At 47.6% G+C, this 576,716-nt stretch overlaps 1 protein-coding gene, 1 non-coding gene and 1 pseudogene across 15 annotated transcripts; all 3 read left to right on the top strand.

Annotated features, from left to right (window-relative positions):
• The first annotated feature begins 123,771 nt into the window (after window positions 1-123,771).
• LEMD1 (LEM domain containing 1) lies at window positions 123,772-461,863 on the top strand. 14 transcript variants are annotated; one of them, XM_063955124.1, is made up of 11 exons: window positions 164,451-164,675; window positions 314,498-314,618; window positions 315,291-315,401; window positions 315,836-315,933; window positions 371,389-371,475; window positions 378,830-378,913; window positions 379,563-379,643; window positions 399,764-399,856; window positions 400,627-400,688; window positions 418,383-418,473; window positions 460,563-460,652. In XM_063955124.1, the coding sequence occupies exons 1-10, from the start codon at window positions 164,475-164,477 to the stop codon at window positions 418,465-418,467; spliced, it is 1,023 nt and encodes a 340-aa protein (XP_063811194.1). In that variant the 5' UTR covers window positions 164,451-164,474; the 3' UTR covers window positions 418,468-418,473; window positions 460,563-460,652. The 14 variants fall into 14 exon arrangements, with proteins under 14 accessions (XP_063811199.1, XP_063811201.1, XP_063811200.1 ...); XM_063955129.1 differs by lacking the exons at window positions 164,451-164,675; window positions 418,383-418,473 and adding an exon at window positions 123,772-123,801 and having other exon boundaries at window positions 460,563-461,863; XM_063955131.1 differs by lacking the exons at window positions 164,451-164,675; window positions 418,383-418,473 and adding an exon at window positions 123,943-124,037 and having other exon boundaries at window positions 460,563-461,863.
• TRNAW-CCA (transfer RNA tryptophan (anticodon CCA)) lies at window positions 124,200-124,271 on the top strand. The gene has a single exon. It is a non-coding gene; the product is annotated as a tRNA-Trp (tRNA).
• A 46,305-nt stretch (window positions 461,864-508,168) lies between the features above and the next one.
• LOC135051429 (5S ribosomal RNA) lies at window positions 508,169-508,287 on the top strand (annotated as a pseudogene).
• The last annotated feature ends 68,429 nt before the right edge of the window (window positions 508,288-576,716 follow it).

Here is a 576,716-nt window from a genome sequence, read left to right as displayed (position 1 = left end):
GCAAGATCTTTAGCACTGGGAAGCAAGATCTTTAGCACTGGAATGAAGAAGGCCATTTTGCTGAAGCGATCCACCACTATCCAGATGGTGTCACAACCGGAGGAAAATCCCAATGAAAAACTATTAAAATATGTGACCAAGGTTTGGTGAGAATGGACAGAGGAAGAAGGTGCAGTTGGTAACTTTCAAGGAACTTTATTCTTAGCACAGATTATTTGACATCCAGAGAGATAGTGGGCCACATGACTGAATTAGAAAGCAATTCTAGCATCTTAGATACTCCAGGATGTCCAGCAGCTTTGTTGGAATGAAATTACGATTAGATAGAACCCCTTAGCCACTCAGAAATGAACCAAAGTTTATTTGGGGTCTCTGGAGGAGCTTGAGTATGCATGGACTGCAGCTGTGTGGAGAGGTCTAATGCTAATTTGGAGAGATGATGCGGTAGTGGTTTAATGTTCCTGAAGGAAGCTGCGTGGTAGGGCATCCACCATGATATTTTTTGACCCTGCTTCATAGGTAATCACAAAATTAAATCTGGTAAAGAATAAAGCAAACATGCCTGTCTGGAATTAAGTCTCTTGGCTGATTCAATATAGAGTACATTTTTGTGGTCTGCAATTACTTTAATGATGTCCTTAGCTCCTTCCAACCAATGTCTCCAATCCTCAAAGGCCCATTTGATTGCTAGAAGTTCATGACTCCTAACATCATAGATTACTACTGTGGCCAAAAAAAGGCACAGAAGTGTAACTTATTATCTCTGGGGATTCTTTGGAATTTGAATCCACGATAAAGGGGAGTTCTGGTTTCTGATGTTGGAGGACTGGAGAAGAGACAAAAGCCTGTCTTCAGGCTTTAAAAGCTTGGATGGCTTGAGAGGACCAGTTGGAGAATATGGAGAATGAGCGGATAACTTGTCTATAATAATTTGCGAAGCTCAAAAACCTTTGAACGGTTTTCAGGTAAGTAGACCGTACCCAGTTGAGAACAGAAAATCCCAATTGGTGTAATGATGTAGCCCAGGATGTACACCTCCTTGACGTCGAAATCACAATTCTCCAGCTTGGCATATAAATGGTGCTCTCTGAGCTTTAAGAGGAGTTGCTGGACATGGCTCTGGTGTTGCTCTAAAGACTGTGAATTGATTAAAATATCATCTAGGTAGACCATGACAAACTTTCCCAAGAACTCTTGCAGGACGTCATTGATTAAATCTTGAAAAACTGTTGGTGAGTTGAGAGACTGAAGGGCATAACCAAATACTCACAATGCCCAGACTGGGTATTGAATGGCTTCTTCCACTCGTTGCCCTCTCTGATGCAAATTAGGTTGCATGCACCCAACAAATCAATTTTAGAAAAGATGGTAGCTTCACGAAGATGGTAATAAAGAACAGAGATCAGTGGGAGTTATTCTTGATTGTGATCTTGTTCTGACCTTTGAAATCAGTGCAGGTACTCAGACTAGCATCTTTTCTTGGTGATGAATTAGAATCCTGCACCCACCGGAAACTTAGAGAGCCTTATAAATCCCTTACTACAGTTCTCTTGAATATATTAATCCCCTTAGTTTCTGGGATAGATAAGGCATATAGCCTTCCCTTTGGAAACCGGCTTCTGGTATTGAATCAATGGTACAATTATAACTATGATGAGGAAGCTGGGTGTCTGCATTTTTCTTGGAAAATCCATCAGTAAAGTCATGATATTGTGGGGGCAGGCCTTCAGAAACTAATCGCAGGGTCCGGACCGGCAAGGAAAAATATCTTACAGCAATCTTTGCCCCCATTGAGTGATTTCTCTATTATCCCAGCTGATGAAAGGATTGTGACACCTTAGCCAGGGATGACCCAATATTACAGGAACCATGGGACAATGTGTAATTTAAACAATGATGGTTTCTGTGTACAGGGCACCTGTGATCAAATGAATCGGAGGGGTCTGCAGATTAATCTTATCATTAGGTAGAAGACTGCCATCAAGTCCACAAATGGTTATTGCCAGGGTGAGTTCGCAAGGTGGTATGCTGAGAGACCATGTGAAAGGTTACATTAAGTCCCCAGTGGCACCGGTGTCCAAGTATGTTGACACTTTGGTAGTCTGTCCATTGAAGGAGATACTGAATTCTTGGAAGAGACTAGATGAAAGCCAAAGTGAACCTCCCCCAAATTCATTCCCGATTTATTGGGACAATCTCGAGTGAAATGACCCTTAGAACTTCAATAAAGGCACAACCCTTGGGTTTGCCTTCTGGGCTTCTCTTCGGCAGATAGCCTATAGGCCCGAGCTGCATAGGCTCTTCCAGATAAACTTCTGGAGATGGAATTACTGACCAGGATGAGAGTAATAGTGATTTTTTTTTTCTCCAGCTTCAGCTCCTTGATATGTTTAGCGATTCTTATGGCGAGCTGCATGAGCAGTCAGGAACTGGGTATTGGATAAGGCAATTGTAAGGGATGGAGTGGGTATATCGGAGTGGGCATGATTAAAAATTGTATTGTTCGCATTGGGTGATTTATCAATGTATATTGTGTGGAACATGTATTAGGCTGACAACTGGTTGAAACCTAATTACTCTGCTGGGACACAGCTTGTTTACCCTACAGACCAGAGGTGTCATATCTCCTTTGATGCAAGGGACCAGAGTTTGCTTGGAGAATGTGAGTTTGCTTGGAGAATGCATTAAGTTCCCTCAGAGACGCTATGGCCAGCAGGGCGTGAACTGCCCTTCCTGGGCTCTATTGTAAAAACCAGTCTCAGCTGATTACCAGACCAGGTCCAGAGATCATGCAAAGCCATAAAGTTAAGGCCATCCGCCCCTGCCAGAATGGCTGGGAAACCCCAGTGTAAGATGAGACTTAATCCACTTTAGTTTTGGGTGGGTTAAAATGCTTTTGGGAGGGCAAGTGGGTTTAAGTATGATAAACACTGGCTGCAGGTCATTCAGCGTAGTGAAGGGATCTAGATGATCCTGATGAAACATACCTGCAAGAGGATACTTCACCTCAATCAGCGTTCAGCCCTGCATAGGTGTCCCTTTTTTCCTTTATTTTATTTCTTGAAATTGTAATTACTTATGTGACTATATAAACTATTATATTCTTGTAATCTTTCTATGTAACTATAAATTTTGAAGTTTTGACTTGGATTAAAAATCTTAATCTTAGTTCTGGACTCTGTGTTTCACACCCAAGTCCCGACAGGCTCATGTTACCTAATCTTTACATATAAATAATTGTGTTTGGGGGTGAGAGCAGGAGCTCACCCTGGGCTTGACCTAAGAGGTACTTCTGCTGATGGCAGTTACCGTGTTGATTTACCACATGCGCTGAGGTATCAGTAAGGCATGAATGGGCAGCATTCTCAAATTGGCATATCTGGAGAATCACCATGCCTGGAATAGTGACAGCAGTCTTTAATCTGTTCTGGCAGTCCAAGGCGGAACTGGCTGCATACCTCCAGATCATTCCACACACTGGCCCATCATCAGAACTCAGGCCCTCATTCCGAGTTGTTCGCTCGGTATTTTTCATCGCATCGCAGTGAGAATTCTCTTAGTGCGCATGCGTAATGTTCGCACTGCGCATGCGTCAAGTAACTTTACTAAGAAGAAAGTAATTTTACTCACGGCTTTTTCGTCGCTCCGGAGAACGCATTGTGATTGACAGGAAATGGGTGTTACTGGGCGGATGTACGGCGTTTTAGGGGCGTGTGGCAGGAAACGCTACCGTTTCCGGAAAAAACGCAGGCGTGTCTGGAGAAACGGTGGGAGTGCTTGGGCGAACGCTGGGTGTGTTTATGACGTCAGCCGGGACCGAAAAGCACTGAATTGATCGCACAGGCAGAGTAAGTCTGGAGTTACTCAGAAACTGCTAACTCGGTTTTGATCGCAATATTGCGAATACATCGGTCGCACATTTAAGATGTTTAGATTCACTCCCAGTAGGCGGCGGCTTAGCGTGTGTAACTCTGCTATAATCGCCTTGCGAGCGAACAACTCGGAATGAGGGCCTCAGTACAGTAATCTGCTGCAGTGTTCATACCTTTTTTAAGAGCCCATAGGTGCAATTCTGCAGGACAGACCCTATCCAGGTCATCATACAAGAGGCCCAGAGCTTCGAATAAAGCATTTACTGAACGCTATTGGGCTTTACCCCAAAGGCCCAGGTCTGAGGGTTTCCTCACACAGGAGTGTGGCCTAAGTTGGAAATAAAATTTACAGCACTCCTGAAAAAATTATCAGGCAGGTTCATCTTAGGCTCATTTACGGTCACCTGTACTGGCAGAGCCATATGGACAGATCTTGCACCACCTGAGTCAGGTTTTCGTCCTGATTAGCTAGAACCTAGGCTAGACTGTGCGCTGCTTGATCCATCTTGACACCAATCTACTCCTGTATTGGCTGGTGATAATGTTATGAAACACCCAAGTGATTATATAAGCCCCCTAGAGTCACACAAACTAGGTCTTTTGCCAATTACAGTCATCCATTGTTCCCTTAGAGTACGACACACTCACCAGTACTTAGGATGATGCCTGGACATATGCTCACAACAGTGGTGGCTTATAAAGTCATCAGGTGATCACTAGGTAACAGCAGGAGCAGACAGAGGTGGAAATAGATGCTAGGATAGGGTGGGGTTTAACCCTGCAGGTTACTGATACCTAAGCCACAGGTGGTAAAAATTACGAGAGCAGAGTATAGTATATACACAGAGAAACTAGAGCCAACTGATGGAAGCTGGAGGGTATGCAGGAATTACTGGCATATTGTCACGATCCGGGTATCTGGACGCCATTACTTACCCTTCAGATGCCTCCTAAGGCTGGCTCAGCGTTCCAGGACCGGATCCCGTTGTTCCTGAGTTTCCACATGCAGAATGTCAGAGTGGTGATTTCATCAGCCGCGGCCTCCGCTGTGCCCGCGTGGTTAAATGTGCGCTTGTCAGTCTGGCGTCTCCTGTCTCCTGTGGCCGGCGTCGCCATTACTGTTTCAATTCTCACATGGATTACAAACCAAACTTCCCTCCAAGTGTCTGCATGGGCGCAGCCATCTTGGATTTTGTCATCTGATTATTTCCACCAATCTGCTGTCTGTATTGTTGATTTGCATAATTGCCTAGCCAACCCCTTCCTTGCTGCAGGTATAAGTATGCTGTGCCTGAGCAAGGAAGGCGTCAGTGCTTTGGTTGTCTAACCTAGTTCCAGTTTGTCTCTCTCCTGTGGTTGTCTTCCAGGTTCCAGCTCCTGTCTCCAGACTTCTGCTATAGAGACCCGCACCAGCATTCCATCTGCGGTGTAGCCTGACTCTCCGATCCATTCTGGACTCACCTGTTTCCAGCTATAACAATCACCTGCTTCCAGCTCAGCTTCCAGCAGTTTACAGCTTCTCTTAAAGGGCCGGTGTCCTTTCTGCAGTTTACCACTCTCCACCGGTATTATTATTTCACCGCTCTCAAACAATCACCTGCTTCCAGCCCAGCTTCCAGCAGTGTATAGCTTCTCTTAAAGGGCCGGTGTCCTTTTCTGCAGTTTACCACTCTCCACCGGTATTATTATTTCACCGCTCTCAAACTCCAAACTTCATTATTATTTCATCGCTCTCAAGTTCGTTTATTATTTAACTGGTTCCAGCCAGTATCCACTCCGTACCAACAACAGTCTGGTTCCAGCCAGTATCCACAGCAGCCGTTTTACCTTCAGCAGCCCAGCCTTTCCTGGAACATCAGCTGGTACGATCCTGGGTTCTCTCCATTGCTACAGTCAGGCCTGGTAAGGACTTTCCAACTAGAAGATTATTAGAACTGTCTCACACTACCAGTGCCTGTGGCCCTTGCCACCCTGTAGTACCCAGGAATTGTATTTATCCTCTGTTGACTTTTATGTTTCCTTTTACTGCTGCTGTGTTACGGAGTTTGTCATAATAAACATCATTGACTTTTATCCTGGTTGTCGTGGTCACGCCTTCGGGCAGTTATTCTACATGTTACTTACATGTCTAGGGGTCTGATACAACCTCCCAGGTTCCGTTACATCTCAGCCCCTACAACTGAGGCTGCCTCCCGTCAGCTCAGGCCCTCAGTTGTGACAGTAAGCACTGACCTAATGAATCCAGCCGGAGACCAGGATCAAGCGGCCAGGCCGATGCAAGAACTGGCAGCTCGACTTGAACATCAGGAGGCTGCACAGGGCCACATCATCCGCTGTCTCCAGGATCTCTCTACACGGCTGGATGGGATTCAAACGACCCTCCGTGGACCTGGCACGTCCGGTGCGTCCACTACAGTAACACCAGCTGTAACCCCACCCACCTTACCCATTTCCAGTCCACATCTTCATCTTCCAACGCCAGCAAAATTTGATGGATCTCCAAGGTTCTGCAGGGGATTTCTCAATCAATGTGAAATCCACTTTGAGCTTCTACCTGGCAATTTCTTCAGTGACCGTACCAATATCATCTCCCTTCTCAGTGGCTCAGCCCTTGACTGGGCATCACCTTTATGGGAGAAGTCTGATCCCCTGCTATCCTCCTATACTGACTTTGTAGCTACATTCAGGCGCATCTTCGACGAGCCAGGCCGGATAACATCTGCTTCATCTGAGATTCTCCGTTTACGCCAGGGAACACGTACTGTGGGACAGTATCTTATACAGTTTAAAATCCTGGCATCCGAACTGGCATGGAACGACGAGGCCCTGTATGCTGCATTCTGGCATGGCTTATCAGAACGCATCAAGGATGAGTTAGCTACCAGAGACTTGCCCTCTAAGTTGGATGAGCTAATTTCTCTTTGCACGAAGGTTGATCTACGTTTCAGAGAGAGAGCAACCGAGCGAGGAAGATCATCTACTCCTAAATCTTCTGCTCCTCCTCCTCGTCAACCATCTCCATCCAAGGATGAGCCTATGCAAATTAGTCGTTCCCGTCTATCTCCCGCTGAGCGCCGAAGACGTCTCTCTGAGTCTCTCTGTCTCTACTGTGCAGCTCCGTCGCACACTATCAATGCCTGTCCCAAACGTCCGGGAAACTCCAGATCCTAGCTCGCCAAGGAGAGGGCCGGCTAGGAGTAATGATCTCCTCTCCATCTCCTCATGACTGTAACCTCCCAGTGTCGCTCCAAATTGCTCAACGTTACAGGAACGTCATTGCCCTCCTTGATTCCGGAGCAGCTGGGAATTTCATAACCGAAGCTTATGTTAAACGGTGGTCCCTACCCACCGAGAAACTGTTCTCGTCCATCTCTTTGACTGCCATGGATGGCAGCAAGATTTTTGACGCAGTCATTTCCTTAAGGACTCTTCCAGTTCGTCTGAGAGTGGGAGTTCTTCATTCTGAGTATATTTCTTTTTTAGTGATTCCAAGAGCCACACATCCAGTGGTTTTAGGCCTTCCATGGCTCCGTCTCCACAACCCATCAATTGACTGGACGACTACGCAAATACTGGCATGGGGTCCCTCCTGTGCTGAGACTTGTTTAGCCAAAGTTCTTCCTGTTTGTTCTTCCTTCCCCAGGTCATCTGAAGTTCCGCCTCCTCCATATCAAGACTTCACGGACGTGTTCAGTAAAGCCTCTGCTGATATCCTTCCTCCTCATAGAGAATGGGACTGCCCAATCGACCTCATTCCAGGGAAGGTTCCACCGCGAGGCCGAACTTATCCGTTGTCTTTGCCTGAGACACACTCCATGGAAGAGTACATCAAAGAGAACCTGGCGAAGGGTTTCATCCGACCATCTTCTTCTCCAGCCGGCGCAGGCTTCTTCTTCGTTAAGAAGAAAGACGGTGGTCTGCGTCCGTGCATCGACTACAGAGGTCTGAACGACATTACCGTCAAGAACCGATACCCTTTACCCCTGATTACCGAGCTCTTTGATAGAGTTAGTGGTGCAACTATTTTCACAAAGCTGGACTTGAGGGGTGCATACAATCTCATCCGAATCCGTGAGGGTGACGAGTGGAAGACCGCCTTTAACACCCGTGACGGACATTATGAGTACCTCGTCATGCCCTTCGGATTGAGCAACGCTCCAGCAGTCTTCCAGCACTTCGTGAATGAGATTTTCAGGGACATCTTGTACCGCCATGTCGTGGTTTATCTAGACGACATCCTCATCTTTGCTAATAATCTCGAAGATCATCGTTTCTGGGTAAAAGAGGTTCTTTCCCGTCTCCGTGTCAATCACCTCTATTGTAAATTGGAGAAGTGTGTGTTTGAAGTTAAAACCATTCCGTTTCTAGGTTACATTGTGTCCGGTTCCGGACTAGAGATGGATCCTGAGAAACTCCAAGCAATCCAGAATTGGCCTATACCCTTAAGCCTCAAAGGGGTCCAGAGGTTCTTAGGGTTCGCCAATTATTATAGAAAATTTATACGAGACTTTTCCACCATCGTGGCGCCTATCACTGCATTAACCAAGAAAGGTGCTAATCCGTCCAAGTGGTCCGAGGAAGCTACACAGGCCTTTCACCTTCTGAAGCAACGGTTCATCTCTGCACCAGTTCTGAAACAGCCCGACACCGACTCTCCTTTTATCTTAGAGGTAGATGCCTCCTCCGTTGGAGTAGGAGCAGTGTTATCCCAGAGGGCCAAAGATGGACATCTACATCCTTGCAGTTTCTTCTCCCGGAAGTTCTCCCCAGCTGAGCGCAACTATGCCATTGGCGATCAGGAGTTGCTAGCCATCAAGCTCGCTCTGGAGGAGTGGAGATACCTGTTGGAGGGAGCTTCCCACTCAATCACCATACTTACCGACCACAAAAATCTTTTATATCTCAAAGGCGCACAATGTCTGAATCCTCGTCAGGCCAGATGGGCACTTTTCTTCTCTAGGTTTGACTTTAAACTCCAGTTCTGTCCGGGTTCTCAGAATCGTAAGGCCGATGCCCTTTCCCGCTCATGGGAGCAAGAAAATGAGTCCGAGTCTGCAGACAAGCATCCTATTATTAATCCGTTGGCATTCTCCACGGTAGGGATGGACTCTACGCCTCCACCAGGGAAAAGTTTTGTTAAGCCAGTTCTAAGGAAGAAGCTCATGCATTGGGCCCATGCTTCCCGTTTTGCTGGACATACAGGCATTCAGAAAACCCTTGAATTTATTTCTAGGTCCTACTGGTGGCCAACTCTGAAGAAGGACGTTATGGAATTTATTGCCTCCTGCCCAAAGTGTGCCCAACACAAAGTCTCACACCAGTCGCCTGCGGGGCAACTGGTTCCATTATCTGTTCCCCGTCGACCTTGGACCCATTTGTCGATGGACTTTGTTTCCGATCTACCTATCTGCAACAAGTTTAATACCATCTGGGTGGTAGTTGACCGGTTCACCAAGATGGCACATTTCATCCCTCTCACCGGTCTTCCGTCAGCTTCCAAGTTGGCTCAAGTGTTTATACAAGAGATCTTCCGACTTCACGGTCTTCCTGAAGAGATCATCTCGGATCGTGGAGTACAATTTGTAGCCAAATTTTGGCGAAGTTTGTGTCAAGCCCTCCAAGTCAAGTTAAAGTTTTCCACGGCTTACCATCCTCAGACCAATGGTCAAACCGAGAGGGTGAATCAGGACTTGGAGGCCTTCCTCCGTATATATGTGTCTTCCTCTCAAGATGACTGGGTTCAACTCCTTCCTTGGGCCGAGTTCAGCCACAACAATCAATACCATTCCTCATCTTCTTCTACACCATTCTTCATTAATTATGGATTCCACCCTAAAGTCCCAGAATTCCAACCGCTTCCCGCAACTTCTGTTCCAGCAGTGGATGTCACCTTGCGTCAGTTTTCAAATAACTGGTGAACGTCCGCGCAGCCCTGCTTAAAGCCTCATTCAGGTATAAGAAGTTTGCCGATAGGAAGCGTAGAGCGGTTCCTGCTCTCAAGGTGGGTGATCGTGTGTGGCTGTCCACGAAGAATTTGAGGTTGAGAGTTCCCAGCATGAAATTTGCACCTCGCTACATCGGACCCTTCAAGATTGAACAAGTCATCAATCCTGTTGCCTACAGGTTACAGTTACCATCCTTCTTGAAAATACCCAGGACATTTCATGTTTCTTTGTTGAAACCGCTGATCCTGAATCGGTTTCATTCCGCACTTCCTCCAGCTCCCAAAGTTCAGACTCAACGGGGAGTCGAGTACGAGGTGGCCAAGATTTTGGACTCACGTTTCCGTTACGGTCAGTTACAATACCTCATTGACTGGAAGGGCTATGGTCCTGAAGAACGCTCTTGGACCAATGCCTCAGACGTCCATGCTCCTGCCTTGGTCCGAAATTTCCACGCAAAGTTTCCTTTAAAGCCTAAGAAGTGTCCTGGGGCCACTCCTAAAGGGGGGGGTGCTGTCACGATCCGGGTATCTGGACGCCATTACTTACCCTTCAGATGCCTCCTAAGGCTGGCTCAGCGTTCCAGGACCGGATCCCGTTGTTCCTAAGTTTCCACATGCAGAATGTCAGAGTGGTGATTTCATCAGCCGTGGCCTCCGCTGTGCCCGCGTGGTTAAATGTGCGCTTGTCAGTCTGGCGTCTCCTGTCTCCTGTGGCCGGCGTCGCCATTACTGTTTCAATTCTCACATGGATTACAAACCAAACTTCCCTCCAAGTGTCTGCATGGGCGCAGCCATCTTGGATTTTGTCATCTGATTATTTCCACCAATCTGCTGTCTGTATTGTTGATTTGCATAATTGCCTAGCCAACCCCTTCCTTGCTGCAGGTATAAGTATGCTGTGCCTGAGCAAGGAAGGCGTCAGTGCTTTGGTTGTCTAACCTAGTTCCAGTTTGTCTCTCTCCTGTGGTTGTCTTCCAGGTTCCAGCTCCTGTCTCCAGACTTCTGCTATAGAGACCCGCACCAGCATTCCATCTGCGGTGTAGCCTGACTCTCCGATCCATTCTGGACTCACCTGTTTCCAGCTACAACAATCACCTGCTTCCAGCCCAGCTTCCAGCAGTGTACAGCTTCTCTTAAAGGGCCGGTGTCCTTTCTGCAGTTTACCACTCTCCACCGGTATTATTATTTCACCGCTCTCAAACAATCACCTGCTTCCAGCCCAGCTTCCAGCAGTGTATAGCTTCTCTTAAAGGGCCGGTGTCCTTTTCTGCAGTTTACCACTCTCCACCGGTATTATTATTTCACCGCTCTCAAACTCCAAACTTCATTATTATTTCATCGCTCTCAAGTTCGTTTATTATTTAACTGGTTCCAGCCAGTATCCACTCCGTACCAACAACAGTCTGGTTCCAGCCAGTATCCACAGCAGCCGTTTTACCTTCAGCAGCCCAGCCTTTCCTGGAACATCAGCTGGTACGATCCTGGGTTCTCTCCATTGCTACAGTCAGGCCTGGTAAGGACTTTCCAACTAGAAGATTATTAGAACTGTCTCACACTACCAGTGCCTGTGGCCCTTGCCACCCTGTAGTACCCAGGAATTGTATTTATCCTCTGTTGACTTTTAGGTTTCCTTTTACTGCTGCTGTGTTACGGAGTTTGTCATAATAAACATCATTGACTTTTATCCTGGTTGTCGTGGTCACGCCTTCGGGCAGTTATTCTACATGTTACTTACATGTCTAGGGGTCTGATACAACCTCCCAGGTTCCGTTACATCTCAGCCCCTACAACTGAGGCTGCCTCCCGTCAGCTCAGGCCCTCAGTTGTGACACATATCCAATAGCACTCAGTGCACAAAGACAAGGCTGTCAAGGCGGGTTGTTTTTGTGAATCCGTTGGACTCAGACCAACCGAAGGAGTAGATGCTCCCGTGTACAGGAAACAAGGAGGACGAAGATAATTCCTTTACATATATTTATTAACGACTACAGATCTTACTATGGTTGAAAGAAAGTCTGAGACAAACAAGTTCAGGGTTAGAACAACTGTAGTAACTGAAGTTGCTGGACTCCTGAAGAATGAAGTTGGTGAACGCAGAGAGGGTTGATTTGTTGGATGATGAGGAGGCGTAGCTGAGGAACTGTGAAGAGGTGCTCTGGATGATACGAAGTTAAATGAGAGTTGTGAAGATTCTGTTTACTGGATGATGCGAAGACGTGACTGAAGAACTGTGAAGATTAGTTTGCTGAATGATGTGAAGTCGTGACTGAAGAACTGTAAAGATTTGTTTGCTGAATGATGCAAAGACGTAACTGAAGAACTGTGAAAATTTGTTTGCTGAATGATGCGAAGATGTGACTGAAGAACTGTGAAGATTTGTTTGCTGATTGATGCGAAGATATGAATGAAGAACTGTGAAGAATTGTTTGCTGAATGATGCAAAGACGTGACTAAAGAGACGCAGGCAAAGGCTGGCGAACCACCACGGGACTCCGGAGAATCCGAAGGTGTCGGCAGCAGAGCGGTTAACCATGAGCGCGCTCGGGGAAGCTGACGGGTACCATGCAGCAAGAGCTGGTTGACAACTCGGAGAACAGGAATGGGACCTGAATACCTGGAGACAGTCACACAGAGCAATCTGCGGGAGCACAGAGCTAGGGTACAGAGTAACTACAACAAAGTACTGGCACATAATGCAAAAATTCCAGCCTATTTATAGGCAGCGAGGGAACAGGATTGGCTGACACTCACCCATGTTGCTCATTGGTGCTGCACTTGGTCTCCAACATGGCCGCCACCTATGCTGCATACACAAAGGAGCGCTGCAGGCCACTAGGTCCACACCCTGACTCCTGGAAGCCACTTCACTTCCACCGCTGACCGCGCCGCATCCCCATGCAGCTACACAGCACTGTGATAAGCAGCGCCGGCAGAGTACGGATCCCAGAACCCGCGACGGCGAGAGCTCGCCTCATGACAGTAGCCCCCCCTCTGAGGGTGGTCTCCGAACACCTTCGAGCTTTGTTAGGATTTTTGGAGAGGAAATTTTGAATCAATCTTGGAGCATGGATATCCTCAGCGAAAACCCAAGACCTCTCCTCGGGTCCATACCCCTTCCAATCAAGAAGATATTGGAGACGTCCATTACGATGACGAGAGTCTAAAATTTCTTTAACCTAAAATTCTTCACCCTGCAAAGTGCGAATTTTAGGAGGTTTGGGCAACGCTGCACGAAATTTGTTGAGGATTAAAGGTTTAAGAAGAGATATGTGAAAAGCATTAGGTATCTTAAAGGAAGACGGCAGTTTGACTTTAAAAGCTACAGGATTGAGCACTCTTTCTATAGGAAAAGGACCAATGTCCCTTGGCGAAAAATTTCTTGGAAAGAAATCTGAACTTGAGGTTACAAGTAGATATCCACACTTGGTCCCTCACCTTGTAACTGGGTACTGCTTTTCGTCTTCTATCCGCAAAAGATTTATATCATATGGATGTTTTAACCAAGAACTTGCGCACTTGTCTCCAAATCTTAGAAAGTTGCTTGAGAACTAAGCCTGCTACTGGCACCTCCTGGGCTGGAAGAGGTTGAAATTCAGGTACTCGCAGATGGAACCCAAAATTGATGAAGAAAGGTGTGGATTCAGAAGATGAATGAAAAAGATTATTATGGGTGGACTCTGCCAGCGGAAGAAAGTCCAACCAATCATCTTGTGAAGAGGATATGTATAGATGAAGGAAGGTTTCAAGATCTTGATTTACCCTTCAATTTGTCCATCTGACTGGGGATGATATGCAGAGAAATGATTCAATTTGATATTTAGAGAAGAACAAAGTGATTTCCAAAATTGGCCACAAACTGCGTGCCCCAATCCGAAACAATTTCAAGTGGGCGGCCATGTAGCTCCTTTTTATCTGTTTTTCATGCACCTGAATTGAGGAGCCAGATAAGGAGTCACATAAGGTGGGAACGACTTGCTACAACAAGGAGGATACCAGATGAACAACAGACTTTTGTCTTAGACTTTGAGTATATTTGATTTTATTTTTAAATCACGAGACTTTTTCCCATTGTTTCATTGTTTTATCGCAAGAAACGAGACATATGGTATATATCCCTTTGTGAGGACAGTGACACAAGGGGTATATATATATAAAAATAATTTTTATGTGAATATTTCCTGTGGACAAGGAAATCAATTCACCTCCTTAGTTTTTTAATCACCATTCTTCGAGATTGCCAACACTCTAAAAAAAGTGTTTCATATACCCTTTCTAGTGCGCAGGAATTTTTTATCTTTTTTCTGTATGTAGCTTGAAGATCTCGGATACAAACAATCTGGCAAGCAATGGAGCCGAGGGCAGTCCCGTTAGAGTAATAAAATGCACCATTTTTGAAAATCGATCCACCACCATCCAGATGGTATTTTGTCCCTTCGACGGAGGTAAATCAGTTATGAAATCCTTCGAGATATTTGTCCAAGGTCTTTTAGGTATGGCTAATGGATGTAGTAAACCGGGTGGTGGGCCCTTGGGATTTTTGTGTTGGGCGCATTTAAAACAAGCGGCTATAAATTCTTGAACATCAGTTCTAAGACGTGGCCAACAGTAGGACTGTTGAATGAATTTAAGAGTCTTGAGGACCTAAGGATGACCCATGAAAGATGAAGCATGAGCCCAAGTTAGTAATCGTTTTCAGAGATTTGAGGCGACAAACGTTTTTCCAGGCGAGGGTATTGGAGCTGTAGAAATTAGAGTCGTTAAAAAAAAGTTGGCCTTACAATGGCTTGCTTGCTTGTTAGATCATTAGATTCTGAAGAATTGAAGGACCGAGAGAGAGCATCTGCTTTCTTATTCAAGGACCCTGGGCGATAAGTGAGCTTGAAATTAAATCGGGTGAAGAAAAGAGCCCATCTTGCTTGCCGCGGATTGAGACATTGTGCCGTCTGAAGATAAAATTTTTTTTTATGATCGGTGTATACTATGATGGGATGTTGAGCTCCCTCTAAAAGGTATCTCCATTCTTCAAATACCAACTTAATGGCAAGCAATTCCTGCTCCCCGATGGCATAGTTTCATTCAGCAGGCAGGAATCGCCGAGTAAAATATCCGCATGGATGGACCTTCTTATCCTCGTAAACCTGTGACAACACTGCTCCAACTGCCTCAGTGGAAGTATCCACCTCCACAAGAAATGGACAATTAAGATCTGGTTGATGAAGAATGGGAGCAGACATAAAGGCTTGTTTCAAATTGAGGAAGGCCTTAGCAGCTTCAGGAGTCCAATTCGAAGGATCCGCTCCTTTACGCTGTGATGGGAGCGGCCAACGTGGAGTAACTCTTAATAAGTTTCCTATAGAAATTAGCAAAGCCAAGGAAGCATTGAATACCTCTGAGAGTCAGGGGAGCAGACCAGTCGCAAATAGCCTGGATTTTGGCGGGGTCCATACATAGTTCTGATCTGGAAATGATGAAACCCAGGAATGGAATAGATGCTAACTCGAAGGTACATTTCTCCAATTTGCAGAATAATCAATTCTTTCTCAGACGAGTCAACACTTCCATAACTTGGAGACGATGAGACTCAAGATCTTTAGAAAATATTAAAATATCATCCAAGTACACCACCAAGCATTTACAGAGAAGATCCCAAAAGAGTTTGTTCACATAACTTTGTAAAACTGCACGAGCATTACAGAGGCCAAATGGCATTACGAGATACTCGTAATGCCCATCCCATGTATTAAAGGCTGTGTTCCATTCATCCCCTGCACGGATTCTAATTAAATTATAAGCACCTCGAAGATCAAGTTTAGAGAAAACCGTGGCCCTCTTTATTCGGTCGAACAATTCAGGTATTAGTGGAAATGGATACCAGTTTTTAATAGTGATTTCATTGAGTCCGTGGTAGTCAATGCATGGTCGCAGGCCACCATCTTTCTTCTTTACGAAAAAAAACCCGGCCCCTGCTGGGGAGGAAGACGGTCTAATGAAACCTTTGGCTAAATTCTCTTGTACTGTATGTAGTCCGACTTAGCCTGAGTCTCTGGAATAGATAGCGGGTAAATTCAGCCTCTGGGAGGAGTTTTACCCGGCACCAAATTAATCGGGCAATTCCATATGCGGTGAGGTGGTAAAGAATCTAACCCTTGCTTACTGAAGACGTCTATGAAAGGCTGGTAAACTGTGGGCAATTCGGAGATATGAACTGAATGAAGAGGTTTAACTGATGCCAAACAACCGTTGATACAGGATTCTCGCACCCCAGGATTGGATCTTCATAGTTCGCCAACAGATCTTTGGATTGTGTTTTTGTAACCAAGGTAATCCAAGAATCACATGATGAGAGGCTTTGGGAATCACAAGAAAAGAGATATATTCGGAGTGTAATACGCCCACTTTCATTCTGAGAAAAATGGTTTGAAGGGTGATTATGCCTTTAGGAATTCGACTTCCATCAACCGGCATAATGGAAACTGCTTGTTTCAAGGGCACAGTCCAAATCCTAAATTGCTGAACAATGGTGAAAGAAAGGAAGTTCCCAGCTGCATCGGAATCTAACAAAGCTGTGATAGAGAGAGCAGAGAGACGGAACTTTTAAACAAATGTTCAAAGTTGGCTCCTTTCCAGTATGGCATTCTAAATTAACTCCTAGCTTAACCTCTCTGGAGTAAGCTAGGAGCGGGAGTTTTCCATACGGAGTTTACAAGACTTCACAAAATGTTCTGAATAACCGCAATACATACAGAGGTTCCCCTGGCGGTGATGCTCCTCATCCGAAAGCCAAGAGCGACCAATTTGCATCGGCTCTTTAGTTGCTGAAGGAAGCTGTGATGGAGAGGGATCCAGCCGAGGTCGTGATCGAAGATGAAAACTTGGACGTTCAAACTTAGTTTTTTCTAAACAGCGTTCTCTATATCGTAAATCCAGTTTATTGCAAATGGAAATCAGTTCATCCAATTTCGTGGGCACATCCCGAACTGTCGAGTCATCTTTAATCCTGTCAGAAAGTCCATTCCAGAAAGCAGCAATTAATGCCTCCTCATTCCAATTCGATTCTGAGGACAGAGTACAGAACTGGATCACATACTGACTGACAGTACGCGAGCCTTGCCAAAGATGAAGCATCTCTAGAGATGCTGAGATGGTTCTGCCCGGCTCATCGAAGATCTTCCGGAATGATGAGACAAATTCAGCATAATTGGAGAGGATTGGCTCTCCTCTCTCCAAAAGCGGAGATACCCACTACAACGCTTGACCAGTGAGAAGAGAAATTATATACTGTATGCGATCTTTGTATGAGCAGATGGAAAACTGGCAGACTGATGCTCAAACTGGATTTCACACTGGTTGAGAAATCCCCTACAGAGTTTCGGAGATCCATCAAACTTGCAAGGTGGGGGTAGTTGCAGTCGAGATATCGGGACTGTCGCCGGAGGAACCACTGCAGAAGAAGAGGCTACCGGAGCCAGAGACTGTGAGGACCTAATGGCCACATGAAGAGCATCTAGACGGTCAGACATGGTTTGCATAAATTGAACTATATGCGTTTGTGTGGACTCTTGATAATCCAGGCGCGAGAGAATGTTATCCAATATCCATAGCATCGCCTCCAGAGGCCTGGTCGCCTGACGGATCCATGAGGCCAGTGCTTACTGTCAAGGTGGGTTGTTTTTGTGAATCCATTGGACTTAGACCAACCGAAGGAGTAGATGCTCCCGAGTGGAGGAAACAAGGAGGACGAAGATAATTCCTTTTCATATATTTATTAACGACTACAGATCTTAATATGGTTGAAAGAAAGTCTGAGACAAACAAGTTCAGGGTTAGAACAACTGTAGTAACTGAAGTCGCTGGACTCCTGAAGAATGAAGTTGGTGAACGCAGAGAGGGTTGATTTGTTGGATGATGAGGAGGCATAGCTGAGGAACTGTGAAGAGGTGCTCTGGATGATACGAAGTTAAATGAGAGTTGTGAAGATTCTGTTTACTGGATGATGCGAAGACGTGACTGAAGAACTGTGAAGATTAGTTTGCTGAATGATGTGAAGTCGTGACTGAAGAACTGTGAAGATTTGTTTGCTGAATGATGCAGAGACGTGACTGAAAAACTGTGAAGATTTATTTGCTGAATGATGCGGAGACATGACTGAAGAACTGTGAAGATTTGTTTGCTGAATAATGCGAAGACGTGACTGAAGAACTGTGTAGATTTATTTGCTGAATGATGCAAAGAAGTGACTGAAGAGACGCAGGCAGAGGCTGGCGAACCACCACGGGACTCCGGAGAATCCGAAGGTGCTGGCGAGAGAGCGGTTAACCATGACCGCGCTTGGGGAAACTGACGGGTACCATGCAGTAAGAGGCGGCTGACAAATCGGAGAACAGGAATGGGACATGAATACCTAGAGACAGGGTACAGAGTAACTACAACAAAGCACTGGCACAGAATGCAAAAATCCCAGCCTATTTATAGCAGCGAGGGAACAGGATTGGTTGACACTCACCCATGACACTCATTGGTGCTGCACTTGGTCTCCAACAAGGCCGCCCCCTATGCTACAGACACACAGGAGGGCTGCAGGCCACTAAGTCCACACCCTGACTCCCGGTAGCCATATCACTTCTGCCACTGACCACGCCGCATCCCCATGCCGCTACACTGCACCGCGATCAGCCACGCCAGCAGAGGACAGATCCCCGGACCGGCAACTGTGAGAGCTCGCCTCATGACAAAGGCTCAGGCAGGAAGAAATAGGAAGAGTCTGGGGCTTTCACCCAAGCCAGGACCAGGGCTTCAGGACACAGAACTGAGCCAGGAAGTATACACCACAGCAACAAGTGCAGAATTAAACTATCACCAGCTTTGAGGTACTGGGTTGGCAGATTAATAAATGGAACAGGAACCAATTAGTGAGTTCCCTCCAGCCCAACCTTCTATTAACAACCCTAGTGCAGCTGAGTGGCTGCACGTACACATGAAAAGCGTCCTGGCTGCTAAGGAATAGCTAGGACCATTGAGCAGTGCGGCTCCCATAGCCAGGCAACCAACTGAAGCCACCATAGCCATCATGATGCAGCGTCTTGGTTGCCAGGCAACAGCCAAGGCCCACTGCAGGAACGAGTTGCACTTGTGGCTTGTAACATCTAGATTGGAACAATCTATCTCAACCCATACCTAGGTATAAAGCTATTTCCCTCCATTATAATTTTTATGTGATGCCCTAGCTGACTCTTGTTGTTTTATCCCTGCTAGCTCTTATAAGGAGCTATTTTTAAATATCTATTATAGGACATACATTAGCTTGCATGGTGGATTTCTGATGGGATCCTCATTTTCACATAGATGTAATGATGACAATGCAGATTACTATTACAGCTTATAGTTATACCCTCTAGTGCAGCGATGGCCAACCCGCGGCTCTCGAGCCACATGCGGCTCTTTCTATATTACACTGCGGCTCCTGCCACCCGCTCCCTGATACTGAGCATGCGTCCGGCAACAGAACCCCCCTGATAGAGACGGAGATTGCTTTATCTCCATCACTACACTTACAGAGGATGGCTGCCATGGCCATCCATGAGCAGGGCAGCCTCCCTGCTCCCCCTTCTCTCCACCTCTGCCTGTCACTCCCAGCTGCTCCCAGCCCACCCACAGTGCCCTGCACTGTGAAGAGCTGCAGCATAGGGCGGGAAGCGGGATGGAAGAGGACAGCTGGCTGCTGGATGCTGCTGCAAACGTAAGTATAACACAGAGAAGTTTGTATCTGGCGCCCTGCCTGTCTGGATATCTTTTGTGGCAGCAAGGTTGTGAAAGAGGTAAACCCACACCTCTAAGGGTATACACAATAGAAATAAACAACCGCGCCTGACTAAGTTACGAGATGCATACCCAAATACTTGTCATAAATATATTGTCAATTCTGAATATTTAGTATATAGCCCAGTTGTCGATGAAAATTATATCTTACACAATGTGTTCTTTTTGGGAATTTTAATCAGAAAAATTATGTAATAAAATCTTTTTGGTTATTGCATACATATAAAAGTATGATGCAAAGTATAAGAGAGAGGAAGGGGGGGGGGAAGAAATCAATCCCATATCAATCACTATTCACAGACAGAGCCGTGGAGAAGGAGAGGAAGCAGAGAACGAGCGAGGGGACAGCATACCGAGAGAGCCGCTGCTGTGGTCACGTGACCGGACCGACCCGGAAGGAAGAGAGGTTACCAAGGAGAAGCGAGACGCTGCGGGCAAGAAGAGGACAGACGGAGCTGAGGGAACGAGGTAAGGGACCCCGTAGGAGAGGAGAAGGCAAGGCGGACAGACCAACAGGACTGGAAGCATTTCCCTTCTCTCTCTCTCCAAGACGGTGACTGCATCCCAGCTGCCCTGAGAACCACGGTGCGCTTTTCAGAGCGCCGCCGCGGCTGATCGGGGCGCAAGGGATAACGGTGCGTCCGGAGTCCTAATTACCACAGTACCAGCCCCAATCTTATCCTAAATTGCCAGCAGGTCACCAGGGGTACCCCATATTCTGCAACCTCAAAAGGACACTTGTACACACTACCTCATCGACACTGAGCTCACAAGACATCCAGAAGGACATTAGTACTACAGAGGTGGGACACCACCGTTCTGAGTGCATCACAGACTGATGACTGCAGTGTTTATAATTTTCCCAAACAAATCAGAACATCTAGATTTCTCTCCCCCTGAACACTGCAGCAACTGTTTTCATCCTCTCATTTATTCGTTTCCCGTGTTTGTCTCCCTCCTCCATTCCCCCCCCCCCCCCCCTTCTTCTCTCTTATACTTTGCATCATACTTTTATATGTATGCAATAACCAAAAAGATTTTAATACATAATTTTTCTGATTAAAATTCCCAAAAAGAACACATTGGGGTAAATTTACTAACATTCGTAATTTTCGGAAAAAGGTCAAAGTTCAATCACGAATGACATCGAAAGTGTAAAACTGCAACTTTTTGAATTGATTACGACTAATTTACTAAGCTGTCGTATTCGGGTTTTTCTTTTGTTCCGATGTCGATGTCATTCGTGTTTTTTTTTCTATTTTTACGGCAGTGATTAGCAAAACACTGCCGACTTTTTAAAAATGAATCTCGGCCGGATCTGTGTGATCCGTGCTGGGGTTCATTTTTTTTTTTTTTTTTTAAATTAAACAGTGTAAAATTAAAAAAAAAATTGCGTGGGGTCCCCCCTCCTAAGCATAACCAGCCTCGGGCTCTTTGAGCCGATCCTGGTTGCAGAAATATGGGGGAAAAAATGACAGGGGTTCCCCCATATTTAAGCAACCAGCATCGGGCTCTGCGCCTGGTCCTGGTTCCAAAAATACGGGGGACAAAAAGAGTAGGGGTCCCCCGTATTTTTAAAACCAGCACCGGGCTCCACTAGCTGGACAGATAATGCCACAGCCGGGGGTCACTTTTATATAGTGCCCTGCGGCCGTGGCATCAAAAATCCAACTAGTCACCCCTGGCCGGGGTACCCTGGGGGAGTGGGGACCCCTTCAATCAAGGGGTCCCCCCCCCAGCCACCCAAGGGCCAGGGGTGAAGCCCGAGGCTGTCCCCCCCCCATCCAATGGGCTGCGGATGGGGGGGCTGATAGCCTTTGTTGTAAATGAAAAGATATTGGCCCTCATTCCGAGTTGTTCGCTCGGTATTTTTCATCGCATCGCAGTGAAAATCCGCTTAGTACGCATGCGCAATGTTCGCACTGCGACTGCGCCAAGTAACTTTACTATGAAGAAAGTAATTTTACTCACGGCTTTTTCTTCGCTCCGGCGATCGTAATGTGATTGACAGGAAATGGGTGTTACTGGGCGGAAACACGGCGTTTCAGGGGCGTGTGGCTGAAAACGCTACCGTTTCCGGAAAAAACGCAGGAGTGGCCGGGGAAACGGTGGGAGTGCCTGGGCGAACGCTGGGTGTGTTTGTGACGTCAACCAGGAACGACAAGCACTGAAATGATCGCACAGGCAGAGTAAGTCTGGAGCTACTCAGAAACTGCTAAGTAGTTAGTAATCGCAATATTGCGAATACATCGGTCGCAATTTTAAGAAGCTAAGATTCACTCCCAGTAGGCGGCGGCTTAGCGTGTGTAACTCTGCTAAATTCGCCTTGCGACCGATCAACTCGGAATGAGGGCCATTGTTTTTAGTAGCAGTACTACAAGTCCCAGCAAGCCTCCCCCGCATGCTGGTACTTGGAGAACCACAAGTACCAGCATGCGGCGGAAAAACGGGCCCGCTGGTACCTGTAGTACTATTACTAAAAAAATACCCAAATAAACACAAGACACACACACACCTTGAAAGTAAAGATTTATTACATACATGCACACAAACATACATACATACTTACCTTATGTTCACACGCAGGTCGGTCCTCTTGTCCAGTAGAATCCATGGGGTACCTGTAGAAAAAATTATACTCACAAAATCCAGTGTAGATCGGTCCTCTTCAAATCCATTTGTAATCCAGGTACTTGATTAAAATAAAAAAACGGACACACGAGCCACGAACTGAAAGGGGCCCCATGTTTTCACATGGGACTCCTTTCCCCGAATGCCAGAAACCCACTCTGACTTCTGTCTAAGTGGGTTTCCTCAGCCAATCAGGGAGCGCCACGTTGTAGCACTCTCCTGATCGGCTGTGTGCTCCTGTACTGAGTGACAGGCGGCACACGGCAGTGTTACAATGTAGCGCCTATGCGCTCCATTGTAACCAATGCTGGGAACTTTCTGCCCTGCGGTTGACCTAAAGTGACGTCACCGCTGAGCAGAAAGTTCCCAGCATTGGTTACAATGGAGCGCATAGGCGCTACATTGTAACACTGTCAATTTTTTCCCCATATTTCTGCAACCAGGATCGGCTCAAAGAGCCCGAGGCTGGTTATGCTTAGGAGGGGGGACCCCACGCAATTTTTTTTGGGGAAAAAAACCACTTTCCCACCCCTTCCCACTGATAGACATGCACGGATCTCATGGATCCCTGCATGCCTATGCAATCACGAATATAAAAAGCAGGTCTGCTTTTTTTTTAGCACTTTTTTGCGAATTTGTAATTTTTCACGGCAGTGTTTTCCTCTTTGGAGATTTGCACTTTTTAGTAAATTACCGAGTTCTACTAATTTGCTGGCGTATTTTGACCGATGGTGTATTCATTCGTATTTTTTTACAACTACTTCCAAAAAAATACGAATGCCCTCATCTCTGCCGTGATTTGAGTTTAGTAAATTACCGAGATGACACTTTGAAGAAAAAACGGCATCTCGGTCAAAATCGGGACCTTAGTAAATTTACCCCATTGTGTAAGATATTTTCATCGACAACTGGGCTATATACTAAATATTCAGAATTGACAATATATTTATGGCAAGTATTTGGGTATGCATCTCGTAACTTAGTCAGGCGCGGTTGTTTATTTCTATTCTAGTAAGTATAACACACTCTCTCTCTTTGTAGAAGGGGACTCTGCCTGCTATAATGTGTAAAATAGGGACTCTTGCCTGCCGTAATGTGTAAAATAGGGACTCTTGCCTGCCGTAATGTATAAAATGGGGACTCTTGCCTGCCGTATTGTGTAAAATGAGGCTATTGCCTGCCACAATATGTTAAATGGGGACTCTTGCTTGCCATAATGTGTATAATGAGGACTCTTGCCTGCCGTAAAGTGTAAAATCGTGACTCTTGCCTGCCATTATGTGTAAAATGTGGACTCTGCCTGCCGTAATGTATAAAATAGGGACTCTTGCCTGCCGTAATGTGTAAAATGTGGACTCTGCCTGCCGTAATGTGAAAAATAGGGACTTTTGCCTGCCACAATGTGTTAAATGGGGACTCTTGCTTGCCATAATGTGTATAATGAGGACTCTTGCCTGCCGTAATGGGTAAAATCGGGACTCTTGCCTGCCATAATGTGTAAAATGTGGACTCTGCATGCCGTAATGTGTAAAATAGGGACTTTTGCCTGCTGTAATGTGTAAAATGGGAACTCTTGCCTGCCGTAATGTGTAAAATGTGGACTCTTGCCTGCTGTAATGTGTAAAATGGGGACTCTTGCCTGCTGTAATGTTTAAAATGGGGACTCTTGCCTGCCGTAATGAGTAAAATGGGGACTCTTGCCTGCCGTAATGTGTAAAATGCGGACTCTTGCCTGCCGTAATGTGTAAAATGTGGACTCTGCCTGCCTTAATGTGTAAAATAGGGACTCTTGCCTGCAGTGATGTGTAAAATAGGGACTCTTGCCTGCCGTAATGTGTAAAATGGGGACTCTTGCCTGCAATAATATGTAAAATAGGGACTTTTGCCTGCTGTAATGTGTAAAATGGGAACTCTTGCCTGCCATAATGTGTCAAATGGGAACTCTTGCCTGCTGCAATGTGTAAAATGGAGACTCTTGCCTGCTGTAATGTGTAAAATAGGGACTCATGCCTGCCGTAATGTGTAAAATGGGGACTGTCTGCCGTAATGTGTAAAATGCGGACTCTTGCCTGCCGTTATGTGTAAAATGGGGACTCTTGCTTACTGTAATGTGTAAAATGGGGACTCTGCCTTCCGCAATGTGTAAAATGTTTCAGTGTTTCTCGCCCCCAGTGTTACTAAAAATGGGGGTGTGACACATGGTCAAACTCCTACGAATGTCATACTGAAGCCGGGCGCACAAAAATGGGGCATGGCCATGTGCCAGTTAGGCCATGCCCCATTTTTGGGCGCGCGCGCCTTCGGTGCACGCATGATACTGGCTCTTTGGCTTGACTACACATATTTTTCGCCGCTTTCCCTCTGACTGGTTGGCCACCCCTGCTCTAGTGAGAGCTTTCTGGCGTAGTCTGTCAATTTGCTCTAGAACATTTGATTAATCTTCTAAACATCCTAACGGCTGATGGATAACTCTGTGCATTCATTAAACCCTTAACACTTAACTTAACTCTAAAATAAAGACTCAGAGACTTAGACTTGGCAGAAATTGTTAGCTGATTTATTCGATAACTTATAACTAAAAATGTCTGAATAAAGGTTAACTTCTACTCCCAACCCGTACAACTGTACCAACTTAAAAACTCAGCCTAAAACAACAAAACGGTATCCACTCAACCTTATACCTTGACTACCCACCCGTCCGGGTGTTGTGGCTGTCCCCGACCGGGTGATCCAGCAGATGCATATAGTCAACAAAGGTGAGCGCACCAACCAAACCTGAAATAATCATTAAGAACATCTAGATAAAACCTAAAAACAATTAACCTGCCGTTCTTTCCCACCAAAGCGAAGTTCCTGACCTAGCAACTTCGCCCCGCCACCACAACACCTAACAAACCGAAGTCACTCCAACAAAAAGATCCTCCAAAAAAATACACAAACCTTCCTTATCCAAGTGCACTCCATCAGTGAGGAAAAATAGGATTTTGGTTACCGACCGGAAAATCCTTTTCTCGTAGTCCGTAGAGGATGCTGGGGTCCACATTAGTACCATGGGGTATAGATGGGTCCACCAGGAGCCATTGGCACTTTAAGAGTTTGAGAGTGTGGGCTGGCTCCTCCCTCTATACCCCTCCTACCAGACTCAGTCTAGAAATTGTGCCCGAGGAGATGGACATCTTCGAGAGAAGGATTTAACACAGATAGTGGCGAGATTCATACCAGCTCACACATACAAGGCACATCAAGTTAACTAGCTTGAAAAACTCAGCAACTGCTGAAACATTACTTACCAAGTAACAATGCAGTACATAACTAAACAAAGTTGTACTGAACCAGATAATGATCGCAGGAAAACGAAGCACTGGGCGGGCGCCCAGCATCCTCTACGGACTACGAGAAAGGATTTACCGGAAGGTAACCAAAATCCTCTTTTCTCTTACGTCCTAGACGCTGCTGGGGTCCACATTAGTACCATGGGGATGTACCAAAGCTCCCAGAACGGGAGGGAGAGCGCGGAGGCTCCTGCAAAACTGATTTACTGAACTTCAGATCATCAGAGGCCAAAGTATTGAACTTGTAGAACTTAGCAAACATGTTCGACCCAGACCAAGTTGCCGCTCGGCAAAGTTGTAATGCTGAGACACCCTGGGCAGCCGCCCAAGAAGACCCCAACTTACGAGTAGAGTGGGCCTTAACAGATTTAGGACACAGCAATCCTGCCGTAGAATAAGCATGCTGGATAGTGAACCTAATCCAGCGAGATATAGTCTGCTTTGAAGCAGGACACCCAATTTTCTTGGAATCATACTGTACAAACAAAGAGTCCGATTTCCTGTGACGTGCAGTGCTCTTCACATAGATTTTCAAATCCCTCACAACATCCAAGGACTTTGACGAAATTGAGGCGTCAGTAGCCACTGGCACGACAATAGGTTGGTTGATATGAAATGCCGACACAACCTTTGGAAGAAACTGCTGACGTGTCCGGAGCTCAGCTCTTTCTTCGTGGGAGATCAAGTAAGGGCTTAGGTTGGTTGATATAAAATGCTGACACAACCTTTGGAAAAACCTGCTGACGTGTACAGAGCTCAGCTCTATCTTCGTGGAAGATCAAGTAAAGGCTTTTACAGGACAAAGCCCAATTCTGACACACGTCTAGCAGAAGCTAAGGCCAACAACGTGACAGCCTTCCATGTAAGAAATTTGACCTCAACCTCCTGTAGAGGCTCAAACCAGTCCGACTGGAGAAACTGCAACACCACGTTAAGGTCCCAAGGCACTGTAGGCGGTACAAAGGGAGGGTGGATGTGCAGAACTCCCTTCAAAAAGGTCTGAACCTCAGGGAGGGCAGCCAATTGTTTCTGGAAGAAAATGGACAGGGCCAAAATCTGGACCTTCGCAGATCCCAACCTCAAGCCCATATCCACACCTGCTTGCAGGAAGAGGAGAAAACGTCCCAGTTGAAACGCCACCACAGGAAACTTCTTGGACTCGCACCAAGAGAGATATTTCTTCCAAAAACGATGGTAATGTGTAGACGTTACCCCTTTCCTAGCCTGTATCAGGGCAGGAATGACCTTCTTCAGAATGCCCTTCCGAGCTAGTATCAGGCGTTCAACCTCCATGCCGTCAAACATACCCGCGGTAAGTCTTGATAGGCGAACGGCCCCTGCTGCAGCATGTCCTCCCGAAGAGGAAGAGGCCTCAGCTCTTCCTGCAAGAGATTCAGAAGGTCTGCGTACCAAGCCCGCCTTGGCCAGTCTGGAGCAATGAGGATCGTTTGAACTCTTGTTCTCCTTACAAGCTTTAGAACTCTTGGAATGAGTGGGAGTGGTGGAAACATGTATACCGACTGGAACACCCACGGAGACACCGGGGCGTCCACTGCTTGTGGGTCCCTCGATCTGGAACAATAGCGTCAAAGCTTCTTGTTGAGACGAGTGGCCATCATGTCTATTTGGGGTAACCCCAAAAGGTCTGTTATTTCCTTGAACACCTCCGGATGGAGACCCCACTCCCCCAGATCGTGTCTGCTGAGGAAGTCTGCTTCCGAGTTGTCCACTCCAGGAATGAAGATCGCAGAGAGCGCCAACGCCTGTTTTTCTGCCCAGAGGATGATTCTTGTCACTTCTGACATTGCAGCTATGCTTTTCATTCCGCCCTGTCAGTTTATGTAAGCCACTGTCGTTACATTGTCCGACTGTATTTGAATGGCCCGATTTTTTAGAAGATGGGCCACCTGAAGAAGACCGTTGTAGACGGCTCTTAGTTCCAGGATGTTGATCGGCAGGCCAGCTTACAGACTTGACCACCTTCCTTGGAAGGTTTCCCCTTGAGTGGCTGCGCCCCAGCCCCGGAGGCTTGCATCCGTGGTTAGAAGGACCCAGTCCTGAATCCCGAACCTGCGGCCCTCCAGAGGGTGAGGCAATTGGAGCCACCAGAGGCGTGAAATCCTGGCCTTTGGCGACAGACGAATTCTCTGGTACATGTGTAGATGAGATCCTGACCATTTGTCCAGGAGATCCAGTTGGAAGGCCTGAGCATGGAACCTCCCGTACTGGAGAGCCTCGAAAGAGGCCACCATCTTCCCCAAAAGGCAAATGCATTGATGAACCGACACCCGGGCCGACTTCAGGACATCCCGGACCATTGTTTGTATCACCAATGCCTTTTCCTGTGGAAGAAACACCATCTGCACTTCCGTGTCAAGGCTCATACCCAGAAAAGACAACCTCCAACCGTGGACTCTGAGTAGGCGGGTCGTGAGTACAATGGACTGCAACAGCTCCTCCTTGGACGATGCTTTTATCAGTACATCGTCTAGATACGGAATGGTGTTCACCCCCTGTTTTCGGAGTAGATCATCATCTCCGCCATCACCTTGGTGAACACCCTTGGTGCTGTAGAGAGGACAAATAGCAGGGCCTGGAACTGGAAATGACAGTCCAGTAGTGCAAAACCGAGATAAGCCTGATGCGGTAGCCAAATCGGAAAGTGGAGGTAGCATCCTTGATATCCAGGGATACTAGGAATTCCCACTCTTCCAGACCTGATATCACCGCCCTGAGAGACCCCATTTTGAACTTGAACTCCTTCAGAAAGGGGTTCAGTGATTTTAGGTTCAGAATGGGCCTGACCGAACCATCCGGTTTTGGTAAAACGAAAAGGTTTGAATAGTAACCCGTGGTTTGCGAATGAGGAGGCACTGGCACAATGACCTGTGCCTCCACCAACTTCTGAACCGCTGCTTGTAGGACAGTCCTGTCAGCCAATAGAGCTGGCAAGCCTGATTTGAAAAATCGGTGAGAAGGGAGATTTTTAAATTCCAACCTGTATCCTTGGGACACAATATCTATCATCCAGGGATCCAGGCTGGACGATACCCTGACGTGACTGAACTGTCTGAGCCTCGCTCCCACTGGCCCCATCTCCAGGCCATGCTCGACCTTCCCTAAAGAAGGTATTGGACGGCTTGGCTTTTCTAGGCTTGTTAGGCCGAAAGGACTGCGATGCTGATGAAGAGAAGGATTTCTTTGGAGCAGGTGCAGCTGAGGGAAGGAACGGAGACTTACCCGCTGTAGCCGTGGATATCCATGCATCCAAAGCTTCCCCAAAGAGAGTCTGACCTGTGTAGGGTAGGGACTCCACACTTTTCCTGGATTCCGCGTCAGCTGCCCACTGGCGCAGCCACAGTTCCCGGCGAGCTGAAACAGACATGGAAGACATCCCCACAGCCATGGAACCCAGGTCTTTCATGGATTCTACCATAAAACTAGTGATGTGCACCGGACATTTTTCGGGTTTTGTGTTTTGGTTTTGGATTCGGTTCCGTGGCCGTGTTTTGGATTCGGACGCGTTTTGGCAAAACCTCACCGAAAAATTTTTGTCGGATTCGGGTGTGTTTTGGATTCGGGTGTTTTTTACAAAAAACCCTAAAAAACAGCTTAAATCATAGAATTTGGGGGTCATTTTGATCCCATAGTTTTATTAACCTCAATAACCATAATTTCCACTCATTTCCAGTCTATTCTGAACACCTCACACCTCACAATATTATTTTTAGTCCTAAAATTTGCACCGAGGTCGCTGGATGGCTAAGCTAAGCGACACAAGTGGCCGACACAAACACCTGGCCCATCTAGGAGTGGCTCTGCAGTGTCAGGCAGGATGGCACTTCAAAAAAATAGTCCCCAAACAGCACATGATGCAAAGAAAAAAAGAGGCGCACCAAGGTCGCTGTGTGACTAAGCTAAGCGACACAAGTGGCCGACACAAACACCTGGCCCATCTAGGAGTGGCACTGCAGTGTCAGGCAGGATGGCACTTCAAAAAAATAGTCCCCAAACAGCACATGATGCAAAGAAAAAAAGAGGCGCACCAAGGTCGCTGTGTGACTAAGCTAAGCGACACAAGTGGCCGACACAAACACCTGGCCCATCTAGGAGTGGCACTGCAGTGTCAGGCAGGATGGCACTTCAAAAAAATAGTCCCCAAACAGCACATGATGCAAAGAAAAAAAGAGGCGCAAGGTCGCTGTGTGACTAAGCTAAGCGACACAAGTGGCCGATACAAACACCTGGCCCATCTAGGAGTGGCACTGCAGTGTCAGGCAGGATGGCACTTCAAAAAAATAGTCCCCAAACAGCACATGATGCAAAGAAAAAAAGAGGCGCACCAAGGTCGCTGTGTGACTAAGCTAAGCGACACAAGTGGCCGACACAAACACCTGGCCCATCTAGGAGTGGCTCTGCAGTGTCAGGCAGGATGGCACTTCAAAAAAATAGTCCCCAAACAGCACATGATGCAAAGAAAAAAAAGAGGCGCACCAAGGTCGCTGTGTGACTAAGCTAAGCGACACAAGTGGCCGACACAAACACCTGGCCCATCTAGGAGTGGCACTGCAGTGTCAGGCAGGATGGCACTTCAAAAAAATAGTCCCCAAACAGCACATGATGCAAAGAAAAAAGGAGGCGCACCACAGGTATAGAATGTAGATGGATAGTATACTTAATGACGACACAGAGGTAGGTACAGCAGTGGCCTTCCGTACCGTACTGCTATTATATATAGTATACTGCTGGTCACTGTGTCAGCAAACTGCAAAACTAAAATGCACCACAGGTATAGAATGTAGATGGATAGTATACATAATGACGACACAGAGGTAGGTACAGCAGTGGCCTTCCGTACTGCTATTATATATAGTATACTGGTGGTCACTGTGTCAGCAAACTGCAAAACTAAAATGCACCACAGGTATAGAATGTAGATGGATAGTATACTTAATGACGACACAGAGGTAGGTACAGCAGTGGCCTTCCTTACCGTACTGCTATTATATATAGTACAGGTTGAGTATCCCTTATCCAAAATGCTTGGGACCAGAGGTATTTTGGATATGGGATTTTTCCGTATTTTGGAATAATTGCATACCATAATGAGATATCATGGTGATGGGACCTAAATCTAAGCACAGAATGCATTTATGTTACATATACACCTTATACACACAGCCTGAAGGTAATTTTAGCCAATATTTTTTGTAACTTTGTGCATTGAACAAAGTGTATGTACATTCACACAATTCATTTATGTTTCATATACACCTTACACACACAGCCTGAAGGTCATTTAATACAATATTTTTAATAACTGTGTGTATTAAACAAAGTTTGTGTACATTGAGCCATCAAAAAACAAAGGTTTCACTATCTCACTCTCACGCAAAAAAGTCTGTATTTCGGAATATTCCGTATTTCGGAATATTTGGATATGGGATACTCAACCTGTATACTGGTGGTCACTGTGTCCGCAAACTGCAAAACTAAAATGCACCACAGGTATAGAATGTAGATGGATAGTATACTTAATGACGACACAGAGGTAGGTACAGCAGTGGCCTTCCGTACTGCTATTATATATAGTATACTGGTGGTCACTGTGTCAGCAAACTGCAAAACTAAAATGCACCACAGGTATAGAATGTAGATGGATAGTATACTTAATGAATGACGACACAGAGGTAGGTACAGCAGTGGCCTTCCGTACTGCTATATATAGTATACTGGTGGTCACTGTGTCAGCAAACTGCAAAACTAAAATGCACCACAGGTATAGAATGTAGATGGATAGTATACTTAATGACGACACAGAGGTAGGTACAACAGTGGCCTTCCGTACCGTACTGCTATTATATATAGTATACTGGTGGTCACTGTGTCAGCAAACTGCAAAACTAAAATGCACCACAGGTATAGAATGTAGATGGATAGTATACTTAATGAATGATGACACAGAGGTAGGTACAGCAGTGGCCTTCCGTACTGCTATATATAGTATACTGGTGGTCACTGTGTCAGCAAACTGCAAAACTAAAATGCACCACAGGTATAGAATGTAGATGGATAGTATACTTAATGAATGACGACACAGAGGTAGGTACAGCAGTGGCCTTCCGTACTGCTATATATAGTATACTGGTGGTCACTGTGTCAGCAAACTGCAAAACTAAAATGCACCACAGGTATAGAATGTAGATGGATAGTATACTTAATGAATGACGACACAGAGGTAGGTACAGCAGTGGCCTTCCGTACTGCTATATATAGTATACTGGTGGTCACTGTGTCAGCAAACTGCAAAACTAAAATGCACCACAGGTATAGAATGTAGATGGATAGTATACTTAATGAATGACGACACAGAGGTAGGTACAGCAGTGGCCTTCCGTACTGCTATATATAGTATACTGGTGGTCACTGTGTCAGCAAACTGCAAAACTAAAATGCACCACAGGTATAGAATGTAGATGGATAGTATACTTAATGACGACACAGAGGTTGGTACAGCAGTGGCCTACTGTACCGTAATGCTATATATTATATACTGGTGGTCACTGGTCAGCAAAACTCTGCACTGTACTCCTATATAATATTATACTGGTGGTCCCCAGTCCCCACAATAAAGCAGCACACTGAGCACAGATATGGAGTGTTTTTCAGGCAGACAACGTATACTGGTGGTCACTGTCAGCAAAACTCTGCACTGTACTCCTGCTATATAATACAGCTGCTCCCCAGTCCCCACAATTAAGCAGTGTGAGCACAGATATATGCAGCACACAGCACAGATATGGAGCGTTTTTTTCAGGCAGAGAACGGATAACTGGTGGTCACTGATCAGCAAAACTCTGCACTGTACTCCTCCTATTATACAGCTGCTCCCCAGCCCTCCCCACAATTAAGCAATAGTGCACAGCACAATCAAGTTCAACAATAACGGAGAGGACGCCAGCCACGTCCTCTCCCTAACATTTCCAATGCACGAGTGAAAATGGCGGCGACGCGCGGCTGCTTATATAGAATCCAAATCTCGCGAGAATCCGACAGCGGGATGATGACGTTCGGGCGCGCTCGGGTTACCCGAGCCATACGGGAGAATCCGAGTATGGCTCGGACCCGTGTAAAAAGGGTGAAGTTCGGGGGGGTTCGGTTTCCGAGAAACCGAACCCGCTCATCACTACATAAAACCTGCTGAATCATGAATATTACGCAAAAACAATTCAACATCACCCTTATCCATTGTATCCAAATCCTCAAGTAAGGTGCCTGACCATTTTACTATAGCTTTTGCAATCCATGCACTAGCAATAGTGGGACGTAATATGGCCCCCGAAGCAGTGTACATTGATTTAAGTGTATTATCAATCTTTCAGTCAGCCGGCTCCTTTAAGACGGTAGATCCCGGAACAGATAAAACCACCTTTTTTGAGAGTCTGGACACAGATGCGTCAACAATTGGCGGGTTTTCACATTTTTTCCTATCCCCCTCAGGGAAAGGAAAAGCCACCTGGACCCTATTAGGGATCTGGAATTTTTTCTTAGGGTTTTCCCATGTTTTCTCAAATATAGCATTCAATTCCTTTGACGCAGGGAAGGTTAGCGAGGCTTTCTTATTTTCAGTGAAAAAAAGCCTCCTCAACCTGCTCAGGTGTGGTATCATTAATATTCAACACATCCCTGATAGCCTCTATCATCAATTGCACCCCCTTCGCAAGAGAGGCAGACCCCCGCAACACATCCCCATTACTGTCTGTGGTATCAGAATCGGTATCCGTGTCATCTTGCATGACATGAACAAGCGCACGTTTGTGGGGATATATAGCGGAGTGTCCTGAAATAACAGAATCGGGCCATACTGCCATAGAGTTCTGTAATACCTGGGTTGCGGATTCATTACTTGCAACCCTGTCTGAAATCTGAGAAATCCAAGATTTGATAGAGGAAAACCACTCAGGTTCCCTTGCTGGAATCTGTGCTAAACCAGTGCTATCCTGATTACATGGAATGGGATCATCCTGGGAGGACATATCCTCCACAGCATATGACACAGTGTCCCTGGACATAGCTAAAGGAGACCACAAAACACTCCACACACACACAAGGGAGGGCAGACAGAGTTTCCCCCCAACGAATGGCAAGAGAGACACAGAGATTGGAGCCAACCCACACACAGCGCTTATAACCAAAGGGAGACCCCTTGTCAGCGCTGACTGTGCACCTTAATTAGATACACAGGTGTATTGCAGCCTCCCCCCCCCCCCCTTCTACAACCCCCTGGTACCGTGAGAGATAGCTGGAGTTGCTGTGGAGGGACCTTCTTTCTCCTGATCAGTGCTGTGCAGGCAGGAAAATTGCGCTGAACGCTGCTGGGTCCGCTCTGAGGAGAAGCTCCACCCCCAAAATGACGCTGTCTTCCCTCTCTTCATCTAATTATACTGGCCTGAGGATTGATGCTGACTGAGATCCTGGGACCCTGACAGGCTTTGTGACCAGTGTGGGGTGTAAGCGCTGGCTCAGGGCGCCCCTTTAGCGCGCTGCACTATGTACCACTGAGCCAACCCGGAGCGCAATTAATACTGCGCTCCTACCCTGCTGACGCCATCTTCACACCGGCCCCCCGCTTGCTAGGGTGGTCGGTGACTTGCCACAATCTTCAGCTCTGTAAGGGGTTGGCGGCATGCTGCTGGGGTGAGCGATCCCTTGTGGCGGGAAACGATCAATCCCCTCAGGAGCTCAGTGTCCTGTCAGCGGAGTAAGTGGCTCAGACCCGCAGGGCGGACACTACTCCCCCCCTTAGTCCCACGCTGCAGGGAGGGTGTTGCCAGCAGCCTCCCTGTAAAATAAAAAACTCTAAAATAAAATTTTTCTAGAAAAGCTCTGGAGAGCTCCCCTAGCTGTGACCGGCTCCTCCAGGCACATTTCTAAACTGAGTCTGGTAGGAGGGGTATAGAGGGAGGAGCCAGCCCACACTCTCAAACTCTTAAAGTGCCAATGGCTCCTGGTGGACCCGTCTATACCCCATGGTACTAATGTGGACCCCAGCATCCTATAGGATGTAAGAGAAAGATAGTGATACCTAAACCTGATTCTCTCATACGGCACCATCACACCACCAGCAGCCAGCACCCACTAGGCCACAGCCGAATTAAGCTTTGTTCTGGACTCATCAATCGTGCGACAGTCATTGGTACCCCGCCAACACAACCTGGGCACTATAAAAGACAAAATCAAAACACAAGAAGTCCAGGCCTTCGTAATGAGAGCCAAATCCTCTGATTTGTCATTTATCTACCTTTTAACATTAGCTATATACTAATACCGTGTAGCCGTAATGGCTGCTAAACCACGTGCACATGCTACGCACTCCGTACGCTATTTACGTATGAAGACCTTGCACGTGGTACGTAAATTAAGTACACACGTTGTGCTGGGTGTACGGAATACACACAGCGAGCGTACACACAGTTAATATACCTTTATAAACTTTAAACACAGAATATGCTTACACTGTAAACCTTAATACCGTGGTACTGTAATACTGTAATAATGTACTGCTTATAGACCTTCTTAACCTTGTTAATATGAAAGCTGCTTGAGCGATTGAGACGCTCTGATTACCCTTTGCAATGTAATAAACACACAATACCTTGCTAAGGCTCCAAAACCTTTACTAACGAGATTTAGTTATATCAAAAGGGGAAACACAGTTAACATCTTATACTCTACAGGCTAACATCAATATCTAACAGAATAACTACACATAAATATACAATAGCGGCACAATCACTAATAATAACATACAATGAGAGAGAGAGAGAGAGAGAACGTGGCCTAATACAGTCAGAGAATAAGGTTGGTCGCAGAGAGTACTTACACACTGGGAATGAATCGCAGGCGCAATCTGGTTACCAGCTCCTGGTTAGTCAATGATGAAAACCGTTGTGGGGAGAGACCTGAGCTGCTCCAGGCTGGCTGTTTATATATACACTACATACAGTACACTACAAAGGGCCCTACCATCTCATTGTTCATTGGACACAGGAATCTGTCTTCATATTACAACAAAAGGTCATAGGTTTGTTTGAACAGGTGGGCTGTGACTATTTCAGACTGCTCAGGTGGGAGGGAATCTCAGGATTTCCAACACATGGACAATGAATAAATGTCCAGAAACTACTTATAGACATAACTATACGCAGGAGCGATTAATCTTTACCTAACCAGCACCGGATTGTTCCTAATAAAATGTTCTTTAGTTAGGTACCAAACACCACTGCTCAAACCCTGTCTGACCCTTCGTATCATGCAAAGAGGAATTCCTCTGTCCAGCGACCAGTTACAATAAACAGACTTACAGTTATTATTAAGGGGAACATTATCTATAAAACATACTATTTGGATTTATTATTTAACGATTGAGTCGCCCGCTAGACGCACACAAACTCTACCGTAAATGCACATACCATGCGCTCGAGCGCATGGCCGAGGAGGCGCCGTCACGCAACTGCGAATATGCGCACGCACGGGAGAGAATGTGTACGTGCAGCGGCACGCGCATGGGGTGGATATATGGCAACGTGTAGCATGATATTTTTCCGACTTTGACACCTCCAAGATCACACCACGCAACTCCAATTGCGACATCTACTCCAGATCGTTGCCACCTAAATGAAGAACTAACACCTCGGGCAACCCATGACACCGGACGTTTTCCAGTAAAAATGCCTTCAAGGCACTCCACCGCATACCTATGACACCCTATCACCTTACTGCATCAGAGCCAGGAAAGACAGGCGCCTCACCAGAAGCAACAAACCTAGCCGCCCAGTACACAAAGGAGTGGCCTACCACCCAGACCTTACACCTATCACCGAACAAACCTATAGGGAAGAGAAAAAAGAATAACAATAGGTTAGTATGGACATGTAATAGGAGACCATACCGGTAGACTATGTGGAGGATCTCCCAAAAGAAAGATTTTGAAGGACACCACGATGACATAGGTAACCAGCTTCCAGCCAATATGAAGCAACAAAAACACGCAAAGGGGAGAGAGCACGAACCAAAAAAGAAAAAAGAAAAGGGGGGGGGGAGCTGGAGGGAGGGAGGAGGAACCAATTAGCCGAATCAAGGAAGAAGCCGAATTAAGTCCGTCAGTCCAGGTAAAAAAATCGTTAAAAACTCCAGACACACTGCTGCCAGCAGCAGTGTGTAGCTAATCCTCCAGTAGGATGGACAGGGGAAGACAAACACAAACAACAACAACCAAAACATGACATAAACCAGAAAACCACAGCAAAAACATTAACACAACAGATCGGGCCGTATATAACGCTTATAACTGGCAGAGCTCCAACGACCCATAACTTTGATATCGCTAACGGGCCAACCGGCCACGGCCATAGCCGCACCTATACGAAAGGAGTGAGTACCGAAGTCGCGAGGGGATAGGCCAACACTAGAAAGGCAGCGACGCAGCATCCAACTAAACTGATATTTAGTTAGAGGCGAGCCGTCATAGTGCAACAACCAAGAACCCTCCCCATGGAAACCCATTTCCCACGAGACATCTGATCCATCTTAGACCACCGAATCCTACACCAGAGGGACTCACCGTCAAGGCGGATATCCGAATGAAGCAAAACCGCATGCAACTTTTTGGAGGGCGCGGCCAGCCCCAAAACTTGAAAAGCACCATGGTAAGCCATGGAAAAAGCAATGACTCAAAGGCCGAGTCGGCCATGCTCTCAACTGCACCCAGCACAGCGGGGAGAAGCGACACGTCAATGGGACGACTGCCATCCGGGGGAACACGAACTGCCCGCGCCCAACCTTTCATGGCCTTAGCAATCAAAAAACTCTTAGTAAAATTCGGGAGCACACTTAATCTTCGCAAAAAAGGAGATGCCAGCCAGGTAACGGGAGGCCACCGCTCTGGACCTCCCAGAGACATAGAGCTGCCAAATAAAGGAGAGCATCCGACGACGCCCACTCTTACCTGAAAACCCACGACCTCCAGAGAAAGCTTCCCATTCCATCCAAGCCTGGCGATACGCCCGAAGGGTAGCCGGTGCAATGGAATGCTCCGCTAACCCCTCCAAGCTGGCTCAATGACCTGCCAAACATAAAGGGGGCAGAGAACCCTGACAACATCAGCAAGAGGCACAAGCGCACGGAATATATCCCATTGGCCCTGAGATAATGCATCGGCCACGCCGTTATCCACACCCGGGACATGCTGCGCTCAAAAGAGCACATTGAAACGCAAGCATTGCAGCGTCAACTGGACCAAGATTTGCAACACCAGCAAGGATTTGGCCCGCTGATTATTGATCGCGTGCACCACGCACAGGTTATCGCACCTGAACAGGATGCTGCGATTGCGCAATTGTCCACCCCAAACTTCCATAGCCACCATAACAGGAAAGAGCTACAACAGCAAAAGATCCTTAGTTAAACCTCTCTCAAACCAGCACTGTGGCCACAGCAGCGCAAGAAGAACCCGCCAGAAAACATCCACAACCAACCGAACCTGCTGTGTCCGTAAACAACTGCAAGCTAGAATTATCGACCGCGGGAGCCAACCAGATCCGAACACCATTACAGTCGTCCAGAAATGAAGACCAAACGGCCAGGTCTCGCCGAATCTCGGATGACAACCTAATCAAGTGATGCGACCTGGTGACACCCACGGTGGCTCGTTCCAATTTACGGCAAAAAAGCCTGCCTATAGGGATGACTCTGCAGGCAAAATTCAACAGGTCCAAAAGTGATTGGGCCTGCCGAAGAGTAACCTTACGCGCTGCAACACACAGCAGAATGCACTTGTGCAACTTCTCCACCTTATCCCCAAGGAGGCTGCAACAGCCTGCCACAGTGTAAATTTGGATCCCCAAAAGAGACAAACAAGAACGGGGCCCTCCATCTTCTCCGACGCGATAGGAACACCAAAATGATAAAACAACGCCCGTAACCTAAAAAGGAGCTCGGAGCAATGACCGGAATCCGCCGGACCAACGCAAAGGAAATCGTCCAAGTAATGAGCGAGACCCCGACCACCCAACGAAAACTCCACACACCAATGCAAAAAGGAACTGAACTGCTCAAAAAAAGCACAGGAAACAGAACATCCCATCAGAAAGCACTTGTCAATTAAATATTCGTCCCCGATGCGGAAGCCCATAAACCGAAAAGAATCAGGATGAAGCGGGAAAAGCTGAAAAGCCGATTCAACATCAATCTTAGCCATGAGCGCCCCGGGCCCATAGGACCGAAAAATATCAAGAGCATCCTCAAACGACTGATAACCCGCCGAGCAATACTCGGAGGGAATGGCGTCGTTGATGGAGCGCCCATACGGGTAAGAAAGATGCTGAATGAGCCGAATCTTACCAGGGGCCTTTTTCGGAACAACACCCACAGGAGAAATAATCAAGTCCTCCAACGGGGGCTGAGAAAAAGAACCCACCATGCGACCAAGCTGGACCTCCTTATCCACCTTGCCACGCAGTACGTTGGGAAAGGACCGGGCCAACCGCAGGTTCCGATAGGAGCCAACACGAACCTCCCCCTGCATGGGCAACCGAAAGCTGAAACTAAAACCATCAAAAAGGAAACTTGCAATCTCCTGATCCACATACCAGGACACAGTGGCGGAACTAGCGAGCGGTGTGCCCAGGTGCGACAAATTGCTTTGGGACCCCCCATCTCATCCAAGTCCACCCCCTCACCCCTGGAGAAGATCTGGTGAGGGGGACCTGCTAGGGCCAAAAAAATGGATACCTAGCAACAGTGCCGTAACTAGACATTTTAGCACTGTGTGCAAGAAACGGCATCGGAGCCCCACCCCTGCATGCAAAACAGGGGCAGTGCGCGCCATAGGCGCGTACATAAATACATAGTGGCGTGGCTTCGTGGGGAAGGGGTGTGGCCACAAAATAATACCAATTCATAAAACGGTGCACAGTAGTCTCCATTATTCAAATTACGCCGCACAGTAGCACCAGTACACCAGGTAGAGACCCTTTTACACCTTACGGAGGACAGATTCCTCTTTTTACACATTACAGCAGACAGCGTCCCTTTTTTACACATTACGGCAGACAGCGTCCCCCTTTTTACACATAACGGCAGACAGCGTGCCCTTTTTACACATAGCGGCAGACAGCGTGCCCTTTTTACACAACGGCAGACAGCGTGCACTTTTTACACATAACTAACGGCAGACAGCGTGCACTTTTTACACATAACGGCAGACAGCGTGCCCTTTTTACATATAACGGCAGACAGCGTCCCCTTTTTACACATAACGGCAGACAACGTGCCCTTGTTACACATAGCAGCAGACAGCGTACACTTTTTAAACATAACGGCAGACAGCGTGCCCTTTTTACACATAACGTCAGACAGCGTCCCCTTTTTACACATAACGGCAGACAGCGTGTCCTTGTTACACATTACGGCAGACAGCGTCCCCCTTTTTACACATTACGGCAGGCAGATTCCCCCTTTTTACACATTGCGGCAGACAGCGTCCCCTTTTTACACATTACGTCAGGCAGATTCCCCCTTTGTACACATTACGTCAGGCAGATTCCCCCTTTTTACACATTACGTCAGGCAGATTCCCCCTTTTTACACATCACGTCAGGCAGATTCCCCCTTTTTACACATTGCAGCAGGCAGATTCCCCCTTTTTACACATTGCGGCAGGCAGATTCCCCCTTTTTACACATCACGGCAGACAGTCCCCCTTTTTGCACATGAAGAAAGAGAAAGAAAGACAGAAAGAAAGACAGAAAGAAAGAAAGAAAGAATTATACTTACCCTCTCCGCTGGCGCAGGCTCCTCGGTGCAGCTTCTGGCAGAGATGGATCACGATTCCCGGGCAGGAGAGAAGGAGGAGGAGGGAGGTGCAGGAGGGAGCCGCAGCAGCGCTGTGTTATTGGTGGAGGCACTGCTGCTGCTGTCCCTCTGCTTCACTATAGGCTGTTCGCCGCTGTGAATGCTGGGATGCGTTCACAGCGGCGGAAGACAGCCTATAGTGAAGCAGAGGGACAGCAGCAACAGCACCTCAACCAGTAACAAAGCGCTGCTGCGGCTCCCTCCTCCACCTCCCTCCTCCTCCTTACCCCCGTGACCGCTGCGCTCCTCTCCTGTGTCCTGCGGGCGGCTGTGTGCTGCGGGCGGCGGTTGCCCGCAGCACACAGTGGCATGTAATGAGTCAGTTTGACTCATTACATGCTTTGGGCCCCTGGACAGTGGTGGGCCCCAGTGCAAAGCACTGGTTGCACTGGTGGTAGTTCCGCCTCTGCCAGGACAACCACTTTCCCATAGCCTCCAGCTGAATCAAGGTGGGAGCCCTACCTAGATGAAGCCACGGCAGCGGGCTTGGCAGGAACGGGATTGTCCGCTCTCGGGGCAGAGCGCCCACCATGAAAGCAGCTGGAGGACGGGTGGGCACCGCCACAACGCAAGCAGAGGTGTCGAAAACGAGACTGTTGTCCAACAGGACACATGGAGTTATTGAAGGCAAAGCATTCGCTGTTAGCCTGTCCCGGCCCCGGTGCCCGACTAGGCGCCCCGAACTGCCACGCTTGCTGAGCCTCCCCGAAGGTCCGAGACCCCCCGGGGACAACCGGAACAGGGTCCGCAGAAACCTCCATCCACACCTCAACATCTTTACACCCGAAGTCCATGATCCGTAAACAATCCTGCTTGCGCCTAAACTGGTCGTCATAGACCCGCCAGGCTACGCCCAGATACCTGTGATGCATGTTGTGAATCAAGTGTATGTAGCGGATTATGTTATGTTCATCAGGATGATCCTCCAAATAACAGGCTGCGAAGACGCAGAACCTGGCCAACCAAGCATCATACAATTTAAAATCCTCAACACCAACACCCCCTCGTGCCTTTGTGGCTTTGAACTCTTTCTTAGCCTCATCCGTCAACGTGAACATATCAACAACGTCGCCCTTATGGCAGCTCTCGTGCAACCCTCGCAACACGGCCGTATAGTTACAATGGACGACACCATGCAGGATGCGCCGTTTCCTTTCCCTGTGGGAAAGCTCAGCCGCTCTCTTGCGCTTAGCGCTGTGTTCACGCTTGCCTGCCTCCTTCTTTGCATACTTAGCCGCACGCTTATAGGCTCGCGCTGTTCTGCTGATAGAAGAACCGAGAGAAGAGGAGGACGAGGAAGAGGAGCCGGCCCGAGAGCAGGAAGAGGAAGAAGCGCACGACAGAACCAGAATGGACTCCCCGGACCCCTCACCTGATCCTTCCGGCTGACCGACCCAAGACGCCAAGTCACTCCCGCTGTCCGGCCTCACACTCGAAACCTCCTCCGGATCTGTAAAACAAAGGAAATCCGACCCTGGAGCCCCGGGGCCGGGAGACAAGGACACGTTCGCCAAAACCAGCGGAGCTCGAGCACCTGCACCTGCACCACCAACCAAAGGGGCCATGGCCAACCTTGTGCCCCTACCAGTCCTCCGAAAGTGGGAGACCCTAGGAGCAGCACCCCCCGCAGCATCCCCAGTACCCCGCCCCCTACGGACAGGGCCATCAAAGCTAGGCGACATGACCGACATGAAAGGAGCCAGGGCAGCCGCCATAAAAGAAAAGACAGCGGAAGAATGGGAGGGGTCAAAAGCTGCAGGAGACTGACCCGCCAAAGCACCCGCCAGGTCACTTGGCCAGAGGAAGAGGGTGCAGCGACCGGTGTGGACAACACGGCCCCAGCGTCACAGGAGCCATGGGAGGAACTGCGTACAGCAACGCCGGCAGTTCCAGGCCACCGCCCACCAACATGGCTGCCGTCACTCGCGGCCCCAACACCCCCCTGGACAGCTCTGACAGCCGCAGCAGGAGCCCTAGCATGTCCACTGACACTGCCCATTCTACCGCCACGCCCTTCAAGTCCCGCAGTCCTACAGGGACCCGAGGAGACGCGGCCTCCCAGCACCATGCAGTGAGGTGATAGCCAGACGTCCCCAGCCGCAGTATGCCTGCGCCAAGCCCTTCCGCCCGCTGCAGCCACAGCCAGGGCCTGATCAGTGGCAGTCGCCCGCCTGGACGCCACCCCCGCAAGTCCAGCCCCCGCCGCCAGTCTCTCCAGCCGCACCCCGCTCCCCCCAGCAAGGCCGGGAGCGGGTGCAGAGGCTGGGGAAGCCGCAGCCGCAACCACAACGCCTGCCTGAGACAATGCGGTCGTGGGAGCGGCGAACAGAGCGGGGGAGGACAGCAGGGAGGAATCACGGAGCGCAGCCAGGCCAGAAGCAGAGGCGGCGCTGTAGCAAGCCGGGACACGGAGGGAACGCCGGGGCGAGGAGGCGCCATAGAGCAGGAGGGAGCAGTAGCAGCAGAAGACAAGCTATCTAAAACAAACAAGGGGCGCTGAACTGCAATACAGAACAGATAAGAGCAATATCTGTACCCAGAGCTGGACTTAGGCATAGGCAAACTAGGCAAATGCCTAGGGCATTTGGTATGCTTAGGGGCACCAGCAGCTTCTGCTGATTAAAATGATATGCGGCATGCCTATATTTTGTGTGTGACTCCGGCTGTACCTGCATACGAAATGCTACGTTGCAGTGTATTCCTGGAAATCACTGTAATGTAGCATTTTGTATGCAGATACAGCCGCAGTCAAATACAGAATATAGGCATGCTGCATATCATTTTAATCAGCAGAAGCTGCTTGTGCACCCTAGCCACATAGTAATGCACATAAGTAACATTTTCATAAACAAAGGTGCCCGACGTTAGCAGAGCTGCCAGCTGACTCATGACAGGCATCTCCTGCAGAACTAATGGCGGTTCTAGGGGGAACCAGCCAAAATCTTGCCTAGGGCATCATATTGGTTAGGGCCGGCTCTGCCTGTACCTAATGCTTTTGAATCCACATAAACCAGCAGAAATGACAGGGGAACAGCATAGGACTCACCCCTGCCAAAGCACCAGAAAAAGAGGAAGCTCCTCCTTTTCCCCAGCAGTATCAACCAGCTAGATCCTGCCAACCTGTACCCCTATTGGATGTCTAATCACATGTCCTCAGAGTGTCATCCCCAGCCTATGGATGTTTAACCCTCTCCATTCCTATCTCAGTCATTCCGTTCTTCTACCCTTTAAATCTCTCTGGGTTATACAGGGAATCCTGCTGAAGCGGCCAGCGGGTGTCTAAAGGCTGTTACAAACTTTTACGCTAAAAGACCACATTGCAGGTCTGGATACAGCCAGAGACACCTCCTTTCTCTCTTTTAAAGGAAAAACTATTTTATTTGTTTTGGATGAATTGGCGTGAGGCTTCTTTGGCCAAAGGGGGTCATTCTGACCTGATCGCTCGCTGCATTTCTTCGCAGTGTAGCGATCAGGTCAGAACTGCGCATGCGCCTGCGCCGCAGTGTGCCGGCGCATGGCTGACAGCCGACGGCTGTCGTTGCCTAGCGATTGCCTCTGCCCGACTGACGGTTGCTCTGTGGGAGAGGGTGGCATGGCGGTGTTTGGCGGCCATTTTGTGGGTGTGGCCGGACCGTGGGGGGGCCGCAGCGGCTGCGCAACGTCACACGCAGTCTCTGCGAGCCGTGCAGCAACAAGTAGCTCCCGGCCAGCACGCAAAAGCTGTCCTGGCCGGGAGCTATTCCTGAAGTGCAAAAGCATAGCCGCTGTGCGATACTTTTGCACTTCTGTGACGGGGCAGGGACTGACATGCGGGGCGGGTTAGCCCTGTGCTGGGCATTACACCGCATGTCTGTGTTCCTGATCGTAGCTGTGATAAATTTAGCACAGCTACGATCAAGTCAGAATCACCCCCAAAGAGTCTAGAGTTAATAACTTTTGTAATGTCTGTGAAAGCTATATTGCCATACTGCCACTGCAAACACAACAGCTGTTCACACAAGGTAACATTATGAATTATAGATAATGATCTCCCTGTGCCTTTAAGAGGGAACCTTTATCCTTCTTAACTTTTCTTCATTGTAGTCTATTATATAGTTATTATGGGCTCTCACCATAATATTTATATTTGCACATGCTGTCTTTGTATTACATTACTTCCATGTGATTCTTCTTCATGTTCTATTTACTATTTACTTCTCAATCTTTTCTCAGACATTGGGCCCAATTCAGACCTGATCGCTGCTGTACGTTTTCACACTGGGCGATTATCAAACTACTGCGAATGCGTATGCACCGCAATGCGCATGCGCATTGCCAAACAGCGACAGAATGGTGCGAAAATTCAATTGCACAGCTGTTCGCAAGGTGATTGACAGGAAAGAGAACGTTTGTGGGTGGTAACTGCCCTTTTTCAGGGAGTGTCCGGAAAAATGCAGGCGCGCCCAAGTGTTTTCAGGGAGGTTGTGTGACGTCAGCTCCGCACCTAATCACCCTGTTTGCATCACGCTGTAGGAGTAAGTCCTAGGCTAGGCACACACTGAACAGTATGGAAAAATAATTTGATGGTGAGTGTAATGCGAACGGACTTGCAGCTGTCCGCTGACTGAGGGACAATTTCGCACGGCGTACACATGCGATCACACACTTGCACAGGGCGAATTTACACTCCCCTTGGACGGTGACTATCTGATCGCAGGACAGCAAAAATAGCAGCACAGTGATCAGGTCTGAATCACCCACATTGGTTCTATGTTTTGTTATGATTCACATTCAATAAATATAAACATTAGTCTTCTTTCTAATGAGATGTGGACTGGAATTTACTTGCAATGTTGATATTTTACAGTTAAAAGAAGATTGTGCTATTGCAAAGACTCCAGTGTTCCTGTTATCCAGAAAGGCTTCACGCCCTATCCAAGGTGGACACCAAGATCTCTACATGTCCAGGGGCAATCTTGTATTGCCTATGTGAAACTATGTAGAGAGATATGGGGGTATATTTACTAAGGTCACAATTTTGTCTGAGTTTGTTTTGTTTTTTCTAAGTGTCTTCTCGGGAATTTAATAAGCACAAATCTCTGCAGTGTTGGGGCTATTCGTAATGATTTTCACGGCAGAGGGCAGAAATACGAATGAATAGACCATCGGTCAAACGCGGCTGTTTGTTCATACAACACGGTGATTTACTATTCATTTGTATTTTGGTGTTTGTCCGTGAATGTTCAATTGTGGTTGTTGTTTTTTGCGACTCGTTAAAAAAAGCAGCAAAAAAAATAGACCTGCTTTTTCCTGGCATGTTTGGATAGTCATGCACGCATCAGTGAGATCCGGGCATGATTATCTGTGAGAAAGGGTCTGTTTAGCTTAAAAATGTCAACAACAAAAAATTGCATGGGGTCCCCCCTCCTCAGCATAACCAGTCTCGGGCTCTTTGAGCCAGCCCTGGTTCTAAACTAGCTTGCGGGGGGAGGCTTGCTGGGACTTGTAGTTCTACAACAAAAAACAATATTCTTATTTTTACACAAAGGCTATCAGCCTCCCATCCACCGCCCACGGATGGGGAGGACAGCCTCGGGCTTCACCCCTGGCCGGGGTTCCCTGGAGGAGTGGGGACCCCTTAAATCAAAGGGTCCCCCCCTCCAGCCACCCAAGGACCAGGGGTGAAGCCCGAGGCTGTCCTCCCCATCCGTGGGCGGTGGATGGGAGGCTGATAGCCTTTGTGTAAAAATAAGAATATTGTTTTTTGTTGTAGAACTACAAGTCCCAGCAAGCCTCCCCCCCCCCCCCCCCGCAAGCTGGTACTTGGAGAACCACAAGTACCATCATGCAGGGAAATAACGGGCCTGCTGGTACCTGTAGTTCTACAACAACAAAAAATATCCCCCCCAAAAAAACAGAACACACACCGTGAAAGTAAAGCTTTATTTTACATACATGCACACTTACACACTCACATACTTACCTATTGTCCCACGGAGCCCTTCGGTCCCCTTGTCAAGTAGAATCCACGGGGTACCTGTCAAATAAAAATTATACTTACAACCAATCCAGTGCAGATCTGTCCTCTACTTATCCGTCGTAATACAGAGATTTGAATAAAATAACAAACCGGAAACCCGATCCACGCACTTAAAGGGGTTCCATGTTTACTCATGGAACCCATTTCCCCGAATGCTGGGAACCCCCCGTGACTTCTGTCACTGAAGGTCCCGGCAGCCAATCAGGGAGCGCCACATCATGGCACTCTCCTGATTGGCTGTGCGCTCCTAACCTGTCAATCGGGAGGAGCGCACTGGCTAGAATGGAGGAGAGCGCTCCTACATTCTACTCAATGACGGGAACTTTGCGGTCTGCGGTAAACCGCGAGGTTAATTGGGGTCACTCTTGTGTGTATTTTTAAAACCAGCCCGAGGCTGCTTATGCTTAGGAAGGGGGACCCCACGCAATTTATTTTTCTACTTTTAACTCTTTAAACACTACTCATAATGTACATAATGAAGCCCTGCATGGATTTCAATGATCCGGCCGGGCTTCATTGTGTTAAGTCTGGCAGGGTTTTACTAATCACTCCTGTAAAACACTACCCGACAATACGAATCACATCGACTTCGGAAAATACGAAATAAGAAAACTCGGCAGCTTAGTAAATTATCGAAAATGGATTCAAAAAGTTGCAGTAAAATACGTCCGATAAAAATCGAGATTAAAATCCCATCAAATCGACACAAACACGAATATTAGTAAATAAACCTCATGGTAGGAGACAGACATTTCCTGCATAGCTTCTATGAGAAACCTGATTATTACCTGCTATAACCGCTACCCATTTGCAGTATACACTCACCCAGTGGTGAGCTGTATGAAACGCCACTCTTCTCAAACTCCGCTCCATCACCAGTCTACATGTAACAGTTAAGTATGGCTGTACCTGATATCTATTAATATACCAACACCCCACTGGTTAAGGAACTGGGCTGTTCATAGTAGAGCTGCATCTAGGGCGGACAGGCGGCGGACATGCGCTGGGTGCCATGGCAGGCAGTACACATTGTGACTGGAGCGTCTGCTGCACGACATAGTGCTGGAGTACATCCTGTCTGCGCCCCCTCAAGGTTTTACTGTGACTCCTCTTGCACTAGGGGCCTAATTCAATAAGCATTGCATTTGCAAAGCTGCTCGCAGCTGTTTTGCAAATACAATCCTTAGCAATGCAGAAGGAGATGCATACCACCTCCTTCCTGCATTTGCGATCTATAAATTACGATGCAATTGCAGTTCTGGATGAACATCGTGACCATCAGCCACGATGTTCATCTGCGATTGCAGACTGAGTAACCCTGACCTTACTCATTCTAGCAGTCACAGTGTGGTGTCATGACTAAGGTTTTGTGAACCCGGTGCTAGCGAAGTCTGCGCGGGCGACTGGAGGACTACACGAATACCACCAATGACCTGGTTTGGAAGTGTTGTGGACTCGGGGTCTCTTCCGGTGACTGGGAAGAGGAACCGCGGCAGAGATGGCCGAATCCAGGTTCTCCTCATGCAGGATGAGGTCGGCAGACAGGAAGCACGTGTGGGCGCTGAAGGTCTCCTGAAAGACAGAACTGGAAAGGCGCTGATGAATCAGTGAAGAGTACAGGTACAACTGTGCTAAAGGGCACAGGGGTGCTTGGGGGCACTGAGATGCTTGGAGACACTGAGGTGCTTGGAGACACTGAGGTACTTGGAGACACTGAGGTACTTGGAGACACTGAGGTACTTGGAGACACTGAGGTACTTGGAGACACTGAGGTACTTGGAGACACTGAGGTGCGTAGAGGCACTGAGGTGCGTAGAGGCACTGAGGTGCTGGAAGCACGGAGGTGCTGAGGCACGGAGGTGCTGAGGCACGGAGGCACGGAGGTGCTGGAAGCACGGAGGTGCTGAAGCACGGAGGCACGGAGGTGCTGGAAGCACGGAGGTACTGAGGCACGGAGGTGCTGAAAGCACGGAGATGCTGAGGCACGGAGGTGCTGAGATACTGAGGCACGGAGGTGCTGGAAGCACGGAGGTACTGAGGCACGGAGGTACCGAGGTACGGAGGTGCTGAGGCACGGAAGCACGGAGGTGCTGAGGCACGGAGGTACGGAGGTGCTGGAAGCACGGAGGTGCTGAGGCACGGAGGTGCAGAGGCACGGAGGTGCTGAGGCACGGAGGCACGGAGGTGCTGGAAGCACGGAGGTGCTGAAGCACGGAGGCACGGAGGTGCTGGAAGCACGGAGGTACTGAGGCACGGAGGTGCTGAAAGCACGGAGATGCTGAGGCACGGAGGTGCTGAGATACTGAGGCACGGAGGTGCTGGAAGCACGGAGGTACTGAGGTACGGAGGTGCTGAGGCACGGAAGCACGGAGGTGCTGGAAGCACGGAGGTGCTGAGGCACGGAGGTACTGAGGCACGGAGGTACTGAGGTACTGAGGCACGGAGGTACTGAGGCACGGAGGTGCTGAAAGCACGGAGGTACTGAGGCACGGAGGTACTGGGATACGGGAGCTCTGGAGATCACAACCTTAGGGAGCTCAGCTAGAATGCTCACACATAGCTGTGTGTGACACAAGGAACTGGCGCCGTTTCTAATTCAGCCTCCTGATTTATACTTCCTGGTCCTTGGTGATTGGTGAGCAGGATTAGGTGATGCAGAGAGTCTCAGGCTGGCAGAGGATTGAACAACTCTGGGTCAGGTGAACAGTCACTGTCATGTGACTACTCTAGCCAAGGCTGTGATGTAGAATGAGGCCTAGCAGGCCGAGAGAACACTGAAGCCTGGACTTCTGCAAAACACAGGATGCTGGCTTTTAGACCTAAAGTTCAGATTACTGAATTCAGCCTCACACAGGAGATCACCACAGGTGGAGCTAATTAACTATTACCTCTCAGGCAGAGAATTCAGGAAAACTCAGTGCTGACAAGCTGTTTAACTCCGTGAGTGAAAAGACACAGGATCCAGGACAGATGGCAGGGGTAAGTCACCAAATATAAAACCTACAGTCAGGATTGTGACAGTATCCCCCTCTTCAAGGGTGTACTCCGGACACCCATCTTGAATCTTAGAGGAACTTGAGAAATTCATAAAGAAGAATTTAGGACCTTCGTTGATGCAGATTCCAAAGGTTTAGGACTAAATTCTTTAACTACAGCGTTACTAAAAGTCTGTAAGTCATGGAACACAGGATCATTACTCTCAAAGAGCATGTTGGCCCACTCCAAAGCTCTTCCTCTGAATGCCAGGAACAGATATCGAGTAATGTTGGAAGGAGTTACTGCACCTGAAGGATCAGACTCCATCCGAAAGAGAAATTGTTCAACCAGAGCGGCATATTGCAGTAAATCTCCATCAAAGTAAATAGGTGGAAAACCATCAGACGAAAGCTTAGAGGATGAAACTGAAGAAAGCTTTGGCTGGACGAGTAGGACTGGATTGGATCCGAGGATACTTGAATTGGCTGGAGCCAAAGGAGACTGACCAGGCTGGTCCTGGAGTATTGCTGGACCGGCTGGAACCGGGACGGACTGACCAGGCGGAGCCTGGAGTATTGCTGGACCGGCTGGAACCGTGACGGACTGACCAGGCAGGGCCTGGAGTATTGCTGGACCGGCTGGAACCGGGACGGACTGACCAGGCAGGGCCTGGAATATTGCTGGACCGGCTGGAACCGGGACGGACTGACCAGGCAGGACCTGGAGTATTGCTGGACCGACTGGAACCGGGACGGACTGACCAGGCTGGGCCTGGAGTATTGCTGGACCGGCTGGAACCGGGACGGACTGACCAGGCTGGGCCTGGAGTATGGCTGGAGCGGCTGGAACCGGGATGGACTGAGCCCTTTCTTCACGGGGCTGAACTAAAGCAGGAGCCCCCTCTTCACGGGGCTGGGCTGAGGCAAGAGCCCCCACTTCACGGGGCTGGGCTGAGGCAAGAGCCGCCTCTTCACGGGACTGGGCAGCACTCTGTAGAATCTCTGGCTGGGCAGCACTCTGTAGAATCTCTGGCTGGGCAGCACTCTGTAGAATCTCTGGCTGGGCAGCACTCTGTAGAATCTCTGGCTGGGCAGCACTCTGTAGAATCTCTGGCTGGGCAGCACTCTGTAGAATCTCTGGCTGGGCAGCACTCTGTAGAATCTCTGGCTGGGCAGCACTCTGTAGACTCTCTGGCTGGGCAGCACTCTGAAGACTCTCTGGCTGGGCTGGACGCTCTGAACCCCTCACTGGGGCTGGACGCTCTGAAGACGCCCCTCCTGGGGCTGGACACTCTGAAGACGCCCCTCCCGGGGCTGTGGACACGGACTCCTCTGTGACTGTAAATGGCTTGAACATTCTTCTCTGGACACCCAACTTGGGATAAGGTCTTTTAACCACCGGACCCCAGTCATAAATTTGAGTCTCTCTCAGAAGAGTAGCCTTCTTGATACCCCCGTCAGCAGCAGAAGGATCGGATACTGTGGATGACTTGTAGACATGAGCACTATGATACTGAGATTTGTCACTATTACCTGGCTTGCGAAGAATGCAGTCTTTAACAAAATGACCAGAATTTCCACAGTAAAGACAGAGATGTAGCTCCTTACGCCGCTGACGTTCAGCTTCAGAGAGCTTGGGCCGTGGATAGCTCTGATGAAAAACTTTCCCTTGCGCAGAGGAAGAGACTCTATTAACTAGATGGGACAAAACAGGATCAACAACGTTGGTAGTATTCCTGAGGAGATCAGGCAACACAGAGAGAATACTAGGCAAAAGTTCTTGTAACTGTAGTAACATCTGGTAGAAAATCTGCAGTTGGTCAGGAGTCTTAGAGCAGAAGGTCAGAGAATCTCTGGAGAAAGAATTCCGCTGCAGACACTGTGCCAATTGATGCTGAGTCGACTCCAGACCTTCCAAGCGTCCTGCAATATTGCTTAGGAGGTCCTGCGTCAGACAAACACTTTCGGCCGGGTCCATGTGGCCAGTTCCTACTGTCATGACTAAGGTTTTGTGAACCCGGTGCTAGCGAAGTCTGCGCGGGCGACTGGAGGACTACACGAATACCACCACTGACCTGGTTTGGAAGTGTTGTGGATTTGGGGTCTCTTCCGTTGACTGGGAAGAGGAACCGCGGCAGAGATGGCCAAATCCAGGTTCTCCTCATGCAGGATGAGGTCGGCAGACAGGAAGCACGTGTGGGCGCTGAAGGTCTCCTGAAAGACAGAACTGGAAAGGCGCTGATGAATCAGTGAAGAGTAACAGGTACAACTGTGCTAAAGGGCACAGGGGTGCTTGGGGGCACTGAGATGCTTGGAGACACTGAGGTGCTTGGAGACACTGAGGTACTTGGAGACACTGAGGTGCTTGGGGACACTGAGGTGCTTGGAGACACTGAGGTACTTGGAGACACTGAGGTACTTGGAGACACTGAGGTACTTGGAGACACTGAGGTGCGTAGAGGCACTGAGGTGCGTAGAGGCACTGAGGTGCTGAAAGCACGGAGATGCTGAGGCACGGAGGTGCTGAGGCACAGAGGCACGGAGGTGCTGGAAGCACGGAGGTGCTGAGGCACGGAGGTGCTGAGGCACGGAGGCACAGAGGTGCTGGAAGCACGGAGGTGCTGAAGCACGGAGGCACGGAGGTGCTGGAAGCACGGAGGTACTGAGGCACGGAGGTGCTGAAAGCACGGAGATGCTGAGGCACGGAGGTGCTGGAAGCACGGAGGTACTGAGGCACGGAGGTACTGAGGTACGGAGGTGCTGAGGCACGGAGGTACTGAGGTACTGAGGCACGGAGGTGCTGAAAGCACGGAGGTACTGAGGCACGGAGGTACTGGGATACGGGAGCTCTGGAGATCACAACCTTAGGGAGCTCAGCTAGAATGCTCACACATAGCTGTGTGTGACACAAGGAACTGGCGCCGTTTCTAATTCAGCCTCCTGATTTATACTTCCTGGTCCTTGGTGATTGGTGAGCAGGATTAGGTGATGCAGAGAGTCTCAGGCTGGCAGAGGATTGAACAACTCTGGGTCAGGTGAACAGTCACTGTCATGTGACTACTCTAGCCAAGGCTGTGATGTAGAATGAGGCCTAGCAGGCCGAGAGAACACTGAAGCCTGGACTTCTGCAAAACACAGGATGCTGGCTTTTAGACCTAAAGTTCAGATTACTGAATTCAGCCTCACACAGGAGATCACCACAGGTGGAGCTAATTAACTATTACCTCTCAGGCAGAGAATTCAGGAAAACTCAGTGCTGACAAGCTGTTTAACTCCGTGAGTGAAAAGACACAGGATCCAGGACAGATGGCAGGGGTAAGTCACCAAATATAAAACCTACAGTCAGGATTGTGACATGCGGCTTGCGAGGCCAAGGAAACTGCATCTGGGATGCAGTCCTTGGCCTCGCCCCTCCCCGCAAATGTCTCTACTCGTCAGTCATGCAGGGGTGATCGCATTACTGCAATGCAATCACAGGACCCGTTCTACGCATGCGCAGTTTCCTGACCATCGGGAAAATGCAGGTTGGATTGCTTATGTGATGAAACCTGAATCAGGCCACATATCTGTAATAAAAGACAACATGTTTCAATCTGTGAATTGCCTCTAGTATAAAGGCTTTGGAACAGTAGATTAATTAGATTAATTACACTTCATTAGAGAAGATATTTTATCCTAAAAATTACTTTCTTTTCAGCTAGTACTGCTCATCATGCGCATACTGTACTGTATGTCCCACTTTTTGTCTCTCCATTGCTGATTTCATGGCTGACTAAGTTGACACATGAAATAGGTCAACACAGTCATCAGGTCGACATGAAAAAAGGTCGACATGAGTTTTTTAAAATTATTTTTGGTGTCATTTTCTTCGTAAAGTGACCGGGAACCCCAATTGGTGCACCGTGTCCCCTCGCTTGGCATGCTTCGCTCTCCATGGTTCGGGGAAGGTTACTATTCCCAATCGCAGTCCACGTGGATCATAAAGTACGAAAAAGTTACAAAAAAATATTTTTTGTTGAAAAACTCATGTCGACCTACTGACCATGTCGACCTAAAGCATGTTGACCAATAGTGGTCGACCTAATGACTGTCGACCTAAGTGTTGTCAACCTAAAGACCGGATACCAGTAAAGTTTGGGCAAAAATTATTCTGTTAGAAGATTTCTATAAATGATTTAAGGGTCTATTTACTAAGCCTTGGGTGGAGATAAAGTCACTGGAGATAAAGGGGGTCATTCCGAGTTGTTCGCTCGCAAGCTGCTTTTAGCAGCTTTGCACACGCTAAGCCGCCGCCTACTGGGAGTGAACCTTAGCATATCAAAATTGCGAACGAAAGATTAGCAGAATTGCGAATAGACACTTCTTAGCAGTTTCTGAGTAGCTCCAGACTTACTCGGCATCTGCGATCAGTTCAGTGCTTGTCGTTCCTGGTTTGACGTCACAAACACACCCAGCGTTCGCCCAGACACTCCCCCGTTTCTCCAGCCACTCCCGCGTTTTTCCCGGAAACGGTAGCGTTTTTTCGCACACTCCCATAAAACGGCCTGTTTCCACACAGAAACACCCACTTCCTGTCAATCACATTACGATAACCAGAACGAAGAAAAAACCTCGTAATGCCGTGAGTAAAATTCCTAACTGCATAGCAAATTTACTTGGCGCAGTCGCACTGCGGACATTGCGCATGCGCATTAGCGACTAATCGCTCCGTTGCGAGAAAAAAATACAGAGCGAACAACTCGGAATGACCCCCAAAATACCAGCCAATCACTTCCTAACTGTAATTTTTCAAACACAGCCTGTGGCGTAGCAGTTAGGAGCTGATTGGCTGGTACTTTATCTCCATCGGATTTATCTCCATCCAAGGCTTAGTAAATAGACTCCTTAGTGAAGAAAATGTCTTTGTAATATGGATGGTATCTGACACCTTCCAGTTTAACCATTTCAATATGGCTCTCGCTGACCTTTATGTAATTTCACAAAAGTATTTCCACTTTTACATAAAATCCTGAATTTCCTACAAAACAAGACCAGAGTCAGACCTACTTACCCTGTGCGATGGATCCAGCGACGAAAGTCCCGGGATTGACGTCAGACATCTGCCCTCCAAACGCCTGGGCACGCCTGCGTTCGGATCCCCACACCCGGAAAACGGTGAGTAGACGCCCCGGAACGCCTCCCTGCCGTTAATCTTCTTTCGATCACCGCTGCGATCACTTTCAGTGCTGGTGGCGTCGCTGCCCAGCGATGACTGTCGCCAGGCAACGACACTCGTGTGCATTGCGGGCGCTGCGCAGCCGCAGTCCCGCCCTGTTTGCACTGCAACGAAGAACCGCTGTGTGCGAATGGGTTGGAATGACCCCCATGGTTTTGTCCATTAGCTAATAAATTTGCTGCTGCGATCTGGTCTGAATTAGGACGATTGTCCTTTTCTTTTACCCTAGTGATGCGGGCAGGATGGAGACATACTCTCCCGTATTCGCGGGTCCGTGGGGAGGGGAAGAAGTTCAAATAATGCGAATCGCGTCATTTTAGCCCCGTCCCCTTCCTGCATTTTCCAATATGGGGAGTGGGGCTTGATGATGTCACAGTCTGGCTCCGCCCCCTGAAGTCTCCTGCTTCGTTTCCTCTCTGGGCTTCTCCCAGAGAGGAGAAATTGAAAGTAGGCAAGTATGTAGTGAGGTCAATGGAAGAGATCAATATATGTTATGTGAAATCTACTTGTAGTATTGACTGCTTGTTTTTTGTTTTTAATTTAGCCACTGTGCAAAAGTGCAAAGCTCAATGAGCAGGATTGTATATAGGTAATGAAACAAATAATCAGAAGAAGAACAAAAACACAACAGTAGTTAACAAAGCACAAAAGAATGACTTTGATCAGCGACTGACTCACGGAAACTGAATAGGATGCTAAGAACAATGGAGGTAATTCAGAGATGCACACAGTGGATCTGCGAAAATATGATAATAATGCTATCACGGAGATTTGTACAGACGCGCCTGCTGATGGTGTCGCTGATCCATTGCTTCCACTGCTTGCGTACAAAAATGCAGCTCAGAATGTCCATGGCAAGTAAGTCCCCAGCGCCTTTACAGCTACATATGAAGACGCAGGCCCCTGCTCAGACACGATCCTGAAGTGGTCGCAACATGCTTGTGTTTGATTTTGAAACCCCCATGACCTCTCACAAACGCTCACTACCTGTACCTAAATTTTGCAAATAAATTCTCACTGCATCTGCCATCGCTAATCAATCACTGTGTATGTGCAGTGTGACTCTAACATATATATACAGTTCAAAGAACATCTGCGTCGCGTCCACCTCTGAATCTGGCCCAATATCATTGCAAACATTTTAGAGCACAACTGTTCTTTCTTATGGAAACATCCAACATTTTTAATACTGAACCTTAACTCCCCTAAGTTTTATTTGTACAACTTTGTAATGCAGCATTTTGTATGCAGATACAGCCACAGACGCATAGAGAATATAGACATGCTGCATATAATTTTAATCAGGAGAGTCTGCTTGGACGTAGGGAAGCCAATCCCGGGCCATTTTTTCAATCCCGGGTATCAGGATTGAAAAATGGCCAATCCCGGGATTCCCGGGATTGGCTTTTACCTAGGTGGCCGCCCCACCCCGCCCCGCACATATAACTCACCATATACCGGGGCGGGCGGGTGGGAAACATTGTGTGAATGCTGCTGGTGTCTCCCAGCAGCAGCTAACAGCGCAGCGTGACCTCTCACGCTGCGCTGGGGACCCGGAAGCAGGAAGCCGAGCAACGTTTGAGCATCCTGTGGACGCTAAATCCCGGGATCCCGCCGATCCCGATCCCGGGAATGGCCACCATACTTGGACGCCTGATGTTAGCAGAGTTGCACGGGAACGGCTGACTCCCTCATGCCAGGCATCTCGCGGTGCATGGCATATTGAGGCTAGATGTACAGTATTATTTATTATTATTTATTACCAGTTATTTATATAGCGCACACATATTCCGCAGCGCTTTACAGAGAATATTTGGCCATTCACATCTTTCCCTGCCTCAGTGGAGCTTACAATCTCATTCCCTATCACATGCACACACAGACACATTCACGCTAGGGTTAATTTTGTTAGGAGCTAATTAACCTACCAGTATATTCTTGGATTGTGGGAGGAAACCGGAGAACCCGGAGAAAACCCACGCAAGTACGGGGAGAATATACGAACTCCACACAGTTACGGCCATGGTGGGAATTGAACCCATGAGCTCAGTGCTGTGAGGCAGTAATGCTAACCATTACACCATCCGTACTGCCCAGTATGAGGACACATCTGTAATCCTTTAGTGGGCCAATGTGTTGAAGAAGCAAGGCTGACAGAATAAATATTGTGATACTCCTGCGATAACCCGGTCTTTCTGTCCCAGGCTTGTTTCTAATGCCAACCCAAGAGAATAAGCTCTTCGCTTATTGGCAGGGGCCCTATGAGGTGGTAGAGGCGGCTGGCCCTGTGAACTATATGGTCCAGCAGGCTGGAAGAAGGAAGAAAGAACAGATATATCATGTAAATTAATTGAAACCATGGCATGATGAGGATTCATTGCAAGAGTTGAATACAGTAGTGGAAAAATCCTTGATTACCATAGAACCTACCTTGTCCACAGGGCAAAAGCGGCAAAAGCGAGATGGTACAATGGAACAAGCCCTGAGACTAGGTGAAATGCGGTTAGTAGTGAAATGAAGAGTATGGTCCAAATGAGTGGTGTAGTCTGATTGTGATGGTTACAAAACCCAATGGTAGGTTACAGTTCTGCAATGACTTTAGCAAGTTAAACAGCATGTCCCAATTCAATGCCTATCCGATGTCACAGGTGCACAAACTGGTGGAAAGTTTGGCCGGCAGCAAAGATTTAAAAACCCTTGATCTCACAAAGGGCTACTGGCAGATTCCTCTTATGCATGCAGCCAGGGAAAATACAGCTTTTTCTACCTCTGAAGGCCTTTTCCAGTAAAAGGTTATACCCTTTGGTTTGCATGGAGCTCTGGTCACTTTCCAAAGGGTGACAAACAAAATACTAAAACCCCATACTGCCTATGCGGCTGCCTATCTAGGTGTCATAGTTATACCCTCATAAGACTAGGAATTGCATCTTCCTAACATTGAGGCAGTACTGGCCTCACTGAGATCCACAGGCTTCACAGCAAACCCTGAGAAATGTGTAGTAGCCAGGGCCGGCACCACCATTAGGCAGCTTTAGGCAGCTGCCTATGGGCGGCAGCGCTGGAAGGGCGGCAGTGAGTGCAACTAAAAAAAAAATAATGAAGTGACCACGTTCCTCCTCACTTCCTCCCTCCCATCCCGATGACCATCCTCAACCCATGCAAAGAGGCCACGGAGCTGCTGGAGCCAGAGTAGGAGGCCTGGGGCGGGACCTTCACCCGGGGCGGAGATATTTCACCAACCATTGGCGGAAATGCTTGAGCTGCTTCCCGCAGCTCCTTCCATGCGTGTCCCCACCTCGGATCTCAGCCCAGCAGAGAGAAGAGGTGAGTAGGTGCGCAGGGACCTATGTGTATGTGCGCCTTTGGTCTTTCTGTTGTATGTATATATATATATATATATATATATATATATATATATATTATACACATCTTCCTAATAATAACCCCTAACCTTAACCCACACTGATAAATCAAAACTTATAGCCTATCCCTAATACCATAACCCCAATACCCTAACCCAAACCGATAAATTGTGAGGTGGTTACCTGAGGGTTCGGTGTTTTGCCGGGGGGGTGGGGAAGGGGGGGCTGCTGACTATTTGCCTGGGGTGCAGAGAAATCTTGCACCGGCCCTGGTAGTAGCCCTAAGAGAAGCAAAGTATTTGGGTTACATAGTTGGACAGGGTCAGGCAAAACCTCAGATAGGAAAAGTTGAGGCTGTTAAAAATTGGTTGAAGACCAAGTCAAAGTTGATAATCTTCCTGGGCTTGGTAGATTATTATAAGCAGCTTGTCAGTCACTTTGCAACTAAAGCGGCTCCATTAACTTGACTTGCTATAAAAATAAAATGCTGTTCCGATTGGCTGAAGTGGACCAGTCTTGATTAAATAGCATGAGCAGATCTCTGTCTGGCACATTGTACCTCTCCGGCCCACAGATTTTTCCTCAAGATAGATGCCTTTGATGTTGGTCAGTCCTGTCCAAGGAAAGCAAGGGAGTAGAACACCCCGTTTTGTACTTGAGCAGGACGTTGTTGTCGAGGAAACAAAAATATGCTATGGTGGAGTAGGAGTGCCTGTCCATAAAGTGGGCCATAGAGTCACTTTGGTACTACAGTATTTGCTGGGGAGATTGTTCTCCTTAATCACGGGCCATTTTCCATTACAATGGATGCAGAGAAACCGAGAGGTGGATGCCAAGGTTACCAGGAGGTTCCTGGCACTACAACCTTTTTGGTTCACAGTGGAGTATAGCCAAAGATTAAGGTTTGCTGGCACTGTGTAGGCAAGTGTAGAATCACCCCTGTGGAACAGCAGTCACCTGGTGAAGAGGTAGTTAGCCTCTTCCGTATAGCTAACACTAAGAAATTGTAGATTTTACCACATGATTATGTGTGCAACTTGATTATGATTATGTGTTCGACTTTGCAATTGATTGTGTGAATTTGCTCATCATTTGAGATTTAGTGGCTTTTTTGTTTTTTAGTGTCATTTTATTGTGATATATGTATTTGTATTGTGATATATGTATTAAAAAAATTACATTTTTATTAAGATCGCTTCTGTGGTTTGGAGCACCTACCTGGTAAAATCTACAGGACTATTGACCTGGGATCCTACACAATAAAATAGGATTTTAATTACCTACCGGTAAATCCTTTTCTCGTAGTCCGTAGAAGATGCTGGGGTTCCATTTAGTACCATGGGGTATAGGGGGTTATTCCGAGTTGATCGCTCGCTAGCAGTTTTTAGCAGCCATGCAAACGCTATGCCGCCGCCCACTGATGAGTGTATTTTAGCTTAGCAGAAGTGCGAACGCACGTGTAGCCGAGCTGTGCAAAAAACAGTTTGTGCAGTTTCAGAGTAGCTCTGAACCTACTCAGCGCTTGAGATCACTTCAGCCTATTCGTGTCTGGATTTGACATCATACACCCGCCCAGCGAACGCCCAGCCACGCCTGCGCTTTTATGGACACGCCTGCATTTTTGCAAAAATCCCTGAAAACAGTCAGTTGACACCCAGTAATGCCCCCTTCCTGTCAATCTTCTAGCGCCCGCCAGAGCGAAGAAAACTTCGCTAGAACTTGAGCACAACCACAAAGGGCTTTGTACCCGTACATCGCGCGTGTGCATTGCGGGCCATACGCATGCGCAGAAATGCTGTTTTGTTACCTGACCGCTGCGCTGCGAAAATCGGCATCGAGCGATCCACTCGGGATGACCCCCACAGACGGGTACTTTGGGAGCCACTGGCACTTTAAGAGTTTAACAGTGTGGGCTGGCTCCTACCTCTATGCCCCTCCTACCAGACTCAGTCTAGAAACTGTGCCGAGGAGACGGACATACTTCAAGAGAAGGAAATACAGATAGTGGTGAGCTTCACACCAGCTCACACCGAAACGAAAAAACCATGCTGACCAGCATGCAACATGGAGTAACCATGCTAACCAGCATGCACCATGAAGAAATCATGCAAAACCGCATGAAACATGAAGAAAACATGTCAACCAGGTAACATGAAGAAACCATGCTAAAAAGCATCCAACATGAAGAAATCATGCCAACGAGGATGAAACATGAAGAAATCATGCCAACCATCATGCAACACGAAGAAACCATGTTATCTAGCATGAAACAGGAAGCAACCATGCCAATCCGCATGTAACCTGAAGAAACCATGCTAACCATGCATGAAATAGGAACAGCAACAGCTGAACTAATACTTAACCAAGTAGCAATGCAGGAAAACGAAGCACTGGGCGGGAGCCCAGTATCCTCTACGGACTACGAGAAAAGGATTTACCGGTAGGTAATTAAAATCCTATTTTCTCTTACATCCTAGAGGATGCTGGGGTTCCATTTAGTACCATGGGGATGTACCAAAGCTCCCAGTATGGGAGGGAGAGTGCTGAGGATCCTGCAGAGAGGAGTGACCAAACTTTAGATCCTCAGATGCCCAAGTATCGTACTTGTAGAACTTCAGCAAACGTGTTCGACCCCGACCAAGCAGCTGGTCGGCAAAGCTGTAAAGCCGAGACACCCCGGACAGCTGCCCAGGAACAACCCACTGTACGAGTAGAGTGGGCCTGAACAGATCTTGGACACGGCAGGCCTGCCGTAGAATAAACATGATGGATTGTAAACCCGATCCAGCGGTCAAATGTCTGCTTAGAAGCAGGAGACTCAACCGTGTTGGGACCATAAAGGACAAACAGAGCATCCGACTACCTGTGACGAGAAGTCCTCTTCACAGAAACTTTCAAAGCCCTCACAACATCCAAGGACAAAGAGGTAATCAGTAGCCACTGGCACCACAATAGGTTGGTGATATTAAAAACTGACCCAACCCTTGGAAGAGATTTCTGACGCGTTCTGAGCTCAGCTCCATCTTCATGGAAAAACAAGTAGGGCTCTTGCATTACAATGCCCCCAATTTTGACACCCATCGAGCAGATGCTAATGCCAACAGTGTAACCACATTCCAAGTTAGAAACTTGATGTCCACCTCCTGTAAAGGCTCGAACCAATCCGACTGCAGCACCACATTAAGATCCCAAGGTGCCGTAGGAGGCACAAAGGGTGGCTGGATGTGCAGAATCCCTATCAAGAAAGTCTGAATCTCAGGGAGAGCAGCCAATTGTTTCTGGAAGAAAATGGACCAGGCCAAAATCTGGACCTTTATGGAGCCCAAGCATAGGCCCACAACCACACCTGCTTGCAGAAAGAGGAGAAACCGTCCTAATTGAAACTCCACCGTAGGAAACTTCTTGGACTCACATCAAGACATATACGTTTTCCAAATGCGATGGTAATGTTTAGACGTTACCACCTTCCTAGTCTGTATCAGGGTAGGAATTACTTTTTTCAGAATGCCCTTCCGAGCTAAGATCTGGCGTTCAACCTCCATGCCGTCAAACGTAGCCACGGTAAGTCTTGATAAGCGAACGGCCCCTGTTGCAGAAGGTCCTCGCGAAGAGGAAGAGGCCTCGGATCCTCCAGCAGTAACTCCAGAAGATCCGCATACCAAACACTTCTTGGCCAGTCCAGAGCAATGAGGATTGCCTAAACTTTCTTTTTATTAGCTTGAGAATCCATGGGATGAGTGGAAGTGGAGGGAACACATACCCTGACTGGGACACCCAAGCAGTTACCATGGCGTCTACCGCAACTGCTTGTGGGTCTCGTGACCTGGAACAGTATCTCTGAAACTTCTCGTTGAGGCGAGAGGCCATCATGTCTATCTGAGGAACACCCCATCGGCTTGTTACCTCTGCGAATACCTCCGTGTGGAGGCCCCATTCTCCTGGATGGAGATCGTGTCTGCTGAGGAAGTCTGCTTCCCAGTTGTCCACTCCCGGAATGAAGACTGCTGACAGCGCCCGCGCATGTTTCTCTGCCCAGAGGAGGATTATTGGTGTTCATTCCGAGTTGTTCGCTCACTAGCAGTTTTTAGCAGCCGTGCAAACGCTATGCTGCCTCCCACTGGGAATGTATTTTAGCTTAGCAGAAGTGCGAACGAAAATATCGCAGATCGGCTACAAAGTTCTTTGTGCGGTTTTAGAGTAGCTCAATACCTACTCAGCGCTTGCGATGACTTCAGACTATTCAGTTCCTGTTTTGACGTCACAAACACGCCCTGCGTTTGCCAAACCACGTGTGTGCTTTTTTCGAACACTCCCTGAAAATGGTCAGTTGACACCCAGAAACACCCACTTCATGTCAATCACTCTGCAGTCAGCAGTGCGACTGAAATGCTTCGCTAGACCCTGTGTGAAACTACATCGTTCATTGTAATAGTACGTCGCACGTGCGCATTGCGCTGCATACGCATGCGCAGAAGTACTGCTTTTTTGCCTCATCACTGCACAGCGAATGAATGCAGCTAACGATCAACTCGGAATGACCACCATTGTCACCTCTGACATTGCAGCCCTGCTCTTCGTTCCGCCCTGCCTGTTTATGTAGGACACCGCTGTGACGTTGTCCGACTGAACCTGAACGGCTTGATCTCGCAGAAGATGTGCCGCTAGTAGAAGGTCGTTGTACATGGCCTTCAGATCCAGACTGTTTATTGGAAGGAAAGATACCTGAACTGACCGCTGTCCTTGAAAGTTTTCCCCCTGAGCCACTGCTTCCCAACCCCTGAGACTTACATCTGTGGTTAGATGAATCCAATTCTGAATCCCGAACCTGCAGCCCTCAAGTAGGTGAGAAGTTTGCAGCTTTCTGCAATTCTGGCTTTCGGCAACAGGCGTATCCGCTGGTGCATGTGAAGATGAGATCCTGACCATAAGACCAGGAGATTCAGTGGGAAAGACCGTGCAAGGAATCTTCCGTACTATCGAGCCTCTTAGTAGGCAACCATCATCCCCAGAAGGCGAATGCACTGATGAACCGATACCCGGGCTGGCATCAGGACATCCCGGACCATTGATTGGATCACCAACGCTTTCTTCACCGGTAGAAACACCCTCTGCACTTCCGTGTTGAAAATCATCCCCAGGAAGGAACACCTCCTTATCGGCTTCTATTGCGAAATTGGAGGCTTCAGGATCCACCCGAGATCCCGGGACAGTTGATTTGAGAGAGCAACACTCCGTAACACCATCTCCCTGGAGGATGGTAAGCTCGCCCAGATATGGAATTATGTCCCCTCCTGGTTTTTGGAGCAGGAGTATAAAGGCTGCCATGGCCCTGATGAACACCCCTGGTGTTGCGTCGAAGCCAAGTTCAGTGTTTGGAACTGTAAAGTGACATAGTTGTAGTGCAACCTTAGTTAGGCCTAGAGAGGCGGCCAGATTGGAATGTGAAGTACATACCCCTGATATCCCGGGATACCAGGAATTCCTCTACATCTCGAGCAGAGGTCACCACTCCCAGACTTCATCATGAATTGAACACCCACCAGTATGGAATCAATGACCCCAGGTTTGAATAGTAGCCCCTGTTACGTAATTGAGGTGGAACTGGAATAATGACATTAGTTTGACAAATATGATAGCTTCCAGCAGTAGTACACTTTCTGCCTGAGAAGCTAGTAAGCCTGATTTAAAAATCTGTGAGGCGGGAATACTAGATATTCTAGTCTGCACCCCTGGTCAACCCAACTGTTTCCAGGGGTCTAGGCAGGATATCGCCCAGATGTGTTACTGAATCTCTTTAGTCTCACTCCCACCTGCCTGATCCCCAAACAGTGAGGTCCAGTAGCGGATCTTGCCACGGGCAAGCAGGACTTTTGCCCGGGGCGCCGCCTTCCGGAGGGCGCCGCACCATGGCAAGATCCGCCACTGCTGTGCCCTCCGCTGCCCGCTGTGTCCCCCGGCTGTGCCTCCTGTGAAGGTAACTAGACGCGTAGCGTCTAGTTTCCCTTCGTGGAGAGGACCTTTGCTGAGCGGTGCGCGATGACGTCATCGCGCACCGCACAGCAAAGGTCCTCTCCACGAAGGGAACTAGACGCTACGTGGACCACCGCACAGCAAAAGTCCTCTCCACGAAGGCAACTAGACGCTACGCGTCTAGTTTCCCTTCGTGGAGAGGACCTATTGCTGTGCGGTGCGCGATGACGTTATCGCGCACCGCTCAGCAGTTAAGCGGCGCTACTACTGTACAGGGGGCGTAATTGACCACGCCCCCTGTATTAAGCCACGCCCCCGTTTCCTGCCCGGGGCGCAGAGCGGACTTGAACCGGCCCTGGTGAGGTCCACCGACAAACCGAAGGGTTTGAAAAAGGCAGAATTTGAAATCCGTCCCCGGGAACCTGGCGGCGCAGGTTTTCTGGATTTCCCCAATGTCCTCTAAAGGAAGTGGAGGAATATGTGGAATAACGTTCGAAGGAATTGCAGTGTAGGTGTAGGATATAATTTCCTGGTCTGTGCAGCTGCGGAAGGAAGACATACCGACTTACCCGCAGTTGACATGGATAATCACGTATCTCGTGCGTCCCAACAGGGTCTTACCTGTGAAGGGCGGACCTGTCATACATTACTCGGATTCTGTATCCGCAGTCCATTGGTATAGCCACCGTCCCCTGCGTGTCTAAACTGCCAGAGCAGTGGTCCCTGCGTTATGCAGGTCCATCTCCTTCATGGCGTCTAGCCATGAAGCCTGTAGAATTCTGTATGTGACATAGAAACTAGTACAAGTCACTTCTACACATAGAATCTAAATCATCACGTAAGGAGCCTGACCACGTTACAATAGCCCCAGAGATGTACGCAAAAGTGGGTCTCCGAGTCACACCTGCAGCAGTGCACAGTATTAGAGATTAGTCTTAATAGGTGATCAGGCTTTATGGAGGTTGTACCAGGGACAGGTAAGACAACCATATTTGACAATTTAGACACTCTATAGGGATGTGGATAATATCTCTGGGTGTACTCAGGTTTTCCCAAATAAGGATTCAACGCCCTACACAGTGGGAAGGCATTCATTATATACATATAATAATATTCCCCATCCCTAATAGCCTCAACAGGGGCGTATCTAGGGTGGGGCGAGCAGGGTACTTGCCCTGGGCGCCGTGACAGGCCAGCCAGAAGGGGGCGCAGCCGGCCAGGGGAGTCTACCCTCCCTGTGGAGTGTCCGCGCTGGGCTTGGCACTGGATTTCTGAATAAAGAGCTCGCCTCCACTGCTCCGCGACATCTCCGATCTCTGCTGTACAGGGGGGGCGGGCGGGGAATGGGGGACTGGGAAGCCACGCCCGCTGTGTCTTTGCTTGGCCAATAGGAGAAGGTAAGGGCGGGGATGGGAAGGTAGCCACCGGAGCCAGCAACAGTTGGTGGGCGGGATGTCCGCAGGCACTGCATCATTCTACATTATCAGCACCAGTTCGCGCTGCCGCCGCCGCCGCGGGACCCGGCTGGAGAGGGGGGGAAGGCAGTGGTCTTGTGGGTGATATCTCCAAGTGTGTGTGTGTGTGAGCGAGTCCGTGGCAGCGCTAACTGGTCTTTGCTAATTGGACGTGCAGCAGCAGCTGACAGGTCACACCTCCCAGCACACGGCCCTTTCCTTTCGTCTCCTTATTGTTGGCTCCAGAAGTATGCTGCCACGGATCCCGACTCCCGCTCCTCCTCTGCAGCGCCCACCATGCAAGCCTGCACTGTCTGGGAGACTTGAGCAAGCAGCGGTACCCTAAATTCGGTAATGTTACAGTACATGCTGTCTCTCTGACCCTGTTGTCTCTCTCTCTCTCTCTGTTCCATCTGTCTCTCTCTCTGTCCCCGCTCTCTGTCTCTCTCTCTCTGTCCCCGCTCTGTCTCTCTCTCTCTGTCCCCGCTCTGTCTCTCTCTCTCTCTCTGTCCCCGCTCTCTGTCTCTCTCTCTCTCTCTCTGTCCCCGCTCTCTGTCTCTCTCTCTCTGTCCCCGCTCTCTGTCTCTCTCTCTCTGTCCCCGCTCTCTGTCTCTCTCTGTCTCCGCTCTCTGTCTCTCTCTGTCCCCGCTCTCTGTCTCTCTCTCTGTCTGTCCCCGCTCTCTGTCTCTCTCTCTCTCTGTCCCCGCTCTCTGTCTGTCTCTCTCTGTCCCCTCTCTCTGTCTGTCTCTCTCTGTCCCCTCTCTCTGTCTCTCTCTCTCTGTCCCCGCTCTCTGTCTCTCTCTCTCTCTGTCCCCGCTCTCTGTCTGTCTCTCTCTGTCCCCGCTCTCTGTCTCTTTCTCTTTGTCCCCGCTCTCTGTCTCTCTCTCTCTGTCCCCGCTCTCTGTCTCTCTCTCTTTCCCCGCTCTGTCTCTTTCTCTGTCCCCACTCTCTGTCTCTCTCTCTGTCCCCGCTCTCTGTCTGTCTGTCTCTGTCCCCGCTCTCTGTCTCTTTGTCCCCACTCTCTCTCTCTCTCTCTCTCTCTGTCCCCACTGTCTCTCTCTCTGTGTCCCCGCTGTCTCTCTCTCTCTCTGTCCCCGCTCTCTGTGTGTGTGTGTGTGTGTCTCTCTCTCTGTGACCGCTCTCTGTCTCTCTCTCTGTCCCCGCTCTCTGTCTCTCTCTCTTTCCCCGCTCTGTCTCTTTCTCTGTCCCCACTCTCTGTCTCTCTCTCTGTCCCCGCTCTCTGTCTCTCTCTCTTTCCCCGCTCTGTCTCTTTCTCTGTCCCCACTCTCTGTCTCTCTCTCTGTCCCCGCTCTCTGTCTGTCTGTCTCTGTCCCCACTCTCTCTCTCTCTGTCCCCGCTCTCTGTGTGTGTGTGTCTCTCTCTCTGTCCACGCTCTCTGTGTCTCACCCGTCACCCGTGCACACCCTGCAGTGTCAAGGGAAGAAGAACCTCGGTGGAGCTGCGGATCCACGCCAGAGAACAGAGGTCACCACACAGTCAGAGGGACTGCTGACAGCTTCCTGTTCCTGGCGGAGGAGAGTGATCCAGTCACAGAAGACTTACATTTCAGGTGAGTATATTTTTCATCCTGCTTTTTCAATGTATTTTTCCTCTGCTCTGTTCCAGGTCACCCCACAGCCTGTCACCCCACTATCACTGACCCCCTCACATCTGCTACTTACACCCTGTCACCCCACACCCGCTACTTCCCCTTCTCACTCACAGCCTGTCACCCCACTACCGCTACACCTTCTCACTTACAGCTCGCCACCCCACACCCATTGTCACCACTAAACAGCCTGTCACCCCACACCTGCTACCCCCACTCACATCCTGTCCCCCCACAACCATTGCCACCACTAACAGCCTGTCATCCCACACCTGCTACTCCCACCCACAGCTTGTCACCCCACACGAGTGATCTAGCTATAGAAGGTGCAAGGGATGTAAATGCTCTGGCAGTGCCACAGTGGGGCAATGTGTATCTGGCAGCGGCATTGTGGGGCAATGTGTATATGGCAGTGCCACAGTGGGGCAATGTGTATCTGGCAGCGGCATTGTGGGGCAATGTGTATATGGCAGTGGCACTGGGGGGCAATGTGTATCTGGCACTGTGGGGGCAATGTGTATCTGGCACTGTAGGGGCAATGTGTATCTGGCACTGTAGGGGCAATGTGTATCTGGCACTGTAGGGGCAATGTGTATCTGGCACTGTAGGGCAATGTGTATCTGGCACTGTGGGGGCAATGTGTATCTGGCACAGTAGGGGCAATGTGTATCTGGCACTGTGGGGGCAATGTGTATCTGGCACTGTAGGGGCAATGTGTATCTGGCACTGTAGGGGCAATGTGTATCTGGCACTGTAGGGGCAATGTGTATCTGGCACTGTGGGGCAATGTGTATCTGGCACTGTAGGGGCAATGTGTATCTGGCACTGTGGGGGCAATGTATATCTGGCACTGTAAGGGCAATGTATATCTGGCACTGTAGGGGCAATGTGTATCTGGCACTGTGTACTGTGTAAAAAGGGGACTCTGCCTGCATACTGTGTAAAAAGGGGACTCTGCCTGCGTACTGTGTAAAAAGGGGACTCTGCCTGCGTACTGTGTAAAAAGGGGACTCTGCCTGCGTACTGTGTAAAAAGGGGACTCTGCCTGCGTACTGTGTAAAAAGGGGACTCTGCCTGCGTACTGTGTAAAAAGGGGACTCTGCCTGCGTACTGTGTAAATAGGGGACTCTGCCTGCGTACTGTGTAAATAGGGGACTCTGCCTGCGTACTGTGTAAATAGGGGACTCTGCCTGCGTACTGTGTAAATAGGGGACTCTGCCTGCGTACTGTGTAAATAGGGGACTCTGCCTGCATACTGTGTAAATAGGGGACTCTACTGCCGTACTGTGCAAAAATTGAATGAAGGTGTGCTGAGAGACGACACAAGGGGGAGGTGATAGTGTGCTGAGAGACGACACAAGGGGGAGGTGATAGTGTGCTGAGAGACGATACAAGGGGGAGGTGATAGTGTGCTGAGAGACGACACAAGGGGGAGGTGATAGTGTGCTGAGAGACGACACAAGGGGGAGGTGATAGTGTGCTGAGAGACGACACAAGGGGGAGGTGATAGTGTGCTGAGAGATGACACAAGGGGTAAGTGATAGTGTGCTGAGAGATGACACAAGGGGGAGGTGATAGTGTGCTGAGAGACGACACAAGGGGGAGGTGATAGTGTGCTGAGAGGCGACACAGCGGGTAGGTGATAGTCATGTTGGCACGCCCCATTTTCAGTAGTCACCCCCCTTCTGGTATGTGACCATGCCCCTTCTGGTGCGTGACCACGCCCATTTTCTGGCGTGCGCACATACTTTACTGTCGTTTTGTTTTTGTTTTGTTTTTGTTTTTTGGGGGGCGCCACTCTTCATCTTGCCCTGGGCTCCGAAAACCCTAGTTACGCCTCTGAGCCTCAAACATATGTTGGACCCCTCATATATATGCATTATATGGGCAAGTGTACGTGTACGCTTTCTAGGGTACGGGGTTGGGGTGAGAGGCACAGCAGTGGGATTTGAAACCCCACTTTTCTCAAAACTGTGGCTTCTACCCAGTGTGGGATATACTGGAAGCGATATATTCTTAAAGTACACCTTATGGAGGCCACCCCAGGGGGATCTGCTACCGAAGCCTGAGATGTGTACAGTTTTGAGCATGGTATAGACTTCCCAGGAGAAGATATACATTCTACAGTACAGGACAAAGGGGGTCATTCCGAGTTGTTCGCTCGTTGCCGATTTTCGCTATGCTGCGATTTGTTGCTTACTGTGCATGCGCATGGTACGCAGAGCGCATGCGCTGATTTATTTTACACAAAACTTAGTAGATTTGCTGGTGTTCAAATGACGATTTTCAGTCGCACTGCTGATCGGTGAATGATTGACAGGAAAGGGCGTTTCTGGGTGGTAACTGAGCGTTTTCCGGGAGTGTGCTAAAAAACGCAGGCGTGTCAGGGAAAAACGCGGGAGTGTCTGGAGAAACGGGGGAATGGCTGGCCGAACGCAGGGCGTGTTTGTGACGTCAAACCAGGAACTAAACGGACTGATCGCAATCTAGTAGGTCTGGAGCTACTCAGAAACTGCAAGGAATTATGTAGCAGCAATTCTGCTAATCTTTCGTTCGCTATTCTGCTAAACTAAGATATACTCCCAGAGGGCGGCGGCCTAGCGTGTGCAATGCTGCTAAAAGAAGCTAGCGAGCGAACAACTCGGAATGAGGGCCCAAGTTCCTTAAACATGGTAACATGGATTACACATACACAGGAAAATGTCAACACAGTTTTCCCTGCCAGAATATCTTCAGAGAGTTACAGAGCACAAGAAGCAAGTAACAGTGCGCCCTTTTAGGCTTTTATAAAGATAAAGACCCCGCTGACTAGCGTAACCTTAACAGGGTAGCTAGTACATAATGGTGGTCATTCCGAGTTGTTCGCTCGTTGCCGATTTTCTCTATATTGCGATTAGTCGCTTACTGTGCATGCGCAAGGTTCGCAGAGCGCATGCGCTTAGTTATTTTACACATAAGTAAGGTATTTTACTCACGGAATAACGAGGATTTTTCATCGTTCTGGTGATCGGAGTGTGATTGACAGGAAGTGGGTGTTTCTGGGCGGAAACTGTCCGTTTTCTGGGCGTGTGCGAAAAAACGCTGGCGTTTCTGGGAAAAACGCGCGAGTGTCTGCAGAAACGGGGGAGTGTCTCGGCGAACGCTGGGTGTGTTTGTGACGTCAAACAAGGAACGAAAAGGACTGAACTGATCGCAATGGCTGAGTAAGTCTGGAGCTACTCAGAAACTGCTAAGAAATTTCTATTCGCAATTCTGCTAATCTTTCGTTCGCAATTCTGCTAAGCTAAGATACACTCCCAGAGGGCGGCGGCTTAGCGTGTGCAATGCTGCTAAAAGCAGCTAGCGAGCGAACAACTCGGAATGAGGGCCAATATCACTCCCCCCTTTTATAACACCTTTTACCTCAGTGTAGTTATGTGGAGGACAGCGTGCCAGCGTGTGTCTGCAGGGAGAAAATGGCGCTGGTTAGTGCTGGATCCACTCTGAGGAGAAGCTCCGCCCCCTGTAATGGCGCGTCTTCCCGCACTTAGAGATTATACTGGCCTGAGGTAATTTTTGCAGCAAACAGTGGGTTAGACCTTGAAAGCTATGTTTGACCAGTGTAGGGTATCGCGCTGGCTCAGGACGCCCCTCACAGCGCCGTACACAGTGTGCCGCTGAGCCTTTCAGAGCGCTGCCTGTCAGATCTGCGCTACCACACTTGTGCCGCCATTCCCGCCAGGGACCCGCTTACCAGGACTCCGGCATCAGATTCACCACTCTTCTTTCTTCTGGCTCTGTTAGGGGGTGGCGGCATGCTGCTGGAGTGAGCGGTTGCCTCGGGCGGCTAACGATCATCACCCTCAGGAGCTCAGTGTCCTGTCAGCAGATATAGGGGCCATTAACCTCAAGGGTTGGATCCTACTCCCCCACTAAGTTCCACGAAGCAGGGAGGCTATTGCCAGCAGCCTGCCTGTAAAATAACAAACTCTATAAAACAATAAAACTAAGAAAACTCCTAGGAGCTCCCCTAGCTGTGACCGGCTCCTCCGGGCACATTTTCTAAACTGAGTCTGGTAGGAGGGGCATAGAGGGAGGAGCCAGCCCACGCTGTTAAACTTTTAAAGTGCCAGTGGCTCCCAAAGGACTCGTCTATACCCCATGGTACTAAATGGAACCCCAGCATCCTATAGGACGTAAGAGAAAAGAAAATGCCCTGCCCCGGAAATTTGCACTCCTTACGAAGTGGCAATGGGAACATTGTGCTGCAGAGGGAAAAATGTGTCTTACCTGTTTGTTGATTTCAGTGTTTCTCTCTGTAGCCTAACACAGCTGAAGGCATGTGACTGATCAAGAAGTGGCGTCCTGTATGCAGAATTCATCAATGAGGGAAAAGAGTTGGACTTTTGTATGTATATGCCATAATTCAAATTTACCAGTAGCTCCTTCCCCAGTTTCTCTTTGTCTCTTTCCTTTTACTCTTTTCCCTCCTCAACTTTTGGGCTCCTGAAAGATATATAAAGATATTAAAATTAGAATCAATCATATAGATTTAAATGGTATGGATTTGACACTATGGGGTTTATGGGGGTAATTCATACCTGATCGCAGATGTGCGAAAAATCTAGAGATGTGCGGCTGGCACTTTTCGTGTTTTGTGTTTTGGTTTTGGTTCTAATTCCACTTTTGTGTTTTGGTTTTGGCTTGGTTTTGCCAAAACAACCCTTTCGTGTTTTGGTTTTGGTTTTGGATCTGGATGATTTTTTTAAAAACCATAAAAAACAGCTAATATCACAGAATTTGGGGGTAATTTTGCTTCTACGGTATTATCAACCTCAATAACAATCATTTCCACTCATTTCCAGTCTATTCTGAACACCTCACAATATTGTTTTTAGGCCTAAAAGTTGCACCAAGGTGGCTGTATGACTAAGCTAAGCGACACAAGTGTGCGGCACAAACACCTGGCCCATCTAGGAGTGGCAATGCACTTGCAGACAAGATGGCACTATTCAAAAACTAGTCCCCAAACAGCACATGATGCAAAAAAGAAAAAGAGGTGCAATTTGGTAGCTGGATGGCCAAGCTAAGCGACACAAGTGTGCGGCACAAACACCTGGCCCATCTAGGAGTGGCACTGCAGTGTCAGACCGGATGGCACTTTTCAAAAACTAGGCCCCAAACAGCACCTCATGCAAATATGTAGAAGAGGTGCAATGAGGTAGCTGTATGACTAAGCTAAGCGACACAACCACCTGGCCCATCTAGTAGTGTCACGCAGTGGCTGAATCTCGAGAGTGGGCCGCAATTGTTCGGTCCACTGACAGCATCTCCAGCACGCCACTGTCATTTAAAAAAAATTCTGCAATTGGTGGACGTATACGGCAGTACCCCAGGACTAATACAGCAGTACCCCTGGACTCATACGCCAATGTCAGACAGGATGGCACTTTTCAAAAACTAGGCCCCAAACAGCACCTTATGCAAAGACGTCAAAGAGGTGCAATGAGGTAGCTGTATGACTAAGCCAAGCGACACAAACAATTCCCACTGAAATTATACGTCCAAATAACTGCAATTAAATGGGAAAATCACTGGAATTATACGTCCAAATCACTGGAATTAAATGGCAGTACCACTGGACATATACGGAAGTGTCAGACAGGATGGCACTTTAAAAAAATAGTCCCCAAACAGCACATGATGATAAGAAGAAAAAGAGGCGCAAGATGGAATTGTCCTTGGGCCCTCCCACCCACCCTTATGTTGTATAAACAGGACATGCACACTTTAACAAACCCATCATTTCAGGGTCTGCCACATGACTGTGGCTAAAATGACTGGTTGGTTTGGGCCCCCACCAATAAAGAAGCAATCAATCTCTCCTTGCACAAACTGGCTCTACAGAGGCAAGATGTCGACCTCATCCTCCGATCCTTCACCCTTTTCACTGTGTACATCCTCCTCCTCCTCACAGAGTATTAAATCGTCCCCACTGGAATCCACCATCACAGGTCCCTGTGTACTTTCCGGAGGCAATTGCTGGTAAAGGTCTTCCCGGAGGAATGTATAATTAATTTTAATGAACATCATCTTCTCCACATTTTCTGGAAGTAACCTCCTATGCCGATCGCTGACAAGGTTACCGGCTGCACTAAACACTCTTTTGGAGTACACACTGGAGGGGGGGGGGGGGGGGGGCAACTTAGGTAAAATAAAGCCAGTTTTTGCAAGTGCATCCAAATTGCCTCTTTTTCCTGCCAATATACATACGGACTGTCTGACATGCCTACTTAGATGCTGTCACTCATAATCCTCCACCATTCTTTCAATGGTGACAGAATCATATGCAATGACAGAAGACATGTCAGTAGTCATTGGCAGGTCCTTCAGTCCGGACCAGATGTCCGCTTTCGCTCCCGACTGCCCTGCATCACTGCCAGCGGGTGGGCTAGGAAATCTTAGCCTTTTCCTTGTGGTGGGAGAAATTAAAGGAGGAGCTGTTGGCGGGTCACGTTCCGCTTGAGTTGACAATTAACTCACCAGCAGGTCTTTGCACCTCTGCAGACTTGTGTCTGCAGGAAAGAGAGATACAACATAGGCTTTAAACCTAGGATCGAGCACGGTGGGCAAAATGTAGTGCTCTGATTTTAACAGATTGACCACTCTTGAATCCTGGCAAAGCGAAGGAAGGGCTCCATCCACAAGTCCCACATACTTTGCGGAATCGCTCCGTCTTAGCGACTCCTTCAATTTCTCCAGCTGCAAAAGCCTGATGAGGTGAATGACCTGACTCAAGCTGGCAGTGTCTGAACTGACTTCACGTGTGGCAAGTTCGAAGGGTTGGAGAACCTTGCACAAAACAGAAATCATTCTCCACTGCGCTTGAGTCAGGTGCATTCCCCCTCCTTTGCCTATATCGTAGGTGGATGTATAGGCTTTAATGGCCTTTTGCTGCTCCTCCATCCTCTGAAGCATATAGAGTGTTGAGTTCCACCTCGTTACCACCTCATCAGTTGATGGCAGGGCAGGTTCAGGAGTGTTTGCTGTCGCTCCAGTCTTCGGCACGCGGTGGCAGAATGTCGAAAGTGGCCCGCAAGTTTTCGGGCCACCAACAGCATCTCCTGTACACCCGTCATTTTTAAAAAAAATTCTGCACCATTAAATTAATTGTATATGCAAAACATGGGACGTGCTGAAATTTGCCAGATGTCCTGCACGCACAATATTGGTGGCGTTGTCCGATATCACAAATGCCCAGGAGAGTCCAATTGGGGTAAGCCATTCTGCGATGATGTCCCTCAGTTTCCATAAGAGGTTGTCAGCTGTGTGCCTCTTACAGAAAGCTGTGATACATAGCATAGCCTGCCTAGGAACGAGTTGGCGTTTGCGAGATGCTGCTACTGTTGCCACTGCTGTTGTTGCTGCGGGAGGCCATACATCTACCCAGTGGGCTGTTACAGTCATATAGTCCTTAGTCTGCCCTGTTCCACTTGTCCACATGTCCGTGGTTAAGTGGACACTGGATACAACCGCATTTTGTAGACACTGGTGACTCTTTTTCTAACGTCTTTGTACATTCTCGGTATCGCCTGCCTAGAGAAGTGGAACCTAGATAGGATTTGATACCGGGACACACTATCTCCATCAATTCTCTAAGTCCCACTGAACTAATGGCGGATACCGGACGCACGTCTAACACCAACATAAGTGTCAAGGCCTCAGTTATCCGCTTTGCAAAAGGATGACTGCTGTCATATTTCATCTTCCTCACAAAGGACTGTTGGACAGTCAATTGCTTACTGGAAGTAGCACAAGTGGTCTTCCGACTTCCCCTCTGGGATGACGATCGACTCCCAGCAGCAACAAAAGCAGAGGCAGCAACAGCAGGCGTACCACTCAAGGATCCTCCGGAGGAATCCCGGTTAGGAGAGGACTCCTCAGTCTTGACAATGACATGGCCTGCAGTACTACTGACGTTCCTGACTGAGGAGGAAGTCGATGTTGAGGGAGTTGGTGGTGTGGCTTGCAGGAGCTTGGGTACAAGAGGAAGAAGGGATTTAGGTGCCAGTGGACTGCTTACGCTCTTACCCAAAGTTTCACAACTTGACACTGACTTCTGATGAATGCGCAGCAGGTAACGTATAAGGGAGGATGTTCTTAGGTGGTTAACGTCCTTACCCCTACTTATTACAGATTGACAAAGGCAACACACAGCTTGACACCTGTTGTCCGGATTTGTGAAGTAATAATTCCACACCGAAGAGGAGGCTTTTTTGGTAGTTTGCCCATGCATCACAATGGACTTATTCATCCCACGAACAACAGGTGTTTTCCCCGGTGCCTGACTTAAACAAACCACATCACCCTCAGAATCCTCATCGTCAACTTCCTCCTCAGCGCCAGCAACACCCATATCCTCATCCTGGTGTACTTCAATAGTGACATCTTCAATTTCAATATCAGGAACTGGACTGAGGGTGCCCATTCCAGCACTTGCAGGGGGCGTGCAAATGGTGAAGGAGCCACCTCTGTGTTGTCCAGTGTTGGGAAGGTCAGGCATCGCAACCGCCGACACACTTGGACTCTCCTTGGGGATTTGTGATACCATCTCAGAACGCACAGTTCATTTCTGTGCTCTTTCCAGCTTAACTCTTTTAATTTTTCTAGGGGGAGAATCGTCATGTGAAGCTGAACCACTAGTCATGAACATAGGCCAGGGCCTCAGTCGTTCCTTGCCACTCCGTGTCATAAAAAGCATATTGGCAAGTTTACGTTTCTCCTCAGACCATTTAAATTTCCTTTTTTGGGTCTTTTTACTGAACTTTGGCTTTTTGGATTTTACATGCCCTCTACTATCACAATGGGCATCAGCCTTGGCAGACGACATTGATGGCATTTCATCGTCTATGTCATGGCTAGTGGCAGCAGCTTCAGCACTAGGAGGAAGTAGTTCTTGATCTTTCCCTATTTTATCCTCCAAATGTTAGTTCTCCATTATTTTTCTGGAGTTATATAACACAATGGTGGTCATTCCGAGTTGTTAGCTCGCTAGCTGCTTTTAGCAGCATCGCAAATGCTAGGCCGCTGCCCTCTGGTAGTGTATCTTAGCTTAGCAGAATAGCGAACGAAAGATTAGCAGAACTGCTACTAAATATTTTCTTGCAGTTTCTGAGTAGCTCTAGACCTACTCCTAGATTGCGATCAGCTCGGTCCGTTTGGTTCCTGGTTTGACGTCACAAACACGCCCTGCGTTCGGCCAGCCACTCCCCCATTTATCCAGACACTCCCGCGTTTTTCCCTGACACGCCTGCGTTTTTTAGCACACTCCCGGAAAACGCTCAGTTACCACCCAGAAACGCCCCTTTCCTGTCAATCATTCACCGATCAGCAGTGCGACTGAAAAGCGCCGCACGAATACCAGCAAATCTACTAAGTTTTGTGTAAAATAACTTAGCGCATGCGCTTTGCGTACCATGCGCATGCGCATTTAGCAACAAATTGCAGCATAGCGAAAATCGTCAACGAGTGAACAACTCGGAATGACCACCTATATGCGGTACAAGAGAGCGTATCCCTACACCTCACAGGGCAAACCCAGTAAAAATTATTTGGATTAAATATTAATAACCCCTTTATTTGGAGTAAATAATATACAGCACAGGACAGCACCACTGAACTTATATGGCAGCACCACTGGACTGGATTTATACGGAATTATATGGGAGGATAACTGGAATTTTACAGCAGTATCACGGGAATTATATGGCAGCATCACAGGAATTATTCGACAGTATTCCGAGAATTATATGGCAATATCACAGGAATTATACACCAGTATCACGGGAATTATATGGCAGTATCACAGGAATTATACACCAGTATTCCGAGAATTATACGGCAATATCACAGGAATTATACGCCAGTATCACGGGAATTATATGGCAGTGTCACAGGAATTATACGGCAATTCCGAGAATTATACGGCAATATCACAGGAATTATAGGGCAATATCATAGGAATTATACGCCAGTATTCCGAGAATTATATGGCAATGTCACAGGATTTATACGCCAGTATTCCGAGAATTATACGGCAATATCACAGGAATTATATGGCAATATCATAGGAATTATATGCCAGTATTCCGAGAATTATACAGCAATGTCACAGGAATTATACGCCAGTATTCCGAGAATTATACGGCAATATCGCAGGAATTATACGCCAGTATTATGAGAATTATACGGCAATATCATAGGAATTATACGGCAATGTCACAGGAATTATACGCCAGTATTATGAGAATTATACGGCAATGTCACAGGAATTATACGCCAGTATCATAGGAATTATATGGCAGTATCACAGGAATTATACGCCAGTATTCCGAAAATTATACGGCAATATAACAAGAATTATACGGCAATATAATAGGAATTATACGTCAGTATTCCGAGAACTATACGGCAATGTCACAGGAATTATACACCAGTATTTCGAGAATTATACGGCAATATCACAGGAATTATATGCCAGTATTCCGAGAATTATACGGCAATATAACAAGAATTATATGGCAATGTCACAGGAATTATACGCCAGTATCGTGGGATTTATATGGCAGTATCACAGGAATTATATGACAGTATTCCGAGAATTATACGGCAATATCATAGGAATTATACGCCAGTATTCTGAGAATTATACGGCAATGTCACAGGAATTATACACCAGTATTCCGAGAATTATACAGCAATATCACAGGAATTATACGCCAGTATTCAGAGAATTATACGGCAATATCACAGGAATTATACGGCAGTATCACGGGAATTATACGCCAGTATTCCGAAAATTATATGGCAATATCACAGGAATTATACGGAAATGTCACAGGAATTATACGCCAGTATCATGGGAATTATATGGCAGTATCACAGGAATTATACGGCAGTATTCCGAGAATTATACGGCAATATCACAGGAATTATATGCCAGTATTCTGAGAATTATACGGCAATATAACAGAAATTATATGCCAGTATCACGGGAATTATATGGCAGTATCACAGGAATTATACGCCAGTATTCAGAGAATTATACGGCAATATCACAGGAATTATACGGCAATATCATAGGAATTATACGACAGTATTCCGAGAATTATACGCCAGTATTCTGAGAATTATATACGGCAATATCACAGGAATTATACGGCAATGTCACAGGAATTATACGGCAGTATCACGGGAATTATACGCCAGTATCACGGGAATTATATGGCAGTATCACAGGAATTATACGCCAGTATTCCGAAAATTATACGGCAATATAACAAGAATTATACGGCAATATAATAGGAATTATACGCCAGTATTCCGAGAATTATACGGCAATATCACAGGAATTATATGGCAATATCATAGGAATTATACGCCAGTATTCTGAGAATTATACGGCAATGTCACAGGAATTGTACGCCAGTATTCCAAGAATTATATGGCAATATCACAGGAATTATACGCCAGTATTCCAAGAATTATACGGCAATATCACAGGAATTATACACCAGTATCACAGGAATTATATGGCAATATTACTGGAATTATAAAGCAATATCACAGGAATTATACGCGAGTATCACAGGAATTATACGACAATATCACGGGAATTATACGCCAGTATCACTGGAATTATATGGCAGTAACACTGGATATATGGCAGCAGAGGACACCACCACTGTGACTGGTCACTGGACTGATGCTGCACAAGACACTACCCCTGGTCTAATGTAGGACAACACAGCACCACTGAAAGGGACTTATACAGCTACACTGGATATATGGCAGCAGAGGACACCACCACTGTGACTGGTCACTGGACTGATGCTGCACAAGACACTAACTACACTGGACTGGACTGAGCAGCACAACACAGCACTAGACTCGCCACCCCACTTTCCCGCCCCAACACAGACACTGAGGACGGAGACACGTCCTCTCACTACACTCTCCGAGACTGGAGTGAAAATGGCCGCGACGTGCGGCTCCTTATGTAAAATCCAAATCCCGCGAGAATCCGACAGCGGGATGATGATGTTTTGCCTCGTTCGGGTTTCCGAGTCAGGCGGGAAAGCCCGAGCCTGGCTCGGAACCGGACTCGAATGGTGAAGTTCGGTTCGGTTCATCTCTAGAAAAAACGCACATCTACAATCAAATTCTTAGACATGTGGGAGACGCCCAGCACAGGGCAAGTCTGCCCCGCATGATGATTCAGCCCCCCCCCCCCTTCAAGACATGCGAAAGGCGGTGATGGTGATGCTTTTGCTTGTTTCGAGTAGCCATCTACCTACGCAGCCTAGCTGCGAAGGCAGATGGCTACCTGCCATGTTTTAGGTCACAGCAGCTGCGTATGATGTCACGCAGGTGCCGCGGCCTGCAAATAGTCCAGACACGCCTGCATTGTCCGGACCGCGCTCCCCCCAGTACCGAATCGATGCCTTTTTTACACTGCTGCGACGCCTCCCTCCCGCCGGCTAACGACTCTGCTTGTCAATCAGGCAGAGGCATTCGCACAAGTGAGATGCCGTGCATCTCAAAGTGTGCATATGCGCACACTTCACCAGCCTTCAGCCTGCGACTGCTGACGTAGCAGCGTTCCAGGTCTGAATCGGCCCCTATGTAGTAAGTCTTGGAGAGAGATAAAGTGGACAGAGATAAAGCACCAGCCAATCAGCTCTGTTACAGGCTGTATTTGAACATGATGGTTGGTTCGGAGCTGGTTGGCTGGTACCTGTCTCTGTGTCCACTTTATTTCTCTCCAAGGCTTAGTAAATAGACCTGTATATTATTAATATTAATAATATAGTTTACTGTGATTAGAGATGAGCTCCAAACATTGGGCCTAATTCAGACCTGATCGCTGCTGCAAATTTGTTAGCAGTTGGAATTAATTAATACTTAGTTGAATTAATTTGAATCCATTCATGTTGCTTTTTTTTTTCTAAGTGGCATCCCGATAATTTTTAAATATGTGTGAGTGTGTAAGTGTGTTTTAATACATTTTTATTGTCACGGTGTGTTGTGTTTTCATTTGGGTATTTTGTTGTTGTTGTGGAACTACAGGTACCAGCGGGCCCGTTATTTTCCCGCATGCTGGTACTTGTGGTTCTCCAAGTACCAGCAAGCGGGGAGGCCTGGCACCCACTGCCCAGGGTTGCTGGGGACAGCCTCGGGCTTCACCCCTGGCCCATGGGTGCCTGGAGGGGGGGACCCCTTAATTTAAGTGGTCACCACTCCTCCAGGGAACCCTGGCCAGGGGTGACTAGTTGGGGTGGTGGTAATGCCACGGCCGCAGGGACCTACATAAATGTGTTCCCCGGCTGTGACATTATCTTCCTGGCTAGTGGAGCTCGGTGCTGGTTTGAAAAATACAGGGGACCCCTATGTCTTTTGTCCCCCGTATTTTTGGAACCAGGACCGGCCCAGGAGCCCGGTGCTGGTTGTCTAAATACTGGGGAACCCCTGTCCAATTTCCCCCTGGTATTTAAACAACCAGGGCCGGCTCAAAGAAGCCCGAGGCTGGTTATGCTTGGAAGGGGGGACCACACGCAATATACTATACACAATGATGCCCTGCACGGATCTCACTGATCCGGCCGGGCTTCATTGTGTTATGTCTGGCAGTGTTTTACTAATCACTCCCGTAAAACACTGCCCGACGATACGAATGGCATCGACATTGGAAAATCCGAATTTGAGAAACACGGTAGCTTAGTTAATTACCGAACACAAATTCTAAAAGTTGCAATTTTGCACGGCCGATGTCAAATTCGACTGAAATCGGAAGAAACAGGAATCTTAGTAAATATACCCTCTGATCGCTGCTGTACATTTTCGCACATCAGCTGGTCAAGTCTGAACTGCGCATGCCAGACAGCTGATGGCCGTCTCCGTCCTGCGATCACCTCTGCCTGACTGACAGGCAGAGGCGGTCGCTGGGCGGACCGACGGACATTTTAAGGGTGCTGTCTGGACAACGCAGGTGTCCCCGGGCCGTGTGGGGGCGGCGGGCCGTGGCGCAACACGGACAGTGATGACTAGCCAGTGCGCAGGAGCTGTGCTGGTAGGGAGCTACTCTTCAAGTACAAAGTCATCGCCGCTGTGCGATGCTGTTGTACTTGTGCGGCGGGGTAGGGCCTGACATGCAGGGTGGACTAGCCCTTTGCTGGACGTCCACCCGCATGTCAGGGAAGCTGATCATAGATGTGCTAAATTTAGCACATCTACGATCAGGTCTGAATTAGGTCCATTGAGTGATATATCGGAGTGACTGTATCAGGGGCATTTTAAGAGAGGAGAGGGATTTTCTCCTAGGGGGCGTGGCCATGACGGGCATGGAGTAGCACACATGCTGTGCAGCTCTCCGGCCATTATATCCTGCACCTACATTCTGCTTCTCCCCCTGGGGCTGCTTTATGGACCACAACTGATTTAAAGCTGGGTGCCCCCCCTGGACTCACTTTGGGCTGCCCTGAGGCCAAAATCGCTGCGCTGTGAGCCATTTGCTGTGAGGGCTCCGAGGCGCGCTGGGCTCACGTGGGACACTGCCACCTCGCGCTCCCCTCATCTCCGGATGTCCGCGTCTCTCCACTGCCTGCTGCAACCTGCCGGGACACGCTGAGCCGGGTGAGCTAATCGGGTGGCCGCTGCTGCTCTCCGCTGTGTGGGCGCCTGGTGCTGCTCCTGTGTGGTCCTTCCCCTCATCCCGCTGCCTGTACTCTCGCCTGCCCGCTGCCTGCTCCCTTACCCCCCTGTCTCTGCGTTATTATGCCTGCTTAACCCTTCCAGGGCACATCTAGAGTGAGAGGAGAGCTGAGCTGCTGCTGCGGGAATTGGAGCTGGTGGGGGCTGTGCGGCGGGCCTGTGCCGGGTGCTCTCTCTGATATATGAACCCCCTATATCCCTCCTTGTCTATTGGGGTGCCTCCTGACAACTACCTTCCCTTGGGAGTTGGTGTCCCTATTCCTGACCTGGACTCCATACAGTGGGGATTGGCCCTGTGTGCCTTGTTAAAGTGACAGCGGCCATTTTGTGGGACATACACGTGGGATACTGCTTAGTCCACTGCACCTTGCTTACTGTTATACGGACCACTACATCAGCACCGAGTGATACAGCTGGAAGCTTCTGTCCCTATATATATATATATATATTTATATATTCCGCACCTATTGTGACTTTAATATTGTGTTATTTTTTTAACTTCTGCTGTAATTGCACCCTCCGTATTTTTGGACCACTCCTTATTTGCCTGCATTTGCTTTGATACATGTTACTGGTCTGGTGCTGAGACATCGTGTTATCCAAAATGGTGAAGGGCTGCCAGCAAACTGCTGCGGCGGGTACGATGGAGAGGTATGACCAAAATCCTGCTCCTCAACAGCAGCGGGGGGAGGATGAGCGGTCTGAGGCCTCGCCCCCATCTCCAGCAAGCAGTTCTGATTCCTCTGAGCCACCGGATGCTGCTCTACAAAGAGTCTTGGATGCCAAGTCTTGGAGTCTCACTGCTAGTGAGGCTCGCCTGGCTGATAAAATTGGGCAGGTGCAGGCTGATCTTTCTATTATTCATCAAGACCTTCAGCGGGTAAGAGAGAGAGTAGGAGAGGTTGAGACTCGTATCTCCACTGTCGAGGATACTATCACTCCGCTAGGGAGCCGAACCAATGCTTTGGAATCTCAGATGACTGATGTTCGTAAAAAACCAACGGATTTGGAGGGTTGCTTACGGCGCAATAATATTAGCTTCATAGGCCTGCCTGAAAAAGAGGAGGGCTCATCTCCTGAAGAGTTTCTTGAAAAATGGCTCAGGGATGCGTTTGGATCTGAGGAGTTTTCGCCCTACTTCACAGTGGAACGAGCCCATAGGGTGCCGATGCGCCTAATGCCACCGGGGGCCCCGCCCCGTACCTTCATTGACAAATTCCTCCATTTACGGGACACGGGCCCTCATTCCGAGTTGTTCGCTCGCTAGCTGCTTTTAGCAGCATTACGCACGCTAGGCCGCCGCCCTCTGGGAGTGTATCTTAGCTTAGCAGAATTGCGAATGAAAGATTAGCAGAATTGCTACTAAATAAATCTTTGCAGTTTCTGAGTAGCTCTAGACCTACTCACGAATTGCGATCAGTTCAGTCCATTTAGTTCCTGGTTTGACGTCACAAACACGCCCTGCGTTCGGCCAGCCACTCCCCCGTTTCTCCAGACACTCCTGCGTTTTTCCCTGACACGCCTGCATTTTTTTGCAAACGCCGGGAAAACGCTGAGTTGCCGCCCAGAAACGCCCCTTTCCTGTCAATCATTTACCGAACACCAGTGCGACTGAAAAGCGCCGCAGAAGCCACAGCAAAACAGCTAAGTTTTGTGTTAAATAACTAAGCGCATGCACCCTGCATGTCTTGCGCATGCGCAATTTGCAACTAATCGCAGCATAGCGAAAATCGGCAACAAGCGAACTCGGAATGACCCCCACTGTTCTGAAACTTGCTTGCACAAAAGGTCCTCTCAATTGGAACGGGTCACCAATATCGGTCTTTCCGGACTTTGCGGTGGATGTACAGAAGGACAGGGCTCAACTTATACCTATTAAATGGAGGCTCCATGAGCTTAATTTGCCATATGCCATGCTCTTCCCTTCGAAGCTGCGGGTGGTGGCTGATGGAGAGACTAAATTCTTTGCATCTCCCCGTAAAGCCTCAGTGTGGCTGGATAGACGCTTTCCGGCGAGACGTACTCTTGTAGATCCTTGATCATTTTCTGAGGTTCCGGATGCAAGAATTATTCTACGTATGCTGTACTTATATGCCTTCGCTATGTCCCTTTGCTTTGTGGCTGTGAAAGTTTTACTCTTGTTACTTTAGTTGATCGTTTAGACCTGTCACATTCTTTCTGTCTGTACATGCTTATATGGTGTTGCGGTTTGGTGGCTTGGAGCTTTTCTCTTTTCTCAGTGCCATTATATTCTTGGCTCCACCTAGATTAAGGGGTATATTCAATTAAAGTCGGATCCATTCCGACATGTATTTGTCGGAATGGATCCGACAACCCCTATTCAAATCTCATCTTAATTCGACTTTTTCAAGTCGAATTAAGATGAGGGACGCAGAGGAGGAGGAGGAGGGGGGAGCCGCGGGGAGACCAGTGGGGGACAGCCGCCGGCAGCCAGAGGAGATCAGCGCTACAGTAGCACTACAGATGGATGTCACACAGCTCCCCGACCTCACAGCAGTGTCCACCCGGCTCCAGCAAGCTTGCTGGAGCCAGGTGGACGCTGCCGTGAGCTGTGTGGGTGTGTGTCATCCTGCTGCAGCGCTGGGCTGTAGCGCTGATCTCCTCTGGCTGCCCGCGGCTGTCCCCCGTCTCCCTGCGGCTCTCCCCCCTCTCCTCCTCTGGGTCCGCATCTCAGTCCGACATCTTTTGATGTCGGACTGAGATGGTCGAAAAGGGGGGCCAAAACCTGTCGGTTTTGGCCCCGTTTTCGACACAAGTACGTTGATCGGCAGCTATTCCGCCGATCCACGTGCTTTTCGACAAGTCGAATTTTTCAACTTGTCGAAACTATTGATTAGGTTGGAACCCCTTCCGACCTAAAAAAAAGTCGAAAACTGCCGTCTTTTCGACAGACGGCAGTTTTCAACTTCAATTGAATATACCCCTATAGCTTAATGTAACTTTTGGTGTTGTTTTCGCCAGTTAATGGTGTGACAATTTTTTCTTGTTAGGGATTTGTAATCTGTTTCGAGATCCAAGTATGCTGCAGGTTGGGAGAAGTATACAGGGGGGGGGGGGGTTGTTTCAGACTGCTGCTGTTTTATGTGTGGATGTTCTGGGTTTGATTGGGTGTGGATTGCTGTTCTACTTACCGAGCACTGGTGTTATGCGATTGCGAACCTGGGTGGTGGGTGTGGCTGGCTGCAGGCTATAGGTCTTGATATGACTACAATCTCCTTTGGCTGGACTTAGAGTGTTATCGTGGAATGTTAGAGGGCTTAATGACAAAATTAAGAGATCCCTGGTTCTTAGACAGATCAGACAGTATGCCTCTGACATCATATGTCTTATGGAAACTCATTTAGTGTGCAGCAAGATTCTTTCCCTTAAGAGACCCTGGGTGGGATGGGTGTTCCGTTCTATGGACACCTCTGCCTCCCGTGGGGTTTCTATCCTTATTAAAAAGACTGTTCCCTTTGTGTTGGAGTCTTTACAAACAGACCCTTGGGGGAGATACGTATTCTTGAAGTGTAAAATACATTTTGTCCCTTTACTTTTACTAGCTGTGTATGTGCCCCCTACTTACTCTCCCGATGTCCTCAAAAAAGTTGCAGGGTTCATGGCCTCGTCGCCAGGGATATCCATTATTTGTCTGGGGGATTTCAATAATGTATTGGATTTGGCGCTTGATAGGTCTTCTATAACTCCCTCTACTCTGCATTCTGGGAGATCTGGTTTTGCTGATGTTGTATCGGGGTTGGGCTTGGTTGATCCCTGGAGAGTGAGACATCCGTCTCTCAAACAGTATTCCTGTTTCTCCCATTCTCATTCCTCTTTCTCTAGGATCGACCAGGCCCTCCTCTCGAATTATATGGTCCCCCGGGTTCACAATATTAGATATAAGACTAGAGGCATATCGGACCACTCCCCCTTGACATTTGTTTTAGATCTCCACTGTCTCAGAGGCCAGGCCGTATGGAAGTTTAATCCATTCTGGCTCGTACACATGGGTGAAGGTTCTGAGTTGGCGGCTGCCTGGCGGGAATTTTTTGAGTTGAACAAGGCTGAACACTCTCTCTCTATTTTGTGGGATACGTTTAAAGAATTTTTGAGGAGAGCCTTAATTAAAAGGGTGTCCAACTTAAAGTCCTTTTTTAAGCGTCGGGAATCCGAGTCAGAGGCCCAGAGTGTTGCTGCGGAAGCACGGTATTAACAGGATTGTTTAGATAGTTCCAAATTGGCCTGGCTGTCGGCCCAAAAGGAATGGAAAGATTATTTAATGGAAAAGACTCAGCATAGACTCCTTTTTTCCTCCCATACTTTTTATGCTACTGGTGATAGGCCGGGGTCATATTTGGCCACCCTGGCGCAGAGTGAGAGGTCTTCTAATATTGTGGTTGAGCTTGAAGGCTCTATTACAGACTCCACAGATTGCGTCAGAGTTTATGTACTATTATAGGCGTTTGCATAGCTCCAAATTAGACTGTACCCCGATGCAATTAGATAACTATTTACGGACTGTACAATTTTCCTCATTGTCATGTGAAGCACAAGATTTTCTTGAGGTGCCTATCTCGCCGGTACAAATTGTGGCCGCTATTAAGGCCTTTGCCGGTGGTAAGGCTTCGGGACTGGAAGGTATACCGTCTGAGCTATATAAACAGCATTTGGATTTTTTTGTCCCTCAGCTACTTGAGTTGTTTAATCTGATTATTGAACAAGAGTCTCTTCCCCCATCCATGGTAGAAGCATTGATTGTGGTCCTTCCTAAACCTGATAAAGATCATAGGAAGGTTGATTCTTATCGCCCTATCTCCCTTTTGCCCACTGACATCACAATTTTGGCCAAAGTCCTGGCGTGTAGACTGAACCAGGTTATTACACATATTATACACCCTGATCAAACGGGATTTATGCCTAGTAAATCGATATCCATTAATCTAATACGATTGTTTACCCATTGACAAATTTCCCGTGAGGGGTCCTCCTCCTCCATTGTTGTTTCATTGGATGCCGCTAAGGCCTTTGATTCCATGGAGTGGGATTACCTATGGGAGACAATGCGTAGGTTCGGTATTGGTCCCAACTTTATTAAATATGTTAGGTTGATGTATTCTTCTCCCTCGGCCAGAGTGGTGGTGAATGGCTTTGTGTAACAATCCTTTCCATTGTCTAGAGGCACACTTCAGGGGTGCCCATTGTCCCCTACCCTGTTTGCTATGGCTACTGAACCCCTTGCATGCCTTCTGAGGGTTAACAATGAGATTTCTGGCCTTAAAGTGGGTACCAAGGAGGATAAAATAGCTTTTGTATGCTGACGATATTTTATTATTTGTGGATCACTATGCTGAGTCTATGCCCAGAATATTGGATATTATTAATGTGTTCGGGCACTACTTTGGGCTTCTGATTAATTGGGATAAATCCTCCATCATTCCGCTTCAGGGTGGGATCCCTACTTCTCCACTAGTTTCTCTTCCGCTACGGTGGGTGGACTCTTTGAAATATTTGGGTATGTGGGTGTCCAATGAGCCTCATAAATTTTCCTCCCTCAATATCATGCCACAAATAGCTTATCTTCGTAGCAGAGTAAGGATATGGGGGAATTACCCTTAACTGTTACGGGGAGGATTAATATGATAAAAATGGTTTTTCAGCCCAAGCTCCTATATGTTCTGCAGCAGTTCCCTGTTTACATCCCTCAAAAAATCTTTAAACAGATAGATGGTTTGCTTTCCTCATTGATATGGGCTAATAAACGGGCACGATTGAAACTTGACACTCTGACCAGAACGAAAGTTTTGGGTGGATTGGCTCTTCCCAATTTCCATGTTATTATTATGCAGCACAATTGGCACATCTTTGGGAATGGGTTAATGACCTTGACAACTCGGCCTTGTACTCGCAATTGATACTACAGTAATACCCAGGTGGTACCCCACTGCGATTGCTACTTTGTGGAAGTGTCAAAATGTCCACAGTGTTGCTTGTAAAACAGTCTATTATTATTTGCAAGTTGGCGCACTCTGTACTGCAAGGGCATGGTATTGACCCTGACACCCCGCTAGATAATAGATATGGACGAAACGAGTTATCTCAGCTTCAAGTCGGGGAAGTGTTGTGGACATGGGGAGTATTCTCTTTAGGACATCTATACACTGGCGGGATGTTTAAATCCTTTCAACAACTTCAACAGGAGTTTAATGTCCCATCGGTGTTCTTTTCTCGTTCCCTTCAATTGAGACATGCTATCGCTGCCCAATTCCCTAACGGTCCTCCAACTCTTCCTGACTCCCCGGTTAAACTACTATTGCAAACGTTGGGATCGGGATACTTAGTTTCTAAAATATATGGCCGTATACTCCAGACGCATCATATAGAACCCCTTGCCTCTCTTAAGACTAAGTGGGAGTCTGATTTAGGTCCATTATTGGATGACATATGGGAGGGTGCTCTGGGGTCCCTTCGGCTTTCAACTTCCTCCATCAGATACCAGCAAATACAATTATTTATACTACATAGGGTATATATGACCCAGCTGAAACTGTCGCACATTGGGGGATCCCATCGCTCGAAATGCCCTAAGTGTGGAAGTCTGGGAGCAGATTTTTGGCATATGCTCTGGTTATGTCCCATGGTGTCGGCATTTTGGAAAGAGGTCATGCACGCTGTAGTTAATACGGGTATTCCCTCTCCTATTCTTACACCTGTGACGTGTGTACTGGCGGCTATAGATGAGGAAGTTCTAGATCCATCCAGTAGATGCTATGTTATAAACTTATGTGCACTGGCCAAGGATTGCATAGCCAGACTTTGGCTGGCTAATGAAGCCCCGATCCTGAAGTCCTGGATTTCTCTGGTTAATTAATCTATTGCGCATTGGAAATTTGTGTTTCTAGCCAGGAATGCAGAGAAAAAGTTTCTTACGGTTTGGGGAAAATGGTTGAACTCTCACTATTTCATGGATCGGTAATGTCAAGCCTTAGAGGTACTTGGAAAAGTGTTGCTTGGGTTTTTTGCAAGAGATTTGTGCGGTGGGTAGCCCGTGGCCAGCCACGTTCATGTTCAGTTTTGTTTTATTTATTTGATTTCATTCCTTAATATGTATTTTTCTGTGCTGTTCTGTCTGGTGAATTGATTCTTTATGTGGTCCATGTCCTATTGCTACATGCGTTCTATGGATCATTGCATGTGAGACTGCGCGCTCTGGCATTCCAGTGATGTGTTAATATGATGTGATATTCTACGGATGTTATATTGCTATGTCACCAGTGTTATGACGTTCCCTGATTTTGATGAGAATCTACATTTACATGATCTGCTATGTCTTTCTAATTATATGAAGCTGAATGTCTTGATGTGTTTTATGTTTTTTTTTTTTTCTGTTAACTTTGTAAAAATTTCTAAAATCCAATAAAAAATAAGAATTTACTTACCGATAATTCTATTTCTCGTAGTCCGTAGTGGATGCTGGGGACTCCGTAAGGACCATAGGGAATAGCGGCTCCGCAGGAGACTGGGCACATCTAAAGAAAGCTTTAGGACTATCTGGTGTGCACTGGCTCCTCCCCCTATGACCCTCCTCCAAGCCTCAGTTAGGATACTGTGCCCGGACGAGCGTACACAATAAGGAAGGATTTTGAATCCCGGGTAAGACTCATACCAGCCACACCAATCACACTGTACAACTTGTGATCTGAACCCTGTTAACAGCATGATAACAGAGGAGCCTCTAGAAAAGATGGCTCACTACAGCAATAACCCGATTTTTTGGTAACAATAACTATGTACCAGTATTGCAGACAATCCGCACTTGGGATGGGCGCCCAGCATCCACTACGGACTACGAGAAATAGAATTATCGGTAAGTAAATTCTTATTTTCTCTAACGTCCTAAGTGGATGCTGGGGACTCCGTAAGGACCATGGGGATTATACCAAAGCTCCCAAACGGGCGGGAGAGTGCGGATGACTCTGCAGCACCAATTGAGAGAACTCCAGGTCCTCCTCAGCCAGGGTATCAATTTTGTAGAATTTTACAAACGTATTTGCTCCTGAGCAAGTAGCTGCTCGGCAAAGTTGTAAAGCCGAGACCCCTCGGGCAGCCGCCCAAGATGAGCCCACCTTCCTTGTGGAGTGGGCATTTACAGATTTTTGGCTGTGGCAGGCCTGCCACAGAATGTGCAAGCTGAATTGTACTACAAATCCAACGAGCAATAGTCTGCTTAGAAGCAGGAGCACCCAGCTTGTTGGGTGCATACAGGATAAACAGCGAGTCAGATTTTCTGACTCCAGCCGTCCTGGAAACATATATTTTCAGGGCCCTGACAACGTCTAGCAACTTGGAGTCCTCCAAGTCCCTAGTAGCCGCAGGCACCACAATAGGTTGGTTCAGGTGAAACGCTGAAACCACCTTAGGGAGAAACTGCGGACGAGTCCTCAATTCCGCCCTGTCCGAATGGAAAATCAGATAAGGGCTTTTACAGGATAAAGCCGCCAATTCTGACACGCGCCTGGCCCAGGCCAGGGCCAACAGCATGACCACTTTCCATGTGAGATATTTTAACTCCACAGATTTAAGTGGTTCAAACCAATGTGACTTTTGGAACCCAAAAAACTACATTGAGATCCCAAAGTGCCACTGGAGGCACAAAAGGAGGCTGTATATGCAGTACCCCTTTTACAAACGTCTGAACTTCAGGGACTGAAGCTAGTTCTTTTTGGAAGAAAATTGACAGGGCCGAAATTTGAACCTTAATGGACCCCAATTTCAGGCCCATAGACACTCCTGTTTGCAGGAAATGTAGGAATCGACCCAGTTGAATTTCCTCCGTCGGGCCTTACTGGCCTCGCACCACGCAACATATTTTCGCCAAATGCGGTGATAATGTTTTGCGGTTACATCCTTCCTGGCTTTGATCAGGATAGGGATGACTTCATCCGGAATGCCTTTTTTCCTTCAGGATCCGGCGTTCAACCGCCATGCCGCCAAACGCAGCCGCGGTAAGTCTTGGAACAGACAGGGTCCTTGTTGGAGCAGGTCCCTTCTTAGAGGTAGAGGCCACGGATCCTCCGTGAGCATCTCTTGAAGTTCCGGTTACCAAGTCCTTCTTGGCCAATCCGGAGCCACGAATATAGTGCTTACTCCTCTCCATCTTATCAATCTCAGTACCTTGGGTATGAGAGGCAGAGGAGGGAACACATACACTGACTGGTACACCCACGGTGTTACCAGAGCGTCTACAGCTATTGCCTGAGGGTCCCTTGACCTGGCGCAATACCTGTCGAGTTTTTCCCAACGGTTTATAATCATGTGGAAGACTTCTGGGTGAAGTCCCCACTCTCCCGGGTGGAGGTCGTGCTGAGGAAGTCTGCTTCCCAGTTGTCCACTCCCGGAATGAATACTGCTGACAGTGCTATCACATGATTTTCCGCCCAGCGAAGAATCCTTGCAGCTTCTGCCATTGCCCTCCTGCTTCTTGTGCCACCATGTCTGTTTACGTGGGTGACTGCCGTGATGTTGTCCGACTGGATCAACACCGGCTGACCTTGAAGCAGAGGTCTTGCTAAGCTTAGAGCATTGTAAATGGCCCTTAGCTTCAGGATATTTATGTGAAGTGATGTCTCCAGGCTTGACCATAAGCCCTGGATATTCCTTCCCTGTGTGACTGCTCCCCAGCCTCGCAGGCTGGCATCCGTGGTCACCAGGACCCAGTCCTGAATGCCGAAACTGCGGCCCTCTAGAAGATGAGCACTCTGCAACCACCACAGGAGGGACACCCTTGTCCTTGGTGACAGGGTTATCCGCTGATGCATCTGAAGATGCGACCCGGACCATTTGTCCAGCAGGTCCCACTGGAAAGTTCTTGCGTGGAATCTGCCGAATGGGATTGCTTCGTAGGAAGCCACCATTTTACCCAGAACCCTTGTGCATTGATGCACTGAGACTTGGCTCGGTTTTAGGAGGTTCCTGACTAGCTCGGATAACTCCCTGTCTTTCCCCTCCGGGAGAAACACCTTTTTCTGGACTGTGTCCAGGATCATCCCTAGGAACCGAAGACAAGTCGTCGGAACCAGCTGCGATTTTGGAATATTGAGAATCCAATCGTGCTGCCGCAACACTACCTGAGATAGTGCTACACCGACCTCCAACTGTTCCCTGGATCTTACCCTTATCAGGGAATCGTCCAAGTAAGGGATAACTAAAATTCCCTTCCTTCGAAGGAATATCATCATTTCGGCCATTACCTTGGTAGACCCGGGGTGCCGTGGACCATCCATACGGCAGCGTCTGAACTGATAGTGACAGTTCTGTACCATAAACCTGAGGTACCCTTGGTGAGAAGGGTAAATTTTGACATGAAGGTAAGCATCCTTGATGTCCCGAGACATCATGTAGTCCCCTTCTTCCAGGTTCGCAATCACTGCTCTGAGTGACTCAATCTTGAATTTGAACCTCTGTATGTAAGTGTTCAAAGATTTTAGATTTAGAATCGGTCTCACCGAGCCGTCCGGCTTCGGTACCACAACAGTGTGGAATAATACCCCGTTCCCTGTTGCAGGAGGGGTACCTTGATTATCACCTGCTGGGAATACAGCTTGTGAATGGCTTCCAAAACTGTCTCCCTGTCAGAAGGAGACATCGGTAAAGCCGACTTTAGGAAAACGGCGAGGGGGAGACGTCTCGAATTCTAATTTGTACCCCTGAGATATCACCTGAAGGATCCAGGGGTCTACTTGCGAGTGAGCCCACTGCGCGCTGAAATTCATTGAGACGGGCCCCCCACCGTGCCTGATTCTGCTTGTAAAGCCCCAGCGTCATACTGAGGGCTTGGCAGAGGCGGGAGAGGGTTTCTGTTCCTGGGGACTGGCTGATTTCTGCAGCCTTTTTCCTCTCCCTCTGTCACGGGGCAGAAATGAGGAACATTTTGCCCGCTTGTCCACGAAAAGACTGCGCCTGATAATAAGGCGTCTTCTCATGTTGAGAGGCGACCTGGGGTACAAACGTGGATTTCCCAGCTGTTGCCGTGGCCACCAGGTCTGAAAGACCGACCCCAAATAACTCCTCCCCTTATTAATGCAATACTTCCAAATGCCGTTTGGAATACGCATCACCTGACCACTGACGTGTCCATAACCCTCTACTGGTAGAAATGGACAACGCACTTAGACTTGATGCCAGTCGGCAAATATTCCGCTGTGCATCACGCATATATAGAAATGCATCTTTTAAATGCTCTATAGGCAAAAATATACTGTCCCTATCTAGGGTATCAATATTTTCAGTCAGGGAATCCGACCACGCCAACCCAGCACTGCACATCCAGGCTGAGGCGATTGCTGGTCGCAGTATAACACCAGTATGTGTGTAAATACATTTTAGGATACCCTCCTGCTTTCTATCAGCAGGATCCTTAAGGGCGGCCATCTCAGGAGAGGGTAGAGCCCTTACAAGCGTGTGAGCGCTTTATCCACCCTAGGGGGTGTTTCCCAACGCACCCTAACCTCTGGCGGGAAAGGATATAATGCCAATAACATTTTAGAAATTATCAGTTGTTATCGGGGGAAAACCACGCATCATCACACACCTCATTTAATTTCTCAGATTCAGGAAAACTACAGGTAGTTTTTCCTCACCGAACATAATACCCCTTTTTGGTGGTACTCGTATTATCAGAAATGTGTAAAACATTTTTCATTGCCTCAATCATGTAACGTGTGGCCCTACTGGAAGTCACATTTGTCTCTTCACCGTCGACACTTGAGTCAGTATCCGTGTCGGCGTCTATATCTGCCATCTGAGGTAACGGGCGCTTTAGAGCCCCTGACGGCCTATGAGACGTCTGGACAGGCACAAGCTGAGTAGCCGGCTGTCTCATGTCAACCACTGTCTTTTATACAGAGCTGACACTGTCACGTAATTCCTTCCAACAGTTCATCCACTCAGGTGTCGACCCCCTAGGGGGTGACATCACTATTACAGGCAATCTGCTCCGTCTCCACATCATTTTTCTCCTCATACATGTCGACACAAACGTACCGACATACAGCACACACACAGGGAATGCTCTGATAGAGGACAGGACCCCACTAGCCCTTTAGGGAGACAGAGGGAGAGTTTGCCAGCACACACCAAAGCGCTATATATATACACAGGGATAACCTTATATAAGTGTTTTTCCCCTTATAGCTGCTGTATTGTTAATACTGCGCCTAATTAGTGCCCCCCTCTCTTTTTTAACCCTTTCTGTAGTGTAGTGACTGCAGGGGAGAGCCAGGGGAGCTTCCCTCCAACTGAGCTGTGAGGGAAAATGGCGCCAGTGTGCTGAGGAGATAGGCTCCGCCCCTTTTTCTCCTGCTTTTTTATGGATTCTGGCAGGGGTTAAAATTCATCCATATAGCCCTGGGGGCTATATGTGATGTATTTTCGCCAGCCAAGGTGTTTTTATTGCTGCTCAGGGCGCCCCCCCCTAGCGCCCTGCACCCTCAGTGACCGAAGTGTGAAGTGTGCTGAGGAGCAATGGCGCACAGCTGCAGTGCTGTGCGCTACCTTGGTGAAGACAGGATGTCTTCTGCCGCCGATTTTCCGGACCTCTTCTGTCTTCTGGCTCTGTAAGGGGGCCGGCGGCGCGGCTCTGGGACCCATCCATGGCTGGGCCTGTGATCGTCCCTCTGGAGCTAATGTCCAGTAGCCTAAGAAGCCCAATCCACTCTGCACGCAGGTGAGTTCGCTTCTTCTCCCCTTAGTCCCTCGATGCAGTGAGCCTGTTGCCAGCAGGTCTCACTGAAAATAAAAAACCTAAACTAAAACTTTCACTAAGAAGCTCAGGAGAGCCCCTAGTGTGCACCCTTCTCGTTCGGGCACAGAGATCTAACTGAGGCTTGGAGGAGGGTCATAGGGGGAGGAGCCAGTGCACACCAGATAGTCCTAAAGCTTTCTTTAGATGTGCCCAGTCTCCTGCGGAGCCGCTATTCCCCATGGTCCTTACGGAGTCCCCAGCATCCACTTAGGACGTTAGAGAAAGTTATTGAATTTTTTTTAAAAAAGAGAAGAGGGGACCCACGTGCAGCCTCTGTTGCGGACCCCTCCTCTTCAGCAGCTAGTAGACTCTGGCATAATGCCAGAGTCTACTGTGCATGCGCAGGTCTCCGGGGACATCTCTACTGTGCATGTGCAAATCACTTGGAAATGGCCGCTGTGGCCATTTTCCAACTGATTTGTGCCTGCACTGCAGGGCTGCGGGACTCCGGAGGGGTAAGTATACTATATGGGTGCACCCAGTATGGAAACACCTATGGACTGTATATGTCCTGTTAGTAATATTTTGATGCTCAATAGCTCATATTTGTATATGTTAGTTTGAATTATTATGCATCATCTAGCATTTAATAATATTGACTGACTAGATCCAGTCACCCGTTGTCAATACAGGTATATACATATGCTTTTATGCAATGTTTGGCTGCAGTCAGAATTATTTTATTTTATTTCTACAGGTTTTTTTAAAAAAGTGTTAATGCATTACAAGTTTCTGTTATATTGCTTTAATCAGTGCAGCAATATTCTTTTTCTTTGCCAATTGTCTTTTTGTGCATTTGAAGTTCCCACACAGGTGTCAGCTGCAGATTGTCAGCTATTAAAAAGCCCAATTACAATAAGGCGCAATTTCCTTTTCTTGTATGTATTTTTCCCTATAGGGAATATGACTGCAATTGGAGGGACTACAAATATTGTTTTACCAGTTATGTACGGCAAGTCACTGCACATTTGTTAGTTTTCACTGTGACCTTTTCTGTGCTTTTTGTGTTGACATCTTTGGCTTATAGTTCTGAAATCAGTCATTAATCAGTTGCAGCTTTTACCTATGGGTGGCATGCCATGGGAATTCCGGCTGTCGGGATGCAGGCGGTTATGTGACTGACGCTGGAATCCCGACACAACACTGGCATCTGATCACCAACAGCCGACATCCCGAAGGTATCGGGGTGGGGGTTAGGGCTCTGGGGGAGGGGGCTGTTTAGGGTTAGGCACTATGGGGAGTTAGCCCTAGCTGCCACCCCCATAAGGTTAGCTTTAGCTGACACCCCTCCCCGGGAAGGGCGTAAAAATACCTACAGCCTCCAATGTCGGGATCTTCAATGTCAGGATTACACAGTCAGTCATGTGACCGCCGGCATCCCGACAACCGGGATATAGTATGTATTCTAGCTACAGCACTACAGCCCTTCCCTGGTAAAATCTGGCACCACATTCAGTGTCAGTGAGCCAGATGCAGTCCGTGACACTGGCTTCACTGTGACTGGCAGTGACTTCCTATTGGAAGTCCGACCTGTAAGCCACAGACACTAAAGGCAGTTCCATTGGGAGGTGTTTCCTCCCTCTGGGACTGCCAGTCCGGGCTGCGTAAAGCAGTGAGCTGGCTTCCTGTAGAAAGGCACTTCCTCCCTTTGCGCAGCCCAATTCAACTTCTATGGGCTGCAGCTGACTGTATGCTTGCGACCTTTAGTAAGACTTAAATGCCACTTGGACAAACCGTTTGCTAGTGAACTCTGTTTTGTATTGAACACTATCTAGTTCTAGTCCATACTCCTCTTTCTGCAACCACTCACCCTGAACTAGCCACAATGATTCCATTGCTGCACTTGTTGTCATACACTGTACCACCAGACATTAGTATTACTCTGCTATTGCCTATGTCATGGCTATTACCAGCTTTTTCTACCTGTTGCTCAAACCTTATCATAGACTTTCTGCTCTTTACTGTGATACTGGCTATTTTTTCCTTGCACTCCAGAGTAATGCGTTCAGACATTGTGGTGATTTAGAGATGAGCGCCGGAAATTTTTCGGGTTTTGGGTTTTGGTTTTGGGTTCGGTTCCGCGGCCGTGTTTTGGGTTCGACCGCGTTTTGGCAAAACCTCACCGAATTTTTTTTGTCGGATTCGGGTGTGTTTTGGATTCGGGTGTTTTTTTCAAAAAACCCTAAAAAACAGCTTAAATCATAGAATTTGGGGGTCATTTTGATCCCAAAGTATTATTAACCTCAAAAACCATAATTTCCACTCATTTTCAGTCTATTCTGAATACCTCACACCTCACAATATTATTTTTAGTCCTAAAATTTGCACCGAGGTCGCTGTGTGAGTAAGATAAGCGACCCTAGTGGCCGACACAAACACCGGGCCCATCTAGGAGTGGCACTGCAGTGTCACGCAGGATGTCCCTTCCAAAAAACCCTCCCCAAACAGCACATGACGCAAAGAAAAAAAGAGGCGCAATGAGGTAGCTGTGTGAGTAAGATAAGCGACCCTAGTGGCCGACACAAACACCGGGCCCATCTAGGAGTGGCACTGCAGTGTCACGCAGGATGTCCCTTCCAAAAAACCCTCCCCAAACAGCACATGACGCAAAGAAAAAAAGAGGCGCAATGAGGTAGCTGACTGTGTGAGTAAGATAAGCGACCCTAGTGGCCGACACAAACACCGGGCCCATCTAGGAGTGGCACTGCAGTGTCACGCAGGATGTCCCTTCCAAAAAACCCTCCCCAAACAGCACATGACGCAAAGAAAAAAAGAGGCGCAATGAGGTAGCTGACTGTGTGAGTAAGATAAGCGACCCTAGTGGCCGACACAAACACCGGGCCCATCTAGGAGTGGCACTGCAGTGTCACGCAGGATGGCCCTTCCAAAAAACCCTCCCCAAACAGCACATGACGCAAAGAAAAATAAAAGAAAAAAGAGGTGCGAGATGGAATTGTCCTTGGGCCCTCCCACCCACCCTTATGTTGTATAAACAAAACAGGACATGCACACTTTAACCAACCCATCATTTCAGTGACAGGGTCTGCCACACGACTGTGACTGATATGACGGGTTGGTTTGGACCCCCCCCAAAAAAGAAGCAATTAATCTCTCCTTGCACAAACTGGCTCTACAGAGGCAAGATGTCCACCTCATCATCATCCTCCGATATATCACCGTGTACATCCCCCTCCTCACAGATTATCAATTCGTCCCCACTGGAATCCACCATCTCAGCTCCCTGTGTACTTTGTGGAGGCAATTGCTGCTGGTCAATGTCTCCGCGGAGGAATTGATTATAATTCATTTTAATGAACATCATCTTCTCCACATTTTCTGGATGTAACCTCGTACGCCGATTGCTGACAAGGTGAGCGGCGGCACTAAACACTCTTTCGGAGTACACACTTGTGGGAGGGCAACTTAGGTAGAATAAAGCCAGTTTGTGCAAGGGCCTCCAAATTGCCTCTTTTTCCTGCCAGTATAAGTACGGACTGTGTGACGTGCCTACTTGGATGCGGTCACTCATATAATCCTCCACCATTCTTTCAATGTTGAGAGAATCATATGCAGTGACAGTAGACGACATGTCCGTAATCGTTGTCAGGTCCTTCAGTCCGGACCAGATGTCAGCATCAGCAGTCGCTCCAGACTGCCCTGCATCACCGCCAGCGGGTGGGCTCGGAATTCTGAGCCTTTTCCTCGCACCCCCAGTTGCGGGAGAATGTGAAGGAGGAGATGTTGACAGGTCGCGTTCCGCTTGACTTGACAATTTTCTCACCAGCAGGTCTTTCAACCCCAGCAGACTTGTGTCTGCCGGAAAGAGAGATCCAAGGTAGGCTTTAAATCTAGGATCGAGCATGGTGGCCAAAATGTAGTGCTCTGATTTCAACAGATTGACCACCCGTGAATCCTTGTTAAGCGAATTAAGGGCTCCATCCACAAGTCCCACATGCCTAGCGGAATCGCTCCGTGTTAGCTCCTCCTTCAATGTCTCCAGCTTCTTCTGCAAAAGCCTGATGAGGGGAATGACCTGACTCAGGCTGGCAGTGTCTGAACTGACTTCACGTGTGGCAAGTTCAAAGGGCATCAGAACCTTGCACAACGTTGAAATCATTCTCCACTGCGCTTGAGACAGGTGCATTCCACCTCCTATATCGTGCTCAATTGTATAGGCTTGAATGGCCTTTTGCTGCTCCTCCAACCTCTGAAGCATATAGAGGGTTGAATTCCACCTCGTTACCACTTCTTGCTTCAGATGATGGCAGGGCAGGTTCAGTAGTTTTTGGTGGTGCTCCAGTCTTCTGTACGTGGTGCCTGTACGCCGAAAGTGTCCCGCAATTCTTCTGGCCACCGACAGCATCTCTTGCACGCCCCTGTCGTTTTTTAAAAAATTCTGCACCACCAAATTCAAGGTATGTGCAAAACATGGGACGTGCTGGAATTTGCCGATATTTAATGCACACACAATATTGCTGGCGTTGTCCGATGCCACAAATCCACAGGAGAGTCCAATTGGGGTAAGCCATTCCGCGATGATCTTCCTCAGTTGCCGTAAGAGGTTTTCAGCTGTGTGCGTATTCTGGAAACCGGTGATACAAAGCGTAGCCTGCCTAGGAAAGAGTTGGCGTTTGCGAGATGCTGCTACTGGTGCCGCCGCTGCTGTTCTTGCGGCGGGAGTCCATACATCTACCCAGTGGGCTGTCACAGTCATATAGTCCTGACCCTGCCCTGCTCCACTTGTCCACATGTCCGTGGTTAAGTGGACATTGGGTACAGCTGCATTTTTTAGGACACTGGTGACTCTTTTTCTGAGGTCTGTGTACATTTTCGGTATCGCCTGCCTAGAGAAATGGAACCTAGATGGTATTTGGTACCGGGGACACAGTACCTCCAACAAGTCTCTAGTTGGCTCTGCAGTAATGATGGATACCGGAACCACGTTTCTCACCACCCAGGATGCCAAGGCCTCAGTTATCCGCTTTGCAGTAGGATGACTGCTGTGATATTTCATCTTCCTCGCAAAGGACTGTTGAACAGTCAATTGCTTACTGGAAGTAGTACAAGTGGGCTTACGACTTCCCCTCTGGGATGACCATCGACTCCCAGCAGCAACAACAGCAGCGCCAGCAGCAGTAGGCGTTACACGCAAGGATGCATCGGAGGAATCCCAGGCAGGAGAGGAATCATCAGAATTGCCAGTGACATGGCCTGCAGGACTATTGGCATTCCTGGGGAAGGAGGAAATTGACACTGAGGGAGTTGGTGGGGTGGTTTGCGTGAGCTTGGTTACAAGAGGAAGGGATTTACTGGTCAGTGGACTGCTTCCGCTGTCGGCCAAAGTTTTTGAACTTGTCACTGACTTATTATGAATGCGCTGCAGGTGACGTATAAGGGAGGATGTTCCGAGGTGGTTAACGTCCTTACCCCTACTTATTACAGCTTGACAAAGGGAACACACGGCTTGACAAATGTTGTCCGCATTTCTGGTGAAATACTTCCACACCGAAGAGCTGATTTTTTTGGTATTTTCACCAGGCATGTCAACGGCCATATTCCTCCCACGGACAACAGGTGTCTCCCCGGGTGCCTGACTTAAACAAACCACCTCACCATCAGAATCCTCCTGGTCAATTTCCTCCCCAGCGCCAGCAACACCCATATCCTCCTCATCCTGGTGTACTTCAACACTGACATCTTCAATCTGACTATCAGGAACTGGACTGCGGGTGCTCCTTCCAGCACTTGCAGGGGGCGTGCAAATGGTGGAAGGCGCATGCTCTTCACGTCCAGTGTTGGGAAGGTCAGGCATCGCAACCGACACAATTGGACTCTCCTTGTGGATTTGGGATTTCGAAGAACGCACAGTTCTTTGCTGTGCTTTTTCCAGCTTGAGTCTTTTCATTTTTCTAGCGAGAGGCTGAGTGCTTCCATCCTCATGTGAAGCTGAACCACTAGCCATAAACATAGGCCAGGGCCTCAGCCGTTCCTTGCCACTCCGTGTGGTAAATGGCATATTGGCAAGTTTACGCTTCTCCTCCGACAATTTTATTTTAGGTTTTGGAGTCCTTTTTTTACTGATATTTGGTGTTTTGGATTTGACATGCTCTGTACTATGACATTGGGCATCGGCCTTGGCAGACGACGTTGCTGGCATTTCATCGTCTCGGCCATGACTAGTGGCAGCAGCTTCAGCACGAGGTGGAAGTGGATCTTGATCTTTCCCTAATTTTGGAACCTCAACATTTTTGTTCTCCATATTTTAATAGGCACAACTAAAAGGCACCTCAGGTAAACAATGGAGATGGATGGATACTAGTATACAATTATGGATGGACTGCCGAGTGCCGACACAGAGGTAGCTACAGCCGTGGACTACCGTACTGTACTGTGTCTGCTGCTAATATAGACTGGTTGATAAAGAGATGTAGTATGTATGTATAAAGAAGAAAGAAAAAAAAAACACGGGTAGGTGGTATACAATTATGGATGGACTGCCGAGTGCCGACACAGAGGTAGCTACAGCCGTGGACTACCGTACTGTACTGTGTCTGCTGCTAATATAGACTGGATGATAATGAGATGTAGTATGTATAAAGAAGAAAAAAAAAAACCACGGGTAGGTGGTATACAATTATGGATGGACTGCCGAGTGCCGACACAGAGGTAGCTACAGCCGTGGACTACCGTACTGTACTGTGTCTGCTGCTAATATAGACTGGTTGATAATGAGATGTAGTATGTATAAAGAAGAAAAAAAAACCACGGGTAGGTGGTATACAATTATGGATGGACTGCCGAGTGCCGACACAGAGGTAGCTACAGCCGTGGACTACCATACTGTACTGTGTCTGCTGCTAATATAGACTGGATGATAATGAGATGTAGTATGTATAAAGAAGAAAAAAAAAACCACGGGTAGGTGGTATACAATTATGGATGGACTGCCGAGTGCCGACACAGAGGTAGCTACAGCCGTGGACTACCGTACTGTACTGTGTCTGCTGCTAATATAGACTGGATGATAATGAGATGTAGTATGTATAAAGAAGAAAGAAAAAAAAAACTACGGGTAGGTGGTATACAATTATGGATGGACTGCCGAGTGCCGACACAAAGGTAGCTACAGCCGTGAACTACCGTACTGTGTCTGCTGCGACTGGATGATAAATAATGATATAAAAAATATATATATATCACTACTGCAGCCGGACAGGTATATATTATATAATGACGGACCTGCTGGACACTGTCTGTCAGCAGAATGAGTTTTTTATAGAATAAAAAAACACCACACAAGTCACACGACGAGTGTTTAACTTTTTCAGGCAATCACAATATAGTATACTATACTGGTGGTCAGTGTGGTCAGGTCACTGGTCAGTCACACTGGCAGTGGCACTCCTGCAGCAAAAGTGTGCACTGTTTAATTTTAATAATATGTACTCCTGGCTCCTGCTATAACCTATAACTGCTCCCCAGTCTCCCCCACAATTAAGCTGTGTGAGCACAGTCAGATATTATACATAGATGATGCAGCAGCACACTGGGCTGAGCACAGATATGGTATGTGACTGAGTCACTGTGTATCGTTTTTTTCAGGCAGAGAACGGATTATATTAAATAAAACTGCACTGGTGGTCACTGGTCAGTGGTCAGTCACTAGTAAACTCTGCACTCTCTAGTACTCCTAAGCTCCAGTAAATCAAGTGTCTCTGTCTCAATCTCACTCTCTCTCTTCTAATCTAAATGGAGAGGACGGCAGCCACGTCCTCTCCCTATCAATCTCAATGCACGTGTGAAAATGGCGGCGACGCGCGGCTCCTTATATAGAATCCGAGTCTCGCGATAGAATCCGAGCCTCGCGAGAATCCGACAGCGTCATGATGACGTTCGGGCGCGCTCGGGTTAACCGAGCAAGGCGGGAAGATCCGAGTCGCTCGGATCCGTGTAAAAAAAGCTGAAGTTCGGGCGGGTTCGGATTCCGAGGAACCGAACCCGCTCATCTCTAGGTGATATTCAGTAGTACATGTATAGTAACTGTATTGCCCTGTTGAATTGTTATTACCGTGGTTTGATTATCTCCTGTATGTCACCTCACATCTCAGCTTATACCCCTGTCACACCGCCAAACAAAAATCCAGGTCGCGGCTCAGTGTGAAAGGATCCGGGCTATAGGGCAGTGTGAACAGGTAACCTGGATTCCCCAGCCCAAGTCTCATTCAAACTCTATAGAGAGCTTGGAAATATTGTCAAAGAAGCCCAGGCAATATCCCGGGTCCAGTATGCTGTGTGAACGGGGCTCAAGTCGCTGTGACACGGCTTGAAACCTGTGTTCGGTGACCCAGGCTGGACCCAGGATTGTAGTGTGAAAGGGGTATTACAGTGTCTGCTGAATTCCATTGGTGATTTATCTGCCTAAACTTCAATGGTACTATGGAGAGGTATACACAGGTAAGTCATTTACACTAGTATTCCATTAAGTAAAACAACACCTGATAAAAAATTTAAAGTGGGAAAAAATAGGAATTTAATACCTACCGGTAATTCCTTTTCTCGGAGTCCGTAGTGGATACTGGGGATCTGTACTTTAGTACCATGGGGTATAGATCAGGTCCTCTGGAGCATGGCACTTTAAAACCTTTAGTGTGTGTATGTGAGTGCTGGCTCCTCCCCTCTATGCCCCTCCTACCAGACTCAGTCTAGGAAAACTGTGCCCGAGGAGACGGACATAACATGAGAGAAGAAACATTACAACAACGGTGAGGCAACAAGCCAATACACACCATGAACGAAAGGAGGGCGCTAACCAGAACAGAGGATAGCAACACCAAAGTAATCAGGGTAGCACAGCTATCTCATCAACGTAACTGGACTGCAATGCCGGTCCAACCAAATACTTACACAGGTAAGCAGGAACGAAGCACTGAGGCGAGCGCCCAGTATCCACTATGGACGAGGAGAAAAGGATTTACCGGTAGGTATTAAATTCCTATTTTCTCTTACGTCCTAGTGGATACTGGGGTCTTGTACTTTAGTACCATGGGGAAGTCCCAAAGCTCCCAAATGGGTGGGAGAGTGCTGAGACCCCTGTAAAACCGCCTGACAAAACTGAAGGTCTTCCTTGGCCAAGGTGTTGAACCTATAGAATTTAACAAACATGTTTCGAACCAGACCAAGTAGCAGCTCGGCACAACTGAAGGGGCGATACACCCCGGGCAGCCGCCCAGGAAGATCCCACCGACCTCGTTGAGTGGGCCTGAATAGACGTCAGCAAGGGCAGAGCCACCGAAGTATAGGCCTGTTGAATGGTTAACCTGAGCCAGCAAGCAATAGATTGCTTAGAAGCAGGCCGACGAATCTTGGATGCATCATAAAGGACAAACAGCGAGTCAGATTTCCTATGACTGGCCGTCTGTTTGGCATAAATCCTCAGAGCCCTGACCACATCCATGGACTCAGGACCAACGGAAGCATCAGACAACACTGGAACCACAATAGGTTGATTCACATGAAAGCCTGATGGGTCCTAAGTTCCACTTTGTCTTCATGAAATATCAAATAAGGGCTCTTACAGGATAATGCCCCCAATTCAGACACACGTCTGGCAGACGCCAATGCCAATAAAATCACCATCTTCCAGGTGAGAAATTTAAACTCCACACTATATAACGGTTCAAAACAGTCCGATTGGAGAAAGGACAGAACCACATTGAGGTCCCACGGAGCCATGGGAGGTACAAAGGGCAGTTGCAAATGAAGAACTCCCTTCAGGAAAGTTTGAACTTCAGGCAACACGGCAAGTTGTTTCTGGAAGAAAATAGAGAGCGCCTAAATCTGAACCTTGATGGAGCCTAACTGTATCCACTCCCGCTTGCAGGAAAAGTAGAAAACGACCGATTCTAAATGCCACTGGAGACACCTTTCTACCTTCACACCAGGAAACATACCTTTTCCAGATACGATGATAATGTTTTGACGTCACCATCTTCCTGGCTTGGACCATGGTGGAAATAACCCGGGAAGGAAGACCTTGTCTTGCTAGAATCTCCCTCTCAACTTCCAAGCCGTCAAACATAGCCGCTGTAAGTCTGGATAGACGAACAGGCCTTGCTGAAGAAGATCGTTTCGGAGCGGCAGGGGCCAGGGATCCTCCAGAGCCATGGCTAGGAGATCCGAGTACCACGTCAGTCGAGGCCAATCCAGGGCAATTAGAATTGCGTGAACGCTTTACCTTTTTAGTCTTTTCAGAACTCTTGGGATCAGCAATAGAGGAGGGAACAGGTACAAACTGGTACGGCCAAGGCGTCGTCAGCGCATCCACTGCTACAGCCTGCGGTTCCCTCGTTCTGGAACAGTAATGGCAAAGCTTCTTGTTGACATGAGAAGCTATCAGGTCTATCTGCAGACAGCCCCACCGGTGAATTAATTGTTGAAACACCTGGGGATGTAGACCCCATTCCCCCGGATGGAGGTCGTGTCTGCTGAGGAAGTCTGCTTCCCAGTTGTCCACTCCTGGAATGAATATGACTGAGATGACCCTTGCGTTGGCCTCTGCTCAGAGGAGGATTTTTGACTCTTCTCTCATCGCTGCTCTGCTTCTTGTTCCACCTTGTCGGCTTATATACGCCACCGCCATGGCATTGTCCGATTGAACCTGGATCACTCAATCCCTCAGGAGATGGGAAGCTTGCAGAAGGGCATTGTAAATTGCCCTGAGTTCCAGGACATTTATCGGTAGAGTAGATTCCCGAACCGACCAGATCCCCTGAAACTGGGCCCCTTGGGTCACAGCCCCCAACCCTAGAGGCTGGCATCTGTTGTCAATAGAGTCCACGAGTGGATATTGAAATTCCTGCCTTCTACCAGGTGAGGAACTTGTAGCCACCATAACAGAGAAATCCAGGCTTTCAGAGATAAGGTCACTTCCTGATGCATGTGAAGTTGAGACCCTGACCATTTGTCCAGCAGATCCAGCTGAAAAGGCCGGGCATGAAATCTGCCATATGGGATTGCCTTGTAAGCAGCAACTATCTTGTCCAGCAAACGTATGCAAAGATGTATGAACACCTTGCGAGGACGGAGCACAGAGCAAACCAAAGCCTGGATGACCAAGGCCTTGTCCAACGGGAGAAATACCTTTTGAGATACTGTATCATTCCCAGGAATTGGAGATGTAGGGTCGGTTCCAGGAGAGATTTCTGGAAGTTTAAAATCCACCCATGATCCATAAGAAGGCGAATCGTCAGATCGATGCTGTGCAGTAGACGTTCCCTGGACATAGCCTTTATCAGGAGATTGTCCAAGTAGGCGACTATGTTGACTCAGATCCTGCGCAGTTGCAGCATCATCTCTGCCATGACTTTGGTGAAAACCCTCAGAGCTGTGGACAGGCCAAAGGGCAAGGCCTGAAACTGGAAGTGGTCGTCCAAGATGGCGAACCTGAGGTAAGCATGTGAGGTGGCCACATGGGAATATGTAGGTAAGCATCCTTGACATCCAGGGATACTAAGAATTCCCCCTCCTCCAGACTGGACACCACTGCTTGCAGGGATTCCATCTTGAATTTGAACACCCGCAGATATGGGTTTTGAGACTTCAGGTATAAGATGGGCCGCACCGAACCGTCCGGTATTGGAACGACAAAAAGACTGGAGTAAAAACTCCTGTTGCATAACGGAGGAGGTACAGGTACCACCACCCCTGTCCGCAAAAGTTTTTAAATTGCTTCTTGCAAGGTAACTTTTACTGCGGGTAAATCTGGCAAGCCCGATTTGAAAAATCTTTGAGGAGGAAGTGTTTGAAATTCCAGCCGGTATCCCTGGGAAATGAGATCCCTCACCCAAGAATCCCGGCAGGACTCCGTCCACACGTGGGCGAAGTGTTGAAGGCGAGCACCCACCTGAAAGTCGCCTTGCTGCTGGGGCCAACCGTCATGCGGAAGGCTTAGCGGCAGGGAAACCGTAGGTCTGGTCCAGGGAGACAGCAGTTGCAGGTTTACGGGACTTACCATGAGACCCTCTGGAAGTAGTGGAGACCCCTTGGCCCCTGTTTCTGAACCTTGCCACACGAAAGGACTGCAAGGAGGGACCTGTGTAAGAACGTCGAGCAGGTGGTGTGGCCGATGGCAGATAGGTAGATTTACCCGCCGTTACCTGGGAGATCCATTTATTCAATTCGTCCCCAAACAAGGCATCACCTGTAAAGCAAACAAAAACACAATATACTTGGCGCCTGATCAAATTACCACTGACAAACGTATACCTAAAACTGGGCTGCAGCCTCCTGAAAAAAGGGCTATTGCATAAACCCTAATTAATGAACACAAAAACAGAAACATTTTTAAAACAAAAAGTTTTAACAGGAGGCGCTGTCCAGTCGTGATAAATAGTTAAAATATATTTATTTTACAAACAACACATATCTGGCCATTTAGAATAAAAGATAAAATGAACAGTATAATAAAATTGTGATACAATGATCACCAATATATAGCATCCGATGTTAATGCATCAATAAAGGCATGCAATCTCTCTTACTGCCGGCATTAGTCATTCATAATTGTTAGTATGTTAATATATTAATACAGCTGTTCACTTGAACTTGGGTCCAATACAGTCAATACATTGCCTCAGATGTTGCTATTGGTTTCACTCCTACCTCCCTTATATAGCAAAATTATGGGGGCTTTTACAAGTTGGAGTCCATAAGTAACTGGCGCAATGAAGGATCCAAATGAAGATTTTGTATAAGCTAAAAGGGAGCGCTCCCTGAGTATACTTGCTTTCAGCAACTGTTGATCCAGCAAGACAGTGTCCACAGGTAGATAAAAGTGCAAGTGTGCGGTGTCCAGCAAGTATACTCAGGGAGCGCTCCCTTTTAGCTTATATACTGATGTCAGAAAATATATCTGGATTTCATCTACTTTAATACTAACTAACTTTGTTTCCATTTTTTATGTGAATTCGTTGTGCTGTTATGGAGATATAATGAAACAGAGAAACACTGGATCTCACATTAAGAAATATGGCTTCCGGTATTTGCGTTCCACATACATGGACGAAGTGACCCGCACTTCCGGGAGAAACGGAAGTCACGTGATATGCGGCTCACAGACACGCTGCGTCTCACCTAACAGGAAGGAGAACTCCGCAGCGCATCCAGCAAGGAATCCATGTGCGGACCAGAAAGATACAAATAAAGCTTGTTGAACTCCGCATTGACCTATGGGTAACGGAAGTGGGGCGGAAAGAGTCCATTTGAAAAGAAGGACATTAAATCCGGATTCGAACTATGGACAATATATGGAATAATGTCCAATTACTGATCCAGTTCTAGTTTTTGTTTTTATCAATTAATATGTAAAGTCATTTTAAGTATTGTTTTCTTCATTAAGGAGGATGATAAATGTATATGAACCCATCTAGTGAAGGCGTATGTTAGATATGTGGAAAATATTTTAGACTTTGAGGCCAGGGTGTAAGTGTATGCACCAAAATAAGGGGATTGGCCAATACAGCGGGGAGTGGCAAGCAGGGGGTATAAATATCTGACTGCTGAGCCTTGTAGAACACCTTGAGGAAGGATCTAGAATCCGAAACGCGTCGGTGTGGTATTAGGATATCCCAGGTCGCAAGGGCTCCTCCATTTACCTCCTACTGCCAAAGAGGACCAACACTTGGTTTCATTTAAAACCTTTTTTTTTGCACAGAGCGGAAGTGTTTGGGACCTTGAGGTACCTGGAGGTGTGAGTAATTCCCAGCAGACCTAGGGAACCTTTTATTGTTTTTAGTATTTTTTCTGTTTTGTTTTGTATTTTATCTTTTTTAACGCTGTATGGATATATCTATATATGATACAATAAATTTGTGTACTTTTTGGATATCCACTGCTTTTATTTTCCACATATCTGCATAATACTGGTGTTTACCAGTGGAAATCTGTGGTCCCACCAACAGCAAAGAAACCTTTCGAGGAACATAGGGCGTTTTTGGAAGGTGAGTGCCCTTTCTGAGGGACGGGGGTGTGATGTATCTCGATCCTGTGAAATAAATGCATACGAGGAGAATATTTAAAGAAACCTTTTGATGAACATACCCCGCCCTAAGGAGGTTAGTCAAAAGGTGCGAACCTTTGAATAACCGTGTGGCGGGAGAAGTCGGGTAACCGTTGCGACCTGAGAAGTCTGAATATAACCATTACGATCGGGATAAATTAATGGTTATTGATTGGTGACTTGTAGCGCTTGTGAACCACCCCACTTTTCTGTGTTGTATATTGTCTCAAGGAGTGGTGCTCTTGGGGGTTGGTACCGAGCTGCAACAAGGGCGCAAGTTATTGTTTTCTGTTTGTTGAGAATTGCCTAACATATAACTAATAACATATTGGCAATTGGTGAAGTCCATGTGTAGGACCAGGGCTAGGAAAGTAACGTGTCTTTTACCACTGTGCGACACGACGCTCCGGCTGTGTCATCATGTGTCGTCACATTACCTTCCCCTACTTTCTTGCCCAGTGTCCTAAGTAGCTTAAGCTTGCTGAGCGCAGTGATGCTCTTCTACATCAGACAGTCTGTGCCCCATCATAACAATGATAAGTCTCTTGTGGGTCTGGTGGTTTTGTGAATAGCATTTTACAGTTTGTACGGAGCCCACCAGCATCCCATGTCCAAAGTCTGTGGTAATTGTCATGAGGCTGGTGTGGGAATTTCTTTCCCCGGTCTGGTGGGTGCGTGGCCCACAGTACATAAATCAATACAGTCTTACCAGGGTCTGGTGGAAACGTGATCAGCAGTCCATAGGTCTTGTTTTTCCCCCCCGGTGTCCAATCCAAATACATTAACCAAAGTCCCCTTTGTAGACAGCCGCTGGGTTGGGGTAACAGCATGTGCAACAGTGTAATTCAATAAGTCCAATAACTGCACCTGGGGGCTTAATAATTCCCCTACACCCAACTGGGTAACCTCAAATTTCACATAGTCACAGTTTTCCTCCATAAACAAAATCTGATCTCTGGGGCCCTCACTCTCCCTCCCCAACAATGTATTCCCTGGGAACCCCACTTCCATCACCTCTGGTGCATCAGGACAGTGGCTTCCCTCCCCCAAACATGAATCACGGGTATCGTAATTGTCAGGGCACAATGGGGATTCCTCCATGCCAGAAGTTTCTTCTGTGCTATACTGGGTAAATGCTTCCTCCAGCCTGGCTGGCTGGGTAACTTGTGGGATCCTACTCTGAGTCTTGTATGCTTTGGCCTGGAGTACAATCTGCTCAGCTTCCTTGTGTGTACCCACCAACTCGACCATGGTTGTACTGGAACATGGATGTAGGTTCACAGGGACAGTGGCATTACCTTCTCCATTCACTGCATTCACTGTTACATGTCCTGGCTGAACACCATTGTCCTAGTTAGAGTCAGTTATTTCACCTTGCACACAATGCCAGTTCAAAACACATTCAGGTGCCCTAGAGTAGAGCAACATGTTCCCTTCCAGTTCCTGAGCTGATGCTATTTTCACCATGTCTGATACCTGGATTTTCTCTGAGTCACAGGGAAGATTCTGGCATTCAGACTGCAGCTCCTTACCATCAAGTTCACTGAATGGGAACAGACCTCCAGAATCTTCTGGGGGAGATACAGTAGCTGGGGATACACTGGGCCCTTCCTGAACATCCTTTTCTGATAAAATAACTGGGGCAGCCATGAACATAGCTTCACAATAGGCCTCCCTCAGCCGAATATGCTGATCAGCCTGAAGTGAGACACTGTCTGCACAAGCCATGCTTATAGTTGGGACATTACCACCTACTGCTGCCCTCGCAGAGATCTCCTCTTCCACCTCTGCAAATGGGAAGGCATAGTGCATCTTCTCCTGGGGTGTTTGAATGACAGACCCCACTTCCTTCTCATTTTCAGTAGCCTCCCCCAAACACAACAATGTAAATGGCTCAGTAGCCAGGACTGGTTGGTGCTCACCTGAAGGATTCCCTTGGAGGCTCTGTTGCTCGAGTGGTGGTCGGGTGATAGTAGCGACTTCTTCCTCAATGTCTCGCCATGCTGGGGTATCTAGAGGCCCCCGATCCAATGCCACTTCCTCTGGCTCTGTCCAGGAAGAGAATTTACTCTGCACTTGCCCTTCCGTCTCTGTATATTGTATACTTTGTGTCATTTGGGCCACTGTTTCGATCACTTCCTCCCTGAATTCCTCAAACTCTGGCTCCCCTAGCAGATTCCATGTGGCTGCTTCACTTCTGCAGTGCATGAACGCATTCCCCAGATGACACAACCCTTCCTGTATGCTGGATACTCTCCACCTGCTGATTACCCGCTGAGCTTCATTCCAGCACTCCATTTTGCAGTACTGCATTTTGGTAACTATAAATAACAGATCCGGCTTCCCAGCTTGCCGATATGCTGACGAACTTCCAACCACAAGCTCCACTGCCCTGGTTCCATTACTAGTCTCCTCCGCTGAGGCCTGGACCATATCCTCCTCTTCCTCATCACAAGGGTGCTCAAAGTCCCATTGAGCCAGTTTTCCAATTAGGAATTCCTTGGTATCCACTGTATTGATTACAATTTTGTTTCCATGACACAGTCCTTGCAGGACTCCCTTCTTGATGTCTTTGTAATATTGTGCTGCTGCCTCCAATCTGCTGTAATATCTTGCATCCATGCTTGTAACCTGAGTGATCCCTCTGCTTGCCACCAAATGTTAGGATACCGGGTTCCAAATCACTCAGTCATGGTGGTAGATGAAAAACCAACAGTGGTTTATTGAACAGAATGGGTTATAAACAGCTCAGCACACTTCTGTGATCCAATTCTACGCGACAATCCCTCCTGGAACGGGTGTGGTATTGAAAGTCGACAGTAACTAGGTCGACAATGTCTAGGTCGACCACTATTGGTCGACACTAACTAGGTCGACAGGGTGTCTAGGTCGACAGGGTCTTTAGGTCGACATGTTCTAGGTCGACAGGTCAAAAGGTCGACATGAGTTTTTAATGTTATTTTGGTGTCGTTTTCTTCGTAGAGTGACCGGGAACCCCAATTAGTGCACCGCGTCCCCTTGCATGGCTCGCTTCGCTCGCCATGCTTCGGGCATGGTGCCTTCGCTCCGCTACCGCTGCGCTCGGCACAGATTACCGTTCCAATCGTAGTCCACGTGGATCGTTAAGTATGAAAAGGTTCGAAAAAAGAAAAAAATTGTGAAAAACTCATGTCGACCTTTTGACCTGTCGACCTAGAAAATGTCAACCTAAAGACCCTGTCGACCTAGACATTGTCGACCTAGTTACTGTCGACTTTCAGTCCGGATCCCCCTGGAACTCCTGACAGAACATTACTTCTTAGCCAGTCTCCTGCCACTCTCTCTCTCTGTGTCAGATCTCTCTCCCTCCAGCAGAGCTCACTCCTCTCATTATACCCTCCCCTATCTATTCATCACACAAGCTGGTCAGTCAGGAGTGGAGACGAGGTGTCTGGACTCTTGTACACAATGGCGTGCACAGGATCAGATTACCTGCATCTCCATACAGAACCTGTTTACTACTCATCCTAATCACATCTGAGTGTACAGCTAGGGGACTTACATTACAATGAACTGATTTAACTATGTTACTAACACTCTGGCCTAGACTTATTCAGTTAACAATTACATTGAATATATAATAACCAAATAAACTACATATACCAAATATAACAGATAAAATATAACTGTACAATATAATAACCACACAATACAATACAATATTGCCTAACATACAGGGGTGTATCTAGGGGTCTGAGCACCCCTGGCAAAGTAGGGCACTGGCGCCCCCCCCCCCCCCCCCCCACACACACACACACATTTTTTAAATAGGGGCGTAGCCACGCAATACTTACAGTCGTCAGATATATATTTCTAAAGGCAAAGATGAAAGGAGAATGCGCTCATAGTGGAAATTATTTTTATTATTATAAAAGCAATATTACAATATTTCATGACAGGCCAACAGTATTAGCATTATAGCATTAGTATTAGTATTATATGCTATATCAGCTGGATGGCACCGGAGGCATCATGTGAATAGGTGGAGTGCCGGTAACTGCTCGTTTTATATATATATATATATGTACAGTGGTCGAAGTGGAAATTTTGAAGTGGGGGTATGGAAAAGTCAAGGACGTATCACCCAAAAGGGGGCGTGTCTAGTGTAGTAGAACCTCTTATACTATCTAGTACTGGTGCCCCTTTCGCCTTATAGCACACGGTACGAGCTGAAATTCACATTATAGCACACTGAATGAGCCGAAACTCACATTGTAGCACACTGAATGAGCCAAAATTCACATTGTAGCACACTGAATGAGCCGAAACTCACATTGTAGCACACTGAATGAGCCGAAATTCACATTGTAGCACACTGAATGAGCCGAAATTCACATTGTAGCACACTGAATGAGCCAAAATTCACATTATAGCACACTGAATGAGCCAAAATTCACATTGTAGCACAGTGAATGAGCCGAAACTCACATTGTAGCACACTGAATGAGCCAAAACTCACATTGTGGCACACTGAATGAGCCGAAATTCACATTGTAGCACACTGAATGAGCCGACATTCAAATTGTAGCACACTGAATAAGCAGACATTCACATTGTAGCACACTGAATGAGCCGACATTCACATTGTAGCACACTGAGTGAGCCGAAATTCACATTGTAGCACACTGAATGAGCCGAAATGTACATTATAGCACACTGAATGAGACGAAATGCACATTATAGCACACTGAATGAGACGAAATTCACATTGTAGCACACTGAATGAGCCGAAATGCACATTATAGCACACTGAATGAGCCGAAATTCACATTATAGCACACTGAATGAGCTGAAATTCACATTGTAGCACACTGAATGAGCCGAAATTCACATTATAGCACACTGAATGAGCTGAAATTCACATTGTAGCACACTGAATGAGCCGAAATTCACATTGTAGCACACTGAATGAGCCAAAATTCACATTATAGCACACTGAATGAGCCAAAATTCACATTGTAGCACAGTGAATGAGCCGAAACTCACATTGTAGCACACTGAATGAGCCAAAACTCACATTGTGACACACTGAATGAGCCGAAATTCACATTGTAGCACACTGAATGAGCCGACATTCACATTGTAGCACACTGAATAAGCCGACATTCACATTGTAGCACACTGAATAAGCCGACATTCACATTGTAGCACACTGAGTGAGCCGAAATTAACATTGTAGCACACTGAATGAGCCGAAATGCACATTGTAGCACACTGAATGAGACGAAATTCACATTGTAGCACACTGAATGATCCGAAATTGTGACAGCAGGGATAGCCAGAGTGACAGCAGGGACAGGGAGAGAGAGTGACGATAGGGAGAGAGAGTGATGACAGGGAGAGAGAGAGTGAGGACAGTGACAGCATGGAGAGAGTGACGAGAGTGACAGCAGGGAGAGAGAGAGTGACGACAGTGACAGCAGGGAGAGCGAGAGTGACAGTGGGGACAGGGAGAGAGGGTGACAGCAGGGGACCATTACCTGACTGTGGTCGACGGAGGCACCCATGGGCAGCGGCGGTGAAGTCCCTCTGACCATCATTTGTTGCAGGTGGCGGCAGGTGGCTGGCGGCGGTGAGCGGCTGGCACCGGTGAGCGGCTGGCACCGGTGAGCGGCTGTGAGCTAGAACAGCGCTCTACACAGCCACCGAGCAGGGACGGGAGTACCATGTGCAGCAGGATGGCCACTTCCCTAGCCTCCTGCTGCACTTTAATTTCCGGGTCAGTGGAAGAAGTGGCGGTATACCGCACCACTTCGACCACTGTTTATATATATATATATATATATATATATATATATATATATATATATATATATATAATATATATATATATATATATATATATATATACACATAATGTATACATATATATATATTTGTTGTTGTTTTTTTATTATTTTTTCTCCTGTCTTATCCCCCTCCAGGCAGTTGCTCATCAGCAGCGGCGGCGGCATCCACTGTTCCTGATGCCGGTGTCCGTCCAACACTGCACCGCACTACAATCAAAAAACTCTGCAAAAACTACAGCTCCCAGCAGCCTTTGCGGCCGGGAGCTCTCAGCAATAAGGGCTGCTGCTGGGAGCTGTCGTTTCTACACATATTCTTGATTGTAGTGCGGTGCAAGTGACGGACACCAGCATCAAGAACAGTGGCTGCTGCTGCCGTGGTCACTTACTTCACTGCGGGTGAGGAGAGGATGAAGAGCGGAAGGGGAGGGGAGGGGAGGGAGGGGAGGGGAGGGGGGGGGGGGCGCGGCGGCAGCAGGCAGGTGATCACGCAGCCTCTGCACAGTGAATCTACCCAATGTGTTATATGCTGCCGTGGTCACTTACTTCACTGCGGGTGAGGAGAAGATGGAGAGCGGGAGGGGGGGGGGGAGGGCGCGGCGGCAGCAGGCAGGTGATCACGCAGCCTCTGCACAGTGAATCTACCCAATGGCCGCGGATGGAACAGCTGGGCGGCGCCCCTCCTTGGCTGGCGCCCCTGGCGAGTGCCATCCCGGCCAATGGGTAGATACGCCCCTGCTAACATATAACTAATAACATATTGGCAATTGGTGAAGTCCATGACTACTTCCCACTGCTCCGCATGTCGTAAACAAAAGGGCGGCCAGGGAGTGCCCGGGAAGTGGCTCTAATGACATATCGATACGAACTAGATTCACAGTCTATTTTTTCCTGTGATACAGACCACACGGGAGTGAGCATCGGCATCGCAAGCTATTTACACGTGGTGCGATATGTACTATGTTTTCTATATAGTCCATATTGCACCGTCTGTATGCCCCTTAAAACATAACATGCCTGACTCAGAGATGTACGCAACTGAATTAGATCTTGTGGCTGTTACCAGAGTCGCGACTGTGATAATACGCAAATGCTAGTATCAGTACTGCCCCATGCGTATTAGCCTACATCTGTAGATGCTAGGAGTAGGTCTGTTTGAGTGTGCAAGGACGGCTGGAGGCGCCTTGGTCAGCTGCTCCTCTGCCCACTACCACCGGCTGCTGTATAGCAGTGCAGCGGCACAACAGGCAGTGAGAGAGAGAGAAGATTGCTGCTGCTCAGCGACAGGAGACTCCCTCCCAAGCACAGCACAACACACGCTGCAGAGGATCTAGGGAGGCTGTGGCCGCTGAGCAGAAGCCGTCTTCTCTCTCTCCTTCACTGCCTGTTGTGTCACTGTGATGCTATACAGCGGCAGTGGGCAGAGGAGAAGTGTTACAAGGTGAGGTGTTTGCACTGATTGAAACCCGCCTCCACCGTCCACCCCCCGAAGCTCACCATGCTACAGTGGTATTGTTTTATACCATTTTTTGGGAGAAGGTTGATTTGGCCATACCCCCGTACCCCGGACCATCTTCGCTCTTGGAAGCCCTGCTGCTCCACTTAACTATCCAACCCCTGCACTCCACATCTATGCTCCCCAGCCCCCCTTTGTGCCCACCTACAGCCCTGTTAGAATATAAGCTCTGGCAAGCTGGGCCACCTTTCCTTTTGTGGACTCTATGTAAGTTCTCCATTGTATATGTAGGTTTGTGAATTTGTCAGTAAAGCTGCTTTCTGACATGTGACCTGGAAATTTGCTGGGTCTAGCAGCTAGAAAATTCCTGGGTCTTAAGGGCCCCATACACTTACGCGACATGTCCGTCTGACATGTCGCAGGCGATCACCCCGGCAGCCTCTCTGTGGGCAGGATCGCCCAAGATACATCGTATCCTGTACTTTTGCATACAATGTATCTTGGGCGATCCCAGCAATGCCTGCGGGGTCGGACATGATTGAATGTGCAGCACATTCAATCTGGAGGATCCGATCCATGCTCACGGGAATGCTCATTGGATCGGAAACACCTCCGAAATAGAAATGGAAAAATCGTCCTAGTGTATGGGGCCCTTTAGCTCCCTGACCCTGGCTTGCTACACCTGGCAAATTCCTAGGTCACATGTCTGAAAGCAGCATTCCTGTATTATGTGTGTATGTTATATTTGGTCTAACCCCCATGTAGTGTGATGGAACATTTGCTAGATACTGTAGGTGTGCATGTGTCGTGATAATAAATGTTTCATTTTTCATTTACAACACACTGAATAAAAACGAGATTTATGGTAAGAACTTACCTTTGTTAAATCTCTTTCTGCGAGGTACACTAGGCTCCACAAGGGTAGACATTGGGTGTAGAGTAGGATCTTGATCCGAGGCACCAACAGGCTCAAAGCTTTGACTGTTCCCAGAATGCACTAACCCCACCTCCCTGCACAGGAGCTCAGTTTTTAGTTAACCAGCCCAATGCAGTAGCAGGAAAAGAGACGACAACGGTTAGTAGCCACATACACCACACTCTCACGACAGGAGAAGTGTCAGCGGCTAATGCCATACCAACCCCAAGAAGCTAAGTGCGTCAGGGTGGGTGCCTTGTGGAGCCCAGTGTACCTCGCAGAAAGAGATTTAACAAAGGTAAGTTCTTACCATAAATCTCGTTTTCTGCTGCGGGGTACACTGGGCTCCACAAGGATAGACATTGGGGATGTCCTAAAGCAGTTCCTTATAGGAGGGGACGCACTGTAGCGGGCACAAGAACCCGGCGTCCAAAGGAAGCATCCTGGGAAGCGGCAGTATCGAAGGTATAGAACCTTATGAACGTGTTCACTGAGGACCACGTAGCAACCTTGCACAATTGTTCAAGGGTCGCACCACGGCGGGCCGCCCAAGAAGGTCCAACAGACTGAGTAGAATGGGCCGTAATGTGAGCAGGAGCCGACCGACCAGCCCTCACATAAGCATGTGCAATCACCATTCTAATCCATCTGGCCAAAGTCTGCTTGTGAGCAGGCCAGCCTCGTTTGTGAAATCCAAACAGTACAAAGAGAGAATCAGATTTCCTAATGGAAGCAGTTCTCTTCACATAGATACGGAGAGCCCATACCACATCCAAAGACTGCTCTTTGGGAGGCAGATCAGGAGAAACAAGTGCCGGAACTATAATCTTCTGGTTAAGGTGGAACAAGGAAACCACCTTAGGTAAATATCCGGGATGAGTCCTAAGAACCGCCCGGTCGCGGTGAAATATCAGATATGGGGAACTACAGTACAAGGCACCCAAATCCGACACTTTTCTAACTGAAGCAATAGCCAGCAGAGACACCACCTTAAGGGAAAGCCACTTAAGATCAACTGAACCAAGAGGTTCAAACGGAGACTCTTGTAACACCTCCAAAACCACGACAAATCCCAAGGAGCCACAGGCGGGACATACGGAGGTTGGATACGCAACACACCCTGAGTAAAGGTATGCACATCAGGTAAGGTCGCAATTTTTCTCTGAAACCACACCGACAAGGCAGAAATATGAACCTTGAGGGAGGCCAGATGCAGGCCTAAGTCCAGGCCCTGCTGAAGAAAAGCTAACAACTTGGCTATACTAAACTTGGAAGCGTCATAATCGTTAGATGCGCACCAAACAAAGTAAGAATGCCAGACCCTATAGTAAATCCGAGCAGAAGCCGGTTTCCGTGCCCGCAACATAGTTTGAATGACCGCCTCAAAAAACTCTTTAGCCCTTAAGACGGAAGCTTCAAGAGCCACGCTGTCAAAGACAGCCGGGCTAGGTCCTGGTAGACACAGGGGTCCTGAACGAGGAGGTCTGGGCGTTATGGAAGTAGAATTGGACGCTCTGACGATAGGCCTTGCAGGTCTGAGAACCAGTGCCGTCTGGGCCACGCTGGAGCTATGAGAAGCAGAATTCCTTTTTCTTGCTTGAACTTCCGAATTACCCTGGGCCGGAGTGACACCGGAGGGAACACGTACGGCAGCCGAAACCTCCACGGCACCGCCAGCGCATCCACGAATGCTGCTTGAGGATCCCTTGTCCTTGCTCTGAAGACCGGAACCTTGTGATTGTGTCGAGACGCCATCAGATCTACGTCTGGAAGGCCCCACTTTTCCACTAGGAGTTGAAACACTTCTGGATGGAGGCCCCACTCGCTGGCATGTACGTCCTGACGACTGAGAAAGTCCGCTTCCCAATTCAGGACTCCCGGAATGAAGATTGCCGATATGGCCGGTAGATGGCGTTCCGCCCAATGTAGAATCCGTGAGACTTCCTTCATTGCCAGACGGCTTCGAGTGCCGCCTTGATGATTTATGTAAGCCACTGTGGTGGCGTTGTCCGACTGCACTTGAACAGGACGGTTCTGAATTAAATGCTGGGCTAGGTTCAATGCATTGAAGAACGCCCACAATTCCAGAATGTTGATCGAGAGGAGGGACTCCTCCTTGGTTCACCGACCCTGAAGGGAGTGTTGCTCCAGCACCACGCCCCATCCTCTTAGACTGGCATCTGTCGTCAACAGGACCCAGTTGGATATCCAGAAGGGACGGCCCCTGCACAATTGTTGGTCCTGGAGCGACAGACAGACCTCAGGAGTCAATGAGATCATTTGAGACCTGATCAGGTGAGGCAGGCCATCCCACTTGGCTAGAATCAGCCTCTGGAGGGGGAGAGAATGGAATTGAGCATACTCCACCATGTCAAATGCTGATACCATGAGGCCCAGCACCTGCATCGCCGAATGTATCGACACTTCCGGACGAGAAAGGAAGCAATGAATCCTGTCCTGAAGCTTCAGGACTTTCTCCTGACACAACAACAACCTCTGGTTGTGAGTGTCCAATAGCGCTCCCAGATGCACCATGCTCTGAGCAGGGATCAGGGAGGATTTCTTCCAGTTGATGAGCCACTCGCGGGCTTGTAGAAACCGGACCATCATATCCAGATGACGTAGGAGAAGTTCTGAGGAATTTGCCAGGATTAACAAATCGTCCAGATACGGCAGTATCCTGACCCCTTGACGGCAGAGTACCACCGTCATCATCGCCATGACTTTGGTGAAGACTCGCGGAGCCGTTGTTAAACCAAAAGGTAATGCCCGAAACTGGTAATGGAGGTTGCCAATAGCAAACCTCAGGTATTGCTGATGTGACGCTGCTATAGGAATATGCAGGTAAGCATCCTGTATGTCCAGGGAGACCATGTAGTCCCCAGGTTCCAAGGCCAGAACTATAGAGCAAAGGGTTTCCATACGGAACTTGGAAATCTTCACAAACCTGTTCAATGCCTTGAGGTTGAGAATGGGCCGGGAGGACCCATTCGGTTTCGGGACTAGAAACAGCGGAGAATAGTACCCCCGGCCCCTCTGCGCAAGAGGCACCTGTACTACGACTCCTGTATCCAGGAGGGTCTGTACCACCGAATGCAGAGCGTTTGCCTTTGTCTGGTCCAACGGGACGTCTGTCTGGCAAAATCGATGAGGGGGTCGGTTTTTGAAGGCTATGGCGTAACCTCGAGTGACGACTTCCCGTACCCAGGCATCTAAAGTGGTCTTCAACCCTTCTTGGGTATACCCTAGAAGCCGGCCCCCCACCCTGGGGTCCCCCAGGGGGAGGCCCACCCCATCATACAGCAGGCTTATTGGCCTTGGAAGCTGGCTGACGGGCCGCCCAGGCTCTTTTGGGCTTTGGCTTACCAGGTTTGGAAGTGCGGGCCTGCTTGTTGTACGCCTGACCTTTTGCTTTACCTGAAGGACGAAAGGGGCGAAAGAAAGTACCTTTAGCCTTCGACACAGAAGGAGCGGTACTTGGCAGACAGGCAGTTTTGGCAGTAGCCAAGTCAGCCACTATTTTATTTAAGTCCTCCCCAAACAGAATATCTCCCTTGAAAGGGAGTACCTCCAGGGTTTTTCTAGAGTCCAGATCCACAGACCAGGATCTCAGCCACAATATCCGGCGAGCCAGGACTGATGCAGGAGAGGCCTTGGCTGCTAGGATACCGGCATCAGAAGCCGCCTCTTTAATATAGCGAGAAGCTGTGACAATATATGACAAGCATTGTCTAGCATGGGGGGTCATTCCGAGTTGTTCGCTCGCAAGCGGATTTTAGCAGATTTGCTCATGCTAAGCCGCCGCCTACTGGGAGTGAATCTTAGCATCTTAAAATTGCGAACGATGTATTCGCAATATTGCGATTACACACCTCGTAGCAGTTTCTGAGTAGCTTCAGACTTACTCGGCATCTGCGAACATTTCACTGCTTGTCGTTCCTGGTTTGACGTCACAAACACACCCAGCGTTCGCCCAGACACTCCCCCGTTTCTCCAGCCACTCCTGCGTTTTTTCCGGAAACGGTAGCGTTTTTCCACACACGCCCATAAAACGGCCTGTTTCCGCCCAGTAACACCCATTTCCTGTCAATCACATTACGATCGCCAGAACGATGAAAATGCCGTGAGTAAAATTCCTAAGTGCATAGCAAATTTACTTGGCGCAGTCGCAGTGCGGACATTGCGCATGCGCATTAAGCGGAAAATCGCTGCGATGCGAAGATTTTTACCGAGCGAACAACTCGGAATGACCCCCATGGTCAGAAGAGATTTCAGCTTCTAACTCCAAGGCCCATGCTTCAATAGCCTCTGCAGCCCATGTTGCTGCAATAGTGGGCCTTTGTGCAGCACCCGTGAGGGTGTAAATCGCTTTCAGACAACCATCCACACGTTTATCCGTAGGCTCCTTTAGAGACGTGACGGTAGTGACAGGTAGCGCTGAGGAAACCACCATCCTAGCCACATGTGAGTCTACTGGAGGAGGCGTTTCCCAATTTTTAGACAGCTCTGGTGCAAGAGGATAGCGAGCCAGCATCTTCTTTTGAGGCACAAACTTCGTACCCGGGTTTTCCCAGGGTTCCTGACGTATATCCACTAGGTGGTCAGAGTGAGGTAAAACTTGTTTAACCACCTTCTGACGCTTGAACCTATCTGGTTTCTTAGGAGGGACGGATGGCTCGGGATCATCCGTAATCTGTAGAATTAACTTAATAGCCTCAAAAAGATCAGGAACATTCACATGTGAACTACCCTCCCCATCAGCCGTCTCTGAGTCAGAACCTGTGGGGTCAGTGTAAGTGCCGTCTTCATCAGACGAGGTGTCAGTGACAGCAGTGGATTGTGAGGAGACAAGCGCTCGCTTAGAGGACCCCTTGGACTTAGGCGAGCGAGGGTCAGACTTTTTAGTAGTCAGGGACTGGTTCAACTTCTTCAATTGGGCAGATAAATCGTCTGCCCACGGCGGGTTAGCTGCAGGAACCACATACGGTTGTACCGGCATAGGGGAGCCCATAGGGGGTGTTAGTTTATTAACTAGCGTATGTAGAAGCGTGGAAAAAGCGGCCCACGATGGGTCATTATGTACCTCCGTTGCCACAGTCCCACTGGGAGGCAAGGAGCCCCCAGAACCAGAGCCCACAGCTGCTATATTCTCCTCATAGGGATATGTGCTTTCAGCAACACCGGCAGTATGTTCAGCCCCAGAACCGTTACCCTCAGAAGCAGACATGATATAACTTGCAGTATCAGGTAACACAGTACAATTGGCAGCAGCACAATACCTCTTACCCAAACCCCTGCGCAGTGTAGTCAGCACTAGCAGAGATAAAGGAGACATATGGTGACTAAAATCACAGAGAAAAATACGTATTAAAGTATATCTTTGTGAAAATCCTATATCAATATAAAACCTGACGCACCAAGCCCCCTCAGGTTATAGAATATAGGGATAGCAAGTTGAGTGAGACACGAAATGGACATCACTCAGCTATCTAATGCACACACAGATAGTCACAGTTTGTACAATGCAGAGGTTATTACTAACAATAATACTGCACTGGACTAGCTTATATATATAGCTATATAGTCAATAGATATAACACTACACAGTAAGAACTGGATGTATATCACAGGGTAATTGTACTAGAAACCCCTGACTAAATGCACTCTTTCTTAACTAGCACTGTCTAAAAAGGTAGGTAGAATACTTAAGTGTCATGTAAAGTCACAGCACTGACAACCAGGCGGCTTTACACAGGAGGATTTGCCCAAGCAGTCCCAGGAACTGTGAAGCTGAGAGATAATGATTCCCAGACACTGACAGGGAGAGACAGATATACAGCTCCAGGGCGGGAACATTTGCGAGAAATGGCGCCCTGGGGATGGGGGAGGGGATTCAGGTCTAAGCCTTATCCCCCTGCTGGCAAAACCACCGGGTACTGTGGGCTACTGAAAATGGTTTAGAGAGAAAACCTGACCTGCACCCATGCCCTGGTGATCTAGTGTGATCGCCTGTACTGCCACAGTGTCCACCGCCAGCACGCGCGGCCCGCCTCCTACTGACCGCGCCGGATCGCGATAAAGACCGGGTCCCGCAAGCGGGACCCACTTACCACCTCCCGAAGCGCGGCCACGCGATCCCGGAGAGCCCCCGTTGTGTGTGCCTGACGTGAAGAAAACCGGAGCCTCCTGCTGTAGTTACCCGGCAACCAGGGCGCGGGAGTGTACAGCGCCGCTGGGGAGAGCTGGAGCAGTGAATGTCACAAGACATTTACACACCGCTGCTGCCCTTGAAGTCTTCACTTTTTTCTTCAAAAAAAGCTCTTCTTAGGGCTGCCTGGAGCAGCCCCTCTGTTATGTGCCTGCTTACTGCAGCACCAACTACAAAACTGAGCTCCTGTGCAGGGAGGCGGGGTTATAGAGGAGGCAGCGCTGTGCATTCTGGGAACAGTCAAAGCTTTGAGCCTGTTGGTGCCTCGGATCAAGATCCTACTCTACACCCCAATGTCTATCCTTGTGGAGCCCAGTGTACCCCGCAGCAGAAAACATGTGACAGACTAGGGGGTATAATAAATAATTGTAAAATAAATAATAAATTATAAAAAAAAAAAATGCTATTTCATAGCGAGTCTGCACACACCACAGTGTAATAGTAACCTATTTTACAGACTAGTTGTTTCCAATCACCATTACATACAATATAACCCTCTCCTCGTCCATGCTATGTGACCCTAGCACAAGAGCAAGAGCAAGGGCAAGAGCAGCACAGCCACAGCCGCAGCCGCAGCAGCAGCACTACTACATATAGCATTCGGAATGACGTGACACTCGTTGGGCGCATCCATTTGACATTGTGTGGAGGGGGAGGGGGGTAACTATGAGCGCCATGATTGTAAGTAATGCTCTCACCTTTCTCCGCTATCTCTCTGGGCGCAAGGGGGTCTCTTGTACTAATGCGCTCAGGGCCAGGGTAGGAGACCCTCTACTCTTAGGCATCTTAGAGATCAGGGACGCAATAGCCAGCGCGGCCCCCTCTCTGTGCTCGGATAGTTTACTCAGCGGGAAGTTTTAAAAGCCTGCTGGGTGGGCGTGCCGGGAAAGTAGTGACAGCAGCACCGGCGCCTGCAGGTGAGCGGGGAGATGTGCACCGGGGACTCCAGCCCGCTCCGCGCAGGTCATTACTTGTATACGGCGGCGAGCACAACTAGGTACAGCCGGTGCTGTGGGAACGGGCGGCGGGGATCAGGCCGTGCGTGGTAATACAGGAGTGGAGGCACGGCTTCTGCGGAGGACCTCGTGGCGCAACGGTAGCGCGTCTGACTCCAGATCAGAAGGCTGCGTGTTCGAATCACGTCGGGGTCACATTTGCTTTTTACAACGTGGCTCTGGCTGTCATTTTATCTGCGTGTTCCCCTCTCCCTGCTGGCCTCCTGCCGCTGCGGAGGTGTGGGAATGGGTTTCCCATCCGTAGCTAGTGGCTGCCCTTTCCCCGTGCACGGGTGTGACAGTAATGCGGGTGTGGAGCTTTCCCTTGGCACACGGGCGGGTCTGTACGATACCGGGTGTCACTAGTACACGCACGAAGGTGTGTCGTGTTATTGCCAAGCGGCGCCACACTGCGCCCACTCCATAGCAGCGGCTGCACTGATTAGCCTGCTGCTGCTGCTATGTTACACTGCTACAGCCGGAACCCTGTGGCTGAGCTCCGCAATGTCTGCCTCATCTGAGCAGGAGTCGGGGATGCTGCTGCCTAGTACAGAGGTGGCACGTGAGGGTAGCCATGGATGTCGTGGTCTAACGGTAACGCGTCTGACTACAGAGCAGAAGCTTGGGTGTTCGAATCGTCTCTTGTTTTTTTTAAATTTTTTTTTGCGTTCTTTTGCATCTTTTCAGCTTTTTCATACCGATTCCATGCATTGTGGTGAGGTAGCTAGAACTGTTCTGGATGCACTGTATCGTTTCACTGCTGGAGACTGCTCTCTTTACATGTGAGGATAAACTCGCATCATTTGTTTGTATTGGCTGTTCTGCAGTTTTTATTGTGACATTCAAAGTAAAAGTGACCGTTTAGGCTTCTGCACACCCCTTTTGAAAGTGTCATGCTTTCACAGATTGAAAAAAAGTTTGTTAAAGTAACCATGTGCTGTAATGTATAGCAACCAGAATGGCGTGCTATGGTTACAGCGCACATGTGCTCATTCATTGCTCCTTGTGTTGAGGTGTGATTTAGGTGCTCCTCCCTGTCATCTGAGGCATGAGCTACACTACTCATCAGGTTGGGCATCAGACATCTCTATAGTGTTTGGGTTGGTTAATGAAATATAGAAATATTTATTAATATAGAAAATCAGAATTTGTAATATTGTGCTTCCTTGAGGACAAATCTGGTTACTTGTTAAAACTGGATCTGCTCAACGGTCATTCTAGAGAAATTCAGGTGACACGTGTTGCTGGACATAATCTTCTTTCCAAAAAATTATTGAACGTGATTCCCTAGTAATCCTTGACCCACTCTTGCATGCACAACACTTTGGGAATGCACAAAATAAATAGGAAAAAGTCCTTCCAGTTGGTGCGAAGCTTCACATGTTAACACCAGTGCAGTGTCTTATATAACTGTCAAGTTTGCCTGGACTGCCTGGTTATTTTTAAATGTTAAGTTTATGAATTATTATTGGTATTTGGAAGAAATAGCAAGTTTTAAGTTAATGTCATATGGGCACTTTTGAAATAAATAGGAAATATTAGCTCTATGAACACTTACACCGTGTATTTTCAAGGACAAAGCAAGTATTGTCTGGCAGATCATAGTTGGAAGAATCTTGGGCTTACATTAGTGAGAAGAAACGTATAGAACCAATGTGTATAGTGGCACATAAGGAGGTGTACATCACAGGAAGGTCCTTCCTCTGCGTGTGTAGCACATGCACCTGGTTTGCTGAAAGTCCTTATGGGTGAGCGCTGTAACCTGCCTGATACTATACATGCACCTCCTAACACATCTAGGTCTGAATAAGATACAATTTTGCAGAAGTGTTCTTCCTGAACCTTTCTGAGAATGAACCTTCACACTCTAGTTTTGTGCTCTGTTAAGTGTATTTGTGAACAATGTGTATGACTTTGCACTCCCGTACTTGCTTGAGACCATTTATTGAGCATATGCATAGATGCAAGACATGCTTAGAAAACCGCTATACATTGAACCCTGCATCAGCATTCCAGTCACACAAGCACTGATACGTTAAATAAGTTTTCTCTTACGTCCTAGAGGATGCTAGGGACTCCGTAAGGACCATGGGGAATAGACTGGCTCTGCAGGAGACATGGGCACTAAAAAGAACTTTAGATATGGGTGTGCACTGGCTCTCCCTCTATGCCCCTCCTCCAGACCTCAGTTTGATACTGTGCCCAGAGGAGACTGGGTGCACTACAGGGAGCTCTCCTGAGTTTCCTGAAAGAGAATTTTGTTTTTATTTTATTTTCAGGGAGCCTGCTGGCAACAGGCTCCCTGCATCGAGGGACTGAGGAGAGAGAAGCAGACCTACTTTAATGCTAGGCTCTGCTTCTTAGGCTACTGGACACCATTAGCTCCAGAGGGAGTCGGAACGCAGGTCTCTCCTAGCTGTTCGTCCCGGAGCCGCGCCGCCGTCATCCTCACAGAGCCGGAAGATAGAAACCGGGTGAGTATAAGAAGATAAGACTTCAGAGGCGGCAGAAGACTTCAGATCTTCACTGAGGTAACGCTGCGTGCCATTGCTCCCACACAGAACACACACGGCAGGCACTGATGGGGGCGGGGGGCGCCCTGGTCAGCAATTTACACCTCTAGGACTGGTAAAAATAGATATATTGGCTCTGTGGGCTGTATATGGGTATCCCCCGCCAGTTTTTGAATGGATTCAAGCGGGACCGAAGCCCACTGCTGAGGGGGCGGAGCTTGATCCCTCAGCACTAACTAGCGCCATTTTCTCCACAGCACACGCTGAGAAGCTGGCTCCCCGGACACTCCCCTGCTGAACACGGTGACAGAGGGTTTTAAAGAAGGGGGGGGGGGGGGGGAAAGCACATAATTTGGCGCGCTATATATATATATATATATATATATATATATATATATATATATAATTTCTCTAACGTCCTAGTGGATGCTGGGGACTCCGTCAGGACCATGGGGATTAGCGGCTCCGCAGGAGACAGGGCACAAAAATAAAGCTTTAGGGTCAGGTGGTGTGCACTGGCTCCTCCCCCTATGACCCTCCTCCAAGCCTCAGTTAGGTTTTTGTGCCCGTCCGAGCAGGGTGCAATCTAGGTGGCTCTCCTAAAGAGCTGCTTAGAAAAAGTTTTTAGGTTTTTTATTTTCAGTGAGTCCTGCTGGCAACAGGCTCACTGCATCGAGGGACTTAGGGGAGAGAAGTCAACTCACCTGCGTGCAGGATGGATTGGCTTCTTAGGCTACTGGACACCATTAGCTCCAGAGGGATCGAACACAGGCCCAGCCATGGAGTCCGGTCCCGGAGCCGCGCCGCCGACCCCCCTTGCAGATGCCGAAGATGGAAGAGGTCCAGAAGCAGGCGGCAGAAGACTTTTCAGTCTTCCTGAGGTAGCGCACAGCACTGCAGCTGTGCGCCATTGTTGTCAGCACACTTCACACAGCGGTCACGGAGGGTGCAGGGCGCTGGGGGGGCGCCCTGGGCAGCAATGTATAATACCTTTTCTCTAACGTCCTAAGTGGATGCTGGGGACTCCGTCAGGACCATGGGGAATAGCGGCTCCGCAGGAGACAGGGCACAAAAGTAAAAGCTTTAGGATCAGGTGGTGTGCACTGGCTCCTCCCCCTATGAACCTCCTCCAAGCCTCAGTTAGATTTTTGTGCCCGGCCGAGAAGGGTGCAATCTAGGTGGCTCTCCTAAAGAGCTGCTTAGAGTAAAAGTTTGTTAGGTTTTTTATTTTCAGTGAGTCCTGCTGGCAACAGGCTCACTGCTACGAGGGACTTAGGGGAGAGAAGTGAACTCACCTGCGTGCAGGATGGATTGGCTTCTTAGGCTACTGGACACCATTAGCTCCAGAGGGAGTCGGAACACAGGTCTCACCCTGGGGTTCGTCCCGGAGCCGCGCCGCCGACCCCCCTTGCAGATGCCGAAAAGTGAAGGTCCAGAAACAGCGGCAGAAGACTCTTCAGTCTTCATAAGGTAGCGCACAGCACTGCAGCTGTGCGCCATTGTTGTCAGCACACTTCATAGCAGCGGTCACTGAGGGTGCAGGGCGCTGGGGGGGGGCGCCCTGGGCAGCAATGATAGTACCTTATTCTGGCTAAAAATACATCACATATAGCCCCTGGGGGCTATATGGATGTATTTAACCCCTGCCAGGTCTCAGAAAAACGGGAGAAGAAGCCCGCCGAAAAGGGGGCGGGGCCTATTCTCCTCAGCACACAGCGCCATTTTCCCTCACAGAAATGCTGGTGGGAAGGCTCCCAGGCTCTCCCCTGCACTGCACTACAGAAACAGGGTTAAAACAGAGAGGGGGGGCACTTATTTGGCGATATGTATATATATATATTAAAATGCTATAAGGGAAAAACACTTATATAAAGGTTGTCCCTGTATAATTATAGCGTTTTTGGTGTGTGCTGGCAAACTCTCCCTCTGTCTCCCCAAAGGGCTAGTGGGGTCCTGTCCTCTATCAGAGCATTCCCTGTGTGTGTGCTGTGTGTCGGTACGTGTGTGTCGACATGTATGAGGACGATGTTGGTGAGGAGGCGGAGCAATTGCCTGAAATGGTGATGTCACTCTCTAGGGAGTCGACACCGGAATGGATGGCTTATTTAAGGAATTACGTGATAATGTCAACACGCTGCAAGGTCGGTTGACGACATGAGACGGCCGGCAAACAAATTAGTACCTGTCCAGGCGTCTCAAACACCGTCAGGGGCTGTAAAACGCTCATTTACCTCAGTCGGTCGACACAGACACGGACACTGACTCCAGTGTCGACGGTGAAGAAACAAATGTATTTTCCTTTAGGGCCACACGTTACATGTTAAGGGCAATGAAGGAGGTGTTACATATTTCTGATACTACAAGTACCACAAGAAGGGTATTATGTGGGGTGTGAAAAAACTACCTGTAGTTTTTCCTGAATCAGATAAATTAAATGAAGTGTGTGATGATGCGTGGGTTTCCCCCCATAGAAAATTATTGGCGGTATACCCTTTCCCGCCAGAAGTTAGGGCGCGTTGGAAAACACCCTTTAGGGTGGATAAGGCGCTCACACGCTTATCAAAACAAGTGGCGGTACCGTCTCCAGATAGGGCCGCCCTCAAGGAGCCAGCTGAGAGGCTGGAAAATATCCTAAAAAGGTATATACACACATACTGGTGTTATACTGCGACCAGCGATCGCCTCAGCCTGGATGTGCAGCGCTGGGGTGGCTTGGTCGGATTCCCTGACTGAAAATATTGATACCCTTGACAGGGACAGTATTTTATTGACTATAGAGCATTTAAAGAATGCATTTCTATATATGCGAGATGCACAGAGGGATATTTGCACTCTGGCATCAAGAGTAAGTGCGATGTCCATATCTGCCAGAAGATGTTTATGGACACGACAGTGGTCAGGTGATGCAGATTCCAAACGGCACATGGAAGTATTGCCATATAAAGGGGAGGAGTTATTTGGGGTCGGTCCATCGGACCTGGTGGCCTCGGCAACAGCTGGAAAATCCACCTTTTTTACCCCAAATCACATCTCAGTAGAAAAAGACACCGTCTTTTCAGCCTCAGTCCTTTCGTCCCCATAAGGGCAAGCGGGCAAAAGGCCAGTCATATCTGCCCAGGGATAGAGGAAAGGGAAGAAGACTGCAGCAGGCAGCCAATTCCCAGGAACAGAAGCCCTCCACAGCTTCTGCCAAGTCCTCAGCATGACGCTGGGGCCGTACAAGCGGACTCAAGTGCGGTGGGGGGTCGTCTCAAGAGTTTCAGCGCGTAGTGGGCTCACTCGCAAGTGGACCCCTGGATCCTACAAGTAGTATCCCAGGGGTACAGACTGGAAATTCGAGACGTCTCCCCCTCGCAGGCTCCTGATGTCTGCTTTACCAACGTCTTCCTCCGACAGGGAGGCAGTATTGGAAACAATTCACAAGCTGCATTCCAAGCAGGTGATAATGAAAGTACCCCTCCTACAACAAGGAAAGGGGTATTATTCCACACTATATTGTGGTACTGAAGCCAGACGGCTCGGTGAGACCTATTCTAAATGGGAAATCTTTGAACACTTACATACAAAGGTTCAAATCAAGATGGAGTCACTCAGAGCAGTGATAGCGAACCAGGAAGAAGGGGACTATATGGTGTCCCTGGACATCAAGGATGCTTACCTCCATGTCCCAAATTGCCCTTCTCACCAAGGGTACCTCAGGTTCGTGGTACGGAACTGTCACTATCAGTTTCAGACGCTGCCGTTTGGATTGTCCACGGCACCCCGGGTCTTTACCAAAGTAATGGCCAAAATGATGATTCTTCTTCAAAGAAAAGGCGTCTTAATTATCCCTTACTTGGACGATCTCCTGATAAGGGCAAGGTCCAGAGAACAGTTGGAAGTCGGAGTAGCACTATCTCAAGTAGTTCTACGACAGCACGGGTGGATTCTAAATATCCAAAATCACAGCCGTTTCCGACGACACGTCTGCTGTTCCTAGGGATGGTTCTGGACACAGTCCAGAAAAAGGTGTTTCTCCCGGAGGAGAAAGCCAGGGAGTTATCCGAGCTAGTCAGGAACCTCCTAAAACCAGGAAAAGTGTCAGTGCACAAGAGTCCTGGGAAAAATGGTGGCTTATTACGAAGCGATTCCATTCGGCAGATTCCGCGCAAGAACTTTTCAGAGGGATCTGCTGGACAAATGGTCCGGATCGCATTTTCAGATGCATCAGCGGATAACCCTATCTCCAAGGACAAGGGTGTCTCTCCTGTGGTGGTTACAGAGTGCTCATCTTCTAGAGGGCCGCAGATTCGGCATTCAGGATTGGATGCTGGTGACCACGGAGGCCAGCCTGAGAGGCTGGGGAGCAGTCACACAGGAAAAAAAAAAAAAATTCCAGGGAGTGTGATCAAGTCTGGAGATTTCTCTATCGTCCTTGTGGATGCTGGGGTTCCTGAAAGGACCATGGGGAATAGCGGCTCCGCAGGAGACAGGGCACAAAAAGTAAAGCTTTCCGATCAGGTGGTGTGCACTGGCTCCTCCCCCTATGACCCTCCTCCAGACTCCAGTTAGATTTTTGTGCCTGGCCGAGAAGGGTGCAATCTAGGTGGCTCTCCTAAAGAGCTGCTTAGAGAAAGTTTAGCTTAGGTTTTTTATTTTACAGTGAGTCCTGCTGGCAACAGGATCACTGCAACGAGGGACTTAGGGGAGAAGGAGTGAACTCACCTGCGTGCAGGATGGATTGGCTTCTTGGCTACTGGACATCAGCTCCAGAGGGACGATCACAGGTACAGCCTGGATGGTCACCGGAGCCGCGCCGCCGGCCCCCTTGCAGATGCTGAAGTAAGAAGAGGTCCAGAATCGGCGGCTGAAGACTCCTGCAGTCTTCTAAAGGTAGCGCACAGCACTGCAGCTGTGCGCCATTTTCCTCTCAGCACACTTCACACGGCAGTCACTGAGGGTGCAGGGCGCTGGGAGGGGGGCGCCCTGGGAGGCAAATGAAAACCTTTTTTGGCGAAAAATACCTCACATATAGCCCCCAGAGGCTATATGGAGATATTTAACCCCTGCCAAGATTCACTAAATAGCGGGAGACGAGCCCGCCGAAAAAGGGGCGGGGCCTATCTCCTCAGCACACAGCGCCATTTTCTCTCACAGAAAGCCTGGAGAGAAGGCTCCCAGGCTCTCCCCTGCACTGCACTACAGAAACAGGGTTAAAACAGAGAGGGGGGGCACTGATTTTGGCGATATTGAGATATATATAAAGATGCTATAAGGGAAAACACTTATATAAGGTTGTCCCTATATAATTATAGCGTTTTTGGTGTGTGCTGGCAAACTCTCCCTCTGTCTCCCCAAAGGGCTAGTGTGGGTCCTGTCCTCTGTCAGAGCATTCCCGGTGTGTGTGCTGTGTGTCGGTACGTGTGTGTCGACATGTATGAGGACGATGTTGGTGAGGAGGCGGAGAAATTGCCTGTAATGGTGATGTCACTCTCTAGGGAGTCGACACCGGAATGGATGGCTTATTTAGGGAATTACGTGAGAATGTCAACACGCTGCAAGGTCGGTTGACGACGTGAGACGGCCGACAAACTATTAGTACCGGTCCAGGCGTCTCAGAAACACCGTCAGGGGCGTTAAAAACGCCCATTTACCTCAGTCGGTCGACACAGACACGGACACTGAATCCAGTGTCGACGGTGAATAAACAAACGTATTTCTCATTAGGGCCACACGTTAAGGGCAATGAAGGAGGTGTTGCATATTTCTGATACTACAAGTACCACAAAAAAGGGTATTATGTGGGAGTGAAAAAACTACCTGTAGTTTTTCCTGAATCAGATAAAATAAAATGAAGTGTGTGATGATGCGTGGGGTTACCCCGATAGCAAATATTGGCGTTATACCCTTTCCGCCAGAAATTAGGGCGCGTTGGGAAACACCCCTTAGGGTGATAAGGCGCTCACACGCTTATCAAGTGGCGTTACCGTCTCCAGATACGGCCGCCCTCAAGGAGCCAGCTGATAGGAAGCTGGAAAGATATCCTAAAAAGTATATACACACATACGGTGGTTATACTGCGACCAGCGATCGCCATCAGCCTGGAGATGCAGTGCTGGGTTGGCTTGGTCGGATTCCCTGACTGAAAATATTTTATTCATATAGAGCATTTAATAGGATGCATTCTATATATATGTACGTGAGATGCACAGAGGGATATTTGCTCTCTGGCATCAAGATAAGTACGTTGTCCATATCACCCAGAAGATGTCATGGACACGACAGTGGTCAGGTGATACAGATCCCATACGGCACATGGATATTGCCGTATAAAGGGAAGGAGTTAGTTGGGGTCGGTCCATCGGACCTGGGGACCACGGCAACAGCTGGGAAATCCAACCTTTTTACCCCAAGTTACATCTCAGCTGAAAAAGACACCGTCTTTTCAGCCTCAATCCTTCCTTTCCCATGAGGGCATGCAGGCAAAAGGCCAGTCATATCTGCCCAGACATAGAGGTAAGGGAAGTAGACTGCAGCAGGCAGCCCCTTCCCAGGAAAAGAAGCCCTCCACCGCGTCTGCCAAGTCCTCAGCATGACGCTGGGGCCATGCAAGCGGACTCAAGGTGGGGGGGTAGTCTCAAGAGTCTCAGCGCGCAGTGGGATCACTCGCAGGTTGACCCCTAGATAGTACAAGTATTATCCCAGGGGTACAGATTGGAGAGTCGAGACATCTTCTCCTCGCAGGTTTCTGAAGTCTGCTTTACCAACGGCTCCCTCCGACAGGGAGGCAGCATTGGAAACAATTCACAAGCTGTATATCCAGCAGGTGATAATCAAAGTACCCCTCCTACAACAAGGAAAAGGGTATTATTTTTCCACACTATATTGTGGTACTGAAGCCAGACGGCTTGGTGAGACATAGTCTAAACTGAAATCTTTGAACACTTACATAAAAGGTTCAAATCGAGATGGAGTCACTCAGAGCAGTGATAGCGAACCGGAAAAAAGGGGACTATATGGTGTCCCTGGACATCAAGGATTACCTCCATGTCCAAATTTGCCCTTCTCAACAAGGGTACCTCTGGTTCGTGGTACAGAACTGTCAATATCAGTTTCAGACGATGCCGTTTGAATTATCCACGGCACCCCGGGCCTTTTACCAAGGTAATGGCCGAAAAGATGTTTCTTCAAAGAAAAAAGGCATCTAAATTATCCCTTACTTGGACGATATCCTGAAAAGGGCAAGTTCCAGAGAACAGTTGGAGGTCGGAAGAGCACTATCTAAAGTAGTTCTACGACAGCACGACTGGATTCTAAATATTCCAAGAATCGCAGCTGTTTTCCGACGATACGTCTGCTGTTCCTAGGAATGATTCTGGGCATAGTCCAGAAAAAGGTGTTCCTCCGGGAGGAAAAAGCCAAGGAGTTATTCGACCTAGTCAGAAACCTCCTAAAACCAGGCCAAGTATCAGTGCATCAATGCACAGGAGTCCTGGGAAAAATGGTGGCTTCTTACGAAGCGATTCCATTCGGCAGATCTCAGGGGATTTGCTGGACGAATGGTCCGGATCGCATTTTCAGATGCATCAGCGGATAATCCTGTCTCCAAGGACAAGGGTGTCTCTTCTGTGGGGGCTGCAGAGTGCTCATCTTTTAGAGGGCAGCACACTCAGCATTCAGGACTGTGTTCTGGGGACCACGGATACCAGCCTGAGAGGCTGGGGAGTAGTCACACAGGGAAAAAATTTCCAAGGAAGTGTGGTCAAGTCTGGAGACTTCTCTCCACATGAATATACTGGAGCTAAGGGCAATTTACAAATCTCTGAGCCTAGGAAGACTCCTGCTTCAAAGTCAACCGGTGCTGATCCAGTAGGACATCATCATGGCGGTCGCCCACGTTATCAGACGGGGCGACACAAGAAGCAGGAGGGCAATGACAGCAAGGATTCTTCGCTGGGCGGAAAATCATGTGATAACACTGTCAGCAGTGTTCATTCCGGGAGTGGGCAACTGGGAAGATTTCCTCAGCATAAATGAATTCCACCCGGAAAAGTGGAAACTTAATCTGGAAGTTTCCACATGATTGTAAACCGTTGGGAAAGACCAAAGCTGGTTATGATGGCGTCCCACCTGAAGCGCCAGGTCAAGAGACACTCAGGCAATAGCTGGGACGCTCTGGTAACACCGTCGGTGTACCAGTCGGTGTATGTGTTCCATCCTCTGCTTTTCATACCCAATGTATTGAAAATGATAGGAAGGAGAGGAGTAAAAACTATACTCGTGGCTCCGGTTTGGCCAAGAAGGACTTGGTTCCCGGAACTTCAAGAGATACTAAGAAGGGTCTTGATTCGGCAAGCACCGTGTCTGTTCCGGGACTTACCGCAGCTGCGTTGACGCCAAGGCGGGTGAACGCCGGATCCTAAGGGAAAGAGGCATTCCGGAAGAGGTCATCCCTACCCTGGTCAGAGCCAGGAAGGAGGTGACCGCACAACATTATCACCACTTAGGTGAAAATATGTGCCAGGGTGTGAGTCCAGGAAGGCTCCACGGAAGAATTTCAACTAGGTTAATTTCTACATTTCCTGCAAACAGGAGTGTCTATGGGTCTCAAATTGGGTCCATTAAGGTTCAAATTTCGGCCTGTTGATTTTCTTCCAGAAAGAAATTGGCTTCAGTTCCTGAAGTCCAGAAGTTGTTAAGGGAGTACTGCATATACAGCCCCTTTGATGTCTCCAGTGGCACTGGGCGATCTCAACGTAGTTTTGGGATTCCTAAAAAATCACATTGGTTTAAACAACTCAAATCTGTGGATTTGATATATCTCACATGGAAAATGACCATGCTGTTGGTCCTGGCCTCGGCCAGGCGAGTGTCAGAATTGGCGGCTTTATCTCACAAAGCCATATCTGATTGTCCATTCGGACAGAGCAAAGCTGCGGACTCGTCCCCAGTTTCTCCTTAAGGTGGTGTCAGCGTTTCACCTGAACCAGCTTATTGTGGTACCTGCGGCTACTAGGGACTTGGAGGACTCCAAGTTGCTGGATGTTATCAGGGCCCTGAAAATATAGTTTCCAGGTTGGCTGGAGTCAGGAAATCTGACTTGCTGTTTATCCTGTATGCACCCAACAATGCTGGGTGCTTCTGCTTCTAAGCAGTCGATTGCTCGTGGGATTGGTAGCACAATTCAACTTGCACATTCTGTGGCAGGCCTGCCACAGTCTAAATCTGTTAAGGCCCATTCCACAAGGAAGGTGGGCTCATCTTGGGCGGCTGCCCGAGGGGTCTCGGCATTACAACTTTGCCGAGCAGCTACGTGGTCGGGGGAGAACACGTTTGTAAAATTCTACAAATTTGATACCCTGGCAAAAGAGGACCTGGAGTTCTCTCATTCGGTGCTGCAGAGTCATCCGCACTCTCCCGCCCGTTTGGGAGCTTTGGTATAATCCCCATGGTCCTTTCAGGAACCCCAGCATCCACAAGGACGATAGAGAAAATAAGAATTTACTTACCGATAATTCTATTTCTCGGAGTCCGTAGTGGATGCTGGGCGCCCATCCCAAGTGCGGATTATCTGCAATACTTGTACATAGTTATTGCTAACTAAATCGGGTTATTGTTGTTGTGAGCCATCTTTTCAGAGGCTCCGCTGTTATCATACTGTTAACTGGGTTCAGATCACAGGTTGTACAGTGTGATTGGTGTGGCTGGTATGAGTCTTACCCGGGATTCAAAATTCCTCCCTTATTGTGTACGCTCGTCCGGGCACAGTACCTAACTGGAGTCTGGAGGAGGGTCATAGGGGGAGGAGCCAGTGCACACCACCTGATCGGAAAGCTTTACTTTTTGTGCCCTGTCTCCTGCGGAGCCGCTATTCCCCATGGTCCTTTCAGGAACCCCAGCATCCACTACGGACTCCGAGAAATAGAATTATCGGTAAGTAAATTCTTATTTTTTCTCCACATAAATATACTGGAGCTAAGGGCAATTTACAATGCTCTAAGCTTAGCAAGACCTCTGCTTCAAGGTCAGCCGGTATTGATCCAGTGGGACAACATCACGGCAGTCGCCCACGTAAACAGACAGGGCGGCACAAGAAGCAGGAGGGCAATGGCAGAAACTGCAAGGATTTTTCGCTGGGCGGAAAATCATGTGATAGCACTGTCAGCAGTGTTCATTCCGGGAGTGGACAACTGGGAAGCAGACTTCCTCAGCAGGCACAACCTCCACCCGGGAGAGTGGGGACTTCATCGGGAAGTCTTCCACATGATTGTGAACCGTTGGAAAAGACCAAAGGTGGACATGATGGCGTCCCGCCTGAACAAAAAACTGGACAAGTATTGCGCCAGGTCAAAAGACCCTCAGGCAAAAGCTGTGGACGTTTCTGGTAACACCGTGGGTGTACCAGTCGGTGTATGTCTTCCCTCCTCTGCTTCTCATACCCAAGGTATTGAGAATTATAAGACGTAGAGGAGTAAGAACTATACTCGTGGCTCCGGATTGGCCAAGAAGGACTTGGTACCCGGAACTTCAAGAGATGCTCACAGAGGACTCATGGCCTCTGCCGCTAAGAAGGGACTTGCTTCAGCAAGTACCATGTCTGTTCCAAGACTTACCGCGGCTGCGTTTGACGGCATGGCGGTTGAACGCCGGATCCTAAGGGAAAAAGGCATTCCGGAAGAGGTCATTCCTACCCTGGTCAAAGCCAGGAAGGAGGTGACCGCACAACATTATCACCACATGTGGCGAAAATATGTTGCGTGGTGTGAGGCCAGGAAGGCCCCATGAAGAAATTTCAACTCGGTCGTTTCCTGCATTTCCTGCAAACAGGAGTGTCTATGGGCCTCAAATTGGGGTCCATTAAGGTTCAAATTTCGGCCCTGTCGATTTTCTTCCAGAAAGAATTGGCTTCAGTTCCTGAAGTCCAGAAGTTTGTCAAGGGAGTACTGCATATACAACCCCCTTTTGTGCCTCCAGTGGCACTGTGGGATCTCAACGTAGTTCTGGGATTCCTAAAATCACATTGGTTTAAACCGCTCAAATCTGTGGATTTGAAATATCTCACAGGAAAAGTGACCATGCTGTTGGCCCTGGCCTCGGCCAGGCGAGTGTCAGAATTGGCGGCGTTTGTCTCAAAAAAGCCCATATCTGATTGTCCATTCGGACAGGGCAGAGCTGCGGACTCATCCCCAGTTTCTCCCTAAGGTGGTGTCAGTGTTTCACCTGAACCAGCTTCTTCTGGTACCTGCGGCTACTAGGGACTTGGAGGACTCCAAGTTGCTAGATGTTGTCAGGGCCCTGAAAATATAGTTTCCAGGACGGCTGGAGTCCGGAAAACTGACTTGCTGTTATCCTGTATGCACCCAACAAACTGGATGCTCTTGCTTCTAAGCAGACGATTGCTAGTTGGATGTGTAGTACAATTCAGCTTGCACATTCTGTGGCAGGCCTGCCACAGCCAAAATATGTAAATGCCCATTCCACAAGGAAGGTGGGCTCATCTTGGGCGGCTGCCCGAGGGGTCTCGGCTTTACAACTTTGCCGAGCTGATACTTGGTCAGGGGCACATCCTGACTGAGGAGGACCTGGAGTTCTCTCATTCGGTGCTGCAGAGTCATCCGCACTCTCCCGCCCGTTTGGGAGCTTTGGTATAATCCCCATGGTCCTGACGGAGTCCCCAGCATCCACTTAGGACGTTAGAGAAAATAAGAATTTACTTACCGATAATTCTATTTCTCGTAGTCCGTAGTGGATGCTGGGCGCCCATCCCTAGTGCGGATTGTCTGCAATATTTGTACATAGTTATTGTTACAAAAATCGGGTTATTATTGTTGTGAGCCATCTTTTCAGAGGCTCCGCTGTTATCATGCTGTTAACTGGGTTCAGATCACAGGTTGTACAGTGTGATTGGTGTGGCTGGTATGAGTCTTACCCGGGATTCAAAATCCTTCCTTATTGTGTACGCTCGTCCGGGCACAGTATCCTAACTGAGGCTTGGAGGAGGGTCATAGGGGGAGGAGCCAGTGCACACTAGTGATGAGCGAGGTTCGGTTTTACTCGGTTCTCAAAACGGCATCTTATTGGCTATCCAAAACACGTGACATCCGAGAGCCAATAAGATGCTGTTTTGAGAACCGAGTAAAACCGAGTAAAACCGAATCCGCTCATCACTAGTGCACACCACCTGATCCTAAAGCTTTTACTTTTGTGCCCTGTCTCCTGCGGAGCCGCTATTCCCCATGGTCCTGACGGAGTCCCCAGCATCCACTACGGACTACGAGAAATAGAATTATCGGTAAGTAAATTCTTATTTTTATGGCTAAAAAATACATCACATATAGCCCTTGAGGCTATATGGATGTATTTAACCCCTGCCAGATCTCACAAACTCCGGAGAAGAGCCCGCCGAAATAGGGGGCGGGGCTTATTCTCCTCAGCACACAGCGCCATTTTCCTGCTCGGCTCCGCTGTGAGGAAGGCTCCCAGGACTCTCCCCTGCACTGCACTACAGAAACAGGGTAAAACAGAGAGGGGGGGCACTTTTTTTGGCGATATTACTATATTTAAGCTGCTATAAGGATACAACACTTATATAGGGTTGTTCCCATATATATTATAGCGCTTGGGTGTGTGCTGGCAAACTCTCCCTCTGTCTCCCCAAAGGGCTAGTGGGGTCCTGTCTTCAATAGAGCATTCCCTGTGTGTCTGCTGTGTCGGTACGTGTGTGTCGACATGTATGAGGACGATGTTGGTGTGGAGGCAGAGCAATTGCCGGTAATGGTGATGTCACCCCCCAGGGAGTCGACACCGGAATGGATGGCTTTGTTTATGGAATTACGTGATAATGTCAGCACATTACAAAAATCAGTTGACGACATGAGACGGCCGGAAAACCAGTTAGTACCTGCCCAGGCGTCTTAGACACCGTCAGGGGCTGTAAAACGCCCTTTACCTCGGTCGGTCGACACAGACCCAGACACGGACACTGAATCTAGTGTCGACGGTGAAGAAACAAACGTATTTTCCAGTAGGGCCACACGTTATATGATCACGGCAATGAAGGAGGCTTTGCATATCTCTGATACTACAAGTACCACAAAAAGGGGTATTATGTGGGGGGTGAAAAAACTACCTGTAGTTTTTCCTGAATCAGAGGAATTGAATGATGTATGTGATGAAGCGTGGGTTAACCCAGATAGAAAAGTGCTAATTTCAAAAAAGTTATTGGCATTATACCCTTTCCCGCCAGAGGTTAGGGCGCGCTGGGAAACACCCCCTAAGGTGGATAAGGCGCTCACACGCTTATCAAAACAAGTGGCGTTACCGTCTCCTGATACGGCCGCCCTCAAGGATCCAGCTGATAGGAGGCTGGAAACTACCCTAAAAAGTATATACACACATACTGGTGTTATACTGCGACCAGCCATCGCCTCAGCCTGGATGTGCAGTGCTGGGGTGGTCTGGTCGGATTCCCTGACTGAAAATATTGATACCCTGGACAGGGACAGTATTTTACAGACTTTAGAGCAATTAAAGGATGCTTTTCTTTATATGCGAGATGCTCAGAGGGATATTTGCACTCTGGCATCGAGAGTAAGTGCGATGTCCATATCTGCCAGAAGAAGTTTATGGACACGACAGTGGTCAGGTGATGCGGATTCCAAATGGCATATGGAAGTATTGCCGTATAAAGGGGAGGAATTATTTGGCGTCGGTCTATCGGATTTGGTGGCCACGGCAACTGCCGGGAAATCCACCTTTTTACCTCAGACCCCCTCCCAACAGAAAAAGACACCGTCTTTTCAGCCGCAGTCCTTTCGGTCCTATAAGAAGCGGGCAAAAGGACAGTCATATCTGCCCCGAGGCAGAGGAAAGGGTAAGAGAGGGCAGCAAGCAGCTCCTTCCCAGGAACAGAAGCCCTCCGCGGGTTCTGCAAAGCCCTCAGCATGACGCTGGGGCTTTACAAGCGGACTCAGGAACGGTGGGGGGTCGACTCAAGAATTTCAGCGCGCAGTGGGATTGCTCACAGGTGGACCCCTGGATCCTGCAGGTAGTATCTCAGGGTTACAGGTTGGAATTCGAGAAGTCTCCCCCTCGCCGGTTCCTAAAGTCTGCTTTGCCAACGTCTCCCTCAGACAGGGCGACGGTATTGGAAGCCATTCACAAGCTGTTTTCTCAGCAGGTGATAGTCAAGGTACCCCTCCTACAACAGGAAAAGGGGTATTACTCCATGCTATTTGTGGTACCGAAGCCGGACGGCTCGGTAAGACCTATTCTAAATCTGAAATCTTTGAACCTGTACATACAAAAATTCAAGTTCAAGATGGAATCACTCAGAGCAGTGATAGCGAATCTGGAAGAAGGGGACTTTATGGTGTCCCTGGACATAAAAGATGCTTACCTGCATGTCCCAATTTGCCCTTCACATCAAGGGTACCTCAGGTTCGTGGTGCAAAACTGTCATTATCAGTTTCAGACGCTGCCGTTTGGATTGTCCACGGCACCTCGGGTCTTTACCAAGGTAATGGCCGAAATGATGATTCTTCTGCGAAGAAGAGGCGTATTAATTATCCCTTACTTGGACGATCTCCTGATAAGGGCAAGGTCCAGAGAACAGCTGGAGGACGGAGTAGCACTAACCCAAGTAGTGCTGCAACAACACGGGTGGATTCTGAATTTTCCAAAATCTCAGTTGACCCCGACAACACGTCTGCTGTTCCTGGGAATGATTCTGGACACGGTTCAGAAAAAGGTGTTTCTTCCGGAGGAGAAAGCCAAGGAGTTATCCGAACTTGTCAGGAACCTCCTAAAACCAGGAAAAGTGTCTGTGCATCAATGCACAAGAGTCCTGGGAAAGATGGTGGCTTCTTACGAAGCAATCCCATTCGGCAGATTCCACGCACGAACTTTTCAGTGGGATCTGCTGGACAAATGGTCCGGATCGCATCTGCAGATGCATCAGCGGATAACCTTATCGCCACGGACAAGGGTGTCTCTTCTGTGGTGGTTGCAGAGTGCTCATCTGTTAGAAGGCCGCAGATTCGGCATACAGGACTGGGTCCTGGTGACCACGGATGCCAGTCTGAGAGGCTGGGGAGCGGTCACACAGGGAAGAAACTTCCAGGGAGTATGGTCAAGCCTGGAGATGTCTCTTCACATAAATATACTGGAGCTAAGAGCGATTTACAATGCTCTAAGCCTGGCAAAACCCCTGCTTCAGGGTCAGCCGGTGTTGATCCAGTCGGACAACATCACGGCAGTCGCCCACGTAAACAGACAGGGCGGCACAAGAAGCAGGAGAGCAATGGCAGAAGCTGCAAGGATTCTTCTCTGGGCGGAAGATCATGTGATAGCACTGTCAGCAGTGTTCATTCCGGGAGTGGACAACTGGGAAGCAGACTTCCTCAGCAGACACGATCTACACCCGGGAGAGTGGGGACTTCATCCAGAAGTCTTCCACATGATTGTGAACCGTTGGGAAAAACCAAAGGTGGATATGATGGCGTCTCGCCTCAACAAAAAACTGGACAGGTATTGCGCCAGGTCAAGAGACCCTCAGGCAATAGCTGTGGACGCTCTGGTAACACCGTGGGTGTTCCAGTCAGTGTATGTGTTTCCTCCTCTGCCTCTCATACCCAAAGTACTGAGAATTATACGGCAAAGGGGAGTAAGAACGATACTCGTGGCTCCGGATTGGCCAAGAAGAACTTGGTACCCGGAACTTCAGGAGATGCTCACGGAAAATCCGTGGCCTCTACCTCTAAGACGGGACCTGATTCAGCAGGGACCGTGTCTATTCCAAGACTTACCGCGGCTGCGTTTGACGGCATGGCGGTTGAACGCCGAATCCTAAGGGAAAAAGGCATTCCGGAAGAGGTCATCCCTACCCTGGTAAAAGCCAGGAAGGAGGTGACTGCACAACATTATCACCGCATTTGGAGAAAATATGTTGCGTGGTGTGAGGCCAGGAAGGCCCAGACGGAGGAATTTCAACTGGGTCGATTCCTACATTTCCTGCAAACAGGATTGTCTATGGGCCTCAAATTAGGGTCCATTAAGGTTCAAATTTCGGCCCTGTCGATTTTCTTCCAGAAAGAATTGGCTTCAGTTCCTGAAGTCCAGACTTTTGTAAAAGGAGTACTACATATACAGCCCCCGGTTGTGCCCCCAGTGGCACCGTGGGATCTTAATGCAGTTTTGGATTTTCTCAAATCCCATTGGTTTGAGCCACTCAAATCGGTGTATTTGAAATATCTTACATGGAAAGTAACCATGCTACTGGCCCTGGCTTCAGCCAGGAGAGTGTCAGAATTGGCGGCTTTATCGTATAAAAGCCCATATCTGATTTTCCATTCGGACAGGGCAGAACTGCGGACGCGTCCTCACTTTCTGCCTAAGGTGGTTTCAGCGTTTCACCTGAACCAGCCTATTGTGGTGCCTGCGGCTACTAGCGATTTGGAGGATTCCAAGTTGCTGGACGTTGTCAGAGCATTGAAAATATATATTTCAAGGACGGCTGGAGTCAGAAAATCTGACTCGCTGTTTATACTGTATGCACCCAACAAGCTGGGTGCTCCTGCTTCTAAGCAGACGATTGCTCGTTGGATTTGTAGCACAATTCAACTTGCACATTCTGTGGCAGGCCTGCCACAGGCTAAATCTGTCAAGGCCCATTCCACAAGGAAGGTGGGCTCATCTTGGGCGGCTGCCCGAGGGGTCTCGGCATTACAACTCTGCCGAGCAGCTACGTGGTCAGGGGAGAACACGTTTGTAAAATTCTACAAATTTGATACCCTGGCTAAGGAGGACCTGGAGTTCTCTCATTCGGTGCTGCAGAGTCATCCGCACTCTCCCGCCCGTTTGGGAGCTTTGGTATAATCCCCATGGTCCTGACGGAGTCCCAGCATCCACTAGGACGTCAGAGAAAATAAGATTTTACTTACCGATAAATCTATTTCTCGTAGTCCGTAGTGGATGCTGGGCGCCCATCCCAAGTGCGGATTGTCTGCAATACTTGTACATAGTTATTGTTACAAAAAAATCGGGTTGTTATTGTTGTGAGCTGTCTGTTCAGAGGCTCCTACGTTTGTCATACTGTTAACTGGGTTCAGATCACAAGTTGTACGGTGTGATTGGTGTGGCTGGTATGAGTCTTACCCGGGATTCAAAATCCTTCCTTATTGTGTACGCTCGTCCGGGCACAGTATCCTAACTGAGGCTTGGAGGAGGGTCATAGGGGGAGGAGCCAGTACACACCACCTAGTGGTCAAACTTTTAAATTTTGTGCCCTGTCTCCTGCGGAGCCGCTATTCCCCATGGTCTGACGGAGTCCCAGCATCCACTACGGACTACGAGAAATAGATTTATCGGTAAGTAAAATCTTATTTTCTCCTAGTCCGTAGAGGATGCTGGGCACCCGACCCAGTGCGTACTTTACCTGCAGTTTGTTCTTTATAGTTACACAAGTTGTGTTTCATTTGTTTTCAGCATGTTGCTGTAAATGGTTCATGCCTGTTGGCATGTGTCCTGTTGAATGCCATGTTGTGCGGCATGGTTGAGGTGTGAGCAGGTATGAATCTCACCATTAGTATAAAAGTAAATGCTTTCCTCGAAATGTCTGTCTCCCTGGGCACACCCTTGAAAAGTCTTAAAGTGCCCATGGCTCCTGCGGAACCGTTTATACCCCTTGGTACTGAAGTGGATCCCAGCATCTTCTACGGACTAGGAGAAAAGGATTTACCGGTAGGTATTAAAATCCTCTTTTTCTCTCAAAATTCTACACACAATACCCCATAATGACAATGCGAAAAAAGTTTTTTGAGATTTTTGTGCTCAGGTGCATCCTGTTTCCACTGATCATCCTTGAGATGTTTCTACAGCTTGATTGGATGCACCTTTTCAACTCAGTAATGCAGTACATATCTTTAAAACCTATTCTAGCTGTACTTGTTCCTATTTATAGTAATAATGGCACTTTCCAATTTACACAAGGTGGTGGATTAGGCATTTTTAAATATTAAGCACATTTTTGTCCAGGGTATCTCTCTTCGTTTTATCATTGGGACCACTGGCTTTGTATCTTTACAAAATATTGTTCTACAAAGGAAATGCAGCCTGTGTTTACATTAGAACTGGTTCAATGATTATGGTAATAAACTACAATTCCCACAATCCATTGCAAAACTGCATCCAATAGAATCAGTGAACAGTATCGGTCGCTTCTCTCTGACAGCATCAGCATGCTCCCTGGTTGCATCAGCTAGTGTTGGATTCATACATAGGGGTATATGCAATTGCGGTCGAATTCGCGGCAATTTTCGCCGTTTTTTAATTCGACTCAATTCGACAGGTGAATACCGGAAGGTGGCTTCCGGAATTCACCATATTCAATGAAAAACGGATTCGCCAGAGTCGCGGGCGAAAATCGGCCGATTTGGCGGATTTTGCCGCGATTTTAAAAAACGGTAAAAAAACGTGAAAAACCCGAAAAAAAAATGGCGTGGGGTCCCCCCTCCAAAGCATAACCAGCCTCGGGCTCATCGAGCTGGTCCTGGTTCTAAAAATGCAGGGGAAAAATTGGCCAGGGATCCCCCGTATTTTTAAAACCAGCACCGGGCTCTGCGCCTGGTGCTGGTGCCAAAAATACGGGGGACAAAAAGAGTAGGGGTCCCCCGTATTTTTAACACCAGCATCGGGCTCCACTAGCTGGACCGATAATGCCACAGCCGGGGGTCACTTTTATGCCGTGCCCTGCGGCCGTGGCATTAAATATCCAACTAGTCACCCCTGGCCGGGGTACCCTGGGGGAGTGGGGACCCCTTCAATCAAGGGGTCCCCCCCCCAGCCACCCAAGGGCCAGGGGGGTGAAGCCCGAGGCTGTCCCCCCCCATCCAATGGGCTGCGGATGGGGGGGCTGATAGCCTTTTGTGATAATAAAAAGATATTGTTTTTTCCAGCAGTACTACAAGTCCCAGCAAGCCTCCCCCGCAAGCTGGTACTTGGAGAACCACAAGTACCAGCATGCGGGAGAAAAACGGGTCCGCTGGTACCTGTAGTACTACTGGGAAAAAAATACCCAAATAAAAACAGGACACACACACCTTGATAGTAAAACTTTATTACACACTACCGACACACACATACTTACCTATGTTGACACGCCGACTGCCACGGTCTCCGACGATCCGAGGGTACCTGTGAAAAAATTATACTCACCTTCCAGCGTCCAGAGATAAATCCACGTCCAGAGAGTAAAATCCACGTACTTGTTTAAAAAAAAAAACACGCAAAAACCCGCTCCATACCGTACTAGAAAGGGGTCCAATGCTTTCACATCATACCCCTTTCTCCCGAATGCCGGGACATCACGTGACTCCTGTCACTGACGTCCCTTCAGCCAATCAGGAAGCGCTACTTCCGTGGCGCTCACCTGATTGGCTGTGCGCTGTCTGTACTGTGACAGCACATCGCAAAGCCGCTCCATTACTTTCAATGGTGGGAACTTTGCGGGTAGCGGTGGGGTCACCCGCCGGTCAGCCGCTGACCGGCGGGTGACCTTACCGCTAGCCGCTAAGTTCCCACCATTGAAAGTAATGGAGCGGCTTTGCGATGTGCTGTCACAGTACAGACAGCGCACAGCCAATCAGGTGAGCGCAACGAAGTTGCGCTTCCTGATTGGCTTAGAGACCTTTCTGTGACAGCTGTCACTGACAGGTCCCATTCGTGGAAAGGTGTCCCATGTGTCAGCATGGGACCCCTTTCAGTCCGGCATGGAGCGGGTGTTCGGTTTGTTTTTTTGCCAAGTACGTGGATTTATCTCTGGACCATGGCTGAGGTGAGTATATTGGTCTTTTCTTTTCAGGTATCCGTGGATTCTACATGGAGAAGAGGACCGATGTCGGCGTGTGAACATAGGTAAGTATGTGTGTGTCGACGTATGAAATAAAGTTTTACTGTCGACGGTGTGTGTGTCCTGTTTTTATTTGGGTATTTTTTTCCCAGTAGTACTACAGGTACCAGCGGGCCCGTTTTTCTCCCGCATGCTGGTACTTGTGGTTCTCCAAGTACCAGCTTGCGGGGGAGGCTTGCTGGGACTTGTAGTACTGCTGGAAAAAACAATATCTTTTTATTATCACAAAAGGCTATCTGCCCCCCCATCCGCAGCCCATTGGATGGGGGGGGGACAGCCTCGGGCTTCACCCCTGGCCCTTGGGTGGCTGGGGGGGGGACCCCTTGATTGAAGGGGTCCCCACTCCCCCAGGGTACCCCGGCCAGGGGTGACTAGTTGGATATTTAATGCCACGGCCGCAGGGCACGGCATAAAAGTGACCCCCGGCTGTGGCATTATCTCTCCAGCTAGTGGAGCCCGATGCTGGTGTTAAAAATACGGGGGACCCCTACTCTTTTTGTCCCCCGTATTTTTGGCACCAGCACCAGGTGCAGAGCCCGGTGCTGGTTTTAAAAATACGGGGTATCCCCTGTCAATTTTTTCCCCGCATTTTTAGAACCAGGACCAGCTCGAAGAGCCCGAGGCTGGTTATGCTTTGGAGGGGGGACCCCACGCCATTTTTTTTTATGATTTCACCGTTCCAGCATAAAAAAAAATAATAATAATAATATTTAAAAAAATATATAAATAATATTTGTGCCTCCAAAAAAAAAAAAAAAAGTACCTAATCCCTTCTAATATAAATAGATCTGCTATTCCCCCCCAAAAAAACACAAAAAAAAACATGTTTAAATTTTTTTTATTTGTTTTCACCCTCCAAAGTGTGGCGGATTGAAAATGACGAATTTGCTGTCTAAAAGCACTGCTGTCGAATTTCCAAACTTGAATTGAATATGCTTTGGTCGAATTGCAGCACTTGTATCATTGCAGAAAAGTCGAATTTGCAAAAAGTCGAATTTCAAAAAGTCGAATTTTGAAAGTCCGTTTTTTGGTCGGAAAGCACTGAATTGCATAGGCGATTTTTTTTTTTTGGTCGAAAATGACCCGAAATTCGACAATTTCGGGAATTCGACCGCAATTGCATATACCCCATAGCCTGCACAGAGCTAACAGCTGCAGACTAGGTAATACGAATTTGAAGTGGGGATGGGCAGGCCAGTCCCTGAGTTGCATAGTAGTGTTTGTTACCCAGAGCTACCAGACCAAAGAAAGTTACTCAACAGGTGGCCAGATACTACTATAACTTGCAAAGTAAAGCTTACTGGTACTGTGATGTATTGACAAATGTGTTTAGCATACCTCCCAACAGAATGCTCTTCTCCTGGACTTCTCGCTCAAGTTTTGATTGCCCTCACCTGTGCTGAATCACCTTTCTTATCCATTAACCTGTTCAAAATAGGTGCCAGCAGTCATGTATTAAGAGAAGTCCAGAAACAGAGCATTTTGTCCCTCTTGGGAGGGTCATATTGGGAGGTATGTGTTTAGGCTGTGACGTGGAAATATCCTTTAAGGCCCCCCATCAAATTCAGCACTCAAATCTGTCAATTTTGGCCAGTCATAGGTGGTAGCATATCTGAAAGTTCTGGTGGTTCAGTGCACTGACCCATATCAAATACATTAAGGCATAGTTACTGCAGTCTTTCAGTGACAAAGGCCTGGTCAGGTGCACTCCTCATCCAACCAGAAGGCAACACCAGAATATTCCAGTGAAATGTACAGTAGTTGGATCTGTGTTTTACTCTAAAGGGCCCCATACACTTATCTGACCGCATGTCGGAAGCGATCGCAGGCGATCACCCCAGCAGCCTCCCGGGGGGGCAGGATCGGCCAAGATGCATCGTATGCTGACCTTTTGCATCCAATGTTTCCTGGGCGATCCCAGCCATGCCCCCAGGTCGGACCTGATTGAATGTGCAGCACATTCAATCTGGAGGATCCAATCTGATGCTCACGGGAACGCGGATCGGAGCAGAGACACCTAAAAAAAATTGGGCTGAAATCGGGCATAATCGCTCTAGTGTATGGGGCCCTTCACACAGTGTAGTGACATTGGCCACAAGAATGGCAGCTTGTAAGGGAACCTTTTAGAACACTGGCGATACTGCACTTATTATAGAGGACTAGAAACAAGGCAGTTGTGTAAGGTGAGTTTCCAGCAACAGCTGAAGGCTGCATAAATTTGGCTATTCTACTTCAGTTTTCCACCTGTGACAGATGTCAACATAATGTTAAATTCATCTCTATGCTGAATGCGGTGTCTGTCTTCACAGGCGCTACTTGCCCCATACAGCTCAATGAAGCTCCATACCCAGACCTGTCCAGGTGCCAAATGAAAGCACATTGTCGAGGAGAGGAAGAGAAGTATAGTTCTAGAGATGTTTGGTAGATATATTCAAATGGGTTTTAGTAAAGGTGTAATGTGGTAAAAGATTGCATGAACATGGGAAAATAAAAGGAACAATTTGTGTTGCTTTATTTAAAGCTTTAATTTTATAGGAGAAGCTTAGTGTTTTGGGTTAGACAATAGATTATATATGTAAACACCAGGTTTTACCTACAAAAAAAACCCAAAATATTCCCGTTGAATTACTGCTGTAAAAAGAGTTGACTTTTGACAAATTGCTCTTCATTAGATTTCCACCATAGGGGGTGATTCAAATGTTTGTGTGCCCCATTGCAGCATATCCCTATTCCCTTTAGACAGGGTGATGTGCAAATATTTGTTTTGTCTCCGGACGCCAATTGTTTTTTGCGCTTGTCGCACAAAAGCATCGGGTTTAGTGGCGTGAAGTGCCTCAAGTGTTGGGCACGACAAAAAAAGTATGAAAAGCAGGACACTTTTTGCACATTTCTACTCGCCAGCTCAGGAATGGGCCAGCAGAAAGAATGGGTGACCACAGTATGCGTGTGTGATCAGAACAGTTGTGCATTTGGAAGAAACTTGTAGATGAGTTTACTTTAAAATTGTGATTGTTACTGTGGTTTGTGGAATTGTACACTGAAATACAGGTCCAATTTTAGTTAGCTGTGACCTCAGCGGGGTATTGTCTGATTTCTGTTCCTAACCCAGGGTTGTATGAGTAGAGATCACCTCTACCATAATTGGTGATTTTATATCTGAATCCTGGCCTCCGTGTGGGACAGAGGTTTTCTTAGCTGTCAGCCTTCAGTGAACAGATGAATGCACAGATTGTAGAGGGCAATGGCACTTGCCAGATCTCCATTTGCTGGGACATGGTGATCTTGGCATTGTGTTTAAGAGATGCACATAGTTTACAACTAGTAAGCAGGCAATTCAGTTTACCTTAGTTGTCTACTTCCAAATGAGCAGCTTTTAGGCAAACGTTTTGGATGTTTGGGTTGAGAGGCCTGAATCCATTATCTCTAGGCAACGAGAATTGAATTTGGATGATTTTGAAGTTACAGAACTTGTGTTTTCTCTAACGTCCTAGTGGATGCTGGGGACTCCGTCAGGACCATGGGGAATAGCGGCTCCGCAGGAGACAGGGCACAAAAGCAAGCATTTAGGATCACATGGTGTGTACTGGCTCCTCCCCCTATGACCCTCCTCCAAGCCTCAGTTAGGTTTTTGTGCCCGGCCGAGAAGGGTGCAATCTAGGTGGCTCTCTTAAAGAGTTACTTAGAAAAAGTTTTTAGGTTCTTTATTTTCAGTGAGTCCTGCTGGCAACAGGCTCACTGCATCGAGGGACTTAGGGGAGAGATTTTCAACTCACCTGCGTGCAGGATGGATTGGATTCTTAGGCTACTGGACATAGCTCCAGAGGGAGTCGGAACACAGGGCTCGCCCTGGGGTTCGTCTCGGAGCCGCGCCGCCGACCCCCCTTGCAGACGCTGAAGATGAAGAGGTCCGGAACCAGGCGGCAGAAGACTCTCAGTCTTCATCAGGTAGCGCACAGCACTGCAGCTGTGCGCCATTGTTGTCGGCACACTTCACACAGCGGTCACGGAGGGTGCAGGGCGCTGGGGGGGGGGCGCCCTGGGCAGCAATGTATAATACCTGTATGGCGAAAAATACATCACATATAGCCCTTGAGGCTATATGGATGTATTTAACCCCTGCCAGATATCTAAAACTCCGGAGAAGAAGCCCGCCGAAAAGGGGGCGGGGCCTATTCTCCTCGGCACACAGCGCCATTTTCCCTCACAGAAAGGCTGGTGGGAAGGCTCCCATGCTCTCCCCTGCACTGCACTACAGAAACAGGGTTAAAACAGAGAGGGGGGGCACTGATTTGGCGATATGTATATATATATATATATTAAAATGCTATAAGGGAGGAACACTTATATAAAGGTTGTCCCTGGATAATTATAGCGTTTTGGTGTGTGCTGGCAAACTCTCCCTCTGTCTCCCCAAAGGGCTAGTGGGTCCTGTCCTCTATCAGAGCATTCCCTATGTGTGTGCTGTATGTCGGTACGTGTGTGTCGACATGTATGAGGAAAATATTGGTGAGGAGGCGGAGCAAATTGCCTGTAATGGTGATGTCACTCTCTAGGGAGTCGACACCGGAATGGATGGCTTATTTATGGAAATTACGTGACAATGTCAACACGCTGCAAGCCGGTTGACGACATGAGAGGGCCGGCGAACAAATTAGTATCTGTCCAGGCGTCTCAAACACCGTCAGGGGCTGTAAAATGCCCATTTACCTCAGTCGGTCGACACAGACCCAGACACGGACACTGATTTCAGTGTCGACGGTGAAGAAACAAACGTATTTTCTTTTAGGGCCACACGTTAAGGGCAATGAAGGAGGTGTTACATATTTCTGATACTCCAAGTACCACAAAAAAGGGTATTATGTGTGAGGTGAAAAAACTACCTGTAGTTTTTCCTGAATCAGATAAATTAAATGAAGTGTGTGATGATGCGTGGGTTTCCCCCGATAGAAAATTATTGGCGGTATACCCTTTCCCGCCAGAAGTTAAGGCGCGGTGGGAAACACCCCTCAGGGTGGATAAGGCGCTCACACGCTTATCAGAACAAGTGGCGGTACCATCTACGGATAGGGCCGTACTTAAGGAGCCAGCTGATAGGAGGCTGAAAAATATCCAAAAAAGTATACACACACATGCTGGTGTTATACTGCGACCAGCGATCGCCTCAGCCTGGATGTGCAGAGCTGAGGTGGCTTGGTCGGATTCCCTGACTAAAAATATTGATACCTTTGACAGGGACAGTATTTTATTGACTATAGAGCATTTAAAGGATGCATTTCTATATATGCGAGATGCGCAGAGGGATATTTGCACTCTGGCATCAAGAGTAAATGCGATGTCCATATCTGCAAGAAGATGTTTATGGACACGACAGTGGTCAGGTGATGCAGATTCCAAACGGCACAAAGATGTATTGTCATATAAAGGGGAGGAGTTATTTGGGGTCGGTCCATGGGACCTGGTGGCCAGGGCAACTGCTGGAAAATCCACCGTTTTTTTACCCTAAGTCACATCTCTGCAGAAAAAGACACCGTCTTTTCAGCCTCAGTCCTTTCGTCCCTATAAGAGTCTTATCTGCCCAGGGATAGAGGAAAGGGAAGAAGACTGCAGCAGGCAGCCCATTCCCAGGAACAGAAGCCCTCCACCGCTTCTACCAAGTTCTCAGCATGACGCTGGGACCGTACAGGACCCCTGGATCCTACAAGTAGTATCCAAGGGGTACAGATTGGAATGTCGAGAGGTTTCCCCCCTCGCAGGTTCCTGTAGTCTGCTGTACCAATGTCTCCCTCCGACAGGGAGGCAGTATTGAAAACAATTCACAAGCTGTATTCCCAGCAGGTGATAATAAATTTACCCCTCCGACAACAAGGAAAGGGGTATTACTCCACACTATATGGTGGTACTGAAGGCTAGGTGAGACCTATTCTAAATCTGAAAAATTTGAACACTTACAAGGGTTCAAATCCAGATGGAGTCACTCAGAGCAGTGATAGCAAAGAACAAGGGGACTATATGGTGTCCCGGGACATCAGGGATGCTTACCTCCATGTCCCAAAATTTGCCTTTTCTCACCAAGGGTACCTCAGGTTCGTGGTACAGAACTGTCACTATCAGTTTCAAGACGATGCCGTTGGATTGTCCAAGGCACCCCGGGTCCTTACCAAGGTAATGACCGAAAGGAGGATTCGTCTTCAAAGAAAATGGACGACCTCCTGATAAGAACAAGGTCCAGAGAACAGTTGGAGGTCGGAGTAGCACTATCTCAAGTAGTTCTACGACAGCACGGGTGGATTCTAAATATTCCAAAACCGCAGTTGTTCCGACGACACGTCTGCTGGTCCTAGGGATGATTCTGGACACAGTCCAGGAAAAGGTGTTTCTCCCAGAGGAGAAAGCCAGGGAGTTATCCGAGCTAATCGGGATCCTCCTAAAACCAGGAAAAGTGTCAGTGCATCATTGCACAAGAGTCCTGGTAAAAATGGTGGCTTATTACGAAGCGCTTCCATTCGGCAGATTTCACGCAAGAACTCTTCAGTGGGATCTGCTGGACAAATGGTCCGGATCGCATCTTCAGATGCATCAGCGGATAACCCTATATCCAAGGACAAGGGTGTCTCTCCTGTGGTGATTACAGAGTGCTCATCTTCTAGAGGGCCGCAGATTCGGCATTCAGGATTGGATGCTCGTGACCACGGAGGCCAGCCTGAGAGGCTGGGGAGCAGTCACACAAGGAGTGTGATCAAGTCTGGAGAATTCTCTCCACATAAATATACTGGAGCTAAGAGCAAATTTATAATGCTCTAAGCTTAGCAAGACCTCTGCTTCAAGGTCAGCCGGTATTGATCCAGTGGGATAACATCACGGCAGTCGCCCACGTAAACAGAAAGGGCGGCACAAGAAGCAGGAGGGCAGTGGCAAAACTGCAAGGATTTTTCGCTAGGCGGAAAATCATGTGATAGCACTGTCAGCAGTGTTCATTCCGGGAGTGGACGACTGGGAAGCAGACTTCCTCAGCACGACCTCCACCCGGGAGAGTGGGAACTTCATCGGGAAGTTTTCCGCATGATTGTGAACCGTTGGGAAAGACCAAAGGTGGACATGATGGCGTCCCGCCCGAACAAAAAAAAAATGGGACAGGTATTGCGCCAGGTCACGAGACCTTCAGGCGATAGCTGTGGACGTCCTGGTAACACCGTGGGTGTAACAGTCGGTGTATGTGTTCCCTTCTCTGCTTCTCATAACCAAGGTATTGAGAATTATAAGACATAGAGGAGTAAGAACTATACTCGTGGCTCCGGATTGGCCCAGAGGGACTTGGTAACCGGAACTTCAAGAGATGCTCACAGAGGACTAATGGCCTCGGGAGCTAAGAAGGGATTTGCTTTCAGCAAGTACCATGTCTGTTCCAAGAGGAACCGTGGCATCGGCCTTTAAGAAAGGACCTGCTCCAGCAGGGACCTTGTCTGTTCCAAGACTTACCGCGACTGCGTTTGACGGCATGGCGGTTTGAACGCCGGATCCTAAGGGAAAAGGCATTCCGGAAGAGGTCATACCTACCCTGGTCAAAGCCAGGAAGGAGGTGACCGCACAACGTTATCACCACATGTGGTAAAAATATGTTGCGTGGGTGAGGCCAGGAGGGCCCCACGAAAAAATTTCAACTAGGTCGATTTCTGCACTTCCTGCAAACAGGAGTGTCTATGAGCCTCAAATTGGGGTCCATTAAGGTTCAAGTTTCGGCCCTATAGATTTTCTTCCAGAAAGAATTGGCTTCAGTTCCTGAAGTCCAGACGTTTGTCAAGGGAGTATTGCATATACAGCCCTTGTGTGCCTCCAGTGGCACCGTGGGATCTCAACGTAGTGTTGGGATTCCTCAAATCATATTGGTTTGAACCACTCAAATCTGTGGATTTGAAATATCTCACATGGAAAGTGACCATGCTGTTGGCCCTGGCCTCGGCCAGGCGATTGTCAAAATTGGCGGCTTTGTCTTACAAAAGCCCATATTTGATTTTCCATTCGGACAGGGCAGAACTGCGGACTCGTCCCCAGTTTCTTCCTAAGGTGGTGTCAGCGTTTCACCTGAAACAACCTATTATGGTGCCTGCGGCTACTAGGGACTTGGAGGACTCCAAGTTGCTAGACGTTGTCAGGGCCCTGAAAATATATATATATATATAATTCCAGGACGGCTGGAGTCAGAAAGTCTGACTTGCTGTTTATATTGTAGGCACCCAAAAAGCTGGGTGCTCCTGCTTCTAAGCAGACTATTGCTCGTTGGATTTGTAGTACAATTCAGCTTGCACATTCTGTGGCAGGCCTGCCACAGCCAAAATCTGTAAATGCCCATTCCACAAGGAAGGTGGGCTCATCTTGGGCGGCTGCCCGAGGGGTCTCGGCTTTACAACTTTGCCGAGCAGCTACTTGGTCAGGGGAAAACACGTTTGCTAAATTCTACAAATTTGATACCCTGGCTGAGGAGGACCTGGAGTTCTCTCATTCGGTGCTGCAGAGTCATCCGCACTCTCCCGCCCGTTTGGGAGCTTTGGTATAATCCCCATGGTCCTGACGGAGTCCCCAGCATCCACTAGGACGTTAGAGAAAATAAGATTTTACTTACCGATAAATCTATTTCTCATAGTCCGTAGTGGATGCTGGGCGCCCATCCCAAGTGCGGATTGTCTGCATTACTTGTACATAGTTATTGTTGCAAAAAAAATCGGGTTATTATTGTTGTGAGCCATCTTTTTTAGAGGCTACTTCATTGTTATCATACTGTTAACTGGGTTCAAATCACAAGTTGTACGGTGTGATTGGTGTGGCTGGTATGAGTCTTACCCGGGATTCAAGATCCTTCCTTATTGTGTACGCTCGTCCGGGCACAGTACCTAACTGAGGCTTGGAGGAGGGTCATAGGGGGAGGAGCCAGTACACACCATGTGATCCTAAAAGCTTGCTTTTGTGCCCTGTCTCCTGCGGAGCCGCTATTCCCCATGGTCCTGACGGAGTCCCCAGCATCCACTACGGACTATGAGAAATAGATTTATCGGTAAGTAAAATCTTATTATGTACATTAACAATTTTAGATTGAGAAAGGATAGACATCTGAACATATGCAAAATCATAGGGCTAGATGCATCATCGCTTGGAAAGTGATAAAATGGAGAGTGAAAAAGTACCAGCCAATCAGCTCCTAACTAACATTTCTCAAACACAGCCTGTGACATGGCAGTTAGGACCTGATTGGCTGGTACTTTTTTACTCTCCATTTTATCACTTTCCAATCGATGATGCATCTAGCCCATATAGAGGTCATTTATATACAGATGTGTCCTTATTTATTTTTGCTTCAGTCGCGCTTGGCTCACTACATACAAAATAGTACTGAGCCAGGGGATGAGGAGGGTCACATCACTACTATTCTCTCAACAAGAATATAGTTACCTTCGTTTGAAAGAGGAGTCTTTCAGACTACGGATGGTATTCAATTACCCACGAGGAAACATTGGGATTGGAATTTTAAATTTTTTAAATTTTTTCCCCCCAATGTAAAAAAATAAAAATTTTTTTGCGTCCTAGAGGATGCTGGGGACTCCGTAAGGACCATGGGGTATAGACTGGCTCCGCAGGAGACATGGGCACTATAAAGAACTTTTAGTATGGGTGTGCACTGGCTCCTCCCTCTATGCCCCTCCTCCAGACCTCAGATTTTGTGCCCAAAGGAGATAGGGTGCATTACAGAGGAGCTCTCCAGAGTTTCTCTAAAGAATTTTGTTAGGTTTTTTAGGTTTTTTATTTTCAGGGAGCACTGCTGGCAACAGGCTCCCTGCATCGTGGGACTGAGAAGAGAGAAGCAGACCTACTTAAATGATAGGCTCTGCTTCTTAGGCTACTGGACACCATTAGCTCCAGAGGGTCAGAACGCAGGTCTCACCCCGCCGTTCGTCCCAGAGCCGCGCCGCCGTCCTCCTCGCAGAGCCGGAAGATAGAAGCCGGGTGAGTATAAGAAGAAGTGAAGACTTCAAGGCGGCAGAAGACTTCAGATCTTCACTGAGGTAAGCCGCTGCGCGCCATTGCTCCCACACACTACACACACGGAACAGGCACTGATGGGTGCAGGGCGTAGGGGGGGCGCCCTGGGCAGCAATAAACCTCTGGACTGGCATTTAAGGGCACATTAGGCTGCGGAGGCAGTAAATGGAGAGATCCCCCGCCATTTTTTGAATATTGAAGCGGGACCGAAGCCCGCCGCTGGAGGGGGCGGAGCTTGATCCCTCAGCACTAACAGCGCCATTTTCTCCACAGAAGCTGCAGAGAAGCTGGCTCCCCGGACTCTCCCCTGCTGAACTCTGTGAGGGCTGAAAACGGGGGGGGGGTTTAGGCGCAGTGAGTGTATACACATTATATATATATATATATATATATATATATATATATATATATATATATATATATATATATATATATATATATATATATATATTGTTAAGAAAGTGGAGAGCGCACTCATAAGTGTATAAAAAGTAACAACTTTACTTATAACATATGCTCACATTGAGGTTAAAATTCATCGGCAATAGTATTGCATTAGACTTAGCCACTCCGATATTCAAGTCCGCGGCTCGTCTCTGCACCGGCTCTGTTTCCGGAGGATGACGTCACAACGTCCACGTCAAGATTAGCCACGCCCAACGCGTTTCGTACTGAAGGTACTTCGTCAGGGGGTGTGGTTTACCCAGTTCATATCACCTATATATACCCAATCTGGGTGTAGATCTTCATTAAAGTGCAATTAGCCATAAACCTAAACAATTTCAGGATATCATCATCTAAATAGTTAAAACATCGTAGAAATAACATAAAATAAGTGGGAGCCATAAAATCACTATAAGTTATACACTCGTAACATTATATTCATTACTCTATTAAGATCTCTCTATTTTATTACAATTACAGATCCAGCTGATCCACATGATATGCTTAAAATTTAATTGTCGTCACCAGGATATTAACTCCAAGTTAATTACACACGTATAGTATGGAATGAGTCACATCAGATACAAGGCCGAACACATTCACTCCTGCACGCCGCCCCTTCATCGTCACCTGCCATATGTATGCACCAAGAGTTTGCCGGTCGGGACGTAGCCGCTGCCACCGGCAGTTCTGCAACACATACAGACAGGGTTATCGATTCAGGAACGGCACGATATCACATCCTTCATTCAGGCCATGTGGTGTGAATGTGTTCAGCGTGTAGATCCAAAATGTTTCTCTCTTTGAGAGTAGATTCAATAAATCTCCTTTTCTTTCATCGAGTTGTACCCGTTCTATTGCTTTAAAGGAAAAGCCCTGAAGTTTTGACTCACAACAGCTAGCAAAATGTCGTGGTACGCTATGATTTTCCACCTTATTGGTGATATTTCGTATATGTTCCAATATTCTTAGTTTTAGAACCCGTTTAGTTTTACCCACATAGCGTTTCCCACATTTACATTCTAGTAGATATATAACATATGTACTTAAACAACTCATTTTCCCTTTAATTTTCCATGATTTTTCATTATTATAGTTATAGAATTGTTTATGATTTTTGTTAACATATTGGCACACTTTACACTTCGTGCAGGCATAAAAACCTTCAATGCCACCTGAATGTAGAGTGTTTTCTTTCTTCAAGTTACTTGGAGCCAGTCTATTTTTTAATGAACATGATTTTCTAAATACCACTTGTGGATATTTTGGAATGACTTTATGCAATATCGGATCTAAACATAAAATGTCCCAATGTTTCTGTAAAATATTTTTAATTGCTCCGCCTTTGGTATTATACCTAGTAATAAACGGAACAGAGTAGTTGCCATTATCCAGTTCTTTTTGTTTGTATACCATTAATTCAGATCTGGATCTTTCCCTCGCTTTATTATAAGATTCTTCAATCACTCGCTTAGGGTATTTTTTATTTGTAAAGCGTTGTTTATAAATATAAATATATATATATCTGGGTTTGTTCCAGTGTCAGGTGGCGCTGGGTGTGTGCTGGCATCCTATCTCTGTCTCTCCAAAGGGCCTTGTTGGGGAATTGTCCCCTTATAGATATATCCCTGTGGGGGTGTTGGTACGTGCGTGTCGGCATATCTGAAGCGGAAGGCTCGTCCAAGGAGGAGGTGGAGCAGATGAGTGGTGTGTCTCCGTCGGCAACGCCGACTCATGATTGGATGGACATGTGGCATATGTTGAATGCAAGTGTGGCCTCATTACATAAGAGACTGGACAAAGAGTCCAGGGAGAAAGCAGGGAGTCAATCCACGGATTGGACTGGGTAACAGGGACCTTCTGGGTCTCAAAAACGTCCCCTATCCCAAATAGTAGACACTGATACCGACACGGATTCTGATTCGTGTCGACTACGATGATGCAAGATTGCACCCAAGGGTGGCAAAGTATTCAGTATGATTATTGCAATAAAAGAAGTTTTGCATATCACAGATGACCACTCTGTCCCTGACACGAGGGTGTGCATGTATAAGGAAAAGAAACCTGAGGTAACCTTTCCCCCATCCCATGAGCTTAACGAGTTATTTGAAAAAGCTTGGGAAACTCCAGATAAAAAACTGCAGATTCCCAAAAGGGTTCTTATGGCGTATCCTTTCCCTGCACAGGACAGGGTACGTTGGGAATCCTCTCCCAGGGTGTACAAGGCTTTAACACGCCTGTCCAAGAAGGTGGCGCTACCGTCTCCGGACACGGCAGCCCTCAAGGATCCTGATGATCGCAGACAGACTACTTTAAAGTCTATCTATGCGCATACAGGTGCTTTGCTCAGGCCGGCAATAGCATCGGCATGGGTATGTAGCGCAGTTGCAGCATGGACAGATACCTTGTCAGCTGACCTTGATACCCTAGACAGGGATACCATTTTATTAGCCTTAGCCCACATTAAAGACGCAGTCTTATATGTGAGGGACGCTCAGAGACGTTGGGCTGCTGGGTTCCAGAGCCAATGCCATGGCTATTTCTGCGAGACGAGCTCTATGGACCCGCCAATGGACGGGTGATGCAGATTCGAAGAAGCATATGGAGGTTTTACCTTACAAGGGTGAAGTGTTTGGGGAGGGGCTCACGGACTTGGTTGCCACAGCTACCGCGGGTAAATCTACCTTTTTACCTTTTGTTCCCCAACAGCAAAAGAAATCTCCACAGTTCAGATGCAGTCCTTTTGGTGGCATAAGTCCAGAAGAGGTCGGGGCCCCTCCTTCCTTGCCAGAGGTAAGGGTAGAGGAAAGAACACCTGCTTCGGCTAGTTCCCAGGAGCAGAAGTCCTCCCCGGCTTCTACAAAATCCACCGCATGACGCTGGGGCTCCCCTAAGGGAGTCCGCACCAGTGGGGGCACGCCTTCGACTTTTCAGCCAGATCTGGATTCTTTCAGACGTGGATCCTTGGGCGAAGGAAATTGTTTCATAAGGCTACAAGCTGGAATTTGAAGAGGTGCCCCCTCGCCGATTTTTCAAGTCTGCCTTGCCAGCTTCACCCCCGGAGAGGGAAGTGGTGTTAGCTGCAATTCAAAAGCTGTCAACAGCAAGTGGTGGTCAAGGTTCCCTTGGTCCAACAGGGAAAAGGGTATTATTCAACCCTGTTTGTGGTCCCGAAGCCGGATGGTTCGGTCAGACCCATTTTAAATCTAAAATCCCTAAACCTGTACTTGAAAGTTCAAATTCAAGATGGAATCTCTCCGAGCTGTAATATCCAACCTGGAAGGGGGGAATTTGATGGTGTCACTAGACATAAAGGATGCATACCTTCATGTCCCCATTTACCCCCCTCATCAGGAGTACCTGAGATTCGCTGTACAGGACTGTCATTACCAGTTTCAGACGTTGCCGTTTGGGCTTTCCACGGCCCCGAGGATTTTCACCAAGGTATTGGCGGAGATGATGGTGCTCCTGCGCAAGCAGGGAGTCACAATTATCCCATACTTGGACGATCTCCTGATAAAGGCGAGATCGAGAGACCAATTGTTGAAGAGCGTGTTGCTCTCCCTGAAAGTGCTGCAACAGCACGGTTGGATTCTCAATCTGCCAAAGTCACACTTGGTTCCAACGACTCGGCTATCATTCCTAGGCATGATTCTGGACACGGAACAAAAGAGGGTTTTTCTCCCATTGGAAAAAGCCTAGGATCTCCAGAACATGGTCAGAGACCTGCTAAAACCAAAAAGTGTCTGTTCATCAATGCACTCGAGTTCTGGGAAAAATGGTGGCAGCCTACGAGGCCATCCCCTTCGGCAGGTTTCATGCAAGGACTTTTCAGTGGGACCTTCTGGACAAGTGGTCCTGGTCCCATCTACATATACGTCAGAAAATAACCCTGTCCGCCAGGGTGTCTCTCCTGTGGTGGCTGCAGAGTGCTCACCTTCTAGAGGGTCGCAGGTTCGGCATTCAAGACTGGGTTCTGGTGACCACGGACGCGAGCCTCCGAGGATGGGAAGCGGTCACACAAGGAAGAAATTTTCAGGGACTATGGTCAAGCCAGGAGGCTTGTCCCCACATCAACGTACTGGAATTGAGGGCCATATACAACGGCCTACGACAAGCGGAGAATCTTCTTCGCGACCTACCGGTTCTGATTCAATCAGACGTCACAGCCGTGGCTCATGTAAACCGCCAAGGCGGGACAAGGAGCAAAGTGGCGATGGTGGAAGCTACCAGGATTCTTCGCTGGGCGGAAAATCACGTAAGCGCTCTGTCAGCGGTCTTCATTCCGGGAGTGGACAACTGGGAAGCAGACTTCCTCAGCAGACACGATCTCGATCCAGGAGAGTGGGGACTTCATCAAGAAGTTTTTGCAGAGATAACAAGTCTTTGGGGAATTCCTCAAATAGACATGATGGCGTCACGCCTCAACAAGCTTCGGAGGTATTGTGCCAGGTCACGGGACCCTCAGGCAGTAGCGTTAAACGCCCTAGTGACACCATGGGTGTTTCAGTCGTTCTATGTATTTACTCCTCTTCCTCTCATCTCAAAAATATTGAGAATCATAAGACAAAGAAGAGTGCAGACAATACTAATTGTTCCGGATTGGCCTCGGAGGGCCTGGTACTCAGATCTTTAGGAAATGCTCTCAGAAGATCTGTGGCCTCTTCCTCTCAGGGAGGACCTGTTACAGCAGGGGCCATGTGTGTTCCAAGACTTACCGCGGTTACGTTTGACGGCATGGCGGTTGAACACCGAATCCTAGCTGGGAAAGGTATTCCGGAGGAAGTCATCCCTACTCTGATAAAGGCTAGGAAGGAGGTGATGGCAAAGCATTATCACCGTATCTGGAGGAAGTATGTATCTTGGTGTGAAGCCAAGAATGCTCCTACGGAAGATTTCCATCTGGGCCGGTTTCTTCACTTTCTACAGACAGGAGTGGATATGGGCCTAAAGTTAGGCTCCATTAAGGTACAGATTTCGGCCCTATCTATAGTTTTTCAGAGGGAATTGGCTTCTCTCCCAGAAGTCCAGACGTCTGTGAAGGGAGTGCTGCACATCCAGCCCCCCTTTGTGCCTCCAGTGGCACCGTGGGACCTTAACATGTTAAGTTTCCTGAAATCTCACTGGTTTGAACCTCTTCAAACAGTTGAATTAAAATTTCTCACGTGGAAGGTGGTCATGTTATTGGCCTTGGCATCTGCAAGGCGGGTGTCCGAATTGGCGGCCTTGTCCCACAAGAGCCCATATTTGAATTTCCATGTGGATAGAGCAGAGTTGAGGACGCGTCCTCAATTTTTGCCTAAGGTGGTTTCTTCATTTCATATGAACCAACCTATTGTGGTGCCTGTGGCTATGGTAGACTGGGAGGACTCCAAGTCCCTGGATGCAGTCAGGGCCTTAAGGATTTATGTAGCCAGGACGGCTAGGGTTAGGAAAACAGAGGATCTGTTTGTCCTGTATGCAGCCAACAAGGTTGGTGCTCCTGCTTCTAAGCAGACTATTGCTCGCTGGATCTGTAACACGATTCAGCAGGCTCATTCTACGGCTGGATTGCCGTTACCAAATGCAGTAAAGGCCCATTCCACTAGGAAGGTGGGTTCTTCTTGGGCGGCTGCCCGAGGCGTCTCGGCATTACAGCTTTGCCGAGCAGCTACTTGGTCGAGTTCAAACACTTTTGCAAAATTCTACAAGTTTGATACCCTGGCTGATGAGGACCTTGCGTTTGCTCAGTCGGTGCTGCAGAGTCATCCGCACTCTCCCGCCCGGTTGGGAGCTTTGGTATAAACCCCATGGTCCTTACGGAGTCCCCAGCATCCTCTAGGACGTAAGAGAAAATAAGATGCTGGGCGCCCGTCCCAGTGCGGAATACATCTGCAAGACTTGTATATAGTTGTTGCTTTCATAAGGGTTATGTTAGTTAGGATCGGTCTGTGACTGATACTGTTTTTTGTTCATACTGTTAACTGGTTGCGTATATTCCAGGTTATACGGTGTGATTGGTGTGGGCTGGTATGAATCTTGCCCTTAGATTAACAAAATCCTTTCCTCATATTGTCCATCTCCTCTGGGCACAGTTCTCTAACTGAGGTCTGGAGGAGGGGCATAGAGGGAGGAGCCAGTGCACACCCATACTAAAAGTTCTTTATAGTGCCCATGTCTCCTGCGGAGCCCGTCTATACCCCATGGTCCTTACGGAGTCCCCAGCATCCTCTACGGACTAGGAGAAAAAGATTTACCGGTAGGTTTAAAATCTTATTTTCTCCTGAAAACACAGGTTCAGTGAAACCTTTGTGTGTTTGCTAGAAACCGCTCCATTTTCGACGAAAACGGGGATGTTTTCTGGGATTTTACTTCACCTGAGGCTTATGAGGACTACTTGAAAAGCAATCTATGCCTAGTTTGGCTACTATATACACCAATATATGCTATGGGGGGAATTCAATTGACATTGCTGCATGATCTCCTGTTTAAAGTGATGGGAGATCGCAGGTGCGATATTACATTTTGATGCTGTTTATCGCACCCATTAGTGTCTGGTTTAACTGCGTGAAGCAGCTAAGGCTGCTCGTTTGGAGGCCCAGACGGGTCACTTTCAACACATTTCAGCTTGCCAGCATGGGGGGTTGCAAGCTGAAATGTCTCCCTGTGGCTCAGCGCGCCCAAACAGAGCAACAATTTAATTGCCCCATTGGGCACCATCTAGTGGCGGCCACGAGGAGAAACAACTGAATTTCCCCCCTCTGCTTTCATTCAAACTAGTAAAAGAACAAAAAATGCAGTCGAATTTTTAAGTGCAGATTTTATTGTGAAAACCTACAGTATGCAGACACAAGAACAGTGTTTTGCTTGGTGTTTAAAAAAGCAAAGTACATTTGCTTTCAGTCTCGGTTCACCTGCAATATCAATAAATGTGTTTTTATTTTATCTTTACACTTTGGGTAGATTTCAGATGACTAAGAAATTTAATGGTGTTCCTGACAATGTAGTTTTTCTCTTAATGTAGCTGTCAATCTGGGCCCTTAACTATTTTGTTTTAAAAATGAACAGTGCTGTGTTATGGTGAATAATAAAAGCAGATACTTTGGTTTTGTGCACAGAGCAAACAGTAAATCCGTTCTCTGTACTGTATGGATGTTAGCCTGGAGGTAAGACCAAAAATGTATGCTTACATTTTGTCACACCCTGTATGCAGCCACCCCAGTCAGCCGTTGTGATCAATGTACACTTACAAGGGCATTTATATTTCTAACGAACTCCTCTGTTAGCTGCCTGAATGATATTATTTAAGTGATCGATTGGCTATAGATGTGCAGTTTGTCCTTGTGCTTACTATTATATAGTATTGCATTTACGTTTGGATGACCAACAACCATCCCAGAGCTTGTAATGCTTCTTTAAATAAAGTGGTGCTGCCAGTAAGCAGTTTGAGTTACACATCTAGCAGCTGTCTGACATTTCACTGTAGGTTCATTCTGACCAGTAGCAGTCATGCCGGGCCATGCAGGCGATCCATCTCAATTCTCCAAAGATCAATTGAAAAGTGTGTTAATTTCACATAATGTGCTATTGCCTCAGGGCGATCACAGGAAAGCAGTCTATTTGCAGCTCTACCTTAAGCACATTCTCCCCAAAGACAAAGAAGCTGCTGACTTTTCAAGCGATGATGAGGATATGTTGTCGGAGAATGATGTAAGTGCTGTGTGAGTTTTGGGATGTGTGAGGAGCTTTGCGGCATAGAGTTGTAAAAATACTGTTGTGAGAACACTAGTGAGGGCAGATGAAAGCTAAGGAGATGACAGGCGTACAGACTTCTGAGGCTTTGCACCTGTTCTGACTTTCTGTGGATTGTTACATTGCAGTTTGAGCATGATGTGTAAATTACCTCTGTAGCGTAAACTGCACTGGCAAGACAGAAATAAAAGATCACTGATACATGCAGAGCATGAAGTTATTGGTAAAAATGAATCATGAATGCCAGTTGCATACTTTTGTCTGCTACTAAATGTGTTCACAGGATGGCAGTAGGGATCAATGTTTGTTGCTGCTGACCAATCCAGTTTACTTGTCAGTTACCTCTGTGTTATGACATGCTTCATTAACATGAGAGAAAGTTTATAGGGGTCTGTCAATCGGTGGGTACCCAGTGGGGGACCTATGCTTGTTTAAAACCTCCCTAAATGGTGAGCATCCCTTTTAGGAATCCAAAATGTCTGCTGTTCTACCATGTGCACAATAGAGCTCTGTGCTATTTATGAGTATGTTAATAAATATTTTTACAGTTATGTATTTAGAACTTCTTTCTAAATATTTATTCTGTCATATTAACTTTTACTCATGTCAATATTTACCTGAAAATAAAGTTTTTATGTTACTTAAAAGGTAAAACTGTTTTTCTAACTTTCATTTATTAACCGTAAACCTATTTCTATTACTTTTGTACCTGTAACAGTGTAAATGGTTTTGGTGGTCTTGCTGGTTGGACAAGACAGCCAGCAAAAAGCATTTGACAGTGAAGTGACTTATCCTCTAACAAGCCATAGGAAGTAAAATAGCTTACTGCGTCAGGCATATGTCATTACCTGTACAGTTTTAGTGGAGTGGGAGATACTGTACTAAGAGTAAATGGTCATTGGCATTTAAAGAAAACATACACATCTAAAGAGTTTATACTGGTTTGTGTCCCATGAGATAAAATAAAAATGAGTTATATTTTGTATGCACCATCCTGATGTTTAGAGCAGCAAAATGTTTGTATTTGTGGGAATAGAAGGAGTTCTCTTTTGAACTTTGTATGCATAGATGCATGTACTTAGGTTTGTACAGTATAGCCTGCATAACTTGAAAGCAACCAGAGAGGAGTGATTATGATCTCAGAATTAAGCAGAGCTGGCATGTCAAATTGCAGCGCCTAAAATAAAATGCAGGATTTGTATTTTGCTCTGCATTATGGTGGAAAATGTTTTATGGTTTTTATTTCTTAAACAATTTATGCTTAACAGTTATGCTTAAGGGGATTTGCTTTATTAAATACAGGTTGTGGTTTAGGGATTAAAGCAAATTAGTAGAGAACAATATAATGTTTAATTCCACTTTTTAGGGTTTGAAGGAGTGTAAGGAATAAAAGAAAAGCAAATGTATTTGCGAGTACCCTAAAAGTATTTTGCAACCATAGCTCTAAGAGAATTATCCAGTAAATATACAGTAATATATATTGAAATGCTGGTGAAGATATGGGTACTGAGATGGAATTTGGGGCTGTAGTATCCGTGTGTGACTTTTGCTGGTCTTGTCTATGTGACCTTATGCTAATACACTACAAGCTCTTCCCTGCTGTACACCAATGCGTCTGAATGTGCCCGGACTGTGACGTCCGCTTTAAGCGTCCTTAGATGCTGAAATTCAGCTTGGTGTTTTTAGGCACAAACTTTGGTGGCACCAATGAAACTTGTACCCTGTCCTCTGTCTGAGTATGGCCTCCAATGTGAATTAAGTGACCAATTCAGTGTCATGCCTCAAACACTCCCATAGCATACCCATAAGACAGCACTAACTGTGCATCTGAATAGCCACCTCCCAGTCACAGTCTAGGAAAGCCCAGCACATTTATAATATGTCGGATACCAACCATCTCAATCGCTATTGTGCCCCTGTGTGTGTATATGCCGCGGGACACAAGTACGGTACAAGGTTTTTGCCCAGTTGAAAACATTGTTCATTTGGGTGAATATTAGCATTGCATGTGGTCCTGAATCAGGCCCCTTTGTCTAAATTGATAGGGAGAAAGTTGCTTAAATAGGTGCATGTTTTGTTTGTAGTGCTGGCTATGGCAAAATGTGTGCTGCTTGTCAATGGTAGTATATAACCTTGGGGCCTTAGTTCAGAGTTTTACGCAATGTCTGTTTTGGGGTGTGGTGACTCGGACGTTTGTGTGTTGCAACAGTATTTGGGGCAGGTTTCAGCCTTCCACTGCGATCTTGTATGCAGTAGAAAGGCCTTGAGCATATCGCTTCCTGTGGCCATGCTGCGTGACAGTCTAATTTGCCATCAAATTCTGTTTTTTGTGGGATAGACATGAATATCCTTACAAAGAACTAATGATCAAAAAAGATTGAGGTTACCTAAATAATAAAAAAGGGGCAGACTAGATGGTTCTTATCTGCAGTCAAATTCTATGTTTACTCAAAGTCAATATTCGTCCGATGGGTGCATCTTTGTATGCAAATGGCGGGTCAGAGATGCAGATTACGGGCATCTGTACAATACCTTGTGTTTTCAACATTTGCATATTTTCGCATGGCTGCTGCATACAAATTGTCGGCTACGAATGCGTTTGCGTACATCTCTGAATCACTTGTAGCAAATACATGTGTGGTGGTAAATGCTAAAGTTTTACAGTACATAGATCTGTGAAAATAGTTTGAAGTAAACACTTCTGCCATGTAAAAGGAAATTAAAATAAAATTGGTACAGAATATAGATTGTAAGCTTCACTGAGGCAGTGACTGAATGGCCAAATATTCACTGTAAAGCGCTGCAGAATATGTGTGCACTAGATAAATAGCTGGTAATGATGATTAAGTTCCAATCAATAAAAAAAAATCTGTTGCCTTCCCCTTTAATAGATCAAATTATAATCTTGGTGTCATATATCAAGGACTGTTTTATCTGGAAATCTTGGTGTTGGGCAAGGTAAAGGTGTAGGAGTCCTTTTACCCTGGCTGTGTCATATCCCCTGAGTTCTCTCCATTCTTGAAGCTGCCTCTTCCACACTATTAATCTTTTGCATAGTAGTCTTGTACCGTGCGTCTAGTCCTGCTTCCTAGATATCTCCACCACTTTGCTTCCCCTCTTTCCCTGCACTGACCTTCTATTCCTTACTGTAATGCCCTGCTTAATAATCTCACTAAAAGCATAGGTCTGCAAACCCCTTCCTCATTACCCCACACAGTGCATGTTTTGCAGGTAACCCAGCAGGTGCACAGGTGTGTTAATTACTCACACATTTTAAAAGGTCTGCAGGTGGAGTTAGTTATTTCACTTGATATTGTATGAGGAGACCAGCAAAACATGCACTGTGTGGGGCAACGAGGACCGAGTTTGCAGACCTATGCACTAAAGCTTCTTCTTCCAAACTACTCTAACTATTTGACCTTAATCAGTGGACTTCTTCCAACTCCCATTCAGACAGTCGTATCCAGGATTCTAGTCTTCTCCAACTGCTGCACCATCTCTGACTACACAAACTACTTGGAGGAACTACATGGGATTTGCAGGGTGGTAGAATGAGCACTACATTCATCTCTAATTAAAATTCTCCTTTAGCCTTTCCCAAGGATAGTCTTATCAAGTGCATCCTTGAAACAGAGTTTTTCTCCGGCTGGGTCCACCGGTTATCCACAGGATAACAATGAGATATGATGGAGCGATAGCGGATTGGCACCAAACGATCACAAGCTTTCAGTCCTCCAAGGATGCAACGGGCCCGTCCATATATATCCGCCCACTGGCTCAGGCAAATCAGTTTTTTGTTTGGTGCAGCAGGAGCCGGACTGTGGTCAGATGGCTGCTGTTTTTGGCAGCCATAAGCTTTATTTTATTTTTGATAGTCTTACTATGTTTTTGAGTGATCTTTCCTAACAGCGTCTTATACGCATATTGGAAAGAGTCGCTCCAACAACTCTCCGCCGGGTCGCAACATCGCTTATCCACAGTACAGTGCTGTCTCGGCGGGTGTCTGTGTCAGATATACTAGCAGGTTCAGCAGACGTTACCAGGCTGTGGCCGGATCACGGGGAGAAGGTAAGGCATCGGTTCCACTTAGAAGGGGAATACAGACACAGCCGCACTGTTTTGGGAGGAGACTACCAAACTGTAGCTGACGCGTCGCCACCACGGGTGCTCCAGCGCTAGGCCTTAGGGATCATAAGGCACCAGGAATAGTATGAGGCTGCGATCCCTAGGGTTGATGTCAGTGGTGGGGAGTCACACTCTCATGGTCGCCCCTCCACCCAGTTCATGAACAGTTTCCGTCGGTCTCCCGCCATGAACTGTTGCCTCACTTCTGTCTCAGAAGCTACCACGAGGGGTCTTGGTCGCAGCATAGGCCGCTGCGTCTCTGTTCACTAAAAAGCTACCGCTAGGAGACCCGGTCGCAGTACAGGCATCTGTGTGCACAGTGCGTCTGTGTTCACTAAAAGTTCCCGGAGCGACAGTGTACACTAGTAGCGTCTGGATCCACTCAACGTTCGCTATCGTATTGATCGATCTTGGAAGTGAGGCGAGTCTCCCTGTATCCCACTATGAGTACGGGTTATACAGCACTAAATTTCTATCTACTTTGGTTAGAATGAAAAGTTACGTTTAGTGCCCATTGCATATGAGTCTGTGTACATTACTGTGGTTTTCTTTGCATTGCGTCTGAATACGTTAAGATCTGTATAGAACAGAATTCAGTAATATGTACTCCTACATACTTTGAAATGTTTGTAGTTGATAATATGCTCATATGACTAAAATAACGTGACTGCTAGTGTGATTGCTGACTTTATATATGTTTGTCAGTGGTTTCTTCTGAGCCTCAATGCTGGTGCTTGGGTAGGGTCAGATTGATATCACTTTAAAAAGTAAAGTGATTACAGTCACAAATTGTGTAGTACACTGTGGAAGTGCTGATTATTTATCATGTCTAAGAGTGGCAAAAGTGATGAGGTTTCACTGACAGTAACACCAACACTCATATCATCATGTTTGTCCTGCAAAACGGTATTATCCTCTCAGGATCTGGTACAGGATGGTTTATGTGCAAATTGTTTTGCTTTTCAGCAGATTACAAGGCAGATCTCTGCTCAGCATCGGGTAGATCCACCTTGGGCAATGTTTACACAGACCTTGTCCAGTATAGCTGAAACGGGTAATTCCTACAGCTTCAATACCAGGAGTAGGATACACTATTAACCCATACATGCAGCTCCCTTCCTACGGTATATCCCCAACAGCTTCCCCAATGAAACAAGCTGATAAACAGTGTAAATAAATCATCAAATTCACAGGCTACACAGGATGATACATCAGATGATGATAGCTCTATTTACTCTGCTTCAGCATACGAAGAACAGGTAGAAGGTATCAGCTCAGTGGATGTAGCTGAATTAATTAGAGCAATGAAGGCTATTCTGTCCTTAGAGGATTCAGCAGAGCCGGTGTTAAAAACTAAGGCACCTGTGCTTAAACGTCCCAAAACAGTTAGGATAGAGTTTCCAGGATCAGATCAGCTGACTGAAATCATGGAAGAAGCCTGGGCTACACCCAGTAAATACAGAATTCCCAGAAAATGGGATTCAAATTATCCCTTTCCAACTGGGGACTGTTTAAAAAGGGAAGTGCCTCCTAAAGTAGATACGCATGTCATTCGATTAGTGCGAAAATCTATTTCTCTATCGTCCTAAGTGGATGCTGGGGTTCCTGAAAGGACCATGGGGAATAGCGGCTCCGCAGGAGACAGGGCACAAAAGTAAAGCTTTTACAGGTCAGGTGGTGTGTACTGGCTCCTCCCCCCATGACCCTCCTCCAGACTCCAGTTAGATTTTTGTGCCCGGCCGAGAAGGGTGCAATTCTAGGTGGCTCTCATAAAGAGCTGCTTAGAGAGTTTAGCTTAGGTTTTTTATTTTACAGTGATTCCTGCTGGCAACAGGATCACTGCAACGAGGGACAGAGGGGAGAAGAAGTGAACTCACCTGCGTGCAGGATGGATTGGCTTCTTGGCTACTGGACATGAAGCTCCAGAGGGACGATCACAGGTACAGCCTGGATGGTCACCGGAGCCACGCCGCCGGCCCCCTCACAGATGCTGAAGCAAGAAGAGGTCCAGAATCGGCGGCTGAAGACTCCTGCAGTCTTCTTAAGGTAGCGCACAGCACTGCAGCTGTGCGCCATTTTCCTCTCAGCACACTTCACACGGCAGTCACTGAGGGTGCAGGGCGCTGGGGGGGGGGCGCCCTGGGAGGCAAATGAAAACCTTTAAAAAGGCTAAAAATACCTCACATATAGCCCCAGAGGCTATATGGAGATATTTACCCCTGCCTAAATGTACTAAATAGCGGGAGACGAGCCCGCCGAAAAAGGGGCGGGGCCTATCTCCTCAGCACACGGCGCCATTTTCTGTCACAGCTCCGCTGGTCAGGAAGGCTCCCAGGTCTCTCCCCTGCACTGCACTACAGAAACAGGGTATAACAGAGAGGGGGGGCAAAATAAATGGCAATATATTAATATAAAAGCAGCTATAAGGGAGCACTTAATCATAAGGCTATCCCTGTCATATATAGCGTTTTTTGGTGTGTGCTGGCAGACTCTCCCTCTGTCTCCCCAAAGGGCTAGTGGGTCCTGTCTTCGTATAGAGCATTCCCTGTGTGTCTGCTGTGTGTCGGTACGTGTGTGTCGACATGTATGAGGATGTTATTGGTGTGGAGGCGGAGCAATTGCCAAATATGAGGATGTCACCTCCTAGGGGGTCGACACCAGAATGGATGCCTTTATTGTGGAATTACGGGATAGCGTCAACTCGCTTAAGCAGTCGTTTGCCGACATGAGGCGGCCGGACACTCAATTAGTGCCTGTCCAGGCGCCTCAAACACCGTCAGGGGCTGTAAAACGCCCCTTGCCTCAGTCGGTCGACACAGACCCAGACACAGGCACTGATTCCGGTGGTGAAGGTGACGAATCAACCGTATTTTCCAGTAGGGCCACACGTTATATGATTTTGGCAATAAAGGAGATGTTACATTTAGCTGATACTACAGGTACCACTAAACAGGGTATTATGTGGGGTGTGAAAAAACTACCAGTAGTTTTTACCGAATCAGAAGAATTAAATGACGTGTGTGATGAAGCGTGGGGTGCCCCGATAAAAAACTGCTAATTTCAAAGAAGTTATTGGCTTTATACCCTTTCCCGCCAGAGGTTAGGGAGCGCTGGGAAACACCTCCTAGGGTGGACAAAGCGCTAACACGCTTATCAAAACAAGTGGCGTTACCCTCTCCTGAGACGGCCGCACTTAAAGATCCATCAGATAGGAGGATGGAAAATATCCAAAAAGGTATATACACACATGCAGGTGTTATACTACGACCAGCTATTGCGACTGCCTGGATGTGCAGTGCTGGGGTAGTTTGGTCAGAGTCCCTGATCGAAAATATTGATACCCTGGACAGGGACAATATTTTACTGTCGTTAGAACAAATAAAGGATGCATTTCTTTATATGCGTGATGCACAGAGAGATATCTGCACACTGGCATCACGGGTAAGTGCTATGTCCATTTCGGCCAGAAGAGCTTTATGGACACGACAGTGGACAGGCGATGCGTAGAGGAGTTATTTGGGGTAGGTCTATCGGATTTGGTGGCCACGGCTACGGCCGGGAAATCCACCTTTCTACCTCAAGTCACTCCCCAACAGAAAAAGGCACCGACCTTTCAACCGCAGCCCTTTCGTTCCTTTAAAAATAAGAGAGCAAAGGGCTATTCATATCTGCCACGAGGCAGAGGACGAGGGAAGAGACAGCAACAGGCAGCTCCTTCCCAGGAACAGAAGCCCGCCCCGGCTTCTACAAAAGCCTCAGCATGACGCTGGGGCTTCGCAAGCGGACTCGGGGGCGGTAGGCGGTCGTCTCAAGAATTACAGCGCGCAGTGGGCTCACTCGCAGGTAAATCCCTGGATCCTGCAGATAATATCTCAGGGGTACAGGTTGAAATTAGAGACAGAGCCACCTCGCCGTTTCCTGAAGTCTGCTTTACCAACGTCCCCCTCAGAAAGGGAGACGGTTTTGGAAGCCATTCACAAGCTGTATTCTCAGCAGGTGATAGTCAAGGTACCTCTTCTACAACAAGGGAAGGGGTATTATTCCACTCTTTTTGTGGTACCGAAGCCGGATGGCTCGGTAAGGCCTATTCTAAATCTGAAGTCCTTGAACCTGTACATAAAGAAGTTCAAGTTCAAGATGGAGTCACTCAGAGCAGTGATAGCGAACCTGGAAGAAGGGGACTTTATGGTATCCTTGGACATCAAGGATGCGTATCTCCACGTTCCAATTACCCCTCACACCAGGGGTACCTCAGGTTCGTTGTACAAAACTGTCACTATCAGTTTCAGACGCTGCCGTTTGGTTTGTCCACGGCACCTCGGGTCTTTACAAAGGTAATGGCCGAGATAATATTTCTTCTTCGAAGAAAAGGCGTATTAATTATCCCATACTTGGACGATCTCCTAATAAGGGCAAGGTCCAGAGAACAGCTAGAGATGGGTTTAGCACTATCTCAAGAGGTGCTAAAGCAGCACGGATGGATTCTGAATATTCCAAAATCCCAATTAATGCCGACAACTCGTCTGCTGTTCCTGGGGATGATTCTGGACACAGTTCAGAAAAAGGTTTTTCTTCCCGAAGAAAAAGCCAAGGAGTTATCTGACCTGGTCAGGAACCTCCTAAAACCAGGAAAGGTGTCTGTACATCAATGCACAAGAGTCCTGGGAAAAAATGGTAGCTTCTTACGAAGCAATCCCTTTCGGCAGATTCCATGCAAAGGGATCTGTTGGACAAATGGTCAGGGTCGCATCTTCAGATGCACCTGCGGATAACCCTGTCGCCGAGGACAAGGGTATCCCTTCTGTGGTAGTTGCAGGAGGCTCATCTATTGGAGGGCCGCAGATTCGGCATGCAGGATTGGATCCTGGTGACCACGGATGCCAGCCTGAGAGGCTGGGGAGCAGTCACACAGGGAAGAAATTTCCAGGGAGTGTGGTCGAGCCTGAAAAAGTCTCTTCACATAAGCATTCTGGAACTAAGAGCAATCTACAATGCTCTAAGCCAGGCGGAACCTCTGCTTCAAGGAAGACCGGTGTTGATCCAGTCGGACAACATCACGGCAGTCGCCCATGTAAACAGACAGGGCGGCACAAGAAGCAGGAGGGCAATGGCAGAAGCTGCCAGGATCCTTCGCTGGGCGGAGAATCACGTGATAGCACTGTCAGCAGTATTCATCCCGGGCGTGGACAACTGGGAAGCAGACTTCCTCAGCAGACACGACCTTCACCCGGGAGAGTGGGGACTTCATCCAGAAGTTTTCCACATGCTATTAAACCGTTGGGTAAAACCAATGGTGGACATGATGGCGTCTCGCCTCAACAAAACACTGGACAGGTATTGCGCCAGGTCAAGAGATCTGCAGGCAATAGCTGTGGACGCGCTGGTAACACCTTGGGTGTACCAGTCGGTATATGTGTTTCCTCCTCTGCCTCTCATACCAAAGGTATTGAGGATTATACGGCAAAGAGGAGTAAGACTAGTGGCTCCGGATTGGCCAAGAAGGACTTGGTACCCGGAACTTCAAGAGATGGTCACGGACGATCCGTGGCCTCTACTTCTGAGAAGGGACCTGCTTCAGCAGGGTCCTTGTCTTTTTCAAGACTTACCGCGGCTGCGTTTGACGGCATGGCGTTTGAATGCCAGATCCTAAAAGGAAAAGGCATTCCAGAAGAAGTCATTCCTACCTTGATAAAGGCAAGGAAGGAAGTCACCGCGAAGCATTATCGTCTTATTTGGCGAAAATATGTTGCGTGGTGCGAGCAGCGGAGTGCTCCGATGGAGGAATTTCAACTGGGTCGTTTTCCTACATTTCCTGCAATCAGGATTGTCTATGGGTCTCAAATTGGGATCTATTAAGGTTCAAATTTCGGCCCTATCAATATTCTTCCAAAAAGAATTGGCCTCAGTCCCTGAGGTCCAGATTTTTATCAAAGGAGTACTGCATATACAGCCTCCTGTGGTGCCTAAGGTGGCACCGTGGGATCTAAATGTAGTTTAGATTTCCTCAAATCCAATTGGTTTGAACCACTAAAGAATGTGGATTTGAAATATCTCACATGGAAAGTGACTATGTTACTGGCCCTGGCTTCGGCCGGGAGAGTATCTGAACTGGCGGCTTTGTTTTATAAAAGCCCTTATTTAATTTTCCATTCGACATAGGGCAGAGCTGCGGACGCGTCCGCATTTTCTCCCTAAGGTGGTATCAGCGTTTCACCTGAACCAGCCTATTGTAGTGCCTGCGGCTACAGACGACTTGAAGGACTCCAAGTTGTTGGACGTTGTCAGAGCCTTAAAAATATACATTTAAAGGACGGCTGGAGTCAGAAAATCTGACTCGCTGTTTATACTGTATGCACCCAACAAGTTGGGTGCACCTGCTTCTAAGCAGTCGATTGCTCGTTGGATTTGTAACAAAATTCAACTTGTACATTCTGTGGCAGGCCTGCCACAGCCTAAATCTGTTAAGGCCCATTCCGCAAGGAAGGTGGGCTCATCTTGGGCGGCTGCCCGAGGGGTCTCGGCATTACAACTCTGCCGAGCAGCTACGTGGTCAGGGGAGAACACGTTTGTAAATTTTTACAAATTTGATACCCTGGCAAAGGAGGACCTGGAGTTCTCTCATTCGGTGCTGCAGAGTCATCCGCACTCTCCCGCCCGTTTGGGAGCTTTGGTATAATCCCCATGGTCCTTTCAGGAACCCCAGCATCCACTTAGGACGATAGAGAAAATAAGAATTTACTTACCGATAATTCTATTTCTCGGAGTCCGTAGTGGATGCTGGGCGCCCATCCCAAGTGCGGATTATCTGCAATACTTGTACATAGTTATTGTTAACTAATTCGGGTTATTGTTTAGGAAGCCATCTTTCAGAGGCTCCTCTGTTATCATACTGTTAACTGGGTTTAGATCACAAGTTGTACGGTGTGATTGGTGTGGCTGGTATGAGTCTTACCCGGGATTCAAAATCCTCCCTTATTGTGTACGCTCGTCCGGGCACAGTACCTAACTGGAGTCTGGAGGAGGGTCATGGGGGGAGGAGCCAGTACACACCACCTGACCTGTAAAAGCTTTACTTTTGTGCCCTGTCTCCTGCGGAGCCGCTATTCCCCATGGTCCTTTCAGGAACCCCAGCATCCACTACGGACTCCGAGAAATAGAATTATCGGTAAGTAAATTCTTATTATTGCCTTTGCGGTCAATGTCATTAGATGTCACGGACAGGAGAGTGGATGGGTTTTTGAAAACCATATTTTCTCTGGCTGGGTCCACAGGTTATCCACAGGATAACGTTTGGATATGCCGGAGTGACAGCGGAATTGGCACCAAACGGTCACAAGCTTTCTGGCCTCCCAGGAGGCATTGGGGCTTCACCATATAATCCCACCCACTGACTCAGTCAAATCAGTTTTTTGTTTGGTGCGGCAGGAGCTGGACCATGGTCACAGGGCTACTGTTAAAGCAGCCTGAAGCTTTTATTATTTTATTTCTCATACGTCCTAGAGGATGCTGGGGTCCACTTCATGACCATGAGGTATAGACTGTTCCGCAGGAGCCATGGGCACTCTTAAGACTTTTCAATGGGTGTGAACTGGCTCCTCCCTCTATGCCCCTCCTCCAGACCTCCGTTTTAGAAATGTGCCCAGGCAGACTGGATGCACTCCAGAGGCGCTCTACTGAGTTTCTCTGAAAAGACTTGTTAGGTTTTTTATTTTCAGGGAGAACTGCTGGCAACAGTCTCCCTGCTTCGTGGGACTGAGGGGGCAGAAGTGGGAACCAACTTCCTGAAGAGTTTCATGGCTCTGCTACTGGCTGACATTACACCATTAGCTCGTGAAGGGTACTGAACGCTAGCCGTATCTAGATGTTCACTCCCACAGCACGCCGTCACCCCTCTCACAGAGTCAGAAGACAGGTGAGTAGAAGACAGATCCTTCTATCAAGTAAAGTGACGGCTGAGGTACAGCGCCGCTGGCGAGAGTGCAGTGCGCCATGTTGCCCACACATACACAGGCACTGCAGGGTGCAGGGCGCTGGGGGGGGTGCCCTGGGCAACATGAAACCTATGGAAACTGGCATACATAAGGGGCATAAGTTGCTGAGGCACAGTCCTACCCCCGCCAGTATAAAAAATTACCTCATAAAAGCTGAGGAGAAACACACCATTGAAGAGTGGAGTTTCCTCCTCGGTCAGCCAACACACTGCTCAGTGCCATTTTCTCTCTCTCCTCAGGCTGCAGAGACGATGCTGGTCCTCCTCCACTACTGAACAAGTATCGGTGCAAAACAGGGGGGGCCACAGTGAATTTGGTGCTATATAATTGTGTGATTAGCATTATAAAAGCGCTGCATGTCAGTGGGCATTTTGTGTTCACAGACATTGTGTTACTGGCGCTGGGTTGTGAACTGGCAAATCCTATCTGTGTCCCTCTGACAGATTTTACCGTGGGTCTGTCCCCTATAAGTCCCAGAGTGTCTGTGGTGTGGTTGAGCACGTGTGTGACATGTCTGTGGCAGGGAATCTCTTCCTCTGTGGAAGACATGTTCGAGACACAGAGGGGTAATATGACGCCAAGAGCCTGACTGGGTGAAAGGTTACATGATAGTGTGAATCACTACTGAATCTCATACAGAAAACTGAATATAACCTGTTGAAGATGTGATTTTTAATAGTTCTGCCTTTCATCCACAGGGACCCCTCTGGGTCACATACAAATTTGCAAGTACAAACTGATACCGACACGGACTCTGTTTCCTGTGTCGACACTAGTGATTCCAGGGGAATAGGTCCTAAATTAGCAAAAAGCATTCAAAACATGTTTTAGCTATAAAGGTGGTGGTAGAAGTTACGAAGCACCTCTTTTACCACAAGGAGAGGGTTTACTTTAGTAAAGAAGTAATGTAATTTCTCTAACGTCCTTGAGGATGCTGGGACTCCGTAAGGACCATGGGGAATAAACGGGCTCCGCAGGAGATGGGGCACTTTAAGAAAGCTTTGGACTCTGGGTGTGCACTGGCTCCTCCCTCTATGCCCCTCCTCCAGACCTCAGTTTTACACTGTGCCCAGAGCAGGATGGGTGCACTGCAGAGAGCTCTCCTGAGTTCTCTGCCTAAAAGCATTTTTGTTTGGATTTTTTCTCTTCTTTTTCTACTTTTTCACAGGGAGCACTGCTGGCAACAGGCTCCCTACATCGAGGGACTGAGGAGAGAGGAGCAGACCTTGTCTAAGATAGGCTCTGCTTCCTCGGCTACTGGACACCATTAGCTTCAGAGGGGGTGAACGCAGGTTCTTACTGGGCGTCCACCCCCGGAGCCGCGCCGCCGTTCTCCTCACAGAGCTAAAAGAACAGAAGACAGAAGTCGTCAGGCGGCAGAAGCCTTCAGCTTCACGGAGGTAACGCACAGCACTGCAGCTGTGCGTCATTGCTCCCATACACCTCACACACTCCGGTCACTGTAAGGGGGCAGGGTGCAGGGGGGGGGGGGCGCCCTGTGCAGGGGGGGGGGGGGGGGGGCGGGCGCCCTGGGCAGCAATATAAACACCTCTTATTGCAAAAGACAATATACATATACAGGTGGGCACTATACATGTATATAAAAGAGCCCCCGCCATAGTTTTGTAAGTTTGAGCGGGACAGAAGCCCGCCGCCGAGGGGACGGGGCTTCTCCCTCAGCACTCCCCAGCGCCATTTTCTCTCTACAGCACCGCTGAGAGGAAGCTCCCCGGACTCTCCCCTGCTTACACACGGTGAAGGGGTGTTTAAAAGAGGGGGGGGGTATATAATTGGCGGATAACATAATATACAGCGCTGCTGGGGAAAAACATTGTGTTGGTCTCCAGGATCATTGCGCTGGGGTGTGTGCTGGCATACTCTCTCTCTGTCTCTCCAAAGGGCCTTGACAGGGAAACTGTCTTTAGGAAAGGGGTTCCCTGTGTGTGTGTGTGAAGTGTCGGTACGCGTATGTCGACATGTTTGACGAGGAAGGCTCGCTTAATGTGGAGGGGGAGTGCTTGAATGTCATGTCGCCGTCAGCAACGCCGACACCGGAATGGGTGGATATGCTGAATGTCTTGAATGCAAATGTTAATCTATTGCATAAAAGGTTAGACAAGGCAGAAGCTAGGGATCAGTCAGGTAGCCAGTCCATGCCTGTCACTGTGGCGCCAGGCCCTTCGGGGTCTCAGAAGTGCACCATATCCCAGATCGATGACAGATACCGACACAGATACTGACTCTAGGGTCGACTATGAAGATGCAAAATTACAGCCGAAGGTGGCAAAAGGTATTCGGTACATGATTATTGCCATTAAAGAGGTTTTGCATATTACTGAAGAACCCCCGGTCCCTGACACGAGAGTACACATGTATAAAGGGAAAAGCGTGAAAGTCACCTTTCCATCCTCATTTGAACTAAGTGAATTGTGCGAAAAGGCTTGAGAATCTCCGGATAGGAGACCACAAGTTCCCAAAAGGATTCTTATGGCGTATCCTTTTCCACAAACTGATAGGATACGCTGGGAATCTTCGCCTAAAGTAGACAAGGCGCTGACATGCTTGTCCAAAAAAATGGCACTGCCTTCTCAGGATACGGCTTCCCTCAAGGAACCTGCTGACCGCAGGCAGGAAATTACCTTGAAGCACATTTACACTCATTCAGGTACTATTGCTAGACCGGCTATGGCGTCGGCCTGGGTTTGTAGTGCGGTTGTGGCATGGGCAGATTCCTTATCTACGGAGATTGACACCTTAGATAGGGATGCTATTCAAATGACCATAGAGCATATCAGAGATGCTGCCTTGTATATGAGAGATGCTCAGAGAGACATTTGTTTATTAAGCTCCAGAATAAATGCTATGTCTATTTCTGCTAGGAGGCTCTTGTGGACCTGACAGTGGACGGGAGATGCCGATTCAAAGCGGCATATGGAGTCCTTGCCTTACAAAGGGGAGGAGTTGTTTGGAGACCGCCTCTCGGACCTCGTCTCTACGGCTACGGCTGGTAAGTCGAATTTCTTACCTTATGTCCCCCCGCAGCATACAAAAAAGGCACCTCATTATCAAATGCAGTCCTTTCGTTCCAATAAAAACAAAAAGGTACAGGGATCGTCCTTTGTTGCCAGAGGGAAAGGTAGGGGAAAGAAGCTGCACACAGCTAGTTCCCAAGAGCAAAAGTCCTCCCCTGCCTCTGCAAAGTCCACCGCATGACGCTGGGGCTTCCCGGGGGGAGGCAGATCTAGTGGGGGCTCGTCTTCCGTTTTTTTTAGCCAGGTCTGGGTTCACTTGCAGGTGGAACCCTGGGCATTAGAGATTGTTTCTCAGGGATACAGGCTGGAATTCGAAGACTTGCCTCCTCGCCGGTTTTTCGAATCGGCTCTGCCGGCTTCCCCGTCAGAGAGGGAGCTAGTGTTGGCCGCAATCCAAAAATTGTATATTCAACAGGTGATTGTCACAGTTCCTCATCTCCAGCAAGGAGAGGGATATTACTCGACCCTGTTTGTGGTTCCGAAACCGGATGGTTCGGTCAGACCCATTTTAAACCTAAAATCTCTGAACCTGTACTTTGAAGAGGTTCAAGTTCAAGATGAAATCACTCAGGGCGGTCATCCCCAGCCTGGAGTGGGGGGATTGGATGGTGTCCCTGGACATAAAGGATGCATACCTTCATGTTCCGATATTACCCCCTCATCAGGCGTTCCTGAGATTTGCAGTGCAGGACTGTCACTACCAATTTCAGACGTTGCCGTTTGGGCTTTCCACGGCCCGAGGATTTTCACTAAGGTAATGGTGGAAATGATGGTGCTCCTGCGCAGGCAGGGGGTCACAATTAGCCCATACTTGGACGATCTCATAAAGGCGAGATCTCGGGAGAAGTTGCTGGACAGTGTGTCTCTGTCCATGAAGACGTTGCAGATATACGGCTGGATTCTCAATATACCGAAGTCCCAGCTAGTCCCTACAACGCGTCTGACCTTTTTGGGCCTGATTCTAGACACAGACCAGAAAAAGGTTTTTCTTCCGATCGAAAAGGTTCAGGAGCTCATAGCCATGGTCAGGAACCTCTTAAAACCAAAAAAGGTTTCAATGCATCATTGCACGCGGGTCCTATGGAAGATGGTGGCTTCATACGAGGCCATCCCTTTCGGCAGGTTCCATGCGAGGACCTTTCAATGGGACCTCTTGGACAAGTGGTCCGGGTCCCATTTACGAATGCATCAAAAGATCACCCTGTCTCCCAGGACCAGGGTATCTCCTGTGGTGGCTGAACAGTGCTCACCTGCTAGAGGGTCGCAGGTTCGGCATTCAGGACTGGGTCCTGGTGACCACGGACGCAAGCCTCCAAGGCTGGGGAGCAGTAACACTGGGAAGAAATTTCCAAGGTTTCTGGTCAAACCTAGAGACTTGTCTCCACATCAACGTCCTGGAGTTGAGGGCCATATACAACGCCCTGTGTCAAGCGGAGGAATTGCTTCGGAGAAAACCGGTTCTGATTCAGTCGGACAACGTCACGGCAGTGGCTCATATAAACCGGCAAGGCGGAACAAGGAGCAGAGAGTGGCCATGGCAGAAGTGACCAGGATTCTACGCTGTGCGGAAAGCCATGTAAGCGCACTATGAGCAGTGTTCATCCCGGGGGTGGACAACTGGGTGGCGGACTTCCTCAGCAGGCACGACCTGCATCCGGGAGAGTGGGGACTTCATAAAGAAGTCTTCGCACAGTTCACGGATCGTTGGGGACTGCCTCAAATCGACATGATGGCATCCCGTCTCAACAAAAAGCTAAAGCGGTATTGCGCCAGGTCAAGGGACCCTCAGGCGGTAGCGGTAGACGCTCTGGTGACGCTTTGGGTGTTCAGATCGGTCTGTGTTTCCTCCTCTTCCTCTCATACCCAAAGTGTTGAGAATAATAAGAATGAGCAAGGTCAGAACAATCCTCATTGTTCCAGATTGGCCACGGAGGACTTGGTATCCGGAGCTGCAAGAGTCCGTGGCCTCTTCCTCTAAGGCAGGACCTACTGCGGCAGGGGCCCTGTCTGTTCCAAGACTTACTGCAGCTGCGTTTGACGGCATGGCGGTTGAACGCCGGATCCTAGCGGAAAAAGGAATTCCGGAGGAAGTCATTCCTACCCTGATCAAGGCTACGAAAGACGTGACGTTAAAACATTATCACCGTATATGGCGGAAATATGTTTCTTGGTGAGGCCAGAGCTGCTCCTACGGAGGAGTTCCATTTGGGCCGTCTGCTTCACTTCCTTCAAACAGGAGTGACTATGGGCCTAAAATTAGGGTCCATAAAGGTCCAAATTTTAGCCTTATCCATTTTCTTTCAAAGAGAATTAGCCTCTCTTCCTGAAGTACAGACTTTTGTGAAGGGGGTGCTGCATATTCAGCCTCCCTTTATGCCTTCGGTGGCGCCTTGGGATCTTAACGTGGTGTTACGTTTCCTCAAGTCACCTTGGTTTGAACCACTCAAAACTGTGGAGTTGAAATACCTCACGTGGAAAGTGGTCATGTTGTTGGCATTAGCTTCGGCTAGACGTGTTTCAGAATTGGCGGCTTTATCACATAAAAGCCCATACTTGGTTTTTCACGTGGATAGGGCAGAGTTGAGGACTCGTCCTCAATTTCTGCCAAAGGTGGTCTCATCTTTTCATATGAACCAACCTATTGTGCCTGTGGCTACACGGGACTTGGAGGATTCCGAGTCCCTGGATGTGGTCAGGGCTTTGAAGATTTATGTGACCAGAACGGCTATAATCAGGAAGACTGAAGCTCTGTTTGTTCTGTATGCGGCCAACAAGGTTGGCGCTCCTGCTTCAAAGCAGACTATTGCTCGCTGGATCTGTAACACGATTCAGCAGGCGCATTCTACGGCAGGATTGCCGTTACCGAAATCGGTCAAGGCCCATTCCACTAGGAAAGTGGGCTCTTCTTGGGCGTCTGCCCGAGGGGTCTCGGCATTACAGTTGTGCCGAGCAGCTACTTGGTCGGGGTCTAACACCTTTGCAAAGTTCTAGAAGTTTGATACCCTGGCTGAGGAGGACCTCCTGTTTGCTCAATCGGTGCTGCAGAGTCATCCGCACTCTCCCGCCCGTTTGGGAGCTTTGGTATAATCCCCATGGTCCTTACGGAGTCCCAGCATCCTCAAGGACGTTAGAGAAAATAAGATTTTACTTACCGGTAAATCTATTTTTCGTAGTCCGTAGAGGATGCTGGGCACCCGTCCCAAGTGCGTACTTCTTCTGCAAGACTTGTATATAGTTATTGCTTACATAAGGGTTATGTTATAGTTGATCGGTTGAACCGTGGCTATGTTGTTGTTCATACTGTTAACTGGGTAGTTTATCACAAGTTATATGGTGTGATTGGTGTGGCTGGTATTGATCTCGCCCTTAGATTTACAAAAATCCTTCCTCGTACTGTCCATCTCCTCTGGGCACAGTGTCCCTAACTGAGGTCTGGAGGAGGGGCATAGAGGGAGGAGTCCAAAGCTATCTCCTGCGGAGCCCGTCTATTCCCCATGGTCCTTACGGAGTCCCAGCATCCTCTACGGACTACGAGAAATAGAGAAAATAAGATTTTTACTTACCGGTAAATCTATTTCTCGTAGTACGTAGAGGATGCTGGGACTCCGTAAGGACCATGGGGAATAGACGGGCTCCGCAGGAGACTGGACACTCTAAAGAAATATTTAGTACTACCTGGTGTGCACTGGCTCCTCCCTCTATGCCCCTCCTCCAGACCTCAGTTAGAATCTGTGCCCGGCCAGAGCTGGGTGCTTTTAGTGAGCTCTCCTGAGCTTGCTAATAAAGTATTTTAGTTAGGTTTTTTATTTTCAGAGAGCTTCTGCTGGCAACAGACTCTCTGCTACGAGGGACTGAGGGGAGAGAAGCAAACCTACTAACTGCGGCTAGGTTGCGCTTCTTAGGCTACTGGACACCATTAGCTCCAGAGGGTTCGAACACAGGATCTTAACCTTGGTCGTCCGTTCCCAGAGCCGCGCCGCCGTCCCCCTCGCAAAGCCAGAAGACAGAAGCCGGCGGAAGCAAGAAGACATCGAAATCGGTGGCAGAAGACTCCTGTCTTCACATGAGGTAGCGCACAGCACTGCAGCTGTGCGCCATTGCGCCCACACTACCCACACACTCTGGACACTGTAGGGTGCAGGGGGGGGCGCCCTGGGCAGCAATTAGGATACCTCTTGGCAAAAAGACACACACATACAGCTGGGCACTGTATATATGTACGAGCCCCCGCCATTTTATTTACACAGACCCGGGACAGAAGCCCGCCGCTGAGGAGGCGGGGCCTTCTTCCTCAGCACTAATCGGCGCCATTTTCTCTCCACAGCTCCGCTGAGAGGAAGCTCCCCAGGCTCTCCCCTGCACGGTATCAAGGTAAAAAAAGGGTAAAAAGAGGGGGGGGGCACATAAATTTAGGCGCAAATTATCATAAACAGCAGCTACTGGGTAAACACTAAGTTACTGTGTAATCCCTGGGTTATATAGCGCTGGGGTGTGTGCTGGCATACTCTCTCTCTGTCTCCCCAAAAGGCCTTGTGGGGTCCTGTCCTCAATTAGAGCATTCCCTGTGTGTGTGCGATGTCGGTACGTTTGTGTCGACATGTTTGATGAGGACGGTTACGTGGAGGCAGAACAAGTGCAAGTGAATGTGGTGTCGCCGCCGACACCTGATTAGATGGATATGTGGAAGGTGTTAAATGATAACGTAAGCTCCTTGCATAAAAGGTTGGATAATCAGTCAGGGTCTCAACCCATGTCTGATTCTACAGCTCAGGGGCTGTCAGGGTCTCAAAAGCGCCCACTATCCCAGTTGGTTGACACAGATGTCGACACGGATTCTGACTCCAGTGTCTATGACGATGATGCAAAGTTGCAGCCTAAAATGACTAAAGCCATCAGATACATGATTATAGCAATGAAGGATGTATTGCACATATCGGAGGAAAACCCTGTCCCTGACAAGAGGGTTTATATGTTTGGGGAGAAAAAGCAAGAAGTGACTTTTCCCCCTTCACATGAGTTAAATGAGTTATGTGAAAAAGCGTGGGATTCCCCTGATAGGAAAGTACTGGTTTCCAAAAGATTACTTATGGCGTATCCTTTCCCGCCAACGGATAGGTTACGCTGGGAATCTTCCCCTAGGGTAGACAAAGCGTTGACACGCTTATCTAAGAAGGTGGCCCTGCCGTCACAGGATACGGCCGCCCTAAAGGATCCTGCGGATAGGAAGCAGGAAGGTATCCTGAAGTCTGTTTATACACATTCTGGTACTCTTCTGAGGCCAGCAATTGCTTCGGCCTGGATGTGTAGTGCTGTAGCAGCATGGACAGATACTCTGTCTGAGGAGATAGATACCCTGGACAGGGAGACTATTTTACTGGCCCTAGGGCATATCAAAGACGCTGTCCTATATATGCGGGATGCCCAGAGGGACATTTGCCTGCTGGGCTCTAGAATAAACGCAATGTCGATTTCTGCCAGAAGGGTCCTATGGACTCTGCAATGGACAGGTGATGCCGACTCTAAAAAACACATGGAACTGTTACCTTATAAGGGTGAGGAATTGTTTGGGGACGGTCTCTCGGACCTAGTTTCCACAGCTACGGCTGGGAAGTCAAATTTCTTGCCATATATTCCCTCACAGCCAAAGAAAGCACCGTATTACCAAATGCAGTCCTTTCGTTCACAAAAAAGCAAGAAAGTCAGAGGTGCATCCTTTCTTGCCAGAGGCAGGGGTAGAGGAAAAAAACTGCACCATGCAGCTAGTTCCCAGGAACAAAAGTCCTCCCCTGCTTCCACTAAATCCACCGCATGACGCTGGGGCTCCACATCCGGAGCCAGGAGCGGTGGGGGCGCGTCTCCGAAATTTCAGCCACCAGTGGGTTCGCTCACGGGTGGATCCTTGGGCTATACAAATTGTCTCAGGGATACAAGCTGGAATTCGAGGTGACGCCCCCTCACCGTTACCTAAAATCGGCCTTGCCAGCTTCCTCCATGGAAAGGGAGGTAGTGTTGGCAGCAATTCACAAATTATATCTCCAGCAGGTGGTAGTGAAGGTTCCCCTCCAACAGGGAAGGGGTTACTATTCCACTATGTTTGTGGTACCGAAACCGGACGGTTCGGTTAGACCCATATTGAATTTAAAATCCCTGAACATTTATCTGAAGAAATTCAAGTTCAAGATGGAATCGCTCAGAGCGGTCATTGCAAGCCTGGAGGAAGGGGATTTTATGGTGTCTCTGGACATCAAGGATGCGTACTTGCATGTCCCCATTTAGCCACCTCATCAGGAGTACCTCAGGTTTGTGGTACAGGACGGTCATTACCAATTCCAGACGTTGCCGTTTGGCCGGTCCACGGCACCGAGAATATTTACCAAGGTGATGGCGGAAATGATGGTGCTCCTTCGGAAGCAAGGGGTTACAATTATCCCATACTTGGACGATCTCCTCATAAAGGCGAGGTCCAGGGAGCGGTTGCTGATCAGCGTAGCACACTCTCAGGAAGTGTTGCGACAGCACGGCTGGATTCTGAATATTCCAAAGTCGCAGCTGATTCCTGGGCATGCCCTTCCTGGGCATGATTCTGGACACAAGCCAGGAAAAGGCGTTTCTCCCGGAGGAAAAGGCGTTTCTCCCGGAGGAAAAGGCGTTTCTCCCGGAGGAAAAGGCGTTTCTCCCGGAGAAAAAGGCTCAGGAGCTCGTGACTCTGGTCAGAGTCCTCCTAAAACCAAAACAGGTATCGGTGCATCACTGCACGCGAGTCCTGGGAAAGATGGTGGCGTCATACGAAGCCATTCCCTTCGGCAGGTTCCATGCGAGGATCTTTCAGTGGGATCTGTTGGACAAGTGGTCTGGATCGCATCTTCAGATGCATCGGCTGATCACCCTGTCCCCCAGGGCCAGGGTGTCTCTTCTGTGGTGGCTGCAAAGTGCTCACCTCCTCGAGGACCGCAGGTTCGGCATACAGGACTGGGTCCTGGTGACCACGGATGCAAGCTTCCGAGGATGGGGGGCAGTCACTCAGGGGAGAAACTTCCAGGGGCTGTGGTCAAGTCAGGAGACTTGTCTGCACATCCATATCCTGGAACTAAGGGCCGTATACAACGCCCTGAGTCAAGCGGAGCCTCTGCTTCGAAACCAACCAGTGTTGATTCAGTCAGACAACATCACTGCAGTGGCCCATGTAAACCGCCAGGGCGGCACAAGAAGCAGGGTGGCAATGGCAGAAGCCACCAGGATTCTTCGTTGGGCGGAGAATCACGTACTAGCACTGTCAGCAGTGTTCATTCCGGGAGTGGACAACTGGGAAGCAGACTTCCTCAGCAGGCACGACCTCCACCTGGCAGAGTGGGGACTTGATCAAGTAGTCTTCACGCAGATTGCAAATCGATGGGAACTGCCACAGGTGGACATGATGGCGTCCCGTCTCAACAAAAAGCTAAAAAGGTATTGCGCCAGGTCAAGAGACCCTCAGGCGATACCTGTGGACGCACTTGTAACACCGTGGGTGTTCCAGTCGGTCTATGTGTTTCCTCCTCTTCCTCTCATACCAAAGGTGCTGAGAATTGTGAGAAAAAGAGGAGTGAGAACAATACTCATCGTTCCGTATTGGCCAAGAAGGACTTGGTACCCGGAATTGCAAGAAATGCTCACAGAGGACCCATGGCCTCTGCCTCTCAGACAGGACCTGTTGCAACAAGGGCCCTGTCTGTTCCTAGACTTACCGCGGCTGCGTTTGACGGCATGGCGGTTGAACGCCAGATCCTAGTGGAAAAAGGCATTCCGGATGAAGTTATTCCTACGCTGATAAAGGCTAGGAAGGACGTGACAGCAAAGCATTATCACCGTGTATGGCAAAAATATGTTGCTTGGTGTGAGGCCAGTAAGGCTCCTACAGAGGAATTCCAGCTGGGCCGGTTCCTGCACTTCCTACAGTCAGGAGTGACTATGGGCTTAAAATTAGGATCCATAAAGGTCCAGATTTCGGCCCTATCCATTTTCTTTAAAAAGGAACTGGCTTCGCTTCCTGAAGTTTAGACGTTTGTAAAGGGAGTGCTGCATATTCAGCCCCCTTTTGTGCCACCAGTGGCACCTTGGGATCTTAACGTGGTGTTGAGTTTCCTGAAATCTCACTGGTTTGAGCCACTTAAAACCGTGGAGCTAAAGTATCTCACGTGGAAAGTGGTCATGCTATTGGCCTTAGCTTCGGCTAGGCGTGTGTCAGAATTGGCGGCTTTGTCATGTAAAAGCCCCTATCTGGTTTTCCATATGGACAGGGCAGAATTACCGACTTGTCCGCAATTTCTGCCGAAGGTGGTGTCCTTTTTCAATTTGAACCAACCTATTGTGGTGCCTGCGGCTACTCGTGACTTGGAGGACTCCATGTTGCTTGATGTAGTCAGGGCTTTGAAGATTTATGTAGCCAGGACGGCTGGAGTCAGGAAAACTGACTCGCTGTTTATCCTGTATGCATCCAACAAGCTGGGTGCTCCTGCTTCAAAGCAAACTATTGCTCGCTAGATCTGTAACACGATTCAGCAGGCTCATTCTGCGGCTGGTTTGCCGCATCCAAAATCGGTGAAAGCCCATTCCACAAGGAAAGTGGGCTCTTCTTTGCCGAGCAGCTACTTGGTCGGGTTCAAACACCTTTACAAAGTTCTATAAGTTTGATACCCTGGCTGAGGAGGACCTTGTGTTTGCCCATTCGGTGCTGCAGAGTCATCCGCACTCTCCCGCCCGTTTGGGAGCTTTGGTATAATCCCCATGGTCCTTACGGAGTCCCCAGCATCCACTAGGACGTTAGATTTACCGGTGAGTAAAATCTTATTTTCTCTATTTCTCGTAGTCCGTAGTGGATGTTGGGCGCCCGTCCCAAGTGCGGACTTTCTGCAATACGTGTATATAGTTATTGCTTAATAAAAGGGTTAGGTTATGTTGGCATCTGTTGTTTGATGCTCTGTTGTTCATACTGTTAACTGGGTACGTTTATCACGAGTTATACGGTGTGATTGGTGTGGCTGGTATGAGTCTTACCCTGGATTCCAAAATCCTTTCCTTGTAATGTCAGCTCTTCCGGGCACAGTTTCCTTAACTGAGGTCTGGAGGAGGGGCATAGAGGGAGGAGTCAGTGCACACCAGGTAGTACTAAATCTTTCTTTAGAGTGCCCAGTCTCCTGCGGAGCCCGTCTATTCCCCATGGTCCTTACGGAGTCCCCAGCATCCACTACGGACTACGAGAAATAGATTTACCGGTGAGTAAATTCTTATTTTTCCCTCCACCTCAGGAACAGTTTCTTGGAGGGAGTCTGATTTAACCTGAAAAGAAATTTCAGATTCCCAAAAGGAATTCAGGCAGCTTACCTTTTTCCAAAAGGTGGGAGTCACACACCCACCCCACATTTTAGACAGGGCCCTGTCATAAAAGAGAAAATGTGTTTCTCCCTGCGCCTGGAATGGCTTCACTTAAGGAGCCGACAGGCGCAAGTGAGTGAGGTGATCTATTGATGTGGCCAATAGGACACTACTCAGGCCTACCATTGTCTGTGCGTGGGTGAGTAGTGCTATTGAGAAGTGGTCAGAAAACTTGTCATTAGACATTGACACAATAGATGGAGATGAGATACTCCTAACGTTAGGTCATATCAAAGACGCTGCTGCGTACGTACTAGAAACCATGAAATATATTGGTCTCTTGGGAGTAAGAACTGCTACCATGGCAGTATCGGCTCGGAGGGCGTTGTGGATTCGCCAGTGGAATGCTGATGCAGATTCCAAAAGAAATATGGAGGCTCTCCCGTATAAAGGTGAGCCTTGTTTGGTGATGGGCTGGATGCGTTAGACTCGGCGGCTACCGCAGGTAAGTCGACATTCTTGCCTTATGCTCCTACAGCGGCGAAAAAGACACATCACTCTCACATGCAGTCCTTTCGGCCAACAAATACAAAAAGGCCAAAGGTTCCCTTTTTTTTTGCAGGAAGGGGAAAAGGAAAGAGATCCGCAGTGTCTACCGGATCTCAGGAGCAGAAGTCCACCTCTGCTTCTGCCAAATCTGCAGCATGATGCTGGGGCTCCCTTGCGGGAGTCCGCTCGGGTGGGAGCACGTCTGAAACTTTTCAGTCAAATCTGGATTCAATCTGGCCTGGACCCATGGGTCGTACAAATAGTGTCCCAAAGGTACAAACTGGAGTTTCAAGACATTCCCCCATGCCGATTTTTAAAATCGACCTTGCCAGCTTCTCTTCCAGAAAGAGGCAGTAACAACGGCAATTCAAAAATTGTCAGGATCAGGTCATTGTCCTGGTACCCTTGTTACAGCAAGGAGAATGTTTTTATTCAAGCCTCTTTGTAGTTCCGAAGCCGGACTGCTCTGTCAGACCGATTTTAAACCTGAAAAATCTGAATCTCTACCTGAAAAGGTTCAAGTTCAAGATGTAATCCCTGAGGGTAGTGATTTCCAGTCTGGAGGAGGTGGACTTCATGGTGTCAGTAGACAAAAAGGATGCTTACTTGCATGTTCCCATTTATCCTCCTCACCAAGCTTATCTGAGATTCGCAGTACAGGATTGCCTTTACCAGTTCCAGACGTTGCCGTTCGGACTCTCCACGGCACCGAGGGTATTCACCAAGGTGATGGAGGAGATGATGGTCCTCCTTCGTCAAAAAGGAGTCAATATAATCCTTATCTGGACGATCTCCTGATAAAAGCGAGATCCAGGGAACAGTTGTTACAAAACATCACACTCTCCCTGTCAATACTCTAACAACATGGTTGGATCATAAATTATCCAAAGTCACAGTTGGAACCGACGACAAGATTGTCTTTTCTCTGGATGATTGTGGACACAGAAGTTTAGAGAGTATTTCTTCCGGTGGAAAAGACTCTGGAAATCCAGAAAATGGTAAAACAGATATTGAAACCATCAAGTGTCGATCCATCAGTGCATTCGATTGTTGGGGAAGATGGTGGCGACCTACGAGGCCATATAGTTTGGCAGGTTCCATGCCAGAGTATTCCAGTGGGACCTGTTGGACAAGTGGTCGGGATCCCACCTACACATGCACCGGAAGATAATCCTGTCGTCAAAAGCCAGGATTTCGCTCCTGTTGTGGCTACACAGTTCTCACCTACTAGAGGGACGCAGGTTCGGGATTCAGGACTGGGTCCTGGTAACCACGGATGCAAGTCTCCGAGGCTGGGGAGCTTGCCACTCGGGGGGAAAGCTTCCAAGGAAAATGGTCAAGTCAGGAAGCCTGCCTTTACATAAACATGCTGGAATTGAGAGCCATTTAAAACGGCCTTCAACAAGCGGTACATCTTCTTCCAGATCATCCCGTGCAGATCCAGTCGGACAATGTAACAGCATTCGCGTACATAAACCGTCAAGGCGGAACGAAAAGCAGAGCGGCAATGGCAGAGGTGACGAAGATCCTCCTGGGCAGAAAAACATGTAAAGGCTCTGTCTGCAGTTTTTTTTTCATTCTGGGAGTAGACAACTGGGAAGCAGACTTCCTCAGCAGACACGATCTCCATCCAGGAGAGTGGGGCCTCCACCAAGAAGTCTTCGCAGAGGTGACGAGTCTTTGGGGAGTTCCTCAAGTAGACATGATGGCATCTCGTCTCAACAAGAAGCTTCAGAAATATTGTTCCAGGTCGAGCGACCCTCAAGCAATAGCAGTGGATGCGCTGGTGACCCAGTGGGTATTCCGGTCAGTGTATGTCTTCCCTCCACTTCCGCTGATCTCAAAAGTTCTCAGGATCATAAGAAGAACAAGGGTTCGAGCAATCTTCATTTGCCCCAGACTGGCCAAGGTGGGCTTGGTACCCAGATCTTCAGGAGTTGCTCATAGAAGATCCTCGGCCTCTTCCTCTTCGCGAGGACCTGCTGCAGCAGGGGCCGTGCGTGTATCAAGACTTACCGCGGCTACGTTTGACGGCATGGCTGTTTAGCGCCGGATCCTAGCCCGAAAGGGTATTCCAAAGGTAGTCCTCCCCACCCTTATTCAGGCCAGGAAAGGAGTAACGTCGAAACATTACCACCGTATTTGGAGCAAATGTGTCTTGGTGTGAATCCAAGAAGGCTCCTATGGAAGTTTCAGTTGGGACATTTTCTCCATTTTCTGCAGGCGGGTGTGGAGGCGGGCCTCCGATTGGGGTCAATCAAGGTCCAGATTTCGGCCTTGTCAGTGTTCTTCCAAAAACAATTGGCCTCTCTTCCAGAGGTTCAGACTTTCGTGAAAGGGGTTCTGCACATCCAGCCTTCATTTGTGCCTCCAGTGGCATCATGGGACCTAAACGTGGTGTTGCAGTTCCTTCAATCGGGATGGTTTGAACCTCTACAAGAGATAGAGTTGAAGTTTCTCACTTGGAAAGTGGTGATGCTTTTGGCATTGGCATCCGCGCAGCAGGTGTCTGAATTGGGGGCCTTGTCTCAGAAGAGCCCTTACCTGATCTTCCATGAAGATAGGGCAGAGTTGAGAACTTGTCAACATTTTCTTCCAAAGGTAGTTTCATATTTCTACATAAACTATCCTATTGTGGTGCCAGTGGCTACTGACACGTTCACTGAGTCAGTCTTTAGATGTGGTTAGGGTTTTGAAGATTTATGTCGCTAGAACAGCTCGAATACGGACAACAGAGTCTTTGTTTGTCCTGTATGCTCCCAACAAGATTGGGTGTCCTGCTTCCAAGCAGACTATTGCGCGTTGGATCAGAGGTACGATTCAGCACGCTCATACGGCTGGATTGCCCTTGCCGACATCGGAGATGTCGGCGTCAAACACATTTGCAAAATTCTACAAGTTTGACACCTTGGCTGATGAAGACCTTAAGTTCGGTCAATCGGTGCTGCAGGGTCACCTGCACTCTCCCGCCCGTACTGGAGCTTTGGTATAAACCCCATGGTCATGAAGTGGACCCCAGCATCCTCTAAAACATATGAGAAAACAGGATTTTGATACCTACCGATAAATCCTTTTCCCCTAGTCCGTAGAGGATGCTGGGCGCCCGTCCCAGTGCGTACTTTACCTGCAGTTTTGTTATTAGTTACACAAGTTGTTATATTAGTTTCAGCATGTTGCTGTCATTGGTTCATGCCTTTTGGCGTGTGTTCTGTTGAATGCTATGTGTGGCATGGTTGAGGTGTGAGCTGGTATGTATCTCACCACTAGTATTAAAGTAAATCCTTTCCTCGAAATGTCCGTCTCCCTGGGCACAGTTCCTATAACTGAGGTCTGGAGGAGGGGCATAGAGGGAGGAGCCAGTTCACACCCATTGAAAAGTCTTAAGAGTGCCCATGGCTCCTGCAGAACCGTCTATACCCCATGGTCATGAAGTGGACCCCAGCATCCTCTACGGACTAGGAGAAAAGGATTTACTGGTAGGTATCAAAATCCTGTTTTTTTTATTGTCTTACTATGTGTTTTTTTTTTTTTCTCGAGCGACTTTTTCTTAATAGCGTCTTAATATACTAGAAAGAGTCGCTCCAACAACTCCCCACCGGGTCGCAACAACGCTTACCTTCGCGGTACAGTGCTGTCTCAGCGTGCGTCTGTCGAATGATTCTAGCAGGTCCAGCAGACGTTACCAGGCTGTGTCCGGAGCATGGGGAAAAGGTAAGGCATCGGTTTCTTCTTACTAGGGGGTCCGGACACAGCTACACTGCATTGGAAGAGACTACAAACAGTGTGATGCGCCGCCACTCAAGTGTTACAGCGCTATGCTTTAGGGATCATAGGCGCCAGGACTAGGTTGAGGCCGCGATCCTTAAAGTTTTAAGTCAACGTGGGGAGTTAGACGCTCTCCTGGTCACCCCTCCCCCAAGTTCATGACCAGTTTCCGCGCGTCTCCCGTCCATGAACTAAATGATCTCGCTTTCCTCTCAGACGCTACCACGAGGGTACTCAGTCGCAGCTTAGACGCTGCGGTTGTGTACACTAGAGCTGCCGCCTAGACCGAGTCGCAGGCCGTCGCGTCTGCATATACGTAGCATTCACTGAGCGTCTGTGTCCGTTAGTCAGCGGTAGTGTACACCAGTAGCGTCTGAATCCACTCAGCGTCTTGCGAGCGTATTGATGGATATGGAAGTGTGGTGAGTCTCCCTGTATCCCGCTCTATGGAGAAAGGGTTATACAGTACTAAAAATGATCTCTACTTGTTAGTATGAATTGTTAATTTTGGTACATATTGCATATGAGACCTGTATATTACTGTTTCTGCATGTTATGTTTGAAACAAAAAAACAGTTAAAAAACAGAAATACAATTGTCCCACTTGTAAGTTATATAATGGTGATTGTATTCTCATATGACAATGGGGGTAATTCCAAGTTGATTGCAGCAGGAATTTAGTCAGCAATTGGGCAAAACCATGTGCAGTGCAGGGGAGGCAGATTTAACATGTGCAGAGAGAGTTAGATTTGGGTGGGTTATTTTATTTCTGTGCAGGGTAAATACTGGCTGCTTTATTTTTACACTGCAAATTAGATTGCAGATTGAACACACCACACCCAAATCTAACTCTCTGCACATGTTAAATCTGCCTCCCCTGCAGTGCACATGGTTTTGCCCATTTGCTAACTAAATTCCTGCTGCGATCAACTTGGAATTACCCCCAATGTCTAATATTTTAACATGTGACTGACTGCTAGTATGTATGCTGACTTTTATATGTATTCAGTTCTGTTCTGAACCTCAAATCAGGTGCACGGTTGTGTTCAGATTGATCTCACGTCTATATATTTATATATAGGTGATTTTCAGTCACAAATTGTGTATTTGTAAAAACAGAATATTTCACTGTCTGTGAGCGGCAAAAGTGACTATGACTTATCAGGCACTCCTTCATCCCTAACATGTTTATATTGTAAAACAGGGCTAATTGGAATAGGCCAGTTAGTCACTTATGAGGGGTTATGTGAAAACTGTTTTGCTTATTGGCAAAGTAAAAAGCAGGAGTTGGTTCAGCAACCAGTAGATCCGCCATGGAGTATGTTCGCACAGACTTTGTCTTCAATAGCGGACAGATTATCTCCAGCAGTTCCACCCCAGGGAATAGGTTATACTATTAACCCATACATGCAGCTCCCTCCTTATGGCTTGGTTCCAGTAGCCTCTACAAGTAACCAGGTTAACCAAGGTACAGGTAAGACTAATATAGATACGTCTATGTTGCAGACTACACAAGATGATACGGATGATACAATATATTCAAATACTCCGTATGATGATCAGTCGCAGAATTTCAGCTCAGAGGATATAGCTGAGCTTATTGATGCAATAAATGCTATTCTCTCTTTGGAGGAAGCAGCCTAAACAGTGTCAATATCTAAAGCACCTGTGTTTAAACGAACAAAATCAGTTAAGACTGAATTCCCAGGGTCAGAGGATCTGACGGAAATGATGGAAGAATCTTGGGCTTCGCCCAGTAAAAAATAAGATTCCGAAAAGGTGGGATTCTTATCCATTTCCAGCTGCGGGTTGTTCAAGAAGAGAAGTTCCTCCTAAAGTAGATGCACATGTACTGCGACTTGTGCATAAATCTGCTTTACCATTGTCATCTACCTCATTAAATGATGTCACAGACAGAAGGGTAGATAGAGAAAAAATATTTTTCAAGAAGCTATCAGGAGCAGTGGCTAGGCCTGCTATGGCTTCAGCCTGGATGGCAAGGGTAGAATGGGTGGAGGAACTAGAGAATGACCTCTCTCCTCCTAGTAGGGAGCAGGAGTCTCATCTAGGTCGTATAAGACAAGCTGCCCAATATTTGGAAGAAGCAGCGATTGATATGGGTACGATTGCTTCTACAGCATCAGCCTTGACAGTAGCTACTCGTAGAGCAGTTTGGCTACGCACTTGGAAAGCAGATGCAGAATCCAAGAAAGAGTTGGAAGCATTGCCTTTCACTGGTAATATATTATTTGGAAAACAATTGTCAGATATTCTAGAATCGGAAGCTGAATCCAAATAGGTCAGATTTCCGGCTAGTTATAACCCTAAGACTAGGGGTTCAAAATTTCGACCATTTCGATGGCAAAGCAAAAGCTAAAGAGGAGCCTAAGCAACCCCAGTTCAGTAGATCAACTAGGTGTAGGAAGCAATGGGCTAGTAGAAGGCTAGCTTCCAAGCCTTAACAGAAGCCATCGGCCTGAATATACGGGCCTCCGCCTGGAGGATTCCAGGGTTGGGGGCCGACTCATTCAGTTTGCACACATATGGCAACAGTCGTCGACAGATGCTTGGGTGCAGAAGGTGGTATCTCTCGGTTATGGTTTCCCATTCAGGAGGCAGCCTCCTCAAAGGTTCTTTTGCACCAGCCCGTCTCGAATAGAATTGAAAGCCAGGGCCTTGCAAGAAGCAGTTCAGAAATTGCTTCAGTCTGGTGTAATTATCCCAGTACCCCCGTTGCAACGGGGGCAGGGTTTTTACTCCAATCTTTTCTTGATTCAGAAACCAAATGGGTCGTTCTGACCAATCCTCAATCTCAAAATGTTAAACAAATACATTTGGATTCCAAGGTTCCACATGGAAACATTGCGCTCCATAGTTTTGGCCATGGATCCGGGAGATTACATTGTATCTCTGGATATACAGGATGCTTACCTACATGTGCCTATAGCACGGTCTCATCAGTGTTACCTCAGGTTTGCCATTCTCCAGCAACGTTTTCAGTTCCAAGCTTTGCCCTTCGGGCTAGCAACAGCACCCAGGGTGTTTACCAAAATTATGGTGGTTATGGCAGCTTATCTCCGCAAGCAGGGGATAAGAATATTTCCATACCTCGACGACCTGTTAATCCTAGCACATTCGAAGGAATTACTTTTGAGCCATCTTCAACAGACAGTAGTTTGTCTACAAAGACACGGGTGGCTCATAAACTGGGAAAAGTCGTCTCTGAATCCGTCACAACGGATGATTCATTTGGGGGCCATATTGGACTCTGGTCTACAGAGAATTTTCTTGCCAGAGAAAAAGATATCCAAGGTGCAGGTCATGACTCAGGAGTCATTGCACACTCAGACAGTGTCAGTCCATGCAGCAATGTGACTGTTGGGTCTGATGGTGTCAACCTTCGACATGGTGGAATATGCACAATTCCACTCTCTAGACCTCTACAGCACCTTATTCTGACCAAATGGAACGGAAATCATCAGACAATAAAAAAGCAGATGATAAAGTTTCCGGTGAACGTAAAAAGGTCTCTAGCATGGTGGCTACAGACAGACCATTGAAACAAGGGGAGACCCTTTTGGATAAAAGAATGGCAAGTCCTGACAACAGATGCCAGTCTTCAAGGCTGGGGAGCGGTGCTCAAAAGCCTTTGGTTCCAGGTAAAATGGACCATAAAGGAAACTCGCCTGCCAATAAATCTGTTAGAAATAAGGGCCATATATATGGCTCTAGTTCAGGCAAAGGACAGTCTGCAAGGAAGACCAGTCCAGATCCGCTCAGACAATGTAACAGTGGTAGCGTACCTCAATCATCAGGGAGAAACTCACAGCAAGAGACTGATGGAGGAATTGTCTCTCATACTAAAGTGCACAGAGCTCCATCTTCCAGCATTGTCAGCAGTGTTTGTTCCAGGAGTACTGAACTGGGAAGCAGATTTTCTCAGTCGACACACCATTCAGGAAACCGAATGGGCATTACACCCAGAAGTGTTTCAGACTCTAGTAAACAGATGGTGTCTACCAGAGAGCGTTCTCATGGCATCGCGTCTAAACAACAAGGTTCCAAGGTACGGATCAAGAACATAGGATCCAGGAGCGATCCTTGTAGACGCACTGTCAGTGAATTGGAAATTTCATCTGGCATATCTGTTCCCTCCAATATCCCTGTTACCCAGGGTAGTGAGAAAAATAAAGCAAGCAGGAGGAGTCATAATTCTAATAGCACCAGCTTGGCTCAGAAGGCATTGGTACACAGATCTACTAAGGATGTCCATGGAAGCACCAATACTGCTCCCTCAACGTCCAGATCTGCTAATGCAGGGACCTTGTTATCACAGCCATCTGGATCGTCTGTCTTTGACGGCGTGGCTGTTGAAACCTCTATCCTAGAAGCTAGAGGATTTTCAAAACAAGTAATTCAAACTATGCTTAGAGCAAGAAAGCTTTAAGCTCGTATTTATTCATTAGTATAGTGAAAGAAGTTTGAATCCAAGATCTTTTAAAGTATCCAGGATTTGAGATTTTCTTCAAGCAGTATTGTAGAAGGGGTTGAAAGTAGCTTCCTTGAGAGTTCAAGTATCAGCATTAACTGTATGGTTTCAGAGAAAGATTGCTGACTTACAGGATGTGCGTACTTTCTTTCAGGGAGTTGTACACATTCAACCTCCGTTTGTTCTTCCTGCAGCTCCCTGGGATTTGAATGTAGTTCTTAAAATCCTTCAGGGACCTCCGTTTGAACCATTTAAGAGAGCACATATTAAATGGTTAACGGCTAAAGTGCTCTTTCTACTGGCAATGGCGCCAGCTAGCAGAGCGTCCGATTTAGGAGCACTGTTGTGTAAGTCTCCTTTTCTAATATTTTTTTCCAGATAACCAGATCTAGTTCTAAGAACTACCTTATCTTCTGAAGGTGGTTTTAAAGTTTCACCTTAACAAAGAGATTGTAGTCCCAGCTTTTCAGGTATCGGGACTTTCTGCGGGAGAAGCGTTGCTGGACATGGTCCGAGCATTAAAAATCTACGTAGATCGTACTAGTGCCATCAGAAAAACTGTTTCTCTTTTCATCATCTACGGATTTCATAGAAGAGGATGGCCTGCTAGTAAAAAGACGCTGGCAAGATGGCTCCGAATGGTAATTTCAGCATCTAATTCTCATGCTCATCTCCCTACTCCGGCTAATTTCTCTGCACACTCTACACGTAAGGTAGGTTCGTCATGGGCAGCACAACATGGTGCTTCAGCAGAACAGATTGGTAAGGCAGACACATGGTCTTTCATTAACACTTTCATTAGACATTATGCCATGGATACTTTTGCCTCTCATGATGCTGAATTCGGGCGAAAGGTTCTCCTGTCTAATCAGGACCACTAAACTGGCTTTGGGAATCCCAGTGTTATCCTGTGGATAACCTGTGGACCCAGCCAGAGAAATATACGTTATGTTAAGAACTTACCATTGATAACGTGATTTCTCATGTCCACAGGTATCCACAGGGGTCCCACCCTGACGCACCTGATCTGAGGATCTTTACAATCACTAAACCTATTCCCTCTTGCATGGAAGGGTGTGCATGTGTTCTTATCGCCTAAATAAGTTTCTACCTGATGCTCCTGCTTAAATTGCTGTGGAAAGAACTGATTTGACTGAGTGGGCGGGATTATATGGAGAAGCCCTGATGCATCCTGGGAGGCCAGAAAGCTCGTGACCGTTTGGTGCCAATTCCGCTGTCGCTCTGGCATATCCCAATGTTATCCTGTGGATACCTGTGGACATAAGAGAAATCACGTTATCAACGGTAAGTTCTTACCATAACGCATATTTCTCTGTCGGGGGCAGTCAATAAGGCCAGCTATGGCTTCAGCTTGGATGGCAAAAGCAGTAGCTGAATGGGCTGAGGTACTGGAAGACGGGCTTTCAGCACCTTCTAAGGAGCAAGAATCCCATATAGGTCACATGAAACAGGCTGCAGTATTCTTGGAAGAAGCGACAATAGATATGGGTACTATTGTTTCTAAAGCATCAGCCTTAACAGTAGCTGCTCGTAGAGCAGTTTGGTTATGTACATGGAAAGCTGAGTCAGAATCAAAAAAGGTTCTGGAATCTTTGCCTTTTGCTGGGAATATTCCGTTTGGTAAGGAATTGACAGATTTTCTAGAACCAAGAAGGTCAGGTTTCCAGCCTCATATAACCCCAGGCCTAAGGGTCCGGTATTTCGGTTGCAAGGAAAGCAAAAGGAAAAAGTGATCGTAAGCAGCCCCAATACAGTAAGTTTGGTAAGGCAAAGAAGCGTTGGGCCATCAGAGGGCCAGCTTCCAAACCAGAAGATATGCCATCAGCCTGATGGTGCGGGCCTCCGCCTGGGGGCTGACTTCTTCATTTTGCACAGATATAGCATCAGTCTACAACAGATGACTGGGTGCAAGAAGCGGTATCTCTGGGTTATGTTTTTCCTTTCAAGAAGCAGCCTCCTCGAAGGTTCTTCTGTACCAGCCCATCTCGGGTAGAGGCGAAGGCCAGAGCCCTGCAAGAAGTGGTTTGGAAATTGCTTCAGTCAGGAGTAATTCCAATATCCCCTGCACAACGGGGACCGGGTTTTTACTCCAACCTGTTTTTGGTTCAGAAGCCAAATGGGTCGTTTCGGCCCATTCTCAATCTCAAAATGCTAAACAAATACATTTGGGTACCGCGGTTCCACATGGAGACGTTATGCTCCATAGTTTTGGCCATGGAACCAGGGGATTATATGGTATCCCTGGATATACAGGATGCTTACCTACAAGTTCCTATAGCACTGTCTCATCAGTGTTATCTCAGGTTCGCTATCCTCCAGCAGTATTTTCAGTTCCAGGCTTTACCCTTTGGGTTAGCCACAGCCCCAAGTATATTTACCAAGATTATGGTGGTTATGGCAGCTTATCTCCGCAAGCAGGGAATAAGAATTTTTCCATACCTCGACGACCTTTTAATCCTGGCACAATCCCAGGAATTGCTCCTGGGCCATCTCCAACAGACAACTTGTCTACAGGAGCACGAGTGGCTCATAAATTGGGCAACGTCATCTCTGATTCCATCACGGATGGTTCACTTAGGGGCTGTATTGGATTCAAGTTTGCAGAGAATTTTTTACCTCAGAACAAGATATCTAAGGTGCAGTTAAGGACTCAGGAGTTGTATCACAGTCAAACAATATCAATTCACGCAGCAATGCGAGTGATGGGTTTGATGGTGTCAACATTCAACATGGTGGAGTATGCACAATTCCACTCAAGACCTCTGCAGCGTCTGATTCTGGCCAGATGGAATGGAGTACATTAGACAAAGAAACAGACCATAGTACTTTCAGAAAAGGTAAGAGAGTCATTAGCTTGGTGGCTGCAGACATCCCATCTAGACAAAGGGACTTTTTGGATATCAGATTGGGAGGTCCCGACAACAGGTGCCAGTTTTCAGGGCTGGGGAGCAGTGTCCGGAAAATTATGGTTCCAGGGACAATGGACCTCAGAAGAAAGTTGCCTGCCAATAAACCTGTTGGAACTTCGGGCCATATACATGGCACTGATTCAGGCAAAGGACGCTCAGCAAGGAAAACCAGTCCAGATCTGCTCAGACAATGCCACGGCAGTAGCGTACCTCAACCATCAGGGAGGAACTCACAGCCAGAAAGCAATGGAGGAAGTAAGTCACATACTAGAGTGGGCAGAACTCCATCTTCCAGCATTATCCGCAGTATTCGTTCCGGGAGTCCTAAACTGGGAAGCGGATTTTCTCAGTCGACACGCCATTCAGGCAAGCGAATGGGCTCTACACCCGGAAGTCTTTCAGACTCTGGTAGACAAGTGGGGTTTGACGTACAAGGAAAATAAAGTAGACTTCTTTGTGGGCGCACTCTTAAAGAACAATTTCAATGTAAGATCTATGTTAGATTTATAAGTTTAAAACTTAACTTTTAATATATAACCTTAAAAAATAGTATCCTGAGACAAAACAACATAAGACGTCCCTAAGATGTCTAGACAAAACAACATAAAGAATATGGAAAGTTAAGGACAGTTACAAACAATTAACACATTAAAACAGCAGTTGGCGGTAAATGCATGTCCTAAATATGATTAGGACGTAAAATTTGTCCTTCAGAATACATGCAAGTTAGATCCGGCGGAAAAATCCTTTGTTTTGAATTAAATCTGATAATATATCGGGGATATTCTCTGACTGTAATGAGTGGGTGCTGCTGGTAGTTACTAGGTCACAGCCCTTGGAAATTACTTAGGAATACCTGAGAAGAAGGTGGAAAGTACAGTAAATAGTGAATCTGCTGTCAATGTTAGACAGGAGGTTTCCTCGTTTTGAACCTACTACACCAGGTATTCCCGGGTGGTCACCCATTAGGTACTAGCCTAGCCCTCAGCTGTTTGGCTTCCAAGATCGTACGGTATTGGGCATGGGCAGTGAGGTATGATAGTAGATTTGATGATGTTAGTAGTTGCCCTTCTCCTGAATCATTGATGAGAGTTCAGAAATAACTCAAGTATCCAAACTGCTTTTGGTGTTAGGTGATGAACAGGTATCCCACCAGCTGGAAAGCCGCCGTGGGTGAATGAGTCCCTCAAATCACCAATGAGAGTCCTGAAAAGAGGAAGAGCAAGTAGAATGTAGGAAAGGCAAATCCCTAGTTTTAGTTTATGTTCTAACGTAAAGCTGGTTTTCTATCAAAGGCACCGGCCTTATTAGAGTTAATAAAGCCAATAGTAAGGTTTTTACATAGGCTACAAGTGAAAATAAATCGGATAAATTGCTGATGTCAAATAGCCTTACTTATAGAATAGTGATAACCACCAAATATTGCAATTATAGCTGTTTAGTATGCTCAGAAGATTTAAACAGTTTCAAGTGTATAAGTTTGCCACAATAATAATGGCTTGATATGCTTAAAAGAGATACCAATTAGAACACAGAAGCAGCAAGAGTAACTAATATTTGTTACAATTGTAGCTGCTTGGTCTGTTCCATAGGTTGGAACAGGTGAAATGAGTCTTGTGCTTATAATAGGAACAGTGTATGGCAAAACTAAACAAAAGTAAATGATCTGTGATGGCAGACCCAGTTCAAAGCATATGAGTTTTGTGACAATTGTAGCAGCTTGATGTGCCTGAAGGGAACATACTTTTCAGCATATAACTATCATTTGTTACATTTGTAACCAGTTAGTCTGTTCCACAGGCTGGGATAAATAGTTAATCCTGTGCTGCAGCAGCAATCTACACATGTAAGATAAATAGTCCACAACAGCATATTATCATAAATCAACATTAAAGCAATTATCCGCTGTGATTATGAATACTTTGTCTTATAAATGGGGTTTGCCAGAGATAGATCTCATTGCGTCTCGTCTGAACAACAAAGTGCCAGTATACGGGTCAAGAACAAGGGATCCCGGAGCGATCTTTGTGGATGCCTTGTCAGTGAAATGGGACTTTCATCTGGCATATCTGTTTCCTCCGATCATCCTGCTACCCATGGTGGTGAGGAAAATAAAACAAGCAAAGGCTGCCGTGCCCAGAAGGCATTGGTACATAGATCTGCAGAGGATATCGATGGATGCTGCAATTCTGCTCCCTCACAGTCCAGATCTACTGATGCAAGGTACTTGTTATCACAGGCATCTGGATCGACTGTCATTGACGGCGTGGCTCTTGAAATCTCTATCCTGAAGTCAAGAGGATTCTCACAACAGGTAATTCAAACTATGCTCAGAGCAAGGAAACCCTCCTCAGCTCGCATTTATCACCGAATATGGCAGGCCTATATTCATTGGTGCAGTGAAAGAAATATAGACCCAGAATCTTTACAAGTTTCCAGGGTCTTAGATTTCCTTCAGGTGGGAATGGATAAGGGTTTGAAGGTGGCTTCCTTGAGAGTGCAAGTATCAGCATTAACTGTATGGTTCCAAAAGAAAATTGCCAATTTACAGGATGTGCATACTTTTTTCCAGGGAATGCTGCGCATTCAACCTTCTTTTGTTCTTCTTATAGTGCCTTGGGATTTAAGTCTGGTTCTCAAAGCACTTCAAGTTGCTCCGTTTGAGCCACTTAATAAAGTGGGTCTTAAATGGTTGACAGCTAAAATTCTCTTTCTACTGAATATGGCATCAGCTAGAAGAGTCAGATTTAGGAGCGCTGTCATGTAAATCTCCTTTTCTGACTGTTTATCCAGATAAAGCAGTTCTCAGAACTAGGTCTGGGTATCTTCCTAAGGTGGTATCTAAATTCCACCTTAATGAAGAAATTGTAGTCCCGGCTTTTCAGGCATCGGGACTTTCTACGGGAGAGACGTTGCTGGACGTAGTCCGTGCCTTAAGGATCTACGTGGATCGTACCAGTGCCATCAGAAAGACAGATTCTCTCTTCATTCTCTACGGATTTCACCAGAGGATGGCCTGCTACTAAACAGACGCTAGCAAGATGGCTTCGAATTACTATTTCAGAAGCATATTCTCGAGCTGATCTCCCTGTTCCGGCTAATGTCTCTGCTCACTCTACACGTAAGGTAGGTCCTTCATGGGCAGCACAACATGGTGCGTCAGCAGAACAGATATGTAAGGCAGCCACATGGTCTTCCATTAACACATTCATTAGACATTATGCCTTGGATACTTTTGCCTCTCATGAGGCTGAATTCGGACGTAAGGTTTTTTTGTCCAATCAGGAGCGTCCCCACCACTAAAAATTGCTTTGGGAAATCCCATTGTTATCCTGTGGATAACCTGTGGACCCAGCTGGAGAAATATACGTTATGGTAAGAACTTACCATTGATAACGGTATTTCTCCTAAGTTCATTTCTCCGGCAGGGTCCACAGGATAACAGTGGGATATGATGGAGCGACAACGGATTGGCACCAAACAAAGCTTTCCGGCCTCCCAGGATTCAACGGGCCCATCCATATATCCCGCCCCCTGGCTCAGGCAAATCAGTTTTTTGTTTGGTGCGGCAGGAGCCAGACCATGGTCAGAGTTCTGCTGTTTCACGAGCAGCCCAAGCTTTCTTATTTTATTTTTATAGTCTTACATTTTTTTTGAGGGATCTTTCCAAACAGCGTCTTATACGCATATTGGAAAGAGTCGCTCCATCAACTCTCCGCCGCGACAGCGCTTACCCACGAGTACAGTGCTGTTTCGGCGGGTGTTTGTGTCGGATATACTAGCAGGTACATTAGACGTTACCATGCTGTAGCCGGAGCACGGAGGGAAGGTAAGGCATCGATTCCGCTTAGTAGATGGAATACAGACACAGCCGCGCTGTTTTGGGAGGAGACTACCAAACAGTAGCTGACGCACCGCCACCGCGGGTGCTCCAGCGCTAGGCCTTAGGGATCAGAGGTACAAGGAATAGCGTGAGGCCACGATCCCTAGGGTTGATGTCAGTGGTGGGGAGTCGGACGCTCTCCTGGTCGCCCCTCCCCCCGGTTCATGACCAGTTTCCGGCGAGTCTCCCGCCATGAACTGTTTCCTCGCTTCCGCCTCAGACGCTACCAGAGGGGACTCGGACGCAGCATAGGCCGCTGCGTCAGTGTTCACTAAGCGATACCACTCGAGATCCGGTCGCATCATAGGCGGTTGTGTGATCACTGCGTCTGTGTTCACTGAAAGTTACCATAAGACCGGTGCATCTGTGTTCATTGAGCGTCTGTGTCCGCTATAGGTTCCTGGAGCGACAGTGTACACTAGTGTAGCGTCTGGATCCAGTCAGCATTCGCTAACGTATTGATTGATCACTGGAAGCGAAGTGAGTCTCCCTGTACGGGCTATACAGCACTAAATTTCTATCTACTTTGTCAAGTACGAATAGTTAAGTGCCTATTGCATATGAGTCTGTGTTCATTTACTGTGGTTTTCTTTGCATTGCGTCTGAATACGTTAGGTCTGTTTATACAGGAATCGGTAAATGTTCGCCTACATACTTTAAAAAGTGTTTGTAGTTGATGATATGCTCATATGACTAATATAAAACATGTGACTGACTGCTAGTGTTATTGCAGACTTTAATATATGTTTTGTCGGGATCAGTACTAAATGCCGCCGGTCAGAATCCCGGCGGTCGAAATACAGACGCCGGAATCCCGACCACACAATCCCGACAGGGGTGGCGAGCGGAACGCAGCCCCTTGCGGGCTCGCTTCGCTCGCCACGCTGCGGGCACGGTGCCTCGCTACGCTCGGCACACTTATATTCTCCCTCTATGGGTGTCGTGGACACCCACGGAGGGAGAATATGTCGGGATTGTGGCGGTCGGGATTCCGGCGTCGGTATTTCGACCGCCGGGATTCCGGCCGGCGGCATCTTGACCGCATCCCGTTTTGTCAGTTGGTTTCTTCTGATCCTCAATGCTGGTGCATGGGTAGGGTCAGATTGATATAACTTTAGAAGGTTTAAAGTGATTACAGTCACAAATTGTGTAGTACACTGTGAAGGTGCTGATTATTTATCATGTCTAAGAGTTTCAAAGGTGACGAAGGTACACTCACAGCAACACTCATATGTTTGTCTTGCAAAACTGTATTATCCTCTCAGAATCTGGTTCAGGATAGTTTATGTGCAAATTGTTTTGCTTTGCAGCAGAACACAAGGCAGATCCCTGTACAACATCAGGTACAGATGGATCCACAATGTTTGCACAGACTTTGTCCAGTATAGCTGAACGGATAATTCCTATAGCTTCGGTACCAGGTATAGGGTACCCATACATGCAGCTCCCTACCTACGGTATATCATTTCGCCTTCCCCCAGCAGCTTCTCAAATGAAACAAGCTGATAAACCGAGGGTAAGTAAATCTTCACCTTCACAGGCTACACATGATTAATCGGATGATGAAAGCTCTATTTACTCTACTTCAGTATACGAAGAGGAGGAAGAAGCTCTCAGCTCAGTGGATGTAGCTGAATGAATTAGAGCAATGAAGGTCATTCTGCCCTTAGAAGATTCAGCAGAGCCTGTGTTAAAAACCAAGGCACCTGTGTTTAAACGTCCCAAGACAGTTAAGACTGATACCCCTTTTCCACTGTAGCATGGGTCGCAGCCGTGTCGCCTGACACGGATGCGACCCGTGCTACAGCCCCCTTTCCCACAGCGCTCACCAACCCGGCATATTGCCGGGTTGGTGACGCTGCTAGTGACGCGGCAGGGGCGGTGCTGGGAGATAACAGATCTCCCAGCGCCGCCCTCCCATACACTGTGAACAGGAGTCGTGTTGCCTCGACACGGCTCCCGTTCACACTACACAGCTTACCGGGTTGAACACGTGTTCAACCCGGCAAGCTACCCGGGTAGGATTCCCGGATCACTTGATCCGGGAATTTGCAGGGGGACCCTTTTCCACTAGGAAAGAACACTGGTAAATTCGTGCCCCGCGCATTTACCCGTGTTTTAAAAGCTAGTGGAACAGGGTTTTGAGTTTCCAGGGTCAGACCAACTGACTGATTATGGAAGAGGCTGGGGCAACACCCAACAAAAAATATAGAATTCCCCAAATAACAGGATTTAAATACCTACCGTTAAATCCTTTTCTCCTAGTCCGTAGAGGATGCTGGGGTCCACTTCAGTACCATGGGGGTATAGACTGTTCCGCAGGAGCCATGGGCACTTTAAGACTTTTTCAGTGTGTACTGGCTCCTCCCTCTATGCCCCTCCTCCAGACCTCAGTATAGGAACTGTGCCCAGGGAGATGGACATTTCAAGAAAAGAATTTACTTTTTAAGTTAATGGTGAGATTCATACCAGCTCACACTTCAACCATGCCGCACACATAGCATTTAACAAAACACACGCCAACAGGCATGAACCTTACAGCAACTTGCTGAAACATTTTTAACAAACTAACAACTGCAGGTAAAGTACGCACTGGGCTGGGTGCCCAGCATCCTCTACGGACTAGGAGAAAAAGATTTACCGGTAGGTATTAAAATCCTGTTTTCTCATACGTCCTAGAGGATGCTGGGGTCCACTTCAGTACCATGGGGTTATACCAAAGCTCCAGTACGGGCGGGACAGTGCGGATGACCCTGCAGCACCGATTGACCAAACTGTAGGTCCTCATCGGCCAAGGTGTCAAACTTGTAAAACTTAGCAAACATGTTTGCCCCTGACCAGGTAGCTGCTCGGCAAAGTTGTAATGCCGAGACCTCCTGGGCAGCCGCCCAGGATGAGCCCACCTTTCTAGTAGAATGGGCATTCACCGAATTCGGTATCGGCAATCCTGCCGTGGAATGAGCGTGCTGAATCGTACCTCTGATCCAGCGCGCAATAGTTTGCTTAGAAGCAGGACACCCAATCTTGTTGGGAGCATACAGGACAAACAGAGCCTCTGTTTTCTGTATCCGAGCCGTTCTTGCGACATAGATTTTCAAAGCCCTGACCACATCCAGAGACTTTGAAGCAGCAAAGGTGTCAGTAGCCACTGGCACCACAATAGGTTGGTTTATAGAAAGAAGAAACCACATTTGGAAGAAATTACTGACGAGTTCTTAACTCTGTCCTATCTTCATGGAAAACCAAGTAAGGGCTCTTGTGAGACAAGGCCCCTAACTCTCACCCTTCTTGCGGATGCCAAGGCCAACAGCATGACCACTTTCCAAGTGAGAAATTTCAACTCTATCTCCTGGAGAGGTTCAAACCATTCCGATTGAAGGAATCGCAACACCACGTTAAGATCCCATGGTGCCACAGGAGGCACAAAAGGAGGTTGGATGTGTAACACCCCTTTCACGAATGTCTAAACTTCTGGAAGGGAGGCCAATTGTTTCTGAAAGAAAACAGACAAGGCCGAAATCTGGACCTTGATTGAACCCAGTCGTAGGCCCGCATCCACACCCGCCTGGAGAAAACGTCCCAACTGAAACTCTTCCGCTGGAGTCTTCTTGGTTTCACACCAAGACACATTTTCTCCAAATACGGTGGTAATGTTTAGACGTTACTCCTTTCCTGGCCTGAATAAGAGTGGGAATGACTTCTTTGGAATTCTTTTTCGGGCTAGGATTCGGCGCTCAACAGCCATGCCGTCAAACGTAGCTGCGGTAAGTCTTGATACACGCATGGCCCCTGCTGCAGCAGGTCCTCGCGAAGAGGAAGAGGCCGAGGATCTTCTATGAGCAACTCCCGAAGATCTGGATACCAAGCCCTCCTTGGCCAGTCTGGGGCAATGAGGATCGCTCGAACTCCCGTTCTTCTTATGATTTTGAGAACTTTTGGAATCAGTGGAAGTGGAGGGAAAACATATATACCGACCGAAACACCCACTGGGTCACCAGTGCATCCACTGCTATTGCTTGAGGGTCTCTTGACCTGGAACAATATCTCTGAAGCTTCTTGTTGCGATGAGACGCCATCATGTCTATTTGAGGAATTCTCCAAAGACCTGTCAACTCTGCGAAGACTTCTTGGTGGAGGCCCAATTGTCCTGGATGGAGATCGTGTATGCTGAGGAAGTCTGCTTCCCAGTTGTCCACTCCCAGAATGAGAATTGCTGACAGCTTTTGCATGTCTTTCTGCCCAGAGGAGGATCTTTGACACCTCTGCCATTGCCGCTCTGCTTTTCATCCGCCCTTACGGTTTATGTACACGACTGCTGTTACATTGTCGGACTGGATCTGTACGGGTTGATCTTGAAGAAGATGCACCGCTTGTAGAAGGCCGTTGTAAATGGCTCTCCACTCCAGAACGTTTATGTGAAGACAAGTTTCTTGACTTGACCATCTTCCTTAGAAGCTCTCCCCCTGTGTGACTGCTACCCAGCCTCGGAGACTTGCATCTGTGGTCACCAGGATCCAGTCCTGAATCCCGAACCTGTGTCCTTCTAGGAGGTGAGAACTGTGTAGCCACCACAGCAGCGAAATTCTGGCTTTGGATGACAGGACTATCCTCTGCATGTATAGATGGCATCCGGACCACTTGTCCAATAGGTCCCACTGGAATACTCTGGCATGGAATCGGCCAAACTGTATGGCCTCGTAGGCCGCTACCATCTTTCCCAACAACCAAATGCATTGATGAATCAACACTCTTGTTGGTTTCAGAATCTGTTTGACCATTCTCTGGATTTCCAGAGCCTTTTCTACTGGAAGAAATACCCTCTGTACCTCTGTGTCCAGTATCATCCCTAGAAACGATAATCTTGTCGTCGGTTCCAATTGTGACTTTGGAGAATTTATGATCCAACCGTGATGAAGTACTGTCGGGGAGAGTGCAATGTTCTGCACCAACTTTTCCCTGGACCTCGCTTTTATCAGGAGATCGTCCAGGTAAGGAATTATATTGACTCCTTGCTGTCGAAGGAGGACCATCATCTCCGCCATTACCTTGGTGAACACCCTCGGTGCTGTGGAGAGTCCGAACGGCAACGTCTGAAATTGGTAATGACAATTCTGCACTGCGAATCTCAGATAAGCTTGATGTGGAGGATAAATGGGAACATGTAAGTAGGCATCTTTTTATGTCCACTGACACCATGAATTCCCCCTCCTCCAGACTGGAAATCACTGCCCTCATAGATTCCATCTTGAACTTGAATCTTTGCAGGTAGAGATTCAGATTTTTCAGGTTTAGAATTGGTCTGACCGAGCCGTCTGGCTTCGGAACTACAAATAGGCTTGAATAAAACCCTTCTTGTTGTAACAAGGGAACCAGGACAATGACTTGTTCCTGACACAATTTTTGTATTGCTGCTGCTACCACTTCCCTGTCCGGGACAGAAGCTGGTAAGCCCGATTTGAAAAATCGGCATGGGGAATGTCTTGAAACTCCAGTTTGTACCCTTGGGACAGTATTTGTACGACCCACGGGTCTAGGCCAGATTGAACCCATAAGTGACTGAAAAGTTTCAGACGTGCCACCACCTGAGCTGACTCCCGCAAGGGAGCCCCAGCGTCATGCTGCAGGTTTGGCAGAAGCAGAGGTTGATTTCTGCTCCTGAGATCCCGGAGACACTGGTCTTTTTTCCTTTTCCCCTTCCTTTACCCGCAAAGAAAGGGGAACCTTTACCCTTTTTGTATCTATTGGGCCGAAAGGACTGCATCTGAGAGTGATGTCTTTTTCACTGGTGCAGGAGAATAAGGCAAGAATGTCAACTTACCTGAGGTAGCCGCAGAAACTAAAGCATCCAGCCCATCTCCAAACAAGGCCTCACTTTTGTACGGGAAAGCCTCCATATTCCTTTTGGAATCTGCATCGGCATTCCATTGGCGAATCCACAACGCCCTCCGTGCGGAGATTGCCATGGTAGCGGCTTTTGATCCCAAGAGACCAATATCTTTCATGGTTTCTAGCAAATACGCAGCAGCGTCTTTGATATGACCTAAAGTTAGGAGTATCTCGTCTCTATCGTGTCAATTTCTGATGACAAGTTTTCTGACCACTTTTCAATAGCATTACTCACCCACGCACAGGCAATGGTAGGCCTGAGTAATGTCCCATTAGCCACATAAATAGATTTCAACGTATTCTCTAACTTGCGGTCTGCCGGCTCTTCTAGTGAAGCCGTCCCAGGCGCAGGGAGAATCACCTTTTTTTTTAACCGTGACAAGGCACTGTCTAAAACGGGGTGACTCGCACCTTTTTTCTGTCCTCTGCAGGAAAAGGGTATGCTACCTGAATTCTTTTTGGAATCTGAAATTTCATTTCAGGATTTGTCCAGACTCCCTCAAAGAGACTGTTCAGCTCATGAGATGGAGGAAAAAAAGTAAGCCTTCTCCTCCTGTGGTAAAGGAGGGGCCTCCGTAACTTCTAACACCTCCTTTATAGCAACAATCATGTACTGAATGTTTTTCGCTAACTTTGTATCTATTCCCCTGGAATCACTAGTGTCGACACAGGAATCAGAGTCCGTGTCAGTTTGTACTATTTGTGCAAATGACCTTTTATGTGACCCAGAGGGGTCCCCTGTGGATGAAAAAGCAGAACTTAAAAATCACATCTTCAACAGATTTTCTCCAGTTTTCTGCATGAGACTCAGACTTATCCAATCTCTTACTGATATGATTCACACTATCATGTAATTCTATCACCCATTCAGGCTCATGGAGTGCCGGCAGCACCACCACCACATTACAACTGTCCCTAAAATGGCTCCCTCAGGGGAAGAGCCCCCTTCCTCAGACATGTCACACACATGCACAATCACACCACAGACACTTCGGGGCTTATAGGGGACAGACCCACAGTAAATCTGTCAGAAGGACACAGAAGGGACTTGCCAGCTCACGACTCGGCGCCAATGTAAAAAATCGCTGTGTATCTAGAGACCTTTAGCGCTTTTATATGCCAATTTAAGCACCACTTTTCACTCTGCCCCCCTTAATATACACCCTGATACTTGATTCAGACGTGGAGGAGGGCCAGCGCGTCTTCTCCCTGCAGCTTGCCTGGAGAAAATGGCGCTGAGCATAGCTGACTGAGGAGAAGCCCCACCCCCTGCAATGGCGCGTTTCCCCTCAGAAAACATGAGGTAATATTTAAACTGGCGGGGGTGTAGGATTGTGCCACGGCCCAATATGCTACCTTTTTGCCAATCAGAGTAGGTTTTCATGCTGCCCAGGGCGCCCGCACCCTGCTGTGCGCTGTGTATGGATAGCATGTCCGCGCAGCATTCCCGCTTGCCTGTGCGGTACCTTGAGCCGTCACGATGACCGGAGGTCCCTTTGCAGATCTCCGGTAGTAATACTCACGCGTCTTCTGGCTCTGTTAGGGGGGTGACGGCGTGCTGTGGGAGTGAGCGCATAGCCGCAGCTAGTGTTCAGTACCCTTCAGGAGCTAATAGTATCCAGTCAGCAAGAAGTAGAGACATGAAACCCCTAAGTCACACGAAGCAGGGAGACTGTTGCCAGCAGTCTCCCTGAAAATAAAAAACCTAACATTAAAGTCTTTTAGTGAAACTCGGTAGAGCTCCACTATAGTGCGACCAGTTTGCCTGGGCACATTTTCTAAACTGAGGTCTGGAGGAGGGGCATAGAGGGAGGAGCCAGTTCACACTCTGAAAAAGTCTTAAAATGCCCATGACGCCTGCGGAACCGTCTATACCCCATGGTACTGAAGTTGACCCCAGCATCCTCTAGGACAGGCATTCCCAACCACGGTCCTCAAGGCACACCAGCAGTGCAGGTTTTAGTGATATCCAGGCTTCAGCACAGATGGTTAAATCAAAATAGTTAAGGTACTAATTAAGTCACCTGTGTTCAAGCCTGGATATCACTAAAACCTGCACTGTTGGTGTGCCTTGAGGACCGCGGTTGGAAATGCCTGCTCTAGGACGTATGTGAAATGGGATTCTAATTATCCTTTTCCAGCCGGGGACTGTTTAAAAAGGGAGGGTAGCTCCTAAGGTTGATTCGCTCGTGATTCGATTAGTGCGAAAATCTATATTGCCTTTGCCATCAACATCTTTAAATGATGTCACAGATAGGAGAGTGGATGGTTTTCTAAAAAGAAAAAGGCAGCCACTGCTTGGATAGCAAAGGCAGTGGCTGCCTGGGCTGAGGCATTGCAAGATGATTTTTCATCAGCTTCTAGAGAGCAAAAATCTTTTATAGCCCATATTAAACAAGCAGCAGTATTCTTGGAAGAAGCTGCACTAGATATGGGTACTATTGCTTCGAGGGGAATCAGCCTCAACGATAGCTGCTCGCAGAGCAGTTTGGTTCCATACTTGGAAAGCTGATTCAGAATCCAAGAAAGTTTTGGAATCTGGCATTTTCAGGAAATATTCTGTTTGGTAAAGAATTGACAGATATTCTGGAGTCAGAAGCAGACTCCAAGAAGGTCAAGTTTCCTTCCACATATAACCCCAGACCTAGGGGTCCGAGCTTCCGGCCTTTTCAGTCTCCAGGAAAACCAAAGGGAAAAAGTGATTGCAAACAGCCCCAATACAATAAGTTTGGGAAATCAAAAAAGCATTGGGCTACCAGAGGGCCAGCTTCCAAACCAGATGATAAGCCATCAGGCTGATGGTGCGGGTCTCCACCTATCTGGCGACAATCTACAACAGATGCCTGGGTGCAGGAAGCGGTATCTCTAGGTTGTTTTCTCTAACGTCCTAGTGGATGCTGGGAACTCCGTAAGGACCATGGGGAATAGCGGGCTCCGAAGGAGGCTGGGCACTCTAGAAAGATCTTAGACTACCTGGTGTGCACTGGCTCCTCCCACTATGACCCTCCTCCAAGCCTCAGTTAGATTTCGTGCCCGGCCGAGGTTGGATGCACACTAGGGGCTCTCCTGAGCTCTTAGAAAGTTATAGTCTTAGAATTTGTTATTTTCAGTGAGACCTGCTGGCAACAGGCTCACTGCAGCGAGGGACTAAGGGGAGAAGAAGCGAACTCGCCTGCTTGCAGCCGGATTGGGCTTCTTAGGCTACTGGGCACCATTAGCTCCAGAGGGATCGACCGCAGGCCCAGCCTTGATGTTCGGTCCCGGAGCCGCGCCGCCGTCCCCCTTACAAAGCCAGAAGCAAGAAGATGGTCCGGAAAATCGGCGGCATGAAGACTCTGTCTTCACCAAGGTAGCGCACAGCACTGCAGCTGTGCGCCATTGCTCCTCTCACACACTTCACACTCCGGTCACTGAGGGTGCAGGGCGCTGGGGGGGGCGCCCTGAGGCAGCAATAAAAACACCTTGGCTGGCTAAAATACCTCAATATATGGCCCCAGGGGCTATATATGAGGTAAATACCCCTGCCAGAATTCCATAAAAAACGGGAGAATAGGCCGCGAAAAAGGGGCGGAGCCTATCTCCTCAGCACACTGGCGCCATTTTTCCCTCACAGCTCGGCTGGAGGGAAGCTCCCTGGCTCTTCCCTGCAATTCTACAGTACAGTAAGAGGGAAAAGAGAGGGGGGGCATTAAAATTGGCACTGTATACAGTATATTATATAAAAGCTATTAGGGACATAACTCAGTTAGTCCCTGTATATATATATATAGCGCTCTGGTGTGTGCTGGCATACTCTTACTCTGTCCCCCCAAAGGGCTTTTGTGGGTCCTGTCCTCGTTTAGAGCATTCCCTGTGTGTCTGCGGTGTGTCGGTACGGCTGTGTCGACATGTTGAATGAGGAGGCTTATATGGTGACAGAACAGAGGCCGATATATGTGATGTCGCCCCCTGTGGGGCCGACACCAGAGTGGATGGATAGGTGAAAGGTATTAACCGACAGTGTCAACTCCTTACATAAAAGGGTGGATGACGTAATAGCTGTGGGACAGCCGGCTTCGCAGCCCGCGCTTGCCCAGGCGTCTCAAAGGCCATCAGGGGCTCAAAAACGCCCGCTCTCTCAGATGGCAGACACAGATGTCGACACGGAGTCTGACTCCAGTATCGACAAGGTGGAGACATATACACAATCCACTAGGAACATCCGTGACGTGATCCTGGCAATAAAAAATGTGTTATACATTTCTGACTTTAACCCAAGCACCTCTAAAAATGGGTTTTAGGTTTGGGGAGAAAAAACAGGCAGTGTTTTGTTCCCCCATCAGATGAATAAATGAAGTGTGTGAAAGCGTGGGTTCCCCCGTTAAGAAACTGGTAATTTATAAAAAGTTACTGATGGCGTACCCTTTCCCGCCAGGTGGATAAGTTACGCTGGGAGATATCCCCTAGGGTGGATAAGGCGCTCACACGTTTGTCAAAAAAGGTGGCACTGCCGTCTTAGGATACGGCCACTTTAATAGGTACCTGTTGATAAACAGGAGGCTATCCTGAAGTCTGTATTTACACACTCAGGTACTAGACTGAGACCTGCAGATAGTGCTGCTGCAGCGTGGTCGGTGACCCTGTCAAACAGGGATACTAGTTGGAAAACATAAAAACATATTAAAGACGTCGTCTTATATATGGGGGATGCACAGAGGGATATTTTGCCGGCTGGCATCCAAAATAAATGTAATGTCCATTCTGTCAGGATGGTATTAGAGACCTGTCACTGGACAGGTGATGCTGACTTAAAAAGCGCATAGAGAGCCTTATAAGGGTGAGGAATTATTTGGGGATGGTCTCTGGGACCTCGTATCCACAGCAACTGCTGGGAAGAAATAATTTTACCTCAGGTTTCCTCACAGACAAAGGTACAGTCCTTTCGGCTTCAGAAAAGCAAGCTGGTCAAATGGCGCTTCCTTTCTGTACAGAGACAAGGGTAGAGGGAAAAAAGCTGCACCAGTCAGCCTGTTCCCAGAATCAAGATTCTTCCCCCGCCTCCTGTGAGGCCACACCATGACGCGGGTGCTCCACAGGTGTAGCCAGGTACGGTGGGGGGCCATCTCAAAAATTTCAGCAATTAGTGGGCTCGCTCACAGGTGGATCCCTGTTTCTTTCATTAGGCAGGTTCCATACAAGAACTTTTCAGAGGGACCTGTTGGACAAGTGGTCCGGATCGCATCTTCCGATGCATAGGCTGATAACCCTGTCTCCAAGGACCAGGGTATCTCTACGGTGGTGGCTGCAGAGTGCCCATCTTCAAGAGGGCCGCAGGTTCGGCATACAGGACTAGGTCCTAGTGACCATGGATTCCAGCCTTTGAGGCTGGGAGGCAGTCACACAGGGAAGAAATTTCCAGGGACTTTGGTCAAGTCAGGTTATTTCCCTACACATAAATATTCTGGACCTGAGGGCCATTTACAATGCCCTGAGGCCGGCAAGGCCTCTGCTTCAAAACCAGCCGGTACTGATCCAATCAGACAACATCACGGCAGTCGCCCATGTAAACCAACAGGGCGGCACAAGAAGCAGGATGGCGATGGCAGAAGCCACAAGGATTCTCCGATAGGCGGAAAATCATGTGTTAGCACTGTCAGCAGTGTTCATTCCCGGAGTGGACAACTGGGAAGCAGATCTTCTCAACAGACACGACCTCCACCCGGGAGAATGGGGACTTCCTCCAGAAGTCTTCCAATAGGATTGTACACCATTGGGAAAGGCCACAGGTGGACATGATGGCGTCCCGCCTCAACAAAAAGCTATAAAAGATATTGCACCGGGTCAAGGGACCCTCAGGCGATAGCTATGGACGCTCTGGTAACACCGTGGGTGTACCAGTCGGTTTATGTGTTCTCCCCTCTGCCTCTCATACCAAAGGTACTGAGAATAATAAGAAGGCGAGGAGTAAGAACGATACTCGTGGATGGCCAAGAAGAGCTTGGTACCCAGAACTTCAAGAATTTATATCAGAGGACCCATGGCCTCTGCCACTCAGACAGGACCTGCGGCAGCAGGGGCCCTGTCTGTTCCAAGACTTACCGCGGCTGCGTTTGTCGGCATGGCGGTTGAACGCCGGATCCTGAAGGAAAAGGGCATTCCGGAGGAAGTCATTCCTACGCTTACTAAAGCCAGGAAAGAGGTTACAGCAACTCATTATCACCGCATATGGCGAAAATATGTTGCATGGTGTGAGGCCGAAAGGGCCCCAACAGAGGAATTTCAACTAGGTCGATTTCTGCATTTCCTGCAAGCAGGAGTGACTATGGGCCTTAAATTGGGTTCCATTAAGGTACAGATCTCGGCTCTGTCGATTTTCTTTCAAAAAGAACTAGCTTCAGTACCTGAAGTTCAGACATTTATAAAAGGAGTGCTGCAGAGTCAGCCCCCGTTTGTGCCTCCTGTGGCACCTTGGGATCTCAACGTGGTGTTGAGTTTCTTAAAATCACATTGGTTTGAACCACTAAAAACCGTGGATCTGAAATATCTCACGTGGAATGTGGTTATGTTATTGGCCTTGGCTTCTGCCAGGCGAGTATCAAAGTTGGCGGCTTTGTCTTGTAAAAGCCCTTATTTGATTTTCCATATGGATAGGGCAGAATTGAGGACTCGTCCCCAGTTTCTCCCAAAGGTGGTGTCAGCGTTTCACCTGAACCAGCCTATTGTGGTGCCTAGGCTACTAGGGACTTGGAGGACTCCAAGTTGCTAGACGTTGTCAGGGCACTGAAAATATATGTTTCCAGAACGGCTAGAGTCAGAAAATCTGACTCGCTGTTTATCCTATATGCACCTAACAAGCTGGGTGCTCCTGCTTCTAAGCAGACTATTGCTCGTTGGATTTGTAGTACAATTCAGCTTGCACATACTGTGGCAGGCCTGCCACAGCCAAAATCTGTCAATGCCCATTCCACAAGGAAGGTGGGCTCATCTTGGGCGGCTGCCCGAGAGGTCTCGGCTTTACAATTTTGCCGAGCAGCTACTTGGTCAGGGGCAAACACGTTTGCAAAAATTCTACAAATTTGATACCCTGGCTGAGGGGGACCTGGAGTTCTCTCATTCAGTGCTGCAGAGTCATCCGCACTCTCCCGCCCGTTTGGGAGCTTTGGTATAATCCCCATGGTCCTTACGGAGTTCCCAGCATCCACTAGGACGTTAGAGAAAATAAGAATTTACTCACCGGTAATTCTATTTCTCGTAGTCCGTAGTGGATGCTGGGCGCCCATCCCAAGTGCGGTTTATCTGCAATACTTGTACATAGTTATGGTTAACTAAATCGGGTTATTGTTGAGCCATCTGTTGAGAGGCTCTATTGTTTCATACTGTTAACTGTGTTTCATATCACGAGTTGTACGGTGTGATTGGTGTGGCTGGTATGAGTCTTACCCGGGATTCAAAATCCTTCCTTATTGTGTACGCTCGTCCGGGCACAGTACCTAACTGAGGCTTGGAGGAGGGTCATAGTGGGAGGAGCCAGTGCACACCAGGTAGTCTAAGATCTTTCTAGAGTGCCCAGCCTCCTTCGGAGCCCGCTATTCCCCATGGTCCTTACGGAGTTCCCAGCATCCACTACGGACTACGAGAAATAGAATTACCGGTGAGTAAATTCTTATTTTTCCCTTCAAGAAGCTTCCTCCTCGAAGGCCAGGGCTTTGCAAGAAGCAGTTCAGAAATTGCTTCAGTCAGGAGTAATCATTCCAGTACCCCTGGCACAACGGGGGCAGGGTTTTTACTCCAACCTATTTTTGGTCCAGAAGCCAAATGGGTCATTTCGGCCCATTCTCAATCTCAAAATGCTAAACAAATATATTTGGGTGCCAAAGTTCCACATGGAGACCTTACGCTCAATGGTTTTGGCCATGGAGCCAGGGGATTATATGGTATCCCTGGATATCCAGGATGCTTACCTACATGTTCCTATAGCACTGTCTCATCAGTGTTAACTCAGGTTCGCTATACTCCAGCAGCATTTTCAGTTCCAGGCCCTACCTTTTGTGTTAGCCACAGCCCCAAGAGTATTTACCAAGATTATGGTGGTCATGGCACCTTATCTCCGCAAGCAGGGGATACAAATTTTTTCCATACCTCGATGACCTTTTAATCCTGGCACAATCACAGGAATTGCTTCTGTGCCATCTCCAACAGTCAATAACATGTCTGCAGAGGCACGGGTGGCTCATAAATTGGGCAAAGTCGTCTCTGGTTCCGTCACAACATATGACCCACTTGCGGGCTGTACTGGATTCTAGTCTGCAGAAGGTAATTTTACCTCTGAACAAGATATCCAAGGTACAGTCAAAGATTCAGGAGTTGTTACACAGTCAAACAGTATCAATTCACGCAGCAATGCGAGTGATGGGTTTGATGGTGTCAACATTCGACATGGTGGAGTATGCGCAATTCCACTCGAGGCTTCTGCAGCGTCTGATTCTGGCCAGATGGAATGGAGTACATCAGACAAAGACTGGGACATCCTGACAACAGATGCCAGTGCTGGGGAGCAGTGTCCGGATAATTATGGTTCCAGGGACAATGGACCACAGAAGAAAGTTGCCTGCCAATAAACCTGTTAGAACTCCGGGCCATATATATGGCACTGATTCAGGCAAAGGACACTCTTCAAGGAAAACCAGTCCAGATCCGCTCGGACAATGCGACGGCAGTAGCGTACTTCAACCATCAGGGAGGAACTCGCAGCCAAAAAGCAATGAAGGAGGTAAGTCGCATTCTAAAGTGGGCAGAACTCTATCTTCCAGCATTGTCCGCAGTATTCGTTCCGGGAGTCCTAAACTGGGAAGCGGACTTTCTCAGTCATGCCATTCAGGCAAGCGAATGGGCTCTACACCCGGAGGTCTTTCAGACTCTAGTAGACAAGTGGGGATTGCCAGAGATAGATCTCATGGCATCTGGTCTGAACAACAAAGTGCCCGCATACGGGTCAAGAACAAAGGATCCCAAAGCAATCTTTGTGGACGCCTTGTCAGTGAAATGGGACTTTCATCTGGCATATCTGTTTCCCCCGATCACCGTGTTACCCAGGGTGGTGAGGAAAATAAAACAAGCAAAGGGTGCCGTGATTCTAATAGCTCCGGCTTGGCCCAGAAGGCATTGGTACACAGATCTGCAGAGATTGTCGATGGATGCTCCAATTCTGCTCCCTCAATGTCCAGATCTACTAATGCAGGGTCCTTGTTATCACAGGCATCTGGATCGACTGTCATTGACGGTGTGGCTCTTGAAACCTCTATCCTGAAGTCAAGAGTATTCTCACAACAGGTAATTCTACAATGCTCAGAGCAATGAAACCCTCCTCAGCTCGTATTTATCACAGAAAATGGCAGGCCTATATTCATTGGTGCAGTGAGAGAAGTATGGACCCGAAATCCTTAAGAGTTTACAGGGTCTTGGCTTTCCTTCAAGCAGGAATGGATAAAGGTTTGAAGGTTGTTTCCTTGAGAGTTAAAGTATCGGCATTGACTGTATGGTTCCAAAAGAAAATTGCCAATTTACAGGATATGCGTACTTTTTTCCAGGGAATGCTGCGCATTCAGCCTCCTTTTGTTTCTCCTACAGCATCTTGGGACTTAAGTCTAGTCCTCAAAGCTTTGCAAGTTGCTCCGTTTGAACCACTTAATAAAGTGGATCTTAAATGGTTGACAGCTAAAGTTCTCTTTCTACTGACTATGGCATCAGCTAGAAGAGTGTCCGATTTAGGAGCGCTGTCATGTTGTTCTCCTTTTCTGATTTTTTTTAATCCAGATAAAGCAGTTCTTAGAACTAGGTCTGGGTATCTTCCTAAGGTGGTGTCTAAATTCCACCTTAATGAAGAAATTGTAGTCCCGGCTTTTCATGTATTGGGACTTTCTGCGGGAGATGCGCTACTGGACGTGGTCCGGGCATTAATGATCTACGTGGATCGTACCAGTGCCATCAGAGACGGATTCTGTCTTCATCCTCTACGGATTTCACAAGAGAGGATGGCCTGCTACTAAACAGACGCTGGCAAGATGGCTTCGAATGACGATTTCAGAAGCATACTCTCAAGCTGATCTCCCTGTTCCGGCTAATGTCTCTGCTCACTCTACTCGTAAGGTAGATCCTTCATGGGTAGCACAACATGGTCTTCCATTAACACATTCATTAGTCATTATGCCTTGGAAACTTTTGCCTCTCATGATGCTGAATTCGGGCGCAAAGTTCTCCTATCCAATCAGGAGCGTCCCCACCACTAAATTGCTTAGGGAAATTCCATTGTTATCCTGTGGTTAACCTGTGGACCCTGCCGGAGAAATATACGTTATGGTAAGAACTTACCGTTGATAACTGTATTTCTCCTAAGTCCACAGGGATCCCACTCCTGATTTGAGGATCCTTCTACTCACTAACCTCTTCCTTCTTGTATGGGAGGGTGTGCATGTGTGTTCCTCTTGCCTGATTAGGGCTCTACATGATGCTCCTGCCTTGTGCTTTGGAAACAACTGATTTGCCTGAGCCAGGGGGCGGGATATATGGACCTGCCCGTTGCATCCTGGGAGGCCGTAAAGCTTTGATTGTTTGGTGCCAATCTGCTGTCGCTCCATCATATCCCATTGTTATCCTGTGGACGTAGGATAAATACCATTATCAACGGTAAGTTCTTACCATAACGTATATTTCTCCTCACTGTTCTATCTCCACCATCTTCTGCCCAGACTAAGCTGTCTACCTTTACAACACCACCCTCACCTCCACCTGTTCTACCCTAGCTCTCACGTTGATTTCCTCCATTTTTAATTTATATTATCTGTTAGCATCTCCGCTCTAATCCACACTAAAACAGTCTTAATTTAATTTTCTCACCTACTTCCGATTCTTTAGTTCTTTGCCCTGCCTTGCTCTTTGCCCTGCCTTGCTCTTTGCCTTCTCTGCCCTTGATTTTGCCACTCGCTTCACATTCACGATTGACATCTCCCTCCAACAGTCTGCTATACCTCCCCCATTTTCCTTCCCAACCACTCAGTTATGCTAATCTCTTCAACCTATTCCTCTCATCCAACACTGCCTCTTCCTGTCAGTGCGCCCTTGTATTGTCTACCCGCATTTAACACACTGATTCAGAGTTGGGAGAAAAGCAGATAGATAGTGAAGTCATACCTGGAAAAACCATGTTGCAGAACAATGGAGATATATATATATATATATATATATATATATATAAAAATTCCCCTCTTGCAGTGTAAACATATCTTCCTTTTGCATGTAAACTTGAACACCTTCATTTTCTTACATCCTAGGGGATACTGGGAATCCATTTAGTACCGTGGGGTAAAGACAGGTCCACTAGGAGCCATGGCCACTTTAAAAAATTGATTGTGTGCGCTGGCTGCTCCCTCTATGCCCCTCCTACCAGACTTGGTTTAGATCAGAGGTTCTCAAACTCGGTTCTCGGGGGCACACACACTGCATGTTTTGCAGAAAACCCAGCAGGTGCACAGGTGTATTAATTACTCACTGACTCATTTTAAAAGGTCCACAGGTGGAGCTAATTATTTCACTTGCGATTCTGTGAGGAGACCTGCAAAACATGCACTGTGTGTGCCTCCGAGGACCGAGTTTGAGAACCTCTGGTTTAGATAATGTGCCCGGAGGAAGCTCCTGAAGAGTTTTCTGCATTTATTTTTTTGTTTGTTGTTTTGAGGCAGGACTGGATGGCACTGGCCTGCCTGCTTCGTGGGACTTAGGGGGGGAAACTGCCCAACCTCTCTCAGGGTTAATGGTCCCATTTTCCGCTGACAGGACACTAGCTCCTGAGGGAACTATTCGCAAGCCATACCACAGCGAGCGTACATTCCCGCAGCACGCCGCCACCCCTAACCGAGCCAGAAAAAAGTAGAGTGGTGAGTACTAAGGCGGCGTCCCGGTTAGCGGGTTGCTGGCCATTATGGCGGCATGAGGGTACGAAGACGTACGGCTTCTAAACGGGGTGGACTGCGTCTCCCGCTGTGTAAGGACAGAGACGCTGAACAGCGGACACAGTACCCAGACTGGCAATAAAGCCATAAAAGGATTCTGTCTCCCATTTTATGCACGTAGACACATACAGCCAGTATAAAAAAGAAGACCGCGGGGCTTCACTATGAGCGGATCCAGCAGCTCACCAGCGCCATTTTCCCTTTGCAGCTGACAGACGCTGACTGACAGGGAGGCGCAGCTCCTCCGGAGAGACTCCAGATTACCTCAGCGGTACCAGGGGATCATAGCAGGGGGGAGCGATTATTAGTGTACTAAATCCCTAATCTAGGTACTTAATCTGAGACCCGTATAAGCTTGGCATTAACGTTAAGGCTGTGTGCTGGTTCCTTACTCCCTCTACCTGGAAGGGCTCTTTGTAGGTTAATTGTGCATTTAACCTTTCCCTGTGTGTGTGCGCGCTGTCACTATTACAGTATGTCAGGCAAAGAGTGTGTTTCATGTAAGGCACAGTGTTTCTCTTCCCCAGGGGGTTCACTAGTGTGTACTCAATCTAGTGTCCCTTCCCAGGCTAGTGGAGCAGAACCAGCATGGCTGGACTCAGTTAGGGGAATGATTTCCACAATCTCTACTAAGTTATCTCGGACCGAGAAAGAGACTCAATACTTAACTCAATCTATGACTGAGTTTATGAAAAGAGACTTGGTACCCAAACCAGTGTCTCAGTCCCCTGCCATTTGTCCGCAATAACGCACTTTGGCTCATATCCTGCAGTCTGACTCTGATGAGGGGTCGGATGCAGGAGGGTGAGGTGGGGCGAGGGTACTCTGTCGCAGGGAATAGGGGCTCTCAGAAGCTATCAGTGAAGTAGTAAATATCCCTGATAAGGTGACAGAGGGGAGTGAGGAATCTTATTTTATAAAAAATAAATCCTCAGCCACTTTTCCTGTGTCAAAGGAACTAAATACCCTGTTTGAAGAACCGTGGGTTAATCTAGATAAGAAATCTCAAATTCCGAGGCGATTATCATCTTTTCCTCCTGAGGATAGGATAAAATGGGGAATATACACCGATAGTGGATACATCGGTATCCAGGCTTTCACGAAAAATTGTATTGCCTGTCCCGGGTGCAACCTCCCTAAAAGACGCGGCTGATCGTAAAATTAACACAACGCTGGGGTGGCTCAGAGACCCTTTATAGCATGTGGGTGTATTACAAGAACCATTGCCAAATGGTTAGACACCTTGCCTCAGGAGGAGGTTATCTTGTTTCGACAGCATATACAGGACTCTGCAAATGTTATGGTGGAAGCCATAAAAGAAATAGGTTTGCTTAATGTATGCACTACAGCTATGGCAGTGTCTGCATGCAGTGGTCTATGGCTATGATAGTGGACTGCGGATGCGGACTCCAGGAAGGGCGTGGAATGCCTCCCTTTCACAGGCGAGGCCTTATTTGGAGATGAACTAGACAAATGGATCTCCAAAGCTACTGCGGGTAAGTCCACATACTTTCCTTCTGCAGCTCCCCCAGATAGGAAGGCCTACTCAGGTCCCAATTTACAGTCCTTTCGGACTGCCATTTTTAGGGGCAAACCCAGAGGTTCTTCTACAGCCACCAGAGGCGCTAGAGGTAATACACGCAAACCAGCAACTGCCGGTTCACAGGAACAGGGCTCAAGCAATGCTTCCCCAAAACCTTCAGCATGACTGTGGACCGCGATGCCTGGAAGACTGACAGGTGGGTGCCCGGCTAAAATTCTTCAGTCACATCTAGACAAGTTCATGCCAGGATCCCTGGGTCATAGATCTTATTTCCCAGGGCTACAGGCTGGAGTTTCGGGAGCTCCCACCTCAAATCAGGCTTACCAGTTTCACAAGAGGCAAGTATAACTTTACAGGACGCCATTCAAAAACTGGTACAGACTCAGGTCATTGTTCCAGTTCCACCTCATCTGCAAAACAAGGGGTACTATTCCAACTTGTTTGTAGTACTGAAACCGGACGGTTTGGCAAGACCGATTCTGAACCTCAAGTCGTTGAACCTGTACTTACGAGTGTTCAAATTCAAGATGGAGTCTCTGAGCGCGGTGATCTCGGGTCTAGGGGAATTGCTAGGGTCTCTGGATATCAAGGATGCGTACCTTCACATTCTGATCTGGCCACCTCATCAGGCTTATCTACGGTTTGCACTGCAGGACTGTCCCTACCTTTTCCAGGCCCTGCCATTTGGTCTTTCCACGGTACCGAGGGTGTTCACCAAAGTGTGGTCAGAGATGATGTTTCTACTCCGCAAACAGGGAGTGAACATAATTCTGTACCTGGACAATCTTTTGATAAAGGCACCGTCCAGGGAGCGGTTGTTGGACACCATTGGCTTCTCAACCATACTACTCCTGGATCACGGGTGGATTCCGAACCTACCAAAATATCACCTAGAACCAACACAGAGGCTTCCTTTCCTGGGAATGATACTGGACACAGTCTCAAAGTATTCCTTCCCTTGGAAAAGGCAATAGTAATCCAGTCGATAGTTCGGGCTGTCCTGAAGCCAAACCGGATATCGGTGCGTCTGTGCATTTGCCTTCTGGGAATAATGGTGGCCTGTTACGAGGCGCTTCAGTACGGAAAGTTTCATGCAAGGTCCTTCCAGCTATTTTGGTTCCGGTTGTTACGGACACCTCTGCTACTTCAAAGTCTTTGGCTGTTGTGAGGGCTTTGAAGGTGTATGTAAAGAGAACAGCTCATCACAGGAAATCGGACTCCGTTAGTTCTCTATAATACCAATAATATTGGGTGTCCTGCTTCAAAGCAGTCAATTGTACGCTTGATCAGGCTCACTATCCAGCATGCTTATTCCACGGCAGGCTTGCCAGTTCCAAATTCTGTACAGGCCCACTCTACTAGGTCGGTGGGTTCTTCTTGGGCGGCTACCCGGGGTGTCTCGGCTTTACAGCTCTGCAGAGCAGCTACTTGGTCAGGTTCGAACACGTTTGCTAATTTATTACAAGTTCGATACTTTGGCCTCTGAGGACCTTCAGTTTGGTCAGTCAGTTCTGCAGGAACCTCAGCGCACTCCCACCCGGTTTGGGAGCTTTGGTACATCCCCATAGTACTAAATGTATTCCCAGTATCCCTTAGGACGTAAGAGAAAATAGGATTTGAATTACCTACCGGTTAATCCTTTTCTCGTCCGTAGGGAATACTGGGCGCCCGCCCGGTGCTTCATTCTTCCTGCACTGTTACTTGGTTAAGTATTCAGGTTTACTCAGCTGATGCTGTTCATGTTTCAAGTTTGGTTAGCATGGCTTTCTTCTTGTTTTGCTTGTGCTGGTTCATAATCTCACCACTTTCCTTATCTATCCTTCTCTCAAAGTATGTCTGTCTCCTCGGCACAGTTTCCTAGACTGAGTCTGGTAGGAGGGGCATAGAGCGAGGAGCTAGCGCACACTATCAATTTCTTAAAGTGCCCATGGCTCCTAGTGGACCCGTCTATACCCCATGGTACTAAATGGATTCCCGGTATCACCTACGGACTACGAGAAAAGGATTTACCGGTAGGTAATTAAAATCCTATTTTTACACTGCAATTTAAAGTTCATCTAAGAACTCTCTTCCCAAAACAAAATCTTTGCACATTTTAAATCTGTGTCACCAGTGCACCATAGTTTGTCAACGTGAAAATGTGCTACTTTGTTTTCCCCTGTTCTTAACTGGTTTCCGTCCACTCCATAGAAAAAGCCTAGGTCAGCAGTGACCTTACCACCAAAGCCAATGGTCAATCATAGTTTTTGATTTATTTATTTTTTTACTTTTAACACCTTCAAACAATGTAAGGTAGCCATGAATCTCTCCTTTCATCGTTTACTTCTTACCTCACTAAATGTTCCTATTCTGTCTTTTCCACTTCTGCTTCTCTACTGGTCAGTGTCCCAAGGTTCTGTACTTGGCCCCTTCCACCTCTTCGTTTAAACATTGTTGAATCGTATGTTCTCAAATACCACCTTTACCTCTGAGATTAACGCATAGAACAAATAAAAGAATTGGAGATAAAATATACGTTATGGTAAGAACTTACCGTTGATAACGGTATTTCTCCTAAGTTCACAGGTTTCCACAGTATAACACTGGGATATGATGGAGCAACAGCGGATTGGCACCAAACGATCACAAGCTTTCTGGCCTCCCAGAATGCACCGGGCTCGTCCATATAATCCCACCCACTAACTCAGTCAAATCAGTTGTTTCCAAAGCATTTAGGCAGGAGCATTATGTAGGACCCTATTCAGACGAAAAACACACATGCACACCCTTCCATGCAAGAGGGAAGAATTTAGTGAGTATAAATATTCTCAAATCAGGGTGGGATCCCTGTGGAAACCTGTGGACTTAGGAGAAATACCGTTATCAACTGTAAGTTCTTACCATAACGTATATTTCTCCGGCAGGATCCACAGGTTATCCACTGGATAACATTGGGACTTCCCAAAGCAATTTTTAGTGGTGGGGACGCTCCTGATTAATAGAAGAACCTTACGCCCGAATTGAGCATCATGAGAGGCAAAGATATTCCAGGCATAATGTCTGATTGAATGTGTTTATTGGAAGCCATGTGGCTACCGTACATATCTGTTCTACTCAAGCACAATATTGTGCTACCCATGAAAGACCTTCCTTGCATGTAAAGTGAGCAGAGACATTAGCCGGGACAGGGAGATCAGCTTTAGAATATGCTTCTGAAATAGTCATTCAAAGCCATCTTGCTAGCGTCTGTTTAGTAGCAGGCCATCTCCTCTTGTGAAAACCGTAGAGGATAAAAAGAGAATTTGTCTTTCTAATGGCACTGGTACAATCCATGTAAATACTTAATGCCCGGACTACGTCCAGAAACGCATCTCCCGCAGAAAATCACGATTCCTGAAAAACCAGGACCATAATATCTTCATTAAGGTGGAATATAGATCACCCCTTAGTAAGATACCCAGACCTAGTTCTGAGAACTACTTGATCTGGATAACATCAGAAATGGAGATTAGCATGAAAATTCTCCTAAATCTGACACTCTTCTAGCTGATGCCATAGTCAGCCGAACAAGAACTTTAGCTGTCAACCATTTAAAATCCACTTCACTTAGTGGTTTAAACAGAGCACCTTGACAGGCTTTTGAGGACTAGATTTATGCTGCTTTCACATCGCAAAACCTGCTTTTGAAACGGTTCTTTAAACGGTTCTTAAAACGGGTCCGAGCAGTTAAACCCTCTTCACATCGCATGTTGTAACCAGTATATTACCATTTCATTACCGTTTTGGTACCTTTCACACTGAACCCGTTTCACCCATAGAAAACAGTGGTTGTCATTATAATTGGACTTTTCTGGCCCACACATTATTAATAATAATAATTAATTAATTATTAATAATTTGGATAGTCGTACGATGGAACCCAGCAGCTTGAAGCATTTTAACCATGTTTTTATATGAGTGCATCCTTCACTGTCCCAGTTATTTGTCTGCAGATTTCCTCATCCCCTCTGATTCTTAGCAGCTTCCTCACCTCTTCATCACTCCAAGTTGCCATTGTATAATGTATTTGCAGTAAGAAAACGCTTCTAAACCCACTCATGTGTCTCGTGTTTTTCCTCCAGCTTCCTGCTTCTGCCTGGTGACATCACACATGGAGACAGCCTATCACCTCCTGTGGCTTGGAAATACAGTTTCAGAGCCTTTCACACTGCACAGTGAAACGGTTCTGAACCGGGTAGGACCCTGCTTTTTAACCGTTTCAAAATACCAGTATTTTGAAAACTGTAAATCCAAGGTGGCCCTTTCACATCGCAGCTAGAACCGTTTAGGAAGGCTGAAAAATCTGCAATTTACTGGGTTATAGCTGCGGTGTGAAAGGGGTATTAGATTCCCTGACACTGTAGTAGGAAAAGGGGAAGGTTGAATGCGCAGCATTCCCTGGGAAAAAATGCACACATCCTATAATTTGGCATAGTTCTTTCGGAACCATACAGTCAAATACTGACACTTGTATTTCCAAGGAAGCCACTGCTAAACCTTTATTCCTGTTTGAAGGAATGGTAAAACCCTCGAAACTCTGCAAGATTTCGGGTTCATACCTCTTTTATTGCACCAGTGCATATAAGCTTGTCATATTTGGTGATAAATACGAGTCAAGGAAGTTTTTCCTTGCTCTGAGCATTTGTGAGAATCCTCTGGACCTCAGTATATAGATTTCAAAAGCCACGCCATCAAAACAGTTGATCCAGATATCTGTGATAATCAAGGTCCCTGTCTTTAGTTTGGGCATAGAGGAAACAGAAAAAGGTATTCAACATTTTCTGCGGATCTGTGTACCAACACCTTCTGGGCCAAGCCGGGGCTTATTAGGATCCCGGCATCTTTGTTGTATTTTCCTCACTATCCTGAGTAGCAGGATGATTTGAGAAACGCATAAGAGAAATAAAATTCCCATTTAAAAGATATCCACAAAGATCACTTCCTTTGTTCCTGACCCGATTATGGCTTTTGTTGTTCAGATGGGACACCATGAGAATTCTCTGGCCAAGCCCATTTGTCTACCCGAGTCTGAAATGACTTTAGGGTGCAAAGCCCATTCATTTACCTGAATGGCGTGTCGACTGAGAAATTAGTTCTTCAGTTTAGGACTCCCGGAACAAACCCTGAGGACAAGGCTGGAAGATAGAGTACTGCACATTTTAGTATGTGATTTACCTCCTTCCTTGCTATTTATCTGCGTGTTCCTCTCTGAAAATTGAGGCACACTACTGCCCTTTCCTTGTCCTTGCGGATCTGGACTGCTCTTCCTTTAGGAATGTCTCGTGCCTGAATCAGGACCCAGTATATGGGCTGAAGTGCTAACAGATTTATTAGCAGGCACCTTTCTTCTGTGGTCCATAATCCCCGGAACCCTTATTTTCCGGAAAATGGCCTCCATAGCCGTGAAGACTTGTGTTTGTTGTCAGGATTTCCCCACCTGATATCCAAAAAGAAAAAGGTATCCTCTGATCTAGATGGAATGTCTGTAGCCCCCAGGCTACTACTTACCTTTTTTTTGCCAGTACCACGTACTTGTTTGTGTACTGTCCATCTTGCCCGTCTACACCACCTGGTATTCACAGATGGTCTTGCACTCGGAGAATTTAACCAAGTACAACACTGCTTAACTTCCAACATTATTGAGATTGGACATATCCTGTGTGATGCGGCCTTAGATGGAGGAGATGCTAAAAAAAAGTCTTGAGTGGAATTATGCTCACTCCACCATGTGTATTGTTAACACCGTCAAACCCATCATTCGCATTGCTGCGTGAATCGATATGGTTTGACATTGTAACCACTTTCCTAGATTTGCCTTGGATATCTTGTTCCGAGGTAACTACTTTCTGCAAACTCAAATTCAGTATAACCCCATCGTGAGTTATGTTATGGAATCAGAGATTATCCTATTTACGAACCACCCGTGCCTCTGCAGACAAGTTATTTGTATGTTGTAGATGACACAGACCCTTTCCTGTATTTGTGTCAGGATAGGAAGGTGGTCAAGGTAGGGCAATTTTTCTTAACCTCTACTAATGGAGATAAATTGCCATAATCATTTTGGTACTCTGGGGCTGTGGCTAACCCAAAGGGTAAGGCCTAACTTAATTTTTGCTGAATGATGGTAACCTTGAGATAACACTGATGGACAGTGTTATAGGAGCCTGAAGGTAAAATTTCTGACTTATCCAGAAATACCATGTATTATATTGGCTCCTCACCCAACTATGGAGTTGCCTCCACGTGAACCGTGTTACCCAAATTTCTCTGTTTTTGAAATTGATAATGGGGCGAGGGAATGTTTTTGACCCAGGTGGGAATAAACCCTCCATTGTGCATGGGTTACTGGAATCACTATTCTTGACCAAACATTTTCTGAATTGCTTCATGCAAATACCTCGCCTACGCCTCTACCCGAGATGGGCTGAAACCGAATACCTTTTAGGAGAATGGTTCCAGAAGGGAAAGTATAACCCTAGACATACCGCTTCTTCCACCCAGGCATCTATTTTGTAGACTGCTATCAAATCTGTGCAAACTGAAGAAGTCGGACCCTTATCCTTCTGGAATCCGCCAGAAGAGACCCACACCATCATACTGATGGCCTCTGGTTTGGAAGCTGGCCTCTGGTTGCCTTTGCTTCTTTGCCTTACCAAACTTATTGTATTAAGGCTGTTACATTCCTTTATGACCGACAAGGCCGAACCAGACCCCTATATTTGGGGTTATATGTGGAATAGAACGTGACCTTCTTGGAGTCTGTTTCTGACTCCGGAATAACCGTTAATTCAAACAGAAACTTCCAGCCAAGGCAAAAATTTCCAGAACCTTCTTAGATTCTGATTCAGCTTCCCTTGTACAGATGAAGGGTTTATGCTATTAGCCATGTTAGGCACAGAAACTAGTCAAGATCACCATGGACCCATCTGTACGTGAACCAAGCTGTTCTTGAACCGCAATTGTTATGCTGATGCCCTAGAACATTAGTGTCCATATGAGCTATATGGGATTCTTATTCCCTTGCAGGCGCTGAAACCTGTTTTCCAGTACCTCAGCCTAATGTACCTACAGCACCTGGTATTTCAAGGTGGTCTCCCCTCCAAGAACTAACCAGGCCGAACACTGCTTAGCTTCCAAAATCTGAGATTGGGCCTATCCAGTGTGGTGTAGCCGTAGACTACAAGGTGAAGTCCTGGCTGGCCTTATGACTGCCCCAGACAAAGACAATTATTCTTTTGATGGCAGTGGCTCTATAGATTTTTGCATTATCAAATTATATGCATATCTAGTTTGGGAGGCACTTCCCTATCTAAAACCGTCCCCATCTTGAAAAAGATATTGGAATCCCATTTACTGGGCATTCTACTTTATTGGGTGTAACCCAAACCTTTTTCCTGAATTCTGCCCTCGTGCAGAGACCCTTCTGGGACGTCTAAACCGAAGTGCCTAATTTTTACCCCAGGCACTGCTGCCTCTATTGACAGCCTATTTTTGCTCTCATTTATTCAGCTTATTTATTTAGCCGATATCTTTTACCTGTTCTTCGTATGCTGAAGTAGAGTATATGGAGCTTTCATAGTCTGATGATTATCATGTGTAGCCTGTGAAGTCGATTATTTATTTATATTTGGTTCATCAGCTTGTCTTATTGAAGATGCTGTTAGGGATATACCACAATCAGTGAGCAGCATGTGTTAATAATGTAAGAATTAACATTTCAGCTAAACTACAAGGTCTGTGCAAACATCGCCCTCAATGGGTCTACCATACCTGATATAATCAGGAATGTATTATACTAAACAGCAAATCATTCTTACACATAACCATCCTGTACCAAATCATAGAGGATAATAGTTTCTTCCAAACAATAACATATAAGTGTTTACTGCCCTTAGACATGATAAATACTCAGCACTTTCACAGTGTACTACACAATTTTGTGACTGTAATCACTTTTCTCTAAAGTGATATGTGACCCTTCCCATGCACCTGCATTAAGGATCAAAAGACAATCATTAAGGGGTATATGCAATTCCGGGCAAATTGCGCCACTTTTTCGCCCGTTTTTAAATTCGACACAATTAGACCGTCGAATTCCGGCAGGTGGGTGCCTCAATTCGACATATTCAATAAAAGACGGATTCGACCGTCCCGCTGTCGAGAAACGGGCCAATTGACGGATTTTGATTCGATTTTTAAAAATGTAAAAAACCCGAAATTTTTTTGTGTGGGGTCCCCCCCCTAAGCATAACCAGCCTCGGGCTCTTTGAGCCGGTCCTGGTTGCCAAAATACGGGGGGAAAAATGACAGGGGATCCCCCCGTATTTTAACAACCAGCACCGGGCTCTGCGCCTGGTCCTGGTGCAAAAAATACGGGGGACAAAGAGTAGGGGTCCCCCGTATTTTTTGTACCAGCACCGGGCTCCACTAGCTGGACAGATAATGCCACAGCCGGGGGACACTTTTATACCGCTCCCTGCGGCCGTGGCATTAAATACCCAACTAGTCACCCCTGGCCGGGGTACCCTGGAGGAGTGGGGACTCCTTCAATCAAGGGGTCCCCCCCCAGCCACCCAAGGGCCAGGGGTGAAGCCCGAGGCTGCCTCCCCCCCCCCCCCCCCCATCCAAGGGCTGCGGATGGGGGGCTGATAGCCATGTGTAAAAATGAAAGAATGTTTTTTTGCAGAAGAACTACAAGTCCCAGCAAGCCTCCCCCGCAAGCTGGTACTTGGAGAACCACAAGTACCAGCATGCGGGGGGAAACGGGCTCGCTGGTACCTGTAGTTCTTCTGCAAAAAAAATACCCAACTAAAAACAGGACACGCACACCGTGAAAATACAACTTTCTCTAACGTCCTAGTGGATGCTGGGGACTCCGTCAGGACCATGGGGGATAGCGGGCTCCGCAGGAGACAGGGCACATCTAAAAAGCTCTTTAGGTCACATGGTGTGTACTGGCTCCTCCCCCTATGACCCTCCTCCAGGCTTCAGTTAGGTTTCTGTGCCCGGCCGAGTAGGGTGCAACCTGGATGGCTCTCTTATAGAGCTGTTTAGAAAAGTCTTTTTTAGGTTTAAACTAATCAGTGATACCTGCTGGCGACAGGATCACTGCAACGTGGGACTTAGGGGAGAGACTTGCAACTCACCTGCGTGCAGGAGGATTGAAGTCTTAGGCTACTGGACACTGAGCTCCAGAGGGAGTCGGAACACAGGTCAGCCTGGGGTTCGTCCCGGAGCCGCGCCGCCGATCCCCCTTACAGACGCTGAAGACGGCAGAGACGGAGGTCCGGTGACAGGCGGCAGAAGGCTTCTCAGTCTTCATAGAGGTAGCGCACAGCACTGCAGCTGTGCGCCATTGTTGTCTCACAGGCTCACTGACACGGTCACGGAGGGTGCAGGGCGCTGCTGGGGGCGCCCTGGGCAGCAATATAAATACCTAATTTGGCAAAAGAAATACACCACATATAGCCATTAAGGCTATATGTATGTATTTTAACCCAGGCCAGTATTAAAAAACCGGGAGGAAAAGCCCACCGAGAAAGGGGCGGAGCTTATTCTCCTCAGCACACAGGCGCCATTTTCCCTCACAGAAAGGCTGAGGGGAAGGCTCCCATGCTCTCCCCTGCACTGCACTACAGAAACAGGGTTATAACAGAGAGGGGGGGCAATGATTTGGCGATATAAATATATATTAAATGCTATAAGGGAGGAACACTTATATAAAGGTTGTCCCTGTATAATTATAGCATTTTGGTGTGTGCTGGAAAACTCTCCCTCTGTCTCCCCAAAGGGCTAGTGGGTCCTGTCCTCTATCAGAGCATTCCCTGTGTGTGTGCTATAGGTCGGTACGTGTGTGTCGACATGTATGAGGAAAATGTTGGTGAGGAGACGGAGCAAATTGCCTGTAATAGTGATGTCACTCTCTAGGGAGTCGACACATGAATGGATGGCTTACTTATGGAATTACGTGATAATGTCAACACGCTGCAAGCCGGTTGACGACATGAGACAGCCGGCGGACAAATTAGTATTGGTCCAGGCGTCTCAGACACCGTCAGGGGCTTGTAAAAACGCCCATTTACCTCAGTCGGTCGACAGACACTGACACGGACACTGACCCCAGTGTCGACGGTGAAGAAACAAACGTATTTTTCCTTTAGGGCCACAAGTTACATGTTAAGGGCAATGAAGGAGGTGTTACATATTTCTGATACCACAAGTACCACAAATAAGGGTATTTTGTTGGGTGGGAATAAACTACTTGTAGTTTTGCCTGAATCAGATAAATTAAATGAAGTGTGTGATGATACGTGGGGTTCCTCCGATAGAAAGTTATGGGCGGTATACCCTTTCCCGCCAGAAGTAAGGGCGAGTTGGAAAACACACCTTAGGGTGGATAAGGCACTCACACGCTTGTAAAAAACATGGCGTTACCGTCTCCAGATACGGCCGCCTCAAGGAGCCAGCTGATAGGATGCTGGAAAATATCATAACAGTATATACACACATACTGGTGTTATACTACGACCAGCAATCGCCTCAGCATGGATGTGCAGCGCTGAGGGGGCTTGGTCGGATTTCCTGACTGAAAATTTTGATACCCTTGACAGGGACAAGATTTTATTTACTATAGAGCATTTTAAGGATGCATTTCTATATATGCGTGATGCGCAGAGGCATATATTGTATTCTGGCATCAAGAGTAAATGTGATGTACATATCTGCCAGACGAAGACACGACAGTGGTCAGGTGAGGCAGATTACAGACGGCATATGGAAGTATTGCTGTATAAAGGGGCGGTCCATTGGACCTGGTGGCCATGGCAACAGCTGAAAAATCCACCTTTTGTTACCCCGAGTCACATATCGGCAAGAAAGGACACAGTCTTTTCAGTCTCAGTCCTTTCGTCCCCATACGGGCAGGCGGGCAAAGGCCAGTCATATCTGCCCAGGGGTAGAGGAAAGGGAAGAAGACTGCAGCAAGCAGCCCATTCCCAGGAACAGAAGCCCCTCACAGCTTCTGCCAAGTCCGCAGCATAACTCTGGGGCCGTACAAGCGGACTCAGGTGCGGTAGGGGGTCATCTCAAGAGTTTCAGCACGCAGTGGGCTCACTCGCAAGGGAACTCCGGGATCCTACATGTAGTATCCCAGGTGTACATTAGAAATTCGAGACGTCTCCCCCTCACACAATTCACAGGCTGTATTCCCAGCAGGTGATAATCAAAGTACCCCTTTTACAGAAGGGGGTAGTATTCCACACTATATTGTGGTACTGAAGCCAACCGGCTCGGTGAGATCTGAAATATTTGAACACTTACATACAAGCGTTCAAATCAAGATGGAGTCACTCGGAGCAGTGATAGCGAACCAGGAAGAAGGGGACGATATGGTGTCACTGGATATCAGGGACGCTTACCTACAGGTCCAAATTTGCCCTTCTCACCAAGGGTACTTCAGGTTCCTGGTACAGAACTGTCACTATCAGTTCAGACGCTGCCGTTTGGATTGTCCACGGCGCCCCGGGTCTTTACCAAGGTAATGGCCGGAATGATGAATTTTCTTAAAAGAAACATGGACGCTTTCCTGATAAGGGCAAGGTCCAGAGAACAGTTGGAGGTCGGAGTAGCACTATCTTAAGTAGTGCTACGACAGCACGAGTGGATTCTAAATATTCCAAAATCGCAGCTTTTTCCGACGACACGTCTACTGTTCCTAGGGATGATTCTGGACACAGTCCAGAAAAACGTGTTTCTCCCAGTGGAGAAAGCCAGGGAGTTATCCGAGATAATCGGGATCCTCCTAAAACCAGGAAAAGTGTCAGTGCATCATTGCACAAGAGTCCTGGTAAAAATGGTGGCTTATTACGAAGCAATTCCATTCGGCAGATTTCCCGCAAGAACTCTTCAATGGGATCTGCTGGACAAATGGTCCGGATCGCATCCTCAGATGCATCAGCGGATAACCCTATATCCAAGGACAAGGGTGTCTCTCCTGTGGTGATTACAGAGTGCTCATCTTCTAGAGGGCCGCAGATTCGGCATTCAGGATTGGATGCCGGTGACCACGGAGGCCAGCCTGAGAGGCTGGGGAACAGTCACACAAGGAAAAAATTTCCAGGGAAGTGTGATTAAGTCTGGAGAATTCTCTCCGCATAAATAAGCTTAGAGCAAATATATAATGCTCCAAACTTAGCAAGACCTCTGCTTCAAGGTCAGCCGGTATTGATCCAGTGGGATAACATCACGGCAGTCGCCCACGTAAACAGAAAGGGCGGCACAAGAAGCAGGAGGGCAGTGTCAAAACTGCAAGGATTTTTCGCTAGGCGGAAAATCATGTGATAGCACTGTCAGCAGTGTTCTTTCCGGGAGTGGACGACTGGGAAGCAGACTTCCTCAGCAGGCATTACCTCCACCCGGGAGAGTGGAAACTTCATAGGGAAGTTTTTCAACATGATTGTGGACCGTTGGCAAAGACCAAAGGTGGACATGATGGCGTCCCGCCCGAACAAAAAACGGGACAGGTATTCCGCCAGGTCTTGAGACCTTCAGGCGATAGCTGTGGATGTTCTGGTAACACCGTGGGTGTACCAGTCAGTGTATGTGTTCCCTCCTCTGTTTCTCATAACCAAGGTATTGAGAATTATAAGACATAGAGGAGTATGAACTATACTAGTGGCTCCGGATTGGCCAAGAGGGACTTGGTACCCGGAACTTCAAGAGATGCTCACAGAGGACTAAGGGCCTGGGGAGCTAAGATGGGACTTGCTTCAGCAAGTACCATGTATATTCCAAGATTTACCGCGGCTGCGTGTGACGGCATGGCGGTTGAATGCCGGATCCTGAAGGGAAAAGACATTCCATGAGAGGTCATACCTACCTTGGTTAAAGCCAGGAAGGAGGTGACCGCACAACGTCATCACCACATGTGGTGAAAATATGTTGCGTGGGTAAGGCCAGGAAGGCTCCACGAAGGAAATTCAACTAGGTCGATTTCTGCACTTCCTGAAAACAGGAGTGTTTTGAGCCTCAAATTGGGGTTCATTAAGATTTAAATTTCGGCCCTGTAGATTTTCTTCCAGAAAAAAATTGACTTCAGTTCCTGAAGTCCAGATTATAAAGGGTGTATTGCATATACAGTTTTTTTGTGCCTCTAGGGGCACCGTGAGATCTCAACATAGTGTTGGGATTCCTTAAAATCATATTGGTTTGAACCGCTCAAATCTGTGGATTTGAAATATCTCACATGGAAAGTGACCATGCTGTTGACCAATATCTCACATGGAAAGTGACCATGTTGTTAGCCCTGGCCTCGGCCAGGCGATTGTCAGAATGGGCGGCTGTGTCTTACAAAAGCCCATATTATAATTTTCCATTTGAACAGGGCAGAACTGGGACTCGTCTCCAGTTTCTTCCTAAAGGGGTGTCAGCGTTTTCACCTGAAACAACCTATTGTGGTGCCTGAGGCTACTGGGGACTTGGAGGACTCCAAGTTACTAGACGTTGTCAGGGCCCTAAAAATAAATATATATATATATATATATATATATATATATATATATATATATATATATATATATATATATATATATAGTTAGGACGGCTTGCTGTTTATATTGTATGCACCCAACAAGCTGGGTGCGTCTGCTTCTAAGCAGTCTATTGCACGCTGGATTTGTAGTACAATTCAGCTTGCACATTCTGTGGCAGGCCTGTCACAGTCGAAATATGTAGATGCCATTCCACAAGGAAGGTGGCATTCATCCTGGGCGGCTGCCCGAGGAGTCTCGGCATTATAACTTTGTCGAGCAGTTACGTAGTCAAGGGAGAACACGTTTGTAAAATTTTACAAATTTGATACTCTGGCTAAAGAGGACCTGGAGTTCTCTCATTCGGTGCTGCAGAGTCATCCGCACTCTCCCGCCCGTTTGGGAGCTTTGGTATAATCCCCATGGTCCTGACGGAGTCCCCAGCATCCACTAGGACGTTAGAGAAAATAAGATTTTACTTACCGATAAATCTATTTCTCGTAGTCCGTAGTGGATGCTGGGCGCCCATCCCAAGTGCGGATTGTCTGCAATGTTTGTACATAGTTATTGTTACAAAAAAATCGGGTTATTACTATTGTTGTGAGCCATCTTCTTAGAGGCTACTTCGTTTTGTTATCATACTGTTAACTGGGTTCAGATCACAAGTTGTACGGTGTGATTGGTGTGGCTGGTATGAGTCTTACCCGGGATTCAAGATCCTTCCTTATTGTGTACGCTCGTCCGGGCACAGTACCTAACTGAAGCCTGGAGGAGGGTCATAGGGGGAGGAGCCAGTACACACCATGTGACCTAAAGAGCTTTTTAGATGTGCCCTGTCTCCTGCGGAGCCCGCTATCCCCCATGGTCCTGACGGAGTCCCCAGCATCCACTACGGACTACGAGAAATAGATTTATCGGTAAGTAAAATCTTATTTTATTTCACACATGCCGACACATACATACTTACCTATGTTGACACGCCGACTGCCACTTCTCCAATGTCGACAAATCCAGGGTACCTGAAAATAAACTTAATACTCACCTAAATCCAGTGTCCTATGATATTTGTTATCCACGTACTTGGCAAAACAAAAAAAAAGCATTTACCCTATCCACACAGACTGAAAGTGGTCCCATGTTTACACATGGGACCCCTTTCCCCGAATGCAGAGACCCCCCCGTGACTGCTGTCACAGAAGGTCCCTTCAGCCAATCAGGGAGCGCCACGTCGTGGCACTCTCCTGATTGGCTGTATGCGCGTCGGAGCTGTCAGACGCGCATCGCACAGCCCCCTCCATTATCTTCAATGGTGGGAACTTTGCGGTCAGCGGTGGGGTTACCCGCGACCGCAAAGTTCCCACCATTGAAACTAATGGAGGTGCTGTTTGATGCGCTGTCTGCCAGCTCAGACGCGCATAGGGAATCAGGAGAGTGCCAAGACGTGGCGCTCCCTGATTGCCTTAAGGGACCTTCTGCGACAGCAGTCACGGGGGGGTCTCTGCATTCGGGGAAAGGGGTCCCATGTGTAAACATGGGACCCCTTTCAGTCCGTGTGGATCGGGTAAATGCGTCTCTTTGTTTTGCCAAGTACGTGGATTACAAATATCACTGGACACTGGATTTAGGGGAGTTTAATTTTATTTTCCAGTACACTCCGTGGATTCTACTTGGACAAGTGGATCGAACGTCGTGTCAACATAGGTAAGTGTGTGTGTGTCGACATGTATGTAATAAAGTTGTACTTTCAAGGTGTGCGTGTCCTGTTTTTATTTGGGTATTTTTTTTGCAGTAGAACTAAAAGTACCAGCGTGCGCCCCCCCCCCCCCCCCCCCGCATGCTAGTACTTGTGGTTCTCCAAGTACCAGCTTGCGGGGGAGGCTTGCTGGGACTTGTAGTTCTTCTGCAAAAAACCAATATTCTTTCATTTTACTCAAGGCTATCAGCCCCCCATCCGCAGCCTTTGGATGGGGGGGGGCAGCCTCGGGCTTCACCCCTGGCCCTTGGGTGGCTGGGGGGGGACCCCTTGATTGAAGGGGTCCCCACTCCTCCAGGGTACCCCAGCCAGGGGTGACTAGTTGGGTATTTAATGCCACGGCCGTAGGGAGCGGTATAAAAGTGTCCCCCGGCTGTGGCATTATCTGTCCAGCTAGTAGAGCCCGGTGCTGGTACAAAAAATACGGGGGACCCCTACTCTTTTTGTCCCCCGTATTTTTTGCACCAGGACCAGGCGCAGAGCCCAGTGCTGGTTGTTAAAATACGGGGGATCCCCTGTCATTTCCCCCCCCCCCCGTATTTTGGCAACCAGGACCGGCTCAAAGAGCCCGAGGCTGGTTATGCTTAGGAGGGGGGACCCCACGCAATTTTTTTGGATTTTTTTAACCCATTCCATAAAAAAAAAAATATATATTTTAAAAAATATATAAATAATACTTGTGCCTCCTAAATAGACAAACCAAGTACTTAATCCCTTCTAATATAAATAGATATGCTATTAGCAATAAAAAAAACACAAAAAAAACATGTTTTTAAAATTTTTTATTACATTCCGCCAGCAAAGTGAGGCGGATTGAAAATGACGAATTTACTGTTAAAAAGCACTGTTGTCGAATTTCCATTCTTCAATTGAATATACTTTTGTCGAAAAGCCGCATTTGTACCATTGCAGAAATGTCGAATTTGAAAAGTCAGTTTTTTTGACAAAGTACTGAATTGCATTGTCGATTTTTTTTTTTTTTTTTTTGGCGAAAATGTCCAGTTTTTCGACATTTTCGGGAATTCGACCGCAATTGCATATACCTCTAAGTCAGCATCACACTAGCAGTCAGCCACATATTATACGTACACACACACACACATATATATATATATATATATATATATATATATATATGTGTGTGTGTGTATATGTATGTGTGTATATATATATATATATATATATATATATATATATATATATATTATTATTATTCCAATCTCTATTTAGAATGAAGAAACGTGAAATTGATTACACTCTGCATGGCCTGACCCTATCTGATTACTATCGGGATAAATTTATCCCACGAGGGTTCAGGGTCCAAAACACCCCCACTATCGGCCGGCACAGTCCAGAGTTCTGCCGTAAGTGGGTGGCAATACTTAATAAGTGTTCCTTCGACCTCATGATATTGGTGGTTGAAGAGGCGTCTAAAGAACTGACTTCTGTTAAATCCAAGATTGCAGAGTTTGAGAGAAACAATCTCAATACATTACAAACAGATTCTTCACATGATTGGCTCACGCAATTACGTAATCAGTGTGACAAATTTCAACAGGATCTTATCAAATTTAAAAAGGTTAAACGTCTGAAGGTAGTACAGGACTACGAGGACAACCGTGTGTACCGATGGGTCAACGGGGGTACCCCCAGATACCCGAGACAGTTCAATAGAAATCAGCGAACACAACGTTCAGTGAGACAATTATGTGATGTCATGACTTCACAAAGTGACAGCAACTTTGCAATTTCAGATGGAGAGGAAGTGGGGAATGCTCAAGCTATCCCTTTAGGGGCACGTTCACGCATAACAAACCAAAAAACAAACGTGTCCGCACAAGAAGAGGTGGTCAAAAGAAGAGGGGTAGGAAGACCCCCGTGGAAGAGGAACAAGTGATCTTCAATTTGTCCAACAGGGTGCTGTCCGCAGATGAACAGTCTGTCCTCAACAAGGGGCTGGCGTTTGTCCCCACAAATAAACACTCCCCCTTTGAGTGGAGTTGGGATTTGCATAAATTCAGCAGAAGGATGAGACTCTGAACATTTCGCCAACTCTGCACCTGTGGACATGAGCACCGAACAAGATCCTGCTGATAAATTTTGCAGGCAGAAGAACAGATCTTCTTTTGATCCACCTGTGACAAACCCATCTATCAAATGCTTTACCAGACTTCTTGATTCCATCCAGAAATACAACACTGAAAACAGAACCGTGCGCCACAATCTCACGGCTGGAGAGAGGACGGCACTCACAAACTTGGGACGGTGTGAGGACATTGTTATCCGCCCCGCGGATAAGGGCGGGGCGATAGTCATTATGAACACCCATGACTATCGCAATGAAATGCTACAACAACTCAACGACCAACAAGTGTATAGGAAGTTGCCAAGGGATCTAACTGTGGTGTTTAAGAAAGAACTGGATCAAGTCCTCCTTTCCTCAAAACAGAATAAAATCATATCGGAAAAAGTTTTCAAAGCATTCTCAAGATTTCCCCATCACCCCAATTCTGTACTCTATTCCCAAAATTCATAAAAACCCCACGTCTCCACCCGGACGTCCCATTGTATCAGCGAGAGACTCTCTGTATCAGCCTATATCTCAATATCTGGACACCCTACTACAACCATGCATTGTGCATGAGAAAACCTACCTCAAGGATACATCTGCATTTCTAACTGCGATGGGCGAATTCACCAAGGGCTCGTTTGATCTACTGATGTGCACACTGGATGTGCACAGTCTGTATACTTCAATTCCGCACGTTGAAGGTCTTGCAGCAGCAGCACAATTTCTGCGGGGAAACCGTAGTTATAGGGGACCTGATTTAGAGTTTGTGTTACAATTGCTTTCACTAGTATTACATCGCAATTATTTCCTGTTTGACTCTCAGTATTATGTACAAACTGCCGGGTGTGCAATGGGATCGAATGTCACACCGACCTATGCTAACATATTTATGTTTATTCAAGAGAACAGTTTGTTTCTTAGTCAGCCAGAATTCATGCATCATACTAAATTGTTTTTACGCTATATTGATGATTTGATTGTATTTTGGTCAGGCCCACAGGAAGTTTTTTGTTCCTTTATTGATAGCATCAACAATGCTCAGGGCCCCATCAAATTCACTTATAGAACAAGTTACCAGGAAATTGAATTTCTGGATGTCAAACTGACCAATCAGGGGGGTCATTTGGTGACATCAGTCTACACTAAACCAACTGACCGTAACACCCTGCTTAGATTTTCTAGCCACCATCCATCAGCATTGAGAGCAGGGTTGCCTTATTCGCAAATGTTGCGTGTTGCCCGAATTAATAGTGATAGAGCCGTGCTAGAACTGCAACTTGAGGACATGGTTTCAAAATTTGTATGTCGTGGATATCCTGAGAAACTATTGTTAGAACAGAAACAGAAAGTGCTCAATATTCCCCGGGAAACCCCATTTCTTCCCAGTAACCGTAAAAAACATCAGTCTAATAGAATTATGTGGCCTTCCCTGTTTACAACAAGTAGTAATATTACAGCTCAAGCCACTAAAGCATTATGGCCCATTATCAGTACGGATACTGAGCTAAGTGTGTTGAGAAATAAGTCCCCTATGGCATGTTACCGCCGTGGGAGAAATATTCGTGACATGGTTGTGCGTACCGACATTTCGAAGTTTAAAAACGATTCTACCAGAATGTTGTCCAGACGCAAGGCCGGGTGTTATAGACGCATTAATTGTGCAACCTGTAATCATCTAGATGTTGGTAGTTCATTTAGACACCCACATAGTGGTAAATACATTCCAATTAGACATGTGGTCACATGCACAACCACGTTTGTCATCTACATAATCCGATGCCCCTGCGGGTATTATTATGTGGGAAAAACCATCCGCCAATTTAAAGAACGGGCCAATCAACACCGTTCTGCCATTCGTGCAGCATTAATCTCTGGTAAAAGTGAACAACCGGTAGCTCAGCATTTTGCTGATAGAAAGCACAGCCTGGCTAGCCTCAAGTACATGATCATAGATCATCTCCCTGAGCTGAAACGTGGTGGTGATAGATAGAAACAAACAGTTACTTATCATGGAGGCAAGATGGACACTGTTGCCCCACGGGGCTTAAATTAAAAGATTTGTTGGAATAGTCTTACATAAAAGTATGTGCATTTGTTGTGTTCTCATATTTCTATTCTCGTGATTTATGCAAAACAAGATCAGCCTTTAGAGTTATCTATTTGGGTAATTATAAATAGGTTACATAATATTTAATTTCTGTACACTGGGACCTTAATGTTGTCTTTGCAGTCCTGTATTTACGATGGGATACATGATTCTCCGTTTTTACACACTGGTGCTCCAGTGTTGTTTTTAATCTTTTTTTGTTAATGTTTTTATTGGGTGACGCACGGGGGCCACACCGATCGCTCTGACGACGGGTGACGTGGGCTGTACAACTCAAAGATGCGGCCACATCTTGAGATGTTATGGTAACCACGACCGTTGCCAGGAATGCGTCGTGACGTGGCTCAGCCATGCCCCCTGCTTTGTTGACTACGTGGTGCGGGCCGTCTAGCTCAATGACGCGGCTGCGTCTTGGGCTTCCATGGTAACCGCTATCGTCATGACGGCGGCGGGACGCGGTGGAGACGTACATGCGGATGACGTCTTTCACATTCGTCCGGCTGCTCTGGCGGGCGTGTGCGGCGGCGCAGGTGTCAGTGGTATTGTCATTTACTGGTCTTTATAAGGGTGGTAAGTTGCTGTTTTATGTATGTTCACCATTTCTCCTATATGTGATTTCTGTACATCCTGATGACGGTGTTCTACACCGAAACGTTGATGTAATCTTTGGAACTTTCTTTTATTGGAATACAATATACGTGTTGCAAAATCCTATGAGTGCCGTCCCTCTGTCTGGAACTAATATATATATATATATATATATATATATATATATATATATATATATGTGTTCTCAAAAAAATAAAGGGAACACTAAAATAACATCCTAGATCTGAATGAATGAAATATTCTTATTAAATACTTTGTTCTTTACATAGTTGAATGTGCTGACAACAAAATCACACAAAAATTATCAATGGAAATCAAATTTATTAACCCATGGAGGTCTGGATTTGGAGTCACCCTCAAAATTAAAGTGGAAAAACACACTACAGGCTGATCCAACTTTGATGTAATGACCTTAAAACAAGTCAAAATGAGGCTCAGCAGTGTGTGTGGCCTCCACGTGCCTGTATGACCTCCCTACAACCCACACAAGTGGCTCAGGTAGTGCAGCTCATCCAGGATGGCACATCAATGCGAGCTGTGGCAAGAAGGTTTGCTATGTCTGTCAGCGTAGTGTCCAGAGCATGGAGGCGCTACCAGGAGACAGGCCAGTACATCTGGAGATGTGGAGGAGGCAGTAGGAGGGCAACAACCCAGCAGCAGGACTGCTATCTCCGCCTTTGTGCAAGGAGGAACAGGAGGAGCCCTGCAAAATGACCTCCAGCAAGCCACAAATGTGCATGTGTCTACTCAAACGATCAGAAACAGACTCCATGAGGGTGGTATGAGGGCCCGACGTCCACAGGTGGGGGTTGTGCTTACAGCCCAACACCGTGCAGGACATTTGGCATTTGCCAGAGAACGCCAAGATTGACAATTTCGCCACTGGCACCCTGTGCTCTTCACAGATGAAAGCCGGTTCTCACTGAGCACATGTGACAGACGTGACAGAGTCTGGAGACGCCAAGGAGAACGTTCTGCTGCCTTCAACATCCTCCAGCATGACCGGTTTGGCAGTGGGTCAGTAATGGTGTGGGGTGGCATTTCTCTGGGGGTCCGCACAGCCCTCCATGTGCTCGCCAGAGGTAGCCTGAATGCCATTAGATACCGAGATGAGAACCTCAGACCCCTTGTGAGACCATATGCTGGTGCGGTTGGCCCTGGGTTCCTCATAATGCAAGACAATGCTAGACCTCATGTGGCTGGAGTGTCAGCAGTTCCTGCAAGACGAAGGCATTGATGCTATGGACTGGTCCGCCCGATCCCCAGACCTGAATCCAATTGAGCACATCTGGAACATCATGTCTCGCTCCATCCACCAACGCTACGTTGCACCACAGACTGTCCAGGAGTTGGCGGATGCTTTAGTCCAGGTCTGGGAGGAGTTCCCTCAGTAGACCATCCGCCACCTCATCAGGAGCATGCCCAGGCATTGTAGGGAGGTCATACAGGCACATGGAGGCCACACACTACTGTGCTTCATTTTTACTTGTTTTAAGGACATTACATCAAAGTTGGATCAGCCTGTAGTGTGTTTTTCCACTTTAATTTTGAGTGTGACTACAAATCCAGACCTCCATGGGTTAATAAATTTGATTTCCAATGATAATTTTTGTGTGATTTTGTTGTCAGCACATTCAACTATGTAAAGAACAAAGTATTAAGAATATTTCATTCATTCAGATCTAGGATGTGTTATTTTAGTGTTCCCTTTATTTTTTGTGAGCAGTGTGTGTGTGTATATATATCATATGAGCAGATTATCAACTACGAACACATCTCAAAGCATGTAGGAGTACATATTACTGAACGGTCTTATACAGATCTTTAAAGTATTCAGACGCATTGCGAAGAAAACCACAGTATTGTGCATAAAACTCATATGCAATAGGCACTAAAGTTAACTATTCATACTACAAAGGTAGATAGAAATTTAGTGCTGTGTAACCCGTACTCAGGGTGGGATACAGGGAGACTTACCCCACTTCCAGGATCGATCAATACGTTAGCGAACGCTGAGTGGATCCAGACGCTACTAGTGTACACTGCCGCTACGGTCATTTTTTGTGGACACAGACGCTCAGTGAACGTTAGTGCATGCAGACGCTCCTGTCTGCGACCCAGTCTCTTAGCGGTAATCCTTAGTGTATACAGACTCAGCGGCCTGTGCTGCGACCGAGTCCCCTCGTGGTAGCGTCTGAGACGGAAGTGAGGCAATCGGTTCATGGCGGGAGTCGCACGGTAACTGGTCATGAACTGGGGGGAGGGACGACCTGGAGAGCGTCTGACTCCCCACTGCTGACATCAACCCTAGGGATCGCTGCCTCAACTAATCCTGGTGCCTTATGATCCCTAAAGCCTAGCGCTAGAGCACCCGTGGTGGTGGCGCGCCAGCTACTGTTTGGTAGTTTCCTCCCAAAACAGTGCGGCTGTGTCCGTATTCCCCTTCTTAGTGGAACCGATGCCTTACCTTCTCCCCGTGCTCCGGCCACAGCCTGGTAACGTCTGCTGGACCTGCTAGTAACATCCGACACAGACGACCGTCGAGACATCACTTGTACCATGGGTAAGCGTTGTCGCGACCCATCGGAGAGTTGTTGGAGCGACTCTTTCCAATATGCGTGTAAGACGCTGTTAGGAAAGATCACTCAAAAAACATAGACTAAAAATAAATGAAATAAAGATTAGGGCTGCCAAACACAGCAGCCATGTGACCATGGTACGGCTCCTGCCGCACCAAACAAAAACTGATTTGACTGAGTCAGTGGGTGGGATTACATGGACGAGTCCGGTGCATTCTGGGAGGCCAGAAAGCTTGTGATCATTTGGTGCCAATCCGCTGTCGCTCCATCATATCCCAATGTTATCCTGTGGATAACCTGTGGACCCTGCCGGAGAAAGAAAACATAACCCATATAATCATTGTTTAACAACATGCAATCTACATTTGTCTTACAGTAAGCAGCCTTTTGCAGTTCTAACTGCAGAGCACACTTGTGGTGATCTTTCTACAATGGAAATCCTATATTTTTCAGTCAGTTTTTCCCAACACAGTTGGAAAAGTTTAAACAAATGTGTTGCGCAGGGTCGGCCTGACCATTACACGGAGTACGCTGAACGCTACACTGTGCAGGGCGCTGCAACTGCATTCTCCGTACACACCTCTGCTAGAGTGCCAGGACACTGCCGTGCACCCCGCTCCCTGGGCACCATGGGCAGAGTGGACACAGGGCACTCCCCACATGCGCGGCTGAGGAGCACTGTAGGAGGTCCCACAGCAGTGCAGTATCCATTCACTGGGTGGGATCCAATGAGGTGAGGACACCTGAACATAGACAATGGGTTTAATGCTGCTAACTTAAGTGGCACTGAATCACCCACTATCTCCCTGTCACTCCTGCCTCAGTCACCCATTATCTCCCTGTCACTGCTTCCTCACCAGTCACCCACTTTCTCCGTCACCCCTGCCTCCCCAGTCACCCACTATCTGTCACCCCTGCCTCACCAGTAACCCTATACCCTTGTGTGGCTGCGCCCCTTTCTTGTGAGACCACACACCTTGCGTACACTGTCCCTTTAACAATTTATCCCATCAAGGTGCGCCAAAATGTATCCTTGCTTACCAATGAAAAAAACAACTACTTGGTCTGGCCCTGGAGTTGTGCATGTGGTTTGCTTTTACTCTTCTGTCCAGTACAGTGGTCTGCAGTATGTTTTGAATATTCCCTTATTTGAAGTCTATCGTTTTGTTTTCCTAAAAGATAGTTCTAGCATAGGGTGGTGTTCAGAAATGGACGCTGATCTTCCGCAGCAAGATCTGCGTCCATCTACTCAAAAGCCGAAGGCTGGCCAGCATGTGTGGTGCTGCCTTGTATTGCCGTAACAAGTTAATTGCGAACAGATCGCAGCCGCACCAAAAAAGTTCCGGACACACCTGCACTGTCTGGACCGCACCCATTAAACACCGCGTTGACCATCCCCCCCCCCTCTCTGCATCCGGGTCAGTATAAAACCCATAGCCTGGAGGAATGTTTTGTTATCTTGCTGTGTAGTATGACCTCTTAACCAACTCTGTACAAACCAGAGGATATTACATGGTGTTGCAAAATGCTGCGGTATTCCACTTGGATCTGGGTGCCAGGCACACCAGCAAAAGCTCCTAAGACCATCATGGTTTCTCCTACAGTTTGAAAGTGGGGTGAGTGGGGATTCAATTACTACTTAACCTGCCAAAACCGGTCCCAATGTCTTTCATGTGTGACTACAGAAGGCAGTCTCTACTTGCAACCTATTGAGCTGCAAGCAGAATCCGCTGCCGCAATAGGTAGCTAAATGCACTGCTTCAATCCGCCTCTTGGTGTTACATGGGGTTAGGTATTAAATGGCGGCTACTTGTAAGCCAGATTTAAAAAAGAAAAAAACTTTTAGTAAAATGGGTTGTTTTGTAGATTGTTTGCTTTCTGTTGTATCGGTAAGGTATGTGAGTGGTTAAGTCTGTATTGTGAAAAGTCTAATGTTGCTGACCTTTGCGTATTGAGGTGCAGCGTATCCTGTCTGCTGTTCACATGCTTGGTGTTTATCTTTGAAATTATGCCTTTAGTTTTAACCCTAAAATTCACTTTCAGTCCTTTTGACAAATATTAATACAAATGTCAGAATTCCCTGTAAGGAAAATTAGCTTTCAATAGACTCATTAAATCTGGCTTTACACTTGGGAGCAATTTCTTGGGCTGACAGGCAGGGCAGTAGGTCACAGAGTGCAGGATTGTTACCAAGCAACAAACCCCTTTGTGGGGAGTGCTGACAGATTACTCAGAATACAGGAAGACAGGTGTCACCATCTACTGAATGTTCTCTGCAATTACCTGTTTACCATTTGCTTGTTGAACCCATTTAAACTTTCAGGGATTTTATTTTAAATACAACCTGAATTATTAGAAAAAAGCAACCTCTAGCAGTTTGGAAGCTTTGTTTACCAAGATGGTCTATGACCAGTTGACAGTTTACATAAATGTTTCTTTCTGTAGTTATGCGTGTGGCAAGTCCTTTGAGAGGCTTTTACTGCTCTTTATTTTAAATAAAGTTGCAGCACAATTCAGGGATGCACAGCTGAAACATTTACTTTTTAGATGTGTGTGTGTGTGTGTGTGTGTGTGTGTGTGTGTATGTATGTGTGTATATATATATATATATGTATGTATATATATATATATATATATATATATTTCTCCTTCATCCACTAGGGGCCACTGGAGCGTAGTTACAATGGGGAAATAGTAGGCAGTAATTGGGAGCTGGCACTTTAAAATTCTCACACTGTGGCTAGCTCCTCCCCTACTATCTCCCCTCCAAGCCAGTCTTAGTGCCCGATGTGAGCTGGTTCACTTGGGTTTAGCTGAAGAAAATTTTCTTTTTTCTTATTTTATTTTTCTTTCACACACGCACAGACTGGCAGCTCTGCCACTGCCAGTCTGCACCGCGGGAGCTGCCGGCGGGGTCCCATAGCAGCTGCGTGCGGCTCGGGATGGGCCCCGGCTGAGGGAGACACTGAGTTGGCCGGACACCGCTGCGTGCGGCGCGTGTCGGGGCCACTCCATCCAGCAGAAGATTCCGGCAGCGGTGAGTATCAAAAGTGGCCGGACACCGCTGCGTGCGGCGCGTGTCGGGGTCGAGCAGAGTACGCCTAAAGTGTGGCGAGTACAAACATCCCCCCCTCCAAACAGTTTGTTTTCAACATATGTATGGACCCCTATACTCTCCAGTCATAGAAGGTTGGAGTGCATCAAAGGCTCTTACTAATTTGAACTTGGCGCCATTATATAGGGGGCGGAGCTTCAGCCCACTCTGTAAACGGGCTCAGCGCTCTTCACTACCTGGCTGCAGCAGAAGGCAGCCGGGGGATACAGAACAGTGAGATGTAAGTTCCAAGGCTGGTTGCCTTTTTATAGATGCCGCCTTTATCTTATGTCAGTGTTGTGTAAAAAACTGTTCAGGGATGAAAGCTTTGTAAATGACATTTCAGCACATTAACCATGTCTAATGAAATGCCGTGTAACTTGCAGCTGTCCGCTCCCCGGCCGCAGCATACAAGCGGCCGGGGAGATACAGGGCGCTTCCCGCTTACTGTAGAGCAGGTTTGAATTTGGCGCCGAAGCGGGGGGGCGGAGCTAACTCCCGCTCTGTTCGGCGGGCTAAGCGCTCTCCGTCCCCCGGCCGCTACAGGACCGCCGCTTCACTGTCATACCGCTCCCCGGCCGCTGCAAGCTCCCTTCCCTCTCCGGGCTGTTCAGGGAGGATAAAGGTAGGATGTGGGGGTGAAGGCTATTCCCGCTTTGCTCAGCAGGCTCCCGGCGGCGGATCGCAGCGTTCACTGCCTGTAGGCACAAATCCTGTCTCAGGGGGGTTTTTAGTTTTTCTGTTTTGGAGTTGCTGACATATTTGTAATATCTGACTTTGGCAGCCATTCCTCCCTGCAGGAGAGTCCTCTGCCTGGCATTTCATACAGAAGCCTGCTCTATTACAGGAGCTGGGGCTCATCTCATTACTGATAAAAATCTACTGTGCTTTACCCTACAAATACTATTAGGTTCAAATAGACAGTATTCATCTACCCTATTAGGTTCACAGGCACAGTATTTATCTACCCTAGTGGGTTCAGATACACGGTTGCATTCACTGTGGGTGTGTATATATATCTATATCTATATATATATATATATATATATATATATATCTATATCTATATCTATATCTATATATATATATATCTATATCTATATATCTATATCTATATATCTATATCTATATCTATATATCTATATCTATATCTATATGTGTGTGGAAGTATGTATATAGATATATGCATACAATACCGTATATAGGGCAGTACGGATGGTGTAATGGTTAGCATTACTGCCTCACGGCATGGAGGTCATGGGTTTGGTTCCCACCATGACCCTAACTGTGTGTAGTTTGTATAGATGTGTCCACATACATCTTTAGGATAAAACAAACCACTTCTGCAATGTTTTCTAATAACAAAATACCTCCTTGCCACATAACATTTTCCCCCATCTTTTCTCGCAGTCTGGTCACCATTTTGAAAAGCCAGCAGAACCTCCGAGAAACATCTGGTGCACCTAAATTAGCGGTACACTACATACAGGGTGGGGTGTTGCCTTCCCTTTATTATTCCTTGGTGTCACTAGTTACTAATGCTATTTGTAATTTGAAAAATGTGTGTAGGGCATCAGACAAATAGCGCTGCGGCTCAGTATGCTAGCAGCGGGAATCTGAACAGGGGGACCAGGGTTTGAAAAAAAGACTTTAAGGGGAGCTCCTATAGCCTAGGGCTAAGACTCCTTTCCCACAGCGCAGCGCTACTGGTTCAGGTCTCCGCTGCTCCAGAAAGTTTATTTGAATCGTGTCTGTCACTACACATTATAGTGCAGACCTTACATAGGGCTGTGTTTACTTAACCCACCTTTTCTCCTTTCGTTGGTCTCACCTGGGATAGTCAAAGAATTCCCTCTTAGGTGTGAAGTATGCGGTGGAGCCATCTGCTTAGCCCTCCACGCACCTGCAGAACACTCCTGTTTGAACAGCTCAGATTATGCAGGTAATGTCACTATTAACCAGAGACCTTGTACGTCATTTTACCTCTCCAGGTTTCTAAAGGAACCTTGCTAACCTTCCAGGTTACAATACTGATGATGTCTGTTTTCTGTGGAGTCTGAACCAGTGTCTCAGAATATCCAGGTGCATTATACAGCAGTTCGTCTGGTACTGCAGGTAAAGGAGGCGGACATGTCAAGTCCATCAGGGTTCGACGCCAATGACGAAATGACAGCGACTGGTCCAGTCTCGGATGAGCTGGGCAGGCTCCGGTAGGCGGCCGGCAGACACCCGAATACACAATATCAGGTATCAAACAATGTTTGTTTTTCCTATCCTTTCCCCGCAGACGGCAGGAGATGGTATCAGAACCTCTCTAGGGTATACCCCTCGATGTATCGCCGGTCCAACAAGCTGCCGTTTTCCTGAGGCAGCCTTGCTCAGGGATCCATCAAAGACATATACGGCAGCGCGGTTCTACCTTGTCCGGAGCAGGTAGGTTGTGAAACAATTGTCCTCTAGGTTACAGGATGTTTCGCATCAGGATCAATTGATACTTTGGTACAGGTCCGAATCAGGATTCTGCTTTATGATCTTTGGAGGTCTCCACGTCTGCAGACTCGGACCCTGCATTTTCGCTTGGGCTGTCTTAACCCGACGACCTCTGGGTCTGCGACAGTGACAGGTGAACATCTAATCCTACGGGGCAGATGGTTCAGGGGAAGGAACTTTCTGCAGGATTTCTTGAACCATGGGAGGTAAGTCCACTTTGCTTTCTCCTAATACTGCCCCAGCTCCAAGACAGACCTTTACCGGTCTTTCCTTTAGATTTTTCCGTGCCCCTTCAAACTTTCGACTCCACACGGGCGATATCTCAGTCGCCAGGGGATCTAAAAAAAAAAAAAAAAAAAAAAAAGCTGAAGCGGAGGTTCAGCATCCTCGGTCCAGTCTGATTTTAGGTCATCCTATAAACCCACTACAGGTCAGACTTTCCTACCACCTGGAGGGTCCCAGGGTAGGCGCATGTCTGTGGTCCTACGGGAAGAACTGAGAAGGCTTGGGCGGTTACAAACTAGATTTTGGAGTACAACCATCTCAGGAGTCCCTCGGCAGGGGTCGGCCGATTTACGATGACAAGAGTCATACTGCAGGCGGCGCTCCATATGCTTCTAACCGCAAAGGGTGTTGATCCCTGTTTTTCACATCATGAATCGGGACAGTTCTCAGGCCTTTTGTTTTCTTCTCACGTTCCGAAGCCAGTTGGCTCGGCCAGGCCTATTCTGGCCTTAGAATCCTTTCAGTCTGTGATTGCTAGTTTGAACAAGAAAGGGAGTTTTACGTGTCCCTTGTCTTCAGAGATGCCTGTTTACTCATTTCCGCTGGACGGGCTTTTCTCAGATTCGCATTACAGAATTCTCATTTTCACTGTCAGTCCTTTCCTTTCGGTCTCTCTTCCGCTCCCACAGAGTTCAGGAAGATCACAGAATAACTCTTTTTCAAGGGCAGTAGGTGACGTTGGTTCCCTAATGGGACAATCTACTGCTACTTTCCCACTCTGTACATTAGGTGGCTTCTGAATATCTGGAGGATCCAGGAGCTTCTGGTTCAACACAGATCCAATTTATGCTCCTCGTAGACTATTCCTTCAGTCAAGTTGCGACGCAATGAGTGGTCGCTTACATTCCTCTCTGAGCGGGGGACAACATTCCTCTCTGAGCGGGGGACAACATTCCTCTCTGAGCGGGGGACATCAATCTTCTTTCCAGGTCAAGCCCACCAGGTCAGACTCCCGGGTGAGGAAACATTCCCCGGAGTTTTGTCAGCTAGTCCGCTGTGGGCGGAGATTTCGGATCGACCTCAGGGCGTTCTGACTGACTCTTTAACCCTTTACTACTCTCGGACGTGAGCTCGGGCGGCAGTAGCCGAGGAGGCCTTCAGGGCTCCGGGGAGTTTTCTGGTTATTCTATCCTGCCTCCCTTTTTGATTTCTACCTCATGTTCGGTAACACAGGAGGGGATTATGCGTGCTAGTCCTCTCGGTGGCTCTGGTTGGGCCACGCATGACTTGAAGATACAGATACACCTGTTGTCAGTAGAGGAGCCTTGGCTCCTACCTCGACTGGACTGTCCACTTCAACAGGGTCCTTTTCTTTGTTCAATCTTACACTGGTTCCGTTTAACCGTGTGACTGTTCAGGAGACCTCAGAAGGGAGGGGTTCCATAGTTCGGTTAGGCCTACTGGGCCCCGATTTCAGAAGTCTGTTACCTCTTCTCGCTTTTGCCACTTTTGGAAAACTGTATGGGACATAATTAGCATAAAAGGGGTTTTTCCCCTTCTTTCAGTTACCATTCAGCCGTCATCTTTGGTTTCTCTGGGAGGTCTTGCTCCGCTGCGCTTCAAACCACACTGACCTGAATTTTCGGTCTCTGCCTTTTTCGGTTTTCTTCCAAAAGAGATCGGCCTAGCGGCCGTAAGTTCGGCCTCTTTTTCAGGGAGTACTCTATTGGCAACTCCCCCGGCTGAGCTTCGGTCTCAGCGGTCGTTTCTTCCAGAGGGGATGTACATTTTTCAGATAAATCTGACACTAGTGTTTTTTGGTCCTCTTTGAATGTTGTCAGGGCTCGCCGACTCTCTCTACAGAGGTCTTCGGCTTTTCGACGAAGTGTTTTTCTTCTTTGTGCTGTACGATGCTCCCGTGCTAAATAGCCGGGGTCCCAGCATACGCTGGGCCATTGGATACATCTGACCATCAGACAGTCTTCTTGGCGGTTGCTAGGGAGCCTCCGTTTTCCATTTCAGCGCACTTTATGCGCGTTGTAAGACCTTCGTAGGCGGCTGCCCGTGGGGTCTCCATAAATGGTTTGTCGGGCGGCTACTTGGTCGGACCGACATTCGTTTTGTCAAATTCTACAATTTTGACAATTTTGCGGCCTCTGCATCACAGTTTGGCCGAGCAGTTTTTACAGGACTCTCAGCGCTCTCCCACCTGTTTTTAAGAGCTCTGGGACGTCCCCATTGTAACTACGCACCAGTGGCCCCTAGTGTATGAAGGAGAAATCATGATTTTGGTACTTACCGATAAATCCCTTCCTCCGATTCCACAGGGGCCACTGGACGCCCGCCCAGCGCTGTTTCTCCTTGTTTTTTGCTTAAAGGTTTGCAGATCAATATATGACTGCTTGTTAAGTTCAGGCTAGCCTGGTTTTTGTCAGGTTCTGTTCCAGGTTTAGTTTGGTTTATCCTGGTTTACAGGGCATCATTAACCTCCTCTACCTTAAGGTTTGTTTATTCCATCTCTCATCGGGCACAGTTTTACGTAGACTGGCTTGGAGGGGAGATAGTAGGGGAGGAGCTAGCCACAGTGTGAGAATTTTAAAGTGCCAGCTCCCAATTACTGCCTACTATTTCCCCATTGTAACTACGCTCCAGTGGCCCCTGTGGAATCGGAGAAAGGGATTTATCGGTAAGTACCAAAATCCTGATTTTAACCCATTGTTTAACGTTTCGGTTTATAACACATAGAAGACTGGACATATACAGTATGTTTCTCAGTACAGATGTTAGGTGTCTTATGTATGCATTGGTATATGATTTACTAAGGGCAAAATGTAAAACTATAAACATATGCGCTATGCTTTGTGCGCAAAGCGTCACATCAAAAATGTGCCCTTCAAAATAAATTGTGCCCTCTTCAATGCTCAGCACCCTGCCCTAAAAAAATCCTAGAGTGAACACATTATATATATATATATATATATATATATATATATATAGAATAGCAGAGACCTAGGCGCTTCAGTACAGGTGTATAGTGTTAGATTATTGTGAGTGACACTCCTTAGCTCTTTTAAGAGTAGCTGCTCATAATACAAAATTAGTGTAAGGTGTACACATAGAAACAAAGATAAGTAGTGGAGAAAATAAGCGCTTGGGAGTGCAACAGCAAGTTTTAAAAGGGAAATGGTCAGGTGGGTATGATTAAAACCAAGTACACTTATCTGGTTTTACAAGGATTTCCAACGGTTGTTGATCATTTGAGATTCACATGTAAAGAAAAACATAACAAAACATAGTGTGTACCGTTCTCGCAAAAAAATTTAATTTAGCTTTAAAGGGCAATGAATTAGGGAACGTGCTTATTCCCAGTTGTACATATTTGATAGCCCGGACATTTTATAGGTAAACAAATTAACAATTTAATATAAAAGACATACAAATGGCTACACTAAACACGTACAAGATAAGAGTATACCGAGGCTTATCTGTCCATCTAAAAGGGACTCAGCAGCAGCCTGGACTACTTCAAGGGGATCCCCTTGAAGTCCAGGCTATTGAACGGACGAAACGCGTTGGAACGGTTTTGCTGCTGAATTCCTCTAATGGACAGATAAGCGATTGAACTTTTTAATTCCTGTACGCATGTATTCTGGCTATTTTATATGTATCGGGACAGCCTGCTGCTGAGTCCCTTTTAGATGGACAGATAAGCCTCGGTATACTCTTTTATCTTGTACGTGTTTAGTGTAGCCATTTGTATGTCTTTTATATTAAATTGTTAATTTGTTTACCTATAAAATGTCCGGGCTATCAAATATGTACAACTGGGAATAAGCACGTTCCCTAATTCATTGCCCTTTAAAGCTAAATTACATTTCTCTGACGTCCTAGTGGATGCTGGGGACTCCATAAGGACCATGGGGAATAGACAGCTCCGCAGGAGACTGGGCACATCTAAAGAAAGATTTAGGACTATCTGGTGTGCACTGGCTCCTCCCCCTATGACCCTCCTCCAAGCCTCAGTTAGATTTCTGTGCCCGGCTGAGCTGGATGCACACTAGGGGCTCTCCTGAGCTCCTAGAAGAAAGTATAGTTTAGGTTTTTTATTTTCAGTGAGACCTGCTGGCAACAGGCTCACTGCAACGAGGGACTAAGGGGAGAAGAAGCGAACCTACCTAAGTGGTGGTAGCTTGGGCTTCTTAGGCTACTGGACACCATTAGCTCCAGAGGGATCGAACACAGGACCCGACCTCGTCGTCCGTTCCCGGAGCCGCGCCGCCGTCCCCCTTTCAGAGCCAGAAACAAGAAGGTGGTCCGGAAAATCGGCGGCTGAAGACTTCTGTCTTCTCCAAGGTAGCGCACAGCACTGCAGCTGTGCGCCATTGCTCCTCATGCACACCACACACTGCGGTCACTGATGGGTGCAGGGCGCTGGGGGGGGGGGGGGGCGCCCTGAGCAGCAATAATAACACCTTGGCTGGCAAAACTAACACCATATATAGCCCCAGAGGCTATATAGGTGTATATAAACCCCTGCCAGAAACGATAAAATAGCGGGAGAAAGCCCGCCGAAAAAGGGGCGGAGCCAACTCCCTCAGCACACTGGCGCCATTATTCCCTCACAGCTTCGCTGGAAGGAAGCTCCCTGGCTCTCCCCTGCAGTCCTGCACTACAGAAAGGGTAAAAAAGAGAGGGGGGGGGGGGCACAATTTAGGCGCAGTATATATGTGTATGTGTATATATATATATATATATATATATATATATATATATATATATATATATATATATATATATAATATATATTATATAGGCAGCTATAGGGGAAAACACTCTGTATAGTGATATCCCTGTGTTATATAGCGCCCTGGTGTGTGCTGGCATACTCTCCCTCTGTCTCCCCAAAGGGCTTTGTGGGGTCCTGTCCTCTGTAAGAGCATTCCCTGTGTGTCTGCTGTGTGTCGGTACTGCTGTGTCGACATGTATGATGAGGATAATGATGTGGAGGCGGAGCAAATGCCTGTGAATGTGATGTCACCCCCTGCGGGGTCGACACCAGTGTGGATGGACTTATGGAAGGAATTACGTGACAGTGTCAGCTCCTTACATAAAAGGTTTGACGACATAGGACAGCCGGCTACTCAGCTTGTGCCTGTCCAAGCGTCTCAAATGTCATCAGGGGCTATAAAACGCCCGCTACCTCAGATGACAGTTACAGATGTCGACACGGATACCGACTCCAGTGTCGACGATGATGAGACGAGTGTACCCTCCAATAGATCCACCCGTTATATGATTGAGGCTATGAAAAATGTATCACACATTTCTGATGATACCCCAGGTACCACAAAAAAGGGTATTATGTTTGGTGAGAAAAAACTACCAGTAGTTTTTCCTGCATCTGACGAATTAAATGAGGTGTGTGAGGAAGCGTGGTCTTCCCCAGATAAGAAATTGATCATTTCTAAACGGTTAATGGCTGCGTACCCTTTCCCGCCAGAGGATAGGTCACGCTGGGAAACACCCCCTAGGGTAGATAAAGCGCTGACACGCTTATCAAAGAAGGTGGCACTACCGTCTCCGGATACGGCCGCCCTAAAAGAACCTGCTGATAGAAAGCAGGAGAGTACCCTAAAAGCTATACACTCACACACGGGCATTATATTGAGACCCGCTATTGCATCAGCTTGGATGTGCAGTGCTGCTGCTGCGTGGTCCGACTCCCTGCCGGAAAACATTGATACCATGGATAGGGACAAAATTTTGCTAACGATTGACCATATTAAAGACGCAGTCTTATACATGCGTGATGCACAGAGGGATATTTGCCGGCTGGCATCAAAAATAAGCGCTATGTCCATTGCCGCCAGACGGGGGTTATGGACTAGGCAATGGTCAGGTGATGCCGACTCCAAGCGGCACATGGAAGTTTTACCCTATAAAGGGGTGGAACTTTTTGGGGAAGGTCTTTCAGACCTCATTTCCACAGCTACTGCTGGGAAATCGACTTTTTTGCCACAGGCTACCCCACAGCAAAAGAAAGCACCGTATTATCAGGTACAGTCCTTTCGGCCCCAGAAAAATAAGCGGGCTAGAGGCTCATCCTTTCTGCCGAGGGGCAGAGGAAGGGGGAAAAAGCTGCAGCGCACAGCTAGTTCCCGGGAGCAGAAGTCCTCCCCTGCGTCCGGTAAGTCCACAGCATGACGCTGGGGCTGCTCAGGCGGAATCGGGAACGGTGGGGGCGCGTCTCAGGTTTTTCAGCACACAGTGGGCTCTCTCACAAGTGGATCCCTGGGTCCTTCAAGTAGTATCTCAGGGGTACAGGCTGGAATTCGAGACGTCTCCCCCCCCCGCCGTTTCCTAAAATCTGACTTGTCGGCAACTCCCTCTGCCAGGGAGGCAGTGTTGGTGGCTATTCAAAAACTGTATTCACAGAAAGTGATCGTCAAGGTACCCCTCCTTCAACAAGGAAAGGGTTACTACTCCACAATGTTTGTGGTACCGAAACCGGACGGTTCAGTGAGACCCATCTTAAATTTAAAAGCCTTGAACACTTATATCAAAAGGTTCAAGTTCAAGATGGAATCGCTCAGGGCGGTTATTGCGAGCCTGGAGGAGGGGGATTACATGGTATCCCTGGACATCAAGGATGCGTACCTGCATGTCCCCATTTACCCTCCGCACCAGGAGTACCTCAGATTTGTGGTACAGGACTGTCACTATCAGTTCCAGACGCTGCTGTTTGGGTTATCCACGGCACCGAGGGTCTTTACCAAGGTAATGGCCGAAATGATGATACTCCTTCGCAAGAAGGGAGTTTTAATTATCCGTACTTGGACGATCTCCTGATAAAGGCGAGGTCCAAAGAACAGTTGATAGAAGGGGTGGCACTTTCTCAGGAAGTGCTACAACAGCACGGCTGGATTCTAAACATTCCAAAGTCACAGCTGGTCCCGACGACACGTCTTCTGTTCCTGGGAATGATTCTGGACACAGACCAGAAAAGAGTGTTTCTTCCACTGGAAAAAGCAGAGGAATTGTCATCTCTGGTCAGAGACGTCCTAAAACCAGGAAAAGTGTCGGTACATCAATGCACACGAGTCCTGGGAAAAATGGTAGCTTCGTACGAAGCAATTCCATTCGGAAGGTTCCACGCAAGGACGTTCCAGTGGGACCTGTTGGACAAATGGTCCGGGTCCCATCTCCAGATGCAACAGCGGATAACCCTATCGGCCAGAACCAGGGTGTCGCTGCTGTGGTGGCTGCAGAGGGCTCATCTACTAGAGGGCCGCAGATTCGGAATACAGGACTGGGTCCTGGTGACCACGGATGCCTGCCTTCGGGGCTGGGGGGCAGTCACAAAGGGAAGAAATTTCCAAGGACTGTTGTCAAATCAGGAGATTTCTCTTCACATAAATATCCTGGAGCTAAGGGCCATTTACAATGCCCTAAGCCAGGCAAGACCCCTGCTTCAAAACCAGCCGGTACTGATCCAGTCAGACAACATCACGGCGGTCGCCCATGTAAACAGACAGGGCGGCACGAGAAGCAGGATGGCGATGGCAGAAGCCACAAGGATTCTCAGATGGGCAGAGAATCATGTGTTAGCACTGACTGCAGTGTTCATTCCTGGAGTGGACAACTGGGAAGCAGACTTCCTCAGCAGGCACGACCTCCACCCGGGAGAATGGGGACTTCATCCAGAAGTTTTCCAAATGCTGGTCAACCGGTGGGAAAAACCACAGGTAGACATGATGGCGTCCCGCCTCAACAAGAAGTTGAAAAGATATTGCGCCCGGTCAAGAGACCCTCAGGCGATAGCGGTGGACGCTCTAGTGACACCATGGGTGTACCAGTCGGTTTATGTGTTTCCTCCTCTACCTCTCATACCCAAGGTACTGAGAATAATAAGAAGGCGAGGAGTGAAAACCATACTCGTGGTTCCGGATTGGCCAAGAAGAGCTTGGTACCCGGAACTTCAAGAGATGCTTACAGAGGACCCTTGGCCTCTGCCACTCAGACAAGACCTGCTGCAGCAGGGACCCTGTCTGTTCCAAGACTTACCGCGGCTGCGTTTGACGGCATGGCGGTTGAACACCGGATCCTGAAGGAAAAGGGTATTCCGGAGGAAGTCATCCCTACCCTGATCAAAGCCAGGAAGGATGTCACCGCAAAACATTATCACCGCATTTGGCGAAAATATGTTGCTTGGTGTGAGGCCATGAAGGCCCCGACGGAGGAATTTCAACTGGGTCGATTCCTGCACTTCCTGCAAGCAGGGGTGATGTTGGGCCTCAAATTGGGGTCCATAAAGGTCCAGATTTCGGCTCTGTCGATTTTCTTCCAAAAAGAACTGGCTTCACTGCCCGAAGTTCAGACTTTTGTCAAAGGAGTTCTGCATATTCAGCCTCCTTTTGTGCCCCCAGTGGCACCTTGGGATCTCAATGTGGTTTTGGCATTCCTGAAATCACATTGGTTCGAACCACTTAAGACTGTGGATTTAAAATATCTCACGTGGAAAGTGGTCATGCTGTTGGCCTTGGCGTCGGCCAGGTGGGTTTCAGAATTGGCGGCTTTGTCTTGTAAAAGCCCTTATCTGATTTTCCATATGGATAGGGCAGAATTGAGGACTCGTCCTCAGTTTCTCCCAAAGGTGGTCTCAGCTTTTTACTTGAACCAACCTATTGTGGTGCCTGCGGCTACTAGAGACTTGGAGGATTCCAAGTTGCTGGACGTAGTCAGGGCCCTAAAAATTTATATTTCCAGGATGGCTGGAGTCAGAAAGACTGACTCGCTGTTTATCCTGTATGCACCCACCAAGCTGGGTGCTCCTGCTTCTAAGTAGTCTATTGCGCGCTGGATTTGTAGCACTATTCAGCTGGCGCATTCTGCGGTAGGCTTACCGCAGCCTAAATCTGTAAAAGCCCATTCCACACGGAAGGTGGGCTCATCTTGGGCGGCTGCCCGAGGGGTCTCGGCTTTACAACTTTGCCGAGCAGCTACTTAGTCGGGGGCAAACACGTTTGCAAAATTATACAAATTTGATACCCTGGCTGAGGAGGACCTGGAATTCTCTCATTCGGTGCTGCAGAGTCATCCGCACTCTCCCGCCCGTTTGGGAGCTTTGGTATAATCCCCATGGTCCTTACGGAGTCCCCAGCATCCACTAGGACGTCAGAGAAATTAAGAATTTCATTCACCGGTAATTCTATTTCTCGTAGTCCGTAGTGGATGCTGGGCGCCCATCCCAAGTGCGGATTGTCTGCAATACCTGTACATAGTTATTGTTACAAAAATCGGGTTTTGTTGTGAGCCATCTCTTCAGAGGCTCCAGTTGTTATCATACTGTTAACCGGGGTTCCTATCACGTGTGATTGGTGTGGCTGGTATGAGTCTTACCCGGGATTCAAAAAATCCTTCCTTATTGTGTCAGCTCTTCCGGGCACAGTTCCTAACTGAGGCTTGGAGGAGGGTTATAGGGGGAGGAGCCAGTGCACACCAGATAGTCCTAAATCTTTCTTTAGATGTGCCCAGTCTCCTGCGGAGCCGTCTATTCCCCATGGTCCTTACGGAGTCCTCAGCATCCACTACGGACTACGAGAAATAGAATTACCGGTGAGTAAATTCTTATTTCTCTATCGTCCTAAGTGGATGCTGGGGTTCCTGAAAGGACCATGGGGAATAGCGGCTCCGCAGGAGACAGGGCACAAAAGTAAAGCTTTTACAGGTCAGGTGGTGTGTACTGGCTCCTCCCCCTATGACCCTCCTCCAGACTCCAGTTAGATTTTTGTGCCCGGCCGAGAAGGGTGCAATTCTAGGTGGCTCTCATAAAGAGCTGCTTAGAGAGTTTAGCTTAGGTTTTTTATTTTACAGTGATTCCTGCTGGCAACAGGATCACTGCAACGAGGGACAGAGGGGAGAAGAAGTGAACTCACCTGCGTGCAGGATGGATTGGCTTCTTGGCTACTGGACATGAAGCTCCAGAGGGACGATCACAGGTACAGCCTGGATGGTCACCGGAGCCACGCCGCCGGCCCCCTCACAGATGCTGAAGCAAGAAGAGGTCCAGAATCGGCGGCTGAAGACTCCTGCAGTCTTCTTAAGGTAGCGCACAGCACTGCAGCTGTGCGCCATTTTCCTCTCAGCACACTTCACACGGCAGTCACTGAGGGTGCAGGGCGCTGGGGGGGGGGCGCCCTGGGAGGCAAATGAAAACCTTTAAAAAGGCTAAAAATACCTCACATATAGCCCCAGAGGCTATATGGAGATATTTACCCCTGCCTAAATGTACTAAATAGCGGGAGACGAGCCCGCCGAAAAAGGGGCGGGGCCTATCTCCTCAGCACACGGCGCCATTTTCTGTCACAGCTCCGCTGGTCAGGAAGGCTCCCAGGTCTCTCCCCTGCACTGCACTACAGAAACAGGGTATAACAGAGAGGGGGGGCAAAATAAATGGCAATATATTAATATAAAAGCAGCTATAAGGGAGCACTTAATCATAAGGCTATCCCTGTCATATATAGCGCTTTTTGGTGTGTGCTGGCAGACTCTCCCTCTGTCTCCCCAAAGGGGAGGGCTAGTGGGTCCTGTCTTCGTATAGAGCATTCCCTGTGTGTCTGCTGTGTGTCGGTACGTGTGTGTCGACATGTATGAGGACGTTATTGGTGTGGAGGCGGAGCAATTGCCAAATATGAGGATGTCACCTCCTAGGGGGTCGACACCAGAATGGATGCCTTTATTTGTGGAATTACGGGATAGCGTCAACTCGCTTAAGCAGTCGTTTGCCGACATGAGGCGGCCGGACACTCAATTAGTGCCTGTCCAGGCGCCTCAAACACCGTCAGGGGCTGTAAAACGTCCCTTGCCTCAGTCGGTCGACACAGACCCAGACACAGGCACTGATTCCGGTGGTGAAGGTGACGAATCAACCGTATTTTCCAGAAGGGCCACACGTTATATGATTTTGGCAATAAAGGAGATGTTACATTTAGCTGATACTACAGGTACCACTAAACAGGGTATTATGTGGGGTGTGAAAAAACTACCAGTAGTTTTTACCGAATCAGAAGAATTAAATGACGTGTGTGATGAAGCGTGGGGTGCCCCGATAAAAAACTGCTAATTTAAAAGAAGTTATTGGCTTTATACCCTTTCCCGCCAGAGGTTAGGGAGCGCTGGGAAACACCTCCTAGGGTGGACAAAGCGCTAACACGCTTATCAAAACAAGTGGCGTTACCCTCTCCTGAGACGGCCGCACTTAAAGATCCATCAGATAGGAGGATGGAAAATATCCAAAAAGGTATACACACATGCAGGTGTTATACTACGACCAGCTATTGCGACTGCCTGGATGTGCAGTGCTGGGGTAGTTTGGTCAGAGTCCCTGATCGAAAATATTGATACCCTGGACAGGGACAATATTTTACTGTCGTTAGAACAAATAAAGGATGCATTTCTTTATATGCGTGATGCACAGAGAGATATCTGCACACTGGCATCACGGGTAAGTGCTATGTCCATTTCGGCCAGAAGAGCTTTATGGACACGACAGTGGACAGGCGATGCGTAGAGGAGTTATTTGGGGTCGGTCTATCGGATTTGGTGGCCACGGCTACGGCCGGGAAATCCACCTTTCTACCTCAAGTCACTCCCCAACAGAAAAAGGCACCGACCTTTCAACCGCAGCCCTTTCGTTCCTTTAAAAATAAGAGAGCAAAGGGCTATTCATATCTGCCACGAGGCAGAGGACGAGGGAAGAGACAGCAACAGGCAGCTCCTTCCCAGGAACAGAAGCCCTCCCCGGCTTCTACAAAAGCCTCAGCATGACGCTGGGGCTTCGCAAGCGGACTCGGGGGCGGTAGGCGGTCGTCTCAAGAATTACAGCGCGCAGTGGGCTCACTCGCAGGTAAATCCCTGGATCCTGCAGATAATATCTCAGGGGTACAGGTTGAAATTAGAGACAGAGCCACCTCGCCGTTTCCTGAAGTCTGCTTTACCAACGTCCCCCTCAGAAAGGGAGACGGTTTTGGAAGCCATTCACAAGCTGTATTCTCAGCAGGTGATAGTCAAGGTACCTCTTCTACAACAAGGGAAGGGGTATTATTCCACTCTTTTTGTGGTACCGAAGCCGGATGGCTCGGTAAGGCCTATTCTAAATCTGAAGTCCTTGAACCTGTACATAAAGAAGTTCAGGTTCAAGATGGAGTCACTCAGAGCAGTGATAGCGAACCTGGAAGAAGGGGACTTTATGGTATCCTTGGACATCAAGGATGCGTATCTCCACGTTCCAATTACCCCTCACACCAGGGGTACCTCAGGTTCGTTGTACAAAACTGTCACTATCAGTTTCAGACGCTGCCGTTTGGTTTGTCCACGGCACCTCGGGTCTTTACAAAGGTAATGGCCGAGATAATATTTCTTCTTCGAAGAAAAGGCGTATTAATTATCCCATACTTGGACGATCTCCTAATAAGGGCAAGGTCCAGAGAACAGCTAGAGATGGGTTTAGCACTATCTCAAGAGGTGCTAAAGCAGCACGGATGGATTCTGAATATTCCAAAATCCAAATTAATGCCGACAACTCGTCTGCTGTTCCTGGGGATGATTCTGGACACAGTTCAGAAAAAGGTTTTTCTTCCCGAAGAAAAAGCCAAGGAGTTATCTGACCTGGTCAGGAACCTCCTAAAACCAGGAAAGGTGTCTGTACATCAATGCACAAGAGTCCTGGGAAAAAATGGTAGCTTCTTACGAAGCAATCCCTTTCGGCAGATTCCATGCAAAGGGATCTGTTGGACAAATGGTCAGGGTCGCATCTTCAGATGCACCTGCGGATAACCCTGTCGCCGAGGACAAGGGTATCCCTTCTGTGGTGGTTGCAGGAGGCTCATCTATTGGAGGGCCGCAGATTCGGCATGCAGGATTGGATCCTGGTGACCACGGATGCCAGCCTGAGAGGCTGGGGAGCAGTCACACAGGGAAGAAATTTCCAGGGAGTGTGGTCGAGCCTGAAAGTCTCTTCACATAAGCATTCTGGAACTAAGAGCAATCTACAATGCTCTAAGCCAGGCGGAACCTCTGCTTCAAGGAAGACCGGTGTTGATCCAGTCGGACAACATCACGGCAGTCGCCCATGTAAACAGACAGGGCGGCACAAGAAGCAGGAGGGCAATGGCAGAAGCTGCCAGGATCCTTCGCTGGGCGGAGAATCACGTGATAGCACTGTCAGCAGTATTCATCCCGGGCGTGGACAACTGGGAAGCAGACTTCCTCAGCAGACACGACCTTCACCCGGGAGAGTGGGGACTTCATCCAGAAGTTTTCCACATGCTATTAAACCGTTGGGTAAAACCAATGGTGGACATGATGGCGTCTCGCCTCAACAAAACACTGGACAGGTATTGCGCCAGGTCAAGAGATCTGCAGGCAATAGCTGTGGACGCGCTGGTAACACCTTGGGTGTACCAGTCGGTATATGTGTTTCCTCCTCTGCCTCTCATACCAAAGGTATTGAGGATTATACGGCAAAGAGGAGTAAGACTAGTGGCTCCGGATTGGCCAAGAAGGACTTGGTACCCGGAACTTCAAGAGATGGTCACGGACGATCCGTGGCCTCTACTTCTGAGAAGGGACCTGCTTCAGCAGGGTCCTTGTCTTTTTCAAGACTTACCGCGGCTGCGTTTGACGGCATGGCGTTTGAATGCCAGATCCTAAAAGGAAAAGGCATTCCAGAAGAAGTCATTCCTACCTTGATAAAGGCAAGGAAGGAAGTCACCGCGAAGCATTATCGTCTTATTTGGCGAAAATATGTTGCGTGGTGCGAGCAGCGGAGTGCTCCGATGGAGGAATTTCAACTGGGTCGTTTTCCTACATTTCCTGCAATCAGGATTGTCTATGGGTCTCAAATTGGGATCTATTAAGGTTCAAATTTCGGCCCTATCAATATTCTTCCAAAAAGAATTGGCCTCAGTCCCTGAGGTCCAGATTTTTATCAAAGGAGTACTGCATATACAGCCTCCTGTGGTGCCTAAGGTGGCACCGTGGGATCTAAATGTAGTTTAGATTTCCTCAAATCCAATTGGTTTGAACCACTAAAGAATGTGGATTTGAAATATCTCACATGGAAAGTGACTATGTTACTGGCCCTGGCTTCGGCCGGGAGAGTATCTGAACTGGCGGCTTTGTTTTATAAAAGCCCTTATTTAATTTTCCATTCGACATAGGGCAGAGCTGCGGACGCGTCCGCATTTTCTCCCTAAGGTGGTATCAGCGTTTCACCTGAACCAGCCTATTGTAGTGCCTGCGGCTACAGACGACTTGAAGGACTCCAAGTTGTTGGACGTTGTCAGAGCCTTAAAAATATACATTTAAAGGACGGCTGGAGTCAGAAAATCTGACTCGCTGTTTATACTGTATGCACCCAACAAGTTGGGTGCACCTGCTTCTAAGCAGTCGATTGCTCGTTGGATTTGTAACAAAATTCAACTTGTACATTCTGTGGCAGGCCTGCCACAGCCTAAATCTGTTAAGGCCCATTCCGCAAGGAAGGTGGGCTCATCTTGGGCGGCTGCCCGAGGGGTCTCGGCATTACAACTCTGCCGAGCAGCTACGTGGTCAGGGGAGAACACGTTTGTAAATTTTTACAAATTTGATACCCTGGCAAAGGAGGACCTGGAGTTCTCTCATTCGGTGCTGCAGAGTCATCCGCACTCTCCCGCCCGTTTGGGAGCTTTGGTATAATCCCCATGGTCCTTTCAGGAACCCCAGCATCCACTTAGGACGATAGAGAAAATAAGAATTTACTTACCGATAATTCTATTTCTCGGAGTCCGTAGTGGATGCTGGGCGCCCATCCCAAGTGCGGATTATCTGCAATACTTGTACATAGTTATTGTTAACTAATTCGGGTTATTGTTTAGGAAGCCATCTTTCAGAGGCTCCTCTGTTATCATACTGTTAACTGGGTTTAGATCACAAGTTGTACGGTGTGATTGGTGTGGCTGGTATGAGTCTTACCCGGGATTCAAAATCCTCCCTTATTGTGTACGCTCGTCCGGGCACAGTACCTAACTGGAGTCTGGAGGAGGGTCATAGGGGGAGGAGCCAGTACACACCACCTGACCTGTAAAAGCTTTACTTTTGTGCCCTGTCTCCTGCGGAGCCGCTATTCCCCATGGTCCTTTCAGGAACCCCAGCATCCACTACGGACTCCGAGAAATAGAATTATCGGTAAGTAAATTCTTATTTTTTTTTGCGAGAACGGTACACACTATGTTTTGTTATGTTTTTCTTTACATGTGAATCTCAAATGATCAACAACCGTTGGAAATCCTTGTAAAACCAGATAAGTGTACTTGGTTTTAATCATACCCACCTGACCATTTCCCTTTTAAAACTTGCTGTTGCACTCCCAAGCGCTTATTTTCTCCACTACTATATATATATATATATATATATATATATATATATATATATATATATATATATATATATATATATATATATATATATATATATATATATATATATATATAGCCAAAAGAAAGAGGCGGCACTCCCAGCGATTTTCAATAGTGCAAATACTTTATGGTCATAACATATATATATGTGTGTGTGTTCCGATCAAGTATATTATTTTTGCATCTGCTGATATTATATAATGTAATGCTGGGTATATACTGATATGTCGTTCGTTCAGCCAACGAACGACATAGTGCATCTATCTACAGTATGTGTACAGAATGTCTGTGAACAACGTTGTTCAGACAGATCACGTCGGCCCTGCAGCACAGCAGCAGTATATCTTGTAGCCATATCTTTACACTTGGCTGTGTGTACGGCCGATACACCTACAGACACATGTGGACGCAGGAACCGCCGACAATGGGGGTGATTCAGAGTTGATCATAGCTGTGCTAAATTTAGCACAGCTACGATCAGGCACACTGACATGCGGGGGATACCCAGCACAGGGCTAGCCCGCCCCGCATGTCAGTCGCTGCCCCGTCGCAGAAGTACAAAAGCATCGCACAGCGGCGATGCTTTTGTACTTCAGGAGTAGCTCCTCGCCAGCGCAGCTCCTGTGTGCTGGCCAGGAGCTTCTCGTCTCAGCCCGGGTCGCAGCCGCTGCGTGTGATGTCACGCAGCCTGCCCCTGGCACAGTCCGGCCACACCTGCGTTGGCCAGACTATGCCCCTTAAACGGCGGCTTAACGCTGCCGTCCCGCCCCCTCCCGCCCAGTGACCGCCTCTGCATGTCCATCAGACAGAGGCGATCGCTAGCTAAAGACAGTTGCGGGCACAGGTCGGGCCTGATCGCTACTGTGCGAACACGCAGATTAATAAGTGTGTATAGCTTTGCCAATGAACTGCTCTGTTGGCAGATCTGTGAGTAGCGGCTAACTTTCCAGCATAACTCGTCTGTAACTACATCCCATATAGACCTCAAAGTGAGAAAGTCTAGACCAGTGGTTCACTCAAGGAGCACTAACAGTCCACGTTTTAAAGATAAATCCATGGCTCAGCACAGATGGTTAAATGATATTGTATTGAGGTACTAATAGTCACCTGTGGCCAAGCATGGATATAGTTAACTAGAGATGAGTGGTTTGGAGTTTAAGAAATTTGAACCCGCCCAAACTTTAGGAATCTCCCTGTCTGCCCTGGATAGCTATCCGAGGCAATACCTCGATATCCCGCTGTCGGATCTTGCAGTTTTTGCTGGAGACCAATTTCAAAAGTCCATTGAAATCAATGGGCTAACCACTGATTTTCAGTCTGTCACGGCTCTCGGCCAATAAGCGCTTCCTCATAGACTTCTATGAGGCAGACACACGGAAGAAGGCGGACACTGCCACACACCCGGCCTGCACCCTCAGCTCTGCCGCCCCTGCACTGAGGACATCGCCACCACTCCCACACTGCCGCCATCCCCGCACTGAGGACATTGCCGCCACTCCAGCAATACCAACACCCCCGCACTGAGGACACTGTCGACCAGTGACGTAACTATAAATTTTGTGTACATCTGTTAAAACATTTTGAGCCCCCCCCCCCAATATACATTAATTAGCATCTTGTTAGCAGTACCTACACTGTTTATGATTGTGGAGATTTGGGGGAACTGCTCAACAAGGCTGATTGATCCGGGTTTTACATGGGCACTGAGTGTCAGTCATCAGTGGCCTAGGTCCCCCAAGTGGGATTGGGCACTGAGAATAGACATGTGTTGGGTGCATGTACACTTGTGTAGGGAACATCCTTGTCTGCTGTTGCTGTTTTACACATGGTTTATGGGTTTTATTCTTTGCTGTTTAACTACTTCTACTTCTGAGCAATCATATTCCACATACAATTCTTAGTAAATTTCTATCTTGGATTGTTTTCTACTAAAAGTATTTGAGTTGATTCAATTGGTTATTGCTAATTACTATTTTGCAAAACATTTTTATACAATAACTGCAGTGTGTTTGTGCTGCTGCTCTGTTGCTTAGTTTAGGCAGCCAGCCTTTGGCCTATGATGGTGAACCATATTTTTAAGTGGTCAAAATTGACTGGAAATATAAGGTTAATACTCTAGGAAGAAAAAAAAGGCCCAAATTACTGTATGTAATTCTAGTTTGTTTGATTATCAAAACCCGATAACAAATTAGAACCAACACCAGCAAAACTAGTCCAGTGCGCATCTCTACTTAAAACCTGGACTCTTGGTATTCCTTTAGGACCGAGTTTGGGAACCACTTGTCTAGACCACACATGGTCCTAATTTGGTCCTACCTGATATGCTTTCCCCCCCACTTGCTTCATTCCAGAAGTACTTCAGAGAGGAAGTAGAAGTCCTGATTTCAACTAATTGATTTGCTGAAGTGCTTACAGGGAACTCCAAAAGATGCTTCAACACAGCCTCAATAACTTATGCTTTTTGATCCTTTCATAAATGTCATTAACTGTTGTTTTTTTAAATTTATTTTTCTGCTGCGGGGTACACTGGGCTCCACAAGGATTAACATCTGGGTGTAGAGTAGGATCTTGATCCGAGTCACCAACAGGCTCAAAGCTTTTGACTGTTCCCAAGATGCACAGCGCCACCTCCTCTATAACCCCGCTTCCGTGCACAGGAGCTCAGTTTGTAAGTTGGTGCCATGCAGTAAGCAGGCACTTAACAGGAGGGCTGCCTTTTGCAGCCTATTGATAGCTTTATTTGAAGATATCTGAAGAATACTTTTACAAGACCTCAGGGCTGCAGTGTGTAAAGTCACATAGACATTTCTGACTGCAGCTCCATCACCCCCAGCAGCGCTGTATACTCCCGTGCCCTGGTTGCCGGGTCACTGCAGCGGAGGCTCCGGTTCTTTCCAGCAGTCAGTCACACACCGATGTCCTCCTGGATCGCGTGGCCGCAGGTACGGGGGAGGTAAGGGGTCTCTTTGGCCACACTTTACCGCGATCCAGCGCGGCCGTGGGAGGCGGGCCGCGCGCACTGGCAGTTGGGGCAAATCCTCCTCTGTAAAGCCGCTTGATCGCCAGCGCTGTGCATGTTACAGGACACTTAAGTATTCTACCTGTCACTGGGACAGTTTAAGAAAGAGTGCATACATTCAGGGTTGTGTGGTACAAACACCCTGTGATATACATCCAGTATCTACTGTGCTTTGTTATATCTATTGTTGACACACATAGCTTTACTGAATAGAACTTTGTATTGCTAGTCCAGTGCAGTTTTATGGTGCATAATTTCTGCATGGTACATTTGTGGCTATATATGTGTGTGTGCATGTAGCTGCTGCGTGGCTGCCTTATTGGGGTATTTCACTCAGCGTGCTACTCCTATATTCCATAACCTGAGGGGGCTAAGTGTATCAGGTTTTCTGTATAATATGGGTTTTTCACAAGTTATACTTGCTGTGTATTTTTCCTTGTGATTTATAGTCGCCATATATCCCTTGGATTCCCAGTTTATGCTGACAGTCACACTTCACTGGGAGTTCTTGCTGGATATATCGCTGCTAAGTATTGTACCAGGTCGCCCAATATTGTGCTTACTGTTATGTCGGCTACATGAGGCGACGGAGCTGGGGCTTCTCCCACATTGCGTGGTGGTGATGCCACAGACATTTTGGAGGATAATATGGCAGCAGAGAGTTCAGGTTCAGGGTGTTCCTTACCCCCCAGTGGGTCTGTAGCACCGGGAGCAACTAAAGACCCACCTTGAGCTACCTTTTCCACGCTGTTAAACACGCTTGTAACTAAACTGGTGCCCCCTGTGGGACTACCTGTGCCAATGCAGCAGTTTATGGTCCCTGCCATGGGCAGATCAAATCTCCACTCAGTTACAGCATTTGAACCGGTCACTGACTAAATCTAAGTGTCACACTCGCCCGCCTAAGACTAAGTCGTCTTCTAAACGGGCCATTACATCCTCCCAATCCACTGCTATCCCAGACACTTCCTCTGAGGAGGATGGTGCATATACTAATCCCACAGACACTGACACAGATGTTTCTGATGGGGAAGGGAAGTCATTGGTGGATGTCCCGGATTTGATTGAAGCAATTAGGCTCATTCTTCAGGTGTCTGAGCCTGAGGCTGTCTCTAAGAACCCGGATAGGTTTAAATGTAAGAAGGTGGTTAAACAAGTTTTACCTCATTCTGAACACCTGGTTGACATACGTCCAGAATCCTGGGAAGATCCGGGGACAAAATTCACACTGAATAAGAGACTGTTGTCTCGCTATCATCTCCGCAGATATGTTAGAATTGGGAAACTCCTCCGCCTGTAGATTCTCATGTGGCGTGTATGGTTGTTTCCTCTGCTCTGCCAGTAACTAACGTCCCCTCTATGAAGGAACCGACGGATAGACGTGTGGAGGGTTGTTTGAAAGCTGTTTATACCCTATCGGGGGCTGTGCATAGGCCAACCATTGCAGCATCATGGGCTGCTGAAGCTGTTGAGGCGTAGGCTCAGGAGATTGAGGCGGAACTGCCACGCATCTGAGCATGCTCGACAATGTGTCTCGTATATTACCATGGCTTCTCTGTACCTTAAGGAGGCGGCCTTCAATGCCGGGGTGCTCGTGGCCAAGGCTGCTACTACGTCCGTCTTGGCCAGACGTATTCTTTGGTTGAGATCCTGGTCGGTGGATATGGATTCCAAGAAAACCCTGGAGGTGCTTCCTTTCAAGGGAGACATTCTCTTTAGAGGAGACCTCAATAAGATTGGATGATCTGGCTACTGCTAAAACAGCTTGCCTACCTAGTACGGCTCCTTCAGCACAGAAGGCTAAAAGTACTTTCCCTCGGCCCTTTCATCCTCCAGGAAAAGCAAAAGTTCAGGCATACCTAAAGCAAGCTCGTGCTTCCAGACCTGCCAAACCCAGACTGAAGCATGCCTGGGCTGCCCGTCAGCCAGCTTCCAAAACTGACCAGCCTTCCGCATGACGGGGCGGGGATCCCAGGGTAGGAGGCTGACTTCTTGGTTTTGCCCAGGAATGGCTGAAGACCACTTCAGATACCTGGGTGAGGGAAATCGTTGCTCGATGTTACGCCATACCCATCAAGAATCGTCCCCCTCATTGATTTTGCATGACAGATGTGCCTATGGATCCGGCAAAAGTAAACACTTTGCACTCGGTGGTACATTCCCACCTGACCACAGGAGTGGTAGTACAGGTGCCTCTGGCTCAGAGAGGCAAGGGGTACTATTCACCGCTGTTCCTAGTCCCGAAACCGAACGGGTTCTCGCGGCCCATTCTCAATCTGAAGTCCTTGAACAAACATGTGCGGGTCTACAAGTTTCGTATGGAAACGCTGCGCTCTATTGTTCTTGCCTTGGAGCTTGGGGACTATATGGTCTCCCTGGACATACAGGATGCCTACCTACATATTCCCATTGCTGTATCTCATCAGCAGTACCTGAGGTTTGCGGTGGGCAACCTTAATTACCAATTTCGGGCGTTACCCTTTGGTTTGACAACGTCTCCCCGAGTTTTCACCAAAGTTATGGCGGTCATGACGGCTACACTCCGCCGTCAAGGGGTCAGGATCCTACCGTACTTGGACGATTTGTTGATCCTGGCAAATTCCCCAGAACTTCTCCTGTTTCATCTCGATCTGACGGTCCAGTGCGTGAAAGCCCATGGGTGGCTGATCAACTGGAAGAAATCCTCCCTATGTGTTCCCTCCGGTGTCACTCCTGCCCAGAGTAATACGGAAGTTCAAGCAAGAAGGAAAAAAACCTGCTTCTGGTTGCTCCAGTGTGGCCCAGACCGCACTGGTTCTCCGATCTCCTGGGTCTCTCTTGGGATCGTCCCCTTCTACTTCCACAACGACCAGACCTCCTCGTTCAGGGCCCTTGTGTTTACCAGGATTTGGCCCGTCTGGCTTTGACAGCATGGCTCTTGAAGCTTCCGTCCTGAGGGCCAAGGGTTTTTCTGAGGCGGTCGTTCAAACTATGTTGAAGGCCCGTTAGCCGGCTTCTGCTCGGATCTACCATAGGGTTTGGAATGCTTACTTTACTTGGTGTGCGTCTCACAATCATGACATTTTCAAGTTTAGTATGGTCAATCTATTGGCCTTTCTTCAACAGGGCCTGGACTTGGGCCTGCGTCTGGCCTCCCTCATGGTTCACTTCTCTGCCTTGTCGGTTTGGTTTCAGAGAAAAATTGCTACCCTACCTGATGTCCATACACTCACTCAGGGTGTGTTGCGGATTCAGCCTCCTTATGTGCCACCTGTGGCCCCTTGGGACTTGTCGGTGGTTTTGGAGGCCTTGCAAGAGTCTCCGTTTGAGCCTCTTGCCTCTGCTGACCTTAAGTGGCTTTCCCTTAAGGTGCTATTTTTGCTGGCTATTGCTTCAGCTAGAAGCATCTCGGACTTGCGTGCCTTATCCTGTAAGTCTCCGTATTTGATTTTTCACCGTGACCGGGCGGTTCTTAGAACGCGGCCAGGTTTTTTACCTAAGGTGGTGTCTTCCTTCCACTTTTAACCAGGAGATTGTGGTTCCGGCCTTTACTTCTCCAGAGTTGTCTACCAAAGAGCGGTCTTTGGATGTGGTACGGGCAGCGGTACCAGGGGGTCATAGCAGGGGGGGAGCTGTTACTAGTGTACTAAGTGCCCTATCAGGGTACTTAGTCTGCGACCCAGCTATGCTTGGCATTAGCGGTAAAGGTGCGTTGGGGGCTGGCTCCAAACAAGTCTTCCTGAAGGGCTCTTTGTGGGTTAATTGTGCTGAACCTTTTCCTGTGTATGTGTGCTGTCACATTTACATTGTCAGGCAAAGAGTGTTTGTTGTACAGCAGGAGTGTTCCTTTTCACCAGGGGGCTCACTACTGGGTACTCGGGACTAGCGGGGCTGAACCAGAGTGGGTTAATTCTCTGAAAGGAATGATCTCCACTTTTTCTACAAAATTGTCCCTCAATGAGAAAGACGCAATACTTAAATCAGACTGTGGATGAGTTTGAGCAGAGACTCTGTCCCCAAAACAGCGTCTCAATCCCCTCCCATTTGTCCGCAAAAGCGATCTCTGGCCCATATCCTGTGGTCTGACGCTGAAGGGTCAGACTTGGAGGAGGGTGAGGTAGACTTGGAGGGGGGGGGGGGAAATGTGGCTCTGTCAGTTATAGAAGCTATCAGAGATGTTCTGCATATTCCTGATAAGGTGTCAGAAGAGTGAGGAATCTTATTTTAATGTAAAAAAAAGTCATCGGTCACTTTTCCTGTGTCAAAGGAATTGAATAACCTGTTTGAAGAACCGTGGGTTAATCCTGATAAGAAATTTCAGATCCCTAAAAGGTTGCTCTCATCTTTTCCCTTTTCTCTGGAGGATAGGAAAATCCACCGATAGTGGACGCATCAGTCTCTAGGCTGTCACGAAAAATTGTATTGCTTGTTCCTGGTGCAGCCTCCCTTAAAGATACGGCTGATCGTAAAATTGAGACTACACTCAAATCTTTGTTGCTGGGGTGGCCCAAAGACCCACTATTGCATGTCCGTGGATCACAAAAGCCATTGCAAAATGGTCAGGTAACTTAATTGAGGGGTTAGATTCCTTGTCTAGGGGAGATGTTTTACTCCTGCAGCATATACAGGACTCTGCAAACTTTATGGTCTAAGCCATAAAAGAGAGAGGCTTGCTTAACGCACGCACCACCGCTATGGCAGTGTCTGCACGCAAGGGCCTGTGGCTACGCGGTGTACTGCTGACGCGGACTCAAGGAAAGGCGTAGAAGGCCTACCATTCACAGGAAAGGCCTTGTTTGGAGATGAACTAGACAAATGGATCTCCACAGCTACTGTGGGTAAGTCTGTGTATTTTCCTTCCGCAGCTCTCCCAACCAAGAAGACTTATTCCGCTTCTCAGTCCTTTTGGACGCCCAAGTTCAAGGGCAAATCCAGAGGTGCTTCTACATCCTCCAGTGGTGCAAGAGGTAAACCACGCAAGCCAGCAACTGCATGTGTTCAGGAACAGAGCCCAGGCTCTGATTCCTCAAAGACTTCAGCATGACGGTGGACCGCAATGCCTGGAAGGCTGTCAGGTAGGAGCCCAACTACAATTCTTCAGTCAGATCTGGTCAAGTTCGTGACAGGATTCCTGGGTCATAGATCTTATTTCCCAGAGCAACAGACTGGAGTTCCAAAAGCTCCCACCTCACAGATTCTTCAAATCAGGCAGCCAGTTTCACAAAAGGCAAGTAAAACTTTACAGTATGCCATCCAAAAACTGGTACAGATTTTGGTAATTGTTCCAGTTCCACCTCATCTGCTCGATAAGGGGTACTATTCCAACTTGTTCGTAGTACCGAAACCAGATGGTTCGGTAAGACCGATTCTGAACCTCAAGTCTTTGAACCCATACTTAAGAGTGTCCAAATTCAAGATGGAGTCTCTGAGAGCGGGAATCTCAGGTCTGGAGGAGGGGGAATTCCTAGTGTCTCTGGATATCAAGGATGCGTACCTTCCGATCTGACTGCCTCATCAGGCCTATCTACAGTTTGCACTGCAGGACTGTTATTACCAATTCCAGGCCCTGCCCTTTGGTTTTTCCATGGCACCGAGGGTGTTCACCAAGGTGATGGCAGAGATGATGTTTCTACTCTGCAAGCAGGGAGTGAACATAATTCTGTACCTGGACGATCTCCTGACAAAAGCACCGTCCACGGAAAGGTGCTGGACAGCATTGGTCTCTCTGCCAAACTTCTCCAGGATCACTGGTGGATTCTGAACCTTCTGAAATCTCACCTAGAGCCAACAAGGAGGCTCCCATTCCTGGGAATGATACTGGACACGGAGTCGCAGAAAGTGTTCCTTCCGTTGGAAAAGGTATTGGTGATCCAGTCGATGGTTTGGGACGTCCTGAAGCCAAGCCGGGTATCGGTGCATCTGTCTTTTGGGGAACATGGTGGCCTCTTACAGGGCTCTTCAATACGGAAGGTTGCACGCAAGACCCTTCCAGCTTCATCTGTTGGACAAATGGTCTGCATCGCATCTTCACATGCACCAGAGGATCCGTCTGTTGCCAAAAGCCAGTATCTCCCTTCTGTGGGGACTACAGGCTACAGTCTTCTCACCTTGTCGAGTGTCGGAGGTTCGGAATTCAGAACTAGATTCTGTTAACCACAGATGCAAGCCTCAGAGGTTGGGGAGCAGTCACTCGGGGGGTGCAGTTTCAAAGAAGTTTGTCAAGTCAGGAAGTTGTCCTTCTAATCAACATTCTTGAACTCAGGGCCATATACAATGCCCTTCTGCAGGCCTCACATCATCTTCAAGATCGGTCCATTCAGGTCCAGTCGGACAATGTAACGGCAGTGACGTACATAAACCGATGGGGCAGAACGAAGAGCAGAGCAGCGATGTCAGTGGTGTCAAGGATTCTCCTCTGGGCAGAAAAACGCTATGGCATTTTCAGCGGTCTTCATTCTGGGAGTAGACAACTGGGAAGCAGACTTCCTCAGCAGTCACAAGCTGCACTCGGGGGAGTGGGCCCTTCACCCGGAGGTGTTCAGGTGCTGGACAAGTAGATGGGGGATGTCCACAGATCGACATGATGGCCTCTCGGCTCAACAAGAAGCTCAATCCCGACTATTATCCAAGCCGAGAAGGGGGTAACGTCTAAGCATTACCATCGTATTTGGAAGAAATACATCTCTTGGTGTGAGAGAAGAAATGATTCTGCGGTGGATTTCATCTGGGACGATTCCTGCTTTTTCTGCAGGCAGCTGTGGATGTGGGCCTGCGTCTGGGTTCCTTTTTAAAGTCCAGATTCGGCCTTTTTCTTTCAGAAACAATTGGCTTCTCTCCCTGAGGTCCAGACGTTCTTGAAAGGTGTTCTGCACATCCAACCTCCCTTTGTGCCTCCTATGGCACCTTGGGATCTCAACATGGTGCTGCAGTTCCTCCAATCGGACTGGTTTGAACCGTTACAGGAGGTGGACTTAACATATCTTACATGGAAGACCGTCACACTGTTGGTCTTGGCTTAAGCAAGATGTGTGTCGGAATTGGGGGCTTTCTCATAAATGTCCCTTTTTAATTTTCCATGAGGACAGAGCTGAACTCGTCAGCAATTTCTTCCTAAAGGGGTGTCTGCGTTGCACATCAACCAACCTATTGTGGTTTCGGTTGTCACCGACACTTCTGCTACTTCAAAGTCTTTGGTTGTTGTGAGGGCTTTGAAGGTGTATATGAAGAGAACAGCTCGTTTGTTCTTTATGATCCCAATAAGATTGGGTGTCCTGCTTCAAAGCAGTTTATTACACGCTGGATCAGGCTTACTATCCAGCATGCTTATTTCACGGCAGGTTTGCCATGTCCAAAATCTGTACAGGCCCACTCTTCTAGGTCGGTGTGTTTTTCCTGTGCGGCTGCCTGGGGTTTCTTTGCTTTATAGCTCTGCCGAGCAGCTACTTGGTCAGGTTCGAACAAGTTTGCGAAGTTCTACAACAGGGATGGGGAACCTTCGGTCCTCCAGCTGTTGTTGAACTACACATCCCAGCATGCCATGCAACCGTTTCAGCATGGCCAAATAGCAAAACTGTAGCAAAGCATGCTGGTATGTGTAGTTCAACAACAGCTGGAGGACCGAAGGTTCCCCATCCCTGTTCTACAAGTTCGATACTTTGACCAAACTGAAGGTCCTCCGAGGCCAATCAGTTCTGCAGGAACCTCAGCACTCTCCCACCTGGTTTGGGAGCTTTGGTACGTCCTCATGGTACTAAATGGACCCCAGTATCCTCTAGGACACAAGAGAAAAAAGGATTTTAATTATCTACCAGTAAATCCTTTTCTCGTAGTCTGTAGAGGATACTGGGCGCCCGCCCAGTGCTTTGTTTTTCCTGCAATGTTACTTGGTTAAGTAATGTTGATTCGGCCGTTGCTGTTCGTGTTTAAAGTTTAGTTAGCTTGGCTTTCCTCTTGTGTGTGCTGGCACAGATTCTCGCCACTACCCTTATCTATCCTTTTCTCAAAGTAAGTCCGTCTCCTCGGGCACAGTTTCCTAGACTGAGTCCGGTAGGAGGGGCATAGAGGGAGGAGCCAGCCCATACTATCAAATTCTTAAAGTGCCCATAGCTCCTAGTGGACCAGTCTATACCCCATGGTACTAAATGGACCCCTGTATCCTCTACGGACTACGCGAAAAGGATTTACCGGTAGGTAATTAGGATCCTATTTTTTTTTTTTTTTTTTTATGTATACCATGTGTAGGAAAAATACTATATAGTCTAGAAAGTATGTAATTCACTTAAGATATTCCTAAGATAACAATGCTCTTCATTTTGTTTGTCAGAAGTTCCTGAAGAAAACCTCTAGAGACCCCCTAATATTCAGATAGACTTCAAGAGTGTTTTCAAGAGGCTCATTTGTTTTTGTTTTTTTCCCCCCTAAGGTAGTATTGCCTGAAAGTCTCTATTGCTGCTCATTATTTTTGTTTGTAAGGTTACACAAATGACTTCTTAATTACTTTGCATATCATAAACATTAGGGTGCATCAAATGCCCCTACATTCGGAATGCTTGCTGTCCCTATTCTTAAAATGTACCTTTTTAGCATAGAAACAACTGTGCAAATTTTTTTTGATGTACGATTTGACTTAGGTTGTCCACCTCCACACCCAAAAATTGTCTGTATTGTACTGTACTGTATTGTATTATACAAAACAACTAACTTTAGCAAAACGAAGCCAACTTTTGTATGTGTGCCATGAATGCGTGTCTTACATTGATTTTAAGAACATAAAGAAAGGGAACAGCATGAAGCCTCATGGTCCTATCGTGGCTGTTCCCATCCAAATCATTAATTATTAATCAAATCATTATTTTTTTCAGATAAAATAAATAGATATTTATAGAAATAAAATAAATAGAAAAATAGAAATTAATAGCAATCTTTAATCTTCAGGGGCGCATGGTGGGCCACATAAATATCATCTCAGATTCTTCAAAATTGGTATGCAATATATCCTTAACAATTAAAAAAAAAAATGTTGCATGGGGACAAATCATTTTTCTTACTTTTAAAAATTCATGGGGCGTTTTATGCAACCTAATAAACATGGTCTACATCTCATTAGATGCCCCGGTTTATCTAGATCATTTTTATGTCCAAGTAATTTTGATTTCTGTTTGACTTTAACCTCCTCACTAATCTTCCATCCACATTATTGGATCTGGCTTTGCTACTGGAGGAGTAGATCTCTTGCCTAAAGCTGGGCACATACCTATACAATCCATTGCCCCAATATCAGATGAATAACCAACGTTTGTATAGGCACCGTAGTGTATCCAGTACCGCTGCAGGAGCGTTAGCCAATAAATGTATTATAATGACCTGCAATGGTTGGCCTTGGGAGGTCACATCTTATGTACTGTTTAATATTTGCTGGCTCGACTTCCCGATCCCATAGAAGCTCGAACACACTGAGCTATTTCTAGCACAGTGTGTACTGGGATTGCATGAGGCAGAGAGCATGTCAAGCAAGGGCCACACTGCTTTGATGATCGAGTGGTAACCCTATCAGCAGCGTGTTCATAAGTGTGTACCCAGCTTTAGAAGGAGATTCTATAGGCAAGAAGCAAGTTTTGTGCTATGCTCGGAGCATCTCTTGCAATTCAGATAAAATGCACACCTTGTACATATTGTGGGCTAAGCTTTGTAATGTGTAAGATGTGTGAAGTTCATTTGTGGTAGTTTGAGATGTAAAGAAAATGCCATCAACAAATCTGGGCAACTGTAGCAAGTTGCCATAAGAAATACAGGACCTGTCATCAAGGATCTGTAGGTGTCTGTGGCTTGCTTCCACTCCTGCTGAATGATGCTTGAATTACAAACACTTGCATGCTTTAGTTTTCGATTTGATGTAATAGCACGGCCGTGGATTTTTAGGCTCTAAAAAACTAATTTAGTTTTTATCAATCCATGTTTTAGGATTTTATAGGTTTTAAAAATGTCAGTTTAGGGATTTATACTTTGTATGAAAATGAAACAAAACTACGAAACATATTACATTTGATACCCTGTGCCTTTATTATTGTCTTGCTACTTCCTTGCAGCATTTGCTCTCGCAATGCGATATGTCGAGGGGTGCTGCGATCCATTCATGCTCGCAGCTTTCCCTTAGAAGCAAATGGATCGAAGGCGTGTGTGTACGCACTCGCAAATCTCTGGAGCCAGCAGTCACGCTGCTTTACGCTACGCAGCAAGGCTGTAACAGAAAACATCTGTATATGAAATACACATGAAAACTACTCATTCCATACATTTGCACAGTAAATTTATATAGTTTCAATTTAAGTGATTGAATTAGGTCTCTCTAGGTTCTAATAATTAAAATAGGTAATTTTTGTTACGAAGACCCAGATTAGGGGATTTTATCTCTTGTAGAAATTAAGTATGATACAGATGTAGTCATGCTTATCATGGCTACATCTTGCCATGACCGCGTGCACATACGCGCCCCATTCGCATGAATGGAAGCGGCAAATGCCGCAGCTAGGCGCAGGCACGTCCAGCTGCACAGAGTGCTCATCCGTCACAGATGTAGCTACTCGTACCCCAACCTGTGTGTGTGGAGTGTTTGGTGGTCACCTGCAGCAATGTCCAGGGATACAGTGTTAGTGTTCATGGTAGGCTGTTTTACCAGGGCGCCGCGCCCTGCCCGATTTTTTTTTTTTTTTTTTAAGGGCAAAACCCGACCTGCCCTTTCTGCGGCGCCCTGCTAAAACAGCCACCCGCTTTCTGCCCTCCCAGCGTGTAAAGTTGCCGTGCGCATGCGCTCGGCATCCATTGCCATGCCGTCAAACGTAGCCGCGGTGAGTCTTTATAGGCGAACGGTCCTTGCTGTAGCAGGTCCTCCCGAAGAGGAAGAGGCCTCGGATCTTCTTGCAGTAGATTCAGAAGGTCCGCGTACCAAGCCCTTCTTGGCCAGTCCGGGGCAATGAGAATCGCTTGAACCCTTGTTCTCCTTACGAGCTTTAGGATTCTTGGGAGGAGTGGGAGTGGAGGAAACAAGTACACTGACTGGAACACCCATGGAGACAGCAGGGCGTCCACTGCCACTGCCTGTGGGTCCCTCGACCTGGAACAATAACACAGAAGCTTCTTGTTGAGACGAGAGGCCATCATGTCTATTTGGGGCAAACCCTAAAGATCAGTTATGTCTTTGAACACGTCTGGATGGAGTCCCCACTCTCCTGGATGAAGATAGTGTCTGCAGAGGAAGTCTGCTTCCCAGTTGTCTACTCCCAGAATGAAGATGGCTGATAGCGCCAACTCGTGCTTTTCTGTCCAGAGGAGTATTCTTGTCACCTCTGACAACGCCGCTCTGCTCTTCGTTCCGCCCTGTCGGTTTATGTAAGCCACTGCTGTTACGTTGTACGACTGCACTTGAATGCCCCGATTTCTTAGAAGTGGGGGCGCCTGAAGAAGACCGCTGTATACGGCTCTTAGTTCCAGAATGTTGATGGGCAGGCCGGCTTCCAGGCAACCAGACAACCTCTGGGTCGGTTCCAAATGTGACTCTTGAAGGTTCAGAATCCAACCGTGACTCTGGAGCAGTCGTTTTGTGAGAACAATGAACTGCAGCAGCTTCTCCTTGGACGACGCCTTTATCAGGAGATCGTCCAGGTATGGAATGATGTTCACACCCTGTTTGCGGTGCAGTATCATCATCATATCCGCCATCACCTTGGTAAATACCCGTGGTGCTGTGGAGAGGCCGAATGGCAGGGCCTGGAACTGATAATGACAGTCCAGCAATGTGAAACGGAGATAAGCCTGATGTGGCAGCCAGATCGGAATGTGAAGGTACGCATCCTTGATATCCAATGATACCAGGAATTCCCCCTCTCCCAGACCTGATATCACCGGCCTGAGAGACTTCATCTTGAACTTCTTTAGAAAGGGGTTCAATGATTTTAGGTTCAGAATGGGCCTGACCGAACCATCTGGTTTCGGTACCACGAAAAGGTTCGAATAGTAACCTTTGGTCAGCATGTGAGGTGGTACTGGCACAATGACATGTGCCTCCACCAGCTTTTGGACAGCGTCCTGAAGAACTGTGCCGTCTTCCAACAGAGTTGGTAAACCTGACTTGAAAAAGCGGTGCGGAGGGAGACTTTGAAATTCCAGTCTGTATCCCTGAGACACAATATTTAGTACCCAGAGATCCAGGCCGGACGACACCCAGACATGACTGAAATATCTGAGTCTCTCTCCTACCGGCCCCACCACCGGGGCTAGCAGTCCACCGTCATGCGGAGGACTTAGGGGTACTTGACGCAGGCTTTTGTTCCTGGGAACCTGCAGCAGCAGGTTTCTTGGACTTAACTCATCCTCCCCTAAAGAAGGTATTGGAAGTCCTGGCCTTTCTAGGCTTGTTAGGCCAAAAGGACTGCTGCGCAGCCGAGGAGAATGATTTCTTCGGAGCAGGTGCTGCTGAGGGAAGAAACGGAGACTTACCCGCTGTGGCAGTAGAAATCCAGAGCTTCCCCAAAGAGAGCCTGACCTGTATAGGGCAGCGATTCCACACTTCTTCTGGATTCCGCGTCGGCCGACCACTGGTGCAGCCAAAGTCCCAGACGAGCTTAAACAGACATAGAAGAAATTCCAGCAGCCAGGTCTTTCAAGAAGTCAACCATAAAACCCGCAGAATCATGGATGTTGCGTAAAAATAAAGCAACGTCATCCCTATCCATTGTATCCAAATCCTCAAGCAAGGTAGCCGACCACTTCATTATTGCTTTTGCAATCCATGCATTAGCAATAGTGGGACGTAATATGGCCCCAGAAGCAGTGTACATTGATTTAAGCGTGTTATCGATGTTTCTATCTGCCGGCTCCTTCAAGGCGGTAGAGCCAGGAACATGCAAAAGCACCTTTTTTGAGAGTCTGGACACAGAAGCGTCAATTGGAGGGTTTTCCCATTTTTTCCTGTCCTCGTCAGGGAAAGGAAAAGCTACCAGAACCCTTTTTGGGATCTGAAATTTCTTTTCAGGGTTTACCCATGCTTCTTCAAAAATAGCGTTCAATTCCTTTGACGCAGGGAAGGTCAGCGAGGCTTTTTTATTTTTTGTGAAAAAAGGCCTCAACCTGATCAGGTGTGGTATCATTAATATTTAACACCTCTCTGATAGCCTCTATCAACAATTGCACCCCCTTTGCAAGAGATGCAGACCCCCGTAACACATCCCCATCTGTAGTGTCAGTATCGGTATCCGTGTCGTCTTGTGTTACCTGCACTAGCGCACGTTTGTGGGGGTATATAGCGGGGTGTCCTGAGGTACCAGACAAGGGCCATACAGCCATAGAGGTCTGCAATACCTGGGTCGCTGATTCATTACTAGTAACCCTGGTTCCCTTGCTGGAATCTGTGCTAACCTGATTACATGGAATGGGATCATCCTGGAGGATAAATCCTCTGCAGCGTATGACACACTAGTGATGGCCACTAGTGATTACACCCTCGGGTTGCCAAGAGTATTCAGTACATTATTGTAGCGATTAGGGATGTTATTACATATCACAGAGGACCCTTCTGTCCCTGACACGAGGGTCTGTATGTTTATAGAGAAGAAGCGTGAGGTAACGTTTCCCCCCATCTCATGAACTGAACGCTCTATTTGAAAAGGCTTGGGAAACTCCAGACAAGAGGCTGCAGGTTCCCAAGAGAATTATTATGGTGTATCCTTTCCCCTCACAAGACAGGTTACAGTGGGAATAGTCTCCCTCGGTGGATAAAGCCTTGATGCGGTTATCCAATAAAGTGGCCCTACCGTCCCCGGACATGGCGACACTTAAGGATCCTGCGGACCGCAAGCAGGAAACCACTTTAAAATCCATTTATGTGACTACGGGAGCCCTCCTCAGACCGGCAGTTGCGTCGGCATGGGTGAGTAGCGCTATTGCAGCTTGGGCAGATAACTTGTCATCTGACATGGACACCCTCGACAGGGATACTGTTCTGTTAACTTTGGGTCACATCAAAGACGCAGCATTATACCTAAGGGAGGCTGCGAGTGATATTGGCCTCTTGGGATCAAGGGCCAAGGCCATGGCAATTTCAGCTAGGAGGTTGCTGTGGACCCGTCAATGGACTGGTGATGCTGACTCCAAGAGACTTATGGAGGCTCTGCCTTACAAAGGTGAAGTTTTGTTTGGGGATGGCCTCGCAGACCTGGTTTCCACAGCTATTGCGGGTAAGTCTTCTTTTTTGCCTTTTGTTTCCCCACAGCAAAAGAAAACGCCTCAGTACCAGATGCAGTCCTTTCGGTCTCATAAATTCAAAAAGGGGCGTGGATCGTCTTTCCTCGCCAGAGGTAGAGTAAGAGGGAAAAGAACACCAGCTACGGCTAGTTCTTAGGAGCAAAAGTCCTCGCCGGCTTCTGCCAAATCCTCCGCATGACGCTGGGGCTCCCATGTGGGAGTCTGCACCGGTGTGGGCACGTTTTCGGCTCTTCAGCCAGGTCTGGGTTCAGTCGGACCTGGATCCTTGGATGCTAGGAATTGTGACCCAAGGGTACAAGCTGGAGTTCGAAGACGTACCTCCACACCGATTTTTCAAATCGGCCTTACCAGCTTCTCTCCCAGAGAGAACAATTGTTGCAGCGGCAATACAAAAGCTGGGTCAACAGCAAGTGATTATCATGGTTCCCCGGTTACAACAGGGGAAGGGGTTTTATTCAACTCTATTTGTGGTCCCGAAGCCGGACGGCTCTGTCAGACCGATTCTAAACCTTAAATCCCTAAACCTGTAATTGAGGAGATTCAAATTAAAGATGGAATCTCTCCGTACGATGATCTCCAGTCTGGACGGGGGTGGGGGGGAGTTTATGGTCTCACTGGACATAAAGAATGCATACCTGCATGTCCCTATATACCCTCCTCATCAGGCGTTCCTGAGATTCGCTGTGCAGGATTGTCATTACCAATTTCAGATGTTGCCGTTTGGGCTTTCCACGCCCCGAGGATTTTCACCAAGGTAATGGCAGAAATGATGGTGCTCCTGCGCAAGCAGGGGGTCACAATTATCCCATACTTGGACGATCTCCTGATTGTAAGCTCTCACGAGTAGGGCCCTCTTCCCTCATGTGCTTATCCTTTTCTTACTTTAATAATCCTCAACTGCCCAAATCAAGCAGTTTTTTGGCCACCTGGAACTTCTGTCATTTACTGGTGTAGTTATGCTTAGTTACCCTGTACTTGTCCTAAATTGTCATCAACTGTAAGTCACTGTTTTCCTGTTTCGATTATGTGCATATGTACTCTGTAATTGGGCGCTGCGGAACCCTTGTGGCGCCATATAAATAAAGGATGATAATAATAATAAAAGCGAGATCAAGAGAACAATTACTGAAAAATGTGGAGCTCTGTCTGAGGGTGCTACAACAACACGGCTGGCTACCAAATTTGCAAAAGTCGTAGTTGGTTCCGACAACTCGGCTGTCGTTCTTGGGCATGATTCTGGATACAGAAAGACGGAGGGTTTTTCTTCCAGTGGAAAAAGCTCAGGAAATCCAGAACATGGTCAAGGCTCTGCTAAAACCAAAAAGAGTATCGATTCATCAATGCACTTGAGTGTTGGGAAAGATGGTGGCGGCCATTCCATTTGGCAGGTTTCATGCAAGAGTTTTCAGTGGGACCTACTGAACAAGTGGTCAGGGTCCCATCTCCAAATGCATCGGTTGATATGCCTGTCCCCCAGGGCCAGGATCTCTCTCCTGTGGTGGCTCCAGGGGGCTCACCTTCTAGAGGGTCGCAGGTTCGGAATTCAGGATTGGGTTCTCGTGACCACGAATGCAAGCCTCCGAGGATGGGGAGCAGTCACACAAGGGAGACATTTTCAGGGAATATGGTCAAGCCAGGAGGCTTGTCTACACATCAATGTGCTGGAATTAAGGGCCATATACAACGGCCTACAACAAGCGGAGAGTCTTCTTCACAACCTGCCCGTTCTGATTCAGTCAGACAACGTCACAGCAGTGGCGCATGTAAACCGCCAAGGCAGGACAAGGAGCAGAGCAGCAATGGCAGAAGCCTCCAGGATTCTTCGCTGGGCGTAAAATCATGTAAGCGCTCTGTCAGCAGTCTTCATTCCGGGAGTAGACAACTGGGAAGCAGACTTCCTCAGCAGACACGATCTCCATCCAGGAGAGTGGGGACTTCATCAAGAAGTATTTGCAGAAATAAGTCGTTGGGGACTTCCTCAAATAGACATGATGGCGTCACGCCTCAACAAGAAGCTTCGGACGTATTGTTCCAGGTCGAGGGACCCTCAGGCAGTGGCGGTGGATGCACTAGTGACACCGTGGGTGTTTCAGTCGGTCTATGTGTTTCCTCCACTGCCACTCATCTCAAAAATATTGAGAATCCTAAGACGAACAAGAGTGCAGACAATACTCATTGTTCCAGATTGGCCTCGAAGGGCCTGGTATTCAGATCTTCAGGAATTGCTCACAGAAGATCCGTGGCCTCTTCCTCCCAGGGAGGGCCTGTTACAACAGGGGCCCTGTGTGTTTCAAGACTTACCGCGGTTACGTTTGACGGCATGGCGGTTGAACACCAAATCCTAGCTAGGAAAGTTATTCCGGGGGAAGTCATCCCTACTCTAATCAGAGCTAGGAAGGATGTAACGGCGAAGCATTATCACCATATCTGGAGGAAATATGTATCTTAGTGTGAAGCCAAGAATGCTCCTACGGAAGATTTTCAGCTGGGTCGTTTTCTCCACTTTCTACAGACCGGAGTGGATATGGGCCTTAAGTTAGGCTCCATTAAGGTGCAGATTTCGGCCTTATCTATATTCTTTCAGAAGGAATTGGCTTCTCTCCCAGAAGTCCAGACTTTTGTAAAGGGAGTGCTGCACATCCAACCTCCTTTTGTGCCCCCAGTGGGACCTTAACGTTGTGTTACAGTTCCTTAAATCACACTGGTTTGAACCTCTTCAAACGGTTGAATTAAAATTTCTCACTTGGAAAGTGGTCATGTTGTTGGCCTTGCCATCTGCGTGGAGGGTGTCTGAATTGGCGGCTTTGTCTCACAAGAGCCCCTATCTGATTTTCCATGAGGATCGAGCAGAGTTGAGGACTCATCCTCAATTTCTACCTAAGCTGGTGTCGTCGTTTCATAAGAACCAACCTATTGTGGTGCCTGTGGCTACGGGTGACTTGGAGGATTCCAAGTCCCTTGATGTAGTCAGGGCATTAAAAATTTATGTAGCCAGGACGGCTCCGGTTAGGAAAACAGAGGCACTGTTTGTCCTGTATGCAGCCACCAAAGTTGGCGCTCCTGCTTCTATGCAGACTATTGCTCGCTGGATCTGTAACACGATTCAGCAGGCTCATTCTACGGCTGGATTGCCGTTACCAAATTCTGTAAAGGCCCATTCCACTAGGAAGGTGGGCTCTTCTTGGGCGGCTGCCCGAGGCGTCTCAGCATTATAGCTTTGCAGAGCAGCCACTTGGTCGGGTTCAAACACTTTTGCAAAATTCTACAAGTTTGATACCCTGGCTGATGAGGACCTCATGTTTGCTCAATCGGTGCTGCAGAGTCATCCGCACTCTCCCGCCCGGTCTGGAGCTTTGGTATAATCCCCATGGTCCTTACGGAGTCCCCAGCATCCTCTAGGACGTAAGAGAAAATAAGATTTTAAACCTACCAGTAAATCTTTTTCTCCTAGTCCGTAGAGGATGCTGGGTGCCCGTCCCAGTGCGGACTATTTCTGCAAGGCTTGTATATAGTTGTTGCTTACATAAGGGTTATGTTACAGTTGAGATCAGTCTCTGGCTGATGCTGTTCTGTTCATGCTGTTAACTGGTTTGGTTTATACCAGGTTGTACGATGTGTATGGTGTGGGCTGGTATGTATCTCGCCCTTAGATTAACAAAAATCCCTTCCTCGTACTGTCCGTCTCCTCTGGGCACAGTTCTCTAACTGAAGTCTGGAGGAGGGGCATAGAGGGAGGAGCCAGTTCACACTCATCTAAAGTCTTAGAGCGCCCATGTCTCCTGCGGAGCCCGTCTATACCCCATGGTCCTTACGGAGTCCCCAGCATCCTCTACGGACTAGGAGAAAAAGATTTACCGGTAGGTTTAAAATCTTATTTTTAAACCTACCAGTAAATCTTTTTCTCCTAGTCCGTAGAGGATGCTGGGCGCCCGTCCCAGTGCGGACTGAAATCTGCAATAATTGTACATAGTTATTGATAAGGTTACACACAGGTTGTGTTACTGTTGAAATCAGGCTGTTGCTGTTTTCTGTTGTTCCTGCTGTTAACTGGTTTGTACAGTGTTTGTGGTGTGAGCTTGTTTGTGTCTCACCCTTGATTAACAAAATCCTTTTCCTCAAAATGTCTGTCTCATCTGGGCACAGTTCCTATAACTGGAGTCTGAAGGAGGGGCATAGAGGGAGGAGCCAGTTCACGCCCATTAAAGGTCTGCGGAGCCCGTCTATACCCCCATGGTCCTTACGGAGTCCCCAGCATCCTCTACGGACTAGGAGAAAAAGATTTACCCGGTAGGTTTCAAATCTTATTTTTCGTTACCTACCGGTAAATCCTTTTCTCATAGTCCGTAGAGGATGCTGGTGTCCACATTAGTACCATGGGTATAGACGGGTCCACCAGGAGCCATTGGCGCTTTAAGAGTTTGAGTGGGCTGGCTCCTCCCTCTATGCCCCTCCTACCAGACTCAGTCTAGAAACTGTGCCCGAGGAGATGACATACTTCGAGAGAAGGATTACACACAGGTAGTGGTGAGATTAATACCAGCTCACACATACAAGGCACGTCAAGACAACCAGCTTGAACTACTCAGCAACAGCTGAATCATTACTTACCAAGTAACAATGCAGTACTCAACTAAAACGAAGTGGTACTGAACCAAATAAATCTGCAGGAAAACGAAGCTCTGGGCGGGCGCTCAGCATCCTCTACGGATGGGCTGGCTCCTCCCTCTATGCCCCTCCTACCAGACTCTGTTTAGGAAATGTGCCCGGAGGAGCCGGTCACAGCTAGGGGAGCTCCATAGGAGTTTTTAGTTTTATTATTTTGAATAGAGTTTAGGCACAGGGAGGCTGCTAGCAACAGCCTTCCTGCTTCGAGGGGGGAAGGGGGGGGAGTGGAGTAGTGTCCGCCCTGCGGGGTCTGAGCCACTATCTCCACTGACAGGACACGGAGCTCCTGAGGGGATTGAACGTTTGCCGCCACAGGATCGCTTACCACAGCAGCATGCCGCCACCCCCTTACAGAGCCAGAAGATCAGTGGCGAGTTAGTCACCGGAGCCGGTGTGAAGATGGCGGCAACAGGGTATGGAGCGCTCGGTTAGCGGTGCTGTGAGGGGTGCCCTGAGCCAGCGCCTACACTGACCATCAAGCCTGTCAGGGTCCCAGGGTCGCTGCCAGCACTTTTCCTCAGGCCAGTATAATCTTCAGATGAGCGGGAAGCAGCGCCATAAATGGGGGCGGAGCTTCTCAGAGCAGACCCAGCAGCGTTCAGCGCCATTTTCCTGCCTGCAGAAGCGCTGTCAGTGAGAGTTGTTCCTCCATATCAACTCCAGCTATCTTATACGGTACCAGGGGGTTGTAGAAGCGTGGGGGGGGGAGAGGGGAGGCTGTATAACTGTACTGTGCAACCTATTAAGGTGCACAGTAAGCGCTGAGTAGGGTTTTTCCTATCTTGAAGCACTGTGTGGGGGTTGGCTCCAATCTCTGTGTCTCTCTTGGCTTTCTTAGTGGGAAAACTCTCTGTCTGCCCTTCCCTGTGTGTGTGTGTGTGGAGTGTTTGTGATCTCCATTAAGCTACAGTATGTCCAGGGACTCTGTGTCGTATGCTGTAGAGGATAATTCCTCTCAGGGTGATCCCATTTCATGTAATCAGGATTGCACTGTATTAGCGCAGGTCCCTGCAAGGGAGCCAGAGTGGTTAGCCTCTTTTAAAAGTATGATTTCTCAGATTTCTACTAGAGTTACACAAAATGAGTCTGCAACTCAGGTTTTACAGAACTCTATGGCAGTTTGGTCCGGTTCTGTTACCTCAGGGCCCCCTAACGTACGCTCCCAAAAACGTGCTCTTGCCCAGATTATGCAAGATGACACTGCAAACGGTGATGGGGATGTGCGGTGGGAGGTGGCATCTCTTGCAAAAGGAGTGCAGTTGATGATAAAGGCCATTAGAGATGTGTTGAATATTGCTGATACAACACCTGAGCAGGTTGTGGAGGCTTACTTCACTGACAATAAGAAAGCCTCGCTAACCTTCCTTGCGTCTAAGGAATTAAATGCTATATTTGACAAATCCTGTGAAAACCCGGAGAAAAAATTTCAGATCCTTAGAAAGGTTCTGGATGCTCTCCCTTTCTCTGAGGAGGATAGGAAAAAATGGGAAAACCCACCCATGTATCCAGACTCTCAAAAAAAAGGTGGTTTTACCTGTTCCAGGATCTACCGCGTTAAAAGATCCGGCTGACCGCAACATTTACACTATGCTCAAATCCATATACACGGCTTCAGGGGCGATACTATGTCCTACTATTGCTTGTGCATGGATTTCCAAAGCTATAGTAAAGTGGTCAGGTACGTTACTTGAAGATTTGGATACAATGGATAAAAGTGACGTTGAACTATTTTTACGTAACATTCAGAATTCTGCAGGATTTATGGTGGAATCCGTGAAAGACCTGGGTTCCATGGCTGCAGGGATATCTTCCATGTCTGCTCAGCTCGTAGAGGACTTTGGCTGCGCCATTTGTCTGCCGACGCGGAATCCAGGAGAGGTGTGGAGAACCTACCCTACACAGGTCAGGCTCTCTTTTGGGTAGCGTTGGAGGCATGGATTTCCACGGCTACTGCGGGTAAGTCATCTTTTCTTCCCCCAGTTGCACCTGCTACGAAGAAACCTTTCTTCATCTGCATCAGAGTCCTTTCGGGCTGCTAAAACGAGAAAGGCCAAGCCGTCTAACACCTTCTTTAGGGGAGGTCGGACAAAATCCAAGAAACCTGCTGCTGCGGGTTCCCAGGAACAGAAGCCTGCTTCAGGTACGTCAAAGTCCTCAGCATGACGGTGGACCGCGCAGCCTGGAGGTAGGACCGGTGGGGGCGAGGCTCAGGCATTTCTGCCATGTCTGGGTGTCGTCCGGCCTGGATTCCTGGGTGCAGGATATTGTGTCCCAGGAGTACAGGCTGGAATTTCAAGATCTCCCACCTCAGATTCTTCAAATCAGGCTTGCCAGCTTTGCTGGCAGACAGGGCTATCCTACAGGAAGCCATCCAGAAGTTGGTGGAGTCACAGGTCATTCTACCAGTTCCACCTCATTTGCAAAACAAAGGTTACTATTTGAACCTTTTTGTGGTACCGAAACCGGATGGTTCGATCAGGCCTATTTTGAACTTGAAATCGCTAAACCCATTTCTGAGGGAGTTCAAGTTCAAAATGGATTCTCTGTGGGCGGTGATATTAGGTCTGGAGGAAGGGGAATTCTTGGTATCCCTCCACATTCCGATTTGGCCGCCGCATCAGGCTTTTCTACGATTCGCACTGTTAGTCATTTTCAGTTCCAGGCCCTACCATTCGGCCTCTCCACAGCACCGAGGGTGTTCACCAAGGTGATGGCGGACATGCTGGTTCTCCGCAGACAAGGGGTGAATATAATCCCGTATCTGGACGATCTGCTAATAAAGGTATCGTCCAAAGAGAAGCTGTTACAGTCCATTGTTCTCACGACTCATCTACTCAGAGAACACAGTTGGATCCTGAATCTTCCAAAATCACATTTGGAGCCGACCAGGAGGTTGTCTTTTCTGGGGATGATCCTCGACACAGAAGTGCAGAGTGTTTCTTCCGGAGGAGAAAGCTTTGGTGATACAAACAATGGTCCGGGATGTCCTGAAGCCAGACCGGGTTTCGGTTCATCAGTGCATTTGCCTTTTGGGGAAGATGGTGGCCTCTTATGAGGCTCTGCAATATGGGAGGTTCCATGCTCGGCCCTTCCAACTGGATCTCCTGGACAAGTGGTCGGGATATCATCTACACATGCCCCAGACAATAAGTCTGTCGCCAAAGGCCAGGATTTCACTCCTCTGGTGGCTACAATTACCTCACCTTCTGGATGGACGCAGGTTTGGGATTCAGGACTGGATCCTTCTAACCAAGGGTGCAAGTCTCCGGGGCTGGGGCGCAGTCACTCAGAGGGAAGCTTTCCAAGGAAGGTGGTCAAGTCTGGAAGCTGGCCTACCAATAAACATTCTGGAACTAAGAGCCGTCTACAACGGTCTTCTCCAAGCGGCCCATCTTCTGCGAGTTCGAGCCATTCAAGTGCAGTTGGGCAGTGTGTAACGACAGTGGCTTACATAAACAGACAGGGCGGAACGAAGAGCAGAGCTGCAATGTCAGAGGTAACCAGAATCATACTCGGGGCAGAAAAACACGCGTTGGAGCGGTCAGCAATCTTCATTCCGGGAGTAGACAACTGGGAAGCAGACTTCCTCAGCAGACACTATCTCCATCCAGGGGAGTGAGGACTCCATCAGGAGGTGTTCAAGGAGGTAATAGATTTTTGGGATGTACCTCAAATAGACATGATGACCTCTCGTCTCAACAAGAAACTTCGGCGGTATTGTTCCAGGTCGAGGGACCCGCAAGCCGTGGCGGTGGACGCCCTATTGTCTCCGTGGGTGTTCCAGTCGGTGTACGTGTTTCCTCCACTTCAACTCATTCCAAGAGTTCTTAAAATCATAAGGAGAACAAGAGTTCAGGCGATCCTCTTTGCTCCAGACTGGCCAAGAAGGGCTTGGTACGCGGATCTTCTGGGTCTACTGCTAGAAGAGCCGAGGCCTCTTCCTCTTCGGGAGGACCTGCTGCAGCAGGGGTCGTTCGCTTATCAAGACTTACCGTGGCTGCGTTTGACGGCATGGAGGTTGAACGCCAGATATTAGCTCGGAAGGGCTTTCCGAACAAGGTTATTCCTACCCTGGTACAGGCTAGGAAAGGAGTAACGTCTAAACATCACCATCGTATTTGGAAAAAATGTGTCTTGGTGCGAGTCCAAGAAGTTTCCTATGGTGGAGTTTCAACTGGGACGGTTTCTCCTCTTCCTGCAAGCAGGTGTGGATATGGGCCTGAGGTTGGGATCCGTAATGTCCAGATTTCGGCCCTGTCCATTTTCTTCCAGAAACAGTTTGCTTCCCTCCCGGAGGTTCAGACTTTTCTGAAAGGGGTTCTGCACATCCAGCCTCCCTTTGTGCCGCCTACGGCTCCCTGGGATCTTAACGTGGTGTTACAGTTCCTCCAATCGGATTGGTTCGAACCTCTACCGGAGGTTGAAGTCAAATTTCTCACGTGGAAGGCTGTCACTTTGTTGGCCTTAGCTTCTGCTAGACGTGTGTCGGAGTTGGGGGCTTTGCTTGTAAGAGCCCCTACTTGATCTTCCATGAAAGAGCTGAGCTCCGGACACGTCAGCAGTTCCTTCCGAAGGTTGTGTCGGCATTTCATATCAACCAACCTATTGTGGTGCCAGTGTCTACTGACTCCTCAATTTCATCAAAGTCCTTGGATGTTGTAAGGGCTCTGAAAATCTATGTGAAGGGAACTGATCGTCACAGAAAATCGGACTCTGTCCTGTATGATCCCAAGAATCTTGGGTGTCCTGCTTCTAAGCAGACGATCTCTCGCTGGATCAGGTTCACTATCCAGCATGCGCATTCTACGGCAGGATTGCAGTGTCCTACGTCTGTTAAGGCCCACTCTACTCGTAAGGTGGGTTCTTCCTGGGTGGCTGCCCGGGTTGTGTCTCAGCTTTACAGCTTTGCCGAGCGGCTACTTGGTCTGGGTCGAACACGTTTGCAAAGTTCTACAGGTTCGATACTTTGGCCTCTGAGGACCTGAAGGTTTGGTCAATCAGTTCTGCAGGAGCCTCTGCGTGCTTTCTCCCGTTCTGAAAGTTTTGGTACATCCCCATGGTACTAATGTGGACCCCAGCATCCTCTAGGACGTAAGAGAAAATAGGATTTTAATTATCTACCGGTAAATTCTTTTCTCGTAGTCCGTAGAGGATGCTGGGCGCCCGCCCAGCGCTTCGTGATCCTGCAGTGGTTACTTAGTTCAGTAATGCTTAGTTCTTGGTTAAGTACTGTTTTGATACTTGGTTAATTAATCTTGTTTAGCAGTTACTGAGTTTTCAAGCTGGTTAGCTTGTTTTGTCTTGTATGTGTGAGCTGGTGGGAATCTCTCCACTATCTGTGTAAAATCCTTCTCTCGAAGTGGTCAGTCTCCTCGGGCACAGTTTCTAGACTGAGTCTGGTAGGAGGGGCATAGAGGGAGGAGCCAGCCCCCACACTTAAACTCTTAAAGTGCCAGTGGCTCCTTGTGGACCCGTCTATACCCTATGGTACTAATGTGGATCCCAGCATCCTCTCAGTGGCGTAAGTTCGTCCCAGTTGCCCGGAGGCAAGATAAATATTGGTGCCCCCCTATTTCCTATATCAAGATAACTGTGTGTGTGTGTGTGTGTGTGTGTGTGTGTGTGTAAAAATGTATATACTATATTTATACATTTAATTGTCTTTTATTTTAAATCACACATTTCTTAGCGGTCATACCCAGGATTAGAACCCATGACTTGTTACACTAACAGCAGACACTTTACTGATGCAGCTATTTGCTCCTGTAGAGAAAGCATGAGAATTCTAACTATATGAAGTTATGTGTAATTGTCAGAGAAGTATCTTCATATAGTTAAAATTATCATATTTCCTATACAGGAGCTAATCGCTTCATCAGTAAGGTGTCTGCTTCCAGTGTAATAGGTTGTGGTTTCTAATCCTGGGTGTGACACTTGTAAAATGTGTATATTCAGTATAATAAAGAGGGTGTGATTTGTGAGGTGCAGGGACCAGTGAGGAAGTCTGCCACTGAAAAGACAGCGGCAGCTATCAATTAACTTAATTCATTGGTGTCACAGAATGGGAGGAGAGGTGCCCCCTTCAGAGCAGGAGCCCGGCGGCAGATGACTCCGTTGCCTCCCAGAGTTCTGCCTCTGCATCCTCTACGTACTACGAGAAAAGGATTTACCGGTAGGTAATTAAAGTCCTATTATTTTTATTATTGCGTGACATTAGGGAAGAGAAATGGAGAAAGCGTATCATACAGTGGCCCTCATTTATCATGCTGAAAAATTTGAACTGCAAAATACCGTTTTCCCCTGCCGTGGTATAGTGGCATCGCGCTCTTCTATTTAAGAAGAGCCTATGCCACAGCAAGCGAATGCGGTATTTGCCGCGTCAGTGCTGATGTTTACCTTACATCAGCGCTGACTAATGATCTGTGTAGGGAGAGTCTGCGCATGTGCTGGAATATGGTAATTTCCCACACATGCGTAGTAGTGATACAGCAGCCACTGACATACGCCGGTCAAAGCTGCCACTACACTGTACAGCCTGAGAGAACTCCGGCTTCCTGTCTCTATAGCAACCCGGCAGGCGTGATGCATGCCGGGATTGCTGCGGGAGGGAGGAGCCGGAGCGCAGGACGGACTCCGCTGCAGCGGTGTCCTAACGTCTGCCCGGTGCAGACTAGGCCATTACAGGTAAGCGAGTGCTATTTCAGAAATAGCGCTTGTTCTTAAATACAGACTTGTTATATAGCGATTGGACCAATTTAACTCCAAAAACAAGTTTCCAGCACTTGTTGATAAATGGGGGCCAATATCAGATAGATTTATTAGAAAAAAAAATAACATTAAAAACATAAGTGTGTGACAAAAGTAACGCTACAAAAATATATGTATCTAAAATAGGTAGCAGTAAAGTCAATCTGGTTGGATCAGCGTTAAAGTGAAACGAAAAGTGCTTTTTAGATAAGCTCATAAGCATCATTAGGTGTATAACAAATCACAAGTGGCAGTAGTCGCATCAAATTGCAGTAGAACAGTAAGTACTGTAGAGGTATATGGTGATGAATCATAACCAATCTGGAGAGAAGGAGCTGCAGGTGATTATTTGCAGATTATTCCAGATATACCCTGCATGGGCTCCAATGCTTTTATCCAGTTGGTATTAATCTTCATAAATCTGTAGGTAAGTATGTCACCGGGGGAGTTCGCTGACAAAAAAAAAAAAAAAAAAATATATATATATATATATATATATATATATATATATATATTCATTTGTAGTTTCTTTTGTCATACTGTTATGTTTTTAATGTTATTTTATTCTAATAAATTTATCTTATCATTTCTCCATTTTATTTACAGTAACATTGTTTACCACCACACCACTCCCCACAGAATTCATTACTGACCTATCCCCTACGTTTCTTTGGTTTCCTGGGAAAGCACTCATGTGTAAATCACACTATTCCTGCCTCATTTCCATATTGGGTTCATTTAGGAGAACCCTGTTGTCACTCCAGGCTTGCTAACACCCAGAGAAGCGCACAACTACGTCCTCTTCCAAATTGAAAACCTATTAACCAACTGTTTACTTGGTGGCTTTACTTATGTCCTTTAACAAATTAGTAGTTTGCAAAACACTACGTTTGTTACATCTATTTGAGTTTGTGGAGCTTAACTTTACTCCTATAGTCTCATATTAAGGCATTATCTATATTTCAGAAACGTGCCAGTTAAATCTCGCCCTCTGCTGGAGATAGGGCATTGAAGTTGCAGTTGAAAAAATGTATTTGTTTTTGTTTTATAACCACAAATACTGTAGCAGCAAATTGGCTTTTATTTCCCTATGTGATGTTGCTGCAAAAAGTTACACAATTTGCTTGGGTACTGATGTGTTTTTGGAATGAGAATTGACACTACTGCATGCAATTTGATGGCCTTATTTACTCTTGTAGAAATAGCACCTTACTGTATTTGTCCCTGCTGCTTTTTCTGTTTTGCTCTGTAATAGCTTACTTGTGAGTTAGAGATGTTGCTGCCAAGGTTGTGGTATGTTTTCTTTCTTCTTGCTGTGCAGGTGCCACTGCAGATGGCATGGTACAGAGATTAGGTTTTAATGATGCCATTCTATATTGTCTCTTGCAATTCACTTCTGGAAATGTAATTGCTCAAATCAAATGATGTTGGAATCTCCCTGATGGCTGGAAATTGGTACTTATTAAGTCATGCAGCTTGTATGCACATTATATGTAAATGATATAAATGACTGTACTTACGTATTACCACCTGCAAGCACCACTGCTGCTTCTGCAGACTGTTAAATGTATAATTTCTCTTACGTCCTAGAGGATGCTGGGGTCCACATTAGTACCATGGGATATAAACGGGTCCACTAGGAGCCATGTGCACTTTAAGAGTTTGAGAGTGTGGGCTGGCTCCTCCCTCTATGCCCCTCCTACCAGACTCCATTTAGAAAATGTGCCCGGAGGATCCGGTCACAGCTAGGGGAGCTCCATAGGAGTTCTTTTAGTTTTATTATTTTATTTAGAGTTTCGGCACAGGAAGGCTGCTGCCAACAGCCTCCCTGCTTCGAGGGGCTAAGGGGGGGGGGGGGGGGGGAGTAGTAATGTCCGCCCTGCGGGGCCTGAGCCACTATCCCTGCTGACAGGACACTGAGCTCCTGAGGGGATCGATCGTTCCCCGCCACAGGGGATCGCTCACCCTGGCAGCATGCTGCCACCCCCTAACAGAGCCAGAAGATGGTAAGATATGGCGGCACAAGGGTAGGAGCGCAGCTCTGAGTGGCTGCACTCCGGGAAGGCTCAGGGGCACACAGTCTTGGCGCTATGAGTGGTGTCCTGAGCCAGCGTCTAAATACCCTGCACTGGTCACAGACGCTAACCGGAAACTGAATCCCCAGGCTAGCGTCGGAATCCTCCGTACACAGACGCTAACAGGGGACGGGATCCCCGCCTAGCGACGGAATCCTCAGTCCAGTATAAAGAATCTGTGTGGGAAGACGCGCCATCTTCAAGGGGCTGAGCTTCTCCTCAGAGCGGACCCAGCAGCATTCAGCGCCATTTTCCTGCCTGCAGTTCCTGTACACAGACACTGACACAGCTGTCCCTCCAAGCAACTCCAGCTATCCTGTGCGGTACCAGGGGGTTGTAGAAGAGGGGCTTTGAATTGGATCTGTGTAACCTATTACAGTACACAGTGGGCGCTGGTAAGGAGTACTTTATCTTAAAAAGCGCTGTGTGTGGGTTGGCTCCAAACTCTCTTGCCATTCTTAGGGGGGGGGGGGGGGGGAGAAACTGTCTGCCCTTCCCTGTGTGTGTGTGTGGAGTGTTTGTGGTCTCCATAAAACTATGTCCAGGGACTCTGTCATATGCTGCCGAGGATATGTCCTCTCAGGATGATCCCATTGCATGTAATCAGGATTGCACTGTCTTAGCGCAGATACCAACAAGGGAGCCAGAGTGGTTATCCTCTATCAAAACTATGATTTCTTCTGCGGGGTACACTGGGCTCCACAAGGATTAACTTTGGGGTGTAGAGTAGGATCTTGATCCGAGGCACCAGCAGGCTCAAAGCTTTTGACTGTTCCCAGGATGCACAGCGCCGCCTCCTCTATAACCCCGCCTCCGTGCACAGGAGCTCAGTTTGTAAGTTGGCGCCATGCAGTAAGCAGGCACTTAACAGAGGGCTGCCTTTGGCAGCCTATTGATAGTTTTTTTTTTGTTGAAGAAAAGACAGAAGAATTCTTCTAACAAGAGTTCTGGGCTGCAGCGTTTCTGACTGCAGCTCCATCACCCCCAGCGGCGCTGTATAATCCCGTGCCCTGGTTGCCGGGTCACTGCAGCGTAGGCTCCGGTTCCTTCCAGCGTCAGTCACACACACCGCTGTCCTCGCGGATCGCGTGGCCGCAGGAACGGGGGAGGTAAGGGGTCTCTTTGGCCACACTTTACCGCGTTCCAGCGCGGCCGTGGGAGGCTGGCCACGCGCTCGCGCTGCCGTGGACACTGTTATTGGGCAGCCGCTCCACTAGCCACCAGGGACATTAACAGGGCACAGGTCTGGATTTTTTAACTCTAAATAAACCCGTTTTTCAAAGCCTGCAGCGCACGGTGGGGATGCCAGCAGGGGGAGCGGGTCTAACCTGTGGCCCCTCCCCCAGGGCGCCATTTCTGCAAATGTTTCCGCCCTGGAGCTGCATTTCTCTCCCTCACTCCCTGTCAGCAGCCATCACAGACAGCTGTTCCTGGGACTGCTGGGGCAAATCCTCTGTAAAGCCGCTTGATCGCCAGCGCTGTGCATTTTACAGGATACTTAAGTATTCTACCTGTCACTGGGACAGTGTTAGTTAAGAAAGAGTGCATACATTCAGGGTTGTGTGGTACAAACACCCTGTGATATACATCCAGTATCTACTGTGCTTTGTTATATCTATTGTTGACACATATAGCCATACTGAGTATTACTTTGTATTGCTAGTCCAGTGCAGTTTTATGGTACATAACTTCTGCATGGTACGCTTGTGACTATATATGTGTGTGCGCATGTAGCTGCTGTGTGGCTGCCTTATTGGGCTATTTCATTCAGCGTGCTACTCCTATATTCCTGTACCTGAGGGGGCTAAGTGTATCAGGTTTTTCTGTATAATATAGGATTTGTTTCACAAGGTATACTTACTGTGTATTTTTACTTGTGATCTATAGTCACTCTATATATCTCTAGAACTCCCGGTTTGTACTGTCAAAGCCTTCACTGGGGGTTCTTGCTAGGTATATCGCTGCTAAGACTTGTACCAGGTTGCCTGATATTGTGCACATTTGTATGTCGGCTACACGTGGCAACGGAGCTGGGGCTTCTCCCACATTGCGTGATGGTGATGCCGCAGACGCGTTGGAGGAAAATATGGCAGCTGAGAGTTCAGGTTCAGGGGGTTCCTTACCTCCCAGTGGGTGTGTCGCACCGGGGGCATCACAGGACCCACCTTGGGCTACCTTTTCCACATTGTTAAACACATGTAACTAAATTGGCGCCCCCTGTGGGACCGCCTGTGCCACTGCAGCAGTTTATGGTACCTGCTATTAATCTGCCATGGGCATATCAAATCTCCACTCAGTTACAGCATTTGAACCGGTCATTGATTAAATCTAAGTGTCACTCTCGCCCGCCTAAGACTAAGTCATTTTCTAAACGGGCCATTGCCGCCTCCCAATCCACTGCTATCCCAGACACGTCCTCTGAGGAGGATGGTGCATATACTGATCCCACAGACACTGACTCCGATGTTTCTGATGGGGAAGGGAAATCATTGGTGGATGTCCCGGATTTGATTGAGGCAATTAGGCTCATTCTTCAGGTGTCTGATGATCCTGAGGCTGTCTGTAAGAAACCGGATAGGTTTAAACGTAAGAAGGTGATTAAACAAGTTTTACCTCATTCTGAACACCTGGTTGACATAAGTCAGGAATCCTGGGAAAATCCGCGGACAAAATTCACACCGAATAAGAGACTGTTGGCTTGCTATCCTGTCTCTGCAGAGATATGTAAGAATTGGGAAACTCCTCCACCCGTAGATTCTTATATGGCGTGTATGGTAGTTTCCTCTGCTCTGCCAGTAACTACCGTCACCTCTCTGAAGGAACTGACGGATAGACGTGTGGAGGGTTGTTTGACAGGGGCTGTGCATAGGCCAACCATTGCAGCAACATGGGCTGCTTAAGCTGTTGAGGCGTCTGCTCAGGAGCTTGAAGCGGAACTGCCTTCCAACGCGTCTTAGCATGCTCGACAATGTCTCGTATATTACCACGGCTTCTCTGTACCTTAAGGAGGCGGCCTCCGATGCTGGGTTGCTGGCGGCCAAGGCTGCTACTACGTCCGTCTTGGCCAGGCATATCCTTTGGTTGAGATCCTGGTCGGTGGATATGGATTCCAAGAAAACTTGGAATCCATATCCTTCCTTTCAAGGGAGACATTCTCTTTGGAGAAGACCTCAATAAGATTGTGGCTGATCTGGCAACTGCTAAAACAGCTTGCCTACCTAATACGGCTCCTTCTGCACAGAAGGCTAAAAGTACTTTCCCTCGGCCCTTTCGTCCTCCAGGTAAAGCAAAAGGTCAGGCGTACCCAAAGCAAGCTCGTGTTTCCAGACCTGCAAAGCCCAGACCGAAGCGTACCTGGGCCGCCCATCAGCCCGCTTCCAAAACTGACAAGCCTGCCGCATGACGGGGCGGGCCTCCCTCTGGGGGATCCCAGGGTGGGGGGCCGGCTTCTAGTTTTTGCCCAGGAATGGTTGAAGACCACTTCAGATACCTGGGTAAGGGAAGTCGTCGCTCGAGGTTACGCCATACCCTTCAAGAATCGTCCCCCTCATCGATTTTGTCTGACAGATGTGCCTCTGGATCCGGCAAAAGCAAACGCTTTGCACTCGGTGGTACATTCCCTCCTGACCACAGGAGTGGTGGTACAGGTGCCTCTGGCTCAGAGAAGCAAAGGGTACTATTCACCGCTGTTCCTAGTCCCGAAACCGAACGGGTCCTTGCAGCCCATTCTCAATCTGAAGTCCTTGAACAAGTTTGTGCGCGGGTCTCCAAGTATCGTATGGAAACTGTGCTCTATTGTTCTGGCCATGGAACCTGTGGATGTTATGGTCTCCCTGGACATACAGGATGCCTACCTACATATTCCTATTGCGGTGTCTCATCCGCAGTACCTGAGGTTTGCGGTGGGCAACCTTCATTACCAATTTCGGGCATTACCCTTTGGTTTGACAACGGCTCCCTGAGTTTTCACCAAAGTTATGGCGGTCATGACGGCTACACTCCTCCGTCAAGGTGACAGGATCCTACCGTACTTGGACGATTTGTTGATCCTGGTAAATTCCCCAGAACTTCTCCTGTTTCATCTCGATCTGACGGTACAGTGCATGAAGGCCCACGGGTGGCTGATCAACTGGAAGATATCCTCCCTGGTTCCTGCTTGGAGCATGTTACATCTGGGAGTGTTATTGGACACTCACAACCAACGGTTGTTCTTGTCTCAGGAAGCATCTAATCCTGTCCTGAAGCTTCAGGACTTTCTCCTATCTCGTCCGCAAGTGTCGATACATTCGACCATGCAAGTGCTAGATCTCGTGGTGTCTGCTTTCAACATGGTGGAGTATGCTCAATTCCATTCTCGCCCTCTGCAGAAGTTAATTCTGACCAAGTGGGACGGCCTGCCTCACCGGATGAGATCTCACATGATCTCCGAATGTCCGACTGTCACTGAGCTGGTGGCTTCAGGACCAACGATTGAGCAGCGGTCGTCCCTTCTGGATATCCAACTTGGTCCTTCTGACGACGGATTCCAGTCTGAGAGGTTGTGGCGCGGTGTTGTGACAACACTCTTCAGGGTTGGTGGACCAAGGAGGAGTCTCTACTCCCGATCAATATTCTGGAACTGCGGGCAGTGTTCAATGCGTTGACAATGGCCCAGCATCTAATACAGAACAGACCTGTTCAAGTACAATCTGACAACGCCACCACGGTGGCGTACATAAATCATCATGGCGGCACTCGAAGCCACATGGCCATGAGGGAAGTATCACGGATTCTTCATTGGGCGGAGTGCCATGTGCCGGCCATATCAGCTGTGTTCATTCCGGGCGTCCTGAACTGGGCTATCTCAGTCATCAGGACGTAAACGCCGGAGAGTGGAGCCTCCATCTGGAGGTGTTTCAACTTCTCGTGGACATGTGGGGCCTTCCAGATGTGGATCTGATGGCGTCTCGACACAATCACAAAGTTCCGGTCTTCGGAGCAAAGACAAGGGATCCTCAAGCTGCGTTCGTGGACGCTCTGGCAATTCCGTGGAACTTTCAGCTGCTGTATGTGTTCCCTCCGGTGTCACTACTGCCCAGAGTAATACGGAAGTTCAAGCAAGAAGGAGGAAACCTGCTTCTGGTTGCTCCAGTGTGGCCCAGGTGGCACTGGTTCTCCGGTCTACAGGGTCTCTCGTGGGATCGTCCCCTTCTACTTCCACAACAACCAGACCTTCTCGTTCAGGGCCATTGTGTTTACCAGGATTTGGCCCATCTGGCTTTGATGGCATGGCTCTTGAAGCTTCCGTCCTGAGGGCCAAGGGTTTTTCTGAGGCGGTCGTTCAAACTATGTTGAAGGCCCGTAAGCCGGCGTCTGCTCAGATCTACCATAAAGTCTGGAATGCTTACTTTACTTGGTGTGCGTCTCATGATCATGACGTTTTCAAGTTTAGTATGGCCAAACTATTGGCCTTTCTACCACAGGGCCTGGACTTGGGCCTGCGTCTGACCTCCCTCAAGGTTCACTTCTCTGCCTTGTCGGTTTGGTTTCAGAGAAAAATTGCTACCTTGCCTTATGTCCATACATTCACTCAGGGTGTGTTGCAGATTCAGCCTCCTTATGTGCCACCTGTGGCCCCCTGGCACCTGTCGGTGGTTTTGGAGGCCTTGCAAGAGTCTCCGTTTGAGCCTCTTGCCTCTGCTGACCTTAAGTGGCTTTCCCTTAAGGTGCTGTTTTTGCTGGCTATTGCTTCAGCTAGAAGCATCTCGGACTTGCGTGCCTTATCCTGTAAGTCTCCCTATTTGATTTTTCACCGTGACCGGGCGGTTCTTAGAACGCGGCCAGGTTTTTTACCTAAGGTGTCTTCCTTCCACCTTAACCAGGAGATTGTGGTTCCGGCCTTTACTTCTCCTGAGTTGTCTACCAAAGAGCGGTCTTTGGATGTGGTACGGGCTCTCCGTATATATGTGAACAGAACTTCCTCCATTAGGAAATCTGATTCTCTTTTTGTACTGTTTGGTTTTCACAAACGTGGCTGGCCTGCTTCCAAGCAGACTTTGGCCAGATGGATTAGAATGGTGATTGCACATGCTTATGTACAGGCTGGTCGTCCGATTCCTGCTACTATCAAAGCCCATTCTACTTGGTCGGTTGGACCTTCTTGGGCGGCCCACCGTGGTGCGACCCTTGAACAATTGTGCAAGGCTGCTACGTGGTCCTCAGGTAACGCATTCATAAGGTTCTATGCCTTCAATACTTCCGCCTCCCTGGATGCTTCCTTTGGACACTGGGTTCTTGTGCCCGCTACAGTGCGTTCCCTCCCATAAGGAACTGCTTTAGGACATCCCCGATGTTAATCCTTGTGGAGCCCAGTGTACCCCGCAGCAGAAAATGAGATTTATGATAAGAACTTGCCGTTGTTAAATCTTTCTGCGAGGTACACTGGGCTCCACAAGGCGCCCACCCTGACGCACTTAGCTTCTTTGGGTTGTTATTGGCATAGCCGCTGACAACCTCTCCTGTGGTGAGTGTGTGGTGTAATTGGCTACGAGCGATTGTTGTCTCTGGTACCTGCTAATGCATTGGGCTGGTTAACGGAACTGAGCTCCTGTGCACTGAGGCGGGGTTATAGAGGAGGCGGCACTGTGCATCTTGGGAACAGTCAAATGCTTTGAGCATTGAGTTTGGTCTGGTTCTGTTACCTCAGGGCCCACCACTGTATGTTCCCACAAACGTGCTCTTTCCCAGATTATGCAAGACGACACGGTAGAAGGTGATGGGGATGTGCTGAGCAGGGCGGCATCTCTTGCAAAAGGGGTGCAGTTGATGATAGAGGCCATCAGAGATATGTTGAATATTGCTGATGCAACACCTGAACAGGTTGAGGAGGCTTACTTCACTGACAATAAGAAAGCCTTGCTAACCTTTCCTGCGTCTAAAGAATTGAATGCTATATTTGAGAAAGCATGGAAAACCCGGAAAAAAAATTCCAGATCCCTAGAAGGGCTCTGGTTGCTTTTCCCTTCCCTGAGGAGGATAGGAAAAAATGGGAAAACCCACCCACAGTTGACGCATCTGTATCCAGACTCTCAAAATAGGTGATTTTACCTGTTCCAGGATCTACCGCCTTAAAAGAGCCGGCTGATCGCAAAATTGATAATATGCTCACACAGCTTCAGGGGCGATACAACGTCCCACTATTGCCAGTGCATGGATTTCCAAAGCTATAGTAAAGTGGTTAGGCATGTTACTTGAGGATTTGGATACAATGGACAAAAGTGATGTTGAATTGTTTTTGCGTAACATTCAGGATTCTGCAGGATTTATGGTGGAATCCATGAAAGACCTGGGTTCCATGGCTGCAGGGATATCTTCCATGTCTGTCTCAGCTCGTAGGGGACTTTGGCTGCGCAATTGGTGTGGAGACCCTACCCTAGACAGGTCAAGCTCTCTTTGGGGAAGTGTTGGATGCGTGGATTTCCACAGCTACAGTGGGTAAATCTACTCCTTTTCTTCCCTCAGCTGCACCTGCTACGAAGAAACCCTTTTCTTCAGCTGCATCTCAGTCCTTTCAGAATGCTAAAGCAAGAAAGGCCAAACCGTCCAACACCACCTTTAGAGGAGGTCGGCTAAAATCCAAGAAACCTGCTGCTGCGGGTTCCCAGGAACAGAAACCTGCTTCAGGTACGCCAAATTCATCAGCATGACTGTGGACCGCGCGGCCTGGAGGTGGGGCGAGACTCAGACATTTCAGTCACATCTGGGCGTCGTCCAGCCTGGGTACTAGATATTGTGTCCCAGGGGTACAGGCTGGAATTTCAAGATCTCCTTCCTGACCGATTCTTCATATCAGGCTTGTCAGCTCTGCTGGCAGACAGGGCTATCCTGCAGGAAACCATCCAGAAGTTGCTGGAGGCACAGGTTATTTTACCAGTTCCACCCCATATGCAAAACAAAGGTTACTGTGTGAACCTTTTCATGGTACCGAAACCGGATGGTTCGGTCAGGCTCATTCTGAACTTAAAATCGTCAAACCCCTTCCTGAGGGAGTTCAAGTTCAAAAGGGAGTCTCTAAGGGCGGTAATATCAGGTCTGGAGGAAGGGGAATTCCTGGTATCCCTGGATATCAAGGATGCGTACCTCCACATTCTGATTTGGCCGCCACATCCAGCTTATCTCCGATTCGCACTGTTGTACTGTCACTTTCAGTTCCAGGCTCTGTCATTCGGCCTCTCCACAGCACCGAGGGTGTTCACCAAGGTGATGGCGGAAATGATGGTGGTCCTCTGCAGACGAGGGGTGAACATAATTCCTTATCTGGACGATCTGCTGATAAAGGCATCGTCCAAGGAGAAGCTGTTATAGTCCATTGTTCTCACGACCCATCTACTCAGGGAACACTGTTGGATCCTGAATCTTCCAAAATCACATTTGGAACCAACCAGGAGGTTGTCCTTTCTGGGAATGATCCTCGACACGGAAGTGCAGAGGGTACTTCTAGTAGAAAAAGCGTTGGTGATTAAAACAGTGGTCCGGGATGTTCTGAAGCCAGCCCGGGTGTCGGTTCATCAGTGCATTTGTCTTCTGGGGAAAATGGTGGCCTCTTACAAGGCTCTCCAGTTCGCAAGGTTTCATGCTCTGTCCTTCCAACTGGATCTCCCTGGACAAGTGGTCAGGATCTCATCTACACATGCACCAGAGAATGTCTGTCGCCAAAGGCCAGGATTTCACTTCTCTGGTGGCTACAATTACCTCATCTTCTCGAGGGCCACCGGTTTGGGATTCAGGACTGGATCCTTCTAACCACGGATGCAAGCCTCCAGGGCTGGGGCGCAGTCACTCAAGGGGAAACCTTCCAAGGAAGGTGGTCAAGTCTGGAAGCCGGCCTGCCGATAAACATTCTGGAACGAAGAGCCATCTACAACGGTCTTCTACAAGCGGCCCATCTTCTGCGAGTTCGAACCATTCAAGTGCAGTTGGACAATGTAACGACAGTGGCTTACATAAACCGACAGGGCGGAAAAAAAGAGCAGAGCTGCAATGTCGGATGTAACTAGAATCTGAGCAGAGAAGCACGCGGTGGCGCTGTCAGCAATCTTCATTCCGGGAGTAGACAACTGGGAAGCGGACTTCCTCAGCAGACACTAACTCCATCCAGGGGAGTGAGGACTCCATCCGGAGGTGTTCAAGGAGGTAACAGATCTTTGGGGTGTACCCCAAACAACAAGAAGCTTCGGTGAAGTTCCAGGTCGAGGGACCCGCAAGCCGTGGTGGTGGACGCCCTAGTGACTCCGTGGGTGTTCCAGTCAGTGTACGTCTTTCCTCCACTTCCACTCATTCCAAGAGTTCTAAAGCTTAAAAGGAGAAGAAGAGTTCAGGCAATCCTCATTGCTCCAGACTGGCCAAGAAGGGCTTGGTATGCGGATCTTCTGGATCTACTGCTAGAAGAGCCGAGACCTATTCCTATTCAGAAGGACCTGCTGCAGCAGGGGCTGTTCGCCTATCAAGACTTACCGCGGCTACGTTTGACGGCATGGAGGTTGAACGCCAGGTATTAGCTCGGAAGGCCATTCCGAACAAGGTTATTCCTACCCTGATTCAGGCTAGGAAAGGAGTAACGTCTAAACGTTACCATCGTATTTGGGGAAAAATATGTATCTTTGTGTCCAAGAAGTTTCCTACGGTGGAATTTCAACTGGGACTGTTTCTCCTCTTCCTGCAAGCAGGTGTGGATTTGGGCCTGCGGTTGGGATCCGTGAAGGTCCAGGTTTCGGCCTTAACCATTGTCTTCCAGAAACAATTGGCTGCCCTCCCTAAGGTTCAGACTTTTTTGAAGGGTGTTCTGCACATCCAACCTCTCTCTTTTTACCGCCTACGGCGCCCTGGGATCTTAATGTGGTGTTGCAGTTCCTCCAGTCGGACTGGTTTGAGCCTCTTCAGGAGGGTGAGGTCAAATTTCTCACGTGGAAGGCTGCCACTTTGTTGGCTTTAGCTTCTGCTAGATGTGTGTCGGAGTTGGGGGCTTTGTCCTGTAAAAGCCCCTACTTGGCTGCATTGGGAGAGGAATCAGCAGCAGAAAGAAAGAAGTAATAATGCCACTGTATAGGTCATTGGTACGGCCTCATCTAGAATACTGTATTCAGTTCTGGAGGCCATATCTTCAAAAGGATATTAATACATTAGAAACTGTACAAAGGAGGGCAACTAAAATGGTGCATGGCCTACATCACAAAACATACCCAGAAAGACTAAGAAATCTCAATATGTATAGTTTGGAGCAGAGAAGGGAAAGGGGGGACATGATAGAAACTTTCAAATATATGAAGGGTTTTAACAAAGTCCAGGAGGGAAACATTCTCCAAATGAAGAGAAGCAATAGGACACGAGGACATGCACTGAGACTGGAGGGGGGGAGGTTCAGGGGAAATTTGCGGAAAAATTATTTCACAGAAAGGGTAGTGGACAAGTGGAATAGCCTCCCATCAGAGGTGGTAGAGGCTAAGACAGTAGAGCAATTTAAACATGCATGGGATAGACATAAGGATATCCTTACAAAGAAATAAGGATCAAATAAGGTTAGTGATAAAAAAAAAGAATAAAAAAAAAAAAAAAAAAAGGGGCAGACTAGATGGGCCAAGTGGTTCTTATCTGCCGACAAATTCTATGTTTCTATGTTTCTATCTTCCATGAAGATTGAACTGAGCTCCGGACACGTCAGCAGTTTCTTCCGAAAGTGGTGTCGGCATTTCATATCAACCAACCTATTGCGGTGCCATTTGCGACTGACTCCTCAATTTCATCAAAGTCCTTAGATGTTGTAAGGGCTTAAAAAAATCTATGTTAAGAGGACGTCTCGTCACAGAAAATCGGACTCTGTTTGTCCTGTATGATCCCAAAAATATCGGGTGTCCTGCTTCTAAGCAGACCATCTCTCGCTGGATCAGGTTCACTATCCAGCATGTGTATTCTACGGCAGGATTGCCTTGTCCCTACGTCTGTTAAGGCCCACTCTACTCGTAAGGTAGGTTGTTCCTGGGCGGCTGCCCGGGCTGTCTCGGCTTTACAACTCTGCCGAGCGGCTACTTGGTCTGGGTCGAACACATTTGCAAAGTTCTACAAGTTCGATACTTTGGCCTCTGAGGACCTAAAGTTTGGTCAGTCAGTTCTGCAGGAGCCTCCATGCTCTCCCTCCCTTTCTGGGAGCTTTGGTACATCCCCATGGTACTAATGTGGACCCCCGCATCCTCTAGGACGTAAGAGAAAATAGGATTTTAATTACCTACCAGTAAATCCTTTTCTCGTAGTCCGTAGAGGATGCTGGGCGCCCGCCCAGTGCTTCGTTTTCCTGCAGTGGTTATATGGTTCAGTACAACTTTGTTTTTAGTTGAGTATTGCATTGTTACTGGGTAAGTAATGTTTCAGTGGTTGCTGGGTTTTCAAGCTAGTTAGCTTGATTTGCCTTGTATGTGTGAGCTGGTATGAATCTCGCCACTATCTGTATAATCCTTCTCTCGAAGATGTCAGTCTCCTCGGGCACAGTTTCTAGACTGAGTCTGGTAGGAGGGGCATAGAGGGAGGAGCCAGCCCACGCTGTCAAACTCTTAAAGTGCCAATGGCTTCTGGTGGACCCATCTATACCCCATGGTACTAATGTGGACCCCAGCATCCTCTATGAACTACGAGAAAAGGATTTACAGGTAGGTAATTAAAATCCTATTATCCTTATTACCTTATTTCACTTTCATAATTGGGATAGTTTCAATGGACCTAAACATAATGATTTATTCACTATGTGCACTGTATCTGCTGCAAGTACTTTTCTCAAGTGCCATTGGACAAAAATACAGCTGTGACCAGATGCCTTCACTCTGCCAGGCGATCAGATTTTTGTTACTGATAGGGTAGTTACTTGTCACTGAGTAGACTGGACTTACTCCACCACCCCTGGGTATTCCCTCTCACCATTAGTAACAGCCTGTTTTACTGACTGCGTAGTGGGCAGGTTACTCACTGCTGCCACCACCATGCTTCTATACAGCACATGGAACTGTCCGTTCCACACAGGTTTCTACCCACCGGCACCTGAAACTACCTACTACTGGGCATGTGTGGACACTATTGCAACACCTCCTAGGTAGTGTTAGCGAATTCCTATGGTCACTTACTATAGAAAAGTCTGCACTGAGTAGATCGCAAACGGTTTCATTTTGGAGACACTTTCCGAAGTCCAGAACAGCTGGAGAACAGAATTACGTTTGGACCTTTTTCTGGTGGTAAGAGTATACATATGACTTATGGCAAGATGTTTATTTGTTTGGATGTCTTGAGAGACACGGTCCCTTTGCTAAAGGTGCTTGGGGCAATCATAGCATACTCTCATTCTTCAGTAGTCTATCCTCTCTGATAATCAGAGGATCTCACAGCATGCAGGCCTTTTTATCTAGTTAGGCTGCACCTTCATCTCTTATCCAGTCAAGCTAAGAGCATGTGCTATTCATTCACACAGTTAACATTGTCCCTAATGGACAGTGGCCAGTGCTTGAAGTTGACAGGTAAGCACATCCCAGATGCTGGCAAGTCAGGAGTGGGGAATGGTTCCCTCCCAGATTGTACTTCCAGGATTCTGCTAGGTAACCTTATCACCTTCTGTTGCGTGACTTTGGGGTTCAGAATCAGATAGATGAGATTTCCAGTCAGCAGTCTCCTGGCCACCCTTAAGGAGCTCTTTGGAGCTTCAGGAAAACAATTAGCTGGCTTTGGCGCTCTCTCTCTTTTGTGTAATTGTAATGAGGCTGCAGAGGAAGACATTGGGGGTTGGGGTTAGCTGCATCCCAGCTCCATATACCTCTAGACCACCAGGAGGTGTAAACACTTTTAAATACATGTTACTGTACATAAAATATAAATACATGTAAAGCTTGTTAGATATGCAAATACTCTGCAATATATATACTCTGAGCACTGGGCTTTACATATACAGGCACAGCAGCATGGCTAGTAGGAGAAGGAACTGACCCTATAGGTGCTACTGAAAACATCCTTGAGTGCCACCTTGTGGCACCAAATTCAAGGGTTGCCTACCCCTGTTAGAGCTTAAGCTAGGTTTATGTTAAGGTTAGAGTTAGCTTAAAATATGATGTTGATTCAGGATTTGAGCTAATTGTAGGGTAATTCAAGAGTCAATCCAATGACCCGAAAAGGGGGCGAGTGGGCTTGCTTGCAGCCCTGTGTGTTTTGGTAAGGGCACCCAAACCATGGACTTTTCGCACATTTTTTGCTTGCCACCACAGGAGGTGGCAAGCATAAATGTGTTGACCTATGGCATTTGTGTCTGAATGGTGTAACAATTCAATTGTTCCATTGGGCGCCCACTAACGCTGCAATAAAAATTGTTGAATTCCCCCGTGTCACAGTACGGTGTTTCGATTCATGCAATAGAAAATTATTTTTAATTGAGTAAGCAGGGGTGAGCGATTACACGTACAGATCCTGTGGGTTAAAACAAGGATGCACCAAATGCTCTATATTGAACAAATGCTGTATATTGTATTGTATCGTGATATGTGATGGTACAGTTAAAACATGGGCATTAAAAAGGTTAAAGCATAGACAGAACTTGTACTTGTTCATTAACATGTCAGCTTCCCTGCAATGCTGTGTAGAACGCCATTGTATTTTATGAAACGTTAATGTTTCTGAATGCTGCAGTCAACATACAGATTAATACAATGACATTATTTTTGTCCTTTAATAGCTTTGATTATGCATTGTAAGCTCTTGTAATAATACCCCTATGCATATTTAAACCTTTTCTTCTGATACTACCACCAACCTCAATCCGTTTAGCACTCATTACTGCTATTAAAAAATATAAGTTGGGATAACAATCTTTATGCACCAGTCGACATGGGACATGTTGGCAGATAATTTAACTATAAAATAGTTTTGAATTAAAAATTTTTTGGGTTATTTGTAGTGTCCAGAACATGCCTTATGCTGGGCATACTGTACACCTTCAGATTAAAATGTTTATCAGACCAGTAGACCAATTATCTGATATACTGACAGCATCCACTATCGTTGCCATACACTGTTAGATTATGGTGACAATATTGGATGCTTTCACCATGTCAGATAGTTGATATGCCGGACGATTCTGTATGTCAGACAAACTGATAATTACTGCTCCTTTGCGTCAGTGCAAAGTTTATCTGACCGATTGGAACAATAATTGAACAGTGTATGCCCAACATTAGTTAACATTACAAAGTGTTTGATTTATGAGCGCTTACTTAACTCCTCCTAGGGTGGATGTTTGAGTTGGTTGTTCATTTTTTTTTCTTCCCCCCATAGTGTCCAATTTTTTTTTATTTTGGGGAAACAGGCTAAAACCTAATTGAAGCGTTCCATGCAGCAACTTCGGCTAGTTTTATCTGAGAATTAATGTAACTCTAAAATATGTATATATCGAAGATGGTAGTATTCAGTCTGTCTTGTGATCCGCGCAATTGTTAATGGGAGGTTGTGTATTGGGAATACTTTATATTCTACTCCATTGCCTTTAAAAGACTTGTCGCTGCTGCTCCGTGCCTTTCTATGCTCTGCAGTGCATGGCGCACACGTTAATTATTAGCCTGTATATTGCTTTTGTTTAGGTGTTGCCACAACTTTTCTCTCTAACAGTGCTTCTCTAACTCTCCCGAAGACACACTAATGGTGCATACACGGTGAGATTTTGCCTAAGTGCCAATTTTGACTATGCGAGTTCCCTTGAACTCCCCGGAGCCCAGAACCACAGATATTGACTATACAGTATTTACTTGCGATTTTGACGATATACAATTCTGACTATACTAGAAACTAGATTGTACACAATATAGTCAAAATTGCCTTGCCTGCAGAGTCTTTTTTTTCTTGCGATACCGACCGCAAGGGAGCGCGCATCGGTATCGCAAGCTGTATACATATGTTGCGATCTGTGGTAACTTTTTATTAAGATTTTGCCTATATAGTCAAAATTTCTAAGCAAACATCGCACCGTGTAAGCACCTTTACAGTCTGGGTTTGTGAGCTCCTTGGAGAAGGACCCTCCTCCCTCCTGTTCTCACAACTCTAATCTCTCAGGCTTTAATTACAGCTCTCTCCTACTCAGCGACTATCTATACTCACATCTCCCCTATCTCCTTATGGTTAATCTGTTCCAACAACTGCCTTCCCCCCGAAATGTTACCTGTGACGTGTTTTAGTGTTTCAGTTACTGTAATGTTCTGTGTACTCTGTATTGTTCTAATGTCTGCCGTTTGTACTGCACTGCAAAACACTTTGACGCCTTATAAATAAAATGAAGTAATAATCCTTACTTGAACACAGATGGTTAAAACAAAAGACTGAGGTACTAATTAAATCACCTTTGCTCAAGCAATGGATGTCCTTAAAACCTGGACTGTTAGTGTATGTGAAGGAGACAGAGTTTGAGAAGCACTTCTCTGTTGTAAAATAAAGGTTAAAATCAGCTACTCTCTCCATTTAAAACTTTTAAGACCTTGCTCTTGGTTGGACGCTACTGATTGATTCATTTTTTAACACAGCCCCTGTTTCTTTTGCAGCTTCTGCCTGTTGGAAGCCACAGGGAAAACGGAAGAGACAAGATGGCTGTTAAAAACTTAAGCAACACTGAACTCAAGGAACAGCTGCTCAAACATGGGGTCAACCCGGGACCCATATTACGTATGCATATCTGTTTTTACAGCACTGTCATGAACAAGGGAGTATCACAGCGGTCTATATGAAATCCGTCAATAACCACTGATCACTCAGCACCAGTGTAAAATCCTTCTCTGTATAATAGAGATGAGTACTGTAATTGACTCTTGTCTGGTCTTCTGTGGGGGTGTTTATGCGCTTGCTAACTAGTTCATAAAGATTGCTGCATGTACTTTGGTTTATTTTCACAAAGTACGTATTTCATTTCCTGAATATCCAACCTTGTCTCAAGTCAGCCTCATCTCTCATTATATTGTGCGTTCATTGATATGCAGAACAGGTTTACAAGTAAATGAATGTATGTAGTTAATCTAAGTAATCAGAATCTGTATCAGTGGATATTATTACATCTAGTGCGATTTGGAGTGTAGAAGTCAATAATTTGTTTTTGTTTATTGCATATTGCCCTGTGGTTCACTTGCTTATTTTGTAGAACCATAATTTGCTGTTAGCATCGCTTAAATGGTGGTTTGTCACCCATGCTTTATTTTTCCTGGTGATATTGTATAGAAGTAATGCTGTTTTTAGCAAGGCCTGGCCCATGTGCTGATCGCAACTAAAGCTGCAAAGGTATGGTTTAACACTTGTTTTCTCCTAGGGATTTGCAGTTTATTAGTAATTACCTGTTTTGTCTAGCCAGTACAAGGAGTGTGTATGAAAAGAAGCTGCAGCAACTACTGGAAGAGGTACAATTCCAAGAAAACGGTGCAGGCCATGAGGATCAGTATTCAGACAGTGAAGATGAAGGTCAGTGCTTATTTTCCTATAAGCCCGCATACAAACAGTGCTGGCCATTTTCTTTCCAGGTTTATGATCCTACAATAACCATCCCAACTGTCCCGCAAAAAGTGTTTTCATTGGGATTCATGTTAAAAGGAGTGTAGCTATAAAATAATTTTTTAAGTCATTAACTTTACAAAGTCCTTCCGCTGCAAACACTGATTTGTTACAAATTATACCAGAAGACTAAAGAAAAGATTTTCTTAATTTTTATTACTACTTTCCCAAACCTCAGCCATCATTAATCTGCAATTTTGCCCAGGTCATTACAGATAACGTTTATCAGTTATTGTATGAACTTGGTTTTCTGTAACATAAGTCACACTTTTGATACTAATGTATATGAAGTCAGTCCCTCCTGCTTGTGTCCTGCTTTAACAATGTTCAACATCGCACTGAAGGTTTTCAACTGAAGAACCAGGTGGAAATGAGACCTGAGGTGAATGAAGATAGGAGTGATGGGGCAGTTAATGGAATGAACAACTACAGCCAAGGAGAAGTAAGTTGCTAGACTTTTGTACATTAAAGTCAATCAATATCTCAGTAAGTCTTGGCATTTCATTTATTGGAACTTGTGAACATAGATATATTTTCATCTATTGTATTAGAAAATGGTACTGCACAATTCTGGAAATATTTAGTAGCCTAATTAGCATAAAATGAAAAGAAATACATTAGCCTTTTTAATTTAATGAAAACAAAGCTATTGAAAAAAGGTCATGCAACTGCGTAGGACTCCATACAGGTGACTAAATCCCAGAACACGTCCATCTACAATGTGTGACCTTTCAGTGGCTCAGAGAAACAGCAATGATACATGTACTAAGATTTTGACCTGTAAGTATGCTAATGTATATGTCAGTGTGTTTAGTAGGATTAAAAACTGGCATTATAGACAAAATAGTTCTGAAGTGGTTATAAAATATAGTAAATTAGTGAATGATGTTGCTCCAATTCGCAGAATGGTTAAGACCTCAATAATGTGGTAATAAAGCTGTTCCAACAGATGCAACCTCATACACCCAGCCTTAATATGCCATGCAGTGCGAGATGCCTGGCATGAGTGAGCCGCCGTTTCCCTTGCAACTCTGCATCTTAGTCGCAATACAATTTGACTTAGGATGCATGAGGAGGCCGTGTTGATTAATTTGCTATGACACTTGTACATTGTGTGAATGAATCTGTATACGAGCAGAACAGAATTGTATTGGAAAAAAGCTGTGGCTGCTACATTGTAGCACTTTGTGTAGAGACTCAGTCCCACACAGATATGCAAGTGTTAATTAGCAGTCTCATGCATCCTTGTTGCGTTGCGCTGTGACTAGGACGCATTCTCAGCAAAAAAGTAGAAACAAAAGATGGCTGACGCGGGGCGTGCCCCTGCCTCCCCTGACCTACCTGTAGTGGGCTGGTGTGTGCCGCGGAATCAAGGAGCAAGCCCCGGAGCTCCCGCGGATTGCGGCCTACCAGTAGCCCTCAGGCCGGGACCTCGATTTCGCCGCTGAGCCGGTGCGACTCTCTGGTGCCGCGGATTAGGATTTCGGCCCTCTCCTCCGCTCCCGGGTACTTTAGCTGCCGCTGGACACCCCTGTGGAGGCTCCCCTGCTGCCCTTGCCTGCCCTCTCTGCCGGGACTGCACGGAGTGCCAAGCTGCCTGGTGGAGCCGTGGGACGCCCGGCGGCCATCTTGGAGGGGACTCAGCGCATACCACGATCCCCTGCCCGTCTCCAGTGAGTGAGGTGAGCCGTACTTTAGATAAAACAGGCCCTCACGATCCCTGCTCTGTGCCCCTGGAATCATTCTCTCTGCACAGCTTCACACTATACTACTGCTGGGGCCAACGCTGCGCAGCTGCTGGGAGGACACTCCCTTTTCTCTCTCCCCCTCAGTCTCTTCTGTGGTTGATCCCTGCTGGATGAGAGCTAACAGGGCTGTTCTGTTCTCATCAATCACCTCTGTAGTACCTCTGTGGTGCTTTACTCTTCATCCCTGCACCTCTATAGCACCTCTGTGGTGCTTTATACTACACCCCTGCACCACACACCTGTGGTGCTTTATGTGACCTTTTTTTTTTTTTTTTTTTTCCTGATGGGATGTGCATGACGTGAGGCTCCCATATTGGCTCTGCTTGCTAATTAGCCTCCTTCGCACTATTGCTCAACCTCTGTGTACTCCGGGCCTCTGACGACACCGCTAGCTGCACTGCTCATGGACGCCTGGCCCCCACGATCACCTCCCCTCTGAGACTGGAACCGACTGGTTGTCTACCGGGGTCCTGAGTGGGACCGAATCTCCGATATCAACCTCCAGGTCACTCCGCATCTATCAGGGCAGCAGACACGCTAACGGGGGTACATCCACTGCACAGAGGCTCAAACTGTACTCACTCATGACATTGTGCCCCGCTGGGTTCTCCCGGTCTCCTTCTGTGAATTGTCTACAATGTGATCTCACTATGTAAAGCACCCGGCCCCGTGTGTGATTCTGATGATTTAGGAGCTTCCCCATTCCCTCCCAGGTGTTGACTACCGATTTACCTCATTTATCTCAGTCACCATGCCTATAGGGGGGAAAAAGTCGAATGCCCATAACTTGGTGGGTTACTTCAAGAACTCTACTCCGTCCTCTGCCCAGAAATCATCACCGCCTCCGACCGTGACTCGGATGATGACTCTTCCTCAACTCCCGCCACTAAAGCGGATGTCGCTCTTCTCCTGTCCGAAATGTGTAATATTAAAAAAAACAATCTGTGCGGAGGTACATGAGGCTATCTCTGGCCTAAAAACGGACATGGACAGCTTGGGATCTAGAGTTGATGCCATTTGAAAGGAAGTAAGAAGAGCTTATCGCCTTTCAGCAAGAATCAGAACAGGAGGTGGCACAAATGCGTACAGATGTTATGCTATTGGCGGACAAACAAGAAGATTTGGATAATAGGGACCGTCGGAACAATCTTAGAATTCGTAACATTGCTGAGACGGTGGAACAGGCCCACCTCACTGATTCGCCTTTTCTGCTTTCTTGCTCCCTCTGTTCCTGATGATATGCTACTCCTAGATGGGGCTCACAGGTCCCTCCGTCCTAGATCTCAGGTTGCTAAAACGCCAAGAGATGTGATTATACGCTTTCACTATTTCGCTGTCAAAGATCAAGTCTACGCCAAAGCTCCGATGTCTCCTGCCATCTCTTTCGAGGGCTCCGATCTTCTTGTCTTCCGGGACCTGTCTCCGGTCACGTTGAATAGAAGAAGAGAACTAAAGGACATCACAAAAACCTTTAGAAACAACATCAGATACAGATGGGGCTTCCCCTTTGCCCTCCATGTCAGATCTGATGGTAAAGTTCTATCTTCCAGATCCCCTGATGAGGCCCTTCAATTGCTTCGCCACTTGAACATTTCTGGCCCTCTGGTTACTTCTCAGCATCCTCCCCCAGTCAACACCTCCCCTACCCTCACAGCCCCATGCTCAGCTTGGAACACTGTTGGATCTGCCTCCCATACTCCTCCAGTTACATGACTCTACTTATGTTACTACCCTTGAGCTGGCCTTACTCTCACAGTGGCTCTCATTGGATCTCAGGGTGACTTTTTGCGTATCATCATTGTTCCCATACCCTGCAGTGTCCTATGTTTAGTTATTGTTTGCTGTTCTTTACCTTGATGTGTTTGTGGAGGTTGGGCCTGTTTGGGACTCTGGGCCTGTGTTCTTCGCGGTCGGCCTCATGAGCCTATTAGTACTATTGCTTGAGATATTTTCTGTTGATATGGCTCATGTTTGTGTGCGCGTGGACCCTGGCCCCGAAAGACCCAATCAGGTCATGCTTTCTATTCCTGTTTTCAAGAGTTCTAATGTTATTGTTTTTCTCCTTCCCTATGTTTAAATGCATGTTACTCGGGGGGCCCAAGAGTTGGGGGTCTACGGACCTCTATTTTTTTTCTAAGGTTTTGTAGCCACCGCACCATGTCTCCCCTTTGTTCCTTTGGATTTGCCCTCCCTCCTTCCCTCTCCCCTTCTCCCTCTCCCCTCTCCCCTTCTCCCTCTCCCCCTCCCCTTCAGCTCCTTTTGCCTTCTAATTATGCTATACGTACTATATTGGTTTTGCCCACACACGGGACCCGATCCCCACACATCTTTCCTCCGAGCGGCTGGGATCACCCATCCCCCATTCGGCCTTCACGGTCGACATCGGACAAACTAGGCCTGCAGGTCTACGCCTTCCTTGGGTCCGATTTGTGAGAATGGATTTTCTGTTTTCTAGTTATTGGTGCTAGCGTATGCCTGTTTATCATCTGTTCTCCTCCTATTTCTCTTCTTTTTCTGGTCTTCTTTCCTTCTTCCCCTCTTTTACCGAGGTCCTGCTGGTGCGTCTCTACCTGAATAGTGTTACACTCCTATTCCATGGTTCTTAGACTAGTTTCCCTTAACACGAAAGGTTTGAACAGCCCACACAAATGTTCTCTCTTATTTCAGTCCCTTAAGCAACTACGAGGCAAAATTAAATTTCTGCAAGAGACCCACTTTTCTGGCACATCACACCCTGAACTTAGGTCTAAAACCTTGCCACACACTTTCCATGCTTGCGATCCCATACGCAAGAAGATGGGGGTTTCTATACTCTATGCTAGTCACCTGGCTTTCACCCCCTTCAATATATTGAGAGACCCTGAAGGTAGATATCTGCTGTTAGTGGGGTCATAAATGGGACCCCCTACACATTCTTGAATGTCTATGCTCCAAACCAATTACAGGCCCCTTTCTTCCATTCCCTAAATAGCCTATTAGCTCTGCATAGACATGGCAATGTGGTTTTAGGTGGGGATTTTAATGTAACTTTGGATAGTGATCTGGACAGATCTAAACCTTTGCCCAGATCAATGCGCTCCTCTCATTCTCGTAATTTGGCTGCTTTGAATCTTTTGCTGTCCCAACATCTTCTCTTCGACGCATGGAGAGTGAAAGAACCGAGCGCTCGTGACTACACCTACTACTCCCCTATTTATGATGTTTACGCAAGATTGGATATGCTCTTTTTTAGTACAGAGCCTGCTCAGTGCATTCTTGACACCTCCATTTACCCTAGCACGTGGTCAGACCATAGTCTGACTATTTCTCTTATGTTACTGTGGGACGCCCATAAGGCGGTCTTACACGGTTGCTTGATCAGTGCCCCCTCTCATAATATGAAGTCAAGAACCAACCACATCCGGGAACTCTCGGATTTGGTCACATCCCTTTCGCTGAAACATAAAATATCAGGGTCCGAAGCAGATCTCTCTTCTTTGTCCTCCGCCAGAGGTGAACTAAATTTGCTCTTGACCGCTAAGGTGGAAACTAGCTTGAAATGGCTCAACCAGTCTTTTTACGAAAAAGGAGACAAGGCTGATCGGCTTCTAGGCTTCGGACTAGATTAGCAAGGAACAAATATATCTATCCAATCTTCCCCTGGTAAGAAAACTTGCGATCCTAAACTTATCACTGAGACTTTTTCTCTTTTCTATGAGAAGTTATACAATGCTTTTGGGTCCTCCCATTCTAGCCCTTATTTTCTTGCGGAAATACGTAACTTTCTGTCCCACTGCCATCTGCCCTGTTTGTCCCCAACGGCTACCGCAGAACTAAACTCTAGGATATCTGATGAAATTGCCACCGTCATTAAAAACCTAAAATCAAATAAGGCTCCTGGCACGGATGGCTTTTCAGCCACCTACTATAAGACTTTTCTTTCCCAGCTTATGCCCCACCTTTCAACTCTCTTTAATGCTGTTTTACAGGGAGCATCTTTTTCCAAGTCGGCTCTGGAGGTTAGGATTATAGTTATCCCCAAAGATGGCAAAGATGCATCCAGCTGTATTAACTATAGACCTATCTCGTTACTTAACTCTGACGTTAAGATATACGCGAAAATCCTGGCCCTCCGATTGAACAGCATATTGCCCCAACTTATCCATAATGACCAGGTTGGGATTTATCCCTGGTAGACAAGCCCGCGATAACACGATACGTGTCATTAGCCTTGCCCACAATATCAACCTCACACATACCCCTGCTCTTTTGCTTTCTCTGGACGCGGAGAAAGCATTCGACAGGATAAGCTGGCACTTCATGTTCGAAACTCTTGCACGATTTGGTTTTCGGGGTGAATTCCTCACAGGGATTCAGGCCTTGTATTCAGGTCCCTCTGCAAGGGTCTCCGTAAATGGAGTGTTGTCATCCTTGGGGATCTCTATCGGTACCAGGCAGGGCTGCCCACTCTCGCCCCTGATCTTTGCTTTAGTGATAGAACAGTTAGCAGCCTGTATCCGGACTTCGATTGACATTGGGGGGGTTAAAGTGGGGGGCTCTGGCTACAAGATCTCCCTGTTTGCAGATGATGTCCTCCTCTCGCTTACCGCACCGCACACTTCCTTGCCGAACCTTTTCAATCTTCTGTCTTGAGTATGGACATGTCGGGTTATAAAATTAATTGGTCTAAAACAGAAGCTCTTCCCTTCCACATTCCTCCTAACCACCTGACCCATATGCAAGCCAACTATACATTTTCTTGGTGTTCTTCTAAAATCCGATACCTGGGGATCTCTTTTACGCGCCGCTACGGAGATCTGTATAAAGAGAACTTCTCCCCTTTACGTATAAATATTAAGGCCGATCTCCATAAGTGGCAGTCTGATTATCTCCTGGCTGGGTCGTATCGTAGCTCTAAAAATGAACATTATCCCCCGCCTACTTTATTTGTTTCAAACGTTGCCTGTGAAAGTCCCGGACTCTGTCTTGGCACAAGTTCACTCCTGGTTCGCTTGCTTTGTTTGAAGAAAAAAGGTCCCTAGGATAGGTTTCACCACTTTATGCAAACTCGTACAGGATGGTGGTAGAGTCTTCCGAGATATCCGCCTTTACTATCTGGCCACTCATCTCAGCCAAGCTATTGCCTGGTTTGCCCCCAGCTCAGAGTATCCGGTGGCTTCAGCAGGAATCTGCGCTATGCCACACTATGTCTTTGACGTCCTTACTCTTATCCCCCTCTAAATCCAGACCTCCTCACTTACAACTACACCCTGTGCTGGAATTCTCTTGCCAGATCTGGGACTACTGCACGCACCAAAACCTGCTGTCATCCCCCTCTACACTTACCCCTTAATGGGACAAGCCTTCTTTCGCGCCGTGCCATTCTTTAACTTGCTCTCGTCTATGGTCGGACAAGAATATCCGCTTTGTTCTGGATGGTACTGTCCGAGGGCACCTGCGCGCCTTTATCGGATATCATGACAAAATATCACTTTCCAGAAGCAAATCCTTTTACCTATTTCCAGATAAGACATTTTGTCTCCCCTCTCTCGAATTCTTCACTGTTTCAACCCTTATCCACTCTGGAGTCTTATTGCTATCATAAACCGCTCGCACGAGGGATTATTTCCCTACTATATTCCATCCTTATGGATTGGGGTCAGCCGCCGACCCCGGCTTTTGTACTTCAGTGGGAACGGGATCTGGGCCCGCTGCCTGTTGACCATGATTGGTCAGATGTCTTCACTGCTGCCGCAAAGTCTTCCATTTCAACCCTGGTAAAAGAAAATGCCTACAAAATAGGTGGTATTGTGTCCCCTCTAGACTACATAAAATGTTTCCTTCCTCTTCGCCCATGTGCTGGAGAGGTTGCGGTGGCCATGGCTCTTTCCTGCATATCTGGTGGACATGTCCTAAGATTGTGCTATTTTGGGACTCGGTCGCACACCTGGTAAGTACAGTGCTCCACATCCAGGTGTCTAAAGACCCTTGGTCTTTTCTGCTGGGCCTCCCCATTGTAAACACTCCTCCAAACTCCGGTAAATTGTCAACACAGATCTTAAACGCTGCTAGATGCTCAATTGCCCTCCATTGGAAACAGAGGGAGGCCCCCCCCTATTAGGCGGGTCATTGATAAAGTATGGTACTTAGCAAGCATGGAAAAAATCACTGCATACCTCCATAACAGATCTTTCCAGTTTCTACTGATATGGGACTTACGGATCAAATCTCAAGCTCCCACGCGTAGATCACGCTCCTCTGGGGGTTCTACTGCACTCCTCCTGTGACCTTTGTAATACCCTAACCTATCGAGCAGACATGAGGCCATCCTTTATATTACCTTATCGTGTATTTCAGCTATTACCTTCAATCTTGCATTAGTTCTGCGAGTTGTATTTGTTATATACAGAGGCATACCGGCGGATCCTCCACCTCTGCCTTTTCCCCCACTACTCTATACCTCCCCCATCTTTCCCCCCTCTCCTTCTCTTGCCTTTTTTTTTACCCTTCCGTTCTTTACTGGTACAATTACGAGACTATTCTTTGGTTCCTCTTTAAACGGTTTGCTTCTGTTACTCACAATGTCTATTTCTCAAACGTCCTAGAGGATGCTGGGGACTCCGTAAGGACCATGGGGTATAGACTGGATCCGCAGGAGACATGGGCACACTATAAGACTTTTGCTGGGTGTGAACTGGCTCCTCCCTCTATGCCCCTCCTCCAGGCCTCAGTTAGACTTTGTGCCCAGGAGTGACTGGACACACACTAGGGGAGCTCTACTGAGTTTCTCTAAAGACTTTGTTAGGTTTTTTATTTTCAGGGAGACCACCTGGCTACAGGCTCCTTGCATCGTGGGACTGAGGGGAGAGAAGCAAACCTACTTCTTCTTAGTTCAAGGGCTCTGCTTCTTAGGCTACTGGACACCATTGGCTCCAGAGGGTTCGATCACTTGGTTCGCCTAGCTGCTTGTTCCCAGAGCCGCGCCGTCAACCCCCTCACAGAAGCCAGAAGAAAGAAGCCGGGTGAGTATGTGAAGAACAGAAGACTTCAGTGACGGCAGAAGACTTCAGTAACTGAGGTACAGCGAGGCGGTCGCGCTGAGCTTCATGCTCCCACACACCAAGCGCCCTGGGCAACAAGTTACTGATCTCTTAAAATGTCTGGTATACAAAGCATTTTTGGTGCCTGGGCGCCGGGTCCCATACCCCCGCCAGCATAATATAGCGCGCTGCGCGCCAGTCCTCCTGCGCCGCCGGCTTACACGGGTGCAGGGCGCAGGAAGGGGCGCCCTGGGCAGCAATATAGACCTTTTTCAAGGGTGGCTACGGAATATACAGTGGGTACACACTGTATAGGGACCCCCGCTGGCATAAAGTACAATATTTTTCTAGCGGGCTGAAGCGCCATTTTCTTCCAGTCCCCGCCATAGCAGTGAAAACACACATGGGGGGGCACTGTGTTTAGTATATATATATAACACTAAGTTAGTTAAATGGGCTTATATTACAGTGTGTTGTGCATATACCCTGTGTTTCCCTGGTCCACTATAGCTTTTTAGTTGACGGGCATGAGTGCTCTGTCACAAACAGGGGGATCGCTGTCGGCATTGCTGACGCCTGTTGGTCCTTGATAGCACTGTATGGGTGACACAGTTGTATGCGGATGATCCTGTCGGCACCAACTGTTATTACTGAGAGCAACTTAACATGCTGTAACTGCCTTATGCCTGTGTGTGTATGTATGTGTGTGTGTATATATATATATATATATATATATATATATATATATATATATATATATATATATATATATATATATATATATATATATATATATAGAAATAGCAGAAATGGCGGCACTCCACAGACTTCAAGTAGATTAAAACAGCTTTTACTTTATTGCGTCCTACGCCGTTTCGGGTAACAACCCGTCTTCAGGGACAATCATATACAAATGACAGACATTTACAAACAATATATACCCCCCACCAAGACAATCAATCCATCATTTCACATCACCTGTCCACCGGTGCCGCTGACGCCCAATCCACGTCTCCACACTATAGACGCAGGATAAAGACGTCAGACTTAGGAGCCCGAGGACAGGTGTATCAATTAAGGAGATAATTCAATCATAAAGAAAAACATACATATGTGTCAAACAAAAAACCTCCTATCTGATATAAAAAGAAACAATGAAAAACATATATACCTGGATTATTACAGAAAACTGTATAACATTGTATAGCAACAATCATATTAATAAGCTGCATGGAAGAAGTCCCATAATGATATCCATTATCGAAAAACATTAATGAAAAACATTAATGAAGTTATAAGAAACACTGGAGCCCCAGTGTTTCGTTAAGTCCCTTAGGTGCCAAGGTATTTAAGATGAAAATCCATCTGCTCTCTCGCTGCAATAGAATTTTATTGCGGTCTCCCCCCCTATGGGACTGTGGGACATGATCAATGATTATGGCCCGTAAGCTGGAAACATTGTGCTTAGCCGCTAAACAATGCCGTGCTAATGATTGGTCACTAGTTTTTTTCTCATGCGCTTGCTTAATGGCACTACGATGTAATGCCATTCTTTCACGAAATTGTCTCTGGGTCTTGCCCACATAGGCAAGACCACAGGGACACTTTAACATGTATACCACATGTGTAGTGGTGCATGTTACACGATGCCTAATGGTGTAGGATTTGCCAGTGTGTGGATGTGAAAACACCTGGCCAGTTAGCAGTGTATTACAAGTTGAGCACCCAAGGCACCGGTAACAGCCCAATCTAGGTCTTAAAAAATGTTTGTTGTTTTTTAGTTCAAGGATATACATCCAGTTTAACGATCCTGTCAGAAATGCTTTTCCCTCTAGTATAACAAGGGAGCAGCCGAGTATCCTTTAAATTTGGCAAATCACTGTCAGTGTTTATTATGGGCCACAGACTCTTAGCTCGTTTTGTAATGGAGTCTGATGTGGTTGTATAACGATTAACCCATGGGATGCGGGAGGCTGTTTTTTTATCTTTACTGCCTGTAGAGACTGGCAAAGACAATAGGGAATCCCTTGACTTCTGTAATACCTTTTGTTTACTCCTAATTAGTTCTTTCTTGGGATATCCCCTTTGTATGAACTTATTGATCATACAATCAATTACTGGTTCCACCTCCTCCTCATTGGACGTGATCCGCTTGGCCCGCAAAAACTGCGAGTAGGGCAGACCCCTCCTCAGAGGTAGAGGGTGGAAGCTGTCATGACACAGTAATGAATTCCTGTCTGTTGGTTTGACAAAAAGTGCAGTTTTTAAATTGCCATCCGAAATCGATATATCCACATCCAAAAAGTGAACCGACAATTCATCCATCACATAAGTAAATTTAATTACACTATTAGTGTCATTATGTGTGTCAATCAGTTGTTGTAATGATTGGGAGGAACTTTGCCAAAAAATCAAAAGATCGTCAATGTACCTTTTGTAAAAAAACAAAGAGGTACCTTTATGACAATCAAACAAATCATCTTCAATTAAGGACATAAAAGCATTAGCGTATGATGGGGCCACCGGGGACCCCATCGCACAGCCTGCTAGCTGTAGATACAAAGAGCCATTAAAAGAAAAATAGTTGCGTGTGAGTACCAACCTTAACAACTGCACAAAAAAGTCTATTGCTGGACCATGGTAAAGAGGATTGTCAGTTATTAATTTTCTAACAGCCTCTACACCTGCATCATGTGGGATACAGGTGTAGAGGCTGGTTACATCAGCACTACACAACACAAGTCCAACAGGAATGTTTGTTAATTTACCCAAATCATTAAGTAATGCTGTAGTATCCCGTAGATGTGAAGACAAACCCTGAATGCAGGGATTTAAATAAATGTCAAGAAAGACAGATACGGGGTAGTACAGCGAATTTCTGGCCGACACAATTGGTCGGCCAGGCGGCTGTGACAGGGACTTGTGTACCTTCGGGAGTGTATAAAATAAAGGGACTGAGGGGCAATCTACCGTCATAGCCTTCAATTGTGCTTCAGAAATAATGCCATTATTCATAGCTGATAATAATAAACCGTCTAGTTCTGTCTTAAATTTAACAGTTGGATCATAGGTTAACAATACATATGTACTTGCGTCACTGAGTTGTCTTCTACATTCATTCATATAGTCCGATAGGTCCTGGACCACAATGGCGCCGCCCTTGTCAGCACTTCGGATTATCAGATCAGTCCGTTTAGATAGATCATTCAATGCCATTAATTCAGGGCCAGTCAGATTATTGTGCTGACACGAAGGGACAGCTGTTTGATAATTATGTTCCATTAGACGTGAAAATGTCCGGACTGATGAATTCCTGGTGACTGGATCAAACCTGGAACGGGGAGCCAATTTCCTTAATTTATCCGGCAATTGATTCGTCATAGATGTATTCTCCTGCATTCCGAAATGTTCTTTCAAATGTAGTGTCCTGTTGAACTTATAAAGTTCCACTTTAGATTGAAAGGGATCTGGTCTTACTGTAGGTACAAAAGTTAACCCCTTCGAAAGGACACTGAGCTCAGAATCGGTAAGCGGTGACGATGATAAATTGAAAACCAGATCCGTCACCGTCGAGGCTGCCACCGTCCGTTGTTGCCTTGTATTCTGCCCCGACCTCCTCGTCCGCGGCCGGGTATTGTATGATGTGGTAAGCCGGCCGTTACCCCTAAAGGGTGTGATGCTGTGGTGTTTTTAGCGGAGGATGGCTGATCAGACTCACTAACTGAAGAGCTAGACGCAGTATTGTCATGAAATCGTCTACGGGGACGCTGTCTCCTAGCATGCTGGTGGACATCACTGTTGGAATTAGTGTTATTTAGCCATGAATAAACACGTCTCTGTTGATAATCAAGCTGTACCTTGTGTAATTTTTCTTTTTTAAACTTAATGAGGTCGCGTTTATATTGGTCCATTTGGACCGTTAATTTGTCCAACCAATTAGTACTGGTATCCTGAGATAAAGTAGTACGGTGTATGGTTTCAAAAGAAATTAATTGTTCTTTAACAAGGTTTAGCTCACGAGTGGATTCCTCCACCACCAGAAGTAGCAAGTCCATAGAACATTTATTCAGGATCGCAACCCACCGGCGACAGAAAGGTATACTGTACCTCCCTATCGTCGGTGTGTTGCGAATCCTGAATCCTCGCGGTATTTGGTTGTTCCGATAATAGTCTGAAAGACTAATCCCATGGTAAGTAAAGTCACATTCACGTTGTTTGAGCTTTAACCATTGGCGATACAGTTCCTCTGAAGTAGACACAGTTGTATCGTCATCCAGTTTGCGTGTAATTAATATAGCTTGTGCCTCAACATCAGAGAAACTGAACCGCTCTCGGGCATCCTGCTGGGCTAACTCCCATGCTGCATCCATATCTGAACCACCTTCAGCCATAGTGGTTAAATATCAAAAGATGTGTAAATAACTGTAAACTCCAGGTATCACCACAGTGTAGATAAAATGTACAACAAACAAATGAAGAAAGAATGTATTGTCCTGAGGTATAACTTGAACCACTTCCCACATGATGCAGGTGTAGAGGCTGTTAGAAAATTAATAACTGACAATCCTCTTTACCATGGTCCAGCAATAGACTTTTTTGTGCAGTTGTTAAGGTTGGTACTCACACGCAACTATTTTTCTTTTAATGGCTCTTTGTATCTACAGCTAGCAGGCTGTGCGATGGGGTCCCCGGTGGCCCCATCATACGCTAATGCTTTTATGTCCTTAATTGAAGATGATTTGTTTGATTGTCATAAAGGTACCTCTTTGTTTTTTTACAAAAGGTACATTGACGATCTTTTGATTTTTTGGCAAAGTTCCTCCCAATCATTACAACAACTGATTGACACACATAATGACACTAATAGTGTAATTAAATTTACTTATGTGATGGATGAATTGTCGGTTCACTTTTTGGATGTGGATATATCGATTTCGGATGGCAATTTAAAAACTGCACTTTTTGTCAAACCAACAGACAGGAATTCATTACTGTGTCATGACAGCTTCCACCCTCTACCTCTGAGGAGGGGTCTGCCCTACTCGCAGTTTTTGCGGGCCAAGCGGATCACGTCCAATGAGGAGGAGGTGGAACCAGTAATTGATTGTATGATCAATAAGTTCATACAAAGGGGATATCCCAAGAAAGAACTAATTAGGAGTAAACAAAAGGTATTACAGAAGTCAAGGGATTCCCTATTGTCTTTGCCAGTCTCTACAGGCAGTAAAGATAAAAAAAACAGCCTCCCGCATCCCATGGGTTAATCGTTATACAACCACATCAGACTCCATTACAAAACGAGCTAAGAGTCTGTGGCCCATAATAAACACTGACAGTGATTTGCCAAATTTAAAGGATACTCGGCTGCTCCCTTGTTATACTAGAGGGAAAAGCATTTCTGACAGGATCGTTAAACTTGATGTATATCCTTTAACTAAAAAACAACAAACACATTTTTTTAAGACCTAGATTGGGCTGTTACCGGTGCCTTGGGTGCTCAACTTGTAATACACTGCTAACTGGCCAGGTGTTTTCACATCCACACACTGGCAAATCCTACACCATTAGGCATCGTGTAACATGCACCACTACACATGTGGTATACATGTTAAAGTGTCCCTGTGGTCTTGCCTATGTGGGCAAGACCCAGAGACAATTTCGTGAAAGAATGGCATTACATCGTAGTGCCATTAAGCAAGCGCATGAGAAAAAAACTAGTGACCAATCATTAGCACGGCATTGTTTAGCGGCTAAGCACAATGTTTCCAGCTTACGGGCCATAATCATTGATCATGTCCCACAGTCCCATAGGGGGGGAGACCGCAATAAAATTCTATTGCAGCGAGAGAGCAGATGGATTTTCATCTTAAATACCTTGGCACCTAAGGGACTTAACGAAACACTGGGGCTCCAGTGTTTCTTATAACTTCATTAATGTTTTTCATTAATGTTTTTCGATAATGGATATCATTATGGGACTTCTTCCATGCAGCTTATTAATATGATTGTTGCTATACAATGTTATACAGTTTTCTGTAATAATCCAGGTATATATGTTTTTCATTGTTTCTTTTTATATCAGATAGGAGGTTTTTTGTTTGACACATATGTATGTTTTTCTTTATGATTGAATTATCTCCTTAATTGATACACCTGTCCTCGGGCTCCTAAGTCTGACGTCTTTATCCTGCGTCTATAGTGTGGAGACGTGGATTGGGCGTCAGCGGCACCGGTGGACAGGTGATGTGAAATGATGGATTGATTGTCTTGGTGGGGGGTATATATTGTTTGTAAATGTCTGTCATTTGTATATGATTGTCCCTGAAGACGGGTTGTTACCCGAAACGGCGTAGGACGCAATAAAGTAAAAGCTGTTTTAATCTACTTGAAGTCTGTGGAGTGCCGCCATTTCTGCTATTTCTACATTGGGTCTGTTCAGGACTTATGGAAGGCACCGCAGCCCGCAATTGGAATTCCCCACAGTGAGTGCCGGGTTCTTTGGTATGCTATATATATATATATATATATATATGTGTGTGTGTATGGTACGGTTCCTTGGGCCTGTGGCTCGAGCACAGCTGTGGGAGAGTGTTTATAAAGATTATGTAGGTTTACGGACCTCTCGGGGTTCGCCAAATGGTTATTTTGCCTGGTTACTACTCCCGGTTTGTCGACGAATACTAAGTTTCTGTCGACCATAAGGTTTCCTGTTTGATCCACAACTGGCGCTTTCAGTCCATGGTCATACACATTCAGAACACATTAATGTCACTAAGGACCATATGTTTTATAATAAGAATTTACTTACCGATAATTCTATTTCTCGTAGTCCGTAGTGGATGCTGGGGACTCCGTCAGGACCATGGGGAATAGCGGCTCCGCAGGAGACAGGGCACAAAAAGTAAGCTTTTAGGATCACATGGTGTGTACTGGCTCCTCCCCCCATGACCCTCCTCCAAGCCTCAGGTACTGTGCCCGGACGAGCGTACACAATAAGGAAGGATATTGAACCCCGGGTAAGACTCATACCAGCCACACCAATCACACCGTATAACTTGTGATCTGAACCCAGTTAACAGTATGACAAACGTAGGAGCCTCTGAACAGACGGCTTACAACAAATAACAACCCGATTTCTTTGTGTAACAATAACTATGTACAAGTATTGCAGACAATCCGCACTTGGGATGGGCGCCCAGCATCCACTACGGACTACGAGAAATAGAATTATCGGTAAGTAAATTCTTATTTTCTCTAACGTCCTAAGTGGATGCTGGGGACTCCGTCAGGACCATGGGGATTATACCAAAGCTCCCAAACGGGCGGGAGAGTGCGGATGACTCTGCAGCACCGAATGAGAGAACTCAAGGTCCTCCTCAGCCAGGGTATCAAATTTGTAGAATTTTGCAAACGTGTTTGCCCCTGACCAAGTAGCAGCTCGGCAGAGTTGTAATGCCGAGACTCCCCGGGCAGCCGCCCAGGATGAGCCCACTTTCCTTGTGGAATGGGCCTTGACAGATTTAGGTTGTGGCAAGCCTGCCACAGAATGTGCAAGTTGAATTGTGCTACAAATCCAACGAGCAATCGTCTGCTTAGAAGCAGGAGCACCCATCTTGTTGGGTGCATACAATATAAGCAGTGAGTCAGACTTTCTGACTCCAGCCGTTCTTGAAATATATATTTTCAATGCCCGGACCACGTCCAACAACTTGGAATCCTCCAACTCGTTAGTAGCCGCAGGCACCACAATAGGCTGGTTCAGGTGAAACGCTGACACCACCTTAGGCAGAAAATGAGGACGCGTCCGCAGTTCTGCCCTGTCCGTATGGAAAATCAGATATGGGCTCTTATATGATAAAGCCGCCAATTCTGATACTCTCCTGGCTGAAGCCAGGGCCAGTAGCATGGTTACTTTCCATGTAAGATACTTCATCTCCACCGATTTGAGCGGCTCAAACCAATGGGATTTTAGAAAATCCAAGACTACATTAAGATCCCACGGTGCCACTGGGGGCACAACCGGGGGCTGTATATGTAGTACTCCTTTTACAAAAGTCTGGACTTCAGGAACTGAAGCCAATTCTTTCTGGAAGAAAATCGACAGGGCCGAAATTTGAACCTTAATGGACCCCAATTTGAGGCCCATAGACAATCCTGTTTGCAGGAAATGTAGGAATCGACCCAGTTGAAATTCCTCCGTGGGGGCCTTCCTGGCCTCACACCACGCAACATATTTCCTCCAAATGCGGTGATAATGTTGTGCAGTCACCTCCTTCCTGGCCTTTACCAGTGTAGGAATGACCTCTTCCGGAATGCCTTTTTCCTTTAGAATTCGGCGTTCAACCGCCATGCCGTCAAACGCAGCCGCGGTAAGTCTTGGAATAGACACGGTCCCTGCTGAAGCAGGTCCCGTCTTAGAGGTAGAGGCCACGGATCCTCCGTGAGCATCTCTTGAAGTTCCGGGTACCAAGTTCTTCTTGGCCAATCCGGAGCCACTAGTATCGTTCTTACTCCCTTTTGCCGTATAATTCTCAGTACTTTTGGTATGAGAGGCAGAGGAGGGAACACATACACTGACTGGAACACCCACGGTGTTACCAGAGCGTCCACAGCTATTGCCTGAGGATCTCTTTACCTGGCGCAATACCTGTCCAGTTTTTTGTTGAGGCGGGACGCCATCATATCCACCATTGGTTTTTCCCAACGGTTCACAATCATGTGGAAGACTTCTGGATGAAGTCCCCACTCTCCCGGGTGTAGATCGTGTCTGCTGAGGAAGTCTGCTTCCCAGTTGTCCACTCCCGGAATGAATACTGCTGACAGTGCTATCACATGATCTTCCGCCCAGCGAAGAATCCTTGCAGCTTCTGCCATTGCTGTCCTTCTTGTGCCGCCCTGTCTGTTTACGTGGGCGACTGCCGTGATGTTGTCCGACTGGATCAACACCGGCTGACCCTAAAGCAGGGGTTTTGCCAGACTTAGAGCATTGTAAATCGCTCTTAGCTCCAGTATATTTATGTGAAGAGACATCTCCAGGCTTGACCATACTCCCTGGAAGTTTCTTCCTTGTGTGACCGCTCCCCAGCCTCTCAGACTGGCATCCGTGGTCACCAGGACCCAGTCCTGTATGCCGAATCTGCGGCCCTCTAACAGATGAGCACTCTGCAACCACCACAGAAGAGACACCCTTGTCCGTGGCGATAAGGTTATCCGCTGATGCATCTGCAGATGCGATCCGGACCATTTGTCCAGCAGATCCCACTGAAAAGTTCGTGCGTGGAATCTGCCGAATGGAATCGCTTCGTAAGAAGCCACCACCTTTCCCAGGACTCTTGTGCATTGATGAACAGACACTGTCCCTGGTTTTAGGAGGTTCCTGACAAGTTCGGATAACTCCCTGGCTTTCTCCTCCGGAAGAAACACCTTTTTCTGAACCGTGTCCAGAATCATTCCCAGGAACAGCAGACGTGTCGTCGGGGTCAACTGAGATTTTGGAAAATTCAGAATCCACCCGTGTTGTTGCAGCACTAGTTGGGTTAGTGCTACTCCGTCTTCCAGCTGTTCTCTGGATCTTGCCCTTATCAGGAGATCGTCCAAGTAAGGGATAATTAATACGCCTCTTCTTCGTAGAAGGATCATCATTTCGGCCATTACCTTGGTAAAGACCCGAGGTGCCGTGGACAATCCAAACGGCAGCGTCTGAAACTGATAATGACAGTTTTGCACCACGAACCTGAGGTACCCTTGATGTGAAGGGCAAATTGGGACATGCAGGTAAGCGTCCTTTATGTCCAGGGACACCATAAAGTCCCCTTCTTCCAGATTCGCTATCACTGCTCTGAGTGACTCCATCTTGAACTTGAATTTTTGTATGTACAGGTTCAAAGATTTGAGATTTAGAATAGGTCTTACCGAGCCGTCTGGCTTCGGTACCACAAATAGCGTGGAGTAATACCCCTTTCCCTGTTGTAGGAGGGGTACCTTGACTATCACCTGCTGAGCAAACAGCTTGTGAATGGCTTCCAATACCGTCGCCCTGTCCGAGGGAGACGTTGGCAAAGCAGACTTTAGGAACCGGCGAGGGGGAGACTTCTCGAATTCCAACCTGTAACCCTGAGATACTACCTGTAGAATCCAGGGGTCCACCTGTGAGCAAGCCCACTGTGCGCTGAAATTCTTAAGTCGACCCCCCACCGTTCCTGAGTCCGCTTGTAAGGCCCCAGCGTCATGCTGAGGGCTTTGCAGAACCCTGGGAGGGCTTCTGTTCCTGGGCAGGGGCTGCTTGCTGCCCTCTCTTACCCCTTCCTCTGCCCCGAGGCAGATATGACTGTCCTTTTGTCCGCTTGTTCTTATAGGAACGAAAGGACTGCGGCTGAAAAGACGGTGTCTTTTTCTGTTGGGAGGGGGTCTGAGGTAAAAAAGTGGATTTTCCGGCAGTTGCCGTAGCCACCAGATCCGATAGACCGACGCCAAATAATTCCTCCCCTTTATACGGCAATACTTCCATATGTCGTTTGGAATCCGCATCACCTGACCACTGTCGCGTCCATAAACTCCTTCTGGCAGATATGGACATCGCATTTACTCTCGATGCCAGAGTGCAAATATCTCTCTGCGCATCTCGCATATAAAGGAAAGCATCCTTTAATTGCTCTATAGTCAATAAAATACTGTCCCTATCCAGGGTATCAATATTTTCAGTCAGGGAATCCAACCAGACGACCCCAGCACTGCACATCCAGGCTGAGGCGATGGCTGGTCGCAGTATAACACCAGTATGAGTGTATATACTTTTCAGGGTAGTTTCCAGCCTCCTATCAGCTGGATCCTTGAGGGCGGCCGTATCAGGAGACGGTAACGCCACTTGTTTCGATAAGCGTGTGAGCGCCTTATCCACCCTAGGGGGTGTTTCCCAGCGCGCCCTAACCTCTGGCGGGAAAGGGTATAATGCTAATAACTTTTTTGAAATTAGCATTTTTCTATCTGGGTTAACCCACGCTTCATCACATACATCATTTAATTCCTCTGATTCAGGAAAAACTACAGGTAGTTTTTTCACCCCCCACATAATACCCCTTTTTGTGGTACTTGTAGTATCAGAGATATGCAAAGCCTCCTTCATTGCCGTGATCATATAACGTGTGGCCCTACTTGAAAATACGTTTGTTTCATCACCGTCGACACTAGATTCAGTGTCTGTGTCTGGGTCTGTGTCGACCGACTGAGGTAAAGGGCACTTTACAGCCCCTGACGGTGTCTGAGACGCCTGGGCAGGTACTAACTGGTTTGCCGGCCGTCTCATGTCGTCAACTGATTTTTGTAATGTGCTGACATTATCACGTAATTCCATAAACAAAGCCATCCATTCCGGTGTCGACTCCCTGGGGGGTGACATCACCATTATCGGCAATTGCTCTGCCTCCACGCCAACATCGTCCTCATACATGTCGACACACACGTACCGACACACAGCAGACACACAGGGAATGCTCTTATCGAAGACAGGACCCCACTAGCCCTTTGGGGAGACAGAGGGAGAGTTTGCCAGCACACACCCAAGCGCTATAATATATATGGGAACAACCCTATATAAGTGTTCCTTATAGCCGCTTAAATATATAAAAATATCGCCAAAATATGCCCCCCCTCTCTGGTTTACCCTGTTTCTGTAGTGCAGTGCAGGGGAGAGTCCTGGGAGCCTTCCTCACAGCGGAGCTGAGCAGGAAAATGGCGCTGTGTGCTGAGGAGAATAAGCCCCGCCCCCCATTCCGGCGGGCTTTTCTCCCGGAGTTTTAGACATTTGGCATGGGTTAAATACATACATATAGCCTTAATGGCTATATGTGATGTATTCTTTTGCCATAAAAGGTATTATATATTGCTGCCCAGGGCGCCCCCAGCAGCGCCCTGCACCCTCCGTGACCGTCTGGTGTGAAGTGTGTGACAACAATGGCGCACAGCTGCAGTGCTGTGCGCTACCTTCATGAAGACTGAAGAGCCTTCTGCCGCCTGTTTCCGGACCTTCAATCTTCAGCATCTGTAAGGGGGGTCGGCGGCGCGGCTCCGGGACGAACCCCAGGGTGAGACCTGTGTTCCGACTCCCTCTGGAGCTAATGGTGTCCAGTAGCCTAAGAATCCAATCCATCCTGCACGCAGGTGAGTTGAAATTCTCTCCCCTAAGTCCCTCGATGCAGTGAGCCTGTTGCCAGCAGGACTCACTGAAAATAAAAAACCTAAAAAACTTTTTCTAAGCAGCTCTTTAGGAGAGCCACCTAGATTGCACCCTGCTCGGACGGGCACAAAAACCTAACTGAGGCTTGGAGGAGGGTCATGGGGGGAGGAGCCAGTACACACCATGTGATCCTAAAAGCTTACTTTTTGTGCCCTGTCGCCTGCGGAGCCGCTATTCCCCATGGTCCTGACGGAGTCCCCAGCATCCACTTAGGACGTTAGAGAAATATATATATATATATATATATATATATATATATATATATATATATATATATATATATATATTTCTTATGTGCTGGTCGCTCTGTTGATAAGGCTCTAGGTCGGCCATGAAGAGCAGATCCTCACAAGGAGCCCGAACGTTTATTCTTTTCCCGCTGCGGATAGAATACGGTGAAAGTTAACTCCTGGTCGACACGGGGTCCGGTCACAAAGGATCCTACACAGGAAGCTAAGTGATATTTTATTTCTATGCTTTGACGTTATTTGCATTACATGCATGTGGGGGGAGTGTTTATTTTCGGAATCGCTTCCGATAGTATTACCCTAAAGAGAGCGGGGAGGTTTGTTATATTGAATCTTCTCTATAACATGGCAGGAAATGCTAAGGCGGACTCCGAGAGATACTGGAGTGTTTCACTGGGACGGTGTACCGCTGGGTGGGGAGGCCTCAGTTCAGTCACTCTCGTGGTTACCACTGGTGGGTCTAACTTCGTGAGTTAGATTCCCTCACAACGGTTGGGGACGCAGTCTGTTGCGGGATGCAGTCATTTTAACTGTTTTGATACGTTCTTTTTTTTCCCTTTCAGTGCAGTTTGTGGAAGGTAATAAGGTAAGATTTCTGCAGCCTTGTTAGGTTCGCAGAACAGGATGTCGTTTTCTGTTTTACCATTTCCACCGCAGGTCGCTGGGTCTATCTGGCTGGAGCCCACTTAGGTGGGAACTCATCTACTACTCTTCAGTCAGTCCAGAAATGGCCTGGGGTCTGTGGGTTAATAATGGAATCTAAAAGGGGACATGCTGGAGTTTACAGATGTTTCCCCTCACTGATTTTTTTCATAGATCCTCCGATTCCCCTCTGGAGGGGGAGGTAGTGCGCGACGCCATACCAGAGTTGCGTCAGGTTCGGGACTTTGTACTGCTGTTCCATAAAAAAAAAAAAAAAACAATAAAAAAGATTTCTACTTACGATGGGAGCTCCAGCACGTAAAGGTAGAAAAGGGGTTAAATGCATTTTTCTCCACAGTCGGCTTACCTGGGTTGATATCCAGGATTGTCTTTGCCATTTCACCGGAGTGATGGCAGTATGATGGGTTTCTTTCAATAGTAAGGGCTACTGTTATTCTGTACTGAGACGCTCTCCTGTTTACGGTGAGGTCAAGAAACAAGTGGTGCAAATCGTTTTCTCTCTGACTGTTCTTCAACACAGGGAATGGCTGTTGTTCCCAACGACGCAGATGTCGGAGATGGGTATCAGAGTAGATACTGAACGGTTGAGGTTCTGTGTTTTCCGGTGGAAAGAGGTCTGAGGATCCAGAGTCTGTTCAGATTTGCAGTGACAATCCATCAATCTGTTCCGTTGATGAAGATGATGGTGCGGCCTAGGAGGCTTTTTAGTGAGCAGGTCAAATGCCAGAGTGGTTTTCACGGGGCCAGTTGGAAATGTGGTCCGGGTCTCACCGGCACGTGTGCCAGAATATAATCCTAATGCCCAGGATATAGCTCCTGTGATGTCTGCTCAGTTCTCACCTCCTAGAGGGACGAAGGTTTCGGAATCCAGGTGGAGTTCCTGGTGTCCATGCATGCAGATCTCTGAGACTGGGGACCAGTCCTTGCAAGGGAAGTATTTCCAGAGAAAAAGGTCAATCTGGGAAGCTTATCTGCAATAAGCTTTCTTGGATTAAGAGCAAATTTCAGTGATCTGCACGTGTTAGTTCTGTCGGACGACTTGACAGCAGTGGTGTAAGTAAGCCGCTAGGGCGGAACAAGGAGCCTCAGCGACAATAGCAGATGCTGTAAAAGTTTCCACTGGGTGAAAGGACTGGTAAATGCTATATTAGCAGTCTTCGTTCCGGATGTAAACGACGGAGAAATAGATTCCTCTGCAGATGCGATCTCCATCCGGGAGAAATAGTCGTCATCGAGAAGTTTCACTGAAGCGAAAAGTATTTGAGGTGTGTCTCAATTGGACATGTTGGTGTCTCGCCTCAACAAGAGATCTTAGAGATATTATTCCAGGTCAGAGGACACTCACGCTATAGCAGTACCTTGGGTGTTTTCAGTTGGTCTATGTCTCCGGTTTCACTCTTCTGAAGGTGATAAGCATACGAAGAACAAAGGTTCAGGGGGATCCTCATTGTTCAGGTCTAAACGAGGAGGGCTTGGTATCCAGTTCTTCCAGATTTACTCATAGAAGATCCCTGGACTCTTCTTCTACGTGAGGAACGGTTACAACAAGATCTGGGCTGTATCACAACTTTCCGCGGCTGCGTTTGACGGTGTGGCGGTTCAACGCTGTTTCCTAAGGAAGGATATTCCCAGTGAAGTCGTTTCCACACTTCTTCGGGCTAGAAAAGAAGAAACTGCAAATCCTTACCACCGTGTTTGGATGACTCCAAGATGGCTACTGCGGAAGTTTTCAACTGGGTCGTTCTTCTCCATTCTTTGCAAGCTGGTGTGGGTGCAGGCCTAAAGTTAGGCTCCATTTCAGTGCGGCTTTGGCCTTGTTAAAATTTTCTTTCGAGAAAGTGTCAACCTTTCCGGAAGTTCGGACCTTCGTGGAAGGGGTACTGCACATCCAACCTCCATTTGTGGCCCCATTGGCACCGTGGGACCTTTACGTGGTGTTGCGGTTTCTTGTGTCAAAATGTTTGGAACCTTTATGATGAAAGGTTGTGTTGAAGTTTCTCTCTTGGAGAGTGGTCATGTTTTTGGCTTTGGCGTCCGCAAGGCGGATGTCTGTAGTAGCGGTTGGGTCTCACGAGAGCCCCTGATTGATCTTCCAGGTGGATAGAGTGTAATTGAGAACTCGGATAATAGTTCTGCCAAAGTGGTTTCGGGGTGTCTGCCTATTGATGCCTGTGGTTGCTAACGCATTGGCTGATTCAAGGTCTCTCGATGTAGTCAGGACTTTGCATATTTACGTCGCCAATTTGGCTCAGATTGGGGAATCGGAGGCTCTGTTTGTCTGGTATGCCTCAGTGATTGGGGCCGCCTGCGTCTCTGCAGTCTGTTACATGCTAGATCTGTAATACGATTTTGCGCGCTCGTTCTACGGCTGGATTGCCGTTACCGAAGTCTGTGGTGACCCATTCTACTAGGTAGATGGGCTCTTCTTGGGCGGATGCCCGAGGAGTCTCACCGGTTCACTTTTGCTGAGCGGATACTTGGTCGGGTTCAAACACTTTGGCTAAGCTATACAAGTTTGATACCCTGGCTGATGGGGACCTCGTGTTTGCTCAATCGGTGCTGCATAGTCGTATGCACTCTCCCGCCCGGTCTGGAGCTTTGGTATAAACACCATGGTCCTTACGGAGTCCCCAGCATCCTCTAGGACGTTTGAGAAAATAGGATTTCTCTAACGTCCTAAGTGGATGCTGGGGACTCCGTAAGGACCATGGGGATTAGCGGCTCCGCAGGAGACTGGGCACAACTAAAGAAAGCTTTAGGACTACCTGGTGTGCACTGGCTCCTCCCACTAAGACCCTCCTCCAGACCTCAGTTGGATTTCTGTGCCCGGCTGAGCTGGATGCACACTAGGGGCTCTCCTGAGCTCCTAGAAAAAGTTTATTTTAGGTTTTTTAATTTACAGTGAGACCTGCTGGCAACAGGCTCACTGCATCGAGGGACTAAGGGGAGAAGAAGCGAACCTACCTGCTAGCAGCTAGCTTGGGCTTCTTAGGCTACTGGACACCATTAGCTCCAGAGGGATCGACCGCATGGAACTGGCCTTGGTGTTCGTTCCCGGAGTCGCGCCGCCGTCCCCCTTACAGAGCCAGAAGCAAGAAGAGGTCCGGAAAATCGGCGGCAGAAGACATCAGTCTTCACCAAGGTAGCGCACAGCACTGCAGCTGTGCGCCATTGCTCCTCATACACACTTCACACTCCGGTCACTGAGGGTGCAGGGCGCTGGGAGGGGGGCGCCCTGAGCAGCAATAAAAACACCTTGGCTGGCAAATATATCACAATATATAGCCCCAGAGGCTATATATGTGATAAATACCCCTGCCAGAATCCATAAAAAAGCGGGAGAAAAGTCAGCGAAAAAGGGGCGGAGCTATCTCCCTCAGCACACTGGCGCCATTTTCTCTTCACAGTGCAGCTGGAAGACAGCTCCCCAGGCTCTCCCCTGTAGTTTGCAGGCTCAAAGGGTTAAAAAGAGAGGGGGGCACTAAATTTAGGCGCAGTATTGTATATAACAAGCAGCTATTGGGAAAAATTCACTCAATATAGTGTTAATCCCTAAATTGTATAGCGCTCTGGTGTGTGCTGGCATACTCTCTCTCGGTCTCCCCAAAGGACTTTGTGGGGTCCTGTCCTCAGTCAGAGCATTCCCTGTGTGTGTGCGGTGTGTCGGTACGGCTGTGTCGACATTTTGATGAGGAAGGTTACGTGGAGGCGGAGCAGAGGCCGATAAATGGGATGTCGCCCCCTGTTGGGCCGACACCAGAGTGGATGGATAGGTGGAAGGTATTAACCGACAGTGTCAACTACTTACATAAAAGGCTGGATGACGTAACAGCTGTGGGACAGCTGGCTTCTCAGCCCGCGCCTGCCCAGGCGTCTCAAGGACCATCAGGGGCTCAAACAACGCCCGTTACCTCAGATGGCAGACACAGATGTCGACAGAGTCTGACACCAGTGGCGACGAGGTTGAGACATATACGCAATCCACTAGGAACATCCGTTACATGATCTCGGCAATGAAAAATGTGTTACGCATTTTCTGACATGAACCCAAGTACCACATAAAAGGGGTTTTATTTTTGGGGAGAAAAAGCAGCCAGTGTTTTGTTCCCCCATCAAATGAATGAAGTGTGTAAAGAAGCGTGGTTTCCCCCGATAAGAAACTGGTAATTTCTAAAAAGTTACTGATGACGTACCCTTTCCCGCCAGAGGATAGGTCACGTTGGGAGATATCCATTAGGGTGTATAAGACGCTCACACGTTTGTCAAAAGGTGGTACTGCCGTCTTAGGATACGGCCACCTTGAAGGAACCTGCTGATAAAAAGCAGGAGGCGATCCTGAAGTCTGTATTTACACACTCAGGTTATATACTGAAACCTGCAATTGCCTCAGCATAAATAGTGCTGCTGCAGCGTGGTCTGATACCCTGTCAGATAATATTAATACGCTAAGACAGGGATAATGTTTTGCTAACATTGAGCATATTTAAGACGTTGTCTTATATATAAAGGATGCACAGAGGGATATTTGCCGGCTGGCATCCAGAATTAATGCAATGTCCATTCTGCCAGGAGGGTATTAGAAACCCGGCAGTGGACAGGTGATGCTGCCTTTAAAAGGCACATGGAGATTCTGCCTTATAAGGGTGAGGAATTGTTTGGGGATGGTCTCTGGGACCTCGTATCCACAGCAACAGCTGGGAAGAAAAAATTTTACCTCAGGTTTCCTCACAAAAGCCTAAGAAAGCACCGTATTTTCAGGTACAGTCCTTTCGGCTTCAGAAAAGCAAGCGGGTCAAAGGCGCTTCTTTTCTGCACAGAGACAAGGGAAGAAGGAAAAAGCTGCACCAGTCAGCCAGTTCCCAGGATCAAATATCTTCCCTCGCTTCCTCTGAGTCCACCGCATGACGCTGGGGCTCCACAGGTGGAGACAGGTGCGGTGGGGGCGCGTCTCGGGAACTGCAGGGACCAGTGGGCTTGCCCACAGGTGGATCCCTAGGTTCTGCAAGTAGTATCATAGGGATACAGGCTGGAGTTCGAGACGACTCCCCCTCGCCGTTGCCTCACATCAGCCTTGCCTGCTGCCCTCGGAGAAAGGTAGTACTGGCGGCAATTCACAAGCTGTACTTCCAGCAGGTGAAATCAAGGTACCCCTCCTTCAACAAGGCCGGGGTTACTATTCCAAAATGATTGTGGTACCGAAACCAGACGGTTCGGTGAGACCCATTCTAAAATTGAAATCCTTGAACACTTATACACGAAGGTTCAAGTTCAAAATGGAATCGCTCAGGGCGATTATTGCAAGCCTGGAAAATTTCAGGGTATCACTGGACATCAAGGATACTTACCTGCATGTCCCTATTTACCCTCTTCACCAGGTGTACCTCAAAATTGTGGTACAGGATTGTCATTACCAATTCCAGACGTTGCCGTTGGTCTGTCCCCGGCACCGAGGGTATTTACCAAGGTAATGGCCGAAGTACTTATTCCGTACTTGGACGATCTCCTTATAAAGGCGAGGTCCAGGGAGCAGTTGTTCGTCGGAGTAGCACTATCTCGGGAAGTGCTACAACAGCACGGCTGGATTCTGAATATTCCAAAGTCGCAGCTGGTTCCTACGACGCGTCTACTGTTCCTGGCTAGGGTTCTGGACACAGAACAGGATAAAAAGGGTTTCTCCCGGAGGAGAAGTCCATGGAGTTGGCGTCTCTAGACGGAGACCTCCTAATACAAATACAGTTATCGGTGCATCAATGCACGCGAGCCTTGGGAAAGATGGTAGCTTCTTACGAAGAATTTCCATTCGCCAAGTCCTATGCAAGGATCTTCCAGTGGGATCTGTTGGAAAAGTGGTCCGGGTCGCATCCTCAGATGCATCGGCGGATAACCCTGTCTCCAAGGGCGAGGGTGTCGCTGTGGTGGTGACTGCAGAGTGCTCATCTTCTAGGGGGCCGCAGATTCGGCATACAGGACTGGGTCCTGGTGACCACGGATGCCAGCCTTCAAGGCTGGGGGGGCAGTCACACAGGGAAGAAACTGCCAAGGCCTATGGGAAAGTCAGGAGACTTCCCTACGCACAAATGTTCTGGAACTATGGGCCATTTACAATGCCCTAAGTCAGGCTAGACCCCTGCTTCAACACCGGCCGGTGCTGATCCAGTCAGACAACATCACGGCGGTCGCTCATGTAAACCGACAGGGCGGCACAAGAAGCAGGATGGCGATGGCAGAAGCCACAAGGATTCTCCGATGGTCGGAAAATCATGTGTTGGCACTGTCAGCAGTGTTCATTCCCGGAGTGGACAACTGAGAAGCAGACTTTCTCAGCAGACACGACCTCCACCCGGGAGAGTGGGGACTTCATCCAGAAGTCTTCCAAATGATTGTACACCGTGGGGAAAGGCCACAGGTGGACAGGATGGCGTCCCGCCTCAACAAAAAGCTACAAAGATATTGCGCCAGGTCAAGGGACCCTCAGGCGATAGCTGTGGACGCTCTGGTAACACCGTGGGTGTACCAGTCGGTGTATGTGTTCCCTTCTCTGCCTCTCATACCCAGGGTAATGAGAATAATAATGAGAGGAGTAAGAACTATACTCATTGTTTCGGGTGGCCAAGAAGAGCTTGGTACCCAGAACTCCAAGAAATGATCTGAGGACCCATGGCCTCTGCCGCTCAGACAGGACCTGCTGCAGCAGGGGCCCTGTCTGTTCCAAGATTTACCGCGGCTGCGTTGGACGGCATGGCGGTTGAACGCCGGATCCTGAAGGAAAAGGGCATTCTGGAGGAAGTTATCCCTACGCTATGGTTTAAAGCTAGGAAAGAAGTGAACGCAAACCATTATCACCGCATATGGCAGAAATATGTTGCGTGCTGTGAGGCCAGGAAGGCCCCAAAGGAGGAATTTCAGCTAGGTCGATTTCTGCACTTCCTACAAGTCAGAGGTGACTATGGGCCTAAAATTGGGTTCCATTAAGGTCCAGATTTCGGCTCTATTGATTTTCTTCCAAAATAGAACTGGCTTCACTGCCTGAAGTTCAGACTTTTGGTAAGGGAGTGCTGCATAGTCAGCCCCCGTTTGTGCCTCCAGTGGCACCGTGGGATCTCAACGTAGTGTTGGATTTCCTGAAGTCGCATTGGGTTGAGCCACTTAAATCTGTGGAGCTACAATACCTCACGTGGAAAGTGGTCATGCTGTGGGCCTTGGCGTCGGCCAGGCGTGTATCAGAATTGGCGGCTTTGTCAAAAGCCCTTATCTGTATTTTATATGGATAAGGCGGAATTGAGGACTCGTTCCCAATTCCTTCCTAAGGTGGTAGCAGTTTTTCATGTGAACCAACCTATTGTGGTGCCTGCGGCTACTTGGGACTTGGAGGATTCCAAGTTTCTGGACGTAGTCAGGGCCCTGAAAAGTATATGTTTCCAGGACGGCTGGAGTCAGGAAAACTGACTTGCTATTTATCCTGTATGCACCCAACAAGCTGGGTGCTCCTGCTTCTAAGTAGACTATTGCTCGCTGGATCTGTAGCACGATTCAACTTGCACATTCTGCGGCTGGACTGCCGCACCCTAAATCTGTGAAAGCCCATTCCACGAGGAAAGTGGGCTCTTCTTGGGCGGCTGCCCGAGGGGTCTCGGCTTTACAAATTTGCCGAGCTGTTACTTGGTCGGTTTCAAACACTCTTGCAAGAGTCTACAAGTTTGATACCCTGGCTGAGGAGGACCTAGAGTTTGCTCATTCGGTGCTGCAGAGTCATCCGCACTCTCCCGCCCGTTTGGGAGCTTTGGTATAATCCCCATGGTCCTTACGGAGTCCCCAGCATCCACTTAGGACGTTAGAGAAAATAAGATTTTACTCACCGGTAAATCTATTTCTCGTAGTCCGTAGTGGATGCTGGGCGCCCATCCCAAGTGTGGATTGTCTGCAATACTTGTATATAGTTATTGCCTAACTAAAGGGTTATTGTTGAGCCATCTGTTGAGAGGCTCAGTTGTTATCATACTGTTAACTGGGTATAGTATCACGAGTTATACGGTGTGATTGGTGTGGCTGGTATGAGTCTTACCCGGGATTCAAAATCCTTCCTTATTGTGTACGCTCTTCCGGGCACAGTATCCTAACTGAGGTCTGGAGGAGGGTCTTAGTGGGAGGAGCCAGTGCACACCAGGTAGTCCTAAAGCTTTCTTTAGTTGTGCCCAGTCTCCTGCGGAGCCGCTAATCCCCATGGTCCTTACGGAGTCCCCAGCATCCACTACGGACTACGAGAAATAGATTTACCGGTGAGTAAAATCTTAGGATTTACTGGTAGGTATTAAAAATTTCTCCAACGTCCTAGTGGATGCTGGGGACTCCGTAAGGACCATGGGGAATAGACAGGCTCCGCAGGAGACATGGGCACTTTAAGAAAGAATTTAGATTCTGGTGTGCTCTGGCTCCTCCCTCTATGTCCCTCCTCCAGACCTCAGTTAGAGAAACTGTGCCCGGTAGAGAGGACAGTACAAGGAAAGGATTTTGGTAATCCAGGGCAAGATACATACCAGCCACACCAATCACACCGTATAACTTGTGATAAACTTACCCAGTCAACAGTATGAACAACAACAGAGCATCAGTACAACCCTGAAGCAACTATAACATAACCCTTATTGCAGCAATAACTATATACAAGTATTGCAGAAGAAGTCCGCACTTGGGACGGGCGCCCAGCATCCACTACGGACTACGAGAAATAGATTTACCGGTAAGTAAAATCTTATTTTCTCTAACGTCCTAGTGGATGCTGAGGACTCCGTAAGGACCATGGGGATTATACCAAAGCTCCCAAACGGGCGGGAGAGTGCGGATGACTCTGCAGCACCGAATGAGCAAACACAAGGTCCTCTTAGTGCCCATGTCTCCTGCGGAGCCCGTCTATTCCCCATGGTCCTTACGGAGTCCCCAGCATCCACTACGGACTACGAGAAATAGATTTACCGGTAAGTAAAATCTTATTTTTCTTTTAGTCCGTAGGGGATGCTGGGCGCCCGTCCCAGTGCGTGTTGTGTCTGCAGTGTTGGTTGTAGTCACGCTCATGTTGAGTTCAGTCAGTTTGTGACTGTCGTTGGTCATGCCGTTGCATGTGTTGTTGTTAACTGCTGTGTTGGTGATGGTTACACTCTTGTGGTGTTTCTTTTCTGTCAGGCTGTTGCTGAAGTTGTTCATGCCATGGCATGCGGTGTCTTCTTATTGGTGGTGTTGACACAGTTTGTGTTACATATTCTCTCAGCATGTGGCTGTGTATTGTTCATGCCGTTGGCTGGTGTTCTATTGAATGCCACGTTCTGCGGTATGTTTGTGGTGTGAGCTGGTATGACACTCATCGTGTTTAAACCATAAATTCTTTCCTCGAAATGTCCGTCTCGCCTGGGCACAGTTTTCTAACTGAGGTCTGGAGGAGGGAGGAGCCAGTTCACACCCAGTAAAAGTCTTATAGTGTGCCCATGTCTCCTGCGGATCCCGTCTATACCTCATGGTCCTTACGGAGTCCCCAGCATCCTGTACGGACTAAGAAAAGGATTTACCGGTAGGTATTAAAATCCTATTTTTTTCTTTATTTCTTTTGTTAGTGTACTGTCTTTTACTCTGGGAACCCTATGACCTCTTTATTAAGGTTATATTTCTACTCTATGCATAATGTTGTTTTATGGATATACTCTCCCCACGTATTGTGGGGGTTTATTGTTGTCACTTATAACCTGAAAATTTAATAAACAATTTAAAAAAAAAAATTCCGTCTATCAATAAAACTAAAAGATGGCTGACGCAAGAAGATTCTCACGCAACCTGGCATGCCAAGAGGGGCTATTTGTCATGACTTAAGCAAAGCTGTATGAGGACAAATCTTTACACAGGCAAATCATCACTAGAGGATGAGACTGCATTGCTATAGCCATGCATGTGGGTGTCTGAATTGGATGGATTCAGTTGTTTGATATCTAACACAAGATGCTAGGTACAGAAAGTAATAAAAAAAAAACTATTTACTAATTTCATTGAAAAACCAGACATGTTCTCCTGAGTTACAGTACATCCAACTTAATGTACCATGCTTCTGCTGGTATTTAATCTCCCAGTATAGTGCGATATCAGTAACCTGTAACATCTATAACCTTCCAAACCTGTAAGTCAGATGTCTCATTAGAAAATGTGACAGCTGGGTAAAACAACAAATCACATTAGTACTTTTGTTTATCTGTATGGCAATAGCATCACTAGTGGGATACGGGCCGCACCGGGTCACACCAATATTGCAGAGCTGCTCTGCTATTTTGTTGTCACACTCTTGGATGGTGTCACCGAGCATGGCAAGCAGCAGTGATATGACGCATGTAAGAGGATGGGGGCTGCTAAGCAGCATTGGGAAAGCTCCCAGTATGTAGAAAAATGTGGGTGTGACATGCGCTGTGCTCCCAAAATGGCATAAACTAGGGGTGTGGCTTCATAAACAAGAGGCCATGCCCCCTTTCGAGCATGACTCCTTTGTCATGCGCATGAGGAGACTACAGTGGTGCACCAGGTATCACCAAACCCAGTGACTCCATTATATGGAATCAAGTGAGAAGTGAAATATTGTAATCAAGTAGAACTGGCTTCGCTTCCAGATCAATGACCAAAGAAAAGACAAATTGCTATACTGAAGTATGTAAATGTATAGCTTTAATGGTGTGTGAAAATCTTCAACAGGCACTTGTAAACTATTTCAGTTGCATGTTTTGGTGTGGCAGCAAGTCTGGCATTTTTTTATTTTTTGGTACTTGTTAATTATATGTTTACTGCTTTACAGAGTAAGATAAACTGTAAGTGGGTGCTGTTTCCAGTCCCAGGAGTATGAGTTGCTGGGACTGGCTTAGAGTCAGGGTCCTGCCTATGTATCCTGTCGGCAGCTCATATTCTGCACACCTTTTCTCTGACGTCCTAGTGGATGCTGGGGACTCCGTAAGGACCATGGGGAATAGACGGGCTCCGCAGGAGACTGGGCACACTAAAAGAAAGATTTGGTACTACCTGGTGTGCACTGGCTCCTCCCTCTATGCCCCTCCTCCAGACCTCAGTTAGATTTCTGTGCCCGGCCGAGCTGGATGCACACTAGGGGCTCTCCTGAGCTCCTAGAAAGAAAGTATATATTAGGTTTTTTATTTTACAGTGAGACCTGCTGGCAACAGGCTCACTGCAACGAGGGACTAAGGGGAGAAGAAGCGAACCTACCTGCTTGCAGCTAGCTTGGGCTTCTTAGGCTACTGGACACCATTAGCTCCAGAGGGATCGACCGCAGGACCCGTCCTTGGTGTTCGTTCCCGGAGCCGCGCCGCCGTCCCCCTTACAGAGCCAGAAGCAAGAAGATGGTCCGGAAAATCGGCGGCAGAAGACTTCAGTCTTCACCAAGGTAGCGCACAGCACTGCAGCTGTGCGCCATTGCTCCTCATACACACTTCACACTCCGGTCACTGAGGGTGCAGGGCGCTGGGGGGGGGCGCCCTGAGCAGCAATAATATCACCTTGGCTGGCAAAATAACCACAATATATAGCCCCAGAGGCTATATATGTGGTAATTACCCCTGCCAGAATACAGAAAAAAGCGGGAGAAAAGTCCGCCGAAAAAGGGGCAGAGCCATCTCCCTCAGCACACTGGCGCCATTATTCCCTCACAGTTCCGCTGGAAGGAAGCTCCCTGACTCTCCCCTGCAGTCTACAAGGGTAAAAAAGAGAGGGGGGGCACAGATTTGAGGCGCAGTAAATATTATAGCAGCTATAGGGGACATATTTCAGTTAGTCCCTGCATTATATAGTGCTCTGGTGTGTGCTGGCATACTCTCTCTCTGTCTCCCCAAAGGGCCTTTGTGGGGTCCTGTCTCCTTTAAGAGCATTCCCTGTGTGTGTGTGCGGTGTGTCGGTACGGCTGTGTCGACATGTTTGATGAGGAGACTTATGTGGAGGCGGAGCAGATGCCTATAAATGTGATGTCACCCCCTGCGGGGCAGACACCTGAGTGGATGGACTTATGGAAGGAATTACGTGCAAGTGTCGACTCCTTACATAAAAAATTTGACGACATGCCAAATGCGGGACAGCCGGCTTCTCAGCTCGTGCCTGCCCAGGCAATTCAAAGGCCATCAGGGGCTCTAAAACGCCCGCTACCTCAGATGGCAGACACAGATGTCGACACGGATACTGATACCAGTGTCGACGACGATGAGTCAAATTTAATGTCCACTAGGGCCATTCGTGGCATGATTGAGGCAATGAAAGAGGTTTTACACCTTTCTGATATAAACCCAGGTACCTCAAAAAAGGGTATTATGTTTGGGGAGAAAAAACTACCAATAGTTTCTCTATCGTCCTAGTGGATGCTGGGGTTCCTGAAAGGACCATGGGGAATAGCGGCTCCGCAGGAGACAGGGCACAAAAAGTAAAGCTTTAGGATCAGGTGGTGTGCACTGGCTCCTCCCCCTATGACCCTCCTCCAAGCCTCAGTTAGATTTTTGTGCCCGGCCGAGAAGGGTGCAATCTAGGTGGCTCTCCTAAAGAGCTGCTTAGAAAAGTTTAGCTTAGGTTTTTTATTTTACAGTGAGTCCTGCTGGCAACAGGATCACTGCAACGAGGGACTTAGGGGAGAAGAAGTGAACTCACCTGCGTGCAGGATGGATTGGCTTCTTTGGCTACTGGACATTAGCTCCAGAGGGACGATCACAGGTACAGCCTGGATGGTCACCGGAGCCTCGCCGCCGGCCCCCTTGCAGATGCTGAAACAAGAAGAAGGTCCAGAATCGGCGGCATGAAGACTCCTCAGTCTTCTTAAGGTAGCGCACAGCACTGCAGCTGTGCGCCATTTCCTCTCAGCACACTTCACACGGCAGTCACTGAGGGTGCAGGGCGCTGGGAGGGGGGCGCCCTGGGAGGCAATGAAAACCTATTTTTGGCTAAAAATACCTCACATATAGCCTCCGGGGGCTATATGGAGATATTTAACCCCTGCCAGAATCCGTTAAGAGCGGGAGACGAGGCCGCCGAAAAAGGGGCGGGGCCTATCTCCTCAGCACACAGCGCCATTTTCCCTCACAGAAAGGCTGGAGGGAAGGCTCCCAGGCTCTCCCCTGCACTGCACTACAGAAACAGGGTTAAAACAGAGAGGGGGGGCACTAATTTGGCGTTAGAAATATATAAAAAAGATGCTATAAGGGAAAACACTTATATAAGGTTGTCCCTATATAATTATAGCGTTTTTGGTGTGTGCTGGCAAACTCTCCCTCTGTCTCTCCAAAGGGCTAGTAGGTCCTGTCCTCTATCAGAGCATTCCCTGTGTGTGTGCTGTGTGTCGGTACGTGTGTGTCGACATGTATGAGGACGATGTTGGTGAGGAGGCGGAGCAATTGCCTGTAATGGTGATGTCACTCTCTAGGGAGTCGACACCGGAATGGATGGCTTATTTAGGGAATTACGTGATAATGTCAACACGCGGCAAGGTCGGTTGACGACATGAGACGGCCGACAAACAATTAGTACCGGTCCAGACGTCTCAAAAACACCGTCAGGGGTTTTAAAACGCCCGTTTACTTTAGTCGGTCGACACAGACACAGACAGGGACACTGAATCCAGTGTCGACGGTGAATAAACAAACGTATTCCTTATTAGGGCCACACGTTAAGGGCAATGAAGGAGGTGTTACATATTTCTGATACTACAAGTACCACAAAAGAGGGTATTATGTGGGATGTGAAAAAACTACCGTAGTTTTTCCTGAATCAGATAAATTAAATGAAGTGTGTGATGATGCGTGGGTTCCCCCCGATAGAAAATATGGGCGGTATACCCTTTCCCGCCAGAAGTTAGGGCGCGTTGGGAAACAGCCCTTAGGGTGGATAAGGCGCTCACACGCTTATCAGAACAAGTGGCGGTACCGTCTATAGATAGGGCCGTCCTCAAGGAGCCAGCTGACAGGAGGCTGGAAAATATCATAAAAAGTATATACACACATACTGGTGTTATACTGCGACCAGCGATCGCCTCAGCCTGGATGTGCAGAGCTGGGGTGGCTTGGTCGGATTCCCTGACTAAAAATATTGATACCCTTAACAGGGACAGTATTTTATTGACTATAGAGCATTTAAAGGATGCATTTCTATATATGCGAGATGCACAGAGGGATATTTGCACTCTGGCATCAAGAGTAAGTGCGATGTCCATATCTGCCAGAAGTTTATGGACACGACAGTGGTCAGGTGATGCAGATTCCAAACGGCACAAAGGTGTATTGCCGTATAAAGGAAGAGGAGTTATTTGGGGTCGGTCCATCGGACCTGGTGGCCACGGCAACTGCTGGAAAATCCACCGTTTTTACCCTAAGTCACATCTCTGCAGAAAAAGACACCGTCTTTTCAGCTTCAGTCCTTTCGTCCCTATAAGAGTCATATCTGCCCAGGGATAGAGGAAAGGGAAGAAGACTGCAGCAGGCAGCCCATTCCCAGGAACAGAAGCGTTCCACCGCTTCTGACAAGCTCTCAGCATGACGCTGAGACCGTACAGGACCCCTGGATCCTACAAGTAGTATCCCAGGGGTACAGATTGGAATGTCGAGACGTTTCCCCTGCGCAGGCTCCTGAAGTCTGCTTTACCAAGGTCTCCCTCCGACAAGGAGGCAGTATGGGAAACAATTCACGAGCTGTATTCCCAGCAGGTGATAATTAAATTACCCCTCCTACAACAAGAAAAGGGGTATTATTCCACACTATATTGTGGTACTGAAGCCAGAAGGCTAGGTGAGACCTATTCTAAATCTAAAAAAATTTGAACACTTACAAAGGTTCAAATCAAGATGGAGTCACTCAGAGCAGTGATAACGAACCGGGAAGAAGGGGACTATATGGTGTCCCGAGACATCAGGGATGCTTACCTCCATGTCCCAAATTTGCCCTTATCACTAAGGGTACCTCAGGTTCGTGGTACAGAACTGTCACTATCAGTTTCAGACGCTGCCGTTTGGATTGTCCACGGCACCCCGGGTCTTTACCAAGGTAATGGCCGAAATGATGGTTCTTCTTCGAAGAAAAGGCGTCTTAATTATCCCTTACTTGGACGATCTCCTGATAAGGGCAAAGTCCAGGGAACAGTTGGAGGTCGGAGTAGCACTATCTCGGATACTGTTACAACAGCAGGGGTGGATTCTAAATATTCCAAAATCGCAGCTGATCCCGACAACAAGTCTCCTGTGCTTAGGGATGATTCTGGACACAGTCCAGAAAAAGGTGTTTCTCCCGGAAGAGAGAGCCAGGGAGTTATCCGAGCTAGTCAGGAACCTCCTAAAATCGGTGCATCATTGCACAAGGGCCATGGTAAAAAAATGGTGGCTTCCTTCGAAGCAATTCCAGTCGGCAGATTTCATGCAAGAACTTTTCAGTGGGATCTGCTGGACAAATGGTCCGGATCGCATCTTCAGATGCATCGGCGGATAACCCTATATCCAAGGACAAGGGTGTCTCTCCTGTGGTGGTTAGAGTGCTCATCTTCTAGAGGGCCGCAGATTCGGCATTCAGTTTTGGATGTTGGTGACCACGGAGGCCAGCCCGAGAGGCTGGGGAGCAGTCACACAGGGAAAAAATTTCCAGGGAGTGTGATCAAGTCTGGAGACTTTTCTCCACATAAATATAGCTAAGGGTAAATTTATAATGCTCTAAGCTTAGCAAGACCTCTGCTTCAAGGTCAGCCGGTATTGATCCAGTGGGATAAAACATCACGGCAGTCGCCCACGTAAATAGACAGGGCGGCACAAGAAGCAGGAGGGGGCAGTGGCAAAAACTGCAAGGACTTTTCGCTGGGCGGAAAATCATGTGATAGCACTGTCAGCAGTGTTTCATTCCGGGAATGGAAACTGGGAAGCAGACTTCCTCAGTAGGCACGACCTCCACCCGGCAGAGTGGGAACTTCATGGGGAAGTTTTCCACATGATTGTAAACCGTTGGGAATTACCAAAGGTGGACATGATGGCGTCCCGTCTGAACAAAAAACGGGACAGGTATTGCGCCAGGTTAAGAGACCCTCAGGCAATAGCTGTGGACGTTCTGGTAACACCGTGGGTGTACCAGTCGGTGTATGTGTTCCATCCTCTGCTTTTCATACCTAAGGTACTGAGAATTATAAGACGTAGAGAAGTAAGAACTATACTCATGGCTCCGGATTGGCCAAGAAGGACTTGGTACCCGGAACTTCAAGAGATGCTCACAGAGGACTTATGGCCTCTGCCGCTAAGAAGGGACTTGTTTCAGCAAGTACCATGTCTGTTCCAAGACTTACCGCAGCTGCGTTTGACGGCATGGCGGTGGAACGCCGGATCCTAAGGGAAAAGGCATTCAGGAAGAGGTCATTCCTACCCTGGTCAAAGCCAGAAAGGAGGTGACCGCACAACATTATCACCACATGTGGCGAAAATATGTTGCGTGGTGTGAGGCCAGGAAGGCCCCACGAAGAAATTTCAACTCGTCGATTCCTGCATTTCCTGCAAACAGGAGTGTCTATGGGCCTCAAATTGGGGTCCATTAAGGTTCAAATTTCGGCCCTGTCGATTTTTCTTCCAGAAAGAATTGGCTTCAGTTCCTGAAGTCCAGAAGTTTGTCAAGGGAGTATTACATATACAACCCCCTTTTGTGCCTCCAGTGGCACTGTGGGATCTCAATGTAGTTCTGGGATTCCTCAAAACACATTGGTTTAAAACCAGTCAAATCTGTGGATTTGAAGCATCTCACATGAAAAGTGAACATGCTCTTGGACCTGGCCTGGACCAGGCGAGTGTCAAATTGGTGGTTTTTTTCTCAAAAAAGCCCATATCTGTTTGTCCATTCGGACAGGGCAGAGCTGCGGACTCGTCCCCAGTTCTCTCCCTAAGGTGGTGTCAGTGTTTCACCTGAACCAGCTTATTGTGGTGTCTTGCGCCTACTAGGGACTTGGAGGACTCCAAGTTGCTAGATGTGGTCAGGGCCCTGAAAATATAGGTTCCAGGACGGCTGGAGTCAGGAAAACTGACTTGCTGTTATCCTGTATGCACCCAAAAAACTGGGTGCTCTTGCTTCTAAGCAGACTTTTGCTAGTTGGATGTGTAATACAATTCAGCTTGCACATTCTGTGGCAGGCCTGCCACAGCCAAAATATGTAAATGCCCATTCCACAAGGAAGGTGGGCTCATCTTGGGCGGCTGCCCGAGGGGTCTCGGCTTTACAACTTTGCCGAGCGGCTATTTAGTCAGGGGCAAACACGTTTGTAAAATCCTACAAATTCGATAACCTGGCTAAGGAGGACCTGGAGTTCTCTCATTCGGTGCTGCAGAGTCATCCGCACTCTCCCGCCCGTTTGGGAGCTTTGGTATAATCCCCATGGTCCTTTCAGGAACCCCAGCATCCACTAGGACGATAGAGAAAATAAGAATTTACTTACCGATAATTCTATTTCTCGGAGTCCGTAGTGGATGCTGGGCGCCCATCCCAAGTGCGGATTATCTGCAATACTTGTACATAGTTACAAAAATCGGGTTATTATTGTTGTGAGCCATCTTTCAGAGGCTCCGCTGTTATCATACTGTTAACTGGGTTCAGATCACAGGTTGTACAGTGTGATTGGTGTGGCTGGTATGAGTCTTACCCGGGATTCATAAATCCTTCCTTATTGTGTACGCTCGTCCGGGCACAGTATCCTAACTGAGGCTTGGAGGAGGGTCATAGGGGGAGGAGCCAGTGCACACCACCTGATCCTAAAGCTTTACTTTTTGTGCCCTGTCTCCTGCGGAGCCGCTATTCCCCATGGTCCTTTCAGGAACCCCAGCATCCACTACGGACTCCGAGAAATAGAATTATCGGTAAGTAAATTCTTATTTTTTCCCCCCTCTGAAGAATTAAATGAAGTGTGTGAAGAAGCGTGGGCTTTCCCTGATAAGAAATTGGTGATTTCAAAAAAATTACTAATGGCGTTCCCTTTCTCGCCAGAGGATAGGTCACGTTGGGAAACTCCCCCTAGGGTGGATAAAGCGCTCACACGTTTGTCTAAAAAGGTGGCACTACCGTCTCCGGATACGGCCGCCCTAAAGGAACCTGCTGATAGAAAGCAGGAGGCTATCCTAAAGTCTATATATACACACACTGGTGTTATACTGAGACCAGCTATTGCTTCAGCGTGGATGTGCAGTGCTGCTGCTGCTTGGTCAGATTCCCTGTCAGAAAATATTGACACCCTGGACAGGGACACTATATTGCTAACCGTAGAGCATATAAAAGACTCAGTCTTGTACATGAGAGATGCACAGAGGGAGATCTGCCGGCTGGCATCTAGAATAAGTGCATTGTCCATTTCTGCTAGGAGAGGCTTATGGACTCGGCAGTGGACAGGGGATGCAGATTCTAAAAGGCACATGGAAGTTTTGCCTTATAAGGGTGAGGAGTTATTCGGGGATGGTCTCTCGGACCTCGTTTCCACAGCGACAGCTGGGAAGTCAGCATTTTTACCCCATGTCCCCTGACAGCCTAAGAAAGCGCCGTATTATCAGGTACAGTCCTTTCGACCCCAGAAAAACAGGCGGGGAAAAGGCGGGTCCTTTCTGTCTAGAGGCAGAGGAAGGGGAAAAAAGCTGCACCACGCAGCAGGTTCCCAGGAACAAAAGTCCTCCCCCCGCTTCTTCCAAATCCGCCGCATGACGGTGGGGCTCCACAGGCGGAGCCAGGTACGGTGGGGGGCCGCCTCAAAAATTTCAGCGATCAGTGGGTTCGCTCACGGGTGGATCCCTGGATCCTTCAAGTAGTATCTCAGGGGTACAAGCTGCAATTCGAGACGCCTCCCCCCCGCCGTTTCCTCAAATCGGCCTTACCGACAACTCCCTCGGGCAGGGAGGCTGTACTAGAGGCAATTCACAAGCTGTATTCCCAGCAGGTGATAGTCCAAGTACTCCTACTTCAACAAGGACGGGGTTACTATTCCACACTGTTTGTGGTACCGAATCCGGACGGTTCGGTGAGACCCATTTTAAATTTGAAATCCTTGAACACATACATAAAAAGATTCAAGTTCAAGATGGAATCGCTCAGGGCGGTTATTGCAAGCCTGGACGAGGGGGATTACATGGTATCTCTGGACATCAAGGATGCTTACCTGCATGTCCCAATTTACCTTCCTCACCAGGAGTACCTCAGATTTGTGGTACAGGATTGCCATTACGAATTCCAGACACTACCGTTTGGACTGTCCACGGCACCGAGGGTGTTTACCAAGGTAATGGAAGAAATGATGATACTCCTTCGAAAAAAGGGAGTTTCTCTGACGTCCTAGTGGATGCTGGGACTCCGTAAGGACCATGGGGAATAGCGGCTCCGCAGGAGACAGGGCACAAGAATAAAAGCTTTAGGATCAGGTGGTGTGCACTGGCTCCTCCCCCTATGACCCTCCTCCAAGCCTCAGTTAGATTTTTGTGCCCGAACGAGAAGGGTGCAGGCTAGGTGGCTCTCCTGAGCTGCTTAGAATAAAAGTGTATTTTAGGTTTTTTATTTTCAGTGAGTCCTGCTGGCAACAGGCTCACTGCATCGTGGGACTAAGGGGAGAAGAAACGGACTCACCTGCGTGCAAAGTGGATTGGGTTTCTTAGGCTACTGGACATTAGCTCCAGAGGGACGATCACAGGTTCAGCCTGGATGGGTCCCGGAGCCGCGCCGCCGGCCCCCTTACAGAGCCAGAAGAGCGAAGAGGTCCGGTGAAATCGGCGGCAGAAGACGATCCTGTCTTCAGACTAAGGTAGCGCACAGCACCGCAGCTGTGCGCCATTGCTCTCAGCACACTTCACACTCCGGTCACTGAGGGTGCAGGGCGCTGGGGGGGAGCGCCCTGAGACGCAATATAACAGATGATACCTTAGGTTGGCAAAAGAATACATCACATATAGCTCTTGGGCTATATGGATGTATTTTAACCCCTGCCATTTTTACAGCAAAGAGCGGGAGATAAGGACGTCGTGAAGGGGCGGAGCCTATCTCCTCAGCACACAAGCGCCATTTTCCCTCACAGCTCCGCTGGAAGGACGGCTCCCTGACTCTCCCCTGCAGACTTGCTACAGAATCAGGGTAAAAAAGAGAAGGGGGGGCACTATTGGCAGCTAAAAATTATATAAACAGCAGCTATAAGGGAATAACACTTATATAAGGTTATTCCTGTGTGTGTGTGTGTATATATATATATATATATATATATATATATATATATATATATATATATATATATATATATAGCGCTTGGTGTGTGCTGGCAGACTCTCCCTCTGTCTCTCCAAAGGGCTTGTGGGGTCCTGTCCTCTATCAGAGCATTCCCGGTGTGTGTGCTGTATGTCGGTACGTGTGTGTCGACATGTATGAGGAGGAAAATGATGTGGAGGCGGAGCAATTGCCTGGGTTAGTGATGTCACCCCCTAGGGAGTCGACACCTGACTGGATGATCGTATTTAAAGAATTAAGTGATAATGTCAGCACTTTGCAAAGATGACATGAGACAGCCGGCAAATCAATTAGTGCCTGTCCAGGCGTCTCAGACACCGTCAGGGGCCCTAAAACGCCCGTTACCTCAGTGGGTCGACACAGACCCAGACACAGATACTGAGTCTAGTGTCGACGGTGAGGAGACAAACGTAATGTCCAGTAGGGCCACACGTTACATGATCACGGCAATGGAGGCGGCATTGAACATTTCTGACACTACAAGTACCACAAAGAAGGGTATTATGTGGGGTGTGAAAAAACTACCAATAGTTTTCCCTGAGTCAGATGAGTTAAATGAGGTGTGTGAAAAAGCGTGGGTTTCCCCCGACAAAAAACTGCTAATTTCTAAAAAATTATTGGCACTATATCCTTTCCCGTCAGGTTAGGACGCGTTGGGAAACACCCCCTAGGGTAGATAAGGCGCTCACACGTTTATCTAAACAAGTAGCGTTACCGTCTCCTGATACGGCCACCCTCAAAGAACCAGCAGATAGAAGGCTGGAAAATATTCTTAAAAGTATATACACACATACTGGTGTTATACTGCGACCAGCAATCGCCTCAGCCTGGATGTGCAGTGCTGGAGTCGCGTGGTCGGATTCCCTGACTGAAAATATTGATACCCTGGATAGGGACAATATTCTGTTAACTATAGAGCATTTGAAGGATGCATTACTATATATGCGTGATGCACAGAGGGATATTTGCACCCTGGCATCAAGAGTAAGTGCTATGTCCATTTCTGCCAGAAGAGCGTTATGGACGCGACAGTGGTCAGGCGATGCGGATTCCAAACGACATATGGAAGTATTGCCGTATAAAGGGGAGGAGTTATTTGGGGCTGGTCTATCGGACCTGGTGGCCACGGCAACGGCTGGAAAATCCACCTTTTTACCCCAGGTCACTGCACATCAGCAGAAAAAGACACCATCTTTTCAAACTCAGTCCTTTCGTTCCCATAAGTACAAGCGAGCTAAAGGCCATTCCTTCCTGCCCCGGGGCAGAGGAAGGGGAAAAAGACTGCACCATGCAGCCGCTTCCCAGGAGCAGAAGCCCTCCCCTGCTTCTGCCAAGTCTTCAGCATGACGCTGGGGCTTTACAAGCAGACTCAGACATGGTGGGGGCCCGTCTCAAGAATTTCAACGCGCAGTGGGCTCACTCGCAAGTGGATCCCTGGATTCTACAGGTAGTATCGCAGGGGTACAAACTGGAATTCGAGGCGTTTCCCCCTCGCCGGTTCCTGAAGTCTGCTCTACCAAAGTCTCCCTCCGACAGGGAGGCAGTTTTGGAAGCCATTCACAAGCTGTATTCCCAGCAGGTGATAATCAAGGTACCCCTCCTACAACAGGGAAAGGGGTATTATTCCACGCTGTTTGTGGTACCGAAGCCGGACGGCTCGGTGAGACCAATTTTAAATCTGAAATCCTTGAACACTTACATAAAGAGGTTCAAATTCAAGATGGAATCACTCAGAGCGGTGATAGCAAACCTGGAAGAAGGGGACTATATGGTGTCTCTGGACATCAAGGATGCTTATCTCCACGTCCCAATCTACCCGTCTCACCAAGGGTACCTCAGGTTTGTAGTACAAGACTGTCATTATCAGTTTCAGACGCTGCCGTTTGGGTTGTCCACGGCACCTCGGGTCTTTACCAAGGTAATGGCCGAAATGATGATTCTTCGAAGAAAAGGCATCTTAATTATCCCTTACTTGGACGATCTCCTGATAAGGGCAAGGTCCAGGGAACAGTTAGAAGTCGGAGTAGCACTATCTCAGGTAGTGTTACGTCAGCACGGGTGGATCCTAAATATTCCAAAATCGCAGCTGATTCCAACGACACGTCTACTGTTCCTAGGAATGATTCTGGACACAGTCCAGAAAAAGGTGTTTCTCCCGGAGGAGAAGGCCAGGGAGTTATCCGAGCTAGTCAGGAACCTCCTAAAACCAGGCCAGGTGTCAGTGCATCAGTGCACGAGGGTCCTGGGAAAAATGGTGGCTTCTTACGAAGCGATTCCATTCGGAAGATTCCATGCAAGAACTTTTCAGTGGGATCTACTGGACAAATGGTCCGGATCGCATCTTCAGATGCATCAGCGGATAACCCTGTCGCCAAGGACAAGGGTGTCTCTTCTGTGGTGGCTGCAGAGTGCTCATCTACTAGAGGGCCGCAGATTTGGCATTCAGGATTGGATCCTGGTGACCACGGATGCAAGCCTGAGAGGCTGGGGAGCAGTCACACAGGGAAGAAATTTCCAGGGCTTGTGGTCAAGCATGGAAGCATCTCTTCATATAAACATTCTGGAACTAAGGGCCATTTACAATGCCCTAAGTCAAGCGAAACCCCTGCTTCAGGGTCAGGCGGTATTGATCCAATCGGACAACATCACGTCAGTCGCCCACGTAAACAGACAGGGCGGCACGAGAAGCAGGAGGGCAATGGCAGAAGCTGCAAGGATTCTTCGCTGGGCGGAAAATCATGTGATAGCACTGTCAGCAGTGTTCATTCCGGGAGTGGACAACTGGGAAGCAGACTTCCTCAGCAGGCACGACCTACACCCGGGAGAGTGGGGACTTCACCCAGAAGTCTTCCACCTGATAGTAAACCGTTGGGAAGAACCAAAGGTGGACATGATGGCGTCCCGTCTAAACAAAAAACTAGACAGATATTGCGCCAGGTCAAGGGACCCTCAGGCAATAGCGGTGGACGTCCTGGTAACGCCGTGGGTGCACCAGTCAGTGTATGTGTTCCCTCCTCTGCCTCTCATACCAAAGGTACTGAGAATCATAAGGAGAGGAGTAAGAACTATACTCGTGGTTCCGGATTGGCCAAGAAGGACTTGGTACCCGGAACTTCAAGAGATGCTCACGGACGAACCGTGGCCTCTACCTCTAAGAAAGGACCTGCTCCAGCAGGGGCCTTGTCTGTTCCAAGACTTACCGCGGCTGCGTTTGACGGCATGGCGGTTGAACGCCGGATCCTGAGGGAAAAAGGCATTCCAGATGAAGTCATCCCTACCCTGGTCAAGGCCAGGAAGGACGTAACCGCAAAACATTATCACCGCATTTGGCGAAAATATGTTGCGTGGTGTGAGGCCAAGAAGGCCCCTACAGAGGAATTTCAACTGGGTCGTTTCCTCCATTTCCTGCAAACAGGACTATCTATGGGCCTAAAATTAGGGTCCATTAAGGTTCAAATTTCGGCCCTGTCGATTTTCTTCCAGAAAGAACTGGCTTCAATGCCTGAAGTTCAGACATTTGTAAAAGGGGTACTGCATATACAGCCTCCTTTTGTGCCTCCAGTGGCACCTTGGGATCTCAATGTTGTGTTGAGTTTTCTAAAGTCACATTGGTTTGAACCACTCACCACTGTGGACTTCAAATATCTCACATGGAAGGTGACTATGCTGTTAGCCCTGGCTTCAGCCAGGCGTGTGTCAGAATTGGCGGCTTTATCATATAAAAGTCCTTACTTAATTTTTCATTCTGACAGGGCAGAATTGAGGACTCGTCCTCAATTTCTACCTAAGGTGGTTTCTGCATTTCACATGAACCAACCTATTGTGGTACCTGCGGCTACTAGGGACTTGGAGGACTCCAAGTTGCTTGACGTTGTCAGGGCCCTGAAAATATGTTTCCAGGACGGCTGGAGTCAGAAAATCTGACTCGCTGTTTATCCTGTATGCACCCAACAAGCTGGGTGCTCCTGCTTCTAAGCAGACGATTGCTCGTTGGATTTGTAGTACAATTCAGCTTGCACATTCTGTGGCAGGCCTGCCACAGCCAAAATCGGTAAAAGCCCATTCCACAAGGAAAGTGGGCTCATCTTGGGCGGCTGCCCGAGGGGTCTCGGCTTTACAACTTTGCCGAGCAGCTACTTGGTCAGGGGCAAACACGTTTGCGAAATTCTACAAATTTGATACCCTGGCTGAGGAGGACCTGGAGTTCTCTCATTCGGTGCTGCAGAGTCATCCGCACTCTCCCGCCCGTTTGGGAGCTTTGGTATAATCCCCATGGTCCTTACGGAGTCCCAGCATCCACTAGGACGTCAGAGAAAATAAGATTTTACTTACCGATAAATCTATTTCTCGTAGTCCGTAGTGGATGCTGGGTGCCCATCCCAAGTGCGGATTGTCTGCAATACTTGTATATAGTTATTGTTACAAAAATTCGGGTTATTATTGTTGTGAGCCATCTTTTCAGAGGCTCCTTTTCGTTTTATCATACTGTTAACTGGGTTCAGATCACAAGTTGTACGGTGTGATTGGTGTGGCTGGTATGAGTCTTACCCGGGATTCAATATCCTTCCTTATTATGTACGCTCGTCCGGGCACAGTATCCTAACTGAGGCTTGGAGGAGGGTCATAGGGGGAGGAGCCAGTGCACACCACCTGATCCTAAAGCTTTTATTCTTGTGCCCTGTCTCCTGCGGAGCCGCTATTCCCCATGGTCCTTACGGAGTCCCAGCATCCACTACGGACTACGAGAAATAGATTTATCGGTAAGTTAAATCTTATTTTTAATTATCCCGTACTTGGACGATCTCCTAATAAAGGCGAGGTCCAGGGAGCAGTTACTGGTCGGAGTAGCACTATCTCGGGAAGTGCTACAACAGCATGGCTGGATTCTAAACATTCCAAAGTCACAACTGGTTCCTTCCACACGCTTACTGTTCCTGGGGATGATTCTGGACACAGAACAGAAAAAAGTGTTTCTCCCGCAGGAGAAAGCCGAGGAGCTGTCTTCTCTAGTCAGAGACCTCCTAAAACCAAAACGGGTATCGGTGCATCACTGCACACGAGTCCTGGGAAAAATGGTGGCTTCGTACGAAGCAATTCCATTCGGCAGGTTCCATGCAAGGACCTTCCAGTGGGACCTCTTGGACAAGTGGTCGGGATCGCATCTTCAGATGCATCAACTGATAACCCTGTCTCCAAGGACCAGGGTGTCTCTACTGTGGTGGCTGCAGAGTGCTCATCTTCTAGTGGGCCGCAGATTCGGCATACAGGACTGGGTCCTGGTGACCACGGATGCCAGCCTTCGGGGCTGGGGCGCAGTCACACAGGGAAGAAACTTCCAGGGACTTTGGTCAAGTCAGGAGTTGTCCCTACACATAAACATTCTGGAACTGAGGGCCATTTACAATGCCCTAAGTCAGGCAAGGCCCCTGCTTCAAAACCAGCCGGTTCTGATCCAATCAGACAACATCACGGCAGTCGCCCATGTAAACCGACAGGGCGGCACAAGAAGCAGGGTGGCCATGGCAGAAGCCACAAGGATTCTCCGATGGGCGGAAAATCACGTACTAGCACTGTCAGCAGTGTTCATTCCGGGAGTGGACAACTGGGAAGCAGACTTCCTCAGCAGACACGACCTACACCCGGGAGAGTGGGGACTTCATCCAGAAGTCTTCCTACTGTTGGTAAACCGCTGGGAAAGGCCACAGGTGGACATGATGGCGTCCCGCCTCAACAAGAAGCTAAAGAGATATTGCGCCAGGTCAAGGGACCCTCAGGCGATAGCTGTGGACGCTCTAGTGACACCGTGGGTGTACCAGTCGGTCTATGTGTTCCCTCCTCTGCCCCTCATACCAAAGGTACTGAGAATAATAAGAAGGCGAGGAGTAAGAACGATACTCGTGGTTCCGGATTGGCCAAGAAGAGCTTGGTACCCGGAACTTCAAGAAATGTTATCAGAGGACCCATGGCCTCTACCGCTCAGACAGGATCTGCTACAGCAGGGGCCCTGTCTGTTTCAAGACTTACCGCGGCTGCGTTTGACGGCATGGCGGTTGAATTCCGGATCCTAAAGGAAAAGGGCATTCCGGAGGAAGTCATTCCTACGCTGATAAAAGCCAGGAAAGAAGTAACCGCAAACCATTATCACCGCATTTGGCGAAAATATGTTGCGTGGTGTGAGGCCAGGAAGGCCCCTACAGAGGAGTTTCAGCTGGGTCGTTTTCTGCACTTCCTACAGTCATGAGTGACTATGGGCCTAAAATTGGGTTCCATTAAGGTCCAGATTTCGGCTCTGTCGATTTTCTTCCAGAAAGAACTGGCTTCACTGCCTGGAGTTCAGACTTTTGTAAAGGGAGTGCTTCATATTCAGCCCCCTTTTGTGCTTCCTGTGGCACCTTGGGATCTCAATGTGGTGTTGAGTTTCCTAAAATCACATTGGTTTGAACCACTTAAAACCGTGGATCTCAAATATCTCACGTGGAAAGTGGTCATGTTATTGGCCTTGGCTTCGGCCAGGCGTGTGTCAGAATTGGCGGCTTTGTCATGTAAAAGCCCTTATCTGATTTTCCATATGGATAGGGCAGAATTGAGGACTCGTCCCCAGTTTCTCCCTAAGGTGGTATCAGCTTTTCACTTGAACCACCCTATTGTGGTGCCTGCGGCTACTAAGGACTTGGAGGATTCCAAGTTACTGGACGTAGTCAGGGCCTTGAAAATTTATGTTTCCAGGACGGCTGGAGTCAGGAAAACTGACTCGCTTTTTATCCTGTATGCACCCAACAAAATAGGTGCTCCTGCTTCTAAGCAGACTATTGCTCGCTGGATTTGTAGCACAATTCAGCTGGCGCATTCTGCGGCTGGACTGCCGCATCCTAAATCAGTGAAAGCCCATTCCACGAGAAAGGTGGGCTCATCTTGGGCGGCTGCCCGAGGGGTCTCGGCTTTACAACTTTGCCGAGCTGCTACTTGGTCAAGGGCAAACACGTTTGCAAAATTCTACAAATTTGATACCCTGGCTGAGGAGGACCTTGAGTTCTCTCATTCGGTGCTGTAGAGTAATCCGCACTCTCCCGCCTGTTTGGGAGCTTTGGTATAATCCCCATGGTCCTTACGGAGTCCCCAGCATCCACTAGGACGTCAGAGAAAATAAGAATTTACTCAGCGGTAATTCTATTTCTCGTAGTCCGTAGTGGATGCTGGGCGCCCATCCCAAGTGCGGATTGTCTGCAATACTTGTATATAGTTATTGCCTAACTAAAGGGTTATTGTTGAGCCATCTGTTGAGAGGCTCAGTTGTATTTCATACTGTTAACTGGGTTAATATCACGAGTTATACGGTGTGATTGGTGTGGCTGGTATGAGTCTTACCCGGGATTCAAAATCCTTCCTTATTGTGTCAGCTCTTCCGGGCACAGTATCCTAACTGAGGTCTGGAGGAGGGGCATAGAGGGAGGAGCCAGTGCACACCAGGTAGTACCAAATCTTTCTTTTAGTGTGCCCAGTCTCCTGCGGAGCCCGTCTATTCCCCATGGTCCTTACGGAGTCCCCAGCATCCACTACGGACTACGAGAAATAGAATTACCGGTGAGTAAATTCTTATTATCCATGGTGTACATAAAGTGTCCAGGTTTCCTGGGAGGAGGGTATTTGAAGGGTGATAGCTGTTGTCAGCAGCATGAAAAAGTGGTTCAAGCTAAGCAGGAGCTATTGAACAGCTGTACAAATAGAACCGGTTCTGGCAAGCTATTATAGTGCAGCCTGTTTAATTAAAAATTATTTCTAAAAAGGTTTATAACATGAAAGCAAATATCTTGACTGCCTTGTGTAATAACCGGTTTCTGTGTACCAGTTTTCATAACTGGTTTTCTCTTACGTCCTAGAGGATGCTGGGGTCCACATTAGTACCTTGGGGTATAGACTGGTCCACCAGGAGCCATTGGCACTTTAAGAGTTTGAGAGTGTGGGCTGGCTCCTCCCTCTATGCCCCTCCTACCAGACTCCGTTTAGAAAATGTGCCCGAGGAGTCGGTCACAGCTAGGGGAGCTCTACAGAGCTTTCCTGGAAAAGTTTATTTTTAGAGTTTATTTTTTTACAGGGAGGCTGCTGGCAACAGCCTTCCTGCAGCGAGGGACTAAGGGGGGGGGGGGGGGGGGGGTGGGAGCAGTGTCCACCCTGCGGGGTCTGAGCCACTGTCTCCGCTGACTGGACACTGAGCTCCAGAGGGATCGGATCGTTTTCCGCCACAGGGGACCGCTCGCCCAAGCAGCATGCCGCCAAACCCTTACAGAGCTGAAGATGTGATGAGTGAGACACTGACCACCCTAGCAAGCGGGGGGCTGGTGTGAAGATGGCTGCAACGGGGAGGGAGCGCAATATTAACTGTGCTCCTGGGAAAGGCTCAGACACATGGTGGGGCGCCCTGGGGCAGCGCTTACCCCCACACTGGTCCACAAGTCTGTCGGGGTCCGCGGATCTCAGCCAGCACATTTTTCCTCAGGCCAGTATAATCCTTGAAGAGCGGGAAGACAGCGCCATTAAGGGGGCGGAGCTTCTCAGAGCGGACCCAGCAGCGTTCCAGCGCCATTTTCCTGCCTGCACAGCGCTGAGAGGAAGAATAGGTCCCTCCATAGCAACTCCAGCTGTCTGTACACGGTACCAGGGGGTTGTAGAAGGGAGGGGAGGGTGTAATAAGACTGTGTGTCCTATTAAGGTGCACAGTCAACGCTGACAAGGGGTCTCCCTTTGCTAAAAGCACTGTGTGTGGTTTGGCTCCAATCTCTGTGTCTCTCTTGCCATTCTTGGGGGGGGGGGGAACTCTGTCTGCTCTCACGTGTGTGTGTGTGTGTGTGTGTGTGTGTGTGTGGAGTGTTTGGTGGTCTCCTTTAGCTATGTCCAGGGATACTGTGTCATATGCTGCAGAGGATTTATCTTCCCAGGATGATCCCATTCCATGTAATCAGGATAGCACTGGTTTAGCACAGATACCAGCAAGGGAACCAGAGTGGTTTTCCTCTACCAAATCTTGGATTTCTCAGATTTCTGACAGGGTTGCCAGTAATGAATTTGCAACCCAGGTATTACAGAGCTCTATGGCAGTATGGCCGGTTTCTGGTACCACAGGACGCCCTGCTGTTTACCCCCACAAACGGTCACACAAGACGACACGGATACTGATTCTGACACCACAGACGGTGATGGGGATGTGTTGCGGGTGTCCGCATCTCTTGCAAAGGGGGTGCAATTGTTGATAGACGTTATCAGGGATGTGTTGAATGTTAATAATACCACACCTGAGCAGGTTGAGGTGGCTTTTTTTCACTGAAAATAAAAAAAAATCGCTAACCTTCCCTGCGTCAAAGGAATTGAATGCTATATTTGAAAAAGCATGGGTAAACCCTGAGAAAAAATTCCAGGTCCCTAAAAGGGTCCAGGTGGCGTTTCCTTTCCCTGAAGAGGATAGGAAAAAATGGGAAGACCCGCCGATTGTTGACGCATCTGTGTCCAGACTTTAAAGAAGGTGGTTTTGCCTGTTCCTGGATCTACCGCCTTAAAGGAGCCGGCTGATAGAAAAATTTATAACACGCTTAAATGAATGTACACTGCTTCAGGGGCCATATTACGTCCCACTATTGCTACCGCATGGATTGCAAAGGCAATAGTAAAGTGGTTGGCTACCTTACTTGAGGATTTGGATACGATGGATAGGGATGATGTTGCATTATATTTACGCAATATACATGATTCAGCAGGTTTTATGGTAGAATCCATGAAAGACCTGAGTTCCATGGCTGCCGGAATATCTTCCATGCCTGTTTCAGCTCGTCTGGGACAGTGGCTGCGCCAGTGGTCGGCCGACACGGAATCCAGGAAAAGTGTGGAAGCCCTACCCTATGCAGGTCAGGCTCTTTGGGGAAGCTCTAGATGCGTGGATATCCATGGCTACAGCGGGTAAGTCTCCGTTTCTTCCCTCAGCTGCCCCTGCTTCGAAGAAATCCTTCTCCATCTGCTAGAAAAGCCAGATCGTCCAATACCACCTTTAGGGGAGGTCGAGTAAAATCCAAGAAACCTGCAGGTTCCCAGGAACAAAAACCTGCATCAGGTACGCCAATGTCCTCCACATGACTGTGTACCGCGCGGCCTGGAGATGGGGCCAGTGGGAGCCAGACTCGGACATTTCAGTCTCGTCTGGGTATCGTCCGGCCTGGATCCCTGGGTGATAGATATTGTATCCCAGGGATACAGGCTGGAATTTCAAAGTTTCCCTCATCGTTTTTTCAAAATCAGGCTTACCAACTCTGTTGGCTGACAGCACTGTATTACAGGACGCTGTCCAAAAACTGGTGGAGGCACAGGGCATTTTGCTAGTACCACCTCTCATGCAGAACAAAGGTTACTATTCAAACCTTTTCGTGGTACCGAAACCGGAGGGTTTGGTCAGGCCCATTCTGAACCTAAAATCATTGAACCCCTTTCTAAAGGAGTTCAAGTTCAAGATGGAGTCTTTCAGGACGGTGATATCTGGTCTGGAAGAGGGGGAATTCCTGGTATCCCTGGATATCAAGGATGCATACCTCCACATTCCGATATGGCTGCCGCATAGGCTTATCTCTGTTTCGCAATGCTGGACTGTCATTTCCAGTTCCAGGCCCTCCCATTCGGCCTCTCCACAGCACCAAGGGTGTTTACCAAGGTGATGGCAGAGATGATGATTCTCCTCCACAAACAAAGGGGTGAACATCATTCCATATCTGGACGCTCTGCTGATAAAAGCATTATCCAAGGAGAAGCTGCTGCAATCCATTGTTCTCACAACACGTCTTCTCAGGAGTCATGGTTGGATTCTGAACCTTCCAAAGTCACATTTGGAACCAACCCAGAGGTTGTCCTTTCTGGGAATGAGCCTGGATACGGAAGTGCAAAAGGTGTTTCTTCCGCAGGAAAAGGCGTTCTTGATACAAGCTATGGTCCGGGATGTCCTGAAGCCAGCCCAAGTGTCTGTTCATCAATGTTTTCGCCTTTTGGGAAAGATGGTGGCCTCTTACGAGGCTCTCCAGTACGGAAGGTTCCACGCTCGGACCTTCCAGCTGGATCTCCTGAATAAGTGGTCGGGATCTCATCTCCAGATGCACCAGAGAATTCGTCTGTCGCCAAAGGCCAGGATCTCACTCCTCTGGTGGCTCCAATTGCCTCACCTTCTGGAGGGCCGCAGGTTCGGGATTCAGGACTGGGTCCTTCTAACCACAGATGCGAGCCTTCGGGGCTGGGGATCAGTCACTCAAGGAGTAACCTTCCAAGGAAGGTGGTCAAGTCTGGAAACCGGCCTGCCCATCAACATCCTGGAACGGAGAGCCGTCTACAACGGTCTTCAGGCAGCCCCTCTTCTAAGAAATTGTGCCATTCAAGTGCAGTCGGACAACGTAACAATAGTGGCTTACATAAACCGACCACGCGGAACGAAGAGCAGAGCGGCAATGTCAGAAGTCACGAGAATACTCCTCTGGACAGAAAAGCACGCGTTGGCGCTGTCAGCCATCTTCATTCCAGGAGTAGACAACTGGGAAGCAGACTTCCTCAGCAGACACGATCTCCATCCAGGGGAGTTGGGTCTCCATCCGGAGGTGTTCAGGGACATAACAGACCTTTGGGGATTACCCAAATAGACATGATGGCCTCGTCTCAACAAGAAGCTTTGGCGTTATTGTTCCAGGTCGAGGGACCCACAGGCAGTGACAGTGGACGCCCTGGTGTCTCTGTGGGTGTTCCAGTCAGTGTACGTGTTTTCACCACTCCCACTCATCCCAAGAATCCTAAAGCTCATAAGGAGAACAAGGGTTCAAGCGATCCTCATTGCCTAAGACTGGCCAAGAAGGGCTTGGTACGCGGACCTTCTGAATCTACTGCAAGAAGAACCGAGGCATCTTCCTCTTCGGGAGGACCTGCTGCAGCAGGGGCCGTTCCCCTATCAAGACTTACCGCGGCTACGTTTGACGGCATGGAAGTTGAGCGCCTGATACTTGCTCGGAAGGGCATTCCGAAGGTCATTTTTACCCTGATACAGGCTAGGAAAGGGGTAAACATTACCATTGTATTTGGAAGAAATATGTCTCTTGGTGTGAATCCGAGAAGTTTCCTACGGTGGAGTTTCAACTCGGACGTTTTCTCCAATTCCTGCAAGCAGGATTGGATATGGGCCTAAGGTTAGGATCTGTGAAGGTCCAGATTTCGGCCCTATCCATTTTCTTTCAGAAACAGTTGGTTTCCCTCCCTGAGGTTCAGACTTTTTTGAAGGGAGTTCTGCACATCCAACCTCCCTTTGTACCGCCTACGGCACCCTGGGACCTTAATGTGGTGTTGCAGTTCCTCCAGTCTGATTGGTTTGAGCCTCTACAGGAGGTTGAGCCCAAGTTTTTTACATGGAAGGCGGTCACGTTGTTGGCCTTGGCTTCTGCTAGACGCATGTCCGAATTGGGGACTTTATCCTGTAAAAGCCCTTACTTGGTCTTCCACGAAGATAGAGCTGAGCTCAGGACACGTCAACAGTTTCTTCCGAAGGTTGTGTCGGCATGTCATAGCAACCAACCTATTGTGGTGCCAGTGGCTATTGACTCCTCAATTACATCAAAGTCTTTGGATGTTGTAAGGGCTCTGAAGATATATGTGAAGAGAACTTCTCTTCACAGAAAGTCAGACTCTGTTTGTCCTATATGATCCCAAGAAAATTGGTTGTCCTGCTTCTAAGCAGACTATTTCTCGCTGGATTAGGTTCACAATCCAGCACGCTTATTCTACGGCAGGACTGCCGTGTCCAAAATCTGTTAAGGCCCACTCTACTCGTAAGGTGGGGTCTTCCTGGACGGCTGCCCAGGGGGGTCTCGGCAGTGCAACTTTGCCGAGCTGCAACTTGGTCTGGGTCGAAAACGTTTGCAAAGTTTTACAAGTTCGATACTTTGACTGAACTTCAGATCATCAGAGGCCAATCAGTTCTGCAGGAGCCTCCGCGCTCTCCCTCCCGTTCTGGGAGCTTTGGTACATCCCCATAGTACTAATGTGGACCCTAGCATCCTCTAGGACGTAAGAGAAAATAGGATTTTGGTACCTACCGGTAAATCCTTTTCTCGTAGTCCGTAGAGGATGCAGGGCGCCCGCCCAGCGCTTCGTTTTCCTGCAAATGTTATTTGGTTCAGTACAACTTCGTTTAGTACTGTATTGTTACTTGGTAAGTAATGTTTCAGCAGTTGCTGAGTTTTCACGCTTCGTTGGCTTGACGTGCCTTGTATGTGTGAACTGGTACGAATCTCACCACTATCTGTGTGTAATCCTTCTCTCGAAGATGTCCGTCTCCTCGGGCACAGTTTCTAGACTGAGTCTGGTAGGAGGGGCATAGAGGGAGGAGCCAGCCCACACACTCAAACTCTTAAAGTGCCAATGGCTCCTGGTGGACCCGTCTATACCCCATGGTACTAATGTGGACAGCCGCATCATCTAGGGACTACGAGAAAAGGATTTACCGGTAGGTACCAAAATCCTATTTTTACTTGTTCCACACACGAAAAACTGCCTACAAAGCCAGTCTGTGAAGGCAGCAGGGAAGTCACTGCAGGGGAAGAAATGAAATCCAAAAAGTGGATTATAAAGCGTGTTGCGCTAAAAAGGTTAATTGAAACAGCATAATAGACCATGCTCACACAGCTTAGCTTGTTGGTAATGCCTTTTATAACCCTCTAGGTTTTCACAGTGAATGTTCCAGTTCCTCGACGATCTTCCTTATCAAGTGGCTCAACAAGGCGCCCCCCTGCAGGCCAATATACACATGTAATGCTGTTTATCCATGTACTCTGCTAGTCACTGAGTGCTGCACATCACTGGGTGAACTTTCCTTCTGGGTTCCAATAAAACATTTACAGAATGAAAACAATCTGGCAATAGAGAGCTTAAATCATGCAAACATTTTAAATGTTGTACTTCCTCTTTATAATGCTTAACATCTGAACATCGGCTTATTTTCTGAAATCTCTACATAAAAATGTTGGTGTAATTTGAAGGCTTCATTACAAAAGATGAGAATGATGCTTTATCTTACGTCCTAGAGGATGCGGGGGTCCACATTAGTACCGTGGGGTATAGACTGGACCACCAGGGGCCATTCGCACTTTAAGAGTTTGAGAGTATGGGCTGGCTCGTCCCTCTATGCCCCTCCTACCAGACTCCATTTAGAAAATGTTCCCGGAGGAGCCGGTCACAGCTAGATGAGCTCTCCAGAGTTTCTCTAGTAAAGTTTATTTTAGAGTTTATTATTTTACAGGGAGGCTGGCAACAGCCTCCCTGCTTCGTGGGACTAAGGAGGGGGGGAAGGAATGGTGTCCGCCCTGCGGGGTCTGAGCCACTATCTCTGCTGACAGGACACTGAGCTCGTGAGGGGATAGATCGTTCCCTGCCACAGGTGATCGCTCACCCCAGCTGCATGCCACCACCCCCTTACAGAACTGAAGATCAGTGGCGAGTGAGTCACCGACCCCCCTAGCAAGCGGGGGACCGGTGTGAAGATGGCGGCATCAGGGTAGGAGCGCAGTATTAACTACGCTCCGGAGGCTCAGCGGTACATAGTGCGGCGCTGTGAGGGGCGCCCTGAGCCAGCGCCTACACCCTACACTGGTCACACTGGTCACACAGCCTGTCGGGGTTCCGGGATCTCAACCAGCATAAATACTCAGGCCAGTATAATCCTATGAAGAGCAGAAAGACACTGCCATTTTGGGGCGGAGCTTCTCAGAGCGAACCCAGCAGCGTTCAGCGCCATTTTCCTGCCTGCACAGCGCTGTCCATGAACAGCAAGTCCCTCCAAAGCAACTCCAGCTATCTCACAGTACCAGAGGGTTGTAGAGGAGGGGGGGGGGGGGGGGGGGTTGGAGGCTGCAAAACGACTGTGACCTTTTAAGGTGCGCTGATAGGGGGTCTCCCTTTATATTAAAAGCGCTCGGTGCCGGCGGCCATCTTGGGAGAGGCAAAGACGGGCGTGCAGACGCAGCGCTGCTGCGGACGGCCACTGCGCCCACACACAAAGTGGGGAAGACTGTGCTGAAGCTAGGAGGGTCAATAACGTCCCCCAGAGGTGGGGACCCCTGAGTTAACCCCAAATACACCAGGAGCTCAATAGCGGCGGCCATATTGGAGGTGGAAGGAGAAAGCTGGCTGCATAGAGCTGCTGCTGCTGCTGCTGCTGCTATTTACACCTCATTTACACCAGCTGAGGTACTCCACAGTGTCTCCCCACCTATCTGAAAACCCATTTAGAGCCACCTCGGAAGCGCGCTCCGGGACCGGAGCGCGACCGTCCCGGGACGAGTAGCGGCTTCTTCACTCCCCTGGGCTCGCTTACTCACCAGCCTTTTCCTGCCCTGAACCCTCTGGAAATACTGTGTGGCTGTGGATACCGCCACCTGACACCCAGAGCTGCAACCTCAGTTTCCCTTCCCCAGAGGGTGAATATCCTGCAGCACACAGATTACACAGAGTCTCCCTGGTTATTCCTGAACTCTCCACGGAAAACCCTGACCGCCGGCTGGCCCAGGTTGGAAACCAGGAATCACGGGACCAGGGAAGAAGCAAACGCCCTATGGCCCTGTTCGGCTCTTCAGTGCACATCGCTTGATTTCTCAGGAACACGCTGCCACACACCCGCCGCTAACCACTACAATACATAGGGTGCGAACTCCCCTGTGAAGATGATGCCCTTCTAACAACATGACTACTCCACCGTCGCTTCCTGCCTGAATAACCATCCACTACGGTCATCCTCTCTTTACCTATATGATCTACTAATCCCTCCAGGGACATCCCGACATGCCTCCAAAGAAATCGAAGGGGTCTAAATCTGCTTCACAAGTGAATTTTTTTGGGTCCTCCTCCTCCGGTAAGAAGTCTCGTACACCACTTTCCTCGCCAAATATGGCTCAATCATCTCAAGCATCTTCATCAATAATAAGCAACACGGCCCACGCCGCACAAGCTGAGATGGACTCTTTAGATGGCCCGGTCACGCTACGCTCAATCCATTCCATGCTAGCTTCTTTCAAGTCAGACATTACATCTGAGCTTAGATCCAATATACAAGCCCTTCGCTCTGATATTTCTGAAATCGGTGACAGAACAGACCACATTGAACACAAGATGGAGGAGCTAGTAACATCACATAATGATCTGATCTCCGCACATGACGCTCTCCTGGACGAGGTCGCTACCATCCGAGACAAAACCACAGATTTGGAGGACCGCTCACGTAGGAATAATATAAAAATAAGAGGCATCCCTGATGATGTTCCAAATGCTGACTTATATGGATACGCCACAGATCTTTTCCACAAATTGATACCTGATGTCCCACTACCTGACCTCCTGATTGACAGGATCCATAGACTCCCGAAGTCTATATTAAAAGCGCTGTGTGGGTTGGCTCCAATCTCTGTCTCTCTTGCCATTCTTGGGGGTGAAACTCTGTCTCTCCTCCCGTGTGTGTGTGTGTGTGTGTAGTGTCTGTGGTCTCCATTAAGCAATGTCCAGGTACTGTGTGTCATATACTGCAGAAGATATGTCCTCTCGGGATGATCCCATTCCATGTAATCAGGATTGCACTGGTTTAGCACAGATTCCAGCAAGGGAGCCTGAGTGGTTATCCTCTGTCAGATCTATGATTTCTCAGATTTCAAATAGGGTTGCACAAAATGAATCTGCAACTCGGGCTTTACGGAACTCTATGGCAGTCTGGCCCAGTTCTGGTACATCAGGGCTCCCCGCTGTATATGCACATAAACATGCTCTTGCACAGATCATGCAGGATAATACTGATACCGATTCTGATACTGCAGACGGTGACTGGGATGTGTTGCGGGGGGCAGCATCTCTTGCAAAAGTTGTGCAGTTGATGATGGAGGCTATTAGGGATATGTTGAACATTGCTGATAAAACACTCGAGCAGGTTGAGGAGGCTTACTTCACTGAAAATAAGAGAGCCTCACTAACCTTCCCTGCGTCAAAGGAATTAAATGCTATTGGAAAACCCGGATAAAAAATTCTAGATACCTAAAAAGGGTTCTGGTAGCGTTTCCTTTCCTGGTAGAGGATAGAAAAAAATGGGAAAACCCGTCTATTGTTGACGCGTCAGTATCCAGACTCTCAAAAAAAGGTGGTTTTACCTGTTCCAGGATCTACCGCCTTGAAAGAGCCGGCTGATCGTAAAATTGATAATACGCTCAAATCCATGTACACTGCTTCTGGGGCAATACTACGTCCCACTATTGCCAGTGATTGGATTGCCAAAGCTATAGTAAAGTGGTCAGGCATGTTACTTGAGGACTTGAATACTATGGAAAAATGTGATGTTGAATTGTTTTTACGGAACATTCAAGATTCTGCAGGATTTCTGGTAGAATCCATGAAAGACCAGTATCGGCTCTTCGAGGACTGTGGTTGCGCCAGTGGTCTGCCGACGTGGAATCCAGAAAAAGTGTGGAGACCCTACCCTACACAGATCAGGCTCTGTTTGGGGAAGCGTTAGATGCGTGGATCTCTACGGCTGGTAAGTCACCATTTCTTCCCTCAGCTACACCTGCTCTGAAGAAACAGTTTTCTTCAGTTAAATCACAGCCCTTTCGGTCTACCAAGCCCAGAAAGGCCAAGCCATCCAACACCTTCTTTCAGGGAGGTCGGCCCAAGTCCAAGAAACCTGCGGCTGCAGGTTCCCAGGAACAGAAACCTGCTTCAGGTACACCAAAGTCCTCTGCATGACGGTGGACTGCACGCCCCGGAGGTGGGGCCAGTGGGAGCGAGACTCAGAAATTTCAGTCATGTCTGGGTGTCCTCCGGCCTGGACCCCTGGGTGCAAGATATTGTGTCCCAGGGGTACAGGCTGGAATTTCAAAATCTCTCTCCTCACCGATTTTTCAGATCAGGCTTTCCAGCTCTGCTGGCAGACAGGACTGTCCTGCAAGAAGCCGTCCAGAAGTTGGTGGAGGCACAGGTCATTGTGCCAGTATCGCCTCATATGCAAAACAAGGGTTACTATTCGAACCTTTTCGTGTTACCGAAACCGGATGATTCGGTCAGGCCCATTCTGAACTTAAAATCACTTAACCCCTTTCTGAGGGAGTTCAAGTTCAAAATGGAGTCTCTAAGGGCAGTGATATCCGGTCTGGAGGAGGGGGAATTCCTAGTATCCCTGGATATCAAGGATGCGTACCTCCACAATCCGATTTGGCTGCTGCATCAAGCTTATTTTCGATTCACACTGTTGGACTCTCACTTTCAGTTCCAGGCCCTCCCATTCGGCCTCTCCACAGCACCGAGGGTATTCACCAAGGTGATGGCCGAAATGATGATTCTCCTCCGTAGACAGGGGGTGAACATAATTCCGTATCTGGACGATCTGTTGATAAAGGCATCGTCCAAGGAGAAGCTGTTACGGTCCATAGCACTCACGACCCAGCTTCTCGGGGAACATGGTTGGATCCTGAATCTTCCAAAATCACATTTGGAACCAACCAGGAGGTTGTTCTTTCTGGGAATGATCGACACGGAGGTGCAGAGGGTGTTTCTCCCAGAGGAAAAGGCGTTGGTGAGTCAAACGATGGTCCGGGATGTCCTGAAGCCAGCCCAGGTGTCAGTTCATCAGTGCATTTGCCTTCTGGGGAAGATGGTGGCCTCTTACGAGGCTGTGCAGTACGGGAGGTTTCACGCTCGGTCCTTCCAACTGGATCTCCTGGACAAGTGATCTGGATCCCATCTACACATGCACCAGAGAATACGTCTGTCACCAAAGGCCAGGATTTCACTCTTCTGGTGGCTGCAATTACCTCACCTTCTGGAGGGACGCAGGTTCTGGATTCAAGACTGGATCCTTCTAACCACGGATGCAAGACTCCGGGGCTGGGACGCAGTCACTCAAGATGTAACCTTCCAAGGAAGGTGGTCATGTCTGGAAACCGGCCTGCCGATAAACATTCTGGAACGAAGAGCCGTCTACAACGGTCTTCTCCAAGCGGCCCATCTTCTGAGAAATCGGGCCATTCAAGTGCAGTCTGACAATGTGACAACAGTGGCTTACATAAACCGACAGGGCGGAACAAAGAGCAGAGCTGCAATGGCAGAGGTAACAAGAATCAACCTCTGGGCAGAGAAGCATGCGTTGGCGCTGTTGGCCATCTTCATTCCGGGAGTAGACAACTGGGAAGCGGACTTCCTCAGCAGACACTATCTCCATCCAGGGGAGTGGGGTCTCCATCCGGAGGTTTTCAAGGAGGTAACAGATCTTTGGGGCGTACCCCAGATCGACATGATGGCCTCTCGTCTCAACAAGAAGCTTTAGGGGTATTGTTCCAGGTCGAGGACCCGCAAGCAGTGGCGGTGAACGCCCTAGTGACTCCGTGGGTATTCCAGTCGGTGTACCTGTTTCCTCCACTTCCACTCATCCCAAGAGTTCTAAAACTCATAAGAAGAACAAGGGTTCAAGCGATCCTCATTGCTCCAGACTGGCCAAGAAGGGCTTGGTACGCGGATCTTCTGAATCTACTGCAAGAAGAGCCGAGGCCTCTTCAGGAGGACCGGCTGCAGCAGGTGCCGTTCGCCTATCAAGACTTACCGCAGCTACGTTTGACGGCATGGAAGTTGAGCGCCTGATACTTGCTCGGAAGGGTATTCCGAACAAGGTTATTCCTACCCTCCTACAGGCTAGGAAAGGGGTAACGTCTAAACATTTACCATCGTATTTGGAAGAAATGTCTCTTGGTGTGAATCCAAGAAGTTTCCTACGGTGGAGTTTCAACTAGAACGTTTCCTCCTCTTACTGCAAGCAGGAGTGGATATGGGCCTGAGGTTGGGTTCTGTAAAGGTCCAGATTTCGGCCCTATCCATTTTCCAAAATCTATGTGAGGAGGACTGCTCGTCACAGAAAATCAGACTCTGTTTGTCCTGTATGATCCCAAGAAAATTGGGTGTCCTCATTCTAAGGGAAAAGGTAGCAGGTGCACTATCTCACACTAGCTCAACCTGTAGTAACCAGAGGCACTTAGCATATTCCTGGCCAGGGCTATGAGCTTACCCACCGCATCAAGGTAGCCTCTCATTGGGTAAGTCCCTAACACTAACTATAGGGGTTCAGGTCCGGGGGGCAGGACACCCCAGAGCCACCCAGCCAGACGACCCCAGGGCATCGCAGGAGTGATAAAAATATATATTTTTTTTGAGATAGTGCACCTGCTACCTTTTCCCTTTGTACACTTTACTAAGTCTCAAGCAGAGTAGCACCTCACTACCTAATTAAGGTGTGCAAATTAGGGCCCTTTTCCCTTTTTCCTTTTGTCCTCATTCTAAGCAGACGATCTCTCGCTTGATCAGGTTCACTATCCAGCATGCGTATTCTACGACAGGCTTGCCGTGTCCTACGTCTGTCAAGGCCCACTCTACTCGTAAGGAGGGGTCTTCCTGGGCGGCCGCCCGGGGTGTCTCGGCGTTACAACTTTGCCGAGCTGCAACTTGGTCTGGGTCGAACACATTTGCAAAGTTCTACAAGTTCGATACTTTGGCCTCTGACGATCTGAAGTTCAGTCAATCAGTTCTGCAGGAGCCTCCGCGCTCTCCATCCCGTTCTGGGAGCTTTGGTACATCCCCATGGTACTAATGTGGACCCCAGCATCCTTTAGGACGTAAGAGAAAATAGGATTTTGGTTACCTACCGCTAAATCCTTTTCTCGTAGTCCGTAGAGGATGCTGGGCACCCGCCCAGTGCTTCGTTTTCCTGCTTTCATTATTTGGTTCAGTACAACTTCGTTTTAGTTGTGTACTGCATTGTTACTTGGTAAGTAAGGTTTCAGCGGTTGCGGAGTTTTCAAGCTAGGTTAGCTTGATGTGCCTTGTGTGTGTGAGCTGGTGTGAATCTCACCACTATCTGTGTTAAATCCTTCTCTCGAAGATGTCCGTCTCCTCGGGCACAGTTTCTAGACTGAGTCTAGTAGGAGGGGCATAGAGGGAGGAGCCAGCCCACACTTTCAAACTGCCAATGGCTCCTGGTGGACCCGTCTATACCCCATGGTACTAATGTGGACCCCAGCATCTTCTACGGACTACGAGAAAAGGATTTACCGGTAGGTAACCAAAATCCTATTTTTTCCTCTTACAGATCCCAGCATGTCTTGCAGCTGAATTTAACCAGAACCTTGCAACACTAGGAGACGATTTCAGCGTTACAAAAATGTTAAAGCAGGAAAGTACAGTGCTTACTTTGTAACTGGGTAGTCAATCATCCATCAACTGCTTAAAATCATAACTACCAGAAGACCTTTAATTTTACTACTGCATAATAGATGCTAGAACAAAGGTTGCTGGAAAATCTCACTCTTCAGCCCTGCATGGTCAAATCTATAATCTTTCATTGCTGCCCAACTCAATAGTATACCTATTCAGATTGACGTTTTTGAGAACAGCCTAAAGATACAGAACATAAGTCTTAAGTTAAAATTCTTCCAGCTGTTGGCTTTGTCTCCCACATTGTTGAATGATGTTAAAAGTAGGCCTACCTTGCATAGAGAAAAGGTTTTATATAGCAAGAACCTGTTTTGATGTGTTAATAATTTGTCATGATCTGTTTTTTGATGTTGGGTTTCACTGAAAATAGCCATGAAGAGATATAGTATGCGATCAAAGCTCTCCACATACAGTGGAACAAAACGTTTAAGTTGGTTCTATTTTGTGCGGGCTTTTGATGCATCTAGATGACCCTATTAACGTAATATGCATTAAGCAGAAGTAATGTGAACAATTAACGAGCACAGTGCTGAATTTCAGATTGCTTACAGCTGGCTAGCATATTTCACTTTGGTAACAATCTAATAGAGCAAACTGTATTTGAGCAGATGGAGCGAAGGCATTCTGTGGGCCAGACTGCATGTTACAGAAATGGACAGGATGGCAAAAATATGACATCCAGAAACCAGGTACAACGGTTTATATAATCCGATAACCAAGACTGCAAAGTTGTTCTAAGCACAGATAGAGGTGTGCACTTCTGGGGACATTCCTATAACCGAGAACACCCCCACCTCCTATATATTGTATGCTGCAATATCTTTACCATATTCCCTGGGAATCTGCTCCTGTCTGCACTACGATTTGCATGCATGGCCAAGCAAATTAATGGTACAGTTGTCAGTGCGTCACAAAATTAATAAAGTTTGTTTGGTGGTTGTTAAGCTGAAAATCTGACATTTACAACCTTGGCCATAAATGCTTATTGCAGCGAGTTGTACCTTCCACTCCCCTTCCCCCAAATCAAGCAATTGAATACTTCCCTCTACAAATCATTTGATTACCAATATAAATCTGTATTCTGGTGAATGCATGGCTTCAATGGCAGCTTGTGGCAAAATGTTCTTCACAATGCTTATGGCATAACTTATTTCTTGTGGCAATCAATCTTCACTAAGAGTCAAGGTTTTGAGATGTAGGAGCCTGTTAAGTGGTGATAGACCAAATCACAGCTATAGAAAACTTATCATGATTGACCAAGAACATATTGTTGAAGCAGATTTTACGATCTTGGCTGGCAGCAGTATGCGAACTCAGTACTTTGCAAGTCAGTTGTCAGTGCATTTTTGCAATGCACAGTGTACTTGGGAGCCCTGACTTGGTTTTTCAATTTCACTTACAATAAATAGAAATATAAAAACTATGAAAGTAAATAAAATGTTCCCCATTATACAATTTTATTGGTTTATTTAAAAAAAATGTATTCGGTATCCTTTGCTATCATCTGATAGAGGTGGGATTGGGTTGCCCTTGATAATAGAAAGCCAGAACCACCTTCTTAATACACAGTTGCTTCCAGATATATTGGGAGAATGTAATAGTCTCTGATTTTGCGTTGATTTGTAAGGGCCTGATTCAGGTTTGTTAGCAGAGCAAAAAAGCACCCAACTGGGCAAAACCATGTTGCACTGCAGGTATTGCAGATGTAACATGTGCAGAGATATAGATTTGGGTGGGGTGTGTTCAGATTTGAAATATAAATTGCAGTGTAAAAATAAAGCTAACATTTGTGGGCTACATGCAAAAGTAGACAGTATTTACCCTGCACAGAAACCATATATCTCACCCAAATCTCTGCACAGGGCCAAATAAAGCCTTGTGGAAACTTGGGGCACTTAAGAAGGGGCCTAGGGGAAGCAGTGGGTGTATATTTGTGCATACCTCCCAACATGACCCATTCCTGGAAGGACAAAATGCTCTCTACCTCTTAATATATGATTGGCGTCACGTGTTTTGAACTATTTAATTGATAAGAAAGATATTTTGGAAAAAGGGGGAGACCTGGACTGCACATCCTATTACTAAAGATATCAAGAGGTGCCATCATGCTGAGGCTTCTAATACTATGCTGGGGGAAGAGAGATGCAGATGCACACTCTTAGCACTAAGAACACTGATAGTAAAAATTATTTAAATAAACCCTCACAATTAACATGGAGTATAACTGAAGTTCTTAGCACACATTTGTGCAAATGTGAGGGCCCATGTACTTCATCACATGGGTCCCTAACAGTCCTAATACTATCACATTCTATAAATTTATTCAGGACTTACCTTTAAATAGGGCCTTATCAATGTGTGATCTGAAATGCAGGAACCCAGCTAATTAAAACACCTGAGGGTGAATGGGAGGAGTGCCAATCCAGAGGAAGGAAGCCTTGCCTTCCATTGTACAATATATACACAAATATAGTGGAAAAAGGGGGGGGGCCTGTATTGCACATCCTATTTACTAAAGATATCATGAGATGCTATCATGCAAACTTGAAATACACGTAGAAAAATAAAATTTATGAATGCAATAGCAGCAGCCTCTGTGCTACTTACACACTTGGACTGGACTCAGGAGGGAGGGCTCTGTCTCTGTAGCCCTGAATGCTCTCATTAGGCAACAGGTTACACAGGACCCAGATACTCAGGCGGGAAGGAGGAGAAGCAGAGATCCCTGGGTCATTTACAGTTCTCTCCCTACTCCTGTCTCTCTCCTGGTCGGGAGGCCCCTTCAGTATCTCATTGGCTACAGCCTAATTAATTGAAAAGCATGGGTGAAACAATCGATTGTTCCTTTGCAGATGGTTGCACACCAGTGAGGTTACCCATCAATGGTACAATTTATGGGTAACCCACCAATGACCATCCCTAGTTTTGCGGGGCATCTGACTGATCTGCCACTGGGCAGGTCCTGTGCCTCCTCTTCCGGGCCGGCTCAAGATACCTGCTGTATAGTTGTTGATGATGTTGTTTTTTGTGTTTTTTTTAAAGTGGGCATGGCCACGAGTGTCTGATTAGGCCACACCCCTGACTGTCTGGGCCCGGGCTGTCTGTCTGTGTGTGTGGCCCTCAATCCCTCCTGTAAGTGTGTGTTGTGACTGGAGGTGACAGACTGTGTGTGTGGTAACTGGGTTGAAACAGGCGGTGGCTGAGGGGAACAGGTTTTGTGTGCATGTGGTGACTGGAAGGGACAGGCTGTGTGTGTGTATTGTGACTGGAGGAGACAGGCTGTGTGTGGGGTAACTAGGGTAGAACATGCTGTGTGGTGGATGGGGGGGAACAGGTTTTGTGTGTGGCGTGACTGGAAGGGACAGGCTGTGAGTGTATGTGTATAGTGTCTGGAGTGTGTGTGGTAATTAGGGTGGAACATGCTTGTGTGGTGGCTCGGGGGGAAACAGGCTGTGTGTGGTGACTGGAAGGGACAGGCTGCGTGTGTATAGTGACTGGAGGAGACAGGCTGTGTGTGTGGTAACAAGGGTGGATCATGCTGTGTGTGTGGTGACTGGGAGAAACAGGTTGTGTGTGTAGTGACTGGAGGGGACAGGCTGTGTGTGTGGTGACTGGGAGAAACAGTGTGTGTGTGTGTGTGTGTGTGTGTGGAAAATTACCAGGTCAGCGCTTAATGCCAATGATGTACACAAAATTAATAAAACAGTTTATTAGACAAACTAAAAACATATAACAATTTAAAATTGGTAAGACCACAACATAGTAATCATATGAAACTGAGGTATCTGAAACCTCTAAAATAAGCAATAATATACACTAATTGTAAGCACTAGAAGGCAGTCGCAAAACCTTGAATGGGAATAACTCTGTTTGATTTTATCTCTGTTTAAATAATTGCCCACGATATAAGCACAAAGAATCTTACACGGCCGTGCATATGTGTCCTCAATTATACGGGTTCAATCACAGCTGGAAAAAGTTCATCAACTTAGAGGTCCACTGGATGTATAAACGGTGCAGAAATATGAAGTTGTATGATAACTGCTACTCACAGTATATATAGAAGTGTCCTTGCTGCACCTCATGTGTTGTATGGAGCCGCTCTATATCACCCTGTGCACGGGTGAGACATCCGTCAGCGGCAAAAGTCCGTCAGTGGCACAGCCCGTCAGCGGCGCAATCAAGCAGGGAGCCGCTCTCCACCGTCCGGCACAATGTAGATGCACCAGTTCGCCGTTCTGCACCCCCAGCACAAATGGAGTAGTGCTCGGCAGGGCAGGGTATAAGGCGTTCCCAGTGTAATGGAGGAAAGTGAGTGGTGCAGTCTCATTAGAGATGAGCAATTGCCGGCAAATGCTGTAGTCAGCTGCTGTGAGGACAAAGTCTTGTTCTTGTGGGCAATAGAGGTATTAGCGACCCCTTCTCTCTGTACCCTCAACGCGTTTCTCCGCACCCCAGGCGGCTTCTTCAACGGCAGAGTGTTCTTCTCTAAGCATTTCTTTCCTTCTTTTATACCCTGTCCTTTGTAATTGGTGAGAACAGGTGTGTGTAGAGTCTCAGCAGGTGTAATACAATTATCACTCTCATGTAGCAGTGTTTAGCTCAGAGTATTTCTATAATAATATTATACTAGTACATATACAAAGTACTCATATAAAACAAGATACTTAATGCGATGCGGACAGAATGAGAGACTTTAAATTTATATTTCTCTAACGTCCTAGAGGATGCTGGGGACTCCGTAAGGACCATGGGGAATAGACGGGCTCCGCAGGAGATAGGGCACTTTAAGAAAGCTTTGGATTCTGGGTGTGCACTGGCTCCTCCCTCTATGTCCCTCCTCCAGACCTCAGTTTTACACTGTGCCCAGAGGAAGATGGGCGCACTGCAGGGAGCTCTCCTGAGTTCTTTGCATTAGAAAGCATTTTTGTTTGGATGTTTCTATTTTTACAGGGAGCACTGCTGGCAACAGGCTCCCTGCATCGAGGGACTGGGGAGAGAGGAGCAGACCTACTTAAATGATAGGATCTGCTTCCTTGGCTACTGGACACCATTAGCTCCAGAGGGGGTGAACACAGGTTCGTCCTGGGCGTCCACCCCCGGAGCCACGCCGCCGTTCTCCTTACAGAGCCAGAAGAACAGAAGCAAGAAGACGTTTCAGGCGGCAGAAGCCTTCAGCGGCTTCACTGAGGTAACGCACAGCACCGCAGCTGTGCGTCATTGCTCCACACACCTCACACACTCCGGTCACTGTATGGGTGCAGGGCGCAGGGGGGGCGCCCTGGGCAGCAATAATACCTCAAAACATGGCAAAAAGATATATACATGTACAGCTGGGCACTGTACATGTATATAAAAGAGCCCCCGCCATTTTTACACAAATTTGAGCGGGACCGAAGCCCGCCGCAGAGGGGGCGGGGCTTCTCCCTCAGCACTCACCAGCACCATTTTTCTCTCCACAGAACGCTGAGAGGAAGCTCCCCAGACTCTCCCCTGCTTACACACGGTGAAGGGGTGTTTAAAAGAGAGGGGGGGGCACATAATTGGCGGATAAGATGATATACAGGGCTGCTGGGGAAAAAAATAAATAAACATTTTGTGTTGGTCTCCAGGGTCATTGCGCTGGGGTGTGTGCTGGCATACTCTGTCTCTCCAAAGGGCCTTAAAGGCTCGCTTAATGTGGAGGGGGAGTGTTTGAATGTCAGGTCGCCGTCGGCAACGCCGACACCGGGCTGGGTGGATATGCTGAATGTCTTAAATGCAAATGTGAATCTCCTGCATAAAAGGTTAGACAAGGCAGGCTAGGGATCAGTCAGGTAGCCAGACCGTGCCTGTCCCTGTGGCGCCGGGACCTTCAGGGTCTCAAAAGCGCCCCATATCCCAGGTCGCTGACACAGATACCGACAAAATTACAGCCGAAGGTGGCAAAGGGTATTCGATACATGATGATTGCCATAAAAATTGTTTTGCAGATCACTGAGGAACCCCCTGTCCCTGACACGAGGGTTCACATGTATAAAGGGAAAAAGCCTGAGGTCACGTTTCCGTCCTCATTTGAGCTAAGCGAATTGTGCGAAAAGGCTTGGGAGTCTCCGGATAGGAGACTACATGTTCCCAAAAGTATTCTTATGGCGTATCCTTTTCCACAGAAGGATAGGCTATGATGGGAATCTTCGCCTAAAGTAGACAAGGCACTGACACGCTTATCCAAGAAGGTGGCACTGCCTTCTCCGGATACTGCTTCCCTCGAGGATCCTGCTGATCGCAAGCAGGAAATTACCATGAAGCACATTTACACACATTCAGGAACTATCGTTAGACCGGCCATGGCGTCGGCCTGGGTTTGTAGTGCTGTCGTGGCATGGGCAGACTCCTTATCTACGGAGATTGACACCTTAGATAGGGATACCATTCTAATGACCATTGAGCATATCAGAGATGCTGCCTTGTATATGAGGGATGCTCAGAGACATTTGTTTACTAAGCTCCAGAATAAACGCTATGTCTATTTCTACTAGGCGACTCTTGTGGACCCGACAGTGGACGGGAGACGCCGACTCAAGGCGGCATATGGAGTCATTGCCTTACAAGGGGGAGGAGGAGTTTGGAGAAGGCCTCTCGGACCTTGTCTCTACTGCTACGGCCGGTAAATCAAATTTTTTACCTTATGTTCCCTCGCAGCATGCCTTGAAGGTACCGCATTATCAAATGCAGGCCTTTCGTTCCAATAAAAGCAAGAAGGTACGAGGATCGTCCTTTGTTGCCAGAGGTAAAGGCAAGGGAAAAAAGCTGCACTCTGCTAGTTCCCAAGAGCAGAAGTCCTCCCCTACTTCCGCAAAGTCCACCGCATGATGCTGGGGCTTTCCGGATGGGGGGGGAGGGGGTCAGATCAAGTGGGGGCACGTCGTTGTGATTTCAACCACGTCTGGGTTCTCTCACAGGTGGGTCCCTGGGCAATAGAGATTGTTTCCCAGGGATACAGACTGGAATTCGAATACATGCCTCCTCGCCGGTTTTTCAAATCGGCTCTGCCGGCTTCCCCGTCGGAGAGGGAGCTGGTGTTAGCTGCAATTCACAAATTGTACATTCAACAGGTGATAGTCGAAGTTCCTCATCTCCAGCAAGGAGAGGGTTATTATTCATCCCTGTTTGTGGTACCGAAACCGGACGGTTCGGTCAGACCCATTTTAAATCTGAAATCCCTGAACCTGTACTTAAAGAGGTTCAAGTTCAAAATGGAATCGCTCAGAGCGGTCATGGCCAGCCTGGAGGGAGGGGATTGGATGGTGTCCCTGGCTATAAAGGATGCGTACCTTCATGTTCCGATTTTCCCTCCTCACCAGGCGTTCCTGAGATTAGCAGTACAGGCTTGTCACTACCAATTTCAGACGTTGCCGTTTGGTCTTTCCACGGCCCGAGAATTTTCACCAAGGTAATGGCGGAAATGATGGTGCTCCTGCGCAGGCAGGGCGTCACAATTATCCCGTACTTGGACGATCTCCTCCTAAAGACGAGATCTCGAGAGAAGTTGCTGGACAGCGTGTCTCTGTCCGTGAAGACGTTGCAGAGGCACGGCTGGATTCTCAATTTACCGAAATCCCAGCTAGTCCCTGCAACGCGTCTGACCTTTTTGGGCCTGATTCTAGACACAGACCAAAAAAGAGTTTTTCTTCCAATGGAGAAGGCTCAGGAACTCGTAGCTCTAGTCAGGAACCTATTGAAGCCGAAAAAGGTTTCAGTGCATCATTGCACGAGGGTTCTGGGGAAGATGGTGGCTTCATACGAGGCCATCCCCTTCGGCAGGTTCCATGCAAGGACCTTTCAATGGGACCTATTGGACAAATGGCCTGGGTCCCATCTACACATGCAAAAACGGATCACCCTGTCGCCCAGGGCCAGGGGTGTCTCCTGTGGTGGCTGCACAGTGCTCACCTCCTGGAGGGTCGCAGGTTCGGCATTCAGGACTGGGTCCTGGTGACCACGGACGCGAGCCTCCGAGGTTTGGGAGCTGTCACACTAGGAAGAAATTTCCAGGGTCTCTGCTCAAGCCTAGAGACTGGTCTCCACATCAATGTCCTGGAGTTGAGGGCCATAAACAACGCCCTACGCCAAGCGGAGGAATGGCTTCGGAACAAACCGGTTCTGATTCAGTCAGACAATGTCACGGCAGTGGCTCATGTAAACCGACAAGGCGGCACAAGGAGCAGAGTGGCCATGGCAGAGGCGACCAGGATTCTACGCTGGGCAGAAGGCCATGTAAGCGCACTATCAGCAGTGTTCATCCCGGTGGTGGACAACTGGGAGGCGGACTTCCTCAGCAGGCACGACCTGCATCCGGGAGAGTGGGGACTTCATCAAGAAGTCTTCACACAGATCAAGGATCGGTGGGGACTGCCTCAGACAGACCTGATGGCGTCCCGCCTCAAAAAAAAAAGCTAAAGAGGTATTGCGCCAGGTCAAGAGACCCTCAGGCGGTTGCGGTAGACGCTCTGGTGACACCTTAGGTGTTCAGATCAGTCTGTGTTTCCTCCTCTACCTCTCATACCCAAGGTGTTGAGGATAAGAAGAATAAGAAGGGTCAGAACAAGCCTCATTGTTCCAGATTGGCCAAGGAGGACTTGGTATCCGGATCTGCAAGAGTTGCTCACAGAAGATCCGTGGCCTCTTCCTCTAAGGCAGGACCTGCTGCAGCAGGGGCCCTGTCTGTTCCAAGACTTACCGCGGCTGCGTTTGATGGCATGGCGGTTGAACGCCGGATCCTAGTGGAAAAAGGGATTCCGGAGGAGGTCATTCCTACCCTGATCAAGGCTAGGAAGGACGTGACGTCGAAACATTATCACTGTATATGGCGAAAATGTTTCTTGGTGTGAGGCCAGAGCTGCTCCTACGGAGGAGTTCCAGTTGGGCCGTCTGCTTCACTTCCTTCAAACGGGAGTGAATTTGGGCCTAAAATTAGGGTCCATAAAGGTTCAAATTTCGGCCTTATCCATTTTCTTTCAAAATGAATTGGCTTCTCTTCCTGAAGTACAGACTTTTGTGAAGGGCGTGCTGCATATTCAGCCTCCCTTTGTATCTCCGGTGGCGCCTTGGGACCTTAACGTGGTATTAAGTTTCCTCAAGTCACCTTGGTTTGAACCACTCAAAACAGTGGAGTTGAAATACCTCACTTGGAAAGTGGTCATGTTGTTGGCCTTGGCTTCTGCAAGGCGGGTTTCGGAATTGGCGGCTTTATCATATAAAAGCCCATACCTGATTTTTCACGTGGATAGGGCAGAGTTGAGGACTCGTCCTCAATTTCTGCCCAAGGTGGTCTCATCTTTTCATATGAACCAACCTATTGTCGTGTCTGTGGCTACACGGGACTTGGAGGATTCAGAGTCCCTGGATGTGGTCAGGGCTTTGAAGATTTATGTGACCAGAACAGCTAGGATCAGGAAGTCCGAAGCTCGCTCTGTTCTGTTTGCGGCCAACAAGGTTGGCGCTCCTGCTTCAAAGCAGACTATTGCTCGCTGGATCTGTAACACGATTCAGCAGGCGCATTCTAAGGCAGGATTGCCATTGCCTAAATCGGTTAAGGCCCATTCCACTAGGAAGGTGGGCTCTTCTTGGGCGGCTGCCCGAGGGGCCTCGGCACTACAACTGTGCCGAGCTGCTACTTGGTCGGGGTCAAACACCTTTGCAAAGTTCTATAAGTTTGATACCCTGGCTGAGGAGGACCTCCTGTTTGCTCAATCTGTGCTGCAGAGTCATCCGCACTCTCCCGCCCGTTTGGGAGCTTTGGTATAATCCCCATGGTCCTTACGGAGTCCCCAGCATCCTCTAGGACGTTGGAGAAAATAAGATTTTACTTACCGGTAAATCTATTTCTCGTAGTCCGTAGAGGATGCTGGGCGCCCATCCCAAGTGCGGACTTCTTCTGCAAGACTTGTATATAGTTATTGCTTACATAAGGGTTATGTTATAGTTGATCGGGTTTGAACCGAGGCTGTTATTGTTCATAATGTTAACTGGGTTGTTTATCACAAGTTATACGGTGTGGCTGGTATGAATCTTGCCCTTAGATTTACAAAAATCCTTTCCTCGTACTGTTCATCTCCTCTGGGAACAGTTTCTCTAACTGAGGTCTGGAGGAGGGGCATAGAGGGAGGAGCCAGTGCACACCCAGAATCCAAAGCTTTCTTAAAGTGCCCTATCTCCTGCGGACCCCGTCTATTCCCCATGGTCCTTACGGAGTCCCCAGCATCCTCTACGGACTACGAGAAATAGATTTACCGGTAAGTAAAATCTTTTTATATAATTACTCCAGCCTAGTGCAGCCTCTGATAATAAGATAAAATTACTCAATTTTATAAATAGCAAATTCATAGTAATATAATCTTTATTTTATATTCTTTATTTTCTAAACTACACGAACCTCTAATATTTTTGTTACATTTTTTTAGCGCAGTGCAGGATATAAGGCTCTGCATCTCTGCACATGCGCTCACAGTGTACTATACATATACCAATATCTATTAGAATTTAAAACAATTAGAAAACAAAACAACTCCATCGCTATGATGTCTTTATCACAAATTTTGGACCTTCCCAATTAGTTAATTTGGATGACCTCCAGCTGGAAAACGGTTTATAAAATAGAATCATATAAGCCAGTGCCCAAAGCCGCGAGCAGACCCTAGAAAAGACATGTCGCTAGCAATATAGAGACAATGTCAAATCTGGTCGCAGTCGTGGGCACCGGCCAATTAATACACCCACATAAGGGTGCATTTACAGGAGGGGCCATAAAGAGTAAGGGGAGGCCAAGAATAAGAGAGAAGGAGAAAATATATATATGGGAATTATTAGTACAGGGAAAGAGAAAAACAAAAAAAAAGCACACACACACACAACGCTGCATGGATCTTGCACTATCTAAATGAATTCATGGTCTATTGTTTCATTTAGCCCTTGTGGCTTCAGAGTCTGCAGTCTCCAGATCCATGCAGCTTCCTGACGGCATAATGTCCTAAAACGATCCCCTCCTCTTGGGGTAACCTTGATCTGTTCAAGACCAATTAATTGCAAACAAGCAGGATTACTGGCATGGACTTCTGTGTAGTGGCGTGAGACACTGTGATTCATATAGCTTTTGAGGATGTCTCTCCTATGTTCCATGAATCGCAGTTATAATGCCCTAGTCGTGCGTCCCACATAATATAATTGACAAGAGCAACGCAACAAATAGATTACAAAGTGCGAACTACAGTTGATAAATGATTGAATCTTAAATTCTGTTTTTGAACACGGTGCAGAAATGTGCTTGATTTTATTAACTACATGATTACACGTTGTGCATCTATTATGATTACATCTAAAGAAACCCATAACTTTTGGGCCCACTATTGTTTGCTGTTCGCTCAGATCCGTATTTTCACGCGATCCACTAAAAAAGCTAGGAGCCAATATGTTTCTAAAGTTTCTAGCTTTCTTAAAGATGATCGTAGGGTTTGCAGGGAGGGTAGCACTTAAAATCGAATCAGTCATTAATAGCTTATAATTACGTTTGATTATACAGGAGACTATTTGCTTTCACATTAAATTTAGACTTAAATGCCAAATTGTAATCCTTTGTTTTCTGAGTTTTCTTATTTTCTCTAACGTCCTAGTGGATGCTGGGGACTCCGAAAGGACCATGGGGAATAGCGGCTCCGCAGGAGACTGGGCACAAAAAGTAAAAGCTTTAGGACTACCTGGTGTGCACTGGCTCCTCCCCCTATGACCCTCCTCCAAGCCTCAGTTAGATTTTTGTGCCCGAACGAGAAGGGTGCATACTAAGGGACTCTCCTGAGCTGCTTAGAGTAAAAGTTTAAAGTAGGTTTTTTATTTTCAGTGAGACCTGCTGGCAACAGGCTCACTGCACCGAGGGACTAAGGGGAGAAGAAGCGAACTCACCTGCGTGCAGAGTGGATTGGGCTTCTTAGGCTACTGGACATTAGCTCCAGAGGGACGATCACAGGCCCAGCCGTGGATGGGTCCCAGAGCCGCGCCGCCGGCCCCCTTACAGAGCCAGAAGACTGAAGAGGTCCGGAAAATCGGCGGCAGAAGACGTCCTGTCTTCAATAAGGTAGCGCACAGCACCGCAGCTGTGCGCCATTGCTCTCAGCACACTTCACACTCCGGTCACTGAGGGTGCAGGGCGCTGGGGGGGGGCGCCCTGAGACGCAATAAAAATACCTTTTTTGGCAAAAAATACATCACATATAGCTCCTGGGCTATATGGATGCATTTAACCCCTGCCAATTTTTCCATAAAAAAGCGGGAGAAAGGCCGCCGAGAAGGGGGCGGAGCCTATCTCCTCAGCACACTGGCGCCATTTTTTCCTCACAGCTCCGTTGGAGGAAGGCTCCCTGACTCTCCCCTGCAGTCCTGCACTACAGAAACAGGGTAAAACAAGAGAGGGGGGGCACTAATTTGGCAGATAAATATATACAGCAGCTATATCAGGGAAAAACACTTATATAAGGTTATCCCTATATATATATATATATATATATATATATATATATATATAGCGCTCTGGTGTGTGCTGGCAAACTCTCCCTCTGTCTCCCCAAAGGGCTAGTGGGGTCCTGTCCTCTATCAGAGCATTCCCTGTGTGTGTGTGCTGTGTGTCGGTACGTTGTGTCGACATGTATGAGGAGGAAAATGGTGTGGAGGCGGAGCAATTGCCTGTGTTAGTGATGTCACCCCCTAGGGAGTCGACACCTGACTGGATGGTCTTATGGAAAGAATTACGTGATAGTGTCAGCACTTTACAAAAGACTGTTGACGACATGAGACAGCCGGCAAATCAGTTAATACCTGTACAGGCGTCTCAAACACCGTCAGGGGCTATAAAACGCCCGTTACCTCAGGTCGATACAGACACTGACACGGACACTGACTCCAGTGTCGACGGTGAGGAAACAAACGTATTTTCCAGTAGGGCCACACGTTACATGATCACGGCAATGAAGGAGGTTTTGAACATTTCTGATACTACAAGTACCACAAAAAAGGGTATTATGTGGGGTGTGAAAAAACTACCCGTAGTTTTTCCTGAATCAGATGAATTAAATGAGGTGTGTGATGAAGCGTGGGTTTCCCCCGATAAAAAACTGCTAATTTCTAAAAAATTATTGGCATTATACCCTTTCTCGCCAGAGGTTAGGGCGCGTTGGGAAACACCCCCTAGGGTAGATAAAGCGCTCACACGCTTATCAAAACAAGTGGCGTTACTGTCTCCTGATACGGCCGCCCTCAAGGAACCAGCTGATAGGAAGCTGGAAAATATCCTAAAAAGTATATACACACATACTGGTATTATACTGCGACCAGCAATCGCCTCAGCCTGGATGTGCAGTGCGGGGGTGGCTTGGTCGGATTCCCTGACTGAAAATATTGATACCCTGGACAGGGACAATATATTATTGACTATAGAGCATTTAAAGGATGCATTTCTATATATGCGAGATGCACAGAGGGATATTTGCACTCTGGCATCAAGAGTAAGTGCGATGTCCATTTCTGCCAGAAGAGGGTTATGGACGCGACCGTGGTCAGGTGATGCGGATTCCAAACGGCATATGGAAGTATTGCCGTATAAAAGGGGAGGAGTTATTTGGGGTCGGTCTATCGGACCTGGTGGCCACGGCAACGGCTGGGAAATCCACCTTTTTACCCCAGGTCACCTCTCAGCAGAAAAAGATACCGTCTTTTCAGGCTCAGTCCTTTCGTCCCCATAAGGGCAAGCGGGCAAAAGGCCACTCATATCTGCCCCGGGGCAGAGGAAGGGGAAAAAGACTGCAGCAGACAGCCTCTTCCCACGAACAGAAGCCCTCCCCCGCTTCTGCCAAGTCCTCAGCATGACGCTGGGGCCTTACAAGCGGACTCAGGCACGGTGGGGGCCCGTCTCAAGAATTTCAGCGCGCAGTGGGCTCACTCGCAAGTGGACCCCTGGATCCTGCAGGTAGTATCTCAGGGGTACAAATTGGAATTCGAGACGTCTCCCCCTCGCCGGTTCCTGAAGTCTGCTTTACCAACGTCTCCCCCCGACAGGGAGGCGGTATTGGAAGCCATTCACAAGCTGTATTCCCAGCAGGTGATAATCAAGGTACCCCTCCTACAACAGGGAAAGGGGTATTATTCCACGCTGTTTGTGGTACCGAAGCCGGACGGCTCGGTGAGACCCATTTTAAATCTGAAATCCTTGAACACTTACATAAAAAGGTTCAAGTTCAAGATGGAGTCACTCAGAGCAGTGATAGCGAACCTGGAAGAAGGGGACTATATGGTGTCTCTGGACATCAATGATGCTTACCTCCATGTCCCAATTTGCCCTTCTCACCAAGGGTACCTCAGGTTTGTGGTACAGAACTGTCACTATCAGTTTCAGACGCTGCCGTTTGGATTGTCCACGGCACCCCGGGTCTTTACCAAGGTAATGGCCGAAATGATGATTCTTCTTCGAAGAAAAGGCGTCTTAATTATCCCTTACTTGGACGATCTCCTGATAAGGGCAAGGTCCAGAGAACAGTTAGAGGTCGGAGTAGCACTATCTCAAGTAGTACTACGACAGCACGGATGGATTCTAAATATTCCAAAATCGCAGCTGATTCCGACGACACGTCTGCTGTTCCTAGGGATGATTCTGGACACAGTACAGAAAAAGGTGTTTCTCCCGGAGGAGAAAGCCAGGGAGTTATCCGACCTAGTCAGGAACCTCCTAAGACCAGGCCAAGTGTCAGTGCATCAATGCACAAGGGTCCTGGGAAAGATGGTGGCTTCTTACGAAGCGATTCCATTCGGCAGATTCCACGCAAGAACTTTTCAGTGGGATCTGCTGGACAAATGGTCCGGATCGCATATTCAAATGCATCAGCGGATAACCCTGTCTCCAAGGACAAGGGTGTCTCTCCTGTGGTGGTTACAGAGTGCTCATCTCCTAGAGGGCCGCAGATTCGGCATTCAGGATTGGGTCCTGGTGACCACGGATGCCAGCCTGAGAGGCTGGGGAGCAGTCACACAGGGAAAAAATTTCCAGGGCTTGTGGTCAAGCATGGAAACGTCACTTCACACAAATATCCTGGAACTAAGGGCCATTTACAATGCCCTAAGTCAGGCAAGGCCTCTGCTTCAGGGTCAGCCGGTGTTGATCCAGTCGGACAACATCACGGCAGTCGCCCACGTAAACAGACAGGGCGGCACAAGAAGCAGGAGGGCAATGACGGAAGTTGCAAGGATTCTAAGCTGGGCGGAAAATCATGTGATAGCACTGTCATCAGTGTTCATTCCGGGAGTGGACAACTGGGAAGCAGACTTCCTCAGCAGACACGATCTTCACCCGGGGGAGTGGGGACTACACCCAGAAGTCTTCCACATGATTGTGAACCGTTGGGAAAAACCAAAGGTGGACATGATGGCGTCCCGCCTCAACAAAAAACTGGACAGATATTGCGCCAGGTCAAGGGACCCTCAGGCAATAGCTGTGGACGCTCTGGTAACACCGTGGGTGTACCAGTCAGTATATGTGTTCCCTCCTCTGCCTCTCATACCCAAGGTACTGAGAATCATAAGAAGGAGAGGTGTAAAGACTATACTCGTGGCTCCGGATTGGCCAAGAAGGACTTGGTACCCGGAAATTCAAGAGATGCTCACGGAAGACCCGTGGCCTCTACCTCTAAGAAAGGACCTGCTCCAGCAGGGACCATGTCTGTTCCAAGACTTACCGCGGCTGCGTTTGACGGCATGGCGGTTGAACGCCGGATCCTGAAGGAAAAAGGCATTCCAGATGAAGTCATCCCTACCCTGATCAAAGCCAGGAAGGATGTAACTGTGCAACATTATCACCGTATTTGGCGTAAATATGTTGCGTGGTGTGAGGCCAGGAAGGCCCCTACAGAGGAATTTCAACTGGGTCGATTCCTGCATTTCCTGCAAACAGGACTGTCTATGGGCCTCAAATTAGGGTCCATTAAGGTTCAAATTTCGGCCCTGTCAATATTCTTCCAAAAAGAACTAGCTTCAGTTCCTGAAGTTCAGACGTTTGTCAAGGGGGTACTGCATATACAGCCTCCTTTTGTGCCTCCAGTGGCACCTTGGGATCTCAATGTAGTTTTGGGATTCCTAAAATCACATTGGTTTGAACCACTCACCACTGTGGACTTAAAATATCTCACATGGAAAGTGGTAATGCTGTTAGCCCTGGCTTCAGCCAGGCGTGTATCAGAATTGGCGGCTTTATCCTATAAAAGCCCTTACCTAATTTTTCATACGGACAGGGCAGAATTGAGGACTCGTCCTCAATTTCTCCCTAAGGTGGTTTCAGCATTTCACTTAAACCAGCCTATTGTGGTGCCTGCGGCTACTAGGGACTTGGAGGATTCCAAGTTGCTGGACGTAGTCAGGGCCCTGAAAATATATGTTTCCAGGACGGCTGGAGTCAGAAAATCTGACTCGCTGTTTATCCTGTATGCACCCAACAAGCTGGGTGCTCCTGCTTCTAAGCAGACGATTGCTCGTTGGATTTGTAGTACAATTCAGCTTGCACATTCTGTGGCAGGCCTGCCACAGCCAAAATCTGTAAAAGCCCATTCCACACGGAAAGTGGGCTCATCTTGGGCGGCTGCCCGAGGGGTCTCGGCTTTACAACTTTGCCGAGCAGCTACTTGGTCAGGGGCAAATACGTTTGCAAAATTCTACAAATTTGATACCCTGGCTGAGGAGGACCTGGAGTTCTCTCATTCGGTGCTGCAGAGTCATCCGCACTCTCCCGCCCGTTTGGGAGCTTTGGTATAATCCCCATGGTCCTTTCGGAGTCCCCAGCATCCACTAGGACGTTAGAGAAAATAAGAATTTACTTACCGATAATTCTATTTCTCATAGTCCGTAGTGGATGCTGGGCGCCCATCCCAAGTGCGGATTGTCTGCAATACTTGTACATAGTTATTGTTACAAAAATCGGGTTATTATTGTTGTGAGCCATCTTTTCAGAGGCTCCTCTGTTATCATGCTGTTAACTGGGTTCAAATCACAAGTTGTACGGTGTGATTGGTGTGGCTGGTATGAGTCTTACCCGGGATTCAAAATCCTTCCTTATTGTGTATGCTCGTCCGGGCACAGTATCCTAACTGAGGCTTGGAGGAGGGTCATAGGGGGAGGAGCCAGTGCACACCAGGTAGTCCTAAAGCTTTTACTTTTTGTGCCCAGTCTCCTGCGGAGCCGCTATTCCCCATGGTCCTTTCGGAGTCCCCAGCATCCACTACGGACTATGAGAAATAGAATTATCGGTAAGTAAATTCTTATTTTTATTATTATATCTAGATTTCTTACTTGATTTTTTTTGTCTAAGAGTTAGATATTAGTGTGTCATCTAAATGTTCATTCGTATCTCCACCCTCAATTACTGGTAGTGTATCATTAGTTTTAAGAATTGTATTCCTTTATAGCGTTTGTGAATAGGCAATAGCCTCTTCCAGTATATCCTCAGGGTACTCGCGTTCCCTCAAGGAGGTAATGAGTTCCTCTGCTTGTTCGGCAAATGTACAGTCTAATGTACAGTTACGTCTAATCCTAAACATTTGACTTTTCGGTACATTGTTTAACCAGCTCTTTTTGTGATTACTCGTGAATGGGCTAAAACTACAGGTATCAACTGGTTTTTTATAAGCCGACACCATCAACTTTTCCTCCAAAACCTCCACCGTAACGTCCAGAAAATTAATTCGTGAAGGATGGTGTGTGCAAGTGAAGGATAAACCATATTCATTAGTGTTTAGAAATTCAACAAAGTTAGTGATAGTGGTATCATCCCCCTTCCAGATAAAAAAACAAATCGTCAATATAGCGACAGTAGAGGACCAGGTTCGCCGAGTATGGGCCCTCCCATTTATGGACCTGCTCGAGGTCACCAATATAGATATTTGCAAAACTCGGTGCGAACCTGGTCCCCATCGCTGTAACGAGTATCTGTAAGTAGTGACAGTGATCAAACAAAAAGTGATTGTGTTAAAATAAAATGAATAGCAGAAGTGATAAAATTGCGCTTCATCTCTGAGTCCATTCCAATTTTTATGAGTGCATCGTCCACAGACTGCACACCTTTAGTGTGTGGGATATTGGTGTACAATGCTTGTACATCACAAGTAATGAAAGTATAATCGGGGGCCCAATTATGGCCCTCCACAAGTTTAATGAATTCAGTAGTCTCTAATATGGGATCTCAGAGATGTTGCGCAAGGTTGCAAAAAGTGATCAACATAGTAGGATAAATTAGACGTCAAACCCCCAATACCAGAAATAATATGTCGCCCCGGGGGTGCGTGCAAGGTTTTGTGGATTTTAGGAAGGTGATAATAAATCGGGACGATAGGGTGGAGGGGGTAGAGGAAGTTGAACTTCTCTTGAGTAATCACACCTGTGGTTTGAGCAGTTTCTAAAAAACTTTTTAATTCTAGCTGATATTTAAGGGAGGGGTCTGTGGCCAATACTCGATAGAATGTATTATCCGATAATTGGCGCTTAGCCTCTTTTACATAGTCACATGTATCCTGAATCACTATCCCCTCTCCCTTATCTGCCGGCTTGATTGTTATTGAAGTATCATTTGCTAGTTGTCTAAGGGCCTTTTGTTCTTCATTATTTAAATTATAAAGACAGGGATGTATTTTGTTATCAAAAAAGTGTCCGGAAATCACTTAAAGATTTATTGTAGAAGGTTTCGATTGCATTAGTTCTATGTTGTAGGGGATAAAATTGAGATTTATTTTTATAAAGGAATTGTGAGGTATTATTAATGTCAAAAATGGGAGTTTTCGATATATTTTGAGTCCCCTCACCTGCACTCTCTAAAAGTAGCTCATTAAGTATATTAAGGCCCGATTGATCATCTTGATCCAATATTACTTGTGTGTCGGATCCCAAGTCACTGTTGGTGCAGGCGAAGAACCTTTTCCTACATAGGCTCCTAACATACCTATTGAGTTCTATAAAAAGTTCAAAGAAATTTGGTTTTGAGGTAGGGGCAAAGTTCATACCTTTAGTCAGTATCCTACTTTCCAAATGGTTCAAGGGTTTGGAGGAAAGGTTAAAGACAGCATCAGTGCCTAGTGAAAGCGCTGGTTCTTTCTTTCTCCCCCTCTGTCCCCCTCGTCTCACTCTTCTGGTTCTCTTGCTCTCTTTGGGTCCCTGACAGAGGTTCGTATCTGTTTTGGTGTTGAAAATGGGGAGAGGGGACGTGATCCCTTGGTCTCCTGTTGTGTGTAGTGACTGGGGGAACTGAAGAACATTCTGTTTGTGTGGTGACTGGAGGGAACAGGCTGTCTGTGTGTACCGGTATACATAAAACGTAAAAATGAAACAAACCTAAAACAATGACCAAGATATTGTCCCTTTTTCACTCAATTTAAAAACAAGTGCTTGGGTTGCACTTTATATTCCACAAAAAATACAACGCAATCGCTTGGTGACAAAGGCAGACTTTGTGTTAGTCCGTATTTTTAAAGCACCAATTATTTGGCCACTTCGCGTGCGCTGTCCATATTTAAAATATAGGGGGGAAGGCGCCAGTGCTTTTGGTGTCACAGAACACCAAAATGTCTAAGTTATGGCTCTGAGGATGAGGATTGCTATGGGTGAGAGGTGATGGGTGTTACTGGCTGTAAGCTGTACTGATGGGTGCTGAGCTGAGTCAGAGGCGGTGCTAGGGGGCATCAGCCAGAATTTTTCCTAGGGCATCAAATTGGTTAGGGCTGGCTTGGATTGGACTATTATTTATTACCAGTTATTTATATAGTGCACACATATTCCGCAGCATTTTATAGAGACTATTTGGTCATGACATTCTTCTCATCTTCTATTTTTAATTTTTATTATAAAGATATTGTAGCAAAGTATGTTTTTATATAGAAAAAAGCTCACTAATGGGGCTTGTTTGTGGCAGAAAAGTGACGAATCAATTGGGTCTACCTTTTTGAGTCTACCGTTTCCATGTCGACCTTTTGACCCTGTCGACCTAATTCATGTCTTCCATTAGTGGTAGACCTATTGGCTGTAGACCTTTTTAGTGTAGATCTAAAAATCCACACCTCTTGATTCTCATATGGTAATTTTTGTTTTATGTTCCTGTCTTGTAGCCCATTTTAATTTTAGTATCTTTGTTTTACTTTGAGAATCCAATGTTAACATACATGAAAAAGTTGAGTGTAAGCACTTTTACTAATTGAACCATGGGTACATCCAGGGAATGGCACCATATTTGAGTCTGAGTAGAAAACCTACTGTACAACAGAGTACGGGTTCAAAAGATCTTTATTAGTTTTGTGGTAGAATTTCAGCCACAGTAATACCCCTTTCACATCCCCAATGCCGGATCCCACTCGGGAATTAGAAACTGGTCCTTCCCGGGTGGGATCCGGCATTGGAGACTCTCCTACCTCTTCTGCTGGCTTCCAGACCCGGCATATTGCCGGGTCGGTTGCCATAGCGGCGGGGGGCAGAGTCCGCAGCGGGTCCCGGATCGTCTCGACCCAGGAATCCGTTTCACTGACCCGGTATTCAACCTGGGAATAACACTGTTTATAACCCGGGTTGAATTACCGGGTTAGGCAACCCGGGAAATTCGACATGGCGCTTTCACACCGCACACTGACCCGTGTCCACCCAGCAATATGCCGTGTCGATACCGGGTTATTTGTGCTGTGTGAAAGGGGTATAAATAAGGTTTTCTAGCTTGTTAAAGCATCAAACCCTGCATTGAAGCATCATTTTTAATGAGATTTATGTTTGTCAGGATAAAGTGACTGCAGACAAGAACACAATGACCTACAGATCCACAGCGAACACACCCAAGGCTTGTGTGTTTATGAAGCAGAACAGACTCCAGGCAACAATATGTGTTATAGCTGTGGACACTACAATGCTGCACTTATCTCTTCCTTGAGAATGAACATTCTATGTCTAGTTTGCCAAGCTAAAATAAATATAAACCATCTTTCACAGCAGGGATTATATAACAGTGTTCAGCCTTCTGGGAGCACCCTGTTAGATACATTTGGCAGTTGCCTGGCCTTTATGGCAATTTATAGTTTTACAACAGACCTCTTTTAACCTACGGAAATACTTGGTCCGCCATTGCCGAAACTTGACGGACTGCCTAGCTTTTGTTGTGGGCACCCACTACTCGCTATACAGAGTGGGTGGGACGTGTTTTAAGAAAGGGTTGTCTGAAAGTAAAACAGCACCATTATCTAGCCCACCAAATGTTCATTCTCAGCGGATGTCGTCTCTATGAATTGTCATCACAAGTGGGTGGTGTCGGTCTCACGAGCACATCGACAGTTGTATGAAAAGTTGGAGTAGATGTTTTTGTTCAGCAGAATACACTACAAAGTGACCAGTATCACCTGTGAAATGGCACAATGTTGATTCTTTTCTGCCACTGTTATAATACATGTACTTACCAGCTGTTTCACAAATCTGTTATAACCATACATTCTTCCAAATCCATGTACAGTAATACAACATTTTTGGATTTTTCCATACCGTTAATGTAGAAAAGTGCCTGCACATTTTCTTTGTACTCCTGGGTTTGTAAGAAGGTCAAATATAGTGATGACAAAGCAAGTGAGTAATATTTCTTTTCCTTTTTGACAGCCAGAGGATGCTTCACTTGATGACTTTTCTGATCTGCTGTCCCAGTCTGCCCTTGGAATGAGGTAATACAAAGAGAGTCTGGTATCATACAGCTCCTTACCTAATAGAGACAAATGGCTGGTATATGATTAGCAGGCAGCACAAGCAGAGGTGCTTAACTGTGAAATAGTCTTTGTTGAATGGTTTTAACAAGCATTTATTATAGAAAAGGTGCTGTGCTGTACATGAACACATGGGGTTTCCGACAAACCATTTAAGGCAGAGGGTATTGTTTGCGCACCTTGCCACATCTTGTATATTGCATTTTGTTTTTAAATATTAATATTTCTCTGACGTCCTAGTAGATGCTGGGAACTCCGTAAGGACCATGGGGAATAGCGGGCTCCGAAGGAGACTGGGCACTCTAAGAAAGAATTAGGACTACCTGGTGTGCACTGGCTCCTCCCTCTATGCCCCTCCTCCAGACCTCAGTTAGAATCTGTGCCCGGCTCGAGCTGGATGCACACTAGGGGCTCTCCTGAGCTTCTAGAAAAGAAAGTATATTTAGGTTTTTTATTTTCAGTGAGATCTGCTGGCAACAGACTCACTGCTATGAGGGACTTAGCGGAGAGAAGCGAACCTACCTGCTTGCAGCTAGCTTGGACTTCTAGGCTACTGGACACCATTAGCTCCAGAGGGATCGAACACAGGCCCAGCCTCGGTCGTCCGGTCCCGGAGCCGCGCCGCCGTCCCCCTTGCAGAGCCAGAAGCAAGAAGAACGTCCAGGAAATCGGCGGCTGAAGACTCCTGTCTTCATTAAGGTAGCGCACAGCACTGCAGCTGTGCGCCATTGCTCCCCATGCACACCTCACACTCCGGTCACTGATGGGTGCAGGGCGCTGGGGGGGGGCGCCCTGGGCTGCAATAAGATTACCTTACATTGGCAAAAAATACACATAATATAGTCATAAAGACTATATATGTGTAAAATCCCTTGCCATATATCCATAAAAAAAAGCGGGAGAAGTCCGCCGTGAAGGGGGCAGGGCTATCTCCCTCAGCACACTGGCGCCATTTCCTCTCACAGTTCCGCTGGAAGGACGCTCCCCAGGCTCTCCCCTGCAGTTTCCAGGCTCAATAGGGTAAAAAAGAGAGTGGGGGCACTAAATTTAGGCGCAAATACTATAAGAGGTTTGATGACATAGCAGATGTGGGACAGCCGGCTTCTCAGTCTGTGCCTGCCCAGGCGTCTCAAAAGCCATCAGGGGCTCAAAAACGCCCGCTACCTCAGATGGCAGACACAGATGTCGACACGGATACTGACTCCAGTGTCGACGACGATGAGACTAGTGTACATTCCAATAGGGCCATCCGTTACATGATTACGGCAATGAAAAATGTGTTGCACATTTCTGACATTAACCCTGGTACCACAAAAAAGGGTATTATGTTTGGGGAGAAAAAGCAACCTGTGGTTTTTCCCCCTTCTGAAGAGTTAAATGAAGTGTGTGATGAAGCGTGGGTTTCCCCCGATAAGAAACTGGTAATTTCCAAAAAGTTACTAAGGGCGTACCCTTTCCCGCCAGAGGATAGGATACGTTGGGAGACATCCCCTAGGGTGGATAAAGCGCTCACACGCTTGTCAAAGAAGGTGGCACTACCATCTCCGGATACGGCCGCCCTAAAAGAGCCTGCGGATAGAAAGCAGGAGGCTATCCTGAAGTCTGCATATACACACTCAGGTATTATACTGAGACCGGCTATTGCTTCATCATGGATGTGCAGTGCTGCAGCTGCGTGGTCAGATTCCTGTCTGATAACATTGATACCCTTGACAGGGACACTATATTGCTAACTGTAGAGCATATTAAAGACGTAGTCTTATACATGAGAGATGCACAGAGGGATATTTGCCAACTGGCATCTAGAATAAATGCAATGTCCATTTCTGCCAGGAGAGTATTATGGACTCGGCAGTGGACAGGTGATGCGGATTCTAAAAGGCTCATGGAGGTTTTGCCTTACAAGGGTGAGGAATTGTTTGGGGATGGTCTCTCGGACCTCGTTTCCACAGCGACGGTTGGGAAGTCGACATTTTTACCCCATGTTCCCTCACAGCCAAAGAAAGCACCGTATTATCAGGTACAGTCCTTTCGGCCCCAGAAAGGCAAGCGGGTTAAAGGCGCGTCCTTTCTGCCCAGAGGCAGAGGTAGGGGGAAAAAGCTGCACCAAACAGCAAGTTCCCAGGAACAAAAGTCCTCTCCCGCTTCCTCTAAGTCCACCGCATGACGCTGGGGCTCCACAGGTGGAGCCAGGTGCGGTGGGGGCCCGTCTCCGGAACTTCAGCGACCAGTGGGTTCGCTCACGGGTGGATCCCTGGATTCTTCAAGTGGTATCTCAGGGGTACAAGCTGGAATTCGAGACGTGTCCCCCTCGCCGTTACCTCAAATCAGCCTTGCCAACTACTCCCCCAGACAGGGAGGTGGTGCTGGAGGCGATTCACAAGCTGTACTCCCAGCAGGTGATAACCACAGTACCCCTCCTTCAACAGGGACGGGGTTACTATTCCACAATGTTTGTGGTACCGAAACCGGACTGTTCGGTGAGACCCATTTTAAATTTGAAATCCTTGAACACTTATATAAGAAGGTTCAAGTTCAAAATGGAATCGCTCAGAGCGGTTATTGCAAACCTGGACGATGGGGATTACATGGTATCACTGGACATCAAGGATGCTTACTTGCATGTCCCCATTTACCCTCCGCACCAGGAGTACCTCAGATTTGTGGTACAGGACTGTCATTACCAATTCCAGACGTTGCCGTTTGGTCTGTCCACGGCACCGAGGGTATTTACCAAGGTAATGGCCGAAATGATGATACTCCTTCGAAAAAAGGGAGTTATAATTATCCCGTACTTGGACGATCTCCTTATAAAGGCGAGGTCCAGGGAACAGTTGTTGATCGGAGTAGCTCTAGCTCGGGAAGTGCTACAACAGCACGGCTGGATCCTGAATATTCCAAAGTCGCAGCTGGTTCCTACAACGCGTCTACTGTTTCTGGGGATGGTTCTGGACACAGAACAGAAAAAGGTGTTTCTCCCGGAGGAGAAGGCCAAGGAGTTGTCATCTCTAGTCAGAGACCTCCAAAAAACCAAAACAGGTGTCGGTGCACCACTGCACGCGAGTCCTGGGAAAGATGGTAGCTTCTTACGAAGCAATTCCATTCGGAAGGTTCCATGCAAGGATCTTTCAGTGGGATCTGTTGGACAAGTGGTCCGGATCGCATCTTCAGATGCATCGGCTGATAACCCTATCTCCAAGGACCAGGGTGTCGCTGTTGTGGTGGCTGCAGAGTGCTCATCTTCTAGAGGGCCGCAGATTCGGCATACAGGACTGGGTCCTGGTGACCACGGATGCCAGCCTTCGAGGTTGGGGGGCAGTCACACAGGGAAGAAACTTCCAAGGACTATGGACGAGTCAGGAGACTTCCCTACACATAAATTTTCTGGAACTAAGGGCCATTTACAATGCCCTAAGTAAGGCAAGACCCCTGCTTCAACACCAGCCGGTGCTGATCCAGTCAGACAACATCACGGCGGTCGCCCATGTAAACAGTCGGGGCGGCACAAGAAGCAGGATGGCGATGGCGGAAGCCACAAGGATTCTCCGATGGGCGGAAAATCATGTGTTAGCACTGTCAGCAGTGTTCATTCCGGGAGTGGACAACTGGGAAGCAGACTTCCTCAGCAGGCACGACCTCCACCCGGGAGAGTGGGGACTTCATCCAGAAGTCTACCAAATGATTGTACACTGTTGGGAAAGGCCACAGGTGGACATGATGGCGTCCCGCCTCAACAAAAAGCTAAAAAGATATTGCGCCAGGTCAAGGGACCCTCAGGCGATAGCTGTGGACGCTCTAGTGACGCCGTGGGTGTACCAGTCGGTTTGTGTTCCTTCCTCTGCCTCTCATACCCAAGGTACTGAGAATAATAAGAAGGAGATGAGTAAGAACTATACTTGTGGTTCCGGATTGGCCAAGAAGAGCTTGGTACCCAGAACTTCAAGAAATGATCTCAGAGAACCCATGGCCTCTGCCGCTCAGACAGGACCTGCTGCAGCAGGGGCCCTGTCTGTTCCAAGACTTACCGCGGCTGCGTTTGACGGCATGGCGGTTGAACACCGGATCCTAAAAGAAAAGGGCATTCCGGAGGAAGTCATTCCTACGCTGATTAAAGCTAGGAAAGATGTGACCGTAAGACATTATCACCGCATATGGCGAAAATATGTTGCTCGGTGTGAGGCCAGGAAGGCCCCAACGGAGGAATTTCAGCTCGGTCGATTTCTGCACTTCCTACAGTCAGGAGTGACTATGGGCCTAAAATTGGGTTCCATTAAGGTCCAGATCTCGGCTCTGTCGATTTTCTTCCAAAAAGAACTGGCTTCACTGCCTGAAGTTCAGACTTTTGTTAAGGGAGTGCTGCATATTCAGCCCCCTTTTGTGCCTCCAGTGGCACCGTGGGATCTCAACGTGGTGTTGGATTTCCTAAATTCGCATTGGTTTGAGCCACTTAAAACCGTGGAGCTAAAATACCTCACGTAGAAAGTGGTCATGCTGTTGGCCTTGGCGTCGGCCAGGCGTGTATCAGAATTGGCGGCTTTGTCATGTAAAAGCCCTTATCTGATTTTTCATATGGATAGGGCGGAATTGAGGACTCGTTCCCAATTCCTTCCTAAGGTGGTTTCAGCTTTTCATGTGAACCAACCTATTGTGGTGCCTGCGGCTACTCGGGACTTGGAGGATTCCAAGTTACTGGACGTAGTCAGGGCCCTGAAAATATGTTTCCAGGACGGCTGGAGTCAGGAAAACTGACTCGCTATTTATCCTGTATGCACCCAACAAGCTGGGTGCTCCTGCTTCTAAGCAGACTATTGCTCGCTGGATCTGTAGCACGATTCAACTTGCACATTCTGCGGCTGGACTGCCGCATCCTAAATCTGTAAAAGCCCATTCCACGAGGAAAGTGGGCTCTTCTTGGGCGGCTGCCCGAGGGGTCTCGGCTTTACAACTTTGCCGAGCTGCTACTTGGTCTGGTTCAAACACATTTGCAAAATTCTACAAGTTTGATACCCTGGCTGAGGAGGACCTTGAGTTTGCTCATTCGGTGCTGCAGAGTCATCCGCACTCTCCCGCCCGGTTGGGAGCTTTGGTATAATCCCCATGGTCCTTACGGAGTTCCCAGCATCCACTAGGACGTCAGAGAAAATAAGAATTTACTCACCGGTAATTCTATTTCTCGTAGTCCGTAGTGGATGCTGGGCGCCCATCCCAAGTGCGGATTGTCTGCAATACTTGTATATAGTTATTGCCTAACTAAAGGGTTATTGTTATGAGCCATCTGTTCGTGAGGCTCAGTTGTTGTTCATACTGTTAACTGGATATAGTATCACGAGTTGTACGGTGTGATTGGTGTGGCTGGTATGAGTCTTACCCGGGATTCCAAATCCCTTCCTTATTGTGTCAGCTCTTCCGGGCACAGTTTCCCTAACTGAGGTCTGGAGGAGGGGCATAGAGGGAGGAGCCAGTGCACACCAGGTAGTCCTAATTCTTTCTTAGAGTGCCCAGTCTCCTTCGAAGCCCGCTATTCCCCATGGTCCTTACGGAGTTCCCAGCATCCACTACGGACTACGAAAAATAGAATTACCGGTGAGTAAATTCTTATTATCCAGGTGGCTCAATTAAAATAAATTAGTCACTGAGTAGGGTGATTCCCTAGATAATTTCATGTCTTAATTGGGTTTGTTCTGCATGGTTATTTACTGCTAAGGTCTCCCAGTAGGAAATTCCTGGCAGACCTTTTCTTTGCCTTGGGCATGAATTTCCCCCTTTTCTCTTACGTCCTAGAAGATGCTGGGGACTCCGTAAGGACCATGGGGTATAGACGGGCTCCGCAGGAGACATGGGCACCTATAAAGAACTTTTAGTATGGGTGTGCACTGGCTCCTCCCTCTATGCCCCTCCTCCAGACCTCAGTTAGATCTTGTGCCCAGAGGGGAGAGGGTGCATTACAGGGAGCTCTCCTGAGTTTTCTGTGTAAAAGAATTTTGTTAGGTTTTTTATTTTCAGGGAGCACTGCTGGCAACACTCCCTGCATCGTGGGACTGAGGAGAGAGAAGCAGACCTACTTAAATTATAGGATCTGCTTCTTAGGCTACTGGACACCATTAGCTCCAGAGGGAGTCGGAACACAGGTCTCACCCTGGGGTTCGTCCCGGAGCCGCGCCGCCGTCCTCCTCGCAGAGCCGGAAGATAGAAGCCGGGTGAGTATGAGAAGAAGAGAAGACTTCAAAGCGGCAGAAGACTTCAGATCTTCATGAGGTAAGCGCGCAGCGGTAACGATGCGCGCCATTGCTCCCACACAACACACACAGGCACAGATGTGCGCAGGGGGGTTGCCCTGGGCAGCAATAAACCTTGTTTCTCTATCGTCCTAGTGGATGCTGGGGTTCCTGAAAGGACCATGGGGAATAGCGGCTCCGCAGGAGACAGGGCACAAAAAAGTAAAGCTTTAGGATCAGGTGGTGTGCACTGGCTCCTCCCCCTATGACCCTCCTCCAAGCCAGTTAGATTTTTGTGCCCGGCCGAGAAGGGTGCAATCTAGGTGGCTCTCCTAAAGAGCTGCTTAGGAAAGTTTAGCTTAGGTTTTTTATTTTACAGTGAGTCCTGCTGGCAACAGGATCACTGCAACGAGGGACTTAGGGGAGAAGAAGTGAACTCACCTGCGTGCAGGATGGATTGGCTTCTTGGCTACTGGACATCAGCTCCAGAGGGACGATCACAGGTACAGCCTGGATGGTCACCGGAGCCTTGCCGCCGGCCCCCTTGCAGATGCTGAAGTAAGAAGAGGTCCAGAATCGGCGGCAGAAGACTCCTCAGTCTTCTAAAGGTAGCGCACAGCACTGCAGCTGTGCGCCATTTTCCTCTCAGCACACTTCACACGGCAGTCACTGAGGGTGCAGGGCGCTGGGAGGGGGGCGCCCTGGGAGGCAAATGAATACCTATTTTGGCTAAAAATACCTCACATATAGCCTCCGGAGGCTATATGGAGATATTTAACCCCTGCCAGAATCCGTTAAGAGCGGGAGACGAGGCCGCCGAAAAAGGGGCGGGGCCTATCTCCTCAGCACACAGCGCCATTTTCCCTCACAGAAAGGCTGGAGGGAAGGCTCCCAGGCTCTCCCCTGCACTGCACTACAGAAACAGGGTTAAAACAGAGAGGGGGGGCACTAATTTGGCGATATGCTTATATATATATTAAGATGCTATAAGGGAAAACACTTATATAAGGTTGTCCCTATATAATTATAGCTTTTTGGTGTGTGCTGGCAAACTCTCCCTCTGTCTCTCCAAAGGGCTAGTGGGTCCTGTCCTCTATCAGAGCATTCCCTGTGTGTGTGCTGTGTGTCGGTACGTGTGTGTCGACAGGTAGGAGGACGATGTTGGTGAGGAGGCGGAGCAATTGCCTGTAATGGTGATGTCACTCTCTAGGGAGTCGACACCGGAATGGATGGCTTATTTAGGAAATTACGTGATAATGTCAACACGCTGCAAGGTCGGTTGACGACATGAGACGGCCGACAAACAATTAGTACGGTCCAGACGTCTCAAAAACACCGTCAAGGGTTTTAAAACGCCCGTTTACTTTAGTCGGTCGACACAGACACAGACAGGGACACTGAATCCAGTGTCGACGGTGAATAAACAAACGTATTCCTTATTAGGGCCACACGTTAAAGGCAATGAAGGAGGTGTTACGTATTTCTGATACTACAAGTACCACAAAAGAGGGTATTATGTGGGATGTGAAAAAACTACCATAGTTTTTCCTGAATCAGATAAATTAAATAAAGTGTGTGATGATGCGTGGGTTCCCCCCGATAGAAAATTATGGGCGGTATACCCTTTCCCGCCAGAAGTTAGGGCGCGTTGGGAAACACCCCTTAAGGTGGATAAGGCGCTCACACGCTTATCAAAACAAGTGGCGGTACCGTCTATAGATAGGGCCGTCCTCAAGGACCAGCTGACAAGGCTGGAAAATATAATAAAAAGTATATACACACATACTGGTGTTATACTGCGGCCAGCGATCGCCTCAGCCTGGATGTGCAGAGCTAGGGTGGCTTGGTCGGATTCCCTGACTAAAAATATTGATACCCTTGACAGGGACAGTATTTTATTGACTATAGAGCATTTCTATATATGCGAGATGCACAGAGGGATATTTGCACTCTGGCATCATGAATAAACGCGATGTCCATAACTGCCAGAAGATGTTATGGACACGACAGTGGTCAGGTGATGCAGATTCCAAACGGCACAGTATGGCCGTATAAAGGAAGAGGACTTGTTTGGGGTCGGTCCTTCGGACCTGGTGGTCACGGCAACTGCTGGAAAATCCACCGTTTTTTACCCTAAGTCGCATCTCTGCAGAAAAAGACACCGTCTTTTCAGCCTCAGTCCTCTCGTCCCTATAAGATCATATCTGCCCAGGGATAGAGGAAAGGGAAGAAGACTGCAGCAGGCAGCCTATTCCCAGGAACAGAAGCGTTTCACCGCGTCTGACAAGTTCTCAGCATGGCGCTGAGACCGTACAGGACCCCTGGATCCTACAAGTAGTATCCCGGGGGTACAGATGGGAATGTCGAGACGTTTCCCCTTCGCAGGCTCCTGAAGTCTGCTTTACCAAGTCTCCCTCCGACAAGGAGGTAGTATGGGAAAAAATTCACAAGCTGTATTCCCAGCAGGTGACAATTAAATTACCCCTCCTACTACAGAAAAGGGGTATTATTCCACACTATATTGTGGTACTGAAGCCAGAAGGCTAGGTGAGACTTATTCTAAAAATTTTTTTTTTTGAACACTTACAAAGGTTCAAATTAAGATGAAGTCACTCAGAGCAGTGATAACGAACCAGGAAGAAGGGGACTATATAGTGTCCCGGGACATCAGGGATGCTTACCTCTATGTCCCAAATTTGCCCTTCTCACTAAGGGTACCTCAGGTTCGTGGTGCAGAACTGTCACTATCAGTTTCAGACGCTGCCGTTTGGATTGTCCACGGCACCCCGGGGTCTTTACCAAGGTAATGGCCGAATTGATAATTCTTCTTCGAAGAAAAGGCGTCTAAATTATCCCTTACTTGGACGATCTCCTGATAGGGGCATAGTCCAGGGAACAGTTGGAGGTCGGAGTAGCACTATCTCGGATACTGCTACAATCAGCACGGGTGGATTCTAAATATTCCAAAATCGCAGCTGATCCCGACGACACGTCTGCTGTGCCTAGGGATGATTCTGGACACAGTCCAGAAAAAGGTGTTTCTCCCGGAAGAGAAAGCCAGGGAGTTATCCGAGCAAGTCAGGAACCTCCTAAAAACAGTGCATCATTGCACAAGGGTCCTGGTAAAAATGGTGGCTTCCTACGAAGCAATTCCATTCGGCAGATTTCACGTAAGAACTTTTCAGTGGGATCTGCTGGACAAATGGTCCGGATCGCATCTTCAGATGCATCAGCGGATAACCCAATATCCAAAGGGTGTCTCTCCTGTGGTGGTTATAGAGTGCTCATCTTCTAGAGGGCCGCAGATTCGGCATTCAGGATTGGATGCTGGTAACCACGGAGCCCAGCCTGAGAGGCTGGGGAGCAGTCACACAAGGGAAAAATTTCCAGGGAGTGTGATCAAGTATGGAGACTTTTCTCCACATAAATATACTGGAGCTAAGGGTAAATTTATAATGCTCTAAGCTTAGCAAGACCTCTGCTTCAAGGTCAGCCGGTATTGATCCAGTGGGAAAAACATCACGGCAGTCGCCCACGTAAACAGACAGGGCGACACAAGAAGCAGGAGGGCAATGGCAGAAACTGCAAGGACTTTTCGCTGGGCGGAAAATCATGTGATAACACTGTCAGCAGTTTTTCATCCCGGGAATGGAAACTGGGAAGCAGACTTCCTCAGCACGACCTCCACCCGGGAGAGTGGAAACTTCATTGAGAAGTTTTTTTTTTTTCCACATAATTGTAAACCGTTGGGAAATACCAAAGGTGGACATGATGGCGTCCCGTCTGAACAAAAAACGGGACAGGTATTGCGCCAGGTCAAGAGACCCTCAGGCAATAGATGTGGACGTTCTGGTAACACCGTGGGTGTACCAGTCGGTGTATGTGTTCCCTCCTCTGCTTCTCATACCTAAGGTGCTGAGAATTATAAGACGTAGAGGAGTAAGAACTATACTCATGGCTCCGGATTGGCCAAGGAGGACTTGGTACCCGGAACTTCAAGAGATGCTTACAGAGGTCTTATGGCCTCTGCCGCTAAGAAGGGACTTGCTTCAGCAAGTACCATGTCTGTTCCAAGACTTACCGCAGCTGCGTTTGTCGGCATGGAGATGGAAAGCCGGATCCTAAGGGAAAAAAGGCATTCCGGAAGAGGTCATTCCTACCCTGGTCAAAGCCAGAAAGGAGGTGACCGCACAACATTATCACCACGTGTGGCGAAAATATGTTGCGTGGTGTGAGGCCAGGAAGGCCCCACAAAGAAATTTCAACTCGGTCGTTTCCTGCATTTCCTGCAAACAGGAGTGTCTATGGGCCTCAAATTGGGGTCCATTAAGGTTCAAATTCGGCCCTGTAAATTTTCTTCCAGAAAGAATTGGCTTCAGTTCCTGAAGTCCAGAAGTTTGTCAAGGGAGTATTGCATATACAAAACCCTTTTTTGTGCCTCCAGTGGCACTGTGGGATCTCAACGTAGTTCTGGGATTCCTCAAATCACATTGGTTTAAAACCAGTCAAATATGTGGATTTGAAGCATCTCACATAAAAAGTGACCATGCTCTTGGCCCTGGCCTGGACCAGGCGAGTGTCAAATTGGTGGTTTTTTCTCAAAAAAGCCCATATCTGTTTGTCCATTCGGACAGGGCAGAGCTGCGGACTCGTCCCCAGTTCTCTCCCTAAGGTGGTGTCAGTGTTTCACCTGAACCAGCTTATTGTGGTGCCTTGCACCTACTAGGGACTTGGAGGACTCCAAGTTGCTAGAAGTTGTCAGGGCCCTGAAAATATGTTCCAGGACAGCTGGAGTCAGAAAATCTGACTCGCTGTTTATACTGTATGCACCCAACAAGTTGGGTGCGCCTGCTTCTAAGCAGTCGATTGCTCGTTGGATTTGTAACACAATTCAACTTGCACATTCTGAGGCAGGCCTGCCACAGTCTAAATCGGTTAAGGCCCATTCCACAAGGAAGGTGGGCTCATCTTGGGCGGCTGCCCGAGAGGTCTCGGCATTACAACTCTGCTGAGCAGCTACGTGGTCAGGGGAGAACACGTTTGTAAATTTCTACAAATTTGATATCCTGGCAAAAGAGGACCTGGAGTTCTCTCATTCGGTGCTGCAGAGTCATCCGCACTCTCCCGCCCGTTTGGGAGCTTTGGTATAATCCCCATGGTCCTTTCAGGAACCCCAGCATCCACTAGGACGATAGAGAAAATAAGAATTTACTTACCGATAATTCTATTTCTCGGAGTCCGTAGTGGATGCTGGGCGCCCATCCCAAGTGCGGATTATCTGCAATACTTGTACATAGTTACAAAAATCGGGTTATTATTGTTGTGAGCCATCTTTTCAGAGGCTCCGCTGTTATCATACTGTTAACTGGGTTTAGATCACAAGTTGTACGGTGTGATTGGTGTGGCTGGTATGAGTCTTACCCGGGATTCAAAATTCCTCCCTTATTGTGTACGCTCGTCCGGGCACAGTACCTAACTGGCTTGGAGGAGGGTCATAGGGGGAGGAGCCAGTGCACACCACCTGATCCTAAAGCTTTACTTTTTTGTGCCCTGTCTCCTGCGGAGCCGCTATTCCCCATGGTCCTTTCAGGAACCCCAGCATCCACTACGGACTCCGAGAAATAGAATTATCGGTAAGTAAATTCTTATTTTCTCTGACGTCCTAAGTGGATGCTGGGGACTCCGTCAGGACCATGGGGAACAGCGGCTCCGCAGGAGACAGGGCACAAAAACAAAGCTTTAGGATCAGGTGGTGTGCACTGGCTCCTCCCCCTATGACCCTCCTCCAAGCCTCAGTTAGGTTTTTGTGCCCGTCCGAGCAGGGTGCAATCTAGGTGGCTCTCTTAAGGAGCTGCTTAGAAAAAGTTTTTAGGTTTTTTTATGTTCAGTGAGTCCTGCTGGCAACAGGCTCACTGCATCGAGGGACTTAGGGGAGAGAAGTTAAACTCACCTGCGTGCAGGATGGATTGGCTTCTTAGGCTACTGGACACCATTAGCTCCAGAGGGAGTCGGAACACAGGTCTCACCCTGGGGTTCGTCCCGGAGCCGCGCCGCCGACCCCCCTTGCAGATGCTGAAGATTGAAGGTCCAGAAACCGGCGGCAGAAGGCTTTTCAGTCTTCATGAAGGTAGCGCACAGCACTGCAGCTGTGTGCCATTGTTGTCACACACTTCACACCATAGGTCACGGAGGGTGCAGGGCGCTGCTGGGGGCGCCCTGGGCAGCAATGTATAATACCTTTTTATGGCTAAAAAATACATCACATATAGCCCTTGAGGCTATATGGATGTATTAAACCCATGCCAGATATCTCAAACTCCGGGAGAAAAGCCCGCCGGAATAGGGGGCGGGGCTTATTCTCCTCAGCACACAGCGCCATTTTCCTGCTCAGCTCCGCTGTGAGGAAGGCTCCCAGGACTCTCCCCTGCACTGCACTACAGAAACAGGGTAAAACAGAGAGGGGGGGCACTTTTTTTGGCGATATTTTATATATTTAAGCTGCTATAAGGATACAACACTTATATAAGGTTGTTCCCATATATATTATAGCGCTTGGGTGTGTGCTGGCAAACTCTCCCTCTGTCTCCCCAAAGGGCTAGTGGGGTCCTGTCTTCGATAAGAGCATTCCCTGTGTGTCGGTACGTGTGTGTCGACATGTATGAGGACGATGTTGGTGTGGAGGCAGAGCAATTGCCGATAATGGTGATGTCACCCCCCAGGGAGTCGACACCGGAATGGATGGCTTTGTTTATGGAATTACGTGATAATGTCAGCACATTACAAAAATCAGTTGACGACATGAGACGGCCGGAAAACCAGTTGGTACCTGCCCAGGCGTCTCAGACACCGTCAGGGGCTGTAAAACGCCCTTTACCTCAGTCGGTCGACACAGACCCAGACACGGACACTGAATCTAGTGTCGACGGTGAAGAAACAAACGTATTTTCAAGTAGGGCCACACATTATATGATCACGGCAATGAAGGAGGCTTTGCATATCTCTGATACTGCAAGTACCACAAAAAGGGGTATTATGTGGGGGGTGAAAAAACTACCTGTAGTTTTTCCTGAATCAGAGGAATTGAATGATGTATGTGATGAAGCGTGGGTTAACCCAGATAGAAAAGTGCTAATTTCAAAAAAGTTATTGGCATTATACCCTTTCCCGCCAGAGGTTAGGGCGCGCTGGGAAACACCCCCTAGGGTGGATAAGGCGCTCACACGCTTATCAAAACAAGTGGCGTTACCGTCTCCTGATACGGCCGCCCTCAAGAATCCAGCTGATAGGAGGCTGGAAACTACCCTAAAAAGTATATACACACATACTGGTGTTATACTGCGACCAGCCATCGCCTCAGCCTGGATGTGCAGTGCTGGGGTGGTCTGGTCGGATTCCCTGACTGAAAATATTGATACCCTGGATAGGGACAGTATTTTATTGAGACTAGAGCAATTAAAGGATGCTTTTCTTTATATGCGAGATGCTCAGAGGGATATTTGCACTCTGGCATCGAGAGTAAATGCGATGTCCATATCTGCCAGAAGAAGTTTATGGACGCGACAGTGGTCAGGTGATGCGGATTCTAAACGACATATGGAAGTATTGCCGTATAAAGGGGAGGAATTATTTGGCGTCGGTCTATCGGATCTGGTGGCCACGGCAACTGCCGGAAAATCCACCTTTTTACAGAAAAAGACACCGTCTTTTCAGCCGCAGTCCTTTCGGTCCTATAAGAACAAGCGGGCAAAAGGACAGTCATATCTGCCCCGGGGCAGAGGAAGGTGTAAGAGAGGACAGCAAGCAGCCCCTGCCCAGGAACAGAAGCCCTCCCAGGGTTCTGCAAAGCCCTCAGCATGACGCTGGGGCTTTACAAGCGGACTCAGGAGCGGTGGGGGGTCGACTCAAGAATTTCAGCGCACAGTGGGCTTGCTCACAGGTGGACCCCTGGATCCTGCAGGTAGTATCTCAGGGTTACAGGTTGGAATTCGAGAAGTCTCCCCCTCGCCGGTTCCTAAAGTCTGCTTTGCCAACGTCTCCCTCAGACAGGGCGACGGTATTGGAAGCCATTCACAAGCTGTTTTCTCAGCAGGTGATAGTCAAGGTACCCCTCCTACAACAAGGAAAAGGGTATTACTCCACGCTATTTGTGGTACCGAAGCCGGACGGCTCGGTAAGACCTATTCTAAATCTGAAATCTTTGAACCTGTACATACAGAAATTCAAATTCAAGATGGAGTCACTCAGAGCAGTGATAGCGAATCTGGAAGAAGGGGACTTTATGGTGTCCCTGGACATAAAGGATGCTTACCTGCATGTCCCAATTTGCCCTTCACATCAAGGGTACCTCAGGTTCGTGGTGCAAAACTGTCATTATCAGTTTCAGACGCTGCCGTTTGGATTGTCCACGGCACCTCGGGTCTTTACCAAGGTAATGGCCGAAATGATGATTCTTCTTCGAAGAAGAGGCGTATTAATTATCCCTTACTTGGACGATCTCCTGATAAGGGCAAGGTCCAGAGAACAGCTGGAGGACGGAGTAGCACTAACCCAATTAGTGATGCAACAACACGGGTGGATTCTGAATTTTCCAAAATCTCAGTTGACACCGACAACACGTCTGCTGTTCCTGGGAATGATTCTGGACACGGTTCAGAAAAAGGTGTTTCTTCCGGAGGAGAAAGCCAAGGAGTTATCCAAACTTGTCAGGAACCTCCTAAAACCAGGAAAAGTGTCTGTGCATCAATGCACAAGAGTCCTGGGAAAGATGGTGGCTTCTTACGAAGCGATTCCATTCGGCAGATTCCACGCACGAACTTTTCAGTGGGATCTGTTGGACAAATGGTCCGGATCGCATCTGCAGATGCACCAGCGGATAACCTTATCACCACGGACAAGGGTGTCTCTTCTGTGGTGGTTGCAGAGTGCTCATCTGTTAGAGGGCCGCAGATTCGGCATACAGGACTGGGTCCTGGTGACCACGGATGCCAGTCTGAGAGGCTGGGGAGCGGTCACACAGGGAAGAAACTTCCAGGGAGTATGGTCAAGCCTGGAGATGTCTTTTCACATAAATATACTGGAGCTAAGAGCGATTTACAATGCTCTAAGCCTGGCAAAACCCCTGCTTCAGGGTCAGCCGGTGTTGATCCAGTCGGACAACATCACGGCAGTCGCCCACGTAAACAGACAGGGCGGCACAAGAAGCAGGACAGCAATGGCAGAAGCTGCAAGGATTCTTCGCTGGGCGGAAGATCATGTGATAGCACTGTCAGCAGTGTTCATTCCGGGAGTGGACAACTGGGAAGCAGACTTCCTCAGCAGACACGATCTACACCCGGGAGAGTGGGGACTTCATCCAGAAGTCTTCCACATGATTGTGAACCTTTGGGAAAAACCAAAGGTGGATATGATGGCGTCCCGCCTCAACAAAAAACTGGACAGGTATTGCGCCAGGTCTAGAGACCCTCAGGCAATAGCTGTGGACGCTCTGGTAACACCGTGGGTGTTCCAGTCAGTGTATGTGTTCCCTCCTCTGCCTCTCATACCAAAAGTACTGAGAATTATACGGCAAAGGGGAGTAAGAACGATACTCGTGGCTCCGGATTGGCCAAGAAGAACTTGGTACCCGGAACTTCAAGAGATGCTCACGGAGGATCCGTGGCCTCTACCTCTAAGACGGGACCTGCTTCAGCAGGGACCGTGTCTATTCCAAGACTTACCGCGGCTGCGTTTGACGGCATGGCGGTTGAACGCCGAATTCTAAGGGAAAAAGGCATTCCGGAAGAGGTCATTCCTACACTGGTAAAAGCCAGGAAGGAGGTGACTGCACAACATTATCACCGCATTTGGAGAAAATGTTGCGTGGTGTGAGGCCAGGAAGGCCCCCACAGAGGAATTTCAACTGGGTCGATTCCTACATTTCCTGCAAACAGGATTGTCTATGGGCCTCAAATTGGGGTCCATTAAGGTTCAAATTTCGGCCCTGTCGATTTTCTTCCAGAAAGAATTGGCTTCAGTTCCTGAAGTCCAGACTTTTGTAAAAGGAGTACTACATATACAGCCCCCGTTTGTGCCCCCAGTGGCACCGTGGGATCTTAATGTAGTTTTGGATTTTCTCAAATCCCATTGGTTTGAGCCACTCAAATCGGTGGAGTTGAAGTATCTTACATGGAAAGTAACCATGCTACTGGCCCTGGCTTCAGCCAGGAGAGTATCAGAATTAGCGGCTTTATCATATAAGAGCCCATATCTGATTTTCCATTCGGACAGGGCAGAACTGCGGACGCGTCCTCATTTTCTGCCTAAGGTGGTGTCAGTGTTTCACCTGAACCAGCCTATTGTGGTGCCTGCGGCTACTAACGATTTGGAGGATTCCAAGTTGTTGGACGTGGTCCGGGCATTGAAAATATATATTTCAAGAACGGCTGGAGTCAAAGTCTGACTCGCTGTTTATATTGTATGCACCCAACAAGTTGGGTGCTCCTGCTTCTAAGCAGACGATTGCTCGTTGGATTTGTAGCACAATTCAACTTGCACATTCTGTGGCAGGCTTGCCACAACCAAAATCTGTAAAGGCCCATTCCACAAGGAAAGTGGGCTCATCCTGGGCGGCTGCCCGGGGGGTCTCGGCATTACAACTCTGCCGAGCAGCTACGTGGTCGGGGGAGAACACGTTTGTAAAATTCTACAAATTTGATACCCTGGCTAAAGAGGACCTGGAGTTCTCTCATTCGGTGCTGCAGAGTCATCCGCACTGTCCCGCCCGTTTGGGAGCTTTGGTATAATCCCCATGGTCCTGACGGAGTCCCCAGCATCCACTTAGGACGTCAGAGAAAATAAGATTTTACTTACCGATAAATCTATTTCTCGTAGTCCGTAGTGGATGCTGGGCGCCCATCCCAAGTGCGGATTGTCTGCAATACTTGTACATAGTTATTGTTACAAAAAAATCGGGTTGTTATTGTTGTGAGCCGTCTGTTCAGAGGCTCCTACGTTTGTCATACTGTTAACTGGGTTCAGATCACAAGTTGTACGGTGTGATTGGTGTGGCTGGTATGAGTCTTACCCGGGATTCATTATCCTTCCTTATTGTGTACGCTCGTCCGGGCACAGTATCCTAACTGAGGCTTGGAGGAGGGTCATAGGGGGAGGAGCCAGTGCACACCACCTGATCCTAAAGCTTTGTTTTTGTGCCCTGTCTCCTGCGGAGCCGCTGTTCCCCATGGTCCTGACTGAGTCCCCAGCATCCACTACGGACTACGAGAAATAGATTTATCGGTAAGTAAAAATTTATTTTTTGGCACAGATATATATATTAGGCTGCGGAGGCAGCAAATAGACCTATCCCCCGCCATTTTTATGAAATTGAAGCGGGACTGAAGCCCGCCGCTGGAGGGGGCGGAGCTTGATCCCTCAGCACTAACCAGCGCCATTTTCTCCACAGAAGCTGCAGAGAACGCTGGCTCCCCGGACTCTCCCCTGCTGAACGCATCAGAGGGCTGAAAAAAAGAGGAGGAGGGCACATTTGAAACGCAGTGAGTGGGAATAGCATTGGCATTATATATAAAAGCGCTATCTGGGTTTTCCAGTGTCAGTTTGGCGTTGGGTGTGTGCTGGCATACTCTCTCTCTGTCTCTCCAAAGGGCCTGGTTGGGGAATTGTCCCCGTATAGTTATATCCCTGTGTGTGTGGGGGGTCGGTACGTGCGTGTCGGCATGTCTAAAGCGGAGGGCTTATCAAAGGAGGAGGAGGAGATGAGTGGTGTGTCCCCGTCGGTAGTGCAGACTCAGGAATGGATGGATATCTGGCATATGTTAAATGCAAGTGTAGCATCATTGCATAAGAGGCTAGACAAAGCAGAATCCAGGGTGACAGCAGGGGGTCAATCCACGGATTGGACCGACTCACTGGGCCCGTCATGGTCTCAAAAGCGTCCCTTGTCACAAATTGTGGACACAGATACCGACACGGACTCTGATTCCAGTGTCGACTATGATGATGCTAGATTGCACCCTAGGGTGGCAAAAACTATTCAGCATGATTATTGCAAAAAAAGATGTTTTGCATATCACAGACGACCCCTCTGTTCCCGATACGAGGGTGCGCATGTATAAGGAAAAGAAACCTGTGGTAAACTTTCCTCCATCTCATGAACTTAATGAGTTATTTGAAAAAGCTTGGGAATCTCCAGATAAGAGACTGCAGATTCCCAAACGGGTTCTTATGGCGTACCCTTTACCCACACAGGACAGGGCACGTTGGGAATCCTCACCCATAGTGGACAAGGCTCTAACACGCCTGTCCAAGAAGGTGGCGCTGCCGTCTCCATATACAGCGGCCCTCAAGGACCCTGCGGACCGCAGGCAGGGGACTACATTAAAGTCTATTTATACACATACTGGTACTTAGCCCGGCAATTGCGTCGGCATGGGTATGTAGTGCAGTTGCAGCTTGGACAGATACCCTGTCAGCTGACCTTGATACCCTAGATAGGGATACTATTTTGCTAACTTTAGCACATATTAAAGACGCAGTCTTATATATGAGAGACGCTCAAAGAGACATTGGATTGTTGGGTTCCAGAGCCAATGCCATGGCGATTTCAGCGAGACGATCCTTATGGACCCGCCAATGGACGGGTGATGCGGATTCAAAAAAGCATATGGAGGTTTTACCCTATAAGGGTGATGTGGTGTTTGGGGATGGGCTCGCGGACCTGGTTTCCACAGCTACCGCAGGTAAATCTACCTTTTTACCTTTTGTTTCCCAACAGCAAAAGAAAACTCCACAGTATCAGATGCAGTCCTTTCGGTCGCAAAAGCCCAGAAGAGGTCGGGGCTCCTCCTTCCTTGCCAGAGGTAAGGGTAGAGGGAAATGAGCACCTGCCGCGGCGGGTTCCCAGGAACAGAAGTCCTCCCCGGCTTCTACAAAATCCACCGCATGACACTGGGGCTCCCCTGCGGGAGTCCGCACCGGTGGGGGCACGCCTTCGCCTTTTCAGCCAGGTCTGGGTTCGGTCAGATGTAGATCCTTGGGCGATGGAGATAGTTTCCCAAGGCTACAAGCTGGAATTCGAAGAGGTGCCCCCACGCCGATTTTTCAAGTCGGCCTTACCAGCTTCTACCCCAGAGCGGGAAGTAGTGTTAGCTGCAATTCAAACGCTGTGTCAACGGCAAGTGATTATCGAGGTTCCCCTGAGCCAACAGGGAAAAGGGTACTATTCGACCCTCTTTGTGGTCCCGAAGCAGGATGGTTCGGTCAAGCCCATTTTAAATCTAAAATCCCTAAATCTGTACTTGAAACGTTTCAAATTCAAGATGGAATCGCTCCGAGCTGTAATAGCCAGCCTGGAAGGGGGGGGTTTTATGGTGTCACTGGACATCAGGAGTACCTGAGATTCGCTGTACAGGATTGTCATTTCCAGTTTCAGACGTTGCCGTTTGGGCTTTCAACGGCCCCGAGAATTTTCACCAAGATAATGGCAGAAATGATGGTGATCCTGCGCAGGCAAGGAGTCTCAATTATCCCATACTTGGATGATCTCCTGATAAAGGCGAGATCAAAAGATCAATTACTGAAGAATGTGTCACTCTCTCTGAGAGTGCTCCAGCAACACGGTTGGATTCTCAATCTGACAAAGTCATAGTTGGTTCCAACAACTCGACTATCGTTCCTAGGCATGATACTAGACACGGAACGAAAGAAGGTTTTTCTCCCGTTGGAAAAGGCCCAGGAACTTCAGAGCTTGGTCAGGGACCTGTTGAAGCCAGACAGGGTGTCGGTACATCACTGCACTCGAGTTCTGGGAAAAATGGTGGCGTCTTACGAGGCCATTCCATTCGGCAGGTTCCATGCAAGGATTTTTCAGTGGGACCTTCTGGACAAGTGGTCCGGGTTACATCTACAGATTCATCAAATGATCCGCCTGTCCCCCAGGGCCAGGGTATCTCTCCTGTGGTGGCTGCAGAGTGCTCACCTTCTAGAGGGTCGCTGGTTCGGCATTCAGGACTGGGTTCTGGTAACCACGGACGCGAGCCTCCGAGGTTGGGGAGCAGTCACGCGGGGAAGAAACTTCCAGGGTCTGTGGTCAAGCCAGGAAGCTTGTCTGCACATCAATGTGCTGTAATTAAGGGCCATATACAACGGCCTTCGTCAAGCGGAGACCTTACTTCAAGGTCTACCGGTTCTGATTCAGGCAGACAACATCACAGCAGTGGCTCATGTAAACCGCTAAGGCGGCACAAGGAGCAGAGTGGCAATGGCAGAGGCCTCAAAGATTCTTCGATGGGCGGAGAGTCATGTAAGCGCTCTGACAGCGGTCTTCATTCCGGGAGTGGACAACTGGGAAGCAGACTTCCTAAGAAGACACGATCTGCATCCAGGAGAGTGGGGACTTCATCAGGAAGTCTTCGCAGAGATTGCAAGTCAGTGGGGAATGCCTCAAATAGACATGGCTTCACGCCTCTACAAGAAACTTCCGAGATATTGCGCCAGGTCAAGGGACCCTCCGGCGGTTGCAGTGGACGCTCTGGTGACACCGTGGGTGTTTTAGTCGGTCTATGTGTTCCCTCCTCTTCCTCTCATCTCAAAGATACTGAGAATCATAAGACGAAGAGGGGTTCAGACAATTCTCATTGTTCCAGATTGGCCTCGAAGGGCCTGGTATCCAGATCTGCAGGAAATGCTCACAGAAGATCCGTGGCCTCTTCCTCTCAGGGAAGACCTGTTACAACAAGGGCCCTGTCTGTTCCAGGACTTACCGCGACTGCGTTTGACGGCATGGCGGTTGAACGCAGGATCCTAGCGTAGAAGGGCATTCCAGATGAGGTCAATTCTACTCTGATGAAGGCTAGGAAGGAGGTGACAGCGAAACATTATCACCGTATCTGGAAGAAATATGTGTCTTGGTGCGAAGCCAAGACTGCTCTTCCGGAAGAATTCCATCTGGGCCGTTTTCTCCACTTCCTGCAAACTGGAGTGAATTTGGGCCTAAATTTAGGCTCCATTAAGGTTCAGATTTCGGCCTATCCATTTTCTTTCAAAAGGAATTGGCTTCTCTTCCAGAAGTCCAGACTTTTGTGAAAGGGGTGCTGCATATCCAGCCTCCTTTTGTGCCTCCGGTGGCACCATGGGAACTTAACGTGGTGTTACGGTTTCTTAAATCTCACTGGTTTGAACCTCTTCAAACAGTTGAATTGAAGTATCTCACTTGGAAAGTGGTCATGTTATTGGCCTTGGCTTCGGCGCGGCGAGTGTCTGAGTTGGTGGCTTTGTCGCACAAAAGCCCTTATCTGATTTTCCATATGGATAGAGCTGAGTTGCGGACTCGTCCTCAATTTTTGCCTAAGGTGGTTTCTTCTTTTTATATGAACCAACCTATTGTGGTGCCTGTGGCTACGAGGGACATGGAGGATTCAGAGTCCCTGGATGTGGTCAGGGCATTGAAAATTTATGTGGCCAGAACGGCTCGGGTTAGGAAAACAGAGGCCCTGTTTATCCTGTATGCAGCCAACAAGGTTGGCGCTCCTGCTTCTAAGCCGACTATTGCTCGCTGGATCTGTAACACGATTCAGCAGACTCATTCTACGGCTGGATTGCCGTTACCTAATTCGGTAAAGGCCCATTCCACTAGGAAGGTGGGCTCTTCTTGGGCGGCTGCCCGAGGTGTGTCTGCATTACAGCTGTGCCAAGCTGCTACTTGGTCGGGTTCAAACACATTTGCAAAGTTCTACAAGTTTGATACCCTTGCTAATGAGGACCTCATGTTTGCTCAATCGGTGCTGTAGAGTCATCCGCACTCTCCCGCGCGTTTTGGAGCTTTGGTATAATCCCCATGGTCCTTACGGAGTCCCCAGCATCCTCTAGGACGTTAGAGAAAATAAGATTTTAAACCTACCGGTAGATTTTTTTTCTCCTAGTCCGTAGAGGATGCTGGGCGCCCGTCCCAGTGCGGACAACATCCTGCAAGACTTGTATATAGTTGTTGCTTACATAAGGGTTCTGTTTCAGTTTGGATCAGTCTCGGACTGATACTGTTTTTGTTTCATACTGTTGACTGGTTCGTATATTCCATGTTATACGGTGTGAATGGTGTGGCTGGTATGAATCTTGCCCTTGGATTTCCAAAATCCTTTCCTCGTACTGTACGTCTCCTCTGGGCACAGTTTCTCTAACTGAGGTCTGGAGGAGGGGCATAGAGGGAGGAGCCAGTGCACACCCATACCTAAAGTTCTTTTTTTAGTGCCCATGTCTCCTGCGGAGCCCGTCTATTCTCCATGGTCCTTACGGAGTCCCCAGCATCCTCTACGGACTAGGAGAAAAAGATTTACCGGTAGGTTTAAAATCTTATTTTTTCTGTCAGCCACTAGGGAACACTGGCACTAAGTCAAGACACTGGGGTATTGATGGTGGCTTTCAGGGAGCTGGCACTTTAAATAATCTAAAAATGAAAGTCACCTCCCCCTCTATCCCCCATGATCCTCCATTTTGAATTTGTGCAGAGGGAGCCGGTCACAACTGACTGAGCTCCAGCTCCGTTTACATTTTACTTTATTTTATTTGTTTTACTGTTTTTTTTATCCAAGGGACTTTGTTTCTCTCTGCCTCAGGAGACCCTTTGCCACTTAATAAGAGAAGTGGTGTCCGGGTTCATCAGCAGCAGCAGCATGGCGCTTAGTGCAGAGAGGGAGACTGTGGTTATCAGCGCACAACACTATCGCTCTGAGAAGTGAATGTTTGTTTAAGGCACAAAGCGCCTTACATTTGGCCGGCTTTAAACTTTTAGTCACCCACTCAAAATGGCGCTTTGAAAACCTAGTGAGATGGGTGTCAGTGGAGGTGGGAGCCAGAGTTGGCAGGTTTCTATGCCTCATTCATCTAGCAAGCTCCCCAGCTAGGCAGTGATAATGGCAACAATGTTTTCTTCTCTGCACAGAGACAGGTGCACATTAATAAAGGAGGGTACACACTGATAGATATATCTGCTGATCAATTGATCGGCAGATATATCTATGGACGGATCGGGCAGTGTGTTGAGCATACACACTGCCCGATCCGTCGGGGACTGACGTCATGAACTGGGCGGGCATGTACACACGCCCGACCAGTTAAGCGGTCAATCACCGCCATCTGCCGCAGCATGTGTACATACACACATAGCGACGCGCCAATATATCGGTAGATATATTGGCCATCAGCTGTGCTGCAGGGCTGACGCGATATGTCTGTGAACGATCGAGTTCACAGACGTATCGCCCGTACACACTAGCCGACGGACCCGTGATATATCGGCCGTTCAAGAGAACAGCCGATTTATCGGCCAGTGTGTACCCACCTTAAGACTGCCAGAGACCCAGACCCTGCACACATTACAGGCTGGTGGCTGCCTCTATCCTTCTGATAGTCCTTGGTTTTTCTCTCGGTTTGCTATTGAGAGTGCTGGTATTATTGTGTGTGTCTCTCTCCCCTGTCCATTACAATGGCAGGCAGGGGACCAGCGACTAAGGCGTCACAAAAACTGTTTGCGTAGTGTAATAAAAAAGCGCACACAGATGATTCTTCCCTGTGTGAAGCATGTGCTTCGGAGGTTGCATCAATCAGCCAGTCCCCCCCCTGGGCAGTGGCTCTCGCAGGAACCATCTCAGTTACATACCGAATTGGCTGCCTTGCGGAAGACTTGGCAGGCAGGGAGATTCCTCATAACGAGGTACCTCTTCCTTCTATTTCTTCAGAACCACCTTGGGTGGCAGGGCTAGCCAAGTCGGTGTAGGTTCTATCAAAACACTGTTCAATAGACCGCAACGGACAGTTTCTAAAGCTGAGAAAAGTCCAGCTCCGCTGATTCTTCAATCAGATGAATCAGGAGAGGACAAAAAAGGAAAAATAGAGGCGCTCATTTCATTTCAACACTGCAAAAATCTAAATTCATCACAACCAAGGGGTAATAAAAATTGAATATTTATTCTTAAATTAAATGAATAAAAATATATGTACAAAACCACTTTGTTATGCACAGAATATATATAAAAATCTCAGTTAATAATCCCTATTCTCACAAATTTGCCACATATACAATAAAGTGCTCATATAAATTGCTTGTGCTACTATAACAAACAATTAAGAAAGTGATACACACTGATCAGTTATCGGCAGTCTCAGTGTATCAGCTGTTGTAACACTGTAGCCAAGACTGTTATAAACCACCAGTCAGGTAGAGCACAATTACTGAAAGAGAGTGCATTTATTGAAGACAATGAATTGCGTCTTGTGAATGTTTGGATGTATGATACAATGTCTCAATGTTCCAGGAACCAATTAAATGGAAATATTTGTTGAATTACCTCTCCAGTTGGGCTAGAAGACCCGAGCGTCCTCAGGTCGATGCAAATTGCCCAATAAGCAGTGGAACGGAGGGTCTGTCCATACACTTCAGAATCCCGCAGTTGTCTAATTCTTCCCCTGGGCGTGCACCGCCCGCTGCAGTGTGTGGGGAGAGACAGGTGTGCGGCTGATTAATTCGAAGCCGCTATGGGAATCCGGCAATCTGTAATGCTTCTCTGATGCTCTCTGGTCTTGTGCTGTCCGTGAGTGGTGAGAGGGAGAGAAGTTGACGTCCGGCCGCTGCCCGTATGCTGAGCTGATGCTGCGGTTACGTCCACCGTTCACCGTTCGCTCCTATAACCAGTAAATTGGAGCTGTAGACGGTATCCCAAAGCGTGCGGCAAGTGGTGAGAAAGGGGGAGGAGTCCTGACGCGTTTAGTCACGCAACACGTGACTTTTTCAAAAAGTCACGTGTTGCGTGACGAAACGCGTCAGGACTCCTCCCCCTTTCTCACCACTTGCCGCACGCTTTGGGATACCGTCTACAGCTCCAATTTACTGGACAGCACAAGTCCAGAGAGCATCAGAGAAGCATTACAGATTGCCGGATTCCCATAGCGGCTTCGAATTAATCAGCCGCACACCTGTCTCTCCCCACACACTGCAGCGGGCGGTGCACGCCCAGGGGAAGAATTAGACAACTGCGGGATTCTGAAGTGTATGGACAGACCCTCCGTTCCACTGCTTATTGGGCAATTTGCATCGACCTGAGGACGCTCGGGTCTTCTAGCCCAACTGGAGAGGTAATTCAACAAATATTTCCATTTAATTGGTTCCTGGAACATTGAGACATTGTATCATACATCCAAACATTCACAAGACGCAATTCATTGTCTTCAATAAATGCACTCTCTTTCAGTAATTGTGCTCTACCTGACTGGTGGTTTATAACAGTCTTGGCTACAGTGTTACAACAGCTGATACACTGAGACTGCCGATAACTGATCAGTGTGTATCACTTTCTTAATTGTTTGTTATAGTAGCACAAGCAATTTATATGAGCACTTTATTGTATATGTGGCAAATTTGTGAGAATAGGGATTATTAACTGAGATTTTTATATATATTCTGTGCATAACAAAGTGGTTTTGTACATATATTTTTATTCATTTAATTTAAGAATAAATATTCAATTTTTATTACCCCTTGGTTGTGATGAATTTAGATTTTTGCAGTGTTGAAATGAAATGAGCGCCTCTATTTTTCCTTTTTTGTTCTATTAATTTTGAGAGTAACACATAACTCCCTATAGAGGCGAACGTATACATTTTTTGCACTGTAAAATTCGAGAATTAAGACATTAGTCTGGAATAATATATAAGTGATTGACACAGGCGCAGCAACTTTTTTCTCGAATCAGGAGAGGAACTCCTCTCGCGGGACGGCTGTGAATTGGGTGAATTTACTGATGCTGATGACGAAGTTTCTCAAGAATCTACTCGGGGAGTTAAACCTCTTATCTTGGCGATAATGCAAGTTTTAAACATTTCTGAGGCTTGGCTGCCAGATTTGGCAGAAGACAAAGATCATCTGTCATTTATCCCTTTTCAAAGAAACTGGATTATCAGCTGACTGAGGCTTGGAGGAATCCGGATAAGCGATTCCAGATGCCAAAACGATTCCTGAGTAATTATCCTTTTTCATCATCTGACAGATAAATGGGAAAAGTCTCCTGAAGTGGATTCTTCTCTCTCCAAGTTATCAAATAAGACGGAGTTACCTGTCCCATGCGCAACTTCTTTAAAAGGCCCTTCAGATTGTAAGCTAGATATCTTATTGAAATCCATTTATTCGGCTGCAGGTGTTTCCCTTAGACCAGCCTTGGTGAGCTCTTGGGTGGACAAAGCAGTGGAACATTGGACTACTAAGTTGATTAAGGACTTACAAGATGGAGTTCCGGTGGAAGAAGTCATTATTCTAGCCGAACACATTAAGGAATCAGCTATATATGTAGGAGAAGCTGCTAGATAAATCGGTCAGGTTAATTCAAGAATCTCGATATCCACTATTGCAGCTAGAAAGAGCCCTTTGGCTAAGATAGTGACGAGGGGACACGGAGTCTAAAAGAGCGGCGGATGCTCTGTCGTTTTCGGGTGATATTCTTTTTGGCAAAGAACTAGATACTTTAATCTCACAGACTACGGGTGGTAAATCTACCTTCCTGCTGACTCTTGCCCCACTGCGTAAATGCTCTTATACTGGAACATCCTTTCTCTCCTTTTGTCTACACCTTTCAGAGGTAGAGGTCGAGGCAAGCAACCAGCTGTTGCTCGTCGTCGGGACCCAAAACCTACAGAAAAGACCGTGGCATGACGGTCTTCCTTCTCACCGGGCCCAAATACGATGGGAGCGCAGTTTCGAAATTTTCAAGATGCCCGGTTAAAAAAAAATAATCTCAGAACGCATGGATTCGTAATAAAATTTCCTAATGGTACAGGATACATTTCTAAATTTTACCGCCTGAAAATATTTTGAGTCTTCCAACCCTTATGGACAAACTTTTGGTTCTTTAGGGTGGAATACAGACCTTAGTGGAATCGGCAGTATTCATGCCTGTACCTTCAGGGTTACTATTCCAGATGGTACAAGAAGGCCAATTTTGAACCTGAAATCACTGAATCAGTTTCTAGCTTATTATTGATTCAAGATGTAGTCGATCAACTCGATGATTGGGAACCCAGGGAATTTGATATCTCTAGATATCAAAGATGCATATCTTCATATTCCGTTATGGGAACCTCACCAAGCTTTCCTCAGGTTCACGATACAAAAGTTCACTGAGTTCAGAGTTTTGCCATTCGGACTATCCACAGCGCCCAGAGTGTTTACCAAGGTCATGTTTCTGATTGCTTACCTTTGATTATTGGGAGTTTCTCATACGTCCTAGAGGATGCTGGGGACTCCGTAAGGACCATGGGGTATAGACGAGCTCCGCAGGAGACATGGGCACTCTAAGACTTTAGATGGGTGTGAACTGGCTCCTCCCTCTATGCCTCTCCTCCAGACCTCAGTTAGATCCTGTGCCCAGAGGAGACTGGATGCACTGCAGGGGAGCTCTACTGAGTTTTCTCTGAAAAGACTTTGTTAGGTTTTTTATTTTCAGGGAGCACTGCTGGCAACAGGCTCCCTGCATTGTGGGACTGAGGAGAGAGAAGCAGACCTACTTAACTGATAGGCTTTGCTTTTTAGGCTACTGGACACCATTAGCTCCAGAGGGTCGGAACACAGGTGTCGTCCTCGCTGTTTGTCCCGGAGCCGCGCCGCCGTCCTCCTCACAGAGCCGGAAGATAGAAGCCGGGTGAGTATAAGAAGAAAGAAGACTTCACAGGCGGCAGAAGACTTCAGATCTTCAGTGAGGTACCGCGCAGCCATTGCTCACACCCACACACACACGCACACACACACAAGGCACAGCAAGGGTGCAGGGCGCAGGGGGGGGGGGCGCCCTGGGCAGCAATAATTACCTCAAATAACACTGGCACAGTTATCAGATACTGCGGAGGCAGTATATTATAAAAACCCCCGCCAGTATAAAAAAATTGAGCGGGACCGAAGCCCGCCGTCGAGGGGGCGGGGCTTGATCCTCCAGCACTAACCAGCGCCATTTTCTCCACAGCAAGCTGCAGAGAAGCTGCTCCCGGACTCTCCCCTGCTGAACCAAGTAACAGAGGGCAAAAAACGAGGGGGGGGGAAGGGGGCACAATTATTTGGTGCAAAAGAGTGTATAATATATCTATATAAAGAGATGTACAGACTGGGACTTTGTTTCCAGTGTCCAGTGGCGCTGGGTGTGTGCTGGCATACTCTCTCTGTCTGTCTCTCCAAAGGGCCTTATTGGGGGACTGTCCCCATATTTGTATATCCCAGTGTGTGTGGGGGTGTCAGTACGTGTGTCGGCATGTCTGAAGCGGAAGGCTCGTCTAGGGAGGAGGCAGAGCAGATGATTATGGTGTCTCCGTTGGCACCGCCGACACCTGATTGGTTGGATATGTGGAATGTTTTAAATGCAAATGTGATTTTATTACATAAAAGATTGGACAAAGCAGAGTCCAGGGAAAAAGCAGGGAGTCAATCCATGGCTTTGACTGTGTCACAAGGCCTTTCGGGTCTCCCAACGGTTTTTCTCCCAACGGAAAAAGCCCAGGAACTCTAGAACATGGTCAGGGACCTGCTAAAGCCAAAAAGAGTGTAAGTTCATCAATGCACTCGAGTATTGGGAAAGATGGTGGCGGCCTACGAGGCCATTTCTTTTGGCAGGTTCCATGCGAGAACTTTTCAGTGGGACCTTCTGGACAAGTGGTCAGGGTCCCATCTACAAATACATCAGAGGATAAGCCTGTCCCCCAGGGCCAGGGTATCTCTCCTGTGGTGGCTTCAGAGTGCTCGCCTTCTAGAGGGTCGCAGGTTCGGCATTCAAGACTGGGTTCTTGTGACCACGGACGCGAGCCTCCGAGGATGGGGAGCAGTCACACCAGGAAGAAATTTTCAGGGAATATGGTCAAGCCAGGAGGCTTGTCTACACATCAATGTGCTGGAATTAAGGGCCATATACTATGGCCTACTGCAAGCAGAGAATCTTCTTCGCAACCTACCCGTTCTGATTCAGTCAGACGTCACAGCAGTGGCGCATGTAAACCGCCAAGGCGGGACAAGGAGCATAGCAGCAATGGCGGAAGCCACCAGGATTCTTCGCTGGGCGTAAAATCATGTAAGCGCTCTGTCAGCAGTCTTCATTCCGGGAGTAGACAACTGGGAAGCAGACTTCCTCAGCAGACACGATCTCCATCCAGTAGAGTGGGGACTTCATCAAGAAGTCTTTGCAGAGCTAACAAGTCGTTGGGGACTTCCTCAAATAGACATGATGGCGTCACGCCTCAACAAAAAGCTTTGGACGTATTGTTCCAGGTCGAGGGACCCTCAGGCAGTGGCGGTGGACGCCCTAGTGACACCGTGGGTGTTTCAGTCGGTCTATGTGTTCCCTCCACTTCCACTCATCTCAAAAATATTGAGAATCATAAGACGAACAAGAGTGCAGACAATACTCATTGTTCCAGATTGGCCTCGAAGGGCCTGGTATTCAGATCTTCAAGAAATGCTCACAGAAGATCCGTGGCCTCTTCCTCCCAGGGAGGACCTGTTGCAACATGGACCCTGTGTGTTCCAAGACTTACCGCGGTTACGTTTGACGGCATGGCTGTTGAACACCAAATCCTAGCTAGAAAAGGTATTCCGGAGAGGTAATCCCTACTCTAATCGGAGCTAGGAAGGAGGTAACGGCGAAGCATTATCACCGTATCTGGAGGAAATATGTATCTTGGTGTGAAGCCAAGAATGCTCCTACGGAAGATTTTCAGCTGGGTCGTTTTCTCCACTTTCTACAGACAGGAGTGGATATGGGCCTTAAATTAGGCTCCATTACGGTGCAGATTCCGGCCTTATCTATATTCTTTCAGAAGGAATTGGCTTCTCTCCCAGAGGTGCAGACTTTTGTAAAGGGAGTGCTGCACATCCAACATCCTTTTGTGCCCCCAGTGGCACCGTGGGACCTTAACGTGGTGTTACAGTTCCTTAAGTCACACTGGTTTGAACCTATTCAAACGGTTGAATTAAAATGTCTCACTTGGAAAGTGGTCATGTTGTTGGCCTTGGCATCTGCGAGGCGGGTGTCCGAATTGGCGGCTTTGTCTCACAAGAGCCCCTATCTGATTTTCCATGTGGATCGAGCAGAGTTGAGAACTCGTCCTCAATTTCTACCTAAGGTAGTTTCGTCGTTTCATATGAACCAACCTATTGTGGTGCCTGTGGCTACGGGTGACTTGGAGGATTCCAAGTCCCTTGATGTAGTCAGGGCCTTAAAAATTTATGTAGCCAGGACGGCTCGGGTTAGGAAAACAGAGGCACTGTTTGTCCTGTATGCAGCCAACAAAGTTGGCGCTCCTGCTTCTAAGCAGACTATTGCTCGCTGGATCTGTAACACGATTCAGCAGGCTCATTTTACGGCTGGATTGCAGTTACCGAATTCGGTAAAGGCCCATTCCACTAGGAAGGTGGGCTCTTTTTGGGCGGCTGCCTGAGGCGTCTCGGCATTACAGCTTTGCCGGGCAGCTACTTGGTCAGGTTCAAACACTTTTGCAAAATTCTACAAGTTTGATACCCTTGCTAATGAGCACCTCATATTTGCTCTATCAGTGCTGAAGAGTCATCCGCACTCTCCCGCCCGGTCTGGAGCTTTGGTATAATCCCCATGGTCCTTACAGAGTCCCCAGCATCCTCTAGGACGTAAAAGAAAATAAGATTTTAAACCTACCGGTAAATCTTTTTCTCCTAGTCCGTTGAGGATGCTGGGCGCCTGTCCCAGTGCGGACTATTTCTGCAAGGCTTGTGTATAGTTGCTTACATAAGGGTTATGTTACAGTTGAGATCAGTCTCTGGCCGATGCTGTTTTGTTCATACTGTTAACTGGTTTTGTATATTCCATGTTGTACGGTGTGGAGGGTGTGGGCTGGTATGTATCTCGCCCTTAGATTAACAAAAATCCTTTCCTCGTACTGTCCGTCTCCTCTGGGCACAGTTCTTTAACTGAGGTCTGGAGGAGGGGCATAGTGGGAGGAGCCAGTTCACAGCCATCTAAAGTCTTAGAGTGCCCATGTCTCCTGCGGAGCCCGTCTATACCCCATGGTCCTTACGGAGTCCCCAGCATCCTCTACGGACTAGGAGAAAAAGATTTACCGGTAGGTTTAAAATCTTATTTTCAATTAACCCGTACCTAGACGACCTTCTCCTCAAATCGCCAGCCGATCTTCTACAGGAACATGACATACAATGTGTTGGTGGAGCACGGTTGGATAATCAATTTTCGGAAATCCAGTCTTCTGCCGTCGCATCGTATCCAGTTCTCGGGATGATTCTGGACTCCAACGTACAGAAAATCTTTTTACCACACGGCAAAGCTCTGAGTATACAACAACTGGTCCAGGCAGTACTCAAACCATGACTGGTGTCAATCAATGGTCCGGGTCACATCTCCACCTGCAGCAGTTGGTCCGTTTAACTCCCAAGACAAGGGTGTCTCTACTTTGGTGGCTCCAACTACACAATCTCATGGCGGGCAGATTGGGGTGCGATGGTGTTGAATTCTCACTTTCACGGCCGCTGGTCTTTGCAAGAATCTTTATTGCCGATAAATGTGTTGGAACTGAGGGTGATCTACAATGCTCTACTGCAGGCCGCCCACATTCTTCACTTCAAGGCGTATAAGTTTCAGTAAGACAACGCAATGGCTGTAGCGTACATCAACAAATAAGGTGGAACTAGCAGTCTCATGGCGATCCGGGAGGTGATGCGCATTCTTCAGTGGGCAGAACTGAATTCTCTCTGCAGTATTCATTCCGGAAGTGGACAATTGGGAAGCTGAATATCTCATCAGGAGATCAGTCCAGGAGAATGGTCTCTTCACCCAGAAATGTTCGAAGCTCTGATAGAACGTTGGGGTTGACCAAAGGTAGATCTTATGGTGTCCCGACTCAATCTTCGGCTTACTCGTTACGTGTCCAGGACACGAGATCCTCAAGCAGAAGTGGTGGACGCTCTGGCCTTTGCTTGACCGTACGACCTAGTGTACGTTTTTCCTCCGTTTCCTCAGATAATCAAGAGAATCAAACGGGAATTAATAAAGGTGATTCTGGTAGCACCAGATTAGCCTCGGAGGGCTTGGTTTTCGGACCTGCACTCTCTTCTGGCAGATGAGTCGTGGCCTCTTCCTCTGCGTCTGGATCTGCTACAGCAAGACCCCTTCGTGCACACAGACTTCCCGAGACTATGTTTAAGGGAATGGTTATTGAGGCAGACATCTTAAAACGTAAAGGGATTCCAGAGGCCGTGATTCTTACGATGATGAGAGCACGTAAACCAGTCACAGCGTCTCATTATCGCATTAGGTGGTTATATGTCTCTTGGTGTGAGCGAAAGGGTTTACCATCAGACTCTTTTTCGTTTATCACGTCTTTTGCTGTTTCTTCATGCAAAAGAAGACACTGGACTTCACCTGGGGTTAGTTCAGGTATCTGCATTATCTATTTTCTTCCAAGAACGTCTAGCGCTCAAAAACGTTCTTACAAGGGGTACTGCGTGTACAGACTCCGTTTGTACTGCCCACAGCTCCTTGGGATTAAAATCTGGTACTCAACTTCCTCCAGTCCAACGATTTTGAACCTTTGGAAGACGCAGACCTTAAATACCTTGCTTGGAAGGCTGTTTTTCTACTAGCCATAGCTGCAGCCCAGGGAGTATCTAAATTGATTGGTTTTGTCTTGTAAGCCTCCATACTTAAATTTCCATCCTGATAGGGCAGCGTTGCGGACGCATGCCATATCCGCTTTTTTCATATCGATCGACCTATTTTGGTTCCGTCCTTGCAGGACGATTCTGGAACACCACCTACTCTGGATTTAATACATGCTTTGAAGATCTACGTGGATCGAACAGCGGCTTAATGGAAATCTGATGCTTTATTCGTGCTTTATGATGTCCCTCGTCGCGGGTGGTCGCTGGACTCTGACAATTCGTCAGGCCTATCTTAACAAGTCTAGACCTCCTCTGTTATCAATTGCTGCTCACTCTACATGTTCTGTGGGGGCGTCGTGGGCCACGACTTTTCAATGCTGCAAGGCAGCCACTTGGTCTAGTATTCATACGTTTGATAAGTTCTACAATATTCTTAAAAGAGGCAGGCTTGGATATGGGTACTATTGCCTCTCAAGCATCAGCTTTAGCAGTAGCCGCTCGCAGAGCAGTTTGGCTACGCACTAAAAAAGCTGATTCAGAATACCAGAAAGTTTTGGAGTCTTTGCCTTTTACTGGAGATATTCTTTGGTAAGGAGTTAACCAGTATTTTGGAGTCAGAAGCAGACTCCACGAAAGTAAAGTTTCCTTCCACATATAAATTCAAGCCTAAAATCCCAGCTTTTCGGACCTTTCGGTCTCAAGGAAAAGGTGATGGCAAACAGTCCCAATACAACAGGTAAGACTAAAAAGCCCTGGGCTACCAGTGGTCTGGCTTCTAAAATGGAAGATAAGCCATCAGCCCGATGGTGCAGGCCTCCACCTGGGGGACACCAGGGTGGGAGGCCGACTTCTTCATTTTGCACAGATCTGGCACCAGTCTACCACAGATGCCTGGGTGCAAGAAGCGGTATCTCACGGTTATGCGTTTGCTTTCAAGAAAAGCCCTCCTCAAAGGTTTTTTTGTACCAGCCCGTCTTTGGTAGAGGCGAAGGTCAGGGTTTTGCAAGAGGCAGTTCAGAAATTGCTTCAGTCAGGAGTAATCATTTCCGTTCCTCCTGCACAACGAGGACAGGGTGTCTACTCCAACCTGTTTCTAGTCCATAAGCCAAATGGGTCGTTCCGGCTCATACTCAATCTAAAAATGCTAAACAAGTACATTTGGGTACCTCGTTTTCATATGGAGACTTTACGTTCAATCATTTAGGTCATGGAGCCAGGGAATTTTATGGTCTCTGGATATCCAGGATGCTTACCTACATGTTCCTATAGCCCTGTCCCATCATCGCTATCTCAGGTTCGTTATCCTCCAAACAGCATTTCAGTTTCAGGCTCTACTATTCGGATTGGCCACAGTCCATATAGTATTTACCTAAATTATGGTGATAATGGCAGCTTATCTCCGTCAGCCGGGATAAGAATTTTTCCATACCTCAACGATCTTTTAATCCTGCACAGTCTCGGGAATTGCTGCTGTGTTATCTGCAACAGACAATAGAGTGGCTCATAAATTGGGCAAAATCGTCTCTGGTTCCGTCACCGCGGATGACTCACTTGGGGGCTTATTGGATTCGAGCCTTCAGAGAGTAACTTTACCTCTGAACAAAATAGCCAAACTTCAGTTAAGGATTCAGGAGCTGCTACACCAGAGGTTCTCAAACTCGGTCCTCGGGAGCCCACACAGTGCATGTTTTGCAGGTAACCCAGCAGGTGCACAGGTGTATTAATTACTCACTGACACATTTTAAAAGGTCCACAGGTGGAGCTAATTATTTCACTTGCGATTCTGTGAGGAGACCTGCAAAACATGCACTGTGTGGGCCCCCAAAGACCGAGTTTGAGAACCTCTGTGCTACAAAGTCGAAAGGTATCCATTCACGCAGCAATGCGTATGATGGGATTGATGGTGTCAACATTCGACATGGTAGAGTATGCTCGAGGCCTCTGCAACATCTGATCCTTACCAAATGAAATGGTTTTCATCAGACAATAAAAATGCAGACTATGGTCCTTACTCTGGAAGTAAGGAGGTCATTATCCTGGTGGCTAGAGACATCCCATCTGGACAAAGGGAGACCCTTTTGGATATCAGATTGGGAAATTGACAACTGATGACAGCCTTCAGGGCTGGGGAGCGGTGTCAGGAATGAGTTGCTTCTAGTGGCAGTGGACCGGACCAAGAAAGAAAGTTTACTGCCAATAAATATATTGGAACTTCGGGCCATATATATGGCACTTATTCAGGCAAAGGACATCCTTCAGGGGAAACCAGTTCAAATCCGCTCGGACAATGCGACGGCAGTAGCGTACCTCAACCATCAGTGAGGAACTCGCAGCCAGAATGCAATGAAGGAGGTAAGTAGCACATTAAAGTGGGCAGAACTTCATCTTCCAGCCTTGTCTGTAGTGTTCGTTCCAGGAGTCCTAAACTGGGAGGTGGCTTTTCGCAGTTGGCACACCATTCATGCATCATGTAGAGAACCCTGATTAGGGCTCTATATGATGCTCCTGCCATGTGCTTTGGAAAACAACTGATTTGCCTGAGCCAGGAGGCGGGTGGTATATGGACGGGCTCATTGCATACTGGGAGGCTGGAAAGCTTTGACCGTTTGGTGCAAATCCGCTGTCACTCCATCATATCCCAATGTATCCTGTGGACTTAGGAGAAATACCGTTATCAGTGGTAAGTTCTTACCATAACGTATATTTCTCTATCGTCCTAGTGGATGCTGGGGTTCCTGAAAGGACCATGGGGAATAGCGGCTCCGCAGGAGACAGGGCACAAAAAGTAAAGCTTTAGGATCAGGTGGTGTGCACTGGCTCCTCCCCCTATGACCCTCCTCCAAGCCTCAGTTAGATTTTTGTGCCCGGCCGAGAAGGGTGCAATCTAGGTGGCTCTCCTAAAGAGCTGCTTAGAAAAGTTTAGCTTAGGTTTTTTATTTTACAGTGAGTCCTGCTGGCAACAGGATCACTGCAACGAGGGACTTAGGGGAGAAGAAGTGAACTCACCTGCGTGCAGGATGGATTGGCTTCTTTGGCTACTGGACATTAGCTCCAGAGGGACGATCACAGGTACAGCCTGGATGGTCACCGGAGCCTCGCCGCCGGCCCCCTTGCAGATGCTGAAACAAGAAGAAGGTCCAGAATCGGCGGCATGAAGACTCCTCAGTCTTCTTAAGGTAGCGCACAGCACTGCAGCTGTGCGCCATTTCCTCTCAGCACACTTCACACGGCAGTCACTGAGGGTGCAGGGCGCTGGGAGGGGGGCGCCCTGGGAGGCAATGAAAACCTATTTTTGGCTAAAAATACCTCACATATAGCCTCCGGGGGCTATATGGAGATATTTAACCCCTGCCAGAATCCGTTAAGAGCGGGAGACGAGGCCGCCGAAAAAGGGGCGGGGCCTATCTCCTCAGCACACAGCGCCATTTTCCCTCACAGAAAGGCTGGAGGGAAGGCTCCCAGGCTCTCCCCTGCACTGCACTACAGAAACAGGGTTAAAACAGAGAGGGGGGGCACTAATTTGGCGTTAGAAATATATAAAAAAGATGCTATAAGGGAAAACACTTATATAAGGTTGTCCCTATATAATTATAGCGTTTTTGGTGTGTGCTGGCAAACTCTCCCTCTGTCTCTCCAAAGGGCTAGTAGGTCCTGTCCTCTATCAGAGCATTCCCTGTGTGTGTGCTGTGTGTCGGTACGTGTGTGTCGACATGTATGAGGACGATGTTGGTGAGGAGGCGGAGCAATTGCCTGTAATGGTGATGTCACTCTCTAGGGAGTCGACACCGGAATGGATGGCTTATTTAGGGAATTACGTGATAATGTCAACACGCGGCAAGGTCGGTTGACGACATGAGACGGCCGACAAACAATTAGTACCGGTCCAGACGTCTCAAAAACACCGTCAGGGGTTTTAAAACGCCCGTTTACTTTAGTCGGTCGACACAGACAGGGACACTGAATCCAGTGTCGACGGTGAATAAACAAACGTATTCCTTATTAGGGCCACACGTTAAGGGCAATGAAGGAGGTGTTACATATTTCTGATACTACAAGTACCACAAAAGAGGGTATTATGTGGGATGTGAAAAAACTACCGTAGTTTTTCCTGAATCAGATAAATTAAATGAAGTGTGTGATGATGCGTGGGTTCCCCCCGATAGAAAATATGGGCGGTATACCCTTTCCCGCCAGAAGTTAGGGCGCGTTGGGAAACACCCCTTAGGGTGGATAAGGCGCTCACACGCTTATCAGAACAAGTGGCGGTACCGTCTATAGATAGGGCCGTCCTCAAGGAGCCAGCTGACAGGAGGCTGGAAAATATCATAAAAAGTATATACACACATACTGGTGTTATACTGCGACCAGCGATCGCCTCAGCCTGGATGTGCAGAGCTGGGATGGCTTGGTCGGATTCCCTGACTAAAAATATTGATACCCTTGACAGGGACAGTATTTTATTGACTATAGAGCATTTAAAGGATGCATTTCTATATATGCGAGATGCACAGAGGGATATTTGCACTCTGGCATCAAGAGTAAGTGCGATGTCCATATCTGCCAGAAGATGTTTATGGACACGACAGTGGTCAGGTGATGCAGATTCCAAACGGCACAAAGGTGTATTGCCGTATAAAGGAAGAGGAGTTATTTGGGGTCGGTCCATCGGACCTGGTGGCCACGGCAACTGCTGGAAAATCCACCGTTTTTACCCTAAGTCACATCTCTGCAGAAAAAGACACCGTCTTTTCAGCTTCAGTCCTTTCGTCCCTATAAGAGTCATATCTGCCCAGGGATAGAGGAAAGGGAAGAAGACTGCAGCAGGCAGCCCATTCCCAGGAACAGAAGCGTTCCACCGCTTCTGACAAGCTCTCAGCAGGACGCTGAGACCGTACAGGACCCCTGGATCCTACAAGTAGTATCCCAGGGGTACAGATTGGAATGTCGAGACGTTTCCCCTGCGCAGGCTCCTGAAGTCTGCTTTACCAAGGTCTCCCTCCGACAAGGAGGCAGTATGGGAAACAATTCACGAGCTGTATTCCCAGCAGGTGATAATTAAATTACCCCTCCTACAACAAGAAAAGGGGTATTATTCCACACTATATTGTGGTACTGAAGCCAGAAGGCTAGGTGAGACCTATTCTAAATCTAAAAAAATTTGAACACTTACAAAGGTTCAAATCAAGATGGAGTCACTCAGAGCAGTGATAACGAACCGGGAAGAAGGGGACTATATGGTGTCCCGAGACATCAGGGATGCTTACCTCCATGTCCCAAATTTGCCCTTATCACTAAGGGTACCTCAGGTTCGTGGTACAGAACTGTCACTATCAGTTTCAGACGCTGCCGTTTGGATTGTCCACGGCACCCCGGGTCTTTACCAAGGTAATGGCCGAAATGATGGTTCTTCTTCGAAGAAAAGGCGTCTTAATTATCCCTTACTTGGACGATCTCCTGATAAGGGCATAGTCCAGGGAACAGTTGGAGGTCGGAGTAGCACTATCTCGGATACTGCTACAATCAGCACGGGTGGATTCTAAATATTCCAAAATCGCAGCTGATCCCGACGACACGTCTGCTGTGCCTAGGGATGATTCTGGACACAGTCCAGAAAAAGGTGTTTCTCCCGGAAGAGAAAGCCAGGGAGTTATCCGAGCTAGTCAGGAACCTCCTAAAATCAGTGCATCATTGCACAAGGGCCATGGTAAAAAAATGGTGACTTCCTTCGAAGCAATTCCAGTCGGCAGATTTCATGCAAGAACTTTTCAGTGGGATCTGCTGGACAAATGGTCCGGATCGCATCTTCAGATGCATCAGCGGATAACCCTATATCCAAGGACAAGGGTGTCTCTCCTGTGGTGGTTACAGAGTGCTCATCTTCTAGAGGGCCGCAGATTCGGCATTCAGTTTTGGATGTTGGTGACCACGGAGGCCAGCCCGAGAGGCTGGGGAGCAGTCACACAAGGAAAAAATTTCCAGGGAGTGTGATCAAGTCTGGAGACTTTTCTCCACATAAATATAGCTAAGGGTAAATTTATAATGCTCTAAGCTTAGCAAGACCTCTGCTTCAAGGTCAGCCGGTATTGATCCAGTGGGATAAAACATCACGGCAGTCGCCCACGTAAATAGACAGGGCGGCACAAGAAGCAGGAGGGCAGTGGCAAAAACTGCAAGGACTTTTCGCTGGGCGGAAAATCATGTGATAGCACTGTCAGCAGTGTTTCATTCCGGGAATGGAAACTGGGAAGCAGACTTCCTCAGTAGGCACGACCTCCACCCGGCAGAGTGGGAACTTCATGGGGAAGTTTTCCACATGATTGTAAACCGTTGGGAATTACCAAAGGTGGACATGATCGCGTCCCGTCTGAACAAAAAACGGGACAGGTATTGCGCCAGGTTAAGAGACCCTCAGGCAATAGCTGTGGACGTTCTGGTAACACCGTGGGTGTACCAGTCGGTGTATGTGTTCCATCCTCTGCTTTTCATACCTAAGGTACTGAGAATTATAAGACGTAGAGGAGTAAGAACTATACTCATGGCTCCGGATTGGCCAAGAAGGACTTGGTACCCGGAACTTCAAGAGATGCTCACAGAGGACTTATGGCCTCTGCCGCTAAGAAGGGACTTGTTTCAGCAAGTACCATGTCTGTTCCAAGACTTACCGCAGCTGCGTTTGACGGCATGGCGGTGGAACGCCGGATCCTAAGGGAAAAGGCATTCAGGAAGAGGTCATTCCTACCCTGGTCAAAGCCAGAAAGGAGGTGACCGCACAACATTATCACCACATGTGGCGAAAATATGTTGCGTGGTGTGAGGCCAGGAAGGCCCCACGAAGAAATTTCAACTCGGTCGATTCCTGCATTTCCTGCAAACAGGGGTGTCTATGGGCCTCAAATTGGGGTCCATTAAGGTTCAAATTTCGGCCCTGTCGATTTTTCTTCCAGAAAGAATTGGCTTCAGTTCCTGAAGTCCAGAAGTTTGTCAAGGGAGTATTGCATATACAACCCCCTTTTGTGCCTCCAGTGGCACTGTGGGATCTCAACGTAGTTCTGGGATTCCTCAAAACACATTGGTTTAAAACCAGTCAAATCTGTGGATTTGAAGCATCTCGCATGAAAAGTGAACATGCTCTTGGACCTGGCCTGGACCAGGCGAGTGTAAAATTGGTGTTTTTTTTCTCAAAAAAGCCCATATCTGTTTGTCCATTCGGACAGGGCAGAGCTGCGGACTCGTCCCCAGTTCTCTCCCTAAGGTGGTGTCAGTGTTTCACCTGAACCAGCTTTTTGTGGTGTCTTGCGCCTACTAGGGACTTGGAGGACTCCAAGTTGCTAGATGTGGTCAGGGCCCTGAAAATATAGGTTCCAGGACGGCTGGAGTCAGGAAAACTGACTTGCTGTTATCCTGTATGCACCCAACAAACTGGGTGCTCTTGCTTCTAAGCAGACTTTTGCTAGTTGGATGTGTAATACAATTCAGCTTGCACATTCTGTGGCAGGCCTGCCACAGCCAAAATATGTAAATGCCCATTCCACAAGGAAGGTGGGCTCATCTTGGGCGGCTGCCCGAGGGGTCTCGGCTTTACAACTTTGCCGAGCGGCTATTTAGTCAGGGGCAAACACGTTTGTAAACTCCTACAAATTTGATAACCTGGCTAAGGAGGACCTGGAGTTCTCTCATTCGGTGCTGCAGAGTCATCCGCACTCTCCCGCCCGTTTGGGAGCTTTGGTATAATCCCCATGGTCCTTTCAGGAACCCCAGCATCCACTAGGACGATAGAGAAAATAAGAATTTACTTACCGATAATTCTATTTCTCGGAGTCCGTAGTGGATGCTGGGCGCCCATCCCAAGTGCGGATTATCTGCAATACTTGTACATAGTTACAAAAATCGGGTTATTATTGTTGTGAGCCATCTTTCAGAGGCTCCGCTGTTATCATACTGTTAACTGGGTTCAGATCACAGGTTGTACAGTGTGATTGGTGTGGCTGGTATGAGTCTTACCCGGGATTCATAAATCCTTCCTTATTGTGTACGCTCGTCCGGGCACAGTATCCTAACTGAGGCTTGGAGGAGGGTCATAGGGGGAGGAGCCAGTGCACACCACCTGATCCTAAAGCTTTACTTTTTGTGCCCTGTCTCCTGCGGAGCCGCTATTCCCCATGGTCCTTTCAGGAACCCCAGCATCCACTACGGACTCTGAGAAATAGAATTATCGGTAAGTAAATTCTTATTTTCGTCCTGTTGACACAGCGGTGTGTTTTGTCGGTAATGTGACCAACACTTCAGGTCAGACCTGATGGACTGCAGCTGCCCGATGAGCATTTATCCCCTAACTCCTAGCCTTACCCTCCCCGCACAGGCTAGCGACAAGGTCTTTCATCTGTCGACATTCTGAGACTGTCAACCTGTTTCCTGATGACATTTTAACAATGTTGATATAACTGTTGACATTGTGGTGTCACCTTTGAATGTAAACATTTTTGTTAGCGACCTGACTACATCCCATCGGCACCCACCATCAGTCTAGGTAAAGCAAACCATTAGGGTGCTGAAGATTTCTGAGATTTGTGCTCTGCTCCATTGGTCATTCTGCGAGTCCAAACATCAACTCCTGAATGGGATTAGACATATTCTATCCTAACTGAACTTCCCCATTGATGGAGGCGCTGAAAATGCCTCAGAGGTCATACTTGAACCACAAGAAGGTGAATTTCTCTTTTGTACTAAGATATTAATAAAAGGAAATCTCACAAGAATGTATGGGGAGGCAGAACACTGCATCTCAGCACTTGACCCAGTATTGATGAAGGTAGAATTGACCACATAAATAGCTACCTGTAAGAAGCTGTCTGATGTAGAGGATGTATAAGGTAAAATCATTTGAGACTTGTGTATCTGTGTGCAGCGGAGTCTGTATACGAAGTACAGCAGAGCTTGGTGTTGAAAAAGCTGCGGCTGCTGCATCATCACTCTTTATATTTAGATTCTGTTGCACACAGATATACAAGTGTCGCACATCAAATGAATCCATACAGTCTTGTGAAGCAGTTTTGCTACATCATATTGCGATTAAGATGCACATTTACCTAAAGAAGGCGCTCAGCACAAGCAGTCACACAGGACATGGCGCACCAAGAAGGGATATTTGGTACGACTCCAATAGTGTATGAGGATACATCTGTAAGTATATGTGTAACTTAAGTTAGATGCAGTGTGCACCAACCGCAACCCTCCTCAATGTTTTAGGCAATGTTGAAGACTAAAACCAAAATATATAGATTGCATAGAGAGCAGGAGGTTTACAATGAATGAGCACAAGAAGCATTACCGTTAATTAGCACCTCCTGTGGTTTGTTGACTCACTTCTGAAGGAGCAAGCAAGTACACTGCTCAAAAAAATAAAGGGAACACTAAAATAACATATCCTAGATCTGAATGAATGAAATATTCTTATTAAATACTTTGTTCTTTACATAGTTGAATGTGCTGACAGTTTGTGTGATTTTGTTATCAATGGAAATCAAATTTATTAACCTATGAAGGTCTGGATTTGGAGTCACACTCATAATTAAAGTGGAAAAACGCACACTACAGGCTGATCCAACTTTGATGTAATGTCCTTAAAACAAGTCAAAATGAGGCTCAGTAGTGTGTGTGGCCTCCACGTGTCTGTATGACCTCCCTACAATGCCTGGGCATGCTCCTGATGAGGTGGCGGATAGTCTCCTGAGGGATCTCCTCCCAGACCTGGACTAAAGCATCCGCCAACTCCTGGACAGTCTGTGGTGCAACGTGGTGTTGGTGGATGGAGCGAGACATGATGTCCCAGATGTGCTCAATTGGATTCAGGTCTGGGGAACGGGCGGGCCAGTCCATAGCATCAATGCCTTCGTCTTGCAGGAACTGCTGACACACTCCAGCCACATGAGGTCTAGCATTGTCTTGCATTAGGAGTAACCCAGGGCCAACAGCACCAGCATATGGTCTCACAAGGGGTCTGAGGATCTCATCTCGGTACCTAATGGCAGTCAGGCTACCTCTGGCGAGCACATGGAGGGCCATGTGGCCCCCCAAAGAAATGCCACCCCACACCATTGCTGACCCACTGCCAAACCGGTCATGCTGGAGGATGTTGCAGGCAGCAGAATGTTCTCCTTGGCGTCTCCAGACTCTCTCGTCTGTCACATGTGCTCAGTGAGAACCTGCTTTCATCTGTGAAGAGCACAGGGCGCCAGTGGCGAATTTGCCAATCTTGGTGTTCTCTGGCAAATGCCAAACGTCCTGCACGGTGTTGGGCTGTAAGCACAACCCCCACCTGTGGACGTCGGGCCCTCATACCACCCTCATGGAGTCTGTTTCTGATCGTTTTAGTAGACACATGCACATTTGTGGCTTGCTGGAGGTCATTTTGCAGGGCTCCTCCTGTTTCTCCTTGCACAAAGGCGGAGGTAGCGGTCCTGCTGCTGGGTTGTTGCCCTCCTATGGCCTCCTCCACGTCTCCTGATGTACTGACCTGTCTCCTGGTAGCTCCTCCATGCTCTGGACACTACGCTGACAGACACAGCAAACCTTCTTGCCACAGCTCACATTGATGTGCCATCCTGGATGAGCTGCACTACCTGAGCCACTTGTGTGGGTTGTTTACTCCGTCTCATGCTACCACTAGAGTGAAAGCACCGCCAGCTTTCAAGTGACCAAAACATCAGCCAGAAAGCATAGGAGCCGAGAAGTGGTCTGTGGTCACCACCTGCAGAACAACTCCTTTATTGGGGGTGTCTTGCTAATTGCCTATAATTTCCACCTGTTGTCTATTCCATTTGCACAACAGCATGTGAAATTGATTGTCAGTCAGTGTTGCTTCCTAAGTGGACAGTTTGATTTCACAGAAGTGTGATTGACTTGGAGTTACATTGTGTGGTTTAAATGTTCCCTTTATTTTTTTTGAGCAGCGTGGAGCTATATAAACTCTCCTTGTGGATACTCGTTTGCATAGAGCAGTGGTTCTCAGACTGTGCCGTGGCACCCAGGGGTGCTTCGGGTTGGTGATAGAGAACTAATACAAATTTTTACTTCAACCTGCTGGCTATTACAGAAACATGGCTCACACAACCAGACACTGCTTCCCTGCGGCACTGTCACACGGTGGTTTCCACTTCTCATACACACACACACACACACACACACACACACACACACACACACACACACACACACACACACACACAGGCCTGGTAACTGTAAAGGAGGTGGAGTTGGATTATTACTGTCCCAATCTTTTGCATACACAGTTCTACAACAGGTTCCATCACTCACATTTACATAATTTGAAGTACATTCTATCAGAATTTACACTCCATTTTCTCTGTGTTGCAGCTATCTATCGCCCACCTGGGCATCCCAAACAATTTCTAAATGATTTTTATGCCTGGCTCCCTCACTTCTTATCCTCTGATATCTCCACCATTATTATGGGAGATTTCAATATTGCTATTGATAGTCCAAAATCTGCTGCTCATGCCTCCAATCTACTCTCTAACCTCCTCTCTCGGCCTCTCACAATGGACTGACTCCTCTACTCATCAGGAGGGCCACTGCCTTGATCTAGTATTCACCAGACTATGCTCTGATTCTGAACTCACTAACACTCCTTTCCCTCTCTCAGATCACAACCTTATCACCTGCATGCTCTCCTCCATTACTTCAAACTCTGTGCCACTGACTTCCTCCAATCCTCCTCAAACCTGCAGAAATATTAATGCAATTAATCTTCAAGAACTTTCCACCTCACTGCAACAACTGCTTTTACCTATTTCTGCATTCACTTCTCCTGAGATGGCTGTATCACACCTGAACCAGACTCTAGAGAGAGCCCTTGACGAAGTGGCTTCAGTTACCCATGACACTCCACGTAGACCTAGATGTCAACCGTGGCACTCTGAAGTAACAAGACACCTACAAAAACTGTCTCGTAAAGTTGAACGCCAGTGGTGTAAATCTCGTATTCCAAGTGACTTCCTCACATATAAGGCTGTCTACCACTCTTATTGTAATGCTCTGGACACTGCCAAACAAACATATTTCCAAACTCTCATCTCTGCTCAAGCCTCTAACCCCAAACGACTTTTTAATACATTTAAATCACTTCTCAACCCTCCTTCACCCAACCCGCCAGCCACTATCAAGGCGCAAGATCTTGCTTCCTACTTCAAGGACAAGATTGAGAAGATCCAAGCTGAAATGGTATGCTCTTCCTCAACCAGTGACCTACTCAGTTCTTTACCTGAACCCTCTGGCACTTTCTCCTCATTTGATCCCACAAATGAAGATGAAGTATCAACACTCTTCTCATCCTGCTACTCTACTACCTCTCCTCTTGATCCTATACCCTCATAAATAAGTAAAGCTCTGTCTCCTGTGCTCATCCCAACCTTAACTAACATCTGTAATCTCTCTCTACTGGTATCTTTCCTTCACTGTTCAAGCATGCAGTGATTACTCCCATTCTGAAAAAACAAAATTCTGGCCCTAACTCTCTCTCAAACTACCGTCCCATCTCTCAGCTGCCATGTCTCTCCAAGCTACTTGAGAAACTTGCCTACACTCGCCTCACACACTTTCTTAACTCGTATAACTTATTGGACCCACATCAATCAGGCTTTCCCTCCCAACACTCCACAGAGACAGCACTGACTAAAGTAGTGAATGATCTGGTCACCTGCGAAGTCTAAAGGCCATTACTCACTACTTATTCTAGATCTCTCTGCTGCTTTTGACACTGTTGACCACTCTCTTCTCATACAAACACTGCACTCCCTAGGTCTTCAGGACACGGACCTCTCTTGGTTCCTATCCTACCTATCTAATCGCTCCTTCAGTGTCCTTTTTTCTAAATCCACCTCCTCTTCCCTACCTCTTTCAGTTGGAGTACCGCAGGGCTCAGTCTTAGGTCCTCTGCTTTTCTCAATCTATACCTCATCTCTTGGGAAACTAATGAGCTCTTTTGGATTTCAGTGTCATCTGTACGCAGATGACACTCAAATCTACCTATCCTCCCCTGATTTGTCTCGATCTATTTTGGGCCGAGTCACTGAATGCCTCTGCCATTTCATCTTGGATGTCATCTCGCCATCTCAAACTTAATATTTCCAAAACAGAGTTAATTATATTTCCACAGGCCAATAGCAGTTACCAACCTGATATTTCTATCACTGTTGAGAACTCTACAATCAACCCTACACGACAAGCTCGCTGCCTAGGTGTCATACTTGACTCAGAATTGTCCTTTGCTCCCCACATTCAGTCGGTCTCAAAATCATGTTACATGCATCTAAGAAACATATCCAAAATCCGATCATATCTTACAAAAGACACTGCTAAAATCCTAATCCATGCTCTCATTATCTCCCGCATTGATTATTGCAATAGTCTTCTTACTGGTCTTAATAAGAAGAGACTCTCACCATTACAATCCATTCTGAATGCAGCAGTGAGGCTAATATTCCTGGTTAGACGTTCGTCTGCAGACCCACTTTCAGTCCCTCCATTGGCTACCTGTATTCTACCGTATTCAATATAAAATACTGTTACTTACACACAAGGCTATTAACCATACTACACCAACATACATCTCTTCACTTATCTCAAAATATCACCCAACCCGTCCCCTTCGCCCTTCACAAGATCTACGTCTCTCATCCACACTCATTACTTGCTCCCATGCACGATTACAGGACTTTCTTCGGGCTGCACCCACTCTGTGGAATGCACTACCACGTACAATAAGACTCTCCTCTAGTCTTCATACCTTCAAGCGTTCCCTGAAAACTCACCTATTCAGACAAGCTTATCATATTCCAGAACCGCTCACATTACCTTCATAGCTCTCCTATCCAATTATATCCTCACAGTACTGTCCACACATCCCCCACATTTTCTTTCTTCACTCTCCTTTCCCCTGAACCTGGTTCATCACTGCTGTGATGTGATATCATGCAGCCCACAAAGAAGCTTTACAATCTGGTGCCTATTTCCCCATAGATTGTAAGCTTGCTAGCAGGGCCCTCCTCCCTCTGACTGTTTGTGTTTACCCAGTTTTGTCTTCTAATTGTGTCCAGTTGTAAAGCGCAACGGAATTTGCTGCGCTATTCAAGAAACTTAATAAATAAATTATTTATGGTCAATGTAAAAGGCAAAACAAGTGCTGGTGTCTGCCAGTCATAAAATATGTTGACAACAGAAATTAATCTTGTTCCTCACCACATAAATAAACCTAAGTATGACTTATAAACATGATTTACTTAATTTTAATATATTTTATTTCTCTGACGTCCTAGTGGATGCTGGGAACTCCGTATGGACCATCGGGAATAGCGGCTCCGCAGGAGACTGGGCACAAAAGTAAAGCTTTAGGACTACCTGGTGTGCACTGGCTCCTCCCCCTATGACCCTCCTCCAAGCCTCAGTTAGATTTTTGTGCCCGGCCGAGAAGGGTGCACACTAGGGGCTCTCCTGAGCTTCTTAGTGAAAGTTTAGTTTTAGGTTTTTTCTATTTTCAGTGAGACCTGCTGGCAACAGGCTCACTGCATCGAGGGACTAAGGGGAGAAGAAGCGAACCTGCCTGCTTGCAGCCAGCTTGGGCTTCTTAGGCTACTGGACACCATTAGCTCCAGAGGGACCGAACACAGGCCCAGCCTCGGAGCTCGGTCCCAGAGCCGCGCCGCCGGCCCCCTTACAGAGCCAGAAGCAAGAAGAGGTCCGGAAAAATCGGCGGCAGAAGACATCAGTCTTCAACAAGGTAGCGCACAGCACTGCAGCTGTGCGCCATTGTTACTCAGGCACACTTCGGTCACTGAGGGTGCAGGGCGCTATGGGGGGGCGCCCTGAGCAGCAATGTAAACACCTTGGCTGGCATAAATACACCACATATAACCCCCAGGGCTATATGGATGTATTTTAACCCCTGCCAGAACTCACCAAAAAGCGGGAGAAAAGGCCGCCGAGAAGGGGGAGGAGCCTATCTCCTCGGCACACGGGCGCCATTTTCCATCACAGCTCCGCTGGAAGGACGTCTCCCTGACTCTCCCCTGCAGTCCTGCACTACAGAAAAGGGTAAAAAAGAGAGGGGGGCACTAATTTGGCGCAGTTTTAATACTATCAGCAGCTATAAAGGGAAAAGCACATTTTATGGTGGTATTCCTGTCTATATATAGCGCTCTGGTGTGTGCTGGCATACTCTCCCTCTGTCTCCCCAAAGGGCTAGTGGGGTCCTGTCCTCTATCAGAGCATTCCCTGTGTGTGTGCGGTGTGTCGGTACGATTGTGTCGACATGTTTGAGGAGGAAAATGAGATGGAGGCGGAGCAATTGCCTATTATAGAGTTGTCACCCCCTAGGGAGTCGACACCTGAGTGGATGAGCTTATGGAAGGAATTACGTGACAGTGTCAGCTCTTTACGACAGACAGTTGACGACATGAGACAGCCGGCTACTCAGCTTGTGCCTGTCCAGGGGTCTCAAACGCCATCAGGGGCTTTAAAACGCCCGTTACCTCAAATGGCAGAGACAGACACGGATACTGAGAAGCAATGAAAAATGTATTGCATATCTCTGATAATACAAGTACCACTAAAAAGGGTATTATGTTTGGTGAGAAAAAACTGCCTGTAGTTTTTCCTGTATCCGAGGAATTAAATGAAGTGTGTGATGAGGCGTGGGTTTCCCCCGATAAAAAACTGATAATTCCTAAAAGGTTATTGGCATCGTACCCTTTCCCGCCAGAGGATAGGGCACGTTGGGAAACACCCCCTAGGGTGGATAAAGCGCTCACACGCTTGTCTAAACAGGTAGCACTACCCTCTCCTGATACGGCCGCCCTAAAGGAACCTGCCGATAGAAAGCTGGAGAATATCCTAAAATGTATATACACTCACACGGGTGTTATACTGCGACCAGCAATCGCCTCAGCCTGGATGTGCAGTGCGGGCCTGGCGTGGTCGGATTCCCTGACTGAAAATATTGATACCCTAGATAGGGACAGTATATTACTGACTATAGAGCATTTGAAGGATGCATTTCTATATATGCGTGATGCACAGAGGGATATTTGCCGACTGGCATCAAGAGTTAGCGCGCTGTCCATTTCTGCAAGAAGAGGTTTATGGACGCGGCAGTGGTCAGGTGATGCGGATTCTAAAAGGCACATGGAAGTATTGCCTTATAAGGGGGAGGAGTTATTTGGGGTAGGTCTATCAGACCTGGTGGCCACGGCAACTGCTGGAAAATCCACATTTTTACCCCAGGTAGCTTCTCAACCTAAGAAGACGCCGTATTATCAGGCGCAGTCCTTTCGGCCCCATAAGGGCAAGCGGGCAAAAGGCGCCTCATTTCTGCCCCGTGGCAGAGGGAGAGGAAAAAGGCTGCAACAAACAGCCAGTTCCCAGGAACAAAAGCCCTCTCCCGCCTCCGCAAAATCCTCAGCATGACGCTGGGGCTTTACAAGCAGACTCAGGCACGGTGGGGGCCCGTCTCCAGAAGTTTAGTGCGCAGTGGGCCCACTCGCAAGTGGACCCCTGGATCCTTCAGGTGGTATCTCAGGGGTACAAATTGGAATTCGAGACGTCTCTCCCTCGCCGTTTTCTAAAGTCTGCTTTACCGACGTCTCCCTCAGACAGGGAGGCAGTATTGGAAGCCATTCACAAGCTATATTCCCAGCAGGTGATAATCAAGGTACCCCTCCTACAACAGGGAAAGGGGTACTATTCCACACTATTTGCGGTACCGAAGCCGGACGGCTCGGTGAGACCAATTTTAAACCTAAAATCCTTGAACACTTACATACAAAGGTTCAAATTCAAGATGGAGTCACTCAGAGCAGTGTTTGCAAACCTGGAAGAAGGGGACTATATGGTGTCTCTGGACATCAAAGATGCTTACCTACATGTCCCAATTTACCCTTCTCACCAAGGGTACCTCAGGTTTGTGGTACAGAACTGTCACTATCAGTTTCAGACGCTGCCGTTTGGATTGTCCACGGCACCCCGGGTCTTTACCAAGGTAATGGCCGAAATGATGATACTCCTTCGAAGGGAGTTTTAGTTATCCCTTACTTGGACGATCTCCTGATAAGGGCAAGATCCAGGGAACAGTTGGAAGTCTGAGTAGCACTATCTCAGATAGTGCTGCGCCAGCACGGTTGGATTCTCAATATTCCAAAATCGCAGCTGATCCCGACGACACGACTTCTATTCCTAGGGATGATCCTGGACACAGTCCAGAAAAAGGTGTTTCTCCCGGAGGAGAAAGCCAGGGAGTTATCCGAACTAGTCAGAAATCTCCTAAAACCAGGCCAAGTGTCAGTGCATCAATGCACAAGGGTCCTGGGAAAGATGGTGGCTTCTTACGAAGCAATCCCATTCGGCAGATTCCACGCAAGAACCTTCCAGTGGGATCTGCTAGACAAATGGTCCGGGTCGCATCTTCAGATGCATCAGCGGATGTCTCTCCTGTGGTGGTTGCAGAGTGCTCATCTTCTAGAGGGCCGCAGATTCAGCATTCAGGACTGGGTCCTGGTGACCACGGATGCCAGCCTGAGAGGCTGGGGAGCAGTCACACAGGGAAGAAATTTCCAGGGCTTGTGGTCAAGACCTGGAGACATCACTTCACATATCCTGGAGCTAAGGGCCATCTACAATGCTCTAAGCCTAGCAAGACCTCTGCTTCAAGGTCAGCCGGTGCTGATCCAGTCAGACAACATCACGGCAGTCGCCCACGTAAACAGACAGGGCGGCACAAGAAGCAGGAGGGCAATGGCAGAAGTTGCAAGGATTCTTCGCTGGGCGGAAAATCATGTGATAGCACTGTCAGCAGTGTTCATTCCGGGAGTGGACAACTGGGAAGCAGACTTCCTCAGCAGACACGACCTCCACCCGGGAGAGTGGGGACTTCACCCAGAAGTCTTCCACATGATTGTGAACCGTTGGGAAAAACCAAAGGTGGACATGATGGCGTCCCGCCTCAACAAAAAACTAGACAGGTATTGCGCTAGGTCAAGGGACCCTCAGGCAATAGCTGTGGACGCTCTGGTAACACCGTGGGTGTACCAGTCAGTGTATGTGTTCCCTCCTCTGCCTCTCATACCCAAGGTACTGAGAATCATAAGAAGGAGAGGAGTAAGGACTATACTCGTGGCTCCGGATTGGCCAAGAAGGACTTGGTACCCGGAACTTCAAGAGATGCTCACAGAGGACCCGTGGCCTCTACCTCTAAGAAGGGACCTGCTCCAGCAGGGACCCTGTCTGTTCCAAGACTTACCGCGGCTGCGTTTGACGGCATGGCGGTTGAACGCCGGATCCTGAAGGAAAAAGGCATTCCGGATGAAGTCATCCCTACCCTGATCAAAGCCAGGAAGGATGTAACCGTACAGCATTATCACCGTATTTGGCGTAAATATGTTGCGTGGTGCGAGGCCAGGAAGGCCCCTACAGAGGAATTTCAACTGGGTCGTTTCCTGCATTTCCTGCAAACAGGACTGTCTATGGGCCTAAAATTAGGGTCCATTAAGGTTCAAATTTCGGCCCTGTCGATTTTCTTCCAGAAAGAACTGGCTTCAGTTCCTGAAGTTCAGACGTTTGTCAAGGGGGGTACTGCATATACAGCCTCCTTTTGTGCCTCCAGTGGCACCTTGGGATCTCAATGTAGTTTTGGGGTTCCTAAAATCACATTGGTTTGAACCACTCACCACTGTGGACTTAAAATATCTCACATGGAAAGTGGTAATGCTGTTGGCCCTGGCTTCAGCCAGGCGTGTCTCAGAATTGGCGGCTTTATCCTATAAAAGCCCTTACCTAATTTTTCATACGGACAGGGCAGAATTGAGGACTCGTCCTCAATTTCTCCCTAAGGTGGTTTCAGCGTTTCACTTGAACCAGCCTATTGTGGTACCTGCGGCTACTAGGGACTTGGAGGACTCCAAGTTGCTGGACGTAGTCAGGGCCCTAAAAATATATGTTTCCAGGACGGCTGGAGTCAGAAAATCTGACTCGCTGTTTATCCTGTATGCACCCAACAAGCTGGGTGCTCCTGCTTCTAAGCAGACGATTGCTCGTTGGATTTGTAGTACAATTCAGCTTGCACATTCTGTGGCAGGCCTGCCACAGCCAAAATCTGTAAAAGCCCATTCCACAAGGAAGGTGGGCTCATCTTGGACGGCTGCCCGAGGGGTCTCGGCTTTACAACTTTGCCGAGCAGCTACTTGGTCAGGGGCAAACACGTTTGCTAAATTCTACAAATTTGATACCCTGGCTGAGGAGGACCTGGAGTTCTCTCATTCGGTGCTGCAGAGTCATCCGCACTCTCCCGCCCGTTTGGGAGCTTTGGTATAATGCCCATGGTCCTTACGGAGTTCCCAGCATCCACTAGGACGCCAGAGAAAATAAGAATTTACTTACCGATAATTCTATTTCTCGTAGTCCGTAGTGGATGCTGGGCGCCCATCCCAAGTGCGGATTGTCTGCAATACTTGTACATAGTTATTGTTACAAAAATCGGGTTATTGTTTTATGCCAATTTACCAACTACAAAAACGTGCAGATATCACACTAGCTAAAAGGTCTCTTAAGGTCAATGCAAGTATCGAATTAGCTATTTTCCAATATTTTTGTTTAAAAAAAAATAAAGCCCTACTCCCCTCTACCCCCCAGCCTAAACCTAACACCCCCCATCCCTTGCGGCTTACAGAGCAGGAGCCCAGGCACAGCCCGATCGGGATTCCGGCATTCGGTATCCCAGCACCGGCATTTCGATCAATGTCTGGACGTTGGCATTACAAGCAGTGTCGGTATTCCTGTGTCAGCATTCAGAATGCCAGAATCTCACAAAATATTATTAGCTCTTGCTAGCATTGTTCATTCTTGTCTGTCATGTTGCAAGTAATCTGATCAGTCTTGTATGTATATGTTTAAATTGAGTATGGTGTGATATTCTGAAATGCATTTTCAATGGTCAGTCTAAAGGCGCCTATGTACAATCTAGGCTAAATTTGAAAGATGCGCTGTTCACTGCTGCAACATTAGTGTGTTCGCATTCACAATCCACTTTGTCCAACTAGTTCAGCATCAGTTTGGGATCAACAATCTTTATGGGTAAATGTATACGCCTCTTTTCTCTTACGTCCTAGAGGATGCTGGGGTCCACATTAGTACCACTGGGTATAGACTGGTCCACCAGGAGCCATTGGCACTTTAAGAGTTTGAGAGTGTGGGCTGGCTCCTCCCTCTATGCCCCTCCTACCAGACTCAGTTTAGAAAATGTACCCTGAGGAGCCAGTCACAGCTAGGGGAGCTCTATTGAGCTTTTCTAGTTAAAGTTAGTTTAGAGTTTATTTTTTTACAGGAGGCTGTTGGCAACAGCCTGCATGCAGCGTGGGACTACGGGGGGGAGCAGTGTCCACCCTGCGGGGTCTGAGCCACTGACTCCGCTGACTGGACACTGAGCTCCAGAGGGGTCTGATCATTCTCCGCCACGGGATCGCTCGCCCCAGCAGCATGCCACCAACCTCTTACAGAGCTGAAGAGTGGTGAGTGAAACACGACTCCCCAAGCAAGTGAGGGGCCGGTGTGAAGATGGCGGCACAGGGGAGGGAGGTCCAGAGGCACATGTGCGGCGCTGTGAGGGGCGCCCTGGGCAGCGCTTACCCCCACACTGGTCAGGAAGTCTGTCAGGGTCCGTGGATCTCAGCCAGCACATTTCTCCTCAGGCCAGTATAATCTGTGAAGAGCAGGAAGACAGCGCCATTAAGGGGGTGGAGCTTCTCAGAGCGGACCCAGCAGGGTTCCAGCGCCATTTTCCTGCCTGCACAGCGCTGGATGGAAGAACAGGTCTCTCCACAGCAACTCCAGCTATCGGTACACGGTACCAGGGGGTTGTAGAAGGGAGGGGAGGCTGTAAAACGATTGCGTCTCCTATTAAGGGACACAGTCCGCGCTGATAAGGGGTCTTCCTTTACTGAAAGTGCTGTGGTGTGGGTTGGCTCCAATCTGTGTCTCTTGCCATTCTTGGGGGGGGGGGGGGGGGGGCTCTGTCTGCCCCACCTGTGTGTGTGGAGGTTTTGGTGGTCTCCTTTAGCTATGTCCAGGGACACGGTGTCATATGCTGCAGAGGATTTATCCTCTCAGGATGATCCCATTCCATGTAATCAGGATAGCACTGGTTTAGCACAGATACCAGCAAGGGAACCAGAGTAGTTTTCCTCTATCAAATCTTGGATTTCCCAGATTTCTGACAGGGTTACAAGTAATGAATTTGCAACCCAGGTATCACAGAGCTCTATGGCAGTATGGCCTGTTTCCTGGTACCTCAGGACGCCCCGCTATATACCCCCACAAACGTGTGCTTGTGCATGTCACACAAGACGACACTGATACCGATTCTGACACTACAGATGGTATTGGGAATGTGTTGCGGGGGTCCGCATCTCTTGCAAAGGGGGTGCAGTTGTTGATAGAGGCTATCAGGGATGTGTTAATGATACCACACCTGAGCAGGTAGAGGAGGCTTTTTTCACTGAAAATAAAAGCCTCGCTAACCTTCCCTGTGTCAAAGGAATTGAATGATATATTTGAAAAAGCATGGGAAAGCCATGAGAAAAAATTCCAGGTCCCTAAAAGGGTCCAGGTGGCATTTCCTTTCCCTGAGGAGGATAGGAAAAAATGGTAAAACACGCCGATTGTTGACGCCTCTGTGTCCAGACTCTCAAAGAAGGTGGTTTTACCTGTCCCATGATCTACCACCTTAAAGGAGCCAGCTGATAGGAAAGTTTATAACACGCTTAAATCAATGTATACTGCTTCAGGGGCCATATTACGTCCCACTATAGCTACTGCATGGATTGTAAAGGCAATAGTAAAGTGGTTGGCTACCTTACTTGAGGATTTGGATACTATGGACAGGGATGACGTTGCTTTGTCTTTACGCAACATACATGATTCTGCAGGTTTTATGGTAGAATCCATGAAAGATCTGGGTTCCATGGTTGCGGGAATTTCTTTCATGTCTGTTTCAGCTTGTCGGGGACTGTGGCTGCGCCAGTGGTCGGCCGACGCAGAATCCAGAAGGAGTGTGGAGTCCCTACCCTATACAGGTCAGGCTCTCTTTGGGGAAGCTCTAGACGCGTGGATATCCACCGCTACAGCGGGTAAGTCCTCCGTTTCTTCCCTCAGAAGCACCTGCTCCGAAGAAATCTTTCTCTTCATCTGCACCTCAGTACTTTCGGCCTAACAATCCCAGAAAGGCCAGAACATCCAATACCTTCTTTAGGGGAGGTCGGGTTAAGTCCAAGAAACCTGCCGCTGCAGGTTCCCAGGAACAAAAGCCTACTTCGGGTACGCAAAGTCCTCCGCATGACGGTGCACTGTACGCCCCGGTGGTGGGGCCAGTAGGAGCGAGACTCAGACACTTTAGTCATGTCTGGGTATCGTCCGGCCTGGATCCCTGGGTGATAGATATTGTGTCTCAGGGATACAGGCTGGAATTTCAAAGTCTTCCTCTTCATCGCTTTTTCAAATCAGGCTTACCAAGTCTGTTGGAGGACAGCACGGTACTACAAGACGCTGTCCAAAAGCTTATGGAGGCACAGGTCATTGTGCCAGTGCCATCTCACATGCTGACCAAAGGTTACTATTCGAACCTTTTCGTGGTACCGAAACCAGATGGTTGTCAGGCCCATTCTGAACCTAAAATCATTGAACCCCTTTCTAAGGAAGTTCAAGATGGAGTCTCTCAGGGCGGTGATATCAGGTCTGGAAGAGGAGGAATTCGTGGTATCACTGGATATCAAGGATGCGTACCTCCACATTCCGATCTGGCTGCCACATCAGACTTATCTCCGCTTCGCATTGCTGGACTGTCATTTCCAGTTCCAGGCCCTGCCATTCGGCCTCTCCACAGCACCGAGGGTGTTGACCAAGGTGATGGTGGAACTGATTCTCCTCCGCAAGCAAGGGGTGAACATCATTCCATATCTGGACGATCTGCTGATAAAGGCATCGTCCAAGGAGAAGCTACTGCAGTCCATTGTTCTCACAACACGACTGCTCCAGAGTCACGGTTGGATTCTGAACCTTCCAAAGTCACATTTGGAACCGACCCAGAGGTTGTCATTTCTGGGAATGATCCTGGATACAGAAGTGCAGCGGGTGTTTCTTACAGAGGAAAAGGCATTGGTGATACAAGCTTTGGTCCGGGATGTCCTGAAGCCACCCCGGGTGTCGGTTCATCAATGCATTCGCCTATTGGGAAAGATGGTGGCCTCTTACGAGGCTCTCCAGTACGGGAGATTCCACGCTCGGACCTTCCAACTGGATTTCCTGGGCAAGTGGTCGGGATCTCACCTCCACATGCACCAGAGAATTTGTCTGTCGCCAAGGGCAAGGATTTCACTCCTCTGGTGGCTCCAGTTGCCTCACCTTCTGGAGGGCCGCAGGTTCGGGATTCAGGACTGGGTCCTTCTTACCACGGATGCGAGCCTCCGGGGCTGGGGAGCAGTCACTCAAGGAGTAACCTTCCAAGGAAGGTGGTCAAGCCTGGAAGCCGGCCTGCCCATCAACATCCTGGAACTAAGAGCCATCTACAACGGTCTTCTTCAGGCGGCCCCTCTTCTGAGAAATCGGGCCATTCAAGTGTAGTCGGACAACGTAACAGTGGCTTACATAAACCGACAAGGCGGAACGAAGAGCAGAGCGGCAATGTCAGAGGTGACAAGAATACTCCTCTGGACAGAAAAGCACACGGCGCTGTCAGCCATCTTCATTCCGGGAGTAGACAACTGGGAAGCAGACTTCCTCAGCAAACACGATCTCCATCCAGGGGAGTGGGGTCTCCACCCAGAGGTGTTCATGGAAATAACAGATCTTTGGGGTTTGCCCCAAATAGACATTATGGCCTCTCGTCTCAACAAGAAGCTTCTGCGTTATTGTTCCAGGTCGAGGGACCCACAGGCAGTGGCAGTGGATGCCCTGGTGTCTCCGTGGGTGTTCCAGTCAGTGTACATGTTTCCACCACTCCCACTCATCCCAAGAATCCTAAAGCTCATAAGGAGAACAAGGGTTCAAGCGATCCTCATTGCCCCAGACTGTCCAAGAAGGGCTTGGTACGTGGACCTTCTGAATCTACTGCAAGAAGAGCCGAGGCCACTTCCTCTTCGGGAGGACCTGCTACAGCAGGGGCCATTCGCCTATCAAGACTTACCGCGGCTACGTTTGACGGCATGGAAGTTGAGCGCCTGATACTTGCTTGGAAGGGTATTCCGAAGAAGGTTATTCCTACCCTCATACAGGCTAGAAAAGGGGTAACATCTAAACATTACTATCTTATTTGGAGGAAATGTCTCTTGGTGTGAATCCAAGAAGTTTCCTACGGTGGAGTTTCAACTGCGACGTTTCCTCCTATTCCTGCAAGCAGGAGTGGATATGGGCCTGAGGTTGGGTTCTGTAAAGGTACAGATTTCGGCCCTGTCCATTTTCTTTCAGAAACAATTGGCTGCCCTCCCTGAGGTTCAGACCTTTTTGAAGGGAGTTCTGCATATCCAACCTCCCTTTGTACCGCCTACGGCGCCCTGGGACCTTAACGTGGTGTTGCAGTTCCTCCAGTCGGATTGGTTTGAGCCTCTACAGGAGGTAGGGGTCAAGTTTCTTACATGGAAGGTGGTCACGTTGTTGGCCTTAGCTTCTGCTAGACGTGTGTCCGAGCTGGGGGCTTTATCCTGTAAAAGCTCTTACTTGATCTTCTACGAAGATAGAGCTGAGCTCTGGACACGTCAACAGTTTCTTCCGAAGGTTGTGTCTGCATTTCATATCAACCAACCTACTGTGGTGCCAGTGGCTACTGACTCCTCAATTACATCAAGGTCCTTGGATGTCGTAAGGGCTCTGAAAATATATGTGAAGAGAACTTCTCGTCACAGAAAGTCGGACTCTGTTTGTCCTACATGATCCCAAGAAAATTGGGTGTCCTGCTTCTAAGCAGACGATCTCTCGCTGGATCAGGTTCTCTATCCAGCATGCTTATTCTACGGCAGGACTGCAGTGTCCAAAATCTGTTAAGGCCCACTCTACTCGTAAGGTGGGGTCTTCCTGGGCGGCTGGAGAGTTTTACAAGTTCGATACTTTGGCCTCTGATGATCTAACGTTCAGTCAATCCGTTCTGCAGGAACCTCCGCGCTCTCCCTCCCGTTCTGGGAGCTTTGGCACATCCCCATGGTACTAATGTGGACCCCAGCATCCTCTAGGACGTAAGAGAAAATAGGATTTTGGTACCTACCGGTAAATCCTTTTCTCGTAGTCCGTAGAGGATGCTGGGCGCCTGCCCAGCGCTTCGTTTTCCTGCAAATGTTATTTGGTTCAGTACCACTTCGTTTAGTTGAGTACTGCGTTGTTACTTGGTAAGTAATGTTTCAGCTGTTGCTGAATGTTCAAGCTACGTTGGCTTGACGTGCCTTGTTTGTGTGAGCTGGTATGAATCTCACCACTATCTGTGTATAATCCTTCTCTCGAAGTATGTAGTCTCCTCGGGCACAGTTTCTAGACTGAGTCTGGTAGGAGGGGCATAGAGGGAGGAGCCAGTTCAAACTCTTAAAGTGCCAATGGCTCCTGGTGGACCCGTCTATACCCCATGGTACTAATGTGGACCCCAGCATCCTCTACGGACTACGAGATAAGGATTTACCGGTAGGTACCAAAATCCTATTTTCAATCAAATAGGACTAAAACAGCCTTTTTTGGCACTAATTTTTTATTTATTTTTTTATTCATAGCGATATACAAATATTCTGGGCAACAGGTCATAGGCCTAATTCAGAAAAGATGAAGCTCATGTCTCCCCTGAAGGCTTTTCGAATTAAACTTAATAAAGGTTATCCAGAACCATGCGCTTTATGGTGGAGAAGAATATTCCATTAAGACTATTGATTACCTACCACAGTCTGCATGTTTCTACTGTAGAGCAGTGATATTGATAAACAAATTACTTGTCAGTCTACAAATATTAATGAATAATTACGTTCTACCCTGCCATTATTCTGTCTGCCCCTATATTCTTTATGGTCATAAGTCATTAAGGAAATGGGTTTCTAATAATCCAAAATACTTAATGTCCATATGGGATGTAGTTGCCACCCTGGCGCTCAGGATGACGGGTAGGCTAGGGTTAGGCGGCAGTAAGGGACGGTTAGGTTTAGGCTGCTTGGTGGGGGGTCAAGGTAAGAATACTTACCCTACAACTGTCAGGAACTTGGCGGTCGGGATGCTGGCATATGCCGGCATTCTCGGTGCTGGAATCCTGTACCCGACCCGTCCATGTAGATTTTTAAGTCAACTGAAGATCAAGAATACCAAGAAGCTATATTTATTACGTCATCCATTTCCGTAGCAACATACTTTATGCAAACTGAGTGTGTTTTGTGTCCTGAACCAGTGACCCCTTTGGTTTCCTTTTTACATGGTGGCATATCTATAATGTATGCGGAGCATGCAGTGCCCCTCGGGCAAGAGGGGTCCCCCAACTAACTCCTTGCGCCTAGATCACCATATTACTATGTAATATGCTGTTAGCAGAATCTATCTTGTGATGTCTTTGGAAAGATGGAGTAGGTGTTGGAAAATTCTCTGGCACTGTCAGATACTGTGCTATGTCTTTCTTAAAATAGTGCTTCTGGGAGTGGGGTGTGGTAACTGCACATAGACTTACCCATGTGTTAGTATGCCTCGTGCTTCCATTCATGTTGAATGTGAATAAAAATTGTAGAAATGGCTTTAGTGCGTGTGGTGCCTTGTTAACATTCCTTTGTAATATGGACAGCGAACGGTCAGGTTTAAGTGCACATATAACAAAGCATTTGCTTTTCAAGAATTGGTAATATATATTTTCTGGTTTTGATATACATTTAACATTGTCTTATTTTTATGTATCTGCAGTGCAACCCGCAGGAAACCAATAAAGGGCGCAGCTGGTCGTCCCATTCAGTTCCGATATGATGATATTGTTACCAGAGCCAGGATGCAGGAGCAGACCAAGGACATGGTGACTGAAACAAAAGCGCAGCGCTTGATCCCTGTGCCTGTTAAGATTGCCATCTTTATTTTTGTAGTTTTCATTGCCCTGGTCATTCTTAGTATGGAGAACAGCCCAGAGAATCCCTTCAAACCCCTAACAGAAGGAGATGCTGAATTTCAGCAACCTTAGTGGAGAACATACAATAATGTAATATCTTTATAAGCCCCTTTCTGTCTGAACAAATGGAGCATCTTTTATAAATCACCCTAATGTGCAATGCATGTTCCTTGTAATGTAATTTTCATGTATAATGGGTACGGTGAGTGGTTCTTCATGATTATGAGTATTGAAGTTGCTACAATACACTGTTCTCATTTGCAGAACACTAATAGTTGAACCTACTTAATCATCACTACAAAGTGTATTTTAGTTATTTTCTTTGCTTTAAGTTGGCCATAGATGCTGCTATTAAGAATGTGGTTCTCCTTAAATTGCACAATAATGGTAAGTGGGTTCCCAAACCTCGGCAATCGCCCTTAAAATATTATAAGAGAATTCTAGGGAGTGTTACAAGATGGTGAGTACGGCCTACCTCTCTTAAGCTAGACATGCTTAGCGGTCTAGCTACCTATTATTAAGCACTGTTACTTTTGCATAACTCTTCTCATATATATTACCAGTTGTCCAAAGTCCATATAAATCTGTTCCTCTTGAGTACACATTTAAAGAGAGAAATCACTAATAGTTTTGTTTTAAAGTTGGCCTACTTAAAACGTTTATGGAAGTGTTTAAATGGTCCTTGTCCCTAACATGTATGCTTACTGGATTTAGTAGTGGGACTTCCACCCTCCCACTCTTATGTCCTGTTTTCTTTAGATTGTGTGTGTACAAATCTGGTGATCTCATTTGGTCACGGAGATTGAAAACTTCAACAAAAAAAGCAATTATTGCTGAAAGCCTTAATCCCTTAATCCAAATCTACTGTAGCTGGCTGATGGTATATCTGCCACATGATGTTCTTCAGGGGCTGCATTAACAAATCTATCTGTTAAGTCCAGTACCATTTTTGTTTCTACAATTTTTGGAAATATGTACTGTTATACACTGTTTTTGGTGACTGGCTTTGTTGGACCATTTATCTGTCTCATTTAACAGTTTAGGTTTGTTTTGTAAGTGTTAAGTTATTTTATTCAGTGTTTAAATAAAGTATGTGTTTATTTTCCACCCTTTTTCTGAGTCTTCATTTTATGAGATCAGGAATATTCCGACCTGCCAAGTTTGTAAGATGAGGTGAGTATTCTGGATGTTACAGCAGCATTCCAAAACCTTATGAATTAGGAGAGAAACCAGGCTATAGTGCAATCTACACCTCAAAGACAGTTTATTAAATATGCTTCAGCGTTTCCATAAAATTTTAGAACTGGAGATGTGTTTTGATCTATACCAGGTGTGCACAAACATACACACACATATACATATATATAAAAAAAATTAAATTCAAGGGTTACATTGATTGCACTGTTTGAAGTGCAAAAGAGGAAACTGCAGTTATGCTGCACCGTGCAGCATTGCTAAAAGTTCCTATGGTAATTTAAGTGTATATTCTGCCGCAATGCAGCAATTAACAGGGTGTGTGGCAATCCTATATACCAACACCTTGCCCTGCCCATTGCTATAGCCGCACATTGCCCTTCCCCTCCCTGTGGAAATACAATCACACCTGTGGAATCCTGTAGAAGTAAAAAATTTACAGTTATACATACATAAAAATAGAGGATGTGCAAGCGCCACAGATGTTGTAAATACACCCAACTAAAACACACTCCCAAAGATTTTGGGCGTCTGCCGTCCCTTAAGTATGCAGTAGTGGTAACTTACTGTAGTAATGGTTTATAAGCAAATGGTATAAGGGTTCTGGCGACCACCGGTGTATTAAAAATATGTATCAGTCCATGTATATGATAAAATAAAATATACAAATTTATTTGGTACAGTTAAAATACAAATAGATCAAAAATGTGTAATGCTATACTAAATATATATCTTTACAAAAAAATTTAAAAAATATATTTAAAAAAAATTTTTTTTAAAGGGGAGGGATGGATTGTGTACTAGTGTGGTTATACATACATATTTAAATATGGTACTTACTCTGGTTTAAGTCACAGCACCTTTTAATAACCTTGCTGATCAGTAACAAAGCAATGGTAATTAGCCCTGTTTCTACTGCTTGTAGTCACTTCATCAATGTCAGCTGGGCACTAGGAGTTGCCGGTGCCAAGCAGAAATGGGTGAAGATAGAGGAGAATGGGAGGTAGGAAGGTTGGATGGACTTTTAAATGAACATAGCTCATTTGTGGCCGGTCCTGGGAAAGGCCATCCAATGGGACGCAGAGCTATGGCTCTAATATTTCTCGATAGCCAAGAAAAGGGTTGTTGTTTTTTTCCACCCTTGCACCGCTTGGTCTAGAACCTTGCAACCAACATTTTTGTTATTTGTTGGTATCAAAGCTAATTTGAGGATTTAAGAGAGAGGAGTGTTTGTGTAATCATTTGAAATACCCTATTTTATGGGAATTTTATAGAGAATAGTATAGAAGAAAACAAAAACGAGTTTTATGGTAAGAACTTACCTTTGTTAAAACTCTTTCTGCGAGGTACACTGGGCTCCACAAGGAATGGACAATGGGGTGTAGAGTAGGATCTTGTTCCGAGGCACCAACAGGCTCAAAGCTTTGACTGTTCTCAGAATGCATAGCGCTGCCTCCTATATCACCCCGCCTCCCTGCACAGGATCTTTTAGTTAACCAGTCCAATGCAGTAGCAGGAAAAGAGACGACAACGGTTAGTAGCCACAACACCGCATTCACACGACAGGAGAAGTGTCAGCGGCTAATGCCATACCAACCCAAAGAAGCTAAGTGCGTCAGGGTGGGCGCCTTGTGGAGCCCTTTGTACCTCGCAGAAAGAGTTTTAACAAAGGTAAGTTCTTACCATAAAACTCGTTTTCTGCTGTGGGGTACACTGGGCTTCACAAGGAATGGACAATGGGGATTTCCTAAAGCAGTTCCTTAGGGGAGGGGATGCACTGTAGCGGGCACAAGAACCCGGCGTCCAAAGGAAGCATCCTGGAAAGCGGCAGTATCGAAGGCATAGAACCTTATGAACGTGTTTACAGAGGACCACATAGCCGCCTTGCACAATTGTTCAAGGGTCACACCACGTTGGGCCGCCCAAGAAGGTCCAACAGACCGAGTAGAATGGGCCTTAATGTGATCAGGAGCAGAGAGGCCAGCCTTCACATAAGCATGTGCAATCAGCATTCTAATCCATCTGGCCAGAGTTTGCTTGTGAGCAGGCCAGCCCCGTTTGTGAAACCCAAACACAACAAAAAGAGAATCAGATTTCCTAATAGGAGCAGTTCTCTTCACATAGAAACGGAGAGCCTGTACCACATCCAAAGACCGCTCTTTGGGAGACAGATCAGGAGAAACAAGTGCCGGAACTACAATCTCCTGATTAAGGTGGTACGAAGAAACCACCTCAGGTAGATAGCCGGGACGAGTCCTAAGAACCGCCCGGTCACTGTGAAATATCAGATATGGGGAACTACAGGACAAGGCACCCAAATCCGACACTCTTCTAGCTGAAGCAATAGCCAGCAGAAACACCACCTTAAGGGAAAGCCACTTAAGGTCAGCTGAACCAAGAGGTTCAAACGGAGACTCTTGTAATGCCTCCAAAACCACGACAAGTTCCAAGGAGCCACAGGCGGGACATAAGGAGGTTGGATACGCAACACGCCCTGAGTAAAGGTATGCACATCAGGTAAGGTCGCCCGACAAAGCAGATATTTGAACCTTGAGGGAGGCCAGACGCAGGCCTAAGTCCAGGCCCTGCTGAAGAAAAGCCAACAACTTGGCTATACTAAACTTGGAAGCGTCATAATCGTTAGATGCGCACCAAACAAAGTAAGAATGCCAGACCCTATAGTAAATCCGAGCCGAAGCTGGTTTCCGAGCCCGCAACAAAGTTTGAATGACCGCCTCAGAAAACCCTTTAGCCCTTAAGACGGAAGCTTCAAGAGCCACGCTGTCAGACAGCCGGGCTAGGTCCTGGTAGACACAGGGGCCCTGAATGAGGAGGTCTGGGTGTTGTGGAAGTAGAATTGGACGCTCTGATGATAGGCCTTGCAGGTCTGAGAACCAGTGCCGTCTTGGCCACGCTGGAGCTATGAGAAGCAGAATTCCTTTTTCGTGCTTGAACTTCCGAATTACCCTGGGCAGGAGTGACACCGGAGGGAACACGTACGCAGCCGAAACCTCCATGGTACCGCCAGTGCATCCACGAATGCTGCTTGAGGATCCCTTGTCCTTGCTCCGAAGACTAAAACCTTGTGATTGTGTCAAGACGGTATCAGATCTATGTCTGGAAGGCCCCACCTTTCCACTAGGAGTTGAAACACTTCTGGATGGAGGCCCCACTCGCCGGCATGCACGTCCTGACGACTGAGAAAGTCCGCTTCCCAATTCTGGACTCCCAGAATGAATATCGCCGATATGGCCGGTAGATGGCATTCTTCCCACTGTAGAAACCGTGAGACTTCCTTCATTGATAGGCGGCTTCGAGTGCCGCCTTGATGATTTATGTAAGCCACTGTGGTGGCGTTGTCCGACTGTACTTGAACAGGACAGTTCTGAATTAAATGCTGGGCTAGGTTCAAGGCATTGAAGACCGCCTGCAACTCCAGAATATTGATCGAGAGGAGGGACTCCTCCTTGGTCCACCGCCCCTGAAGGGAGTGTTGCTCCAGCACCGTGCTCCAACCTCTTAGACTGGCATCTGTCGCCAACAGGACCTAGTCGGATATCCAGAATGGACGGCCCCTGCACAGTTGTTGATCCCGGAGCCACCAGAGCAGCGACAGACGGACCTCCGGAGTCAATGAGATCATTTGAGACCTGTTCCGGTGAGGCAGGCCGTCCCATTTGGCTAGAATCAGCCTCTGGAGAGGGTGAGAGTGAAATTGAGCGTACTCCACCATGTCGAATGCTGACACCATGAGACCCAGCACCTGCATCGCCGAATGTATCGACACTTGCGGACAAGATAGGAAGCAACGAATCCTGTCCTTAAGTTTCAGGACTTTCTCCTGAGACAGGAACAACCACTGGTTGTGAGTGTCCAATAGTGCTCCCAGATGCACCATGCTCTGAGCAGGGATCAGGGATGACTTCTTCCAGTTGATGAGCCACCCGTGGGCTTGCAGAAACCGGACCGTCACATCTAGATGACGCAGGAGAAGTTCTGGGGAATTTGCCAGGATTAACAAGTCGTCCAAATACGGCAGTATCCTGACCCCTTGACTGTGGAGTACCACCGTCATCGCCGCCATGACTTTTGTAAAGACTCGCGGAGCCGTTGTTAAACCAAAAGGTAACGCCGAAACTGGTAATGGCAGTTGCCAATCGCAAATCTCAGGTATTGCTGATGAGACACTGCTATAGGAATATGCAGGTAAGCATCCTGTATATCCAGGGAGACCAAGGCAAAACTATAGAGCGAAGGGTTTCCATCCGGAACTTGGAAACCTTCACAAACCTGTTCAATGCCTTGAGGTTGAGAATGGGCCGGGAGGACACATTCAGTTTCGGGACTAGAAACAGCGGAGAATAGTACCCCCGGCCCCTCTGCGCAAGATGCACCTGTACTACGACTCCTGTATCCAGGAGGGTCTGTACCACCGAATGTAGAGTGTTTGCCTTTGTCTTGTCCAACGGGACATCTGTCTGGCAAAATCGATGAGGGGGTAGGTTTTTGAAGGCTATGGCGTAACCTCGTGTGACGACTTCCCGTACCCAGGCATCTGAAGTGGTCTTCAACCATTCCTGGGTATACTCTAGCAGCCGGCCCCCCACCCTGGGATCCCCCAGAGGGAGGCCCGCCCCGTCATGCGGCAGGCTTATCTGTCTTTGAAGCTGGCTGACGGGCCACCCAGGCTCTTTTGGGCTTAGGCTTACCAGGTTTGGAAGTGCGGGCCTGCTTGTTGTACGCCTGACCTTTTGCTTTACCTGAAGGACGAAAGGGGCGAAAGGAAGTACCTTTAGCCTTCGACACAGAAGGAGCAGTACTTGGCAGACAGGCAGTTTTGGCAGTAGCCAAGTCAGCCAAAATCTTATTTAAATCTTCCCCAAACAGAATATCTCCCTTGAAAGGGAGTACCTCCAGGGTTTTTCTAGAGTCCCGATCCACAGACCAGGATCTCAGCCACAATATCCGGCGAGCCAGGACTGACGTAGTAGAGGCCTTGGCTGCCTGGATTCCGGCACCAGAAGCCGCCTCTTTAATATAACGAGAAGCTGTGACAATATAAGACAAGCATCGTCTAGCATGGTCAGAGGAGATTTCAGCATCTAACTCCAAGGCCCATGCTTCAATGGCCTCTGCAGCCCAAGTAGCTGCAATAGTGGGCCTTTAAGCAGCACCCGTGAGGGTGTAAATCGCTTTCAGACAACCCTCCACACGTTTATCCGTAGGCTCTTTTAGAGATGTGACGGTGGTGACTGGCAGAGCTGAGGAAACCACCATCCTAGTCACATGTGAGTCCACTGGAGGAGACGTTTCCCAATTCTTAGACCGCTCCGGCGCGAGGGGATAGCGAGCCAGCATCTTCTTTTGAGGCACAAACTTTCCCAGGGTTCCTGACGTATATCAATTAGGTGGTCAGAGTGAGGTATAACTTGTTTAATCACCTTCTGGCGCTTGAACCTATCTGGTTTCTTAGGAGGAACGGATGGCTCGGGATCATCCGTAATCTGTAAAATTAACTTAATAGCCTCCAAAAGATCAGGAACATCCACATGTGAACCACCCTCCCCATCAGCCGTATCTGAGACAGAATCTGTGGGGTCAGTGTAAGTGCCGTCTTCATCCGACAAGGTGTCAGTGACAGCAGTGGATTGTGAGGAGACAAGCGCTCACTTAGAGGACCCCTTGGACGTAGGTGAGCGACGGTCAGACTTTTTAGTAGTCAGGGACTGGTTCAACTTCTTTATTTGAGCAGATAAATCGTCCGCCCACGGCGGGTTAGCTGCAAGCACCACAAACGGTTGTACCGGCATTGGGGGTCCCATAGGGGGTGTTAGTTTATGAACTAGTGTATGCAGAAGCATGGAAAAAGCGGCCCACGGCGGGTCTTTATTTGCCCCCGTTGCCACCGTCTCACTGGGGGGCAAGGAGACCCCAGAGCCCAAAGCTGCTATATTCTCCTCATAGGTGTCTGCGGCTTCAGCAACACCGGCAGTGTGTTCAGCCCCAGAACCGTTACCCTCGGAAGCAGACATGATATAACTTGCAGTATCAGGTAACACAGTACAATTTGTCAGCAGCACAATACCTCTAGCCCAAACCCCTGTGCAGTGTAGTCAGCACCAGCAGAGATAAAGGAGAGATATAGTGACTAAATCACAGAGAAAAATACGTAATACAGTGTATCTTTGTGAAAATCCTATATTCGATAAAACCTGACGCACCAAGCCCCCTCAGGTTATAGAATATAGGGATAGCAGGCTGAGTGAAAGACACGAAATGGACACCACTCCGCTATCAAATGCACACACAAATAGTCAGTTTGTACAATGCAGAGGTTATTACTAACAATAATACTGCACTGGACTAGCTTACACAGCTATATAACAATAGATATAACAGTACACAGTAAGAACTGGATGTATATCACAGGGGAATTGTACTAGGAAACCCTGAATAAATGCACTCTTTCTTAACTAACACTGACTAAAAAAGGCAGGTAGAATACTTAAGTGTCTTTGTAAAGTCACAGCACTGACAACCAGGTGGCTTTACATAGGAGGATTTGCCCAAGCATTCCCAGGAACAGTGAGTTGAGGGATAATGGCGCCGCAGACACTGCCAGGGAGTGAGGGAGAGACAGATATGCAGCTCCAGGGCGGGAACATTTGCAGAAAATGGCGCCCTGGGGCTGGGGGAGGGGCTTCAGGTCCAAGCTCTATCCCCCTGCTGGCAAAACCACCGGGTACTGCGGGCTCTAATAAAACGGTTTATAGAGAGAACCTGACCTGTCCCATGCCCTGGTGATTTAGTGGGATCGCCTGTACTGCCACAGTGTCCACCGGCAGCGCGCGCGGCCCGCCTCCCGCCTTCCAATGACCGTGCCGGATCGCGATAAAGACTTACCACCTCCCGAAGCGTGGCCATGCGATCCCGGAGAGCCCCCGTCGTGTGCCTGACAAGAAGAAAACCGGAGCCTCCTGCTGTAGTTACCCGGCAACCAAGGCTCAGGAGTGTACAGCGCCGCTGGGGAGAGCCGGAGCTGCAGCCGTGAATGTCCACTGACATGTAACACTGCTGCTGCCCTTGAAGTCTTCACTTTTTTCCTCAGAAAAAAAGCTCTTCTTAGGGCTTCCTGGAGCAGCCCCTCTGTTAAGGCCTGCTACTGCAGCACCAACTACAAAACTGAGATCCTGTGCAGGGAGGCGGGGTGATATAGGAGGTGGCGCTATGCATTCTGGGAACAGTCAAAGCTTTGAGCCTGTTGGTGCCTCGGATCAAGATCCTACTCTACACCCCATTGTCCATTCCTTGTGGAGCCCAGTGTACCCCGCAGCAGAAATAGCATATTTAGATTAATATCCCACTTGTACAAAGGAAAACAGATTGTGATTTGACCCAAACTAATATTACAATATATCTTCTCTAGTTTTTTGGACCCTTACAAGTACACAAAATGCATTAAGTGTTCAGCATGGGATAGCTGCAGAACGCCTGGTTTTATTTTTCCTCATCAAGCTGAATCCAGCTTCAGATCCCTCTGCCTACTATGGATCCTTCCCTTACCATTGGCAACATGCAGGGAGTTTAAGTCTCCTTGGTACATCTGCAAGGATGTTGGTTTATCTTCCTTGCCGTCTGTTAAATCCAACTGGCCTGCTCACTCTGATTTCTTACGTCCTAGTGTATTCTGGGGTCCATTTAGTACCATGGGGTATAGACGAGTCCACTAGGAGCCATGGGCACTTTAAGAATTTGATAGTGTGGGCTGGCTCCTCCCTTTATGCCCCTCCTACCAGACTCCATTTATAAAATGTGCCGGTAGGAGCCGGTCAAGCTGAAGGAAGCTCCTGAAGAGTTTTCTGCATTTATTTTCTATGTTTGTTATTTTCTGGCAGGGCTGGTTGGCACCAGCCTGCCTACTTTGTGGGACTTAATGGGGGGGGGAACGGCCCATCCACTTGAAGGATCAATGGTCCCGTTCCCCGTTGACAGGAGACTAAGGCTCCTGAGGAAACTATTCGCAAGCCCCACCACGGCGAGCGTACATCCCCACAGCACGCCGCCACCCCTAACAGAGCCAGAAGAATGAAGAGTGGTGAGCACTAAGCCGGCATCCCAGTTAGCCGGGCACCGGCCATTATGGCGGCACAAGGGTATGGAGACGCACGGCTTCTAGACGGGGCAGAATGCGTCTCCAGACATAGTACACGACTGCGTCTCTGTACACTGTACCCAAACTGGCAAACACAGCCTTAAAACTGTTATGCTCCATTTTAAGCACATAAATTTACCTCAGCCAGTATAAAAAAAAGCAGGAAGACTGCGTGCCATTGAAGGGGCAGGGCTTCACTATGAGAGGATCCAGCAGCTCACTAGGCTGGTAAAATAAATTGTCTCAGTCTATAGGAGCATATATGAATGTTTGTTCTAAACCATATATTAATATGCAGCTTGATTTGATTAGGGAATCCAAAGAAAAATGTAAAATTTGCCAAAAACAGATAATTGGTGCCTGTCCACATAGCTGTATGTGTAAACAGTCCTCCCAGCCGCTGGTGCCTTATCCTTTTAATGCGGTTATATCCAGAGGAGTATACAAATAATTTGACACTGACTCGTGGCAAGGTAGCGGTAACTCACCAGTGTCTCCTATTGCCGTGCCGCTCTCATATAGCACACTGCTGCGGGTGCATGGAATGGTGATCTCACTCTCAGGCTGCACATGGACACCTCCCGCTGCCGTGCCGCTTTACCTCCGCACGCGCTGTGGAAATATAAGTTAGTGGTTACCCCAATCTCGGGCTGCACGCTGATCTCTCCTGCTATTGTGCCGCTCTCATTCAGCACACTGGCGGGCAATGGTCCCGCTCGCTTCCTCAGTCACAAGTTATACACCGGCGGTTCCCGTCAATAAGCTGCTCACATTCAAACACCATAACAGGTGTATATAGCGTTTTTGCTCCTTAATAAAAAGAGACTTAAATAAAAGCCAGCCAATATAGTATCAGTAGGTTAACGCGTTTCCCCGCCTTGTAATGAAATTGGCGGCTTCCTCAGAACACAAAATAATGGTGCACAAGGTGTGCTTTTAAACACACCACACTCCCGCGCACTATATGTGCACTCGAAGCCTCCATTTCATATCAAGAAGGCATCTCCATAGATTTTACAACATGGCAAATATAAGTGTTGCTTATTGCAACTTAAGTAGCACATAACTTAATAACATTACAATGTTTCTAACTAACATACAGAGGGAGGGAAAGGTTGCAAATTGTTCCTTCCGCGGGACAAGGCGTTGGTGATCCAATCCATGGTCAGGGATGTCTTGAAGCCACCTCGGGTGTCGGTGTATCAATGCATTCGCCTATTGGTAAAGATGGTGGCCTCCTACGAGGCTCTCCAGTACGGGAGGTTTCATGCTCGGACCTTCCAACTGGATCTCCTGGACAAGTGGTCGGGATCTCACCTCCACATGCATCAGAGAATTCGTCTGTCGCCAAGGGTGAGGATTTCACTCCTATGGTGGCTCCAATTGCCTCACCTGCTGGAGGGCCGCAGGTTTGGGATTCAGGACTGGGTTCTTCTAACAACGGATGCGAGCCTCCGGGGCTAGGGAGCAGTCACTCAAGGGTTGACCTTCCAGGGAAGGTTGTCAAGCCTAGAAGCTGGCCTGCCCATCAACATTCTGGAACTAAGAGCCGTCTACAACGGTCTTCTTCATGCGGCCCCTCTTCTAAGAAACCGGGCCATTCAAGTGTAGTCGGACAACGTAACAACAGTGGCTTACATAAACCGACAGGGCAGAATGAAGAGCAGTGCGGCGATGTCGGAGGTCACCAAAATACTCCTCTGGACGGAAAAGCATGCGTCGGCACTGTCAGCCATCTTCATTTCGGGAGTAGACAACTGGGAAGCAGACTTCTTCAGCAGACAAGATCGCCATCCGGGAGAGTGGGGCCTCCACCCGGAAGTGTTCAAGGAGGTAACAGATCTTTGGGGTCTAGCCCAAATAGACATGATGGCCTCTCTTCTCAACAAGAAGCTTTGGCGTTATTGTTCCAGGTCGAGGGACCCTCAGGCAGTGGTGGTGGACGCCCTAGGTGTATCCGTGGGTGTTCCAGTCAGTGTACGTGTTTCCACCACTCCCACTCATCCCAAGAATCTTAAAGCTCATAAGGAGAACAAGGGTTCAAGCGATCCTCATTGCCCCAGACTGGCCAAGGTGGGCTTGGTACGCGGACCTTCTGGATCTACTGCGAGAAGAGCTGAGGCCTCTTCCTCTTCGGGAGGACCTGCTGCAACAGGGTCCGTTCGCCTATCAAGACTTACCGCGGCTGCGTTTGACGGCATGGAAGTTGAGCGCCTGATTCTTGCTCGGAAGCGTATTCTGAAAGAAGTAATTCCTACCCTCATACAGGCTAGGAATGGGGTAACGTCTAAACATTACCATTGTATTTGGAAGAAATATGTCTCTTGGTGTGAGTCCAAGAAGTTTCCTGCGGTGGAATTTCAACTGGGACGTTTCCTCCTCTTCCTGCAGGCAGGAGTGGATATGGGGCTGAGATTGGGATCTGTGAAGGTCCAGATTTCAGCCCTGTCCATTTTCTTTCAGAAACAATTGGCTGCCCTCCCGGAGGTTCAGACCTTTTTGAAGGGAGTTCTGCATATCCAACCTCCCTTTGTACCGCCTACGGCGCCTTGGGACCTTAATGTGGTGTTGCAGTTTCTCCCGTCGGATTGGTTTGAGCCTCTACAGGAGGTAAAGCTCAAATTTCTTACATGGAAGGTGGTCACGTTGTTGGCCTTAGCTTCTGCTAGGCGTGTCTCTGAGCTGGGGGCTTTGTCATGCAAAAGCCCTTACTTGATCTTCTATGAGGATAGAGCTGAGCTCCGGACTCGTCAGCAGTTCCTTCCAAAGGTTGTGTCGGCGTTTCATATCAACCAACCTATTGTGGTACCAGTGGCTACTGACCCCTCGATTACTTCAAAGTCCTTGGATGTCGTGAGGGCTCTGAAGGTTTATGTGAACAGAACTTCTTGTCACAGGAAATCTGAGTCTTTGTCGGTCCTATACGATCCCAAGAAAATTGGGTGTCTTGCTTCTAAGCAGTCTTTCTCGCTGGGTTAGATTCACTATCCAGCATGCCTATTCTACGGCGGGACTGCTGTGTCCAAAATCTGTTAAGGCCCACTCTACTCGTAAGGTGGGGTCTTCCTGGGCGGCTGCCCGCGGTGTCTCGGCAACGCAGCTTTGCCGAGCGACAACTTGGTCTGGGTCGAACACGTTTGCAAGGTTCTACAAGTTCGATACTTTGGCCTCTGATGATCTGAAGTTTGTTCAATCAGTTCTGCAGGAGCCTCCGCGCTCTCCCTCCCGTTCTGGGAGCTTTGGTACATCCCCATGGTACTAATGTGGACCCCAGCATCCTCTAGGATGAGAAAATAGGATTTTGGTACCTACCAGTAAATCCTTTTCTCGTAGTCCGTAGAGGATGCTGGGCGTCCGCCCAGCGCTTTGTTTTCCTGCTTATGTTATTTGGTTCAGTACCACTTAGTTTAGTTGCGTACTGCATAGTTACTGTGTAAGTAATGTTTCAGCCGTTGGCTGATTAGTTCAAGCTAGTTCACCACTATCTGTGTTAAGTCCTTCTCTCGAAGTGTGTCGTCTCCTCGGGCAGTTTCTAAACTGAGTCTGATAGGAGGGGCATAGAGGGAGGAGCCAGCACCACACTCTTAACCTTTAAAGTGCCAATGGCTCCTGGTGGACCCGTCTATACCCATGGTACTAATGTGGACCGCAGCATCCTCTACGGACTACGAGAAAAGGATTTACCGGTAGGTACCAAAATTCTGTTATCATGAGGCCTACTGTGACAAATTACATGGCTCTGTGTGGGCACTGCTATTATGTAGTGTTAGGACTGCTGACATCGGAGAAGCCTTGAAAGTGGCTCAGCAGCTTAAACATTTGTTTGCAAACGTGTAAACTAATTCTCAGAATTTCTATTACCAGATAGGTTCAGGTATGGTTACAGGTAATTTTTTAGTGTGCTGAAGGGAAATGTAGGGGTGGGATTTGCAACCCCACCCTCTTTTGGTCCACATTTTCACGTAATACTCTATCCAATTTAAGCAAAGCTAAAGATAAAACCATTGTTATCAAGCTGGCGGATAAGGGGGGTGGGATCGTGATCCTAAATACCACAGATTATCTGTGTGAAGCAAATGAACAACTCGCTAATGTGGAATTTTACAAAAAAATTGGCTCGCGATCCCACCCCCCGTTTCCAATGCAAATGCCTAGATTTATTAAATAGGGGTTTGGAAGATAATGCAATGACCAAAGAAACGTATCCCTTTTTATTTAATGCACACCCAGTTATTTCCACTTTTTACTTTTTACCCAAAATTCACAAGTCCCTCACAGCACCTCCTGGTCGTCCTATAATTTCAGGTGTCTGGTCCCTTACTAGTAATTTATCACTTTTTGTTGATCGCGATTTACAAAATCACGTAAAAAAATTTGCGGTCCCACATAAAGGATACAACACATTTTTTGAATTTAATAAGTAATATATGATGGGAAAAAAAAATATTTACTAATGACGTGATGTAGAGGCATTATACTCTAATATTTCACATGATTTAGGATTGGAGGCGGTAGAATATTATCTACCACAAGATTCAGGTATGCCTATACCTCTATGAAATTTTATTTTACAGTCTATTCAGTTTATTTTGGGACACAATTGTTTTACATTTGATAGACAATTTTTTTTACAGACACGTGGTGCTGCGATGGGGGCGGGGTTCGCTCCGAGCTTCACAAACCTCTGTATGGGGAGATTTGAAGAACAACATATTTGGTGCAAGGACTACGGAGCGAACCTCGCCCTCTATGGCAGATTTATAGATGATTTTTTTTATTTGGGAGGGGGACGTATTATCAGCACAGAATTTTGTTAGTAGTTTAACAATAATTTTGGATTGCATTTTACATCTAATATCCAAGAAACTCATTAATTTCTTGGATATTGCGCTATGCGCTGAACAGGGTCATCTTACTATACAAACATATATCAAGCCGGTTGATCAAAACCGTTATTTAAATTTTGCCAGTTCACATAAAGATTCCTGGAAAATAAATATCCCAAAGGGACAATTTACAAGAATACAGAGAAATTGTGATACAGACAGTAGCTTTAAAGAGCAGGCAGGGAATATTTACCCGTCCTTCCTAGAACAGGGATACCCAGAAAATGTCTTATAGAAAGCTTTGGAAGAGGTCAATCAGTTAGATAGAGGATCAACTAGTATATCCAGAAAAGATCGAAATTCAGTGAATAAAGAAAGGTCTGCTTTTGTCACCACACAATACAATAACTGTGCTGATAAAATTAGGTCTATTAATAAAAACTCATCTTTGCTTAAATTGGATGGAGTATTGCGTGAAAATGTGGACCTGGGGGGTACGGTAATTTTTATACATGTCTATTTTTCTTTCTTTTTCTGTCTTTATATGTGTCATGTTTTAATATATTACAGACTTAATGATAGCATCTAATATATATAACTCCTTGTTGGGATTTGTGGATAATTAGGAAGGATAGTTTGTTGTGGGTCTTTGTACGTATATACGTTTGTATATTTATATAGATGTATATGTTATATCTGTCTCTATGTATGTCATATTTTAATAAGTTACTATATTCACTTTGAATTAAAAATGTACCCATAATAACGATGGAATGTAATAATGGAAATGGTTTTTATGAGGAATATGGATCATTTATTGGTCACTATGCTATGTGTAAAACTGGAAAGGTTATGGAGGGAGCGTATACTTCTCCCTTTTTTTTCCTCTTATATATATATATATATATATATATATATATATATATATATATATATATGAACATATAAAAAACAAATGAAATGTGCTATAAAACAATGTAATGTTATAGAAATACTTAACATAAATAACTAATAATTATGTATAAAATTGTTTATTAAATTAATGCTGTTCTATTGTTGTGCAACCACTTCTCTGCTTATTTTAGAACTAGAATGTTGTATATTTGTAGTTAGAAACATTGTAATGTGATTAAGTTATGTGCTACTTAAGTTGCAATAAGCAACACTTATATTTGCCATGTTGTAAAATCTATGGAGATGCCTTCTTGATACGAAATGGAGGCTTGGAGTGCACATATAGTGCGCATGTGCGTGGTGTGTTTAAAAGCACACCTTGTGCACCATTATTTTATTGTGTTCTGAGGAAGCCGCCGATTTCATTACAAGGCGGGGAAACGCGTTAACCTATTGATACTATATTGGCTGGCTTTTATTTAAGTCTCTTTTTATTAAGTAGCAAAAACGCTATATACACCTGTTATGGTGTTTGAATGTGAGCAGCTTATTGACTGGAGCCGCCGATGTATAACTTGTGACTGAGGAAGCGAGCAGGACCATTGCCTGCCACAGTGTGCTGAATGAGAGCGGCAGAATAGCAGGAGAGATCAGCGTGCAGTCCGAGATTGGGGTAACCACTAACTTATATACCCACAGCAGCGTGCGGAGGTAAAGCGGCACGGCAGCGGGAGGTGTCCATGTGCAGCCTGAGAGTGAGGAGATCACCACTCCATAAACCCGCAGCAGTGTGCTATATGAGAGCGGCACGGCAATAGGAGACACCGGTGAGTTACCGCTATCTTTCCACAATTCACAATCAAAATTATTTGTATACTCCTCTGGATATAACCGCATTAACAGGATAAGGCACCAGCGGCTGGCAGGACTGTTTACACGTACAGCTTTGTGGACAGGCACCAATTATCTGTTTGTGGCAAATTTTACATTTTTATTTGGATTCCCTAATCAAATCATGCTGCATATTAATATATGGTTTAGAACAAATGTTCCTATATGCTCCTATAGACTGAGACAATTTCTTTTACCAGCCGGTAATTTATATATATTCTTTGCACTACAATATATTTTTATTTCTATATGTCTGTTTTTGTACACTGCTCAAAAAACTAAAGGGAACGCTAAAATAACACATCCTAGATCTGAATGAATGAAATATTCTTATTAAATACTTTGTTCTTTACATAATTGAATGTGCTGACAACAAAATCACACAAAACTAATCAATGGAAATCAAATGTATTAACCCATGGAGGTCTGGATTTGGAGTCACACTCAAAATTAAAGTGGAAAAACACTACAGGCTGATCCAACTTTGATGCAATGTCCTTAAAACAAGTCAAAATGAGGCTCAGTAGTGTGTGTGGCCTCCACGTGCCTGTATGACCTCCCTACAACGCCTGGGCATGCTCCTGATGAGGTGGCGGATGGTCTCCTGAGGGATCTCCTCCCAGACCTGGACTAAAGCATCCGCCAACTCCTGGACAGTCTGTGGTGCAACGTGGCGTTGGTGGATGGAGCGAGACATGATGTCCCAGATGTGCTCAATTGGATTCAGGTCTGGGGAACGGACGGGCCAGTCCATAGCATCAATGCTTTCATCTTGCAGGAACTGCTGACACACTCCAGCCACATGAGGTCTAGCATTGTCTTGCATTAGGAAGAACCCAGGGCCAACCGCACCAGCATATGGTCTCACAAGGGGTCTGAGGATCTCATCTCGGTACCTAATGGCAGTCAGGCTACCTCTGGTGAGCACATGGAGGGCTGTGCGGCCCCCCAAAGAAATGCCACCCCACACCATTACTGACCCACTGCCAAGTTGGTCATGCTGGAGCATGTTGCTGGCAGCAGAACGTTCTCCTTGGCGTCTCCAGACTCTGTCACGTCTGTCACATGTGCTCAGTAAGAACCTGCTTTCATCTGTGAAGAGCACAAGGCGCCAGTGGCGAATTTGCTAATCTTGGTGTTCTCTGGCAAATGCTAAACGTCCTGCATGGTGTTGGGCTGTAAGCACAACCCCCACCTGTGGACGTCGGGCCCTCATACCACCCTCATGGAGTCTGTTTCTGATCGTTTGAGTAGACACATGCACATTTGTGGCTTGCTGGAGGTCATGTTGCAGGCTCTGGCAGTGCTCCTCCTGTTCCTCCTTGCACAAAGGCGGAGGTAGCAGTCCTGATGCTGGGTTGTTGCCCTCCTACGGCCTCCTCCACATCTCCTGATGTACTGGCCTGTCTCCTGGTAGCGCCTCCATGCTCTGGACACTACGCTGACAGACACAGCAAACCTTCTTGCCACAGCTCGCATTGATGTGCCATCCTGGATGAGCTGCATTACCTGTGCCAATTGTGTGGGTTGTAGACTCTGTCTCATGCTACCACTAGAGTGAAAGCACCGCCAGCTTTGAAAAGTGACCAAAACATCAGCCAGAAAGCATAAGAGTTGAGAAGTGGTCTGTGGTAACCACCTGCAGAACAATGCCTTTTATTGGGGGTGTCTTGCTAATTGCCTATAATTTCCACCTGTTGTCTATTCCATTTGCACAACAGCATGTGAAATTGATTGTCAATCAGTGTTGCTTCCTAAGTGGACAGTTTGATTTCACAGAAGTGTGATTGACTTGGAGTTACATTGTGTTGTTTTGTGTTCCCTTTATTTCTCTGACGTCCTAGTGGATGCTGGGTACTCCGTAAGGACCACGGGGAATAGACGGGCTCCGCAGGAGACTGGGCACTCTTAAAAGAAAGATTAGGTACTATATCTGGTGTGCACTGGCTCCTCCCTCTATGCCCCTCCTCCAGACCTCAGTTAGAATCTGTGCCCGGCCAGAGCTGGATGCACCTAGTGGGCTCTCCTGAGTTCACTAGAAAAGAAAGTATTTGTTAGGTTTTTTATTTTCAGTGAGATTTGCTGGCAACAGACTCACTGCTACGAGGGACTGAGGGGAGAGAAGCAAACCTACCTGCTTGCAGCTAGCTTGTGCTTCTAAAGCTACTGGACACCATTAGCTCCAGAGGGATCGAACACAGGGCCCGACCTCGATCGTCCGTTCCCGGAGCCGTGCCGCCGTCCCCCTTGCAGAGCCAGAAGACTGAAGATAAAGATGAAAAACGGCGGCTGAAGACTCCTGTCTTCATTAAGGTAGCGCACAGCATTGCAGCTGTGCGCCATTGCTCCCATAGCACACCACACACTCCGGTCACTGTTGGGTGCTGGGGGGGGGCGCCCTGGGCAGCAATTAGTTTACCTTTTGGCATAAATTAGCACATAATACAGTGTATAACACTGTATATGTGCAAAAAACCCCGCCATTAACATTATAAAAAGCGGGAGAAGCCTGCCGCTGAGGGGGCGGGGCTATCATCCTCAGCACAGCCAGCGCCATTTTCTCTTCACAGCTCCGCTGGAAGGACGCTCCCCAGGCTCTCCCCTGCAGTATCCAGTACGACAAGGGTAAAAAAGAGAGGGGGGGGGCACATAAATTTAGGCGCAATTTGTGTATTAGCAGCTATTGGGAAAAATCACAGTATAGTGGAAATCCCTGTGTTATATAGCGCTGTGGTGTGTGCTGGCATACTCTCTCTCTGTCTCCCCAAAGGACTTGGTGGGGTCCTGTCCTCAGTCAGAGCATTCCCTGTGTGTGTGCGGTGTGTCGGTACGGCTGTGTCGACATGTTTGATGAGGAGGGCTACGTGGAGGCGGAGCAGGAGCCGATAAGTGTGATGTCGCCCCCTACGGGGCCGACACCAGAGTGGATGGATATGTGGAAGGTATTAACAGACAGCGTCAACTCTTTACATAAAAGGTTCGATGACGTAACAGCCTAGGGACAGCCGGCATCTCAGCCCGCGCCTGCCCAGGCGTCTCAGAGACCATCAGGGGCTCAAAAACGCCCGCTAGCTCAGATGGCAGACACAGATGTCGACACGGAGTCTGACTCCAGTGTAGACGAGGATGAGACAAATGTACAGTCCACAAGGGCCATCCGATGCATGATTACGGCAATGAAAAATGTGTTGCACATTTCTGACATTAACCCAGTTACCACTAAAAAGGGTATTATGTTTGGGGAGAAAAAGCAGCCAGTGACTTTTCCCCCATCTGATGAATTAAATGAATTGTGTGAGGAAGCGTTGTGTTCCCCTGATAAGAAACTAGTGGTTTCTAAGAGGTTACTGATGGCGTACCCTTTCCCGCCAACGGATAGGTTACGCTGGGAGACATCCCCTAGGGTGGACAAGGCGCTCACACGATCATCTAAAAGGGTGGCACTGCCGTCTCAGGATACGGCCGCCCTAAAGGAACCTGCAGATAGGAAGCAGGAGGCTATCCTGAAGTCTGTTTATACACACTCAGGTACTATACTGAGACCTGCTATTGCCTCAGCATGGATGTGTAGTGCTGCAGCAGCATGGTCTGATACCCTGTCAGACAACATTGATACCCTCGACAGGGATGCTATATTGCTAACCATAGAGCATATAAAGGACGTCGTCTTGTATATGAGGGATGCACAGAGGGACATTTGCCGGCTGGCATCTAGAATTAATGCAATGTCCATTTCTGCCAGGAGAGTATTATGGACTCGGCAGTGGACAGGTGATGCTGATTCTAAAAGGCACATGGAGGTTTTGCCTTATAAGGGTGAGGAATTGTTTGGGGACGGTCTCTCGGACCTCGTATCCACAGCAACAGCTGGGAAGTCGACTTTTTTACCTCAGGTTCCCTCACAGCCTAAGAAAGCATCGTATTATCAAGTACAGTCCTTTCGGCCTCAGAAAGGCAAGCGAGTCGGAGGCGCATCCTTTCTGCCCAGAGGCAGGGGTAGAGGAAAAAAGCTGCACCAGACAGCCAGTTCCCAGGAACAAAAATCCTCCCCTGCTTCCACTAAGTCCACCGCATGACGCTGGGGCTCCACAGGTGGAGCCGGGTGCGGTGGGGGCGCGTCTCCGGAACTTCAGCGACCAGTGGGTTCGCTCACAAGTGGATCTCTGGGTTCTACAAGTGGTATCTCAGGGATACAAGCTGGAGTTCGAGGCTACTCCCCCTCGCCGTTACCTCAAATCAGCATTGCCAGCGGCTCCCAAGGAAAGGGAGGTAGTGCTGGCGGCTATTCACAAGCTGTACCTTCAGCAGGTGATTATCAAGGTTCCCCTCCTTCAACAGGGACGGGGTTACTATTCCACAATGTTTGTGGTACCGAAACCGGACGGTTCGGTGAGACCCATTCTAAATTTAAAATCCTTGAACACTTACGTAAGGAGGTTCAAGTTCAAAATGGAATCGCTCAGGGCGGTTATTGCAAGCTTGGAAGAGGGGGATTTTATGGTGTCGCTGGACATCAAGGACGCTTATCTGCATGTCCCCATTTACCCACTTCACCAGGAGTACCTCAGGTTTGTGGTACAGGACTGTCATTACCAATTCCAGACGTTGCCGTTTGGTCTGTCCACGGCACCGAGGGTATTTACCAAGGTAATGGCCGAAATGATGATACTCCTTTGGAAGAAGGGAGTTATAAGTATCCCGTATAAAGGCGAGGTCCAGAGAGCAGTTGTTAGTCAGCGTGGCACTTTCTCTGGAAGTGTTGCAACAGCACGGCTGGATTCTGAATATCCCAAAGTCGCAGCTGATTCCTGCGACGCGTCTGCTCTTCCTGGGCATGATTCTGGACACAGAACAGAAGAAGGTGTTTCTCCCGGTGGAGAAGGCCCAGGAATGGTCATCGCTGGTCAGGGACCTCCTGAAACCAAAACAGGTGTCGGTGCATCACTGCACGCGAGTCCTGGGAAAGATGGTGGCTTCTTACGAAGCAATTCCCTTCGGCAGGTTCCATGCAAGGATCTTTCAGTGGGATCTGTTAGACAAATGGTCCAGATCGCATCTTCAGATGCATCGGTTGATCACCCTGTCCCCAAGGGCCAGGGTGTCTCTGCTGTGGTGGCTGCAGAGTTCTCATCTTCTCGAGGGCCGCAGATTCGGCATACAGGACTGGATCCTGGTGACCACGGATGCAAGCCTCCGAGGATGGGGGGCAGTCACTCAGGGAAGAAACTTCCAGGGACAGTGGTCAAGTCAGGAGACTTCACTACACAAATATACTGGAACTAAGGGCCATTTACAACGCCCTGAGTCAAGCAGAGCCCCTGCTTCAAAACCAACCAGTGCTGATTCAATCAGACAACATCACGGCGGTCGCCCATGTAAACTGCCAGGGCGGCACAAGAAGCAGGATGGCGATGGCAGAAGCCACAAGGATTCTCCGATGGGCGGAAAATCACGTGCTAGCACTGTCAGCAGTGTTCATTCCGGGAGTGGACAACTGGGAAGCAGACTTCCTCAGCAGGCACGACCTCCACCCGGGAGAGTGGGGACTTCATCCAAAAGTCTTCACGCAGATTGTAAACCGTTGGGAACGGCCACAGGTGGACATGATGGCGTCCCGCCTCAACAAAAAGCTAAAAAATATTGCGCCAGGTCAAGAGACCCTCAGGCGATAGCTGTGGACGCACTAGTTACACCGTGGGTGTACCAGTCGGTTTATGTGTTCCCTCCTCTTCCTCTCATACCCAAGGTACTGAGGATAGTAAGAAAGAGAGGAGTAAGAACTATACTCATCGTTCCGGATTGGCCAAGAAGAACTTGGTACCCAGAACTACAAGAAATGATCTCGGAGGAACCATGGCCTCTGCCTCTCAGACAGGACCTGTTACAGCAGGGGCCCTGTCTGTTCCAAGACTTACCGCGGCTGCGTTTGACGGCATGGAGGTTGAACGCCGGATCCTAACGGAAAAGGGCATTCCAGATGAAGTGATTCCTATGCTGATAAAGGCTAGGAAAGATGTGACAGCACAACATTATCACCGTATATGGCGAAAATATGTTGCTTGGTGTGAGGCCAGGAAGGCCCCTACAGAGGAATTCCAGCTGGGTCGATTCCTGCACTTCCTACAGTCAGGAGTGACTATGGGCCTAAAATTAGGATCCATAAAGGTCCAGATTTCGGCCCTATCTATTTTCTTTCAAAAAGAACTGGCTTCACTACCTGAAGTTCAGACGTTTGTTAAGGGAGTGCTGCATATTCCCACTGGTTTGAGCCACTTAAGACCGTGGAACTAAAATATCTCACGTGGAAAGTGGTCATGCTATTGGCCTTAGCTTCGGCTAGGCGTGTGTCAGAATTGGCGGCTTTGTCGTGTAAAAGCCATTATCTGATCTTCCATATGGACAGGGCAGAATTGAGGACTCGTCCCCAATTTCTCCCTAAGGTGGTCTCAGCGTTTCATTTGAACCAACCTATTGTGGTGCCTGCGGCTACTCGGGACTTGGAGGACTCCAAGTTACTAGATGTAGTCAGGGCTTTGAAAATCTATGTAGCCAGGACGGCTGGAGTCAGGAATACTGACTCGCTGTTTATCCTGCATGCGCCCAACAAGCTGGGTGCTCCGGCTTCAAAGCAAACTATTGCGCGCTGGATCTGTAACACGATTCAGCAAGCTCATTCTGCGGCAGGACTGCCGCATCCTAAATCAGTAAAAGCCCATTCCAGGGGTCTCTGCTTTACAACTATGCCGAGCTGCTACTTGGTCGGGTTCAAACACATTTGCTAAATTCTACAAGTTTGATACCCTGGCTGAGGAGGACCTTGCCTTTGCTCATTCGGTGCTGCAGAGTCGTCCGCACTCTCCCGCCCGTTTGGGAGCTTTGGTATAATCCCCATGGTCCTTACGGAGTACCCAGCATCCACTAGGACGTCAGAGAAAATAAGAATTTACTCACCGGTAATTCTATTTCTCGTAGTCCGTAGTGGATGCTGGGAGCCCGTCCCAAAGTGCGGACTCTCTGCAATACATGTATATAGTTATTGCTTACCTAAAGGGTTATTGTTTTGAGCCATCTGTTGACTGAGGCTCAGTTGTTGTTCATACTGTTAACTGGGTATGGTTATCACAAGTTGTACAGTGTGATTGGTGTGGCTGGTATGAGCCTTACCCTGGATTCCAAATCCTTTCCTAGTAATGTCAGCTCTTCCGGGCACAGTTTCCTTAACAGAGGTCTGGAGGAGGGGCATAGAGGGAGGAGCCAGTGCACACCAGATATAGTACCTAATCTTTCTTTTAAGAGTGCTCAGTCTCCTGCGGAGCCCGTCTATTCCCCATGGTCCTTACGGAGTACCCAGCATCCACTACGGACTACGAGAAATAGAATTACCGGTGAGTAAATTCTTATTTTTTTTGAGCAGTGTATTTATGTATTATGTGCTATAATTATTAAATGTAGTAATATTTAAATACCAGCTCTTTCTTATCTTCATTTGAGGAGATTTTGTTTTGTCTTATAGAGGCTATCAGAGATGTTCTGCATATTCCTGATAAGGTATCAGAGGAGTGTGAGGAATCTTATTTTAATGTAAAAAAGAAGTCACTTTTCCTGTGTCAAAGGAATTGAATACCCTGTTTGAAGATCTGTGTGTTAATCCTGATGAGAAATTTCAGATCCCTAAAAGGTTACTCTCATTTTTTTCCCTTTCCTCTGGAGGATAGAAAAAAAATGGGAAAATCCTCCGATAGTGGACGCATCGGTCTCTAGGCGGTCACGAAAATTGTGTTGCCTGTTTGAGGCGCAGCCTCCCTAAAAGACACGGCTGATCGTAAAATCTTATTTCCCAATGCTACAGACTAGCGTTTTAAAAGCTCCTACCTCACAGATTCTTCAAATCAGGCTTGCCAGTTTCACAAGAGGCAAGTTTACAGCATGCCATCCAAAAACTGGTACAGACTCGGGTTATTGTTCCAGTTGCACCTCATCTGCTCAACTTGTTTGTAGCACCGAAACCAGACAGTTCGGGAAGGCCGATTTTGAACCTCAAGTTGTTGAACCCGTACTTACGAGTGTTCAAATTCAAGATGGAGTCTCTGAGAGCGGTAATCTCAGGTCTGGAGGGGGGAATTCCTAGTGTCTCTGGATATCAAGGATGCGTACCTTCACATTCCGATCTGGCCGCCTCAACAGACTTATCTACGGTTTGCATTGCATGTCTGTCCCTACCAGTTCCAGGCCCTGCCATTTGGTCTCTCCACGGCACTGAGGATGTTCACCAAAGTGATGATGATGTTGCTCCGCAAACAGGGAGTGAACATAATTCCGTACCTGGACGATCTACTGATAAAAGCACCGTCCAGGGAAAGGTTGCTGGACAGCATTGGTCTCTCAACCAAACTCCTCCAGGATCACAGGTGGATTCTGAACCTTCCAAAGTCTCACCTAGAGCCAACAAGGAGGCTCCCATTCCTCGGAATGATACTGGACACGGAGTCGCAGAAAGTGTTCCTTCCGTTGGAAAAGGCATTGATAATCCAGTCGATGGTTAGGGATGTCCTGAAGCCAACCCAGGTGTCGGTGCATCTGTGCATTCGCCTTCTGGGGAAAATGGTGGCCTCTTACGAGGCACTTCAATACGGAAGGTTTCACGCAAGACCCTTCCAGCTAAATCTGTTGGACGAATGGTCTGGATCGCATCTTCACATGCACCAGAGGATCAGTCTGTCGCCAAAAGCCAGGTTCTCTCTTCTGTGGTGGCTACAGACTTATTCAGAACTGGATTTTGCTAACCACAGACGCAAGCCTCAGAGGTTGGGGAGCAGTCACTCGGGGGTGCAGTTTCAAGGAAGATGGTCAAGTCAGGAAGTCGTCCTTCCAATCAACATTCTGGAACTCAGGGCCATATACAACGCCCTTCTGCAGGCCTCACATCTTCAAGATCGGTCCATTCAGGTCCAGTCGGACAATGTGACGGCAGTGACGTTCATAAACCGACAGAGCGGAACAAAAAGCAGAGCAGCAATGTCAGAGTTGTCAAGAATTCTCTTCTGGGCATTAAGAAACGCTGTTGCATTGTCAGCGGCCTTCATTCCGGGACTAGACCACTGGGAAGCAGACTTCCTCAGCAGATACGACCTGCACCCAGGGGAATGTGGGGCCTTCACTCGGAAGTGTTCAGGTGCTTGACAAGTCGATGGGGATATCCACAGATCGACATGATGACCTCTCGTCTCAACAAGAAGCTCAGACGGTATTGTTCCAGGTCGAGAGACCCACAGGCGGTGGCGGTGGACGCCTTGAATACTCCATGGGTCTATCAGATGGTGTATGTGTTTCCTCCACTTCCTCTGACCTCAAGAATTCTAAAAAGAATAAAAAGGGAAAGGGTTTAAGCAATATTCATTGCTCCGGACTGGCCAAGAAGGGCCTGGTACGCGGACCTTCCGGAGATGCTCCCTGAAGATCCGTGGCCTCTACCTCTTCGCGAGGATCTTCTATAACAGGGCCCGTTTGTCTTTCAGGACTTACCGCGGCTACGTTTGATGGCATGGAAGTTGAACGGCTGATTCTACCCAGGAGTGGGATCCCTAAAAAGGTTATCCCGACTATGAGCCAAGCCAGGAAGTGGGTAACGTCTAAGCATTGCCATCGTATTTGGAAGGAATACATTTCTTGGTGTGAGAGCAGAAATTATGCGGTGAAATTTCATCTGGGACTTTTTCTGCAGGCAGGCATGGATGTGGGCCTGCATCTGGGCTCCATAAAAGTCCATATTTCGGCCTTGTCCATTTTCTTTCAGAAACAATTGGCTTCTCTCCCTGAGGTCCAGACGTTCTTGAAAGGGGTTCTGCACATCCAACCTCCCTTTATACCTCCCACTGCACCTTGGTATCTCAATGTGGTGCTGCAGTTCCTCCAATCGGACTGGTTTGAACCGTTACAGGAGGTGGACGTAAAATATCTTAAGTGGAAGACCATCACACTGTTGGCCTTGGCTTCAGCAAGACGTGTGTCGGAGCTGGGGGGCTTTGTCTCACAAAAGTCCCTATTTATTTTTCCATGAGGACAGAGCTGAACTCAGAACTTGTCAGCAATTTCTTCCTAAAGTGGTGTCCGCATTTCACATCAACCAACCTATTGTGGTTCAGTTTGTCACTGACACCTCTGCTACTTCAAAGACTGGATGTTGTGACGGCTTTGAAGGTGTTTGTAAAGCAAACAGCTCGTCACAGAAAATCTGACTCGCTGTTTGTTCTTTATGATCCTAATAAAATTGGGTGTCCTGCTTCAAAGCAGTCCTTTGCACGCTGGATCAGGCTTACTATTCAGCATGCTTATTCCACGGCAGGTTTGCGGTGTCCAAAATTTTGTACAGGCCCACTCTACTAGGTCGGTGAATTCTTCCTAGGCAGCTGCCCGGGGTGTCTCGGCTTTACAGCTCTGCCGAGCAGCTACTTGGTCAGGTTCGAACACGTTTGCGAAGTTCTACAAGTTCAATACTTTGACCTCTGTGGACCTTCAGTTTGGTCAGTCAGTTCTTCGGGAACCTCAGCACTCCCACCCGGTTTGGGAGCTTTGGGACGTAAGAGAAAATAGGATTTTAATTACCTACTGGTAAATCCTTTTCTCGTAGTCCGTAGAGGATAGTGGGTGCCCGCCCGGTGCTTCGTTCTTCCTGCACTGTTACTTTAAGTAATGTTGGTTCAGCCATTGCTGTTCCTGTTTCAAGTTTGGTTAGCTTGGCTTTCCTCTTGTTGTGTGTGCTGGTTCGGAATCTCACCACTATCCTTATCTATCCTTCTCTCAAAGTATGTCCGTCTCCTCCGGCACCGTTTCCTAGACTGAGTCTGGTAGGAGGAGCATACAGGGTGGAGCCAGCCCACTATCAAATTCTTAAAGTGCCCATGGCTCCTAGTGGACCAGTCTATACCCCATGGTACTAAATGAACCCCAGTATCCTCTATGGACTACGAGAAAAGGATTTATCGGTAGGTAATTAAAATCCTATTTCTCATACGTCCTAGAGGATGCTGGGGATGCTTCAAGAACCATGGGGTATAGACGGGATCCGCATGAGACATAGGCACACTATAAGACTTTGGGTGTGAACTGGCTCCTCCCTCTATGCCCCTCCAGACTCCAGTTAGATTCTGTGCCTAGCGAGACTGGATGCACACTGGTGAGCACTCCAGAGTTTCTCAGGTAAAAGACTTGATTAGGTTTATTATTTTCAGGGAGACCGGCTGGCAACAGGCTCCCTGCATCGTGGGACTGAGGGAGAGAAGCAGACCTACTTCTTCTTAGTTCAAGGGCTCTGCTTCTTAGGCTACTGGACACCATTAGCTCCAGAGGGTTCGATCACTTGGTACACCTTGCTGCTTGTTCCCGGAGCCGCGCCGTCACCTCCTCTCACAGAGCCAGAAGATTGAAGCTGGGTGAGTATGAGAAGATCAGGAGACTTTAGTCATGCTCCCATACTGATCACGGCACTGCAGGGCGCAGGGGGGGGGGGCGCCCTGGGCAGCATGGGGGACCTCAAACAGCACTGGCATAGATTATAACAGTGCCCAGGCACTTGTTAAGGGACCCCCGCCAGTATAAAGATTTTTTGAGCGGGACTGAAGCGCGCCATATAGTGGGCGAAGCTTAGCCGCATAGCTCTGACGAGCGCCATTTTTCTCTTAACAGAGCGCTGCAGAGACGCTGGCCCTGACCTCCACAGTGCTGTGAAAGTAACTGTGCAAAACGGGGGGGGGGGGGGCACTAGTGATTGGTGGTTTATTATATCTATAAAAAGCGCTAGCAGGTCTGGGCAGTCTTGCTACTGACTTCAGTACCGGGATAGGCGCTGGCAGAACTCTCTCGGTGTCTCTCTGGCAAGCTTTATTGTGGGTCTGTCTCCTATAGCCCCAGTGTGGTTGTGGCTGTCGGTACGTGTGTGTGTCGACATGACTGAGGCTGAATGTTCTTCCCAGGAGGAGGCTGGTGTGGGGACAGACAGTTCTGTGAGAGTGACAGTGTTGGCACCGCCGACGGATGATTGGGTCAATATGTTAAGTGTTTTAAACGCAAATGTGACTAAGTTGGCTAAGAGATTTGATAAATCTGAGTCTAAGAACCAGACATGGAGGAAATCCATGGAAGATGCTTTGTCACAGGCCCAGACCCCTTCGGGGTCACAGAAACGTGCTCTTAAACAGATAGCAGATACAGATACCGACACGGACTCTGATTCCAGTGTCGACTAAAGTGATGCCAGATTACATCCGCAACTGGCTAAGAGTATTCAGTACATGATTGTGGCGATAAAAGACGTATTACATATTACCGAGGACCCTGCTGTTCCTGATACTAGGGTCTGTATGTTTAAAGGAAAAAAACCTGAGGTAACGTTTCCTCCCTCTCATGAACTGAACGCACTTTTTGAAAAATCTTGGGAAAATCCTGACAAAAAGATACATGTTCCCAAAAGAATTCCAATGGCATATCCGTTCCCCTCTGGGGACAGGGAAAGGTGGGAGTCAATCCCTATGGTAGACAAAGCTTTATCGCGTCTATCCAAAAAGGTAGCGCTTCCGTCCCCTGACACGGCAGCCCTAAAGGATCTTGGGGATCGTAAGCAGGAAAATACCCTGAAATCCATTTATGTCACTAGAGGGTCGCTACTCAGGCCTGCCGTTGCTTTGGCTTGGGTGAGTAGCGCTATTGAAAAGTGGGCAGATAACTTGTCCTCTGAGGTAGATACCCTAGACAGGGATAGTGTGATTTTGACTTTGGGTCACATCAAGAACGCTGCAGCATATTTAAAGGAATCTGTAAGGGATATTGGCCTTTTGGGATCAAAGGCCAATCCCATGGCAGTCTCAGCAAGGAGAGCATTGTGGATTCATCAATGGAATGCTGATGCTGACTCTAAGAAGGCGATGGAGTCTCTACCGTTTAACTGGAAGGTCTTGTTTGGTGACTGCCTCACTGACCTGGTGTCTACGGCTACTGCGGGTAAGTCATCTGTTTTACCTTATGTCCCTGCACAGCAGAAGAAATCGCCTCACTTTCAGATGCAGTCCTTTCGTCCCAACAAATTAAAAAAAGGACGTGGGTCCTCCTTCCTTGCTGCGAGTGGGAGAGGTAGGGGAAAAAGGTCACAGGCTGTGGCAAGTTCCCAGGAGCAGTAGTCCTCCCGGCTTCTACCAAATCCACCGCATGACGCTGGGGCTTCTCTGCGGGAGTCCGCTCCAGTGGGGGCACGTCTCAAACTCTTCAGTCAGGTCTGGGTACGCTTGGACCTGGATCCTTGGATAGTAGACAGTTACCCAAGGGTACAAGTTAGAGTTTCAAGATGTGCCCCCTCACCGATTTTTCAAATCGGCCTTGCCAGCTTCTCTTCCAGAAAGGGAGATAGTAAGCGCTGCGATACTAAAGTTGTGTCAAAATCAAGTGATTGTCACGGTACCCCCGTCTCAGCAGGGGGAAGGTTTTAATTCAAGCCTGTTCATGGTCCCGAAGCCAGATGGCTCAGTCAGACCGATTCTAAACCTAAAATCCCTCAATTTCTTTATGAAAAGTTTCAAGTTCAAGATGGAGTCTCTACGAGCAGTAATCTCCAGTCTGGAGGAGGGGGATTTTATGGTGTCGGTTGACATAAAAGATGCCTACTTACATGTCCCCATATATCCTCCACATCAGGCTTACCTGAGATTTGCTGTGCAGGATTGTCATTACCAATTTCAGACGTTGCCGTTTGGTCTGTCCACGGCTCCGAGGATTTTCACCAAAGTAATGGTGGAAATTATGGTTCTCCTGCAAAAGCAGGGAATCACAATTATCCCGTTCTTGGACGATCTCATAAAGGCGAGGTCCAAGGAGCTATTGTTGAAGAATGTTGCTCTTTCACTAACTATTTTGCAACAACACGGTTGGCTCTTAAATTTGCCAAAATCACAGTTGGATCCAACGACGCTGCTGTCGTTCCTTGGTATGATTCTGGATACAGAATTGCAGAGAGTTTTTCTTCCAGTGGAAAAAGCTCTGGAAATACAGAACATGGTAAAACAGATTCTGAAACTGGCAATGGTATCAGTTCTTCACTGCACTCGGTTGCTGGGGAAGATGGTGGCGGCCTACGAGGCCATTCTGTATGGCAGGTTCCATGCCAGGGTGTTTCAGTGGAACCTGCTGGACCAGTGGTCTGGGTCTCACCTGGACAAATAATTCTATCTCCCAGGACCAGAATTTCCCTTCTGTGGTGGCTGCACAGTTCTCACCACCTGGAGGGACGCAGGTTCGGGATTCAGGATTGGATCCTGGTGACCACGGATGCAAGCCTCCGAGGCTGGGGAGCAGTCACACAGGGACGAAACTTTCAGGGAAAGTGGTCAAGCCAGGAAGCTTGTCTACACATAAACATTCTGGAATTAAGAGCCATCCACAACGGCATTCTGCAAGCAAAACATCTTCGAGGTCTGCCGATCTTGATTCAGTCAGACAATGTGACAGCAGTGGCGTACATAAACCGCCAAGGCGGAACAAAGAGCAGAGCGGCAATGGCCGAGGCCACGAAGATTCTTCCCTGGGAGGGAAGACATGCAGCGCTCTGGCAGCGGTCTTCATTCCAGGAGTGGACAACTGGGAAGCAGACTTCCTCAGCAGGCACGATCTCCATCCAGGAGAGTGGGGTCTTCATCAAGAGGTTTTTGCAGAAGTGACAAGTCGTTGGGGAGTTCCTCAAGTGGACATGATGGCGTCTCGCATCAACAAGAAACTTCAGAGATATAGTTCCAGGTCAAGGGACCCTCAGGCAATAGCGGTGGACGCCCTAGTGTCGGTCTATGTGTTCCCTCCACTTCCATTCATTCCAAAGGTGATAAAAATTATAAGAACAAGTGTTCAGGCGATCCTCATTGTTCCAGATTGACCAAAAAGAGCCTGGTATCCAGATCTTCAGGAGTTGCTCATAGAAGATCCCTGGCCTCTTCCTCTTCGGGAGGACCTGTTACAACAGGGGCCGTGCGTGTATCAGGACTTACCGCGGCTGCATTTGACGGCGTGGTGGTTGAGCGCCAAATCCTAGCCCGAAAGGGTATTCTCAGTGAAGTCATTCCTACACTTCTTCAAGCTAGAAAAGAAGTAACGGCAAAGTATTACCACCATATTTGGAGGAAATATGTGTCTTGGTGTGAATCCAAGAAGGCTCCTACGGAAGAATTTCACCTGGGGCGTTTGCACCATTTCCTACAAGCAGGTGTGGATGCGGGCCTAAAGTTAGGTTCTATTAAAGTACAGATTTCGGCCTTGTCGATCTTTTTTCAAAAAGAATTGGCCTCCCTTCCAGAAGTGCAGACCTTCGTAAAAGGCGTGCTGCACATCCAACCTCCCGTTGTGCCCCCAGTGGCACCGTGGGACCTTAATGTGGTGTTGCAATTCTTGCAATCACATTGGTTTGAACCTTTGCGCAAGGTTGAGTTAAAATTCCTTACTTGGAAGGTGGTCATGTTGTTGGCCTTGGCGTCTGCAAGGCGAGTGTCTGAGTTGGCGGCTTTGTCTCACAAAAGCCCCTATTTGATTTTCCATGCAGATAGGGCGGAGTTGAGAACTCGTCAGCAATTTCTGCCAAAAGTGGTTTCAAAATTTCATGTTAACCAGCCTATTGTGGTGCCAGTGGCTTCTGACGTCTTGGCGGAGTCAGTCTCTCGATGTGTTCAGAGCTTTGAAGATCTATGTCGCCAGAATGGTGCAGATTAGGAAAACAGAGGCTCTGTTTGTCCTGTGGGCTCCCAACAAGATTGGGGCTCCTGCTTCTAAGCAGACTATTGCGCGCTGGATTTGTAATACGATTCAGCAGGCTCATTCTACGGCAGGATTGCCGTTACCGAAATCGGTGAAGGCCCATTCTACCAGAAAGGTGGGCTCATCCTGGGCGGCTGCCCGGGGAGTCTCGGCGTTACAACTTTGCCGAGCTGCTACTTGGTCGGGTTCAAACACCTTTGCAAAGTTTTACAAGTTTGATACCCTGGCTGAGGAGGACCTCTTGTTTGGTCAATCGGTGCTGCAGAGTCATCCGCACTCTCCCGCCCGTTCTAGAGCTTTAGTATAAACCCCATGGTTCTTGAAGCATCCCCAGCATCCTCTAGGACGTATGAGAAAATAGGATTTTAATACCTACTGGTAAATCCTTTTCTCTTAGTCCGTAGAGGATGCTGGGCGCCCGTCCCAGTGCGGGCTGTATCTGCAGTTTGGTTATACAGTGGGGATTGAAAGTTTGGGCACCCCAGGCAAAAATTAATTTTAATGTGCAAAAAGAAGCCAAGGAAAGATGGAAAAATCTCCAAAAGGCATCAAATTACAGATTAGACATTCTTATAACATGTCAAAAAAAGTTTGATTTTATTTCCATCATTTACACTTTCAAAAGAACAGAAAACAAAAAATGGCGTCTGCAAAAGTTTGGGCACCCTCGTGTTGCGTTGCGTTCAGTCAATCTGTGACTGTTTTTGGTCATGCCGTTGCATGCGTTGTTGTTGACTGCCATGTTGTACGGCGTGTTAGTGGTGTGAGCTGGTATGTATCTCACCTTAGTTTAAATTAATTCAAGAAATCCTTTTCCTCGAAATGTCCGTCTCCCTGGGCACAGTTCCTATAACTGGAGTCTGGGGGAGTGGCATAGAGGGAGGAGCCAGTTCACACCCATTCAAAGTCTTATAGTGTGCCCATGTCTCCTGCGGATCCCGTCTATACCCCATGGTTCTTGAAGCATCCCCAGCATCCTCTACGGACTAAGAGAAAAGGATTTACCAGTAGGTATTAAAATCCTATTTTTTATCTGGGGTCCTGATGTTCCGGTCTCTGTTGCTCCCATTTACAGGCCAATGTCCAGTGCCAGTAAGGTTTAAATACTCCAGACAAAGCACCATAAGACACACATGTGGATACTCTACGTCAATGTTGAGACGCACAGAACAGCCAGATCTCCAGTGTCTACTGGAGATCCAAGTGTATGGTGACCATTCCCAGTGAATCCTGTTCTTCTTCCATGTTTCTGGTGGGCTTTGAAAGGCAGAGATTGTGGGGAATAGCCATTGAAATGCAAAGTTAATAGTGTCCTACAGTGGTACAACGGCTACTTTTTCCTTGCCAGATTAATGTTTTAAAACTCTTCAGGAATGGAGCAGCCCCCAGTTAGCAACTTTACCTTTCTCTAGGTCACTGCTCTGGATAGCATGGCCTCAAGTTAGCTCCAGAACACAGCTTCGGCCAGACTATGTAATTGTGTATGTATCTCTTCTTTCTCCGGCAGGGTCCACAGGATAACATTGGGATATGATGACGCGACAGCGGATTTGCACCAATCAGTCAAAGCTTTTGGCCTCCCAGCATGCAACGGGCCCATCCATATATCCCCGCCTCCTGGCTCAGCAAATCAGTTTTTTGTTTGGTGCGGCAGGAGCCAGACCATGGTCAAGAGGGCTGCTGGTTTTATATCAGCCATAAGCTTTTTTTTATTTTATTTTTATAGTCTTACTGTTTTTTTTGAGCGATCTTTCTAAAAAGCGTCTTATACATACCACCGGGTCGCAACAACGCTTACCAACAAGTACAGTGCTGTTTTGACGGGCGCCTGACGGATATACTAGCAAGTCCAGCAGACTTTACCAGATTTTGGCCGGAGCATGGGGAGAAGGTAAGGCATCGGTTCCGCTTAGAAGGGGGAACACTGATACAGCCGCACTGATTTGAGAGGAGACTACCAAACAGTTGTTGATGCGGCTGCCACCTAGGGTGCACCAGCACTAGTCCCTAGGGATCATAGGCCCCAGGGGTAGTATGAGGCCGCGATCCTTAGGGTTGATGTCAGCAGTGGGGAGTCAGACGCTCCCTTGGTTTTCCCCCGCGGTTCATGACCAATTTCCTAAGAGTCTCCTGCCATGAACTGTTTCCTGCTTCTGTCTGAGATGCTGTGTATCTAAGGGGATCCAGTCGCAGCATAGGTGGCTGTGTGACTGTTGTGTCAGTGTTCACTTGGGCGTCTGTGTTCACTGTAGGTTCATGGGCAAGTGTGTACACTATTAGTGTCTGGATCCATTCAGCATTCGCTAATGTATTGATCAATCCTGGAAGCAGGGTGAGTCTCCCTGTATCCCACTCTACTGAGTCGGGTAATACAGCATTAAGTCTCTATCTGCCTTTGTGTACGAATAGTTGTATAAGTGCCTAATGCATACGAGTCTGATAACTATTGCTTTTGTTTTCTTTCGCCTGTGCGACTGAATATGGTTAAATCCTGTATAAGGTAATGCAGTAATATGTTTCTCCTACATACTTGAAATGTATTTTGATTATGTGCTCATATTGCTTATTATACTAATGTATAACCTGTGACTGATTGCTAGTGTGTTTGCTGACTGTACTATAATTCTGTCAGGTTTTCTGTGTATTCCGATCCTCAATGCTGGTGCAAAGCAGGGTTGGATTGTGTCACTTTAACACATTTTAAAGTGATTACAGTCACAAATTGTGTAGTAACAGGTATGTGATTTATTTATTATTATTATATATTATTATGTAAGAGTGGCAAGGGTGAGGAAAATACTTTCTACAGCAGCACCAACACTCATTTCATGTTTGTCTTGCGAAGCTGGGTTAACCTATCAGGATCTGGTTTAACAGGGATTATGTGCAAAATGTTTTAGCTATCACCGGAGCCTCTTAAATAATCCGAAACAAGCACAGGTTCTAGTTGAACCTTCATGGGCTACTTTGCACAGATATTATCCCATATAGCTGAGCAGATAATGCCAGCTCCTATACCAGGGATAGGTTACTCTATTAACCCTTACATGCAACATTCATTCTGAGGTTTATCCACCTCGGGAATTGGCAGCTTCAACAAAAGCAGTCTGAAACGCCGGTGGTAAGTAAATCACATAGACATGATACAACATCTTCACAGTCAGTCTACACATGTTTTAGATGAGGATTTGTTGGAGGATGAGGACTCATTGCACGTTGGAGGAAGGTCTCGGCTCAGTGGTCATACCTGAGCCAATTAGTGCTGTGTAAGCCATTCTATCCTTAGAAGAGGCAGCAGAGCCTGTGTTAAAAACGAAGGCAACTGAGTTTAAACGTCCCAAAACAGCTGATGGAAATTATGCAAGAGGTTTGGGTTACACCCAATATGAAGTTAGAATTTCAAGAAATGGAATTCCAATTATCCTTGTCCAGCTGGGTACTGTCTAAAAAAGGGAGATGGCTCCCAAAGTAGATTCTCATGTCATAGATTGGTGCGAAAATCTACATTACTGCTGCTTTCAACATAAATAAATGTCACGGATAGGATGATAGTCGATGTAGACCAGCCATGGCTTCAGCCTGGATGGCGTAAGCAGTGGCAGCCTGTGCTGATGCATTGAAGTGGGAGCTTTCAATGGCAGCGGGGTACACTGTGTTCCACAGGGAATACATCGGGATGTAGAGATGGATCTTGATCCATATCCAACAGGCTAAAGTTTACTGTCCCAGGATGCATTGCAGGGCCTCCTCTATATAACCAGGCACTGTGAGTTCAGTTTTAGAGTTGGTGCCTGCATAAGCAGGTCACTTAACGGGGGGGGGGCTGCGCAGGCAGCCCTGAAAAAGCTATTTAGAAGACTTCAAGGGCTGCAGTACTTCGTATGTCAGTGTGACATACTGTACTGCAGCTCCATCACCTCCCCAGCGGCGTCGCATACTCTCGCTTAACTCTGTTCCTGGGTACTTGCGGCAGAGGTGCTCCGGAAACTAGGCACACCACCGCAGACGCTCTCCTGGATCGCATGGCTACTTCTCAGGGAGGAGGTAAGAGGGTCCCCCAGACGGGACCCGCTATTAAATCTCGTTCCGGTCGCGGTCTGAGACGGACCGCGACACTGGCGTGAACACTGTGACCCCACTATATCCACCAGGGTAGGCGATCACAGGTCGGATAATACATTATCCATTTTTAATAAGGCTACATAGTACCCAGTGGTGAGGACCAGCATAGGGGATAAGGCGCTTGAACTGTAGCCCCTCCCCCAGCTCCAGGCGCCATCTACTTCTGGTGTTCCCGTCCTGGAGCTGCCTCACACTCCCCCTCACTCCCTAACTGAGACTTTGGGTGCCATCTTCTCACAGTAGCTGTGACTGGTTTCCTGGACTGCAGGGCAAGGTCTCCTCTGTAAATCCGCCTGATTCATCAGCGCTGTGATTCTACAGACACTGAAGTATTCTACATGTCCTTTTAAAACCGCATTAGTTAAGAACCAAGTGTACCTCTACCAGAATATATTGTACGAATAAAATATATATATATATATATATATATATATATATATTGCTCAAAAAAATAAAGGGAACACTTAAACAACACAATGTAACTCCAAGTCAATCACACGTCTGTGAAATCAAACTGTCCACTTAGGAAGCAACACTGGTTGACAATAAATTTCACATGCTGTTGTGCAAATGGAATAGACAACAGGTGGAAATTATAGGCAATTAGCAAGACACCCCCAATAAAGGCATTGTTCTGCAGGTGGTTACCACAGACCACTTCTCAGCTCTTATGCTTTCTGGCTGATGTTTTGGTCACTTTTGAAAGCTGGCGGTGCTTTCACTCTAGTGGTAGCATGAGACTGAGTCTACAACCCACACAAGTGGCTCAGGTAGTGCAGCTCATCCAGGATGGCACATCAATGCGAGCTGTGGCAAGAAGGTTTGCTGTGTCTGTCAGCATAGTGTCCAGAGCATGGCGGCGCTACCCGGAGACAAGCTAGTACATCATGAGATGTGCAGGAGGCCAACAACCCAGCAGCAGGACCGCTACCTCTGCCTTTGTGCAAGGAGGAACAAGAGGAGCACTGCCAGAGCCCTGCAAAATGACCTCCAGCAAGCCACAAATGTGCATGTGTCTACTCAAATGATCAGAAACAGACTCCATGAGGGTGGTATGAGGGCCCGACGTCCACAGGTGGGGGTTGTGCTTACAGCCCAACACCGTGCAGGACGTTTGGCATTTGCCAGAGAACACCAAGATTGGCAAATTCGCCACTGGCGCCCTGTGCTCTTCACAGATGAAAGCAGGTTCTCACTGAGCACATGTGACAGAGTCTGGAGACGCCAAGGAGAACGTTCTGCTGCCTTCAACATCCTCCAGCATGACCGGTTTGGCAGTGGGTCAGTAATGGTGTGGGGTGGCATTTCTTTGGGGGTCCGCACAGCCCTCCATGTGCTCGCCAGAGGTAGCCTGACTGCCATTAGGTACCGAGATGAGATCCTCAGACCCCTTGTGAGACCATATGCTGGTGCGGTTGGCCCTGGGTTCCTCCTAATGCAAGACAATGCTAGACCTCATGTGGCTGGAGTGTGTCAGCAGTTCCTGCAAGATGAAGGCATTGATGCTATGGACTGGCCCGCCCGTTCCCCAGGCCTGAATCCAATTGAGCACATCTGGGACATCATGTCTTGCTCCATCCACCAACGCCACATTGCACCACAGACTGTCCAGGAGTTGGCAGATGCTTTAGTCCAGGTCTGGGAGGAGATCCCTCAGGAGGGGTTCACTACGGCTGGCCGGCGGTCGGGCTCCCGGCGACCAGCATCCCGGCGCCGGGAGCCCGACCGCCGGCTTACCGACAGCTTGGCGAGCGCAAATGAGCCCCTTGCGGGCTCGCTGCGCTCGCCACGCTACGCGCGCCACACTATTTTATTCTCCCTCTATGGGGGTCGTGGACCCCCACGAGGGAAAATAATTGTCGGTATCCCGGCGCCGGTATACTGAGCGCCGGGAGCCCGACCGCCGGCAAACAGAAGACCACCCCTCAGGAGACCACCTCATCAGGAGCATGCCCAGGCGTTGTAGGGAGGTCATACAGGCACGTGGAGACCACACACACTACTGAGCCTCATTTTGACTTGTTTTAAGGACATTACATCAAAGTTGGATCAGCCTGTAGTGTGTTTTTCCACTTTAATTTTGAGTGTGACTCCAAATCCAGACCTCCATGGGTTAATAAATTTGATTTCCATTGATAATTTTTGTGTGATTTTGTTGTTCGCAAATTCAACTATGTAAAGAACAAAGTAATAAGAATATTTAATTCATTCAGATCCAGGATGTGTTATTTTAGTGTTCCCTTTATTTTTTGGAGGTATGTATATATGTATGTATATATGTGTGTGTGTGTGTGTGTGTGTATATAGATATATAGATATATATATATATATATATATATATATATATATATATATATAGTATGTATACAAATTTGAATCAGATTTACTTAAATTTGAGAATGAGACATTTTAAATTTTAAAAATCCAAAGCCCCCCCCCCTCCCACCTTCTTTAGAGGAGGTCAGGGAAAATCCAGAAAACCTGCACCAACAGGTTCCCAGGAACAGAAACCAGGTTCTGCTTCCTTCAAAATCTTTTTGGCATGATGATGGACCTCTTAGCCTGGAGATTGGGCAGGTGGGAGCGAGACTAAAAAATTTCAGTCATGCCTAGACCCCTGGGTCAAAGATATTGTTGCCCAGGGGTACAGACTGGAGTTTCAGGAACTCCCACTTCACAGATTCTTCAAATCAGGCTTACCAGCTTTGCTGACAAAGTACTATCCTACAGGATGCCATTCAAAAGTTGGTACGAACAAATGTCATTGTTCCAGTACCGCCTCACTTAACACACAAGGGTTATTACTCCAGCCTGTTTGTGGTTCCGAAACCGGACGGTTCGGTAAGACCAATATTGAACCTAAAGTCATTGAACCCCTACGTAAAGGTATTAAAATTCAAGATGGAGTCGCTGAGAGCGGTGTTCTCAGATCTGGAGTAGGGGGAATTCCTGGTATCCCTGGATATCAAGGATGCGTACCTTCACATTCCAATCTGGCTGCCTCATCAGGCTTACCTACGGTTTGCACTACAGAACTGTCACTATCCGTTCCAGACATTACCATTTGGCCTCTCCACTGCACCAAGGGTATTCACCAAGGTCATGGCGGAGATGATGTTCGTCCTTCGCAAGCAGGGAGTGAACATAATTTCATATCTGGACGATTTACTGATAAAGGCATCTTCCAGGGAGAGACTGTTGCAGAGTATTGCTCACTCACGGGTGGATCCTGAACCCTCCAAAGTCACATTTGGAACCGACAAGGAGACTGCCTTTCCTGGGGATGTTTCTCGACACGGAAGTGCAGAGGATGTTTCTACCAGTGGAGAAAGCGTTAGTGATCCAATCAATGGTCCGGGATGTCCTGAGGCCAGCCCAGGTATTGGTTCATCACTGCATTCGCCTTCTTGGAAAAGATGGTAGCCTCCTACGAGGCTCTACAGTACGGAAGATTCCATGCACGGTTCTTCCAGCTGGATCTCCTGGACAAGTGGTCGGGATCGCATCTCCACATGCACCAGCAGATACGCCTGTTGCCAAAACCAGAATTTCACTCCTGGTGGCTCCAAAATTCTCACCTACTCGAGGGCCGCAGTTCGGAACTCAGAATTGGATTCTTCTAACCACGGATGCAAGTCTCAGAGGTTGGGGAGCAGTCACTCAGGGGGGAATACTTCCAAGGAAGGTGGTCAAGTCAGGAGTCTCTCCTTCCAATAAAGTTCTGGAACTGAGGGCCATATACAACGGCCTTCTACAAGCGGCACATCTTCTGAAAGATCAAGCCATTCTAGATCAGTCGGACAACGTCACAGTGGTGTCCTACACAAACAGGCAGGGCGGTACGAAGAGCAGAGCTGCAATGTCAGAGGTAACAAGAATCCTCCTCTGGGCAGAAAGACACACGGTGGCGGCGTCAGCGATCTTCATTCCGGGAGTGGATAACTGGTAAGCGGACTTCCTCAGCAGACACGATCTCCATCCAGGAGAATGGGGCCTCCACCCAGAGGTATTCGCAGAGTAACAAGCCGATGGGACGTACCTCAGATAGACATGATGGCCTCTCGCCTCAACAAGAAGCTTCGGAGGTACTGTTCCAGGTCACGGGACCTGCAAGCAGTGGCTGTGGATGTCCTGGTAACTCCGTGGGTGTTCCAGTCCGTATATATGTTCCCTCCTCTTCCACTCATCCCAAGGATACTAAAACTAATAAAAAGAATGAGAGTTCAGGTGATCTTCATTGCTCTGGGCTGGCCAAGACGGGCTTGGTACACGGATGTTCTGGAATTACTGTTGGAGTATCTGAGGCCTCTTCCTCTTCGCGAGGACTTTCTACTACAGGGGCCATTCACCTATTAAATCTTACCATGGCTATGTTTGACGGCATGGAGGTTGAACGCCAGATCTTAGCTCGGAAGGGCATTCCAAACAAGGCCATTCCTACTCTGATCCAAGCTAGGAAGGGAGTAACGTCTAAGCATTACCATCGAATTTGGAAGAAGTATGTGTCTTGGTGTGAATCCAAGAAGTTTCTAACTGTGGAGTTTCAATTGGGACGTCTTCTCCTTTTTTTGCAAGCAGGTGTGGATATGGGCCTACACTTGGGCTCCATAAAAGTCCATATTTCGTCCTTGTCCATTTTCTTGCAGAAACAGTTGGCTGCTCTCCCTGAGGTTCAGACATTCTTGAAAGGAGTTCTGCACATCCAGACCCCTTTATGCCTCCTACGGCACCTTGGGATCTCAATGCGGTGTTGCAGTTCCTGTAATCGGATTGGTTCGAACCTTTACAGGAGGTAGACGTAAAGTTTCTTACTTGGGAGGCGGTCACACTGTTGGCATTGGCATCTGCAAGACATATGTCGGATTTGGGGGCATTGTCGCACAAGAGCCCCTACTTGATTTTCCATGAGGATAGAGCTGAGCTCAGAACGCGTCAACAATTTCTTCCTAAGGTTGTATCGGCTTTCCATATCAACCAACCTATTGTGCCAGTGGCTACTGACATCTCTATTACCTCAAAGTCCCTGGATGTTTTGCGAGCTTTGAAGATATATGTGAAGCGAACAGCTCGTCACAGGAAGTCGGACGCACTATTTGTCCTTTATGATCCCAACAAGATTGGGTGTCCTGCTTCTAAGCAGGCATTTTCTCGCTGGATCAGGCTTACTATCCAGCATGCTTATTCTACGACTGGATTGCCAATTCCAAAATCGGTTCAGGCCCACTCTACCCGTAAAGTGGGTTCTTCCTGTTCGGCTGCCCGGGGTGTCTCGGCTCTTCAGCTTTGCCGAGCAGCTACTTGGTCAGGTTCGAACACGTTTGCTAAGTTCTCCAAGTTCCATACTTTTGCCTCTGAGGACCTATGGTTTGGTCAATCTGTTATGCAGGAACCTCAGCACTCTCCCTCCCAGTACTGGGAGTTTTGGTACATCCCCATGGTACTAAATTGTACCCCAGCATCATCTAGAAAGAGAAATTAGGGTTTTAATTACCTACCGGTAAATCCTTTTCTCGTAGTCCGTAGAGGATGCTGGGCGCACGCCCATTACTTTGTATTCCTGCATTGTTAACTGTTAAAGTGCCAGTGGCTCCTAGTGGACCAGTCTATACCCCCATGGTACTAAATTGGACCCCAGCATCCTCTTCGGACTACGAGAAAATTATTTACCAGTAGGTAATTAAAATCCTATTTTTTTATTTGTCAGAAATGAATATGAAAATGTATTTCTGAATGTGTTATTTTGCATTTTAATAATAAAAAAAATGGTTTTAGCATTTGGCTGTGCGCATTTATAGTGTACTAATAGAGCATTCTCAGTTCACAAACATATATTGATCTAGACCAGTGCAGTTTTATTGTCTGACTGAAATAATTATCTGCATTGTGACTGTGTGTGCCTGTATCTGCCAGTGTATCCCAGCTGTATCTATCACTGTATTCTGTACCCTAGGGGACTAGGTGCGTCAGGGTCTCATATATAGTGCTGCACAGTATTTACCATTAAGTGTATTCTCCTGTCTACTTGGTCACATAATACCAGATTTTTTTTAGCTGGTGTTCTGTGTACGCAGTCACATGGTACCGGATTTAGACGCTGGTGTTGTGTACTGTGTACGCTGTCACATACTAGGGGATTTCGCAGGTATTGCACTCTGTCTGGCTGTATCGTACTCATACGCTCTGCGGTTACATTCACTAGAATGTCTAACATAAAGGGCGGGAAATCCGAGGACGCTCCTTTATCATGCAGCGCATGCGCCAGGAATTTGCTTGGGGGGGAAGCTTTGAATTATGGTCTGTGTAATATGTGCCATACATATCCCAGTCAGTCCGCTGCTCCTGTAGCCAATCAGGAGCCACCTTGGGCGGCGTTCCCAAATATGCTTAATACGCTTGTGACACACCTTACGCCTACTGTGCCATTGCAGCCACATATTGTCCCTATGGTTAATCCGCCCAGGGCGGAAACTCTGTCTACCCAGATACAACAGTTGAATCAATCTTTGGTTAGACAAAAACCTACCCCACGTCCCTCTGCGGTCAAGGGGTCATCTAAGCGGGCCGCCTCCTCCTCACAATCCACTAATATCTCAGATGATTCTTCTGATGAGGATGGGGAGTATACTGATCCGTCAGACACTGATACAGTCTCTTCTGATGAGGAAACTACAATGCAAGTTGATGTCCCTGACCTAGTGGAGGCTAATAAGTTGATTTTACAAATCGATGATGTAGATCCCACTTCTGCGTCTAAGAAACCTGATAAATTTAAACGTCAGAAGGTAACTAAAGTAGTCTTACCACATTCTGACCATTTGGTAGACATACGTCAGGAACTCTGAAATTCTCCCTGTCTAAAAGATGCTAGCTCGTTATCCTCTCTCCGCTGAGTTGTGTAACAAGTAGGAAAATCCACCGCCAGTTGATTCCCATGTCACCCGTCTTGTGGTGTCATCTACTCTACCTGTCACCACTGTCACCTCACTGAAGGAACTGACAGATAAGCGTGTCGAAGGATGCCTGAAGTCTATTTACTCCCTTACAGGTGCTGTACATAGACCCACTATAGCAGGCTCCTGGGCCGCAAAATGAATTGAAGCATGGGTTCAGGCAATAGAGGATGAGCTGCCTCCAGGATATATCGGACACTGCCAGACAATATCTGTCTCATATTGCCACCGCCTCCTACTACATTAAGGAGGCATCCTCTGAGGCAGATGTAATGGCGGCCAAGGCGTCGACTACGTCGGTCCTGGCTTTCCGAATTCTGTGGTTGAGGTCATGGAAGGTGGACCTGAACTCCAAAAAGACCTTGGAGGTACTCCCTTTTAAGGGAGACATCCTGTTTGAGGAGGATCTGAATAAGATTGTAACTGACTTAGCGGCTGCTAAGACTGTGTTTCTCCCAAATACTAATCCTTCTGCACAGAAGGCAGAGTACCACTTTTCGTTCCTTTCGACCTCGAGGGAAAGCAAAAGGTCAGGCAAACCCGAGACAAGCTTGTGCTCCCAAAACCACTAAGCCCAAACCAAAACAATCCTGGGCTGCCCATCAGCCTGATTCCAAACAAGACAAGCCTGCTGCATGACGGGGCGGGCCTCCCGCTGGGGGATCACAGGGTGGGAAGCCGACTTCTGCAATTCACCCAGGTCTGGTTAAAGACCACTTCAGACGCATGGGTGCGAGAAGTGGTCTCACGGGTTCGCAGTCTCTTTCAGGAGACGTCCCCCTCACCAGTTCCGAACGACAGTTATCCCTTCGGACCCGTTGAAGGCGCAAGCTTTACACCTGGTTGTGCGTTCCCTCCTGGATACAGGAGTGGTAGTGCCGGTACCCCTGTCCCAGAGAGGCGGAGGATACTACTCGACCCTGTTTCTAGTCCCGAAACCCAATGGGTCTTTCCGGCCTATACTCCACCTCAAATCAATGAACAATTTATGAGACTGTCCAAGGTCCGTATGGAAATGCTGCGCTCTATTGTACTGGCCATGTAACCCGGAGATTATATGGTATCCCTGGATATACAAGATTCCTATTTGCATATAACTACTGCCATATCGCATCAGCAATATCTGTGGTTTGCTATTGGCAACCTTAATTATCAGTTCCAGGCCCTGCCGTTTGGACTGGCCACTGCCCCTCGGATCTTCACCAAGATTATGGCCGTGATGATGGCTCATCTGCGTCGTCAGGGGTTAAGGATCCTTCCATATCTGGATTACTTGCTGATCCTGGCGAACTCCCAAGATGTCTTTCTCAGTCATCTACAACTGACTGTAAACTTCCTACATGCCCACGGCTGGCTCGTCAACTGGAAGAAGTCCTCGCTGGTCCCTGCTCGGAGCATGGTGCACCTGGACACACACACACACACACACACACACACACACACACAAAAAGACTGTTCCGGTCTCCAGAGAATGTCCTGAATACTTCCTCTCTCGCCCAAGAGTGTCAATGCACTCGGCGATGCAAGTACTAGGCCTCGTGGTGTCGGCGTCCGACATGGTAGAGTATGCTCAATTTCATTCCCGCCCTCTACAGAGGTTAATCCTTTCCAAGTGGGATGGCCTGCCTCATCGGATCAAGTCTCAAATCTTCGTGGACTCCTGAGGTTCGTCTGTCACTGAGCTGGTGACTACAGGACCAGCAGTTGAGCAGGGGCTGTCCCTTCTGGATTCCCAACTGGGTCCTACTGACTACGGATGCCAGTCTGAGGGGTTGGGGCGCGGTGCTGGAGCAACTCTCTCTCACCAGGGTTGGTGGACCAGGGAGGAATCTCTTCTCACGATAAACATTCTGGAATTGCGGGCAGTGTTCAATGTTTTTACTCTTGCCCTGCCTCTGATACAGAACAGGCCTGTTCAAGTACAATCAGACAACGCCACCACGGTGGCTTACATAAATCATCAAGGCGGCACTCGAAGCCGCATGGCTATGATGGAAGTGTCCAAAATCCTTTATTGGGCGGAACGCCATCTGCCAGCAATATCGACAGTATTCATTAAGGGGGTCTTCAACTGGGAAGCGGACTTCCTCAGTTGTTAGGACGTGCACGCCGGAGAGTGGAGTCTTCATCCAGAAGTCTTTCAACTCCTAGTGGACATGTGGGGCCTACCAGATAAAGACCTGATGGCGTCTCGACACAATCACAAAGTTCTGGTCTTCAGATCAAGAACAAGGGATACTCAAGCAGCGTTCGTGGATGCACTGGCAATCCCATGGAACTTTCGTCTGCCCTACATGTTCCCTCCAGTGTCACTCCTGCCCAGGGTACTACGGAAGTTCAAACAAGAAGGAGGAATACTACTTCTAGTAGCTCCAGCGTGGCCCAGACGACATTGGTTGTCAGACCTGCAGGTTCTATCGATAGAGCATCCTCTTCTACTTCCTCAATGCCCAGACCGCCTCTTTCAGGCCCCTTGTGTCTACCCGGACCTGGCCAGACTGGCTTTGATGGCGTGGCTCTTGAAGCTTTACTCCTGAGGTCCAAAGGATTCTCTGAGGCGGTTATCCAAACTATGCTAAAGGCCTGCAAACCGGCTTCTGTATGAATTTATTATAGGGTCTGGAATTCTTACTTTACCTGGTCTGCTGCTAAGAATTACGATGCTTACAAGTTTAGTACTTCCAGACTTCTGGCTTTTTTGCAGCAAGGTCTGGATTTAGGTCTTCGTCTGGCCTCCCTCAAGGTTCACATATCTGCCTTGTCAATGTGGTTTCAGAGAAAAATTGCGTCTATACTGTACGTTCATACATTCACTCAGTGCGTATTCTGGATTCAGCCTCCCTATGTCCCTCCTGTGGCTCCATGGGATTTGTCTGTTTCAGAGAAAAATTGCGTCTATACTGTACGTTCATACATTCACTCAGGGCGTATTCTGGATTCAGCCTCCCTATGTCCCTCCTGTGGCTCCATGGGATTTGTCTGTTGTCATGAATGCCCTGCAAGAGTCTCCTTTTGAACCTCTTGAGTCTGTGGACCTTAAATGGCTTACAGCTAAGGTCCTTTTCTTATTGGCTATTGCCTCTGCCAGAAGGGTATCTGACTTAGGCGCTTTGTCCTGTCATCCACCCTTTTTGATATTTAATCGTGACCGCGCAGTTCTCCGAACTCGCCCCGGTAATTTTGCCTAAGGTGGTGTCATCTTTTCACCTTAACCAAGAGATTGTGGTTCCGGCCTTCATCTCTTCTGACTTGTCCTCCAAAGAACAGTCTTTGGATATGATAAGGGCTCTCCGTGTTTGTGGAGAGGACTTCCTCTATCAGGGGGTCAGATACCCTTTTTGTACTGTTTGGTTTCCACAAATGTAGCTGGCCTGCGAATAAGTAAACCTTGGACAGATGGATTAGAATGGTGGTTGCACAAGCTTATGCACAGGCTGGGCTCCCGGCTCCTGCTGCTATTAAGGCCCATTCTACTCGGTCTGTTGGACCTTCTTGGGCGGCCCGCCGTGGCGCGTCCGCAGAACAATTGTGCAAGGCGGCTACTTGGTCCTCAGTGAGCACTTTCATTAGGTTCTATGCCTTTGATACTTCCGCCTCCCAGGATGCTTCCTTTGGACGCTGGGTTCTTATACCCGCTAAGGTGCATCCCCTCACTTGAGGAACTGCTTTAGGACATCCCCGATGTATTCCCTGTGGAACCCAGTGTACCCTGCTGCAGAAAAGGAGATTTATGGTAGACTTGCCATGGTTAAATCTTTCTGCGAGGTACACTGGGTTCCACAGGGCACCCACCCTGACGCACTTAGCTTCTTTGGGTTTGTATGGCATTAGCCGCTGGTCCCTTCTCCTGTCGTGAGAACGTGGTTCTATGTGACTAACATATGCCTTCTCTTTTACCTGCTTCTGCATTGGACTGGTTAACTAAAACTGAGCTCACAGTGCCTGGAGGCGGGGTTATATAGAGGAGGCCCTGCAATACATCCTGAGACAGTCTAAAGCTTTAGCCTGTTGGTGCCTCTGGATAAAGATCCATCTCTACACCCCGATGTATTCCCTGTGGAACCCAGTGTACCTTGCAGAAAGAGATTTAACCTTGGTAAGTCTACCATAAATTTCCTTATTGCACATATCAAACAGGCAGCGATAAGCGGTTCTGGATATGGGTACAATTGCCTCTCAGGCATCACCTTCAGCATTAGCAACTCGCAGAGTAGGTTGTCTCGGAATCCAGGAAGGTTCTGGAGTCTTATTCTTGTTTACTGGAGATACTCTTTTTGGGAAAGAATTAAACAGTATTTAAGAAAGAAGTTTTCCTTTCACAGATAAATTCAAGGCTAGTTTCCAGCTTTTCAGTCCTTTCGGAATCGAGGAAAAGCAAAAGGAAATAATGGCAAACAGACCCAATCCAACAAGTCTGGTAAGACTAAAAGGTATTGGGCTACTAGAGGACTGGTTTTCAAATCTGAAGATAAGCCATCAGCCTGATGGTGCGGGCCTCCACTTGAGGGAACCCAGGGTGGGAGGCTGACTTCAGTTTGCATAGATATGTCAGCAGTCTACTACAGATGCCTGGGTGCAAGAAGTGGTATCTCATGGTTATGATCTACAGCCACACCACACTGGACATGCCCAATCTTATCTGATTTTGGAAGCTAAGCAGTGTTGGTTCTGGTTAGTACTTGGATGGTAAACCACATGGGAATACCAGGTACTGTAGGTGTTTTCAAGAAACACCCTCATTAAAAGTTTGTATCAGCCCATCTTCAGTGGAAACGAAGACCAGGGTTTTGCAAGAGGCAGTTCAGACATTGCTTCAGTCAGCAGTGATAATTCCAGTTCCTCCTGCACAACGAGGACAAGGTTTTATTCCAACCCGTTTCTAGTCCAGAAGCCAAATGGGTCGTTCCGGCCCATGCTCAATCTCAAAGCGCTGAATAAGTACATTTGGGTGCCTCGGGTTTCATATGGAGACTTTACGTTCCATTTTCTCTTACGTCCTTGGGAATACTGGGAATCCATTTAGTACCATGGGGTATAGACTGGTCCACTAGGAGCCTTAGGCACTTTAATAATTTGATAGTGTGCGCTGGCTCCTCCCTCCAGACTCCGTTTCGAAAATGTGTCCGGAGGAGTCGGTCATGTCGCTGGAAGCTCTTGAAGAGTGTTCTGCATTTATTTTGTTTGTTATTTTCAGGCAGGACTAAATGGCACCAGTCTGCCTGCTTCGTGGGACTTGGGGGGGTTAATGGTCCCGTTCCCCGCTGACCGGACACTAGCTCCTGAGGGAACTATTTGCAAGCCCCACCATGGCAAGCGTACATTCCTGCAGCACGCCGCCACCCCAAACAGCCAGAAGAGTGGTGAGTACTAAGCCGGCATCCCGGTTAGCGGGTCACCGGCTATTATGGCAGCATGAGGGTACGGAGACGCACGGCTTCTACATGGGGGCGGCTGGGTCTCCAGACTCAGTACACTGGGGCTAATTCTGAGTTGATCGCAGCAGGATTTTTGTTAGCAGCTGGGCAAAACCATGTGCACTGCAGATATAACATGTGTAGAGAGAGTTAGATTTGGGTGTGGTGTGTTCAATCTGCAATCTAAATTGCAGTGTAAAAATAAAGCAGCCAGTATTTACCCTGCACAGAAACAAAATAACCCACCCAAATCTAACTCTCTCTGCACATGTTTTATCTGCCTCCCCTGCAGTGCACATGGTTTTGCCCAACTGCTAACAAACTTGCTGCTGCGATCAACTTGGAATTACCCCCACAGTGCAGACGCACCGCTTCTGACGGAGCGAACTGAGTCTAAGTACACTATATGTGTACACAGTACCCAGACTGGCATTACAGACTAAAAAGGGGGCTGACTCCATTTTAGGCACTAAAATTACCTCAGCCAGTATAAAAAAGTGCAGGAAGATTGTGCGCTATTGAAGGGGCAGGCTTCACTAAGAGCGGATCCAGCAGCTATTTATCCTCTCCAGTAGAGACACACTGACAGGGACGCGCATCTCCTCCGGAGAGACTCCAGAGTCCCTCAACGGTACCAGGGGGGGGAGCGCTTACTAGTGTACTAAGTCCCCAATCTGGGTACTTAGTCTGCGACCTGGCTAAGCTTGGCATTAGCAGTAAGGGCGCTGTTAGCTGGCTCCATACTATCTTTGTGTCTCCCTGGAAGGGCTCTTTGTGGGTTAATTGTGCATTCAACCTGTTCCTGTGTGTGTGTGTGTGCGCTGTCACTGTATGTCAGAAAGAGTGTGTTTCATGTAAGGCACAGTGTTTCTCTTCTCCAGGCGGTTCACTGCAGTGTACTCAGTGCAGTGTACCCTCCCAGGCTAGCTTAAGACAATCGATGACTGAGTTTATGAAAAGAGACTCAGTACCCAAACCAGCGCCTCAGTCCCCTGCCATTTGTTAACATAAACGTCCTTTGGCCCATATCCTGCAGTCTGACTCTGATGACTGGTGAGACATGCAGGAGGGGGAGGTGGACTCAGAAGTGGGGGAGGCTACTCTGTCACAGGGAATAGAGGCTCTCATAGAAGCTATCAGAGAAGTTCTGCATATCCCTGATAAGGTAACAGAGGAGATTGCCAGTTTTCCTGTGTCAAAGGAACTAAACACCCTGTTTGAAGAACCGTGGCTTAATCCTGATAGGAAATTTCAAATTCCTAAAAGGTTGATAACCTTTTTTTCCTTTTCCTCCTGAGGATAGGGAAAAATAGGAAAATCCACCAATAGTAGATGCATCAGTATCCAGACTGTCACGGAAAATTGTACTGCCTGTCCCGGGTGCAGCCTCCCTAAAAGACGCAACTGATCGTAGAATTGAGAATACCCTCAAATCTTTGTATACAGCTGCTGGGGTGGCCCAGAGATGCACTATAGCATGTGGGTGGATTACTAAAGCCATCGCCAAATGGTCGGGTAACCTACTTGAGGGATTAGTTACCTTGCCTCAGGGGGAGATTATTTTACTCCTGCAACATATACAGGAGTCTGTGAATTTTATGGTGGAAGCCATAAAAGAAATAGGCTTGCTTAATGCACGCACCACTGCTATGGCAGTGTCAGCATGCAGAGGCTTATGGCTACGCCAGTGGACTACTGACACGGACTCCAGGAAAGGCGGCGTGGAAGGCCTACCCTTCACAGGAGAGTCCTTATTTGGAGATGAATTAGGCAAATGGATCTCCAAAGCTACTGTGGGTAAGTCCACGTATCTTCCTTCTGCAGCTCCCCCAGCCAGGAAGGCCTACTCAGGACCTAAGCTACAGTCCTTTCGGACTGCCCAGTTTAAGGGCAAAGCCAGAGGTTCTTCTATAGCCACCAGAGGCGCTAGAGGTAAACCACGCAAACCAGCAACTGCCGGTTCACAGAAACAGTGCTCAAACTCTGCTTCCTCAAAGCCTTCAGCATGACTCTGGACCGCGATGCCTGGAGGACTGGCAGGTGGGAGCCCGACTAAAAATTTTCAGTCACATCTGGACAGGTTTGTGCCAGGATCCCTGGGTCATAGATCTTATTTCCCAGGGCTAAAGACTGGAGTTTCAGGGTTTCCCACCTCACAGATTCTTCAAATCAGACTTAGCAGTTTCACAAGAAGCAAGTATAACCTTACAGGATGCCATTCAAAAACTGGTACAGACCCAGGTCATTGTTCCGGTTTCACCTCATCAGCAAAACAAGGAAGATTATTCCAGCTTGTTTGTAGTACCGAAACCGGACGGTTCGGTCAGACCGATTTTGAATCTCAAATCTTTGAACCCGTACTTACAAGTTTTCAAATTCAAGATGGAGTCTCAGAGCAATGATCTCAGGTCTGGAGGAGGGGGAATTCTTAGTGTCTCTGGATATCAAGGATGCATACCTTAATATTCCGATCTGGCCGCCTCATCAGGCTTATCTACGGTTTGCACTGCAGGACTGTCACTACCAGCTCCAGGCCCTGCCATTTGGTCTCTCCACGGCACCGAGGGTGTTCACCAAGGTGATGGCAGAGATGATGTTTCTACTCCACAAACAGGGAGTGAACATAATTCCGTACCTGGACGATCTCCTGATAAAAGCACCGTCCAGGGAAAGGTTGCTGGACAGCATTGATCTCTCAACCAAACTTCTCCAGTATCATGGGTGGATTCTGAACCTTCCGAAATCTCACCTAGAGCCAACACTGATGCTTCCATTCCTGGGAATGATACTGGATACGGAGTCACATAAGGTGTTTCTTCCGTTGGAAAAGGCATTAGTAATCCAGTCGATGGTTCGGGATGTCCTGAAGCCAACCCGGATATCTGTGCATTCGCCTTCTGGGGAAAATGGTGGCCTCTCACGAGGTTCTTCAATGCGGAAGGTTTCACGCAAGACCCTTCCAGCTCGATCTGTTGGACAAATGGTCCAGATCGCATCTTCACATGCACCAGAGGATCCGTGGTCGCCAAAAGCCAGGTTCTCTCTTCTGTGGTGGCTACAGACTTCTCACCTCGTCGAGGTTCGGAATTCAGTACTGGATTTTGCTAACCACAGACGCATGCCTCAGAGGTTGGGGAGCAGTCACTCAGGAGGTGCAGTTTCAAGGAAGATGGACAAGTCAGGAAGTCATCCTTCCAATCAACATTCTGGAACTCAGGGCTGTATACAACGCCCTTCTTCAGGCCTCCTATCTTCTTCAAGATCGGACCATTCAGGTCCAGTCGGACAATGTGACGGCAGTAACGTACATAAACAGGCCGGAACGAAAAGCAGAGCAGCAATGTCAGAGGTGTCAAGAATTCTCCTCTGGGCAGAGAGAAACGCTGTGGCGTTATCAGCTGTCTTCATTCTGGGAGTATACAACTGGGAAGCAGACATCCTCAGCAGACACGACCTGCACCTGGGGGAATGGGGCCTTCACCCGGAAGTGTTCAGGTGCTTGACAAGTCGATGGGGATATCCACAGATCGACATGATGGCCTCTCGTCTCAACAAGAAGCTCCAGCGGTATTGTTCCAGGTTGAGAGACCCACAGGCGGTGGCGGTAGATGCCCTGACGACATCATGGGTCTATCGGATGGTGTTTCCTCCACTTCCTGTGATCCCAAGAATTCTAAAAAGGGGAAAGGTTCAAGCAATTCTAATTGCTCTGGACTGGTTCAAGCAATTCTAATTGCACGGATGCTCCTCGAAGATCCGTGGCCTCTACCTCTTTGCGAGGATCTTCTGCAACAGGGCCCGTTCGTCTATCAGGACTTACCGCAGCTACGTTTGACGGCATGGAAGTTGAATGGCTGATTCTAGCCAGGAGAGGGATCCTTACCAAGGTTATCCCGACTATGATCCAAGCCAGGAAAGGGGTCACGTCTAAGCATTACTATCATATTTTGAAGAAATACCGTATGAGAGCAGAACATTTTCTGCGGTGGAATTCAATCTGGGACCTTTCCTGCTTTTTCTACAAGTTGGAGTGGATGTGGGCCTACGTCTGGGCTCCATAAAAGTCCAGATTTCGGCCTTGTCCATTTTCTTTCAGAAACAATTGGCTTCTCTCCCTGAGGTCCAGACGTTCTTGAAAGGTGTTCTGCACATCCAACCTCCCTTTGTGCCTCCCACGGCACCTTGGGATCTCGATGTGGTGCTGCATTTCCTCCAATCGGACTGGTTTGAGCCGTTACAGGAGGTGGACGTAAAATATCTTATGTGGAAGACCGTCACAGTTTGACTTGGCTTCAGCAAGACGTGTGTCGGAGCTGAATGCTTTGTCTCACAAAGTCCCTATTTAATTTTCCATGAGGACAGAGCAGAACTCGTCAGCAATTTCTTCCTAAGGTGGTGTCTGCGTTTCACATCAACCAACCCTATTGTGGTTCCGGTTGTCACCGACACCTCTGCTACTTCAAAGTCTTTGGATGTTGTGAGGGCTTTGAAGGTGTATGTGAAAAGAACAGCTCGTCACAGAAAGACGGACTCGCTGTTTGTTCTTTATGATCCCAATAAGATTGGGTGTCCTGCTTCTAAGCAGACTATTGCACGCTGGATCAAACTTACTATCCAGCATGCTTATTCCACGGCAAGTTTGCCATGTCAAAGATCTGTACAGGCCCACTCTACTAGGTCGGTGGGTTCTTCCTGGGTGGCTGCCTGGGGTGTCTCAGCTTTACAGCTCTGCCAAGCAGCTACTTGGTCAGGTTCGAACACGTTTGCTAAGTTCTACAAGTTCAATACTTTGACCTCTGAGGACCTTCAGTTTAGTCAGCCAGTTCTGCAGGTACCTCAGCACTCTCCCACCCGGTTTGGGAGCTTTGGTACATCCCCATGGTACTAAATGGACCCCAGTATCCTCTAGGACGTAAGAGAAAATAGGATTTTAATTACCTACCAGTAAATCCTTTTCTCATAGTCAGTAGAGGATACTGCCCCATCCCAGTGCTTCGTTCTTCCTGCACTGTTACTTGGTTAAATAATATTGGTTCAGCCGTTGCTGTTTCAAGTTTGGTTAGCTTGGCTTTCCTCTTGTTGTGTGTGCTGGTTCGTAATCTCACCACTATCCTTATCTATCCTTCTCTCAAAGTATGTCCGTCTCCTCGGGCACAGATTCCTAGACTGAGTCTGGTAGGAGGGGCATACAGGGAGGAGCAAGCCCACACTATCAGTCTTAAAGTGCCCATGGCTTCTAGTGGACCCGTCTATACCCCATGGTACTAAATGGACCCCGGTATCCTCTACGGATTATGAGAAAAGGATTTACTGGTAGGTCATTAAAATCCTATTTTTTTATATCAGTTCCTACTACAGTATATGCATAGCGCTATTGATCCCTAAGTTACTGCTTTCCCTATGTTTCTAATAATCATCCCCTGAATGCCTTGCCATGACAGAACATTTTTCAAGTACATAACAGCAAGTGCCACTGGGACTCGAGTACTCCAGCTGAGATTCCCTGTTCTAGCTGAAAATAAAAGTGTTTAACAGTCCCCATGTGACAACACAGCGCTGTTTCTTTTGAGATCAGTAAGTTGAATATAAAAGGCATAGGAGTATATGCAATTGCGGTCGAATTCCCGAAATTGTCGAAAAACGGGACTTTTTCGCCCAAAAAAAAAAATCGACAATGCAATTCAGTACTTTCCGTCAAAAAAACGGACTTTCATAATTCGACTTTTTGAAATTCGACATTTGTCAAATTCGACTTTCTGCAATGGTACAAATGCGGCAATTCGACAAAAGTATATTCAATTGAAGTTTGGAAATTCGACAACAGTGCTTTTAGACAGTAAATTCGTCATTTTCAATCCGCCACACTTTGGTGGGTGAATCTAATAAAAAAAAATTAAAACATGTTTTTTTTTGGTGTTTTTTTTTATTGGTAATAGCATATCTATTTATATTAGAAGGGATTAGGTACTTGGTTTGTCTTTTTGGGAGGCACAAGTATTATTTATATACTTTTAAAAATATTTTTTTTCTTTTTTTTTTTTTTTTAGATGGAATGGTAAAATCCCGGAAATAAATGGCGTGGGGTCCCCCCTCAAAAGCATAACCAGCCTCGGGCTCTTCGAGCCGGTCCTGGTTCTAAAAATCCGGGGGGGAAATGGACAGGGGATCCCCCGTATTTTTAAAACCAGCACCGGGCTCTGCGCCTGGTGCAAAAAATACGGGGGACAAAAAGAGTAGGGGTCCCCCGTATTTTTTACACCAGCATCGGGCTCCACTAGCTGGACAGATAATGCCACAGCCGGGGGTCACTTTTATACAGCGCCCTGCGGCCGTGGCATTAAATATCCAACTAGTCACCCCTGGCCGGGGTACCCTGGGGGAGTGGGGACCCCTTCAATCAAGGGGTCGTCCCCCCAGCCACCCAAGGGCCAGAGGGGTGAAGCCCGAGGCTGTCCCCCCCCCCCCCCCCCCCCCCCCCCCCCCCCCCATCCAAGGGCTGCGGATGGGGGGCTGATAGCCTTGAGAAAATGTAAAGAATATTGTTTTTTCCTGTAGTACTACAAGTCCCAGCAAGCCTCCCCCGCAAGCTGGTACTTGGCGAACCACAAGTACCAGCACGCGGGAGAAAAATGGGCCCGCTGGTACCTGTAGTACTACTGGGGAAAAATACCTAAATAAAAACAGGAGACACACACGTTGAGAGTAAAACTTTACTGCACACCTACCGACACACACATACTTACCTATGTTGACCCGCCGACTGCCACGTCTCCTGATCCGACGATCTGGGGTACCTGTGAATCAAATTATACTCACCTCAATCCAGTGTCCAGATATAAATCCTCGTACTTGGCAAAACAAATAAACGAACACCCGAACCAGCGGACTGAAAGGGGTCCCATGTTTTCACATGAGACCCCTTTCCCTGAATGCCGGGACCCCACGTGACTGCTGTCACCGAGGTCCCTTCAGCCAATCAGCGAGCGCAACGTCCTGGCACTCTGCTGATTGGCTGCACGTCTGAGCTGTCACAGTGCCTCGCAAAGCCTCTCCATTATACTCACTGGTGGGAACTTTGCGTCAGCGGTGAGGTCACCCGCGGTCAGCGGCTGACCGCGAGTAACCCCACCACTACCCGCAAAGTTCCCACCATTGAAAGTAATGGAGAGGCTTTGCGATGCGCTGTCTGAGGTCACACGCGCATACAGCCAATCAGGTGAGTGCAACGAAGTAGCGCTTCCTGATTGGCTGAAGGGACCTCGGTGACAGGAGTCACGTGGGGTCCCGGCATTCGGGGAAAGGGGTCCCATGTGAAAACATGGGACCCCTTTCAGTCCGCTGGTCCGGGTGTGCGTTTATTTGTTTTGCAAAGTACGAGGATTTATATCTGGACACTGGATTGAGGTGAGTATAATTTGATTCACAGGTACCCCGGATCGTCGGATCAGGAGACGTGGCAGTCGGCGGGTCAACATAGGTAAGTATGTGTGTGTCGGCAGGTGTGCAATAAAGTTTTACTCTCGAGGTGCGTGTCTCCTGTTTTTATTTGGGTATTTTTTTTCCAGTAGTACTACAGGTACCAGCGGGCCCGTTTTTCTCCCGCATGCTGGTACTTGTGGTTCTCCAAGTACCAGCTTGCGGTGGAGGCTTGCTGGGACTTGTAGTACTACAGGAAAAAACAATATTCTTTACATTTTCTCAAGGTTATCAGCCTCCCATCCGCAGCCCGTGGATGGGTGGGACAGCCTCAAGCTTCACCCTTGGGGCTGGGGGGGGACCCCTTGATTGAAGGGGTCCCCACTCCCCCAGGGTACCCCGGCCAGGGGTGACTAGTTGGATATTTAATGCCACGGCCGCAGGGCACTGTGTAAAAGTGACCCCCGGCTGTGGCATTATCTGTCCAGCTAGTGGAGCCCGATGCTGGTGTAAAAAATACAGGGGACCCCTACTCTTTTTGTCCCCCGTATTTTTTGCACCAGCACCAGGCGCAGAGCCCGGTGCTGGTTTTAAAAATACGGGGGATCCCCTGTCCATTTTTTCCCCGGATTTTTAGAACCAGGACCAGCTCGAAGAGCCCGAGGCTGGTTATGCTTTGGAGGGGGGACCCCACGCCATTTTTTTCCGTGTTTTTTCCCGTTTTTTAAAAAACGGAACAAAATCCGTCAAATCGGCCGTTTTTTGTCAGCGGGACTGTCGAATCCGTTTTTTATTGTATATGGTCTATTTCGGCACCCCACTTGCCGAAATTAGACTGTCGAATTGAAAAACGGCCGAAAAATTACCGCGGTTCGCCGCTAATTGCATATACCCCATAGTGTGGATTGGAGGAAATCTTTTTGAATAGTCTAGGAGGTATAATTTGTTAAATGTGATTCAGTGCAAATTGTTAGTTATCAAGCTGCACATAACGAATTAGGTGGGCGGGAGCAGCTGCGGATTCTAGGAGACTTGACTGCTTTTTCCGAAATCCAGGAGAGCCAACAGATTCGGAAGTCTCCCAACCATTCGGGACGACTAGGCAAGTATGATCAAGGATGATACCTTCGAAAAGACCATTAAGAGTATTGATTACCAGATGTCTGGTACGTTCTTTTGATTGATGGAAAGATTATTTCTTCTTTTTTTTTTTTTTTCTTTTTTTTTTTTTCACAGCGTGATTTTACGATGGAAAGGTATACCCAAGATTAAGTGTGCAAACACAAAGTGTGTATATGTATAATAGATAAATTGGTATTCCCACCAAGCAAATTGATCACCATCAAGCATGTGTGTATTGTACAACTGTTTCTATACAGTATGGGTGCCAGTGCTAAATTAAATGCATAGCTGAGACAAAATGATCTTAATTTAAATATTTCCCTTTCAAATAAAGCTGCCTGTTATTTTATATTCTCATGTCAAATTAAAATATTCTTAATGTGTCTGTTTTTTTTATTTTATAGTTTTTTGTGTTTTTTTTTTTTTTTTTTGGGGGGGGGGGGGGGGTTTTAATCCATTTTATTGACGTTGTTGCACTATGTGGATGTGGACCAGCACTGACAACACCTCTTTGTATCCTTTTGACCATATGCATGTATCATACTTTTTGGCAATAGAATTAACCTAGTTAACTTCTTGCTCTACTTAAATGAGTTAATGTACTGTTGGCTGCAATCTATTTCCTCTTGGCTCCTCTGTCTCTGGATACTGTCTTCCTGAATAAACAATCCCGCTTACAATGATATTTATCACAAGGCTTTTAGCAGTTTTAGAACAAGAACCAGATTTAACACACACAAATATCCTCTCGCCTTCTACGTCATAGTTTGAAAATGGAACAGAGAAAATCCATATAGCACCATTCCCTACAGATCGTGTATAAGAAATGAAGCATTCCCACCCAATAACCCCCTGGGTAGATGATTTTCTTATAGTGAGGTTTACAGGTCAGATGTATACATTTTTTTATAGACTACTTTCCAGCACTAGCAACATATTCTGAAGTTGAATTTCTAAAGCGGACTCTTTTTTTGGTGTCAGAAAGGGAAGGGGGGGCCGCACTGTAAAAAGGGCAATTTGAAGTAAATTCTATTTGGCGGTATGTTTGAGAACATACACCACTATTAAACTGTTAAAGGTGGTGCAACTTATAATTCACCAACTTTCCAAATTTCCCCCAAAAGACCAACGAACATTGCAAAATCACTACAGTTGGGCAAATGCAGGATATTTTAGCGGGAGGGTTTACATACATATTTTAGTATGTATGTGTGTGTGTATGTATGTGTGTATATATATATATATATATATATATATATATATATATATATATAATGGAGCATAGGCTTAGGCCCACATCCACTCCCGACTGCAGATGAAATTCCACCATAAAATATTGTCTGCTTTCATACCAAGAGACATACTTCTTCCAGATACGATGGTAATGTTTTGCCGTTACCCCCTTCCTGGCCTTAATCATAGTCGGAATGACCTAGAATCAGCTGTTCAACTTCCATGCCATCAAACGTACCCCAGGTACGTCTTGATAAACGAACGGGACCTGTTGCAGGAGATCCTCTCAAATAGGCAGAGGCCACGGATCTTCTATTAGCATCTCGAGAAGATCTGCATACCAGGCCCTTCGCAGCCAGTCCGGAGCAATGAGTATTGCTTGAACCCTTTCGCTTTTTATCCTTTTGAGAATTCTTGTGATCAGAGGAATGGGAGGAAACTAGTACGCCAGCTGGTAGACCCACTCAGAGCGTCGACCCCTACAGCTTGCGGGTCCCTCGCAATGGAACAATACCGCTTGAGCTTCTTGTTGAGTCGAGAGGCCATCATGTCGAATTGTGGATACTCCCACCAACGTGTCAGGCCCCATTCCCCCGGGTGCAGGTCATGTCTGCTGAGGAAATCTGCTTACCAGCTGTCTACTCCAGGAATGAAGATCGCCGACAACACCACTGCGTGTTTTTCCACCCAGAGGAGAATTCTTGACACCTCTGAAATTGCAGCTCTGCTTTTCGTTCCGCCCTGTCTATGTAAGTCACCGCTGTCACATTGTCCGACTGAACTTGAATGGCCTGATTCTGAGGAAGAGATGAGGCCTGCAGAAGGGCGTTGTAAATAGCCTTGAGTTCCAGGATGAATGTTGGAAGAACAATTTCCTGACTTGACCATCTTCCTTGAAACTGCACCCCAACCTCTGAGGCTTGCATCTGTGGTTAGAAGAATTCAGTTTTGAATTCCGAACCTTCGATCCTCCACTAGGTGAGAAGTTTGTAGCCACCACAGGAGGGAGATCTTGTCTTTTGGCGACAGACGAATCCTCTGATGCATGTGAAGATGCGATCCGGACCATTTGGCCAACAGATCCAGCTGGAAGGACCTCGCATGAAACCTTCCGTACTGAATTGTTTCGTAAGAAGCCACCATTTTCCCCAGAGGGCGGATGCACAGATGTATTGAGATTCGGGTCGGTTTCAGGACAGCCCGAACCATCGACTGGATTACCATTGCCTTTTCCAAGGGAAGGAACACTCTCTGAGCCTCTGTGTCCAGTATCCTTCCCAGGAAATGAAGCTTCTGTGTTGGTTCTAGGTGAGATTTTGATAGGTTCAGAATCCACGTGTTCAAATGTGGACACTGAGAATTTTTTCTTCACATTATAGAAAGATTCCTCACACACCTGTCACCTTATCAGGAAATTTAGGACTTCCCTAATAGTCTATGAGAGCCTTAACACCTTGTGACAGAGTACCCTTCCCTATCTCTGTCCACCTCGCCTTCCTCCATTTCAGGCCCTTCTTTATCAGAGTCAGAATGCAGGATATGGGCCAAAGTACATTTTTGCGGACAAATGGTAGAGGACTGAGACACTGGTCTGAGTACGGAGTCCTTTTGCATAAACTCAGTCATAGACTGTCTTAAGTATTGCGTCTCCTTCTCATTACAAGATAATTTAGTAGAGATGGTGGAAATCATCCCCCGAATGGATTTCATGCTGGCTCTGCCCCCACTAATCTGAGAAGGTATATTACACTGAGTACACACACTAGTGAACCCCCTGGAGAAGAGAGACACTGTGCCTTGCATGATACACACTCTCTCTGCCTGACATACTGCAGTAGTAACAGCACACACACAGGAAAAGGTTAAAAGCACAAAGAGCCCTTCCCAAGAGACAGGATAGAACTAGCGCACGGTGCCCTTAACGCTAAAGCCAAGTTTAGCCAGGTCGCAGACTAAGGGGGTCATTCCGAGTTGATTGCTCGCTGCCGATTTTCGGAGCGCAGTGATCAGTTAAAAAAAAAACGGCAAAACTATGCATGCATATGCACTGCAATGCGCACGTGCGTCATACGGGTACAAACAGCATCGTTGCTGTGCAATGCTTCTAGCGGAGAATCCATTCGTACAACCGATCGCAAGGAGATTGACAGGAAGAGGGTGTTTATGGGTGTCAACTGACTGTTTTCTGGGAGTGGTAGGGAAAATGCAGGCGATTGCAGGGCAGGTGTCTGACGTCAATTCCGGGACCAGACAGGCTGAAGTAATCACAAGGGCTGAGTAAGTTCAGACCTACTCAGAAACTGCAAAAAACTTTTTCGTACCGCCCGGCTGCACATGCGATCGCACACGTGCAAAGCGAAAATACACTCCCCTATGGCGGTGACTATGCGTTTGCACGGCTGCAAAAAGTAGCTAGTGAGTGATCAACTTGGAATGAGGGCCTTAGTACCTAGATTATGGACTTAGTACTCAGGCATAACGCTTCCCCCTGCTATGACCCCCTGGTACCGCTGAGGTAATCGAGGCTCTCCGGAGGAGCTACACATCCCTGCAGTCAGCGTCTGTATAGCTGCAGTGGGATAAAATGGCGGATCCGCTCATAGTGAAGCCCATAGTGAAGCCCCACCCCTTCAATGGTGTGCATTCTTCCGGCTATTCTTTATACTGACTTTGTGTCTGAGTGCATAAAATGGAGTAAGCCCCCTTTTAAGCTGTAATGCCAGTCTGGGTCCTGTGTACACTACTGTGTACGAAGTATGGAGACTCAGTCCGCCCCGTTAGAAGCCGTGCATCTCCGTACCCTGTGCCACCATAATAGCCGGCGACCCGCAAACCAGAACGCCGGCTTAGTACTCACCACTCTTCTTTCTTCTGGCTCTGTTAGTGGTGGCAGCGTGCTGCGGGAATGTACGCTCGCCGTGGTGGGGCTTGTGAATAGTTCCCTCAGGAGCTAATGTCCTGTCAGTGGGGAATGGGACCATTAACCCTTAGTGGGGTTAGGCCATTCATTCCCCTAAGTCCCACGAAGCAGGCAGGCTGGTGCCATTCAGTCCTGCCTGAAAATAACAAACATAAAATAAATGCAGAAAACTCTTCAGGAGCTTCCAGAGATGTGACCGGCTCCTCCGGGCACATTTTGTAAACTGAGTCTGGTAGGAGGGGCATAGAGGAGAGGAAGTAGCCAGCAAACGTTATCAAACTTCTATAGTGCACATGGCTCCAAGTGGACCCATCTATACCCCATGGTACTAAATTGGATTCCCAGTATTCCCTATAACGTAATAGAAACAAGGATAGCCCCCTGGCTGCAAAGGCAGAAGCACCGTGGGCATGTTTATCTAGCAGCGGCCGTGGGTGGCGTCACCCCTCCCCCCGAAAACGGCCCATACCTGCCTGCATTCCTGTGGACATTACGCTACAATGCCGTCCCGCAGACGCCTCTGCCTGTTAATCGGTCAGATGCAATCGCATTCCAGTAGCGACTGCTTCTGAATAAGGCTTTAAGTCCAGAAGAACACTTAATTACACAACAAATTTGGTGGTGCATTTTTATATTTTTTGCCTGTATGTTGAAGGTTAAATGTTTGGCCACGTCACATAGGAGGTACACTTATAACATCCAAGTTTCTCATATATAAGGTTGATGGTTGTAAAAGTGGATTGATGTAATTTTTCATTAGAATGTCTTTTAGGTTTCTTCCTTGTTTGTAATAGGTATTTTTTTATGGATGACTGGTAAATCACGATCCGTACTTATTATTGGCTATAAGGCCTTAGTTGCTATAGGAACAATCAAGTCAGAAAGTGTGTATTCTGTTACTAAAGGTCACCTGTTTGTATTTTAAGACCATTATTTAATAGCTGATTCCTGGTCAATTTTAAAACTTCCATTTTTTTGTTTGAGCAGTTTCTTATAATAATCACGTTCTAGGAATTTTTTGGCAATGAGGTCCACCTGAGACTCCACTTCTTCTGGATTACTGCTTATACATGCTACTGAATAAAAACTGGTAATATATGATACCAAGGGAGCGCTTTTACAGTCCATATGGAAAAAAATTATTAATTAAAAAATATGTAAAAAATCCACTTTCAATTTCATACACATTACATGCACAAACAGTAAAAAAATTATTAAAAATATTTCACAACCACAGATGTATTCGGAAGCCAATAGTCCTCTAATGACAAATTATTATTTTCTAAGGATCTTGTTATGGTATTAAACTTTAGTCACTGTCCGTGATATAAAGTAGAATAGTAAGTGGACCTCTTTGGAAAAAGTTTGCATAATATACAGTTGGGCACTGTATATATGTATGAGCCCTCGCCAAAATTGTACATGAAAGCGGGACAGAAGCCCGCCGTCGAGGGGTCGGGGCTTCTTCCTCAGCACTCACCAGCGCCATGTTTTTTCTCCACAGCACCGCTGAGAGGAAGCTCCCCAGTCTCTCCCCTGCAGTTACACGGTAGAAGAGGGTAAAAAGAGAGGGGGGGCACATAATTAGGCGCAAAAAATCAATATAAACAGCAGCTACTGGGTTAACATTAAGTTACTGTGTTATTCCTGGGTTAATAGCGCTGGGGTGTGTGCTGGCATACTCTCTCTCTGTCTCTCCAAAGGGCCTTATGGGGGAATTGTCTTCAGATGAGCATTCCCTGAGTGTGTGGTGTGTCGGTACGTGTGTGTCGACATGTCTGAGGTAAAAGGCTCCCCTAAGGAGGAGATGGAGCAAATATGTGTGAGAGGGTGTCTCCGTCGACAACGCCGACACCTGTTTGGATATGTGTAATTAAGTGCTAAGGTGAATTTATTGCACAAAAGATTAGAGAACAGACAGGAAATCTACCCATGTCTGTCCCTATGTCGCAGAGACCTTTAGAGTTTCTCAATGCTCACTATCCAAAATAATAGACACTGATATCGACACGGAGTTTGACTCCAGTGTCGACTACGATTATGCAAAGTTACAGCCTAAATGGCAGAAAAGTATTCAATATATGATTATTGTAATAAAAGATGATTTGCAGATCACTGATGACTCATCTGTCCCTGACACAAGGGTACACATGTTTAAGGGGAAGAAAGCTGAGGTAAATTTCCCTCCTTTCATGATGAAAAAGAGCGGGAATCTCCAGACAAGAGACTGCAGTTTCCCACAAAGAATTCTCAGGCAGTATCCTTTCCCCACTAGGGCCAGGATATGATGGGAATCTTCCCCTAGGGTGTCACGTTTGCCCAAAAGGTAGCCCTGACGTAACAGCTATTCTCAGGGATCCTGCAGATAGCGTGCACATTCTGGTACACTACTCAGACCGGCGATTGTGTCGGCATGGGTTTATAGCGCTGTGGCAGCGTGGACAGGTACCTTATCAGCAGAGATTGAGACCCTAGTATGCATATAGATATATATATATATGTATGTATATATATATAGCAAACAGTTACAGCCGGCACTCCAAGGAATCAATCCATTACCTGCTCCGGTGCCCTCCCTCAGTCAGCAAGACTGCAAATAATCAGGAATCACGGCGGCACTCGGGAGACTGTTATACTTGCAGTAATATTTATTGCCAAGTGTACATCCAACACATGTTTCGGGCCTCAGCCCGTCGTCAGGGATGACGACGGGCTGAGGCCCGAAACGTGTTGGATGTACACTTGGCAATGAATATTACTGCAAGTATAACAGTCTCCTGAGTGCCGCCGTGATTCCTGATTATATATATATATATATATATATTAAAGATGCTGTCTTAAGAGATATGTATATATAAAACATGCCCAAAGAGACATGAGTATACTGGGTCCTAGAGTCAAAGCTATGTCGATCTCTGCTTGACGTGTCCTGTAGAATATGCAATGGACAGATGATGCCGACTTAAGAGGCATATGGAAGGCTGAGGATTGTGTGGAGAAGGGTTCTCGGACCTGGTCTCCACAGCTATAGCTGGTAATTCTGATATTTTGCCTTATATTCCTGCACAGCCTAGGAAAGCACGACATTATCAAATGCAGCCTTTCGAATAAAGAAACAAGAAAGGACGCACCTCAGACTTTCTTGCCAGAGGCGGGGGCAGAGGAAAGAAGCTGCACAACACAGCTAGTTCCCAGGAACAGAAGTCCTCCCTGGCCAAAAAATCCACCGCATGTCGCTGGAGCTCCACAGGCGGAGCTAGGCCCGGTGGGGGCACGCCTTCGTAAGTTCAGCCACAAGTGGGTTCACTCCCTGTTAGATCCCTGGGCAATAGATATTGTATCTCAGGGATACAAGCTGGACTTTGAGAAGATGCCCCCTCACCAACGGCCCTGCCGGCTTCCCCCCACGAGAGGGAAACAGTGTTAACTGCAATTCACAAATTGTATCTTCAACAGGTGGTGGTCAAGGTTCCTCTCCTTCAACAAGGAGGGGGTTATTATTCGACCATGTAGTAGTACTGAAACCAGACAGTTCGGTCAGACCCATATTGAATTTAAAATCCCTGAACATATACCTGAAAAGGTTCAAGTTCAAGATGGAATCGCTAAGAGCGGTCATTGCAAGCCTGAAAGGGGGAGATTTTATGGTGACTCGGGAAATAAAGGATGCATACCTTCATGTCCCCATTTATCCACCTCATCAGGCGTACCTCAGAATTGCGGTACGGGATTGTCATTACCAATTGCAGACGTTGCCGTTTGGTCTCTCCACGGCCCCGAGAATATTCACCAAGGTAATGGTGGAAATGATGGTGCTCCTGCGGAGGCACGGTGTCACTATTATCACGTACTTGGACGATCTCATAAAAGCGAGATCAAGATAGCAGTTGCTGAACAGCGTATCACTTTCTCTGGAAGTGTAACGGCAACACGGCTGGATTCTATATATTCCAAAGTCGCAGTTGGTTCCTACAGCTCATCTGCCTCTCCTAGGCATGATCCTAGACACAGGCCAGAAAAGGGTTTATCTCCCGATAGAGAGAGCTCAGGAGCTCGTGACACTGGTCAGGAATCTATTAAAACCAAAACAGGTGTCAGTGCATCACTGCACTCGAGTCCTGGGAAAGATTATGGCATCATACGAGGCCATTCCCTTCGGCAGGTTCCATGCGAGGACCTTCCAATGGGACTTACTGGACAAGTGGTCCGGATCACATCTTCAGATGCATCGGTTAATCACCCTATCCCCCAGGGCCAGGGTGTCTCTCCTGTGGTGGCTGCAGAGTGCTCACCTCGAGGGCCGCAGATTCTGCATTCAGGACTGGGTCCTGGTGACCACGGATGCAAGCCTCCGAGGGTGGGGGGCAGTCACACAGGGAAGAAATTTCCAAGGTCTGTATTCAAGTCAGGAGACTTGCCTTCACATCAATATCCTGGAACTAAGGGCCATATACAACGCCCTAAGTCAAGCGGAGACCCTGCTTCGCGACCAATCGGTGCTGATTTAGTCAGACAACATCACCGCAGTGGCTCATGTAAACCGCCAAGGCGGCACAAGGAGCAGGGTGGCGATGGCGGAAGCCACCAGAATTATTCGCTGGGCGGAGAATCACGTAAGAGCACTGTCAGCAGTGTTCATTCCGGGAGTGGACAACTGGGAAGCAGACTTCCTCAGCAGGCACGACCTCCACCCGGGAGAGTGGGGACTTCATCAAGAAGTCTTCACGCAGATTGCAAGGTGGTGGGAACTGCCACAGGTGGACATGATGGCATCCCGCCTCAACAAAAAGCTACAGAGATATTGCGCCAGGTCAAGAGACCCTCGGGCGATAGCTGTAGACGCACTAATGACACCGTGGGTGTTCCAGTCGGTTTATGTATTTCCTCTTCTTCCTCTCATACCAAGGGTGCTGAGAATCATAAGAAAAAGAGGAGTGAGAACAATACTCATTGTTCCGGATTGGCCAAGAAGGACTTGGTATCCAGATCTGCAAGAAATGCTCACAGAGGACCCATGGCCTCTGCCTCTAAGACAGGACTTGTTGCAACAGGGGCCCTGTCTGTTCCAAGACTAACCGCGGCTGCGTTTGACGGCATGGCGGTTGAACGCCGGATCCTAGCAGAAAAAGGCATTCCGGATGAGGTTATTCCTACGCTGATAAAGGCTAGGAAGGACGTGACGGCTAAACATTATCACCGTATATGGCGAAAATATGTTGCTTGGTGTGAGGCCAGGAATGCCCCTACGGAGGAATTCCAGCTGGGCCGTTTCCTTCACTTCCTACAGTCGGGAGTGACTTTGGGCCTGAAATTGGGTTCCATTAAGGTCCAGATTTCGGCCCTATCCATTTTCTTTCAAAAAGAACTGGCTTCTCTTCCTGAAGTCCAGACGTTTGTAAAGGGAGTGCTGCATATTCAGCCCCCTTTTGTGCCTCCAGTGGCACCTTGGGATCTTAACGTGGTGTTGAGTTTCCTGAAGTCACACTGGTTTGAGCCACTCAAAACCGTGGAGTTAAAATTTCTCACGTGGAAGGTGGTCATGCTATTAGCCTTGGCTTCAGCTAGGCGTGTGTCAGAATTAGCGGCTTTGTCACATAAAAGCCGCTATCTGGTTTTCCATATGGACAGGGCAGAATTGCGGACTCGTCCACAATTTCTGCCAAAAGTGGTGTCATCCTTTCATATGAACTAACCTATTGTGGTGCCTGTGGATACTCGTGACTTGGAGGATTCCGAGTTACTAGATGTGGTCAGGGCTTTGAAGATTTATGTAGCCAGAACGGCTGGAGTCAGGAAAACTGAGTCGCTGTTTATCCTGTATGCATCCAACAAGCTGGGTGCTCCTGCTTCAAAGCAAACTATGGCTCGCTGGATCTGTAACACGATTCAGCAGGCTCATTCTGCGGCTGGATTGCCGCTTCCAAAATCAGTAAAAGCCCACTCCACAGGGAAGGTGGGCTCTTCTTGGGCGGCTGCCCGAGGGGTCTCGGCATTACAGCTTTGCCGAGCAGCTACTTGGTCAGGTTCAAACACACTTGCAAAGTTTTACAAGTTTGATACCCTGGCTGAGGAGGACCTTGTGTTTGCTCAACCGATGCTGCAGAGTCATCCGCACTCTCCCGCCCGTTTGGGAGCTTTGGTATAATCCCCATGGTCCTTACGGAGTCCCCAGCATCCACTAGGACGTTAGAGAAAATAAGATTTTACTTACCGGTAAATCTATTTCTCGTAGTCCGTAGTGGATGCTGGGCGCCCGTCCCAAGTGCGGACTTCTTCTGCAATACTTGTATATAGTTATTGCTTAAATAAGGGTTATGTTTGGTTGCATCAGGGTTGATCTGATGCTCCGTTGTTCATACTGTTAACTGGGTAAGTTTATCACAAGTTATACGGTGTGATTGGTGTGACTGGTATGAGTCTTGCCCTGGATTCCAAAATCCTTTCCTTGTACTGTCAGCTCTTCCGGGCACAGTTTCTCTAACTGAGGTCTGGAGGAGGGACATAGAGGGAGGAGCCAGAGCACACCAGTATCCAAATTCTTTCTTAAAGTGCCCTGTCTCCTGCGGAGCCCGTCTATTCCCCATGGTCCTTACGGAGTCCCCAGCATCCACTACGGACTACGAGAAATAGATTTACCGGTAAGTAAAATCTTATTTTTTCTAGCTCTATGCAAGATTTGTAACGCTGTGCTCACCTCCTGGATGTGTATCCGTTTGGCTGGAACTGCATGTGGAGGTGCAGAGGGATGTCACTGCTGTCCTATATACGGTTACTACAGCGCTAAAATCCACCTGTGTCTGTTACAAGTTATTTGAAGAGTCCTCGTAGCAGTAATTAAGTATAACGCTTCACAGCTATATGCTCGGGTCCGCCACTGATGTATTGCACCCCGATTGTCCGCGGGGCTATGGTTGACCAGGAGCTGGCATATTGTGTTAGGAGAGTGCTGTCAATAAAGCAAGGCGACAGTCTGCTGAATAAGGCAAAGTCCTTACGTGTTTCTCCGCACATGTGGTATGGCGGTTTCTGTCTCTAACCCTAAAGGTAACTGCAACCTTAACCTTAATGGGAATGTCAGCATTGACAATTTCAATATTTCCTATGCAACATTCTGTGAATGTCAACATTTTGTAGGTGTCGGCATTATGTTTAAATTTTATCCATGTTGGAATAATCAATGTCGACTGGCGACATTCTGATTGCATACTGAACAGCCTTATGGTGCATACAACGGTGCGATGTGTGCTTACGATTTTGACTATATAGTCAAAATCGTAAGAAAAGTTAGTACATATCGCACTGCGTGTATAAAGCTTTCAATACCGTTGCACGCTCTCGCGGGGTCAGTATCGCAAGAAAAAATAGACTGCTGGCATGGCAATTTTCACTATATTGTGTACAAACAGTGCATCCGGAAAGTATTCACAGCGCTTCACTTTTTCCACATTTTGTTATGTTGAGGGAATAAATTAATTTTTTCCCTCAAAATTCTACACACAATACCCCATAATGACAATGAGAAAAAAGTTTTTGGGAGATTTTTGCAAATTTATTAAAAACAAAAAACGAAGAAATCGCATGTACATAAGTATTCACGGCCTTTACACAATACTTTGTTGATGCACCTCTGGCAGCAATTACAGCCTCAAGTCTTTTTGAATATGATGCCACAAGCTTGGCACACCTATCTTTGGGAAGTTTCACCCATTCCTCTTTACAACACCTCTCAACCTCCATCAGATTAGATGGGAAGCGTCTGTACACAGCCATTTTCAGATCTCTCCAGAGATGTTCAATTGCATTCAGGTCTGGGCTCTGGCTGAGCCGACATTGATATCTTGGTTGTGTGCTTAGGGTTGTTGAGCTGCTGAAAGAAGAACCGTCACCCCAGCCGGAGATCAAGAGCGCTATGGAGCAGGTTTTCATCCAGGATGTCTCTGTACATTGCTGCATTTATCTTTCCCTCTATCCTGACTAGTCTCCCAGTTCCTGCCACTGAAAAACACCCCCACAGCATGATGCTGCCACCACCATGCTTCACTATAGGGATGGTATTGGCCTGGTGATGAGCCGTGCCTGGTCTTCTCCAAACATGACGCCTAGCATTCACGCCAAAAAGTTCAATCTTTGTCTCATCAGACCAGAGAATTTTGTTTATCATGGTCTGAGTCCTTAAGGTGCATTTTGGCAAACTCCAGCAGGCGGGCAGCCATGTGCTTTTTACTAAGGAGTGGCTTTCTTCTGGCCACTCTACTATACAGACCTGATTGGTGGATTGCTGCAGAGATGGTTGTCCTTCTAGAAGGTTGTCCTCTCTCCACAGAGGAATGCTGTAGCTCTGCCAGCGTGACCATTGGGTTCTTGGTCACCTCCCTGACTAGAGCCCTTCTCCCCGCGATCGCTCAATTTAGATGGGCAGCCAGCTCCAGGAAGAGTCCTGGAGGTTCCGAACTTCTTCCATTTACGTATGATGGAGGCCACTGTGCTCATTGGGACTTTCGAAGCAGCCAATATTTTTCTGTACCCATCCCCAGATTTGTGCCTCGTGACAATCCTGTCTCGGAGGTCTACAGACCATTCCTTTGACTTCATGCTTGGTTTGTGCTCAGACATGCACCGTCAAGTGTGGAACCTTATATAGACAGGTGTGTGCCTTTCCAAATCATGTCCAATCAACTGAATTTACCACAGGTGGACTCCATCCTTCAGATGTTCCTACAGCTTAATTGATCAGTGGAAACGGGATGCACCTGAGCTCAATTTTGAGCTTCATGGCAAAGGCTGTGAATACTTATGTACATGTGATTTTTTTTTATTTTTAATGAATTTGCAAAAATCTAAAAAAAACTTTTCTCTTACGTCCTAGAGGATTTTGGGGTCCATATTAGTACCATGGGGTATAGACTGATCCACCGGGAGCCATGGGCACTTTAAGAGTTTGATAGTGATCCTTTTCTCGTAGTCCGTAGAGGATGCTGGGCGCCCGCCCAATGCTTTGTTATCCTGCAGTTTTTATTTGGTTCAGTACTGCTTTGTTCTTAGTTGAGTACTGTGTTGTTACATGGTTAAGTATGGTTCTTCAGCTGTTGCTGAGTTTTCAAGCTGATTAGCTTGGTTTGCCTTGTTTGTGTGAGCTGGTGTGAATCTCACCACTCACTATCTGTGTAAATTACTTCTCTCGAAGTTGTCCGTCTCCTCAGGCACAGTTTCTATACTGAGTCTGGTAGGAGGGGCATAGAGGGAGGAGCCAGCCCACACTATCAAACTCTTAAAGTACCCATGGCTCCTGGTGGACCCGTCTATACCCCATGGTACTAATATGGACCCCAGCATCCTCTACGGACTACGAGAAAAGGATTTACCGGTAGGTAATTAAAATCCTATTTTCTCTTGCGTCCTAGAGGATGCTGGGGTCCATATTAGTAGCATGGGGATGTACCAAAGCTCCCAGAACGGAAGGGAGAGTGCGGAGGCTCCTGCAGAACTATTTTTTCACGTCCTTATGGGGTATTGTGTGTAGAATTTTGGGTATCCGGACTCCAGGTCAACACCAATTAGGTTGACACCAATCGGTCGACACGAGTTTTTCCCATTTAAAAAAAATAATTTTGGAACTTTTTCATACTTTACAATCCACATGGACTACAATTGGGAACGGTAACCTGTGCCGAGCGCAGCAAGGCACCTTTTTCGAAGCATGCAAGGGGACACAGTGCACTAATAGGGGTTCCCCGTCACTTTACGAAGAAAACGACACCAAAAGCAGTCAAACTCATGTCGACTTTATTCCATGTTGACACACATTAGGTCGACATGGAGTCCCAGACCCAGTATTTTGAGGTAAAAAATAAATTTATTCCATTTTGGATTAAGGCTGTAACATAACAAATGTGGAAAAAAGTGAAGCGCTGTGATTACTTTCCAGATGCACTGTAGTTTCTAGTATACTCAAAATTTTATATAGTCAAAATTGTACATAGCCAAAATTGCCCTGTGTCTATAGTCAATATCGGTGGTTCTGGGCTCCGGGGAGTTCAAGGGAAATCGCAAAGTCAAAATGGTCTTTTAGCCAGAATTGCACCGTGGGTATATGCACCTTTACATATAATGCTGCATCTGATATCCACTGCTCATTCATCTGAAATAACTTGTATTGCAAAAACCGAAAAATAATCTATTTATCGCTCATAAGGAGGAATAAAAACGAGTTTTATGGTAAGAACTTACCTTTGTTAAAACTCTTTCTGCGAGGTACACTAGGCTCCTCAAGGAATGGACAATGGGGTGTAGAGTAGGATCTTGATCCGAGGCACCAACAGGCTCAAAGCTTTGACTTCCCAGAATGCATAGCGCCGCCTCCTATATCACCCCGCCTCCCTGCACAGGATCTCAGTTTTTAGTTAACCAGTCCAATGCAGTAGCAGGAAAAGAGACGACAACGGTTAGTAGCCACAACACCGCATTCTCGCGACAGGAGACATGTCAGCAGCTAATGCCATACCAACCCAAAGAAGCTAAGTGCGTCAGGGTGGGTGCCTTGTGGAGCCCAGTGTACCTCGCTGAAAGTTTTAACAAAGGTAAGTTCTTACCATAAAACTTGTTTTCTGCTGCGCGGTACACTGGGCTCCACAAGGAATGGACAATGGGGATGTCCTAAAGCAGTTCCTTATGGGAGGGGACGCACTGTAGCGGGCACAAGAACCCGGCGTCCAAAGGAAGCATCCTGGGAAGCGGCAGTATCTAAGGCATAGAACCTTATGAACGTGTTCACAGAGGACCACGTAGACCCCTTGCACAATTGTTCAAGGGTCGCACCACGTTGGGCCGCCCAAGAAGGTCCAACAGACCGAGTAGAATGGGCCTTAATGTGATCAGGAGCAGAGAGACCAGCCTTCACATAAGCATGTGCAATCACCATTCTAATCCATCTGGCCAGAGTTTGCTTGTGAGCAGGCCAGCCACATTTGTGAAACCCAAACACAACAAAAAGAGAATCAGATTTCCTAATAGGAGCAGTTCTCTTCACATAGATACGGAGAGCCCGTACCACATCCAAAGACCGCTCTATGGGAGACAGATCAGGAGAAACAAGTGCCGGAACTACAATCTCCTGATTAAGGTGGAACGAAGAAACCACCTTAGGTAGATAGCCGGGACGAGTTCAAAGAACCACCCGGTCATGGTGAAATATCAGATATGGGGAACTACAGGACAAGGCACCCAAATCCGACACTCTTCTAGCTGAAGCAATAGCTAACAGAAACACCACCTTAAGGGAAAGCCACTTAAGGTCAGCTGAACCAAGAGCTTCAAACGGAGACTCTTGTAACGCCTCCAAAACCACCAAAAAGTCCCAAGGAGCCACAGGCAGGACTTAGGGAGGTTGGATACACAACACGCCCTGAGTAAAGGTATGCACATCAGGTAAGGTTGCAATTTTTCTCTGAAACCACACTGACAAGGCAGATATTTGAACCTTGAGGGAGACCAAACGCAGGCCTAAGTCCAGGCCCTGCTGAAGAAAAGCCAACACCTGGGCTATACTAAACTTGGAAGCGTCATAATCATTAGATGCGCACCAAACAAAGTAAGAATGCCAGACCCTATAGTAAATCCGAGCCGAAGCCGGTTTCCGGGCCCGCAACATAGTTTGAATGACCGCCTCAGAAAACCCTTAAGACGGAAGCTTCAAGAGCCACGCCGTCAAAGACAGCCGGGCTAGGTCCTGGTAGACACAGGGGCCCTGAATGAGGAGGTCTGGGCGTTGTGGAAGTAGAAATGGATGCTCTGACGCTGGAGCTATGAGAAGCAGAATTATCTTTTCTTGCTTGAACTTCCGAATTACTCTGGGCAGGAGTGACACCGGAGGGAACACGTACGGCAGCCGAAACCTCCACGGTACCGCCAGCACATCCACGAATGCTGCTTGAGGATCCCTTGTCCTTGCTCCGAAGACCGGAACCTTGTGATTGTGTCGAGACGCCATCAGATCTACGTCTGGAAGGCCCCACCTTTCCACTAGGATTTGAAACACTTCTGGATGGAGGCCCCACTCGGCATGCACGTCCTGACGACTGAGAAAGTCCGCTTCCCAATTCAGGACTCCCGGAATGAATATTGCCGATATGGCCGGTAGATGGCGTTCTGCCCACTGTAGAATCCGTGAGACTTCATTCATTGCTAGGCGGCTTCGAGTGCCGCCTTGATGATTTATGTAAGCCACTGTGGTGGCGTTGTCCGACTGTACTTGAACAGGATGGTTCTGAATTAAATGCTGGGCTAGGTTAAAGGCATTGAAGACTGCCCGCAACTCCAGAATATTGATCGAGAGGAGGGACTCCTCCTTGGTCCACCGCCCCTGAAGGGAGTGTTGCTCCAGCACCGCGCCCCAACCTCTTAGACTGGCATCTGTCGTCAACAGGACCCAGTCTGATATCCAGAATGGACGGCCCTTGCACAGTTGTTGGTCCCGGAGCCACCAGAGCAGCGACAGACGGACCTCCGGAGTCAATGAGATCATTTGAGACCTGATCAGGTGAGGCAGGCCGTCCCATTTGGCTAGAATCAGCCTCTGGAGAGGGTGAGAATGAAATTGAACGTACTCCACCATGTCTAATGCTGACACCATGAGACCCAGCACCTGCATCGCCGAATGTATCGACACTTGCGGACGAGATAGGAAGCAACGAATCCTGTCCTGAAGTTTCAAGACTTTCTCCTGAGACAGGAACAACCGCTGGTTCTGAGTGTCCAATAGTGCTCCCAGATGCACCATGCTCTTAGCAGGGATCAGGGATGACTTCTTCCAGTTGATGAGCCACCCGTGGGCTTGCAGAAACCGAACCGTCACATCTAGATGACGCAGGAGAAGTTCTAGGGAATTTGCCAGGATTAACAAGTCGTCCAAATACGGCAGTATCCTGACCCCTTGACGGCGGAGTATCACCGCCATAAGTTTTGTAAAGACTCGCGGAGCCGTTGTTAAACCAAAAGGTAACGCCCGAAACGTAATGACAGTTGCCAATCGCAAATCTCAGGTATTGCTGATGAGACACTGCTATAGGAACATGCAGGTAAGCATCCTGTATATCCAGGGAGACCATGAAGTCCCCAGGTTCCAAGGCCAGAACTATAGAGCGAAGGGTTTCCATCCGGAACTTGGAAACCTTCACAAACCTGTTCAATGCCTTGAGGTTGAGAATGGGCCGGGAGGACCCATTCGGTTTTGGGACTAGAAACAGCGGAGAATAGTACCCCCGGCCCCTCTGCGCAAGAGGCACCTGTACTACGACTCCTGTATCCAGGAGGGTCTGTACCACCGAATGTAGAGTGTTTGTCTTGTCCAACGGGACATCTGTCTGGCAAAATCGATGAGGGGGTAGGTTTTTGAAGGCTATGGCGTAACCTCGTGTGACGACTTCCCGTACCCAGGCATCTGAAGTGGTCTTCAACCATTCCTGGGTATACCCTAGAAGCCGGCCCCCCACCCTGGAATCCCCCAGAGGGAGGCCCGCCCCGTCATGCGGCAGGCTTATCGGTCTTGGAAGCTGGCTGACGGGCCGCCCAGGCTCTTTTGGGCTTAGGCTTACCAGGTTTGGAAGTGCGGGCTTGCTTGTTGTACGCCTGACCTTTTGGTTTACCTGAAGGGCGAAAGGAAGTACCTTTTAGCCTTTGACACAGAAGAAGCAGTACTTGGCAGACAGGCAGTTTTGGCAGTAGCCAAGTCAGCCACAATCTTATTTAAATCCTCCCCAAACAGAATATCTCCCTTAAAAGGGAGTACCTCCAGGGTTTTTCTAGAGTCAGGATCTCAGCCACAATATCCGGCGAGCCAGGACTGATGTAGTAGAGGCCTTGGCTGCCAGGATACCGGCATCAGAAGCCGCCTCTTTAATATAACGAGAAGCTGTGACAATATAAGACAAGCATTGTCTAGCATGGTCAGAGGAGATTTCAGCATCTAACTCCAAGGCCCATGCTTCAATGGCCTCTACAGCCCAAGTAGCTGCAATAGTGGGCCTTTGTGCAGCACCCGTGAGGGTGTAAATCGCTTTCAGACAACCCTCCACACGTTTATCCGTAGGCTCTTTTAGAGACGTTACGGTGGTGACCGGTAGAGCTGAGGAAACCACCATCCTAGTCACATGTGAGTCCACTGGAGGAGGCGTTTCCCAATTCTTAGACAGCTCCGGCGCGAGGGGATAGCGAGTCAGCATCTTTTGAGGCACAAACTTCGTACCCGGGTTTTCCCAGGGTTCCTGATGTATATCAATTAGGTGGTCAGAGTGAGGTAAAACTTGTTTAATCACCTTCTGACGCTTGAACCTATCTGGTTTCTTAGGAGGAGCGGATGGCTCGGGATCCACATGTGAACCACCCTCCCCATCAGCCGTATCTGAGTCAGAACCTGTGGGGTCAGTGTAAGTGCCGTCTTCATCTGACGAGGTGTCAGTGACAGCAGTGGATTGTGAGGAGACAAGCGCTCGCTTAGAGGACCCCTTGGACATAGGCGAGCGACGGTCAGACTTTTTAGTAGTCAGGGACTGGTTCAACTTCTTTATTTGAGCTGATAAATCGTCCGCCCACGGCGGGTTAGCTGCAGGGACCACAAACGGTTGTACCGGCATTGGGGGTCCCATAGGGGGTGTTAGTTTATGAACTAGCGTATGCAGAAGCGTGGAAAAATCGGCCTACGGCGGATCATTATTTGCCACCGTCCCACTGGGGGGCAAGGAGCCCCCAGAACCAGAGCCCAAAGCTGCTATATTCTCGTCATAGGTATCTGCGGCTTCAGCAACACTGGCAGTGTGTTCAGCCCCAGAACTGTTACCCTCAGAAGCAGACGTGATATAACTTGCAGTATCAGGTAACACAGTACAATTTGTCAGCAGCACGATACCTCTAGCCCAAACCCCTGCGCAGTGTAGTCAGCACCAGCAGAGATAAAGGAGAGATACAGATGTAGCCACCTTTATCTTGACTGGCTGAGGCGTTTGTCCCGATAGAGCGTATGCAGCATAGGGAGGCGCGCCTAGTCACAGAGAGGCGTACCTAATCGCACGGAGGCAGACTTGGCGTTACCTTTACGTGTAATACCTGCGATCAGCCACCAGATGTCGCTTTTTACAATCACCACTGCGCATGCGTGTGGTCTCCCGTAAAATACAATACTGAAATACATAATAAGGACTACTTTACTAAGGCGTCTCATTACGCTGCATACAGTAAATACTCATTACGCTGCATTATTTAATACAGTACTGTATATACGACACAGACGCAAATAGTACAGCATACAGTATATGATCCATCTACAATACTTTATGAATACTGTATGTGAGCGTCCAAGTCCCGCAGGCAAAACATAAAACCAGTAGTGTACACTGTCGCAAATGGATGTGTGTTAGAAGTTCACTATTGCCTCTCAAGATTCGGAATTTTGTACAGTACTGTATGTTATCGTCCTAATCCCGTAGCCATTACAGCATAATCAAAACCAATGGATTTATACATTTGTCTGCGGCGAAGTGGTGAAGTGTTTCGCTTCCTATACTCAGAGTCCCGGGTTCGATTCCATGTACAGTACAGTACGAATGCATGTTAGTTTTTTTTCATACACTTTATTATTTTTTTTATTCACATACAGTAAACCAGGGCAAAGCTGCATGAGTGGTTCTAATGTTAAGGTTCTATGCTCCGTACAGTACACATACAATTCTGTAGCTGGGCAGACTCAATAGAAATGGCTACCACCTACAGTATGACTCCTTGCCCCACAGAGGCCCTAGGCTACGGAGCAAGTAATAGTCCAAATTGTACAGACTATGGGGCAATGCTGAAGGAGCGTCACAATCCCCTAGCTAAAATACATACAGCAGTATGCACATTATGGTACAGTACACCGGACTCGATCGCATAGCACACTGGCAAAATGGCCGCCGCCCCTGAACCCTTTTGCAGGCTATGGGGCAATGCTGAAGGAGCGTCACAATCCCCTAGCCAAAATACACAGAGGCGATGGGGATAAGTTACTATACTGTAGGATTGCATATTACGGTACACCGGACTCAATCGCATACTGTAGCACACTGTCAAAGTGACCACTACCCCTGAACCCCCACCTCGTGGCAGGCAGCAGTCGGGTATGGAATGAGAAATGGCATAAGTTGTGCAGGCTACGGGGCGATGCTGAAGGAGCGTCACAATCCCCTAGCAAACAGAGATACTGTAAGCAAGGTCTATGCACATTACAGTACGTTACACCGGACTCGATCGCATAGCAAGCTGACAAACCACAAGTTTTACATAAAGCAGGCCAAAGTTGCAGGAGAGTTTCTACTGTAAAAGTTCTATGCACCGTACGGTACACATACAATTCTATAGCAGGGCAGACTCAATTAAAATGGCTACCGCCTGTGACTCCTACTGTACTGTAGCTCCTAGGAAGCACTCAGCTACAGTATGGAGCAAATAACAGCACAGATTTTGCAGGCTATGGGGCAATGCTGAAGGAGCGTCACAATCCCCTAGCTACAATACACAGGGGCGATAGGGATAATCGAGTGGCTGGAGGGGGGGGTCCCCTTGATTTAAGGGGTCCCCACTCCTCCAGGGTACCCCGGTCAGGTGTGACTAGTTGGGTATTTAATTCCATGGCCGCAGGGACCGGTATAAAAGTGTCCCGCGGCTGTGCATTATCTGTCCAGCTAGTGGAGCCCGGTGCTGGTTAAAAAAATAGGTGGAACCCCTATGCTTTTTGTCCCCCAAGCTGCAGGAGAGTTTCTACTGTAAAGGTTCTATGCACCGTACGGTACACATACAATTCTATAGCAGGGCAGACTCAATTGAAATGGTTACCGCCTGTGACTCCTACTGTACTGTAGCTCCTAGGAGGCACTCAGCTACAGTATGGAGCAAATAACAGCACAGATTTTGCAAGCTACGGGGCAATGCTGAAGGAGCGTCACAATCCCCTAGCTACAATGCACAGGGGCGATAGAGATAATCGAGTGGCTGGAGGGGGGGTCCCCTTGATTTAAGGGGTCCCCACTCCTCCAGGGTACCCCGGCCAGGGGGTGACTAGTTGGGTATTTAATGCCATGGCCGCAGGGACCGGTATAAAAGTGTCCCCTGGCTGTGCATTATCTGTCCAGCTAGTGGAGCCCAGTGCTGGTTCCAAAAATACGGGGAACCCCTACACTTTTTTGTCCCCCTTAGTTTTTGCACCAGGACCAGGCGCAGAGCCCTGTGCTGGTTCTAAAAAGATGGGGGATCCCGTGTCCATTTTTTCGTATTCCTGACGGAATTCGACCGCAATTGCATATACTGTACCCCTTAATGTCACTGCTTACAGTATACAGTATTTAGACATGCGCTTGTGTACAGTATCTGTCATGAGGTGCTTTTTTCACTGACACTATAACTTTTTTGTACTGTACAGAGACGGCAAACTAGCCAAACGGGAATAATCAGCTTCTGCTGAATAAAATGAGATGCTACAGTACATGCCTATATTCTGTGAGTGACTGCGGCTCTATGAAATTAAATCAGAAAATGTAAATATGAAATGCATTACTAATGTGTGGCATTACTGTACTGTACAGTATGTGTATAAGGTGTACTACAATATTTTCTGGTGTAACATAAGGAAAGGGCACTACTGCATGGTCTAATGCAGTGGTTCTCAAACTCGGTCCTCGGGACCCCACACAGTGCATATTTTGCAGGTAAACCAGCAAGTGCACAGGTGTATTAATTACTAACTGACACATTTTAGAAGGTCCATACAGTAGGTGGAGCTAATTTTTTCACTTGTTATTCTGTGAGAAAAAAACCTGCACTGTGTGGGGTCCTGAGGACTGAGTTTGAGAACCTGTGGTCTAATGTAAATAAAGATGAATGTGGTGGGGTGTAATGTGAATAAGGGGCAATACTGTTAGGAGTAATGTGGTACTATGATATGATGTAATGAGAATAAGAGAGACACTACTGCATGATATAATGTGAATAAAGTTGCAGTACTGTGTTGTGTAATTTCATCTTCGGGTATTATTGTGTTACCATGCCCCTTCCCAGCAAGAACATACTGTACACTGTTTTGGGCTGGCACTAAATGTGCACATTGTTCTTAATTAGATTATAGGGGGTAGGAGCGCCAAAAAGGGTGATGGTGCTGGGAAAGGGGTGCAGGGTTAGAGGCGGAACTACAGTACGTAGCATCTGTGCAAGAGGGCATCAGCCAAAATCTAGCCTAGGGCATCATGTTGGTCAGGTATGGCTCTGATAATACTTTACTCTTACTGTACTTTGCATTCAATACAGATACTGTTTGCACACAGGTTTTACATGAATCATTGGCAATGCTGCAGGAGTGTCTCATTAGGCAATCTAAAATATACCACGACTATGGGTGGGGATACAGTAGGGAAGTTCTGTCACCATAAGCTATCTGCTGTGTATAGCATACTGTATTTCCATCTGAGATGCCTTTGTGTGTTTGTAATAATAAAAAAACATTTTACTGTACATTTAGTGGATACAGTATTTCTCCCCCATAATGACGTATCATATTGTACAGGTACCCTGATGTACTGTACCGTACCATAGTGTAAAATTGAATATTTATTGGAAAAGCATCAATATTAATGTAAAAAAAAGTACATATTACAACATCCGATTCCATGTACTGCACTGATCAAAATGTACAGTACTCTTATTCAGGACTTATAAAACTGAAAATAACTGTTCATACACATCAATAAACATTACTACTGTATAATATTCTACATTAGTTTATGCAATAATCAGACAAAGGCAATTTTATAATGTTTTTTAATAATGCACCAATTTAAAATTTTAAACAGAAAATACAGTACAGAACTACATATTTGTGGCTTGACCATTTCTTTCGACTACAACAGGTAATACTTTATACAGGTGATTTATATAATTATTACAATGTTCAGGTGTGAGTACTTCTAGCCAAAATTTCCTTATCCCATCCAACAGTTGCTGTTTTGTTGTTGGCTTTGCAACACTCCTAATGTACCTCTTCAATTGAGCCCACACTAATTCGATTGGGTTCATGTCTGGTGATCTATATAAAAATAAAAAAAAAGCGTATAGAAAAAATTAATGACATTACAGTAAATAGAGAAAATTAAACATACAATATTGTACTGTTTATTAAACAAAAAATAAATTTACAGTACTAGAGTGCTATCTAAAATTTTACTTGTACACTGTTGAAAGAATACTCTGGTGGTGTGCGTTCCCAATTCATACCTTTCTCTTCCATAAATTTGGCTGAGGCGGAGTGTTTAGGATCATTGTCTTGGAATATCCTATGGTGAGTTGGGTAATATTTATTCACAAATGGCACCATACATTCCTCTACTATTGTTTCTTGGAAAAATTTCTTATCCATGATCCCTACAGAAATCAAAAAATGTTGTTCATTAATAAGCTTCTCCTTTTATTGTGCAGTTACATGTACTCTACAGTACAGCATGTATTTTTACAGAACACAGGCACAGAATAAAGTATAGTACTGTACCTTCGAAAAATAATAGGGGACCAGCTCCTAATCGTGATATGCCTCCCCATACATGGACTTTCAATGGATGCTTTGGGCGTGGTTTTAATGAGATATGGTTACGTTTCCTGAATGACATTCTGGAGAACCGCTCAAGGGCAATAGACGATTCATCTGTGAAAATGACATCATCAAATGTTTCACCACTCTCAATCCATCGCCGTGCCTGTTCCACTCTCTTTTCTTTATTCACATCTCTTATCATTGGAGATATCCTGTGAAGATCCAAAAATAATGAAATCAGATACAGTTATGAAATTACAGATTACTGTATATACAGTAGACTGTATGTGCAGTATACTGTATTATATACCTACTGTATACATTAAACTACATACATTAAGGTACATACAGAGTAATATATATATATATATACATACTGTACATATACACACACACACACAGTATACAGTATGTAATCATCACAATAAGCCGGCAATGCTTCATTGCTGTCTCTGAGTGCCTATACAGTAGGTATCTCTTTTGGGATAGAATATATACAGTATATTCACACACACTGTATATACTGTAGTATAAAGTACACACTCTGTATAATGATTTATGGCATTGTTATATCACGTATCAAGGGATTATTAACAGTGCATTTTCTGTATGGTTTATACTGCTTTCAGTATTTTACCTTGTTGCGCCAAAGGTCCATCCCATTTTCCGTCGCATCCTTCTGATGCTGGTGGCCGATATGTCCAGGTCATACTTGGAATGGAGAATTTGTTTTATTTGCAAAGCAGTACGCTCATCATCCTCACGAGTTAGTTCCTCCACAATTTGTTGCACTCTCCTACAGTACAATACAGTATGAAAAATATGAATTCATGAACAGCACAATCACAGTTACAATAAATTAAAAAAAAAATTTATTTCCAAAAAATTGTTATGGTACAAAGCAAGTCATTTAAACATTACAGTAGTGTACAGTACATACCATGTGCATTTTGTAGGAAATACAAATCTGGGCATTGTTCTTTCGAATGCATGATAGCGCACCGTTTCTAAAGTGACTATAATGCCACTTTCCTTGAGCCATGCATGGATCTCTTTGATGGTTTTATTTTCTTTTTTCATGTTGGCGATTATCTTGCTCATCATTTTGTTGATAGTTACTGGCATGTTGTCCAACTATAATTCCTGTATGGAGAAAAAACATTTGTGAATACTGTAGTCTAAAATGTACACATCTGAAAATGCATAGGAGTTTTATGATAGAAGTTAATACTGTACATGTTTACTATCCAGTACCTGATGTTCAAATTTAAGTATTGTATACTGTACAGTACTGAAAATACCACTTCAGTGTTATGGACTGCAATTAGTTTCCTGTATGAAACAGATGCAGTACAGTAAATAACCCTCCTTGGAAGTGCATGGGCCCTGTGAGACTTACAGTAGTGTACAGCATAAGGGGCGACTGACATGATGTACAAGCATTACATACAGTACATGTCAGTACTGTATGTAAATTCTTCAGTTATTGCCTAACAACAATGCTGCTTACTGTATATTAAATACTGTAGGCCTAGAAATGTGCATCTCAATATAGTAGTTAAAAACACAGGGGCCTATGTGGATAAGCGAGTTCTATGCACACTAAAAATGGCCGCCGACCGTGAACCCCCAGCACGTGGCAGCGCTCGGATATGGAGTGAGATACAGTATGGTATACATTTTACAGGCCAGGGGGCAATGCTGAAGGAGCGTCACAATCCCCTAGCTCAATTACACCGGGATAAGCGAGGTCTATGCACATTACGGTATACCGAGCTGGATCGCTTAGCAACCTGACAAAATGGCCGCCGACCGTGAACCCCCAGCACGTGGCAGCGCTCGGATATGGAGTGAGATACAGTATGGTATACATTTTACAGGCCAGGGGGCAATGCTGAAGGAGCGTCACAATCCCCTAGCTCAATTACACCGGGATAAGCGAGGTCTATGCACATTACGGTATACCGAGCTGGATCGCTTAGCAACCTGACAAAATGGCCGCCGACCGTGAACCCCCAGCACGTGGCAGCGCTCGGATATGGAGTGAGAGATGGTATACATTTTAAAAGACACCGGGATAAATTGTACACGCCAGGGAGCAATGCACAGGGACATTCATCATTTACGTATATAAATAATTGTAAACCGTAAATGAAAGAATTACCGGTCAAATACTGTATGACGAAACTGTGTGAATGAGCTGGAACACGTGAGCCTAGCAGAAGTTTTAAAATGCAGAAACCGAGAGCAAATTATCAGGAGATTTCGCAAAGGTCGGAGACGATCCACACAGCAAGTCTGCTTACGAGGAAATAGCTTTGCAAAGTGGGTAGCGGGCCGTGACTGAGACGCTCTTTTATTCACATTCACACAAAAGGAATTCTTACCGCTGTGATTGGTGCCAATATAGGCGCATTCATCCCTACACCAATCACAGAGCATACTGTACTGTACTTTGAATGTGAATAAAAGAGCGTCTCAGTCACCGCCCGCTACCCACTTTGCAAAGCTATTTCCTCGTAAGCAGACTTGCTGTGTGGATCGTCTCCGACCTTTGCGAAATCTCCTGATAATTTGCTCTCGGTTTCTGCATTTTAAAACTTCTGCTAGGCTCACGTGTTCCAGCTCATTCACACAGTTTCTTCATACAGTATTTGACCGGTAATTCTTTCATTTACGGTTTACAATTATTTATATACGTAAATGATGAATGTCCCTGTGCATTGCTCCCTGGCGTGTACAATTTATCCCGGTGTCTTTTAAAATGTATACCATCTCTCACTCCATATCCGAGCGCTGCCACGTGCTGGGGGTTCACGGTCGGCGGCCATTTTGTCAGGTTGCTAAGCGATCCAGCTCGGTATACCGTAATGTGCATAGACCTCGCTTATCCCGGTGTAATTGAGCTAGGGGATTGTGACGCTCCTTCAGCATTGCCCCCTGGCCTGTAAAATGTATACCATACTGTATCTCACTCCATATCCGAGCGCTGCCACGTGCTGGGGGTTCACGGTCGGCGGCCATTTTGTCAGGTTGCTAAGCGATCCAGCTCGGTATACCGTAATGTGCATAGACCTCGCTTATCCCGGTGTAATTGAGCTAGGGGATTGTGACACTCCTTCAGCATTGCCCCCTGGCCTGTAAAATGTATACCATACTGTATCTCACTCCATATCCGAGCGCTGCCACGTGCTGGGGGTTCACGGTCAGCGGCCATTTTGTCAGGTTGCTAAGCGATCCAGCTCGGTATACCGTAATGTGCATAGACCTCGCTTATCCCGGTGTAATTGAGCTAGGGGATTGTGACGCTCCTTCAGCATTGCCCCCTGGCCTGTAAAATGTATACCATACTGTATCTCACTCCATATCCGAGCGCTGCCACGTGCTGGGGGTTCACGGTCGGCGGCCATTTTGTCAGGTTGCTAAGCGATCCAGCTCGGTATACCGTAATGTGCATAGACCTCGCTTATCCCGGTGTAATTGAGCTAGGGGATTGTGACGCTCCTTCAGCATTGCCCCCTGGCCTGTAAAATGTATACCATACTGTATCTCACTCCATATCCGAGCGCTGCCACGTGCTGGGGGTTCACGGTCGGCGGCCATTTTGTCAGGTTGCTAAGCGATCCAGCTCGGTATACCGTAATGTGCATAGACCTCGCTTATCCCGGTGTAATTGAGCTAGGGGATTGTGATGCTCCTTCAGCATTGCCCCCTGGCCTGTAAAATGTATACCATACTGTATCTCACTCCATATCCGAGCGCTGCCACGTGCTGGGGGTTCACGGTCGGCGGCCATTTTGTCAGGTTGCTAAGCGATCCAGCTCGGTATACCGTAATGTGCATGTATCTTAGGGATGGACATCGAAAGCAAACCATATGATGGCAATGCTCCACCATTGAAACTTTCGATGCAATGGTTACTAACCATCACATCAAAAGTATTCGATGGTGAAAACTATTTATATGTCTAGTGCATGCACAAAAGCCTGCATTTTCATTTGCAATGTGGGAATTGGGATCGGGGGCAGGGCCAGACTCTGAGCAACATATTACTTTATCACTGGACATTGTGTGTATAATATACACACACAATGCCCAATGATGAAGTAACATCGCCCCCTCAGTGCCAAATATACAATGCCCCCACTGTGCCAGAGATACATTGCCCCCACTGTGCCAGAGATACATTGCCCCCACTGTGCCAAATATACAATGCCCCCACAGTGCCAGAGATACAATGCCCCCACTGTGCCAGAGATACATTGCCCCCACTGTGCCAGAGATACATTGCCCCCACTGTGCCAGAGATACATTGCCCCCACTGTGCCAGAGATACATTGCCCCCACAGTATCTTATCAAATGCAGTAACTACTGTACAGTATACCTGTAGTTGTTCGCACAGGTGATGGTAATCATACTGTATATTTAAACTGAAGTCCGTAACAGAGCATTCTGTCCCTCCTGCAGAGGTTCATGTTGGGAGGCACAGGGAAAAAAGTATAATACTGTACAGTATTTGCACTTTACTGTTGTGCACTTTATTTGAAAATGTACAGTGGTTTGCTATTTTTAGCATGCTGTGCTTTACATGTTTTCTTATTGTGGTTTTTATATTTTTAGACAAAAGACAAAGAATGCAGACATCCAGATTTTACAGGAGTGCCAAAACCCACCCATCAGTGGCACAGAAACTTGCTGCAGTAGTCCCACAAAAGAAGAAGAAAACTGCCAAGGCGGCTCAGAAAGAAAATGTGGTGAAACCACGAAAAAATGCCAAGGCAAAGAATAATAAGTTGGGGCTGATATGTCGTGTGGCAAATGATGTCATTGTTCCATCTCTTGCAGATCACAGTGTTCAGCCAATGAATCTGGAAATACCGGTGCTAGAGAACGTGACAAACACGCAGCATCAGGAAGCTTCTTTTTTGGACCATGTAGCCACCCCTGGACAAGAAGACATGACACATTCACCACGAAGAAGGTTGCATTTCACAGATGTGAACACCAAAGTGCAGGACTGCCAGTGTACCTGTCCTGTTTTACTAAAGGAGCTACTCAGTAAGGTGACCAATATGGAGGCAGAACTTGGTGGACAGGTCAATCAGCTGCAGACCGATGTGGCTGGCCTTAAAGAAGGCATAAAGGAACAGATGGTAGAAGCCATGAAGAAAGTCATTGAACAAACAAGGAAAGAATGGCAAGTTGGAGTTTGCCGCACCATAATTGCAACACACCACCAAGCGGTTCAAGTCAGCGGCCTGGACGACCGCAGAGGAGGCCTGGACGACCGCAGAGGAGGCCTGGACGACCGCAGAGGAGGCCTGGACGACCGCAGCAGACTGGACGACCGCAGAGGAGGCCTGGACGACCGCAGCGGACTGGACGAAGTCAGCGGCCTGGGCGACCGCAGAGGAGGCCTGGGCGACCGCAGAGGAGGCCTGGGCGACCGCAGAGGAGGCCTGGGTGACGTCAGAGGAGGCCTGGACGACGTCAGAGGAGGCCTGGACGACGTCAGAGGAGGCCTGGACGACCGCAGAGGAGGCCTGGACGACCGCAGCAGACTGGACGATCGCAGAGGAGGCCTGGACGACCGCAGCAGACTGGACGACCGCAGAGGAGGCCTGGACGACCGCAGCAGACTGGACGACCGCAGAGGAGGCCTGGACGACCGCAGCAGACTGGACGACCGCAGAGGAGGCCTGGACGACCGCAGCAGACTGGACGACCGCAGAGGAGGCCTGGACGACCGCAGCAGACTGGACGACCGCAGAGGAGGCCTGGACTACCGCAGCAGACTGGACGACCGCAGAGGAGGCCTGGACGACCGCAGCAGACTGGACGACCGCAGAGGAGGCCTGGACTACCGCAGAGGAGGCCTGGACGAAGTCAGCGGCTTGGACGACCGCAGCGGACTGGACGAAGTCAGCGGCCTGGGCGACCGCAGAGGAGGCCTGGACGACCGCAGAGGAGGACTGGACGACCGCAGCGGACTGGACGAAGTCAGCGGCTTGGACGACCGCAGAGGAGGACTGGACGACCGCATCGGACTGGACGACCGCAGAGGAGGCCTGGACGACCGCAGAGGAGGCCTGGACGACCGCAGAGGAGGACTGGACGACGTCAGTGGACTGGACGACCGCAGAGGAGGACTCGACGACGTCAGCGGCTTGGACGACGTCAGAGGAGGCCTGGACGACGTCAGAGGAGGCCTGGACGACGTCAGAGGAGGCCTGGACGACCGCAGCAGACTGGACGACGTCAGAGGAGGCCTGGACGACGTCAGAGGAGGCCTGGACGACCGCAGAGGAGGCCTGGACGACCGCAGCAGACTGGACGACCACAGAGGAGGCCTGGACGACCGCAGAGGAGGACTGGACGACGTCAGCGGCTTGGACGACCGCAGAGGAGGCCTGGACGACGTCAGAGGAGGCCTGGACGACGTCAGAGGAGGCCTGGACGACGTCAGAGGAGGCCTGGACGACGTCAGAGGAGGCCTGGACGACCGCAGCAGACTGGACGACGTCAGAGGAGGCCTGGACGACGTCAGAGGAGGCCTGGACGACGTCAGAGGAGGCCTGGACGACGTCAGAGGAGGCCTGGACGACCGCAGCAGACTGGACGACCGCAGAGGAGGCCTGGACGACCGCAGAGGAGGCCTGGACGACCGCAGCAGACTGGACGACCGCAGAGGAGGCCTGGACGACCGCAGAGGAGGCCTGGACGACCGCAGCAGACTGGACGACCGCAGAGGAGGCCTGGACGACCGCAGAGGAGGCCTGGACGACCGCAGAGGAGGCCTGGACGACCGCAGCAGACTGGACGACCGCAGAGGAGGACTGGACGACCGCAGAGGAGGCCTGGACGACCGCAGAGGAGGCCTGGACGACCGCAGAGGAGGCTTGGACGACCGCAGAGGAGGCTTGGACGACCGCAGAGGAGGCTTGGACGACCGCAGAGGAGGCTTGGACGACCGCAGAGGAGGCCTGGACGACCGCAGAGGAGGCCTGGACGACCGCAGAATAGGCCTGGATTCAAGTGTGCTGTTGCCAGGAACACCAATGATGACCAGCACACCTGCTCACAGGCCACTTCTCAATACATTCGGAGGATCTCTGAACAATATTGCCCTGGCTGTCATCTCAACTTCCCTGGACGACCATCTGTACAGAGCTTCAAATGGACATATTCAGAAATATGCATATTCTCTGTTCCAGTACCATGTAAAATACGACAAATACTTGACGTGGGCCAATCGTGTGAACTTTGATGGTTCCAAGGGCAAACTTCCGCTGCCCAAAAATCTGGTACATGACATCATGGCTAGGTGTGAACGCCGCGTGAGGATTGGTGCTCCAGAAAAGAGGAAGATAAGGGATACCATAAACGCTGCGCTGAGAATGAGGAGGAAAATGACTTGGAAGCTCCACTATGATGAAACCAGATCATTACCTACCTCCTACCTCCTAGCTTCAGCACATCAGCTTCACACAGCTGAAGCTAAAAAATTGTGTCAATGTACCTGTATGACCTGTACATTTTCTGGGGCTGCATGCACTGTGCTGAATCCATTTGGAGCAGCACGGTTACTCAAAGGGGAGTGCATGAACTTGGCTCACCACATTCCTGGTAATGTAAGGGCCTGGTTCAAGTTGCCCCTTTTATTTCACTGTCACCAGTTGATTTTTTGGGCGCTGCTGTATCTATCCAGTAGCAGCCGAGTCCATTGTGCTGTGTCCATCTGGGGCCTTGGGCTGCGTTTCCATCCAGGGGCTGCTGTTGTCAGTCCTCTATTCTGGTATCCGTATGCGACAGTGTTAAAAAGCAAAAGACAAAAACGAAAAATAATTCAAAAAAACAAAACCTAAAAATAAAAAAATTAAGTACAAAAACCATTACCCCGCACCCCCCACCACAAAAAAACAAATTATAAAAATGTTAAATTTTGTCCGTAAATAAAGTGTTTCTTAAAATAAACATGACGTGGTTTCCAATGTTTGTATTCCCAACTTCCTGTACTGTATAAATTAGTACTACTGTATGATGGGAATTCAATTTAGAGTGGTATACTGTATGTAAAACAACTTGGTTAGGCATCTTGTTTCACTGGTGTCTGTGGCGGCCTGGGGAGCATTGTGACTCAAGAGAAGGGGTTGTACTGTATGCACAAGCTTGCTGAGGGGCAGAATACTTGGGCATTTCAGGGGCATGGTAGAAGTGTCCCCCATTTTATCCCTCTGTTACTGGGCATGAGTCTATGGCTTCTGATGGCTTCATCCAGGCAGGGTCATACTGTTACTGTACTAGCACTTTGTAGTACATACAACTTTGTATATACAGTACAGTAGGTTACCATTGGTACTGTACATTACCAGTTGATCCTAATCAGTTTCCCAGTGATACAGTACATGCCACCCACTGTATTATACTGTACATGTCACACTTACTGTATGCTATTGCTACAATGAACAGTATGCTCAATCTACTGTGAGATAGTGTCCTAGTCCCTTGCATTGTACTGTACTGCTGCCATGTCCCTTGATGCATCGTTCTGCATTCCTTGTAAAGCACACATGGGGTAGATGTACAGTATAAAACAGTAAAAAGACGGAGAAGTGTGCATACAGTATCAATCAACTGCTGCCTGTACTTTGGCTGTTTGGAATGAAATTATGGTAATGGAGGATTGTCATTTGCTCTCATCCATTACCAGAATTTCATTACAAACAGCCAGATCTGGCAGATTATCTGCCAGATAATTGTATGGTGTACAGTATGCCTATCTTATACAGTAGAAAAAGATACTATACAATGGAGTACAATAACAAAAATTTTTATTAAATAAAATTAAAGTGATCTTAATAAAAAATTAAAAAAGTGGTCCACTAAGAGGTGGACCACCACCCGCAGGAGCAGGATGGCACGCTGCAACTGTTCTGTGGGAAAAAAAGGACAGTATTACAAAACAAATACTGAATACTTTACAGTGTAGTAATGGCAATACAGTACTTTACTCTATATTAGACAATCTTGTTATTTACAATGTACAGTACTGTATTGTCAGTACAGTAAATCGAACACTACTGTATGCTGTCGAGGTAATTTAAACATTGCTTTAGTTTACCTCTTGTGTAAGTGGGCTGCTGCCTGCCCGCTTCTGGGCCAGCCCACCGTTCATGGCCCTGTCTTGGGCCCCCATAAATCATTGGCTCTATATTGGATAAAAAAAACATTAGTCACATTCAAATACTATACAATTACTACTGTATACTGTAGGTACAGTATTATACTGTATTGCTGGTATTCAAAATAGAAAGTACTGTACAAGAGTTTAGCCTAAATAGGTCATAAACAAATTGTCAAAGGAATAAAACACCACAGTACAAATACTGTAGACATTTATGTATTAGCAGTCATGACATTTCATGACAGCTTCAGAAAAAAGAGGGTTACAGTACTGTAGGTGGTGTTGTAGGGAGTACTATCAATAATAGTGGACTGTACTCAGAGCCAGCCATAAATAATATGATTCCCTAGTCAAGTTTTTGGATGCTGCCCCCTTGCACAGATGCTATTTCCGCCTCTTACCCTGTACCCCTTTCCCAGCACCATCACCCCTCAACCATAGCAGTCCTCATTTTGGTGCTCCTCCAACCTACTGTATGTTTAAAATAGCAACAGTGTGCACATTCGGTGTGCATCCCAAAACGGTGCATGTTCTTGCTGGGAAGGGGCATGGCCACACAGTAATTCCCCAATCTGAAATGACGCCACACAGTACTGCAACTTTATTCACAACATATCATGCAATAGTGTCTCTTATTCTCGTTACATCATAGGATAGTACCACATTACTCCTCAAAGTATTCCCACTTATTCACATTGCATCACATCATATTGCTCTTTGTTCACATTAGACCACACAGTAGTGCCCTTGCTACAGTATATGTTACACAACAAAGTACTGTAGTACCCCTTATACACATAATGCTGCACATTAGTAATGCATTTTGTATGCAGATACAGACGCAGTCACACACAGAATATACTGTAGGCATGCTGCATATCATATTAATCAGCAGAAGCTGCTTGTGCCCCTAGGCATTTGGCAAGTATGCCTATGCCTAGGGCAGGCTCAGACTGGAGATCAGTACGTAATCCCGCTGGACGGGATCCCGGTGGTCAAAATACAGACGACGGAATCCCGACCACACAATCCCGACAGGGGCAGCGAGCGGAACGCAGGCCCTTGCATGCTTGCTTCGCTCGCCACACGGTGGGCACGGTGCCTCGCTACGCTCTGCACACTATTATATCAGTAGTCAGGAAAGGCAGCATGCATTTGTGGAGTGAAGAGGGTGAAAAAAGAGAGAAAGTACAGTATGTACTGTAAGGTTATGTCAGAGGGTGTGAAGATGATCAGCTCAGTGTTATACATGTTACAGTAAGTTAGAATACAGTACAGTGCATTATGTATTTATATTTTATTACCAGGTGTCTCCTCCACTGGTTGGCGACGGACTGTAAAAAGATAAAATACAGTTAGTCATATCAGTTTGACTTAAAATAATGTTGGAGAAAAAAAATACTGTAATTACAGTACCAACTATTGCTACTGTACAGTATATTTACCAAAAATGTATTCTGGCTCGTCGTCTGTGGGTAAAAGAGAAGAATATTATAAGATACAGTATACAGTAAAAAGTATAGTAATAGTACACTAGTGTCCAGGCCCAGTGTCAGGTGGGTAAAAAAAGGTATGCTTGTGACAGGCATGGTGATTCCAAGGGACCCCACCGAGACCATCAGAAAATTTGTGAGTGGCCCGTATGCCGGTGATTATGACTAGAATAAGGTAGCAACTCTTTTTTGCTTTGAATTATGTATACTGTACAGTACTGTATGTGCATATTGTACAGTACACTTAAAATATTTAGCAGTTACTGTAGTGGTAATTTTTGGGATGACAGTATTAGCATACTGTAAGCATCCAACTGAGGCCCCCAAACAGATGCCGCCACTAGGTACAGTACGTGCCTCTCGTGCCTAATGGGAAATTCATCACTGACAGTATCTAGAGAGATGAATGGAGAGACAGTGACAAGGGGTGAGAGAGAGAGAGAGAGAGAGAGAGAGAAATTGAGTAAGATGGGTGTTTTTTTTAGAACAGGATGTTGTCCATACAGTAGCAACCAATCAAATATTACCTACTGTACTGTATTATCGTCTGTAAGTGTAACTAGATACTGTAAATGTTAATGTGGAATGTGATCGGTTGCTACTGTATGGGCAATATCACCAGTTCAAACAAAAACAATTTTCATCCGATTTCTACGCATTTGCCAGAAAAATCTGATGAAAAGTGCTACTCTGATGGCATCAGATCAATGTCAGTAATAATTCTTACCACTAAATGCAGCCGCTTCATCATCATCATCATCCTCCTCCTCCGTGGCCTGTTCCAGTGTAGGGCCTGTGAAAAAAAACATTAATGTGAAAAAAAAAAAGGTTCATTCCAGGAAATACACATACCCTCCAACATGACCCGCCCCACTAGGTACAAAATGCTCTGGTTCTGGACTTCCCTCTTAATTTATTATTGCCATCACCTGTGAAGAAACAGCATTCTTATCATTTAACTAGTTCAACACAGGTGATGGAAATCATAAATTAAGAGGGAAGTCTAGAAACAGAGCAGTGCGGCGGGTCATGTTGGAGGGTCTGCATACAGAAACATAGAATTTAATGACAAATACTGTAAGAACCATTTTGCCCATCTAATCTGCCTCTTTTTTTTAACCTTTTTTTTACATCAAACCTTATTTGATCCTTATTTCTTTGTAAGGATATCCTTATGTCTCTTCCATGCATGTTTAAATACTGTAGCTCTACTGTTTTAGGCTCTATCACCTCTGATGGGAGGCTATTCCACTTGTCCACTGCACTTTCTGTGAAGTAATTTTTCTTAAAATTCCCCCTGAACCTCGCCCCCCTCCAGTCTCCGTGCACATCCTCGTGTCCTATTGCTTGCAGTGTCTTCATTAGGAGAATGTTTCCCTCCTGGACTTTATTAAAACTAGAGATGTGCACCGGAAATTTTTAGGGTTTTGTGTTTTGCTTTTGGATTCGGACTTGTTTTGGATCCTGGTGCTTTTTTTCAAAAACAGCTTAAATCGTAGAATTTGGGGGTATTTTTGATCCTACTGTATAGTGTTATTAACCTCAATGACCATAATTTCCACTCATTTCCAGTCTATTCTGAACACCTCACAATATTATTTGTAGTCCTAAAATTTGCACCGAGGTCACTGGATGACTAAGCTAAGCGACCCAAGTGGCCGGCACAAACACCTGGCCCATTTAGGAGTGGCAGTGCAGTGGCAGACAGGATGGCACTTATAACAATTTTCCCCAAACATCACATGATGCAAAGATAAATAAATAAAAAAAGAGGTGCAAGATGGAATTGTGATTGGGCCCTCCCACCCACCCTTATGTTATATAAACAGGGTCTGCCACACGACTGTGGCTGAAATGACTGGTTGGTTTGGGCCCCCACCAAAAAAAGAAGCAATCAATCTCTCCTTGCTCAAACTGGCTCTACAGAGGCAAGATGTACCGGACTGGACTTACTTAATGGGTGCAGTGTGGTGAGGGACAGAGAGTCCTGGTCCTCCTCCTCCGCCACCGCCACCGCCTGTGACAGTGTAGGGCCTGTGAAAGCACAAATTCCATGAAATATACTTTTGTATTCTGTGTTGAATACAGTAAAGCAAAAATTCAGTCAGGAATTGGAGGAGGAGAGTAGATTTCGCACACAGAGACGAGAATGTCGAGGCCAGAATCAGGGGGTAGTGGAGGAGGGTTAGGATACCGTACCTCACCCTGTTGGGATTGCTGCAATCAGGATGCCACTGTCGGTCACCTGACCGCTAGAATCCTGACTGCTGGTCACGCAAACCCAACCCATTGGTTTAACACAATGTACAGTACAGTACAATACTGCAGTTTACTTACCAAGTTGGGGAGAGGGTTTATTCTCCTCTTCCTCCTCACTGTCAATAATTACTGAGTTGAAAATAAAAAAATATTATAAACAAAATACAGTAGAGTACAGTTACTACAAAATTGCACAGTAGTACAGTGCTACAGGAGGCAGAGATATATTCATAATACAGTAGGAGCAGAATGACTGTCCAGTGGTAGGGGACATACAGTACTGTATTTAAAAGACCTGCTGTCTGGATCCCGACATTCAGAATGCAGAGTGTGGATTCAGAGTATGATTGGAGGGTTAGGCTAGTGGAGGGTGGGTAGGATGCACAATTTTGGGCACCATAATACAAAATGGATATCGTGGAACTACAAAAGGTTTAGAGGCGGGCGACCAAAGTGATGAAGTGGATTGAGAAGATGGAATACAAGGAAAGGCAGGCTAGGCATGTTTACATTGGAAAAGAGGAGATTAAGAGGGGACATGATTAACCTTTACAAATATACTGTATACAGTAAGGGGACAATACACAGGAACTGTTTTTGATAAGATCGACACAGAGGACACGTGCACAGTAACTCTTGTTGAAGTAGAGGCGATTTCGCACAGAGGCGAAAAGGGGTCTTCACAGTGAGGGAAATACTGTACAGTACATGTTTGGAATTCCTGCCTGAAAAGTAATAAAAGTGGACTTGGTCAATACTTTTAAGAATGGGCTTGAGAAAATCCTACTGTACTTACTATACTCTGGCTCCTCTTCCTCCCCCGACTCAACGTAAGTGACATCCTCCTCCGCCTCCGTATCAATTACGAGGCGGTCTGTGTGTAAAAGATAACAAGTATTGTAAAATACAAAAATTACAGTAATACTGTAGGAAACTAGTGTGTCTGTAACAAAAATAATTATTACCACTTCCGGAGCTCTCGGATGGTGGCGGCGCCTCCTCCGTGCCAGTCTGGTGCTGGTGGGCAGGTGGTGGTGGTGTTGGTACTGTGGGAAAAAAAATAACAGTACTGTAAGTGAAGCTGTCAATTGGAAACATGTACTGTACAGTATCCAGGACACATGTACAGTAGTGTAACGATGACAGTCGCACCAGAATTCTCGTTACACAATACCTGGCAGCGCAGCAGGTGGTGGTGGTGGTGGTGTTGGTACTGTGGGAAAAAAAATAACAGTACTGTAAGTGAAGCTGTCAATTGGAAACATGTACTGTACAGTATCCAGGACACATGTACAGTAGTGTAACGATGACAGTCGCACCAGAATTCTCGTTACACAATACCTGGCAGCGCAGCAGGTGGTGGTGGTGGTGGTGGTGGTACTGTGGGAAAAAAAATAACAGTACTGTAAGTGAAGCTGTCAATTTGAAACATGTACTGTACAGTATACAGGACACATGTACAGTTGTGTAACGATGAGTCGCACCAGAATTCTCGTTACACAATACCTGGCAGCGCAGCAGGTGGTGGTGTTGGTACTGTGGGAAAAAAAATAACAGTACTGTAAGTGAAGCTGTCAATTGGAAACATGTACTGTACAGTATCCAGGACACATGTACAGTAGTGTAACGATGACAGTCGCACCAGAATTCTCGTTACACAATACCTGGCAGCGCAGCAGGTGGTGGTGGTGGTGGTGGTGTTGGTACTGTGGGAAAAAAAATAACAGTACTGTAAGTGAAGCTGTCAATTGGAAACATGTACTGTACAGTATCCAGGACACATGTACAGTAGTGTAACGATGACAGTAGCACCAGAATTCTCGTTACACAATACCTGGCAGCGCAGCAGGTGGTGGTGGTGGTGGTGGTGGTACTGTGGGAAAAAAAATAACAGTACTGTAAGTGAAGCTGTCAATTTGAAACATGTACTGTACAGTATACAGGACACATGTACAGTTGTGTAACGATGAGTCGCACCAGAATTCTCGTTACACAATACCTGGCAGCGCAGCAGGTGGTGGTGTTGGTACTGTGGGAAAAAAAATAACAGTACTGTAAGTGAAGCTGTCAATTGGAAACATGTACTGTACAGTATCCAGGACACATGTACAGTAGTGTAACGATGACAGTAGCACCAGAATTCTCATTACACAATACCTGGCAGCGCAGCAGGTGGTGGTGGTGGTGGTGGTGGTGGTGTTGGTACTGTGGGAAAAAAAATAACAGTACTGTAAGTGAAGCTGTCAATTGGAAACATGTACTGTACAGTATCCAGGACACATGTACAGTAGTGTAACGATGACAGTCGCACCAGAATTCTCGTTACACAATACCTGGCAGCGCAGCAGGTGGTGGTGGTGTTGGTACTGTGGGAAAAAAAATAACAGTACTGTAAGTGAAGCTGTCAATTGGAAACATGTACTGTACAGTATCCAGGACACATGTACAGTAGTGTAACGATGACAGTAGCACCAGAATTCTCGTTACACAATACCTGGCAGCGCAGCAGGTGGTGGTGGTGGTGGTGGTGGTACTGTGGGGGAAAAAATAACAGTACTGTAAGTGAAGCTGTCAATTTGAAACATGTACTGTACAGTATCCAGGACCAAAAAGGGGTCCGGCCACTACACAATCTGCATCAGAGAAGCAAGATACAGTATGCTTAAAGTATACAGTACTGTATACTAGATCGCCAACAAATGTAAATTAACAAACAACTATCACTGGAATTTACCATCCTCATCCCGTAGCGAAGCACGGGTATTCAGCTATCTACAATGTTATTTATACTTTGTGTTTAATATTTACATTTAGTTTTGTAAACAGACATTCTTAACATTAACGGATTGCAGCGAGTTATCTGTGATGGTCAGGACAGGGGGTTGGGACTATAGAAATCACTATGTACTGTACACTACTGTATTTGACAATACTTACCAGCTTGGCGGCGCCTGTCCCGCCTCCTGTGCCGTCGTGCTACCAGCCCTGTAAAAATATATATACAGTATAATGGCAGCATACTGTACAGCCAATGAAATTCAACATTGACAGCATCTTTATGACATCACAATAAATGGAATTGTTCATTCTAGTACCCTGCACCTAATCACTCAGGAGGGCATAGTGTACTGTACTGTCTTCAAAACTTAAGGGGCACATTTCTAAATGTGACATACAGTACACTTACAGTATCGCTACAGTACAGTAGGTCCAGGGTATTAGACAGAACACTACCTTTATAGACATTGTAACACACATTAGCATTGCCCTTATAAACATTATGACACACATCAGCATGCAGCCCTCCCACCCTTAACCATCTCAGTACTGTTCATTACAGTATAAATTGATTTCATGACAGATGATGCAGTACTCACCTGAATTCATCTTATTCACGTCATGTCACAGTAGTGCAGTTTATTCACGTCACAGTACTGTCCTTGATTCACGTTGTGTGTAGAGCACCGTATTCACGTCACAGTACTGTCCTTGATTCACGTTGTGTCACACAGTAGAGCACCTTATTCACGTTACTGTACGTCACAGTAGTGCAGTAGTATATCCACATTATGTCACAAAGTAGAGATCTGCCACAGTCATGAACCTTATAACACATTATGCAAGAGTAATGCACGTCAGAACACATTAGGCCACTGTAACATCCCTTAGAATAATTTCTGCCAAAGTAACATCCCTTAGAACACTGTACTATCTGAAACACAAATTTCTGCACACTGCACGACACACTGCAATTAAACCACACAATGCACTGCACGACACTGCATAGTGTATGCACTGCGTGATACGACAAACTGCACATTACACTGCACATTTCCCTGCAAAATATGATACAATGTACACTGCACAAAAAACTGCAATTACCACATGTGTATACAGTACACTGCACGACAGTGCTGGCCCTAGCCAGATACAGATACAGCCGCAGTCACGCAAAATATAGGCATGCCGCATATCATTTTAATCAGCAGAAGCTGCTGGTGCCCCTAAGCATAGCAAATGCCCTAGGCATTTGCCTACTGTAGTTTGCCTATGCCTAAGGCCGGCTCTGCTGCATGATGTGATTCACTATGCATTTCACTCACTGCACAATACCATATACTGAATGTACACTGCATGACACGCTGCAATTACGCAGCACGATACACTGTGATACATTGCATATACTGTACACTGCATGATACTGTACACTGCACAATCGTAGACCACGTGGATTGTAAAGAACTACTGTATATACACAAGTTTAAAAAAATAACAATTGTTTTTGTAAAACGCATGTCGATCTTTTTCCATGTCAACTTAACGACCATGTCAACCTACAGTAACTGGTGTCAACCAATTTCAAAAGCCGCACCATCTAGGTCGACGCCAAAAAACAAATTGACCTTTTGACCCGGGTTAATGTTTGGTCCTTGTTTAACCATTTGTTTAACACAAATACTGTACAGTGCTGTATAGACCGGATACCTGCTGCTACAGCAGCCCCTGCTATAATGTACTGTACCTGTAACTACAGTAACTTAAAGTACAGTAATCTACAGTAATGTACTGTACTTACAATCCCTTATGGCCTGCAGGCGTCTTGGGGTCCTCCTCACGAGGTCACTCCATCTCCTCTGGAGAGACCTCACTGTCCTCCTCCGGTTGTAAGTCCGGAGGATAGCCCTACTTGCCCTCCGGTACGCTGTGACTTTCTCCTCGTTGCTGGCGAGAGTTCTGTCCCGCCAGCGAACGAGGAGACGCAGCTCACCCAGAGCATAGGGACGGTCCCGTACAGCAGCCGTGACCGTCCTTATGCTCAATGAGCGTCTCAGACGTCGTGCGCCTCAGACGTCGTGCGTCTCAGACGTCGTGCGTTCCAGGCATTCAACGTACAGTTCTGTAGTTACTGTACTTTGTGACAGTTTCCCTTAGTTTTGAATATGCCCTTTCTTTGACCACAGTATTTTCCACTGTCTTGCCCTACGCCCTTCCCTCCTGGGAGCCTTCACAGGTCTTATGCAATACACAAATACCGAAGATGCACAGTCCGTCAGAATACACTCATTTCATTCCCGCTGTTTAGGTGCATTTAGCGTAAAGAATCGCTCCTGCAGATGTACTTTGATTTATGTGAAACCTGTGTGCATCCTTCCATTGACTGTCTTACAATGTAAATAAAATAATACAGTGTATTATTACAGAAAAAAAAAAAAAAAAGAAAGCACATCAGGTCTCGAACCCTGGACCCCCAGCGAGGGAGGTGGGAGCCTTCACCCCTAGCCCACGACGCCTCATGAGAGATTTCCAATTTCATGTGTGAAAGTACTGCAAACAGCGCCCGGCCCCCGCCCCATTGCTGTTGGTTTATGGCCTTAGAGGACTCGGACGCTCGCATTTGTAAAGCACGGTGTTTTCCTCCTGCCAGCTTGTTGCCCTTCCCCCATGGGAGCCTGCACAGATCATGCAGTAGACAGGGAGGGAATGCAGGTCATGTGCAATACACAAACGCCCCGCTCCTGCAGATGTACTTTGATTTATGTGAAACCTGTGTGCATCCTTCCATTGGATGTACTGTATTGGAGAGAAAAAAAAAATGTTAAAGTGAATGTCACGGGAACACATTAAAAATAAGGTTGGCACTTCCTTCCCATTGGTGTTGGTTTACAGTATGCCGTAGTGTACTCGGACGCTCATGTAATTGCATTTCAAAGGCACAGTATTTTCCATCGTCTCCCCCCTACCCCCATCGCCCTTCCCCCCTGGGAGCCTGCACAGGGAGGAAATTCAGGTCCTGTGCAATACACAAACGCTGAAGATCTACAGTACTGTTTTGCTCAGTTGGTAGCGTCAGAATACACTCATTTCATTCCCGCTGTTTAGGTGCATTTAGCGTAAAGAATCGCTACTGCAGATGTACTTTGATTTATGTGAAACCTGTGTGCATCCTTCCATTGACTGTCTTACAATGTAAATAAAATAATACAGTGTATTATTACAGAAAAAAAAAAGAAGGAAGCACATCAGGTCTCGAACCCTGGACCCCCAGCGAGGGAGGTGGGAGCCTTCACCCCTAGCCCACGACGCCTCATGAGAGATTTCCAATTTCATGTGTGAAAGTACTGCAAACAGCGCCCGGCCCCCGCCCCATTGCTGTTGGTTTATGCCTTAGAGGACTCGGACGCTCGCATTTGTAAAGCACGGTGTTTTCCTCCGCCTCCTGCCAGCTTGTTGCCCTTCCCCCATGGGAGCCTGCACAGATCATGCAGTAGACAGGGAGGGAATGCAGGTCATGTGCAATACACAAACGCCCCGCTCCTGCAGATGTACTTTGATTTATGTGAAACCTGTGTGCATCCTTCCATTGGATGTACTGTATTGGAGAGAAAGAAAAAAAATGTTAAAGTGAATGTCACGGGAACACATTAAAAATAAGGTTGGCACTTCCTTCCCATTGGTGTTGGTTTACAGTATGCCGTAGTGTACTCGGACGCTCATGTAATTGCATTTCAAAGGCACAGTATTTTCCATCGTCTCCCCCCTACCCCCATCGCCCTTCCCCCCTGGGAGCCTGCACAGGGAGGAAATTCAGGTCCTGTGCAATACACAAACGCTGAAGATCTACAGTACTGTTTTGCTCAGTTGGTAGCGTCAGAATACACTCATTTCATTCCCGCTGTTTAGGTGCATTTAGCGTAAAGAATCGCTCCTGCAGATGTACTTTGATTTATGTGAAACCTGTGTGCATCCTTCCATTGACTGTCTTACAATGTAAATAAAATAATACAGTGTAATATTAGAAAAAAAAAAAAAGAAAGCACATCAGGTCTCGAACCCTGGTCCCCCAGCGAGGGAGGTGGGAGCCTTCACCCCTAGCCCACGACGCCTCATGAGAGTTTTCCAATTTCATGTGTGAAAGTACTGCAAACAGCGCCCGGCCCCCGCCCCATTGCTGTTGGTTTATGCCTTAGAGGACTCGGACGCTCGCATTTGTAAAGCACGGTGTTTTCCTCCGCCTCCTGCCAGTCCTCCATTCCCATTATGCATTAGCGAACTCAGACGCTCATATATTTTAAAAGCACGGTGTTTATACATTGTACTGTACATTCTTCCTTTTACACAATTACTGTAGTTGCGTCTCCATACACATACAGTACAGTACTCCATACTTTTTCCACCGCCTCCCGTTACGCCTACAGTATTGCCAGAGCTGTAGATCAATCCGCCGCTATACTGTACGATCGAAAGTACTGGATTAGTGGAGCATTAGCCACACAGTGGTGGAGATGTGTAATGCATGATGAGTATCTAGATCGCCTCAACGCGCCTGCCTGTGATTAAACTCAGCTATCGCCTTAGCGTGACTAAACGCCCGTCTCGGCGGAGAAACAGTCAAGATAAAGGTGGCTACATCTGTATGGTGACTAAATCACAGAGAAAAATACGTAAAACAGTATATCTTTGTGAAAATCCTATATTAGATAAAACGTGACGCACCAAGCCCCCTCAGGTTATAGAATATAGGGATAGCAGGTTGAGTGAAAGACACGAAATGGACACCACTCAGCTATCAAATGCACACACAGATAGTCACAGTTTGTACAATGCAGAGGTTATTACTAACAATAATACTGCACTGGACTAGCTTACACAGCTATATAACAATAGATATAACAGTACACAGTAAGAACTGGATGTATATCACAGGGTAATTGTACTAGGAAACCCTGACTAAATGCATTCTTTCTTAACTAACACTGACTAAAAAAGGCAGGTAGAATACTTAAGTGTCTTGTAAAGTCACAGCACTGACAACCAGGCGGCTTTACATAGGAGGATTTGCCCAAGCATTCCCAGGAACAGTGAGCTGAGGGATAATGGCGCCGCAGACACTGCCAGGGAGTGAGGGAGAGACAGATATGCAGCTCCAGGGCGGGAACATTTGCAGAAAATGGCACCCTGGGGGAGGGGCCTCAGGTCCAAGCTCTATCCCCCTGCTGGCAAAACCACTGGGTACTGCGGGCTCTAATAAAATTGTTTATAGAGAAAACCTGACCTGTCCCATGTCCTGGTGATATAGTGGGGTCGCCTGTACTGCCACAGTGTCCAGCGCGGGCCACCGACCACGCCGGATCGCGATAAAGACCGGGTCCCGCAAGTGGGACCCACTTACCACCTCCCGAAGCACGGCCACGCGATCCCGGAGAGCCCCCGTCATGTGTGCCTGACGAGAAGAAAACTGGAGCCTCCAGCTGTAGTTACCCAGCAACCAGGGCTCGGGAGTGTACAGGGCCGCTGGGGAGAACCGGAGCTGCTGCCCTTGAAGTCTTCACTTTTTTCCTCAGAAAAAAAGCTCTTCTTAGGGCTGCCTGGAGCAGTCCCTCTGTTAAGTGCCTGCTACTGCAGCACCAACTGCAAAACTGAGATCCTGTGCAGGGAGGTGGGGTGATATAGGAGGCGGCGCTATGCATTCTGGGAACAGTCAAAGTTTTGAGCCTGTTGGTGCCTCGGATCAAGATCCTACTCTACACCCCATTGTCCATTCCTTGTGGAGCCCAGTGTACCCCGCAGCAGAAATAATGTCTTCATGGAAAAGCGTCATTTTAGTGCATACTATCTTGTTGCTTATCTCTTCCTGTATAGTGAAGATCTTCTGTGCTATCTAGTTAGATAAATGAAAATATACATATAATTAATGTACACAGCAGAACATTATAGAAGTCTAAATAGCAGTATCGAAGTTATAGATGCACCTAGCAACTATGAGACACTTAAAAAACATTCTATATAAATATATATATTACAGCCTTTGCATTATATAGTCAGACATAGGATGTCTTGAAGCTCCAGCTGGGTCTCAGATTTTGCATCTTTTCAGAGTGGCTAAGGCAATAAATTTATTAAAACTAGGAGTAATAGGGCTTCAGTACCTTTGCCTAAATGGGTAGTTGAGGGTTTTTTTTTTGTTTTTTTCTTGAAATACAGTTTTTAACATATTCTGACTTTTAAAACAATCTTATCTTACAGTATTTCTAGGGCTTGTAGACACTAGGGAAAGCACTCATAGCTGCAGCTGTCCAAGTGCCTCACAAGCAGGCACCAGCGCATTTTAATTTTCTATTAGCTTCTTCCTATGGGAGGATTTCATTTGAATTTAAATAAGGGGATTTTTAAGGAATCATTCCAGGAAAGGCAATCTTAATTACTGAGCACATCAGCTTGAACAATATTCATGTTATACCCTGTCTCTTTTATGTTTCCCTGGGCTTCTTAGAGGAAATATGAAACAAAGCATTTACACTGCAGTGTGATCTCCAATATAGTGGTGGATTATCACTTTGTTCCTATGCTGTACTCTAAGCAATGAGCCCCACTCTCCCACACAGTTCCTGCTCTGATAATTATCTTCCACCGTGCTATATGGCAGAAGCTAGTATAGATTGCTAATATTTGATCATATACTGCTTATGAGAGTAAGCCTTTAACACATACTTGCCTACCGTCCCGGAATGGCTGGGAGACTCCTGAAAATCGTGAGCCAGTTTTGGCCCCCCAGAAAGGTGAGCAAGTCTCCCACAGCACAACCCCCTCAGCCGCCCACATACAGAGCACAAGTGGGCAGTCCGAGGGGACTTGATGATGTGATTCACACTGAATCGCGTCATCATAGCCATCCTCCAGCTGGACAATGCCTGTAATATCGCCATTGTATAGCAGGGCCATGGCCACAATGATGCAACCGTGACTGCCACGCCCCCTGTGCTGCCTCCAATATGTAGCCATGCCCCCGTTACATCCCTATGCCGTGTCACCCTGGCCCTCCCCACCCCCGCTGCACCGAGCTGGTTGCCCTCTCCCAGAGAGGGCAGCCAGAAAGTCGGCAACCCTGCTTTAACAAACCATTTCGAAGTCGAAAAATATTGCAGTACACACGTCACGTACAAACTACACACATATGGCCTCCGTGCGCATACTTGTTCTGCCATGGGTGCGCATATTCGCAATTTGCGTATGGTCGTTCCCGCGGTCCTGCATATTAGCGCGTGGTATGAGTATTTATGGTAGTATTTGTAATCGCATGGAAAAGCCATAAAAACATATTACATATTTAATCCAAATAGTGCACAATGTACACATAGTCTCCCTGCACCACACCAGCGAGTTACATTTGTTTAAATTGTATAAGAACAATGGGATTCACCTTTACAGGATAGGAGGGGACAGAACTAGGTTATAAGGTGATGTTTGGTATCCAGCTGTAGGGTATTTTAAGAGCAATATTCCGGTGTTAGTTTGCAGAAGATTGCATGCTCCTGAGAATAGTTATGGGCAGGAGCAGAATATAAATATTAACTATTTACTGTACACTTGATATGCGGCGGGAACCCAGAGGATAACATCTGCACCTGGACCAGACATCACCTACCTATTCAAACTGACCTATGACCTCTCCTGTACTGTAAATGACCATCCCTGTGTCCAATGGACAAAGAGATTACAGTTTCCATTGTATTAGGTTTTGGACAAATGTATAAATAGCCAGCTGCAGGCCAGGTCACTCTCTCAATTTCTGAAGGTCATCACCCTTGATGACTGAGGACCGGACCGGGAAGCGCAGGCGAAACCAAACGTATGTACCATTGACTGTAGCCATTCTCGTATTGTATTGTTATTATTGTAACCCCCTGCTAGTAAAGAACCGTTGGTGGGTCAGATCCCAACATAGTCTTTGAAATACAAATTGGTGTCGTGTCTCTCTTTCCCTGCTAGTGTTATATAAGTGTAATCTAGTCACACGTGTAGCTGCAAAGTGCTCACGGCGTGTCTTTGTGTGTGTACGCACCGCGTTTACTTTGTACGACCATCGCGGCATTTGTACGCATAGTGCGTACACGGTACGGGGCTTTGTACGCAAACTGGGTAAAAAGTACGTAGGCTAAGTATTGATTACAGTGGCCGCAGCGGCTCCATTTAAAGTGTATTGAATGTCTTTTTAAAGTGTTGCTTTTAGTCCTGTAAGTAAATCAACATTTACACCATGCACCCTTCTGTTTGACATATGTTTCATATTGGTGAGATGGATGGGGACTATTTATCAAATAATATTTGCAGGATATTCCCCTAAAATACCTTTAGGGGGGTATTTACAAATATTAAGTAACTCTCCAATGTACCAAAGAGGGACAGCAGCAGACGTCTCCATTGGTTGGGTCCGATATCTTGGTGCTCAGCATACCAACGGTCAGAGTACCAGCAGCGGAATCCAGATATTAAAAATTTACTATCGGGGTAATTCAGACCTGATCGTTAGGGTGCATTTTTTTGCATTCCTGCGATCAGGTAGTCGCCGTGCGATCAGGAGAATGGTATGGAGTGTGTGCAGATGTGCGATCGCATTTGCAGCAGAGCTGCACGAAGATGAGTTTGTGCAGTCTTTGCTCAGCCCATGACTTACTCAGCCGCTGCAATGACCGGGGCCGGAAGCTGACATCAGAAACCCTCCCTCCAAACGCCGGTTCTCTCCTGTGTTTTCCCGGACACTCCTACAAAACGGTCAGTTGCCACCCACAAACGGCCTCTTCCTGTCAATATATTTAAATACATATATCTATATGTTTATATATATATATATATATATATATATATATATAAAACCAAATTCTCCAGGTAGCAGGCGGCACTCAAAGACTTTTAAATGAAGTTTTATTATTCGTTTCATCGTTATTATTCCAACAGCATTTCGGGGATAAACCCCGCCGTCAGGGACAAGCGATCACCTTGTCCCTGACGGTGGGGTTTATCCCCGAAACGCCATTGAAATAATAACGATTGCATTTTAAAATCTTATCAAGACTGCAGGAGTGCCGCTATTTATACATACATATATTGTGACAAGGATCACACACACACGGGAACTCAGATGAACATTTTCGGTGTTTATTTGGAACAGCAGGTCAGCACACAGCAAGTTACATCCATTTGCAGTCTGTGTTACAGGCAGTAGCATACAGGCACTTTCTGATAGCAGACTCTTGATGGGCTCGAGTGGTCCCTAGTCTAACCCACACACCCCGGCCTATCACCTGGACACTAACTGCCATCAGGAGCAAGGTGACTCTGCCCTGGAAATCCTTATATCAGGAAATCCCAGGTGCTGCTGATCACACACCTGGGATTCTTCTACTGCTTCCAAAACCTGGTCTGGATCCTCCACATTACTTTCACATGGAAACATGCTGTCTCTGCCACACTCCTCCCCCCTTAGCTTCAACCACCCTGTTGAAGCTACACTATTTTCAGGCGAGTTCTCTGCCTCGCCCACCCCCACCTGTGTCATCCGCCCAGGTACACAGGTACCACCTTCCAGAGGTCACCAACCTCGCCTTCTTCCTCCCCTAGCTTCACCATAGGGTTGCTTGGAGGAACAGGACCTACAAACCTCCTGGAAAGGGCATCAGCATTGAGGTGCTGTTTCCCCGGATGATGCCTTACCTCAAACTTAAATGGCTGCAAAGCCAAAAACCAACAGGTCACACGAGCATTCACCTCTTTGTATGCATCCACTGTAAGGGTGCATGGTCTGTGACCAACAAAAACTCTCGTCCCAATAAATAATACATTAATGACTCAACTGCCCATTTAATGGCCAAGCACTCCTGCTCTACAGTTGAGTACCTGCGCTCCCTGGGCAATAATTTACAGCTAAGGTAGAGGATGGGCTTCTCTCCATCTACCTCTTGGGATAGGACTGCTCCTAATCCTGTCCCAGAGGCATCCGTTTGTAACACAAATTGCTTTTTAAAGTCAGAAGCTTGCAAGACAGGCTCAGTACACAAAGCTCGTCTTAAATCCTGCCAAGCAGTTTCCACTGGTCTAGACCACGTTATCTTGTCTGGGAATTGATTTTTAAGACATTTGGTTAGTGGAGCCGCTCTAGCGGCGAAATCTCGAATTAACCTGCATTAATATCCGACCAAACCGAGAAAAGTCCTAAGTTGTGATTTACATTTAGGGCAAGACTAGGTGAGGACTGCTTCGACCTTACTAGCCTGAGGTTTAACCTGTCCTCTGCCCACAATTTACCCCAAATACTTGGCCTCAATCATACCAATTGCACATTTCTCAGGTTGGCGGTAAACCCGTGTGCCTGTAGAGATTGTAAAATGGCTTCTATCTTTGTTAGGTGTGACTCCCAGTCAGAGCTGAAAATAACAATGTCACCTAAATATGCAGTCGCATATTCCCTGTGGGGCCGCAGCAACTTATTCATAGCTCTCTGGAAGGTTGCTGGGGCACAAAGTAAACCAAATGGGAGCATTTTATATTGGAATAAGCCTTCTGGGGGTAGAGATGGCTGTTTTTGTCTTAGCAGCTTCTGTTAACGGAATCTGCCAATAACCTTTTGTTAAATCAAGTGTAGTAAGATATTGACTATTGGCTAAATTTTCTACCCAACTCTTCAACCCGGGGCATAGGGTAAGAGTCAAACCGGGACACTTGATTTAATTTACGGAAGTCATTGCAGAACCGTAAGGCACCTGAAGGATTCGGTACTAGGACAATTGGATTATTCCACTCACTGGTGGATTCCTCTCTAACCCCTAGGCGTAACATCTCTTCCACCTCCTGCTTTACCGCTGCCCGCTTCGCTTCGGGTATGCGATATGGCCTCTGTTTAATGACCACCCCGGGTGGAGTCACAACATCATGTTGGATGAACTGTGTCTTTCCCGTAATGGCAGAAAACACATCTTGGTAGCGTTTCGTCAAGTTCACCACTTCCCGTTTCTGTTCAGGAGTAAGCGTGACTTCCATGGGTACCTGTCATGCTGAAATCTTTTTAGCTACCAAAGTGGGCTGATTGGCAGTTTCCTTCCAGGGTTTTAACAGGTTTACATGGTAGACTTGTACCTCCCTCCTTCTACCCTCCTGTCGGACCCTGTAATTGACCGGTCCCACTGCCTCGATGATCTCTTAGGGGCCCCGCCATTGTGCATACATCTTGCTTTCTGTGGTGGGCACCAGCACTAACACTTTATCTCCCGGATTAAAGGACCGGTTAACTGAGGTGACATCATACCTTTGTTTCTGACATTGTTGGGCCCTTTCCATGTGTTCATTCAGTAGTGGCGCAATCAGCCTTAGACGGCCGTATAACTGGGCTACAAACTGAATGACATTAGGGTCCTGGCATGGTTGTTCTCCCCACCCTTCTTTCAAGAGATCTAGAATTCCTCTGGGCGGTCTCCCATAGAGGAGCACAAAGGGACTAAACCCTGTAGAGGATTGGGGTACCTCTCTGACCGCAAACATCAAGTAAGGTAGGAGCAGATCCCAATCTCATTTTTCTTGTGACACTGCCCTCTTTATCATGTGCTTAAGAGTTTTATTAAATCTTTCTACCAGGCCATCTGTCTGCGGGTGGTACACCGAGGTGGTAATCCTGTCTACGTTTAGCAACCGACATAAATCTTTCATGAGTTTAGACACGAAAGGTGTACCTTGATCCATTAGGATCTCTTTCGGTATTCCTAACCGGGTATACATGGTTAGTAGTTCTCTGGCAATAGTGCTAGATTTCATATTGCACAGGGGTATAGCCTCTGGGTACCTGGTGGCATAATCAACTACCACCAATATGTATTGGTGCCTGAGGATTTTTCAACTGGCCCTATCATATCCATACCAATCCGCTCAAAAGGTACGGAAATTACAGGAAGGGGTACCAGTGGAGCTCTAAACTCTGGCCGTGGGGCTGTTGTCTGGCAGACTGGGCATTCCTGACAATACCTCTTAACGGAAGCATAGATGCTGGGCCAAGGGCAGCTTCTAACAGCAATCCCTCCTGTTTTCGGGGAACCAAGAGCTGATCTACCCTTTTCCCTTGTAAAGTAGAGACACGATATAGCAAGTCATTTTTAAAACAAAATATGGTACACCCTCTGATGGTAAAGCATCAACTACCCTTCATTAACTACTTTAACAGTCTTAAAGGCATGTACCAAATTGCTGTCATCGCATTGATCTCTCCCAAAGTCCTGCAGTGATATCTTCTCACCAACTGGGTTCCAGTGGGCCTCGGACTCAGTCTCTTGGGGTGGTTTGGGACCGGCAGCCTCTCTCCCGCATGCTAAACTTTGGTATTCTCTGGTCTCTGGCTCCTGAGTTGTTTCGGTGGTTGACTGTTGGTAGCATGCCAGGTAACCAGCTCCTGTAGCAATGGAAAGTCCCGACCCAGGATCAGCGGATACGGGGGTCTGAAGGTCACAGCCGCTACCACCTTTAACAACCGACCTTGAATGGTCAGGGGTAAGTAGACATGTGGGCACTCCTCCACATTGCCATGGATGCACAACACCCTGACAGGAGGCTGGACCTTGTCTGCTCCCAGAGGAACCACATTGGCCGCGACAATGGTGAGCTCACTGCCGGTATCTACCAGGGCCCAAATTTCCCGGTATGCTTACCCACAGTTTCTGCTTACACTGTGTCCTTGCTTGCATTCTCCACCACTTGTGACAAGGATCACACACACGGGAACTCAGATGAACATTTTCGGTGTTTATTTGGAACAGCAGGTCAGCACACAGCAAGTTACATCCATTTGCAGTCTGTGTTACAGGCAGTAGCATACAGGCACTTTCTGATAGCAGACTCTTGATGGGCTCCAGTGGTCCCTAGTCTAACCCACACACCCCGGCCTATCACCTGGACACTAACTGCCATCAGGAGCAAGGTGACTCTGCCCTGGAAATCCTTATATCAGGAAATCCCAGGTGCTGCTGATCACACACCTGGGATTCTTCTACTGCTTCCAAAACCTGGTCTGGATCCTCCACATTACTTTCACATGGAAACATGCTGTCTCTGCCACACTCCTCCCCCCTTAGCTTCAACCACCCTGTTGAAGCTACACTATTTTCAGGCGAGTTCTCTGCCTCGCCCACCCCCACCTGTGTCATCCGCCCAGGTACACAGCCACCACCTTCCAGAGGTCACCAACCTCGCCTTCTTCCTCCCCTAGCTTCACCATAGGGTTGCTTGGAGGAACAGGACCTACAAACCTCCTGGAAAGGGCATCAGCATTGAGGTGCTGTTTCACCGGATGATGCCTTACCTCAAACTTAAATGGCTGCAAAGCCAAAAACCAACAGGTCACACGAGCATTCACCTCTTTGTATGCATCCACTGTAAGGGTGCATGGTCTGTGACCAACAAAAACTCTCGTCCCAATAAATAATACCTTAATGACTCAACTGCCCATTTAATGGCCAAGCACTCCTGCTCTACAGTTGAGTACCTGCGCTCCCTGGGCAATAATTTACAGCTAAGGTAGAGGATGGGCTTCTCTCCATCTACCTCTTGGGATAGGACTGCTCCTAATCCTGTCCCAGAGGCATCCGTTTGTAACACAAATTGCTTTTTAAAGTCAGAAGCTTGCAAGACAGGCTCAGTACACAAAGCTCGTCTTAAATCCTGCCAAGCAGTTTCCACTGGTCTAGACCACGTTATCTTGTCTGGGAATTGATTTTTAAGACATTTGGTTAGTGGAGCCGCTCTAATGGCGAAATCTCGAATTAACCTGCATTAATATCCGACCAAACCGAGAAAAGTCCTAAGTTGTGATTTACATTTAGGGCAAGACTAGGTGAGGACTGCTTCGACCTTACTAGCCTGAGGTTTAACCTGTCCTCTGCCCACAATTTACCCCAAATACTTGGCCTCAATCATACCAATTGCACATTTCTCAGGTTGGCGGTAAACCCGTGTGCCTGTAGAGATTGTAAAATGGCTTCTATCTTTGTTAGGTGTGACTCCCAGTCAGAGCTGAAAATAACAATGTCACCTAAATATGCAGTCGCATATTCCCTGTGGGGCCGCAGCAACTTATTCATAGCTCTCTGGAAGGTTGCTGGGGCACAAAGTAAACCAAATGGGAGCATTTTATATTGGAATAAGCCTTCTGGGGGTAGAGATGGCTGTTTTTGTCTTAGCAGCTTCTGTTAACGGAATCTGCCAATAACCTTTTGTTAAATCAAGTGTAGTAAGATATTGACTATTGGCTAAATTTTCTACCCAACTCTTCAACCCGGGGCATAGGGTAAGAGTCAAACCGGGACACTTGATTTAATTTACGGAAGTCATTGCAGAACCGTAAGGCACCTGAAGGATTCGGTACTAGGACAATTGGATTATTCCACTCACTGGTGGATTCCTCTCTAACCCCTAGGCGTAACATCTCTTCCACCTCCTGCTTTACCGCTGCCCGCTTCGCTTCGGGTATGCGATATGGCCTCTGTTTAATGACCACCCCGGGTGGAGTCACAACATCATGTTGGATGAACTGTGTCTTTCCCGTAATGGCAGAAAACACATCTTGGTAGCGTTTCGTCAAGTTCACCACTTCCCGTTTCTGTTCAGGAGTAAGCGTGACTTCCATGGGTACCTGTCATGCTGAAATCTTTTTAGCTACCAAAGTGGGCTGATTGGCAGTTTCCTTCCAGGGTTTTAACAGGTTTACATGGTAGACTTGTACCTCCCTCCTTCTACCCTCCTGTCGGACCCTGTAATTGACCGGTCCCACTGCCTCGATGATCTCTTAGGGGCCCCGCCATTGTGCATACATCTTGCTTTCTGTGGTGGGCACCAGCACTAACACTTTATCTCCTGGATTAAAGGACCGGTTAACTGAGGTGACATCATACCTTTGTTTCTGACATTGTTGGGCCCTTTCCATGTGTTCATTCAGTAGTGGCGCAATCAGCCTTAGACGGCCGTATAACTGGGCTACAAACTGAATGACATTAGGGTCCTGGCATGGTTGTTCTCCCCACCCTTCTTTCAAGAGATCTAGAATTCCTCTGGGCTGTCTCCCATAGAGGAGCTCAAAGGGACTAAACCCTGTAGAGGATTGGGGTACCTCTCTGACCGCAAACATCAAGTAACGTAGGAGCAGATCCCAATCTCATTTTTCTTGTGACACTGCCCTCTTTATCATGTGCTTAAGAGTTTTATTAAATCTTTCTACCAGGCCATCTGTCTGCGGGTGGTACACCGAGGTGGTAATCCTGTCTACGTTTAGCAACCGACATAAATCTTTCATGAGTTTAGACACGAAAGGTGTACCTTGATCCATTAGGATCTCTTTCGGTATTCCTAACCGGGTATACATGGTTAGTAGTTCTCTGGCAATAGTGCTAGATTTCATATTGCACAGGGGTATAGCCTCTGGGTACCTGGTGGCATAATCAACTACCACCAATATGTATTGGTGCCTGAGGATTTTTCAACTGGCCCTATCATATCCATACCAATCCGCTCAAAAGGTACGGAAATTATAGGAAGGGGTACCAGTGGAGCTCTAAACTCTGGCCGTGGGGCTGTTGTCTGGCAGACTGGGCATTCCTGACAATACCTCTTAACGGAAGCATAGATGCTGGGCCAAGGGCAGCTTCTAACAGCAATCCCTCCTGTTTTCGGGGAACCAAGAGCTGATCTACCCTTTTCCCTTGTAAAGTAGAGACACGATATAGCAAGTCATTTTTAAAACAAAATATGGTACACCCTCTGATGGTAAAGCATCAACTACCCTTCATTAACTACTTTAACAGTCTTAAAGGCATGTACCAAATTGCTGTCATCGCGTTGATCTCTCCCAAAGTCCTGCAGTGATATCTTCTCACCAACTGGGTTCCAGTGGGCCTCGGACTCAGTCTCTTGGGGTGGTTTGGGACCGGCAGCCTCTCTCCCGCATGCTAAACTTTGGTATTCTCTGGTCTCTGGCTCCTGAGTTGTTTCGGTGGTTGACTGTTGGTAGCATGCCAGGTAACCAGCTCCTGTAGCAATGGAAAGTCCCGACCCAGGATCAGCGGATACGGGGGTCTGAAGGTCACAGCCGCTACCACCTTTAACAACCGACCTTGAATGGTCAGGGGTAAGTAGACATGTGGGCACTCCTCCACATTGCCATGGATGCACAACACCCTGACAGGAGGCTGGACCTTGTCTGCTCCCAGAGGAACCACATTGGCCGCGACAATGGTGAGCTCACTGCCGGTATCTACCAGGGCCCAAATTTCCCGGTATGCTTACCCACAGTTTCTGCTTACACTGTGTCCTTGCTTGCATTCTCCACCACTTGTGACAAGGATCACACACACGGGAACTCAGATGAACATTTTCGGTGTTTATTTGGAACAGCAGGTCAGCACACAGCAAGTTACATCCATTTGCAGTCTGTGTTACAGGCAGTAGCATACAGGCACTTTCTGATAGCAGACTCTTGATGGGCTCCAGTGGTCCCTAGTCTAACCCACACACCCCGGCCTATCACCTGGACACTAACTGCCATCAGGAGCAAGGTGACTCTGCCCTGGAAATCCTTATATCAGGAAATCCCAGGTGCTGCTGATCACACACCTGGGATTCTTCTACTGCTTCCAAAACCTGGTCTGGATCCTCCACATTACTTTCACATGGAAACATGCTGTCTCTGCCACACTCCTCCCCCCTTAGCTTCAACCACCCTGTTGAAGCTACACTATTTTCAGGCGAGTTCTCTGCCTCGCCCACCCCCACCTGTGTCATCCGCCCAGGTACACAGCCACCACCTTCCAGAGGTCACCAACCTCGCCTTCTTCCTCCCCTAGCTTCACCATAGGGTTGCTTGGAGGAACAGGACCTACAAACCTCCTGGAAAGGGCATCAGCATTGAGGTGCTGTTTCCCCGGATGATGCCTTACCTCAAACTTAAATGGCTGCAAAGCCAAAAACCAACAGGTCACACGAGCATTCACCTCTTTGTATGCATCCACTGTAAGGGTGCATGGTCTGTGACCAACAAAAACTCTCGTCCCAATAAATAATACCTTAATGACTCAACTGCCCATTTAATGGCCAAGCACTCCTGCTCTACAGTTGAGTACCTGCGCTCCCTGGGCAATAATTTACAGCTAAGGTAGAGGATGGGCTTCTCTCCATCTACCTCTTGGGATAGGACTGCTCCTAATCCTGTCCCAGAGGCATCCGTTTGTAACACAAATTGCTTTTTAAAGTCAGAAGCTTGCAAGACAGGCTCAGTACACAAAGCTCGTCTTAAATCCTGCCAAGCAGTTTCCACTGGTCTAGACCACGTTATCTTGTCTGGGAATTGATTTTTAAGACATTTGGTTAGTGGAGCCGCTCTAATGGCGAAATCTCGAATTAACCTGCATTAATATCCGACCAAACCGAGAAAAGTCCTAAGTTGTGATTTACATTTAGGGCAAGACTAGGTGAGGACTGCTTCGACCTTACTAGCCTGAGGTTTAACCTGTCCTCTGCCCACAATTTACCCCAAATACTTGGCCTCAATCATACCAATTGCACATTTCTCAGGTTGGCGGTAAACCCGTGTGCCTGTAGAGATTGTAAAATGGCTTCTATCTTTGTTAGGTGTGACTCCCAGTCAGAGCTGAAAATAACAATGTCACCTAAATATGCAGTCGCATATTCCCTGTGGGGCCGCAGCAACTTATTCATAGCTCTCTGGAAGGTTGCTGGGGCACAAAGTAAACCAAATGGGAGCATTTTATATTGGAATAAGCCTTCTGGGGGTAGAGATGGCTGTTTTTGTCTTAGCAGCTTCTGTTAACGGAATCTGCCAATAACCTTTTGTTAAATCAAGTGTAGTAAGATATTGACTATTGGCTAAATTTTCTACCCAACTCTTCAACCCGGGGCATAGGGTAAGAGTCAAACCGGGACACTTGATTTAATTTACGGAAGTCATTGCAGAACCGTAAGGCACCTGAAGGATTCGGTACTAGGACAATTGGATTATTCCACTCACTGGTGGATTCCTCTCTAACCCCTAGGCGTAACATCTCTTCCACCTCCTGCTTTACCGCTGCCCGCTTCGCTTCGGGTATGCGATATGGCCTCTGTTTAATGACCACCCCGGGTGGAGTCACAACATCATGTTGGATGAACTGTGTCTTTCCCGTAATGGCAGAAAACACATCTTGGTAGCGTTTCGTCAAGTTCACCACTTCCCGTTTCTGTTCAGGAGTAAGCGTGACTTCCATGGGTACCTGTCATGCTGAAATCTTTTTAGCTACCAAAGTGGGCTGATTGGCAGTTTCCTTCCAGGGTTTTAACAGGTTTACATGGTAGACTTGTACCTCCCTCCTTCTACCCTCCTGTCGGACCCTGTAATTGACCGGTCCCACTGCCTCGATGATCTCTTAGGGGCCCCGCCATTGTGCATACATCTTGCTTTCTGTGGTGGGCACCAGCACTAACACTTTATCTCCCGGATTAAAGGACCGGTTAACTGAGGTGACATCATACCTTTGTTTCTGACATTGTTGGGCCCTTTCCATGTGTTCATTCAGTAGTGGCGCAATCAGCCTTAGACGGCCGTATAACTGGGCTACAAACTGAATGACATTAGGGTCCTGGCATGGTTGTTCTCCCCACCCTTCTTTCAAGAGATCTAGAATTCCTCTGGGCTGTCTCCCATAGAGGAGCTCAAAGGGACTAAACCCTGTAGAGGATTGGGGTACCTCTCTGACCGCAAACATCAAGTAACGTAGGAGCAGATCCCAATCTCATTTTTCTTGTGACACTGCCCTCTTTATCATGTGCTTAAGAGTTTTATTAAATCTTTCTACCAGGCCATCTGTCTGCGGGTGGTACACCGAGGTGGTAATCCTGTCTACGTTTAGCAACCGACATAAATCTTTCATGAGTTTAGACACGAAAGGTGTACCTTGATCCATTAGGATCTCTTTCGGTATTCCTAACCGGGTATACATGGTTAGTAGTTCTCTGGCAATAGTGCTAGATTTCATATTGCACAGGGGTATAGCCTCTGGGTACCTGGTGGCATAATCAACTACCACCAATATGTATTGGTGCCTGAGGATTTTTCAACTGGCCCTATCATATCCATACCAATCCGCTCAAAAGGTACGGAAATTATAGGAAGGGGTACCAGTGGAGCTCTAAACTCTGGCCGTGGGGCTGTTGTCTGGCAGACTGGGCATTCCTGACAATACCTCTTAACGGAAGCATAGATGCTGGGCCAAGGGCAGCTTCTAACAGCAATCCCTCCTGTTTTCGGGGAACCAAGAGCTGATCTACCCTTTTCCCTTGTAAAGTAGAGACACGATATAGCAAGTCATTTTTAAAACAAAATATGGTACACCCTCTGATGGTAAAGCATCAACTACCCTTCATTAACTACTTTAACAGTCTTAAAGGCATGTACCAAATTGCTGTCATCGCGTTGATCTCTCCCAAAGTCCTGCAGTGATATCTTCTCACCAACTGGGTTCCAGTGGGCCTCGGACTCAGTCTCTTGGGGTGGTTTGGGACCGGCAGCCTCTCTCCCGCATGCTAAACTTTGGTATTCTCTGGTCTCTGGCTCCTGAGTTGTTTCGGTGGTTGACTGTTGGTAGCATGCCAGGTAACCAGCTCCTGTAGCAATGGAAAGTCCCGACCCAGGATCAGCGGATACGGGGGTCTGAAG

This window comes from Pseudophryne corroboree, chromosome 2 (genome assembly GCF_028390025.1).
Source record: "Pseudophryne corroboree isolate aPseCor3 chromosome 2, aPseCor3.hap2, whole genome shotgun sequence".
NCBI classification, from domain to species: Eukaryota; Metazoa; Chordata; class Amphibia; order Anura; family Myobatrachidae; genus Pseudophryne; species Pseudophryne corroboree.
The sequence above is the reverse complement of the archived record's forward strand: the minus strand, read 5'-3'. Positions and strand labels throughout refer to the sequence as shown.

Excerpts from the sequence above, each read along its gene's own strand:
- LEMD1 (XM_063955112.1), top strand. The coding sequence starts at position 164,475 with ATGCCGGGCCATGCAGGCGATCCATCTCAATTCTCCAAAGATCAATTG. Across the intron at positions 315,934-371,388 it reads ACAACTACAGCCAAGGAGAA|GTTTTCACAGTGAATGTTCC; the intron begins GTAAGTTGCTAG and ends ATAACCCTCTAG. Across the intron at positions 378,914-379,562 it reads TTACAAAAATGTTAAAGCAG|ATGGAGCGAAGGCATTCTGT; the intron begins GAAAGTACAGTG and ends GTATTTGAGCAG.